Source organism: Bubalus kerabau, chromosome 6 (assembly GCF_029407905.1).
Source record: "Bubalus kerabau isolate K-KA32 ecotype Philippines breed swamp buffalo chromosome 6, PCC_UOA_SB_1v2, whole genome shotgun sequence".
In the NCBI taxonomy this organism is placed as follows: Eukaryota; Metazoa; Chordata; class Mammalia; order Artiodactyla; family Bovidae; genus Bubalus; species Bubalus kerabau.
In genome coordinates this window covers 25721294-26198530 of record NC_073629.1, presented here as the reverse complement: position 1 = coordinate 26198530, position 477237 = coordinate 25721294, and the positions used below count along the sequence as shown (strand labels likewise).

At 39.9% G+C, this 477237-nt stretch overlaps 2 protein-coding genes, 2 long non-coding RNA genes and 1 pseudogene across 8 annotated transcripts; 2 read left to right on the top strand and 3 right to left on the bottom strand.

Moving 5' to 3' along the window:
- Positions 1–5344: 5344 nt before the first annotated feature.
- LOC129654860 (sperm-associated antigen 17-like) lies at positions 5345–335809 on the bottom strand. Its single transcript, XM_055584600.1, has 42 exons — positions 335806–335809; positions 170046–170093; positions 167913–168018; positions 167567–167679; positions 160069–160206; positions 159870–159983; positions 159114–159264; positions 152355–152582; positions 152068–152259; positions 143277–143338; positions 142605–142718; positions 132356–132510; positions 108338–108519; positions 106693–106790; positions 102906–103145; positions 101374–101485; positions 98639–98788; positions 97173–97286; positions 89191–89366; positions 83284–83401; positions 78673–78851; positions 77941–78100; positions 62844–62959; positions 57226–57370; positions 55106–55260; positions 48588–48776; positions 46177–46322; positions 45942–46072; positions 44039–44166; positions 40627–40809; positions 39135–39248; positions 38038–38083; positions 36026–36125; positions 35761–35808; positions 32822–32921; positions 32006–32108; positions 30061–30192; positions 19419–19555; positions 13586–13770; positions 11326–11386; positions 8556–8700; positions 5345–5491 (listed from the first exon to the last, which is right to left on the bottom strand). The coding sequence occupies exons 2-42, from the start codon at positions 170073–170075 to the stop codon at positions 5352–5354; spliced, it is 5436 nt and encodes a 1811-aa protein (XP_055440575.1). The 5' UTR covers positions 170076–170093; positions 335806–335809; the 3' UTR covers positions 5345–5351.
- Positions 212917–470491, bottom strand: LOC129654864 (sperm-associated antigen 17-like). 4 transcript variants are annotated; one of them, XM_055584607.1, is made up of 4 exons: positions 292110–292250; positions 225027–225167; positions 224351–224437; positions 212917–213166 (listed from the first exon to the last, which is right to left on the bottom strand). In XM_055584607.1, exons 1-4 carry the CDS (start codon positions 292134–292136, stop codon positions 213101–213103), a joined length of 321 nt encoding a protein of 106 aa, XP_055440582.1. In that variant the 5' UTR covers positions 292137–292250; the 3' UTR covers positions 212917–213100. The 4 variants fall into 4 exon arrangements, 1 of the variants encoding a protein (XP_055440582.1); XR_008715623.1 differs by lacking the exons at positions 212917–213166; positions 224351–224437; positions 225027–225167; positions 292110–292250 and adding exons at positions 450516–451056; positions 464582–464669; positions 470360–470488; XR_008715622.1 differs by lacking the exons at positions 212917–213166; positions 224351–224437; positions 225027–225167; positions 292110–292250 and adding exons at positions 393946–394282; positions 399292–399409.
- Positions 344447–351657, top strand: LOC129654867 (uncharacterized). The gene is made up of 3 exons (XR_008715627.1): positions 344447–344571; positions 345567–345624; positions 351081–351657. It is a non-coding gene; the product is annotated as an uncharacterized LOC129654867 (long non-coding RNA).
- On the top strand, positions 366458–400708 carry LOC129654870 (uncharacterized). 2 transcript variants are annotated; one of them, XR_008715630.1, is made up of 3 exons: positions 366458–366625; positions 373614–373677; positions 400607–400708. It is a non-coding gene; the product is annotated as an uncharacterized LOC129654870 (long non-coding RNA). The 2 variants fall into 2 exon arrangements; XR_008715629.1 differs by lacking the exon at positions 400607–400708 and having other exon boundaries at positions 373614–373821.
- On the bottom strand, positions 382377–383174 carry LOC129654863 (40S ribosomal protein S6-like; annotated as a pseudogene).
- Positions 470492–477237: the final 6746 nt, after the last annotated feature.

Sequence of the window (477237 nt, the reverse complement as noted above, 5' to 3'; positions counted from 1 at the left end):
ATTCACCCCAAAGAAATCTAGCTGAGCACCTAGGGCAGTGACCAAGGAGACAGTGGTGTCTGTCACTGGGATCTAGGGTTCCACTCACCCATCTGTACAGCCTTTCCCGGGCAGATGAGGCAGGAGCTCAGGAAGAAGCACCTAGTCTACAAACAGGCTTCCCCAGTGGCTCAGTGAATCCACCTGCCAATGCAGGCGGCACAGGTTCCATCCCCGGGTTGGGAAGATCCCCTGGAGGAGGAAATGGCTACCCATTGTAGTATTCTGGCCTGGAAAATTCCATGGACAGAGGAGTCTGGCGGGCTGCAATCTATGGGGTCACAAAGAGTCACACACGACTGAGAATGCACACACTGCAAACAGTATCTACAATACATCCCTTTCCTCATAAGAGCCTGGGTTTTGAGATAAGACTAAGGCTCTTAAGGATAACATCACCTTATATTCTAAGTCCTGTCACTTTATTTCTGAAGTTATGGGATGGAAGCAGCTCTGATGTGTACAGCAGTCACTGGCCCATCCCTTGTTAGGCCAAGTGCTAGCTGCCCTTGGATAATTCCTACCCTTGAAGCATAGGCTGGACCTGTTGACCTGCTTCTAAAGAATAGAATAAATGTAATAGGATATCTCTTCCAAGGTTAGGTTATTAACACCCTGAATTCTGCTGTGCTCACACGCTCTCAGATCTTGATTGCTCTAGTAAACATAAGCTGCTTATTGTGAGATGCCCTGAGAGCAGTCTCCTGACACCAGCCAGTGAGGGACTGAGGCCCTCCGTCTAACTGCCTGCAAGGAACTGCATCCTGCCACTGACGGCTTGAGTGAGCTGAAAGCAGAGTCACCCCTAGCTGAGCCACACTAACAACAGCCATATGCCTGGACTCCTTACCCACACAAGCTAGGAGACCAGGAGTGTCTGTTGCTTTAAGTTACTGAGTTATGGAGACATGTATAGCTCAGTATCTTAAAGCAATAAGCATTCATGATGTTTTGATAGCAGATAGCTGGAGTACTTACCACTGGCTCAGAGTAGAAACACACAGAATATGTTACTTTTTCTGTTGAGACATATACAATATAAAACTATATAATGATGCCAATAGGTAGAAAAGATTGGGAAGAAATAGATGAAAACGTTTTCTGTCAGATATCACAGAATCTTTACAATAGGTATTTAAAAGATACGCATTGTACTTCCGTTAATATCATTAACTGATAATATGAACAAAGAGGCATAAAGACGTACCATTTAAGACATTTCTATTAGGTACACTCATGTCATTACTTTTGATAGATTGGTGCCAACAGGCATTATGAATATTGGAAAGCTGTGCTGTAGTTTGCAGAATGGTCCAGCTAGAGTTTCAGACTTCATCACTTTTTAGTTTAGGGTAACTTCTGAAAGTCATGGACTAGAACCAAGATAAACCACACCTTAATCAGTGGTTTCTAAAGAATGTTCCCAGACCTTTAGGGTCTGCAGACCCTTTGGAGAATCATCTGCATGGTCAAAAATATTTTAAAATGATAATAGTGTCCTCCAGAAATTCATGTCCACCCGAAACCTATAAATGTGACATTTGGAATTAAGGAGAAGGAAATGGCAGCCCACTCCAGTACTACCTGGAGAATCTCCATGGACAGAGGAGCCTGCTACAGTCCATGGGGTCACAAAGAGTCAAACATGACTGACTATTTGGAATTAAGTTATTTATAAAACATTCTCTAACAAATAACCATGTGCAAAAATACACAAAAAATGTATCAGTCCACAGGCTCACAAAGAGTCGCACACAACTGAAGTGACTTATCACGCACACACAGGAAACTAATAACAGATTTTGGTACTGAGAAGTGAGGTGCTGCTTTAACAAATACCTAAAAATGTGGAAATGGCTTTGGAATCAAGCAATGGGTGAAAGCTGAAATAATTTTGAGCTGCATGATAGAAAAGTTCTATTAATAGATTACCTTGAAAAGACTGCTGGTAGAAATGATATTAAAAGCAATTTTGATATAGGTTCAGAAGGAAGGGATAGGGACAGTAAAGAACACTTCAAGCATCTTAGAGAATTTCTGTATTGTGAACAGACTGTTGGTAGAAATTATGAACATGAAAGGTGTTTTTGGTAAGATCTCAGATGGAAACAAAGAACATATTATTGGACACTGGAGGAAGAGAGATCCTTGTTACCATGTGGCAGAAAACTTGGCTGAATTGTCTTCTGCATTTGGATAAAAAGTAGAACTTATAAACAATGAAATTGTATTTTTAGTTGAAGTTTCCAAGCAAAATACGGAAGATGTGTCCTGGTTTCTTGCTGCTTATAGTAAAATGCAAGAGGAAAGAGATAAATTGAGGAAGGAAACGGTCAGCAAAAAGGAACCTGAACATGATGATTCGAGAAATTCACAGCCTGTCCGTATTGTAAGATATGCTAAGGCACGCTCTGAAGAGTTTATCAAAGGTTTAACTGGAAAGCCTGCTGGAAAAACAGGTTTGTGACCAAGATGAGTACCATCAGCCATCTCAGCAGAAGCCAGGAACAGAGGTGAGACTTGAGGAAAGACCTGTGGAGAGCCCTCACACCTAATGGTGTGGAGCCCCTTGACATCAATGAAAACTTCAGAGAATGTTCTGTCAGCAGAAACACTGCCTGCTTGGCTTGGGGGCCAGAGGCAGGAAATGAAGGGAGGCTGCCAGACTTCTGGGCTTCTATAAGCAGAAAGCGGGCTGCCCAGAGGATAATACTTTATCAGGCTAAGGACAGAGGGTGGGACCCAAACAGCCTCTGAGGGTCCAGAGGGTGGGGCTGGGGAAGTCCCTAGCCCAGAGCGCAGCTCAAGACATAAATGATTGTGTTCATACTCTGAAACCTCAGCAAATCTGCCCTAAGCATTGCAAACACGTAGCCTGGTGATAGCTTAATTCTTTGCATCTTCTCTTTTTAAAAGGAGAATGTCTTCTTATGTTATCCCACCATAGTATTTTGCAAGCTGACGACTTGTTTCCGAGTTGCACAGGTCTGCAAATGGAGAGAACACCAGGATAGGTGAAGACTTTGGGGAGTGTTGGGATGGACTGAGTGTATTTTGCATGTGAGATGGATGTGAATTTTGGGGGACCAGAGGGTAGACTATATTGAGTTTGTCCCCACAAAACGCATGTCTACCAGGGACCAATGAATGTGACCTTATTTGTAAATAGGGTCTTTACAGATGCAATCAAGTTAAGATGAAGCCTTATCTTATTCAAGTGCATGCGTGCCTGCTAAGTCGCTTCAGTCGTGTCTGACTCTTTGTGACCCCATGGACTGTAGCCTGCCAGGCTCCTCTGTCTGTAGGATTCTCCAGCCAAGAAGAGTGGAGTGGGTTACCATTTCCTCCTCCAGGGGATCTTCCTTATCCAGGGGTCAAACCTACCTCTCTTGTGTCTCCTGCATTGGCAGGTGGGTTCTTTACCACTAGTGCCACTTGGGAAGCCCATTCAAGATGAGGGTAGCCCCTTCATCCAATGAGGAGCCCCTGGTGGCTCACACAGTAAAGAGTCTGCCTGCAGTGCAGGAGACTCAGGTTCGATCCCTGGGTCGGGAAGATCCTCTGGAGAAGGAAATGGCAACTCACTCCAGTATTGCCTGGAGAAGCCCATGGACTGAGGAGCCTGGCAGGCTACAGTCCATGGGGTCGCAAAGAGACTAACACTTTAAATCAAATGACTATTGATCTTATGAGGAGAGAGGTATAGAAACACAAAGGGAAGAATGCCGCTGGAGACAGGCAAAGAGAGTGGTGAGTTATAGGCTGAGGAACACCAAGGATTGCGGGGAACCAGCAGAAGTTAAGGTCATAGAACAAGTTCTCCCTCAGAGGCTACAGAAGAACCAACCCTGCTCACACCTCGATTCCAATCGTCTGGCCTCCCAAACTGCAAGAGAAGAAATATCCACTGTTTTAAGTCACCTGGTCTGTGGTACTTAGTTATAGCAGCCTTGGGCAACAAATACAGATTTGTTACAGCAGTCCTAAGAAACAAATGCAAGATGTTATTGACCTTTTTCTCTCATGACTATACAGTGGAATCTTCCAGAGACTCTGCAATGTGTGATATGGTGACAGATTGAAGACAGAGCAGCTGTGAGAATCCAGCTATGTTCTATTGAGCCAAACATTAAAAGATTTGCCAAAATTTAATCTTCCCCTCATTAATTTTTGTTTGGAAAAGTTATTTTTCATTAACAATTTATTTACAGTAATGAACTGTTTTTTTTAAATAAAAGTTTTAAGTTTTTCCCAGTTTTAATTCTAATATGGTAAATACTGATAAAAAATGACCCACATAAACAAAAGCTTTGGGGGATCCTCATTCATTTTTAAGAATACATAAGGAGGGCTTCCTTGGTGGCTCAGTGGTAAAGAATCCGCTTGCCAATGCAGGAGACACAGGTTTGATCCCTGGTCCGGGAAGATCCAACATGCCACAGAACAACTAAGCCCGTTCACCACAACTTCTGAGCCTGTGCTCTAGGGCCTGGGAACCAAAACAAATGAAGCCCTTGTGCTCTAGGATCTGCTCTGCAACAAGAGACACCACCACAATAAAAAGCCCACACACCACAGCTAGACAGTAGCCCCTGCTTGCCACAGCTAGAGAAAAACTGTGCAGCAATGAAGACCCAGCACAGTTGAAGACCCACACAGCCTATATGTATATAGGCTTCTCTGGCGGCTCAGACAGTACAGAATCCACCTGCAAGTGGGATACCTGGGTTTGAGCCCTGGGTTGGGAAGATCCCCTGGAGGAGGGCATGGCAACCCACTCCAGTATTCCTGCCTGGAGAATCCCCAGGGACAGACGAGGCTGGCGGGCTGTAGTCCACGGGGTCGCAGAGTCAGACATGACTGAGAGACTAAGCACAGCACATAAGGAGTCTTTGAGTCCAAAAAATGTAAGAACCACTGACCTAACTGTAAATTCTCAAGTACAGAAGGGCATTCTGCTGTTGGTGTTCCTACCCTTGGAAAGTCAGATCAATGTCAAAAATAGCACTTGAAAGAATAAACTTGAGAATCACACTGAAGTAAGTTAGGTTTTTTACTTCTTCAAGATTCTCTGAGCCTGAGTTTCCTTATTTATAAAGTGGGAGAATATCTACCTTGTAGATAGTATGAGGATTAGATGGATAATGAGTATAAATGGGTAGCTGTTATTATTAGAAACAAGTATTTTAATTCCACCAGACTAAGTGGCTCAGTGGTTGCTGGCTGAATGAAGATGAGAACAAATGTGAGGTCTATGGCCTCAAATTTGAATGGATGACAATCAAATTACAAATGTATTACTTACCTGACTCCTAATGTGGAGAAATTTTACGGGACATGAAGACTCCGAGTGCAGAGGAAGAAATTGTAGAAATCCTCTGGACCGTGGGATTTTCTTTTCCCTGGGGAAAATCTTTTGGTCTCTTATCATAATTGCTGCTTGTTAAAACTGGTAAAATACCCATTAAGGACTATTATTTTCATGAACAAATGAGTTGTATACGCAAACTCAGGTAATACTTTAGAATTAGAATCTTTAGCAGCATCAGATCACTTTTAGTATTTTCTATTTAATGCAAATTCTATATGCCAAGCTTAGAGGATGAAGGATGGATATTGATCTGGAATTTCTCTGGTGCCCTCTAGTGTATGTTTCTCTGCTACATGACTGGCCTTTCTATAGGCACCATAAATCACCATAACCAGGTCCCGGAACACACCAACATGCAGATTTCACGCTTTTTTGGTGCGAAGGGGAGGGAATAGATCTTGAGAAATGGGCTATGAACTATCATTGTTGACCCTGGAAGTAGACTAAAGATTTAGTAAAACTCTTTTCCCATCTCTCTGTGCCAGACAGATCGTCTCTAATCTGTAAGCAAGGAAATAGAAATGTTATTAGAATAAATGCAAAATTATTTAATTGCTGTGATCATCAGCAGGGATTCAGTTATTAGATTCAGCATCTAATAACTTGTGTGAAGAGGACATAATTCCCAGAGGGGGGAAATCCTTCTCAGTGAGAAGGATTTTTAAATTTACTCATTTTAGATTTTAGTCCTTAACACTCCCTGTACTTCCTTTCCTATGTTGTTGCTGTTGTTTAGTCTCTAAGTTATGTTTAACTCTGTGCAACCGCATGGACTGTAGCCCACCAGGCTCCTCTGTCCATCAGATCTTCCAGGAAAGAATACTGGAGTGGGTTGCCATTTCCTTCTCCATGTGCTTCCTTTCTTATGTTACATTTTCTATTTCTTACATTGTACTTATTACCATTAGAGTCCACATTTCACTTATTTTGTCTATTGTCTGTCTTCCTACTGGAATGCAAGCTACATAAAGGCAGAGATTTGTCTCTTGTTCATTGCCGTATCCCTGATGCCTAGCACATTAGGGATACTTATGATCTTTGAAAGAATGAACATGCGTGCTCAGTTGCTAAGTCATACTTGACTCTGTGACGCTTTGGACTATAGCCTACCAGAATCCTCTGTCTGTAGGATTTTCCTGGAAAGAATACTGGAGTGGGTTGCCAGGGTATCTTCCTGACCCAGGGATTGAACTTATATCTCTTGAGTCTCTTGTATTGGCAGGCAGGTTCTTTACCACTGAACCACCTGGGAAGCCCATAAACAAATGAATACAACTCCACTTCTATTGAATCACGATCACCTGACACAATTCCCCCTAATTTCTCTTTCACTTTAGAATGTCTAGACCCTTGGTCATCTTTACTCTCTCCCTTGCCCATCTTTACCCTCTCCCTTGCCAAGATTAACCCTTCAGCTCTGCTCCTGATTATCCTTTCGCCTTCTTTTGGATATTGCTGCCTCAGTTCTCTTATACATATTTTTAATATTTCTCTTCTGATCCATTCTTTCCAGCCTACAAGCATACAAAATATACTAAACTGAAAATCTCCCCTTTGCTCTGTTGCCTCCCCAAGTCTGAGACACCATATTCTCTTGCTCTTTGCTTCAATAATAAATTGAAAGTGCATCCATACTCAATATTTCTGCTTTCTCAACACTCAGCCATTCTTTATGTTTTGCAGTTTTTTGTCCCAACAAGATCTAGTGCTTCTATTTAAATCAGAATCCTCCTTGACAGCTCCATAGCATCTGTCAACTACGTCCATATTTTCCTTGAAATTCTTTGAGATATTTCACGTTGCCAATTGTTTGTTCTATCTCTCCTGGCTTCTCTTTTTTTCTCCTGCTCCCTAAACAAACCCAAATTTCTACTCATTTCCCCCATACTTTCTATCACCACTTCTGCAGCTGACAATTAAAATTATTATATTTTCAACTCTGACTCCTCAACTGAGACCCAGTCCCGAATCTCCACGATTCATTACCTGAACCCCAACACTTGCCAGTGAACTCTATGTCCTCTAACTTCCTTTTCTTACGGGGTCCCACCTGAGGTTTTACAGTACCCCATGCCAGAGGTCTTTCACCCACGTCCCTCTTGCATATCTACTGTGGCCACACTATAGTTCTTCTCCTTACACTTGAAGGCTTGCTGAAGGAACCTTCTACTGGTTTGTTGCATATCCAGTAGCTCTTCTCCTTCAACATAGCCTGTATGATAACAATGAAATCATTTTTATAAAGACATGCTGATTATATCACCCAGTCGATCAGAATTTCAATGATTCAGCGTTGCTTATATAATAAATTTTAAGCCAAGAATTCAAAATCTCCCACAACTTGATTCCAACCAGCTTTACCACTATATTACTAATACTCTAAGCTCTCAACAGATTGAACTCCCTGCTTACCCTCCTGAACAACTGGAGCTTTCCTATCGCTACAGTTTTGTTCATTCTTCCTAAGTCTCTTTTCATCAAAAGTTTTTGTATTCTATAAGACCCAGCTCAAATATCAAATAGATATACCTATAACACAAAGTGGTATATGATTCATACTATTGGAGTTACAATACAGCAATCAAGTGTGAAAATTTTATTCCTGCTACCAGCTTATGTAGCCTTTTAAGATAGAGTTCAATTTTCACTTTTATATTTGATACAATATTTCATACAGTACATGGCATATAAAAGGTTCTTGGTATCTATATATTCTATATACAGGAGATACCAATATGAAGGAATGTATGTGTAATTCAATACTTATTCATTCTGTTCCTATAATAAGGTATCTCCTATCCCCCAAGAAGATGACCAGGATTTTTTCTTAAGACAAAGACTTGCTTTTTAAAAAATTTCTGATTGTTTGATATCCCAGAGATGGCCAATAATATTGAGATTTATCCAACTTAAAGTTACATGTACTATGTGTCAGGCACTTTGCTAGATGCTTTCAAAAAACGAAGGAAGACACAAGTCTTTGTCCTAAGAAATTTAACTCTGTGGTTTTAAAACTAGACTAAATGAGGCTACAGAGGGCAGATGTGAGGGGATTGGGAAACACCATTTTGACTTCTGTGTTCTCCTTGCTCAAATGTAATTTTTACACTATATGTGGTGATTCAAGTTGAACTTTAAAGGATATTTGCTTCCACAGGTAAGAACAGGACATCATGCTCAGTCATAATCTCTATATTGTGAGAGATGTGTGCCAATCCCTTGGCGCCATCCTCCCCAACAGCCATGGCAAAGAACTCCACTTTCAGTTCTGCCTGCAAACCAGCCGCCACCTGAAATGCACAATGAAGCTTTAGAATCAGACGTATAGAAGTTCAAAATTTTCACATGATTTTGAGCAAGTTATTCAAACTCTCCAATCTAGCTCCCTCATCTATCAATTTGGCACAGAAGAATGACTGCTGTTTCAGCATTTAGAAGAATTACTTGGATTAATTAGGTAGATTTCCACTGAGTTGGTGGGACCCAGGATAAATTGAAGGAGAAAGTCAGGTGCCATTTGGGAAAAAGCATAAGGAATCTAAATGCCAGGGTGCTGGAGGGCAAACTCCTTATGATGTCTGTAATTGTGCTATTTCTTGAATATCAGTAGCGAGGTTCTATTTATTGTCATCTCTGTAAACAAAGATAAATTTAATCAAAGATAAACATAAATTTAATCTTAAATTTAAGAGACTAGGTGAATCCCACAATTCCTGTGCTCATGCCCCATGGTTTAGCATGTTCCTACTGTAGGACTTGTAACATGGCAAAGCCAGTAGAGGGAGACAGAATTAGTTTAAATGCCAAACTGCTTAGATCTGAAAGATACATGGAAGAGGATGTATCAACAAAAAAGAAACCTGATATACCATGAAGGAGAAACACAGCAAGGAATGGGCTTCTTGCCTTGTCCCCTGAAAAGAACACTAAGCCAGGAAAGAAAGGGCTGTTTATGTTTGGAAGCCACCTCCCTAGGAGGTGGGTTAAAAAGCCAATGTGAGAACAGTTATCTGGAAAAAATAAATCAGAAACTACCACACGGAAAGCAGTTAGGTACGAATATAAATTTTTTTTCTTCAATTGGGTTTTATAAATAATAGAATTGAAAAATGTTTCAGTTTTTTCAGTGCCGTGCTTGTGGATGTCCGCACGCTGGAGGGTATCCAGCAGCTTCTGAGAACCAGGCCCTCAGCCCTCCAAGCCCAACAATCAGAGCAGGGCTGGGGGATGACGACGCTGCACGAGGGGAGCTGGAGGGCTGCCATAACACAGGTCTACCTGGGTTTGGAGTGCATTCATGTAGTGCTGGCAATGAACCAAGCTGAACAGTGGTGAGGTTTAGATACAGAGAAGTCTGTAGGCTACATTTTTCTGCCAGAGCCAAAACTACCATCAGAAAGAAAAAAGGTATAGAGTGAGTTTGGGTTTTTAGTATGTATAAAGGTTGATTTAGCAGTCGTTTAGGGTTTTGGCATAATCCCTACTTAAAATGAAAAAGATTTGTGAACTTCCCAGAACAGTGGGAGAAAAGCTTCCTTTAACTGTGTTTTTTTGTTCTATGTTGTGAAGATTCTGAAATTCTGACATGGGACAGTGATGAAGTGTTTCAGAGAGGTCCTCGTAAATTAGTGGATTGAATCCCCAAAAGGATTTCTGTTTTTGAATTGCGGCCTACATATTACTGTTTTATAGATCATAAGATATTGGAGCTGCAAGAGGGCTGAGAAATGATCAGTCTAAGCTCCTTTTATAGATGAGGAAAGCAAGGCGCAGAGGATTAACCAACGGCATCACAGAGCTGCTTGGTAGCGCAGTTACAAGAAACCAGCTGACTTTGCACTACAGCCAACCCATTCTTCTGTGTCAACACACAGCAACCGTGACTGCTTTAAGATCTTGGGATTCAGTCAGCATAATGTGCTGGTTATGGGACTGGATGCGCTTGCTCAGAGTTCCCATGAGCCTGTGCAGTCCCCATCGGTGATGAATGGTTCATTTATCTACCAGTCTTCCTTACACCATCTGTTACTCTGTCACACATCTCTTGAGTGCCTACCATGTGCCTGCTTTGTATACTTCTTATGTCTCACTCATTTTTAACATCTCCTGTAGCCTGGCACTATTGCTGGCATACGGGAGGAGCTCAAAGCTTGTTAAGGAGATGACGAGAGTGTTAAATCAAAAGATGATATACTGACCAAGAAATAAAAGTCAAGGTTGATGAGTGTGATTTTATTATATTTTGAGATAACCTCGTGTTTAATCATACTACACCTCTGAAATTATATTTTGAAGTAAGTGGCAATACACATTTTATACTAAATATAATGTATCATATAAAATCAGAACAATTTGACATTTTGGAATTCATATTTTCAGAGATTTTTGGAGAAATGAGACAGATGGTTAATTTAAATATGCTACTATTTCTTTACTATTCTCTGACAAATACCAGGAGAGCAGAACAGATTTACATAAAATGTAAAGAATGAAGTATTTATTTTTTCCAATGACTTCTCACTTTGCAGAAGGATTTGTCACAGGATATCTTTAGGTAATCAGTTTACCAAATGCACGTTAAATCATATTTTAATTTTTTTAAAGGTATTTTCAGACAACTGTATAGAATTGCAGTACTGGGGCAAGTGAAGTGAACTTCAGAAATGGTTCCATAGCTGGAAGTTTAATTCTACTTACACATTGGAGTGCTTATGGTTGTTACATGAAATAAGTGACAACAGCCAGACAGTGTACCAGTGCCAGGAATCTGTTGCTTATGATACTAGAAAAAGTCGACTTACAAATGGCTTAAACTGAATTGGTAGAATGGCACGAAAGCTCACTGCACTGGAAACATATACATATCTGTATGCACACACATATGGACACACACAAGACATAGCACGTGGACTTACGGGCCCAGGTTTGTAAGTCACTTTCAGCCCAGTGCTGGGTGGAGGCTGCTTCACCCTAAACCTACCAGGAAAAAAAGATGGGAATGAACTAATGCCATAATGAAAAACATGAGCATGAATGAACTGGGAAGTAATAAAATCAGGAAGGTGTTAATATTGGCTACACGGGAGCAGGGGGTCCAGACTAGTAGAAAAACAATCTAATATCCAGTTGGAAGAAGAATCTGGGGCCTGTTTCACAACTGCCTTTCCAACAGTTTTCATCGGCGTCAAACTGACTCCAAACCGGGTTTCAACCCTTTGTTATCAGATGCTGACGAGCAGCTTGGGCCTGGGCAGAGGGTTGTGAATGTTTGGCTGGCGTGTGCACTGCGGCGTAGCCGCCAGCACGAACACAAATGCTGACTGCCAGATCATTAAGCTGAAGAATAAAGGCTCTTTTGGAAAGCAGTGGAGCGTGGGAGCCAGTCTTGCTCTGTCGTGGTATGGGGTTTGCATGTTTGGGGAGAACAGAAACAGAAAAGGCTCAGAAAACGTAGGAGAACTTGAAAAGCCCTGGACTCACACATGGTACTTGTTGATCTCTTCCCCTTCCTGCGGTTTGTGGGCTCTGCCTGAAGGTTAAAGACCTGGAGTAAATTAAAATGTCAAGGGCAGTCTATCTCCATGTTGACCCCAACTAGGTTCCCTCTACCATCCGCTTTGCTATCTGCCCTGTAGTGGCTGAACTGAACAAGCTGAGGAGTGAAATCTTAAAACTAAAATTCTATACTGGACACACAGGGTCTCCTTGGGTGAGTTTAACTAAGTTTGAGGTTGACTCTCCATTTCTCCCCACCCATTTTGTGGCAACAACCCCAAAAAGCAATGATGTCTGAGCTGGCGGTGCGATGCCCTCATCAAGTTTTTTCCAAGGAAGTGAACATGATCCCTGGAGTTGAGGACCTGCCTCAACTAAAATGGAACAGTGATCTTCTCAATCAGATGCTCCTGTAGCTATGCCCTGTCTGACTTCCAATTCTGAGTCCAGAATCATAAATGCTCTCAAAGGACTTGTTAGTGACACTGAGAATAACTCTGCATTCTGAAATATATGTGTATCCCATTTTTATGGGGGTAAAGTTCCCCACAATCCTGATGGTTACTACAAAATAGTACAGAGGAGATTTTGTAATTGGGAATTGTCTTGGAATAGATGTATGGTATATGGACCCAACGGGAAGGACTGATCTCCCACAAGAAGCAGTGACCACAGCTGTTTTGATAAAGCAAGGTGCTCCAATGAACTGGCACTCAGGGGATCGGAGATCTACCCTTGCTGAAGCCTACAAGACCTTTTAAGACAAGTTACTCAGTTCCCTTATATTATAACAGTCTCCAAGATCTCTACACACTTTAAGATTCTATTGGTTTTGACCTGGAAATGAAGGACTGAAGTGACTTTCTTGTCACTTAATGCCAGATAGAGTATATTTTCTATTGGGAATACAGACTCTGAGTTAAGTTATTTGCTATTAATTTTGAGTCACATCATTAGAGTCAAAGTGACCTTGATGATTAAGGGTTAATTTTTTTCCTTTTTGCCTCAATTATGCAGAATTAACATAATTAAAATCATGTTTAGATCACAGAGTGTCAACAAATATTAGTTGGTGTTATAGTTGGTGGTGGATTTGAGAAATGGACTTTCAAGTTTTCCACATTAGTTATTGTTTTCTGTATTATTTAGTGTAACACTTATACAACTTCTCTTTGACTTTTTTTGCTGGGACATATCAGGTCTTGAGGTGCTCCTACTAAAGTAAGAATAATCATTAATGGTAAGGCAAAGAAATGGGTCTTCCCTGATGGCTCAGCAGGAAGGAATCAGCCTGCAATGCAGGATATGTGGGTTCAACCCTCGAATTGGGAAGATCCCCTAGAGGTTATCAAACTGGCAAACCACTCCAGTATTCTTGCCTGGAGAATTCCATGGTCAGAGGAGCCTGGTGGGCTACAGTCCAAAGGGTTACAAAGAGTTGGACATGACTGAGCAGCACATAAAGAAATACCTACTATATAATTGAGGCTTGGTAAATACTGATTTGTTGAAGAATGAATGAATGGATGAATTAGCAAATGACTGAATGAATGTTAAGATTCAAGAGTTCAGGTGTAATTACATTTCAGTCTAATAAACATTCACTGATATAGGCTACCAAAGAAGAGTCATAGAGCAAGGGAAGGTGATCTGAGCACACACTTGGAGCCCTGGCCTCACCTGCAGAAGTCTACTCCAACATTCTTGAGCTTTACAGTGGTAGCATAGGTGTGTCCTTCTTCGAGCACTCCAAATTTCACCACGGGTGGGAGAAGATGGAATCCAAAGGGAGACGAATTTATATTATTAATGGCAGCAGATGCCACAGAGGATGTTCTCACTCTTCCTCCAACAGAATCTTGCGCCTTCATCGAAAAAGAAAAAAAGCAATAAAACATAATAAAATGGTTCTATTTTGCATTCCCAAGATGATGAAGACATAAGTGACTCATGTTTGATCCCTGGGTTGGGAAGATCCCTTGGAGGAGGAAATGGCAACCCACTCCAGTATTCTCGCTTGCAAAATCTCATGGTCAGACGAGCCTGGTGGGCTATATATATATATATGGTTGCAAAGAGTTGGACACGACTGAATCAACCTAGCATGCAAGATAATAAAAAGGCTCAGGCCCTACACACATACCCCCTCCCCACCCCATGCCCCAGGCCATGCAGTAAACCAGGCAGCAAGCCTCCCCTGCCCTACAACCAGCCTTAAGTCACCACACAAGGCATGGCCTTGCAGACAACTGAGTCAGGGCCCGTTTTGCCTCCAGCATACCCAAGGCAGTAGGCCCTACCACAACAGAAAGGCTCACGCAGCCCACACAAGGACACCCCTCAACTACACAGCTCTGGTGACCAGAGGGAAAAAGGATGCTGAGCCCATGGGACATCTCCTACATGAGCTGCTTCTACAAGATCAGACAATGTAACCAACCTACTTCACACATGGAAATGAACAAAGAGAACTGGGCAAAATGAGGAGACACAGGAATATGTTCCAAACAAAGGAACAACACATAATCTCAGAAAAAGAACTAGACAAAGTAGAGGTAATCAATCCAGCCAATAGAGAGTTCAAGATAAAGATCATAAAGATGCTCACTGGACTCAGGAGAAGAATGAATGAATCCAGTGGAAATTTCAACAAAGAGTTGTAAAAAATGATAACCGGGGGTGAAAAATATAATAACTGAAATAAAAATTGCACTAGAAAGAAAACAGTAGATTGGATGATACAGAGGAATGGATCAGCAACCTGGAACACAGTAGTAAAAATCACCTAAGCTGAACAGAAAAAAAGCAAAAATAAATAAATAAAGATAGTTCAAGAGACTTCTGGGACAATATCAAGCATACTAACATTTGCAAATAGGGGACCTAGATGGAGAAGAGAAAAGGGGGCAGAGAACTTACTTGAAGAAATAATAACTGAAAATGTCACTAACCTGGGAGAAGAAACCAGACATTCAGGCCCAGGAAGCACAGAGTGTCCCAAATAGGATTAACCATAAAAGGCCCATTCCACAACAAATTAATTAAAATGCCAAAAATTAAAGATAAAGAGAGAATCTTAAAGAAGGAAGAGAACAGCAACTAATTATGTGCAAGAGAACTACCATAGGACCATCAGCTGACTTTTCAACAGAAACTGTACGGACCAGAAAGGAGTGGCATAATACATTCAAAGTGATGAAAGGGAAAAATCTACAACCAAGAACACTCTACTTGGTAGGGCTATCATTCATATTTGAAAGAGAGATAAAGAGTTTTGCAGACAAGCAAAAGCTGAGAGTTCAGTGCCACTAAACTGGCTTTACACGAATGTTAAAGGGACTTCTCTAAGAGAAAAGGCCACAACTATAATTACCAAAATTATGCAAGGAAAAATCTCACTGATAAAGACAGATACACAGTAAAGGTAGTAGATCAACCACTTATAAAGCCAGCAGGATAGAAGGTTAAAGGATAAAAGCAGTAAAATTATATATATCCACAATGAGGAGTTAAGGGGTACAGAAAACAAAAAGATGTAACACAGCTGACACCAAAACATAAAATGTGTGTGTGTAAGGGAGAGCTGAAGAGTTGTTAGAATGCGTTCAAACCCAGGAGATTATTAACTTAAAATAATCATGTGTGTGTGTGTGTATATATGTATGTGTGTATATATATATATATAGTTATATGTTATAATGTATGAACCTCATGGTAACCACAAACCTATAAAATATACTCACACAGAAAAGAGAAAGGAATCCAAACATAGCACTAAAAACAGTAATCAAAGGGAAGAGTCTAAGAGAAGAATGAACAAAAAAAAGGAACTACAAACACATGAAAAAAATGTCTGTAAGTACATACCTATCAATAATTACTTCAATGTAAATGTACTAAAGGTTCCAATCAAATGACAGAAAGTGGTTTAATGGACAGAAATCAGGACCCATATAAATGCTGCCAACAAGAGAGTCACTTCAGATTTAAAGACACAGACTAAAAGTGAAGGGATGGAAAAAGGTATTCCATGCAAATAGAAACAAAAAGAAAGCCAGGGTAGCAATACTTACATCAGGAAAAGTAGATATTAAAACAAAGACTGTAACGAGACAAAGAAGGGCATTATATAATGATGAAACCTATAAATAAACACATGCTTTTATGGTTAGTCTATGACAAAGGCAAGAATTACAATGGGAAGAGATAGCCTTTTTAATAAATGGTGTTGGGAAAACTGGTCAGCTCCATGCAAGATAAGCAAAGTGGACTACTTTCTCACATCGTATCCAAAAATAATACTTAAAATGTATTAAATACTTAAATATAAGACCTGAAACTATAACACTCCTAGAATACAACATAAACAATATGCTCTTTGGTATCAATCTTGGTAACTTTTTTTTTGTATCGCTTCTTCATGTAAGAGAAACAAAAATAAACAAATGAGACTACAACAAACTAAGCTTTTTGCATATAGTGAAGGAAACCATCAACAAATTATACATTGCAGTGCTGAATGGGAAAGGATACATGTGAACAATATATCAGATAAAGGGTTTATATCCAAAATATTCTTTCCTGGAGAATCCCAGGGACAGAGGAGCCTGGTGGGCTGCCATCTATAGGGTTGCAGAGTCAGACATGACTGAAGCGACTTAGCAGCAGCAGCATCCAAAATATACAAAGCATTCAAACAACTCACATCAAAAAGTTAAGCAACCCAATTAAAAAAGGGACAGAGGACCTGAAAAAAAAATTTTTTTTTCCAAAGAAGACATACATATAGGATAGGTAACAGATACATGAAAAGATGCTCAGCATGACTAATCATTAGGTAAATGCCAATCAAAACCACGAGATGCAACCTCATGCCTATCAGAATGGTTATCATCAAAAAGACAGCAAATAACAAGTGTTGGCAAGGATGTGGAGAAAAGGGAATCCTCATACACTGTTGATGAAATTGTAAATTGGGGCAGCCATTATGAAAAACAGCATAAAGGAAATTTAACAGAAACTACCATATGATCCAGCAACTTTATTTCTGGATATTTACCCAAAGAAAATAAAAGTACTAATTTGAAAACTTATATCCACACTAATGCTCATTGAAGCATTATTTATAATAGCCAAGATATGAAAGTAACATATATTTAAATGTTCACTAATAGACAAATAGAAAAAAAGATGTGATATATATACATATATATGAATATATATATATTCTTATATATAAACACACACAGAATATTCCTCAGCCATAAAAAAAGAAATCTTGTCGTTTTCAACAATATGGATGGATCTAGAGGGAATTATACTAAGTAAAATAATTCAAAGAAAAGGCAATATCGTATGTTGCATATGTAGAGTCTAAAAAACAAAACAATCAAAACAAAATGAAAATAGACTCAGATACTGAACACAAATGGATGGTTGACCAAAAGGAAGGGATTGGGGGGATGGAATAGGTAAAGGGGATTAAGAGATACAAACATCCAGTTATAAAATACATAAGGCACAGGAATGTAATGTAAGGAATATGGTCAATAATACTGTAATAACTTTGTATGGGACAGATGGTTACTAGACTCATGGTGATCATTTTATAATGTATGCAAGTATCAAATCTCTATGTAGTACAAATGAAACTAACATAATCTTGTATGTCAATTATATTTCAGGTAAATAAAGGCTTTGTCACTGGAGGAAAATAACTGCTTGGCTGGGAGAGGAAATGAACATTTATGGTCTATGTAATCTTTATCACAGCACAGTAAGGAAGTATTTTAAGCTTTAAGAATAGGGAAGTTCAAGTTCAGAGAACTGGAAGAGAGGTAACTTGCTCAAGTGGTAAGTGGCAGACTAAAGTTTCAGACTCAAGTTTACCTGCTTCCAAAGTTGGTGCTCTTCCCTCTGTGCCTGTTGTTATCATACTTTAACTTCCATCAGAACCAACGGGAGGACTGGTTAAGACACCAATTGCTGACTCTACTCCCAGAGCTTCTCCATTAGTAAGTCTGGGATGGGGTCGGGTAGAGCAGCAGTCCCCAAACTTTCTGGCACCACAGAACAGTGTCATGGAAGACAATTTTTCCACAGATGGGTCAGGGGTAGATAGGGATGGTTTCTGGATGATTCAAGTGCATTATATTTATGTGCACTATATTTCCATTATTATTACATCAGTTCCACCTCAGATCATCAGGCATTGGATCCTGGAGGTTGGGGACCTCTGTAGAGAATTCTCAAGTAGAGAATAGGTAGGTGCAGAAGGGAAGGGCCTACAAAGATAAGGGAAACCTACTCTGCAGAGGAGCACTGTCTACTGAGAACAAATTGCTGACTCCACCCCCAAGTTTCTCCACTAGTACATCTAGTGGAGATGGAGCCCATGAATTTGCATTTATAACAAGTTCTCAGGTGTTGCCAATGCTGACAGTCAAACAATCATGCTTTGCGAACCATTGCCCTATGCAGTTATTTCCCAAGTCAGCAGCATTGACCTCACTGGGGGCCTGTTACAACTGCAGAATCTCAGGCTTCACAGCAGACCCAGTGAGACAGAATCTATATTTTAACAAGGTTCCTAAATAACTCACATGTACATTAAAGTTTGAGAAGCACTCCTACCACATGCCAATTATACATATCGCAGTACATTCTCTGACTGCAATGAACACAGTGTGCCATGAAATTTCTAAAGGATGACTAACAAAACTTGGTTGGTGGGCTCTAGGAAAGCTTTCCAACATAGCTGAGATGGATCTTAGAGGCGCTGAGGAAGGAGTTTGGTACTTTGAAAGAACTAATAGAAGGCCACAATGGGGGAAGTATAATGAGTCTGGAAAAGCGTGAGGGTAAAGAAGCAAATGGAGCCATGCCTTGCAGTCACACTAAGTCATCTGGATTTTATCCTAAGAGTCATGAGAAGGGTGCCCAATGATCTCCTTAGCCAGCAGTGGGCTGGTAAACTGGCTCTTGGAAAAGAACCTTCATCAGTAGCATCTGCTAATTTCTATGGCAGAAAAACTCCAAGCATGGCTGATTGCAAACTGGTTGTGATTTAGTCGCTAAGTCATGTCCAACCTTTCTGAGACCCTATGGACTGTAGCCATCCAGGCTTCTCTGTCCATGGGACTTCCCAGGCAACAATACTGGAGTGGATTGCCATTTCCTTCTCCAGGAGATCTTCCTGACCCAGGAACTGAACCCAAGTCTCTAGCACTGCAGGTGAGTTCTTTACCACTGAGCCACCATGGAAGCTTGCCAACTACAAGCTAGTGATGGCTTAACAGCTGGCTCATATAATTCCTCTCATGAGCCTATATGAGTTGACTCTAGCAAAGTACTGCCTTGGTTTATCCCTGGTGTGACCTGAAGCCCTTCATGTTGAGATGGTTCATATAGCAAATAGCAGTTACATGGTGGCTGGAAATCAGTTACTTCAATCAACCAGGAATACTTAAAACTCTAACTGGCTCTGGCAGATTTATTTCCAAGTCCATTTTACCTTTGCGTGAGGCTGAGACTTGGGCTTGGAACTCAGCAAGTAATGAGGTAGCCTCACTTTCTCTTTTCTTGCTTGTCCTGCCACATCCTGCAGCAATGACTGGGTTGGAATTTTCAGAGGCATACACGATTCTGGTTCTGTTAGAGAAAACACTGAAATTACACCACGTGAAATTGTTTCCAAAGATGCCCAAGGTCATACCAGGGCGCAAAAGAACACAGAACCCACTTGGGACATTTTCTTTTCTTCTTAAAAAGCTTGTATACTCTCTGCGGCACCATGGACTGTAGCCTGCCAGGCTTCTCTGTCCATGGAAATTTCCAGGCAAGAATACTGGAGTGGGTTGCCATTTCCTACTCTAGGGGATCTTCCAGATCCAGGGATCAAACCAGTATCTTCTGCATCTCCTGCATTAGCAGGCAGATTCTTTACCACTAGCACCACCTGGAAAATTCCCTTTCAGGAATAAAGGCTTTTAATAATTCTACTGTTTGATCTACATTTTACAACAAGATTTGACCTAACATTAGTTCTCAGAATAATCCTATGAGATGAGCAGGGCAGATGCTATTAGCATCACGTTTTTTAAATAAATGAGAAAAATCAGATTCTAAGAAATTGAGTGACTTGCCTATAAATCAGCAAGGTACAGTTCAATAAAATGTTGACTCTCAGAGATTTCTTCAAACTAATGAGTATAAAAATCTTAAGAATTTCTTTGTTACAACTAGTAAGTTTATAGTTTGAAAAGGGGGTGGAGTTATCATAGATAAAGTAAGCCAGGAAATTAAATCCCCAGATCACTAAATTTGGTGAAGGAATGAGTCAAAGTAGATAAGCTACATAGCTGCAGTTGTGTGTATTTCTCTAAATATCCAGGAGGTTTACTAAAAATTGCGCTTTAGGTCACCTTTTTAAAACATCCTGTCTTGAATTTAAATCATCAAGAGAGGAAAGGGAAGGAAACCAATATCTGAGTGTCCACTGTCTGCAGGCAAGTACCACCTGTACGTTAACCATGCCTTGTCTGTATGTATGTCTCCTGCACTGCAGGCAGATTCTTTACCATCTGAGCCACCAGGGAAGCCCCAGCATTTCACTAGTTCTCAACAAGTCCTCAAAAACAACGCAGGCCCTTGACCAAGATATTTCCTGAAGCTAACAGGGATGATTTTATCTTATTCGCAGGGTTATGGGTCTGGAAGAATCAGAATTTTTAACCTCTCTGGACATGTCCCTGCCACACGACTACAGCTCGCTCTTTGTAGGAGAGGACAAAACCACACAGGGACGAGTAGGGATGTGACAACATGGAGAATGCCGAGAAAGACAGACAGGCAGATGTGAACACTCTCTTGAAAAGCCTGCGTGAATGTATCCGGTCATCCGTGGGCTAGCACCATGGCTACTTTACTTTGGTTTGAGCATCAGCAAGCACCAACCCATCCCGTGTTTTGTTGTTGTTCAATGAGTTTGAGATTCAGTTCTCAAACTGAAGAGTCCTTACTAAGTCCACAAGAACACACTCCCGATAGTGTGAGGTAATAGAAGATGTTTCTTGGCCTCTGCCCCTGGTTCCTGGCACAGTGTTCCCAAATCTCTTTTAATTTCCTAAATGATAAGAGTACCAGGAGCATCTTTTAATATTTTGTCCTTGATCCTGATTCCTGATACAGAGCTCCTAAATCCCTTGGAATTTCTTGGGTGATAGGAGTTTCTTCTGATCTGAATTAAGTGACTTTTGGTGGGCTCCTGGATAGCTTCAGGATGGGGGCTGGTCATCAGGAAAACCAAGCCATGACAAGAAGCTTGGAAATTTCAGCCCCACTTCTCATCCTCTGGGAAGAAGAGGGCATATGGAGATGGAGTTCATTATGTCCACATGATGAAGTCTCCACAAAAATCCTACAGCATGGAGTTTGGAGAGTTTCCAAGCTGGTGAGCACATGCCAGGTGGGTGGGTGCACCCCAGTCCCACAGGGACAGAAGCTACTGTGCTAAAGCCTTCCAGACCCGGCCCTGAGTACCTCTTCCTACGTCTATTCATCTGTGCCATTTATCATGTCCCTTATTATATAATAATATCTGATTTCTGTGAATTGTTCTAGCAAATTAGGGAAGCATAAGAGCAGGTCATGGGAACCCCACTTTATAGCTGACTGGTTAGAAGCTCAAGTGACAACCTGGACCTGCAATTAGCATGTGAAGTGGGTGATGGGGAGCCTTGTGAGACCGAGTCTTTAGCTTATACAGTCTGTGCTACTCTGGTTAGTTTAAGGACTGAATTGTAGGACACCCAGCTGGTGCTGTAGAATTGCTTGGTGTAATAAAAGTTCACACATATCTGGTCACAGAAGTGCTCTGTATGAGTTGTGAGTTTTTCCTACACAACTACCCAGTGTGTCTCCAATTCATCTGTGCATCTTAATCCCCTGGGCTGACCCTGGAAAAATAGAGATTCTCTAGCCACATGCTAGGTAAGCTGTATTTCAGGCCAGAACAGAATCAGAATCTCCAGTGATGGAGATCATTGATCAGTGTTCTAATATATTTACTCTCTTTTGTCACTATTGCCTACATAGACAATAATCATGATGGCCTGATGCATCTTCTTGTTTGTATTTCTTACCATATGCATATTTCTCTCTTATTGCAATGCATTATATCAGTCTGATGGGGACCAAACAATCGTTCATTCTATTATTATTAATACTAAATGCTGATATGGAGTTTCTCATGAGTTAGGCACTGCTGTAAGAATTTTACATATATTAAATTTAATCCTCACAACACTGTGATGTATATATCATTCTATCCGCTTTATAGAAGAGAAAACAGAAGATATAGAGGGGTTAAAGAGCATGTCACTGGGACTTCGGTCCAGTGGTTAGAATTCCACACTTGAACTGCAGGGGGCATGGGTTCAATCCCTGGCAGAGGAACTAAGATCCTCTAAGCCTTGTAGCTTGGCCAAAAATAAATAAATCAATGATTAAAAAATTAAAGAGTGGATATATGTTATGTAGGGCTTCCCTGGTGGCTCATATGGTAAAGAGTCCACCTACAGTGCAGGAGACATGGGTTCAGTCCCTGGGTTGGGACGATCCCCTGAAGAAGGGAATGGCAACCCACTCCAGTATTCTTGCCTGGGAAATCCCATGGACAGAGGATCCTGGGGGGGCTACAGTCCATGGGGTTGCAAAGAGTCAGATACAACTGAGGGACTAACACTTTAACTTTCATATATACATGTATAATTGATTCACTTTGCTATACACCTGAAACTAACATAACATTATAAATCAACTACACTCCAATAAAAAATTAAAACAGCATGCTCACTGTAACATAGTTATTATAGGAGGAGTGAGGTAGAGCCTTAACATAAGTTATTATATAAGTCATATTAGATACATGTCATTATTTAAGACATTATATAATTATATATAAGTCACTGTCAGTATATAAGTCATAGTTATTATATAAGGAGTTAGGTGAGCCTTAGCTCTGCTTTCTACCAGGTGTGTTTCAGTCGCTCAGTCATATTCAACTTTTTTTATTTTATTTTATTTTATTTTTAAACTTTACATAATTGTATTAGTTTTGCCAAATATCAAAATGAATCCGCCACAGGTATACATGTGTTCCCCATCCTGAACCCTCCTCCCACCTCCCTCCCCATACCATCCCTCTGGGTCGTCCCAGTGCACCAGCCCCAAGCATCCAGTATCGTGCATCGAACCTGGACTGGCATCTCGTTTCATACATGATATTTTACATGTTTCAATGCCATTCTCCCAAATCTTCCCACCCTCTCATATTCAACTCTTTTGTGACCCCATGGACTGGGGCCTGCCAGGCTCCTCTGTCTATGGAATTCTCCAGTCAAGAATACTGGAGTGGGTAGCTCTTCCTTTCTGCAGGGGATCTTTCCAACTCAGGCTTCGAACCCAGTACCACCACCCATAATAGATGAATTCCTATTCACTGAGCCTACCTAGGGCTTTCCTATGGATGGGGATAAAAGAGGGGGTATTTGAGGGGCTTGAAGCAGCAGCTGGTCATCAACTGATACAGAGGAATTTTAGTATTTAAACACCTGGTATGGTCCAACTAGTGGTATCATCTGAAATTATGGCCAGACTTCACACAACTGAAGAACCAATAACGGTTCCCTCCCTGTTTCTACCCTGAAGTCAACCGTAGTATTTACACACAATAATATTTTGTTTTTATTTTTTTACTTCCTCTCAGAGCATGGCTTTATTTACCTCATCTCTGAGCATGGCTTCCCTGTAGGTGGGGCACATTTCTTTGTCCACTGACTCTAAGCTCGGTCTTAGGACTTGCTTTGACCCACAAATGTATGTCTAAGTGGCTGAGCCAGTTCTGAGCAGAGGCTGAGAGGGGCCTCATGGCATCCAGTCACATCAATTCATGGCAAATAGATGGGGAAACAATGGAAACAGTGACAAATTTTATTTTGGGGGGGTTCCCAAATCACTGCAGATGGTGACTGCAGCCATGAAATGAAAAGATGCTTGTTCCTTGGAAGAAAAGCTATGACCAGCCTAGACAGCATATTAAAAAGCAGAGACATTACTTTGTCAACAAAGGTCTGTCTAGTCAAAGCTATGGTTTTTCCAGTAGTCATGTATGGATGTGAGAGTTGGACGATAAAGAAAGCTGAGCTCTGAAGAATTGATGCTTTTGAACTGTGGTGTTGGAGAAGACTCTTGAGGGTCTCTTGGACAGCAAGGAGATCCAACCAGTCCATCCTAAAAGAAATCAGTCCTGAATATTCATTGGAAGGGCTGATGCTGAAGCTGAAACTCCAATACTTTGGCCACCCAATGCAAAGAACTGACTTATTGGGAAAGACCCTGCTGCTGGGAAAGATTGAAGGCAGGAGGAGAAGGGGATGACAGAGGATGAAATGGTTGGATGGCGTCTTTGACTCTATGGACATGAGTTTGAGTAAGCTCTGGGAGTTGGTGATGGACAGAGAAGCCTGGTGTGCTGCAGTTCATGGGGTCGCAGAGAGTTGGACAACTGAGCAACTGAACTGAACTGAACTGACTGAGGGGGCAGGCCACAATCCACCTCTCCTGAGCTCCAACCCTTTGCCCTGAAGGCAGCAGCCACAGAGGGAGGGGCCCCTTCAATGTGGGAGTGGAATACACCCAAGCTCTCCCTGCTGCTGCTGGTGTGCTGGAGAAAAGCTTAACAACTGCCTCCCTGGAGAAAAACTGTCCTGGTTGGTATACTTTGCACATTTGTGGCATTTGCTGATTTCTCACTGTGGTTGACTCAAGCTCTCAATATGGTGTCACTGAACATGGGGCTGGGATGAGAGAGCGCCATCAGATCTCAGGGGCCTGGTGCCAAGCCCAGAACATACCTCCTGCAGTCTGGAGCAGGCCGCACAGTCGGCCCACTGCCCCTGAAACTGGTTTATGTCGCCATAGGATTTTTCACAGTGTTATCACAGTGAATGCTGTCAAATTCATTTTTATTTCATCAAATCTAAATCTCCTCTAGCTGATTCTACCGTATTTTCCAAGCATTTCTTGTACTATTACCAAATAAGAATAATCTACTTACATTTGTTTCCAGTTCATTTCTACTCAAGCTTTGAACACATTCTTTCCTTTCTATTTTTTTTTTCAGTATAAAATACTCTTTTCTGTTCCCTACATCTGGAGGGCAGTATAATAAACTACAGAAAATTCAGAGTCAAAAAACTCATTTTCTGGCCTTGGCAGAGTCCCAGATTTTCAATGTTGCTTGACTTTCTCTAGGTTTCAGTTTCCTCAAGTGAAATGAGGGCTGTCTCAGGTGATTCCATTTTAAATCTTAAAACTGATGCAACTCTATTTATTCTTTAAGATCACCTCTCCCATAAAACTTTCCCCGCTGCTTGTGTTAATCTCTTCCTACTCTGAACTGCTTTAAACTTTATTGTTTATATTAAAATTTAATTTACCACTTATAGTGGAATCACATCATTGTCTCTATTAGTTCAAGTATTTCAGTATGTAGGGGTGCTGGAAAAAAAGCTATGACAAACCTAGACAGCATATTAAAAAGCAGAGACATTACTTTGCCAACAAAGGTCCATATAGTCAAAGTTATGTGTTTTTCAGTAGTCACGTATGGATGTGAGAGTTGAACCATGAAGAACGCTGAGTGCAAAGAATTGATGCTTTTGAACTGTCGTGTTGGAGAAGACTCTTGAGAGTCCCTTGGACTGCAAGGAGATCAAATCACTCAATCCTAAAGGAAATCAACCCTGAATAATCATTGGAAGGACAGATGCTGAAGCTGAAGCTCCAATACTTGGGCCACCTGATGTGAAGAACTGACTCATTTGAAAAGACCCTGATGCTGGGAAAGATTGAAGGCAGGAGGAGAAGGGGACGACAGAGGATGAGATGGTTGGATGACATCACCGACTCAATGGACATGAGTTTGAGCAAGCTCCGGGAGTTGGTGAAGGACAGGGAAGCCTGGCGTGCTGCAGTTCCTAGGGTCTCAAAGAGTCCAACATGACTGAACGACTGAACAACAACAAAAGGGGTGCTGTAGGTGTTTCTCTAGTTTCAAATCTTTTTTTTTTCCTCTTTCAAGCACTCTCATTCTTTTGAAGCTCATGCCTTCAGACTATTTTATTATTAATAAAAGATGTCAACTACTTAACATCTCCAAGTAGCTGTCAATCGCTGACTACCTCAAACATTCCCTTCATTCACTGCAGTTCCAACACCTTAGTCGGTCTTCCCCTTCATCTCTCTTGGTGACATCCCCAGATAACTCTGTCCTCTCTGATTTTCCCATCACCCTGTTTCTTCATCTTTTCCTCTTCTCCATCTCAGAAACTCCCAGGGTCATATCTTTGCCCTTGCTAACACCAATCATTTTATCACTTTCCAAAACTCTGTTTTAAGCTTCCCTCTCTAGATCACCATCTTATTACTCTATCATATCTGCTGAGCAATTATTTGACCTCCTGAGAGCTCCAGTCAATAGACACTGTCACTTTAAACAATAAGTCACGCCTTCTTGCTTTGCTTTCCTGTTTCTCTGGAATGGGTTTTCTGTGCTCTCATTACATCCACTCCTTTGACGTCACACTCATTCACCTTCCCAATACCAAACCACAACCCACCTGCCCATGTACCTGTATTCTTTCTCCTCTCTCCTGCCACTGTGGATGAGGTGACCCTACTCACATCCAAGGTCAACTCTGTCTTTCAATTCAGTTCAGATGCCCTGTCGTGTCTGACTCTATGTGACCCCATGCACTGCAGCACACCAGGCTTCCCTGTCCATCACCAACTCCTGGAGTTTACTCAAACTCATGTCCATTGAGTCAGTAATGCCATCCAACCACCTCATCCTCTGTCGTCCCCTTCTCCTCCCGCCTTCAATCTTTCCCAGCATCAGGGTCTTTTCAAATGAGTCAGTTCTTCACATCAGGTGGCCAAAGTATTGGAGTTTCAGCTTCAGCATCAGTCCTTCTGATGAATATTCAAGACTGATTTCCTTTAGGATGGACTGGTTGGATCTCCTTGCAGTCCAAGGGACTCTCAAGAGTCTTCTCCAACACCACAGTTCAAAAGCATCAATTCTTCCGTGCTTAGCTTTCTTTATAGTTCAACTCTCACATCCATATATGACTGGAAAAACCATAGCTTTGACTCAGGGTCTCCCAAAGGTCATGGTCTCTCACCTTTTTTTTAACACTTTGCTGTCCTGCAATTATGTTCCCTTCTCCTGCATCATAAGTTCTCTCTTGATGCAGAATTATCATCATTTAGCAAATCAACATGTTCTACTAGTATGTCTAATTAAACATTTTTTTTAATTGGCTGTGCTGGGTCTTAGTTGCAGCACACAGGATCTTCATTACCACATACGGGATCTTTAGTTGAGGCAAGAAAACTCTTAGTTGTGGCATATGGGATCTGGCTCCCTGAACAGGGATCATACCTGGGACCGCTGCATTGGGAACATGGAGTCTTAGCCACTGGACCACCAGGGAAGTCCCTACTATGTCTAATTTAAAACAAAACCAAAACAAAACCTCTCACTTAGTAACACAGCTCCCTCCACCTGCAGTCTTTCTTCTTTATTTTTTCAACAAAGCTCTGGGTTACAGCTATCCATTCCTGCTGCTGTTGTTGATTCCTCCTTAGCCATTCTATACATAGCGGCTCCAGTTGGCTTTGGTCTCCAGTGACCACAATTGTATCCAATTCCACTGTTATTTTTTATCTTACTCAACTTTTCAGGGGCATTTAATATATTCAAAACACTCAGTGATTTTCACATTCCCATTTTTCACCTATTTTGCTGGCTTTTTCTTCTTAGTTGCCTTTACTGCCTCCTCCTCTGCCTGATTTTACATTCTAGAGTTTTCCATAGGGCAGTGGTTGTCAACGCATGATCCTGTATCAGTGAATCAACACCACCTGGAAACTTGTTGCAACTACCATTTCTCAGCCTCACAACTGGTCACATTAGTTAACCCAGGAATTCCCTTGATTCTTCTTCTGTTTCAGCCCCACGTCTGATCAACAAGCAAGCCCTGCTGGCTCTACCTCTGATACACACACACACACAAACACACACACAAACATATACATATATACACTGGATATATTTCCAATTAATTTGCTTCTCACCACCTCTGCCTTGAGCCCCTAGTCCAGATCTCTGTCCACACTCACAAATATCCTCTGTTGCTTCCTCCCTGTTTCCATTTTCTCCAGTCCTCCCCTTTCCCTTCTCATGAGCCACTGTCCACACAGTTGCCAGAGGGATCTTTCTAAAACATAAGCTTGTCATGTAATGACCCTGCTGCTCAAAACCTTCTGGTGGGGTTTGACTACAACTCCTCTTAGAATGATAGCTCAGTAAAGAATCCACCTGCAAAGCAGGAGACCCCAGTTTGATTTCTGGGTCAGGAGGACCCAATGAGGAAGGGATAGGCTACCCACTCCAGTATTTGTAGGCTTCCCTTGTGGCTCAGCTGGTAAAGAATCTACCTGCAAACATGGGAGACCTGAGTTCAGTCCCTGGGTTGGGAAAATCCCCTGGAGAAAGGCAAGGCTACCCACTCCAATATTCTGGCCTAGTGAATTTTATGGACTGTATAGTCCATGGGGTTGCAAAGAGTCGGACACAACTGAACCATTTTCACTTTCACCTCTTAGAATAAAACTCAAAACTCCTCACGGGATCTTACTGCAGCCCCCCTCTCTGACCTCATCTTCCTCTGACTGTTCCAATGCCCATTTTCTTCCAGGTCCGTGCCTTCTTTTTATTTCTATTTCTTCTCCTCTAAGGGCCTTCATGTTTGCTGTTCCCGCTTTCTGGAATTTTCCTTTCCCTCAGTCTTTGCATGGCTGCCTCCCTCTTGTCTCTGTTGTCTCAGCTTAAATGTCCCTTCACAGAAGGGCCTTCTAACCCTCTAACTGAGTGGTATCTCTCTCCTCAGATACTCTCCATACATTATACTGTTACATTATGTGACACCACTTAATATTATCTGAACTTTTTGTCTACTTATGGTCTAGGTCTGCTCATAGTATGTTCAGCTGCATATGACGTTGGCTTCTTAATTGCTGTATTCCCATGCCTAGAACAGTGCCTGACATTGAGTAAGTGAAGTGAAGGTCACTCAGTCATGTTTGACTCTTTGCCAGTCCATGGACAGTAGGCTGCCAGTCTTCTCTGTCCATGGAATTCTCCAGGCAAGAATACTGGAGTGGGTTGCCATTCCTGTCTCCAGGGGGCAATGAGTAAGTCACCTCCTAAATGAACAAACCTCACAGGAGACATAAGATTAGAGTCAGGAAAGCAAAAGGACTTGCATAAAGTAAATCTCTTAGTTCTGACTCATAAATGAAGCAAGATGTTGCTTCTGTAAGAGGTAACTAAGACCCATCAACTGATACTCACCTCACTTTCAAAGTGGAACATGCCCACAGGAATCAGGGAGTGCAAATTTATCTGTACAATTTAAATTATCCCTCCTTCCTTCCTTTCCTTTCTCCCTCCCTCTTTTTCTTTTGCAATCATATTTAGTTCAACTGACTTCAGTTAAATCAGTGTAATGTGACTCTACAGGAGCTAGATATTATTCTGTAGTATTCCACACTTGAGTTTCTGCTACCCCAATAAGATGACATGCTATGTAAGACAGATGTTTCTCTTCCAGCACCTGCAGGCCAAAGAAGTATTGAAATCATAGGTAAATCTAAGTCCAACTACCAAGCCACTCATGGCTCAACAAAGCTACTAGGTATCTGACTTTCAGTAAATCACACAAACTTTTAGAACCACGAGGCATAAAATAATAAATGAATCAAAATAAATTGAAGAAATAAAATAACGAATCTCAAAAATTTGTCATTTCTTTCCTTCAATCTGGGACTTGTAGTCATTCTCAAAATATTTTTTGAGATACTCTGATGTGCTAAGAAGCCTTACAAAGTCCTGCAGGTTCACAATCCATGACCCACTAGGATTTTTTTCTGTAACTGCTAACCATGTCCCGAGGGCCATCTCCTGTACTCCAAAAAGACATGATGTTCAGTTTCCAGAAGCAATGAGATAAAGCAATAGGCTGCCATACCTTTGATAGATACTGTTAAATTTTCATTTTGCTTTTGGCTAGCAGGCTCCTTGGTATCCTCAAGATTCGCTGATTTTGAAACACTAAGTATATCTGAGGATTCCTGTTTTGAAACTTTATTTTTCTGGGAATCTGAAATAAAAAACCCAAACAAATAATTTAAAGTGATATTTTGGACAGTGATACAATGACTACTAATGTTTGTATTACAATGAACAAGGTGCTTCCCCCCTCCCCCCACCCTCTTTAAAGAGAGTAAATGGAAGCAAGCCATTAAGAGCCAGGATTTTTCATTATATGACACAATGTTTGGCATTAACAAACAGGACAGTGTCTGTAAGACTCACTCCCAAGGAGCTAGCTGGTTCTCTCTGGGCCTTATGACCAGAGCGTAGTTGTTATCTTGGGTTATGAAACAGAGACCAGGTAATTTAACCTACTTTTACCTGGCAAGAGTAACTGAATTGTCATTTCTTTTTTTAAAAAAAGTTTCCAATCTTAAGTCCATTTATTACTCTGAAAATGTAGCTCTGTATTAAAATGTGCTCTAAAAACTCAGTGCAATATGAAACAAAATTTAAATATATATATTTCAAGGACTGGGGATGAAAATACATTTCAACTTGTGTGTGTGCCAACCCTAGTTAAGTGGTGGCAACTGCCTGAAGGACCATGCTGAAAATATTGTGGCCTTGGCTCCCTTTCAATGGAAAGATAGGCTGGGCTGGTTAGTGTCATCTGCCCAGGGTGCCTTTATCCCTGACTGGGCTCCATCACATCTATGAGTCCTTGTTCCAGCCTTAATCTTTGCTTTGCAAATGCCGTTGTAATTAGGTGTTTTCCTTGGCTGTCCTCATTCCAGGCAGCCGAGCTCATGGTATTGCATTGTACAGCAGAAAATCCCTCTGTCTGGTTATTTTAACAACCCAGTTTATTCAAGAGAAGAACTAAATTTCATTTCATCCCTAAATTCTTCAACATGCATCTCCTGAAATGAAGACATGTCCACTACATGTTTATAACACCATCACCATACCCAAGAAAACTTACAGTAATCCCACACTATCCTTTCATACAGTCCCTAAATCAGACTCAACTAATTGCTCCGAAATATCTTCCATAGCTGTTTCTTTCTCAATCCAGTATCTAAAATGTATATATTACAAGTAGTCTTCATGTCTCTTTTGTCTCTTTTAATATAGAACAATCACCTCATCTTTTAACATTTTTAAAATGACATTGACTTCTTTGAAGAGTTTGTCAGTTGTCTTATAAAATGTCTACATTCTGGATTTCTTGGCTTTTTTCCTTTTGATGAAATTCTGGTTAAAGATTTTTGGCAAGAATTCTACACAGTTCCTGCTGCTGCTAAGTCGCTTCAGTCGTGTCCGACTCTGTGCGACCCCATAGACGGCAGCCACCAGGCTCCCCTGTCCATGGGATTCTCTAGGCAAGAACACTGGAGTGGGTTGCCATTTCCTTCTCCAATGCATGAAAGTAAAAAAGTGAAAGTAGAGTCGCTCTAGGAACTCTGTATTGTGCTATATGAGAAGACACTTAATGCTAGGTGGTCTTGCAATTGGTAGGAGCTTGATCACCTGATTAAGGTTGAAATGCCATCTTTCTCCATTCATTCACCTTATAATTTAGTAGGTAATATGCGAGGTGATACTTTGAGACCACATGAATGCCCCATTCTCCAACAACCTTTCAATACTCCCTTGATTTTTATATTTAGTCAGGTCTTCTCAATACTTTTAGGCAAATTTTAAGCATACAGGATGAAAACTAAATTTTATTTACAGCTTAGCTTCCTCATAACTCAGCCAAATCTGTAATACATAGGTCACAGTGGGTCATATCATTAGCCATTACTGAGACAAAAAGTGGAAGGAAACTGGCTATGTTGTACATGAACAGGAATAAGAGCTACATGAGCACACACCTGGAGGAGGACTGGATGTATCTTGAGCGGCTTCTTTGCTTGCATCCTCATCTTTCTTTGTCAAAGGAGGCAAGTTTTTGGAAAGGGTGTCCAGATAATTAAACTTAAAGGAAAAACCAAAGACTTGTTTTAGACTTAACTCATGGCCAAAAGGCAACTGCTCCAAGCACACTGAGTTGGTGAGCAGTGATTAAAGCATGTTTTTTAGGGCCCTGGGAAAAAGGTTTGTAAACTACAAGTTTTTCAAGAGAGTAACTTAATTCTAGATTTTGTTCCCCATAATTTCCCATACTTTCTTGTCAGACCACCTGTGGTAAATAATAGCATTTGGAATTTTCACAGAAGCACAGGGAGTTTTGAACACATGGCAATACTCCTTTTGCTTTAGAGTTTCAAGATTTCATAGAAGAGGTGAGGCATGTTCTCCTTCCATGGACTTCCCAGAACTCATAATCTCTTAGTGTTGCCTCAGCAGCTGATAAGTGAGGACATTTTAATAGAATAAAATTTTCAAAATGGGATTTATCAGAGGGTAATCATCAATAGGGAGAATTCAATCCCCCCAAAGGGCTTAAAATAGAGGTGGGAGAATGTAATTAATAGCGCTAATGCAAGGCAGGGAGGTGGAGCTATAGTAATACATTGGCAAAGAACTTCCCTCTCATGCTTGTGAAAACATGGACTTGAAGAATATGGGCTAGTCAGTTGGGCTGATGGTTGAACAGGGAAGAAACAACATCACAACAGGTAGGTTACATTAATAGCGTAGGCATTGTATCAATTCTTACGAGGACTCATTCAATTACATTCAATTACCTGAGACTGATAAAGCTTGCTCAGTTCAGATTTGAAGTAGGGTGATACTACTTTGCTCCTAATTTCCTTTAGATAGTTCTGTGTTTTTTCAATTTCCTTCCTGGTAGATATTTCCACAACGATGCAAAAGATGACAAAGAATATTTTACAATGTTATTTGCTTGTGTTTCAGCTCTAAATCCCACAGAAAATGCAGATCCCGAACAGCAAAACTGATAAGAATTAACTCAGGCAATTTTTTCCGTCAAATTGTTTTAGTTCATTTTCTGCTTCTTCTAGAATCGGTCACATTTCCTACATTGGAAATTAGACTTTCATGTACGCTCGGAAATAATGACACCAGCTTGTAGTTTGGTTTTACAGTTGATCTCAGAAGGCTACAAACCACATGGTGACCTTTTTGCCTGTTTTTCCAGTTCTCTGAAGTTTGATAGTTCGATTCTACTGATTTCCAAAATTTCAGTAGCAATGGTAATAAACACGGAAGCTTGGGGAATGAAGGGCTTATGAATAATAAGATTAATGATCACAAAGTAAAATAAAAACAATCACAATAATCCTGCTAGCCATCTTTCCAATATTAGAACCTGTACTGGGGGGAAGGCAATGGTCTAACTAAAAAAGCTAAAAAGTATACTTCCCAGCCTTCCTTAAATATACAGATAGCCAGTAAGATGCAAACTGAAGTCACTGGGTAGGACTTCGGAAAGCTTTCAGAGAGGTCCCAGGCGGAAGGTTTCCCTTTGTCCTGCCTCAACTCTCTTCCTACTTTAGAATATGAATGAAACAGCTGTAGTTGCAGCAGTTATCTTGCAACATGAAGCAAACCTGAGAATGGAAATCATGTGCCAAGAATGATGAAACAGAAAAAAGAAAAGAATCATAGTTCCTGATGGTGGTGTGGCACTGCTTGCCAGGGACTACCCACCTCTGACTTCTTTTCCCTTAGGAAAAATAAACTTCTTTCTTGTAAAAGTACTGACTGGGGGGTTGTTTGTTAAATGTAGCTGAACCTAACCCTATCTGAAATAATTTTTCAGTGCTTATTGCATGCCAGGAAAACTTTGCAAAGTACTTTACATTTACATTTTATTGGTAAAAAAAAAATCAAGGCATATAGAAGTTAAATGTCATGTGAGTTTTAGTCGCTAGGTTGTGTCTAACTTTTATTGCAACCCCATGCACTGTTGTCTGCTAGGCTCCTCTGTCCATGGCATTTCCCAGGCAAGAATACTGGAGTGGGTTGCCATTTCCTTCTCTAGGGAATCTTCCCAACCCAGGGATAGAACCCAGGTCTCCTGCACTGCAGGCAGATTCTTCACCACTGACCTATCAGGGAAGCCCGCATAGAAGTTAAGTAACCTACCCTAAATCACGTTACCAGTAAGAGGTGAAGTCTGAATTAAAACCCAGGTAGTATGCCCTTAAGCCAGTGATCTTGATTAGTGCCCATGCAAGTCAGCTGTTAGTGAACTGACAGAGGTCCTAGACATTAGGCAGTCTAATCATCCTCATTTTATAGATAAGCAACTGAAATCCTGAAGTCAATTTTACTGAAGTAAAATAGCCAGCTGGCATCATACAGTCTGCAGATAATCACATGGAAGCTGATTCTAGATCTGCTGCCTTTAAGACCAGTGCTTTTTCTCTTATACTAGACGGCCTCTCTAGAAATACTGGCTGAATGAAAATTGTCTTATTAAACAACTTGAATTCCTCTTTAAATCTCTACTGCCTCAGTGGATTCATTCATCAATCTATGGCAGTCTAGCTACTGCTTACCACTCTCTTAAAACTGTTCTCACAAAAGAAATCAATAAATCTTCCAACTGATAAGCCCAAATTCCTCTTTTCATTTTCCTTCCCAATTCTTCCACAGCATCTGTCATTTGTTGACCACCTTCTATATCCTGGAAACTTTCTCCTTCCTTCACCCTCATCTCCCACCCATTTTCCATGTTGTTAGCCCTTCTCTTTTCTAGGACACATATCTAATTCCATGTTGCACTTTCTTCTTCAAAAACTTTTGTTGGCTTGCCATTACCTAGCTATGGGTTAAAATTCAAAATGTTAATGTTTCAAAAAAAAATTTAAATGTGAATGGATAATGCATGCACGTGTACATAAGTAGAAAAGAGTACATCATGGAAAGGAAGTTCACCTTACACTGTCCCCTAACCTCTCAGTCTCCTTCCCCACAGACTCTGTCACCAGGCTCTTGGAAATCCTTTCAGGGATATTCTATAGGACAGTATATATCTTCTAGTTTTATAGGGGGGTGGCCCATGAGACCTAGGGTCTTATCTCACCACTTCTCCAACACATTCCACAACCCAGATGTTTTTATTAAGAAGCATATTCATCCTGGGAGCCATTCTGGAGAGCAGCCATGCAAATGTGTACAATGGTACAATATGTACTACTGTATACCCAATAAATATATCTGGCTTCCTTTCTTTAGGGCTAGAGGGCTGGGGTTAGAATCCTCAGCTAAGACTGAAAGGAAACCAGCACACATAATGCTGAGAGTACATTTCTCATGTGCATTATAAGAACCCTTGGAAACCAGCACACATTATGCTTAGAGTACATTTCTCATGTGCATTGTAAGAACCCTTGCGAGTTTATGACAATGCTCTACATTAAGTTCTAGAATATTTATCAATGTATTAGAATTACCAAAGCACAGAGAATACAAGAGCGCTTTCTTGCTTATGACAGAGAGAGGATCTACCTAATGTTCAAATGGGTTTCCTCAAAAGATTACAACATCATTGCACAAACAATGAATGACCATTGGGCAGAAATGTATTAGCAGAGATTTTAAGAACAGGGGGAGCCTAGATGGTAGGACCTTGCAAACCATCCCATCCTAAAATTCTATGACTCCACAAAACTGGGCCTTTCACATGCTTATGTAGACTCCAGGGTAGAATTACCTCTTTTGAGCTAGCTTTTCTTTCCAGTGCTTTGTTGTCTCTGTGTGCCTGTGTAAAAGGAAAGGGAAAACATGATGGAAAAGGGCAATGCTTTCAGCTTACAGACAGTAGAAGAAAAACCACCCTTGCAGGATAAATTGTTAACAGTGGAAGATGAAAGGCTGAGAATTCCTAGATATTATCACCCTCAGTATTATACTCTTATCTCTCCATTTCCTCCTCATTTCCTTAATGCTGATTGGAACACATTATTGGATCAGCTTACCTCAATTTCTTTTCAAGGACATCTGTCTCAAAGGTTTCTGGTGGACATTCCATAGCATTAGCCAAAGACTGCTTAAATAAATCAGTTAGGTGGGCTGCAACTTTAAAAATAGATGGATTTAGCTTTTATCCTCACTTCTTGACAGCACAACACACAACCAGCATTCACTCACTCATCTGAGATGTTTTCTAAGAGCCTATATTTAGCCTCTCAAGTGTTTACTAGAATTTCCATGACCAAGTTATAATATCACAGGAAACCAGGTAGCTCTATGAAATATCCCTCTAGAAAACACACATCTTAGAATCAAAACATAAAATGTGGCAAACTCTTCATCTGTCCCACATCCTCAGGGGAATCAGTGTTCTACCTGAGTTTCTTCCCATCTGAAGCACCAAAACTCCCCCAAAGTAAATATCTTATTGAAATTGTGTTTTTAAAAAGATATCTTAGGGTCTGAATCCAAGGATATGAATACAATATGATGGTTGTTTGATAATTTGGGCACTGATTCTCAGAGGTTATTTTCACAACATGGTCTCAGCAAAATGTTAACAGGAGATAAAACAAGAAAGGAAGGTTCCATATCCATGGTTATATGAGTTTAGGAAATACTGATTTATATAAGGTTAAATATGTTTCATTACTTTAGGACTTTTCTGAACCCTTAATTAGTTCATGTACCTTGTGGCTGTCTAAGAAAATAGGCATTATGCAGCAGTATCCAAACTTATTTTATCATAAAACTCATTTTCCTCTGGAACCATGTCATAGACTAGGGCTTTAGGAAGTACTTTGAGGGCCAGTGACTTAGGATCACCACTATTAATGTGTCAGGGCAGCTGTAAACATGTAAGACTGTTGATTCCTGCATCTGTTTGTCTGTTTGAAAAATACGTTTGGTTTATCCTTCAATATTGTGCAACTTGCGTATTTACCTGTTCACTGACTGTTCCCTCACACCAGAGGTTAAAAATTCAAATGCTACAATGTAGGGTTACTAATGTAGGACATCTAGTCAAATGTGAATTTCAGAGAAGCAATAACAGTTTTTTTAGTATAAGCATGCTCCTTGTTATTTTGGAACTTGCTCATAATAAAAAAAAAATGTGTTGTTTCTCTGAAATTCAAATTTGACTGGGTCTTCTGTATTTTCATTTGTTAAATCTGGCAACCCTAATGTAAGAGGCCACCCACAAAGAGAGTGACAACAGACTGTAAGCACCAGGAGACATTGGGGGCTTTGATGGACCCCCAATGGTCCATCAGTCCTTTGGTCCATGGCAGTCCTGGAGGCACAGCTGCTAATCATCTTCAGCTACATGTCACTGTATGGTAGAGGAAGACTCAGGTATACAAAACAACAAACACAGCTGTGCAAGCCAGCACCACGCAGGACACGCAAAACACGTCTGTGGGCTGAACGGAGCCCACGGCTGCCAGTTTCTGACTTTTGTCATACAGTCAAAATAGAAAAGAAAACCCCAAACCACAAAAATTCTCTGCTGCTTATCTTCTATGAACTATGAAACTATATAACCAAGTTTGCTGGGGCTGTATATAGTCCCAAATAAATTGCTTTCCGAAAGTAGACTCCTTGGGCTACATGTAGTGTAAAACAGGGCAAGGTTTTTGTTATATCTATGTAGTTGCTCCAAAGTTTTGTGTATGTGTCTGTGTGTGTTAGGGGTAGAGTGTTATTCAGTTGACTGCTTCCTTCCTGTATGTTTGCTATATTCTAAATACAAGTTGACACTAACTTAAAAGCCAAATGTCAACATTTTTCACGCAACATGTGACAAAAATGAATTTGAGGCAATCATGGTTTTAAGACTCTCACAATTGAGACAGGAAAGCATATAAAAAAGTTATTACAGTACAACATGGCCAGTATGACAACAAATATGTATATGCTACTTTGCTATCAGATGAGAGAATAACTGAGAAGTGTATTTAAGATTGCTCCTTTGAAATCTATAACTATTTTACAGAAAAATATTAAGTATAATTACCTTCAGTAACATGACTTTTTGTAGTTTCCTCCATTTTAGGGAAAGACTGAAATGAAGAGAGAGTTCCTTAATAGTAATTATTATATTACATACAAAATTTACTTTGTTTAGCAAGATTCTTCTTTATATATGCAAATTGATCTTTTATGGAAACTACTGTAAAATGAATTAGTTTTTAATGCTGATACAAAAAGTGATTTTTCTTTTAGTCATTTATTTCATTTAGCAAATTTCTAAAAGTGGAAATCATTCTACACTTAAGTGTAGAAATTGCTTTTTCTTCCTTCTTCCAATTTCATTTATTAATTCATATATTTCAATGAATGCCAGCTTCTCTGAAGACAATAAAAACTTTTATTTAAGAGCCTTCAGAATTATTCATGAGTTAAGGAAGAGACTGTGGCTACTGCTGTTACTCCTAAGTCGCTTCAGTCGTGTCCAACTCTGTGTGACCCCATAGACGGCAGCCCACAGGCTCCTCTGTCCCTGGGATTCTCCAGGCAAGAATACTGGAGTGGGTTGCCATTTCCTTCTCCAATGCATGAAAGTGAAAAGTGAAAGTGAAGTCACTCAGTCGTGTCCGACTCTTAGCGACCCCATGGACTGCAGCCCACCAGACTCCTCCGTCCATGGGATTTTCCAGGCAAGAGTACTGGAGTGGGTTGCCATTGCCTTCTCTGAAGGAAGAGACTAAAATGCATCATATTGGGATTCTCTGGTGGCTCAGATGGTAAAAGAGTTTGCCTGCAAATGTGGGAGACCTAGGTTCAATCCCTGGGTCAGGAAGATCCCCTGAAGGAAATGGCAACCAACTCCAGTATTCTTGCCTGGAGAATCCCAGGGACAGAGGAGCCTGGCAGGCCAGTCCACAGGGTCACAAATGGCTAAGAGACTTCACTTTCAGTCTTTCAAAAAGTGTTTACAAAATGTGATACATATAAGGCATCAGGGTTCCACAGAAATAAGAAATTATAAGGAGGGGGAGAAACCTTCATAAAAGTGACAGAAATAGCTGTTATTTACAATATTTTGTCTTGATGCATTGAATACTGAAACAAAAGCAAAAAACACTGGACTAGAAAACGTTTCTTTCTCACCATAACCAGCTTGAGGAGATCTGCAGCATTGCCTCTCTTCTCCTCAGTTCTGGAATCTTTAACTGTCATTTCCTGCAACTCATCTTCTTTCTTTAGAATATGGTTTATGTAATCCTAAATCAGTAGAATAAAAGAAATCAATAAAACACAGAAGTATGGTAGAGAGAGATACAAAATAGTTAACAGCAACTGGAAATATTACAAAAGGTTAAGAATATGTAAGTTTACAATGCTCAGCAACCAGCTACTAGTCAAGCAATCTGGAAAGGCTTTTCCTTAATATGTTAATAAGCAAAGACCAGAAAAGCTCAAGAATAAAGCTGTAAAAGCCACGGGCCATTAGAACTGTCTGCAGACCTCAGATGGAGAAGGCAATGGCACCCCAGTGCTCTTGCCTGGAAAATCCCATGGATGGAGGAGCCTGGTGGGCTGCAGTCCTTAGGGTCGCTAAGTGTTGGACACGACTGAGTGACTTCACTTTGACTTTTCACTTTCATGCATTGGAGGAGGAAATGGCAACCCACTCCAGTGTTCTTGCCTGGAGAATCCCATGGACAGAGGAGCCTGGTGGGCTGCCGTCTATGGGGTCGCACAGAGTCGGACACGACTGAAGCGACTTAGAAGCAGCAGCAGCAGCAGACCTCAGAGAAGCCCAGCTTCTCACTCAGCGTCCTCATCAATAAAATGGACAGAGCTGGGATAGATGATTTCTAGAGTCCTCTGCAGGTATAGTCTTCAAGATGATACTTATGAATGTAAGTGGCTCAGTTCATGCCTTTGCTGAAAACCATAAATACTTGAATTTTCATGAATAACGGTCCCCTGCTGTATGCCAGGTGTTGGATATGTAGCCATAAACTAGACACATATGACACACGTTCTGAGAGAGTTGACACACTTGATAGTGAGGAATTGCAGACATGCTTAATAGTGATCTATATATCAACAAAAGCTTAGGTTGTTTCCAAAGACTAACGAAATCCTTTTCTTCCATGGAAGAATGAAGATTATTCAGGGAATCCTATTGCTTCCCATTTTCAACCAGTAACTAGCTGCCACTGATAAATAGACAGCCAGCAGTCTGTCAGAAATGCTCAAGAAGTGTTATATAATACAACATGCCTGGTCACAGAAGGAGAAAACCTAGGAAATAACTTACATTAGGCACAAGTATCAGGTTAATATGCAGTTCTACCTTTTTCCAGAGGTTACTAGATCAGGTTTCCATAGAGTGAGAAAGGAGGACCACGATACTGCAATCACACTTAAAAGATACTTATCTTCTCAACGTCTTTGGAGCCTTAATACTTCCTCTACCTTATGGGAACCATGAAATATTTTCCATTATGCAACCTCCTACTGAAGATTGGCATTCATGTGTTGCATTAAATAAATATTGGTACAATTCCATAAATTCAGGTTCCTTAGGAAACCAAGAGGAATGGTTGCCCTGTTGCTGATTCTTTTGGTCAGGTTACCTGCAATCCCTTACCTTCAGGGAAATCTGCAGTTTGAGTTTCACCTCATTCTTTATGACCTCGTGCTGGATGAACTGGCGTATCTGTAGCACACTGGGGCTCTTCAGTATAGGGGCTGGAGTGTTCACTAACTGTTTGGAGCCAATGTCGAGACCCTTCCAAATCTGAGTGCCAAACGGAGGTCCTGGAGTTTTTTTCTGTCACCAAAATAAGCAAAACCACCATCAAAGAAATGAGTATGTTTTAACATTAGATTTTTTCTTCCACTGTGTACTTATTATGTAGACACTGTGCTCAAACGACCGCACAATCGCACTCATCTCACATGCTAGCAAAGTGATGGTCAAAATTCTCCAAGCCAGGCTTCAACAGGACATGAACTGTAAACTTCCAGATGTTCCAGCTGGATTTAGAAAAGGCAGAGGAAACAGAGATCAAATTGCCAACATCCATTGGATCATTGAAAAACTACGAGAGTGCCCGTAAAACATCTACTTCTGTTTTATTGACTACACCAAAGCCTTTGACTGTGTGGATCACAACAAACAGGAAAATTCTTAAAGAGACAGGAATACCGGATCACCTGACCTGCCTCCTGAGAAAGCTTTGTGCAGGTCAGGAAGCAACAGTTAAAACTGGGCATGGAACAACAGACTGGTTCCAAATCGGGAAAGGAGTACATCAAGGCTGTATATTGTCACCCTGCTTATTTAACTTATATGCAGAGTACATCATGAGAAACGCTGGGCTAGAAGAAGCACAAGCTGGAATCAAGATTTCTGGGAGAAATATCAATAACCTCAGATACGCAGATGATACCACCCTTATGGCAGAAAGTGAAGAACTATAGAGCCTCTTGATGAAAGTGAAAGAGGAGAGTGAAAAAGTTGGCTTAAAGCTCAACATTCAGAAAACTAAGATCATGACACCTGGTTCCATCACTTTATGGCAAATAGATGGGGAAACAGTGGAAACACTGAGAGACTATTTTTTTGGGCTCCAAACTCACTGCAGATGGTGACTGCAGCTATGAAATTAAAAGACGCTTGTTCCTTGGAAGAAAAGCTATTACCAGCCTAGACAGCATATTAAAAAGCAGAGACATTACTTTGCCAACAAAGGTCCATATAGTCAAAGCTATGGTTTTTCCAGTAGTCATGTATGGATGTCAGAATTGTACTATAAAGAAAGCTGAGCACCGAAGAATTGATGCTTTTGAGCTGTGGTGTTGGAGAAGACTCTTGAGAGTCCCTTGGACTGCAAGAAGATCCAACCAGTCCACCCTAAAGGAAATCAGTCCTGAATATTCATTGGGAGGGCTGATGCTGAAGCTGAAAGTCCAATAATTTGGCCACCTGATGCAAAGAACTGACTCATTTGAAAAGACCCTGATGCTGGTAAAGGTTGAAGGTGGGATGAGAAGGGGATGACAGAGGATGAGATGGTTGGATGGCATCACCGACTCAATAGACATGAGTCTGAATAAACTTTGGGAGTTGGAGATGGACAGAGAGGCTGGTGTGCTGCATTGCATGGGGTCACAGAGTTGGACAAGACTGAGCAACTGAACTGAACTGAACTGAGACAGTATATGCTAGGAATCTCTCATTAGTGAATACAACAGTGAAAAAAAGGGATCCCTGCTCTCAAAAAGTTTTGCAAATATAAGGAAAATTAGGAATGGACTGGAAAAGTTTTCCTCTTTATATGTGTTACCAAAAATAAGGATTTTTAAAATCCTGTTGCCTGATGTCCTACTGTATAGCATTTAAGGGAATGCTAAGCCATGCTGTTGCCATGGTGATGCAGCAGAAGCCTTGTTTATGCCAAATGCATGAGACTACCTGGGTTTCCCAGGTGGCTCTAGTAGTAAAGAACCTGCCTGACAATGCAGGAGATGCAAAAGACATTGGTTTGATCCCTGGGTTGGGAAGATCCACCGGAGGGGGAAATGGCCTCCCACTCCAGTATTCTTCTGTAGAGAATCCCATGGACAGGGGAGCCTGGTGGGCTACAGTCCATAGGGTCACAAAGAGCTGGACATGACTGAAGTGATTTAGCACACACACATATCTTTTTACCCACAGAGAGCCTAAAACATTTGGAATTAAGCTTGGAGAGATCCTTTGAGAGAGAAATCAAGCTCTAGATCTGGGTGGTCTTTGAGCTCACTCTAGATTAAGCATGCTGCCAGAATCTTCTCAGGATCTCTTCTGCAGAAATGTGTGCCCTGTGTCGATACACATCTCTTATGTGTTTTTTTTTTGTAATTGACTTTCAGGAGTGGTGTGGGCTTGATGTGTTTCATTTTAAGTTGCTCTTCATGTCAAATGCATGGTCAGTGACAGCTACTCAGGAGCTTGCCTGGGCTGGGTCACGCCACTGGGCAGAGGTCACAGCTATAGGAATTTTGGAGGAAGAGAAGGAACTTCCTTCATTCATCTCAAATGTGGTATATTATTTTTCATAATGCAATAAATACATTCAACTTGGAGATAGCCTTTGTAAACCATTTGGTATGAGCTTTCAATTTTCAGATAAGGAAGCAGAGATCAAGGGTGACTTGTCTCAAATTCCATACTAATAATTGATAAAGTCAAGATTAGAATTCAGATCACCTTCATTCACCATGTTGATTACAGGTACCAAACTGAAACAGAGGGTTAGGCGATCTTTGCTATCTTAAGAGTTCATTACCTGTGCTTCCACTACTATAAGACTGGATAAAGAAACCAAGATAATCATAACTAAAAACCATTATCCTCCTCACTTCACACTACTATCTTTCCCTGATCATGTTACCAATGCCTTCACTGATTTAACAATTTAACATCTGACAGTTTGCTGGACATATTACATAAACTGCTTGCAAAATTAAATGACAAACCTGGCAAGATGCAGGACTTTATGATTCCTTAAGATATTTTCTTTCATTCTTTAAAAAAATCTTAGGTGAGGCTTCTCTAAGCTGACACAATTACAATGCTTACTTTTTAACACTGAGATTCCAAGTCCGTATATTTAATATTTCATGTTATTCTTAGATACTCAGTTTATGCATTAATAAATTAAGAACAAAGGGAAAGTGAAAGACCTCAGTTTGTGTGTTAAAACTAGCAAATACTGGGAGAAAGGAAGCTTTCTATATTGCATAATATCAGTAATGGGTTACCCAGAGTAGATATTTTTATATGATAGGAAGATGTTCAAACCAGCAATGTAGACTAAAAAAATAAAATTGAGATTAGTCAGGTATATTTCTCCAAAATCTACAAATGTCAAAGTATTCAAATATAAAACTCCTTGATCCCGTTAACAATTTACAAAAGAATGAAAAGAGGTGAATATACAGGAGAAGACCTGAGCTCTGGTCCATGGATGGATGGATATGCATATATGGTAACTTCACAGCAGAAAAATTTATACCTGAACTGAGGGAAAGGTCTCCCATGTCCTTGACTGGAGGTTAGGAGGAACAATCGTATCTAATTCTTTCTTCATTAGCCATGGTGACACTTCGTGTAAAGGGCGAAGGACGGTAATGCTCAGGGCACCTGGGTCACAGAGAGTTAGCAGAGGGTCATTTCTCTGTCAGAAATACTCTGAGAAATTCAGCAAATATTAAACACATTTGATAAGCCAGACACAGCGATCACACTTAAGGACCTTGGGGTCTAATAAGGAAAGTCTTTTAGTCAGAGTAACATCTAAAAGCTGGATTCAGACCACTTGAAAGCATTAATTGACACTTCGCTGTCCTTCAGAAATCACACGCAAGTTCTGTTGGTTCTACCACGAAGCATCTCTTGAGTTCATCCACCTCTTTCCCCTCCACCGACCCAACCTTAGACTATTTCCCGCAAAGAGATCCTGACTTGGACCTCAGCAACAATGAACTTTTCTTCCCACCTCTACTCTGTGAATGAACCTCCTTCCACAGGCAGGGTGACTGACTATGTTAGTCCACCATGTAAACTTTTCTTTGATTTCCCATCGCTTATATGATAAAACTGAGGCCTTAATGTTTTCTCCTGCCTCCTCAACTTGGGCTATTTTCCCTTCTATACTTTGGCTCCTTTGGCCTTTTCTCCTCTGTTCCAAGCTTCCTGCTTTGTATTCCCTCTTCCAAGAAAGCTCCTCCTCCTCCTATTTTAATTAGTGCCTACTTATCCAGAAGATCTTGGCTCCAGCGTTTTCAGGAAAGCCTTCTAGATTATGTCAGGCTCCCCTGTTAGATGCTCTCATGGAACCATATTCCTTTACTCCATAGGCCTTATCCCTTATAATCATACAGGTATTTGTGTGACTATGTAATTAACACCCATCTCTTTCCTTAGACTCTAAGCTTTGTGAAAGCAGGGTTTGTTGCTCTCTTAGCTCACCATTGTATCTCTAACACCCAGCCAAGTTTTGGTACATGGTGGGTTATCATGTAGATGCTAAATGACTAACTAACGAAGCAATTTGAGATGAATCCTTATTCTCTCACAGTTCTACACACACACTGTAAAACCAGTCAGAGCTCCCCACTTTCCATATTCATAGAGAAAAAGCAAATTTATTACATCACACACATGTACATTGATGCATTCAAAGATACAACTGCATATAGAGGTGGGCATACTCATAAATGAATACAAAATATATCCCACCAATCAAAGAAAAGATAAAAAAGGAAACACACACATAAACCTGGAGAGACACAGCATATTGCTTTGGTGCATGGATAACATGAAAGTTTTTTTGTTCTTTCTGTGCTTAAATACACATGTTACATATACAGTGGTTCTTACCTAATGCAATGTTATGTCTCTATTTTTTGGTCATACACTAATTTCTTGAAATTAATGAAAATATGTAAATACCCAATGAATATAATACATAACTTACCCTATATTTCAGGTTGGATTTCTAACTGACACATCAAATCTACTTTATTCTCTTGTTATACTAAATTCATCAAGGCAACACCATCAAAATGACAAAAAATGAAGTTAGGAAATACACCTCACTTTTATTTTTTACTACTAAGACGAAACTGACACATAAGTAGGAACCTAGGTACATAACTAAATCTACCTAACAAGCCTAAATGCAGATACAGATCTACTTATAGGTAGGAAAGGGACTCACACAGTTTACACAGGTTGATGCTTAGATAAAGCATAGTACAAACATATATCACTGTACAACCTGGCTGGCATGGCCAGGTGGAAAGCAGAGTTGAAAAGTGAGCAAAGGGGAAAACATAGCGACCACATCAGGGTAGACTGGATATGGAGGATGAGAGGCAGTAAAGGACACAGCAACTTGCAGTCTGGCTCTCTACCTGGATGTTCCTGTACTGGCTCTTGAAGAACCATGGTAGTTGATTCTCCATATGCCAGGGAAAGGTACTCTTCTATGTCACTGTCCCGAAGAAGCTCCACTCCTGATCCATCAGCATAGATAACAAAAAACCTGTTTGCAGAAATAAAAATCGGATCCCTTGACACATTCAGCTAAAATGCTCCTTAAACTTGGAACTGAAAATAAAAGTCATGATTTTATTTTTATCATATTACCTGGGGACATGTTCACCATAGATTTGCAGATGATTTTTATGAAGGTGAGTGGATGATAAACTGTCATAACCTTCAGCTTCTGCATTTAAATCATCTTCCAGGTTGTTTTCAGGTAGGATGGTGGATGCACTACCATCAGCCATGACCTAAGGGACACAGTACATAAGCAACCAAAAAAAAAAGCCACAAAGCTTACATTTTTGTTGATCTCATTTGAGAACGCAGGTAATCTTTTGGATATTCAGAAAATCAAAGATATTTACTTATAAGGTATTATCCCCTAAGTATTTTGTTGTTGTTTAGCCACAAAGTCATGTCTGACTCTTGCAACTCCATGGACTGTAGCTCACCAGGCTCCTCTGTCCATGGGATTTCCCAGGCAAGAATACTGGAACAGGTTGCCATTTCCTCCTCCAGGGGGATCTTCCCAACCCAGCGATGGAATCCACATCTCCTGTATTGGCAGGTGGATTCTTTACCGCTGAGCCACCAGGGAAGCCCCAATAGACTGCATTAATAAAAGTGAAAACGTAGTAGCACATCTTCACTGACAAACTACACCAAGAATGTGAAAACAAACGGGAAGACAAGCCAGAACACAATCAGAGGAGGGCGACTAATATGGCAGGGGACACACCAGGGGGCAATCTTATCTTCTGAGGATAAGGTCAGGGGACTGGGAATTTAAACATGGAGGAACGACTACTCATGTGACAGTTGTCTTGAAATATTAAGAGTGACAGTATGGATTCTAAGCACAGAATTAGGGACTCATGGATAGACCACCCTGGGAAACAGATGGAGGTTCACTCTGAGAAGTACATTCCTAGCTATTGCTACTGTCGAGATACAGAGTGTGGTTTAGGCTGAAAGGCCACTGAAGGGAAGGCACAAGAACATCATCAAAGCCTAGAGTAATGCTTGGCTTAGATGTTTCAACTTGGAGGGTTTGGGCTTTAGGTTTCAATTTCAGTTCATTGTAAATCAAAGTCTCTTAGTAGCCTGAACTCAGGCTGTGAAGAGTCTCACTTACTTAGCACAGAAAAACAAACTTGGATCAGGCCTTGTCTGCACCCCATGCAAAGTTGGGGACTCTGTCAGGGTTTCAAATCTAAAAAGTAACTTTGCCACCCACTAGCCAACACATGAAATTCCACCAAGGGGTGAGGAATGGGAAAAAAGTGCCTAGAGAAAGGGCTGGTGGACCTCTCCTTGTCAAGGGCTAGACAGTATATATTTTAGGGTTTGTAGGCCATAGAGTTTCTGTTGCAACTAGTCAATGCTGCCATTATATGCAAAAGCAGCCACAGGTAATATGTAAACAAATGAGCATGGCTATGTTCCAATAAAACTTTATACAATGACACTGAAATTGAATTTCCTATAATTTTCTGTGTCATAAAATACTCTTCTCCTTCTGATTTTCCTCAACCATTTAAAAATGTAAAATGTAGTCATCAAGGACCCATATAAACAAGTGACCATGGTTTGTCACTGCCTGGCTTAGCAATAAGAGGAAGGACAGAGAAACAGAACACAGAGCTCTACCACTGACCAGCTAAGCACCTCACCAGGCTTCCCACCTCCCCATCCTCAGCCCTCCTGGAACCCTCACGCTGATAATATTTCTAAGGATTCTCTACCTAGTCAAACAGACTTGCCTGCTGTCCTGTGTATTTTCTCTCACTTAAACCCAGATACAGAGCATTCTTACACTGTTCTTCATTGTTGACATTATTTTAGATGTTTAGTAAGGCCACAGCAGCCCACTCCAGTACTCTTACCTGGAAAATCCCATGGACGGAGGAGCCTGGTAGGCTGAAGTCCATGAGGTCACGAAGAGTCGGACACGACTGAGCGAGTTCCATTTCACTTTCATGCATTGGAGAAGGCAGTGGCAACCCACTCCAGTGTTCTTGCCTGGAGAATCCCAGGGACGGCGGAGCCTGGTGGGCTGCCGTCTATGGGGTCGCACAGAGTCGGACACGACTGAAGTGACTTAGCAGCAGCTTAGCAACTTCTCCCCCTTTTTGTTCTAATTATTTATTTGGCTTTACCATTTCAATCATCCTCATTGTTGGGTTTGCTATCCCCTGCTGCTGCTGCTGCTGCTAAGTCACTTCAGTCGTGTCCGACTCTGTGAGACCCCATAGACGGCAGCCGACCAGGCTCCCCCGTCCCTGGGATTCTCCAGGCAAGAACACTGGAGTGGGTTGCCATTTCCTTCTTCAATGAAGCATAATCGAGAATTAAAGCTACTGACATTAATTGCTGTTGTCCAAAGCACTGACAGTAAGTAGATAACTAATCCCAAGGCAGCTAAGATAAAAAGCTATTTGGGAGCTCTCTAGGGTGAAATATCTCAAAAGCAAACCCATCGCCTCTCTCTCCATACTAATGATGCACTTTACCTGAAAGGTATTTCCTTCGGGATCCATGACCTCGCAGATAACCTCTGATGTGTGTTTCATGATGTACCTGCTAGCTCTCAGCTGCTCACGTTTTTGAAAAGGATGGTATATGTCACTGCTTGATTCATGGCAATATATAGCTGAACAGTCCCTATCAATATGAAGACAGCCTGTGTTTGGAGGTAACACCTGAAAGGGTCACACAAAGAGATAAATTATTCAAAATTTCTTGATTGATTTGAGAGATTTAGAAAATCATTTAAGGAAAAAATACTATCCATTGACTCGAGACACAAACGTATTTTCAGGAAGAAAACAAAAGAGGATGTAAAGTTTGGGGAAAGACTATTTAATAAGGAGGCAAACAATGATTAGGATATAATTGTTCCTGCATCTCATATTTAATCTACTCACTTTAATACTTCTTCCAAGTAATGCAATCTATGCCCCTTCTTTTTTCAGATATTTAATTAAAGTATTAAAAGCATATGTTAAGTAAACACACTTGGCCCTATTCAAAACTCTTGGAATCCTTTAATGTTTTTGGGCAAGGAGCATCTTCAAAGGGGTCAACAGCAATGGGACAAATGCTTTTAGAAGCTTTTATTTTTCCTCATTCCTCTGGTGGCTGACACAGACCTTAAGTAATAGCTTTTGTATAATGACTTCTGGTTTGGATAGCCTCTTTATGAGATATAATTCACATGCCATATATTCTCCCCTTTAAAGTGTTCATTCAGTGGATTTTAGTATATTCAAAAACTTGTGCAAACATGATCACTAATTCAAGAACACTTGCATCGTCCGGCAAAGAAACCCTGATGCCATTAGTCATTCTGCACCTCTCCTGTCTCTGGCAACCACTGGCCTGCTGTCTCTATGGATTTGACTATTTCAGACATTCCGTAGAAATGGAAGCATGTGATATGTGGCCTCTTGTGTCTGGCTTCTTTCACTTGGCATAAAGTTTTTATGCTTCATTTATATTGTAGTGTGTATCAATACTTCATTCTGTTTATTTCCACTTCAGTTTAGATGTGTGAAATTTAAAAAGTTTTTATGCTAAAATGAACTCAAGTTTTTTCAATTTAGGTAGTTTGGGGAGATTTGAAACTGAAATCAAGCCTACATTTGCTAAACTGAGGAGTTCAAAGTTCACAAATTCAGCCATTAAGTCCTCAATTTTCCCATCGTTTGACTTGCAGTTGCCCAGGACAAGTTCTCAAATAGCTGGCAGAGTCTGCTTCCTCAGCTCCAGGTAGATCCTTCTCTTCATGGCAATGTTTCTCTCTTCCCCTACTCTTCAAACTTAACTTTCTGTGGCAGGTGGTGGCAGGGGTTGGGGAGAGGTGTCCCAGCCTGTGCAGCAAGGGCCAATGGAAGGGGGTCTACTTGCAGCAGACATATGAAAGCCACAATGAGGTATCGCCTCACACTGGCCAGAATGGCCCTCATCAAAAAGTCTACAAATAATAGATGCTGGAGAGGGCTGGAGAAAAAGGAGCCCTCCTACGCTGTTGGTGGGAATGTAAATTGGTATGGCCACTATGGACAACAGTATGGAGGTTCCTTAAAAAAATTAAAAATAGAGCTACCATATGACCCTGCACTCCCACTCCTGGGCATATATCCAGAGAAAAACATGGGAAAGGATACATGCAATAGCCAAGATATGGAAGCAACCTGTGTCCATAGAGAAATGGATACAGAAGATGTGGGACATGTATACAATGGATATATATATATATATATATATATTACTCAGCCATTAAAAAGAATGAAATATGCCATTTGCAGCAACATGGATGGACCTAGAGATTGTCATACTGAGTGAAGACACACAGAGAGAGATATGATATCACTTACATGTGGAATCTAAAAAAATGGTACAAATAAACTTATTTACAAAACAGAAACAGACTCACAGAAAGCAAACTTATGGTTACCAGGAGGGAAGGGTGGACAGAAGAGATGGGGAGTTTGGAATCTACATGTACACACTGCTGTATTTAAAATGGATAACCAACAAGGACCTAGTGTATAGCACAGGGAACTCTGCTCAATGTTATATAGCAGCCTGGATGGGAGGGGAGTTTGGGGTAGAATGACTACATGTATGTGTCTGTGGCTGAGTTGCTTTGCTATGCACCTGGAACTATCACAACATTGTTAATTGGCTATACTCCAACATAAAATAAAGAATTTTTTTTTAAAAAGATTTGCATTTTCCAGTTTTCTATATGTCTTAGGTCTTTGGTTTCCCTTCTAGTCATCCATTACTGCCTTCTTTTGTTTTAAATAGATTATTTTCAAGTGTGCCATTTTAATTCCATTGTTTCCTTTACTATATATTTTTGAGTTATTTTCTTAGTGTCTTTTGGGTATTACAATTAACATCTTAATTTATAACTGTCTAGATTGGATTGATACTAATGATATCACTATTATACAAAATCTTTGCTCCATGTAGCTCTATTCCTTCTTTATACATTTTATAATAGTGGTTTTATGTAGTTGCCTTTTAAATAAAAAAGGTCACAAAAATACATGCATACTGTCTTTTATATTTACCTATATTGTTATCTTTACCAGTACTATTTATGTATAATTGAATTGCTGTGTAGTGTTCGTTTCAGCCTGAAGGATTCCCTTTAGATTTTCTTGTAGGGAATGTCTAAGAGCAACAAATTCTTTCAGTTTTTGTTTCCCTGGAACTATATTAATTTCTTCATTTTAGGATAATTTTACTGAAAACAGGAATTTTTGGTTGATGATCTTTTTCTTTAAGTATTTTGAATATGTCATCTCACTGCCTTCTGACTCCATGTTTTCTGATGAGAACATAGCTATTAGTCTTATTGGATACCTCAATTTAAAAATTTTTTTATTATGATATAGTTGATTAACAATGTTGTGCTTTAGGGTTTTTCTTTTCTTTTTTTTTGAGATCTCTCATATTTGATGAGCCTTTTCTCATTGCTTGTGAGACTTTGTCTTCACACAATTTGACTGTGATGTGTCTAGGTGTGGATCTCCGAGTTTATCTTACTTGAAGTTTGTTGAGATTTCTTGCAATTGTAGATAGTTTAATCAAATTTGGTAAGTTTTAAGCCATTATTTCCTCAAATAATCTTGCAGCCCTTCTCTCTATTCCTTCTCAGACTCTCATTATGCATGTGTTAGTATGCCTGATGGTATCCTCTGAGGCTCTGTTCATTTTTCTTGATTCTTTTTTCTCTCTCTCCTCCAGACTGCATAATCTCAACTGATCTATTTTCAAGTCAGTTCAAATAATTGCTGATTATTTCTTCTGCCAGCCAAAATTTGATGTTGAGCCTCATTAGCAAATTTTTCATTACACTTATTATGCTTTCCAACTCCAGAATTCCTATGTGGTTCTTTTAAAAAATAATTTCTATGTATTGATATACTATACTCATGAAGCAGCATTCTCATATTGTGCTTTAGTTCTTTACACAAGGCTTCTCACTTTTTAAAACATAACAGCTGACTTAAATTTGTCTCTTTAGATGCAAAGTCTGGGTTTCCACAGGGATGGTTTCTATTGATTGCTTCCTCCTTTCCCATCCCTGTTTATGGGCCAAAATCCCCCTCTTCCCCACTCCCTCATGTCTTATAATTTTTTGTTGAAACTAGATATTTAAAAATAGTATTATGCACAACTCTGGAAATTATATCCTTGCCCCAGGACTTGTTATTGTTACTTTTGTTGTTGTTGCTATTTGTTCAGTGATTCCCCTGAACCATTTCTTTAAAGTTTATAATGTCATGCGTGGGCCTAATCTGTTAGGCTTAGAGTTCTTCTCATAACTGGGCAGATACATTCTTAAGTACTTTGCACTAATAGATCTTTCAGCCTCTGCTGAGGGCTGTATGGGCTCTATGTGCATACTGGCCAATGTTTTCAATGCTGTAGTAGGAAGTTTGTAATTCCACCTTACCCTTCACTCCCTGCTTGTGCAGAGCTTCTTAATCAGCAAGAGTGAAAGATCAGGGCTTTCTGAGGCCTTTTATGGGCATGTTCATAGCCCTTCACAGGAGTGTGGCTTTCTATATTCCAGAGAATATGTCAGAGCTTTTCAAAGCCCTCGATGGACTTCTCATTCTCCTTTTCCTTTTAACTCTTTTGTTTAGCTTCTTATTTTTTGTTGCTACTTCAACAGCTATAATGTTCAATTATCACCTCCATTTGAGGAAAAGTCTATTTGTAGGGAGTGAGTTCAGAATCAGACCAAATAAAGACAACCCTTGTTGAACAGTGGTTTCTAGAAAATGGACAGACAGGTTGAATAATGACAACATCTTGTGATGGATCTTTTGGGGAGCTCTAGATCTATTCTTCTTTCAGTGGCTGCTAGCCTGCTGGTCTTCACTGCTATCATGCATGTGAGAGTGTTGATGTTCAAGGCTACCTTGGAGCTGGGGGAGGGGAGAGGAATGCGGCAAGTGAAATCACCACAATGCTTGCTGTTCTTCCCAAGATTGTCTTTTTTTTGTTTGTTTGTTTTTTATTTTTTTATTACTATTTTTTTAAATTTTATTTTATTTTTAAATTTTACATAATTGTATTAGTTTTGCCAAATATCAAAATGAATCTGCCACAGGAATACATGTGTTCCCCATCCCGAACCCTCCTCCCTCCCCCCTCCCCACACCATCCCTCTGGGTCGTCCCAGTGCACCAGCCCCAAGCATCCAGTAGCGTGCATCGAACCTGGACTGGCAACTCGTTTCATACATGATATTTTACATGTTTCAATGCCATTCTCCCAAATCTTCCCACCCTCTCCCTCTCCCACAGAGTCCATAAGACATGTTGGTGAGTAAGTAATGACACATGTGCCAAGGCCAATGAGGATGGGCAGAAGGTGGTTGTGAATGCTCTATCAAATTATAGAACTATAAAATAAATGTTGCTAAGCTTATTTGGAGTTTTTTTCCCCAAATGGGAGCTAAGATATGTGTGTTTCTCAATGAGGTGCAATCAGTGTTTCAGGAGATGTGGATAAACATGCAGCTACACAATTGTATCAGACACTGAATGTCTCCAGGTTGGATCTCTTTTCTGTTACATCTCTTCCTTCAGTGGTAACTTATATTGGTGCTAAAATTTCTTTGCCTCTATAGTAGTAACCAGCAGAGTCTAGGGCTATGATAAAAATAAGGCCTCATCACAGCATCACAGATTTTTATGACCTCTGGTAGGACATGCAGTACTGAAATATAGATGCTTTCTTAAAAAATGAACATTCTGATAGCACAGGAACTCTGCTAAATGTTATGTGGCAGCCTGGATGGGAGGAGAGTTTGGGGGAGAATGGATACATGTGTATGTAAGGTTGAGTCCCTTCTCTGTTCACCTGAAACCATCACAACATTGTTAATCAGCTATGCTAAGTCACTTCAGTCGTGTCCAACTCTGTGTGACCCCATAGATGGCAGCCCACCAGGCTCCTCTGTCCCTGGGATTCTCCAGGCAAGAATACTGGAGTGGGTTGCCACTTCCTTCTCCAATCAGCTATACCCCCATACAGTCAGCTATACCCCAATACAAATATACCCCAATACAAAATAAAAAAGTTTTTTTTTTTAAATTGGATATTTTGAATGTTATGTAGGAAAAAAAAGCATCCATTTCTCCAATTGCAGCCTTTCTTGGTCATCTCTCACTTTCAGCACCTTGCTCGTCCCACAAGGATCTGCACAGTACGAGGGAGTATCAGGAGAGAAGGGAGGGATAAACTGGCTCCAGTAGCTTCCACAGTAACAAACATTTGTTACGGAAGTCTTTGTCCATTACCTTCTGCCTTTGCACCCTCGGTATCCTGTGACCCTAGATGTGACATCCTGACACTTGTGTCCCCTCATCAGCAAGCAGAATGGCAAAGGCAAATCCCTCTAAGCTGGGAGGGACTGCAGGCTGAGCCTGGGGCATTGTGTTTAATGGGGAAATGCAAGGAGGCGGAGGAGTTGCTAACAGCATTCCTCCCCAGCCCTCCAAAGACACTGCTGTGCTTCACTTGGGCTAGTTCTCCTCCTAGACCACACAGAACACATGTGTCCTTACATCCTGCGGGGATACGAGGTAAAGTGGGGACAGACTGGAGGTGGGAAGGGTAGGAAAGTGAGAATGAGTAAGAGGAGGCAGGAGGTGAAGCTGATCTGGGAGGGACAGGGCAGCACTGAGTGCTCCTAACACCCACAGTGCCCATCACCTACCACTAAATGATCCCCAGCAAATACACTCCAGAGTATAACTTTGATCCCCAGATACCAAAGCACTGAAAGACAGGGAGGACACTGATTTTCTGTGACGGATTTTGAAAAGAAAGTAAATAAATGAAGAGATATTGAGAAGTGTGCTCTAAGATCAGTTGAGATGAGAGCAACAGCCATGCATGTGGTGGGAATGTTCGCTGCCCCAGATGGATGTGCTTTCTTAGTCACAAACACACTTCGACACTTCCCTTTGGCTCCCCTCGTTTTGCTCGGACCCACCTGGTACGTTCCCTGTGGCTTTGCAATGATGGACGTCCCGTCCCCAAAGGTGGCGCAGCAGCTACTGTCCTCGCAGTTGGTGATGACCGTGGCGTAGTGCGAGCTTTCAATCCGCATGCACTTCACCTGCCTGGCGATCCTCTGAGGACCTTCGGCTGCGGGCAAATGCACAGGAGCAGGTCTGACAGGATGCACGCAAGGGGAACACGCCTGCCTGCTGACTGCCCGGCTGAGAACTCACTCCACGGGGCTGCTGTGTGGGCTACTGCTTTATCAACTCGGAGCCTTTGTTTGAGAAGGCATATTAATTTAGTGTGCTGGTTTTGTCCTCACCGTTCTTTTTGAGAAGTTGAAAACATCCAGAAAAGCACAAAATATAACTTAACTGTACATGTTTGCCAATCAGAATTTACACTCATTAAATTTTGCCATATTTGCTTCATTTTTAACATGTACATAAGAGAGAAGTTACAGGTAAAGTTCACATCTCTTCCTATCTCTGACTGTATTTCTTTTTCTCACAATCCACTATAATACTTTTATATAAATGTATATATCAGAAATATTTTGTTGCTTTAAATTTACATAAGTTATATATCACCCTGTGTATCATACTACTGGGCTTCCCTGGTGGCCTAGACAATAAAGAATCTGCCTGCAACGCAGGAGGCCTGGGTTCGATCCCTGGGTCAGGAAGATCCCCTGGAGAAGGGAATGGCTACCCACTCCAGTACTCTTGCCTGGAGAATTTCATGGACAGAGGAGCCTGGTGGGCTACAGTCCATGGGGTCCCCAAAGAATCGAACATGACTGAGCAACTGACACACACTTGAATTTTTCACTTAATGTTTTGAGGCCTTTAGCCATCTTGATATATACGTGCTGATGTAAACAGGTACATGTGTGGGTACTTCATTTATTTTAATTGCTACATAGTATCCCTTTGTAAGAATAAACCACATTTTACTTTTCTGTTCTGTTGTTAATGGACATTTATGCTTTCCCAATATTTTAATATTATACTCAGTGTTGCAAGAAGCATCTCTGTACTTGTTTCTTTGTGCAAATGTATGAGTGTCTTTCCCAAGAAAAGGAAAAAGCTTTGAAAGCTATCCCAGGACAATTGGAATAGACATTTCTCTAGTGGGAAATTGACTTGCAGAGATATTTCCCAACCCACCCCCTATAACCCAATAAAAATAAAAACAAAAGAAAAGAGTATCTTTCTATATATACCCAGATGGAGAATTAGTGTATCACATGATATGCACTTTTCAATTCGCCAGATATTTTAAAATTGCCCACCCAAGTGGCTTTTTAAGTTTTCACTCTAACAGGATATAAAGGTTCCTCTCTTTCTACTCACTTGCCATTTTGTTGCATTTAATTTGGCAATGAACCATTTCATGCATTCAACAAATAAACCCCAGAATTAAACAAAAGTGAATTAGGGAATAATTTTTATTTCAAAATCTTGTTTAAATTTAGCTTAGGAAGGGTGTTAGGTTTTTAGATTATATGAACAGACTCCAGTTCATTAGCAGCTGCCACTTTCTTTTCTGAGAATTGTCAGACAGAATTGAAGGAGGACATATCTGAGGTCTATGTAGGAAAATTAGATTCCTTAAGGATCAAAGGAAACAGGTCTGAAATCTAATTGCTCAGTACAGTTGACTCATGATTATTAACTTTTAGTTAATACCAATCCAGGTTGTAGCTTTTTAGTGGTAAAAATAGGAAAAGCACTATTACTATCCATTAGCCAACTGGAGCTGTTATCACTCCCGTGTCAGCTGAGGATAAAGACCATAATAAAGGTCCCCATTGGTTCTGGTTTGGACTGCCTGGGTATTCTTTGGTTGATTTGAGTTCTTAAAAAAAATTTGTTTTTCTTACAAGTGTTTTGAAAAGTCAGTGAAGTTTTTACCTATCCTATCCTAAAGACATAATATTGTCATCTACTTGAAAAAGAATAAATACATGTATATGTGTAACTGAATCACTTTGCTGTGAACCTAAAACACAGTATTAACCAACTATCTGCTGCTGCTGCTCAGTCGCTTCAGTCATGTCGAACTCTTTGAGACTCTATGTAGTCCTCCAGAAAAATTAAAGCTTACCTGTCTCTTGATCCTCCGAAGAAATAGTCGGATCTTCATAAACTTGATAAAAGGTTGTGATCCTGGTACCATCAGCATGATCCACTATCCGAGTACCATCTTTCTTTTCAATGATGATCACTTTGTCTTCTCGAGTTGTCATAACCTGAACATACAAAGGCAGACCATCATCATTTGTTCAGGTGGTTGGTTAATCCCAAGTTTGCTTATTTTTACACCCCAGTGATTACCATCAAAAGCCTGATTATTTAAAAGTGAAAGTTTTATCTCATCTACTTGATCTAATCTTTATAACAATCCTGGAGGAAATTCAGGCTTAGAGCAGTTAAGTAACTTGCCTAAAGTCACTCAGCATGTGCCAGAGCTGATGCTGGACCAAGACTCTTACTTCAACAGTGATGCTCCTTCCATGGTCACACATTTGTGAGTCAAAAGCTAATGTCAGGAGTGATATGACCCAGGTATATGCAGGAAGATGACCCCAGGTCCTGTTCCCTTAGAAACTACAGGTTTAAGATAAGCCAGGGACCACTGGTGTCTGTAGTGAGGGTTCTGATGTGGTCTGCTTCCCCTGAGGATGCAATACCAGAGCCTGGATTTTGGGTGTTGGCACAGGGAGCCATGGGTGAAAGGCTGGTATAGGGAAGCATGGAAGAAAGGTGTGCTGGACACAAGGGAACTCAGATACCAATGGGCAGAGTAGTGGGAGCAAGGCTAGAAGGTGAGGGACCATACTGGGAAGCTTGTTAAGTCATATCAAGGACTCAGTTGTTATCCAAAGAGGGGCAAAGCAGTAGAGGAGAGTTTTAGGTATGTGGACTAGAGCCAGAAACACAGAAAGAATTTAGTCCTAGTAAGTGCTTCAATTACTTTGCCAACAAAGGTCCATCTAGTCAAGGCTATGGTTTTTCCAGTGGTCATGTATGCATGTGAGAGTTGGACTGTGAAGAAAGCTGAGCGCCAAAGAATTGATGCTTTTGTTTTTTTTTTTTAATATTATTATTATTATTTTTACTTTACAATATTGTATTGGTTTTGCCATACATCAACATGCATCTGCCACAGGTGTACACATGTTCCCCATCCTGAACCCCCCTCCCACCTCCCTCTGGGTCATCCCAGTGCACCAGCCACGCACCTATAGACATCTTATCTTTGACAAAGGAGGCAAGAATATACAATGGAGAAAAGACAATCTCTTTAACAAATGGTAATGGAGAAAAGACAATCTCTTTAACAAATGGTGCTGGGAAAACTGGTCAACAACTTGTAAAAGAATGAAACTAGAACAATTTCTAACACCATACACAAAACTCAACAAAACTCAAAATGGATTAAAGATCTAAACATAAGACCAGAAACTATAAAACTCTTAGAGGAGAACATAGGCAAAACACTCTCCAACATACATCAACTGGTCAATAACTTGTAAAAGAATGAAACTAGAACAATTTCTAACACCATACACAAAGCTCACAAAACTCAAAATGGATTAAAGATCTAAACATAAGACCAGAAATTATAAAACTCCTAGAGGAGAACATAGGCAAAACACTCTCCGGCATACATCACAGCAGGATCCTCTATGACCCACCTCCCAGAATATTGGAAATAAAAGCAAAAATAAACAAATGGGATCTAATTAAAATTAAAAGCTTCTGCACAACAAAAGAGACTATAAGCAAGGTGAAAAGAATTGATGCTTTTGAACTGTGGTGTTGGAGAAGACTCTTGAGAGTCCCTTGGACTGCAAGGAGATCCAACCAGTCCATTCTGAAGATCAGCTCTGGGATTTCTTTGGAGGGAATGATGCAAAAGCTGAAACTCCAGTACTTTGGCCACCTCATGCGAAGAGTTGACTCATTGGAAAAGACCCTGATACTGGGAGGCATTGGGGGCAGGAGGAAAAGGGGATGACAGAGGATGAGATGGCTGGATGGCATCACCGACTCGATGAGAGTGAGTTTGAGTGAACTCCGGGAGTTGGTGATGGACAGGGAGGCCTGGCGTGCTGCGATTCATGGGGTCGCAAAGAGTCGGACACGACTGAGCGACTGAACTGAACTGAACTGAAGTGCTTCAATTTGAAAGAACACTGAGACTTTTGTTTCCTGTAGCCAAATGGTTCAGAGGAGCTCTAAACCCCCAGCTGCACATGTGTGTGTGAAGGTGTGCCAGGTCTCCCTTCAAGACAGGACTTGCTCCCCACCTGTGGGGAGGGAAGTTGGAAAACAGCCTCCAGATGTCAGTTCTTCCAGCACCTGCCTCAACTGCAGAGAGATGCCTTGCCTGACTTCCATTGTTCTGCTAAGACAGAGACACACTGATCTGGCTCCCGCTCCCCGACTTGGGACACTGGGACGGATGACACTGGCTCCTGAGCTCCTGCCATGGAGCTCTGTGGTGTCTGCACCATAGCTCGGCTTCTCTCTCTGCCCATTCCTGCTTCCCCACTGCTTCCTTTCACAAATGGTGTCTCTTAAAAACATCTTATACAAGCAAACTTCATCTGTTTGCTACTGCAGATCCCAACTGGCAACAATGCACTCCAGTTGTATAATGCATATTATAGGCAAAAGGAGAGGAGGGCGGCAGAGGATGAGATGGTTGGATGGCATCACCAACTCAAAGGACATGAGTTTGAGCAAACTCCGGGAGATAGTGAAGGACAGGGAAGCCTGGTGTGCTGTAGCCCATGGGGTCACCAAGAGTCGGACATGAATTTGCGATTGAACAACAACAATGTATATTTTAAAATCATTGGGTACTTTCTACCTTGTACTGCCCTAACTGTAAGGGACACAGTTTTCACTAAAGAGTCCAGATGAATATGAAGTTTGCTAGCTGTTTTCTGACTCTGACTGTCTAGGGTTTTTGGGAGAAGATGATAATTATATTTGTATCTTTTTATGGTAGGCAGAAAACAATATATTTCAGAGAGAGGTCCATGCTAATCTTTAAGTTCTTCTCTTTCACACTCTCACCCAATGATACAGATGTGTATATCTATATCTATCCATCCACTGAATGTATCTAATGAGGAATAGTGCTGTAGAATGCAGGATTGAAAACATGAGCTTTGGAGTTAACCTGCCCAAGTTCAATTTCTGACTCCACAGGTGATTTAGGCAAGTTGCTTACCTTCTCTGTGTTCTAGTTTCCTCATCTGCAAAATGGAGCCAACATCAGCATATTTTTCAGAGACATTATATGGACTAAATGAGAGAATGCTGGTAAAGTGGCTCACATTTAATTGGTCAAGTTAGCAATGCTAAATATTAGCTCTTCATCTAGTATAGAAATTTACATGTTATTACTTATAACTATTCTAACATTTCATGATATCACATAACATTGACATTTTCTGGTCACCATAGGCTCAGGAAATAATCATTTTTAGTGGTAGCAAGAACACAGCAGCAAGAATATTTCCTGAACACCTGATAGTGTTAATCTGGTATTAATCTTCCCAAGTATTTTAGGTAATGACCATAATCTTCATTTTAGGAATAAGAAAACCTAAATTAGAAATAGTCAAAGTCATGCATCTTGTAAGAAACATGGCTGGGGTTCAAAGCCATGTCTGCCTCACTGCAAGGTTAGTGCCACTCCTGTAAAATGGCTACTTCATGTCACTTTTGATCTTATTTCATATGATCATTGGCTTTTATTTGCATAATGGTTAAGTACATGAGATCTAGAATGCAACCTTGGGGTCCACATTCTGAATCTACCACTTGCTGAGTGATTTTGGAAAAATTATTTAGCCTGTTTGTAGCTTCTTTGTCTCATATGTAAAATGGAAACAGCAATAGTTTCTTGTGAGAATTAGATAAGTTATATCTGGAAAGCACTGAACAAGGCCTGGGATGGTGCTGCTGCTGCTGCTAAGTCGCCCCAGTCATGTCTGACTCTCTGTGACCCCATAGATGGCAGCCCACCAGGCTCCCCCGTCCCTGGGATTCTCCAGGCAAGAACACTGGAGTGGGTTGCCATTTCCTTCTCCAATGCATGAAAGTGAAAAGTGAAAGTGAAGTCGCTCAGTTGTGTCCAACTCTTCGCGACCCCATGGACTGCAGCCCACCAGGCTCCTCCGTCCATTGGATTTTCCAGGCAAGAGGACTGAGTGCTCAGTAAATACTGTTACCATTGTTGTGATTAGACTGTTGGGTGTCTATGTTTGAATCCAGGCTCCCAACTGTTGATTTGTGCTTCCATAATGGTTCTAGGTATCAGAAAAGGAAGGGGCTTCCCTGGTTTCTCAGTGGAAAAGAGTCTGCCTGCCAATGCAGGAGACCTGGGTTCAATTCCTGGGTCAGGAAGATCCCTTGGAGAAGGAAATAGCAACCCACTCCAGTATTCTTGCCTGGGAAATCCCATGGACAGAGGAGCCTGGCAGGCTACAATCCATGGGGTTGCAAAGAGTTGGACATGACTTAGTGACTAAACCACCACCACCACCAGTAAAAGAAAGTAAGGGTCATTAACTAAGAAATACCAAATTTGCATATTAAAGCAAATAATCTGTACTGAGGCTGAATTAAAATGAGCTATTTGAAGTGACCAAAGCCATCCTGAGATAATATGTATTTTGAATCTCATAAGAAAGAACTAGCAAACAAGGTAGAAGAGTATGAAACTGTTACAGAAGCAGGCTGAAGAAGAAAGGAAAACACGTTTGGTAAGATGATGAAATTTATCTCAATGTGAAGCAGACATTCTGCTTCTGACTAGCAGTTTGTGGTTGTAAACAAAGGTTGGAAGTCCAAAAACTAGAGACAAGGCATGCAGGATTCTTTGTCTTGTTTAGATTTAGAGGTGCAAAGCTCCGTATAAGATGATAGAGGAATAGCTGAAGAATGGAAAGAGCCCAGTTTCTAGTCACCAATCACTGATGACAAACCTGGTTCCAGCACTTTCTGGCCACATTACTTCATTTGCTGAGGCTTACCTTCCTTGTCTGTATAATATACACTGGTGTGAGGCCTGAATAGAGAATGTATGCAAGATGCTAACAGAAAGCCTGGCCCATAGAAAATGCTATTGTACATCCCAGGGGTTTAAATTTCACATCTGCTTCACAGATAAACAAAACCATTATTTTCTATACCACTCATATATCACTTTTTCTTAGGTTACAAATAAAATCTTTTTACAGAGGCTTTATGGCATTGTTGAATTTTTGAGTTATTTGATATGAGCCTCTCATTAAATATACTGTAAATTATTTGAAGTCAAGGATCATGAACAAATTTCTACAATGCATGTCAGGTACATACGAGAAGTAGAAGCAAGGCAGAGCCCCACACATCTAGAATATAAATACATTTAACATGAAGAAATATAGGATATCACTAATCATATGTCTTAAAAGTGGAATAGAAAATTCATCATCTGTCTCTTACTTCAAGAATTAGTATTTCATGATACATTACTCTGGGTCAAATAAACCATACAGTAGTTTTAGATTTGGGAAGATGAATCCATCTATTTATACATAAAGTGGCTACTTAACAGATAGTTATTGAAAATTTATTATTTGCCAGGCATTCTTCCACATGTTGTTTTACAACTCTGATGATTTAGAAAAATTTATAATATACAATAGTTTGTCATACCGTTCCATTGACAGGATCTGTGGCTTTAAAGGATAAAAACGGGGCCAAGTCTGCTATTCTTTCTGATCCTTTGGTGCCAATCCGATTTCCTTGAGGTGTAGTTGTAAACCAGGTGCCTAAGTGAACATCCATAGGGGTTATTGTTTGAACTGTTTCTGGGGGAGGTTCATGGCTTTCATTTTTATGTGCCATAGGTGACTGATTTTTCTGAAATTTTCCTGTGGGAGTTCAAGTATATCAAATACAACAATTTAACTATAATATCACTTACATAGAATTATTCATTAAGTTTTAATATAGTGTAGGCTACCTCAGACACTGTTGCATAGAAAGTCCAAGTGGTGGTCATCAGTTATATTATTTCTCAAGTAGGAAAAAATCAGTTTATGAATATCTTATTCTTGGCACTTGAACCTTGTCTGGATTCCCATCACCTCCCACAAATATATACATGCATAGAAAGTTCACTGTCTATGGAACAATACACACTATTATCAGTTCTCTACACTTTTAAGTCTTGCTTACCTCTCCTCAGATTCCAGGTTTGGAGCCCTGTACCCAGCTTTTTAAAGTCTACATTTTCTCCCATGTATCTGTCAAGCTTTCAGATTCTTTTTCTTTGACTTATTATAGACTCTAGTATGATAGAGTATAATTTTAACTCTTCATTCCCCTAATTTTGTCATATTTCAGTTCCAGGAAACATCTCTCTTGAGCCCTGGATCTGGAGAACATTACCAGTCAAGCATATCATTGGCCTCTCATACAGAGAGGATTTGTCCAGTTTAATTACTACATTTAAAACCATCTGTTGTGAAAGAAATCAAAGAGGACACTAATAGATGGAGAAATATACCGTGTTCATGGATTGGAAGAATCAATATAGTGAAAATGAGTATACTACCCAAAGCAATTTATAGATTCAATGCAATCCCTATCAAGCTACCAACAGTATTCTTCACAGAGCTAGAACAAATAATTTCACAATTTGTATGGAAATACAAAAAACCTTGAATAGCCAAAGCAATCTTGAGAAAGAAGAATGGAACTGGAGGAATCAACCTACCTGACTTCAGGCTCTATTACAAAGCCACAGTTATCAAGACAGTATGGTACTGGCACAAAGACAGAAATATAGATCAATGGAACAAAATAGAAAGCCCAGAGATAAATCCACGCACATATGGACACCTTATCTTTGACAAAGGAGGCAAGAATATACAATGGATTAAAGACAACCTCTTTAACAAGTGGTGCTGGGAAATCTGGTCAACCACTTGTAAAAGAATGAAACTAGAACACTTTCTAACACCATACACAAAAATAAACTCAAAATGGATTAAAGATCTAAATGTAAGACCGGAAACTATAAAACTCCTAGAGGAGAACATAGGCAAAACACACTCTGACATACATCACAGCAGGATCCTCTATGACCCACCTCCCAGAATACTGGAAATAAAAACAAACAAATGAGACCTAATTAAACTTAAAAGCTTCTGCACATCAAAGGAAACTATTAGCAAGGTGAAAAGGCAGCCTTCAGAATGGGAGAAAATAATAGCAAATGAAGCAACTGATGAACAACTAATCTCAAAAATATACAAGCAACTCCTACAGCTCAACTCCAGAAAAATAAATGACCCAATCAAAAAATGGGCCAAAGAACTAAATAGACATTTCTCCAAAGAAGACATACAGATGGCTAACAAACACATGAAAAGATGCTCAACATCACTCATTATCAGAGAAATGCAAATCAAAACCACTATGAGGTACCACTTCACACCAGTCAGAATGGCTGCGATCCAAAAGTCTACAAGTAATAAATGCTGGAGAGGGTGTGGAGAAAAGGGAACCCTCTTACACTGTTGGTGGGAATGCAAACTAGTACAGCCAGTATGGAGAACAGTGTGGAGATTCCTTAAAAAACTGGAAATAGACCTGCCTTATGATCCAGCAATCCCACTGCTGGGCATACACACTGAGGAAACCAGAAGGGAAAGAGACATGTGTACCCCAGTGTTCATTGCAGCACTGTTTATAATAGCCAGGACATGGAAGCAACCTAGATGTCCATCAGCAGATGAATGGATAAGAAAGCAGTGGTACATATACACAATGGAGTATTACTCAGCCATTAAAAAGAATACATTTGAATCAGTTCTAACGAGGTGGATGAAACTGGAGCCTATTATACAGAGTGAAGTAAGCCAGAAAGAAAAACACCAATACAGTATACTAATGCATATATATGGAATTTAGAAAGATGGTAACAATAACCCTGTGTACGAGACAGCAAAAGAGACACTGATGTATAGAACAGTCTTATGGACTCTGTGAGAGAGGGAGAGGGTGGGAAGATTTGGGAGAATGGCATTGAAACATGTAAAATATCATGTATGAAACGAGTCGCCAGTCCAGGTTCAATGCACGATACTGGATGCTTGGGGCTAGCGCACTGGGACGACCCAGAGGGATGGTATGGGGAGGGAGGAGGGAGGAGGGTTCAGGATGGGGAACACATGTATACCTGTGGCGGATTCATTTTGATATTTGGCAAAACTAATACAATTATGTAAAGTTTAAAAATAAAATTAAAAAAAAAAAGTCAAAAAAAAAAAAAAAAGAAAAAAAAAAAAAAACCATCTGTTACACACATCCCTCTCAAACCCTCCCCACCACCATTAAATTGGAACAAGAAGACAGAACCAAGGAAACTCACATGTAACCCTGTAAATATTATCTCAGTTCCTCTATCAAGGTAGATTTACTCTATTTGTATAAGTAACAAGTAATCTCTAGACAAGATCTGCCTGTATTGTCAAGCCTCAGTGATGAAGTAAATTCAGACTGAGGAAAAAAAAGTTGCAAAAAAGATAGTGAAGTATTGTTGCCTCCAGGGAGGTTGTTTAGATTTAAACCATGAAATGTGCAACAGGGCATGGATCTTGGTGTAAGATGCTGAGTCAACTAACAGGGGGAACCAAAGAAGAAAGATACATTTAGATATATTTAAGCCTTTCCATTGCTCTAAGACTTAATTTGGACATATTAGTATTTCTAGAGGACTAAAAGAGAACTGAAAGATAGACATGTAGAAATTATTTAGAATGAAGCTCAAAGAGCCAATGTAAAGAGAGGTAAAAGTTCTCTAACATAAGTTTAATTGGAATTATAGAAGAAGAGAGAGAAATGGATCAGAAGCAATACTTAAAAAAAAATTTAGAAAGTTCCAGAACCAATAAAACATACTAATCTACATATTCAAAAAGCCCAATATAGTCTCATTTGGGTAAATAAAAAGAAACCCATACCACTGCAGATGGTGATTGCAGCCATGAAATTAAAAGATGCTTATGCCTTGGAAGGGAAGTTATGACCAACCTGGACAGCATATTAAAAAGCAGAGACATTACTTTGTCAACAAAGGTCCATCTAGTCAAGGCTATGGTTTTTCTAGTAGTCATGTATGGATGTGAGAGTTGGACTACAAAGAAAGCTGAGTGCAGAAGAATTGATGCTTTTGAACTGTGGTGTTGGAGAAGACTCTTGAGAATCCGTTGGACTGCAAGGAGATCCAACCAGTCCATCCTAAAGGAGATCAGTCCTGGGTGTTCATTGGAAGGACTGATGTTGAAGCTGAAACTCCAATACTTTGGCCACCTGATGCGAAGAGCTGACTCATTTGAAAAGACCCTGATGTTGGGAAAGATAGAAGGCAGGAGGAGAAGGGAATGACAGGATGAGATGATTAGATGGCATCACCAACTCAATGGACATGAGTTTGGGTAAACTCCGGGAGTTGGTGATGGACAGGGAGGCCTGGTGTGCTGCCGTTCATGGGATTGCAAATAGTCAGACATGACTGAGGGACTGAACTGAACTGAACTGATACCTAGTTAAATCATATTGACATTGCATTAAAAAATAAAATGTTTTAAAGGCAGACTTTCCTGGTGGCTCAGACGGTAAAACGTCTGTCTACAATGTGGGAGACCCGGGTTCGATCCCTGGGTTGGGAAGATCCGCTGGAGAAGGAAATGGCAATCCACTCCAGTACTATTGCCTGGAAAATCCCATGGACAGAGGGGCCTGGTAGGCTACAGTCCATGGGGTCGCAAAGAGTCGAACACGACTGAGCGACTTCACTTACTTACTTTTTTCACTTAGATTATCTTCTAAGCAACAACAATTAGATAGACAACCTTTTCAACAGTAAAAATCAATGCAAGACTAGTATGAAGAATTATTGTCCACATCAGTCAGTTCATTCACTCAGTCATGTCTGACTCTTCCCTGTCCATCACCAACTCCCAGAGCTTGCTCAAACTCATCAAGTCAGTGATGCCATCCAACCATCTTATTCTCTGTTGTTCCCTTCTCCTCCTGCTTTGAATCTTTCCCAGCATCAGGGTCTTTTCAAATGAGTCAGTTCTTCGCATCAGGTGGTCAGTGTATTGGAGTTTCAGCGTCAGCATCAGTCTTTTCAATGAATATTCAGGACTGATTTATTTTAGGATGGACTGGTTGGATCTCCTTGCAGTCCAAGGGACTCTCAAGAGTCTTTTCCAACAACACAGTTCAAAAGCATCAATTCTTTGGTGCTCAGCTTTCTTTATGGTCCAGCTCTCACATCCATACATGACTACTGGAAAAACTATAGGTTTGACTAGATAGACCTCTGTCAGCAAAGTAATTTCTCTGCTTTTTAATACACTGTCTAGATTGGTCATAGCTTTTCTTCCAAGGAGCAAGTGTCTTTTAATTTCATGGCTGCAGTCACCATCTGCAGTGATTTTGGAGCCCCCAGAATAAAGCCTCTCACTGTTTCCATTGTTTCTCCATCTATTTGCCAGGAAGTGATGAGACTGGATGCTATGATCTCAGTTTTTTGAATGCAGAATTTTAAGCCAACTTTTTCACTCTCCTCTTTCACTTTCATCAAGAGACTCTTTAGTTCTTTATTGTCCACATACTAAGAGGAAATACCTGTCAGTCTATAATTATATACCTAGTGAAATTATCTTTCAAGATTGTTGTTGTTTAGTTGCTAAGTCATGTCCGAATCTTTTGCCACCCCATGATCTGCAGTACACCAGGTTCTTCTGTCCATGGGATTTCCCAGGAAAGAATACTAGAGTGTGTTACCATTTCCTTCTCTCAGGGATCTTCCTGAATCAGGGATCTAATTTGTGTCTCCTGCATTGGCAGGAGGATTCTTTTTTTTTTTTTACTGTTTTATAATCTGTTTTATATTCATTTAATTTTATATTCATTCATAATACATAATGAATATTTCTTATGCCATTAAATAATATTCCACAATGTTATTTTGATAGCTTTAGCATATTCCATTATGTATAATTATATTTTCACCAGTCTTGTCTTGTTAGGTGTTTAAATTGTCCCTTTTATTATTAAACTCATGCATCAAAGAACATCCTTTGTATACATGTATGCTTATTTGCTTATGATATATTTTTACATTTTTTCTTATTTAAAAAATAATATATACACACTTTTAAAAAAGTGGTATTGCAAGTTTTATATTACTAATAAAATTATTAGTAGCAATAGTAATATAAGTAATATTTTATTTTTATGGTAAAATAACAAATTTATATCTCATTTCCCCCATTTTTAGTTCTTTTTTTTAAATTTTATTTTATTTTTAAACTTTACATAATTGTATTAGTTTTGCCAAATATCAAAATGAATCCGCCACAGGTATACATGTGTTCCCCATCCTGAACCCTCCTCCCTCCTCCCTCCCCATACCATCCCTCTGGGTCATCCCAGTGTACCAGCCCCAAGCATCCAGCATCGTGCATTGAACCTGGACTGGCGACTCGTTTCATACATGATATTTTACATGTTTCAATGCCATTCTCCCAAATCTTCCCACCCTCTCCCTCTCCCACAAAGTCCATAAGACTGTTCTATACTGGGTCACCTAGGAAGCCCCTTTAAGAATGAGGACAACATAAAGATATTTTCAGAAAATATGGTATGTAATACGTAGCCTATAATCTCCAGTTAAAACACAGAATCATCTAATTTTAAAATATACACCTACATGAGTTTGAGCAAACTCAGGAGTTGGTGATAGACAAGGAAGCCTGGCGTGCTGCAGTCCATGGGTCGCAAAGAGTCAGACATGACTGAGTGACTGACTGATATTATGCTCACAAGGGGGCTTCCCAGGTGATTCAGTGAGAAAGAATCCACCTGCCAGTTCAGGAGTTGCATAAGATGCGGGTTCATTCTCTTGTTCAGGAAGAGTCCCTGAAAGAGGAAATGGTAACCCACTCTAGTATTTTTGATGGGATAATCCAATGGACAGAAGAGCCTGGGTGGATTATACTTCATGGGATTGCAAAGAGTCAGACATGAATGAAGCAAGTGAACACACATGCACACTGTTCATAAGAGACATTTTTAAACATAAACCACAGAAAGTAAAATAAAGTGTGGAAAACGTTATACTGGGGAAGTACTAAACAATAGCTGGTGTAGTTATAATAATATAAGCAAAATCAGTATTAGGGCAAAAAACAGAATCCTAGAATAAAAAGTCATTGTATACTGATAAAATGCTAAATTGCTCATAAAGATAAAACAATTCTACATTTGTAAGTATCTAAAATCATATTTTCAAAATATACAAAAGCAAATCTGAAAACAATGAAAGGACTTAATTATTTCAGATTTAAAGAAATAAGGATTAAATGATAAGGAGTGAAGAAGCTATTCTACCCTTTCAAAAACTTTAAATATACTTCTACTGAATAAATTGACATTGTACATTAAAAAGTCTGTAAGGATATAGAATAAAAATGGTCAAAGTTTGAATATAGGGCAAATATGGCCTACTGTCTGTTTCTGTATAGTCTGTGAAGTGATAATTCTTTGTACATTTCTACATAGTTAAAAAAACCAAAGGATATTTTTAATTGGAGGAAAACTGCTTTACAATGCTGTGTTGGTTTCCGCCATTCAATAATGCAAATTCACCATAATTATACATGTATCATCTCCCTCTTGAGCCTCCCTCCCCTCCCCCTACTCCACCCCTTTAGGTCATCACAGAACATCAGGCTGAGCTCCCTGTATTATATAGCAACTTCATGCCAGCTATCTATTTTACACATGGTAGTGCATATATGTTAATGCTAATTTCTCCAAGCATCCCACTCTTTCCTTCATCCACTGTGCCCACAAGTTCATTCTCTCTATATATCTGCATCTCCATTCCTTCCCTGCAAATAGGCTCATCAATACCATTTTTCTAGATTCCATATGTATATGTTAATATACAATATTTGTTTTTCTCTTTCTGACTTACTTCACTCAACCTTCACAAAATAGGTTCTAAGTCCACCCATCTCCCTGGAACAGACTCAAATTTGTTCTTTTTTATGGCTGAGTAATATTCCATTGTATGTGTGTGTGTGTATATATATATATATACATATATATATATACACACATACACACACACACCCCACATCTTCTTTATCCATTCATCTGTTGATGGACATCTAGGTTACTTCCATGTCCTAGCTAATGTAAACCGTGCTGCTATGAACACTAGGGGTACATGTGTCTTTTTCAATTATGGTTTTCTCAGAGTGAATGCTCAGTAGTGGGCTTGTTGGCTCATATGGTAGTTTTATTCCTCCTTTTTTAAGGAATCTCCATACTGTTTTCCATGGTGGCTGTTGCAGTTTACATTCCCACCAACAATAAAAGAGGGTTCCCTTTTCTCCACATCCTTTCCAGCATTTATTATTTGTAGATTTTTGGATGATGGCCATTCTGACTGGTGTGAGATGGTATCTCATTGTAGTTTTAATCTTCATTTCTCTAATAATTAGTGAGGCTTCCCCAATGGCTCAGCAGGTTAAGAACCTGCCTGCAAGGGAGGAGACACAGGAGACATGGGTTTGATCCCTGAGTTGGGAAGATCCCCTGGAGGAGGAAATGGCAGCCCACTTCAGCATTCTTGCCTAGAGAATCCCATGGACAGAGGAGCCTGGTGGGCTACAGTCCGTAGGGTCACAAAGAGTCAGACATGACTGAAGCAACTTAATGAGCATGCACGTACTCTGCATATAAGTTAAATAAGCAGGATGACAATATACAGCCTTGTCATACTCCTTTCCCAATTTGAACCAGTTTGAATTTTGAACCAGATCATTCCACGTCTGGTTCTAACTATTGCTTCTTGACCCACATGAAGCTTTCTCAGTAAACAGGTAAGGTGGTCTGGTATTCCCATCTCTTTAATAATTTTCCAGTTTGTTGTGATCCACACAGTCAAAGGCTTTAGCGCAGTCAATGAAGCAGAAGTAGATGTTTTTCTGGAACTCCCTTGCTCTCTCCATAATCCAATGAATGTTGGCAATTTGATCTCTGGTTCCTCTGCCTTTTCTAAACCCAGCTTGTACATCTGGAAGTTCTTGGTTCATGTACTGCTGAAACCTAGCTTGAAGGAGTTTGAGTAAAACCTGGCTAGTATGTGAAATTAGTGCAGTTGTGCAGTAGTTTGAACATTCTTTGGCATTACCTGTCTTTGGGATTGGAATGAAAACTGACTTTTCCAGTCCTGTGGCCACTAATGAGTTTTCCAAATTTTCAGATATAGTGAGTGCAGTACTTTGACAGCATCACCTTTTAGGATTTTAAATAGCTCAGCTGGAATTCTGTCACCTCCACTAGCTTTGTTCACAGTAATGCTTCCTAAGGCCCACTTGACCTCACACATTTGTCCAGCTCTAGTGAGTGACCACACCATCATAGTTATCTGGGTCAGTAAGATTTTTTTTTTAACAGTTCTGTCTATTCTTGCCACCTCTTCTTAATCTCTTTTGCTTCTGTTAGGTCCTTATCATTTCTTTATTTCTTCATTGTGCCCATCCTTGCATGAAATGTTTCCTTGATATCCCCAATTTTCTTAAAAAGATTTCGTCTTTTTTCATTCTATTGTTTTCCTCTATTTCTTTGCACCATTCATTTTAAAAGACCTTCTTTTCTCTTCTTACTAAAGGGAATATCTTTCCTTTTCTCCTCTGCCTTTCACTTTTCTTCTTTCTTCAGCTATTTGTAAAGCTCAGACAACCACTTTGGGCTAAAACCCAAAAACTAACAATATCAAATGCTGAGAAGAACAGGGGGCAACAGGAACTCTTATTCATTGCTGATGAAAGTGCAAAAATGTGCAGCCTCTTTGGAAGAGGCCCTGGCTGTTTCTTTTAAAGTTTCTTACACAGTTGCATGCATGCAGATATTCATAAGCAGCTTTATTTATAATTGCCCAAAACCTGAAGCAACCAATATATCCCTCAATAGGTGGATGGATAAACCACTGCACATATATACTACTACTGCTAAGTCACTTCAGTCATGTCCAACTCTGTGCGACCCCATAGACGGCAGCCCACCAGGCTTCCCTGTCCCTGGGATTCTCTAGGCAAGAACACTGGAGTGGGTTGCCATTTCCTTCTCCAGTGCATGAAAGTGAAAGTGAAGTCGCTCAGAAGTGTCCGACCCTCAGCGACCCCATGGACTGCAGCCTACCAGGCTCCTCTGTCCATGGGATTTGCCAGGCAAGAGTACTGGAGTGGGTTGCCATTGCCTTCTTGCACATATATACAGTGGAGTATTATTATGTGATAAGAAATGAACTACCAAGTCATGAAAAGACCTGGAGGAATCTTAAATGCATATCGCTAAGTGAAAGCAGACAGTCTACAAAGGCTGCATGTTATCTGATTCCAATGATGTGATATTCTCAAAATGGCAAAACAATGGAGAAAATAAAAAGATCAGAGACTGCCAGGTGTTCTAGGAAGGGATGGGTCAGGGTCAGGAAAAGGGGAAGTTTGAATAAGTAGAGCCTAGGGGATATTTCAGATAGTGAAACAATCCTGTATAATATTGAAATGGTGGATTCATGACATATATTTGTAATAATTCATAGAACTGTACACACAAAAAGAGAACCTTAATGTAAACTATATGGACTTCAGTTAATAATAATGTGTCAACATTGGTTCTTCAGTTGTAACAAATGTAGCACACTTTTGAGATGGGAAAAATAGGGAAAAACTGAGCCTGTAAGAGAGGGAGACTTTGGGAATTCTGTCTACTTTCTGCTATTTTTTTTTTTTTTTTGGTAAAACTAAAATTGCTTTAAAAAATAAAGTCTGTGGATGGTGACAGCCATGAAATTAAAAGATGTTTACTCTTTGGGCTTCCCTGGTGGCTCAGAGGTTAAAGCGTCTGCCTGCAATGCAGGAGACCTGGGTTCGATCCCTGGGTTGGGAAGATCCCCTGGAGAAGGAAATGGCAACCCACTCCAGTATTCTTGCCTGGAGAATCCCATGGATTGAGGAGCCTGGTGGGCTACGGTCCACAGGGTCTCAAAGAGTTGGATACGACTGAGCGACTTCATTTTCACTTTTCTACTCTTTCGAAGAAAAGCTATGACAAACCTAGACAGCATATTAAAAAGCAAAGACATCACTTTGCCAACCTTAGTCAAAGCTATGGCTTTTCCAGTAGTCATGTACAGATGTGAGAGTTGGACCATAAAGCAGGCTGAGTGCTGAAGAATCAAAGCTTTTGAACTGTGGTGCTGGAGAAGACTCTTGAGAGTCCCTTTGAAAACAAGGAGATCATACCAGTCAACCCTAAAGGAGATCAACCCTGAATATTTATTGGAAGGACTGATGCTGAAGCTAAAGCTCTACTACTTTGGCCACCTGATGTGAACAGTCAATTCACTGGAAAGGACCCTGATGCCACTGAGGGCAGGAGGAGAAGTGGGTAACAGAGGATGAGATGGCTAGATGGCATCACTGACTCAATGGACACGATTTTGAGCAAACTCTGGGAGATAGTGAAAGATAGGGAAGCCTGGCGTGCTGCATTCCATGGGCTCACAGAGTTGGACACGAATTAGTTACTAAATGGTAAGTTTAAAAATGAGAGATTGTGTCACCTTAGATTTAAGAGCTGTGAAGAAATCTGGACACACTGCTCTGGAGGCAGAAGACTTTGGAATCAGGCAATTAGAGAAGCAGCTATGCAGACCACCCTTACATCAAGTCCTCTTGTAGCCATGAGAGAGAGAGCTATTGAGCTGGGAAGTCTAGAAAGCTATAGGAATACTTTCATCCACTTCTCCAACAAGGAATCTTCTGCTACTATCCAAGAAAAATCTATTTCATTGTTTTTTTAATTGAAGTGCAGTCGCTGTGCAATATTATATAAGTTACAGGTATACAATATAGTGATTCATGATTTTTAAAGGCTATGCTTCATTGATAGGTATTATAAAATACTGGTTATATAACCTGTGTTTTACAATATATCCTTGTAGTTAAGTTTATACCTAATAGTTTGTACCTCTTAATCCTCCACCCCTACAGTCCTTTTCCTCTTTCCTCTCCCCATGTAACTACTAGTTTTCTCTCTATACCTGTGTTTGCCTCTTTTTTGTTACATTCATTAGTTTGTTGTATTTTTTAGATTTCACATAAAAGTGATATCATACAGCATTTATCTTTCTGTATGTGATTTATTTCACTTAGTATAAAGCCCTCAAAGTTCATCCATGTTGCTGCAAATGGTACATTTTCATTATTTTTTTTATGGATGAGTAGTATTCCATTGTATATATGTACCACATCTTACCACATCTTCTTTATCCATTCATCTGTTGATGGATGCGTAAGCTGCTTCAATATCTTGGCACTTGTAAATAACATTGTTATGAACATTGGGGTGTATCTTCTTGAATTACTGGTTTTGGGGTTTTTTGGATATTGTATAGTAAAGGAAACCATTGATAAAATAAAAAGACAACTTACTGAATGGGAGAAAATATTTGCAAATGATATGACTGATAAGGAGTTAAAATCCAACATATATAAATAGTTTATACAACTCAATATAAAAAAAAAAACCTGATTAAAGAATGGGCAGAAGACCTGAATAGACATTTTGCCAAAGAGGAAAGGCAGATGGCCAACAGGGACATGAAAAGGTGCTTAACATCCCTAATCAGAGAAATGCAAATCAACCACAATGAAATACTACTTCACACCTCTCAGGATGGCTGTCATCAAAAAGAACACAGGTAACAAATGCTGGAGACGGAATGGAGAACAAAGAACTCTTATACACTACTGGGGGAAATAAAATTGATACAGTCACTGTGGAAAACATTATGGAAGAAAACAAAATAGAACTACTATAGAGACCAAAGGAATGAGTTGCTTTTGCAGGGGGCTTCCCAGGTGGTGCTAGTGGTTAAGAGCCTGCCTGCCAGTGCGGGGAGTAAAAGAGATCGCTGGGTTGGGAAGATGCCCTGGAGGAGGACATGGTAACCCATTCCAGTATTCTTGCTGGAGAATCCCATGGACAGAGGAGCCTGGTGGGCTATAATCCGTGGGGTCTCAAAGAGTTGGACAAGACTGAAGCAACTTAGCATGACATAGCTGCTGCTGCTAAGTCGCTTAAGTCATGTCCAACTCTTTGTGATCCCATGAATTATAGCCTGCCAGGCTCCTCTGTCCATGGGATTCTGCAGGCAAGAATACTGGAGTGAGTTGCCATTTCCTTCTCCAGGGGATCTTCCCAAACCAGGGATCGAACCCGAGTCTTTTAGCCTCCTGCACTGGCAGGTGGGTTCTTTACCACTAGCACCACCTGGGAAGCATGACCCAGTATTTCTCTAAATTTTGAGTTACAATAAAGAATTCACTTTGCCTTCCTAGGAGGGTTCCTGGATACTGTGGTGAGCTGTAAACTTGAGAAAAAAAGATTAACTCTTGGTCTCACAGATTATTGAAGGCATATGAGAAAGCTGAGCACCAAATAAATTGATGCTTTTGAACTGTGGTGTTGGAGAAGACTCTTGAGAGTCCCTTGGACTGCAAGGAGATCCAACCAGTCCATTCTAAAGGAGATCAGCCATGGGATTTCTTTGGAAGGAATGATGCTAAGGCTGAAACTCCAGTACTTTGGCCACCTCATGTGAAGAGTTGACTCATTGCAAAAGACTCTGATGCTGGGAGGGATTGGGGGCAGGAGGAGAAGGGGACGACAGAGGATGAGATGGTTGGATGGCATCATTGACTCGATGGACGTGAGTCTGAGTGAACTCCGGGAGTTGGTGATGGACAGGGAGGCCTGGTGTGCTGCGATTCATGGGGTCGCAAAGAGTTGGACACAAATGAGCAACTGAACTGAACTGAACTGATGAGACTTTGAGAAAAATTTGTAATGCATGACAGTGTAATTTAGGGATTAGTTGCCCTGACTCAAATCCCAACTTGACCACTGACAAGCTGAGAAATCTCAAGGAAGTTCCTTAACCTCTCCGTGTCACAATTACCTTGTCTGTAAATTGAAATTATTAGGATATATATAGATATATACCTCACAGAGCCGTTGTGAGGATTTGCTGATTTAATATTTTAAAGTATACAGAATTGTGCCTGCTACATAAACACACATCTCCTATATATAAGGATTCCTTAAGATGAAAATGATGAGCATCTCAACAGTAAACCAAGGAAAGATGTGAATAGAAAATTCACAAAAAGAAAAAAAAAAAGCAATGAGCATTTTTAAATGTTTAATCTCACCAGTAATCAAAGACAGGCAAAATAATATAATAAGATGCATTAATTCCCTTTCACACTGAGCGAGATGAGAAGACTGACCATAGCTTTGGCAAAGGTGTGAGGAAGTAGACATCTTCATACTGTGCTGGAGGTAGGGGTATACAGTGCAATTGTCTCGGAGCAGAGCAAGTAATTTAGATCGTGACAGACACTGTTGATTGCTTACCCAGCTCTTCTCCACCTTCCTTTCTCCCTACCAGTAGTGCTCATCCCCTGAGAGAAAAGCCAAAACTGTCCGATGCTGTTTCCCCAGCCTAGGTCCCCATCCAGGTCTAGTCAATGAGATATAAGAGGAGACCTGGATGGGGAGGGGGGCCGCTGGTGGACTCTGGAGGTATTTTTCTCCCTGATAAAGAAAGACATGTGAAGTTTCAGCGTCAAACTCTCAGAAATTAATAGAATGAATATACAGAAACGTAGAAGGATTGGGCAGATCTGAAAAGCACCATGAACCAATTCAACATAATCAAGATTTAAACAATTTTCACACAATAGTGGGATACAAATTATACTAAAAATCTTAATTTATCTACTTAAAAAGAATTGCTATATATAGTGGAACTGTATGTAAATTTGTTCTGTATTTTCCAAGTTTCCTGTAAATGTGTTATCATACTTTCATAATTTAAAAAGTAAAAAAGAAAGAGGAAAAAAGGACACGTGAAAACTCTTATGTTCACCCTCTTCCCTTTCATTTTAAAATTTACTTTTTTAAATTGAAGTATAATTGATTTACAATGTCGTGCCAATCTCTGTCATACAGCACAGTACCTCAGTTATACACATTATGGGCGTTCTTTGCCCTCTTTCCTTTCTGCTTTGGAAGTTACGACACGAGGACCTCACACCTGGAGCTGATGTGGTCTTCTTGCTATTCTGAGGAAAAGAGGACAGAGAAGCCTACGCAGAACCTTGATATCACTGATTGCTCATCTCACCCTCAAACAGTAGCCCAGGTGTTAGAGCTAACATCGTCCCTGGTGGCTCAGCTGGTAAAAATCTGCCTACGGTGCAGGAGACCCAGGTTTAAGCCCTGGGTTGGGAAGATCCCCTGGAGAAGGAAATGGCAACTCATTCCAGTATTCTTGCCTGGAAAATTTCATGGACAGAGAAGATTGGCGGGCTACAGTCCTGGGGTTGCAAGAGTTGGACATGACTTAGTGACAAAACCACCACCACCACCACCATTTCAGAGTACATAATGACATAGGAAAATGTTTGCTATTTATCACAAAAAGATCAAAGTGATCAAGAAATGTGTAGTGCTGTGATTCCTGTTGAAATTTGCATTTATTCAACAAAAAGATAAGCATAATAATAGTAATGATAATACCGAGCATTTATTAAGCTCTTGGACTGATTAAATCCATTATAAATTGAGAGGCTTCAGTTACTACCTTTCTTGGTGATGACAGTCTCCGATGGTGCTGTTTCCGATTTCTGCTGGGAAATCGTGTCCATCAAGTCAGCACTGTGAGCACTGGCCGGCAGGTCAGTAGGAAGACTGACAGGCCCTGAATCGGGGCTACTGCTCACAGTCCCATCTGCAAAGAGAATCTGAAGAAAAAGCCAAAGGGGAGCATTCTAAGAAACAAGGAAGAACCTGGTTAACAGCGCTGTGTGTCAAACTGCAATAGGTTAAAAATAACTCAAAGAAGTGCAACTTGCTGACTTGCAGATCCAGCAGTATAAAGCATGCTATGATTTAGAGGTCTGGAGCTCAGAGACCACAGAGCCAATAACACTATAATAGAAAACAATGATATTACTTTGTTTTCCATTTACTTTGTTTTATTTTCATGTATTTCATCAGTTTGACTTTACGATTTTCCATTCTTCACCCTTCCTCTCTGTAATTGGGAAATGATTCACCCTATTTCAATTTTTCTAATGACTACATTTAAAACTTCATCACATTCAGACGCTTAGTTTCTGTCAATATCTGTCTAGTAGGTATACCATCTAAGGTAGTGTTTTTCTTCCCATGATAACATTCGTTGTCATTTTTAAAGCATCATTCATTTTCCAAATGAGTTGTTTCTCTCCCCTGTCATAGCACTACTACCCACCTCCAGCTTGTTTGTATTTTACTTTGCAGCAGGAAAGAGAAATTTAATATATTCCTTTACCTGTGTGGATCCATCCAGCATGTATTTGACAACAGTGCCTTGACTGGTGATAACTCTCGATGCTTCCTGCTCCAGCGGCGGCATCACCGTTTTATAGAACTCATAGTGCTTCACCTTCTGGGGGTAGTTCTGTCGGACCATGATATCCCAAGTGGGTTCCTCATCTACAATGCACTGATCTTAAAAAGAGAAGAAAAAGGGCTTACTGTGAACTGGGCAATGCTGTGTGGCTGGAAGTTCATCTTCTTATTTTTTTCATTATTTTGTTTCTATCTGGATACTTAGGACAGTTTTCAGGTCATGACAGATGGCCCAAATATGGGTTATTTGCTGCCTTTAAAAAAACTAGTGTAAAAATAAAATAAAATTAAAAAAAAACAAAACAACAAAAAAAATACATATACTTCTAAAACTCTATCAAAAAAAACAAAACAAAACTATTTTCTTATGGCTGTGCTGGCCTTCTTTGTGGCTTTGGCTTTCTCCAGCTGAGGTCCGTGGGCTTCTTGGTGCGGTGGCCTCTCTTGCTGCAGACTGCAGGCTCTAGGAGTGCAGGCTCAGTAGTGTGATGCACAGGGTTAGTTGCTCCATGGCATCCTGCTTTTCTCAGACCAGGAACCTGTGTCCTCTGCGCTGGCAGGCAGATTCTTAGCGACTGGACCACCAGAGAAGTCCCTTTTTGCTGCCTTTCTTACTGTCATATGTAAATAAGGCCATTTACTTAATAGGTACTTTCTTCATGTACTAGCCATTCTCTCTACTGATGTTCAGGATATTTCAGGACAAAACTAGGAAGGGAGCAGATATGCTGTCTTAGATATTGGCTTTTCATCCTGTTGGTATTTTCCTCTCATCCTCTTCCTTTCTCTCTCCTCCAGGGATGTACAATGCTCCCTGGCAGTCCCCCAGTCGCCTGGAGCCCCAGGAGAAATCATTCACTCACGCCCGTTCTTTTTAAATCACTTACCATCTTTCAACATTAACACAATCCTCTCATCTCTAACCAAGTCCAGATTTTTCTCATGGTTCTACTCTTAACTGGCAATCAAGGAGAAAAGCACCTAATCAATTCCTCCAAAGGAAAGTACTATTATTGAGAATTTCTGGCACACAGCACCTACTCAGGTTTTGCTAATTGAATAATTTCCTCTTCTCCATTTAAAAAGTCATTTACTAACATGAAATCCAATGTCTATCAGTGATGGAATACATTAAAAAATCACAGTCTCTTCATTTGATTACACGTTATCTACATTTTAAAATAAAGCTATTTGATACATGTGTATCATCTTGGATATCCAAAATAGAGATTGAATAAAAAGGTTATTTGCAGAAAAATATTTACAATATAATTTCTGTAAAGTTTGCATTACTCACATTATTTGTTATATAAAGGCATACATATAGCATATTTGTACAAACCTACTTGCACAAAAATCTAAATCTTGTTTACTATAGGAGGAAAAAAAGGAATAGAACATAGTGGGAAATTTGGGGTTACAACTATGTAATTTTAAAAAATATTTTGATTAAAGTATCACAGAAAACAATCTTTATTTTGTCTGGCTGTCACATGAGTATGTTATATTATCTATTATATTTTTCTGTATGAAAATAAAATGCTATTGGTTCTGGAGGAAAAATAAAGTGGTTTACTAATATGAAATGATGGCATTTCAAGGACTATATAGGGCTAGTGGGAAAATATTTTTGAAGGAGCATCCTTCACGGTACCCTTCAAGTCAAAGAAGGAATAATAAAAAAACTAATGAACATCTGTTGATATATTTCTACATGTTAAATGTTTTGATATGTATTTTGTTCAGCCTACGTCAACAATGCTTTAGGGTAGACACTTTCATTTTCCAGTTTTCAGATGAATTAACGTAGGGCAACTTCTTTAAGGTCACACAGCTGGTTAAGAGCTAAGATTTGAAAGAAAGTGTCTGTGCTCAGCTTTTCCCTTATACTGCAAAACAACCACTGCTACCATGACTAAAATCAAGCAAACAAAAACCTAACACTGCAGTAATAGTCTCCAGATCAGAAAGTATTTCATCATTTAATATTTATAACAATCTTGTTTAGTAGATAATGTTATTTTATAAATGAAGAAATTCAGGGTGGCGGGTTATAACTTGTTCAAGTTCACCCTAGAAAAAACTCAAGTTTCTAGGCTCTTTCTTCTTACACTATGTCACCTTCTTTCCCTTGCCCTACTACGACTACTAAGTCCCTTCAGTAGTGTCCGACTCTGTGTGACCCCATAGATGGCAGCCCACCAGGCTCCCTGCCGCTGGGATTCTCCAGACAAGAACACTGGAGTGGGTTGCCATTTCCTTCCCCAATGCACGAAAGTGAAAAGTGAAAGTGAAGTCGCTCAGTCATGTCCGACTCTTCGCGGCCCCATGGACTGCAGCCTACCAGGCTCCTCCATCCATGGGATTTTCCAGGCAAGAGTACTGGAGTGGGGTGCCATTGTTTTCTCCATTCCCTTGCCCTAGGCTGATCCTATGAAGACTGTGCTACTTTGATGTTTATGTTGTCATTATGTTCAGACTTGAATTGGAATATACATAATACATGGGCTTCCCAGGTGGCACTAGTGGTAAAGAACCTGCTTGACAGTGCAGGAGATGCAAGAGATGTGGGTTTGCTCCCTGAGCCAGGAAGATCCCCTAGTGGAGGGCATGGCCACCCACTCGAGTATTCTTGCTTGGAGAATTCTATGGACAGAGGAACCTGGAGGGCGACAGTCCATAGGGTAACAAAGAGTCAGACACGACTGAAGTGACTTAACACGAAATACACAGAACATTTTAGAAAGATTATGTGTTCCAGGCAGTTATTATTAATTACACTGTCCACTCTAACACAAAGAGGAAAACATCAGACTAGGAAATGAAACTAACAGAAAAGACAGGTAAAACAAGTATTAAGCTGTGGTTTGATAATAGAATCAAGAAAACAAGCAGCAAACAATTATGTCTCTGAACTTGAAAACAATATCCCTCAGTACATTCATAGCATGTTTGACTTTGGAAGACCCCCCGGGGCCTTCAGTCTTAGTAACACACACAATTGATCCCATCATTGAAAACTTGGACCACTGGGAATTCTCAGAAATAGAAACAAAGGTCCGGAGTCTATTTTTAACAATTCAGAAAGCCTAATGAAAAGTAAAACTGAGACATAATAGCTACAATATTGTTTCTTCTTATTTGGCTGGCAAGTGAATATACCATTGAATTGTTTTTCAATTAGCATACTCTTTATCTTTGATGGATACACTTTTCAAATATGGAATACATAACAGAATTACAGGGGGGTGCTTCCCAAGTGGTTCAGTGGTGAAGAATCCTCATGCCAATGCAGGAGACACAAGTTTGATCCCTAGGTCGGAAAGATCCCTTACAGTAGAAAATGGCAACCCACTCCAGAATTCTTACCTGGAGAACCCCATGGACAGAGGAGCTTGGTGGGCTACAGTTCATGGGGATGCAAAGAGTTGGACTTGACTGAGTGAGTGCATGCACACACACACATGAATTATAATAAAGAAGGTATTTGGTTGTGAAAAAAATGTGATTCACTAATACAATGTAACATTTATCAAGTGGGGAACTATGGCCCTGAGGCCATAAGCTCTTATAAGGGCTATACAATTAATTAGAACCCGAATCCCAGCTCAGCAGCTTGCTTTGTTGCCTCTCCTAATTCTACTGCAATAGTGGGTCTCCATTTAAATGATATTCAAATCAAATCACCACTATGGATGTCCTCCCTGCACTGGATTAGTTAAAGGAGTCCTATTGTACTTATTCATCTTAATAAGGTGCCATAAACTCTATAAAAAGTATGGGCTTCCCAGGTGGCGCTAGTGGTAAAGAACCCACTTGCCAATGCAGGAGATGTAAGAGACACAGGATTGATCCCTGGGTTGGGAAGAACCCCTGGAGGAGGGTACAGAAACCCACTCCAGAGTTCTTGCCTGGAGAATCCCATGGGCAGAGAAGCTTGGCGGGCCACAGTCCATGGGGTCGCAAGAGGTCAGACATGACTGAAGCAACTTAGCATGCACACACCCTCTAAAAGTATATGCTGCTACCTGGAAACAAGACTGGTTTTCTTCATCTATTTAACCTGCACTTATCTCTATCTACTCTGTGCTCACTGTCCTTTGCTTTGATTAGACCAGCAAAGTTCTGTATATATGGCCCTTTGTAGAGGCAAGAACACAGAGACACATTGTAGTTATGAAGAGCATTAGCTTTGCCAGCACTGGACCAAGAATGGCATTTTATCTCTGCCACTTAGGAACTGAGTGACATGGGGAAAGATACTGAATCTTCTGATGTCTCGATTTACTTTGTGAAATGAAATTGTTAGGACTTAGAGTACAGTAGTTGTATTTTGTCATGTATGTTAAGTACTTAGATAGTGTCTGGCCCAGAGTAAGTGCTCACAAATGGTGGTTACTATTAGCCCATTATTCATTATCAACAAACATATCTAACTGGTAGGAAAGTACACAGTTGCAATGGTGATTCAAGTGTTTTCTACGTAACTTCCCTCCTCCCCTGCCTCCTCATTCCCCTGGCCAGCACTCACCTGGGGATTCTTGCCCAGTGAAGGTCACTTGGAGCCCATTGGGGCAAGACACATTCAGGTTTTGGAAGATGGGAGCATGAGGACTCTCTTGTAAAACAGGCTCTGGTTCTTCTGCTTCCTGTAAATCATTCAACATGTGAATAATTTCCTATCATTTTCTAAATGAGTTATTGATTTATTATGACTAAACAACGACTTGCTGAATACTTAGAATATGACTTTCACAGGACTATAGGGCCCTGCAAGGGAGCCTAATAAGGATGTCTCTCTACTGTGCAACTGATATTTTTCTTGTAGCATAACACACAGACACGTGAAACAGCTAAATACTAGTACCAAATGGTTGGCATCTTTCCTCAGAAAAGGGAGATATCGAAGTTAATAAGCCTGATTAGGAAAGGATGATAAAGAAGTTGGGACTTGAACTAGGCCTTTAAAGATGCCTCATATAGGCATATAGGTGCAAGGGCTGACCAAGATCCCCAGCACCTTCTGTTTGATTCTCACAGTTTGGATGCTAGAGACATAATAGCTAGAGCTATTAGGATATACATCTATCTTTTTTTCCCTCTAGTGAGTATGCATTGCTTTTGTAGTAAGTAAAAACAATAAAAGAAAATAAAGACAATAAAAAGGACTATAAGTTTTAATGAGGGCTTGGGTGTGTCTACTTAACAAATTGTAAATGATTTTATGCTAACTGTGCCTGAATTCCTTGTTTGCTTATGTGTACTCTAGGATAAAAGTTATTTGTTATCTCCAACAATAATCATTTCAGTTTTTCTAATTGGCTTTCTTAGTGGCTTACCACCAAAATCATTCCAACGGATCCCCCAGGATTGAATCTTAAATTTACTCTCTGTGGTCTTCTATTACTGATCATTTAGGTGGTTCTGCCTTTGTTACTAGCAGAGAATAAAATCTGAATTGTCAACTAAAAATCAATTAATAACAAACACAGCAAAATTAAGAGGAAAACGCTTATGAACTTCTGTAAAATGAACAGTATTGTTCAAAGACACAAACACACCATGACAAATCTGTCATTACATTCAGAACCATTATCCCCTATTCCTTCATTATAGTTAATTAAAAAAAAATGTTGGGTAGACCAATTGGTTGGCCACCAAATTGCTTTCAGCTAAGTTGATGAATTACCTGGGACTATTCTCAACACTTCAACATTTTCACTTAACGAGGAGCGTCTGAGCTTGAGAAAACTCATCCAGTAAAGCTGTGTAAATATGGTGTAGAGGCTGAATAACATTCAAACCCCATAACTTTCAACTTTTATTTATTCATTTTTATTGACTTACAGCTGTGTTACACTGTTATGTTACAATATTATGTTATATAGCAAAGTGATTGAGTTACACACATATATATTCTTTTCTCACATTCTTTTCTATTATGGTATATCACAGTATGTTGAATATAGTTCCCTGTGCTACACAGTAGGACCTTGTTATTTACCCATTCTATACTAGTTTGCAACTGCTAATTCCAAACTCCCAATCCAACCCTCTCCCACCCACTCTCCCTTGGCAACCACCAGCTTATTCTCAACGTTCCTGATTCAATTTCTGTTTCATACATAGGTTCGTTTGTGTCATATTTTAGACTCCACATATAAGTGATATCATATGATATTTGTCTTTCTCTTTCCGACTTCACTTACCATGATAATCCTTAGTTGCATTCACATTGCTGCAAATGGCATTATTTTGTTCTTTTTTTTTTTTTGGCTGAGTATTATTTCACTGTAGGTATATATATATATATATATATATATATATATATGTGTATATATACACACATATATAGTGGCTCAGATGGTAAAGAGTCTGCCTGCAATGCAGGAGACCTGGGTTTGGTCCCTGGGTGAGGAAGATCCCCTGGAGGAGGGCATGGCACCTCACTCCAGTACTCTTGCCTGGAAAATTCCATGGACGGAGGAGCCTGGTAGGCTACAGTCCATGGAATTGCAAAGAGTTAGACACGATTGAGCAACTTCACTTTCACTTTCATATATATAAATATATACATATGCAGATGTTCTATATATAGTAGTATAGTAATATTTCACTACACACACACACACACACACACACACACACATCTTCTTTATTCATTCATCTGTCAACGGACATTTAGATTGTTTCCAAGTCTTAGCTATTGTGAATAGTGCTGCTATAAACACAGGAGTGAATGTGTTTTTGAATTATAGTTTTGTCTGGATATACGCCCAGGAGGGATTGTTGGATCATATGGTAGTTCTAGTTTTAGTTTTTTGAGAAACCTCCACAGTGTTCTCCATAGTGACTGCACTAATTTACATTCCCACCAATAGTGTAGAGGGTTCCCTTTTACCCACACCCTCTTCAGTATTTGTTATTTATAGACTTTTTTTTGATGGCTGTTCTGACTACTGTGAGGTGGTAACCTAATTGTAATTTTGATTTGCATTTCACTAATAATTATCTCACATGCTAGTAAAGTAATGCTCAAAATTCTCTAAGCCAGGCTTCAGCAATATGTGAACCATGAACTTCCTGATGTTCAATAAACTGTGGAAAATTCTGAAAGAGATGGGAATACCAGACCACCTGACCTGCCTCTTGAGAAACCTATATCCAGCAAGGAAGCAACAGTGAGAACTGGACATGGAACAACAGATTGGTTCCAAATAGGAAAAGGAGTACGTCAAGGCTGTATATTGTCACCCTGCTTATTTAACTTATATGCAGAGTACATCACGAGAAACTCTGGACTGGAAGAAGCACAAGCTGGAATCAAGATTGCCGGGAGAAATATCAATAACCTCAGATATGCAGATGACACCACCCTTATGGCAGAAAGTGAAGAGGAACTCAAAAGCCTCTTGATGAAAGTGAAAGTGGAGAGTGAAAAAGTTGGCTTAAAGCTGAACATTCAGAAAACTAAGATCATGGCATCCGGTCCCATCACTTCATGGGAAATAGATGGGGAAACAGTGGAAACAGTGTCAGACTTTATTTTTGGGGGCTCCAAAATCACTGCAGATGGTGACTGCAGCCATGAAATTAAGAGACGCTTACTCCTTGGAAGAAAAGTTATGACCAACCTAGACAGCATATTGAAAAGCAGAGACATTACTTGGCCAACAAAGGTCCGTCTAGTCAAGGCTATGGTTTTTCCTGTGGTCATGTATGGATGTGAGAGTTGGACTGTGAAGAAGGCTGAGTGCCAAAGAATTGATGCTTTTGAACTGTGGTGTTGGAGAAGACTCTTGCGAGTCCCTTGGAGTGCAAGGAGATCCAATCAGTCCATTCTGAAGGAGATCAGCCCTGGGATTTCTTTGGAAGGAATGATGCTGAAGCTGAAACTTCAGTACTTTGGCCACCTCATGCGAAGAGTTGACTCATTGGAAAAGACTCTGATGCTTGGAGGGACTGGGGGCAGGAGGAGAAGGGGACGACACAGGATGAGATGGCTGGATGGCATCACCGACTCGGACGTGAGTCTGAGTGAACTCGCGGGAGTTGGTGATGGACAGGGTGGCCTGGCGTGCTGCGATTCATGGGGTTGCAAAGAGTTGGACACAACTGAGCGACTGAACTAAGGTGAGTGCAAGGAGATCCAACCAGTCCATTCTAAAGGAGATCAGTTCTGGGTGTTCTTTGGAAGGACTGATGCTAAAGCTGAAACTCCAATACTTTGGCCACCTCATGTGAAGAGTTGACTCATTGGAAGACTCTGATGCTGGGAGGGATTGGGGCAGGAGGAGAAGGGGACGACAGAAGATGAGATGGCTGGATGGCATCACCGACTCGATGGACATGAGTTTGAGTGAACTCTAGGAGTTGGTGATGGACAGGGGGGCCTGGCGTGCCGCAGTTCATGGAGTGGCAAAGAGTCAGACATGACTGAGCCACTGAATTGAACTGAATAATTAGTGATGCTGACTGTCTTTTCATGTGCCTATTGGCCATCTATATTTCTTCTTTGGAGAAATGTCTCTTCAGGTCTTCTGCCCATTTTTCAATTAGATTGCTTGCTTTTTCTTGTTGAGTTGTAGGAGCTCTTTGTGTGTTTTGGAAATTAAGCCCTTGTCAGTTGCATCACTTGCAAATATTTTCTCTAAGTAGTCTTTTCATTTTGTTTATGGTTTCCTTTGCTGTGAAAAGCTTTTAAGTTTGATCGGGTCCTATTTACTTTCATTTTTTATTTCTATTGTCCCAGGAGACTGACCTAAGAAAACATTGATGTGATTTACATCAGAGAATGTTTTGCCTATGTTTACTTCTAAGAGTTTTATGGTATCATGTTTTATGTTTAAGTCTTTAAGCCATTTTGAGTTTATTTTTCTGTATGGTGAGAACTTGGTTTCTAGCTTCATTGATTTCATGTGGCTGTCCAACTCTCCCATCATCACTTGTTGAAGAGACGGTCATTTTCCCACTGTATATTTTGGCCTCCTTTTTCAAAGATGAATTGGCCACAGGTGTGTGAGTTTATTTCTGGGCTCTCTATTCTGTTCCACTGATGCATATGTCTGTTTCATGCCAATACTATCCTGTTTTGATCACTGTAGCTTTGTAGTATTGTCTGAAGTCTGGGAGGGTTATGCCTCCTGCTTTGTTCTTTTTCTTCAGGATTGGTTTGGCAATTCTGGGTCTTTTATAGCTTTAGGATAAATTTTTAGGATTTTAGGATTATTTGTTCTAGTTCTGTGAGAAAGGTCATGGGTAATTTGATAGGAATCACATTAAATCTTGGATTGCTTTGGGTAGTATGGCCATTTTACCAATAGTAATTCTTCCAATCCAAGAGCATGGGATATTTTTATATTTCCTTGAGTCCTCTTTACTTTCCTAATCTTTCATAGTTGTTAGCATATAAACTGTTTACATCCTTAATGAGCAAACCCTAGAATTTTCAAAAGGCTGGGCTAAAAATTCCAGGACCCCAATCACTTTTTAGCACATTTTTTTTTCTGATAAGTTGAGAATCTGTACATTGTAAAAACTGTACAACTATACCAGTAAAACCAAAAGAGTCAAGATTTGATCAGTAGTTTCCTTCTTGTTCTTCATTTAGAAACTCTTTTGATCTATATACTTCTATTAGGAAATATTTAGAGTCAAAGAACTCATGAGTATATGTGTGTATGTGCCCACATGCCTGTTTGCAGGTAGAGGGTAGACCACTCTTTAACTTGAAGTGGATTGTCCTTTAGTCTTGCTGAATTCCAAGCACATCAATTGCCCAGTTGCTCAGTCAGGTCCAACTCTTTGCGGCCCCGTGGACTGTAGCCCACGAGGATCCTCTGTCCATGGAATTTTCCAGGCAAGAATACTGGAGTGTGTTGCCATTCCCTACTCCAGAGGATCTTCCTGACCCAGGGATTGATGCCATGTCTCTTGCACCTCCCGCATTGGCAGGCAGTTTCTTTACCACTAGCGCCACCTGGTAAGCTAAAGCTCATCAATATCTAAGTCCAAATCTACCAAATAGAAGTGTTTCCACTATTTAGTTAAAGATCCTCCTCTTCCAATTGTTGTTTATCTCAATGGAACTAAATGAAGTATTAAAAATAAGGAATGGTAGGAACTTTATAATCCTAAAGCAAAGAATCTCCAAGATCCAATGTGGGGAAATGGTTGAACTAGTTATTCTAAGTTTGGAATGAGTGACCTGAGACAGTTTGTAGATGACTGACAACATGTCTCCCAGTGTGGGAATTCAACTCCTGTGTGCAGGCGTCTTTTGTCCATTTAAAATAGAAAGTACAAGGAATGTTAGTTAGTTAATCTGAACAGTGAAATATATGTACTGTAATAACACTATTGGCATAAATCATGATCTTAAAAAAGTTAACACTGAGTCAGAAGCAGAATCTGGGAATCCATGGCAAGGTCCACTTACCTTTTTCTCTTCTTCTTTTGGGTGCTCCTCTTCTTTAAGAGATTCTTTGGGTTTTTCTTTGCCTTTTGTTTTCCCTTTTCCTTTGCCTTGAGGAATACTCACTATAACAGGAATTACTGTTGGAGTATGTACTGATGGGATATTCAACATAGATTCCAAGTCAGGATCCTTATCCTCTATAATAAGAGAAAGAGGAAAAAAGCAAGTAAATTAGACATTTATATTTGATATGTTTGTTAAATAAAATTAACATCTCAAATATTTATACAATTTGACAATTTTTACCTTGCTAGTAGCATTTATCAGTTGTATAGGTTTCAGGGGGTAATGTAGTTGAAGATTAAAATTCTAGTTTAAAGATTTGAGGCCCTTAATACTTTGACACATTTGATTGAGTCATTATTTCACATGTTCTTCCATCCCCATCTAGACTGTAAACTCCTAATGATAGGGCAGTAACCATCTCTTCATTTATTTGAGAAATATTTATTGATAGACTCATATATAAACATGTGGAGCAGTGAACAATAAAGGGAAAAACAGACCTCAGGAACATAATAAGCGATACAAACAAGGAAATTTAGAAAAGAATAATTTCTAGCTGAGATGATATAATAAGTTTTCTTGCAGAAGACTGATTTTATTCTGGATTTTAATGCAGAATTGTGAAAGGAGAGGCAATCCATGGAGGAATTATGTCAGAAACTTCTGAGCCTCCCTTACATCTTGAGTTATATTTCCTGGGTTCCCTAGTAACACCCCACCTGGATATCGTCTTACCTCTCTGGTCATTTTTCCTCAGTCTCCTTAACTAACTCTTCCTGTTGTTCAAAGTTGGTAGTCCCAGGTTTTCACTCCTCTTCTCATTACACAACAGATATTCTCAATCCTGGTTGCCCATAATCATTATTTACAGAATTTTAAAAAATTCTCAGACTCCCACCTTGACCTACTGAGTTAGACTCTCTGGGGAGGAGGCCCAGGCATTTATAGTTGTGAAACACCACATGTGATGGTGATAAGTCAGGGCTGACAACCTTTATTATCTGTATTAGAGCTGAGTATCTTGTTCACTACTGGGGCTCCAGCTGTCATCTACATGCTAATGCCTCCAAAGTTTACATATCTAGCTCCAGATCTGTATTTCCAACTGCTTTTAGATATCACCCCTCTGCTTGTGGTACTGGAGATATTTCAAAATCAATAAGCCTCTATTCTTCCAAGCAGATAACCCTCCTTCCTATGTTCTCAACCTCAATGTCATGATCAATTATGCACTTTGTTTCTCAAGTTAGACATTGAGATCATTTGCATTTTCTCTTTTTGACTCACCCACACATCCAGCCGTTCACAGAGCCCTCAGATATTGCTCTCATATCATGCCTCTCATATCCATTCCTACCACCTTAATTCAAATTCTTATTTTCTTGCCTTTTTTGGTAGCAGTTTCCTAATACCACTCCCTCGGTGTATTTCCAAACTATCACTATAATTATGTTCCTAAAATAAAATCTTTTCATATCATTTTCGTTTTCTTACTTAAAAACCTCCAGTGCTCACTAATCTTAAAGGACACCCAATGCTCACCCATTTCCACTCTAGTCACACTCAACTTCTCATCTTTCTATAAAAAGGCCATGCTTTTACACAGCTGTATATTTATACCAATGGTTCTTAGTGTCCAGAATTTCCTTTCCTTGTTCCTTTGGATAGTTCCTACTCAGCTATAAAGTCCTATCTCAGGTGCTATATGCCTTCTCTCTCAAGTATTTTTTGGCTGTCCCCAGTACTAGGTTCATATATAATTTTTAGCACTTATGCAGTTATCTCAGTATTTATGGTTTCTCTTTCCATTAGACAACGAGTTCTCTGAGTAGATGTAACCAGATGCCTGACTCATAGGAAGTACGGACTATCAGCAGTGAATGGCACCTAGTTGGACGCAGCTGGAAACTCCTCCCTCTCATCCCCATCCTTTTACTCAATCAGCAAATATTTACTGAGTACCTATTACTATGCACCACGAATTGGGTAACCACTGATGAAAGACACAACAGGAACTTGAAATGGCAATTCAGATCAAGAGAGCCTCAGGTGTTCAATGTTGCGTGTTAAGCCTGTGTTACCGAAAGTACAGAGCACTGTGGGAACCTAGAAGAAGGGCATTTGATACTAAACATTTCATACAAGCTGTACTTTATATGGTCATCCTTCAACTCCACAGGGGTTGGTTCCAAGACACGCTCATGGATGCCAAAATTCCGTGGATGCTCAAGTCCCATATAAAATGGTATAGTGTTTATTTGCGTAGAGAGGTGTAAGAGCAGGAGGCTGGGGTCTTTCACACTGTCCATTTCAACACCCAATCCTCTTGGTATGTGAAGGAATCTGCTGCCTGTGAGCCTGAGCACAGGCTGTTGAAGTGTTGGTATTCTTTCCCCTTAATTGAAAAATCATCTACATTTGGCAGTGTTTAAGGCCATTTTGGGGTTTCCCTGGTAGCTCAGCTGGTAAAGAATCCACCTGCAATGCAGGGGACCCTGATTTGATCCACGGGTTGGGAAGATCCCCTGGAGAAGGGATAGGCTACCCACTCCAGTATTCTTGGGCTAATAACAATATAAAAACTTACTGGATACATCCCATCCAGAATATTCCTAACCTTTGGGCTTCCCTGATGGCTTAGACAGTAAAGAATCTGCCTGCCATGCGGGATACCTGGGTTTGATCCCTGGGTAGGGAAGATCCCCTAGGGGAGGGCATGGCAATCCACTTCAGTATTCTTGCCTGGAGAATCCCATGGACAGAGGAGTCTGGCAGACTATTGTCCATGGGGTCGCAAAGAGTTGGACATGACTGAGTGACAAAGCACATGGACACTTTCCCATATACTTCAAATCATTTCCAGATTACTTATAATACTTAATACAATGTAAATGCTGTGTACAAAATTATTATACTGTATCATTTAGAGAAAAATGACAAGGAAAAAAAGTATGTTTATGTGCAGTATAGTCGCAACTATGCAACCATCACAGGCTTAACTGCATGGTACACGTTAACAATGTAACCTTTTCTTTCAACAGTTACAGATTGCTTTTATTTAATAATGCAAAAAATACAAAATAAAGCATATTATTTAAAATACAAGTATATATAGAAAATATAATTATAGAGAAAATATTAATTCATTCTCTCTCTTCCTCTCTCTCTCTCTCACACACACACACAGTGCTAACACTCACCATAACCCTGGTTCTTCTCTCTTGATTCCCTTGGATGATGATGATGACTATCATGATGATCACTATACGGTGTCTATGGTACCAATGTGGCGAGTTGATGAGGTGTGTGGCACTGTTGGTTAAGTGGTGAGGCATCAGGCTGAGTTAAGCGTTATGACAGGATGTCAGAAGGTACTCAGTCCAGATAATTGGGTTCCAATTGCAGACACTGACACTTTGGAGGAGGCTGAGTAACACTAATGTTAGGATCTCTGGAGGTTGAGGGCTGAGGATCTTCAAGTGTTAAAAGTCTAGGCTTCACAACTGCAGATGCTTTAGTTAGAATCATTGCTAGAGGAAGCTGTTTCTTCCTTCTCTATGTATCATCAAACAAGACTTGCAGTGGTTGTAGGTGTGCTGTTATACCTTGGGTGACACAGAGGCTTCAGTCCAAAAAAGGATTGTACTTGAGGATCACATCCTTTAACACTTGCACCTACTGAAAAGTCAATGCCATTTTTTCAAGTGTTCAAATTGATGGCTCTGCTTCCTCTAAATTTTATGCATCATCACAGATCTGCAGAAGACTTCAGCAGATCTTCGAGCTCCTTGTTGCTAAGAATCCTTTTATCTTCTTCTATATGTTCTTCGACATCATTTTAGACCATGTCAGAGGAGGCACCCCCCCCTCATCTTCCCTTCAACATTTGAGATATTCAGATATTTAAGATATTCAGATATTTAAGATATTTGATGATTTCTACATCAATAGTGGGGGAGTCATTGAGACCATCAACCACCTCATTCCATAATGGCTTCAAACATGCACTGACTGCCTCAGGCTTCAGGGTACCTACAGACTCGGCAATAAACACAGTTCAAACCACAACTGTGGAGCTCTTCCATAAATCCATGATGCTGCAGTCCAGGTTAGCCCCAAGGACAGCATGAATCTCCCCCAAGGTAAGGTGGATGTAAGTTGTCTTAATGTCCTCGATGACACCTTGATTGAGTGGCTGTAATGGCAACCCACTCCACTGAAAATCTTGCCTGGAAAATCCCATGGGCGGAGGAGCCTGGTAGGCTACAGTCCATGGGGTCACAAAGAGTTGGACATGACTGAGTGACTTCACCTTCACACTTTCTTTCAGCAGTGATGCAGCACTAAGAGGCAGGAACATCACTTCCACTTTCTTGTCCATGAAGCAGAGAAATTCAGTTGGTTGGGAGCATTGCCAATTAAGAGGAACCCCTTGAATGGCAGCCCCTTCTCTTCGAGGTATTTCTTCGCTTCAAGAATGAAGCCTTGGAGGGACCATCCCAAGAACAAGACTTCTGTCACCCAAACTGTCCTGTTGTGCTGCCAGAGCACAGGCAGACAATTTTTGTTCTTGTTCTTCCGGGCCCAGGAGTTGTTTGCTTATAGACTAGGCTTGATCATGTTACCTGCTGTATGGCCACACAGCCCCAGAGTAAGGTGAGCTTTCTAGGCCTTGAACCCCAGGGTTTACCTGGCACTGTTACAGATGTAGATATGATTGGCCATCTTCTTCCAGAATAAGCCTGTTTTGTCACAACTGAAGACTTGCTCTGGAAAGTGAACTTTCTCTTCTGTGAGTTTCTCGAGGTCTTCTGGAAACACCAATGCTGCTTTGGCATAGGCTGATGTTGATTGTTCCATGACCTTTAAGTTTTTGAGGGACCTTTAACACTCTATTACCTAAGTAGCCATCTCTTAAGACTCTTAAGCCCCTTCCTTTTGCTCTCTTCACCATCCCCACAGCACTGCTCACAGACGCTATGTGCTCTTTCATCCATAATTTCGCTACCCCCAAGGACATGCTTCACGCCATGGCCCTTAGCTACACACAAAATGCTTTCTGTCTTTGCAAGCACTTTGGCATGAACCAGAGAGACCATTTTTGCCATTGTAGAGGCAGCTCTAACACTTCTATGAATTTCAGCTTCTTTCTGCATTACCGTGAGAATGTTGCATTTGTTCTTAGTGACCTTACAGCCCACTTCAGCAAGGCACTTGTCACTTTTTAAAAGATCTAAAGGTTTGTATTTTATTGTTGAGAGATAGCATTTTGTGCTCCCTCTTGGCCTTTGTGGGATTGCTTTGACCACTTAATTGCTACTGGGAACTATTTGTCACAGAAACCAAGCATACACACATAACATGTGTAACAAACAAGCATAATGCCGGAAGAACAATGCTCATACAATGAGCACTGGAGAGACTGTGGATCTGTGATATGGCAGGAGGTCACAGTAGGGAGGGCCTACACATCCCATCATTCACCTGACTTCAGCACAGTGCTCGGCATATGGCCAATTTGGGAGCAAAGTTTTGCTCTTTGAAATTTTCTTGAATTTTTTAAAAGAATATTTTAAACCTGAGGTTGGTCAAATCTATGAATACAGAACCCATGGATATGGGATATGGAGGCCTGACTATACTGTGCAATTGTTTTTCTACAAATGTGCCACACTTTTATATTACTAAGATTTTGCACATGCTGCTCCTGGTATAGAATTCCCTTCCTTTGATTCTTTGCCTAAGCAAGTTCCACTCATCTCCAAAGACTCAGTTCACATGAGTGAAGCATTTCTTAGAGCAAGTAACCTGTAAGCTGAGTCCTGAAGCATGGGAGGAAGTTCACTGTTGAAAGTGGTGGTATATATGGCAAGAGGAAGAGTTCTGAGCAAGGGGCACAGCATGGGCAATTGGTCGGAGATAAGAGATGACGTGGATCATCAAGGAACTGAAAGGCACAAAAAGCATAGGGGAGCCAAGTTGTGGAGATAATACAAAAGGCCCATTGACAGATGAATGGTTCAAGTGTGATGTGTACTTACAATGGAACACCATTCAGTCTTTAAAAAGAAGGACATTCGGTAATGTGCAACACTGTGGATAATCCTTGAGCACATTATGCTAAGTGACATAAAGTGAAAGTCGCTCAGTCGTGTCTGACTCTTTGCGACCCCATGGACTGTACAGTCCATGGAATTCTCTAGGCCAGAATACTGGAGTGGGTAGCCTTTCCCGTCTCCAGGGGATCTTCCCAACCCAGGGATCGAACCCAGGTTTCCTGAATTGTGGGTTGATTTTTTTTTACCAGCTTAGCCACAAGGGAAGTCCAGGAATACTGGAGTGGGTAACCTATCCCTTCTCTAGGTGATCTTCCCAACCCAGGAATCAACCAGGGTCTCCTGCATTGCAGGTGGATTCTTTACCAACTGAGCTATCAGGGAAGCCCTAGCCAGTCACAAAAAGACAAACACTGCCTGATTTCACTTATGTGAGTATCTAAAATAGCTGAATTCACAGAACTGAAGAGTAGAATGGTGGTTGCCAGGGCCTGGGGAGAGAAGGAAATTGGAAGCATAAAGTAGTATCATCATCAGTGGGCATAAAATTTCATTTAAGCAAAATGAATAAGCTCCAGAGAGCTGTGTATACTGAATTAAGATGGGAGAATTGAATTGAAAATTTGTTTAGCCATTAGTAGATAAATGTTCTTAAATATTAATATTGTATACATCCTTAAGGAATTTATAATATTTTTTTACAAAGACCCATGCCTTCAACTTTTTAAAAATATACAGGAACTAAAACAATACTTCTTATCTACTCTATAAACATTTTCAAATGCAATACCTATAACCTAAAATGAGGAACATCTGTATTAAACGGAAAGATTACATATGAATTTAAGGATTCATTGAGAATAAGGAAATAACCTAAGAAATAGCAGCAGTATAGTTGATAGAGAGTAGAATGTAAATATCTTAATGTAAAAAATTGATAACCTTGTTCAGAAGGGGTGTGGTTAGTGATTGCATGTGATCATGGATTTTAATACATAATTTGCTAGGCACCAAATGACTTCTCCAAATGGATTAAAAATAAATCAAAATACAAAGTTCAAGGTCAAAACCCAAACAAAAGCAAAAATACTAACAAATTTAATTCACTAAGGGACTAAAGGTAAGAAACGTGGATTAATGATCCATAGGAATCCTGTTTCTAGAGAAATGGATCTACATGGTCAGGCAGATAATTGATCACAGAGATTCCCACATAGTGTAAGGAAGCACAGCATTGGGATTACCTTTTGATTTTATAAAGCTTTTTTTTTTTTAAACATCTTGTGGATAGATCCCTATAAAATGCCTGAGAACCCACAAGTTCTCCTAATTGGCTCTTGGTAAAGTGACAGGTTATTTTGCGGTTTGTAAGGAAATAGCTTCCAGTTGGAGAATTTGTTTATTGAGAGTAGGGTAAATAAATCCTTCAAGATGTTTAGTGAATGGCTCCTTTAAGACTAATGTTCTGAGGCACAGTGAGAAGTTTCACAAACACAGGATTCAGAGAAATATTATTCTGAAGAAAATCAAGAGGATTCCTCAGCCAATCATGCTGGTTTTGTCACCACCTAGCAGACTGGTTTTCATGGGCTAGTTCACAAAGATAACTTATATGTCTGTATATGTGGTTATATGGGAGATTATATGTATGATCAGTGCTGTTTAAAATGCCAAACCACTGTTATTTTCTATGTGTGAAAGATTATATGTGTACATACATATGTGTACATACACATATATATGTACACACACAAATATTCCCACTGCTCAGGAAATGAGGGGCATTAAATCAGACCATGTTTATCAACAAGTGAGCAGATGGAGGATGGGCAGCTGCCCTTGGTCACGGGATATTTATCCTTTCTGTTGTGTTTAATTCACCTGGTGCTGATCCACTTGATCCATAGTAACTTATTGAGAGGCAGATTCCATTTTCCAAGGTGGCAGAAAAAGATCCAAACTTGCTGATAGCTTTATTCTCTGCATTTGATCCTTCTAAAAGATAAAATTGAATCAAGGACATATCTGTTTTATCAAAAAAAAAGTAAGCAAAATTCAGTGAGAAGTGGAAATCATCTAAATATGTTTAAAACAAGGATATGATTAAGTAAATTATGATATATATAAATATACACCAATGAATTATTATGAAATCATTGAAAAATTGTTTGTAGAGGATATTTAATGAATAGGAAACTGCTCATTATTCCTTGGAGAAGGGAAAGACTACCCACTCCAGTATTCTGGCCTGGAGAATTCCACGGATTGTAGAGTCCATGGGGTCACAAAGAGTCGGACACAACTGAGCGACTTTCACTTTCACATCATGATAAAGAAAGAAAGAAACATACTGTGAATACTGGTTACTTCTAGGGTGGTAGACTTATGGGCAACTGTCATCTTTTAAAATATTCCTATATTTCCTAGTTTTTATACTAAACCATGTATTTTTATATCTGGCAAAACACAGGAAAGCCATTAAAATTTTTTTATTTTTAAAACTAAAACGTTCTTGGGTACATTCATACTTGTCAAACACTGTATTCTTACCTTGAATTTAGAAAATACTGAGACCATAACTAAATTTGTTAGCAAGATTTAGTTACTGATCTTATTACTTATTATTAACTTGTGTTCAAAGCATTTTATTAATTAACTCATCTTCGTTTGCAGGTATAACCCACAATGGGTGAGAAGCAATTGATTTCTCCTGTCAAAGGTGCCTGGAGATGTTAAATGGTGTTATCAGGAAGTTTCAATGGTGTATGATTAATGGACATCCATTTGGAACTCTCACCTACAAGCAGGTAGAGATGCTCATGTTCAAATTTAGGATTTTTTTCTTGTCCTTGCAACTTGAGAAACCTGAGACTACAGGGAGAACGAAGTGATAAGAGCACAGATAAAAACTCCATCATTTGCGATCAACATTGAAGAGAAGCCAAGCCTTCAAGTAGGAGTTGATTAATGAGGACCTGACTCCTAGAGACTGCACATGGTATAGTGCATAAAATAAAATTCAGGCCAGGATGGATACTGCAAACTCAGTGTTACTGCATAAACATAGCCATGCGAGGTAGCCTGCATGTCAGCTGGAATCAAAAGCTGGGTTCCCAGAGGAGGCAAAACCAAGGAAGCAGCCCACTATAGATCAGTTATGTATATAATGTGTTATATATACACATTATATTACGGAAAATGTATATACAGAAGATAGCAAAACACTTCAGTTATCATCTGGAAAAATCACACATGCTACCTGCCGGGGAGACCTGTGTTTCTGCTAGGTGGATGCGGCTGACCTATTGAAGTACTGATACACTGCCACAAAGACGCAGTTTGTTTACCTGCTTCAAAGTTTTGCTCTCTTTCTCTCTCTTCTTTCTCATCTTCTGAAAGATAATCCCCTTCTTTTTCCACAATTTTCCTAGGGTCTCTTAAGTGAATTAAAAAACTGTGCTTGTCCTTTTTCACTTTCACTTTGATAAATGTTGGACCTGGGGAAGAATCATGGGATAGAAAGTGGGCTGATGGTGATGCCTCATTAAACTCTGTAATAAAACCTCGAAATAATGCAGCCAATTTACATTATAGAATGTAAGCCAGGGATGGATATACCTAGGGATATCGCCATTTTTATAAAAAGATACCTAAAGGAATAAAGTAATGGTGGGATTCCAGGAAGAAATAGCAGGTGGATCAGGGAGATGTTTTTAGATTTTCTGCTCACACCTAAAATCAAATTACAGAAGGGAGAATAAATTGGCTGAGCTAAGGTTATGTGTGTGCTAAGTCGCTCTTCAGTCATGTCTGACTCTTTGCAACCCTATGGACTGTAGACTGCCAGGCTCCTCATCTATACTCAACTTTATGATCAATCACATGTGAGGGTTAATGTGAAAAGATTTTGCAGTTTACAAAGAATTACATGAATGTTAGTTACAGTAGTTGTTATTAAGAACACATAATGAACGTGAAATTGCTCAGTCGTGTCTCTTTGAGACCCCCATGGACTGTAGCCTACAGGGCTCCTCTGTCCACGGGATTTTCCAGGCAAAGGTACTGGAGTGGGTTGCCATTTCCTTCTCCAGAGGATCTTCCTGACCCAGGGATCGAACCCAGGTCTACCTGCATTGCAGGCAGATGCTTTACCCGCTGAAGAATTTCCCAAACATATTCTTTCTTCCAATGTCTTGACTCATTCTTTCTTTCCTCTTTCAGCTTTTTTCTTTTTTTTTTTCACCCAGGCTTTTCAACTTTCATTGAATGATCATCTCTCAAAGTTGATAGGATTAAGATGAAAATAGTATTCTTTCAGATAGCATATGAACTATCTGAAACTTATATATATTAAACAGTCCATGGAATTCTCCAGGACAGAATACTGGAGAGGGTAGCCTATCCCTTCTCCCAGGATTGAACTCAGGTCTCCCACATTGCAGGCAGATTCTTTACCAGCTGAGCCACAAGGGAAGCCCAAGAATACTGGAGTGGGTAGCCTATCCCTTCTCCAGCAGATCTTCCCAACCCAGGAATTGAACCAGGGTCTCCTGCATTGCAGAAGGATTCTTTACTAACTGAGCTGTCAGGGAAGCCCACTTTCACATTTCTCCATACATTATATGCATATGAAAATATTGATGAGTGAAGAACAGTTACTGAAAACAGAACATAACATTATAAAACTAGAGTCTAGTGCTCTTCTCAGTTATGTGATTCTGAGTTTCATCTTTATCACTAATTATACTCTACACCTAGGGATGATATTCAAAATACTAAATACTGAAACTTATGGTAATATAAATACATACGTATAACAATCTATTAATGAGAGAAGGAACTGGCAACCCATTCTAGTATTCTTGCTTGGGAAATGAGGAGCCTGGTTGGCTACAACCCATGGGGTTGCAAGAGTTGGAAATGACTTAGCAACTAAACAACATCTATAATAAAAATCCCTTTCATGTTTTAAATAAACAAACTTTATATAGTAAAAAGTCTGGCATTTGATAGAAGTTGTATCACAACCATTCTTTAAATAATTTGAATAACTTGCAGGCCTTTTTATTTTAAAAATCATTAGTATGATCTTTTGTTTGATGTGGCAATTACTACCTAATGATGCTTGGGCCATGATTCCACATAGGGAATAGCATTCTCACTCTTGTAATAATTTCCTCATTAAATTATGGTCATTTGATGACAAGTAAGGGAGGGAGGAAGGAAAACTAAGAGAGGGATGGCAGGTGGAGGAAGGGTAGGAAGTGAGAAGGGGTGGCTGGTGTCATAGGCAGAGTGTAGGTGGGAGCAGCCTTGGTGGCCCTTGTTGGGTTGCATAATCTTATGGACATTAAACAGGATCCTGCTCACATTCCCTCCCCACTGAGTCTTCCCAGCTCTCAGTAACCATTGCTCCCTACAAGATGATAAATTGTTTAAATAAAGCCCAGGTCCTCAAACCCATCCTAAGAAATCTTTAAAGCACAGTAAAAAGAGAAGCTCTACGAGATATCCTTGATAAGTTTCCTAGAGCCCAGATCTGCTCTTCCCTTGCAGGGAACAATGCATGTCCTTTTCCTAGAGTGGGTCTGCCTCAATTCATTCTGCAAGATCCCCTCTCACCTAATGACTTCTGAATCCAGAGGCAATTACTCTATATCTAAAATAACTGGATATCAGAGGCAGGGCCCCAAGCTCTGTGCTCCAGAAGACCAAACCAGAAATTGGCTCTAAATTTACAGTATGTGCTTGGTTTCTGAGATAACACTGTCTGTTGTAATTAACATTATTAAGTAATGATTTGTTTATTGCAGTTACTATTATTTTCCAATCCTATAGCAATATTTTCATATCATGGAACATTTGTGTTAGTATGTCCAGCTAACCTCGAGGCGGCCTGTGCCTTGCAGAGGCTATTATAACAGAAAAGAGTGAAGTCTGAAGATGGCAAACATGGGGCATATATGAGCTACTGGGGGCACATCACTACTCTCACCCATCACAGTCAGGAGGACAAGCCCCACGGTGATCTGAAATGGGCTAATATCTTCCAAGCCATTAACCAGCTGCTGTCAAATGGTACCTTTTTCAAATGTTGTCTTTTCTACTTCAATTTGTCCTCCATCAGAAGGATACAGATAATAATTTGTTCCTGAGATTTGCACGGGTATTTCTCCCATGTTGTATCCATGAAACTAGAAGAGAAAACATCATGCTTTGAATGTGGAAAGGCCATTAACAAAGATTAGGTCATCTGTGTGAGCCAGTTCAAGTTGCCATAAGCCTTATTTTTGCTAAAGGATTTGTCTATTACTTTTTAGACTCAGAGGCCAGTGTCTATCTTATCTTTGGCACCTTCTGTGGTCTTACAATAACAAGCAGAATTAAAGGAGGCTCATGATTTTAAACTCTGTTCATTGGGTTATCTTCATAATACCATAGAAAGAGAAACCAATTTCTTTCATTGGCTATTAACTTTCTGTTTAATGTGAACTGATATGTTGAAGAATATTAATAACTTTACACTTTAGAAGGTCATGTGTTAAAGACTTTTCCAACTTTGTGGCTAATATAGCTCCAAGTGACACTGATTACATACTAAAGCTTGAGAACAACTGGCTCAGAGTAGTAACTAGAAAGGATGAGGACTATTACTTTTCCCCTCATTTTTGCCCATTATGTTTTTCTCATAAAACTGCTTGAGAGAGAGACTGGGAAAGGTAAAAGTTATAGGCAAGAAATGTGGGTGCCTACGGAGAGACAACCCAATGCCCTCAGCAAGTCCAGTCATCCAAGTCAGATAAAACCAATCTCTGTGTCCTCAGGACCCTATGAGGCCTTCACAGGACAGACTACCTCCCTCAAATCCTCTGCTTTAGCTCCTCTTAGTACCTAGATAATAGTATCTCATGCACATTTCCTGAGTTGTTTTATAGATGCTAAAACTCCCACTAAATGGAAGAAATTAACGACTTGATGACAATAAGCACAGTAGCCCCCAGACCTATTGATATCTAAGGATTGATAATGTTAATCCCTGTGACCCTGTTACCCCTGAGACCTATTACCTTGCCATCAACTAGAGAATTATGCACAGCTGATCATGTAGCCTGGGACTCCCCTCCCTCACTTGGCCTTTATATCTGCTTTCCTGAAACCCACTGGGGAGTCAGCTGCTTTGAGTCCAGGACTCTCTGCTTGGCACCCTGCGATAAATGCTGCACTTTCCTTTACAACAATCCACTGTCAGTAGCTTGGCTTTACTGTGTGTGGGTAAATGGACCCAAGTTCGGTTTGGTAACATTTTGACCTATCACAGTTGCTTATTTACATATACCTAAATGAATGCTTTTGTGCCAAAATTCCATCTAGAAAACTAGCTTCATGGCACTCAACAAAAACTGGCCTGAGGGTGTTGCTGTCTTGCCAATTGGCTGCAAGGAAGTTTCCAGGTATCAGAGGGTGGATTGCAGGTATGAGATCACCCAAACTGGCAGAAACCCCAGGGCCTCTCTGAAGGCAGTGAAGACTGAAAACCTTGTTTCCACCGAAGCCGAGTTTTCCCCCAAACAATTAGGAATAACCCAAAGGGGCTTTTTAGAAAATTGATTCTACCGGGTAAACTATCTCAGGTTCTGGTTCCTGGAGGGGCTCCTCTGTTACTTCCGGGATCTTCATTTGCTCTTCTTTCAATTTCTCCTTTATAAAAGATTTTTTCTTGAAAATCTTACTATCTTCTTTTTCTACTTTTTCCTTGCCTTTCTTTTTAACAGCCTCCTTACTCTTCTTTTCTGCTTTTTTTTCTTCCTTTAAGCGTTCCTCTTCAGCTAACCGATCTTGTTCTTCTTTCCAGGCCTGTAAACACATTTAAAACATTTAACAGGATTTTGAAACAAATTTGATCCCATTCAGGTTCACTTTGGAGACCATTTTACGTGAATTTTTATAAGCTATGTCTCTGATGGATCAAAATACTGAACTAGAGACCGTCGTACAATCCTTGATTCTCTCACTGCAGCTTCTTCACTCACTTCTGTGCCAGTTTTTTCTTTAACTTCAGGTCTCTATCTTTAACCTGAACTACTGCATCAGGCTCTTAGCTGGTTTCCCTGCCTCCTATATTTTCCACATGAGTCAAATCCCCAATTTAGGTTCTAAATAACCAGCAATATGATAGACTAGATGTTCAAAGAAACATTCCTAGCATAATGTATTTCAAAAATGATAAGGTATTAAATCATCATTGTAATATAACATATAATATTGTGTATCAACTAAATTTAAAAAGCCAACATCACCTTAATAGTGATGCTTGCTAAAAACAATATAAAAGCCTATAATTTCAATCATCTTAGACACAAAAATTTTAGATAAAATACTATCAGGTCAAATCTAGTTATTTATTAAAATAATAATATGACATGAAAAACTGGTGTTATAATTTTCATCAATAATGTACATAAAGATGGACCCAGGAGCTTACTAAAAATTAAAATTCCTAGGTTCTACTGGCAAAGATCAGTTAGGATGAAACAAAAACGTACATATTTTAACTCTCTCCTCTTCCAGAGATATTTAAGCAATTATGGCATATGTGGTTTTGTAGGATAAGGACTAAACTTTAGGAAAAGCTGAAGGGAAGTTTGTTTTAGAAATGCAAAGGTTATTCATACTGTTAAATCAATCCCCATAATTCAATGTATCTCCTAAATAAATGAAAAAGCCCCAAGAGATATTAGTTTCAATACCAACAGGTACTTTAAAATTTAGTATAAGCAGCAAACATATTTTGCCATGTAATTTATCTTTACCATTAATACCAAGAAGCCAGGGAGGATCTCCAATATTAACCAACAACATTTTGAGGGTAACTGCACACTGATGGAGATGGGGAAATCAATTCCTGCCTACCCAATGTATAAGCTTACGACAAAGCTAATGTAATTAAAATAGTATGGTACTTGTATAGGAATAAATAACTGGGTGACTGAAACAGAATTCAGCATTCAAAAATGGATTAAAATACCTTCACATTGTGATTAGATTTTCAGCATATGAATTCCAAAGGACATAAACACTAAACACTCCAGTGTTCAGAAGAGCACCTGTGGTGGATTCATTTCGATATTTGGCAAAACCAATACAATATTGTAAAGTTTAAAAATAAAATAAAATAAAAAAAAAGAATATGTCTTTTATCATTTTATAGGGATTTTTAAAAATAGATTTAAAAATGGGTACCTAATATGTGACATATCAACATTCCAATTTAGTTTAAGAGGTGGGCATTAATATTACATTTAATCAATCTGGGCAAAGAAAAATTAAGACACTTACATTACACTACAAAAATGTATTTCAGGTCATTTCTAATGATCTCTGAATAGGAAAAGCATATCTATGAAAATATTCTAAGAGAGTGCATGAAAATTCACATAAACTCAGGGTAGAATCAACCTGATGGAATCAAAAGCATAGAAGTCCTAAAAACATTTTAAAAAATGACAGATATTTTAAAAAACTTTTTTTTCTGATAAGCTATAGCATACATTGAAGTGACACAGCAGCAGCAGCACCATACATTCAAAAAGAGCACAAATCCTAAGTGAACATCTGAATGAATTACCACCAAGAAGGAATGATGCTAAAGCTGAAACTCCAGTACTTTGGCCACCGCATATGAAGAGTTGACTCATTGGAAAAGACTCTGATGCTGGGAGGGATTGGGGGCAGGAGGAGAAGGGGATGACGGAGGATGAGATGGCTGGATGGCATCACTGACTCGATGGACGTGAGTTTGAGTGAACTCCGGGAGTTGGTGTTGGACAGGGAGGCCTGGCGTGCTGTGATTCATGGGGTCGCAAAGAGTCGGACACAACTGAGCGACTGAACTGAACTGAAGCACTACTGTGGGCTTCCCTGATGGCTTAGCAGGTAAAGAATCTGCCTGCAATGCAGGAGAAGATGCAGTTTTGATCCCTGGGTCACAAAGATCCCCTGGAGGATGAAAATGGCAACCCACTCCAGTATTCTTGCCTGAAAAATTCCATGGACAGAGGAGCCTGGCAGGATACAGTCCATGGGGTCACAGAGAGTCAGACATGACAGAGCGCCTGATGCATGCATGTAAGCACTCCTGTAAAAGTACCACCAGGTCAAGCAATAGATGATCTCTAGCTCCCCAGAAGCCCCCTTCATTCTCCTCAACTACTACCCACTTGGACTGCCCCAAAGGCAACCATCATCCTAGTTTTTAATACATTAGCTTTTAGCTTTGCCATTTAAAATTTTCTATAAGTGAAATCTTATATAATGTATCAATATATAGTCCTTTAACTTTCTCTTCTTTTTCTTACTATGATGTTTGTGAGATTCATACATACTTCTGTAAGCTATAGGCCATTTCCAGAGCTGCATAGTATTTCATCACATGAGTAAACCATTCTAGACTTTCTATTGATGGATATTTGAATTGTTTCCAGTTTGGAAGAGTTAAAAACAACACTGCAAGAACAATTGTGTCCGTATGTCTTGGTGCACCCGTGCATGCATAAGTATATCAGGTATGTACTTAGGAGTGAAATTTTAGGTTAAAGAGAAATCATATGCTTAACTTTAGTAGTTATGCCCAATTTTCCAAAGTGAAAGTACCAACTTATACTTCAGCAGTATAGGAGAGTTTGCTTTACTTCACATCCTTGCCAAAATCTGGCAGTGTCTCCTAAATTTTGGCCAAAAATAATTGATTTGACCAGATAAAAGTTGAGTGTTTCTGTATATAAAAAATTGGCATTTATTAATAAGGAAATTGTTTTATAAATTAAGGTACATCCAAATCATACACTAATATAATGCTATGAAGATAAGTTAGATCTCTTGATACTGTCTGGAAGTGATATTCAGGATGTATTGATAAGAGAAAAAAGTATGTGACAGAGTTAAAAAAATATATATATATCAAACCTAAACCAAAACCAAACATGAAAACTTTCTTTACATTTGTGCATGCATGCTTGTATGAGCATAGAACAAACCAAACTTTTACTATTTCTGATTTCAGGAGCTTAGGCCAGCCAGGTTAAGATTTCTTGTGAAAGCATGTATTACTTTTGTGATTAAAAATCCCAATAAAAATGCAAACAAAAACAAACCACTGCTGCAGAAGCAGCAAGTATACCAACTATGAACAAGGGGCACTGCCCTGGATTTTGGCAGAGTTCCCTAAAGGTTTATCATCTGGTGGAGGAGTGAGCTTGGTGGAGAGACTGTTACTTCCTTGAAGATTCAGTTATCTGAGAGTTTAGCAAAAAGATCATTTCCTGTGATACTTACACAAATGCTCTAGAACAAAATAATTTTGAACCTGTAATTTGTCAGTGTCATTTGTCTTTCTTTGGATTACCTTGAGAGAGCCTTCTAAAATAAAATTAATCTTTTCCTTCTCTTTTTCTTTGTCTTTTTCTTGATCTGATATGTCTGTCTTGCTCATTCCTTTGTTACCTAGAACCAGAGAAAATTAAACTTCTTGGTAAAACTCTCTAATTTTCATAGAAGGACCAAACCTCTGAGTTGTAGGAGAGCCCTATTCACTCATATCTGAATTCTTTTTTTTTTGTCATCTCTAGATGACATCTGAAGTAGAAATGAACTCTTTTAGGGATGAACGACTCGCCATCAGTGGAGGCAGTACATTCCATTCTCAATGTGTTGAGATTCTGAAGCTTTTATTGAGCTGGACTTTCACTAGAGTTTTAATCTAATTAATCCTAATTTAACCCCTTAAAACCACACAGGACAAATTTATCTTTTCCTTCCATACTGAAGACCTCCTCTTGCCATTAACAGTTATTATGTGGTGAAGATTTACATCTGTCCTGACTTGAGAGGCCTCAAACAGAATGTAATACCTACCAGGTGCATTCCAACTCTGATTTCAAATCGACCATTTTCTGAAGTTGGTCCACAGACACCCAGATAATTGTTGAGCTTTCGGTTCTGCTCAGAAGCAGAATAAAGAAAAGGCAGTCAACCCACAATCCTTGGTACTAGCAGATAAGCGTGACCTGGATACAACTGTAAGGGCAGCCCTACCTGTCTTATACAGTCCCATCGAGTATTCGAATTACTTAGTGCTGTCCTGTGCTGCCCCACCCGGAGGAAGACCGAACTGATGGACAGATTATGGAACCATTTTGGTGAAAGGTGAATCGTTGACTTGGTTTTTGCCAAGTTTTATCTTAGAATCAAGGCAAGCACAAATTCCTCTGGTACTTTATAGAGGTTGCAAAAATAGGAAATTATACAGTTTTGCTTCTTTATAGGAAATCACTCTCAACTTAGTTACCAGAAATAATGAATAGTAATTACAGAGTTCATTCCCTTTGTCTGAACCCAGTAAAATATCTTTTCCAGATGAATTACATCAACATTTCATTTATTGATCAAGTATCCTTTTTCTTTTTGTCACCTTCTTCTCTCTGCTTGACAGCATCAACACCATGAAAATAAACAACAAAAAAAATGTATATTGATGCAACATCCCATCTAATCCATGTCACAGGCCCCCAAGAATTCATTTTCCCTTCATTTGTTATTCTAACCCCCCCAGTTAGTCTCAGGATTCTTCTGTTTACTCTTATAAGGAAGGTCTTGTTTTATTCTCACTTTGGAAGCAATAATTATTCTTACAGAGACATACTGTCTCTGAATTTACCTCATATATTGCCAACAAACCTTAGATAGGTGAACCTATTAAGCCCACCAAAATAAAGACATTTGGCATTTCCCTAACATCACATTTAATCTGAACAGATTGAATCTTTCAAAGCTGGCAGGAAGTGGGGTCAATATAAGACAAGTATCAAATCAATATAAGACAAATATTCTCATCATATTTAGAAAGCAGCTATTCTATTTTATAGGGAAAGTGAAGAGTCACAGAAATGTTGTGGACAACTCTTTAATCCTGAAATAGTTACAGACTTGATTTAATTAGTAAACAGCAGAATGTCTTGGGACTTTATATATAAGTTAAATTGGTTACTTACTTTTAGATCTTTTAATAGAATAAATTTTGCTAGTAGAGGAAACTTTGGTAGCAACAGAAGATTTTATTTCCAGCTCATACTTGGTTTTATTGATTTCATCAGACATTTTAGTTTCCTGATATATAGCTTCTTCTTTTATGATCCAATCTTGAATGGATTTTGCAACAAGTTCCAAATAATTTCTAAAAAAGGGAAAAGATCAGCAGGTGACAACTGAGTTAATGGGCAGCTCACATGGTAAACAATTTGCCTGCAATTCAGGAGACCCGGCTTCAATCTCTGGGTCTGGAAGATCCTCTGGAAAAGGGAATGGAAATCCACGCCCGTATTCTTGCCTGGAGAATCCCATTGACAGAGAAGCCTGGTGGGCTACAGTCCATGGGGTCACAAAGAGTCAGACATGACCGAGCAACTGACACTTCACTTCAAAGTCAACAAGTGCATAAGATACTGATTGTACAAATGAACTTTTCAAAAATTAACTGATTCTAAACTGCCACTTCATGGGAAATAGATGGGGAAACACTGGAAACAGTGTCAGACTTTATTTTTTTGGGCTCCAAAATCACTGCAGTTGGTGATTGCGGCCATGAAATTAAAAGACGCTTACTCCTTGGAAGGAAAGTTATGACCAACCTAGGCAGCATATTGAAAAGCAGAGACATTACTTTGCCAACAAAGATTCGTCTAGTCAAGGCTATGGTTTTTTCCTGTGGTCATGTATGGATGTGAGAGTTGGACTGTGAAGAAAGCTGAGCGCCGAAGAATTGATGCTTTTGAACTGTGGTGTTGGAGAAGACTCTTGAGAGTCCCTTGGACTGCAAGGAGATCCAAACAGTCCATTCTGAAGGAGATCAGCCCTGGGATTTCTTTGGAAGGAATGATGCTAGGCTGAAACTCCAGTACTTTGGCCACCTCATGCGAAGAGTTGACTCATTGGAAAAGACTCTGATGCTGGGAGGGATTGGGGGCAGGAGGAGAGGGGATGACAGAGGATGAGATGGCTGGATGGCATCACTGACTCGATGGACATGAGTTTGAGTGAACTCCGGGAGTTGGTGATGGACAGGGAGGCCTGGCGTGCTGCAGTTCATGGGGTTCCAAAGAGTCGGACACGACTGAGCAACTGAACTGAACTGAACAGAAACTGCCCACGTAATAAACATAATATAGTGCTAGAATATATTTTGTACAAAGTAGTCATTTATAAATATTCAATGAAGATATGAAAAATCTTCAACTTCCTTCATGATTAAAGACCTACAAAATTAAAAATTAGATATTTCCCTCCAAATCAAAGATTAATGCTTGATAATACCAAAAGTTGATGACAATTTGGAGAAACAGTCATTCTTAGCAGTTAATTGGAGAGTAATACGGTAAAATGTCTTTATTCAGCAATTTTATAGCACAATAGGTACCATCTGAATTGACCACCAACTAACTGACTCACTGGATTAGTTGAAACACGGTAGTCTTGCTATAAACTTATCAGGCTTGTGAATATCCTCATCCTAAATACTACACCCTAAGCTGCTTGTGCATTTATGTATATATCAGCATCTTACTGACCTGGAAAAGGTCAGTTTTCATTCCAATCCCAAAGAAAGGCAATGCCAAAGAATGCTCAAACTACCGCACAATTGCACTCATCTCACATGCTAGCAAAGTAATGCTCAAAATTCTCCAAGCCAGGCTTCATCAGTATGTGAACCGTGAACTTTCAGATGTTCAAGCTGGTTTTAGAAAAGGCAGAGGGACCAGAGATCAAATTGCCAACAGCTGCTGGATCATCGAAAAAGCAAGAGCGTTCCAGAAAAAGATCTACTTCTGGTTTATTAACTATGCAAAACCTTTGACTATGTGGATCACAGCAAACTGTAGAAAATTCTTAAAGAGATGGGACTACCAGACCACCTGACCTGCCTCCTGAGAAATCTATATGCAGGTCAAGAAGAAACAGTTAGAATAGAAAATGGAACAACAGACTGGTTCCAAATCAGGAAAGGAGTATGTCAAGGTTGTATATTGTCATCCTGCTTATTTAACTTATATGCAGAGTACATCATACAAAATGCCAGGCTGGATGAAGCACAAGCTGGAATCAAGACTTCCAGGAGAAATATTAATAGCCTCAGATATGCAGATGACACCACACTTGTGGCAGAAAGTGAAGAGAAACTGAAGAGCCCCTTGATGAAAGTGAAAGGGGAGAGTGAAAAAGTTGGCTTAAAGCTCAACATTCAGAAACATATGATCATGGCATCTGGTCCAATCATTTAATGGCAAATAGATGGAGAAACAATGGAACCAGTGACAGACTTTATCTTTTTGGGCTCCAAAATCACTGCAGATGGTGACTGCAGCCATGAAATTAAAAGATGCTTGCTCCTTGGAAGAAAAGTTATGACCAACCTAGGCAGCATATTAAAAAGCAGAGACATTACTTCGCCAACAAAGGTCCATCTAGTCAAATCTATGGTTTTTCCAGCAGTCATGTATGAATGTGAGTTGGACTACAAAGAAATCTGAGCACTGAAGAACAAAACTAATACAATTATGTAAAGTTTAAAAATAAAATAAAATTAAAAAAAAAAAAAGAACAGATGCTTCTGAACTGTGGCGTTGGAGAAGGCTCTTGAGAGTCCCGTGGACTGCAAGGAGATCTAACCAGTCCATCCTAAAGGAAATCAGTCCTGAATATTCATTGGAAGGACTGATGCTGAAGCTGAAACTCCAATACTTTGGCCACCTGATGTGAAGAACTGACTCATTTGAAGAGACCTGATGCTGAGAAAGATTGAAGGTGGGAGGAGAAGGGGACGACAGAGGATGAGATGGTTGGATGGCATCACCGACTCAATGGACATAAGTTTGAGTAAACTCCGGGAGTTGGTGATGGACAGGGAAGCCTGGCATGCTGCATTCCATGGGGTTGCAAAGAGTTGGACATGACTGAGTGACTGAACTGAACTGAACTGACAGCATCTTACTGCTTACTGGGATTTAGTAATGTTATTGTTCTTCAGTTGCTCAGTCATGTCCAACTCTTTGCAACCCCAAGGACTGCAGCATGCCAGGTCTCCCTGTCCTCACCATTTTCCAGAGCTTGCTCAAACTCAAGTCCATTGAGTTGGTGATGCCATCCAACCATCTCGTCCTCTGTGTCCCCTTCTCCTGCCTTCAATCTTTGCCAGCATCAGGTCTTTTCTAATGAGTCAGTTCTTCACATCAGGTGGCCAAAGTATTAGAATTTCAGCTTCAGCATCAGTCCTTCCAGTGAATATTCAGGACTGATTTCCTTTAGGAGTGATTGGATTAATCTTGCAGTTCAAGGGACTCTCAAGAGTCCCCTCCAACACCACAGTTCAAGAGCATCGATTCTTTGGCACTCAGCTTTCTTTATGGTCCAACTCTCCATCCATACATGACTACTGGAAAAAACCATAGCTTTGACTATATGTACTTTTGTCAGCAAAGTAATGTCTTTGCTTTTTAATATGCAGTCTAAGTTGGTCATAGACTTCCCTGGTGGCTTAGACCGTAAAGCATCTGCCTACAATGTGGGACACCCAGATTTGATCCCTAGGTTGGGAAGATCCACTGGAGAAGGAAAATGGCAACCCACTCCAGTGCTCTTGCCTGGAAAGTCCCATGGATGGAGGAGCCTGGTAGGCTACAGTGCACAGGGTTGCAAAGAGTCAGACACGACTGAGCGACTTCATTTCACTTCACTTTTTTCCAAGAGGCAAGCATCTTATAATTTCATGGCTGCAGTCACCATCTGCAGTGACTTTGGAGCCCAAGAAAATAAAGTCTGTCACTGTTTCCACTGTTTCCCCATCGATATGCCATGAAGTGATGGGACTGGATGCCATGATCTTAGTTTTTTGAATGCTGAGTTTTAAACAAGCTTTTTTTTTCACTCTCCTCTTTCACTTTCATCAAGAGGCTCTTCAGTTCCTCTTCAGTTTCTGCCATAAGGGTGGTGTCATATGCATATGTGAGGTTATTTATATTTCTCCTGGCAATCTTGATCCCAGCTTGTGCTTCATCCAGCCTGGCATTTCATATGATGTACTCTGCATATAAGTTAAATAAGCAGGATGGCAATATACAGCCTGGATGTACTCCTTTCCCAATTTGGAACCAGTCTGTTGTTCCATGTTCTGTTTTAACTGTTGCTTCTTGACTTGCATACAGATTTCTCAGGAGGCAGGTCAGGTGGTCTGGTATTCCCGTCTTTAAGAATTTTCCACAGTTTGTTGTGATCCACACAGTCAAAGGTTTGGCATAGTCAATAAAGCAGAAGTTTTGCTGTAATTCTCTTGCTTTTTCTATGATACAATAGATGCTGGCAATTTGATTTCTGGTTCCTCTGCCTTTTCTAAATCCAGCTTGAACATCTGGAATTTCTCAGTTCACATACTGTTGAATCCTCACTTGGAGAATTTTGAGCATTACTTTGGTAGTGTGTGAGATGAGTCAAATTGTGTGGTAGTTTGAACATTCTTTGGCATTACCTTTGGGATTGGAATGAAAACAGACCTTTTCCACTCCTGTGGCCACTGTGGAGTTGTCCAAATTTGCAGGCATAATGAGTGCAGCACTTAAACAGCATCATCTTTTCTGGTTTGAAATAGTTAACCTGGAATTTCATCACCTCTGCTAGCTTTGTCCAAGTAGTGATGCTTCTTAAGGCCCACTTGACTTCGCATTCCAGGATGTCTGGCTTTAGGTGAGTGATCATCCCATTGTGGTTATCTGGGTCATCTTTTTTGTATAGTTCTTCTGTTTATTCTTGCCACCTCTTCTTAATATCCTCTGCTTCTGTTAGGTCCATACCGTTTCTATCCTTTTATCATGCCCATCTTTGAATTAAATGCTCCCTTGGTATCTCTAATTTTCTTGAGGAGATCGCTAGTCTTTCCCATTCTATTGTTTTCCTCTATTTCTTTGCATTGATCGCTGAAGAAGGCTTTCTTATCTCTCCTTGCTATTCTTTGGAACTCTGCATTCAAGTGGGTATATCTTTCGTTTTCTCCTTTGCCTTCTGATTCTCTTTTCTCAGCTATTTGTAAGGGCTCCTCAGACAACCATTTTGCCTTTCTTTTTCTTGTGGATGGTTTTTGATCACCACCTCCTCTACAATGTCACAAACCTCCACCCATAGCTCTTCAGACACACTGTCAGATTTAATTCCTCAAATCTACATGTCACTTCTACTGTATAATCATAAGGGATTTGATTTAGGTCATTCCTGAAAGATCTAGTGGTTTTCCCTACATTTTTCAATGTAAGTCTGAATTTGGCAATAAAGAGTTCATGATCTGAGCCACAGTCAGCTCCCAGTCTTGTTTTTGCTGACTGTATAGAGCTTCTCTATCTTTGGCTGTAAAAAATATAGTCCATCTGATTTCAGTAATTGACCATCTGGTGATGTCCATGTAGAGAGTCATCTCTTGTGATGTTGGAAGAGGGTATTTGCTATGACCAGTGCATTCTCTTGGTAAAACTCTATTAGCCTTCGCCCTGCTTCATTTTGTACTCCAAGGCCAAACTTGCCTATTACTACAGGTATCTCTTGAATTCCTACTTGGCCTGTTAGTTGGTGGTAAGTCTACACTTGTTAACATGTTGAGATGAACAGGTCAAATACCCTGAAGTTATCTTGACTACTCTTGTTTCTCAAGTTCTTCTTCCAACTGTCAGGAAATCCAAATGATTTTTTAAAACATATTTAAACATGTATACCTGTGGCGGATTCATTTTGATATTTGGCAAAACTAATACAATTATGTAAAGTTTAAAAATAAAATAAAAAAAAAAAGAAAAGAAACATGGAAAAAAAAAAAACTTATTTAAATATATTCAAAGTCGTATCACGTCTCACTCTGCTTACTGCCGAATCCTGGTGTAAGTCACTACCATCTTTTGCTAGGATTGTTGCCATAGTCTTCCAACAAGTTTCCTTGTTCTTACCTTCGAGTCCCTGTAGTCTATTCCTAACAGAGCAACTAGAAAGATCCTTTTAATCCTTAAATCAGATTATACTCTCTTATTCTTAGAAACTTCTAATAGATTGGCATTTTAAACAAAACCCAGAATGCTTACTATTGATCTGTGATAACGGAACACAGATATGTATATTTCAAATGAAATGACAAAATAAGAAGCATTTCAGCACACAGTGATTCAGGAAGTTTGCCACCCAGGGATACTTCCTGAAATAATTACTCAAAAATGTATTCCAGAGCTTAAAAGAAAAGTTGAAGAAAGACAACATGGGATATAAGTAAGAGTTGAGAAAGAATAAAATTAATAGTTAAATGTAAGTAATTATTTATATTCAATTCTATTACTTGTTATCAAAAATATTACTTTACGATTAGAAATAAAATTTATAGACAATTTCTAAACGGGAGGTAGGAGATGCACTGGGAGCACGTGAAAATATGTTAAAGATTTTAACATTTTCTGGGAAATGGTATTAATATTCACTGCATTGGAGAAGGAAATGGCAACCCACTCCAGTGTTCTTGCCTGGAGGATCCCAGGGACAGGGGTGCCTCGTGGGCTGCTGTCAATGGGGTCACACAGAGTTGGACATGACTGAAGCGACTTAGCAGCAGCAGCAGCAGCAGCAAGCCTATCTATTATATAAAAGTATTTAAATGTGATTTAAAAGGATAAGTGTAACTTCTAGAAAAATATAAGTAGAATTTATGGCTTTTAAAAAAATCACATGCTAAGAATGAATTGAGTCTAACAAAGGAAGAAAGGGATTAATCTTGAAGTAAAAATATGGGTTGTATAAATTTAATGGTAAGAATGAGGCCAAACATATTAACAAATAAATTAAAAGTGAATAGATTAAGTTATTTTAAATGTAAAAAAATTAACATTGTTATTATTATTAGAATATTTTAAAAGACAGGAGATCTCAGAGTGGCTAAAAAACTCAAGTTGATATTTAAAAGAGGTGTATCTAAAACAGAAACAAAGTCAAAAGACTTAGAGAATGAATTTATGGTTGCCTGGGGGAAAGATGGGGGGAAGAGACAGTTAGGGATTTTGAGATGGACTTGTACACACTGCTATATTTACCTGCTATGTTCATAGATAATATAAAATGATAAAATGTTTTTATCCTTCAAGAAGTATATAATCTAAAATCTTTGTAAATGTAAAAATGTACAAAGATAAATAATAAAAGAGATAAACATCAATCCTACAGAAAAATGGAAGTAGTAGTATCAGCAGTATATACTTTATTGCAGTAATAATAGAAAATTCAGGTCCGCTTTGATATTGGAAGGCTCAGGTTCAAATCCTAGATCTGCCACTTACTTACAAATAATCAACTTCTTCATTTGTATAATGTTGTGATAACAAAGTGCGATGATATATGGAAAGCGTTGAACACAATTCTGACACATCATAAGCATCAATAAGTAGAAGCTTCACTATTATTAATGACAGTAAAATAGAATTCTTAAATAGGTTGTAAGCTTTCTAATATAAAGATGATTTTTAAAATATTTGTTATATTGTATGGTGTTCAGAATGCTGTATAAATAGTAGTGCCTAAAATTTATCAACATAAATATTTTCTCAAAAGTATCAATTGAGAATATGCTGTAAACACTATTATTCGCCATTTCTCATGAAACTCATAGTTTAGTAATGATATGTACAATTTCCCATCAGTTCTTTAATATAGTTTTAAAAATATTATTCATACTTTCCAAACTACTTAAATATTTATGAATTATGACTAAACTGAGCTCAAGAACAAAGGCCTATTCATGTTTGTAGAATCTAAAATAGTTTTCACAGTCCTTTGTATAGCTAAACAATGACAACAGATTTGTGTAAATAAAGCATTGAAATAGAATGGCTGACCTGTATAAATGTATAAATTAAATAAAGACATCATAGTATGTCCATTAAAAAAAAATAAAATAAAATGGATAACCAACAAGGACCTATGGTATAGCACATAGAACAATGCTCCATATTATGTGGCAGCCTGAATGGGAGGAGAGCTAGAGGGAGAATGCTGCTGCTGCTGCTGCTGCTAAATCGCTTCAGTTGTGTCCGACTCTGTGTGAGCCCAGAGATGGCAGCCCACCAGGCTCCCCCGTCCCTGGGATTCTCCAGGCAAGAACACTGGAGTGGGTTGCCATTTCCTTCTCCAATGCATGAAAGTGAAAAGTGAAAGGGAAGTTGCTCAGTCGTGTTCGACTCCTAGCGACCCCATGGACTGCAGCCCACCAGGCTCCTCTGCCCATGGGATTTTCCAGGCAAGAGTACTGGAGTGGGGTGCCATCACCTTCTCTGAGAGGGAGAATGGATACATGTATATGTATGGCTTAGTCACTTCACTGTTCATCTGAAAGTATCACAACATTGTTAAGTGGCTATATCCCAGGAGAAAATAAAAAGTTTAAATTTTAAAAAGAGATATATCTAAAAATCAAATTCAAGCAGAAGAATATAAAAATGGCAGAAGTCTAGGTCCTTAATTTTTGTGAGCAGCAGCACTATCCCTGACACAGTGCCCAACTACAGATTTTTTTTTGCTACAGGAGAAAAATAATTCTCTTACTAGTTTAACCATTATAATCAGTTTTCCATGAATATAGTGAAACATCATTCCTAGTTGACATGCAAAATGACTGAGAACATTACATCAGTAAATTATTAATATAAAAGAATTTCCAATAATATTAATATCAAATATGGTTAAATTCAAGGTGAAAAGCATTAAAGGGAAGATAGACGTGTTATGTGATAAGTTACAATCCTTTAAGAAGGATGTATATAAAAATAGAAATTAAAAAATAACTTTATGCATATACACATACACATACAGCACACATGCAGAACAGGAAGAAGAAACAGAGCTATAATCATAAAGACAGACATTAATCTATCTCTCTCAGAAATGGATGTTTATTTGGGGAATACTGATTAATTTTATTTTAATAGGCTGGAAAATCTAGATGTCATGCATGATTCCTTAAGAAAGTAAAAATTTCCAAAAGTAATTGAAGAAGAAATAGAAAAGCTGAATAGAGAATTAACTTCAGAAGGACTGACAAGCTTGTAGATTAATCTATTCTTCATCCTCTGACCTATTCTCTCTCCCATTGGGCCCTGCTACCCAGCCCCTTGGAATCCACTAACTCTAAATGGTTTTCCATGTGAAGTATTCTTACTCTCCGCAAAGTCAGGTACATACTGTGGAAGCTCCTGTATGTGTAAGCAAAGGGTCTTGGAAAATGACTTTGTAGTCTAACTTCTAACAGTATTGTTTTTTCTACAGAGTTAAAAGGTGGAATATTTTGACTGCCTTATGTGCTGTGAATCCTCAGAACTGTGGGCTCACATCTTAATGAGACAAATGGGGAGTGGACTGCAGGCTGTGGCTTCTCAGGTGAAGGGGGGCAACACGGTACCCTGATGCTCATTTCAGCAGGTACATGCAACCAGTGTGGGGAGGGAAGCAAAAGAAGTGGTGCCCTGGGGCAGCTGCTGAGCCCCTGATGGGATGAAGATGGGGTCATGCTGGATATCCTGCGCTGGGTTCTTGCAGAAAGCTAAGTAAACACAGAATTGGATTAAATTCTACTTACCATGTGATTCTGGTTGTTAACTTGAATCCACAATTATCTTAGAGGATCAGGTCATAAAAAATACACATAATTGTCAGTGTTATCCATAAGGTTAGTGTAACACCAATACATCTCTAAGTGATATATTTTACACACTTGGGAGAATAAAATAAACATCACTGGAGAAGTAAATTACAGAACATGTCATAAAATAGGTTACTGAAAGAGAAAAATTGCAAATAAAAGGTATCTATTTTATTAAGTTATAAAATGTATGTAAAGATCAATATGTTGGGTTTTATTATTTAATTTGTAATATCTGAAGCCAAGTATATCTAACATTTTCACTTGGGAGGGGAATGGAAAAAGAATGATTTTCTTTGGTCAAAGTGTGTGTGTAAACAACAAACCCTAGGTTTGGCTTTTTTGGGTATTCTAGTTCTTGTTTCTGTTGTCAATGGTATTTTTTCCTTTTTTAAACATCACATTTTCTAACAATTTCTTGTAGTGCAAAAAAATGCAGTTAGAGGATATGCTGCTGTTGTTATCCAGTTGCTAAGTTGTGTCCAACTCTTTGTGACCCCATGGACTGGCATGGGGTCATGCCACAGCATGCCAGGTTCCTCTGTCCTCCACTGTCTCCCGGAGTTTGCTCAAATTCATGTCCAGTGAGTCCGTGATGCCATCCAACCATCGCATCCTCTGCTGCTCCCTTCTCCTTTGCCTTCAATCTTTCCCAGTATCAGGGTCTTTTCTAAGGAATCGGCTGTTTGCATCAGGAGACAAAAGTGTTGGAGCTTCAGTATCAGGGCTGCTGAATGAATATTCAAGGCTGATCTTCAGGTAATTTCTCCCATTAATTCACATTTTTAGATAGATTGTTTGGGATTTTCCTGTGTCGCTAATAACCTCAGCTGCCAATAATGGCAGTTTCCTTTTGGATTCCTATACTTTAAAGATACTTTTAGTAATTTTTCTGAATCAGATCTTCATTAAATGTTGCTTAGAATTGGTCATGGTAGTTACCTCTATTTTGTTTCTAATTTTATAAAGATGTTTGTAACATTTTTTATTAAGTATGATGTTTACATCTTAATAACTTCAAAGGCATTCAGAAGACAATGGGATAATTTTCTTCAAAGTGCTGAGAATTTACATGTCAATCAAGAACTATATCCTAAGCAAAATTATCTTTCATGAACAAGGCTAAAATGAAGATATTTGCAATAAACAAAACTGATTTTACTACCAAAGATCCTCACTATATGAACTTTTAAAGCTCTTCTCTTAGGAAGAAGGGAAAATAAAATAGTAAGCATATATTAATTTACAAACACTGGATATGAAAACAATAATGTTATTATATTGTGGGGTAAAAACATTAAGATAGAATTAAAGTGTTCTACAATAATAGAAAATGTGGAATGGTGATAAGAAGTTAAAACACTCTATTGTGCTTATATTATTTGGTAGGCAGGTAAAGGCACGGTCTTCTGCAGGAGATGAAAGCAGTCGATCCTAAAGGAAATCAATCCTGAATATTCATTTCAAGGACTGATGTTGCAACTCCAATACTTGGCCACTTGATGTGAAGACCCACTCATTGGAAAAGACCCCAATGCTGGGAAAGATCGAAGACAAAAGGAGAAGGGGGCAGCAGAGGATGAGATGGTTAGACAGCATCACTGACTCAATGGACATGAATCTGAGCAAACTCCAGGAGACACTGAAGGACAGATGAGCTTAGCGTGCTGCGATCCATGGCATCACAGAGTCGGACATGACTGAGTGACTGAACAACGTAACAAAGGTGCTGATGACTTTGTAAATTTTAAAGTGAATATCATAGTTTCTGAAGAATGAGTTGAGATATAGTGTATAACTGTCATTCTGGTAGTAGTAATAAAAATGAAATTAATTCAAACCAAATAAGGAGAAATAAAGAAACTGAAAAAAAAAGGGCAAATAACAGGACAAAATTAAATGGTTGAAATTAATCCAAATATATGAACTAGGTTCTCAAGAGGTAAATATTGTCAGATGAATTTTTAAAATTTGGCTATATATATTTTTTGCAAGAGGTAAATGGATAGAAAAGGATATACAAGATAAAATATAAAAGAGGCTTGTAAAGTTTATCACTATCAGACAAGATACATATGATAAAGTCTGTACAGATATATCAATATTGGTCAATATAACCTTGAAAGCAAAGAGCAATCCCAGAGATAAAGACATTGCATATTGATAAAAGCTTAATCAGGGAAACAACTCAATTCTTGTTTTGCTTATTAACATAATCTTAACATCATTTCAACTCAGTCAGTCAGTCATGTCTGTCTTTGTGACCCCAGGCTTCCCTGTCCATCACCAACTCCTGGAGCTTGCTCAAACTTATGTACAAGTTGGTGATGCCATCCAACCATCTCCTTTTGTTGTCCCCTTCTCCTCCTGCCTTCAATCTCTCCCAGCATCAGGGTCTTTTCTAAAGAGTTAGTTCTTCGCATCAGATGGCCAACGTATTGGAGTTTCAGCTTCAGCATCTGTCCTTCCAATGAATATTCAGGACTGATTTCCTTTAGGTTTGACTGGGTAGATCTCCTTTCAGTCCACAGGACTCTCTAAGAGTCTTCTCCAACACCACAGTTCAAAAGCATCAGTTCCTTGGCACTCAGTGTTTGTTATAGTCCAACTCTCACACCCATACATGATGACTGGAAAAACCATAGTTTGACTAGATGGACCTTTGTCAGCAAAGTAATGTCTCTGCTCTTTAATATGCTGTCTAGGTTAGTCATAGCTTTTCTTCCAAGGAGCAAGTGTCTTTTAATTTCATGACTGTAGTCACCATCTGCAGTGATTTTGGAGCCCAAGAAAATAAAGTTTGTCATCTTTTCCCTTGTTTCCCCATCTATGTGCCATGAAGTGGCAGTAGGACTGGATGCCATGATCTTAGTTCTTTGAATGTTAAGTTTTAAGCCAACCTTTTCACTGTCCTCTTTCACTTTCATCAAGAGGATCTTTAGTTCTTCTTCACTTTCTGCCATAAGGCTGGTATCATCATAATGGTGGTGTCAATCTTAACATGCATGAAGTCAAAAACTGACAAATTTATAGGAATAAATCTACCAAGTTCCATCATACATTGAGTTTTTGAAAAATCATTTCTCATTAGTTGATTGATCAAGTTTTTAAAAATCAGAAAGAATAGTGAAGATTAAGAAATACAAACCTGTATTCAAAAACCAAAGAATAAACTTCCTTAACACACAAACTGGGGGTATTTATAACAACTGACCACATATTAAGCAACAAAGTGGATCAACAAATTTCACAGCATCAGTATTCTATAGAACATGTTGTCTGACTACTACTTTTGAAATTACAAACTATAATAAAAATGTAACTCAGCCAAATGTTTAAAATAAAAACTCATATTTCTATGCAATCCATGGGTCAAATAAGAATGATGGAAATGAGAAATGAATGATATAGCAGCATTGTTCAAAATAGCCAAGATATGAAAGCAACCTAAATGTCTATCAACAGATGAATAGATAAAGATGTGCTACATATACATAATGGAACACTGCTGCTGCTGCTGCTAAGTCGCTTCAGTTGTGTCCGACTCTGTGCGACCCCATAGATGGCAGCCCACCAGGCTCCCCCATCCCTGGGATTCTCCAGGCAAGAACACAGGAGTGGGTTGCCATTTCCTTCTTCAATGCATGAAAGTGAAAAGTGAAAAGTGAAAGTGAAGTCGCTCAGTCATGTCCGACTCTTCGCGACCCCATGGACTGCAGCCTACCAGGCTCCTCCGTCCATGGAATTTTCCAGGCAATTCCTATTCAGCTATAAAAGAGAATGGAATTATGCCATTTGCAGCAACATGGACGGACTGACTACGTTTAGTCAAATAGATGATACAGAGAAAGACAAATACTGTTTGTTATCACCTATATGTGGAATTTAAAAAATAAAGCAAATGAATGAATATAACAAAACCAAAACAGACTCGCAGACACAGAGAACAAACTAGTGGTTACCAGTTAGGAGAGAGAAGAGGAAAGAGGCAAGATAAGAATAGGGGTAAAGGGGAGGAGGAGCCAAGATGGCAGAGGAGTAGGACGGGGAGAACACTTTCTCCCCCACAAATTCATCAAAAGAGCATTTAAACGTCGAGTAAATTCCACAAAACAACTTCTGAATGCCGGCAGAGGACATCAGGCACCCAGAAAAGCAGCCCAACTCTTCGAAAGGAGGTAGGAAAAAATATAAAAGACAAAAAAAGAGACAAAAGAGGGAGGGACGGAGTTCCGTCCCGGGAAGGGAGTCTTAAAAACAGAGAAGTTTGCAAACACCAGGAAACCTTCTCACTGCCGAATCTGTGCCGAGCTTTGGAAGCACAGAGGGCAACATAAAAGGGAGGAAAAAAAAAACAATTAAAAATCGCAGATTGTGAGCCCTGTGGTAACTCCCCCAGCGGAGAAGCAGCGCAGACGCCTGCACACAGCATTAGCAAGCGGGGGCTGGGCAAGGAAGTGCGGCGCGGGCTGTGTCCCTTAGAGTAAGAATTGGGCCAAATGTCCTGAGCGCTATCTGAGCGAAATAATTTGGGCTAGCAAACCAGACTGTGGGATATCTACCACGCGAAAAGCCAGCCCTAACCTAAGACACTGCCAGGCCCGCGCACAGAACAAAGGACTGAACAGAGATAGCTGGCTGCAGACCTTCCCCCTCCGGTGACAGGCAGCCAGAGCCGGAAGGGGGCAATCGCAGCCCCAGAGAGACACTATCTATAAAACTGTAAGCAGGCTTCTTTGCTAACTAAAACTTCTTGGGGGTCTGGATGGTCAACATCTGCCTGAGAAGGTGCGCCAGTTTTACACCCAGATAACCGAGTGGCGGGGAGGCAATAAGTTGCAGCATTGGCGCCCGCCAAACACCTCATCACCTGAGCTGCTCGGATCTGGGAAGAACACAAAACGCAGGCCCAACCGAGTCTGCGCCTCTGAGGACTACCCGAGTGCCTGAACCTGAGCGGCTTGGACCTGGGAGCTCAGCCCAGGGCCGGCCTCTGATGGTTCCTGGCGGAACAACCTAGAGCCCGAGCAGTGTGGGCAGGGAGGCTACACGCGCAGTGAGCGGGGGCAGACCCAGTGTGGCTGAGGCACTGCGAGCGCACGCCAGTGTTATCTGTTTGCAGCATCCCTCCCTCCCTCCCCACAGCGCGGCTGAACAAGTGAGCCTAAATTAAAAAAAAGAAAAAAAAAAATAGTGTCCTCCACCGTCCCCTTTGTGTCAGGGCGGAAACCAGACACTGAAGAGACCAGCAAACAGAAGAAGCTATAACAGAAGGAAACGCCTTGGAAGCTACAGGCCATAGATTCAAACCCTGTGTTTACTACGGATTACATAGGAAGGGGCCTATAGATCTTGGGAAATATAAGTCGGACTAAGGAACTAGCCAAAAATGCACTAAACCCACAATACAACAAAACCAGAGAAAGACCTAGATATATTTTTACTATTTTTACGATCAATCTTTCTTTTTTTTTTAATTAAAAAAAAAAAATTTTAAGTCCTCTATTGTCCTTTAATTTTCACTTTTATAACTATTACTTTGCAAAAAAAAAAAAAAGAAGACCCTATTTTTTTTTCTTCCTCAGCAAACTTCATATATATATTTTATAATTTTTTGACTGTGTTTTTTTTTTTTCTTTCTTTTTCTTCTTTTCTTTAACATTGTATTTTTGAAATTCCAAACTCTACTCTAGATTTTTAATTTATGCTTTTTGGTATTTGATATCAATTTTGTACCTGTATTTTCTTTATAATTTTTGCGACATTGTTTTTTTTGGTTTGTTTGTTTTCTCTCTTTATTTTTCTTCTTCTTTTTTTTTTTAACGTTGTATTTTTGAAATTCCAAACTCTACTCTAGATTTTTAATTTTTGCTTTTTGGTATTAGTTATCAATTTTGTACCTGTAGTTTCTTTATAATTTTCGCGACCTTGTTTGTTTTTCTTTGTTAGTTTTTTCTCTCTTTCTTTTCCTTCTTCTTTTCATTAACATCGCATTTTTGAAATTCCAAACTCTACTCTAGATTTTTAATTTTTGCTTTTATCTATTTGTTACCAATTTTGTACCTTTAAGAACCCAATCTTCAGGACCCATTTTTCACTAGGGTACGAGATTACTGGCTTGACTGCTCTCTCTCCCTTTGAACACTCCGTTTTCTCCACCAGGTCGCCTATATCTCCTCCCTAACCCCTCTCTACTCTACCCAACTCTGTGAATTTCTGTGTGTTCCAGACGGTGGAGAACACTTAGGGAACTGATTACTGGCTGGATCTGTCTCCCTCCTTTTCATTTCCCCCTTTTATCCTTCTGGCCACCTCTGTCTCCTTCCTCCTTCTTCTCTTCTCTGTATAACTCCGTGAACATCTCTGAGCGGTCCGGTTGTGGAGTGCACATAAGGAAGTGACTACTGGCTAGCCCACTCTCTCCACTATTGATTCCACCTCATCTCATTTGGGTCACCTCTAACTCCCTCCTCCCTCTTCTCTTCTCCATGTAACGCTGTGAACCTCTCTGAGTGACCCTCACAGTAGAGAAACTTTTCATCTTTAACGTAGATGTTTTATCAATGGTGTTGTATAGAAGGAGAAGTTTTGAAACTACTGTAAAAATAAGACCGATAACTGGAAGTAGGAGGCTTAAGTCCAAACCCTGACTCCAGGGAACTCCTGACTCCAAGCAACATTAATTGACAGGAGCTCGTCAAACGCCTCCATACCAACACTGAAACCAAGCACCACACAAGGGCCAACAAGTTCCAGGGCAAGACATACCAAGCAAATTCTCCAGCAACAAAGGAACACAGCCCTGAGCTTCAAGATACAGGCTGCCCAAAGTCACCCCAAAACCATAGACATCTCATAACTCATTACTGGACATTTCATTACACTCCAGAGAGAAGAAATACAACTCCATCCACCAGAACATTGACACAAGCTTCCCTAACCAGGAAACCTTGACAAGCCACCTGTACAAACCCACACACAGCGAGGAAACGCCACAATAAAGAGAACTCCACAAACTGCCAGAATACAGAAAGGACACCCCAAACTCAGCAATTTAAACAAGATGAAGAGACAGAGGAATACCCAGCAGATAAAGGAACAGGATAAATGCCCACCAAACCAAACAAAAGAGGAAGAGATAGGGAATCTACCTGATAAAGAATTCCGAATAATGATAGTGAAATTGATCCAAAATCTTGAAATTAAAATGGAATCACAGATAAATAGCCTGGAGGCAAGGATTGAGAAGATGCAAGAAAGGTTTAAAAAGGACTTAGAAGAAATAAAAAAGAGTCAATATATAATGAATAATGCAATAAGTGAAATTAAAAACACTCTGGAGGCAACAAATAGTAGAATAACAGAGACAGAAGATAGGATTAGTGAATTAGAAGATAGAATGGTAGAAATAAATGAATCAGAGAGGACAAAAGAAAAACGAATTAAAAGAAATGAGGACAATCTCAGAGACCTCCAGGACAATATTAAACGCTACAACATTCGAATCATAGGGGTCCCAGAAGAAGAAGACAAAAAGAAAGACCATGAGAAAATACTTGAGGAGATAATAGTTGAAAACTTCCCTAAAATGGGGAAGGAAATAATCACCCAAGTCCAAGAAACCCAGAGAGTCCCAAACAGGATAAACCCAAGGCGAAACACCCCAAGACACATAGTAATCAAATTAACAAAGATCAAACACAAAGAACAAATATTAAAAGCAGCAAGGGAAAAACAACAAATAACACACAAGGGAATACCCATAAGGATAACAGCTGATCTTTCAACAGAAACTCTTCAAGCCAGGAGGGAATGGCAAGACATACTTAAAATAATGAAAGAAAATAACCTACAGCCCAGATTATTGTACCCAGCAAGGATCTCATTCAAGTATGAAGGAGAAATCAAAAGCTTTTCAGACAAGCAAAAGCTGAGAGAATTCTGCACCACCAAACCAGCTCTCCAACAAATACTAAAGGATATTCTCTAGACAGGAAACACAAAAACAGTGTATAAATTCGAACCCAAAACAATAAAGTAAATGGCAACGGGGTCATACTTATCAGTAATTACCTTAAACGTAAATGGGTTGAATGCCCCAACCAAAAGACAAAGACTGGCTGAATGGATACAAAAACAAGACCCCTACATATGTTGTCTACAAGAGACCCACCTCAAAACAGGGGACACATACAGACTGAAAGTGAAGGGCTGGAAAAAGATTTTTCCATGCAAATAGGGACCAAAAGAAAGCAGGAGTAGCAATACTCATATCAGATAAAATAGACTTTAAAACAAAGACTGTGAAAAGAGACAAAGACGGTCACTACATAATGATCAAAGGATCAATCCAAGAAGAAGATATAACAATTATAAATATATATGCACCCAACACGGGAGCACCGCAGTATGTAAGACAAATGCTAACAAGTATGAAAGGAGAAATTAACAATAACACAATAATAGTGGGAGACTTTAATACCCCACTCACACCTATGGATAGATCAACTAAACAGAAAATTAACAAGGAAACACAAACTTTAAACGATACAATAGACCAGTTAGACCTAATTGATATCTATAGGACATTTCATCCCAAAACAATGAATTTCACCTTTTTCTCAAGCGCACATGGAACCTTCTCCAGGATAGATCATATCCTGGGCCATAAAGCTAGCCTTGGTAAATTCAAAAAAATAGAAATCATTCCAAGCATCTTTTCTGACCACAATGCAGTAAGATTAGATCTCAACTACAGGAGAAAAACTATTAAAAAATCCATCATATGGAGGCTGAACAACACACTGCTGAATAACCAACAAATCACAGAAGAAATCAAAAAAGAAATCAAAATTTGCATAGAAACGAATGAAAATGAAAACACAACAACCCAAAACCTGTGGGACACTGTAAAAGCAGTCCTAAGGGGAAAGTTCATAGCAATACAGGCATACCTCAAGAAACAAGAAAAAAGTCAAATAAATAACCTAACTCTACACCTAAAGCAACTAGAAAAGGAAGAAATGAAGAACCCCAGGGTTAGTAGAAGGAAAGAAATCTTAAAAATTAGAGCAGAAATAAATGCAAAAGAAACAAAAGAGACCATAGCAAAAATCAACAAAACCAAAAGCTGGTTCTTTGAAAGGATAAATAAAATTGACAAACCATTAGCCAGACTCATCAAGAAACAAAGGGAGAAAAATCAAATCAATAAAATCAGAAATGAAAATGGAGAGATCACAACAGACAACACAGAAATACAAAGGATCATAAGAGACTACTATCAACAATTATATGCCAATAAAATGGACAATGTGGAAGAAATGGACAAATTCTTAGAAAAGTACAACTTTCCAAAACTGGACCAGGAAGAAATAGAAAATCTTAACAGACCCATCACAAGCACAGAAATTGAAACTGTAATCAAAAATCTTCCAGCAAACAAAAGCCCAGGTCCAGACGGCTTCACAGCTGAATTCTACCAAAAATTTAGAGAAGAGCTAACACCTATTCTGCTCAAACTCTTGCAGAAAATTGCAGAGGATGGTAAACTTCCAAACTCATTCTATGAGGCCACCATCACCCTAATACCAAAACCTGACAAAGATCCCACAAAAAAAGAAAACTACAGGCCAATATCACTGATGAACATAGATGCAAAAATCCTTAACAAAATTCTAGCAATCAGAATCCAACAACACATTAAAAAGATCATACACCATGACCAAGTGGGCTTTATCCCAGGGATGCAAGGATTCTTCGATATCGGCAAATCAATCAATGTAATACACCACATTAACAAATTGAAAAATAAAAACCATATGATTATCTCAATAGATGCAGAGAAAGCCTTTGACAAAATTCAACATCCATTTATGATCAAAACTCTCCAGAAAGCAGGAATAGAAGGAACATACCTCAACATAATAAAAGCTATATATGACAAACCCACAGCAAACATTATCCTCAATGGTGAAAAATTGAAAGCATTTCCTCTAAAGTCAGGAACAAGACAAGGGTGCCCACTTTCACCATTACTATTCAACATAGTTTTGGAAGTTTTGGCCACAGCAATCAGAACAGAAAAAGAAATAAAAGGAATCCAAATTGGAAAAGAAGAAGTAAAGCTCTCACTGTTTGCAGATGACATGATCCTCTACATAGAAAACCCTAAAGACTCCACCAGAAAATTACTAGAACTAATCAATGACTATAGTAAAGTTGCAGGATATAAAATCAACACACAGAAATCCCTTGCATTCCTATACACTAATAATGAGAAAACAGAAAGAGAAATTAAGGAAACAATTCCATTTACCATTGCAACGGAAAGAATAAAATACTTAGGAATATATCTACCTAAAGAAACTAAAGACCTATATATAGAAAACTATAAAACACTGGTGAAAGAAATCAAAGAGGACACTAACAGATGGAGAAATATACCATTGGTTCATGGATTGGAAGAATCAATATAGTGAAAATGAGTATACTACCCAAAGCAATCTATAGATTCAATGCAATCCCTATCAAGCTACCAACAGCATTCTTCACAGAGCTAGAACAAATAATTTCACAATTTGTATGGAAATACAAAAAACCTCGAATAGCCAAAGTGATCTTGAGAAAGAAGAATGGAACTGGAGGAATCAACCTACCTGACTTCAGGCTCTACTACAAAGCCACAGTTATCAAGACAGTATGGTACTGGCACAAAGACAGAAATATAGATCAATGGAACAAAATAGAAAGCCCAGAGATAAATCCACGCACATACGGACCCTTATCTTTGACAAAGGAGGCAAGAATATACAATGGATTAAAGACAATCTCTTTAACATGTGGTGCTGGGAAATCTGGTCAACCACTTGTAAAAGAATGAAACTAGAACACTTTCTAACACCATACACAAAAATAAACTCAAAATGGATTAAAGATCGCAATGTAAGACCAGAAACTATAAAACTCCTAGAGGAGAACATAGGCAAAACACTCTCTGACATACATCCCAGCAGGATCCTCTATGACCCACCTCCCAGAATATTGGAAATAAAGGCAAAAATAAACAAATGGGACCTAATTAACCTTAAAAGCTTCTGCACATCAAAGGAAACTATTAGCAAGGTGAAAAGACAGCCTTCAGAATGGGAGAAGATAATAGCAAATGAAGCAACTGACAAACAACTAATCTCAAGAATATACAAGCAACTCCTACAGCTCAACTCCAGAAAAATAAATGACCCAATCAAAAAATGGGCCAAAGAACTAAATAGACATTTCTCCAAAGAAGACATACAGATGGCTAACAAACACATGAAAAGATGCTCAACATCACTCATTATCAGAGAAATGCAAATCAAAACCACTATGAGGTACCATTTCACACCAGTCAGAATGGCTGCGATCCAAAAGTCTACAAGTAATAACTGCTGGAGAGGGTGTGGAGAAAAGGGAACCCTCTTACACTGTTGGTGGGAATGCAAACTAGTACAGCCAGTATGGAGAACAGTGTGGAGATTCCTTAAAAAACTGGAAATAGACCTGCCTTATGATCCAGCAATCCCACTGCAGGGCATACACACTGAGGAAACCAGAAGGGAAAGAGACATGTGTACCCCAGTGTTCATCGCAGCACTGTTTATAATAGCCAGGACATGGAAGCAACCTAGATGTCCATCAGCAGATGAATGGATAAGAAAGCAGTGGTACATATACACAATGGAGTACTACTCAGCCATTAAAAAGAATACAGTTGAATCAGTTCTAACGAGGTGGATGAAACTGGAGCCTATTATACAGAGTGAAGTAAGCCAGAAAGAAAAACACCAATACAGTATACTAATGCATATATATGGAATTTAGAAAGATGGTAACAATAACCCTGTGTACGAGACAGCAAAAGAGACACTGATGTATAGAACAGTCTTATGGACTCTGTGGGAGAGGGAGAGAGTGGGAAGATTTGGGAGAATGGCATTGAAACATGTAAAATATCATGTATGAAATGAGTTGCCAGTCCAGGTTCGATGCACGATACTGGATGCTTGGGGCTGGTGCACTGGGACGACCCAGAGGGATGGAATGGGGAGGGAGGAGGGAGGAGGGTTCAGGATGGGGAACACATGTATACCTGTGGCGGATTCATTTTGATATTTGGCAAAACTAATACAGTTATGCAAAGTTTAAAAATAAAATAAAATTTAAAATTAAAAAAAAAAAAAAAGAATAGGGGCAAAGAGGCACAAACTACTAGGTATAAAATAAACTAAAGGGATACATTGCATAGCACTGGGAAATGTAGGCAATAATTTATAATACTTTAAATGGAGTATAATCTATAAAAATACTGAATCACAATGTTGTACACCTGAAACTAATATAATAGTAAATCAGCTATAATTCAATAAAAAAGAATTATGTGTTCAAAAAAATGAACAACAATAAAATTCCATCAGTCAGATATTTTGTAGTGCTAAAGTGGTATTTAAAAAGAAATTTTTGCCTTAAATACTTGTAAAGCAACAAAAATAACTCAAAATCCTGAGATAAAATTCTAATTTGCAAATAAAGGACATTGGAATAATCCAAAGAAATTGAGAGAAAATAAAAATAAAGATGAGGGCATATTTTTTAAAATTAAAAAGGACAAAGGATCAAATGCAATAATTGCTTTTACAAAAAATTTAAGAAAATTGGCAAACCTTTGGCAAGACTGGTTCAGAAAAACAGAGAAATCACAGATTAAAAGCATTAGGAATTAAAACAGATATGTGTAACACAAAAAGGCAAGAGCATATTGTAATCCACTTTATGCAATAATTTTGAAAACAGGTAAAATGGTCAAATTCCTAGAGAAATACATATTATCAAATGTAGTTCAAAAATACATAGTAAACCCAAAGAGTCTAATAATCATGACAGAGGTTAAATCAGTAATTAACCATCTTCCCAGGTCCAGATGTTCTTATTTTCAAGTTTTACCAAATGCCAAAGGAATATACATCTTAGTCTTACATAAATTCTTTCAGAAAATAAAAAAAGTAGAGATTAAAAAGGGAGAATATCCACCCATTAATTTATGAGGCTAATAAAAATCTCAATCTCAAGCCAGAAAAGAACATTTAAAGATGGGAAAAATTATAGCTGAATCTTACCCATGAATACAGATGGACATATTCTAAAGAATATATTAGCAAGCTAAATGCAGCAATTTATAAACAAGATAACATAATGGACAAATTTGATTTTCATGGGAATGTAAGTTCAAACAGAATATCTATTAATAAAATTTCACACTTTAACAGATTAAAGGAAAAGAGAGAACACCTAAATTGATGCAGGAAAATAATTTGATATTATTTAATAGTCATTTATAATTAAGAACCTAGAGCAAACTAGCAACGTAAGAAAATTTTCTAACCTAATAAGGAGCATTTACCTATGGCAAAAAACTGAAAAAATACTTAATAGATGAATATTCAGAACCTCGAATAAGACAATAATGTTCTCAAAGTTGTACTGAAGTCCTAGTCAACAAAGAAATGAAAAGCATAATTACTGGCAATGAAAAACAAAACAAAGGAAAGCACAGTTATATTAGCTTGGTATACCTATTGTGTATCCTAATTTAAAAAAATCATCTTATGACTTTAAAGTGTGTGATTCTGTGTATATGTATGCACACAATCCATTTCTCCAGTTTTCTGTAGGTCCATGTTCATCCTCTCTGTATCCCTTAGGACTAAATTCTATATAAATAACAAATACTGAATATACATTAACCAGTACAGAAAAATAATGAAAAGTTCTCATCATTAAGGATGAGAAAGGAGAGAAAAATTTTAAGATAGCAATGAAATAATTAAGGAGCTGGGGAGGAAAAACAAATTACTGATTCCTAGAGGTCTCAGTTTGCTGGGAAGCTGAGTGCATGTGTCATTCAGTTACCCTACGTCTGAGTCTTCCCTAGATCAAGTGGAGTTACCCAAAACCAGCATATGGAATGCCATGTTTTGTAGTTCCTACTTTAAACCTTTCAGAGGCTGTTATATTGGAGTCTAAATGAATCAAGTATAATTTAATAATATCCCCACTAGATTCAATGGGGCCAGGAATGATGTCTGCCTTCTTCAGTGTATAGTTTCAACGCCTATCACAGTGCCTGGCACACAGCATTCAATTTGGTGAACTTCACTGAATCTACGGTACTGCACAAATGTTTTTATTGGGTTGAACCACTCAGCTTAGGCTAAGGAATTAAAAACCAAGTAACAAGCTAACTAAGATAACTAACTAAACCATCTAAGTTGGTTACCTGAATCCAACATTAGAGTGAAGGCCAACTTTCCAATATTCATGATGCAGACGTTGTAAATTCATTGGATTATGAAAGACCAACAGTAAAGAGTTGTCTTGTGTATGGTAATAAGAATCAATACACCTGTATTGCTGATTGGCTTCTTGAAGAACCTGAAAATCAAAATGAATGCATTGTTTTGTCTTTTTTTCCCCGAGAGAAGGGTCTCCTGCTAGGGCTTTTCTCTGCTTCCTCCTTTTTCTCCCCTTATCTCCATGATGCTGGTCAAGGTGAGAGCAGGAATGGCAGATATTTTCAGGAGCATTTTAGTAACTCTTATAAGAAAAACAAATCCTAGGCTCCAAGCATAGAGGTATTTGCTCAAGTGTTTTTCATTAATGCTGGGAGATAATAACATCTAGGAGTTATTTAGCACTTTCCATGCCTTCTTTTTAAGCTTCTCTGGTAGCTCAGCTGGTAAAGAATCTACCTGCAATGCAGGAGACCCTGCTTCGATTCCTGGGTCAGGAAGATCCCCTGGAAAAGGGATAGGCTATCCTCTCCAGTATTCTTGGGCTTTCCTGATGGTAAAGAATCTGCCTGCAGTATGGGAGACCTGGGTTCGATCCCTGGGTTGGGAAGATCACCTGGAGGAGGGTATGGCAATCCACTCCAGTATTTTTACCTGGAGAATTCCATGAAAAGAGGAGCCTGGTGGGCTACAGTCCATAGGGTTGCAAAGAGTTGGACACGACTGAAGCGACTTAACATGCACACACACACATACCTTCAGATAAATCATCTCATTTTATCATAAAAACCTCAGATACATCGGTATGATTATTTTTGCCATTTCAAAATATTAAAAGCTGCATTTTTCAGTATCGTTTGTGGCCAAGAGAGAATAAGAGACTTGTCTAAGAGTATGGAGTTCCTAAGTTCTGGTACAAGGGCTTATACCAGTCTTTTGACTCTAAATGTCACATTTCACACTCCACACAGCACTCTCCACTACACCACAGTGTGATGCAGAGACATACTGTGAGTGGTCTTCTTGATACATACTGTTTCTACACAACTTCTATCCCTGATCCTTTCCAAAACATTTTATCCTCAGCACTGTAATTGCAGCCACAGAGGGGCCCTGTGGGCAGCTGCCTTTTCCTTATGCCAATCAACGTAAAGAAATATGTCCACAGGGAAAGAAATTAGACAGTTGTGGGGTTTTGTTTTGTTTTTCTTGTCCATATCAATTTGGTGGAGGCAGCTTTCTGTTCTCCACTGTTTGGATGATCTGAAGGCATGGAATTGCATATTATGTCAGGAAAGGACTATTTTACTTTTGCTGTCAATTGCGCACGGTAGTATAACTAAAATAATACATTTACTCTCCAATCTAATCCCCTATATGCCCTTATGAAGCGGCATTTGAATTTTTACAACTGGTCCCTGAGAGCCAATACAAGAAACACATATATGGTAAATTTGTTTTCTTTCTCTCTTTTTCTAGGCTGCACAGTGCAGCTGTGGGGATCTTAGTTCCCTGACCAGGGCTCAAACCCATGCTCCCCTGCAGTAGAAGGATGGAGTCTTAACCATTGGACTGCCAGGGAAGTCCTGACATGGTAAATATTTTTGCATTTAAAACATTTTACTCTGTGGGGGTCCTATCCATTACTTTTTTGGGCAAATTCCTTTCAGATTTTAAATTAGAAAAACAGACAATCAAACTTATATTTTTGATTAATGTATTGGTGTTCTCAATTAATATTCGATAAAGTTTCATACAATTTATTTCTTTTCCTTTTTAAAAATTTGGCCACAACATTGCAAATCAACTATACTTCAATACATTTAAAAAACTTGGCTTTTACTGATTATCATGTATTGATATTTTTCTTTTTTTTTCTTTTCTTTTCTTTTAGACATTTTTCTCATTAATTATGTTTTTCATTAAAAATGGAGACCTATGACATTCACAAAAAAACAAAACGAACAAGATAGCTAAGACTTTTTTTTAAAATATGATTACGATTTTTACAGAGGAGTCTGGAGTTCAGAGATGTGTGTTTAAGAAGCAATTGATGGAACACCTGATATGGAGATAAGGGATTAGAGTGGAGAGAGAGTGAAATAGGCTGATGATATTATAGTAGATGGGGAGGATGGAACTTGGATTAAAGTATCAGCAGTGGAGATGGTGAAGAGCCTCAAGAGGTATTTTGAGGTGTACCCTCAAAACTCAATGATGGACCAGATGTGTGCGACAAAGGAAAAGCTGAAGTAAGGAATGACTCTCAGCCTTTTGGCTTGACGCTGGTGTTTTCTGAGATGGATGAGGGGAGAAGCATGCTTAGGTGGGAAAATTACTTGCTTCATGTGGGACACTAAATATTTAAGATGCCTATCAGAAATTCACTAATGTGGAACTCAAGATAGAGATAATTTGGAAGATAAACTTTTATGAGTCATCAGGATTAGACATATGTAGTAGATGAAATCATTAAAAGAATGTTTACAGAGGAGAGAAGACAGTTCGAGACTGAGGCTTGAAGCACTTCAATATTTAAATGGTAGGTAGAGGAGAAGTACTCAACAAAATTCCAGACGGCACACTGAGGAGGAATCCGGTATGGTGCTTTGGAAACTGGGAGTGAACAGTGTTTTGTGGGGAAGTGATCAGCTTTGTGAGGAAAAGGTCAAGGAAGATATACAAAGAAATGTCCATTAGGTTTGGCAGGACAATTACATGTGACCTTGAAAAGTGAAGCTTCAGGACGTCCCTGGTGGTTCAGTGGATAAGACTCCAGGCTCCCAATGCAGGGGGCCTGGGTTCGATCCCTAGTCAGGGAATTAGATTCCACCTGCTGCAACTGAGAGTTCACATGCCGCAACCAAGACCTGGAGCAGCCAAATAAATAAATATATTTTTAAAAAGAAATAAAAGTTAAGCTTCTATGGAGTGAGGAGGAGAGGCTAAAACAAAATAAAATCTGAAATGAACTTCCAGTTAAAAAATGAAAGATTAAACACATGCACTTCCTAACCCCTCACTAAAGGAACAGTCAAATTCGAGTTTTAATATCACAAAGTTGAAGCCCAAGGGAGATGAGACAAAAGAAACATTGTGGAGGCTGGAAAGCAGGAGAATAAATGGTAACTGATTTAGCAGAACATGGAAAATCAAATTCCAAGATTAGTTTTAAGAGAGACCTGAAGGAACATTATGAGCAGAAACACAGAAAGGCTCCGGAAATGGCAGAGTTAGGTACCTCTGAAAGTGGAATGAAAGTGGCAATGAAAATAGGAAGATTAATGTCTTTTAAGAAGCCTCAACCATTCTGAGCAGCCAGGGTACTGCCCATCTCTCTCATCAGCAGAAGAAAGGAGGATTATTACTATAGAAGCTGACCCTGTGTATTTTTAAGAGGAGGGACCTTGGGCACCACTGAGGGAGAGCTATACCACAGAAAAAAGAGAATTCTATAAAAGTTGAATTGGCATGGTCGAATAGAGATATAAGGTGAGCCACAAATGTGAGCCATGTGCATACTTTTAAAATTTATAGTAGTCATATTTTAAAGGTTAAGGTAAAATCAAACCATATATTTTATTTAACCTAATATGTCAAAATATATTATCATTTCAATATGTAATCAATATAAAAATTACTAAGTACTCAGAAGCTACATGTGACTAGTGGCTACCACATTGGACAGTGCAGATCTAGACACTGGGTGGTAAGAAATCTGAAATTCATTTCCTCCATCATTCAGCTCCTAAAACCCTGACAAGTTATGTCTCGGAAGAGAAGAGATCAGACTTTTTTCCCTAGAGGCTCTAAATGGCCCAAGAGTATAGAATTAATACATCAACATTCACAGGTCTTTCAAGACCCCCCACCTCCCCGCAGCCAAATCACCCAACAACAAGGTCAGCTTATTGACAGCTTTCCCCCACTTTGACTTTATGTAGCACTTCCTATTATATTTTTTTAGTGTCTCATTATGAATATAAACAAAGAGGCAAATATCACTAGATGCTATTCTTCAATGTGAAAAATGAAGACACCTCCCCCACAAAAAAATAGTTAAAACCTGGGGAAAGGAGTTTTCAGGGAGAAGACTTCAAAGGACTTTAGTATATCCTCATAGAGATAAGGGAAGATACGGTACCAGGGAATGGGAAGAGTATGTTTTATAAATGTAATTTGTAACTATAAATATAACCTTATGATATTAATATTATAACAACAGATACAGAAGACTTGATAGAAAAATTCGATGAAAGCAGAGACATATTTCCAGAATGAGAAGAAAAGCTGTTGAAAACTTGGAAGGAAAGGATAAGGAAATTGGAACTTCAGTCTAGGAGTCCAATACCAGAACAACAGGAGTTTCAGGAAGAAAGACTAAAGAAAAGGGAGGGGAGAGGATTATTAGAGTGATGATTGTATAATACTTCCCAGAATGTAAAGCTCAGAGTTTCTGGATTATACTGGGCTCCCCGGTGCAGTATTAAGAATAGAACCACACATCAAGGCATATCAACAGGAAATCCAGAACACTGGAACAGAAAGAAAATTTTAAAGACCTTACAGAGAGAAGAAAAAACACAGACTCACCTGATCAGGAATCAGAATTTCATTGTTTTTTTCTTTCTCAAGGACAATCTGGAACGCTAGACTATTGAGGAATGGCTTCAAAATGTTGAAGGAAAATACTTTTTAACTTAGCATCTTATATAAAGGCAAACTGGCAGTTAAAAGTATAGAATTAAGGTATTTTCAAACATCCATCACCTCAAAAATTTACCTGCCATTTATGTTAACTCAGGAGGTAACTTGAAAAGACAGTCCCCCACAAAAAGAGAGTAACCCAAGAGAGAGGGCAACATGGGATGCAGAAGACAGTATCTAACTGGAAATAGAGGCAAAGGATATGGCCAGGATGGCCGCAAAGGGGATGGCAGGACCACCACTGTCTAGCGTGCTCTCTCTGAGAACCGGTAGAATTTCCTTTGCTGCTTTGTATAGTAGCTTCTGACAGGGGTCATCAATCCTTGGTGAATTTTAGCTTGGATCTGCATCATTCTAATCTCCACCTCTCTGGTTACAAAATATTCTCCCTGTGTGTCTTTAGTTGGTATTTTCTTCTTCTTACAAGGACATAAATCACATTTGGTTGGAGCCTACTATAATGATCTCATCTTAACTTGATTGCATCATTTAGACACCCTAATTCCAAATAATCCACTTTCAGGTCCTAGGTGTAAGGATTCTAAAAAATCTTTTGAGGGACACTGTTCAACATAAAACAGTTCAGACTGAAAGTGAAAGTTGCTCAGTCAGTCTGACTCTTTGCGACACTAGGGACTATACAGTCCATGGAATTTTCCAGACCAGAATAATGGAGTGGGTTGCCCTTTCCTTCTCCAGGGGATCTTCCCAACCCTGGGATCAAACCCAGGTCTCCTGCATTGTGGATTCTTTACCAGCTGAGCTACCAGAGAAGCCTACAGTTTATCTTGTAGCCTCTCAAATTCATATCTTTCCCATGTATAAAATATATTCACCCACCCAACATCCTTCAAAGTTTCAACCCTTTCCAGCATCAACTCTAAGGCTCAAATGTTATCTGAATATCTTCTAAGTCAGTTATGGGTGTGACTCAGTTTCTGAGTCCCACCATCCTTGGGCAAAATTCCTGCTCACCTGTGACCCTGTGAACCCAGAAAACAAGTAGAGGACAAGCAGAGGTTCAGAACACACAGGAAAGATATTGCTTACAAAACACAACTGATGGACTATCTGTTAGGTTTGAATGTACTGAGCAGAGATTTACTCTTAAGTAGAGAATTTGGGGGAGAGTAGTGACAAATGTTTATCAAACTAAACAAATAAAAAGGAAATGTAATCCAGGATACTACACAGTGCAGCTATGAATCAGTTCAGTTCAGTCACTAAGTCGTGTCTGACTATCTGTGACCCCGTGGACTGCAGCACACCAGGCTTTCCTGTCCGTCACCAACTCCCAGAGCCTACTCAAACTCATGTCCATTGAGTGGGTGATGCCATCCAACCATCTCATCCTCTGTTGTCCCCTTCTCGTCCTGCCTTCAATCTTTCCCAGCATCAGGGTCTTTTCCAGTGAGTCAGTTCTTCACATCAGGTGGCCAAAGTAATGGAGTTTCAGCTTCAGCATCAGTCCTTCCAATGAATATTCAGGACTGATTTCCTTTAGGATTGACTGGTTGGATCTCCTTGCAGACCAAGGGACTCTCAAGAGTCTTCTCCAACACCACAGTTCAAAAGCATCAATTCTTTGGTTCTCAGCTTTCTTTATAGTCCAACTCTCACATCCATACATGACTACTGGAAAAACCATAGCTGGACCTTTGTTGGCGAAGTAATGTTTTTGCTTTTTAACACGCTGTCTAGGTTGGTCAAAACTTTTCTTTCAAGGAGCAAGTGGCTGCAGTCACCATCTGCAGTGATTTTGGAGCCCAAAAAGATAAAGTCTCTCACCGTTTCAATTGTTTCCCCATCTATTTGCCATGAAGTGATGGGACCAGATGCCATAATCTTAGTTTTCTGAATGCTGAGTTTTAAGCCAACTTTTTCATTCTCTTCTTCCACTTTCATCAAATGGTTCTTTAGTTCTTCTTCGCTTTCTGCCATAAGTGTGGTGTCATCTGCATATATGAGGTTATTGATATTTCTCCTGGCAGTCTTGATTCCAGCTTGTGCTTCATACAGCCTGGCATTTTGCATGATGTACTCTGCATATAAGTTAAATAAGCAGGGTGACAATATTCAGCCTTGATGTACTCTTTTCCCTATTTGGAACCAGTCTGTTGTTCATATTCTGTTCTAACTGTTGCTTCTTGACCTGCATACAGATTTCTCAGGAGGCAGGTCAGGTGGTCTGGTATTCCCATCTCTTTTAAGAATTTTCCACAGCTTGTTGTGATCACACAGTCAAAGGTTTGGCATAGTCAATAAAGCAGAAGTAGATGTTTTTCTGGAACTGTGTCACTTTTTCTGTGATCCAATGGATGTTGGCAATTAGATCTCTGGTTTCTCTGCCTTTTCTAAATCCAGCTTGAACATCTGGAAGTTCACAGTTCACATACTGTTGAAGCCTGGCTTGGAGAATTTTGAAGATCATTTTGCTAGCGTGTGAGATGAGTGTAATTGTGCAGTAGTTTGACCATTCTTTGGCACAGCCTTCCTTTGGGATTGGAATGAAAACCGACCTTTTCCAATCCTGTGGCCACTGCTGAGTTTTCCAAATATGCTGACAAATTGAGTGCAGCACTTTCACAACATCATCTTTTAGGATTTGAAATAGCTCAACTGGAATTCCATCACCTCCTCTAGCTGTGTTCATAGTGTTGCTTCCTAAGGCTCACTTGACTTCCTTTGCATTCTAGAATGTCTGGCTCTAGATGAGTGATCACACCATCATGATTATCTGGGTAATGAAGATCTTTTTGTATAGTTCTTCTGTGTATTCTTGCCACCTCTTCTTAATATCTTCTGCTTCTGTTAGGTCCATACCATTTCTGTCCTTTATTGTGCCCATCTTTGAATGAAATGCTACCTTGGTATCTCTAATTTTCTTGAAGAGCTTTCTAGTCTTTCCCATTCTGTTATTTTCCTCTATTTCTTTGCATTGATCACTGAGGAAGGCTTTCTTCTCTCTCCTTGCTATTCTTTGGAACTCTGCATTCAAATGGGTATATCTTTCCTTTTCTCCTTTGCATTTCTTTTTCTCAGGGATGGCCTTGATCACAGCCCCCTGTACAATGTCACAAACCTCCGTCCATAGTTCTTCAGGCACTCTGTATCAGATTTAATGCCTTGAATCTAGTTGTCACTTCCACTGTATAATTGTAAGGGATTTGATGTAGGTCATAACTGAATGGTCTAGTGGTTTTCCCTATTTGCCTCAATTTAAGTCTGAATTTGGCAATAAGGAGTTCATGATCTGAGCCACAGTCAGCTCCCAGTCTTGTTTTTGCTGTCTGTATAGAGCTTCTCCATCTTTGGCTGCAAAGAATATAATCAGTCTGATTTTGGTGTTGACCATCTGGTGATGTCCATGTGTAGAGTCTTCTCTTGTGTTATTGGAAGAGGGTGTTTCCTGTGACCACTGCGTTCTCTTGGCAAAACTCTATTAGCCTTTGCCCTGCTTCATTCTGTATTCCAAGGCCAAATTTACCTGTTATTCCAGGTGTTTCTTGACTTCCTACTTTTGCATTCCAGTCCCTTATAATGAAAACATCTTTTATTGGGTGTTAGTTCAAGAAGGTCTTGTAGAACTTCATAGGACCATTCAACTTCAGCTTCTTCAGCATTACTGGTCAGGGCATAGAGTTGGATTACTGTGATATTGAATGGTTTGCTTTGGAAATGAACAGAGATCATTCTGTCGTTTTTGAGATTGCATCCAAGTACTGCATTTCGGACTCTTGTTGACTATGCTGACTACCCCATTCCTTCTAAGGGATTCTTGCCCACAGTAGTAGATAGAAGGGTCAGCTGAGTTAAATTCACCCATTCCAGTCCATATTGGTTCGCTGATTCCTAAAATGTCGATGTTCACTCTTGCCATCTCCTGCTTGACCACTTACAATTTGCCTTAATTCATGGACCTGACATTCCAGGTTCCTATGCAATATTGCTCTTTACAGCATCAGACCTTGCTTCCATCAGCAGTCCCATCCACACCTGGGTGGTTTTTTGCTTTGGCTCCATCCCTTCATTCTTTCTGGAGTTATTTCTCCACTGATCGCCAGTAGCATATTGGGCACCTACCGACCTGGGGAGTCCATCTTTCAGTGTCCTATCTTTTTGCTTTTTCATACTGTTTCAGCTGTGAATAGCACTTATATAATTGAAATATGACAAATCTTGAAATCTAATAAAAATTATGATATGGCTAAAAGTTTCAGAGAATGACAAGGTTTGAGTTTATGAGTGTGTATATGTATGTATAAGAGTAATGAGTGAGTGTACGTGCATGTCTCAGTGTGTGTTATATGGGGTTGGGCAAGCTGTTTTTTCAAGAGGGAGTCAGTTGATGATGGTAACTAAATATCTTGTTATTTAGAGATAACTGAGTTAAGTAACAAAAGAAACCAGTAAATACGCTGAAGATTTTTACCTCTGGGAATTGTGTTATGGCATGGGAGTGTGCATGCTCAGTCATGTCTGACTCTTTGTGACCCCACTGACTAACCTGCCAGGCTTCTCTGTCCATGGAATTCTCCAGGCAAGAATACTAGAGTAGGTTATCATTTCTTTCCTCCAGGGGATCTTCCTGACCCAGGGATTTGGCTCCTGCATTGGCAGGCAAATTCGTTACCACTGAACCACCTGGAAAGCTCCATGGGCATGGGAGGGACCTGGTATTTTTCACAAGACTCTTTACACAATGTTTTGGCTTTAAAAAATAAGTGGATGCAAAATTTTATTTTAAATTTTAAATTAAATTTAATTTAAATTTAAATTCAAAGGATAAAAGAAAAAAGAGTAAAAGTTTTTGCGTAAAATGTAAAATTGACAAAAAGAGCTTGCTTTAGTGTTACTCATTATTTTGCATAGTGGTTAAGAGCACAAGTTCTGGGTCTGATTTCTTGGGTTTGTTTGGCTCTTGCTTCTCTCACTCATCAACCAGTGAGACCCTTTCCAGTGTGACCTTGGACAAAAGTTACTAGTGGTTAAGGTGCCTCAGTTTTCTACTATTTAAATAGTTTCTACTTCATAAGATTACTGAAGAGATTAAATAACCTAGTAATACATATTAATCATTGACTAGCAGCAGCAGCATATGGTAAGTGCTCAATAAATGTTAGCCATCACAGTTTACATTGAATTGTTAATTGCATCAGAAAATATTTAGAAATGTGAAAACTGAAGAGAGCTAACAGGCAATATGGGGAAATATAAGGTTGCTTCCCAATAACATCTTACTTTTATTACTATGTGTTTTTTTTTTTTTTAAAAACATGTGCAGCAGTCATGCACATATCTTCTTTCTTTTCTTAAGAGACTTCATTAAAAAAAACATCCTATAAGAAAGTACATTTTAAACTATTTTGGGCATGTATAGCACACAGTCTGGGAATAAACTCACTTTATAGCTGAAGTAAATGGGAATATTGATCTGAAATAGATCTGAGAGTAACCTAGAAGTGAACTGTTCTAAATCACACTGAGCCTCCCCAGACCAATCTGATGAGACTCATAGCCCATTAATACCTGAAGCAGAACTTTTGGTTTAAAATGTTCAGTAAAACTCCAGTCCATTAGATTGCGTTGCTGGGTTTTCTTTATGTCCTCTAACTCGGCTTCTACAGTCATCTTCTTTGGTTTCTTAAAAAAAAAATCAGAGGAATACAATTTCAGCTTTAATTTGTTTAAGTCCAAATGAAGCCCTCTTGGACTCCATCAACTAACCAGCATGCACTCCATCTAATTGGGGGAAATCTGCATATGTATAAATCCATATGGCAACATTTTAAGAGAACTGCTGCCAGAATGCCTTTGACTTTTTTTTTTTATGGGCAACATAATCTAAATATTTTTATTGTTAGGTTATACTCTTCTGAGTCCTGTTAGCAATTATAGGCAGGTTTTCTGAACTCACTTCAAGACAGCATTAGTTCTACATAGCTGTATGGTCAGCAGGTGTTCGTGACGTTGCCAAGCCACACTGTCTAGAGAGAAGCATGGAGCCTGGAAGTTTTGCTTGAGCGGCTGGTGAAATTAACTCCTTTCTCTCCAGTTGGAACTGAGCTGGGGGCGGGGGGCGGTCTGAATAAACCCTTCTCCTCTAGGATCAGCCCCTTCCTGCTAAGTTTCTCTCTTTTTTTAGTTATGGTTTTCTCAGATCTTACTGGCATCTACACTTTTAGGGCAATAATTCCCTACCTTTTCAAGAAGATCAGCATTTGTGACCGCTTCATCTTTGATCTCATTGTTCATGGTCTGCTCTGTAAATCAAAGACATCAACATCCAGTTGTGTTTGGGCTTTGTTCTCTCTTTGGTCAATGCTGTGCCTTTTTGTTGCCATGTGATCTATGTTTCTGTGCTGAAAAGGTAATTCCTGAAAGGCATGCTTCCAAAAATGTGTTTTTGTCAATAATTCTAAATTAGTGTCTACCTAGAAAGGTTATACTAAGTCCTTTGAAAAGAACCCAGCTCCCTATATAATGCATTCCTAAATCATATATTAGATATTCTGCCTTCAGACTCTATGGCTCGCTTCTGACAATGTACTTTTATCTTACAAGCTGCAAATATTTACTGATTAAACTATGTCAGCTGCTCACCACACAGTTGTCTGTTATGATGCTGGTACTATCACAAAGCCTTTTCAAACTTGTATCTTGTGAGTGACAGACTAGGACAGGGGCAGGGACGTACGGAAAGAAGAACCACCTGACAAAATCACCTCCTACTAAAAGAAGCAATACCATACTCTCTCCCGTTAAGCTTTTCACCCATTCATTAACAATTTATTAATTTAAAACCCATTTAATGGGCATCTTCAGATTTACAGAGGTTTTAAAAGTTAGTTAAATGAATAAAATGAATAGGGAGCTGGGTTCCACGGGGCCCCTTATCATGGACACACTAGCTCTCTCTGTGACCAAAGAGTAGACTTATATGATAACTGGGACTGTGATAACCTCCTTGAGTACCAAGCACATGGCCATAAATGGAGAGGGAAGAAACAGACTGATGGTGTTGATTTCTGAATCATCCTGTTTCAGTAAATCTTAAAGTTAACAAATGTGTTATGTAGAGGAATTCCATGGTATATGAGTTTCACATGGATAAATAGACCCTTTCCTGTGAAAGTTTCAGAATTTGTAATATGCTCTTGTGACTGTGAATCTCTAAGAAAGAAAGAAATCAAGGACATAGCATATTCCAAATCTGATCAAAGTAATAAAGTTGAGGGGGAGTGGTGCATTAAATCTTGTAACATATCTGTCTTACTGCTCAAAGACAGCCAGTCTGACTTTTTATCACCCTCTGAATAATAGCAGATTAAGCCCGAGGAAGTCATATATAAAATGGCTCCAGCTTGACTCTCCAGCCACACCTCCTTCTACTCTCCCTGGCTCATTCCACTCCAGACTCGCTGGCTTGCTTGTTGCATCTTGAAGTTTTTGAACTTGACTCTTTCTCTGTCTAGCATGCTTTGCTTTTAGATAGTCATCTGTTTCAAACCCTTCATTCATATTGCTGTTCAACTGTCACCTCCTCAAGAGTCTTCTGCTTCTTATCCTGCTTGATTTTTGATCATGGCATTTATCCATGCCTAATAATATTTGTCTGTCTCTCCATCTCAAATGTGAATTCCTGGAGAATAAGAACTTCTATTTTCCCTTACCTTACTCTTTGCACCCAACACATGGTAGGAACTTGGTAAATACATATATATATATATATTTTTGATTGAATGAGAGAAATCTACATCATGTATTAAAACTGGAAATAAATATTGAGCCAAATAGTGCAGAAATGTGGAAGACATCCTACAACAAAAGCTTATTTGTGGGGTAAGCATAAGCTCAGCTGGTAAAGAATCTGCCTGCAACGTGGGAGACCTGGGTTAGATCCCTGGGTTGGGAAGATCCCCTGGAGAAGGGAAAGGCGACCCACTCCAGTATTCGGGCCTGGAGAATTCCATGACAGTCCATGGGTTCGCCAAGAGTCAGACATGACTGAGCAACTTTCACTTTCACAAGATCTAAATTTTCATTGTGTGGCAAAGAGAACATCTGGGCTTCTAGAGGGACTAGCTAATTACATCTAAGCAAGATAGGCCAAATGTTTTACTTGTCTTTAAGAGCATAGCTACTTATATTTTTGCTACTAGTTCCATCTCACCTTGGGCTGGTGAGGGTAACAGCATGAATGTTCCATTTTGATTTATAAGAAAACTATAAATTCAATTCAGTTTAATATTTATATAACACAGACACTCAAGAGAAAACTCAGGCCAACTATAACTCTAAATAGACCATTATGTCCCATGTGTACTTGAAGCAATTGATATGCTATCTGTGGAATAAAAGTTATTCTATTCTATGGGCTGCCAGATTTCCAGGAGACTTGATATTCCCTCCTGTGTCTAAGGATCCAATAGAAAAAAAAGTCTCCAGTTTAGAAAATATGTTTTAAAAAACTGTGCATCAGATATGTTGTCAAAGGGAAGAACATTCTAAGACTAATCTGAACTCTATTTAATAGTAGAGTAAAAGTCATTCTTTTTCTTTCTTCCTGATTTCTTCCTTCAACCACATAATCCTTTGACAGTGTGATTCAGTAGTTTTTGACACATCTGGAAATGGATGCATTCTCATCTCTTTGAAAAACAGCTTTCCTAATCTGTTTTACTTTAGAGATAACAAGATCCCTCTGCAAAGCAGTTACTTTATTAAAAAAACACTCAACAAGCATAAAGGGCACATCTAAACCTATAGCCTCATGGTTATCAACTCTCAGGTTTTTCATAAATATCCAATAGGCCCCGTCAAGTTCAAAACCAGTCTCAGATGGAAATCTACTGTTCGGTTGAGAAAAGCACAAGTATTTAGCCCTTCAAGTCCAGGAACAGGCTTTTCTATGTATTTGATGCTAAGGTGGTTGTGCAGGAAATACATGAACAATTTCTGCTTTGTTTAGAGATTTAAAGTGGCTGCTTCAGAAATGTGACTCAGTTAGGGGAAAAATGCAAAAACAAACAAAAGATTAGCAACAACAAAAATTTCCCTTACATGTTAATAGCCTCAGTGAGGCACCAAGGTTCATCTACCCATCTCCATCCAAATGTAACAATTCCTTGACATAGGCCAGCCTACATCAGGTAGAATCCCTCACAGGCCATGGGTTCAGCTCTCAAGATTGCTTGGCCACTAGGATACACCATCCATGATAGCATTTTTAGCCATGATGATTTAGGGAATTGCTATAAACATTTACTTTGCACAAGGACTCAGAACACAAATTTATGTGGTATGACCACCAGGTGGCAAAAGTTGCCTGAGGAAAGCTATGCACCAACTGCTCTTTAAAAAAAAAAAAAAAAAAAAGGCAAAATAAAACAAACAAACAAAAAACCCGTCAGGCCTTCTCTCTCTCCTGGCTTATTCTGGCTCTATATTAACTCAAAATGACTTCTTTGTCATACATTTATATTCCAATAGGACTCACTAATGCCATAATATCTCAAGTTAATTTTTTTGTGAGTTAGGCTAATAGGTAAGGGTATTTAGAACAGGGAGATAGAGAACCAACCCTAAAGGTAAGGCACCTGCCCTGAAGGTAAGCAACCAGCCCTAGGAAGTCCCAAAGGCAACAAAATTGGGAATGTATAACCATGAAGAAGAGAATATGAATATGGTTAAACCATCAGATGCATCACAAGGCATTTCTTAGAACTGAGGAAGCCACAAGACACAGTGGAGGAAGCATTGCTTTGGGTCCCTCTTTGGAATCCTGACTTCCTGCTCATATGTGGTTGAACAAGTTCCTTAACCCATCTGAGTCTTTGTTTCCTCATCTTCAGGATTAGGATATGCTCATACTCACTTAACATCTATTCTTTTATAGCAGTGACCATTTTTTAGAATTTTGAAATAATACAGAAAAGTACAAAAAACTTAAATGCTTGCTATAATGAATAATGATAAAGAAAAGTCCCAGCACTTCAGACAACTTACTCATGTTATTTCACAATCACATTTCTTTATTAAACCTTCATATAATTTCTGACTTTTTTGGGGGATTGTTCTGGTTTTTTTTTACACACAATTTACAAATAATAACAGTTTTGCTTCTTTTCAACATTTATAGCTTTATCTCTTTTTCTTACCTTACTGAGTTGGCTAGCATCTCCAATGTGATCCTAAATACGAGAGTTTACAGTGGATAACCTTCTGATCAAGGGAAACCTTTCAACTTTTCATCTTGATAGATAATGTTTCTTATAGTAAGTTTTAAAATACACTTTATAAGGTAGAGAAGTTTTCTCTCTATTGCTCATTTGTTTTTCATAAATTGCTATATTTTTTCTCCATCCACTGAGATTATATTTTTCTTAGTGTGTTAACTGATAAATTAAATTGATTTTACAATGTATGCGTTTCCTTCTTACAAAAACTTGTCCTGACTATTATGATTTTGTATATTGCTAGATCAGTTTGCTTATGTTTTATTCAGGATTTTGGCATATATGTTCATGAATAACTGAGTTTTAATTTTTGTTGTTGTTGTTGTACTACCCTTGACAGTTTTATTATAAGGCTGATGCTAGTTTCATAAAATGAGAAGAGAATAATCCTTCTATATTTCCTGGAATTAATTTTTGCTAAGATTGGAACTATATTTTGAGTGTTTAGAATTATTATTTTTTGAGTGTTTAATATCACTAGTCAATGAGATTATTTGAGTTTGGCATGTCTTCTTTGGGAAGGTTTTAAATTGACTTAATTTATTTAAATAATTATAAGATAGTCAGGTTTTATATTTCTTCTTGAGTGAATACTTTTCTAGTAATTTACTCATTTCATTTTTCAGTTCAGTTCAGTCGTTTAGTCGTATCCGACTCTGCAACCCCATGAATCGCAGCACGCCAGGCCTCCCTGTCCATCACCACCTCCTGGTGTTCACTCAAACTCACGTCCATTGAGTTGGTGATGCCATCCAGCCATCTCATCCTCTGTCATCCCCTTTTCCTCCTAACCCAATCCCTCTCAGCATCAGAGTCTTTTCCAATGAGTCAACTCTTCACATGAGGTGGCCAAAGTACTGGAGTTTCAGCTTCAACATCAGTCCTTCCAATGAAAACCCAGGACTGATCTCCTTTAAAATGGACTGGTTGGACTCCTTGCAGTCCAAGGGACTCTCACGAGTTTTCTCCAACACCACAGTTCAAAAGCATCAATTCTTCGGCACTCAGCTTTCTTCACAGTCCAACTCTCACATCCATACATGACCACAGGAAAAACCATAGCCTTGACTAGACAGACCTTTGTTGGCAAAGTAATGTCTCTGCTTTTGAATATGCTATCTAGGTTGGTCATAACTTTCCTTCCAAAGAGTAAGCGTCTTTTAATTTCATGGCTGCAGTCACCATCTGCTGTGATTTTGGAGCTCCCCAAAATACAGTCTGACACTGTTTCCACTATTTCCCCATCTATTTCCCATGAAGTGATGGGACCAGATGCCATGATCTTTGTTTTCTGAATGTTGAGCTTTAAGCCAACCTTTTCACTCCTCTCTTTCACTTTCATCAACAGGCTTTTTAGTCCCTCTTCACTTTCTGCTATAAGGGTGGTGTCATCTGCACATCAGAGGTTGATATTTCTCCTGGCAATCTTGATTCCAGCTTGTGCTTCTTCCAGCCCAGTGTTTCTCATGATGTACTCTGCATATAAGTTAAATAAGCAGGGTGACAATATACAGCCTTGACATACTCCTTTTCCTATTTGGAACCAGTCTGTTTTTCCATGTCCAGTTCTAACTGTTGCTTCCTGACCTGCATACAGGTTTCTTAAGAGGCAGGTCAGGTGGTCTGGTATTCCCATCTCTTTCAGAATTTTCCACAGTTTATTGTGATCCACACAGTCAAAGGTTTTGGCATAGTCAATAAAGCAGAAATAGATGTTTTTCTGGAACTCTATTGCTTTTTTGATGATCCAGTGGATGTTGGCAATTTGACCTCTGGTTCCTCTGCCTTTTCTAAAACCAGCTTGAACCTCTGGAAGTTCACAGTTCATGTATTGCTGAAGCCTGGCTTGGAGAATTTTGAGCATTACTTTACTAGCGTGTGAGATGAGTGCAATTGTACGGTAGTTTGAGCATTCTCTGGCACTGCCTTTCTTTGGGATTGGAATGAAAACTGACCTTTTCCAGTCCTGTGGCCACTGCTGAGTTTTCCAAATTTGCTGGCATATTGAGTGCAGCACTTTCATAGCATCATCTTTGGACATACTCAAATAAAGTTGCAGATTCTTTACCAACTGAGCTATCAGGGAAGCCCCTTATATCCTTTTACTCTTTTAAATTTCTATAGCACCAAAGGGAAATCTGATTCTTTATTTCCCCAATGATTTTTATTCCTGAAACAATTTTATTTTTAATACAGTAATTCATGCTTCTTTTTGTGATCAGCCATTTACTAAAAAATTTTCAATTTTAAAAATCTTTCAAAGGGCCAAAATTTTAATTTTATTTGTTCTTCCTATTGCATCTATATTTTCCATAATTTTTTTGTGGTTCAAGAACATACTCTGTAGTTTTGATCTGTGAAAATTTATTTTATGATGTAGTATATAGTTAAGGTTTTTAATATAAACATATGTACTTATGATCTCTAAGAAGCTATAGTATTAAGGAGGCCTTAATATAGGCATATGCATAACCATTATAAGTAGTAGGAAATCCCTGGGAGCTCAGCTGGTGAAGAATCCTCCTGCAATGCAGGCAAACCCAGTTGCATTCCTGGTTTGGGAAGATCCCCTGGAGAAGGGATAGGCTACCCCTTCCAGTATTCTTGGGCTTCTCTGGTGGCTCAAATGGTAAAGAATCAGCCTTCAATGTGGGAGACCTGGGTTCGACCCCTAGGTTGGGAAGATCCCCTGGAGGGGGGGCACAGCAACCTACTCTAGTATTCTTGCCTGGAGAATCCTCATGGACAGAGGAGCCTGGTGGGCTACAGTCCATGGGGTTGCAAAGAGTCAGACATGACTGAATGACTAAGCAAAGCACAGCACAGCAGAGTAGGAAATAACTGATGCTATAAAGGAAGCATATATTAGTTATGAGCATGGGAATGGTAAGAAAGGCAGTTCCAGATAAACACATCTAACAAAGCTTCATGGGCGTGTCATTTGAACCTCAGTATAATCAAAAAGACAACTCTAGTGGGAGGTTATTGTGGGGAAAAGTTAGAGATAGAAAAGAGCAGGCTGCCTAGAGGAAATAGGGTCTAATTATATTGACTACAGCATGTGATAAGAGAACAAAAGTGAAAAAGTGGAAAGGATTTGGGAAAATAATTTGGTACTGCTGAAGAAGTGTATAAAGCAAGCCAAGAAGTTGGGTTCTATTTGTAGGTAGTAGGAAGCCATTGATAGCTGAACGGTAAAGAATCTGCCTACCAAAGAAGGAGACACAGTTTTGATCCCTGGATTGGGAAGATCCCTTGGACAAGTAAATGGTAACCCACTCCTGGAACACACTCCAGTATTCTTGCCTAGGAAATCCCATGGACAGAGGAGCCTGGCCAGACTACAGTCCATGGGGTCGCAAAAAGAGTCAGACTTGACTTAGCAACAACAACGAGGGAGTCATTGAAGGTTATAAGCAGGGTAATAGCAGAACCATATTTTAAGTAAGTAATCTGATAGCTGTGTGTAAAACAGCTCAATAAAAATTTAGCCTGATATTCTTCTATGCTTATATATCTCTTAATGTTACAATATTTATTATGATTTATTCTACAATGAGAATAATTACCTGAGCAGGAGGGTGTTCAGGTAAACTGATGTTCATTGAGTATTGATTTTGTACCAAGCTCTGTACTACACAGTTTATTGCTATTGGGGGTAATTTTGGATAATTTTTTTTGCATATAATCACAATAACCCTGTGAAACACTAATGATAAAAGTTTTAATTCTGGTCACTGTACTATATTTACAAAGGTAGTACGAGTCACTTAAGAGGCCTTATGATACATTGAAAAACAAGGGTTGAAATAATGAGGACTTACTCTACAGATAATAAATGCGAGAGAGGGTGTGGAGAAAAGAGAACCTTCCTAAACTATCGATGAGAATGGAAATTGGTAAATAAACCCACTATGGAGAATAGTATGGAGGTTCCTTATAAAACTAAGAATAGTTACCATATGATCCAGCAATCCCACTCCTAGGCATACTATCTAGGCAAAACTATAATTCAAGAGATGCACTCATTCCTATGTCCATAGCAGCACTGTTCACAATAGCCAAGACATGGAAGCAACCTAAATGTCCATCAGCAGATAAATGGATAAACAAAACGCACATATATGCATATATATAATACACACAATAGAATATTACTCAACCAAAGAAAGTATGAAATAACGTCATTTGCAATAACATTGATGAACCTAGATTATCACATTAAGTGAAATAAGTCAGACAGAGAAAAACAAATATATAATGTAACTTACATGTGGAATCCAAAAAATGATGCAGATGAATTTATTTACAAAACAGAAATAGATTTCCAATATAGAAAAAAAACTTGGGGAGAGGAGGATAAATTAGGAGTTTGGGATCAACAGATACACACGACCACATATAAAACAGATAAATGACAAGGACCTACTATATAGCACAGGGAACTATATTCAGTGTCTTGTAATAACCTATAATGCAAAAAAATATGAAAAAATATATGACTGAATCAATCTGCTGTATAATAAAAGCAATGTAAATCAATTCTACTTCAATAAATTTTTTTAAATGAGTAGTTACTGAATAACACTCAGTAACAAAGTTTAATTAATAAAACAATATGAACCAGTTTTTCAACTGAAATAGGGAGGCATTTAAATAATGTATCTTGAATTTTTTTGGTTTATACATTCTATATCAGTATCTATACACATATAAACACACACACACACACACACACACACACATTTGCTCACCCAGAATCTCAGGTTGGAGCTGAGACTTCAAGTTTCTCTCCTGCTCTGTTGGTTCTCTATTATCAGAGTCTAAGGATTTCTTGTTACTACCAGGCTGACGACAATCTGATGGTTCTTTGTTGAGCGCATCATCTGGCATAGGTGTTGACCAATTCTGATTCAGAAATAAAATTCTGTCTTTGGTTCCATCATCTAGGCAGAGTAAAGCGGATCCATAAGCTACAATACTAGACAAATCGACAATCATACAATGCAAGAATGCCTTTTGCTCCCTCCAGGCAGTGTACCTGTTTGCTGTTTGGCTTCTTGGGTATTCATTTTCATGATGTATTGTTGCCTTATCTGTTTAGCAAATCTGGCAGGGTTGTCCCATGGTATGTTGAACATCTCAGAATCTGTCCCATACATCATCTTAGAATGCTTTAGATTCCCATCTTCATCAACCTCAGAGAGTTTCAGGCTCTCAAAAGTAAACACTTTGAAGGCTCGTTCTACTTCATTCCAGCTCAAGACTTCTGTAAGAAAGCAGACCCGTGCTTTTAGAAATGCTCTTTATTACCATACAGTACAGGGGCAATGGGGTGGGATGGTCAGTCCACCAGAAAGACAAGAGTCATGCCAGAATGCGTGTTGACCTGACTTTACACATGGGCACCCCAATTCTGCAACAAATATCACAGACAACTAATAAGAAACTTATACAATCAAGATATATCAAGATAACGCCCACAAACTGCTTCAAAGATGAATGAACATGAGGTGTCCAGATTGATTCACACTGACTTTCCAGAGTATTGGTTGAATATGTTTAAAACTTGTCATTTTTTTCATAGAGAATAGACTTGTGGTTGCCAAAGGGGAGAAAGATGAGGGAAAGATAGTTTGGGAGTTTGGGGTTAGTAAATGCAAACTATTACATATAGAATGGGTAAACAAGGTCATCTTGCATAGTACAGGAAACTGTATTCAGTACTCTGAAATGGAACAGAATGCAAAAAAGAATGTATATATGTATATAACTGAGTCACTTTTTCTGTATAGCAGAAATTGGTACAAGATGGTAAATCAACTACACATTTATACATTAAGAAAATGTCATTTTAAGCAAAAGCATCTTTTGCTGCTGTTGTAATTTAACACAGAATTTACTCATTTGTGTCTAATATAGGCTGTTAATTTAGTAGGCTTTTCTGTTCAGTCAGGCTTAGAAAAGGTATCTTTCCACCCAATAAACTGGTATAGAACTTTTCATAATTTTATTTCAAAGGTTATCAGCCTTCAAGGGGCTATATTAATTTGTGTATTTAATATTTATAGAATTTGTATGTTCACTCGCTCATGCACTCATTTTTGTTTTCTATGTGCTAGGCTTTATACTCTATTTTCCTTTGCCTGACATTGAAAGAAAAGATTTGGTTCAGCACTTCAAAAGTTCAAGATAGAGAGGTAGGAGGTAGTATTAACAAACAATCATGGAATTCAGTGAGGGAAAGTGAAATGATAGGGACAGATCAAAGAATCAGAGGTCACCTCTGTTCTTCCTCTCCAACAGAGAAGAGTGTAGCGGGGAGGTTCCTTTTGGAAAAAAGCACAAGGAAATTCAGGAGAGAGACACGAAAAAGGCAAAGGTGACAAAATTAAGTTTGTTCATTCATTCATTTCACAAACATTTTTTGAGCACCTACTAGTTGTCAATGACTTTAGTAAAAGGACCACAGGAGCAAACATCAGTGAACTCCTAACTTTATAGAGTACCTATTTTAGCAGTTGGGAACACAGAATAAACAGGTAATTGTATACTCTATCAGAAACAAGAAGAAGAGTAAAGCAAGATGAGGGGATAAACAGTAATAATGACTGGGAAGGGACTTTATATTTTATATAAAGAAGTCAGAGCAAGGGCTTCCCAGGTAGCTCAGACGGTAGAGAATCTGCCCGCAATGCAGGAGATGCAGGTGTGGTCCCTAGGTAGGGAAAAATGCCCTGGAGAAGGCAATAGTAACCCACTCCAGTATTCTTGCCTGGGAAATCCCATGGACAGAGGGGCCTGGTGGGCTATATTCTGTGGGGTTGCAAAATAGCTGGACACAACTTAGTGACTAAACAACAACAAATATCAGAGCAGAGTCCTGTAAAGAAGTAAAGCAAAAATAAGAAAGAAGTGGGGGAGTCATAGCACTGTCTGGGAGTAGAGTGATGGAGGCAGGGGAGGGAAATAGCTAGTGCAGAGGTGGAGGCAGGGGTGTGTGTGATGGACTTGTCCAAGGAAGCACAGTGAGGTCAACGAGATAGAGTGAAGTAGAACAATGAGAAATTGACAGAGGATTAGCTCAAAAAGTTTAGATTTTACTTTGAGGGAAATGGGTGATTATGAGAGGGTTTTGAGCCAAGAAGGAACAGGATCTGACTAACCTTTTGGAAGGGTCATTCCTGCTATTATGTGAAGAAAAGACTGTAGGTAAAAAGGGGAAAGCTTGGAGACCAACTGGAAAATTACTGAAATAGTTCAAGTGAGAGGTGGTGCTGGATTGGGCTGGGCTGGTAGCGAGAGATGTGGTGGGACTGGTTGTGGGGCATAAAAAAGGAACCAGGGATGACTCTAAGGTTTTGGTAGAAAAGAGTTGCTATTTACTGAAATAAAGAGCACTGTGAAGGAACAACTTTCAAGGAAATCAAGAATTTGGACCTATTAAACATTAAGAAATCTGCCTGCAATGCAGGAGACGCCAGTTAGATTCAGGGGTCAGGAAGATCTGCTGGAGAAGGGCTAGGCTACCCACTCTAGTATTCTTGGGCTTCCCTTGTGGCTCAGCTGGTAAAGAATCCATCTGCAATGTGGGAGACCTGGGTTCAATCCCCGGGTTGGGAAGATCCCCTGGATAAGGGAAAGGCTACCCACTCCAGTATTCTGGCCTGGAGAATTCAACAGACTGTATAGTACATGGGGTCGCAAAGAGTTGGACATGACTAAGCAACTTTAACTTAAACACGAAGAAGGATCAAAGAGGAAGGAGAGGTGGAGGAACAAGGCTTCAGGAGGGGACATATGAGCAGGATGTGTGTATGGGCAGTTTCGGTGATGGCAACAAAAATAAGAATCTTGTGTACTTTACAATGTGGGGAATAGAGCCAATATTTTATAATAAATATAACTGGAGTGTGACCTTTGAAAAATTGTATAAAAAAGAATATATGTTACACATTTTCCCCAAAAAAGACAAAAGCAAATGTTAGCATATTAATCATCCTCTTCTCATCCTTGGTTTCCTTTTCATTTTAAACTTAAATTATCTAGGAGGCTGTTCCATATCATGATAGAGATAGCCCTCCAGGTTGTTAAGATACATGATCTTGTACCACACAGGTGTCTGATATTTTAATGAGAGACTTTGATGGGATAGTTTGTTTCTAATATTTTGCTACTGTGAAAAATGATTCAATAAATGTACTTTTTAATATTAAAAAAAAAAAAAGAATCCTGTGCTGTGTGTAGAAGCAAGGTAGAGAGAGAATGAGATCATATCACAAGGCAGAAGGAGAAGAGGAAAGGTCAGATGTTCTCAGGACAGCAGGAAGAGGATGATTATGGAAATAGACATGACACACCCAGGCCCACGAGGCTACACCCACTTCCATGAGGTGACAGCATATGACAGTATTAAACATTTTCTTTTTTTTTCAGTCTCTTCAGTAAGTGGTGCTGGGAAAACCAGACAGCTAATGTGTAAAAGAGTAAAATTAGAACCCTTCCTAATACTATACACAAAAATAAACTCAAAATGGGTTAAATACCTAAATTATAGACCAGAAACTATAAAACTCTTAAAGGAAAAGATAGGCAGAATACTCTTTGACATAAACGGCAGCAAGATCCTCTATGACACACCTCCTAGAGTAATGGAAATAAAGACAGAATAAACAAATGGGACCTAATTAAACTTAAAAGCTTTTGCACAGCAAAGGAAACCATAAACAAGATGAGATGACAACCCTCACAATGGGAGAAAATAATCGCAAACAAAGCAACTGACAAAGGATTAATCTCCAAAATACACAAGCAATTCATGTAGTTCAGTATTAGAAAAGCAAACAACCCAATCAAAGAACTGAGCAGAAGGCTTAAGCAGACATTTCTCCAAAGAAGACACACAGATTCATAAATACATGAAAAAATGCTCAATAGCACTCATTATTAGCAAAATGCAAATCAAAAGTACAATGAGGTATCACCTCACACTGGTCAGAATGTGCTGCTGTTTAGTTGCTAAATCATGTCCAACTCTTTCTGCAACTCCATGGACCATAGCCCACCAGGCTCCTCTGTCCATGGGATTTCCCAGGCAAAAATAGACATTTCTTTCTCCAGGGGATCTTCCTGACCCAAGGATCAAACCCACATCTCTTGCATTGGCAGGCAGGTTCTTTACCACTGAGACATTGCCTCACACTGATCAGAATGGCCCACATCAAAAAATCTACAAACAATTAATGTTGGAGGGGATGTGCAGAAAAGGGAACCTCTCTTGCAGAGTTTGTGGGAATATAAATTGATACAGCCACTATGGAGAACAGTATGGAGATTTCTTAAACTAGGAATAAAACTACCATTATGACCCAGCAATCTCACTACTGGGCATATACTCTGAAAAAACCGTAATTCAAAAAAACACAGTCTTACAAGCAATAAATGCTGGAGAGGGTGTGGAGAAAAGGGAACCCTCTTACACCGTTGGTGGGAATGCAAACTAGTACAGCCACTATGGAGAACAGTGTGGAGATTCCTTGAAAAACTGGAAATAGAACTGCCTTATGACCCAGCAATCCCACTGCTGGGCATACACACTGAGGAAACCAGAAGGGAAAGAGACACGTGTACCCCAATGTTCATCGCAGCACTGTTTCTAATAGCCAGGACATGGAAGCAATCTAGATGTCCATCAGCAGATGAATGGATAAGAAAGCAGTGGTACATATACACAATGGAGTATTACTCAGCCATTAAAAAGAATACATTTGAATCAGTTCTAATGAGGTGGATGAAACTGGAACCTATTATACAGAGTGAAGTAAGCCAGAAAGAAAAACACCAATACAGTATACTAACGCATATATATATGGAATTTAGAAAGATGGTAACAATAACCCTGTGTACAAGACAGCAAAAGAGACACTGATGTATAGAACAGTCTTATGGACTCTGTGGGAGAGGGAGAGGGTGGGAAGATTTGGGAGAATGGCATGGAAACATGTATAATATCATATATGAAATGAGTCGCCAGTTCAGGTTCGACACATGATACTGCATGCTTGGGGCTGGTGCACTGGGATGACCCAGAGGGATGGTATGGGGAGGGAGGAGGGAGGAGGGTTCAGGATGGGGAACACATGTATACCTGTGGCGGATTCATGTTGATGTATGGCAAAACCAATACAATATTGTAAAGTTTAAAAATAAAATAAAAAAAACCACATGTACCCCAATGTTCATTGCAATACTATTTATACTTACTAGGACATGCCCTAGATGTCTATCAACAGATGAATGGATAAAGAAGTGGTGGTGTGTGTATACACACACACGCACACACACACACACACACAAGAATATTACTCAGCCATAAAAGGAACCAATTTGAATCAGTTGTAGTGAGGTGGATGAACCTAGAGCCTGTTATACACAGTGAAGTAAGTCAGAAAAAGACCAAATATTATATATTAGTGAATACATGTAGAATCTAGAAAAATGGGACTGATGAACCTATTTGCAGGGCAGGAATAGAGATGCAGATGTAGAGAACAGACTTGTGGGCACAACAGGAGAAGGAGAGGGTGGGACCAACTGAGAGAATGTCATGGAAACATATGCATTACCATGTGTTAAAACAGTTAGTGGGAAGCTGCTATGTAACATAGGAAGCTCCATCCAGGGCTCTGTGACAACCTAGAGGGGTGGGATGGGGTGGGAGTTGGGAGGGAGGATCAAGAGGGAGGGGACATACAATACTTATGACTGATTTATGTTGTTGTATGGAAGAAACCAACACATCATTGTAAAGCAATTATCCTTCAATTAAAATTTTTAAAAATCTGACTATTACTAAGGCTACTAAAAAACGAAAAAAAGAAATCAAAGTACAAATATTTCATAATTGTCTTAGATGAAAGGAGAAGGAAGAATCTGCACTTTTTTTAAAATCTAGATCAAATCAAGATGTCTATGTAATTTCCTATTTCTTCTTATAAGCAGCAATATATCTGCCTATTGCTTCAGCTGGAAATAAGATCGGTGTTTCAGGAAATGATTGTCTTTATTGTAAAATCTCCATGAGCTCTGCAATAAGAAGCTGATTTTAGATATTTTTAATGACCCTTCTTTCTACTGTCCTTAAAGAACAGACAACACGCCTTCCTATTGTGAGAGATGAACTGGAGTTAACACTTAGCATATGGCTCAGTGAGTAAAGAATCCACCTGCAATGCAGGAGACGCAGGAGACATGGGTTCAATTCCTGGGTCGGGAAGATCCCTTGGAGGAGGAAATGATGACCCACTCCAGTATTCTTGCCTGGGAAATCCCACACACAGAGGAGCCTGGAAGGCCACAGTCCAAAGGGTCACAAAGAGTCAGACGTCTCTGAGCACGCGTGCATACACACCACACCCAGCGTACACGCTACCCACAAGGGGCGCTTTCAGCTCTCCTCTTAACTAGGACGGGGACTGCTATGTCATCTCCAATCATGCTAATGAGTAGATGGGGCGAGGGGGTGTTGGGAGGCGGGGAGGAGGAAGAAAGAAGGGTATTACTCTTGTCGTAGAAACACAGCGGAATGAAAACCCAGGGCATCAAACTGAAGAATGTTGTAGTTATCAGCCTGCTGTTAATGACATTATTCAAAATAAAAAGAAACTGTAGTCAATCAAAATACTCCCCAGCCTCTGAAAGGACAAGAGTAAAAATCTTCTTGCAGATGGGAGTATAATCATTAGAGGCACACATGACCATCAATGAATGGGTTTGAGCTACAAGGAAGCAACGTACTCACCACTTGTACAGAAGTGCATGAGCTCATGAATTGTAGCTAGACGCTTCGTGCTATTCCATGGCGGGGGCAGAGGGAATTTAAGGAATTCCCACAGTGGCAACTTGGACTGCATCTCTTGTTCAATTTGAACTGGATCAAAATTCTTTAGGTCCTGATGAAAAAGAGCAGTGTGACAGAAGACGTTAAAATAAGCTGTCAAGTGCCTTATGCATATGGAGAAGGCAAAACATGATACCTTTGCTCTCATTATCTGGGAACAGGGGAAATCAGTGGTAATTGGGGAAGACAAACTGTTGGTATTTTGCTGAAGGTCAAAAAAGCTACTTCTCACTTTGCCAGAGATTCTTGGTGCACAGAAATGATGGATTCCTTATTCACAATGACAAACCGCCAAAGTCTCAAATATATTCCTGCCTCCCTTCTTAGATTCTTTTCTTGCCTCCACTAGTTTTTTTCTTCCTTTCATATTAGCAGATATATAAAGCACATAACTATAAGGTTTTAATACATATTTGGTGTAGCTGCAATGAATTCAACGGTTCATTGGCCCTCTATACGTGGGCCAGTTTTCTTTGCTGGTGTACTTTTTCCTTCATTCATGTCCAGTTTCCAAGATCTTACTTTGCAGGTATCTACTTTGTAGATTACTTTTAATTAGCATTGGTAAAGCTATCCAATTAAGATTTCTACCACTGAGTAATTACAAATGAGCTTCCTTGCATCAGTTTTCCTCTGGGTAACTTGGTCAATTGTTACCTTTAGCATGTACTTCTTGTGGGCGTGGGCATCGTGATAGTTAAGCAGGAGAGGGCCTGTGGGCACTGGTTTGCTTTCATTTTCTTCTTCAGATAAGAATATTTCATGGAGATTCTATTCAAATTAAAATAACGATTTTAAGAGAGAATTCATACTTTTCAAAGCATGCATAATTTTTGGATTTCTCATACCATCTGACCTTTTTCTCCCTCTCTGTCAGACAGAGAGAGGGCAGGATGGATACGATGTGAGCTGCTATTCTGTAGTCCAACCCATCTGCCCTGGGAGGCGGCTCTACCAGACTCGGTGGGACAAGATCTTCTTCACTTGCCACAACCTGTTGATATAAAGAGTTGGGAGGAAAGAAAGTCACTCAGTTGTGTCTGACTCTTTGTGACCCCATGGACTATGTACAGTCCATGGAATTCTCCAGGCCAGGACACCAGAGTGGGTAGCCTTTCCCTTCTCCAGGGGATCTTCTCAACCCAGGGATTGAACCCAGGTCTCCCACATTGCAAGCAGATTCTTTACCAGTTGAGCCACGAAGGGAGCCCAAGAATACTGGAGTGGGTAGCCTATCCCTTCTCCAGCGGATCTTCCCGACCCAGGAATCCAACCAGGGTCTCCTGCATTGCAGGTGGATTCTTTACCAAGTGAGCTATCAGGGAAAAGTTGGGAGGTATTAGTTTTAATGGTCAGCTCTTTATTGATATTTATGTATTTTCTTTGCTTTTAGTAAAAAGAAGGCAGTTTCTACCCAAAAGTATGGTGATTATACAAAGTGGCTGTATAATTAACCAGTGACTACCAAAATAAAAGGGATAATGTTTATAACCTATGTACTGAAGTATAATTTTAATGCATGCTATAGAATAGACAACACAAAATGCAAATGTTAAAAAAAAAGAAAATTTACCATAATAGAAATCAAAATCAGAGAAGGCAATGGCACTCCACTCCAGTACTCTTGCCTGGAAAATCCCATGGATGGAGAAGCCTGGTAGGCTGCAGTCCATGGGGTCGCTAAGAGTCGGACACGACTGAGCGACTTTGCTTTCACTTTTCACTTTCACGCATTGGAGAAGGAAATGGCAACTCGCTCCAGTGTTCTTGCCTGAAGAATCCCAGGGACGGGGGAGCCTGATGGGCTGCCGTCTATGGGGTTGGACAGAGTCGGACACAACTGAAGCAACTTATCAGCAGCAGCAGAAATCAAAATAACAATATTAATATATTTTTAAATGATTCACTCTTTCTCTTAAAGCACTCAAAACCTTGATTTCATATCTTTGGATTCAATAAATATTTATTGAGTGCCTACCACATGCCAAGCATGTGTGGGACACTTTCAAATACATTATCTCATTTAAGCCTCCAGCAATATTACCAAGCAGGTATTATTTCCTATTTATAAATGGAACTAGGGTGAGTGAAATTAGGTGCCTGGCCCTAATTCGTATTTCAAAAACTAATTTGAACTACTAAAAAGTAGTCCAAAACTACTTAGTGGGTGGAACTGGGGGTTCAGGTTAAATCCCCAAGATAGAAAAGTTATAGACAGTGAGATCAGTTAAGGGTAATATTCCACTTTTTATGGGGAAAGTGAGGTCTAGAAATATTGATCATCTTATTCAATTTTACATGGTAAACAAAAAAGTTGAAATGTAATCCAGATAGGCACCTAATTTATAATTGTTCTCTTCACCTTAGATACTGAAATCACCCTCTGATTTCACGCCCCTCTGCAGGAGTTCTCAACCTTGAAACTTAAGGCATTTGGACTAGATGCTTTTTGTCATGGGGGCTATCTTGTGCACTATATGGAATGTTTAGCAGCATCCCTGGCCTCGAGCCATTTGATGCCGGTAGAACACTTTCAATTGTGGCAACCAAAAGTATTTCCAGACATTGCCAAATGCCCCCTTTGAGGCAACTCCCCCTGTTGAGAACAATAGCAAAACAGTCTTACACTCTTACTGTTTATCAACACCTTACTTTTCAAAGAGTCACTTCTGTCTCCACTTCCTCTCTTCCTACCATCTCTTGGACCCACTCCAATCACAAAAGACCATACAGAACTGTTCCAACTCTGAAATGTAAAAAATTCTAATATTTCCTCTTATAATATCCCACCCATTCCTCTTATATTTTAATTCTTCATCCCTTTATTATTAAGCATGTGTTCAGCCAACATGTATCTTTTATTGGAGTCTATGTGTCAGGCACTGAGCTCATCAACTGTCACCTTTGGTACCTGGAAAACAGTAGATGGTTAGAAAATGTTGCCCTAAGTTAAAAAATAAGGAAGACGAAGATAAATAAAATGATACTATAAGCTCTCTTTGTCATAGTCAATAAAGCAGAAATAGATGTTTTTCTGGAATTCTCTTGCTTTTTCCATGATCCAGCGGATGTTGGCAATTTGACCTCTGGTTCCTCTGCCTTTTCTAAAACCAGCTTGAACATCAGGAAGTTCACGGTTCACATATTGCTGAAGCCTGGCTTGGAGAATTTTGAGCATTACTTTACTAGCGTGTGAGATAGCACAATTGTGCGGTAGTTTGAGCATTCTTTGGCATTGCCTTTCTTTGGGATTGGAATGAAAACTGACCTTTTCCAGTCCTGTGGCCACTGCTGAGTTTTCCAAATGTGCTGGCATATTGAGTGCAGCACTTTCACAGCATCATCTTTCAGGATTTGGAATAGCTCAACTGGAATTCCATCACCTCCACTAGCTTTGTTCGTAGTGATGCTTTCTAAGGCCCACTTGACTTCACATTCCAGGATGTCTGGCTCTAGGTCAGTGATCACACCATCGGGATTATCTGGGTCGTGAAGATCTTTTTTGGACAGTTCTTCTGTGTATTCTTGCCACCTCTTCTTTATATCTTTTGCTTCTGTTAGGTCCACACCATTTCTGTCCTTTATCGAGCCCATCTTTGCATGAAATGTTCCTTTGGTATCTCTGATTTTCTTGAAGAGATCTCTAGTCTTTCCCATTCTGTTGTTTTCCTCTATTTCTTTGCATTGATTGCTGAAGAAGGCTTTCTTATCTCTTCTTGCTATTCTTTGGAACTCTGCATTCAGATGTTTATATCTTTCCTTTTCTCCTCTGCTTTTCGCTTCTCTTCTTTTCACAGCTATTTGTAAGGCCTTCCCAGACAGTCATTTTGCCTTTTTGCATTTCTTTTCCATGGGGATGGTCTTGATCCCTGTCTCCTGTACAGTGTCACGAACTTCATTCCATAGTTCATCAGGCACTCTATCTATCAGATCTAGGCCCTTAAATCTATTTCTCACTTCCACTGTATAATCATAAGGGATTTGATTTAGGTCATACCTGAATGGTCTAGTGGTTTTCCCTACTTTCTTCAATTTCAGTCTGAATTTGGCAATAAGGAGTTCATGGTCTGAACCACAGTCAGCTCCTGGTCTTGTTTTTGCTGACTGTATAGAGCTTCTCCATCTCTGGCTGCAAAGAATATAATCAATCTGATTTCATTGTTGACCATCTGGTGATGTCCATGCAACAGTTAGAACTGGACATGGAACAACAGACTGGTTCCAAATAGGAAAAGGAGTACGTCAAGGTTGTATATTGTCACCCTGTTTATTTAACTTATATGCAGAGTACATCATGAGAAACACTGGACTGGAAGAAGCACAGGCTGGAATCAAGATTGCTGGGAGAAATATCAATAACCTCAGATATGCAAATGACACCACCCTTATGGCAGAAAATGAAGAGGAACTAAAAAGCCTCTTGATGAAAGTGAAAGTGGAGAGTGAAAAAGTTGGCTTAAAGCTCAACATTCAGAAAACAAAGATCATGGCATCTGGTCCCATCACTTCATGGGAAATAGATGGGGAAACAGTGGAAACAGTGTCAGACTTTATTTTTCTGGGCTCCAAAATCACTATGGATGGTGACTGCAGCCATGAAATTAAAAGACGCTTACTCCTTGGAAGGAAAGTTATGACCAACCTAGATAGCATATTCAAAAGCAGAGACATTACTTTGCCAACAAAGGTTCGTCTAGTCAAGGCTATGGTTTTTCCTGTGGTCATGTATGGATGTGAGAGTTGGACTGTCAAGAAGGCTGAGCACCGAAGAATTGATGCTTTTGAACTGTGGTGTTGGAGAAAACTCTTGAGAGTCTCTTGGACTGCAAGGAGATCCAACCAGTCCATTCTGAAGGAGATCAGCCCTGGGATTTCTTTGGAAGGAATGATGCTAAAGCTGAAACTCCAGTTCTTTGGCCACCTCATGCGAAGAGTTGACCCAATGGAAAAGACTTTGATGCTGGGAGGGATTGGGGGCAAGAGGAGAAGGGGACGACAGAGGATGAGATGGCTGGATGGCATCACTGACTCGATGGACGTGAGTCTAGGTGAACTCCGGGAGTTGGTGACGGACAGGGAGGCCTAGCGTGCTGCGATTCATGGGGTCGCAAAAAGTTGGACACAACTGAGCGACTGATCTGATCTGATCTGATAAGCTCTCTAGGGCTGTTTAACTTTACAAATGTATTGATATAATAAAATACTGATCTCCTCAAAGCGTTATGGGATAATTAAAGGCAAATAAACATAAATGTGTTTACCTAATTGGTTAGAAAACTAAGGCAGTCAACAAACAAAATATATAACGGAGGTAACAGAAATGATAAGAGTCTAAAAACATTTTAATATTCAGTGAGATAAAGGAATGTGTTATGTACATGAAGCAAGAACAATAGGCAGTTATAAGGGAAATTAAAGAATTTATAATTTTAAAAAGTTACTGTTGAAACAAAATTTCAATAGCAGACCAGAATCCATGGAAAACTGAATTAGTTGGAAATCTTAAGCTGAAAGTCTCAAAGGGGTAAAGTTGCAAGAAAATTTCAAATACATGGAGGAAAAAACCAGAAATTCCAACATCTAATAATAAGTGTGTGTGTGTTCAGTCACATCCAACTCTTTGCAACACTTTGGACTGCAGACTGCCAGGCTCCTCTGTCCCTGGGACTTTTTGGGCAAGAATACTGGAGTGGGTTGCCATTTCCTCCTCCAGGAGATCTCCCTGACCCAAGGATCAAATCCGCGTCTTCTGCATTACAGGCAGATTCTTTATTGCTGAGCCATCAGAGAAGCCCTAATAATAATTAGGATAAATGAATAGAAATATTTGAAGACATAATTGAACAAATACATATTGTGTCTACTATGGGTTAGGTTATTGCATGCTGAACAGACAGCAATGAACAAGACTAGATTAGGGACTTCACTGGCGGTCCAGTGGTTGCAAGTCTGCCTGACAATGCAGGGGACATGGGTTCAATCCCTGGTCCGAGAGGATTCCATATGCCTCAGGACAACTAAGCCCACACACTAACTCCTGAGCCCATAACTCCTGCACACTATAGACCTCATGCTCTGCAAACAAGAGAAGCCCCTGCAATGAGAAGTGATGCACTGCTACTAGGGAGCAGCCCCCACTTCCTGCAACTAGAGAGCGCCCGCAGGCAGCAATGAAGACCTAGCACAGCTGAAAACAAATAAAATAAAAAACTAAGTTAGGTCCCTACTCACATTCTAGTGAGAAGAAGGAAGACATAAAGCAAACAAACATATTTTTGAAAGAGCAATTGTTGTAAGCAAGTAAAATAAGGTGAAGTGGTAGAGAACACTTTTTGTTGTTGTGGGCCTTCTTTAGACCAAGTGGTCAGAGAAAGCCTACCTCAGGAGCACTGTGTTCTCTGGGGACTGAATGACAGGAAGTATCCAACAGGCAGACATGTGGGAGCAAAATTTTCCAGGAAGAGAAGTTAGAGTGAAAACACTAAGGTGGAATTAGTGTATGTAAGGAAATACTAGAAGGTCTATGTAGATGACCAATAGCATGAGTGTGAGTGTGGTGGGGGGCAGAAGATGACAGAAGCAGCCCAGAACCATGTTTTTAGGGTCTTTATGGATCAGCATAAGGAATTTTGATTTTACTCAGAATGTTATCAGAAACCAGACTTTAATCTTTTCAATCGTAAAGACAATGATAAAACAAATCCATATCTACACACAGCCTTGTGTTATCAATTATAAAAAGAAAACTCTAATAGCTGCCAGAACGAAAAAATAGATTACCTATAAAGGAAAATATTCATTGGAAGGGCTGATGCTGAACCTGAAGCTCCATCAAAGGCAGGAGGAGAAAGGGACAACAGAGGATGAGATGGTTGGAGGGCATCATTGACTCAATGGACATGAGTTTGAGCAAACTCAGGAAGATAGTGATTGACAGAGAAGCCTGGTATGGTGTAGTTCATGAGGTTGCAAAGAATCAGACACAACTTAGCAACTGAAGAACAACAACAAAAAAAAGGAAAAAGTATCCGATTGATGTCAGACTTCTTATCAGCAACTTGAGAAGGAAGACTACAACAGAGCAATGCTATCAAAATACTTTTCCACATAGACTGATAAGATTCAAAACAGTTTCTGTCATTTACTACTTGGACAAGTTACTTAACCCTTTTTATGCCTCAGTTTCCTTATCTGCAAAATGGGAATAAAAATGGTTCCTGCTCCCTAGGGTTGTTCCAAGAATTAAATGAGCTAATAACACTCAAATGCATATACAGCAGTCATAAAAATTGACCATGTGTACCAGGTCATACAGGAAGTCTGAGAAATTAAAAAAAAAAAAATTAACACCTAGATCATGTTTACTGACCATAATGAAATGAAATTGGAAATGGACAATAACCAGTAGAAATTAAAAGACTTAGAACTAAGTACACTGAATGCATTATGATGTGTCCAAGAAATACTCAAAATGCATAGGCTGAAGTAAAGTGAAATAGAAAGTAAGCCAAGCAAACTTTCAATTAAAATGAATTGCTAAACAAACCAAAGAAAGTAGGAAGAAGGAAATAATAAAGATAAATGAAGAAATTAGTAAAGTAAGAAGGAGTGGATCAATGAAAACAATGCTGGTTCTTTGAAAAGACCAACAATCAATAAGATCGAGAAAAGAGGGCACTAATAAATAACACTGGTCATAGGGAAGGGACATAACCGATACAGAGAATTTTTAAATGTATATTAGTGAATAAAGAGCTTCTAGGATATTGAAAACACAAATGTATATTTATTTAAAAAGATGAATGACTAAAATTGGCCTCAGAAATAGAAAAATCTGATTAAATTTACAAGAGTAAAGGAAACTAAATGCAGTTGAAGACCATTAACCACCCCGTCCACCTGCCCAACTCCTTTCTCTTTCATTAAAATGACACCTGATAGTATTTAAACATATGCCTACCAAAACTTCAGGGTATGTTATATAAATGGTTCCAGAGCATAGCAAAAGAAAGAGGATTGAAGCTCATAGGAAAATTTTAGCTGTATCTAAAATGTCCTAATCTTCGTAAAGGAGAATGCATGCGGGTATTATGAGCCTATTTTTAAAATAGTTTTTAATTTTTTATTTATTTTTTAAATTTTATTTTATTTTTAAACTTTACATAATTGTATTAGTTTTGCCACATATCCAAATGAATCCGCCACAGGTATACATGTGTTCCCCACCCTGAACCCTCCTCCCTCCTCCCTCCCCATACCATCTGTCTGGGTCGTCCCAGTGCACTAGCCCAAGAAAGGGAGATGACTACAGGTTGCCCACCTGGGAAGAAAGCTCCAGGGTGTATCCCACCTACCTGTTCCAGCATACAATGCAGTATCAAGGGCACAGAAATGAACTCTTCTGGAACTGGATTCAGCAAATCATTGTAGTATCTCATGTCTACTTCATTTGTGATGATGGAAGCCACTGTGAGAGACACAAAATATTGTTGTTCAGTTAAAACGTGCTCTCCATTTCTTCATCCACAGATTCAAACTCTGATCATGCCCTGATAAACCAGGAGCTAGGGTGGAGAGAGATGCGAAAACAGCCTGGAGGACATTCATCCCCTAAAGCGCCAGCTCCTGACACTGATTCCCCTCAAGCGCCAGCTCCCGGCACCGATTCCCCTCAAGCGCCAGCTCCTGCTCCATACATGCCTGGTGGTGGTGGTGGCAGTGCTGCTGGAGGAGGAGCTGGAATCTGTGGCTCTTCATATGCTTGTGTTTTCTTCTTTCCAGGGATTGCAACAACAGGTTGTGGAGGCTACAAGAACAATTAAAAAGGAACAATTGAAACATCCAGTTGAGAGATGCTTTCATCCAATGCTGCTCTGATGGGATTTCAACGGGATTCTCAGGTTATATGATTCTGTTCACACCACAAAATCATTTGCTAATATGAGGGTCAAATAAGCAAATTTGGTCCACAGAAGGAAAGAAGTTAATGGGTATGGAGATTTCTCATTTTTTTCCTAATAGAACCCACTAGGCAATGGAATTCCAGTTGAACTCTTTCAAATCCTGAAAGATGATGCTGTGGAAGTGCTGCACTCAATATGCCAGCAAATTTGGAAAACTCAGCAGTGGCCACAGGACTGGAAAAGGGCAGTCTTCATTCCAATCCCTAAGAAAGGCAACGCCAAAGAATGCTCAAACTACCACACAATTGCACTCATCTCACATGCTAGTAAAGTAATGCTCAAAATTCTCCAAGCTAGGCTTCAACAATACATGAACTGTGAAATTTCAGATGTCCAAGCTGGTTTTGGAAAAGGCAGAGGAACCAGAGATCAAATTGCCAACATCTGCTGGATCATCAAAAAGCAAGAGAGTTCCAGAAAAACATCTATTTCTGCTATATTGACTATGCCAAAGCCTTTGACTATGTGGCTCACAATAAATTGTGGAAAATTCTGAAAGAGATGGGAATACCAGACCACCTGACCTGCCTCCTGAGAAATCTGTATGCAGGTCAGGAAGCAACAGTTAGAACTGGACATGGAACAACAGACTGGTTCCAAATAGGAAAAGGAGTATGTCAAGGCTGTATATTGTCATCCTGCTTATTTAACTTCTATGCAGAGTACATCATGAGAAACGCTGGGCTGGAAGAAGCACAAGCTGGAATCAAGATTGCCAGAAGAAATATCAATAACCTGAGATATGCAGATGACACCACCCTTATGGCAGAAAGCGAAGAACTAAAGAGCCTCTTGATTAAAGAGGCTTCAAGCTCAACATTCAGAAAACCTAGAGCATGGCATCCTGTCCTATCACTTCATGGCAAATAGATGGGGAAACAGTGGCAGACTTTATTTTTTTTTTTTTGACTCCAAAATCACTGAAGATGGTGACTACAGCCATGAAATTAAAAGCCACTTGCTCCTTAGAAGGAAAGTTATGACCAACCTGGACAGTACATTAAAAAGCAAAGACATTACTTTGCCAACACAGGTCTGTCTAGTCAAGGCTATGGTTTTTTCAGTAGTCATATATGGATGTGAGAGTTGGACTATAAAGAAAGCTGAGTGCCAAAGAATGATGCTTTTGAACTGTGGTGTCAGAGAAGACTCTTGAGAGTCCCTTGGACTGCAAGGAGATCCAACTAGTTGACCCTAAAGGAAATCAGTCCTGAATATTCATTGGAACGTCTGACGCTGAAGCTCCAATACTTTGGCCATATGATGTGAACAACTGACTCATTTGAAAAGACTCTGATGCTGGGAAAAATTGAAAGTGGAAGGAGAAGGGGATAACAGAGGATGAGATGGTTGGATGGCATCACCAACTCAATGGACGTGAGTTTGAGTAAACTCCGGGAGTTGGTGATGGACAGGAAGGCCTGGCATGCTGCAGTCCATGGGATCACAGAGAGTTGGACATGACTAAGAGACTGAACTGAAGTAATTACCAGGAAAGGGATGGGAAGATGGGGCACCAAGAGTCAAGAAGATTTTCTTCCCTAGGGTGACTCAGAATCGTGCCATTCTCCCTCTGAGAATCCTTGAATGGTTCCCATTGCTTTCAGGATAAAACCCAAACTCTTGAGCTCAGCACCCAAGAACATCCTGGCCCCCACCTTTCCAGCTTTTGTTGCTGTTCTCCACTCTGTATGTATGGCCTGGAAGCACTGCCCCACCCTGTGGTGTGGTTCTGGCCATAATACTTCTTTGTTTTGACCTCCTTGTCTTTGTAGCATCTTTGCCCCTTTCTTGAGAGTACCACCCTGTCCCTATCCCCAACCAGGCTTTACCCAGGCAATTCATCCCCAGTCTTCAGCCCATCACTTACTGTGCCTGGTAAGGCCTTCTTGATTCCCATCTCTCTAACCTCCTCTTCTCAGGAGCAGGTTAGGTGCCATATTTATAGGCTTCTCCTGCAACCTCAGCGAACTATCCTCCCAGCACTCTTCATGCTAAATTGAAACCACCTTTGACTTGACTGCCGTTCCCTTTAAAGCTTAATCTCAGTGAGGAGGGCAGGGGATGGATCTTGTTCATTATTGTATTGCCAGCACCTGGTATAGCATCAGCACAGAGTAGGTGTTAAATAACAATGGTTGGGCTTCCCAGGTGGTGCTAGTGGTAAAGAACCTGCCTGCCAAGGCAGGAGACCTAAGAGATACAGGTTCGACCCCTGGATTGGGAAGATCCCCTGGAGAAGGGCGTGGCAACCCACTCCAGTAATCTTGCCTGGAGAATCCCATGGGCAGAGGAGCCTGGGAGGCTACAGTCCATGGGGTCTCAGAATTGGACACCACTGAAGTGACTTAGCATGCTCATAAACATGGTGGTTAAGTTATCAATAGCCCTCCTGGTTCCAGATGTTATTTATTGCACCATGGCTGAAAAGTAGGTTCTATCATCCCCTCTGTGGAATGATAGTTGGAAGGTAGTTGGGGAGCCTCATAAAGTCCCTACCATATGGATACCTTTAATTCTGTGCCTAGGGTCCTTGATCCCACCCTCATCCATTAAACGGCAGCAGGCGGAGTCCCCTTGCTACCAATATTTGTGATTTTTTTCTTCATATGTTTTTTAAATGTGAAAATTAAGTTGTTTAACGAATCGTTCGGCCCACTGAAGACACTCCAGCATGTGCCTACCTCAGGAATCAACGTCACTTCAAAGATAGGCTTCTCACTAACCACCTGTGGGACGTTAATAAGCCGCATGCTTTCCAAATAGTGCTGGTGCTGCCTTTTCCAATCCAGGGTGTCGTACATCAGACAGGCAACATTTTCAAAAATTTCGGTGCCCAATCCCAGCTACGGGTGAGAATGAACAACAATTAGTTCTTGGCTTCATAGCGTTGGAATCAGATGTATGGTTTCTATCTCCCTTAGAGCCAGACCTATGATTTCCACAGGGAAGCCCTTCCCCAGCTGGTCCCCAAACCACTGAACCCTTCTGGCCCTTCCTGTTCACCACAATGCAGACTGTTCCCTTTGGAGGGCCTCTGGCTGCCTAATATTGTAAGAGTCTGATTAATGCTTCACCAAGGTGGAAAATGCCATATTCATTCGCTTCAGCAGAGAGGCCTATTTTCTAGGCATCTCCATTCCTGAAGCAACTCATGAGATAGGGAATTTCCACATCCTCAGCCCAAGGCAAGCTGGGGCTGAGCTCCTGCTCGGCCACACAAGAATTGCAGTGGAAATCTCCCACACTCTCCATACAAGCACAATGCAGTGTGGGTGCCATCAGGATTTCTTCCTCTCCTCACCCGTGCTACCTTTAGGGAGGAAACCCTAAGAGATCCTGATAGACCAGCACTGCTATGATACCTGCAAGTTTTATGATCTGGCAAGCAGGTCATAGAGCAGATATCTCTATTACCTTGGCTTTCATTTCCAGAAGTGGAAAAGCACAGTTATCATTAAGTCTGCTTGAAAGCACAGGAGGATTAGATAGGCTCCTCCTGTTTCCAAGTTGAAGTGCTAAGGTAGAAGGAGAAAGCTCCTAGCGGGGCCAGTGACTCAGCCTGGCAGGAGTCCAGAGACAAGCCAGCTTTGCACATCCTTACAGCGCACCTCTTAGTCTGGGCTTCGTGGGTCCCCTCCAGAGCTGAGAATTCCTCAGTAAAACTTCAACCTGATATTCTCTGCCCACATTCTGGCACAGAAACATATTTTTGTGTGCTTGTATTTATAAGAAATAGAGTAAAAGCTTCTGGTCAATTATCCCTTAGCTTAACTAGCTAATTTCTTTTTAAATCAAACAGCAAATCACATGCTAAAAGCCAGAAAATTATTTCAGCAACCCAGGGCTTAACTTGAGATGTTGCAGATGTCGTTCATAGGCAGTTAGCACTTCTTGATGGGCATTTATTTGATGTAAAGCTTTCGTTACCTGGGTTCAGCAGAAATACAGCCTGCTTGTTTGCAGCCAAAGGTACTAATGCTTTCCTTCTTCCAGAGAGAAAGACGACTTGGCTGGCTTCTGGCTTGGATGTGAGGCCATTATCAACTTACAGATAGAGCTGAGAGTATAATACCGTCTATCTACAGTATGTATGTAGGCTACTTGTATTAGAAATAGGTTTATTACTTCTATATTTTTCAAGTGATCCTAAGTTTACAATTAATTTTGATTTTCAGTATTAAACCCAAAGGCCTTTTCTTCTGAAACCCAACTCTATTACTGAACTGCTTTTAAGGCTTTCTTTGTCTACCATTATTTGTGCTGGGTTGCTCACTCACAAACTGGACCTTGTAAAGGCATGCCTGGGCTCTAAAAGTCTGCTGCAGTTGGACCCAGATCACAGCTCTGGCATGAAGATGATGTTCAATAAATACTTGCAAAGTGGCTGATAGAATCGATATGTCCATTCGGGCAGCACAGTTGATTGATCTCATTTCCTCGTTTACCTTCCTCATTTGCTTTCCTCATTCACCTTCCTCATTTACCTCATAGCCCAACTAGAGACTCTAGACATTAATCTTCTAGTTCTGAAGTCAGGAGTATATGTGCATAAGGTACATATGTGCGTAAATGTGTTAGTCTCTTAGTCGTGTCCAACTCTTTGCTACCCTATGGACTGTAGCCTGCCAAGCTCCTCTGTCCGTGGAATTCTCCAGGCCAGAATACTGGAGTCTGTAGCCATTCCTTTTCTCCAGGGGATCTTACTGAACCGGGGATTGAACCTGGGTCTCCTGCATTGCAGGCAGATTCTTTACCGTCTGAGCCACCAGGAAAGTCCCAACAGTATTTCAAACTGCTATTATTTTTTCAACATGAAAGTTCTTAACTTTAATTGCCATTTAAACTCTTCCACTCTATATTTTTAAAAAGGGAAATATAGCCACATTCACTTTCTTTAAAAAATGGAGTGATTAGGGACCTCTCTGATAGTCCAATGGTTAAGATTCTGCACTTCCCTGCAGCAGATACCAGTTCGATCCTGGGTTTGGGAATGAAGATTCCATGTGCCACATGGTGTGGCCAAAAAATAATAAAAACTGGTTTTAAAATGGAGTGATTAAAATCTAATGAAAAGAAAGCATTTAATTCTGGCATAGGAAATAGGATGCTGTGAATGGGGCTGGGTCTTTTGGAGTTGCAACTGTGTGTCTTGATGTTCACATCTATGTACTGAGGATGCAATGGAATGTCTTCTACCCTGAGCTCAATGCATATCAGCTCCTCTCAGCCTCTGTCTGGGGAGGACATAAGACACACAAAAGGGAGCCCTAGTTAGAGCAGGAGCAAAATGTTCTTGGTTTGAGGCTGCCTTAGAAGACTCTTTGTATTGCCTCCCCTTAATTATGATTCATCTTCCCTGATGCCTCAGCAGGTAAAGAATCTGTCTGCAATGAGTGAGACAGAGGATATGCAAATTTGATTCCTGGGTCAGGAAAAATCTCCTGGAGAAGGAAATGGCAACCCACTGCAGTATTCTTGCCTGGGAAATCCCATGGACAGAGGATTCAAGATCTATATGGCTGGGATCTCCTGTGCTCTATTAAGTCAAAATTGCACATAAGTTCTTTCGAAGGTATGTGGCCAAAACTTGGCCTAAATGAGAGGAGGACTGTTTCCACAAAACTTAAATTTGTGGATGTGAGTTTTAAAGTTAGGATAAATTTTTAAATTCTTGGAAGAAGAGCTGGTTTATCATCAAGATAGAGTAGACAGCTGCCTTTGAAATGGTGTTTCAGGATCCCAGGGCGATAGCTTCTCTTTCCCAAACACATCTCACATTTGCTGGGAATAATCTAGAACTCCAAGAAAGTAGGATGGAGTAGTCACAGTATGACAGTGCCTGGAATGCAAGTATCTCTGGGATAGAGACACAGGGCCCAACTTAACATGAAGTAGTGAAGGACAGGTGGACTCTTTTCTGAGCTCAGGCTTAGGAGGCAGGGGACTGAGAGACAAAAGGACCGAGGAAGATATCTAGATGAAGGAATGGGATGACGCAAAGCAAGGGATTTCACAAGAACCAGCTTTGCCTCAGCCACAGATTTGCTACGTTCAGCTTTGTTTCCATGGATCTTAGTGAGAGTGAAAGTCACTTAGTTGTGTCTGACTCTTTGCAACCCCATGGACTATCGTCTGCCAGGCTCATCTGTCCATGGAATTCTCCAGGCCAGAATACTGGAGTGGGTAGCCGTTCCCTTCTCCAGGGGATCTTCCCATCAAGGCTAGGATTTATTCTTACTACTGCCAAGGTAGATTTTCCTGATGGTTCAGTGGTAAGGGATCTACTTGCCAATGCAGGGGACATGGGAGATGCGGGTTTGATCCCTGGGTCAGGAAGGTCCCCTGAAGAAGAAAATGGCAACCCACTTTAGTATTTTTGCATGGGAAATCCTATGGACAGAAGAGCCTGGTAGGCTACAGTCCATGGGGTTGCGAAGAGTTGGACACAGCTTAGTGACTAAACAACGATAATAATAGTTGCCAGTAGTATGAGACATAAGTGTTCTGTTTCTACATGATAACATCTAATACCTTATGTTGACAATATTTGTCACTCAACCTGTGTTGAAGATGTTCAAGATGAACAAGATGCAGTGTTCAAGATGCCACACATCTGCGTGCTCTGTTGTATGAAACACTCTATTGTGTTTGTGATGTATCCATTGCTACTTATTCAAATCCTGTCTGTCCTTCAAGGTTCAAGTCTAGGCTTCCCTCCCCAGTGTTTTCACAGAATTCAGCCAGTGCACATCCATCTCAAGGTAACAGAATCAGGGATTCTCATAGTGCGAACTGCCCATGTGGCAACCCATGGTCATGAGCAGCCTACCCTTTGGCTCAGAAACTCCAGGATTTGATGTCATTCTTTGCCTCTTAGATGGTCAGGTTTGCATTTTGTTTGTTTGGGAGCTACCCACAGTCACTGTCCACAGACACTCATCCTCCCCTTCCATCTTGTTTCTCCCAACTTCCTTCAGGACACACTTGATGTGGTCTTTCTCCGGGACTCTGCTTTCAGTTCAAGTCCTTTCAATACTGACATATATTACCCTGTAAGGGCTTCAACACTCCTGGTTCCCTGGTTGTTGGGACAGGTGGTCAGCCAGAAAGAGACCTGAGAGGTCTCTTTTTTTTATAACAGGAGTGCCTGGATATGGATATCTTCCCCGATATCTGTGATAAGTAATTGCTCAACGTTCTTTTTTAAAACACCCTCATATATATAGATTTTGTTACTTTTCAGAGCATCCTAATTCTTCTTTTTCTGAATTAGTAAGAAACAGTGTTTCGTACAACAGATCATGCAGATGTGTGGCATCTTGAACACTGCTTCTCTGTTTCATGATTTTGGTCTTGCCTTTCTGCAAGTACCTCAATAGCAGGGGGCCAATAAATACACTCAGGAAATGCCTGCTAATTGTTGGCTGGGGGTCAAGTCATTCTATTAAGATAAACCTTGTCAGGCAAATAAATTAAAAATACAATTTTGGCAATAGAAGCAAGGACCCAGAAGAACAATGTCTTGAACTAATGCATAAAAAAGAAAGACAATATAATTCAACAAACTGTAAAATTTAGTATTTTCATAATTTATATATATTAAGACTCTGCTGCCTAGAGCCTTAAGGTATGAAGCAAACCCACACATCACCAAATAAAATAATTACCAGCTTTATCTTCATCTACATCTTATTCCTTTGACATTAATTCATACACTAAAAGCTGAAGTATCAGGCTATAGCCATTATCAGACATTCAATGTGCCCATTGTCTTGAAGATAAACCAGCCTAGCACAAAACCTTCTCTATAGACAGTGATCAATAAATATCTGTGGAATGAACGGATGAGGCAAATGGAAGCACAGTGTCACAGGTTCAAACTAGTCAGTCTCACTAATGCATGTACTAACCAACATCTCGCTGTCTGACCAGTCAGAAGGAAACTTGTCAGCCTTGACTGTGTATTCAAGCTGAGCGACATCAAAGAGATTTGTTTCTGGTTTCTGGTTATTCAGGATTGGCTCCAAGTACTTCCAGAAGATTTCAAGTTCTTTTATGCCATTCTCTTTCTTCAGTTTTTCAGCTTCTATTTCTAATAAGAGCAACATGTTTATACTGCAAAATGAGAGTGCTGAATGTCACCCCACGCGCGGTGCTTGTGGTGAGTCATATACCTTGCCCAGTGTCTGTACAGCACCAGAAAATACAAATATAGGTAATTTTGAGAAGTGTTTGGACCTGGACTATATAATTAAACATCAGAGGATTTTACTGCTGAAATTGTTATTAAATATGAGCTTTCCCCACCCCTTTATTTTATAGTTGAAGTCTAGAAAGATAATAATAAGGTCACACATTTTGGGAGCTAACTATGGCCAATATTTCCAGCACTCCTATACTGTATCTGTAGAGGAGAAGTTTTCCTGCCACACCACTTTTCGACCTTTTTAGCATTTGTTTGATGCATAACTGCAGTTGATCCAGTTCTCCTTCCTATGTGGCTAAAAACACATTGGGTCCATGATTTCTGCTTCAGTTAACTTTAGGCCACATTGAAATGGCTACTAGTTTCTCTGGGCATTTATACTCTGACTGTAAAATAATGACAGTTTTCCATAAAGTTACACTTGAAAATTTGTCTGACATGTTTTGTTTTTTTCCATCTGTAACTAAATAGGTCCTACTACTAAGATCTCATTATTCTAAAGTTTCTCTTTCTGTGATTTTATTTTTATATATTAAATATTTTTTAATAGAAAGACTGTGGAACTTATGGGTTTCTCTGGTGGCTCAGATGGTAAAGAATCTACCTGTAATGCAGGAGACCTGGATTTGATCCCTGGGTAGGGAAGATCTCCTGAAGAAGGGAATGGCTAACCACTGCAGTATTCTTGCCTGGAGAATTCCATGGGCAGAGAAGTCAGCATTTTCTCATTGGCTTCAATAATAAATATTTAACGTTACAACTAGCCTTTGAGACAGGAATAGCTGGATTTGAATTCTGACTCTTTTACTTAATAGCTGCCCCTAGACTGAAAGTCGTTTCCTGTAAAATGGAAATAATAAAACATACTTCTGAGAGTTGTCATGGAAACTACATGAATCAACACACTTAAAGCCCTCAGCATTAAGCCAAGTTCCAAGGCCTATGCACAATAAATGGCAGCTATTATTATCAGGGTTAGCTATTTCTAACCCAGAATGGCAAATTTTTAAATGTCATGTTATAGAAATTGGGATGTGGCTGTGTAAGTTACAAAGTCCTGTGCAAAAAATATTACTAATAAATAACATAAAAGTGAAATAGCATATGGCAAAAAGAGCATGAACTTCCAGGTCACAGAAGCTTATGCTGAATCCTAATTCTAGTACCCACACAGTAGAGTTTTATTCCCTTCCCATAGAGGGCGTCTGGTTCAATTCCTTTAGGGGAAGACGCTGAGGCTCAGAATAGCTGAACAGCAGTGTAGGAAGAACTTCATCCTATAGCTTCCTGGTCCAAGGCCCAGAATATACATGCCCCTTCTGATTTGTCGCAATAAACCAGTAGCAAAGCCAAGCAAGAGTCCAAAGTGATGACCACCCCCCAGGGCCATTTGGTGACTGTGGCTGCTGGCAGAAAAGATTCTTTACAGTTGATCCACCCAGCACATGCTTTGGGTAAAAGTTATATATCAAAATTCCTGAGAAATGGAATTGGATAACCAACTCTATGTTCTCTGTGGCTAAGCAGGGATAGAAACACAGGGTATGATTTGAATTTGCAAAATTTACAACACCTGGCTAGTGCAAGCAGCATAAACAGCAAATCAGTCTCAAAAGGATTTAATAATATATGTATCGTAGGACTATGTCTTGGACAGAAAGTTGTATTTGTTCTTTAAGGACAGTGGGTAATATTCAAGGATTCGGTAAGTTGCTTAGCAGACTGCATACCTTCTGGCTGAAGAAAACTTTCCTGCTGTTGGCTAACTGCTGCCAGGTGTGTCTGCAGAGGTTCATAATTCTCTGAAGATATTTTAATCACGCTGCTTATGGGAATGCCAAGCTCCGTCATGATCGCTAATAGCTGAGGATTGTTGAAGCCCACAACTATAAAGTAATGCTGGGCACCGTCATCTGGCTCATCATCTGTTCAAAAAATACCATAGAGAAGAGCAGCCATCATTTTAAAAGAGAACAGGTTGCACGCAGCCAGTTCAATGGCTCCATACATTATGCATGCGTTTATCATCCCCGGGGCTTGCCAAGAGCAGTGGGGTTGGCTGGAATGCAGTCCTGTTGACTGGTTTTCATTATTGCCCTTCCAGTAAGAAGGCTGTGGCCATTTTACAAAATATTAAATCACTGTTGCAAATGAGACAAAGGCATAATAGAAAGACAAACATACAGAGGGCCTGTCGTCATGGAAAATGTGTTTGGATTTTCGTGGAGAAAAAAAAAAGTCTAGGTTGTAATTTTTTTTGGTTCTAATCTCTTGAGCAACATCTGGCTTTACTCCTGAATTACGAGTAGCTGAAGCTTCGTGATATTTTATAAGTAGAGGTGTTTACAGGAGAGGGAAATATTGAATATGAACATACTCCCTACCAAAGCATTCTGTGTATTTATGTCAATAGGTGTGGATGCAGAGTATGGGTTATGTAGCAACAATATTATTTATTGCACTCAATTTTAAAATATATATTGTGCATATTCCTAAAATTTTTCTCCTTGATTTAATCCTGGCTACATTGTTCTATTCGTGTTAGAACATGAATTTATATTAGAATGTTAGATTCTGAGGGGTAAGAAAAATTGTCATACTTTGGTATCAATACTAGATGGTACATGAAAACATTACATTTCACAATGGTTCATTAAGATCAACTTAAAAATAGAGCAACGGATGCACAAACTTTTGATCTTCAAGTAGTGATTTTTCTTCAGTTACTAAAACAAATCAGTATTGATATTGCCCATGAAATCCATAATATAATTGCTCCTAAGTAAGTAGGTTTAGAGCAGAGATTATGGGAGTCAAATTGGCAAAGAATGAGAAGACCTGCCATCTTATTTAAATACAATGTGCATAACAACAGTAGCTCCATTCAGATTCATGGGAAGGAGCAATAACGCATAGCTGTCTAAGTTGAATAGTTTTTATGTAGACAATCTAAATGAAAGAAAATTCTCATTGCTCTATCTAGGACAAAGAGATAGTGGGAGAAGTTGAGGTCGGGAAGCTACATGCTCTACATGAGTCACAAATTAACTGGTCTGATTTTATTGGTATTGTATTTCATTTGTGACAATAATTACTTTTGCTTTGCCTTACAAGTGTCTCTGACTTTCTCAAAATGTTCCCAAACAGACACTAAGCTGCTTGGTAGCACAATAGGCTTGTGACTTCATCTTTTATTTGCACTGTGAAAATATGCCTATAGCAAGACACATGCTAAAGAAATATTGGCTGAAAACATAAATGAATTGCAAGTAGAAATATTTTTCTACCAAGGTGTCATGGGGAGCATGGGATTTATGGTTTTAAAAAAGGGGAAAGCCTGGGGAAGATTAAGCATAGTGATTGGAATGATTTCTCAAGTTCACAGGTTACAGGGCAAGCAGCGAAAGCAGCATCTCACTGACCAATGTATTGTTTGGTGTCATCCTCTTCCCCCCTCCTCACTAACTGGGTGGTCTTTTTCACCGCGATGTTTGCCTCTGGCTGGTCCTTTCCCTTTCCTTTGGCAACCTTGGCAGATGGGGACTTCTTCTCCTTGGGAGATTTTGCTTTCACTTTATCCTTTTCTATCTTAAATCTGTCTTCTATGACCTGGAAAGACAGAATACTTTTCATTAAACCATATAGTGAGCAGACAATGGATTTTCTACTATCAGGTAAATTAATGCTTTATCTCATGCAATCACTGCTTTACTCATTTATTCATTCTTCAGGCCAGGAGAGTGGAGATTTCAGGTTGAGTCTAAGCTGTGAGAAGGTACATCAATTCACCAAGAAGGGTGGATGCTAAGAGGCTGTCGTACACACATCCCTCTTGAACGGAATTCGTCTTAAAGGAGCCAAGCTTGACCTAATAAACAGCCAACTGAGGTTGTTGGTGGTGGATCTTGAACACATTGTGATGGCAGGGACTTAGGTTTATCATGTTGCCTAAGCTGGGGGTCTCTTTTTGTCTTACAGACATGTGGGGTTGCTAACAAAACAAAAATTTTAAATAAAAAAAATTTTTATGATAGTTTTTCCTGGTTTAAGTAGTGTGTCAACCACTTTTAACTGTTAAAGGATTCTTTTGGGAACTTAGCACTAACTATTTTTGGTATAGTGCCGCTTAAAAAATGGGATCAATGGTTGCTATCTGCTATGTTCAAAGAGATCAACACAGCAATGCGAATTCTTTATACACTGCTCTGGGGCATGCTGAGATTGTCACATACCAACTAAAGACCTAATTTTTTTTTTAAACCATTTTTTCTTTCCAAACAGTTGCCAAAACCTCTGTACGTTATTTCATAATGTAATCACAATTTTCATTCATGTGTTATAAATACAAATAGACTGAGTTCATTGAAATGATGTGGTAGTATTGGATAATATAGAAGACCCAGAATATGTTTATGTTATTCACTTTCCCCATGTTCAACAAAATAGCACACAAACATAACTAAACAAGCTACTGTAGCAACAGTGGGGGCGCTGTGTTTTCCTGGGTTCTTAGAAGCAAATCTGAAGAACTCTGTTCTAAGACAGTAGAGATAAAGAAAGTAGAAGATATACTGCTTTGGCATCCAGCTAACAAATCTTGGCACAGGAGGGGAAAGGGGTGTCTGCCTCCTCCACATGGCTTCTGGATGTTGATGGTTCCAGAGAACCTGGTTTAGCTTTAGCACCCGGAGGCTGTGTCAGCGATGCCCATGGACTCTCCACACATGCCTAGCACTTGTGCTGCTCAGTTCAGTTCAGTTCAGTTAAGTCACTCAGTCGTGTCCGACTCTTTGCAACTCCATGACTGCAGCATGCCAGGCCTCCCTGTCCATCACAAACTCCCGGAGTTTATTCAAACTCACATCCACTGAGTCAGTGATGCCATCCAACTGTCTCATACTCTGTTGTCCCCTTCTCCTCCTGCATTTAATCTTTCCCAGCATCAGGGTCTTTTCAAATGAGTCAATTGTTCGCATCAAGTGGCCAAAGTATGGGAGTTTCAGCTTCAGCATCAGTCCTTCCAATGAATATTCAGGACTGATTTCCTTTAGGATGGACTGGTTGGATCTCCTTGCTGTCCAAGGGACTCTCAAGACACTCCAACACCACAGTTCAAAAGCATCAATTCTTCTGCGCTCAGCTTTCTTTATAGTCCAGCTCTCATACCCATACATGACTACTGGAAAAACCATAGCCTTGACTAGACGGACCTTTGTTGGCAAAGTAATGTCTTTGCTTTTTAATATGCTGTCTAGGTTGGTCATAACTTTTCTTCCAAGGAGCAAGCATCTTGTAATTTCATGGCTGCAGTCAACATCTGCAGTGATTTTTGAGCCCAAGAAAATAAAGTCTGTCACCGTTTCCACTGTTTCCCCATCTATTTCCCATGAAGTGATGGGACCGGATGCCATGATCTTCGTTTTCTGAATGTTGAGCTTTAAGCCAACTTTTTCACTCTCCTCTTTCACTTTCATCAAGAGGCATTTTAGTTCTTGTTCACTTTCTGCCATAAGGGTGGTGTCATCTGCATATCTGAGGTTATTGATATTTCTCCCAGCAATCTTGATTCCAGCTTGTGCTTCATCCAGCCCAGCATTTTTCATGATGTACTCTGCATAGAAGTTAAATAAGCAGGGTGACAATATGCAGCCTTGACGTACTCCTTTCCCTATTTGGAACCAGTGGTGCTAGTCGTGGGAAACTCAGCCTCCCCACACCTGCTCCTTGGCACAGGGAAACGTCATTGAAGGCTGGAGATGTCACTAATACCCTTGGGTAAGGCAGCAAGGAAAGCACAAGGGAAAGTACAGAGATACGAAAAGCCTTTGCATGTCCCTCTGCACCAGATACAAGGTGTTCCATAAAATATGGCTGGGCTCTGTTCCCTTGAGTTTCCACTCTACTGGGGAAGAAAGAGGGAAAATAGCACATGAACAGAGAGATGTTCATGCATTTTATGAAGGATAAAACCTGATGTAGTAATAGACACACAGTTCACCACTCTCTAGAAGCTAGTGCTGGAAGGCCTTTGAGGAAATGGCATTTGAGTGAGGACCTGAAGGATGAGGAGTCATCCCTGTGAGAAGTGGGGAAAAGATGAATTGTGTATGCAAAGGCCCTGAGTCATAAAGGACATGAATGTACTCAAAGGCTTGAAAGGAAGTGAGTATAGCAGGAGGAGAGTGGGCAAGGGAGAGAGTAGCCAGAATAAGGAGGGGGAAGCAAGGCATAGGTCAGGTCATCCAGGGTTTGGGAGTAGGGGATTCACATATTTACATCTTATTAAAAATGCAACGATAAAGACCATAATGGCTTTAAATGGAGGCTTACTGGGAAGTTGCCACATAGGAACGCAGGAGACCAGTAAGTAAATTCTAGAAATAGTCTAGATAACACTTAATGGTAATTCAGATTAAGTTGTTGGCAGAGTGGAGAAAAGAGGATGATTTAAGATCTGTTGTGAAAGTTGAAATTACAGGGTGAAAGATTAGAGACGAGGAGTGAAGGAGGAGGCAGCAACAAAGATAACGCCTTGAATTTAATTTGAGTAACAGGGTGGTTGATGGTGCCACTCACAGAGACAGGTGTTAGGATGGGAAATTGCTTTTAGTTAAGGTGGGCAGACTATTCAGAATGATCTTGTTAAATCTGAGATGCTCCTGAGATGACAAGGAAACAGTTGACTGCAATTGTACTCTTCCCAGAAGAAAAAAGATTTGACTGGAGTTACAAGTTTGGGTGTGGGTAACATAGAGATAGTAGTTAATGGCATGGGAAGAGATAAGACTCTTGGGGAAAGAGTTCTCAAGAAATATGAGAAGTGAAGCTGGTGTCATGCTGGAAACTCCAATACTTATCAGTCAGGTATAGGAGGAGATGTTGGCAAAAGATAGAAATGACTTAAAAAGTAGGAAAAAGTACAGAGTGTGCAGCTAGAGAACCAAAGAACTGAAAAGTATGGTTGGTTACAGGTGACATCATGGGAGCAGCCTTGGTGGGGTGTGGAGGCAATGAATAGGGAGGCAGGAATAGTAGGGTGACCACTTGTGTGGACCACTGTCTCAAGGACTTTCCTGTGAGCACTATTCACAATAGCCAAGACATGGAAACAATCTAAATGTCAATCAACAGATGAATGGATAAAGAAGATATGATATATACATATATACATACACACGATGGAATACTACTCAGCCATATAAAAGAACAAAGCTATGAGAAACGCTGGACTGGAAGAAACACAAGCTGGAATCAAGATTGCCGGGAGAAATATCAATAACCTCAGATATGCAGATGACACCACCCTTATGGCAGAAAGTGAAGAGGAACTTAAAAGCCTCTTGATGAAAGTGAAAGTGGAGAGTGAAAAAGTTGGCTTAAAGCTCAACATTCAGAAAACGAAGATCATGGCATCCGGTCCCATCACTTCATGGGAAATAGATGGGGAAACAGTGGAAACAGTGTCAGACTTTTTTTTTCTGGGCTCCAAAATCACTGCAGATGGTGATTGCAGCCATGAAATTAAAAGACGTTTACTTCTTGGAAGGAAAGTTATGACCAACCTAGATAGCATATTCAGAAGCAAAGACATTACTTTGCCAACAAAGGTTCATATAGTCAAGGCTATGGTTTTTCCAGTGGTCATGTATGGATGTGAGAGTTGGACTGTGAAGAAGGCTGAGTGCCAAAGAATTGATGCTTTTGAACTGTGGTGTTGGGGAAGACTCTTGAGAGTCCCTTGGACTGCAAGGAGATCCCACCAGTCCATTCTGAAGGAGATCAGCCCTGGGATTTCTTTGGAAGGAATGATGCTGAAGCTGAAACTCCAGTACTTTGGCCACCTCATGCGAAGAATTGGCTCACTGGAAAAGACCCTGATGCTGGGAGGGATTGGGGGCAGGAGGAGAAGGGGACGACAGAGGATGAGATGGCTGGATGGCATCACTGACTCGATGGACGTGAGTCTGGGTGAACTCTGGGAGTTGGTGATGGACAGGGAGGCCTGGCATGCTGCGATTCATGGGGTCGCAAAGAGTCGGATATGACTGAGCGACTGATCTGATTTGATGCCATTGTAGCAACATGGAAGTACCTAGGGATTATCATACTAAGTGAAGAAAATCAAATAGATAAGCCAAATACTATATATTACTTATATGTGGAATCTAAAATATGACACAAATGAACCTATCTATGAAAGAGAAACACATTCACAGACATAGAGGATTGACTTGTGATTGCCAAGGGGGAGGGAACAGGGGTAGGGATTGAGCAGGAGGTTGGGGTTAGCAGATGTAAACTAGTATATATAGAATGCATAAATAACAAGGTCCTACTGTATAGCACAGAGAACTATATTCAATATCCTGTAATAAGTCATAATGGAAAAGAATATTTTAAAATGCATATATATGTAAAACTGAATCAATTTGCTATATAGCAGACGTTAACACAGCATTGTAAATCAACTATACTCCAATAAAAAAGTAAAGCATACAACTAATCTAAATGTATTACAAAAAGAAAAATAAAAAGGGAAAACCGTTAAAAAAGAAGTTAGTTTGTGAAGGGAAACTGGAGCTCTGAGATTGTTCAATGGATGAGTGGGCAGGAGAGGAGTATAATATAAAGCTATGTGTGTATATATTAATATGTACATATGTAAAATCAGGAGATGTTGTGTTTGCAGGCTGATGGGATGCTCCAGCAGAGAGGGAGACATTGAAGTCACTGGGGAGACTCCTTGAGGAAGCAAGATAGGGTAAGATCAAGAGAATGTGTCAATAACTGGACTTTGATAGGAAGAAAAGCAATTTCTTAGTTTAATAAAAGGAGCAAAGATGGGATGGGTGGTTGGGTGTGGGTACAAGGAAGAGAGAGGTCTTGATGTGTTGAGGGAATGTTTCAATGTTTTCAAGCGAAGGATGAGGCAAAGTTATCAACTCAGGATGGGCAGGTATGAGATAGGAGGTTTCACTAGAGAAGATAATGTGAGTCATCTCAGAAAGTGGGGAAGAGAGCTCACTCTCCGCCAGTGTGGAGAGTTTATTAGAAATTTTGAGACTGCTCATTTAAAACAGAACCAGAGCCCAGATCAGTGGCACAGAGTCCAATTAACTCAGAGGTGTTGGTAAAACTTGTGCACGCTCGCCTAACCATGCCTCTGATCATGGTGAGTCCACTAGAGTGAAAAACTTCTCTGCAGCTCTGAGGTGGACAGCTAGGCTCCTCACAGAAAAGTCCCAAGTTGGCCAACAAAATCTTCAAGAAACTTCTACAACCATCATTTCAAATAAAATCGCAGGGTGATCTTCAGAAAAGAAGAAACTGTTTTGGGTTAAATTATTCTGAAGTTCACCTTCATTTCTTTCATTGACCTTTATACATGCATTAATATTCCATCATTCCAAAATCACTTTCTGAGTGTGGTGGTCATTTGTGTCTCAATAAGACCGATGTTGTTGTTTAGTCACCAAGTTGTGTCCAACTCTTCTGCAACAAAATGGACTGTAGCCTGCCAGATTCCTCTGTCCATGGGATTTCCCAGGCAAAAATATGGAGTGGGTAGCCATTTCCTTCTCCAAGGCATCTTCCCGACCCAGGGATTGAACCCAAGACTCCTGCATTACAGGTGGATTCTTTACCATCTGAGCCACCAGGGAATGCACTCCCTTAGCAAGGCCAAACTTGATACCCTGGAGACAAGCATCTTTTAAACTTATTTCCATTAACACTGAAATGACCAGTACTGATCTCCCTCCTTTCACAAAAAAATTCTTCCTGATTTACTTCCTTATGTAACATTTTTAAATTATAAAAATAATCATAATTGAAAAATTAGGAAAAAATTGAGGATTTACCAAAAAAATTCACAGTTCCACCATCCAGAGAAGATGGGTAAAGAAGCTATTAATGCCTTTTTTCAAATTATGTTTTGGCGTCATTTTAATGTAATCATACTGTCACCTCTACACAAGTTCTGCATTTTCCATTTAACAATGATGTACCTTTAATTGATAAAATATCAAACAGTATTTCTATGTAAAATATTTCTCATAGTAACTCTATACACGCTTTTCTGGTGTGCAGACACTAATTGGTAAAGAACAGAAGCAAGTGAAAACACCTGGGTCTTTCTGAGGTGTCAGAGGCAGGCAGGAAATCCTCAGTACATTTCTAACATGTGCTTTGCCCTACTCAGTCCCCACTGCTCCCCCTGGCTGACTCTAGTGATGGTCTAATTGCTCCTCTCCTGTGTCCTGTCTGTATCTCCTTCCCTCCACACCTGAGCTGAACCATGGCAGTCCCTTTGTCTCTTTTTCTGAACAATGATTGACTACTTGCCCCCTAGGAATCTACTTTGGTTAAAAAGTTCATCCTCTTCCACCAAGCCCTAATCACAGGAAAATTACCTCCTATCTATACCTTCCCTTTCCCTTTCTTTTCTTCATTCTGAATAAGCCCCTCCCCACTATGGGTTTATATCTTTGGATCTGAGGGCAGGAGTGGGGAGAAGTAAACCAGGTTTGCTGAGCCCCCTCCTAAATCATAAGCTAAAACTTGTTTGCACCAACCTCTTCTGGCTTTCTTGCTTCTGAATAACATGACATGCATGTTCCATTCTATGGTCATCTCCTTACAACTTGAGAAACTCAGAGGAAACCCTTGCCAATTTAAGACAAAAAATTCAGGATGGGGTGTATTGAGCCCCTCTTTCTACAATGTGAGGGGAACACAAGGCTCCCCTGCATATGAAGGGAGAATCAGGTTTGTTACAGAGTACATTTTCTTTAAAATGCAGTGGTTCCAAAAGGCATCTGGATGCCTCCTGTGGTGAGAAGATCTTGGACAGGCACAGAGGTCTCTTACCAGTTAAGCTACTTAGCAGATGCGGGGCTCTTGTCTTAGCAATAACCAAAAAAAGAGTCTTTGGGTTTCACATACTCAGCTGAGTATTAAATGACACCCACCTAGAATCCTTAATCTTGTTATTCTCACTTTTTAAAGGTTAAAATACAAAATTCTCCTTCTTTGGAATTGGGCAGACTAGTTATTTGACACTTCGAAAGTATTTTAGACTATATTTTATTTCTAAATGATTTCTTAATACCAAAATTCAAATACTTTTATGGGTATTCATTCTGTTGTTTTTCACAATAGAAGGGAGGGAAATGGTAAAAGTCAGTGGGACTGATGGTAAATATCTATACTTCATCTTGGGTGTGCGTGCTACATTGCTTTAGTTGTGTCTGACTTCTTGCGACCCTGTGGACTATAGCCCACTAGGCTCCTCTGTCCATGGGATTCTCCAGGGAAGAATACTGGAGTGGGCTGCCATGCCTTCCTCCAGCAGATCTTCCCAACCCAGGGTCAAACCCACGTCTCGTAGGTCTCCAGCATTGGCAGGCGGGTTCTTTACCACTGGTGCCACCTGGGGATACTTCATCTTACTCTTACACCTACATATTTGTGTATAATTTGTGTTCAATATATGTTCTATCATAAGATTCTCAAGGTAATATTATTAAGGATATAGATAAGAAAAGATGTCATAGAAGTTAAGTGACTAAGTCACTCCATTATCACGTGACTTCTGAGAAGCAGGATTTATCTTCAGAGTGCTACTCAATTCTCTTTCAAAACATCATTCTACACATCTCGTAAACAATCTATTGACCACAGATGATGAGAGGACAAGACGGACTGAAAGAAATGTATGGTGTCAAATAAGTTTGAAAGAAACAGATTAAACAATATTTGTTTTCATGAAACTCCTCCATCTTTAAAAAGCGAACACAGAGTTAATTTGAACAGGGCATTATTTATGATTTCTTTTAATGGAGAACTTGGGACTAAATGGTTCTAGTAAATGGTTACTCTGGAGACACAAGGTTGTGGGAACATTTGGTGGCTCAATTAATCCATATCTATAAACCTAGGCTGGGGCTGCCCTGATAGCTCAGATGGTAAAGAATCTGCCTGCAATGCAGGAGATCTGAGTTCGATCCCTGGGTTGGGAGGATCCCCTGGAGAAGCAAATGGCCACCCACTCCAGTATTATTGTCTGGGAAATCCCATGGACAGAGGAGTCTGGCAGGCTATAGTTCATTGGGTCACAAAGAGTTGGACACAACTAAGCAACTAATACACATATGAACCTATACTAAGGAAATTATTCAAAATATGAAGAATTTTACAAGATAAGATTGTTCATCATGACATTGTTTATTATGAAAGAATAAGAAATAATGGAGATGATGAACAATAAAGGAATTTTAAGTATGGTACTCAATAGAATGTCACCTCGCCAATAACAATGGTAGGTGTGGATGCTGTGGTAATGAGAAAAAATTATGGTATATTTTCATTGAAATAATGGGGAACGTATGTATACCTGTGGTGGATTTATTTTGATGTTTGGCAAAACTAATACAGTGTTTCAGGTTTAAAAATAAAATTAAATTAAATTAAAATAAAAAAATAAAAAAAAACTGGATTAAAAATCTTTTAAAATATTACAGCTGTGTAAAGAAACACATCCATAGAAAGAAACAAAGCAAATATACCAAAATGTTAACATTAGTTGTAATAGGGTTGTGGCGTTATGAACATTTTGTTATTCCTTTCCTATACTTTCTATTTCTCTGCCCTCCCTGCATGCCTGCCAAACAGAAAAGACAATGCATGGGATTGAGTCAGGACCTTGCTTTCCTAGAGAACTGCTGAGGTGTAGGAAAGGTAAGCCTACAATTGTCCTGCGTTCACTTGACCAAATGATACAATCTAGAGATTGCACAAAGTCAATCTCAACTGGGGTGCCATAGTGCCATCTTCAGGGTGCAATTCTTCACCCACAGAATCAGTTCATAGCCATGTCTGTGTGGTGGTGGTGGTGGTGGTGGGTAGGTCTAGGTCTGATGTCTATCTGATGTCTGTCTCCTGCAGGATCCTTTGTGATTCGGCCAATGCTATCCTACATCCAGAAGGGAAGAGAGAAGGGCTGAGGATGTTTGGAGGAATCCCAGTAAATCTAGTTCTAAGAGATTCCCCCAGAGACAAGCTCATTTCTGGGCAGGGTTGCTGAGTGGGTGGTGAGATTGGATAAGAAGTCAGGATTCCCTTGGGAACTGGCAGTTTCTTTGAGCAGTTCCCCCACTTAACCTCAGAATGTTGTGCATGCGTGCTAAGTCACTTCAGTTGTGTCCGACTCTATGCGAGCCTATGGACCGTAGTTTGCCAGGCTACTCTGTCCATGGGATTCTCCAGGCAAGAATACTGGAGTGGGTTGTTGCGCCAGGGGATCTTCCCGACCCAGAGATCGAATCTGTGTTTCTTATGTCTTCTGCATTGGCAGGTGGGATTTTTTTTACCACTTGTATGCAGTGTAATTAGCAAGTTGGTAGATCCCACTGAGTAGTCATTTGTTCCTATAATGAGGCATTTCTGGGAAGTTCTCTACTGATTGCCAGCCAAAAGTTCTATTTTGCATAATTATTGAGACACAGAAGGGGTTTGTACAGTGGTTAAGAACATGATCTTAGAGTCTGACAGTTCTGGATATAAATCCCAGATCCATCTCCGTTCAGCCACTGGAAATTTACTTAACTTTTCACACCCTCAGTTTTGCCATCTGCAAATTGAGAATAATACTCTGTACCTCATAGAGTCATTTAAAGGATTAAATGATGTAATGAATGTAAACAGCTTAAGTATAGTGCCAAGCAGACAATAATAGCAGCTAATTACTGTTATTAGCTCCTGTAACAGTAGCTATTTGTATTTCAAAGTACTGTTCTATTTTAAATATGTATATTTCTTTACATTTTCCCCAAAGTCTGTAAAAGGTTTCATTAATTAATAGCATCCCAATTAGGAAAGCGCTGCTCTAGTTTACAGATAAACCGCCAAGGAATCATACATGATTTACCCCGAATCACTGAATTTTGTAGCTCTTCAGATCCAACAGTTCTGTTGGTAGTATCCTCATTTCGATTACCCAGCCTCAAAGAATTCCACGCAGTTAGTGAGGCAAGTTATTCCTTTCCGGAAACCACACGGGTCCCTCTAAACTGAGTTTCTGCTCTTCCTCTGTTTGATTTCTTAAAATAGTTTCTGAAGATTTTAACCACAACTGAATCAAAACTAACCAGCCTGTAATTTCCTGGTATGTCCCTATGGCCTTTCTTTTAAAACAAAACACACATACAAAATGGCATTACATTGGCTGGTTTCCAGTGTTTCGGGGTTTTAACTGGAGTAAGCTGGAAAACGTCAATGAAAGTTATCCTAATTTCTCTTTGTCAGTCCTTTGGAGCAGGTTCTGGGCTGTTGGGGCTTCATCATGATATCTTATCAAATTTAGGTGCTTTTAATTTTGAGTTATTTTAAGAAAAGTTTACCAATACCAGCTGTCCATATTCTTAACTGCATGTCTTCCTTCTCTTCAGTTCTAGGACATCGAAAAATAAGGCAACTTGTATTAAGTAGATAAGTCAGAAAGAGAAAGAACTGCTCTGCTTTTATATAAAAGATATGCCAAAAAATATCTAAGAAAATATGGACTGGTTATTTGAATTCACAACTTAAAAGCACAGTTAGAATATATTTGGATCTTTCCCCAAAACTTATCCAAAGGTTCTGACTCAGCTCAGATGTACAGACTACATTTAGTTTGGCTGATTATTTAAATTAGTTAATTTTTTTGTTTGTTTTATAGTCATTTAAATTTTTTCCATGATTAAATGTTTTCTTTTAGCTGAATTCTCAATATATTTTAAATATTTTGATTCACAATGAAGTGTTTTGGCTTTTAAAATGTTTATAATTAATATATAACCTAAAAGTTGTAATTAAAAAGAAGTAAAATTGTGAATAATATTGTAATATTCAGATAATAACTAAATTAAAACCTGGTTCAGAATAGAAACCAATCAATTATTTTAAAATTATAATGAACCTTATGAAAATATATGTCCCTGTAGATTGTTTCTCTAAATGCTTGTTTCCATAAATATTTGTTAAATTAACAATTAACAACAAATTGATAATGATATAACTAAAAATGCACAATAAATGTTCAGATAATGATGTGTGCAAGGAAAATTCAATTTCAAGCAAAACATCCTCCTATTCAGATTTTAAGATAAAATAAAATCTAATTTGGGATTAATTATATGAAAGAATAATATTCAGAAGTTCTGAAATGTTAAAATACATTTCTAGAAATAAAGTATATTTTCTTCATGATATGTATGTTTGGAAATAACCAACAAGATGTTTCCAAACAGATAAAAGTTTCAAAATATATTCAACTTACTACAATTAGAGCCAGGAATTTGTCTCCTAGAGATTCACATGCTAAAGGGTTCTAAACTGTTCTTCTAAGAAATATCTTCCTTGTATTATTTTTTATAATATTAATTATCCAGCATACTTTCTTCATAGACAAAGAAAATGCAATGTTAAGCATAGTCTGAAGTATTATAAATGATTAAAATTAGTGGAATCTAAAATAATGATATTTTTACTGTATCTGGCTATTGGAACTATATTATTAAGCATAGATGGTTAAGACAGAATCAAATATGTAGTGTACATTACATTTTTTTCCACTGGAGAAAAGGGACAGGGACCTAATTATATTACTTTTTTTTGTCCACATAGTCTCCCTAGTATTTTCTATAACTACTGCTATGAATAATTGTCAAGCATTTGTTTTAAAAAATGCAATTCCAAAGATTCAACAAAGAAGAAACAAAACACTCTGGGTTGTACAAGTGTAAACATATAACTAGTATTTGAGAGAAAGAAACTATCTATCTATCTATCATGTTGATGTTAAAAAGCTAAAGAGAGAGTCACTCCTTGCAGGAACCTCAGAATCTCACCAGGGGTTCAGAAAGAAGAAACTGGATCAAGTCCTCTTTTCTTTTTTTCATTTTCTAATCCACAACGTAGTGTCAGTTTTCATGCTTTATACTTATTTTGCTATCTGCTCAATTCCCTGGCTGACAAGCATTAACCTCAATTGTTTTAAGTGACCTGCTGGGCAGCACTGTTGTAATGAACATAGATTATATCACCCCTCTAACAACTCCCTTAGTCTTGCCTTCACTGAGATAGCTTTTCTGGAGAGTACTCCCTTCCTTTCAGTTTTCATCCATTTATTTGGCACTGGCTTGTGTGTTTTCAACTCAGAGATTTTGGGGTTGATGTTTTGGGAATCCAATCTAATGAAGATAGCGATTAGATTATGTAATTGTTGTCTCTTAATTGCTCAAAGAGTTCTCTTATGCATCTATTACTTTCTTATTTTTATAAATCTAAAATTCCTTAAGACTCTTAAATTTTCAACAAGAAGATTATTTCTGTATCTTAAGAATTTCATAGGAAGCCCGTAAGGACCAAACACCTCCACCCCGATTTAGACCTGCGGGTGCTGCCCCACGTCCTCCACCAAAGCCCATGTAAGGATCCAAGTCCTTAAAGACTGAAGAAATATTGGTTTCTCTGAAAAGACAATAAAATGGAAATTATACTTTAAAAAAAAAAAGAATTTCATAACTGCATTATTATTTTGTTCACATTTCAAAGAAATAACAGTGCAGAAATAATTTTATACTGTTAGCTTTAAAAACTTCCTCGGCTTCCAGGATATCCCATTTGTTACTTAAAATTTGTTAACTGAAATCTAAAACCTACTCCTATCACAACTACTGACTTAAAACAGGTAGTAAACAAGAAAATCGACACTCAGCAAGTAACTTACATTTGTAGGTGCTGTGGGAAAGCACAAAGCTAACAGAAGGTGTAAGAATTTTCGGAGGACTCAGAGTCTACTTTTTATAATTCAGATTCCCATGTGACACTGGAATTTTAAAAAGGCAAGAAAAGCTGTTTCTATATTAGTTTCAAAGTTTCCAATTTTTATTCTGCCAAGTCTTAACATCCCTGAGTTCCCTGAGTATTGCTTGAGGTACAAATCTCCTGTACCCGATAGAAAGAGCTTCATATAGATGGAAAACTGTACCATCAACTGTGTCCATATAAGTAGAATTTTTCTGAGAACAATATATATCACCCTAGTAAGAGGCTAAATAGGGAATCTCCTTGAAAAGCATAAAGCCCTTTATTACAAATATAAGGTGGTATTATTTTTTTTTTTTCTGTGATTATCCCGTCAAGAGTTCAGGGCAAATAGGAAAGCCAAATTTGGGGAGGCGGGTGGTCTTACAAAGAGGAAGTAGGTATTATTGGAATGTGTTCACTTTTCTCTTTTTTTCTTCCGTGACTTCGTTTTGCCTCTCCCATTTAGAGGCATAAAGAAACAATTTACTTATAAATGCATTTCATACAAACAAATGCACACATACTTATTACACATGTGCAAACAGAAGCATTTGACTTTCTAAAAATATTTCAGCATAATTTGGAAAATAAGAAAAACATCTCTCATTTTGACAAAGGTTAAATAGCAAATGGGTTTGCAACTGGCATCACTTTGCCAAAAGGACTTTAAAATATATTTTTTTCAGATGAAAAACACAAATCTTTGGAAAACACACAGATTGACATCATATGCAAATGAAAAATCTATATGTGAAGAAATAATCAGGTACATAATATGGGAGTAGAAGTGATGGTTTGCTGCTGAAATATTTAGATTATTAGGAAGGTACAGATGTAGCCTATTATTTTAATAAGTACTCTATTGAATATCATGTAAAATATTTAAAATAGTTAGACCCTGACTTTGCGGGGGTTTCTCACCTTTTTATATTCTCCTGACTCCGTGTCTGTCCTCTGGTTCCTTAATTTGTTCCTAGCATATAAACAGACTACCATAAAAACGACCTCAGCCACATGCCCTGGAATATTGTCGCATTTCAGGGGAACTTACTTTTAATGGGTTTGTCTTTGAGAAAATGTAATTCCTCCACTAGCTCTTTGGATAGACTTTTCCCCTGCAAAGTTGAGGTGACAGTTAAATGTGCTAGGGTAACACTTCGTGGCAGGCTTACGGAGAGAGGAAGTGCCCCAGAGAACCTGGCTGCAGCTCAATCACTCTTGCTGGGTTTAGAAAACCCACCATTGCCCGCCCAGTACCTTCTTCTCGCTTTCCCGTCGCTGCTGGTCTTTTAACTTAATCTGAAGAAGCTGAAATTTCAAGAGTTTCCCTATCAGTGGTAAGGTTAATTTCTCTCCGCTGTCCATAATTGCTTTTGCTGCCGTTAACACCTATGAAGAAACACAATTATTAGGAAAGTGGCATTTTATAACCTTTGGCATGTCTGTCAGTGATGAAAAGACAAAATGGTATTCTGAATTTTGTAATATTTGTCTTACTGCAAAGGTGCCTCAGTGCTGGCCAAAATAATTAGGGGAAAATGCCCCAATGCCATAAAGCGAGGCATTTACCCTCTACTCTAAATATATTGGGTTGTCTGAAAAGGAGCTTTTTCCAATAAGGGCTTCCCATGATGATGCTAGACTCAGACTCCCAAAGAGGGGTGGAGGAAAGACAGGCGGGGCTCGGTGTCAGGATGACCGACGGGTCAGTTTCATGCTACAGAAAGTCTATTGTTTGGCACAGCCAATAGCCCAAACTGTCAAACCTTGACTTATTAGGACGCTATAAATTAAGTAGGGTTTTATAATAATGGAAATGGCTATGTTAGCGGTCTTTTATTTCTTGGTGACCAAAGTCAAATGAAAGATAAAAGCTGTTTGACACAGAGGCGCCATGCGAATGTTGCTCCCCTACCCCCACTCCCTTGCAATTTAATGTTGATCCTGTTGGTATGCAGCCTAATTGGGGTGAAATAAGGTTATTGAGTTTTCTTTGGGTGACGACAGCCACTAGGAACATACAGCTGTATTGTCCAGATGTGTGGCACTGACAGCCTGTTTTATAACTATGCTTTTTACAGCTTGTTTCCCCTAAATTTCACACAACTCTAACATCTGGGCCCTTTTCCTTGGAGCCCTATAACCACTTTATTTACTGCAAAAAAAATAAAATCATGTAAAATATACCATAAAAAGTTGTTACGTGTTTCTCTTTCTTCATGTTGTCTCCCTAATAAAGTTCACCGCGGCCGGAAGCACTGTCACAAACGTAATCTAGTCAAAGTGTTTCTCGACTTTTGTTTTTAAGCAAGCATCAGGTTTATTTATAACCTCGGGATGAATTAGGTGTTACTAAAATGTTCTGACATGTTGCTTTTCTCCCCCCTTGGAGCAATTACTCCTCAGGGCGCATATGGTGTCAATTTCAGAGCCTCCCGTCTCAGACAATGACGGCGCACACTGCATCTCATCAGGCTGCGTCTTGTCTGAGGTTCATACCAGTCCTTGGTCAGGGCTTTCCTGACCGATCCGGTTCCTTAGGACTTTTCACTTTGCCAAGGGAAATAGCTGAAAGGAAGGGAGATGGCTATTTTGCTTCTAACTGCAGATGGCCCTGTGGATTATCATAAGCCAAAATGTAACTGGACCGCCTGGAGACCACGTCGGGGTTTCCTGCCTTGCATCGCAGGAGGGGAAAGCCAGGGGGAGGACTCCTTTAAAGCTGCTGTTTCCAAAAACCAACGGAACAGACCAAATGTCAGAAAGCTTTGCGTGTGTCTAAGCAAACACCCTCCGTGAAACAGAGCTCTTTGCTTTTTATGGCAGTTCTGCTCCTGCTAACACGATTTAGGGAAAGGGACATAATGGCTGTGATTTCTGGGAGCTGGAAAACATAAGGGTACACCTGCAGAATCTCACCATTTAATGATGACCAGACTGGAGAGACAAGGGAATCCTGAGGGGTTGGACAGTTAGTTACACATAAAATGAAAGCAGTCCGATTGGTTCCAGTCTCAAGGGTAGGTGTATCTGGTTTGAAATGGTATGTTTCAATACCAGCTAAACAGTGTGCCGACAATCAGGCTTCTTTGTGACATCTGGTTCAAAATATACAACTCTGAGTTTGTAAGGCTCAGAGCAGTCTAGCATGGGGTGTTTCCCTGTGATACAAATATAATGACAGTGTTGAAGGGAAGTCAACACTGGCCTGGGTCTCTTTTCCTGATGATCTGTGAAAACAGGATATTTACCTACGTCTGGGGTGGTGTGGATGAAGCCTGCCTGGCGTCACAGTGATGGATGGGATGTCTCTGGAATTGCTTTTTATCCCCATGTCCCTATGAATGTTACCTCACGGTGTTAAAATGTACTCAAAGCACAACAAAACTTCCCAAGAGAAAGGTATTTTTCAGGCCATAAATGTTATTTCTGGTTCATCAAAAAACTGTCTGTAGAAAGCTGGATTTAAAACAAAAAGCTGGCAAAGCCTCAGAATAAGAATGATATCCTCCTGTGAAATGGGGAGATGAGGAGCTGCAGGGCACCCGGGTTCTCACGGACACAGAGCCCATCAGAGCAGTGGCAGGGCGAGTCCCAAGGACGCGTCCTCCTCCCTGAACAGGCCCAGTCTGAGGGAGACTCAATGCTGACGCCCACACTCCTGGAGAGGGACACGGCAGTGCACGTGGCCTCATGAGCAATCAGCAAGCTTGTCCTTTCTGAAAGAGATGTGACTCCCACATGTGCCACTGTCTTTCTGTGCTTCCCCCAAAGGGAATGATGATGTGACTCCTGGGGGTAATTAAAGTAACTGAAAGTCTCTTCTGAAAAAAATCTTAGACTGAAAATGTTTATGGTACGTGGGTCATCCCCGGGAGAGGTAGAAACAGAAAATTATTTATAAATGAATTTCTACTGAAAAGTCTTTCTTCTCACACCCCACAGTTCACACTTCCACCCACCAGGAACTGGATCTCAGATGAAAAACAAATCCTTAGAAATCTTTGTCTGAAGGGTACGTCTTTGAAGGAAGAAAAATATATGTGCAGAAGATGTAGATTTTAAAAGGTGGTGCAGTTTCTCGAGTAACGTTTGAGAAAAGCTTCCCTTTCTTGCCTCACTTGTAGTAACTGAAGTAGTAATCAAAATGTCAACCTTTCAGAATTTTAAGAATTTCTTGTCTAGTATCTGGGCTTCCCTGGTAGCTCAGATGGTGAAGAATCTGCCTGCAATTCAGGAGACCTCAGTTCAACCCCTGGGTTGGGAAGATTCCCTGGAGAATGGAATGGCAACCCACTCTAGCATTCTTGCCTGCAGAATTCTGTGGACAGACCACGGGGTAGCAAAGAGTCAGACAAAACTGAATGACTAACACTTGTCCAGTATTTAGTCAATGTGTGTGTGTGTGTATCTGTGTGTCTCTCTGTATGTATATCTGTGTATCTCTGTGTGTATATTTCTGTACGTCTCTGTGTGTGTGTGTGTGTTGGGGAGGTAAGATGGCAAGGGCTGTAGGTCTTGGGAGGATGAGGGATATAAGAGAAAAATGGCACAGTGAGCTGATCAGAGCTGTGGTGTAATTAGACAAAATCCCGTTTCCAGAACTAGGCAGAAAAAGTCCTAAGTGGGTTGAAACCTGGGTACTCATCAAGTCAAAATACCAAACAAATGATCCTGACATGAGTCAGAAACTTAAAATAATGAGTCTTACGGGCAAGTGAGACTTGTTAAATAGAGAAAAACTGCTGCCAGACAAGGCCTGTGTGTGTCTGCTAGACCTACTCAGGCCAGGCCACGGGGCCTGCCAGGGCTGTGGGGGATGTCCAGGTCAAGGTACCCGAGGTGCTCAGTTCTGGAAAAGTCTAGTGGAGGAAATTTAGCTTCAAAGAGTGCAGCTGAGGCAGGCAGACACATCTGTGTTTTACTGTGTGAAGGTCTGATTTTGAAGGTAGATGCCCTTTGTCTTCTAGGAAGTTTGTGATTCTGAGCACACTAAGAAATAAAAGCATTTCACTCTATATCACTGGCCTGCCTCAAAGATTTATGTCGTATTTACTGTCTAATGATCTGATCCAACAAAAACATACCAAATGAGCCAAATTCTTTGCTTGCCTGGGGATCAGGCCCACCTACAGCCCTCTCCCCCGCTCTTCATCCCGCCCTGAGGATCCTCCCCACATTAGTAGTAAGCACGGCATCAGTCTGGACAACACTTAGAACTGCTCCAAAGGTTCCCAGGGGAACTGAATGTATGCATGTGTGCAAATGTATGTGTGTATAGATGATAGATAGATAGATAGGACTTCTATGGGGTCTGCAGATCTGCTGCCTGGCTTCCCTGGTGTGCTTATGGAACAGCTTGCATTGTAGCTTAACTTGCTGCATGTTCAATCCAGGTGAGTTCTAAGGAAGGGTAAGACTTTGGATCTGCATTTCTCTTGCCTGGAGCAAGCCATGGGAAGGAGGTGGTGGGGAAGAGGGAAAGGTGCTTATGTTGGCAGAGAAGGGAGGGGTGATGAGAGGGGCATAAGGTGAGGGAAGACTTTCCCTGCAAGAGTTCCAAATAGTCACCCTTTCTCCTAAAAATCTCTTGGTTTCTGGGTCTTCTTTGAGTGTCCGTGGTATTTGTTAGAGTAGCTGTAAAAATGCATAAGACATGATTTCACATTTAACCCATTATTCCTGCATCAGTGATTTAGGGTTGGTTTGGAGATGTAAAAGACCTCAGCAAACAGGAACAGAATCCATAAACCTGACTCAGTCCAGACTAGCCCAGGGCTGAGCAAATACGTCTTTAACATGCTAATTTTATTTGTTCATTTGTTTTTTCATTCATTCATTCATTTGGTATCACATTCTCTTGTTTCTCTCATTTCTTTAATACATGACTAAGTATAACACTTCCTTATCATGGTACGAAGTCCAAACAGTACCAGAAGGACATACAGTGGGAAAAACATGAAAAACATGCTTCCCCAATCTCCTCCATTCCATTGACCAATTCTTGTCTTAAAATAATTTCCTATGCAAATATAGACATACATCTTTTTATATTTTAATACAAATAGTATCACACTTTAATATTGTCAGGTGGTTTGTGTTTTTACATCCACAGGTAGCCAGGACAGCTTTCTAGGCTGACATATATTGTTCGCATATGCATTTTTAAATTATTGGCGTAAACCTCTATTGTATGGGTGTTTGGTCATTTACTCAATCAGTTCCCAACTGATGGACATTTTGGTAATTTCAGGGTTTTTTGTTTTTTTTTTCTATTAAGCTCATGTATATTTTAAATATTTATTGATACTTCCAAATTGACCTCTGAAAAGTTAGCAGCATTCTTGTTTTCACCACTGTATGAAAGGATATGCTCCCACACGGGCCCTGTTAACTGGATATTCTCCAACTTTTGTCCATATTCATGCTGACAGGTCTGTGATTGTGGAAAGGTTCTTTATCTGTACTGTACGACAGGGGAGCCACCAGCCACTGACTGTTATTGAGCACTTGAATATTGCTAGTGTGACTGAGCGGAGAAGACGATGGCACCCCACTCCAGTACTCTTGTCTGGAAAATCCCTTGGACAGAGGAACCTGGTAGGCTGCAGTCCATAGGGTCGCTATGAGTCGGACATGACTGAGCGACTTCATTTTCACTTTTCACTTTCATGCATTGGAGAAGGAAATGGCAACCCACTCCTGTGTTCTTGCCTGGAGAATCCCAGGGATGGGGGAGCTTGGTGGGCTGCCATCTCTGGGTTCACACAGAGTCAGACACGACTGAAGCGACTTAGCAGCAGCAGTGTGACTGAGGAACTGAATTTTTAATTTTATTTAAAACTAAAATGTAAATAGCCACATGTAACTCGGGGCTTCTGTTTTGGTCAGGACATGTCTGTGCTGCAATAAAAAGTGGAAAAATTACTATTTCATTTAAAATTATGATTATTTAAGACAACAAGGATTTATTGTATAAGCACAGGGAAATATATTTAACATTATTATGACCTACACTAGAAAATTATATATATATATATGTATAACTGAATCACTTTACTGTACACCTGAAACTAATACAATATTGTAAATCAACTATACTTCAATAAATAAAATAATGTTTATTTAATCATCCGACCACTTTGTCCCTTTGATTTTACCCTTAAAACTGAAAGAAAAGATATTCTTATGGCACCATACTTGGCAAAGTTGATTAATGTAGGAATACTCATATGCATTATTAAATATAATGGTACACTCAGATAGTACCCAGTGAAAGGTAATGGAAATTTATGACTTCCAGGCTAAGATATTTTTTTCTGCTCATTTAAGAAATACGCCCTTGAACAGGTGAGGATAAACGGGACTTGCCTGAGGCATAATTTAGAAAGATACAGAGTGCTTTTTTGCTGTCTAAATCACTCCTGCCACTACAACAGAAAAGATTTAACTTAGTAACTCACTCTGAATGAATTTTACTATACCAGTGTGTAAGCTGTATTATAAGGTTTTATCCTTTAGTTATAGAATGAAAGGGACTAGCAACTGATGATATAATTTCAAGCAAGAAGTAATAGGTGTGACAACTGAGAATTTAGGGTGGGAGGTGACTACTATCTTTCACCTGAAAGCCTGAAATGCCTGAGGCTGACTCTGAAGATGAATATAGTTTCGCTTTTGTGCCCCCAGAAGACCGCAGTGTGACAGCAGCCTTCCGGCCATGACTAGCTTCTCCTGCACCCACCTCACGTTTCACTGCCTAGAGTTCTTACACTCCATGACTAGGTCTGCAGGGGAAGAACTGTGCAGGGAAAATGGAAATAACCTTGGGAGCAGGGTCAGAGGAGGAGCATCTGAGAGGATGAGAGGGTGGGTGGGGCAGAAAACCAGCAAGGCAGCAGCTCTGTGCTGTGGGGAAGAATACAGGCAAGGAAACTGCTCTGGGAAGTAAGACCTGGGACTTGTCTGTGTGTGATTGCGTCTCCGTGTGTGTGCACATGTGGTGTGTGTATGCATGTACCTGTGCCTGAATGTATCCGTGGGCATGTCTGTGTATGTGTATATGCATGTCTGCACAAGTATGTGTGCTTATGTGTTCAGCTGCCTTTGGGGATGGTCAAGACCATTAAAAGATAGTTTGTAAAAACACTGGCAAAACTGAGACAGCAGATATGAAGAATTGGTAACAAGAGAAAACTAACATCTTTAATTGGCACCTTAAAAGTAATACTGTTGATTATTTACCATTTCTAGCTAATTATCCTGCAGAACACAAGTTCTTATGTTTATCAACAACACATGTCAGAATATATATCTATATTTTCATCAAAGTAAAGTGTAACTTTATGTGCCATCTTCAAAGTTTCAGTTCAGTTCAGTCGCTTAGTTGTGTCCGACTCTTTGTGAGCCCATGAATCGCAGCACGCCAGGCCTCCCTGTCGATCACCATCTCCTGGAGTTCACTCAAACTCATGTCCATTGATTCAGTGATGCCATCCAGCCATCTCATCCTCTGTCGTCCCCTTCTCCTCCTGTCCTCAATCCCTCTCAGCATCAGAGTCTTTTCCAATGAGCCAACTCTTTGCATGAGGTGGCCAAAGTACTGGAGTTTCAGCTTCAGCATCATTCCTTCCAAAGAACACCCAGGACTGATCTCCTTTAGAATGGACTGGTTGGATCTCCTTGCAGTCCAAGGGACTCTCAAGAGTCTTCTCCAACACCACAGTTCAAAAGCATCAATTCTTTAGTGCTCAGCTTTCTTCACAGTCCAGCTCTCACATCCATACATGACTACTGGAAAAACCATAGCCTTGACTAGACAGACCTTTGTTGGCAAAGTAATGTCTCTGCTTTTTAATATGCCATCTAGGTTGGTCATAATTTTCCTGTCAAGGAGTAAGCATCTTTTAATTTCATGGCTGCAATCACCATCTGCAGTGATTTTGGAGCCCCAAAAAATAAAGTCTGACACTGTTTCCACTGTTTCCCCATCTATTTGCCATGAAGTGATGGGACCAGATGCCATGATCTTTGTTTTCTGAATGTTGAGCTTTAAGCCAACTTTTTCACTCTCCTCTTTCACTTTCATCAAGAGGCTTTTGAGTTCCTCTTCACTTTCTGCCATAAGTGTGGTGTCATCTGCATATCTGAGGTTATTGATATTTCTCCTGGCAATCTAGATTTCAGCTTGTGCTTCTTCCAGCCCAGTGTTTCTCATGATGTACTCTGCATAGAAGTTAAATAAGCAGGGTGACAATATACAGCCTTGACATACTCCTTTTCCTATTTGGAACCAGTCTGCTGTTCCATGTGCAGTTCTAACTGTTGCTTCCTGACCTGCATACAGGTTTCTCAAGAGGCAGGTCAAAGTTTGCTGCTTATGTATTCTGCTTTTGTCTTATATATGCTATGCGTGTTTTCCACATATGAGTGTTCATTCACTCAGTTGTGTCTGTCTCTTTGCAAACCTATGGACTGTAGCCCACCAGGCTCCTTTGTCCATGGGATTTTCCCAAGTGAGAATACTGGAGTGGGTTGCTGTTTCTTACTCCAGGGGATCTTTCCAACCCAGGGATCAAACCCATGTCTCCTGCATTGGCAGGTGAATACTTTACCACTGAGCCACCTGGGAAGCCCTATATATGCTATATATACTTATAAAATGACAAAGTCAGAGGACATACTGTCCCAGTGTAAGTGTGTACATATGTGTGTGTTTTTCACAAAACTTTCAATGTTTAGAGTGAAAGGTGGGTGAAAGGTGAGTGAAAGTGAAAAGTGGGACTGATTCTAAATATTTGATGAAAAGGATGGATGAGCAGGTGATTTCAAATAACTGAAAAGAGCCACTTATATAGAGATTCTCTCATAGGAAAAGATTCCTGTTGGGAATTTAGGTCCTTGGGTTCAAGGGATGATAAACCAGCTGCTGAAGCCACAACTGCACATGGGCAGCATAGTAGAGAAGCACAGGCTACGTTTGTATTCCAGTCTTCTCAAATAGTACCACTGGGTAGCCTTGAAAAAGTTCCCTAATGCCTTTAAACCTCAGCTTTTTAAGCTACATCCGGGTTTCTCAACGGTGGCACTATTGCCAGGTAATTCTTCACTGCAGGAGGTTTTTGTGTGCACTGGAGGCTGTTTTTTCCACATCCTCTGGCTACCCCAATGGTGACAAGCAAAGTTATATCCAGAGATTGCCAAATTTCCCCAGGGAACAAAACCATCCCTGGTTGAGAGCCACGGATGTACACAAAGAGGATATGAACAGTGCTTATTTCACAAGACTATACTGAGAGTTGAATGCAATAGTGCACAGAAAGGCCTAGCAAGACTTAGGTGAATGATATACACACAGAAAACTCTTACTAAAATGAGCTCTTACTGTTCTTACGCTTGCATCCAGAGCAGGATTAGAATTCTTGAAGACCTTTCAGTTCAGGTTGGGGGAGAGAGAAAAGGAGCGGAGCAATGTGCATTTGGGCAGGCAGAAGGGGACCTTAATCTGTTACCAGATGGTGGCAACCTGGATGTGCCTTTCACTTAACCCTTTCTCTGTTCTGACAAGGACAGGTCAAGGTCCATGTAGAGAAAGCGGAGATAAAAGCAAAAGGTGTAAAAATAGATTTCATCATGGTGCATAATGGGAGTGTATAATGGGAGAGGGGAGAGAAGGAGGAAGTCTGCTATTCTTAATTTCTTCTAAAACTAGAGGGAGGAATGATCCGAGTGTTCTGCAACTCCTCCGCTTCCTTTCTGTTCCCCCCACTCTCTTCCCTCCTTCATTCCTCCTGCGTTTACCGAGTGCCAACTTCATTGCATTACTTGATCCTTTATGTGTCAAGTCTATCCAGCTCACATTCTTTAAGTAATGAATAATTTCCAATGAGGCATAATTGGAAAAACAGCTGGAAGGAGCAGGGTTAGTAGTGAGAGACGGCAATGGGGAGAGACAGAGAAAGAGGAAAGAAAAGGAAGAGGAATGACTGAAAAATATTTTCTCACTTTGAGCAGAGGAAAAGAAAATAATCAAGCGATACGAAGCTGTCCCTACATAAATTTCAAGGTGACGGAAGATCTAGGTTCCATATAGATCATCCTGCCTGTCTCACAACTGGAACGTTATGAAAGGGCTCAGACCACAGCTTAGTGAGAAGTTCTTAATGATGATAAATATCCAGAGCAGGTGACTCCTGGATCATTTTCAGCTGTCCATAATTAAACTGGTATCCATCTCTCGACAATGTCAGGGCTGTAAAATAATTCCAGTCATTGGACCCCTTACATCTGTGCTGAAATGAAATAATATTTGGCAGTAACAAGGAGTCACTGAAACTAAATAAACAATCCCTTTCAAGACTACATAAAAGTCGGTAACATAATAACATTTGACAGGGATTAAGACCTCTTTGGGGCCTAAGGAAGTGTCAGAAGCAGGAATAACAAATACATGGACGGTAGAACAGATCTATGCTCTAACAGACACGTATAATTTGAAATGTGATGAATTTCCCAAGAGAGATGTGTATTTGGAACACCTACTTTGCACATGTCAGAAAGCACAGGACTTATCTTAGAAGCCTTTGTTGGGGTTACTCTTCCACAGAAGGACAAAAGCAAAGCTTCCCCTTTTCATTAAGGAGTGTTTGGGTTTTTGTATATTTGCACAATATATACAGGCTCATGAAACTGAATGTGATAACATGGGGAAGGATGGTGAGAAGTTCAGATATATATTAGCTTCAGGTATGTATTACTAACATATGAAACTATTACCTTGGTAATTTTTCTTTTTTAGATCAAGTGTTTTTTCCTCAGTCCCAAGATGCCCCCACCCCTCTGATGTCATTCTTGGTTCTTCCAGCTTGTAGTGAAAGCTTCAACTGAACAACCTTCTGATTTTTTGAACCTTCCCTAAGGGAGTCAGCTCTCTTGTATCGGAGTTACTTGTGTCCAGGGTTTGTAATCTCTAGGAGCTTGGAAGGGCAGATCCTGATCTGATTTATCTTTCTCCACCCCTACACAGAATCTTATGCATATGTCGTTCAATAATTTTAAAATGGGTCTTTGGAGTTATTTCTTCCTTGATTTGAAGGTAGGTGTTTTCAAATGTTCATAGCTACTGTCATAAAGCTCCACGAGTAGACTGCAAGTATCATAGGTTCCCAGGCAGAGTAACACACAGATGGTTACACAGCATACACTATGTGCCAGATAAGGATTGTTCCAACAGTAGCACTAAAATAATTTAAGGATTGCACTTTAGATGGGCTTCACAGGTGGTGCTGGTGGTACAGAACCTGCCTGCCAATGCAGAAGATATAGGAGATGTGGGTTTGATCCCTGGACCAGGAAGATTCCCTGGAGGAGGGCATGGTAACCTACCCCAGTGTTCTTGCCTGGAGAATCCTGTGGACAGAGGAGCCTGGTGGGCTACAGTCCATAGGGTCGCAAAGAGTCGGACATGACTGAAGCGACTTAGCATGCATGCACTTTAGATAGTCTAACATTTAATTCTCACTTTCCCTTTGAGGTGGTGACTCATCATCCCATTTTACAGATAAAGAAACTGAGGCCTGGCAATCACATAAGTAGTGGCTGTGGGATTTGAACTCAGGTTACCTGGATCCAAGGTCCTGTTCTTCATTACCACATTCTGTGGCCTCACAGAAGCCTTTTTACCCTGGAGCTGGAGTCACTGAGCTCCCATCTAGTATCCCAGCCCCTCCCCCATCTCTATACCCAGTCCCCATCTTAGCTGGAGGGCTGTAGAGTTTTGTAACTTTTTTTTTTTTTTTTAGTTTAAATACTCTTGACTCTCTTACTCATTTTGTCTTTACCTGGTGCCTCCACTCTAAAGAGCTGTATTTCTTTTTTTCCCCTGAGACCTACTGGGAATCTGAGACTGGGAACCCTCAGTCCTAAAATAGCTCCGAAGGGTGGCAGACCATGCTATTTTGGGATAAGAATTATTTTGAACTAAAGATACTTGAAAAACAGATCCCTCTGGGGACTTGCTGTTCCAGGGGAGGATCCCTGTGCACTAGAAATAATCCTAAACTCCCTGGTCCAGGATTGTTTCAGGATGAGCTTGTGACCTACTTCAGCCCAATGGGATACGAGTGGTTTCCTGGGGTGGCCAGATCCTACCTCCTCAGTCATGACAGAGCTTTGGGAGAAGGCTGCAGCCATCCCACCTCCCTGGGAAATGGGTCGCCACACAGATGGGGGAAGGGTCATTCCTCATATACACAGGAAGTGGGGTTTAAGCCCATGGGCTAAAGCTGACCCCCAAACCTGTCTAGACTTCTAGTTATACAAGCTAGTACACTCCCTTTTGTTTAAGCCAATTATAATTTTTTTTTTCTTGTGAAGTTAGAAGTAAGGTGACCAACCTGGTACTGATATGGCATGAAATTCGTGCCTTCAAATTAACAGAGACTTAAAACACACACACACACACACACACACACACACACACACAGTGATTATAAGGTGTGTCTCTGTATATTCAGCTTTCAGCCTTGTTAGACTGTCATTTGCTTCTAGTGCTGGAGGCATGTAGGCTGGTCAGAGGTGTTCTAATTTGCTCAGAGGCTATAGACCAAGAAGTGGACAGGCAAGCAGTACCATCTGCCTTGACGAGCAAGGGAATGAGCAAAGCATGAACATTCTCTGGCCCTTCTCAGATTACTGTTACTTTGGCAGAACTCAACAGATTGGAGGATGTAAGTATCCTAATTGCTTTGATGGTACTTCTGTCCCTCCAACTCCATTAGTACCTGGTACAAGTGCTCAGAATGAAAGAATGGATGGATAGATGAACACTGAACAACGGAGAATGTGAGGAGGGGAGAGAATAAGTGGGTCCATTGTACAGTTCTGGGTGGGTGGTAAGCGCGAGGCAGAGTATAGACAGAGACAGTTCATCCTCGAGAAGGATGGCCTCTTTCCTGACCCTGTGAATAGCATGTGGACACAGGTGAGACTGTATGTCTTCAAGCGCAGGCTCGGAAGTACCTGGATGCTTGTTGAGAAGGTGTGTTCCTGGACTTGTCTGAAGATGCCCCTGATCCCCATCACTGGCTGAGATCTCAAATAGGTATTTTTAAATGAGCTCTCCAGGTGATTCTGAGTCTCCCCACTTTGAGGACCACTGACACAAGATGGCAAGAAGAGGTTAGAAATTGGAAAGACTCACCCCAAAGACCTTCCTGCAGAAACATTCCCAGATCCCCGTCTGACACTGTTCTCCCTGGCCCCACTCCCCAGCCCTTGTTCATATTTTCAACCAGGCTCCTCCTGCAGCTGTGCCTTTAGTAGCAGTCTTGCCTGTGAGTCCTTCTTGTGCAATGGACCTGGAGCTTGGGCAGGGCTCTGATGATGGCTTCCTTCTTTTTGTATCCCTCACAGCATCTAAAATCTGCTTTGAAATCATTTAAAGCAAATATTCCCTGTTCTGAATTTAGACAACAGCGGGTCTCCTCCCATTATCACAAGAAATCTGAAAATGACATTACATAATCATTTTGCTTTAATGAATTCCATAATTACAAAGCACAGCCAATAAAAATATGATTAAGCATTCAATCTTAACAAGTTTTGTATATCAAATAGATTAAGATAAAAAATACAATGTTGCAGAGGGTGTGATTAAATTGGAACTGTTAGAAGGAATGGGAATTGGCACAAATTTGTCTCAAATGCATTCTGACAATGTGTGTCAAGAGTCTTACAAAGATTTACATACTTTGATTCAGTAATTCTACTTCTTGAAATGTTCCATAAGGAAATAATCAGGGTCCTAACTATTTGTAAACAGTCTAAATTTAGCAAAAGGAAGAGTGGTTAAATGAATTATTGAATAGGCTTTCTATTAATATTATGTAGATACTGGATATGGTTTTAGAAAGAGGCTAATGTCATAATATGTGAAAAGGATATGATAGAAAGCATAGTAAATTCCTATTTTTTTAAACCAGTATACATCTCTGAATGGTGGAGTAGTCTACAGATACTTAAGTACTTACTACTATATGGGCTATGCTCTTTCTACGTTTCCCAAATTTTCTACAGTTACCATGTGTTACTTTCACAATAAAACAGCTAATAAATAAAATATACAATGTAAATGCTATATAGACTTTGTAACAGTGCCACCCCTCCATCCTCTTGCATAATTTTTCCAGCACACTGATTCTAGTGTCTTTACCTCTCACATTACTTTCCAGCCCACTATTCTTCAAAGGCTTCCATACTGAAAGGATAAAGTTTTCACTCCTTAGCAGGTCACACCAAGTCCCTGATGACCTGGCCCTGACACACCAGCCTCGTGCCTAGCTGCTGCTTCCACTTTCCCTCCTATCCTTCCGGGATACCCACTATGTGGAGTTTGTTGATTATGCTATGCTGTGTATATATCTGCCTGATTTTGCCTGGGCTGATTCCTGTGCCTAGAATTTCCCTTCCTCCTTCATTACTTCATAAATTCCCCATTCAGCTTTCTAGCCATTTTCCTAAAACCTTTCCTCCAAAACTTTCAAAAGATTTAGGCATTGCTCTCTGCACTCAATGCACTTTCAATAACTTCTTTGTTATCACATGGTAATAGAACTGCTCATTTCCATCTCCATCTTTTGGGTTAAAGGGTGAAATTAACTTTGTGATGGACAGATGGTAAACAGCCAATATGATACATGCTGAATGAAAGAATCAGCATACAAATCACACAGCCCTTCACTCACATCGTGTGGGTTGTCCTTGTATAAGGGCACCCTGCAACAGCCAGTGTGTCTGACATCCAGCCAGCCCTCCTCTCGCCAAGCCAGGGTGCTCAGAAGCTGGGAAAGCACTTGGAGCCAGTTCACTAATTGAGAAAGTGACTGGTGTCAGGGGAAGGGCCTGATATGCCAGAGACTCATTCCACAGACCCATTGCACAAACATTTACAGTGTCCTGCCAAAGTGTGAAAATCAGTGGCTTCAGTTTCCAAATGCAGCCCTGGGCATGTGCAAGACTATCCACCAGGAGGGCAAAAAAATTAGAACCTCTGATGACATTTGCCTTTATTTTTGTCCTTTTTAATCCTTTTTTTTTTTTATAATGTTCTATGATATTTGTAATTCATATTCTTGTACATACCCCTCTCTCTGTATACACACACAACATCCATGGAAAAAAATGCTGTTTTTTTTTTTTTTTTTTTTTTTAACTGATGGGATATGTGATGAAAATAACTTGGGATTGCTAGCCTAGAGCACTGGGGTTTAGTAATGAATAACACATGTCCTCTAATGCTTATGCTGTTCACTATGAAGCAGGGGGAGACAGATAAAAACAAACAACCACAATACAACACAGCAAGATGAACTTTGCCTACAGGAATCCAAGGAGATTTCACAAAAGAGATGGCATTTGAACAGGGTTATTTGGCTGTGAAATGGGAACATCTAAGTCTAAATTCTACATAATTCTATTTAACGGGGTGCACTTGGTGAAGAAGGAGTGTAAACTGAATTAAGTGCAAGATGGCTGAAGAAGAACGAGCTAGAGCTGTGAAAAACTGGCTTCATCACCCACAGTGATGGAGATGTGTGTGTTTGCTTATGGAGCAAGGTAGGTGTGGCTTGATACAGACATTCTAGATTTATAGTCACTTTGTCATGCCTGATCAAGTTCTACCCTGATTTTTTATCTATTCAAATTTTCTAGAGAAAATCCTAAGTTAATATCTGCCAATTCATATTTTTATTTTTCCTGTATAATTGGTTTATTACATTTTACAACTTTGTGCAGAGGGGTCAGTATTCTAAGAAGGGAATGTCTTTAGCCCTGGAAATGACGTGAATGACAAAGCCTAACTCAAATGTCTGAAGCCAAATGCATGCCCTCAGAAGCCTGTGTTTGGCACAGTCCTTTTAGAAACTTTAAGACCAGGGAGAAACACTTTCTCAGTAGGGACACTAGGGAAAACTCCGAGAGCTGGCTCTTTTGTTCAGATGAATTACTAAGCTGGTTAAATTTAACTGTTAGCTCCTTGACTGTAGAGACTATGTCTCAAAGAGCTTGAAGTAACAGGGTGAACCCTGAATTTGGAGTCTAGGTTCCAACATGGGGCTCTGACATTACCAGCTGTGGGCACAGGGCAAGTCTCTTAACCTCTGTGAAACTCTTGGCTCATTTGCTACTGGAGAATAATAAAAGGTAAGTCAGCCTTATAATACTGTTGTGATCAAATCTGACATTGTGTGTGAAACTATTTTATACTCTCAAAGGCATCTTCCAAATGTGAATTGTTGTTATTATTATTGTTAATAAGGTCCCAATAAAAAGCACTGCATGTTTATAAAAAGCCATGTTCCATAAAATATTGATTTAAAAAAGACTGACTGAATGAATGTGGAAGAGGTTTAGTTTTAACAAACTCGCTCAGTGGTGATGCAGAAATTATTTCTGGGGACTCACATCCTTACCCAAAGCCTGGGATCCTGTTAACTCCTTCCCCCACTGTCCCTGCACAACTGAAAATCCCCTCAAGGGCCCAGCCTTTACTTCTGATAAATAAATGCATGCTGCTAGGAAAATGGTATAATGGGTTAACATTCTGAAAAGGCAGTTTCATTTCATCTGAACCAAGGTTTTACGGACACTATGCCTGAACTCAGGCGTTGCGGGGGCTGTTTTTGGACAGGCAGGACTTCCAGCACCTCTTAAATCACATCACAGGGCAACTGCCCGCTCCACCTACACACAGGGCGGGCCTGCATACATAAAACAGGACTCGCAAACCTCTACCATCTGATGACTCACCCTTGTCTCTGCTCTCAGAAAGTACCATACACAGACTTTACCAGTCCAATTCATTTTCCTTTGCTTGCTCCAAAAAGGGGAGAAAATATGTGTGTGTGTGTATGTGTGTGTGTGTGTGAGTGTGTATGCATTTGTTCCTCCAATGACTGAGGAATCCTGAAATGAACCTCTATGGGAAACCCCTGACAATGCTCTGTGGATGGTTTTGTACAGGGGATTGAAACAAGTTGGCAGAAAGAAGAATTCTTTCTGCATAATTCAAAGCAGACATTTTATGAGAGGAGAAGCAAATCAGAAATTTGCTGTCAGTCCTTGAAGTTTTAGTAGTTACAAAAAGTAATATATTAGCCCCTTGCATTAAATCCAGATAGGATCTATCCTTTTTCCCCCCCTCTCAATAATATTCCTAAAATGAATCCTTGAGAATGTAATACAAGACTAGCTCCTCATAAATTAGTAGGACTCAGCAGTGGTGGCCTGTGACTAGGTTACATGTTATTAGCCTGTGCTCTGTCTCTCTGCAGCTCCAGCAATAAATGGAAGAATAATACTGTAAGAGTTGAGAATAACTAAACTAATTATGCATTCCTATCATCTTCAATATCATCTAATTAAATATTTCCCAATGAGTGAGTGAGCCCAGACTGAGTTTGTCTTTTTCATATAAAGACTTGATTAAGGCTAGCACAAATAATAATAAATTTGTTCATTTGGGAATGTTTGATGAAGCACACGGTACTCTGCCGGGTATTCTATTGGCCTTGCTCATGATAAGCACTCTATAGATTTCAAATGGTAATGAGCATTGTTATCCAAATAAGGATGAAGTTGAAAGACACAATTTTAAAGGACTAGATTTATTGAACAATTTCACCTTTTCCAGGAAAGAATTTTTGTAGGACTGGTTTTCTATTTTTCAAACCTTTAAACTTGTAATTATGTATTTAAATATATTTTTGAAGCAATATAGAAATTATATTTTAGATAACTTACATGATCAGGATACTTAATCGGTTTTGAGTGTTTTGGGGTTTTTTGGCTAGTCATGTTTGTGAAATAGAAGAATGGATGGATTTTAATATATAAATAGCTATCTGAAATCCACTTATTTAAAATTAATATTCTTTGAGTTAATATGTGCAGTTGCTTTTCAGTAAATACAAATGAATTTCTATTAGTCTATTCTATCATCTTTAGTTTGGTATTTGTTCCTTTCCTTGCTACCAAGGATCCAGGAGAGAGAATTTCAGAAATAGAGGTCACACTAAAAATATGTAGAAGCATGAAAATTGTTACCATACTTCAGTTCCAGCTACACATTCTCCGCCTCTAAGGAATCAAGGCTGTCTGTATCTTTGGTGCATCTTTGACTATTTTGGTGACTGCTCCGCCCCTCCCTCTTTCGTCTTTCCAACATACCCTGTCTGGGGACCATTACCCTTTTGGCTGAAAGTCGTGAACAATAAGTGAGGTCAGCCACAGGTCTCAATGAATAACAGATTCTATTATAGCCAGGGATTAAATCTATAACTTGTACATCAGACTTGCTACAAGGTATTAAAATGTCATGAAATAGCAAGAAACAAACATATTGTTTACAACATGATGGACTACCAGCTCTTGAGGGAAGAGCCCAGGCCTAATTTGCCATTTATCCAGACTGTAATAGACACTCTGTAAATGTCTGCTGCATGAGGACTGAGCTGGGATGAATATCTACCATCATCTTCAGTCTAGGGAGATGCAAAAGGAAGGAAACATGAAATGGGCTTAGAGGACTCTAGGGTCTTATTTTATTCAAATTTTTCGGACCTATATTTATAGCAAGAAGAAATATTTACAACACAAACCACATACATACACACAGTTGCCACCAACTAAATATCTGTGTAAACCGCTAGGCTGTTACCCACAGTTAGAAAACCACTGTGTGGGATACGGAACCAAAAAAAAAAGAGGAAATGGAAGGGACCAAAGCCTCTAGTACCCAGGAAATATTCCTGAACGACTGCTGTTGAAATGGTCCATTGTGTCTTATTTGTGCCTTCCAATAACTCTCACTAGTCCTTCATTAACGAGTTGGTTTCTTCAGACCACAAACACCTCTTCAGTGAATCAGCGCTGTGCTAGACAGGCAAAGATACAAAGAATGAAAAAGACTAAAAAAGCTGACTTCCTCTTTGTCTTCTCCTCTATAACATCTCTCAGACACATAAAATTTACTCCAAACTGTACTTCCACACTTTCCCCAAACTTAATCTTTTTCAATTTTTTATATTGAAGAAGATATTTTTACTCAGCTTCTCAGTTCTGGGCTTTGAAATCACCCCAACATCTTCTTCTCCCTCCCGCCTCCCATCTCAGGGACCCATCCTGCAGATTCTTCCTCCTTAATATACTCTTGGCCCAGATGACTGAAGTGACTTAGCAGCAGCAGCAGCAGATGGTAAAGAATCTGCCTGCAACGCGGGAGACCTGGGTTCAAACCCTGAGTCGGGAAGATCCCCTGGAGACAAGGACCTATCAATTCCTTCAGATTCAGCCTCTGCCCACTTCTCTATCACACTTTCTCTCTTTAATGAAATTCTAAGCACACTGGCTTTTCTTATTCCTCTGAGAGGCTGACATTGTTCCCTTCCTGCCTCCAATTCTTTGCACAAGCTGTTCCCTCGGCCTGAATAATTTTCCCTGACTCTTATCACTTGGCTCTTTTTCATCTTTCAGTTTATCTCCAAACACTCAGTTGAAAGTATTTTTCCATGTAATTCCTTCTGATGTAAAGCAAGTATTGCAACTTATGATAGTGTATGTATTTGTTTGTTTATTTGATTTTTGCTTAATCTCTCCTTTCCCATTCAAAAGTAAATTCTCTGAGGGCAGGAAATTATATCCGTTTTATACATTAAGATACACTCAACCATAGATTTGGTACATGATAGACCTTGAAATGGGCTTCCCTGCTGGCTCAGATGGTCAAGAATCTGCCTGCAATACAGGATATCCAGGTTTGATCCCTGGGTTGGGAAGATCCCCTCGAGAAGGGAATGGCTACCCACTCCAGTATTCTTGCCTGGAGAATTCCATGGACACAGGATCCTGGCAGGCTACAGTCCATGGGGTTGAAAAGAGTTGGACATGACTGAGCAAATAACACTACTACTACTGGAAATTCAAATATTTGTGCAATGCATAAAATAAAGCATTTCTTAAACCTTAATTATCACTTGATCATTTAGCCAAAGCTGTGTCCCTGTGTACCACTGACTGAGTGGATAAATAAAATGTGGTAAATACATACAATGGAGTATTACTCAGCCTTAAAAAAGAAGGAAATTCACATTTGCTACAATATGGATGAACCTTGAAGACACAATGCTTAGTGAAATGAGCCAGTCCCTAAAGGTGAAAACAATCATACTATATGATTCTACCTATATGAGGTATCTAGAGTTGTCTAATTTTTAGAAAAAGAAGATAGAAGAATGATGATTATCAGGAGCTGGAGGTGGGAAGTGAGGAGGTGTTTACTGAATACAGAGTTTCAGTTTTATCAAGATGAAAAAGTCATGAAGGTTTCCTTCACAGCAGTGCAAATATACTTAATACTACTGAACTGTACACTTAGAAATAGTTGAGATGGTAAGTTTTATGTATTTTTTACCACACAAAAATTAAAAATCCCTGTTTATAGGTATTTCAATTCTTTCATGTTTTCTGGAATACAAAACTGCAACAATCACTAAAACCGAGGACAGAAATTAAAAATAATAATAACAGCTAACCCTTATTGGATCATTATTCTAGATCAAGCACTATGCTATTTTCTATTTCCTGTTTCATTTAATCATCATTACAGCTTTATGAGGTAGACAGCATCATCCATGCTGAGTTTACAAAGAGAAAACTGAAGTACAGCAGAGTTATATAATTTGTCCAAGATTACATAGCTAATGAGTAGTAGAACCTGCATATGGGCCCATGCAGTCTGGTTTGGATCAGTGCATCTAACTCCTGGGTACAGGGCTCATCAAACTAGTAAGAGACACTCTGGAGATGAATTTAAGCTCTCAGTCATTGGTTTGTGTTAAGTCGCTAAGTCATGTCTAACTCTGCAATCCCATGGACCGCCACACATCAGGCTTCCCTGTACTTCACTATCTCCTGGAGTTTGCTCAAACTCATGTCCACTGAGTTGGTTGGATGCCATCCAACCAACTCATCCTCTGTCGCCCCCTCTCCTCCTGCCCTCAGTCTTTCCCGACTCATTTTCTAATGAGTCGGCCCTTTGCATCAGGTGACCAAAGTATTAGAGCTTCAGTTTCAGCAGATACATCTTTTTTCTACACTTTCATCTCTGACAAATTTGCACTACATTCTCTCATTTCCCATCTTTCCTTCTTTCTTCCAAGGAAAAGACTCAGTCGCCTTAACCATATAAATCTTAGTTGTAAGAATTAAAAATTTCTCTTGATCCAAACATTTGAGCAGAAGCCACTCATCAACATGGCTCAAAATAACTAAAATTTTTCAGCACCTTCATTATCTGCTAGTATATCTTCATTGTTTTTGCCTGAGTAGTAGGAAAAGTAATAAACACAGAACTACTTAGAGGTTAATTCTCATTACTGACAGGAGCTTGTATTCAAGAAATGTGCAATCGCAACTACCCCTTGTAGAATCTAAACTAATTTCAATTTTTGTGTAAGACAAGCAGAAGGAACAAAAAGAAAGTGAAATCGCTCAGTCATGTCCGACTCTTTGTGACCCCATGGACTGTAGCCCACCAGGTTCCTCCATCCATGGGATTTTCCAAGCAAGAGTACTGGAGTGGGTTGCCATTTTCTTCTCCAGGGGATCTCCCCAACCCAGGGCTTGAACTCGGATCTCCTGAACTGCAGGCAGGTGCTTTACTGTCTGAGCCATCAGGGAAGGAAAAAAGGCTTCCAAATTAATGAGGTACTTAACCTGCCTGAGTTTCACTTTCATCATTTTCTCATTATCTCCTGGCAAGTTGTTGAGAAGATTAGGTTAGTTAATAGATACTAAACACCTAGCACACAATGCTTGGTACAAATTAAGTGTTTGATGGACAGTAACTACTATTACCATACATAAAGGGGGTTTACTGGCAGTCTTAGATACAAGAATCGGATGAGGTTGTCTTTATGATTCCTTCTCCAGTATCCTTCCAATCATGGTAGGCATGTAGTGTAACATGTTGGAGAGGCTCCAAACCCACCCGAGCAAGAGCAATGATGGCCACTCTTTGCCGCTTGAACCTCGCTTTATTATTGTGGCTGCTCCTCCACTAATATCTGTGCCCTGGAATCCTTGATTGGATTCCTGCCTTGCCCAGCAGTTCTCCCACTGACCAAGGTCCTAACCAGCACCCCAATCCTCACACATGTGCATTTCGTGCTGATGGCTCCCAGGGTCCTCAACTTTGGGTACCACCTGCCTCCTTCTTGACTTCTGACTACTTGCTACATAGGCCTGGCCAGCTGCCTGGGCCGCGGGGTGGGAGAGAGCTGGGGGCACGAATTGGATGTCTTTGCTTGAGTTGTGCTTTGTTTTGAAAACAGAACTTCAGGTTTCTGATGTGAGAAGCAGACATATTTTCACCCCAGGAGCACTGACCTTCTGCTCCTCAGTTACCAGCTTGGCCTACCTTCTCTGCTGGACTGCTCTGGCCTCCAAAACGCGGAGGCTCGGAGTTGATAACCCATCTGACTGTTTTTCCCCATCCTAACAAAATTCTTTCAGTTGTAACTCTTCATAACTTTTTATAAACATTTCTAGTATTGTGATTTCTCCTCATTTTCCCTTCTTTGGGTGAGAAATGCCTCCAAAGCTCACATTTTGGCACAAGAATCCCTAGATTGTTTTTATAGTCCCAGCGTAGTACTTCTTTGTTACAGCTCAATATTCCTAAATTTTGTTCCAAGTCATTATTTTACATTTATAAATATCGGGTTGTATTAATTGGTTCCAGCTTTCAAAATGTTCCATCAGAGGTTATTTTCTGCTATTTTGATAGTGGTTTCTAAACCTTAAAGTGCCAAGGCCCTGATGTGGGCCATGTTCTCTAAGCATCCCTGAAGGACTGATGTGGGACAGAAAAGATACGCAGACCCTGGGCCTCTCTGTGCTCTTTGAAGACTATACTGGCCATAATAGCTTCAAAGAATTTCAACAAGTTCCTAAGACATGACCTTCGCTTTCCGAAAACCACGTTGGCCAGGCTTGTCTTAATCAAGCTGTGCTTTTCTAAGCATCCTTTTACTTGATCTCCTGCAGCAGTTTTTAATACTTTCCCTACAAGTGAAGTTAAACTAACTGGCCTGTAATTTCCTGGTGTGTCCCTAAGCTCTATGAAATAACGGCATTAGGTTGGCTACCTTCCAATTCTTCCTGAATTTTTTAGTTTTGTTTTAAAACACAGGATTGAAAAGGCCAGAGAATGCTTCCTGTCTCGCTTTCCCTTCGTTCCTTCCATGACATACTGCTCTCTCTGTTCCCAGTAGATCTGCCATTTTAATAACTTCAAACCTCTTAAATGTGTTCACATATTATTTGTTCCTATCTCTGAAGCATGAGTTTTCCATTTTTCATTTTGACAAGGGCCACCCCCCAAAACAAGGGCTTACAATTCTATCAAATAGACTTAATTCAAGGCACTGTTTAAGGAATGAGTTTCACATTAGGAATCTGGAAAAGGGTGGAAACGAGATAATAATTAAGCCTCTGTCCTTACTTGTGAGTTATTATGAATACATGTTGGGGAAAAATTTGAGAAATATGTCTACACACGCAGGAGTAGGGATCAAAAATGGAACTATTACCTCTGGGGGTTCTAATCCAATGTACTAGAAAAGTGTCTTTAAAAATGTGGTGAAACTAATTAGATCTGAAGATATAAAAATTTGCATCCTATACTTGTTTAAACTGCATTTGGTTGATACAAAAGGCTTTCCACATTTAATGATCTCCCCAAATTATTTCCTAATGGAAAAGCCCATCTTAATATACTTTGAAAAAAGGTTTTGTTTTTTACTGATGGGGTAAAGAGGAAAATTAATAATTATTTGTATTTGTAAAATTGCAATGTATTACATGAAGTTTAGGACTGTCCATGTTTGTTATTGTATAGAATTGACTATTCTTTGAAGTGAGCCATAAATGAGGATATAAAAACCTTTATTCTTTATGGATGACTTTGTTTCAGCAGACTATTGGGATTTTGTTTGTATAGTGACCCGATTTGTCTTTTCTGAATAAGTCAGAGACAGGCACATAAACCACAGTCTGTGTGTGGACAGAGTCTCGCTTCCCATAGTGAGGTACAGTAATCACCATTATGAAATAAGAACTACGGAGCGCAATACAAAACTTTTAAGACAGCTGACTCTGATTTCAGATAAGTTGGGTAAATGATCCCTTTGACCAGTTGGTACTTTTTTCTTTCTTATTTATCAAAGCCACAATGTCAAAGTCTGAAAATTTTACATCTAAGAGAGTTTCAGAAAAACATCTATTTCTGTTTTATTGACTATGCCAAAGCCTTTGACTGTGTGGATCACAATAACCTGTGGAAAATTCTGAAGGAGGTGGGAATACCAGACCACCTGATCTGCCTCTTGAGAAACCTGTATGCAGGTCAGGAAGCAATAGTTAGAACTGGACATGGAACCACAGACTGGTTCCAAATAGGAAAAGGAGTATGTCAAGGCTGTATATTGTCATCCTGCTTATTTAACTTCTATGCAGAGTACATCATGAGAAACGCTGGGCTGGAGGAAGCACAAGCTGGAATCAAGATTGCTGGAAGAAATATCAATAACCTCAGATACGCAGGGATATGCAGGGAGAAGGCAATGGCAATGGCAACCTAGTACTCTTGCCTGGAAAATCCCATGGACGGAGGAGCCTGGTGGGCTGCAGTCCATGGGGTCATGAAGAGTGGACAGGACTAAGCGACTTCACTTTCACTTTTCACTTTCATGCATTGGAGAAGGAAATGGCAACCCACTCCAGTGTTCTTGCCTGGAGAATACCAGGGATGACGGAGCCTGGCGGGCTGCCATCTACAAGGTTGCACAGAGTTGGACACAACTGAAGCGACTTAGCAGCAGCAGCAGCAGATATGCAGATGACACCACCCTTATGGCAGAAAGTGAAGAAGAACTAAAGAGCCTCTTGATGAAAGTGAAAGAAGAGAGTGCAAAAGTTGGCTTAAAGCTGAATGAACATTCAGAAAACTAAGATCATGGCATCTGGTCCCATCACTTCATGGCAAATAGATGGGGAAACAGTGGAAACAGTGGCTGACTTTATTTTTTGGGGGCTGTAAAATCACTGCAGATGGTGATTGCAGCCATGAAGTTAAAAGATGCTTACTCCTTGGAAGGAAAGTTATGACCAACCTAGACAGCATATTCAAAAGCAGAGACATTTCCTTGTCCACAAAGGTCCATCCAGTCAAGGCTATGCTTTTTCCAGTAGTCATGTATGGATGTGAGAGTTGGACTATAAAGAAAGCTGAGCACCAAAGAATTGATGCTTTTGAACTGTGGTGTTGGAGAAGACTCTTGAGAGTCCCTTGGACTGCAAGGAGATCCAACCAGTCCATCCTAAAGGAGATCAGTCCTGGGTGTTCATTGGAAGGAGTGATGTTGAAGCTGAAACTCCAATACTTTGGCCACCTGATGCAAAGAGCTGACTCATTTGAAAAGACCCTGATGCTGGGAAAGATTGGGGGCAGGAGGAGAAGGGGAGGACAGAGGATGAGATGGCTGGATGGCATCACTGACTCGATGGACTTGAGTCTGGGTGAACTACGGGAGTTGGTGATGGACAGGGAGGCCTGGCGTGCTGCGATTCATGGGGTCGCAAAGAGTTGGACACGACTGAGTGATTGAACTGAACTGGGCTGAACTTATAAATGCTCAGATACCTTAGTCACAAATGGGAGACTTTTTGCATGTATCATACACACAGAGCTTTCTCATAGATAACATTTCAGTTGGCTTTGAATGTCCATCAATATTTTCCTTTTGGTTTTTGTCAGAACTGAGTATACTGGCCAATGAACAGGTCAGATTCTCTCTTTGGACCATGAATGAGTGAGTGAGTGAAAGTCACTAAGTCGTGCCTGACTCTTTGCAACCCCATGGACTCTAGCCTGCCAGGCTCCTCTGTCCATGGAATTCTCCAAGCAAGAATACTGGAGTGGGTAGCCATTCCCTTCTCCAGGGGATCTTTCCAACAAGGGATTGAACCTGGGTCTCTTGCATTGCAGGCAGATTGTTGACCATCTGAGCCACCAGAGAAGTCCATTATGTGGACCATGAAGCACACACAAAAATATTTGTGCACATTTAGAGAATAAACTTAAACACAGGCATGAATATTAAAGCATAGATTTTTTTCCCAGTGTTTTAGATGGTTTTACATAAAATTCCACCTTTAGGATTTTAAAGTTGTAATTAAGCTATGTACAGGTACATACACATATACATTCCTAATTTGTACACATGGCACCATGTAAGGACAAATTTAGTACATGTGCAGTCTGTCTTCTCTTCCCTTCCTGTTCCTTTGCTTGAGCTGTTTGTTCCCTTTATATAGAATGTCCCCACATTCGAAAGTCAGGACCTATCTCTACCCAAGGGTGGGCAGCTTTGATCCCAGTGAAAAAAGACTGGGTATGTGGCAAAGTGCAAAAATCTGAGGCTATGTATTTAACTATGGTAAATTCATCAAATCCAATTTCCTCAAATTTTCTAATTTCTAAAATTCCTACCTTCTTTATGCTTCCATTGCCCTCTATGTAAAATGGGGATATATATGTACGTATATATATAGCATATAATTTTAATTATAGTATGGGTCAATTGGGAAAATATATTTAGAAGATGAAAACTGGCAGCTCCACTTCCTTTCCAATGCCACCTTCTCTGCAAGGCTCCTCTAGCTCTCACCACCTAGGCTAACCTAACCTCATCTTCTGTGAAATGCCCAGAACACTCCATTTCTCCTTGATAGACTTCAATGACAATTTTCTGCATTGTGTGATACAATTTAACAAACGTATACTGAATACCTACTCTGTGTCAGGCATGTCTATTTTCTTTTCTTTTTTCCCCCGTAACTAATCCTTAAACTTCTTGAGGTTAGGATCTGTATACTATTCATATTCCACTCCTTCCACTGTCTAGATAGTCTGACACCTAGTGCTTGAACAAGAATGTATTTATTGTTTGGCATTTAGTAAAACTGGCTGCTAATAATGCAAGAAATGTCTGTATATCCATTCTCATATGTGTACACATCTTCATATAGAATTACATGGTGGAAATTATACGTAATGCCAGTATAAGGGATCACAACCATCTTCATCCTCATGATGAAATACTACCAGTACTACTACTAGAACGATGAAGTGATAACTAACATTCCTGAGACCGTATACAAAGGGGCAAATTCTCTTTCCATTCCCACATGGGTCTTTGGAGTAGTTCCTTCCAGAGCAAAACCAGTTTCCCTAAAGAGAAGGCGAAAGAACACGAGGACCGCTGTCTCTGTGGAATCACATTAGCAGAAACCTAAGCATGTTTTCAAAGAATGATAATTTATAAATAAAGACTATCTCACAAACACAGTATGGTGGCTAGATGAAATTCTCAAGTTTCAGGGGGAAATTACATAATTTCAAAACGAGGCTGTGTGTACATAGCACCGAGCCATCCAAATGAAAGCTTGAGCAAATCACTGTGGAATGCGGTCTTTGCTGGCCCGACATTTCAAGTCGTTATTGGAAATATGTAATGTGGTTCTGACACTCTTTTACTACTCATGGATCAACTGCATTAGAGTGAAGTTTCCCTTGAATGCTCTGCTCCTAATCGACCGCAGTTTGGGAAACCAGAAAGCCAAATAGGTTAGAATTGTGTTTAAAGTAGGAATGAAGAGGCTCTGACTTAAGGCTGATGAGAGTATCCTACAAATAGAAGTCAGTGTCAGTGCTTAGCCTTTATATTATCTATTTTGAGTTCTCCCTCCTCCAAAGTGGAGATTTAAAAGGAAACAGAACTCTATGAATTTCCCATGTAACAGAAGTAATTTTGTTGGATTATCTTTTCTTCCTTTGAGAAGAAAAATACAAGACTTCCTAAACGGGCTCTTGAGGAATTCACCTGCGGCCACTGTCCTAGTTGCTGCTGCTGCTGCTGCTGCTAAGTCGCTTCAGTCGTGGCTGACTCTGTGCGACACCAGAGACGGCAGCCCACCAGGCTCCCCCATCCCTGGGATTCTCCAGGCAAGAACACTGGAGTGGGTTGCCATGTCTTTCTCCAATGCATGAAAGTGAAAAGTGAAAGTGAAGTCGCTCAGTCATGTCCGACCCTTCGTGACCCCATGGTCTGCAGCCTACCAGACTCCTCCGTCCATGGGATTTTCCAGACAAGAGTACTGGAGTGGGGTGCCATTGCCTTCTCCAAAGATTTTAAGCAGAAGTAGAGCTAAGAGCAGGCTGTCTGCATGCCTGGAAGGTCCAGAGGTCCTCAAAGAGTTTGGCTTCTGGGCCTCTTTCATGGCCACCACTCCTAACTGCCTTGAGACTCTCAGTAGGCACTGGTTGTAGCATTTCACTTCTCTTGGGAAGAGGGGCCAAAACAGGTCCTGAGTGTGGAGGGACTGAGGTTGGTAAGTATGGAGGGACTAAGGTTGGAGATGTGCCCTCTTCCCCAGGTGTGCATGCTGGCCTTGGCTGACACTACCCAGGAGCCCTCATTGGATCCACTTTTGCTACAGTGACTGACATTAATGCAGGTCTGGTGCACCCCATGTCCATCTCTGTGGTGCACATCCTGCCTTCCCTTTTCTTCTGAAACCATTCTGTGAGCCGGTGTGGGAAGCTTGTTGCCCAAATGCTCCCCTGGAAGAATGTGGGGGAGCCAGATGTGAGATGGACCTCCTCCGAGTAAAGCCTCCTCAGAGTCACAGCACAGATTGGAGACGAATGGCTTTCTAATTGAACTCTGGGTCTGTAACATCGGGCTATCCCACATCCAAGTCAAGATGCCTGTCCACATCAGATGTAAAAACTGGCCCGTTATCATCCCTGATTTTCTCTGAGCATCTTTGAAGAAGAAAGAGTCCTTTGGGTGGGAGGGGGAGGGGGGGCTAATTGATCCCAGGCCTGAGAATTGGACGTGGATTTCTATGGCTACTTCAGAAGAAAACTTCCAATATTTTAAATCCAGGTATCACATAATGTTTCAACTTGTGCACACACATGTGGGACATCCTAACAAAAGATAGAAGGCACGTTCTCTGACCTTAACAGTGCAGAACGAGTTTTTCATGACAGCAGGGGTAGTGCAGCAAGAGTTAATGCTACAAAACCCACAGTATTGGCAGTCGTAAATAAATCCAGGGGAGCTCGTTCAGATAGTACTCAGGCAACACTACAGAGCCTATTATGAAACCATCCAAGAACCGAGACACATAAAAACTTTATTAGTCATCACTGAAATAAAGTGCAAACAAGTTTGTTTTGAAAGATCCCCAAATCTTTATGCTTTTGGTCAGCAGAGTCATAAAAATAGTTCCTGACAAATTTTAAGCGATATTCGAATTAATTGTTGGATTTTTACAGTTTCTTGTAAGTTGGATATTAACAAGGCCGGGTAAGAGGAAAGCCCTTGTACTGAGCCTGAGTTCTAAGTCCTTTGCACAAACCCACTGGCCAGCCAGGCCAGATTTTTGCATCTGCTAGAAGCGGAATGGACCATTAATCTGAAGATTATTGTTATTTTCACACTGATTAAAGTAGAATGTGAAGTGTACACAAAGTTCACAAATGGATGGAAAATTATTCCAGTTGTTTCTCTGTCATGTGCAGGAAGCACTTTCTGGGGCATTTTTACGCTGCTTCTTTGGTGAAACTAACACTTTGTAATACACCAATAACACGACCCCCTTTAATACCATCACACACTCAGTAATTACCATAAAAAAGTATGACCCAACACTTTCATATATACACATTGCTGATTTATAGTCTTCAATTGGACACAGTGATAGTATAGACAATGTGGGACAACTTTTTTCCTAAAGGGGGATTTTGTTAAAAGGGAAATAGATTTTTTTACATGCCCAACATTAGGAACAAACAGCCCCAAAAATGAGAGGGGATTTGCTGTCAAAAAATGAATTAATTTTTTTAAAAAAATGACTATAAAATTATTACTTCAATTCTTGTTTTTTAAAAAATTACAAAAATGTCTTCAATCAACACATTTACCTACCTCATAATATAAGGGAGCATTATTACCACCTACAGGTTTCTTTGCCTTTTTAGATGTACTTCCAAAAAGTGCACTTGATCCATTGACCTGTAAGAAAATTCATTCATAAGGAAAAAGTAGGGCTTACTTAAAGAATACTTAGATAGATGTTCCTTTTAAGTACCTAGGTGACTTGAGGGATTGGGGAAGAGATAGCCATCAGTTAGTGCAAATATTTATAGCCACTTTGGTAAGCCATTAGTAATCGTATGAGGACGTGCCATCTGATAGAACTTCTCTGCATTATTGTTCTCCTCCAACCTCTGACAGCTAGGATTCTTTGGAGGCTTCGTTTTTCCAGTTAGTTATGGCCTTCCTTGGAACATTAAATAGTTTAGTCTTTTATTGCTATTGAGACCTTTATTAAATAATTCCTCACAAAACCTAGCATGGAGCCTAGTATGACCTCAGACATTTTTGTTGAATGAATGGATGCTGAAAGGGCAGCATTCACGAACAAAAAACAACCACTTCCAGATTAGATCTTTCCAAATTTATTCTAGCTAAGTGTTTCAGCAAAGTCATGCACCCAAACTTACCAAACCGCCCAAGAATGTGTTAGTTTTATTGATTTCATTACTTTATTATTTTAAGAAAGACGTCTCCAACGGGCGTCGGGGTGAGAAGGGACAGGTACCTGCTGGACGATGTCTTGCCAGGAGACAATACTGAAGAGTCTGCGCTGAGGGACTTGGACAGCGAGGGTGAGAGCGCGAATGAGAACCTCGTCCTCGATCCGGTTTCCAACGACAAAAGCGATGGAGCCCTTCCAGTCGTTCTGTGACAAAATCAGAAGGAATCAGGTTCTAAGTACTCCTGGCGAGGTAATTTTGTGTCAGAGGCTTCCACTGACAAACAGGGTAACAGTCCTAGAAACCTTACTTTAAAGACAGGCTGACCTTATGGTGTATGTGGGTTTTTGATTCAAGCAGCCACAAGGCGGCAGTGTTGTGCCAAATTTCATGCAACTTGCCCAAAAAGCGATTTCCCTGAGAAATGAGACCTACATTTTAAAGAAGACAGTTTTTAATTTTTTTAATGACACATTTTCACTATAATGCTGTGCAATAATACTTTGGTATTGGAAAGCAATAGTTCATCTGTATGTTACATATGTGCATGAATGTAAAATTTCCAATGCAGGAATCTTTGTTTTGTTCCCTGATACATCATAAGACTCTAAACACTGCTAGGAAAATAGGAGGAGCTTGATAAGTATTTTTTGATTGTTTGGTAATATTGAGTGAGTTGCCAAATAGGCTTTTTTTACATGAGGTAAAATTCAATCCCAGAGTTTTTGATGTAAAATATTTTTCACTATTCACCATCCATGGATCTAGTTTTTGTAAAGCACCGAACTAGAACACATATTCTCCTCCTAATGTAAACACAACACTCTCATTGCTAATTCATATGCGAGTTCTTTTCACTCTCAAGAAATAGGCTGCAGTTTTAAACTTGAACATGAAATGTTTCATCAAATAAAAAAATAAGTTACTAAAAAACAATATATTTATTCAGTAATCCCTTTCTATTATAATTTTGTTGGGAAGAAGCAATTCTCTGGAGGAAATGAGGAATGGAATTGACTGACTTTCCCATGATGTGGTGCTGCTGCTGCTGCTGCTGCTGCTAAGTCGCATCAGTCGTGGCTGACTCTGTGCGACCCCATAGGTGGCAGCCGACCAGGCTCCCCCATCCCTGGGATTCTCCAGGCAAGAACACTGGAGTGGGTTGCCATTTCCTTCAATGCATGCAAGTGAAAAGTGAAAGTGAAGTCACTCAGTCGTGTCCGACTCTTCGCGACCCCATGGACTGCAGCCTACCAGGCTCCTCTGTCCATGGGATTTTCCAGGCAAGAGTACTGGAGTGGGGTGCCATTGCCTTCTCCAGGAAAGCCAAACTCATGCAAATCAGGTCTATTGCTTTTGAACACTCACTGCCTTGGGGAGATGGACCAAGCAAATGTGATACATTCATCAGGAAAGGGAGACAATAATAAGGGAGGACACCCTGGCCCTGTGACCTCTTTAGACCTTAGTTTCTCCATTTATAAAATAAAGGGGTTGGACAGAGGCATATGTAAGATTTCCTCTAGCTCCATTCCAGAGATCTGATAAAAACAGAGTAAAATTCACCCTTGGTCAATTCCAGAATATTGTCTAAGAAGATCTGGAAAGATTTTATAGAAATTTAATGAAACACATACTTTTCCATGGTTCTCTGGGTTTCTGTCCAATTCATGTGTCAAGGTAATGATAAGAACTAGAGTATAGATGGGAGAAAAGACAAATTCTTCTTTACCATCAAAGAGTGACTATTGTTAAATGTCTCTTACTTCTCTGCATGGGAACTCACTAACCCTAACCACATAACAAAACCCACACAATTTCCAGTGTTGCCACCAAAACAAATAACACACATAAAAGCATAAAAATGTCTGTTTAATCTACAAAGTGTGTATTTGTGTTTGTGTACATGTACAAGCATGCATGTAGGTGTGGCTCTGCATTTCCTTCTGTTAAACTGGATTTAAAATCTTTTTTTGTTGACTAATTCACCATAGGAAGACTGAGCATCTGTTTTTCAAATAGCCTGAGTCTGAAAAGCAAGTGTGATATTTATAACTGGAAAAAAATTCCATAATCACCAAACGACCTTTCTCCACATTGGATAACTTTTCTTTCCTCTCGTCTGCTCCCTCAGTCAAAACTGCAATGACAATCATCATTAAAGAAGAAAAATCTTTCCTTCCTTAGGAAAGTAGATGAAGTTCCTGAACAGGCAATGCCTTGATGTTCCTATGAGTTATAGTTTCTACACTGAAGATTTTAATGGCTACATTTACCCGCTTATCCCACACCCTCTTACAGATTTCCTAGCCAGTTTTCAAAAGCTAATGGTGACGAGAAATGGCTGCCTCTCAGCTCTTTGGGGACAATTCACAAAGAGGGCATCGTAATCCACCATCTACCCATTAGTGTCTGGCATTCGAGACAGGTGCTGACTATTTCAGATCGGAAAAAGAAAAAAAAAGGTGAGGGAAAGAGGAGGAGGTAGGAGGTAACAATTATTGAAATCTGCCATGTGTCAGGCATATGTTATCTCATTGAATCCTTAAGTAATCCCTTTAAATAGGGGCACTAATACTTTATAGATGGAAAAACAGAGGCCCAACGAAGTTAAACAGCTTGTTTCAAGGTCATTTTGGCAGAACTTCATGGAGACCACATACATGGCTCACAATTTTGTGATTATTTCAGAACAGTTTTGAGAGCAAGCCTTTAGGTTCTGAGCGCCTTTCCATAATCCTTAAATTGCACCTAATGGCTATTTTGGCCACAGTATACCTAATAGAGGATGATTTATATCACATGTTCAAGTATATAGAGGTTTCAAAATAGATGATGTATTAAAACTTTAAAATGTCTAAGATTACTTTTTTTTTTAATCAAAAACTATTTTACAAAGGCTAAAAGAGTTTGAGGAAATTTTCCCAAGCTTGTCTCTCTCTCAAAGCCCATTGTTCTTGTTGCTTTGCACTGTAGGAGTGCATCTTGACACAAAATCTTTTCCTCTGATTATTGGCGAGGTACTGAGACTCCTGGGGTCCCAGTGATCACCCTGTGACAGACTGCCTGCACTAGAGCAGGAGGAGATTTGTTCACGTTCAGAATTCTCTGCAAGGTCCGTTGGGAGCTAGGCCAAGTGCCTCCATTGGAAGGGGTCAGAGTTCAGTTGAGGTCTACTTTCTGCACTCTCAAGCCCACCAAACACCTACTCTAAAAATTGAGTCTATTTGGCAAAATAGGACCGACCAAGGACTTTGTTGGAATCATGGATTAGTGTCTGATTACATCACCAGAACCCAGGGAAGCATGAAATGGACTGATCAGAGAGTAATAACACAAAGATTGCCTGCCCAGAAGGATGCTCTCACTGGCATTCTGCACTAGGGGGCAGCGAGATGCCAGGAAACACACAATACTCTCATCAGAGAGAGCAATCATTTCCAACTGTGTCTAATTAGGAGACTCGTTAACTAAGTGATGCTCGGCAAATATAAATTTTGAACTTTTTTCTTAGTATTTCAGGATAATGGTAGATTTCAAATCTCTCCTATCTGGCTGCAGTATTAAAAACAGGAAATTAATTTGGAAAAAAAATTAAACCCAATTTAAATTTGGCAAAATACTGTTGAAATGCACCCTTCCACCGGTATCCCACCCTAACATGCAACTAAGCACAGTCCTTAAACTTGAGTTCACAGGGCAGCAAACGAAGTGAGCACAGAGAAAATGAGTGTTGACCAGAAAGGACAAATGAAAGTGCAACACACCGAACCTGATTCATCACACTCCTGAGTCCTGCAGGGTTCCTACCTGTGTGCGAATTTGATTAAGACAGTTCAAGAAGCTTGGGTGTAATTAGCAGCATGAGCCTAGAGAAAGAAACCATTAATCATCTTCGGAAAACTACACTAGATGTATCCAACAGTGAGGGAAGAGGGTTTCAGTCTGGCACATCTCAAACACCTTAGAATAAAATCAGCTTTCTATTGCTGGCAGACATCTACTGAACATGCTTAGTGCCAAGTCTTGCCCTCGAGTAGTTATTGATAAAGTCATTCCCAGGATGGAATGAAGTCACGAATGGACACAATCCATTACCTTCTATTTACTTTATCAGCCTCACCTAATTTGAAGCCTGGCAGGAGGGTGCCCTAACCCAAACACATGCCCGACTCCTACGGCAAGAAAGTACTCAAGTAAATGCAGAGAATCTGGCTGCTCACATAAACCCACTGTCCCAGAGACACACGGTAGAGTCATAACAAATTTTCTTTCATACACTGAAAATTCTCCAACTTTTACTTAGGCATTCCTATATTCTAATATAATTACCAAAACCCCTTCAAATGTAAGTGAAAAGTAGTAGAGTGTAGGGCACTTAATTCAATATGCTGTCATGAACCATAATGGAAATGAATATGTAGAAAGAATATATGTATATATATGTATAAATATATATACATATATGTAAAACTGAATCACTTTGCTGTATAGAAGAAAGTAACACAGCATTATAAATCAAATATACGTCAATAAAATAAATTGAAAAAAATAAGTGAAAAGTAGCTTTTCCATAATGAGAGTGAGATTTCTTCCTTCTGTTAGCACAATTGATTGGCTGGTACAGGGAATGACAAGGGCAGATATGCATGTACTCTCTTCTGCGTCCTTTGCTAGTGTCAGGGGATCTGCTGTCCTGGATGATCGGGGTGAGATTCCCTCAGTCCTCTACCCAGAACTGATCGGAACCTGTGGAGCTCTATGAAGCAAAAAGCCCTATAAAGCCCCAAATAAAATCAATGCAACATTGAAAAATTCAGGTTTTTGTTGAGAGTTATTTAACACTGTGCAGATATGCAAACCTGTACTTTATGTCAATACTCTGCTGAAAGGATAACCTTTTTGTTAAGTAGATTTACTGCCTAATGGACAGGGATTTGTGAATGTCTTTCTCATAACAGCGTTTTTCCTTCAAAAAGAGTCTTGGATCTCCATCAGCAAAGGAGTGTTAGTATGGGCTGTTGGCCAGAAGAAGAAATATTTTTATTACATTGAACTGGCTGCTATAATCATATTTGTTAAAAGGGGATCCTAACTGTAAAGTGAGTTGGAAATATAAGTTAAAAATTGGGTACACATTGCTATGTAACAAACAAGAACAATACAAAGGACCGGGATGCAGTTTGACTGTCTTTACTAAATAAGTTCGCTTCCCTGGTGTCTCAGATGGTAAAGAATCCGCCTGCAATGCGGGAAACCTGGGTTCAATCCCTGGGTTGGGAAGATCCCCTGGAGGAGGGCAGGGCAACCCACTCTAGTAATCTTGCCTGGAGAATCCCCACAGACAGAGGTGCCTGGTGGGCTACAGTCCATGGGGTCGCAAAGAGTTGGACACCACTGAGTGGCTAAACACAGCACAGCACATGGATGCTTCTTTAATTATAGGTTTCTCACAATTTATTACAAAGGCTACAGTTTGGCATCTCATCACCATGCTGTTATAAGTGTTCCTTATTTAGGAATTATTTCACAGAACTGTCACATTTTCTCAAGGAGACTGTAAGCCCTTTAGATTGGAAAAATTGTTTTATGTGCTTTTGGAGCTCATAGTGCCCAGTAGTGAATGCAAAACAGAGCAGGGCTCTCTCTATGTAAATATCTGTTAATCAACAGAGAAGATGCTTAGAAAGAAATCTGACCCTGGGAATCATAAAGTCCTAGAATGTCAGGGCTGAGCAGGACCTACAGTCCCTAACCTTGAAGTCCTTTGGGAGAAAAACAGACTGGATCTGATCTAACATGGTTCATATCAGGGGTCAGTAACAAGGGTGTGGGAAGCCAAACCCTGCTAAGCCATCCCCCTGCTAAGATCTGTTTCCTGGGAGTGACTCAGACCAGTAGGCAGACTGGCAGCTAGGGGAAGGAGGCAGCTCTTTCTGAGAGGAGGGAAAAGCCAGAGAATCACATAGACATACGTGCTGACTAAAAAATGACTCCTCCCACCTCTGTCCTTCTTCCTACTTTCTCCCATCTCCCATCAAAAAGGCCATTGGTGGGCAGTTCCCGCTTCCCTTTCACCTATTGACTACGGGCTGCAAATTCTATGCTTCCTTTCTCTTTTAAGATGCCTTTGACATTCTTAGGGGCTTGATTTTAGGGTGGAAGGTATCAGAGTAGGGTGGGGAGAGAAGGAACCACACATAAAATGGGTCATCTAGGTCCAGAATGTACACCTGATTCTTGTCTCCTGCAGCAACACCACCCTCTCTGAACACACTCTGACTTTGTCCAAGAGTGTGGTAGTCGTCCTTGTTGTTCAGTCGCTCAGTTGTGTCCAACTCTCTGAGACCCCATGGACTGCAGCACACCAGGTTTTCCTGCCCTTCACCATCTCTGGACCTTTGCTCAAATTCACATCTATTGAGTCAGTGATGCCATCCAACTATCCTGTCCTCTGTTGTCTCCTTGTCCTCCTGCTTTCAATCTTTCCCAGCATCAGGGTCTTTTCTAACAAATCAGCTTTGGCCGAATTTTCTGACTTCATCCAGGAGTGTGCTGAATCAGATTGCCCACAGCGCTTCCTGACTCTATTCAGTGAGGCTGTGTTGATAGCCTGAAATTTGCTGCGGTGGGAGCATTTACACTGTGGCAATAGCAATGCTACGAATCAGAGCTTCCCTCCTGAAGAGCAGGTTATTAAATATTTAGCAGCACACTGTGGCCCCATCCCAGGAAGGTCTGTGGGTCTGAGACTGACTTAGAGCTGATCTTGACTTAAAACGCCAAGGCTGTCGCTGAGAAAATACTGAAGGGCAAAGCAGATTTTCTCCATCCTCCCCCTTCCTGCCCCTAACACACATTGTGCAGCCGTGTGGCATGTGAATTCATAATTAAATGTCTGTTGAGGCTGGTTCAGTGGTGGCCGGGCCTTTAGCACTATCCTTCAAAATGGGCTCTATAAAAGCAGGTGACGAGGTAAGGACAGAGAGGCCACTGTGGTAGAAGCGGGGCCAACCCACTCCAAGGCTCTCCTTTCCTCTTGGCCATCTCAGGGGTTACTTCCTCACTCAGGACCTGAGCACTGTGGCTGTTGTAGTGGGAGGTCCCCACTACTCCCTGCCCACAGGTGATGAAGCTGCCTCATACTCTGGTGGCCTCTTGGAAAGGCATTGGTCATTGTGGCATAGTGATCTTTGAGCCTAGCCTCAGGATACATAATGCCTGTTTTTGAAGCTCATCGAACCAGCTGTGCATCCTTGGGCAAGTTACTTAACTTCTCTGTGCCTCATGTATAAATAAGGGCAACTACAGTACCTTGCTGCTAAGTCACTTCAGTCATGTCCGACTCTGTGCAACCCCATAGATGGTAGCCCACCAGGCTCCCCTGTCCCTGGGATTCTCCAGGCAAGAACACTGGAGTGGGTTGCCATTTCCTTCTCCATTTAACTCTAATCCCTGTCTTTTCAAAGCTGATGATGGGTTGACATCTCTGACAGATCTACGCTTGGGATTGTTTTAAAGATTGAGTGAGAAAATCTATAGAGAGCCTTTCTCGGCACAGCACTTAGCAATAATCAAAGCCATCATGATGGATATTATTTTGGGTGCTTCTCCTTGTGTTAGTCATTAGAACAAACATAGTTATCCCATACATGCTCTTTCAAGTGTGGAAAGCTTATGGGTGAACCAAGAAAAAAACCAAACAATATCAACAGCTGCCTCATGAGTGACAGTCAATTTGTAAAACAGTTTTCTTTTGATAACAATAAACTTGTTAATTAATATATTTTTAAAATATTTTAGGTCTTTGCAAGATGGTAAAAAATCATGAACACAGTATATTTAGAACTCTACAGGTATAGAATTTTGGGAGCTGTGGGAGAGAATGCGAGTGTGAGGCAGGAGAAAGCTTTAAATCATTTTGTACTTGGCGCAGATCTGTCAGAGATGTCAACCCATCATCAGCTTTGAAAAGACAAGGATTAGAGTTAAATGGAGAAGGCAATGGCACCCCACTCCAGTACTCTTGCCTGGAAAATTCCATGGATGGAGGAGCCTGGTGGGCTGCAGTCCATGGGGTTGCTAAGAGTCGGACATGACTGAGCAACTTCACTTTCACTTTTCACTTTCATGCATTGAAGAAGGAAATGGCAACCCACTCCAGTGTTCTTGCCTGGAGAGTCCCAGGGACGGGGGAGCCTGGTGGGCTGCCATCTATGGGGTTGCACAGAGTCGGACACGACTGAAGTGACTTTAGCAGCAGTCCGTTGTTACAAACGGTAGAGTTGGTAGGTGTGCACAGGCCGAACAGTGGGTCTGGATGGGAAGGGTTGGTGGCCCCAAAAAAGTGCCGAAGTTTTACTGCATGTGCTCAAAAATGCAGAGACTAATGCTGGACTTTATGGCATAGATGTAGATTCTCTGGTCATTGAGCAGGTCCAAGTGAAACAAAGCCCCGCGGGTGCAGGATTTACAGACCTCCTGGTCGAATCAATTCCTCCATGAGCCCTCCCGGCCACAATGAGATTATCCTTACAGAAAAAGAACAGATTGTTCCTAAACCAGAAGAGGAGGTTGCACAGAAGTAAAAGACAGCTCAGAAGAAACTGAAGAAACAAAAACTTATGGCCTGGAAATAAATGCTGCAAAAAATAGATGCAAATAAAAGTTAAAAAAAAAAAAAAAAGCAAAGTGACTGAAGTTTATTCTGGATAGAGACCCTTAGGGCAACCCTCTCTCTGGATAAGACCTGTTGCTGCTGTATTCTGGCTCCCCTGTGTCCTGATGGGTGAATTTCTAGAATTCCCCATCCATTCTCTTGGGTAGAATAAAAGTATCCACATCACTTCCTATTCAACTCAGAGTCTTAATAGTTGATTTTGCTAACTGGATAAATATACCCCAAGATTTTGGTAAAATTAAAAGAAAAAATTTTTAAGTATTTTCTTCTTTCCAAGCTACCTACAGTTTTCAAAGGAATCACAGTGACTCCTGGACTAACTCAAAGGGATGCCCTGCTGAGGAAGGTATTTTAGACAATGGGCTGGGGCAGTGGAAAAGGCTTCGCTAGAATTATATCACCTAGATAACTTCCTCCTGTGCCCCTGTGCCTGGCATATAGTAACATTCAATAAATATTCCTGGAACTTAGCAGCCAAAACCACACACTAAAGAGAATTTTCACACATTCTTAATATGGGAATGCCAACTAAGTACGTGGCATTTTATCAGCTACACTTAGCACTTTGGAGGGAACCATGTCTCTGGATCAATGAGCATTTGAATGAAAGGGGGAGTATATTCTCTTGCAGTTTAGACAACACTACAATGCCTTGTGGAGAAGGCGATGGCACCCCACTCCAGTACTCTTGCCTGGAAAATCCCATGGATGGAGGAGCCTGGTGGGCTGCAGTCCATGGGGTTGCAAAGAGTTGGACACGACTGAGCGACTTCACTTTCACTTTTCACTTTCATGCATTGGAGAAGGAAATGGCAACTCACTCCAGTGCTCTTGCCTGGAGAATCTCAGGGATGGGGTAGCCTGGTGGGCTGCCATCTATGGGGTCTCACAGAGTCGGACACGACTGAAGTGACTTAGCAGCAGCAGCACAATGCCTTATATCCATTGATGAGAACTCAGCAGTCCAGAAACATCTTTTCTGTGTATGCACACTACTTGTCTGGTGATCCTTGCTTCATGAATTAACTATGATCACTAATTAAAATTATTGAAGTTCTGGTATAAATATGCAGAGCTTTGAGATGGTATCTAATTCTGCCTCTGTAGTTTCTCAGCCAAACAACCTTGGATCTATCTTTGTGACAATTTTCTCATTTATAAAAACGGATCTAATAACACAAACTTCCAAAGGTTGTTGTATATACACAATAAATAAATGTGTGTATATATTATATATATACACATATATTATATATATATACACCTTACAAAATGCTTCATATATATTGAAGCATTTTGTAAGTTGTAAAATTCCATGCAAAAAGCATATATATATGCTTTATATATATTGGAGCATTTTGTAAGTTGTAAAATTCCATGCAAAATAAAATATTAATACCTGTAAAGAAAAAATTCAAATTTTCTTTAGAAAGCCCTGCAAAAATGGGTTAAATCAGGTGATCATGTCTTTAATTTTCAACTTGGATATGTCCTGAAGATCTTCTGACAGCCTCTGAGCTTAGGCTGTTTGATTGTTTCTCTTTTGTCTCTCTGGTTTCTTGGCCCATCCCAGCAATCTAGCACATGAGTCTAATTCAGTTTTGCTCCATGCATCAGAGAGTTTTAAGACAGCTATTAAAACACCACATGGAAAAGCTTTGCAGGGAATTCTACTCCACATAGAAACCACAGAAACCACTACACACCTTAACTATCTCCCCGCCCCCCAGAGTTGGCTAAAATTACGGCTCCATTATGTTAGTACAAGCCAACCAGTTTTATTGCTTGGAGCAAAATCTGAGGTCCAAAATGAACTTCAGAGCATAAAAAGTAAGGCAAACCTCAAAAGGAAACAAGCTTCTTTGGGTTTTGAAACAAATATTACATATCAGAGGCATTCTTCTAACAGAGGAGACCAAGCAAAGCCAAGAGGCGTCCTGCTAATTGCTCCACAAATGTAAAACTGGAATCAGGGACTCACCCCAAAGAAAGATCTCTTTTCATCATCAGATATTAAAGGCTACAACCTTTCATCAATTCCCTTCTCAGACATGAGACCCTTATGTGCCTTTCTTGAGTCCCTTCAGTGTTGAGTTACTATCTTCCACATTAAAAACTAAGATATGTAAATATTTCTTTATTTATTTGGATGCCTTGGGTCTCAGTTGTGCCACCCGGGCTCCTTTGTTGCACAGCGCATGGACTCTCTAGTTGCGGCACACAGGTTCGAGAGCATGTGGGCTTCAGTGGTTGCAGTGCTCAGACTTAGTTGCTCCACAGGATGCAGGATCTTAGTTCCCTAAACAGGGATCAAACATGTGCCCCTTGTATTGCATGGAAGATTCTTAACCACTGAACCACCAGGGAAGTTCCTAAATATTAAGATATATTTTAAAGATATATTTTGGAGACTCAATATGAGCTCATTAGTTACTCAATTTTACTTTTTTGGCCTTGCTGTGTGGCCTGTGAGATCTTATTCTCCTGACCAGGGATCGAACCCATGCCCTCCAGATTGGGAGTGCAGAGTCTTAACCACTGGATCACCAGGGAAGTCCAAGTTACTCTACTTTAGCCCTTTCCTTCTGTTTTCTTTTTCCATTTTCCTTTCTCTAATTAAATGCCATTTATTCCCTAGGCATTGGACCTAATTCATGAACTTGTATGGATCTGGCACTAAGACTTCAAAATAAACAGCTGATGCTCTTTCTAATGAGCTATCCATGCCCCACATCTGGTTAGGGTTCTTGGTTAGGGTTATCTCACTTATTTGTTCACTACAAAGTCACTGATACAGCTTAATTTCTATGTCCCTCTTGAGTGAATGCAGAACATCTAAGGATGCGTCTGATTATCACAAGGATATAAGACTGTCCTGATTACCAGCCCTCTATCCTATTTGCCCCTAAATTCAAGAAAATGTCCAAGAAATGTCAGTGTTGTGGTAATCAAATTTCATTCCCCGTATGATCTCTGATACCTAGAAGCAGAACAAAAATTCTCTGACGACCTGATCTGATTTTTAAGCCTAAAACTGTGATCTTCAGATTATGTTATGGGAAGAAGGGGCATGCATGGATGATCCTGGCTGAGATCAGATCTTCTAGTGCCTGAGTTTTTGTTATGTGAGGAGGGAATGTTGCATCTATCTGAGCACTGGGGGTGTCAGGAAAACTGTAAGAGTGCATCTTGAGCAAGAGGTGTGGCAGAGAATCTGTGTCCTGACTCAATTCAACAAAAAAAGAGGCAGAGTCCTCCTCAACAAGCGTTTGTTTAATTGGTATGGTTAAATGTCCTTTATGTGGGATTGCCTTTGTGGCTCAGATGGTAAAGTATCCGCCTGTAATGCAGGAGACCTGGATTCGATCCCCGGGTCCAGAAGATCACCTAGAGCAGGGAATGGCTTCCCACACTTGGGTATTCTTGCTTGGAGAATTCCATGGACAAAGGAGCCTGGCTGGCTACACACCATGGGTTGCAAAGAGTAGGACATGACTGAAGTGACCAACACTCTAAATGTAACAAATTGTAAAGGATGCCCCCAAATGACCAAGATATGGGTCTGAAAGTGAGCTAATAGTGCTTATACTTCAAAATAAGTTCCTTAAAAGGCCTTTTTCTGTGCAGACTGACCACCCAGTTGCTCTGTCAGGGGAGTTAGGGTGCGTTGCTCTCCAGAGCTGATTCTTTGCAGCAATCCTAACTTTAATAGGAGAAGGCAATGGCACCCCACTCCAGTACTCTCGCCTGGAAAATCCCATGGATGGAGGAGCCTGGTAGGCTGCAGTTCATGGGGTCACTAAGAGTCGGACACAACTGAGCGACTTCACTTTCACTTTTCCTTTCATGCATTGGAAAAGGAAATGGCAACCCACTCCAGTGTTCTTGCCAGGAGAATCCCAGGGATGGGGGAGCCTGGTGGGCTTCTGTCTATAGGATAGCACAGAGTCAGACATGACTGAAGCAACTTAGCAGCAGTAGCAGCAGCAGCAACTTTAATGGCTGCCCAGGACCCAAGAGTTGTTCCAGGAAGGCAAGAGGTGATGGAGACCTGCTTCTGAGTGAGGAAACTGGGGTCAAACCTCCAATTCATGTTGAAAGTATCAATCGATATTAATCCAGCCTAGAGAGAGGACAGATTAGAGTGTGGGGGGGTGTCTGAAGGAGTTCCTGAGATCTTTTCTCCTAGAACTCTTGTCATTTCCTTCAGATCTCCACTCAACTCTCCCTGTTTGAGGGAAGGGTTTCTTAGGAGATGGTCAAGAAAGTGAGAGGGAGGAGAGTCAGGAGCGGAGGCGTCACTGAACCCAGAAGGGGAGACAAACACTAGTATGTCATCAAAGGAAATTAGGTTACCAGTATCCTCAGCAAAAGAGTCATACTTTAGTAAAACTGCATCCTGCCTAATCCTTCACTCCTGTAATCCTGTACGTCCTCATAACTCACCTATCTCCTTTACAATATGGATCTCACGTGGTTTAATGACTATGTGATAAAACAGAAGAAATTTAATGCTCATGATAAATTTCAAGGCCTTATACCTGGTTATGGTTATTAATTTTCCCCTTACACAGGTACTTGGAGTCTATTTATTGGTTATATCAGGGCAATAATTCATTATAATTATTTCTTTCCTATTGATTTCCTAATATAGGCCTTACAATAGCTCTTTCAATAGTAAAATGAAAAGACCACTGGATTTAGTAACAGAAAACCTGATTATTAGTCCTGATTGCAACCACATGGTCTTGGAAAAACATTTATGTACTCAGAATCTAGACTTTCACAAAATAATACTTACAGTAAAGAGTCACTCATTCAATCACTGTTTACTGAGCAGTTACAATGGACTTCCTGATAGCTCAGTTGGTAAAGAATCCACCTGCAATGCAGGAGACCCTGGTTCGATTCCTGGGTTGGGAAGATCCCCTGGAGAAGGGATAGGCTACGCATTCCAGTATTCTTGGGCTTCCCTTGTGGCTCAGCTGGTAAAGAATCCGCCTGCAATGCAGGAGACCTGGGTTTGATCCCTGGGTTGGGAAGATGCCCTGGAGAAGGGAAAGGCTACCCACTCCAGTATTCTAGCCCAGAGAATTCCATGGACTGTATAGTCTATGGGGTGGCAAAGGGTCAACTTTCACGACTGAGCGACTTTCACTTTCACTATGTGCCGAACAGTGAAGTAGCCATTAAGAATAGAATGCACTGGCATAAGGCATAATTACTCTCTTTAAAAAGCATTAGCCTGGGGAAGAAAATACACAATGACAGAGAAAAGAGATTGTAGTTAAAAGTATTTCATAACAAAGAGCTATACAAAGTATCGGTTTCTTTTATGATATTGTTTGCCCTAATTTATTCCCTAATAACATTTGCTATGTGGGTACCTATGCTACCCTGGAGATGGAGGATGCAAAGATTAATAAAATACAAGAAATTAAAGGAAAGGAAATAAGACTATATTTCTCAACATGGTGAGACTTCAAAACTAATTTTAAAAAAAGAGATAAATTGCATAATTGGTAAGCATAGTATGAAACCATTTGTGTAAAATTTCAAAATCATACAGTAAAAATATTATAGAATATTAATGGATACAGATAAATAGATACACAGGCTGAGGGGATATTCATTCATGATAGTGTTTGCTTCTAGGAGGAGAGAGAAAGGAATGGAACAGAAGATGAAAATAAGGACAAAGTGTTTCTCCATTCTTTTCCCAGTGTTTATTTAAAAAAATAAAGACAAACTAAGAAACTGTCACGATGGTACAAATGTGCTTTTATATCACCCTGTGTGCTTTCTTGCACTTCAAAAAGTACTAGAAAGAAGTCTCTGCCTTCAAAAGACCCATAATCTAGTAAGGGAGGCAGGCATGTGAACAGTCATTATGTAAAATGGTGTGGGTTCTATGATGCATCACATCCTCCCTGTGTCTTATCTCCCTGCCTCATGGGAAGCTGCCATTTGAAGAAATGGAAGGAATTCTTTGTCGGTGTCTCTTGCTCATTCACTTTCTATCTACACAGTGGCCCCACTTCCACCTCTTCAGAAGATCAAGGCTCTCCAAGTTTCTTTCCCTTTTCATATTTTTGTCTCAGATCTTCCTTCACCAGTCTTGAGGACTTGCTCCTTTTCTTGGGCTGAGAGAGAGATTCTGACCCTTTCTCTCCTGTACTACAGCAAATGACCCCCTTTCCTTTTACTTGTTTTCGAACTTGGTTCCTTCAATCCTCTTATCCCCCTTCAGTTTTCAATCCCTTCTTCCCAATTCCTCTCCCTCCCATTTCACAAATGCATAGCTATCTCCACCTAATCCCAGTCTTCCCACTAACTGTTTTGTGGAATCCTATCCAAAGGCCACAGGTGCAAGGCCTCGCATCAAGGCCACAGAAGCGGAGCCCAGAAGCAAGGTCACCTGTAAAACTGTCTAAGCCCCATTGCAACCACTGCCAAAACCCCTTGATCCTTACCAGCCAGCTTCCTGACCCCAAATTAGGCAAAAATGCCCACCCCTGTACTCACCCTGTAGCACCCAACCAATCATTTAATGCTACCCTTCGGGCAGGAATTTTCTTTGTCTTGAGGCTATAAAAATTGGCTACTAGCCCACAAAAAATGTCAACTTTCCCTGATTTGTCAAGAGGTAAGCCTGCTATGTTCGTAGCTTCCACATTATCTCTGCTCTTTGTTCTTAATAAATTCACTCCTTTCTGCAATGCTCTGTGTCTGGAAATTCTTTTCCAACCTGCTTTAGGACTGCCATACACATTTTCCATATGATCTTCTTTTATTCAGAGTTAAATTTTCCCAAACACGGGACTTGAGGCCCACCTCCTGATAAGACACATGCCTCCCATCTTGCTCCCTCCTTCCTCCTTCTCTCATCACTACCACCACCATCACCACCACCAACTCTATTGAAATTGCATCCTTGAAGATCACCAATGGTGTTTTCTTTGTGCCCCTTTTTCTCTGACCTGATTCCCATGATACCACCCTGTCCTTACTCTGTCTTTATACCTTTGGCTGTTGCTTCTCTGGCCACAGGCTCTTTCTTTTCTTTCTGTCTCATAAATGAGGACCTCTAGATATTTCATAGAATTCTGTGCTCAAACGTCTGTTGGACCTCTAGATATTTCATAGAATTCTGTGCTCTCTCTGTTGGATATTCTAGCTTCTCCCATGGCATCCACTTCATCTCTCTACTGACAATCCCTAAGTCAATGTCTCCAAACATGGACTGTGAACTACAGTCCATATTTTGGATTTTCTGATGAATTTCTACTTTGATGTTTTACAGTCATTTCAAACTCAGGATGTCTAAAAGCTGAGTTCTTTACCCCTCTTGTTGTTCTGTTAGTTGCTCAGTCATGTCCAACTCTTTGTGATCCCATGGACTGTAGCCTACAAGGCTTCCCTGTCCATGAAATTCTGCAGTCAAGAATACTGGAGTGGGCTGCCATTTCCTCCTCTGGGGGATCTTCCCACGCCAGGGATCAAACCCAGGTCTCCTGCATTGCAGGTGGATTCTTTACCGTGTGAGCCACCACAGATAAAATCACTCCCTCCCCTGGCCCCTTCACAAACAATACAAATCACCTAAGTTCATTTAGCTAAATTTGTCAGTTTCTGAGACTTGTCATTTTCCCCAGTCATCCTACTTCAAATCCTCCTCCATTCTCCTTTTGGATATACAATCAGTTACTTTCTAGAAACTCTTGAATCTGTCACTTCTTTTTTATTCTCATGACAATTCATCTAGTTCAACCGATAACTACCTCAAACCTAGACTATTGAAAATACTTCCTACTGGGTCTATGCAAGCCTCCAAAACCTTCTTCCATTTATAACCTATTAATTTTTTTCGGAGACATCAATTTAATCATTTCATGTTTCCCTCACAGTATTTTAATTGTCTAACTCTTAGACTGCAAATTCTGTTCCACATGATCAAGACCTTTGGTCTCTAGACATGATTGCTCCTAGTTACTGAACACCAGAGAGATTAAGCTAAACAAGTTTCTTCAGAAAAACAGATCATTGCTTTAAATATATTTTAGAGCATATACCCTTCTGAGCAAAAGTGACATCTTCATGTCAAAGAGTAAAATAACACATCTACAATTATCTCCATCACAAAGGCTGAAAATCTGGTCCTAATAAATCATTTTCCCACAAACATTTTCCTAGGTTGTTGCTAAATTTATAAGGTATGCATGACAAGTTGAATAATAAACATTATCTAGTGCATTATTGTGATTACAATAAAATGTGTGAATAATGAAACTCTATCCTTGTTCAGTCACCTAAATACTTATGCAAAGACAGAGGTGGCTGACATAATGAAAAAAAAATATGAAAAAGAATGTATGCCAATGTATAAGTGAGTCACTTTGCTGTAGAGCAGTAATTAACACAACACTGTAAATCAATTATACATAAATAAAATTTTTTAAGACAACAGAGGTAGTTGAAGTCAATATTCCTAACCTTAAACTAGTTTAACCAAAACTCAATTATTAAATATATATATGGAGTCATAAGGGCTTCCCAGGTGGCTCAGTGGGTAAAGAATCCACCTGTAATGCAAATGTAGGACCTGGGTTCCACCCCTGGGTCGAGAAGATCCGCTGGAGGAGGGCATGGCAATGCACTCTGGTATTCTTGGCTGGACAATTGCATGGACAGAGGGGCCTGGTGGGCTACAGTCCATGGGGTCTCAAAGAGTCAGACACAACTGAAGTGACTGAGCACGTACACACACACACACACACACAGAGTCATATACATTTTTTGATATCAGATGATTTTCCACTGGTATTTATACAATTTGGGGGGTTTACTCCCCACACTTCTATTCAATATACCCTGCCTGAGAAACTGCTATGTTATCTGTAACACGTAGGGCCACACACCATAGTAACATTTAGCAGAAAACAAAGAGGACTAACACAAAGTATCAAGGTTGTGAAGGGTAAAGACGAGGTAAGGTCAGGAAACAGGACTGACTTCATTTTAGAAAGCATTTCACAAATTTTCATACTAAAAATACTGACTTATCGTGGAAGTGGAGGAAATAAATCATCATGGTTAGAAAACTTGCTTAAAACAAAGGTAAGGTTAAGTAGACACTTCTCTCGATGGAGAAGCATTAACGAGAGGAGGACCTTCCTTGTCTTACTTAACCACCTTTATGCAAGATGTGTAAACAGTTACAGTGAAACAAAAGCTTTTAGAATTTGGTGCTAGGGGGTTTCTTTCATTGCCGTTTTGTCTAATTCCTTCATTTTGCAGATGGGAAAAGAAATCTATAGCATGGAGACTCAGTCAAGGTCTCACAGATAGGAAAACACACATCCTGATTCCCAGACAATGGGCCTTCCTCTACCACTCTGCCTGCCTTCACTGGCAGACACTCACCATGACGCTGTGTGCCAAGGGAGTAATTAAACAATCCCGGGAGACTTGACAAAGCTTTCTGAATTGAGCGGGCATGTGTGTCAAATGACATTCATTGTGTAAAATGTAAGTAGATGCATTGAAGAAAACATAATCTAAACTCTAGTTAGAAGTTTAGAGGCTTTATATAATGCAGCAATCCCACTCCTGGGCATACATCTAGAGAAAACTAATCCAAAAAGATACATGCACCCCTGTGTTCATGGCAGCATTATGTACAATAGCCAGGACACGGAAGCAAACTAAATGTCTATCGACAGATGAATAGATAAAGAAGATGTGGTACATACATACAGTGAAATATCACTCATCCATAAAAAAATAATGAAATAATGCCTTTTGCAGAAACATGGATGGACCTAGAGATTTTTATCTTAACTAAGTCAGAAAGAGAAAGACAAATATCATATGATATCCTTTATATGTGGAAACTAAGAAGAAATGATACAAATGAACTTATTTACAAAACAGAAACAGATACACAGACATAGAAGACAAACTTATAGTTACCAAAGGGGAAAAGGGCAGGCGAGGGATATATTAGGAGTTTGGGATTAGCAGATACAAACTACTGTATATAAAATAGATACGCAACAAGGTCCTACTATAGTAAGGGTACTATATTCAATATCTTGTGGTGAACCATAGTGGAAAAGCATATGACAAAGACTATAGATATATAGCTGAACTACTTCGCTGTATACCAGAAACTAAAACAACACTGTAAATCAAATATATTTCAATTAAAAAAGAAGAAATTTTTTTTATGAAACTTTGAAAAAAACCTCATAGGCTTTGATGATCAGTTATAGGAAGGGTGACTGTTTAATGCTTTCCCATAACTTTCAGCTTAATGTGCTGCAGTTCTGGTTAAAAGGCCTTGGCTCACCAGATCTAGAAAAAAAGTGGCAACAAAATAGAAAACATTACCCTACAGTTGTACAAAACTAGAATATCTTTGAAATTGCAAAGCTGTGTTGAGTTTTAAGCATAAAACCTAGAAAGGGACTGAATAGCTGGAAAGAGTCACAAAATGGCAAACAAACTGGTCATAGGGTAGGAGGGACTTCAGTGGGGGGACTGAATGAAACAAATTTAGATCAGAGAGGGAGGACTATTATAGTATGTCTTAGTCTGTGTGGGCTAATAACAGAATACCACAGACTTCGGGGGTTTTAAAAAACAGAATTTTGTTTCTTATAGTTCTGGAATTAAAAGTTCAATATCAAGGCACTTGCAGGTTGAGTGTCCAGTGAGAGTTCACTTCTTGGTTCATGGAGGCCCTCTTCTCACTATAATGTAACATAGGAATGTAATGTAACAGAGGAATCTCTCTGGAGTGTCTTTTATAAAGGCAATAATCCTCTTCATGAGAGCTCTACTTGCAAGGACCCATCTCCTAGTACCATCACATTAGGAATTTAGTTTCAACACATAGATTTGGTGAAGGACAGGGAAGCCTGGCGTGCTGCAGCCCATGGGGTTGCAAAGAGTTGGGCACGGCTGAGCAATTAACAACAACAATATGATGTACAGTAGAAATACAAAACAAAAAAAATAATGGAATTAAAAAGACTGATAAGTGACTTGGAACTTCATATATTACTAATGGGGTATAAATGGGTACAATCCTTTTAGAAAACTCTGTGGTTGTAGCTACTAAAGCTAAACATATGCCTGTCCTATGACCAGCTTTTCCATCCCTAGTTACATATTTAGGAAAGTGAGTACATATGTCCAAAGGAAAATCCATACAAGAATTTTATAGTAGTATCATTTGCAATATCTCAAACTGCAATGTCCCAATGTCATTGAGATGACCCAAATGTCAATCAGCAAAAGAATACACAAATCACAGTACATTCATACATGGAATACTGCAAAGTCATCAAAAAGAACACATGATTTATAATGCAACAACATGTGTGAATTTCAAAGACTTTATGTTAAGCATAAAGAGTTCATGTGTATCAATTACAGGAAAAGTAATTGATGATGGTAGATGGTAGTGTTAATAGTCAGAACAGAGGTTAATTTCCTTGGGGGTGTAGGTATTGTTTGGAAGAGGCTTGAGGAAATCTTCTATATGACTGAAAATGTTCTAGATCTTGGTGTGTATATATACCAACAGGCATTAGAGTGAACATTTAATACTGCCATTTTTTTTGTTTTACCTCAGTAAAAAAAAAAAAAACAGAAGGTAGGAAGAATGTGATTTAAAGGTGGGTGGTTGTGGTATAACAGGAAGAATGACTGCATTTGTTTTCATCATTCCTCCAATTATGAAGGACTGAGTGTATTCAACAGAGAGGACCCAAAGACAATATGCCTCACTACTTGTCCCTGAGAAGCGCGCAGTCAAGTGAGAGAGCAGATCCACCAATAACTCTAATATAATTACCATCATCATGGCATGCATATGTACTGTGGAAACACAGCGAACTGTAAATAGGAAATAGGAAGTCAGTCTTGGTTGTACAGAGGAGGTACATCTGATTTATATAGGACTTTTTTTAGAAGGGCATTCTAAAAAAGTCCTATATACATGAAGGCACAGAATTACCTAACAGGTTTGAGTTGTGGAATTGTTAAGTATGACAGGGGCTGGGACAGAGGAGGGAAGATGAGGCTGGAATGGAACCAGGAAGAAGGACCAAGTAAGTAACAGTAAGGGTTGAGATTGAAGCGGGATGTGACATGATCATATTGGCAGGACAGAAGGACAAATGGGGGCCCATGTAGAGGGAACATACAGGGGAGAAGAGGAGATAGTTCTGACACCTTCTGGATACACACAAGTACGCCCACCTAGCGGGTGAACTGGACTGTAGGCTGGATGGTAGGAAAACATTGGTAAAATTAGGAATGAAAAATATAGCCTTGTGAGTACAAACTGATCAGTATAAAATGTTGCTTTGATCATTGATACCTGAGTTCCTTAGCAGTGTAGCATGAGGGGAATTTTGCAGCATGGTTTATGGTCTAGACTTTGTCCTGATAGGCAGCAAAGGTACATTGTGCATCTTTCCCTAATCACTCTGGGCTTCCAGAGGACCCCCAGTCATCCTCCTCAAGCTCAAACTATTGCTTCTGACTTGCTTAGTTTTTACAGTTTTTAAATGATAGTATAATTCAATTCCTGTGTACATAATTTTTATTTATTATGTACTTATATTAATAACATGTTATGTTTATATAAATTTATAATATAAAATGTTTAAAATGGAAATCCACAGTGAAGAGGACTTCAAAGTTGGATAGGTTTTTAAAATTTTTTTCAGGTATCATGAATAGATAAGTATTCTGACTTTTCAGGAGATCAAAGAAGAAAAATATAATCAATATAATCTGAGGCAAATTCTGATACTATGTAAAAATCATTATGACATTAATAAATAGTTTGTATTTCTGAAGTACAAAACAACATAATTCTTTCAACATAAACATCTGATTAATTAAATTTGATTATATTGCAAATAATATAAATGTTGGGTGGAAATGGAACTCTTAAGTTTGTGTTGTTAAAAGTTGAACGGGCAAGCACATTTTTTTAATCAGAATGGCAAACAGGTTTTGCTAAAGCTCACAATTTCAAAAAGGACATTTTGAAGTAATTAATGAAGGAAAATTTAAAGAACATAATATATAATCAGTTTCATGCATTAAAAAAACTGAAACAAAATTTTTAATCAAAATGTGTCAATGAAGTAATTGCAAAACATTTAAAAACATATCATCAGAGCTTTTAACATAACCTACTATGTAGTTAAACATAAGTGAGCATTTTTAGACATAAAATACTCAGCTGAACTTCAAAAAATAATATATGGGTGTACCACTGCAATGTAGATTTACAGCTTTGACTATGGCAAAGCATTTATCTACTGAAAGGAGAAGGAAACCTTTAGGAAAACATATAAATCAAAGTAGCATATTCAATTACTATTGCTAAAACTTTGAATGTTTCATGTAAAAGTGCTTTAATAATACCTTATTTGCAAAACTCAAGATGCTAAAACACTAGAATTCCCTGGTGGCTCAGATGGTCAAGAGTCTGCCTGAAATGTGGGGGACTTGGGTTCGATCCCTGGGTCAGGAAGATCCCCTGGAGAAGGAAATGTCAACCCACTCCAGTACTCTTGCCTGGAAAACCTCATGGGCCGAGGAGCCTGGCAGGCTACAGTCCATGGTGTCGGTTACCGTCCATGGGGTCACCAACAGTCAGACATATCTGAGTGACTGCACTTTCAGGTCTTTTCTTTTTCCTTTTTCTGGTAAAGATGCTAAAGATATTAACAGTTAAATGTTTTTTGTTGATCTGGGGTGCCAGTAGGATAGCGCCGGTGATATCTCGAAGTATTTGAACAGGTACCAACAAAGATGGCTTCACTGAGAACCATTAACATGAAAACAGTGCCAGAGTGGTGAAATGGAATTTCTGGAGTTTCAGCCCACAGTTTTTTGAAAAAAGTTCCAAACGTTTTGTTTCGGTTGTAACTCACTGTAGACCCAGTTGCATCAATATACCCAGATTATGCAACAAAAGATGTATATCAAATACATCAATATAAATATTTTCTTTTCACTACCATGTATTAAATATAAACCAGAGATAATTAAATTAATTGAGGTAATTAAGATAATTGAGCCCCTCTAAATGTCAGGTGCTGCTGCTGCTACTGCTGCTAAGTCGCTTCAGTCGTGTCTGACTCTGTGCGACCCCATAGATGGCAGCCCACCAGGCTCCCCCATCCCTGGGATTCTCCAGGCAAGAACACTGGAGTGGGTTGCCATTTCCTTCTCCAATGCATGAAAGTGAAGTTGCTCAGTTGTGTCCGACTCTTAGTGATCCCATGGACTGCAGCCTACCAGGCTCCTCCGACCATGGGATTTTCCAGGCAAGAGTACTGGAGTGGGGTGCCATTGCCTTCTCCAATGTATTAATGAGTGAGACATATCCCTTCCCTCACAGAGCTTACTTTCACAAGAGGGAAAACAGACAAAAAGATAAATGAAGTAGAAGGTCAGGAACTGAATGAGAGTGAATGAATAAAGAGTGAAGATGTAGTTTACATAGAGAGGTCAGGGAAGGCAATATTTGAACAGAATTCTGAAGGACAGTTGGGAGTGGCTCATGTGACCATCTTAAGAAGGGTCATTCTAGGCAGAAGGCATAGCAAGAGCAAAGGCTCTAAAGTAGTAGTGTGCTTGCTGATGGATTCAAAGCCTGCCAAAAGGCCAGTGTAGTTAAAAGAACCACTGTGGTTGCTGTATGAAGACAAGACTACAGGGCAGCAAAAATGGGAGAAAGAGACTAAGTTCGGAAACTCTTGAGCTGTTGGTAGCTAAGTAAGACAGCAGTATCAGATCAGATCAGATCAGATCAGTTGCTCAGTTGTGTCCGACTCTTTGCAACCCCATGAATTGCAGCACGCCAGGCCTCCCTGTCCATCACCAACTCCTGGAGTTCACCCAGACTCATGTCCATCGAGTCAGTGATGCCATCCAGCCATCTCATCCTCTGTTGTCCCCTTCTCCTACTGCCCCCAATCCCTCCCAGCATCAGAGTCTTTTCCAATGAGTCAACTCCACATGAGGTGGCCAAAGTACTGGAGTTTCAGCTTTAGCATCATTCCTTCCAAAGAAATCCCAGGGCTGATCTCCTTCAGAATGGACTGGTTGGATCTCCTTGCAGTCCAAGGAACTCGCAAGAGTCTTCTCCAACACCACAGTTCAAAAGCATCAATTCTTTGGCGCTCAGCCTTCTTCACAGTCCAACTCTCACATCCATACATGACCACAGGAAAAACCATAGCCTTGACTAGATGAACCTTTGTTGGCAAAGTAATGTCTCTGCTTTTGAATATGCTATCTAGGCTGGTCATAACTTTCCTTCCAAGGAGTAAGCGTGTTTTAATTTCATGGCTGCAGTCACCATCTGCAGTGATTTTGGAGCCCAGAAAAATAAAGTCTGACACTGTTTCCACTGTTTCCCCATCTATTTACCATGAAGTGATGGGACTGGATGCCATGATCTTCGTTTTCTGAATGTTGAGCTTTAAGCCAACTTTTTCACTCTCCACTTTCACTTTCATCAAGAGGCTTTTAAGTTCCTCTTCACTTTCTGCCATAAGGGTGGTGTCATCTGCATATCTGAGGTTATTGATATTTCTCTGGGCAATCTTGAGTCCAGCTTGTGTTTCTTCCAGTCCAGTAGTATGGGTGGTGCCAAAAGAAGAGATGATCTAGATGATAAGTCAGTTTCAAAGGCAGAGCCCACAGGATTCAGCAAAGCTTGATTAAGGGATACAAGAAAGGAGGAGGGACAATGAATGCAAGGGCTTTGGCTCTAGTGACTTGTTGAATGAATGGTGACACCCTTCAATGAGAAGGTGAAGACTTGGGAGAGAACAGGTTTGAAAGGGAAAATCTAGAGTCTGAGTTTGGATGTGTGAAGTCTAAGATAACATGTTAGAAGTTTTTAAATCTTCTCAACACTCTTTTTAATATCTGCAAAGGAGGTATGACCACTGTCTCTGTTTTATGGATATGAAAACTAAGGCTTTGAGATTTTTCTTATGAGCAATGAGTTGGGACTAATTCTGGAGATCAAAAAAAGGAAACAGGCCAGGAAATTGAGGCAGTAAAAGACAGTCAATGAATTTAATTCAGTAGGTATTTGTAGAAGACCACTATGTACTAATCACTATTAGGTGCTGTGGACAAGAGGGAGGGAATTAAAAATATTAATCTTTTGCTATCCTCCAGGAATTTGCAATGTTGTAAGAGAATGCAGGAACAGTAGGTAACACTGAAAGTGTTGTATCATAGCTCAAAGTAGGATAGCATTAAAGATAACAATCACTGAGGTAGCTTAGTGGAAGGGGGAAAGTCAATAAGGGCCAGAATAATGTGATTAAACTCCTTTCTGGAAGATATGTTGTTGTTTAGTGCCTAAGTCATGTCCGACTCTTTGCAACCCTATGGACTCTAGCTCACCAGGCTCCTCTGTCCATGGGATTTCCCAGGCAAGAATACAGGATGGGTTGTCATTTCCTTCTCTGGGGGATCTTCCTCATCCAAGGATCAAATCCATGTCTCCTGCACTGGCAGGCAGATTCTTTACCACTGAGCCACCAGGGAAGGCCCTGGAAGATATAAGGGAGGGTTTTAATGAGAAGGAGTTGGATGGAGGCAGGGAGATCTTCAGGCCAGGAAACCGCATGAGAATAGTCAGCATGTGCCTGGGGATACCACGAAGATCATTCAACTGGAGCAAAGGAAGATAAAGATGTTTGGGCAGAGAAAGACCAAATTAGGCAGGGTTGTGAAAGCCAGGCAGACTATCTCACATTGTACCCTGTGGGTAACTGGAAGCTAATGATGGTTTCTATGGCTAGAGCTGAAACATGATGAATGTTCACCATTTCTTAACTAACATTTTCCTAGTACGTTGCCAAACTCATACTGGCAACACTTAACATTTTACTTGTATTTAATATTTTTCATTTGCAATAAAAATGATCGCGTATAACATCCAGGTAGATATTTTGACATGCAAACTCCCTTTGGTTCCAAACTCATTCAAATAATACATTTTTGTCCAAAAAGAGAAATTATAATGTGAGGTTATGAAAAGTCCATTTCCCTCTTAACATTCTTCCTAGCAACTCAGTTGCTTTCATTGGCTTTTATTAAAACAACCTTTGTGCGAACTGGCAATTTGTTTTGTAAATATCAGTGAAAGCATATTTCAGAAAATATTGTAATAAAAACCAACTCAATTTCAGAAATATGCTTGCTGCCAGACATCAGTCTTCAGCTCATATTATGAGTATTTCCAGTAAGTCTTAAATACACATTAACATGAGAAATAGGTTACTGTTGAAGATCAAAAAAGTTGAAAAATCCTCCACTGCCTCTCAAAAATTATTCAAGGGTTTTGTCCAATAAAACATATTTCTCTTTTGATAAACTGCATTCATAATGGTTTCGAGCACAACTGAACATTTTTCCTCCCAAACCTACTTAGACTGTTTATTATCATCCTAGCATCTCTATACTTTATAACTTTATTTAAGAGGTCTGGAATATAAACATTTGAGCAATACCTGTCCAAAACCCTTATCTACTTTCCAAACCTTTACAAGGTGTAAGCTTTGTTCCAGACTCCCAGAAATTTCATTACTATTTTTTCCAGTGTGTACAACTCAGCAATTGTCACTAAGCTATGTTTAATAAGAGACAAGTATTATTTCCCAGCTGATGTATAATATAATGAGGACTAACTGCTAACTTGGAGAAGGCAATGGCACCCCACTCCAGTACTCTTGCCTGGAAAATCCCATGGACGGAGAAGCCTAGTGGGCTGCAGTCCATGGGGTCGCTAAGAGTCAGACACGACTGAGCGACTTCAATTTCACTTTTCACTTTCATGCACTGGAGCAGGAAATGGCAACCCACTCCAGTGTTCTTGCCTGGAGAATCCCAGGGACAGGGGAGCCTGGTGGGCTGCCGTCTCTGAGATCACACAGAGTCGGACACAACTGAAGCAACTTAGCAGCAGCAGCAGCAGCAACTGCTAACTATATGTTCTAAAGAGCTTTCACTTTAATGCCTCCTGGTTGGCAGAGAAATATCTCTGTGAAGTGAAATGGAATCATTGCATAATTTTTTGGGAGGGGTACTGCTACAATCAGCCTATTTATCTGCTGTGATGCTTTTTTATATAAATGTTTTCTGTCCCTTCCTCTTCTCTTGGAAAACAGCTCCTCAGTCTACTAACTGTCCTGTCCTGGTTTCTACAATAAAAGTTTCTTCATATTCGAAAGTGAATTAATTTTGTACAGATTTTGAGTATGGGCTTGTGTGCCTAGAAACATGCTAGTCATTGTGGAGTAGATTTAAGGAGTATAAGATATGATTTTTCTGTGAAGCAGCTCACATGATACTTAATGCTCTATAAAACATGAAATGATAGCAAATAATTCAAGGCATACTTGCAACCAAGGACTGAGTTGCAAAAGACAGGGCCAAGAGCAAAGGTGAGGGAAGATAAATGTGGGTTAGGGTAGTGAGGCAAGCTTACTGCAAGGCATGGCTTTATGAGAGCCTAACTTTCTCCAGCAGCTCATTGGCTCCTTCGTGTGTCTGTACTTCAAGGAGGAGACTGCCTTGCCTGGAGCAATTCAATATGATAGTTAAACGGGGACCAGTTTAAAGAGGGTTGAAGAAGCCAGGGTGATTAGGTTTTGAGAGTACAGACAGTCGCTGATGCTTTCTGATGGAGGAGTGAACACGGTGTGAGCAGTGTTTAGGAAAGGTACAGTGGCCACTGGTTTCACCAACAGGCTTGGTGTGACAAAAATAGATGATTCCATAATAAGTAGAGGTGAGGGGGCTATTGTAAAAATTCAGGGATCAAAATGAAGAATGAAGGCATGAGAAAAGAGAGGAAGAGACAAAAGTGAGAAAATACTAAAGGAGAAGTTAAGAGAACTCTGAGGCCAGCTGAATAAGAAGAGCAATGACTCACTCTTGATGAACTTCAGTGACTAAGGCCAGTGACAGACATTAGAAAGTGGACGGATGAAGGTGACCTGAGACACTGACGAGCCAAATTTCAACAGGCACAACCAGGAAATGTGGCATATTTCTAGGTAGTAAAAGGAGGCATTTTTTCACACTTTTTAAAAAAATAGCATTTTTTATAGATCTTGAAATTTGAAACAAAGTATTTAAATTTCTCCTTAAATTTGGTTTCAAATATATTTTTAATTGCAAGGTCTATATTAAATGCTATAGTTATAACATATAGTTCTATTAAGGAAGAAGGACTAGAGAGAAAATCTGTAACTGGTCCCTCACATGCCAATTCATTGCATATTTTTGGACCAGAATTTAACCAGAATTTAAAATACTTGAATCCTCAGATCTCTTAAAGAAGTAGAAAGTGAAGTCACTCAGTCGTGTCTGACTCTTTGCGACCTGTGGACTGTAGTCCACCAAGCTCCTCCGTCCATTGGATTCTCCAGGCAAGAATACTGGAGTGGGTTGCCATTTCCTTCTCCAGGGGATCTTCCCGACCCAGGGATTGAACCTAGGTCTCCCACATTGCAGGCAGATGCTTTAACCTCTGCACCACCAGGGAAGCCCTTAAATACAATACAGTCTCTCAGAAAACCTCCTATAGAGACATAGAACTTCAGATCCAAGTACTAACATCAAAGATTTCAAGGGAGGAAAGGAAGCCAGGTTGAAAGAAGAAGGGGGAGGCGGGAGAGTGGGGGTGAAAGGGGTGGCCTTATAGACGTCTCCTGCCACCTACAGATACCCAGGCGTTACAGGACTTTTCCCTGGGCCTCCAGAGAAGGGAGGACTGGAACTCGGCCCTACCAGAAATCAGACCAGACCAGAACCAGAATTCGAGTTCTCTGCCAAGAGGAGGTGATCAGTCTCCAATCCTCAGCTCAGGCTGAGGGCCCTTCGACCAGATTCCTGCGTCCAGGACTGGGGGACTAGAAAAACAGGGAAGGATAGGAAGGGTTAATGAGAGGAAAGAGAGAGGGAAGGAGAGAGAGGCCGATAAAGTCTCTTTTTCCTTACCGGTCGGGGCACTCTGGCCAGCTGTCCGCGTCAGGAGGAGACCAGGGATAAAAGGGTCCCAGTTGCAGCCACTGGGTCTGGTCCATTGGCAGGCAAGCTGGCCCCTGAGTACCCAGAGTGGTCAGGATGTCAGTCTCAGCAAAGAAGAGTCCCCACCAGAGTCACTATTTGTTGCAGGAAGGCGGACCCCTTCCAGGGCCCAAAACTGGGCTCTTGTCTAACACTCGGAAATGAATAGTCTGAGGAGACACATGTGCTGACAAAGCAAGAGATTTTATTGGAAAGGGCACCCGGGTGGAGAGCAGTAGGGTAAGGGAACCCAGGAGAAGCAGGTTAGCCCAAATACCCCAGGACCCTCAACCTCTGAGTGAGTATTGTGAAGGACAGCATTATCATGTATATTATTAATCTGTGCCTTTGATGCAAATATTATTATTCATTTGAAAGGGATAAACATACACTGATAATGAAAATATATAAATTTTAAAAGCAAGACCCCATGAGTCTCAGTAAAGACCTAAATATATTACAGTAGATGTTTACAAATGTTTTAAAATATGTGGATATTTATATTAAAGAAGGATCAAAGCCTTAATCAAGAAGTAAAATCTTAATGATGAATGTAAGGTAAATGACAGTAAGTGTCCAATACCTAAGTAGGGTATTAGGGACCTAAAATCATCTTTACAAAGTGAAATCAGTAAATTTGATTAGTTTGATTAGTGAGGCTGGTTGGGTTAAGGTATATGTGGATTGCCAGAATTTTTTTTTTTTTTCTGTTTTTTAACAGTTTCTATGGTGGGTGACAGTAAGCAAATGAAATAATTGCTATGCAAATAGTTGGTCTCATAAGTTATGGCTGCCTTCTTGCCACACCTAAAAATGAGACCTTAAACTTGGAATAAATGAAAAGATATAATCATCCAAGGATAATTTGAAAATACGAAAGTATTTAAGAATTGCTGGGAGGGGTTGCGGGCAGGAGGAGAAGGGGAGGACAGAGGATGAGATGGCTGGATGGCATCACGGACTCGATGGACGTGAGTCTGAGTGAACTCTGGGAGTTGGTGATGGACAGGGAAGCCTGGCGTGCTGCGATTCACGGCGTCGCAAAGAGTTGGACACGACTGAGTGACTGAACTGAACAGAACTGAAGAATTAAGATTAACAAAATCTCAAACCACACTCTACCTATGAGATTTCTAAATCAACTCAAACTTTTGGAGACTCCTCAAATTCTGAAAACCACATTTTTGGGACAAAAATCCACAATTAAAAAAATGGGTGTTTCCAGGTGCTGGGGTGGAGAGCGGGGGGAAGGGAGGTAGTGGAATTAGGAAATGGATATAGTTTCAGTTGAGGAAGATGAAAGAGTTTTGAAGATGGAAAGTGGTGATGGTTGCACAATAATGTGAAGATACTTCATGCCATTCACTGAACGGTACATTAAAAATGTTTAGAGTGATAACTTTCTTGTTATATGTATGTTTTACCACAATAAAAAATACAAATAAAGATATCTTAGACCAAAATGCTTCCAGATAGCACCTTTTATCACCGAGGACCTGGGTTAACACCTGTTCCTCACTGTGGACAGTAGAGGCTGCCTTGAAAGTTACATGAAAAGATTTTAATTTATATAACACCAAAGCATCTCTAACACTTAATGCTGCTAGATACCATAAATATAATGTCTATGTCATATATAAGACAACATTAAGATGCATTTTTATAGTCTTGTCCCTAAATATTTCCAAATTACCTAATTTGAAGTGTGACAGCCCAAGACACTAATAATGTAATATATTCATATATAACAATATTATCTATTTACATATATAATAACAAGCTAAATGTTTGGATAACAAAGTTAGTAAATGATCATTTGATTGACAGAATTAATTTACGAGCAATGAATACCTAGAAGCCACCTAACCTACATTTTTTCCTCTCTCAATTTAAGTGTCCCAGGTTCATTTAAGGCACATATTGGTCTCCTTTCTGAAAATAATTGTCCTCCTGCTTTCTACCTACTCAAACTCTACCTATTCTTCAGAACTCAGGAAAAGGTAAATATCTTTAAAAGCATTTCCTGGCTATCTAAGCCCCCTTTGATCTTCCTAACCTCTAGACTCAATATAATCATCTAATCCTTAGAAATAGACTGTCTTGTATTATTTGCTATCACTTTGTGTTTTAGAGCCAACTAAAATATACTGAAAATTTGATGATTATTCTAGCCTCCAAGAGACAGCCCAAAATACCGATCCAAAGTAAATTTACTAAAACCAAGTTGTGAACCTATTTATTCTCTGTAAACTCTAGGGCAGCTCAATGCAAACAGGACTTCAAACTTGCTATTGATTAGGACTATTTAATCAGTTAATTCTAAAAACTGGCTTATGGAAGACTGAGAGGAAAACTTCCCTCTCCTTGGCCCCCAATGAACACACACAATCACAGAGTCGCACACACATACTCAACCATATATAATGGAGCACAGTTTGCACAGAGGTAGAACTCCATGGAAGGAAACCCTGGAAACTAAAGCAGTGACATTTTTTGCACAACCAATATGTACAAAGAACTTTGTTAAGCCCTATGAATAAGGAATTCACACATCTATAGTCATCTTTAACCCAAATTCAGTCTATTACATTGTGGTTAGGGCATGCCTCTGGGCACTGGACTTCAGGCTTAATTTGGGAATTTTCCTCTGGGATCAGACATGAAACCAAGCTGAGAAAAAAATATGAGAGGAGGTGGAGGGTAGTTGCCTTCCCTCTGCAATAAAAAACCTGTATTTCAACAAACTGAAAAAGTTTACTTGTTGTAGTTAAAGTTACATATTTCTTTGAGTTCAAATTATTTCTATTACATATAAGATTTATTGAAATTATATTGTTTAGGCAGGAACAAGAAAGCTGAATATTATTTCAGGTTTTCAAATCATAAGGGAAAATAGTGCGTTTAGGTTTTCCATTCAACTAGGAAAATTATAGCTTCATATTTGCAACACTAAAGCTTAATGCAATGTCAGCAGCTCCATCAAACTCTGTTGTTCAGCAGTTTATAATTCAAGCAGAAATGTTCTCTCCAAGCCCAAACTTGGCCTACACAATTTCAAAGAAAATGGAGAAAAAATTATTTTGGCTAGTACTGAATTATAAAAGCAAAAGAGAGGGTGCTTTTATAGAGTATTTTAAAAAACATCTTTGAGAATTTGAGAACGTAACTGGGAATTACTGAGTTGACATCCTTCATTCCTAAGGTTATAGAAATAACTCCAGTTTCCATGACATCATGTCAGAATCGGCAATATCTCAATTACTTTCACAAAATTCTTCATCTGGTGGAATTTCATATCAGACAGGATCACTGTTCACAGGGGAAAACAATAATAGTGGAAAACAAGGACAAATAGAAATCTCTCATGAGAACATCATGAAACTTCAGATGTATTTTTCCTTTAAGTACTCACTCTGTAGTGCAACAGATATGCATAGAAAATGAAAAAATTTTTTTTTCCAGTTTTTTAAGGTGTTTTTGGAATAGCAGCCCGAAATTCCCAGAATTCCTCCTTGCAAATGTTATCTTTGACTTAGAAACAACTTAGTGTTGAAGTGAATTTCTGGCAGCAGATGACAGGAGGTACTGGGCTGCCCAACTCACTGGAGGTGGTGGGTATGAGTAGAGTGGAGAACTGGTCAGTGATGGATGGCAGGTGGGTTATAGATTGCCTTTGTGTCATCCTATGGATGAGTCTAGCAGTCAATCCCTCACTACTCTGATCTCCTAGACTACCTTCAAAATACATCAAAACGTTTGATACTGTGGTATTAGGGCATTGCATAAGAAAGTCATCCTTTCCTATCTGTAGAAGGCTCCTTTGTATTAAATACACTGATACCAAATGCATTGATACTCCATGTCTGTTTTCATACAGGTCTTATTGAAGTCTTACTATGTGCCAGGCTACAAATGATTCAGCAGGATTTTTTCCTCAGGAGAAATCACGAGAAAGTGAGTAGTTAATAAAGACAACTCCAGTACATTTGTGGAGTACCTTCTGGATGCCTTCACTGAAAAGGATGGTGAGATGTCAGGGCCTCTACTCTTCCCCCACCACTCACTTTCATCCCCTCTTGAAATCCGAGTCCCCTTTTCTCTTCCCTCAATGCTCCCTGCGGGTGGGACCCTAGGATTTTTGTGAACAAAACCATCAGTCCTGGGAGAGCGGTACCAAGCACAATTTTCCGAGGAGGCAGCGGTGATGTCTAGAAGAGAAGGCCAGCCTGGCGGCGTCGCCTGGAGTCTGGCTCGGGCTTTCAGCACTGGAGTCGGGGTAGGGGGGTGGTCAGAGAGGATTTACGGGTTTCCGGGCATACCTGGTTGAATTGTGCAGCTATGAGCGAGGGTTCCCATATCTTAGAGCCAGTGGTGGTTGTCCCGCCTTTCTCTTTCTTGGGTGCCATGCAAAGAACGGGAGGAGCGTTAGCCTCTAAACTGGCCTCAGGCCCTGACTAAGCGTCCCCGCTGCCACAGTAACCGAAGCCACGCCCAGTTCCTGAAGGGATTGGCTGCCCTCTGCTAAACCTGTTCTAAAGGCTGAGGGCAACCGCTTCCGTCGCCACGGTTACCGGCAACTTGTGGGCGGGACTCCAGTCCCCAAGGTTAAAGCAGAAATTCCCAGTCGTAGAAATGTGCAAGTGGAGGAGGAAAGGATACAACTAGCCTCGAGCTGGTCAAGCTACTTTCTTTTACTCCCACCCTCTGCTGCTTCTTTAGAGCCTTCTCTGGTCCGAGGAATTGTCGAGAAATTCAGAATCCCTAGAATCCAGTCCACGACTTCTTTACCAAGATTTCTTCCACCTTGGGAAACTCAGAATGAAGAACTGACTCCACTCAGAGGACAGCCCATGCTGTTTTCTCTTCCTCTCTAATCTGCCCAAGATGCTTCTCTATATAAAGCCAAATTTGTCTCCCACCTCCATCCCCTGCTTTGGTCTAGGTTCTGCCTCCCAAGGCCTTACTAAAACAGGTCCAATTACTCTTGCACAGGATCCTTGATATAACTGTAGTCAGGAAGAGTGTCTATAAACTGTTTTCTCTTCCTGATTAGCCCAAGTTCTTTTACACTGTGCTCCACTAAGTAGTCGTTTCCCTCTTTCCCTCACATAGCACCAATATCTAAAGTATCCTGATCAGAGTTCCCAAAGTAATAATGAAAGTTGTCATAATAATGTAACAACAACTCTTGTTTCTTGAGCACTGGTTGTATGCTGTACATTGTTACATTATTTACTTAAAAACAATCTTGCTCCAAGTCTCACAGTGTATCACTGATGGCACTAGAATTAAAATCCAGGATTATATGAATCCCAATTCCAGTGTGCTTAAATTCTACACTACTATTACCACTGTTTTAGGCCTGCTAAAATGAGAGATGTCTCTCTTTTAGGGCTAGACTTATTTTTATTTAATTTTTATTACAATGGGACAACTTTGAGGACAACCAGGGGCAGAGTTCAGCCAAAGGTATTTTGCTCTCTCTTTAGTCTTCAGTCTTTTTCACTATATAATGCAGTGTGACCAGTGCTTACCCATTCCTCCCAGCCCTGCACTTGGCCTGGAGGTGAGGTGTTTCAATTATCCCAGTGGGCCAGGGTAGCTAAGGTGATGCATGTGACTTGAAGCTTAACTTCATTCAGCACAACCTGCAGATGATCCTTCATTGCAAGAAAGTGTTCTGACACTTTTTATTGCTTTTTTTGAGGAAGAAATTGTGTTTGAATGGGATAATGATACCTATTTATTACTGTCTTACTTCATCTGAGGTTTAAAGATGATGCTTCTTTTCAACTATTGTTCATAATTTGGATCAATGAAAGGAAAGTTTCTCCTCCTACCCCACTCCTTTACAACAGATATTAAAGAGAAAGTATAATTTATAGAAAGTCTTTTCACAGGAAATTTACAAAAAAAATTCCACTTTTATTTTCTTGTTGAAATATGAATGGTTTATCTTTTGGGAGAGTAGATCCATGCAATCACATATCACAACCTGAATCCCTTTCTTCTTGCATTAAGGATAAAATATCTGATGCATAGTGATGCAAGAGGTATCATGCCAGAAAGGGATTTTCCTGAGGGTCTCCAGAGCAACCACCCAGGCCACCATTGACTCATTATCATAGAATTTTCTCCAAAATTTGATTCTTCACTAAAATTTTCTATATAAGATGAAAACTGTCTCTGGATTATGGCTTGAATATAAAGATTCAAGCTTTATATTGAATATATAAACATTGTTATAAATAAAAAAAAATAACTGATTATATCATTCTGAATTTTGATCATAATTTTTCCTATAGGTTTTTATTGTTTGGGAAAAAAAGTCCTGTGTCTCTACTAGAAAAGCAGTAAAAAAGCTTGTTGCCCTTCCAGTTATGTTTTATAAGAAAAAATTGACTAGATGTTTATATATGTCATACCATGTTACCAATTTTCTTTCTTCTTGAATGTGAATGCATATTTCAAATAAAACATATTACATACAATCAGTTCAGCCAAATCACTAGCAGATGATTAATAAAACAGACTGCAGATAAGAAAGAAAAACAATGGAGAAAAATGAAATAGGGAGAAAAGAGTAAAATTAAGTGTTATTTTATAATCACAGAGAAAATGTCACTAGCTTTGTCTTACAATTTAAAGTTGTAAGTTACATCTTCCAAGAATTGTTCGTTCTCTTCCCATATTTGCCTGTTTATTGGGGTGACACAGAAATCCTTGAATCTCTGAATGATTGCTGTGATGCAAAGGGCCCCTTTTCCCTCAGTTTTGCCTTGATTTCTCCACCAAAGGTATTTGCTTGAGAATATTAAGTATATGATTAAGTGAATGAGAAATAGGCTTTTATTTTCTTAAGCTGCTGAAATGTTGGGGTTTGCTATAGCAACTAAAGTTACTGTAACTATTCCAGTATTTTTAATAGTTTTCATTTGAGAATCAGCTTTTAGTAAATCTAACAGTAGTCAACCTTCAAAATGGCATGAGAAAACAGCCTTGTTACTTTCAAGTAGGCAGGGTGCAATCTGGCTACTGTGAACAGCACAAAGATCTGATTCCTGCTGTTCAAGAGACTTCATTTAGTATTACCAAGGAGAGCTCATCCTTTGCCTGTACTTCCACCTGCTCATACAGCACATTCTTTCACCTATTCACCAAGTAAATGCATTTCTTACTTTAAAATAGTCTGCATATTAAAGTGATACAACAGACTAGTCTGCCCATGTCACATATACTTAGGAGAATATTTGCCCATTTTTCAGAAGATGAATCAACAAGATCCATTGCTAGACATTTAAACACACTAATTGTAATTTAGCAAGTGATTTTTTTTAAAAGAACTGAACATTTTAAAATTCAAAAATTAAGATTTTAAGAAGGAAGAATCCACTTGCAATATAATTTTTAGTAGTTCCGTTTGAAAAGTCCTACCAGAATAAATTTAAATATAGGTTTTCCAAAATTGATTTACAGAATTAAAAATAAAGATTTTTATTACATAATATTTTCCCCTAGTTTTGGCTTATTTCATTATTCTAGAGAAAGTGGTACGCTAGATAATTTATGATACAAAAGGGGAAGACATTATATAGTAACCAAATTTATAGGGAGTTTCATCTTTGAATTGGTCTGTTTAATTTCAGAAAATAGGTGTGAATGACAATGTTCATAGTTTTAAGAAGCAAAAGCCTTTCAGCTAAAAGTGTACCTTGCCAAGAATAGAGAAAAAGAAAAAAAGCATTACCATCTGTCATACATTTATGCTCTTTTGGTATAATAAATTGTTTCCCCCACTAAATATAAGTTGAAACTTTATAAGCATATACTTTACTACATAAATTTTCCCATATGTCAGTGGCTAAAACAAAACTATACTATTCAGAGAATTTTCTTTCACATTAACAGAGTCACTCCTGGTTTGTTTTAGTTTTTCCAGTAAGATTTTGCATTTAATATTATTTAGCTCACCAAGGACTGTCTCCTTTAAGGGTTGCAGTTTCTTTAGGATACTATGGTTACAAAAAATTATTTTTTTCACGTTTTATGATTTGCTCTTACAATAATTTCAATGAATTCAGGTGTAAAATCTAAGGCATGAAAGGGTCTGATATCTGACCCTTTCATATGTGAAAGGGGCTAGCCAGATATTGATGTGTCCAGTCTTTCCATGGTTACCAGGTAGCATCAGAAGCTATGGACAGATTCACCTGTAGGCCAAGACTGCAGGTATTCAAAGTACATGTAGATGCAGCAACTTGCTTGATTTCGGCTCAGAAGGCCTCACAGTTGACCTCTGGTTTCTCAGACTGGCATCCTACATCTAAGAACACCTTTCACTATCTGGTTGTGCTATTTACCATCATGATCTTTGTGTTGCTAACCTTCCAGATAGCATGTTATAACGCATTGTCCTGGAGTTTTTATTGTGTGTGATGCAGAGGGCTTGATCTCTTTCAGTGACAAGGTCCAAAACATATGGAGAATATTACACCTGCATTCAATGGTCAGCATTAGCTTCCTATTCCATCCTGAGTGCAATTTAAAGTGTTGACTTTAATCTTTAAAGCCCCTCATTGTTTAGAAGCCAGTTATTCCAGATATCACATCTCTCCTTATGCATCATCGTGGCAATTAAAATCAGCTGCAGGCTTGCAGTTCCTAATCCCTAGTGAATTGTGGGGAGCCTGGGAGTAGATCATTTTCTAAAGAAGAACTTCCCTAGTAACCCTGTTTCTGTCAGTGATAAAAGCAATATTCGAAGTTTACAATTTTGGCCTTGAATGTCTTGTCATATAACTGCACGCCTTTGGAACCATAATGAAGTGCTTTTGATTTAATTTTTATGTTATTTTATGTAATTTGTGGCCAAGAGTTGAGAATATCAATCTACTTCTTAATGAATCAGATAAATAACAGTTGTATATATTAAAAATAGAAAAAGCTAAAAATTCATCTGTTTCATATTTGTTAGTGTGGGAGTTTTCACTTGAATATTCTCTCACTCAAGTTTTTCTTTGAATCTAATTTTAAATGTCTTCAGTGAAGGGATTTGTGGTAAATCCTTTGGGGACGATTTCAAAACCCATAACTCATGGCAAGTCATTTCTTTAAATGCTTATCTAAATGTTTGATTTCTTAATGTTTTATCAGATATCTGTTACTCATACATTTGCGCTATGTTAAAACTTTTAAAAAATGTGTACAAAGTTCAGAATTTATGGTTGAAGGGAACCTACATTGAAGTGTATTATGCTGATCAATGAGTAATCTTTTGGGGAAAAAGATGATTGGTCATAAGGTTATGAGGAGCTGTGAGTATTATATATGGTAGTGTAGACAAACAGTGGGCTTCCCTGGCGTATCAGATGGTAAAGAATCTGCCTGCAATGCAGCAGACTGAGGTTCGATCCCTGGGTCAGGAAGATCCCCTGGAGAAGGGAATGGCAACTCACTCCAGTATTCTTGCCTGGAGAATCCCATGGACAGAGGAGCCTGGCAGGCTACAGTCCACAGGGTTGCAGAGTCAGACACAATGGAGCATCTACCACACACACAGGAAAAGAGTCTGCTACCTTTGTTATCTCTCCTTCCTCAACTTCTCTTTTCCAGTCTGACACTCTCTGACTTTCAACCTTCCTAAAAAATGCAGGGTGCCACTAGGAAGATGTCTGAACGATGTCCAAGGAAGTTTGTCTCTGACTATGATCTTGTACATCTTAAATGCAACTATGCAGAGTTGCCTTTTTCTATTTTATAGATGCCAATCCTTGTTTCCATGAATTAAAATTTTGCTTTTTCTGGCTTCCAACTTTTGTGTAACATTCTGCTGTCAAATGAACCCAAATTAAGACTATCATAGGATAAGTCCATTTACTGAAGGAAGGGGGTATTGTTCAGTAGAATGCAGCTGCTTCCTTTCCTATTAAATTTCAAATTCATATATATCATTTATTTATTCAATGTCTTTTAGTATGCTTTCTTAGGTTTCTTATGCCCTCCAAATGTGGTATTTTATGTTGTCATTGTTCAGTTGCTAAGTCATGTCTGACTTTGCGATCTCATGGACTGTAGCACGCCAGAGTCTCTTGTCTTTCACTATCTCCCGGAGTTTGCTCAAACTCATGTCCATTGAGTTGGTGATGCTATCTAACCATCCCTTCCTCTGTCGCCCCTTCTCACTTTGCCTTTAATCTTTCCCAGCATCAGGAAGGTAGTATTTTATACTATATCCATCTATCTGAAAAAGTATGAATTTCTCCGATTAAATATAATTTTATTTCACTGGTTGATTGGTGTTGTTGTTTATAAGGATAGGGAATACCAGAAAAAGAAGAGTCTAGGAGTGGGCTAATGAGGAAATTAGGACTTTGGTTTTTAGATAAATTCAGTTTGTACTCACCTGAGACATCCAAACATGTCAAGTAGGCAACTGGTGGGCCTGGTGCCCAGAGCAGGGGTAGATATGGGTGAGTCATCTACTCATACATAGCAGTGAAGCCTGGGTGGAGTCTGCCTGGACAGACCACGCAGCGAGCAGTGGAGCTAGGCCTAGAGCTGACTGAGCTTTGGGAGTCCAACAGTCAATGGCTAAGAGGAAGAGGACAGGCCTGGGGGTGGAAGTATGGTCCGATGGTCCGAGAGGGAAGAGGAAATCCCAGTAGAGTTCCTGTCACTGAAGCTGAAAGGTGGGGGTATTTCCAGAAGGAGAGAGTGGCCAGTGGTTCTGAATGCTACTGAGAAGACAGGCAAAAAAGTCTGAAAAATGCTTGCTGGATGTAGGAACAACAAGGTCAGTTGTGGTTAGCTGTTTTACCTTAAAGTCTTTGGAAAAGTACATTGGTAGATGAATGGATAAAGAAAAGGATAGATACAAAGGAATATTACCCAAATGTAAAAAAATGAAACCTTGCCATTTGCAACAATATGGATGGATCTAGAGGGTATTATGCTAAGTGAAATAAACCAGAGAAAGATAAATACCTTATGATCTCACTTATTTGTGGAGTCTACAAAAATAAAACAAATAAAACAAAACAAAAACACACTCATGCATACAGAGAACAAACAGGTGGTTGCCAGAGAGGAGGAAGGTGAGGGGGTGAAACAGGGGAAGGGGTGATTACGAGATATAAACCTCTAGATACAAAATAAATAAGCCACAGTGGTGTAATACACAGCAGAAGGAATATGGTCAATAATACTGTAATAATTTTGTCTGGGGACAGATGGTTACTAGATTTATCATGTGCTAAGTGCTAAGTCACTTCAGTCGTGTCCGACTCTGTGCGACCCCATAGACGGCAGCCTACCAGGCTCCCCCATCCCTGGGATTCTCCAGGCAAGAGCACTGGAGTGGATTGCCATTTCCTTCTCCAATGCATGAAAGTGAAAAGTGAAAGTGAAGTTGCTCAGTCGTGTCTGACTCTTAGCGACCCCATGGATTGCAGCCCACCAGGCTCCTCCATCCATGGGATTTTCCAAGCAAGAGTACTGGAGTGGGGTGCCATTGCCTTCTCCAAGATTTATCATAGTGACCATTTTATAACATATACAAATATCAAATCACTAAGTAGTACACCTGTATGTCAGTTAAACATTAATATGAAAAAGAAAATAGGAGCTTGAAGGCAACTCCTATGTAGATGATTTTTCTTGCTGTTCTTTGGTCAAACTAATTGTGGTGGTTGATTTCCTGTGTCAACTTGGCTAGGCTAAGGGATGCTTGGATAACTGGTCAAATACTATTTCTGGGTGTATCTGTCAGACTATTTCTGGGAGAGATTAGCATCTGAGTCATTAGACTAAGTGAAGATTGCCTTCGCCAATGCGGTGAGCATCATCTAATTGATTGAGGGCCTGATTAGAACAAAAGGCAGATGAAAGACAAATTTGCTTTTGGCCTGAACTGGGACATCTATCTTCTGCCTTTGAATGCCAGTGCTCCCGATTCTCAGTCCTTGGGCTTTAGACTGAAACTGCATACCACTGGCTTTCCTAGGCTTCCAGATTTCAGATAGCAGATTTTGAGACTTCTCAGCCTCTAAAATCTCATGAGTTAATCTCTCATTTTTTATATCTATCTATTGATACAGATATATGGATATATATCTCTTAATGGTTCTGTTTCTCTAAAGAACCTGAATACACTAATGTTTAAGAGTGCATTTTAAAAAGTTACATTTCCTATAGTTTTATATGCAGAGTTCTATTAAAAATCATATCAATATGCAGTTTTTATTGTGTGCATTTTATTTGACATCATTTTTTGATATTGATAAGCATTGGTTTCTATGTGAGGTATAAAGAAATACTGACATTTACAACACTAGCATTTTTAAGGTTTTGAATAAGCTATAGAGGATTTCTTGGAAACTAAAAGATTTTTTCTAGTAAGACTTTAACAGAAAGAAGACTATCTTACTGAAATTGACTTTGACTATGTTCTGTGAAGACGTCAGTCTATAAAAGGAAGACATATTCTCTGATATTAAGGAAGAGGTCCTGCACTCCATTTCTGTCTCCTTCCAATATGTGTTCTCAGAAAACTTCCACTGAAAGCTCCACCTTATGGCTGATGCAAATGGATATAAGCAAGGAATAAGAGGAAAAAGAAAACATTTGAAGTCAGATAGTAGGAAGAAAAGGATGACTATAACACTCATTCAAAAATAAAATAATTTCAGCTGATGCACAAGTCAATCAGCAGAACAAATACTGCTTTAAAAGGTCATATCAGAGGCTGTTCCCTCTGCCTCACTCCATTTCTGAATGAATCTATTCAGTTCTTCCACCATTTCCTTCAGGGGAGTCAACTATTTCTAACTTCACCTGCCAAAACAATGGTTTCATTGACTCTTTCTTATATTTCAACTCTTTAATATATTAAACAAAACAAACCTCATTTTCTGTCTGCTGTGCTTTGATTGTCACATTTCACCTTTTCTTTTGTGCTTAGCAGTGCCTTCTTTATGTGTGCATAGTTTCTTATTTTATTTCCCCCTTTAGGCTGGCTATTAATCTCTAAGCTTCTATTTTTGCTCACAATCAAGTTATACAATTTGTCAACCGTCCACATTTTAGAACTTTTATGATTGTTTTTGCCTAATGGTATGCCCACCACCTGAGCCAGCTGCCTTAATCCTTAAGAGTGTAGCCATTTTTCTCCACTATATATTTGGGTAATAACCATTGCCAATTTATCCCACTAAGTAAATTTCTCATTTTATTGAAATTGTTTTTACAAAGCTTAAGTTACTCACATGTATGCCCATAATCTCTTCTCCCTCTGCCTTCACTCTGGTAGAAGTTTGAAATCCTATTACTCTATTTATTATCATAGTTTCTCAAACTCCTCCACATTAGCTTTCAGACTTGCCATAACCTCCTTCCTCTTTACAACAAAGGGTTATTAAAAATCAGAGAATCAAACCTTAGTGCCGAGAAGCACCTCCAGAGATCCTCTTGTACTGAGAGGACAAAATTCTTTCTCCTGCTCCAGTCCTTGCTGGCTTACCAGTTGCTGGCTGTGTGACAAATAATTTAATCCTTCTTTGTTTTAGTTTCTTTTTGAAATGCAGATAATTATACTTACATTATGGGTTGTTATGAAGATTCAAACAGCAGATATAATTGCTTTAGAACAGTTTATGGCATATACTGTGTTCTCAATATATGTTAGCTACTATTTTTCAAATATACTTTTTATTTTAAAATAGTTTTAGATTCACCGAAAACTGGCAAAGATACTGCACATTGTACACACCTAGTTTTCCCTGCTGTTAACATCCTGAATTAGCATGTTAAATTTGTCACAAGGAATGAATCAATATTGATATGTTCTTACTAACGCTTCAGTCGTGTCTGACTCTGTGCGACCCCATAGATGGCAGCCCACCAGGCTCCCCCATCCCTGGGACTCTCCAGGCAAGAACACTGGAGTGGGTTGCCATTTCCTTCTCCAATGCATGAAAGTGAAAAGTGAAAGGGAAGTCGCTCAGTCGTGTCCGACTCTTAGCGACTCCATGGACTGCAGCCCACCAGGCTCCTCCATTCATGGGATTTTTCAGGCAAGAGTACTGGAGTGGGGTGCCATTGCCTTCTTCAACCTCTGCCAATTTCTCAATCTTTCCTTGATTTTGATCATGTTGACAATTTGGGGTGGTAAGATATTTTGCAGAGTTTTTGGTTTGTCTGATGTTTTTCTTAGATAGGAGTCATGGGACTGGGGAAAAAGACTAAAGACATCAGGTACCATTCATGAGGATCACATCAACAGTACTTGCTGTCAACATCGCTTCTCATGAGGATGTTAACCTTGACCCCTGGCTCAAGTTTTCCCCTATTAAGTGTTTCCACCCCCAACTTTCCATACTATAGACTTTGTGAGAAAGTTACCATGTGGAGCCACAGCCCCTCATTTAAAATATGGGGAGTTATGTTATGGGGGGCAGTATCTATGAAAATATTTGAAAGTCTTCTGTATTAGAAAATTTCTACTCTATTTATTTATTCAATCAATCATTTATAGCAGAAAGGATCATAAATATTTATTTTATCATTTGGTGCCTAACCCAATACTACTTTCTTGATTGTGTCAGTTAACTCAGTTGTTCCTTGCTTTGACTGTTGGGAGCTCTTTCACTTGGCTTCTGGGTCCCCTTGACATATCCCTTCATTGTTTTGTTTGCTTTTTCCTGTGAGCACTTCCTTACTTCCTAGCATTATGTTTCAGGCTCCTATTGTGTATTCTTGCCCCAGTCTTTGAATCAGCCAATTTCCAAGGATCCCTGGTTCTTTTATTGGAGAAATGTATTAAAAACCAAGAACTGGGCACTGGGCATGCTCTTTGCTACTGGAGTGTCTTTCGTTTCTAGGCTGTCTCAGTAAAAAGAATTAAGAAATAACACATCTATATATGCATATACACAATTATTTCTATAAATACATATATGTCTCTATTAAGGTAAACGTGTTCATAATGATGTTTACCACTCTAATCCAATACCATACAGTTCCTTCTAGCCTGCTAATATTTTATTAGCTACTTATTCATTCAACAAATTTTGTTGAGTGTCTATTATTTGCCAGGCCTTATGCTCATGACTGCACAGAAGCATGGCTGAGAGGAGCTACTCCACTCCCGAGGTTGGGGGCGGTGATGAGAGCACCAGGCTGCTAAGGCCCAAGAGCGGCCCAGAGGAGCTACCCCACGCCCGAGGTCAGGGGCGGTGGCTGAGAGAAGCTACCACATGTCCAAGGAGGGGCAGCTGCGCTGGCGCAGGAGGGCCGAGAAGAGCTACTCCACTTTTAAGGTCAGGAGGGGTGGCCATGAGGAGATACCCCTCGTCCAAGGTAAGGAGCAGTGGCTGTGCTTTGCTGGAGCAGCCGTGAAGAGTTATCCATTGTCCGAGGTAAGAGAAACCCAATAAGACGGTAGGTGTTGGGAGAGGGCATCAGAGGGCAGACACACTGAATGAAACCATACTCACAGAAAACTAGCCAGTCTGATCACATGGACCACAGCCTTGTCTAACTCAATGAAACTAAGCTATGCTGTGTGGGCCACCCAAGAAGGATGGGTCATGGTGGAGAGGTCTGACAGAATTTGGTCTACTGGAGAAGGGAATAGCAAACCACTTCAGTATTCTTACCTTGAGAACCCCATGAACATTATGAAAAGGCAAAATGATAGGATACTGAAAGAGGAACTCCCCAGGTCAGTAAGTGCCCAATATGCTACTGGAGCTGAAGCTGGGAGGGCTTAGGGGCAGGAGGAGAAGGGGACGACAGAGGATGAGTTGGCTGGATGGCATCACCGACTCGATGGACATGAGTCTGGGTAAACTCCGAGAGTTGGTGATGGATAGGGAGGCCTGGCGTGCTGTGATTCATGGGGTCGCAAAGACTCGGACACGACTGAGCGACTAAGCTGAACTGAACTGATGCTCATGACTGGGAAATAAAGAATATGGTGGATGCTACCCCTAGTCTCGTGTGACTTAGAATTCAGGTAACAGTTTAAATTTTTATTTTAGTTTTTTGGACTAATAAGGATTGACATCATTCATCATAGTCTATTTTCTCATACGTCCATTCCACACCACCCCCCCATCATACTTCATTCCCCCACTTCCAAGACTATACCACTTTCTATTGGCCATCTATTTCTTCTTCTCTACCCTCATTTCTCTTCTCTCAACTCATTGTCCTCTGGGAGTTTTCATCTCCTATAAAACACACTCCAGCAGAAAAGTAACTGTAATATGATAGGCATATTACTACCTCCATTCCAAAGTTCTTTCATGTCTCATTTTTGACTATAGAATTCCTTGAATAAGATAAGGTTATTGCTAAGATGCTTTGTCTGTAGTGGCATCTTACGACTGCTACTGACTGTATGAACTTTTATGGGATGCTTCAAGGAGGAGCCCCTGCATGGTCAGCTACAGCTGTCAGAAATTGGAGGCCATGGCCAATAAATACAAGAAAAAATGCTCAACGTCACTCATTATTAGAGAAATGCAAATCAAAATTACAGTGAGGTATTATCTCACACTGGTCAGAATGGCCATCATCAAAAAACTCTACAAACAATCAGTGCTGGAGAGGATGTGGAGAAAAAGGCACGTTCTTGCACAGCTGGAATGTAAATTCATAGAGCCACTATGGAGAACATTATGGAGATTTCTAAAATATCTAGAAATAAAACTATCATATGAGCCAGCAATCCTACTACTAGGGATATACCCTGAGAAAACCATCATTCAAAAAGGCAATGTACCCCGTGTTCATTGCAGCACATTTACAACAGCTAGGAATAGAAACAACCTACATGTCCATCAACAGATGAATGGATAAAGAAGTTATGATAGAAGAAAATGGAGTAGCCATCATGGTCAACAAAAGAGTCCTAAATGCAGTACTTGGCTGCATTCTCAAAAACAACAGAATGATCTCTGTTCGTTTCCAAGGCAAACCATTCAATATCACGGTAACCAAGTCTATGCCCCAACCAGTAACGCTGAAGAAGCTGAAGTTGAACGGTTCTATGAAGACCTACAAGACCTTTTAGAACTAACACCCAAAAAAGATGTCCTGTTCATTATAGGGGACTGGAATGCAAGGGTAGGAAGTCAAGAAACACTGGGAGTAACAGGCAAATTTGGCCTTGGAATACGGAATGAAGCAGGGCAAAGACTAATAGAGTTTTGACAAGAAAATGCACTGATCATAGCAAACACCTTCTTCCAACAACACAAGAGAAGACTCTACACATGGACATCACCAGATGGTCAATACCAAAATCAGATTGATTATATTCTTTGAAGCCAAAGATGGAGAAGCTCTATACAATCAACAAAAACAAGACCAGGAGCTGACTGTGGCTCAGATCATGAACTCCTTATTGCCAAATTCAGACTGAAATTGAAGAAAGTAGGGAAAACCACTAGACCATTCAGGTATGACCTAAATCAAATCCCTTATGATTATACAGTGGAAGTGAGAAATAGATTTAAGGGACTAGATCTGATAGATAGAGTGCCTGATGAACTATGGACGGAGGTCGTGACACTGTACAGGAGACAGGGATTAAGACCATCCCCATGGAAAAGAAATGCAAAAAAGCCAAATGGCTGTCTGGGGAGGCCTTACAAATAGCTGTGAAAAGAAGAGAAGTGAACAGCAAAGGAGAAAAGGAAAGATATAAGCATCTGAATGCCGAGTTCCAAAGAATAGCAAGAAGAGATAAGAGAGCCTTCCTCAGTGATCAATGCAAAGAAATAGAGGAAAACAACAGAATGGGGAAGACTAGAGATCTCTTCAAGAAAATTAGAGATACCAAGGGAACATTTCATGCAAAGATGGGCTCGATAAAGGACAGAAATGGTATGGACCTAACAGAAGCAGAGATATTAAGAAGAGGTGGCAAGAATACACAGATCAGATCAGATCAGATCAGTCGCTCAGTCGTGTCCGAGTCTTTGCGACCCCATGAATTGCAGCACGCCAGGCCTCCCTGTCCATCACCAACTCCCGGAGTTCACCTAGACTCACGTCCATCGAGTCAGCGATGCCATCCAGCCATCTCATCCTCTGTCGTCCCCTTCTCCTCTTGCCCCCAATCCCTTCCAGCATCAGAGTCTTTTCCAATGAGTCAACTCTTCTCATGAGGTGGCCAAAGTACTGGAGTTTCAGCTTTAGCATCATTCCTTCCAAAGAAATCCCAGGGCTGATCTCCTTCAGAATGGACTGGTTGGATCTCCTTGCAGTCCAAGGGACTCTCAAGAGTCTTCTCCAACACCACAGTTCAAAAGCATCAATTCTTCGGCGCTCAGCCTTCTTCACAGTCCAACTCTCACAACCATATATGACCACAGGAAAAACCATAGCCATGACTAGACGAACCTTTGTTGGCAAAGTAATGTCTCTGCTTTTGAATATGCTATCTAGGTTGGTCATAACTTTCCTTCCAAGGAGTAAGCGTCTTTTAATTTCACGGCTGCAGTCACCATCTGCAGTGATTCTGGAGCCCAGAAAAATAAAGTCTGACACTGTTTCCATGCAGGTGTTGCAAGAGGGCATCAGAGGGCAGACACACTGAAACCATCCTCACAGAAAACTAGTCAATCTAATCACACTAGGACCACAGCCTTGTCTAACTCAATGAAACTAAGAATACACAGAAGAACTGTACAAAAAAGATCTTTAAGACCACGATAATCACGATGGTGTGATCACTGACCTAGAGCCAGACATCCTGGAATGTGAAGTCAAGTGGGCCTTAGAAAGCATCACTACAAGCAAAGCTAGTGGAGGTGATGGAATTCCAGTGGAGCTATTTCAAATCCTGAAAGATGATGCTGTGGAAGTGCTGCACTCAATATGCCAGCAAATTTGGAAAACTCAGCAGTGGCCACAGGACTGGAAAAGGTCAGTTTTCATTCCAATCCCAAAGAAAGGCAATGCCAAAGAATGCTCAAACTACCACACAATTGCACTCATCTCACACGCTAGTAAAGTAATCCTCAAAATTCTCCAAGCCAGGCTTCAGCAATACATGAACCGTGAACTTCCAGATGTTCAAGCTGGTTTTAGAAAAGGCAGAGGAACCAGAGATCAAATTGCCAACATCCACTGGATCATCAAAAAAGCAAGAGAGTTCCAGAAAAACATCTATTTCTGCTTTATTGACTATGCCAAAGCCTTTGACTGTGTGGATCACAATAAACTGTGGAACATTCTGAAAGAGATGGGAATACCAGACCACCTGACCTGCCTCTTGAGAAACCTATATGCAGGTCAGGAAGCAACAGTTAGAACTGGACATGGAACAACAGACTGGTTCCAAATAGGAAAAGGAGTATGTCAAGGCTGTATATTGTCACCCTGCTTATTTAACTTATGTGCAGAGTACATCATGAGAAATGCTGGGCTGGAGAAAGCATAAGCTGGAATCAAGATTGCCAGGAGAAATATCAATAACCTCAGATATGCAGATGACACCACCCTAATGGCAGAAAGTGAAGAGGAACTCAAAAGCCTCTTGATAAAAGCAAAAGTGGAGAGTGAAAAAGTTGGCTTAAAGCTCAACATTCAGAAAACAAAGATCATGGCATCTGGTCCCATCACTTCATGGGAAATAAATGGGGAAACAGTGGAAACAGTGGCAGACTTTATTTTCTTGGGCTCCAAAATCACTGCAGATGGTGACTGCAGCCATGAAATTAAAAGACGCTTACTCCTTGGAAGGAAGGTTATGGCCAACCTGGATAGCATATTAAAAAGCAGAGACATTACTTTGCCAACAAAGGTCCTACTAGTCAAGGCTATGATTTTTCCATTGGTCATGTATGGATGTGAGAGTGGGACTGTGAAGAAAGCTGAGTGACGAAGAATTGATGCTTTTGAACTGTGGTGTTGGAGAAGATTCTGGAGAGTCCCTTGGACTGCAAAGAAATCCAACCAGTCCATTCTGAAGGAGATCAGCCCTGGGATTTCTTTGGAAGGAATGATGCTAAAGCCGAAACTCCAGTCCTTTGGCCACCTCATGCGAAGAGTTGACTCATTGGAAAAGACTCTGATGCTGGGAGGGATTGGGGGCAGGAGGAAAAGGGGATGACAGAGGATGAGATGGCTGGATGGCATCACTGACTCGATGGACGTGAGTCTGAGTGAACTCCGGGCATTGGTGATGGACAGGGCAGCCTGGCGTGCAATTCATGGGGTTGCAAAGAGTTGGACACAACTGAGTGACTGAACTGAACTGAACTGAACTGATACATATATACACGATGGAATATTACTCAGCTATAAAAAGGAACCCATTTGGGTCAGTTGTAGTAAGGTAGATGAACCTAGAGCCTGTTATACAGAATGAAGTTAAGTCAGAAATAGAAAAACAAATGCCATATATTAATGCATAAAGGATACTGCTGAGTCATTTGCAGGGCAGGAACAGAGACTCAGACATAGAGAACTGATGTGGACACAGTGGGGTAAGGAGAGAGTGGAATGAATTGAGAGAGTAGCATTGAGATATATACATTACCATATGCAAAATAGATAGCTCGTGGGAAGTTGCTGTACAACACAGGAAGCTCAACCCAGTGTTCTGACGACCTAGAGGGGTGGGGAGGAGTGGGGTCTGGGAGGGAGGTTCAAGAGGGAGGGGACATATGTATACTTATGGCTGATTCCTGCTACTGTATGGTAGAAACCAACACAACACTGTAAATAATTAATATAATTAAGTAATTAAAAATAATGGATGCTTCCCTGATAGCTCACTGGGTAAAGAATCTACCTGCAATACAGGAGACACAGGAGACACAAGTTCAATCCCTGGGTGGGGAAGATCCCCTGAAGAAGGAAAGGGCAACGCATTCCAGTATTCTTGCCTGGAAAATCCCATGCACAGAGGAGCCTGGTGGGCTACAGTCCAAAGGGTCACAAGGAGCAGGACACGACTGAGTGACTAAGCACAGTATAGCAAAAATAATAAATAAATAAAATTAATTAATACATAAGTTTAAAAAAGAAATTGGAGGCCATGAGTTATTCTATTGTGCAGGTGGAGGATCTCTTTTCATGCAAAGCAGTATAAGAATCCTGATTTTAGAGGCTTTCTTTGCTGCTGACTGAAAAAAATGCATTGACATTTTTATATAGTGTTATATTTGGTAAGAATTTTGATTCTTTTATGTTAAATCCAACCCGATCCTTCTCACCTAAGAGAAAAACTAAGATTATTTCTGTCCATGAAGAAACTCACTTGTAATTTTCTTTCTCATACTGTCCTAGTTTTGTTTGGATAACAAATTTACACTAGCCTGGAAAATGGACTGAGCACTATGTTCTTTTCGTCTGTTTGCTGATGGAGTTTATATAAGATTGGGATAAACAATTCCTAGATTATTTGGAAGAGTTCACCTACAAAACTATATGGGCCCTGTGATTTAATTTTTTTAAATTGTTTAACTACTCATTTGATTTCCTTAGTGACTTTAACATTATTTAAGTTTTCAAGAACCAATACAATATTGTAAAGTAATTAGCCTCCAATTAAAATAAATAAATTTATATTAAAAAATATCCAGAAAAAGTTATTCTTGAGCTAGTTTTAACCAGATATACTTTTCTAACAATATTTTCATTTCCTTTGTATTAAAATTAATGAAATAAGGATGTCTTTTCTCCCCACTTTTATTCAACATAGTTTTGGAAGTCCTAGCTATGGCAATCAGAGAAGAAAGATAAATAAAAGGAATCCAAATTAGAAAAGAAGAAGTAATACTATCACTGTTTGCAGATGACATGATACTATACTTATAAAATCTAAAAATGCTACCAAAAACTACTAGAGCTCATTAATGAATTTAGTAAAGTTGCAGGATACAAAATTAATACACAGAAATCTCCTGCATTCCTATACACTAACAACAGAAGATCAGAAATATAAATTAGGAAACAATCCCATTTACCATTATATCAAAAAGAATAAAATACCTAGGAATAAACTTACTTAAAAAGACAAAAGACCTCCACTCTGAAAATTCTAAAATGCTGATGAAAGAAATTGGAAATGACACAAACAGATGGAAGGATATACCATGTTCTTGGAATGGAAGAATCAATACTGTCAAAATGACTACATTACCCAAGGCAATCCACAGATTCAGTGCAATCCCTATCAAATTACCAACAGCATTTTTCACAGAACTAGAACAAAAACTTTTCAATATATATGGAAACACGAAGATCCCAAATAGCCAAAGCAATTCTGAGAAAGAAAAATGGAGCTGGGGGAGAGTCCTTGACTTCAGACTATACTACAAAGCTACAGTAACTGAAACAGTATGGTACTGGCACAAAATCAGAAATATAGATCAATGGAACAGGATAGAAAGCCCAGAAATAAACTCACACACCTATAATCAATTAATCTATGACAAAGGAGGCAAGAACATACAATGGGGAAAAGACTGTATCTTCAATAAATCAGATCAGATCAGATCAGATCAATCGCTCAGTCGTGTCTGACTCTTTGCTACCCCATATAAAGCTGAAACTCCAGTACTTCAATAAATGGTGCTAGGAAAAGTAGACAGCTGCATGTAAAAGAATGAAATTAGAACATTATCCATTGTCATGCACAAAAATAAACTCAAAATGGATCAAATACCTAAATGTAAGGCCAGACTGAGTAAAACTCCTAGAGGAGAACATAGGCAAAACATTCTTTGACATAAATCACAGCAAAATCTTTTGGGATCCACCTCCTAGAGTAATGAAAATAAAAAATTTTCCCTTAAAGTCTATTATTCTTTATGTTAGTAAGGCTATTCAAACTTTAAATTGGTTACGATTTGCATGGCTTATCTATTTTCATCCTTTTCAAGCTTTTTGTATTCTTTTTATTTAATAACAAATGGTTATTTAAGAAATTCAGTCTAGAAGTCTTTGTCTAATTTTTGGTCATCAATGCTTGTTTGCTTAGATACTTAGATTTATCCACAATTTGGGTTATTCTTTACCCATCATTTCTTCTTTCAGTTCAGACCTTTCCTCTTCTATAATTTCCCTTCTTTGTGCAGTTCAACCCTTATAATTTACTTTAATAACAATCTGTTGGAGATAAAATATCTTAGATTTTATTCATATGAAAAAGTATTTATGTTACTAAATTCTTAAAAGATAATTTCACTTGGCATATAATTCTAAAATAATAATAACTTCCTTTCAGAATGCTGAAAAAATTATTCTCCAGTTTTCTGATTTCTATGGGTACTGTCAAGTGGGCAATAAGATTATTTGCTGTTTGTGTGTAGCTGTTACGTTCTCTTTGGTTTTATCAGGATTGTCTCCTCATCTTTGGTTCTCTACAGTGTCATTATGATGTATCTAGTAATGACTGCTTTTTATTTTTCCTGCTTGGGATTCATTCAGCTTCCTGAATCTGTCAATTAATATCTTTAATAAATTATGGACATTTTTCTCAGCAAGTATGTCTTCATATATTTCCTGTCATCCAATTTTTCCGTTGTTCTCACTGGAAACTCCAAAATAAATGTTTGATCTTCTTTCTCTGTCCACATATACAGTACTTGTCATATCGTTTCCATATCTTTGTTTCTCTTTGCAGGCATACCACAGAGATATTGTAGGTTCAGCTCCATACCATCACAATAAAGCAAATATTGAAATAAATGAGTCACATGAATTTTAAAATTTCCCAGTGCATATAAAACTTGTGTTCACACTGTACTGTAATCTAACGTGTGCAGCAGCATTATGTCAAAAAAAAAAATAATGTACACACCTTAATTAAAAATGGAGCTACAGTATGATGCAGGAATCCCACTCCTGGGCATATATCCAGAAAAAACTGTAATTCAGAAAGATACACGCACTCCAGTGTTCATTGTAGCACTATTTACAATAGCTAGGTCATGGAAGCAACCTAAATGTCCATCAACAGAAGAATGGATCAAGATGTGGTAAATATATACAATGGAATATTTGTTGTTATTGCTGTTTAGTCACTAAGTCATGTCCAATATTTTTTTGTGACCTCATGGACTATAGCCCACCAGCCTTTGGGCTGAGATTTCCCAGTCAAGAATACTGGAGGGGTTGCCATTTCTTTCTCCAGGGATCTTCCCCACCGAGGGATTGAAATGTAATGGCAGGTGGGCTTTTTACCACCAATCCACCAGGGAAGTCCCACAATGGAACATTACTCGGTCATAAAAAAGAATGAAATAATGCCATTTGTATTCCCAGCAACATGGGTGGACTGAGATGTTGTCATGCTGAGTGAAGTAAATCATACAGAGAAAAATATCCTATGATTTCACTTATATGTAGAATCTTAAAAATGGTACAAATGAACTTATTTACAGAACAGAAACAGAATCACAGATGTAGAAAACAAACTTATGGTTATGACAGGGTAAGTTAGGGAGGGATAAAGTGGGAGACTGGGATTGACATACACACACTACTATATATAAAATAGATAACTAATAAGGACCTACTGTATGGCATAAGGAACTCTACTCAATAATGACCTGAAAGTGAAGTCACTCAGTCGTGTCCGACTCTTTGCGACCCCATGGACTGTAGCCTACCAGGCTCCTCTGTCCATGGGATTTTCCAGGCAATAGTACTGGAGTGGATTGCCATTTCCTTCTCCAGGGGATCTTCCCAACCCAGGCATCGAACCCGGGTCTCCTGCATTGTAGACAGATGCTTTACCATCTGAGCCACCAGGGAAGTCTCCTGTAATGACCTATATGGGAAAAGAATGTTAAAAAGAGTGGATATATATAACTGGTTCACTTTGTTGTACATCTGAAACTAACTCAGCTACACTCCAATAGAAAGTTTTTTGAAAAACTTCATTGCTAAAAAATGCTAACCAGCATCTGAACCTTCAGTAACTTATAATTTTTTGCAATAGTAGCATCAAAGATCATTGATCACAGATCACCAAAGAATATGACAATAAAAAAGTTTAAAATATTTTGACAATTACCAAAATGTGACACATAGACAGGAAGTGAACAAATGTTGGAAAAATGGTGCCAACAGACTTGCTCAACACACGGTTGACACACATTTTCAATTTGTAAAACATACTATTCCTGAGAAGCACAATTAAGCAACGTGCAATAAAACAAGGTATGCCTGTACTAAATTTTCTGTAATTCAGATTTATCTTGTAGTATGCTAATTTTCTATTCATCCCTGTCTAGCTTGCTGCTTAAAATTTCATTTTTATAAGAATAAAAAATTATGCATTTCTTTCATTAAAAAAACTATGTGAATTTTTTTCAAATGTGCCTGATAATTTTTATTTGAGTGTCTTATTTATGCCTTGATCTAGTCTATGTTACTTCTTTTAACATACCAAGCATCCTTATTTTATATTCTTACCTGATAATTCTACCATTTGAAGTAATAAACACCTCTTGGATACATCTTTTGTCACTCATGGATGATCATTTCTTTGTGCATTTTATTATTGTTTTCTTAGAGTACATATTAATGAAATATTTAAGCCCTGGGTTGAAAGTATCTTTCCTTCATAAGCAGGTATATATTATTTCTAGATTTGAAGTTTTGTGGATCACAGAACTACAACATATGAGGGTGGACTTCAAGTTTTAAAGTCTCAGAGAGAGTTTGTTTTCACCCTCTGCCAATGCTAAGACAAGCAAGTTTCTTCCTGTTGCTCTCCCTGGAGTGGAATTTATATATGCATACATTTGGGCTTCTGCCACAAAGGTGCACTCCCGTGTGGTTTTGGCTTTACGTGGGGACCTACTATCAATGACCCACCTCAAGTTAGCCCTAGGCATTCTCTCTTGTCCCTCCACTCTCCAGAAGATTGTCAGATCAGAAGTGCACGGTCTCTTTGGAGCTCTTACCCTCCCAGTTTCCTGTTTTTACTTTGTTTTTGGCCTCTGAGGATTTCTCTTACATTATTATCGGCCCAATAGCATACTTAAATATATTTTAAAATATAATTTTAGTCAGAGCTTTAAAGTTTTTGTAAGGAGAAGGTCACTTGTATTTAGCCTATCATACTGTCAGAAGTGTTATAATCCATTTTAATGCCTATTCTAGACAAGACAGCTTTCAAAATGAAAGTTCAGCAGGTCACCTCTTTCCTCTTAAATTTTCCTCACACTTAAGAACTCTTGTCTGATCAGTTTGTAGACATCTGGTAATTCTGCTTCAACATATGCAGGCTCATTAGTATTTATATCTTTTAGGAAAAGCATGTTTTATATGAACAGTTTTAAGAATATTTTTTCCTTAAATTGATATTTATTGTTTGCTTATATGTACCAAAAATGAACTAAACCTATTCAATAACAGAAACACTTGAATATAAAGGAGAGAACCTATGTGAGGTGGTAAAATCTCTAAAAAATATGACCATTGGAATATTCTCAGGAACAGCCAAAGGTAATGTCCTTTACCCTAATCCCCCCACAAAGACTTTGAAAACTAGTGTAAGCCAAAAATGCAACAGAAGGATCTTCTGAGAGTGAGACGGAATAAATCTTCCAAGCATGGAATAAATGTCATTGCAATCAAAGGCATTGTCTACCACATGAGAGGGATACTCAGCACATATGCAGAGCATAGGAAATCCTCCAGTCAAAGGTCACACATTAATAGGCAACAAACTGTACAAAATCACTTACTGGGGCAACAGCAAAGATATAAAATGCAGATCTGAATGGAACCACACCCTGCATTTACTCCTTTTTCCTAGTGTATGAGGCCATATATTGCCCTTGGGAAATGAACAATGCACTAAGAAATATTAAGGAGGGGCTTTATGGATGGAAACAGATGGAGTGGGCTGCTGGCAGTATAAAAGCTCTGTGAATTGCATTTCTCGAGCATTCTGAAGTGGGAGGGAGTAGAAGAGGAAAGCACGAAGAACAAGAGGAAGAAGGTATAGGGCTTAGGTTTTCAGAACAGAAAGACTAGTTGTGGCAGCCAGATGGGGAGACGTCTGCAGAGCTTGTTTGGATTTTCTTTGGTTCAATAAGGGAAAACAATTTTGATTTGATTCAGAGTCCCTTTATAATTGCAACCCCCCCCCCTCAAATTTATATCCAGTGACAATATGGAATAATGGAAGATCTATATATTTAACTGTCTGTCCAACTTCTGTAAACAAGAAAGATCTGATTTCTTACAATGAGCTCTATTTCCAATGCCCACTGAAATGCTAGTGCGAAATATATGTTCTGAAAATAATCCACTTGAAAGTCATATTTATAATAAGAATAGTTTCTTAAATTAAATTAGTTAAGTTAACTAAATTCTATTTAGCAGCCCAAGTGAGTTAGAGGGGTAAATACTTTCCAAATCTCCTAAGTTAAAATTCAAAATGTTACCAGTTTTACATGAAGCAGAATTTGGTTTTATTTTACTTATCTTTTTCATTCTCAATGGACCCTGAACATAGGCATTTGTCTGAAAAGATGACACATACTTCACACAACTTAATCCTTGATGATTGGAAATCAAGCTGAGATAAACACATGTGCTAAAACTTAGCTGAAATTCAGAATACTTAGATTCACATAAAACATCCAATCTAGAAGGTTGTGGCTCTGAAATCAAGAGTTAATCATCCCCTCCCCACGCATTACGTATTGACACCACGATTCTGATTAAGATAATCATTCTGATGACAGTTAGCAGTTACAGCAAGTTATAGCAGTTACAATGTTTTTGTGTTGGCAGAAGAATAAAATCACCAAAAAAGAGACAAAAGTGACTGATTCTTGCTTCTGTAATTATTCCCACAAACACTCTGAAAAATATCACGTACTCGATGATACCACTAACAGAGTATAAGGAGTTTCTGTAAAATCAGCATTTGCAAGGTTATTGACCCATAGAAACATCAATAAATGGTAGCCATTATGGACTTCATTTTCATTATTACTGGCCTTATAGAATAGATTTTACCAGTAACTTAAAACATCTTTATGCTGATGGTCTCTGATAAACAAACGCCAACTCATTCATATAAAATGCCGTGGCTGTTTTCCCTATTATTTTAATCTGGCCACTAGTGCCTTTGGTAGGAGAGGGCAATGTAACCCACTCCAGTGCTCTTGCCTGGGAAGCCCCATGGACGGAGGAGCCTGGTAGGCTAGAGTCCATGGGGTCGCGAAGAGTCAGACACAACTGAGCGACTTCGCTTTCACTTTTCACCTTCATGCACTGGAGAAGGAAATGGTGACCCACTCCTGTGTTCTTGCCTGGAGAGTCCCAGGGACAGAGGAGCCTGGTGGGCTGCCGTCTATGGGGTCGCACAGAGTAGGACATGACTGACGCGACTTAGCAGCAGCAGCAGCAGCAGTACCTCTGGTTCATCTGCAATATTAGGTAAAGACTTTGCATATTCAGTTCAGACTGAACTGAACTGAACTTGCATATTCTATTTTCTTATCTAACCTCTCACCCCCATCAGAATCTTTATCTTATTTTTCTGTTGCTGATGTTGTCTCAGTGTTAGGAGACAGAGTCCTCTCCCTTCTTCAGTTCAGGAAAGGAGAAGGAATGGAAATATTACCAATCTTTCAAGTTGAAACTCAGGATGAATTTCCCTTAGAAACAAAGCCCAAGCGGAAGTAACCAAATAAGTCAGCGACATTCAGGCCTCTAAAACGTTCTCTGTGCTAGGACAATGAAGATGCTAGTCAGTGGGAGGAGCAGGTGACTCTGCCCTCTGATTCAGAGCAAGGGGCCCTTAAACCTGACAATTTCAGAGAAGAGCTGGAAAGGACTTGGATGAAGAGGGAGAACATTATAGGTGAGAGAGTTGGCATACACAAAACCTTGAAAAGGAAAAGTCTGTCGCATGTGTGTGTTTGTGTATGTGTTATGTTGGGGTGGATTGGGGGGCTATAGGAATAAGATCAGTAAAATTGGAATCAAGAGTGTGTTAAAATGAAGACAAGCAGGATATAAGGTTGGTAGCCAGTGTTAAGCCAGATTACAGAGGCTCTCCTTAGAAAATACTGACACTTTCACTTTAGACAATATCAGAGATGTCATCACAATGGGTTTGACTCCAGGGTCTTGAATCTCATTAGATTTTTTTCCCCAATAAATTAGTCAAATCTCCACTCAGAGGCTCAGTCCTCACCCATGTCAAGGCACAGGCAGTCATGCTTTTGGGACCAGCCTGATTTTGTACTGATTCAGTCATCAAGCTTTTGCATTGCTTCTGGTTCTGAAACCTGCCTCTGTACCCTGATCCCACTATTTGTGTTTCTACCATTTCCCACTCCTGGGTTCTTGGCCTTGTCCAGATAATGTCAGCATCCTTCCTCCCCACTTTGGCTTCTCTGCCCCTTATTCTGGTCCCCTTAGTCTCTTTATACATTCAATTTTTTTCCTTGACAGCTAGTTCTTGCCACTCACGCCAGAACTTTTTCATACAGATTTCTTTTTGAAAATATTACCTGTAACCTGCCCTAACCTAACCACTCTGCCACCATGAGGGGTCTATAATATTTCTCTTGCCCATTTGTTTCTTCTCTGTCTGCAGTTTAAAGAGATTATAGCTACATAGAGATAAAATTTTATTTTGTCACTGCCTTACTCAAGGACCTTTCATAACTCCCTCTTGCTTATGGTATGGAATCCAAGTTCCCAATACTGGGAGCAAATACTTTTGATTAGAAGATACCATGATTTATTCATATTTATTTATCCCTAGGAGAAGGCAATGGCACCCCACTCCAGTACTCTTGCCTGGAAAATCCCATGGATGGAGAAGCCTGGTAGGCTGCAGTCCATGGGGTCGCTAAGAGTAGGATACGACTGAGCGACTTCACTTTCACTTTTCACTTTCATGCATTGGAGAAGGAAATGGCAACCCACTCCAGTGTTCTTGTCTGGAGAATCCCAGGGACAGGGGAGCCTGGTGGGCTGCCGTCTATGGGGTCGCACAGAGTCGGACATGACTGAAATGACTTAGCAGTAGCAGTAGCAGTATTTATCCCTAGGGCTTAGCATATAGAAAGCATGCAGTAAATTTTTGTTAGAGGGATGGCTTTTGCTTGCTTTCTAAGTCATCCTCTATAACCTGGTTTTGTTCTACCCACCCACTTTTTTTCTTTCTTTTTAATACAAACACTAGACAAGTTAAACTTATCTTTGAGGGGCTTTCCCCACCCTCCTCCACATCCACTCACATCAAGGCTAGTCATTAGTTCCATGTCTTTACTCATTATGACCAACCATGGGCAATTATCCATTCTCTTCTGTTTTTCTTAGATAGGAAGTGTTAGTGGCTCAGTTGTGTCTGACTCTTTGTGACCCCATGGACTGTAGCCCATCAGGCTCCTCTGTCCATGGAATTATCCAGGCAAGAATACTGAAGTGGCTTGCCATTTCCCTCTCCAGGGGATCTTCCAGGGATCAAACCTGGATATCATTAATTCTTCTAGCTAACACTAGTTACTTAATTTCCATAATTGTTTCACGCATTTTAATAAGGTACATACTTAGGCAAAAGACTCCTCAGATATGTTCTATTTCTCTTTTAGTTTCTACTGCGCCTAGGTCAGTGTTAGACACACATTAGAACTTGACACTTACTATCTAGTTATCGACTGCTAGAGGCTTTTGTCCCAAGCACAGAAAAGATAGCTTGCTCCCCACTGGACTTCCGTGCACTCTCTCCAAGAAATTTGGACTTTCATATCTGCCTTTCTGGCAGTGCATTGCACTTAGTAGGTGCCAGAGGATTTTGAGTCAAGAGTCTGTGTACAAATTCCAGCTCCAGCTATGTGTATTGGTCAGTGTTGTTCAGAGAAACAGACCAATGGGAAAAAGATATGTGCATGTATACATCTATATCATATATCTCACATTGAGGGACTTCAAAAAGAGCACAACAAATACAGATAAATATGTTATGTATATGTTTGATGAATATATATATATATATATATATACACACATTATATATGGGGCTTCCCATGTGGCTCAGTGGTAAGGATCTGCCTGCCAGTGCAGGAGATGCAGGAGTTACAGGTTGATCCCTGGGTGGGGAGGATCCCCTGGAGGAGGAAATGATGACCCATTCCAGTATTCCTGCCTGGGAAATCCATGAACAGAGGAGCCTGGTGGGCAACAGTCCATGGGGTCGCAAAGAGTCAGGCACAACTGAGCGCACAGCACACATACATTTTATATATATACATATATAATCTGCCACATATATTGATAATATATGTGAGTGTATACACACACACACACACACAATTGCCACATGTGGCTCTAGTCCATGCTGGAAGGCCTGAGAACCAGGAAAACAAATAATAAAGTATAAAAGTCCCAGTCTGAGGGCAGGAAAAGACATATCCCAACTCAGTCAGGCCAAGACCACAATTTCTCTCTTTCTATATTTGTTCCATTCAAGCCCTCAGCAAACTGGATAATGTTGCTGCACCCCGACATTGGAGATGACAACCTGCTTTACTCAGTCTAATGATTTAAATGCTAACCTTTTCCAGAAATGCAGTCACAGTCACATCTAGAAATGGTGTTGAACCAAATGTATGGGCATTCCATGACCCAGTCCGGTTGATACATAAAATTCACTATCACAGAGTATGATGTGTTAAGTAACAGAGTTACTTAAGCTTGTTAGGCTCAGTTAACTTACAAATAGTAGTTAAGTATAATAATAATTGCCCCCATATTATTATTATTTTTAATTTTAATTGGAGGCTAATTACTTTGCAATATTGTAGTGGTTTTTGCCATACACTGACATGAATCAGCCATGGGTGTACATGTGTTCCCCATCCTGAACCCCTCTCCTACCTCCCTCCCCATCCCATCCCTCAGGGTCATCCCAGTGCAACGGCTCTAAGCACCCTGTCTCATGCATCAAACATGGACTGGCGATCTGTTTCACGTATGGTAATATACGTTTCAATGCTATTCTCTCAAATCATCCTACCCTCGCCTTCTCCCATAGAGTCCAAAAGTCTGTTCTTTATATCTGTGTCTCTTTTGCTGTCTTGCATGTAGGGTCATCGTTGTCATCTTTCTAAATTCTGTATATATGTGTTAATATACTGTATTGGTGTTTTTCTTTCTGACTTACTTCACTCTGTATAATAGGCTCCAGTAAGCTGTGGTACATACACACAATGGAATACTACTCAGCTATTAAAAAGAATGCATTTGAATCAGTTCTAATGAGGTGGATAAAACTGGAGCCCCCATATTATTATTTGAGGATAAGATGTGATAATGCATATGAACAGAGCTTTATAAAGTGCATGGTAAATATTAATTTTAGGGGTTTGAATGAATGTGTCAGAGAAATACTCATCATTCCTCGTGTGCTGCCAAGATAAGGAGACTCTAAACTTTATGACAAAATGGTTTGATAGAAAAAGGATACCAGCCACCCCATCTGTATTTGATGTGTTCTTCTTAATGTGTTGTTTCTTAAATTTCTTTCTTCTTCACTTTTATTAGCATATCAGCATCTTAATAAATAACTAACACATACTTTTCTGTTTATCTCTAGTTTTTCCTCACTTGGGGTATTTTATGTGGTCTCCCTATCCTAAGTAAGGTTCACCACTTTCTGTGGGGTCACTCTACTTATCTCCTCTCCTGAATTCTCCAGGGAGATTCTATGTTGGTTGATGGGCAGTTTAGTTTAAAGGGGAGCTTATACCTCTTCCTTCAGGAACTTTCTGCACCTCCCCTTTTCTACCATCATGCCTTTAGTAGGAATTCCAAATGGGAAGGGCCCCATGTTGGTGAGACCAACTGCTAATCTGCAGATGATAACTTATTCTGATGTGGCATTGATAGAGGAGAAAGGCTGATGGTGGCATGCACCTGAGCAGCAGGTGGTGGCGCTAGTCCAGGGCAAGAATCTGGACACTCAACGGCACATGCCTGGCTGAGGATTCTTTTTTCCTTCCACTTATTATGATCAGTTCTAAGAACAGGGAAGAACTTGGCAGAAAAGCTCCAGAGGGAAAGCTGTTCTACTTAATATCTCTCAGTTCAGTTCAGTTCAGTTGCTAAGTAATGTCTGACTCTTTGTGACCTCATGAGCTGCAGCATGCCAGGCCTCCCTGTCCAACACCAACTGCCGGAGCCTACCCAAACTCATGTCCATTGACACATGATGCCATCCAACCATCTCATCCTCTGTCGTCCCCTTCTCCTCCTGCCCTTAATCTTTCCCAGCATCAGGGTCTTTTCAAATAAGTCAGCTCTTCATATTAGGTGGCCAAAGTACTGGAGTTTCAGCTTCAACATCAGACCTTCCAATGAACATCCAGGACTGATCTCCTTTAGGATGGACTGGTTGGATCTTCTGGCAGTCCCAAGGGACTCTCAAGAGTCTTCTCCAGCACAAAATTCAAAAGCATCAATTCTTTGGCACTCAGCTTTCTTTATAGTCCAACTCTCACATCCATACATGTCTACTGGAAAAACCATAGCCTTGACTAGATGGACCTTTGTTAGCAAAGTAATGTCTCTGCTTTTGAATATGCTGTTTAGGTTGGTCACAACACTCCTTCCAAGGAGTAAGCGTCTTTTAATTTCATGACTGCAATCACAATCTGCAGTGATTATGGAGCCCAAAAAAGTAAAGTCAGCCACTGTTTCCCTATCTATTTGCCATGAAATGATGGGACCAGATGCCATGATCTTAGTTTTATGAATGTTGAGCTTTAAGCCAACTTTTCACTTTCCTCTTTCACTTTCATCAAGAGGCTTTTGAGTTCCTTTTCACTTTCTGCCATAAGGGTGGATGTCATCTGCATATCTGAAGTTATTGATATTTCTTCCGGCAATCTTGATTCCAGCTTGTGCTTCCTCCATCCCAGTGTCTCTCATGATGTACTCTGCATATAAGTTAAATAAGCAGGGTGACGACATACAGTCTTGATGTACTCCTTTTTCTATCTGGAACTTAATATCTCTAATGATCAACAACTGAGATACAGTATTCCTCCATCATACATGATGGGATACGTTCCAAACCCCAAGTGGATGCCTGAAACCAAGAATAGTATCAAACCCTATACATACTATGTTTTTTCCTAGACATTCACAATCACATCACATATGATGTTTAATTTGCAAATTAGGCACAGTAAGAGATTAATAATAACTAAAAAAAATATCCAACCAGTCCATTCTAAAGGAGCTCAGTCCTGGGATTTCTTTGGAGGGAATGATGCTGAAGCTGAAACTCCAGTACTTTGGCCACCTCATGCGAAGAGTTGACTCATTGGAAAAGACTCTGACGCTGGGAGGGATTGGGGACAGGAGGAGAAGGGGACGGCAGAGGATGAGATAGCTGGATGGCATCACCGACTCGATGGACGTGAGTTTGAGTGAACTCCGGGAGTTGCTGATGGACAGGGAGGCCTGGTGTGCTGCAATTCATGGGGTCGCAAAGGGTCAGACACGACTGAGTGACTGAACTGAACTGAATAATAAAATAGAACAATTATAAAAAGACAGTGTAATAAGAATTATGTGAATAGGGTCCCTTTCTCTCTCAAAATAACTTTTTATACAAATTTAATGCCTTTTCCACCTTAACCTCGAGCTTAACAACCTTAAGCAATCCCAGAATATGATTTTCTTCCTCTTCCTTTTAAAGTCAAGAACATCCACTTTTTCACTAAAAGGAAGCATTTAGAGCTTCTCAGTGGCACATTCGAGTTGCTGGCATCACCACTCTTGTGCTTTGGGGTTTTGATTAAGCAAAATGAAAACTTGAACACAAATACTGTGAAACAGGACAGTTGATCTGATAACCAAGATGGATACTCAGTGACTAACAGGTGGGTTGAATGGGACAAAAGGATGGTTCACAGCCCAGGAGGGAGGGTGTGAGATTTCATGGTGCTACTCAGAATGATGCACAATTTAAAACTTATGAATTATTTATTTCTGGAAGTTTCTATTTAATATTTTCAGACCTCAGTTGACTGGAGGTAACTGATACCTTGGAAATCAAAACCATGATGAGGAGGGATCTGCTGTATGATCCATTTACATTTGAGCTACACTGGAGGGTGTGTATGATGATTACATGTAAATGTCTTAGCTTTTGGCCAAGTGATTTAAATTCTAAGTTGTAAAGAAATAGTAAGTCATGATGTTCATCACTGTGTGCTTACAATAGATTGGAAAATAACTTTCTGCCAATATGAAATCGATTAATTCATTAATAATGGTCATCAATATGATGAAATATGCACCTGTGAAATATGCATCTGTTACAATGATGTTTCAGAAGAGTATTAAATTACATGAAAACTTTTCAAGGTATATAATTACCTATGAAAAAGCAAGTTACTAACATAGTTTGTACAGTCTGATCTCAAGTTGATGTGTGTGTGAAGCACTGTATCTTAAAACAAAACATATTCTTAAGAGTTAAGCTATTTTGGTTCAAATTCCAGTTCTTCCACTTAATATATGAGTGGCCTTGGGCAAGTCAGCCTGTCCTGCCTCAGTTTTCCCAAATGTTAAGTGTAGATAATAATTATGCCAACCTCATGAGATTGTTCCAGAGAAGGCAATGGCACCCCACTCCAGTACTCTTGCCTGGAAAATCCCATGGATGGAGGAGCCTGGTAGGCTGCAGTCCACGGGGTCGCTAAGAGTCGGATATGACTGAGCGACTTCACTTTCACTTTTCACTTTCATGCATTGAAGAAGGAAATGGTGACCCACTCCAGTGTTCTTGGCTGGAGAATCCCAGGGATGGGGGAGCCTATTGGGCTGCTGTCTATGGGGTCGCACAGAGTCGGACACGACTGAAGCGACTTAGCAGCTTAGCAGCATGACATTGTTCTGAGGGTTAAAATTAATCCACATAAAGTGCTTAGAGCAGTGTCTGCTCACAGCATTTATGGAGTAGAATATCTATTAGCTATGCCAACAGACAAATTCACAGAGGAGAGAAGTCTTATAGAGAACTCTGGAGAATCGTAGAAGGGAGTTACTTGGTGCTATGAGCAGAGCCAGGTGGCAGCCATAGCAGAGAATGAGGCTCTTTGTGCTGAGTAAAAAGAGAAGGGACTCACATGATATTGTAAGTCAACTATACTTCAATTTTGTATTTAAAAAAAAAAAGGGAGAAAGAGAGCTCAATCACATCTTTGATAGAGAGGGGCGATCTTGGGTTAAGTATGGGATGGTAAGAATTTCGTCCACTTTGGAAACAGAAAGTCCTGGGTTCAGTTCTTGTTAGCCTTATTATCCTGTCCCTTGACTCCCTTCCCTTTTTCTCTCCCTTCCTCTTCTTTCCCCTTTCCTTCTTTTACTTTTCTCATTCTTTCATTTATTCAACAAACTTTCTGAGCTCTCTTTTAGGTATTATGGTAAATCTTTGGGAATACTAATGTAATGAATAAAATATGTTCTGTGTCCTTAGAGAGGGTAGGGTCTGAAGGTGGTGACATTTACCTTAATAGACAATTACATAATAATGTGCTCAGTGCTTTGGTTTATGTGTTCATCAGGTGTTGCGATAGTCAAAGGTAACTCTGGTTCTGTGATAAAGGGGTTAGTGGCAGGGTATGTGGGGGCAGGGAGCTTCCCATGAAAGGGGCTACCTACTATGCTGTAGGAAAGTAAAGGTAGATGAAGATGGGAAGAGTGAACAACACATATGATGCACATGGTGTTGAGACAGTGGCCTGTGGGGCTGAAAAAAGCTCCATCTGACAGAAGAGGTCGGTGGAAATGTGGGGGCAGAAAGGTGGGCAAGAGCCAGACCATGATGGGCCTGGTGTATTAAGATGAGGATTCACTTTTATTCTAAAAGCATGGGAAGTTCTGAGGAGCTCTTTATTATTGAAAGTCATGGAAAGTAACCTATAGATTTTGAGCAGAAAGCCTTAGAATCATTTCTGCATTTGACTATGTAATGTTGGGCAATGTAACCTTTATGAGCCTCATTTCTGTACCTTTCCCAAGCTAACGACACTAAAACCTACCTGGGTAGGCTATTGTAAAAATGAGAGAATGTCCATAGGGCACCTAGTATAGGACGTGGGTTTATGCTTATGATGTGGTGTGTGTGTGTTCAGTTACTTAGTCCTATCCGACTCTTTGTGGGCCAAGGACAGTAGCCCACCAGGCTCCTCTGTCCATGGGATTTCCCAGGAAAGAATACTGGAGTGGGTTACCTTTCCTCCTCCAGGGGATCTTCCTGACCCAGAGATCAAACTCATGTCTCTTGCATCTCCTGCATTGGTAGGTGGATTCTTTACCACCAGCGCCATCTGGGAAGCCCCTATGATGTGGTGAATAGCTTCAAAGACAAAGAATTGAGGGCTAAACAAATCAGAGAGAATGCTGGGCTTGAGATAAGAATCTGTTCTGCCCCATCCTGGCTCTGTGACCCTGAATGCCTCACTTGACTTCTCTGAGCCTCAGTTTTCTCATAAGATGCAAATAGTATCTCCCTCACAACATTAAGCCAGGATAGTGCTTTCCATTTAAAAAGTTCCCAGTGCAAATGATTTCTCTAATTTCTCTCTCTCTGTTTGTTCTCTTTTGATGCTGCAGGCTTTTGTAAATCAACCCTCTGCCTTGTGAGAAAGGACACCCTCAGGTGGGATCTCACATCACTGGGACCTTGATTAGTAAACCGGAATACTGGGAGCACCATCTGGAGGTGGCTGCAGCCAGCCAGGGAAGGAGAGGAGCTGGCCTGCCTGCCTGGGGGTGGGGGTGTGCACAGAGCTTGACCTCGCCCAGCCACCCTCTGAGCCATAGCTTGAAGGCCTACACAGGTGTAGACCAGAGTCAAGGCCAATATCAAGGCAAAGTATTACCACATGTTCCTGCAGAGACTAAAAAAGAGGGGGCTGCTCATGGCAAGGTGGGGAGGAGGGGAGAGGTGGGAGTGAGGAAGCCAGAGAGGAAGGGAGAAAAACAGAAGAGCTGCCAATATAAAGAATTCATTAGAGGAGAGTCACGTTGTGACCTCCAAGATGAAGATGAGTGAAAATTCTTGTATGATTTAATATTGTCTGGAAATATGCCAAACCACATGCTCTCTGAGCAGGCTGCAGTCTTTTACCTTCATTTCAGGGAAGTCCTACTCCCCACCACTCTGCATATTGCTTACTGAGTCTGGGTTTTTTGTAAGGTGCGAGCAGGTTAGAGGGAGAGGCGGCAGTTAGAGAAGCCTACTAATGATTTGTCTGATGGGAGGGAAGCGAGCTAGCAGAGTATCAAATGGGCCATCAGGCAGCCTTACCTCTGTCCCCGACACATCCTCTGTCATCCGTCCATGTCACTTTCTCCAACTTTCTCAAGTAGTCAGATGGAGTCCAGTGGTTTTCAAGTGTAAAAATAAAAAGTATGAGAAACATCTTCTTTAAAAACATGAAGTAGTGGCCCTCCTTTGGGAAACAAACAAAAAAACAAAACAAAAAAATCTGCTCTAAAATCTAATGCATTAAATATACATCTGCTCTGGTTGGAAGGTAGAATACAGCTCTGGGGCCCTATCCACTAGCCTTTTTTCCCTTGTGCAAATCAGTTTGGAAGGCTTCACAAAGGATGTGTTCTCACCGTAGTTCCAATCCGACTCCTTCAATGTGCGAAAGAGGAAACGGAGACACTAAAGGTGAAGAGGTTTGTTCAGCTGCTGCTGCTGCTGCTGCTAAGTCACTTCAGTCGTGTCCGACTCTGTGCAACCCCATAGACAGCAGCCCACCAGGCTCCCCTGTCCCTGGGATTCTCCAGGCAAGAATACTGGAGTGGGTTGCCATTTCCTTCTCCAATGCATGAAGGTGAAAAGTGAAAGTGAAGTCGCTCAGTCGTGTCCAACTCTGAGCAACCCCATGGACTGCAGCCTACAGGGCTCCTCCATCCATGGGATTTTCCAGGCAAGAGTACTGGAGTGGGGTGCCATTGCCTTCTCCGGGTTTGTTCAGCACTGGTAATTAATTAGGGGCTGAGTTAGGGTTGAAATCACAGACTTTCTCAAAGCAAATGGCTTTACCTCTGGGACTGGGGAAATGCACTGAAAAATAGGTATGCATTTCAGTGCATTTCCCCAGCTCTAGAGGCAAAGCTTTTTGCTTTGAAAAGAGCAGTGGTTAAAGTGATCTTGCATCTAATCAGCTAATACAGATCCAGGAAGGAGTGGGAGATGGGAGGAATCTCTACAGAAACCTCTGTAGAAGCCCTGGGGGGAAGCCTCCACACCTGGGTCTCCCTGGGCACAAAATCTACATCTGTTGAATTAAAATGAAATGCTGTGGTTTTAGGTAAAAGTCCCTGGGAGTCCCTCCAGCCTTAGAGGATCCTCGTCTCCCGGACCCTTGGACTCTGAGGACCCACCTCTTAGGAATGCTCAGGCAGAAAAACCTCAGATTGTTGGTTTACTGTTTAGACAGGTAGGTTCACAATTTGCAGCATCTCTCAAGTGTGGCAAAGGTCAGAGGAAAGCCTGCCTGGGGATTTTATTCAGCTATAAGTCTCCTTCCTGGTCACAGAAGAACTCTTGGTTTGGCACAGTAGTATTTATTAATGGGAAAAAAAATTGTTTGAAGATTCTTGTTGAGCTTCGGATTTTCCCAAGGCATTCAGTCAGTTCCTTTATTTCTCCTTAACTCCTGGGTGCCCTGAATATGGTGTGTCCTGAACCATCAAGAAACACTGATGCCTGCTGAAAACCACCATGGGTGTGATGAGACTGTGTGTTTGTTTTAGTCAGTCAGTCATGTCTGACTCTGTAGCCTACCATGCTCCTCTGTCTATGGGATTCTCCAGGCAAGAATACTGGAGTGGGTAGCCGTTCCCTTCTCCAGGGGATCTTCCCAACTCAGGGGTCAAACTCCAGTCTCCAGCATTCAGGCAGATTCTTTACCATCTGAGCCACGAGGGAAGCCCTGATGAGACTGGTGCTCATTAAACTTTCCATCGGCTTCCTCACACTTGCCAAATCCCTTGCATTTAGGTGGTGCTATGAGACTAGTTCTGACTAGTGTGATCTAAGCCAAGATGATGAAAGCCAAGTACTGATCTGCAGGCTGTCTGTCACTGCCACCAGCACTGTCCAGATGAGGCCCCATCAGTCTGGAACCTGGGTTATGTTGGTAAAGTACCCGCCTACTGAGGACGCATGCTGGACAGGCATTGTGAATGAAACAGAAACCTTTGCTATTTTAAGCCACTGAGATTTTAGGGATGATTTGTTGTGCAGCATATCCTTGCTAATCATGGCTAGAATAGAGGAACGTGGATTTGAAGCAAGGAGGGTCTGAAGATCTGCTTTGGTAGGAGTGAACACAATACTTCTCTTGAGATCAGGTGGCCCAGGGTTTCAAGCAGTAGTTCCCTGGAGCTGGCTTATGCTGGCTTTGAAAAGCCGACTGTGTATACATCTTTCCCCAACTCGACAATCGGTGCCATCACCTTGGTGACTTGTAATGGGCTGTGGTGGGAGTATTTACACCACAGAAACTGGCAGTTGTCACAGATCATAGCGTTTTTCTCCTCTGGCAAACTGGCTATTAAACATTTTCAGCACACCACTGGTTTCAAGTTTCTCCAGAGAGATTCATGGTGGGAGTAGGAAATGGGACAGGAAAATCTTCAGTAAATAAGAACCTATAAGATCCTTAGCTGTTTCAGAGTTTCTCTAAGGGGAAAATTTGGTAGGGAGATGCCCTGCTAGATACTGTTTTCTCCAAATCATATAATAAACAATAAAATAAGGTTTTAATTCTGAGCTCATTTTATCTCAACAGTTACCTTTGCACAGGATAGAAATAATCAAGGTCATCTTTTACCATTAACTGACAACACAGAGCAGGATCCTTTAGGATTTCCAAGCAGCTGATAAAGAAGTTTTAATTATGGCTTTGCTAATTACTGGCACACTCTAGAGAAAGGGGCTTCCCTGGTAAAGAATCTGCCTACAGTGCACAAGCCACAGGAGACACAGGTTAGATCCCTGGGTTGGGAAGGTCCCCTGGAGGAGGGCATGGCAACCCACTCCAGTGTTCTTGGCTGGAGAATCCCCATGGACAGAGCAACTTGTTGGGCTACAGCCCATGGGGTCGCAAAGATTAAGACACAGCTGAGCAACGTAGCACACATGCGCTCTGGAGAAGATTCCCAGTTGAGCATTGCACTTTCTCCAGCATTCTGGAGTGTTCTTTTCTAAAAATATGCTTTCCATGTAATTCTTTCCCCTTTCTCACCACTATCTTTCTTCATGAATACAAAACAAATAGATTCCAGTTTGATTTGTTCGGAGTTTGATATTAAATATCAAAGCCTCATTAATTATCATCTTATTAAGTGACATTTAGCATAATTGCTTGACGGCTCCAAGTATGAATAATTTAATTCCTTAATAAATGACCTATAATTTCATGTACAGAAATAAGTACAATCGAAAGAAACTCCTTGCCTTGAGTGCCCACTCATGACAGTCCCCACTCTTTACCATGTGCATGGCTTTAAGAATGTTATAGAGGAGGTTATGAGACTGGCAATGCCATCTGTCTCCTCCTCCTTAGAAAGTGAGGTAAAGGACTTGCTTAGTAAGCTACACAGTATCACAAATTAGTAAACACTTCTTTCTAGTAGCATTTCTGTGTGCTAAGTCACTTCAGTCACGTCTGACTCTTTTTGACTCCGTGGACTATAGTCTGCCAGGCTCCTCTGTCCTTGGGATGCTCCAGGCAAGAATACTGGAGTGGGTTGCCGTGCCTTCCTCTAGGGGATCTTCCCGTTCTAGGGATCGAACCTGCATCTCTTACGTCTCCTGCACTGGCAGTCAGATTCTTTACCACTAGAGCCACCTGGGAAGCCTAGTTGCATTACTATATACCCATATTCTTTCTAACATTTTCCCAGTTGTTCAGCTGTGAAACATGGGTGGCTTGGAGGAGGGAGGCTAACATACTGACTTAAGAAAAATATCTCATGCAAACTTGATTTATTTTATAAGAGGTTATAAAATCATTTTGATCACCATATTACATTATTTGGCTTGAATATTAAGTATCATTGGTGAATAACTTATGCTTCTCTGCACTGGCAACTCATATCTACTAAAAATAAAATACTAGAATACTTTTCCAGCTTATGTCATTCTGAGAAACGTCTTGCCCTGAGTTTCTTCATTTGTAAAATGAGGGGTTGACCTGATGATTTACTGAGTCCCTTTCAAGTCAAATTTTGAGTATGCTGTCATATCAGAGTCATATGGGCATGCAAGTATATTCATTTATGCAAAACACATTAATTGCCTATTATTTTCAAGTACTACGACAAAGACAGTTATACAAGGTTCCTGCCCTCAAAGCAATTATAGCTAATGGGGAAGGAAAACAAGCAAAAAGCAATTACAACAGAATAAATGCTATAGTAGGGAGAACCATGGATACAAATGGAGGTAATAGGAGAGGCACCTAGTCCATTTTGAGGAAAGAAGAAAATAGGGATCCGAAATGAAGTGATATTAAGTGAATGCAGGGCTGGAACTAGGGTGAGGCAAGAAAGGCCCTTGTGATGTAAAATTAAAGCAGGTGCCCAACCTTGGGTTCATGCACATGTACTCACCCTAGTCCCAGGCCCTGGGTATGTCATCTCAAGTATGTATGCTTGAGTTTACCTTTAGGGAGACGACAGAGGCTGTTTCAGGCAAAGAGATCAGCCTGTGCAAAGGCTTAAGAACAAGAGACAGAAATCTAGGAAACTGCAAATGCCTTCATATATCTGGATTTGGGAGTTATAGATATGAAAGATGACAGGTAAACAGGGACAGCTCATGAAGTATCTTGTAGAATATGTTAAGGTATTTGAACTTTCCTCTTAGGTTAATGGGTACCCATCAGGGAATTTTTAAAAAGGGATTAGTATGACTAGACATGCTTTTTAGAATAGTCTCTTTGGCAGCAGTGTGGAGACAGAAATGGAGAATTAGATAGGGACAAAGACTGGAGGCTTTGTCTACCACTTGGGTGGTTGTGGAGGTGGGAATGGAGAGAATTAAATCAAGCAGCTTCTAGAGGTCCTTATGAGTAAGAACCATCTGGAACTGATGACTGATTAAGTTGGGTATTGCAAGAGAGAGAGAGAGATAGGATGCTCAGAGTTTCTGGTTTGAGAGTTGAAGGGAAAGTGGTGCCGGCTGCTGAAATATGGAGCACACCAGAATGAACTGGGTTGAGAGAGAAGGTGTTGAGCTCAGACTTTGGTTTGTAGGGTCTGACACCTGAGGGGAGATTAGGGAGTTAGGTGGTTGTTGTTTGTGTTGGCACTTAGCAGAGAGACAGGGCTGCAGAGTATGCATTGGAGTGACACTTGCCTGTAAGTGATAAGGAAAGCAATGGGGATGGAGGAAGCTGTCCAGGGAAGGAATGTAGAATAAGGAAAGAAGGCTTAGCAAAGGTACTGAAATCTCCTGACCACCCTTCTTAAAACCGGTACAAAATAAAAGCACAGCTTTGGAGCCATCACGGGAACCTGAGCGAGGACAGGCTACATAAGCAGCTGCGTTGGGGTGTCCTTGCTGCGATGGATTTCCAAGACCACTGGAGAATGTGTGTTAGTTTGTAGAGAGACAAAGGTTGTTTGCTGCAGCTGGTGAGTCTGTGATCACCCGGCAAAGGAGGAGCCCGGGGCCCTCTCGGCCTTGTGGTTTTGGAGAGCACGCCACTGCTCATTCCTGAGGGGAGGGAGGAAGTTGGGCAGATTTAAATTTCTCTTTCCCTCTAAGTTGCAAAAGCACAAAAATTAGTGACTTTTTTGGATGCCCTCGTTGAAATGTTCACACTTGAGAGAAAATTGCTCTCTCCAGGAAGTAAGTAATAAATCTCTCTCACCAATGGAAGTCGCTACATCCTGAAACAACACTCGTCAGCTGAAAAGGAGAAAAAAAATAAAACATTCCTTCCCACCATGAAACTCTTTCTCCAAACATGTGTCCCTATCGGACTATAGAGAGCACCATTATGCAGACACCTCAGACTTCTTCAGGACTTGCCCAGAAACATAATTGGCTGTGACCAAATGACCATGGCGAGCTGCCCAGAGTGTGAAAATGTTTAGTCAGGGTCACTCCGGGAGGGGCTCTGCTGGGTGAGGCAGGTTGAATGAGCAAACCAGGCTGAGCAGACGCAGATGTGGCCAACGATTAATGTGAGGAGAGAGCGTCTGGGGAGGGGAGTTGGAGGGAGATATTTGGACACATGCCCTTTAAATCATTTACATCTTCATTTTGCAGGCCGTGTGTGTGTGTGTGTGTGTGTGTGTGTAAAACACCTTAGTGTCTTGCTCCTTCTCCTTTATCTGTGTTTTATACTTATCAAAACTGTTAGTCGCTCAGTCATGTCTGATTCTTTGTGACCCTATGGCTGTAGCCCGCCAGGCTCCTCTGTCCATGGAATTCTCCAGGCAAGAACACTGGAGTGGGTTGCCATTCTCTTCCCCAAGGAATCTTCCCCAGCCAGGGATCGAACTCGCTCTCCTGCATTATAGGCAGATTCTTTACTGTCTGAGCCACAGGGAAGACTTTGTCCTTATTATCAGGCTTTCTAAATTTCCCCTGTTTCTGGTCTTGCTTCTTTCTTGTTTATCTTCCAAACTGTTGCCAGAATGGAATGCCTCCTAGAACCTGCCCCGGATTTTGCCAGGGCTCTGCTGCTCCTGCTGCTGTGGGTTTATATACCCTGAAAGCAGAAGAGAGGACAGGCCTGACTCACAGGAGACTTTGGACGATTCTCCCCAAGAGGGAAAATCTCACTTTTATTTTAAAACTTCAAGGAAACTTTGATTCACTCAATAGTATACTCATGTTAGTTTTAACAAAAATTATTCTTTTATACTACCTATCATTGAGGAAAAAAGAATGTTCCCCAGGAGGAGGCACCACTGTGTCCTCCAAGAAACTGGGCCCTGGGGGAACCATTCTCAGCTCCTATCCAGGGCTTCTTTGACTGACCTCCTTCTACTTGAAATTCTACAGATTAATGCGAGTTTCTACACAGACATTTGGTGAAGTATTTATTTTCTGATTAATCATGTCTATTATCATTTAGTGGCTAAGTTGTGTTTGACTCTTATGTAACCCCATGGACTATAGCCCACCAGGGTCCTCAGTCCATGGGATTTCCCAGGCAAGAATATTGGAGTGGGTTGCCATTTTCTTCCCCAGGGTATCTCCCCGACCCAGGATTGAACCCATGTCTCCTGTGTTGGCAGGTGGATTCTTTACCACTGAGTCACCAGGGAAGCCCCTATTACCATATAACTGATTTACAGATGAAATCATTGTATTTGACATTAATGTGAGTAGCACAGAAGTTAGGAGAGAGTTAAACAGTTCCAACCTGATCACTTGTTTTGTCATTTACCAAGTATATAGAGCCTTAGTCTCCTCATCTATAAGATGGTCATTATAGTGACAGTTGACTCCTGGGGCTGTTGTGAGGATTCAGTGGAAGATCTGTCAAGTATTCAGCATATGCCCATCACACAGTAAGAGCTCAACACGTATAAACAATTATGCAATGGAAATGATTTTAGAGGTAATTGAGATATACAGTCTGTTCTCTGTATCTTAAGATATCATATACTGATGCAACCAATTTTGGATCAAAAATATTTGGAAAAAAATCCAGAAAGCTAAAAAGACAAAACCAAAAAAACTTGGCTTTACTGCACACCAGCTTCTATTTTCCGAACACTTACATTGTATAAGGTATTCTAAGTAATTGAGGGAGGATTTAAAGTGTACAGGAGGATGTGGGTAGGTCATATGCAAATATGACATTTTATACAATGGACTTAAGCATCTGAGAGTTTTGGGATCTGTGTGTGGGGGGTGCTGTCTTGGAACCAATCTCTCTGGATGCAGAGGAAGGACTGTAGTTATAGGCACTGAATGATCACAGATACAATTGGGTTGATTATATTAGACAATTTGCAGGAGTGAAACAATTTTAAAAAGGCTACTTTGCATTCTGCCAATGGATGCTTCAAGACATACTAAGAATATTAAATAAGAAAGGATTTAAGAGCTCATTATAAGTGTGTATTTAAGAAATTATATTAATAGAACATATCACTTTTTTTGTTATGTTCAATTCTGGTGAGCACACTATTTTGACATCTTGTGTAATACAGTTTATTGTACTAATATGTCTTTCCCCAGAGCAGAAATATCTTAAAAACTTCAGCAAAGAATATAAATAAATATGAACATCTGGTGGAGGAACTGAAGCAGATGTGCAGATTTGGTACATCAAAGCAAAGCTCCTTATTATCTTGGTGACGGACTAGTCCTGCATAATATAAACAACTTATAGAAATGGAAATTAATGGTCCAGAGGAGTCAGCTCATATAAAATATATTCTCAAGGCAAGAAATATTATTTAAACAATAAATAATTACAGTGTCTGTAGTCAATGCTCAGATTGATAAAGGGCATCAATAGAAGATGCATTTAAGAGACAGAAATACCAAATGTTTGGTTCTGTGTACAGGAAAATGGTTTCCTTCAATGTGGAGATTGGAGCATCTCTCTGAGATTGTCCCACACAGTACTGCACATACTGGATAGATTATTGTTCCTGAATTGATAGGTTACATATGGTGATTAACTGACACATTTGATGCTGTTGTGTATACACAATTGTGTGTCTGTGAGACTGCAGAGTGAGAATGATCATGTGACATGCCACTTTTTAATTCAGGGAGCAGTGGAATGACCTTATGACCAGAGTGATTCTATCTGATGTCATGTAAGATAGAGAACTTCAAGTCTGCGTTTGGTCAGGAAATTGGACAGAATAATAACAGGATTTTAGATTCACTGATACAAATCCAGATATATTCTTTGACATACAGCAAGACAGGATAGGGTAGTGGGCTCACTGCTCTGAGTAGTTTCTCTAATGTCTTACTGATAACACTTATAGATTCTTTCTGAAATCCTTAAAGCCAAGATACGCAACAAGTACTTAGGTGTGATGTCTTTCTTCTGATAATATTAAAGGTGACAAAACGTCCATTCAAATACCAAACTTTGTGTAGGTGGAGAATTACCTTCAAATGCACTGAGTCTTCACTGCAGAGGAAAAATAAAAGTCATCCCTTCAGCATAAATTCTGCAAGTTCTGTGTGATGGGGTTAGCAAGAGTCTAAAACTTCTTCAAATGTCACAATCTGACTGGAGAGGCTAAGCACAGTCCTAGGAAGTATTAAATAATACAGTTGCAATCGCTGACTCATATAGCGAATTCCCACTGGCTATCTTGGATGGGAAGGGAGGTGGGAAGGAGGTTTAAAAGGCAGGGGACATGTGTGTATACCCATGGCTGATTCATGTTGATGTATGACAGAAACCAACACAATATAGTAAAGCAATTATCCTTCAATTAAAAATTTTAAAAAAGAAAAAATATAGTTGTAATGCAAGTAAACTTGGGTACCCAGAGGCACAGTGCCACAAAAGAGTGCCACAAAAGAGACCCCATAAAACACTGAAATATAGCAGGAGGCTTTTACCGAAGATATCATGAACAGGTAGCAATGGAGGGATTGTTTTAAATTCAGAAAATTTCCTAAAATCTCCTTTACTTATCTCTCTCTATCAGACTCTAGACCAGTTGGCTCTTCTATTTAAATACCAGCCCCTCTTTCTCACCATCTTTTTCCAACTTTCAGGATCTTTCCTTGTGTTCTCAAGGTATAACAACTCTTTTTCCTATGTAACATGACCTACAGCATCTCTCTGGTTTTTAAGTTCTGCTATGACTGTGCTCCGGAGAAGGCAATGGCACCCCTCTCCACTACTCTTGCCTGGAAAATCCCATGGATGGAGGAGCCTGGTAGGCTGCAGTCCATGGGGTCGCTAGAAGTCGGACATGACTGAGCAACTTCACTTTCATGCACTGGAGAAGGAAATGGCAACCCACTCCAGTGTTCTTGCCTGGAGAATCCCAGGGATGGGGGAGCCTGGTGGGCTGCCGTCTATGGGGTCGCTCAGAGTCGGACACAACTGAAGCGACTTAGCAGCAGCAGCAGCAGCAACAACATGACTGTGCTCAGCACAGTCAAGTCTCACAGTCAAGCAATGCAACTAAGGATACTCCTGGGAAGGGAAGAGAAGGAAAACACTGTAATACTTCGTGTGTGTGTGTTTTTATCTACAACATTAAAATGACACTTATTAAAACAACAGAAAAAAATGCCACAAAATCCTATACAATAAGTGTCAAAAAGGTGGTCTAGGCAGGCAGCAGCAGATTTAATTCTTCACTTTCAGCCAGGATGATCAAGAAAGAATTGATGGCAAGGTGAACAGGAAGAGGGTTGAGATTCAACTGGGGAAAAGACCTAAAAGATTCCTTCAGTTCAGTTCAGTTCAGTTGGTCAGTCGTGTCCGGCTCTCTGTGACTCCATGGTCTGCAGCATGCCAGGCTTCCCTGTCCATCACCAACTTCCAGAGCTTACTCAAACTCATGCCCATTGAGTTGGTGATGCCATCCAACCATCTCATGCTCTGTCGTCCCCTTCTCCCACCTTCAATCTTGCCCAGCATCAGGGTCTTTTCCAATGAGTCAGCTCTTCACATCAGGTGGCCAAAGTATGGGAGTTTCAGCTTCAGCATCAGTCCTTTCAATGAATATTCAGGGCAGATTTCCTTTAGGATTGACTGGTTGGATCTCCTTGCAGTCCAAGGGACTCTCAAGAGTCTTCTCCAACACCGTAGTTCAAAAGCATCAATTCTTCAGCGCTCAACTTTCTTTATAGTCTAACTCTTACATCCATACATGACTACTGGAAAAACTATAGCTTTGACTAGACGGACCTTTGTTGGCAAAGTAATGCTCTGCTTTTTAATATATGCTATCTAGGTTGGTCATGGCTTTTCTTCCAAGGAGCAAGTGTCCTTTGACTTCATGGCTGCAGTCACCATCTGCATTGATTTTGGAAAATAAAGTCGCTTACTGTTTCCATTGTTTCCCCATCTATGTGCCATAAAGTGATGGGACCAGATGCCATGATCTTCATTTTTGAAGGTTGAGTTTTAAGCCAACTTTTTCACTCTCCTCTTTCACTTTTATCAAGAGGCTCTTTAGCTCCTCTTCACTTTCTGCCATAAGGGTGGTGTCATCTGCATATCTGAGGTTATTGATATTTCTCCCAGAAATCTTGATTCCAGCTTGTGCTTCATCCAGCCTGGCATTTTGCATGATGTACTCTGCATGTAAGTTAAATAAGCAGGGTGACAATATACAGCCTTGACTGTATATTGTCAGGGTTCCAAATCAAGGTTCTGATTTGGAACCAGTCTATTGTTCCATGTCCAGTTCTAACTGTTGCTTCTTGACCTGAACACAGATTTCTCAGGAGGCAGCTCAGATGATCTAGTATTCCCATCTCTTTAAGAATTTTTCCAGTTTGTTGTGATCCACACAGTCAAAGACTTTCACATAGTTAATTAAGCAGAAGTAGATGTTTTTCTGGAACTCTCGTACTTTTTCGATGATCCAATGGATGTTGACAATTTGATCTCTGGTTCCTTGGCCTTTTCTAAATCCATCTGGAACATCTGGAAGTTCATGGTTCACATACTATTGAAGGCTGCCTTGGAGAATTTTGAGCTTGGAATTACTTTGCTAGTGTGTGATGTGAGTGCAATTGTGCGGTAGTTTGAACATTCTTTGGCATTGCCTTTCTTTGGGACTGGAGTGAAAACTGACCTTTTCCAGTCCTGTGGCTGCTGCTGAGTTTTCCAAATTTGGAAAAACTGAGTTTTCCAAAAATTCCTTAGGTAATCAATTTTAGAAATGTACCCTCAGCATAATGCATATAAGCTCCTTGAAGGCAGAGGAATTTGAAAAATTCTTGACACATAAAATAGTAGAAAATAAATATTTGTCAAATGAATGTAATCTGCATTTGTGGAATGGATATAGTATGTGAAATCAATTACATGTTTGTGGAATGTGTTATTTGAGTAGGATCTTAAGAAAGATCTTAATCCTCCTGAGAGAGCATCTAGAGCAGTGTTTTCCAGACATTTTGGACTACCACCATAATACATACATTTCAAATTTGTACATACAGTCTATGCACAGGCATGCATGCGTGCTCATATACATGCACACAAACAGGTGTGCACACAGGCAAAGGCTTTATAAAGTAGGTTTATCTTTATACTTGTGATGCACTATTAACTTCTATCTAATCTCATCTATGGAAAACAATGCTGATCCCAGACCCACTGAATAGATTTCATAACTTCTAATGATTGGAGACTGTCATTTTAATAAAATACTGGGAATAGAGCTGTCATATGACCCAGAAATCCCATTGCTGGTCATACACCCAGAGAAAACCAGAACTGAAAGAGACACATGTGCCCCAATGTTCATTGCTGCACTAGTTATAATAGCTAGGACATCGACGCAACCTAGATGTCCACTGGCAGCTGAATGGACAAGGAAGTTGGGGTACATATACACAATGGAATATTACTCAGCTGTGAAAAGGAACACATTGGAGTCAACTCTAATGAAGTGGATAAACCTGGAGCCTAATATACAGAGTGAAGTAAGTCAGAAAGAGAAAGACAAATACTGTATATTAAAGCATATATATGGAATTTAGAAAGATGGTACAGATAATTCTATATTCAGGGCAGCAAAAGAGACACAGATGTAAAGAACAGACTTTTGGACTTGTGGGAGAAGACAAGGATGGAATGATTTGAGAGAATAGCATTGAAACATGTATATTACCATATGTAAAATAGATGGCCAGTACAAATTTGGTGCATGAAGCAAAGCACTCAAAGCCAGTGATCTGGAACAACCTGGAGGGATGGGGTGGAGAGGAGGTGGGAGGGGAGTTCAGGTGGGATGGGGACACATGTAAGCCTATGGCCGATTCATGCTGATGTATGGCAAAAACCATCACAATATTGTAATTATCCTCCATTAAAATAAATAATTAAAAAATATAAAAAGAAAACTGCTCTGGAATAGAGATCAAAGTAAAAACAAAGTAAAACTAAATCTAAAATGTATATGTGAACCAGTTACTATAAATTTGTTAAGTTGCCTGGATATGAAAAATAGCTAGGCTGTGGATAAATTAATATAAAGTATGACCCTTGTAAAGACATTTAAAATGTCTTAAAAATATGAACAATCGTAACCAAGGGAAAAAAAAGGCAAAATAAAACAAAATGTACTGTGTAAGCCAAATAAAGCTAGTTTGGTTCTAATTTGACAGATGGTCAGTTGGTCTGTCACTTTTTGATCTAGAGGGTAGAATGCAATTTTAGAAATTTTAAACAATTCACAAATGTCTTAAATATGAGAATGCAATTTCATTCTTAGTCATTGAGTTTCCTCATCTACCTTCAATTTCTTCTCTCTTCAGGCATATTAGCAGTGATCAAAGAAATAGGACCTTTCAATAAAATAGAAATGACTATTAAAGTCTCAAATGAGATGCACAGATCAATTTACCCATTAGAAGCTACCCACTGACAACTTTCCCATTCAGTGGTTGTTCAGTCACTAAGTTGTGTCTGATTCTTTGTAATCCCATGAACTACAGCACACCAGGCTTCCCTGTCCTTCACTATCTCCATGAGTTTGCTCAAACTCATGTCCATTGAGTCAATGATGCCATCCAGCCATCTCATCCTCTGCTGTCCCCTTCTCCTCTTGCCCTCAATCTTTCCCAGCATCAGGGTCTTTCCCAATGAGTCAACTCTTCACATGAGGTGGCCAAAGTATTGGAGTTTCAGCTTCAGCATCAGTCTTTCCAATGAATATTCAGGACTGATTTCCTTTAGGATGGACTGGTTGGATCTCCCGCAGGCCAAGGGACTCTCAAGAGTCTTCTCCAACACCACAGTTCAAAGGCATCAATTCTTCGGTGCTCAGCTTTCTTTATAGTCCAACTCTCACATCCATACATGACAACTGGAAAAATCATAGCTTTGACTATACAAACCTTTGTCAGCAAAGTGATGCCTCTGTTTTTTAATGCACCATCTAGATTTGTCATAGATATTCTTCAAAGGAGCAATTGTCTTTTAATTTCGTGGCTATAGTCACCGTCCTCATTGATTTTGGAGCCCAAGAAAATGGCATGTGTGTTTAACTGTTGTTGTCATTATCATTATTATTAATCTGCCTATAGTTTTCATTTTTGAAAATATTTGAAATTTCTATTTCTGAGTTTGTCCTTATGATATGAAAATATCTTTTCCTTTCTTAATGTTCAATGAGAGCTACACATGATCTTAAATTCTTTCTTGTCTTACACGCATACTCCTTTTTATTTTGCACAGAAATAAATTTTAACTTAAAATAATTTCCACACCTACTCTGTTTAGTTAAAGAAGAGCTACGAAACATTAAATTTAATTTATGAAGCCCTCTATTTGTGTTCCAGTTCTCTGCACATACACACTGTGGTAATGCTGTGTCTCTATATGCCAATGACATTAGAGTTCTGGCAAAACTCAATATGTAATCAATTATCACCTGTCATGAATAACTTTTAAGATCCAGCCAGATATTTTAGAAATACTGCTTAGCTCCACTGAGAAGGGAAATCTCCCTCTGAAAGTAGTATGGCCCTCCTCCTTAAATCTCTTACTCAAAGGAGTTTGGACAACTTTCAGCTTAGTCAATGTGAAGTAAGAGTCCAGCAACTTACATCTTAAAAAACATTTTAGCTATTTCAAAACTGCTTCGAAGAGTATGCTTGTTGCTTAGAAAAGAAACGATAACAAATCTTTAATCATTTTTTTTTTCCCTGTAGGGAAGCAAAAATCTTACATACACCAGTTACAGGCCAGCACCTCTTTTTTTCTCCTTCCTTTAATGCTTGTTTTGATTTCAAACTCACCAATTAAGAAGAACTGGATTCTGTCTCTTAGGATTCCCATAGTGTTGTACCTTCTTTTCCTTTTCTTTACTTGATTTTCTCGCAAAACATAAAAATAAATTGCTATACTAGCATCCAGAGACAATTGTTAATATCCTGACAAAACTGCTTTTCTAGGCTTAGACACATATTTTTGTTTTCTCAAATATTATCAGATGGCTCTGTGATCTGCTTTTCTCCTAATTAATAACATAATGTGATCATCTCTTTGTGTCACATTTAATTGACTCCTAAGTATCTCTACCAATGGCAGGAAGCTCTAATGAGAATTTCCACATGCTCCCCACCCTTAAATTGGATAGGTTTTCACATGAAGTGAGATAACTCAGGCTGGTCCATGGTCGTCACTACGTACTCTCTCAACCTCACACACTCTTTCCCACATATTCAACAGATGCCCAGACAGGATCGTGAGCCATTTGACCCTACTGTGTGTAGCTGGGGGAATCAGTTCTAATGAATTGAAATTGATTGTGTAGAGACACAAAAAACATAGCCTATTTACCTGCATTGCTTCCTATAAATCAGAGGATTACTGCTTTAAACATAATCATTGTCATAGCACCAGAAAGTTGAGCAGTTACTCTGTATAATTTCCTGAATTTAGGTATATTGGGATTAACAGATCAGTTACAGTGGTCTATGGATAATGCTAAGCTCCTTGTCTTACCTTCAGTAGATTTCCAATACGTGCCATCAAGACATAAATGGTCTTCCTGAACAATCTGGATACTAATAAACTTAATGCACTTTTTCCCCAGTTTCAGAAGGTGCAGTAAGTTTCCTGATGAGAAATTTTCTATAAATCTCACTGACCTGCATTCCTGGGAAGGATTTCTGAAAATGACTGCATCTGTGCCAACTGATTCCTAATGTTGAAGCCACTCTAATCTATTGGAGGGGTTGGGTTATCTCTTCCAGACTCAATATGTGAAATGCCCCTAGGTAGATCTTCTGACCTGCCTTTAAGGGAACAGGCTTTCTTAAACCTCCAGGGGGCAGCCCCATACCATCTGTGATGAGGGACAGGGTTGGACCGTTGGGAAGAGGGCAGAGTTTCTGTGCCTTGTTCAGACAGACAGCAGGGCCCACAAAAAGCTGCTGACACGGATATTTGCATGAAATTCATAGCACCTTCCAGGGACACAGCATGGGGCGGGGTGAGTGTGGGGCAGAGATGAGCTCTCTTTACAGGCTAAATAGTCAAGGCTCCTAATCCCAACACTTTTAGATATTGTCAGTGAGTTCTTGAGGAGTTTGGTAGTTTGTGTCCACAAAGCAACTGCAGATGACTGATCACGTTACAGCAGTCTGTTTCCTAGGATTTGAGGACACAAAAAGCATGTGCATTCATTGTATTTTGTGTGTATGTGTGTTATTAAACTTGGGAAATAAAAAAAACACCATTCAAATATCTGTTTGAATCCATACCTGCAGTTCCCTGAACTGTCTGTGGCTCAGTTTATCCACTCAAAGCTATATCCTTTAGCATTCGACACTGGCCTCCCCACTAAAAGACAAGAAAAAATGCAGTGATTTAGATGCTTATTTGTGCTCTTGTATTTTCTGCAGAAATATAAACCACTGAAAGAAAAAGAGACTCATTAGTGTTTTTGAAGCCCCCACTCAGTTCAGTTCAGTTCAGTTGCTCAGTCACGTCCAACTCTGCGACCCCATGGACTGCAGCACACCAGATTTCTCTGTCCTTCTCTGTGTCCCAGGGTTTGCTCAAACTCATGTCCATTGAGTTGGTGATGCCATTCAGCCATCTCATCCTCTGTCATCCCCTTTTGCTGCCTTCAATCTTTCCCAGCATCAGGGTCTTTTCCAATGAGTCAGTTCTTTGTATCAGGTGGCCCAAGTATTGGAGCTGCAGCTTCAGCATCAGTGCTTCCAGTGAATATTCAGGACTGATTTCCTTTGGGATTGACTGGTTTGATCTCCTTGCAGTTCAAGGGACTCTCAAGAGTCTTCTCCAGCACCACAGTTCAAAAGCATCAATTCTTGGGAACTCAACCTTCTTTATGGTCCAATTCTCTCGTCCATACATGACTACTGGAAAAACCATAGCTTTGAAGCCCCCACTAGAAATGCTTGATAGCTAAAGTTGGTGGAAAGCAGATTCTATTATGGAATCTATAGGAGTCAGAAGTGTGTAAGGAATGAACACTTGGCTTGGTTCATTTTTGGCTCTAAAGATTCCCACTGCTTTCTTTAGAGAGATAAGATCAGAAAGGATTCTCCACTGATAGACCAACCTTTTACAGTGGGTCATTTTGTAGAAATACTCATCAAGCATTTCATGTGGGGGTTTCAAAAACACTAATGAGTCTCTTCTGTTTTCAATGAATTAATTTTAGTGGGATATCCAAGAACACAAAATAGGCATCTAAACCTCTGCATTTTTTTCCTTCTCGGGGGAGAAGTGTTAGATGCCGGGGATGTTTGCAGAATGTAGCTACACTAAGAGAGGCCTGGTCTAGAATATAATGTTGGAGGAAAATCGAAGATTCCCCCTCTCCCCCTAGTACTTGGAATCCCCAGTTCTCAGTTGTAGGAGAAAATCAAGCAGAATGTCAAAAAAGGTGGATAGCGATCATATTGAAACCAGTTCTATACAGAAGTGACATTCTGTGCTTTGCTGATCATTTAAGTTGAGGCAAAGATAAAATTATCAGCATTCCTCACGCCCGTTTCCCTGAGAAATGCTTCCTAGAGGGAAACTCTCATTTATGAGCTTCAAGGACTGTAGAGCTGCTTGAGCAGGAATTGTGTGTTTCACACAGACACACACAACACACATATGCATGCACATATGCAACAGCTTGCTAGGGTGGTCCCACTCAAGGAATTTAACTGCTGGGAAGCAACTGACTGATGTTATCTTAAAAAAAAAAAAAGAAAACAATTCAAATGCTCATCCTTGCACATAAAAAGAAGTCTAAAGAAAAGTCAGTTCTTAGAGGGGACCTCTCTTGGAAGATGCTGCAGAAGAGGAGCTTAAATTCCCTTCATAAATCCTGAGGTACATGACATGTGTACCTCATGACTGGCCTGTCTTGGATAGCTGATCCAGCTAGACTTGGAGGTCTCCCAGCCTCGAGACTTAAGAGTGACAGCTTAGCCATGAGTTTCTGGGCTGGGCAAAGTGAGATTTAACCTCTCATCTAGTATTACTCATTCCTAAGTTGAGAGTTCATCCATCTGTGATGTTGTTTCAAAACATCATTTTAGTAATACTACTTAACACTGAGCATTTTGAACCCATTATGTTATTTAACCCTCACAACTATCCTGTTACAATGATACTATTAACTCCATTTTCCAGAAGAGTATGCTGGGCTTCCCTGGTGGCTCAGCTGGTAAAGAACCTGTCTGCAATGTGGGAGACCTGGGTTTGATCCCTGGGTTGGGAAGATCCCTTGGAGAGGGGAACGGCTAACCACTCCAGTATTCTTGCCTGAAGAATTCCATGGACTGTACAATCCATGGGGTCACAAAGAGTTGGACATGACTGAGAGACTTTCACTTTCACATTTTCACATGCCCTATGCCTCATAGGTGGAAAGGTGCAAAACCTGACCTTGAGCATGGGTACTTTTCACTATAAATGCAATGTTATTTCCCCTGCATCATCCTAAATGCCTGTATGCCTGTTCTGGATATAGTTTCCTGGTAGGTTATCATAATATGTACATGAACATCAGACAAAGAATGGCCATGAAATATGACTGACCACATAAGGCACATTAAAAATTATTCTCATCACCACATGGTCTCACTCATACACATACTTAGTTGTAGCTTTTATCTATGCTCACTGTTAGTATGTTTATCTGATTCTCTGAGGATTCTGATAAACACTCCCTGTCTCTACTCACCTCTAGGCCCTGAACAGCTGGATCCACCTTCCATCCCAAATAAGCATCCCCATCTTGGTAATAAAGACTGTCAGGATTTATCTCTTCCTTCCTCCCAGACTCCTGTATCCCAGTCAGATGGGATGGCCAAGATTTTCAGGTCATTTCCTTGTCACTGGACTCTCTTCTCCTAAACCAACCCACTGGCACAGCTCTCTAACCCCGGACACCTTCACCAGGATCTCACTGTCTGTCTTCAGCAAAAACCTCCAATCCTCAACTCCTTCCTGATCCTATCTTAACCCAAACTTGGCTCTTCTCTGAGGGTACTTTCTTTATAGCTCTCTCAGGCAGTGCCTATTTCTTTCCTGTAGCCAGAGTGCTTGCGGAGAAGGCGATGGCACCCCACTCCAGTACTCTTGCCTGAAAAATCCCATGGACAGAGGGGCCTGGTGGGCTGCAGTCCATGGGGTTGCTAGGAGTTGGATACGACTGAGCGACTTCACTTTATTTTTTCACTTTCCTGCATTGGAGAAGGAAATGGCAACCCACTCCAGTGTTCTTGACTGGAGAATCCCAGGGACAGGGGAGCCTGGTGGGCTGCCATCTATGGGGTCGCACAGAGTCAGGCATGACTGAAGTGACTTAGCAGCAGCAGCAGCAGCAGCCAGGGTGCTTGAGGTGTTTTCCTTACTCTTCATTCATTGGCTTTCATGGTCTCCTCCAGAGCATTCTCCTTCCCCCTCTGTACCAACTTCCCTGGCCTCCTTATTGCCATGCTCTTGGGCTCTACTGCCTACTCCTTTTTCTTGTTGTAGTCAGCTACAGCCCTCTAGGTTACTCCCCTTCATGTCTTGAATATTTCAGTACCTTGCTGATGCACAACTCTATAAAAGAATTCCTGTAATAATGTATGATGTTTTCAATCCCTTGGGGGCAATGAATGCCCTGAACAGTCTATTCTCAGGCTCCTCCTGCTCTTACTAAGGGCTTCCCTCTGGCTCAGTGGCAAAGAATCCATCTGCCAAGCAGGAGATGCAGGTTTGATCCCTGGGTCGGGAAGATCCCCTGGAAATGGCAACCCACTCCAGTATTCTTGCCTGGGAAATCCCATAGACAGAGGAGCCTGGCAGGTTACAGTCTATGGGGTCACAAGAGTCAAGCAGGACTTAGCAACTAAACAACAACAACTTTTACTAAACCACTCATTCTTAGAATGAGTTCTATCCTAGTTTAGTCATGACCAAGAACTGAAGCTACTCCCAGTCTCATTTCAAGCATTCCTCTCCATGATTAACACTTCCTATCTTTTAAATTCATTCCATCTATTCTCATCTCCAACAGTTCCCCAACTCCACAGGAAGGTACAAATCTATGGATTCCACTCCATTTTCTCTACCAGTCATCTTTCCTTGTCTCTTCTTTTTCCTCCCACCTTTGATTTCGTGGTTCATCATCATCATCACGATCTTGTACATAAACAGCTCTCTCATTCCTCTCTCCCATTACCATACTCATCTAGCAAAACCACAATTTTAATTAAACCAAAAATCTCTGACTATTCCCTATCATTCCCAAGAAGCTGAACGCAACTGGGGCACAAAGCGCTCAACCTTATGGATAGAGCTCACATTTAAGCCATGACCAGTTAGTGCAGGTGGGCCCTTGTGCTGCCTAGTAAGTCTACTCTACTTTCCTTTACCAGTCACTCCATCACACTCCTAGATGACTGCTTTACTTCTCTTCTTATTAAACCTCCAGCATCTCCTCCAACTTCCCTCTTAACCATTACCTGGCTTCATATTTCATGAAGAAAACAAAGAAACAAGGAAACTCTGTGTATCTGTTTCCATATTTCTTCCTTCCACCCTCATTATGGATGTGCTAAAACCTTTTGTAATATGGACTTGAGCCCATCCCCTCTCACCTACCTGAGGGCATCTGTTATGGGCTGAACCGTGTCTCTCCAAAATTCAGATATTGATGTTTTAGCCCCCAGTACCTCAGAATGTGACTGTACTTGGAAATAAGGTCTTTAAAGCGATAGTTAAGTGATATCATATGGATGGAATCTAATCCAATACGAGTGGTGTCCTTATAGGCAATTAGGACACAGGTGCAGAGGGCAATTATGAATACAACTGAAAAAGATAGCATCTATAAGCCAAGAAGGGAGGTCTTTAGCAGAAACCAATCCTACCAACACCTTGATTTCAGACTCCTAGCCTCCAGAACTGAGGCAATACATTTCTATTGTGAACCACCCAGGCTCGATACTTTTGTTATGGCAGCCCAAGCAAACTAATACAGCATCTCTCCTGAAATTCTTTGTATGTTTCTATATCATCAACTTTTTCCTTTCTACTAACCTATTCACATCACAAACAAGTTACATATGGTGCTCTATTGTCAATAACAAGACTAAACCCTGCCTTGGCCTCACATTGCCTTCCAGCTGTGCTCCTTTATAGGAAAACACCTCAAAGGCATTGTCCCTCTTCACTACTCCAATTATCGTCTTCTTGGGATCCTCTTGACCAACTCTAGTTGGGCTTTCAGCCCCATCACTCCATCAAAACAGCTTCTTCCAAGTTCAGCTATGACCTTACCTTGCCAAAGTAAGTAGGGTCTTCTCAGTCTTTCTCATTTATCAGTATACCTGATGTGATTTCTTTTGAAAAAAATTCTCTTGGCTTCCAGTATTATGTTTTCCTGGTCTGGTTATTCTGATCTGTCTGGTTACTTCTTTTCTGTATTTTGGCTTGTTCCTCCTGACTTTTGCTACCTCTTTTTATGTCATGGTTTCCAGAGCTCAATCATAATTTTTTTTTTCTTTTTCTTCTCTTTTTTAGTAACTTTTTTTGGCTATGCTGTGCAACTTGCAGGATTTTATTTCCCTGACCAAGGGTTGAACCCTGGCCCACAGCAGTGAAAGCAGAGAGTCCTAACCACCGGACTGCCAGGGAACTTCCTTAGATTTCTTTTCTGACTACACTCACTCTTGGGTAAAATGTCATCTTAAGGTCTTTGCTTCACAAGTACTCTCTATGCTGATGACTCCCAAACTTGTAACTTTGACTCAGGCTCTTCCCTGAACCATAGAATACTCTATTTGGATGTCCATAACATTTTGAACTCGAGCAGCTCAAAAGAGAACTCTTAAACTACCTTCCAACTTTGCTCCTCTTACATTCTTCCTCATCCTACAAATGCTCCAATTTCTCAGGGAAAAACCGTGGAGTCATGTATCTCTTATCTTTCAATCATATCACATCAAATTCAAAGCAATTTCCTAGAGGTTTTTTCTTCAAGTATACTTGGAATCCATCACACCTCAGCACCTCCACAGCATCTCATCTGGTCCAAGTCATCATCTTCAGTTCCCTGGACTAGTGAAGCTGTCTTCCAGCAGCTTGTCTTGCTTCCACAGGTGCCGCTGATGATCAGTTCTATAACCAAAGTGGTGCTTTTAAAACTTGTCGGTCTGTCTACCCCCATGCCCTGGCAAATGCTTAACTAGCATCTCATTTCACTCAGAGAAGATCCAAAATCTTTACCATGACCTCAGCATGTAATGTGATCTGGCTCCTTGACATCTCTCTGACGCTCTGTGTTCTAGGCTCCACTTACCTGTTCTGTTCCCTCTGCACAGCTTCTCTCTGTTCCTACAACTTAGCACAAACTCCGGAGAAGGCAATGGCACCCCACTCCAGTACTCTTGCCTGGAAAATCCCATGGATGGAGGAGGCTGGTGGGCTGCAGTCCATGGGGTCGCTAAGAGTCGGACACGACTGAGTGACTTCACTTTCACTTTTCACTTTCATGCATTGGAGAAGGAAATGGCAACCCATTCCAGTGTTCTTGCCTGGAGAATCCCAGGGATGGGGAAGCCTGGTGGGCTGCCATCTATGGGATCGCACAGGGTCGGACACGACTGAAGTGACTTAGCAGCAGCAGCAGCAGCAGCAGCACAAACTCTCTGTTGCAGGGGCCATTTCCTCTCTCTCTCTAATGCTCTTTTGCTGATCATCTTCAAAACTCTCTCATATCTTTCAGGCCTTTATTTTTCATCGACTCCTTAGAAGAGAGATCTTGCCTGTATTCTGTGCATGAAATTGTTCCTCTCTCTCTTTTCTCTCCTCCCTCTCTATCTCTCCCTCTCTACTCTGCTCTGCCTTCATAAAACCTATCAACATCAAACTTCTAATGTATGCATTTTTAACTGAATAAAATATATAGTGAGAAATTTATGAAAAAAATTTTGGTATCTTTATTTCAGATAATTTTATAAAAAGGAAGAAAAGATTCCTGAATTCTCATTTCCCTTAGTTAATGATTGCTGAGAATTTTGTGCTTGGGAAAATAGCCCCTGATGCACGTCCCAATTTTGGTAAAACCATTATTTTGAAATATACAGGGGATATATAGCTCCTTCTTTATGGCCAAACTCCTACACATTGAACACTGACTTGAATGACAAGGAATCTAAAACTAAAGGCTTATGTTGATGAAAAATCAGACTAAGTCTAATTAATGATATTCAACTGAAATATTTAGACCTTTGTTCATTCTATTAGTGAAAAGGAAATATAACAGTAATATCTCCCAGGCTTCATCTTGCTGCTTAAAGTTTCTATACTACTTTCTAGCTCTTCCTGTATTTATTTTACTATGAATCTATAATTATAAGGAATGTTTTCTAGATATATGCTTGCTTTTATTAGATTTGCAACAACAACAACAAACAAACAACAGAGAGGTAGAAACTGCTGCACCAGCAGCAGGATGCGGCACAGGTAAACGTAGGCAAGACCAAAACAAAATGTCATTTCTGTGGGCTTGGTGAGAGCTCACTGTACAGTGACTTGAAGGAACATTCCAAGTTAGGGTTCATAACAAAATGAGCAAGTTACCAAGTAGGAAGCAAAATACTTATAGAAGAAAGTAGGTATCCTTTTCTAAGGGATTTCCTCAAAACCATTGACAGTGGAGATAAAAATCAATATGGACTTGTCTGCTTTATCTTCAGAGAAGAAATGAACCATCTGTATGTGTGTTCTAAGTATTAGCAACAAAAAAGCCCAGGATTAACCTCATGACTAATCATCATTAGTCACTGTTACTCTTTTTTTTAATTTTATTTTATTTTTAAACTTTACATAATTGTATTAGTTTTGCCAAATATCAAAATGAATCCGCCACAGGTATACATGTGTTCCCCACCCTGAACCCTCCTCCCTCCTCCCTCCCCATAGCATCCCTCTGGGTCATCCCAGTGCACTAGCTCCAAGCATCCAGTATCGTGCATCAAACCTGGACTGGTGACTCGTTTCATACATGATATTTTACATGTTTCAATGCCATTCTCCCAAATCTTCCCACCCTCTCCCTCTCCCACAGAGTCCATAAGACTGTTCTATACATCAGTGTCTCTTTTGCTGTCTCGTGCACAGGGTTATTGTTACCATCTTTCTAAATTCCATATATATGTGTTAGTATACTGTATTGGTGTTTTTCTTTCTGGCTTACTTCACTCTGTATAATAGGCTCCAGTTTCATCCACCTTATTAGAACTGATTCAAATGTATTCTTTTTAATGGCTGAGTAATACTCCATTGTGTATATGTACCATAGCTTTCTTTGAAAAACCAAATTGAAATCTTATCTGCTGCTGCTACTGCTGCTAAGTCACTTCAGTTGTATCTGACTCTGTGCAACCCCATAGACAGCAGCTCACCAGGCTCCCCCGTCCCTGGGATTCTCCAGGCAAGAACACTGGAGTGGGTTGCCATTTTCTTCTCCAATGCATGAAAGTGAAAAGTGAAAGTGAAGTTGCTCAGTCGTGTCTGACTCTGTGCGACCCCATGGACTGTCGCCTACCAGGCTCCTCCATCCATGGGATTTTCCAGGTAAGAGTACTGACTGGAGTGGGGTGCCATTGCCTTCTCCAGTAATCTCATCTAGTGACTGTTTATTTTCCAAAGCTATATGCATATGTCCAAACTCATCAAGTTGTATACATTACATATATATAAGGTTTTTTGTACATCAATTATACCTCAATAGAGGTGTGTTTAAAAAGAAAAATTCTTAAAGTGTAATGCATTAAAAAAAAAACATTAATAGTAACCAATCTTCTGAATTCCTATTTAAAACTCTATAGAGTAGGATAATGCTATGGTTCATAAAGGCAATATTTGATTACTTTGATTATTCTTTGTTGTTAAAAGATTGCTGCCACGTAAAATTTGGAATTTAGGGCTGTCTGTTCCTTTTAAATAAAGAATATTTAATATTTTTATTATAATGCATAAATGTTTTCACCATCACTTCACCAACAATACAAGAATATTTTACATTCACCTGGTTCTTCTGAATGCTGCAGGAACTGCAATGCTTCCTAATTTTTTTCTTGGACATAGTAACAATAGAAACTTGGAGAAAAGGAATATATTCTTTAAAAATATACCCTCTGAGAATTCCTTTGTATAATAATATATTGCTATATTAATAATCCATATCTTATATTCATATAGTACTTTGTAATTTACAAAGTCCATCATTAACTTTTTGTCTTTTGACAAATTGATCTTTATAATAATTGTATGATGTATGGCTTACATACAATTTATCAACAATGAAATATAAGTTCCACAGGCTTAAGCTACTTTTTAGAGAAACACAATTAAGCAAAATGAAATTACTATCTGTATTTATTCTGTTTATCTATAGAGGTTTGACCCCTGTAACTTCCCTACCTCCAATAAGATAATTTAAGAAATTGTGAGTCCAAGGCTTGTGTTGCCATCAATGTGTTCAAAGTAGGCAGGCACTAGAAGAAAAATAAATACTTTATTCTCAAGACAGCAGCTCAGATGGGAACTCCAAATCCTGGGGTAGCAGCACCATGAGAGCAAAGAGGATGGAGTTGGGCAGGGAAGATATTTAAGGACAGATATTTGCTCTCTGGAATGTTTGATTTTTCAGCTTGACCTCCAAAGCAAAAAACCATTACTCAAATCCTGTCTTTCATCAAGTTTCGAGTCTCTGAGATCAATGGCAGGGCTCTGACTTTCTATTTCTAGCATGGGGTATTGGATAAATATTCGTTTAGAACTTTCACCTCCCTCTGACAAAGCCTCACAGATGAAGTGCAAAACTGAGGCTCTGGCTGTTTGTGCTTATTAAAGGCCCCCAGGTACCTTTTACAAGAATTGGGTGATTAACATTCACAATCTTGGCCTATTTCCAACAAGGAGAAAGAAATTGTGCTGCAATATCGCAGGCTTGCTCCTGTAGTTTCCACTGGGCGAAACACAACCCAGCAACTGTGACCCGGGTAGGCTGGTCAGGGTAGAGTAGTTGTGAAAAACCCATTCTCACTATGTTTTAATTTAGGACATCTGAAGACCACCTGGTTGAAGGAAACCAAATTTACCACTGCCTTCAAAGGAGGGGAGAATCAAGGCTTAGGAGTAATTTACTTCAATCAATTTCAACTTCACTTCCCTGGGCTGTTTTTCTCCTCACTCTGAAAGACACTGGCTCTAGGCAACAGCGTGTGCATGTTTCAGAACACCTGGTAGATACACACCTATAGCTGTGTCTTTTCACTCTGGGTTCGGAATGGTGGTTTCAAGGTTAAAATACCTGACTCGTATTTTAGCTTGGGGGTAGACGGCACAAAATAAACAGCCTCGTGATTCTTGCTGCAAGTGTAGAGAAGGGGAAGAGAGTAGGCAGAGCAGGAGAAAAACTTTGCTCAGTTTTGCATCTGCTTTGTATTTCAAACCTTCTGGTAGTCTGGTTTGCATACCCTTGTTAAAAATCACTCTCCATAAAATGGCTTATGCTATGCTATGCTATGCTAAGTCACTTCAGTCGTGTCCGACTCTGTGTGACCCCACAGACGGCAGCCCACCAGGCTCCCCCGTCCCTGAGATTCTCCAGGCAAAAAAAACACTGGAGTGGGCTGCCATCTCCCTCTCCAATGCATGAAAGTGAAAAGCGAAAGCGAAGTCACTCAGTCGTGTCCGACTCTTAGAGACCTCATGGACTGTAGCCCTCTAGGCTCCTCCATCCATGGGATTTTCCAGGCAAGAGCACTGGAGTGGGGTGCCATTGCCTTCTCCAATAAAATGGCTTGGTGGACATCAAATGGCCCTTATGGAGTGACCTATGAGTTGAGTCAATGAATATGAAGCATGTAAGTTTCAAATGACCCAAAGTTCACAAACCAAGGGAAAACAATCTGTAGAATATGGAAAAGACCTAAACACATTTCTAGAAAGTAACCTCTTAGCTGTGGTCAGTAGTTAAGTGTTCACATAAAAGCATGTGCAACCCCAAGGTTTTGATTTTGAAAAGAATCACCAGGAGAGGGTCCAATTTGTAGACACTGTTGAGAAAGACTGATAGTGGTTTGTTAAGTCCCCGGCTTTATCATTGCCAAAATTTATGGAATACATACAGAAAACACATTTCTGAAGATAAATAAGTGGACAAATCTACACTGCTTTAAGTCTCAAAAACATGTTTGGATCTAAGGCTACAGAGAGAAGGCAGATACAAATGTTTGGAAACGTAAGTGAAATAAAAGGGGAGAAAGGTTTGCAGATTAAGCCATTGCCACCCATCTTCTTTAGCCTATTTATTTTAGGGTGAGGCCTGGATACTCTTTCTTCTCAGAGGGGATTCTGTTTCCTTTCATTTTCCAATCACGGGCACTGCCTAACACCACTTAAGCCAGTAACTCTCTAGATCTTACCCCAGGGGCCCAACTTCTGGCAAAGCTCATTCCTGCCAGTTTTCTGCTAGGGTCATTTTAGCCATTTCAAAAGGCAGAAGAGGTTGCAAATGTGTGGCAAGTCACTAATCACTCAGAAATTGCTTGTCATTATAGAAGAAAATGACAACAACAATGAAACAGGCCCCAGATAACTGATTTGGTCATGGAACATGGGAAAATTTGAGTAGACCCAGTCCTAGGCTGGATGAAATTAAAATGCTTTTCATACCATTTCTCTCTTCTTCACATTTCTATCTTCTAGTGAAAGGGCCAAAGGAAAGCTTGGTTGGAAAAGTGAAAGGGCCTTTCTCTTGTGAGCCAGAGAACTATCATTTCTTATTCATGCTCTACTTTTAGTGCCTTAAATTGTCAAACAGATATTTCTTGAGCAAGGACCACATTCCAGGCACTTTGTTAAGTGCTGGGAATATAAGGAAAAACAAAGACAAGACACCGGACACTAAAGAGCGGACCCTTTGGGATAGGTGTGGGCACCGGGCAGCTCAGAAACTATCTCTAACAAGGTCAGCAGAAAGTTGAAAGTAAGAAAACAGGATCTTACCCTGCTCTTCCCCACAGCAACAGCTGTGGCCTCTTGCAAAGCAATTAAGCCTGTGGCTAGCATTCCAGTCCCATCTCATCTCAGCAGCCTCCTAGCCTTGGAACGTTCTTGAAGGGAGACTCTTAATCGATTGCATTCCTTTGTTTTTGCCTTGGCATCTCAGATGGTGGCATTCCCAAGGCTGATTAGCTTGGAGTTCCTTCCCTATGAAGCTAAAGCCACCATGTAATTTCCATTAGACCTGAAAATGATCCTGATTTAAAACATAGATGGAGTCCGTAAGCCGTCGTCTAATCATACTTAAGAAATAACTGGCCCGGGCTGCATGTTCTTCATTTCTTTAGCAGTAAAATTATGCTTAAAAATATGTGCCACTCTTTGTGGACAATCAAATAAGCATGATGACAACCTAGTTTAGAATTGAGTACTCCGTTAAATGTCAGAACACTGATGTTGAAATGCTGTGTGACTTTGGGTAAGCTACTTAGCTTTCCTCCTTTTGCTTTTTCTTTTCTGTTCTTTTAGTATCTTTGATGTGCCGTTCTTTAGAACTGGGGCTTCCCTGGTGGCTCAGTCAGTGAAGAATCTGCCTGCAAGGCAGGAGACCCAAGTTTGACTCCTGGGTCAGGAACATCCCCTAGAGAAGGAAATGGCAACCCACTCCAGTATTCTTGCCTGGAAAATTCCATGGACAGAGGAGCTTGATGGGCTACAGTCCATGGGGTCACAAGAGTCGGATATGACCTAGTGACTAAACGACCACCAACCAAAGTATAGGTAGGTGGGGAGAGGAAGCATCTACAAAAACTTGATCTTCTAACTTTACTGAAAATCTTCTGAGTTCAGTGATTACTTCTGGAGAGGAGCACAGTCTATTGGGGAAACAGACTTCAATGTCAGCAATTAAGACATCGCAGCCCAGGACTGTCACCAAGGGGAGTGCAGGGTACTGCAGGAGCACACAGGAAGGAGTTGCACTCCTTCCGGGTGACTGTGCAGGGAGTTTGAGAAGATGTCCAAGAGGTAGTTATTACCAGTGAGCTGAATTTTGAGGGATGTGGAATTCCCTGCATGGAGATGAGGCATACATACTCCTTGTTCTATCCTTGAAAAGGAATAATAGTCTTTGATTCTGCTTTCCTCTCAGAAATACATTGACTGCAGGTACATAAAACACAGAAGGCCTGGGAACCCAACTCCTCCATGAATGCCAAAGCACTCAAGCCCCACCAGAAAAACGATGCCACTTTAGTCTTTAGAACTTCTGAAGGCTTCTCTGCCCGTGCCAGGAAATGCTTGTTAATCTTTTTTCCCCTGGCAAGTGAGAGAAGACCCGCTGACAGCCGACTTCTTTATCCTCTCCTGGCTCATAGGACACTGGGGCAGGCACAGCTTGTGGCAACAAAGGTTCTGAGTTGCTGTGGGGGAACCAGGGTGGCAGCCAAGCGGTGAACACCTCCCTCCCAGGCCTGAGGCTGGAACCTCCTTCTCCCACCATTGCAGTGGGAGGTCCTTTTTATGGAACTTTTTAGACGTACACTTAGCTTCTCAGTTAGCTCTAAACACTCTTCCCAGTAAGGGTCCTCGGATATAGCCCTCATGAGCTTACAGCTGCCAAGACCTTCATTGCCTCTCTGTGTGCGTAGCTGTCCTGAGGATCAAGGGCACCTCGGTGTGGTGGCAACAGAATGTGCAGATATTATTAAGGTGACCCCCAAACCTCAGAAACCTCAGGGATTTTGTGTCTAATCAGTCAATAGTGAAAAAGAACAAATATTAGGTAATGCTAGCTAGACCCTGCCATAGTACTCAAAGCTATGCTAAGCAAAGGGGATCCCAAGAAAATTCTTGCAAGCAAAAAATGTGAATGCTGTCCATACTGCACCCCATCCCCTGTGAAATCCCTGGGATTCTGCTTCCATATTCATGATGTGGTAAGGAGGACAGGACTTAGGTTACATGATTTTTTCAGAGCTAGATCTAAAGTCTGTGGTTCTCTAAATTCACAATGTATGTAACACTCTCAAACCAGGAGAAGACTATGGTTATTTTATGGGAGTGTGGATTTTAAAGACTGATTTAATAAGACATGGTTCCAAGAAAGCATACATGAGAAAGGTGTTACATTTAATGTGCTATATTGGTGAGTATGCTACATAGATTGGTGTCTATCTTCACAGACAGTATTATCAATATTAACAACTTTACTGTATAAAAGTAGGGAAAAGAGGTCACAGGTAGATTAAGTACAATATGTATTACTCAAAAAGGTATAGTTCTAATGTCTCCCCCTCTTACCTGTTGCAAACACCACAGTGGCTTCAAGAATAAGCATCAGAGAAAACGCAGGAAGCAGTTGGATTGGGATAGTGTTGGTTTATGAGGCAGGGTGATCCGAATTTCCCTTTCTGTTTTCTGACCTACAGTATGTTGTCATTACTTTTAGGGCCTTCACTTCTGTGCCTTTCATATTAGGGGTGGCAATGTCATCCTCGAATTGATGTCCTAGGGACAATTAAGAATAATGACGGGTGTGCATTAAGGGCTTTTCTGAGATAAAAGTGCAAAGGGGTGGTCAGTACTCTGTCTGGGGGCTGATGGGGTCCATATGTTTGGCTGTGGGGAGATGTTTCCCTGCATGAGGCTGTTGTGTGTGAGTTCAGTACGGCTCATGGCTTATAGAAGAGCCTCAGTCATGTTTCACTATTGTTTTAACCCCAGTGGGGGAGCAAGTCCCCTGTCCCTTGGCTGCCACCCTGACTCAAACTGCCTGAGGATCTCAGAGCATAGGAACTGGTTCAGCTTGGCTTCTTCACCAGGCTAAGCAGTCTAAACATTTTTTGTTTCTCCCCATCTCCCTTCAATTCACTATTTACTCACCCGACTTGAGAGTCCCTTGGACAGCAAGGACATCAAACCAGTCAATTCAAAAGGAAATCAACCCTGAATATTTACTGGAAGGACTTGACGCTGAAGCAGAAGTTCTAATATTTTGACCACCTGATCCGAGGAGCCAACTCATTGGAAAAGGCCCTGATGCTGATGAAGATTGAGGGCAGGAGAAGAAGGGGGCGACAGAGGATGAGATGGTTGGCTGGCATCACCAACTCAATGGACATGAGTTTGAACAAATTCCAGGAGACGGTGAAGGACAGGGAAGTCTGGTGTGCTGCAGTCCATGGGGTTGCAAATAGCTGGACATGACTGAGTGATTGAACAATAACAACTCACCCAACAAATATTCATGAAGCCTCAGCTATTTGCTAGGTTACTGTTCTGAGCAGGGAGTCCCAGCTCCTTTGGAACATCTCTTGGATGGGGAAGACAGGAAACAAAAAAAAACCAGATGATACCATTTCAGGTCATCCTTTATGTGCAGCAAAGAAGAAAATACACAGCATGATGTGAGAGACAGCAGACCATTCCACCTACAGAGATTCAGACTCTGGTGGCTGGGAGTGGGGTCCAGGAACCTGCATTGTTAACCAGAAGGTCAGGGATTCTGCTATAGCTGGTTCTGGATGACTCTTTTAGCATCACTGCTCTAGGGAATGTTCCGAGTGTATGACCCTCGGGGTCATGGACTCCTTTGTGAGTGGTGCAAGTGGAGTGGGACATGTTTCAGGGTGAAGGTCAATTGCTGTGTGCAGATTCCCACCTGAAGATCCCCTTTCCTGGCACTCTTTCTCACTCCAGCAGCTGCCTTTGGTGCAGGGATGGCCTTGCCACCTGTTGTCTATAGCCTCACACTCAGAGGATTAATATGTTCTTATCTGAAATGACAGAAAGAGGAGGAGGGGGAAGCAAAATTGTTAACATGGTTCTCCTTATCTCTCCTCTCCCAGATCCTTTTCTGATCCCCCCCTTCCTGGGTCCTCCCCCAGCCCTCTCAAATCCGCTGTGAGCAGCTGCTGGCCTCCTGGCCTGATGGGCCTCCTTGCCAGCTGTCTGACGTCACACATCAATCTTCCATCTTTACTGCAAATCTCTGCTGATCAAATTTCACATTTTCAGGACTCTGGCCATAAAGCCCCTTTCTCTGGTATAATTAGTAATTAGAGGAAAAATGTTAGCTAACAGACACTCAATCCCCATCTGTCAAGTGAGGAAATTCCCATTTAAGTGAGGCCTGACCATTCCATCCAGGTGATGGACCCATCATGGTCTGCTCTCTGAAATAAGCGATTCTAAGGGCATGAGAGAGCTATGTTTCCAAATGTCCATTTGTCTGTACACATACTTTCTGTAATACAATTTAATTCATAACTTTAAAAATCCCTTCCTCTCGTCTCTCATCTTTTCCACCCTGTGTTTAATAAAGTCAAAGGATATATTATTAGAAGTTCCTCTAACACACACTCCCTAGGCTGTTATTAGAACATCCTCATGAGTCCCTCCTGAAAGCCTGGCTGCAGCTGCCAGTTACTCAATGAAGGGTCCTCAGTGTGAAAATGGAAGTTTTAGGAAAAGCCCTGTGGGAGGCTGATGTGATACTTACAGATTGGCCTAAGTGGGGACAGTTTTGGTTGAGGACAATCTTTCCTTATTAATTGTTTCTGTCACTTATAAATGAATCTCATGAAATACTCCCCAAACCCATGCTTTTGGTTGTTGCTGTTGTTCAGTCGCTCAGTTGTGTCCGATTCTCTGTGATCCCATGGACTGCAGCACACCAGGCTTCCCTATCTTTAACTAACTCCCAGAGTTTGTTCAAAGGCATGTCCATTAAGTTGGTGATGCCATCCAACCATCTCATCCTCTGTTACTCCCTTCTCCTACTGCCCTCACTCTTTCTCAGCATCAGGGTCTTTTCCAATGGGTCGACTCTTCACATCAGTTGGCCATACTTTCAGAGGTTTAGTTATTATTTAGCTGAACATGGACCACTTGCCCAGTACGGATACCCCAATTAAACACACAAATACAACTCCCCAAATTGAACATGTTTCTATAGAGAGATGACATTTTGCTCTTCTTGGTGGTGACTGAACTACACCACGCTGGCTGGATATAGTTTATGCCTTATTTCTGAGGCATAAGCTTAAGGAGAACACAAAATCACAGAGGTGGTTCAGAGGCCAATCGCCAAGAAGATAAAAGACTTTTAGACCTTGTCATCTGAAGAATGGTTGAATAATTAGAAGATTCAGAGAAGAGAGGCCTCAGAAAGAATGTTGGTTGTTTTCAAATAGTTAAATGGCTTGCATGCTATAAGAACTTGGACTCATTGTATAGAATCTAGTGTTAGTGTTAGGCGCTCAGTTGTGCCCGACTCTTTGGACCCCATGGACTGCAGCCCACCAGGCTCCTCTGTCCATGAGATCTTCCAGGCAAGGATATTGGAGTGGGTTGCCATTTCCTTTTCCAGGGGATCTTCCCAACCCAGGGATCGAACCTGGATCTCCTGCACTGCAGGCAGATTCTTTACCGACTGAGCTACGAGGGATTACAATGACAAGGAGAGGGGTTTTAGCTTCATGTACAAGACAGTGGAGTCAGAAGGTCCGGGGTTGAATTCTGCTTCTACCACTTACTAGCTGTTTGATGGTGGCCAAATTTTTCAACCTCTCTATACCTCAATTTTTTTCTCATCTGTAAAGTGGGAATGATAATTGTACCTTATGTGGTTGTGAGAATTGAGTTCATGCATAGAAAGCATTGCAACAGTATCGGACACAAACTAAGCACTGGATATTTATATCACTACAAGAAAATGTGGCATGATCTGGTCTGGAAGTACAAGGTAGCTTGAAGTATTTTCCACAAAACAGAACTAATTGATTTCAGAGAAGAGTTCTGAAATCAAATTGGTTGAACAATCTCTAGCCTTGAGATTCATGCTACACAGGACGGTAAGAGAATGCAAGTTACTTTTGTATAAGCAAATATTTCCCATTTATTTAACCATGGGATTCTTGTTTAGTGGAAAGATACAGTGAAATACAGTATTACACTAAACACATTGGAGTAAAAGCTGAATGACAGAATTGGCCAATGAGCCGTGCCCTTGGGAACACAGCTATAATTTGGATGAGCTGGGTGGATCTGATTTCTGGAAAGCACTTCTGACAAAGCATCACATATCTGAGGGAAGCTCATGGGGCATCTTAACACCACCACTAACAGTGTAGAGAGACCACATCCATCACGTCCCCCCACCCCCAAAAAAAGTCTGCCTTGAAACTGACAGAAACTTAGGAAGTGAGAGATGGAGAGAAAACAAAACATTTTTTTCATTTAAATTTATGAAAAAGGTGTTTGTTTATCTCAGACCTTGTGATGAGCAGTGGAGACACAAAGATGACTAAGACACCATCTTTTCCACCCAATACAGTGAGAAAGCTGCAGGAGTCAAGCACATAGGCTTGTGACACAGTATGATCATTGCCTTAGTGCAAGTTTCTAAACAAAACGCCCAAGAGAACAGACAGGAGGGAAAACTAATTCTACTGGAAGGAGACAGGTTTCTGGAGGCGAGGTTGGGGGAGTGACTCCATATCCCCCCTGTGAGGGAAGAATAGGTACATATTATAGGTAGGTACGTGAGCCAGGGGCAGGCTCTTCATTAGAGAAAGGAAGACTAGAGAGAGAAAGAGACCTGGGGGGAAAGGCACCAGAACAAACAGAGAATGAATTTATGCTCAAAGAAAGAAGACATCAAAAGTGACACCACATTCATAGATGCCTAGGGTTAAGGGGTTCATAATCAAGAGCTCCTGAGGTTTCAAATTTACTTCTATTGCTTGAGAAATCACTTTAATCAACTACACCCTTTTTTGAACTGTTCGACTCTTGACTTCATTTGTAAAATGGAAGAGGGATGGAGTGCATTTCTAAGAGGCCCCCCTCCTGTAATATTCCCTGATTCTGTGAAAGTTAATATGCAGGGATCCACCATGCTTTATGTTCCTACTGGAGCCTGATACCAGCCAGCTCACTCTGTGAAATTTTAAATTCTTCATCTTAAATCCACCACCTTTAAGTACCTAATTATTAGTTTTGCACTTTCCTGACCTCGTCTTCATTTTTCTTTCTCATCCTTTGCTTTCAAAGAGAGAGACTTGAACTCAGAATTCCAAGTTCGGCCTCCCCAGGGCTACAGGGATCATCCGTCTTCTATTCACTGGCATGACGATTCTGTCTCCAGCTAATTTGGTTGCCACAAGACATTGCAAACTCATGTGTTTCTGGTTACTTGCTCCCAAATGTATTACTTTGCATTTTTAAAAGTTGAATCCCATTTTACTTTTTTTAAAACCCATATTTCTATAATCTTTTAATATCATTCATGTGTTCAATGCCTGCCCACACTGGGGTCTGCTTCTACTAGCTTGGTACCATCTGCATGTTCTGTTAATCTTTTTTAAAAGAACACTGGATCTAATACTTCTCCCCATGTCTTTTACCTATTACTTCATAGGCCTATGCCTGCTCTGGCACTCAGATGCAAGGTCGCCTTTGCCTTTTAGTCAAAAACACCACTTTGCAAGTGCAGTTAAAAATTCTAAATGCTGCTTCTTTATCTAATAACTGCTTATTTCTTGGGGATTTTAACATCTTGTAGTTAGATGTTATTATTAAAATAGTATTTATTCAATACTCCCACTTTGGGGATGAAGAAACAGGCCCAGAGAATTTAAATATACAACTGGCAGGGCAGGGTATGGAAGAAACCAGAATTTAAGGTTCCCATCTTTCAGACCAGAAGTGGAGAGCATACACAAAGGATCTTGCTATCCTAAAGGTGGTGTAGGAAAAATAAAGAAGAGGGGGAGGAATGAAGAAGAAATGATGTTATAAATTTCCTTGCTCTGAATAGAGCTTCACTGCTGTGGTGCCAATTTAATTCTTAAGCCCCAGGAGTCTCATTCACCCTGAGATGCATTTACAGTGCTTACGTATACTCTGTCCCTTTCCGTGAGTCTTTAAGAGGACTGCGGGGTCAGGGGGTGGTGGAGCTTATCAACAGTTAAAGGACCATATTCCACAGATTTGTGGACACAGCAGGGGAAAGGGAAGGTGGGACGAATTGAGAGAGTAGCACTCAAATGTATATATTACCATATGTAAAATGGATAGCTAGTGGGAAGTTGCTGTCTAAACACAAAGGCTCAACCCCGTGCTCCGTGACAACCAAGAAGGGTGGGATGGGGTGGGGGTAGGAGGGAGGTCCAAGAGGGAGGGGGCACGTATACTTCTGGCTGAGTCACATTGTTGTATGGCAGAAACTGACAGCATTGTGAAGCAGTTATCCTCCAATTAAAAAAACATTTTTCTTAAAGCCATATTCTAATGGAGAATAGTGTTCAAAATTTCTTCCCCAGTTTGGCCTAATATTTATTTTAAGCAAGATTCCTGGGATTCTTCTCCATCCTTCATTAGCCTTCAAAAATATTGTAAGTGGATTCCTCCATACGCTTCTTTGTGCCTAGCATTGTAGTTTATTGTTTTCCTTAAATCTTTGTGCATTCAGGATTTCCAAATACCTGCAAATATGAGTTAAAATTCATCTTATTTGAACTATTTTTTTTACTTCCTAACTTATCAGTCACTTGCCTGAATTGTGCAAGAGGTCTAAGAGTTTAGTTCATTATTTTCTGTTGCCGGGTCATTACTCACTGACTTATTTAGAAAAAAAAATTTTTTTCCAGTGTCTTCTCACATCATGACAATCATAAATGAAAAATCTTCATTCTTTTTACACTGTTATGCTTGCATTAAGTCATTCTGGTTTTTTTCCTGCCAAGTATTTTTTCTCCAAGTCTTGACTGGGGCTGGGTCTACATGACACCAAAACATCCAAAGGAGAAAGAAAAATTCAGTTGAACCACTCAGATGTTTATCCACCAAATCCAGATGTTTGGCAAGTGGGGATGATATTTTTGGATAATGAGTGATTCCTCTACAGTCAACATTTTCATCTTAATGCTTTAATAAAGACACAGCTTGACTATGTGCACGCACTCTGTAAAGAATGGTAGTTTCTGATAGGCTCAACTCCTGTATGAAAAGAACCTCTGCCCACTGGTCTGTCCAGGTTGAGATGAAGTATCTTCCTATGTGGATACAATGGGCTTATTACCATGAAGAATTGTGGATTACGAAGTGGGCATCTGTCCCAGCATAAATAAATCCAGATGCCAGGAAAAAAAAAAAATCAAGGGAGAAAGAATCAGGAACTTGAATCTTCTTCAGCTGTAGAATCATGGTAAATACTTCTAGATATCCTCCATACTATTCAATTCTTTAAGTCTGCATAATTTGCCTAACTTATTCCTTAATATAATTAAATGAAAAACACACACTTTGCATTTAGACACTGACATTCTGCAAGATTTGAAATGCTAAATGCATGGTACATTTTACGTTCTCTCAATATTCCAGTGAAAAAAGTTTTATTATCTTAATTGATAAAATGATGAGAGTTAGGCTTAGACAGTTTCACATAAAAGGTAGAAAACATTCGAAGATTAGACTTCAGTCTAGGATTATAGATGTGAGGGATTTTAAAGGCCTTTTAAGGAAAATCCCCACCCAGTGCTTCCATATGCTCCCCGTGTGGCACATTTGTTGAGGGGTATCCAAGCAGTTTTAGAGATAAGGAATGGTCTCATCATTATTTTAAGTTTTCCCAAGAACTACCTCTTATGGCTTCCATTTCCTAACCCTCACTTCCTCCTTGAAGCCTCAGGACAAGTCAGGCTGTCTTTTCTACATCATTGTTGTTTGAAGTAATTTATCTTATCCTTTACATCTGACCACCCACTTGTCCTAATATTTCACCAGGACTTCTCTACTCCAGCTACCTCTGCCCCTCCTATCATGAGGGCTGAGGTTCTACCCAGAATGTGCTCCAGTTTGTGTTTCTCTTAAAGCACTAAACACAGGGCGGGCCTGTGCTTCTCCGGGGCTCCCCACCCCCAAACCACTGCCCCTGCTTGGAGTCTGGCAGCATGCCACCAAGGTGGGCGGGGGCCTCACCAGCCAGATCTAGAGGGCTTCCATCCTGGGTTGGTTCACTTCTGAGTCCATCCTCACCTTGGAGGCCTGGCTCTTTTGACGATGAACATCACCTTGAGTACTGCCTCTCTCCAACATGGTTAACTGCTCCTCCTAGCAGCAGCCACTGCCACCTGGCCTCTCCTGGCAGGGTTCCAGCACGAGGTGAGGGCTCTGAAACTTTACATAGCACTAAATAGGTCAGGCTTTCTGACAGGTACCCGGACCACCTACGGATGGAAAGTTTGACCTGGCAGGTAGTTAATCAGCAGCAACAATCCTGGAGGGCAGAGTTGAGGGCAGAGTTGAGAAGCAAATGTCCATGCTCCCTCTATTTGGCGGGGGTGGGCGAGTCGCCCCCTTTTCTCACCTGAGCTTTCCTGAGGCTCCCACACATCTGCAGTGTCTTTACAGCTTCCAGCAGCCATTCTTGAGGCCCCTGTGGTGACTCCTTAGGTAAGAACTCTGAACTTTCCTCCCACATTTTTAGCCTTCTCCACGTACAGTGTAACATCGCCTGTTCCAGAGCTGAAACTTCTTTGAATTGTGGTTTGTACCATGAGCACCTTGGGTTTATAAAAAAGGGTAAATTTTCTGCCTTGTACTCTGGTTATAAAATCCCTTAACCTAATTTTCCAGCTGAGCCAACTTCAAATTAAACGGCTTCATGTCAGGAACATCAACATCTGGACAAGACTCTAATAGATCCTGTGATAAATCAGCAGCTGCTGTGGGCGAAAGGTCACTCTAATTCCAGATTCTCGGCCTGGAGAACACCAAGACAATAAATTACCACACGGATTCTGTAAAACCCACAAGGGGTTCATGTGGGAGAGAGACTGAAGGTGAGCAGGACAGTCTTGGGTGGTAAAGTGGATGACTTCTGTGACGTTGCTGTTAGCTTGAATGAGCTGGCAAGGCTGCAAACCAGAGGTGACTGGGCAGCTTTTGTTCTTAGTCTGCCCCTTCATAGCAGAACCCAGCACATCACAAAACAGATCCAGTAGAAAATAGCGGTAAAGACTTGATGGGGGAGGTGGTGGGAAAGAGAGTTTGCATCACAGGCTACCTGACAAAGCCTCATAAAATCCTGTTTAAATATTTCAGTCAATTCCCAAGATTCCCCTATGGGCCTTTGTCACGTCATCTTTCCTCTCCAGTCTTCTTCAGGGCCAGCATCTACCTCTTCCTTTCAGCTCCTACTTTCAGTCAAAGCTCCAGCCCTATCCTGGGCCATCCAAGGGTTTCTCTCCATCCTTTTCTTATACAGAGCATTGCCACACCTTCTCAGCTTCTAACTGGCCATTCCATACCCATGGCTGCATGCTGCAAGCTAAGGACTCATCTTTGACAGGAGGGACGAGAGTGTGGTTGTAGCTAGCAAAAGTTCCCTAGAAACAAATAATTTTTCCTTGACATGTGGGTAAATTATTTAGGGCTATATCTAGCATACAGTTCATGTACCCAAATGGGTGAGTCTAGCATTGCTATTAATATTATTTTAGAGGGGGGAAAAAAAACCCTCTGAAACTCACTCATCTGTTCTCTTTGGACTTGAAATTCTGTTGATTTTTCGGTTTAAGGACTGTGATTATTTGTAGTTCCCTACCCTGGTGTTCAAAAGAATAACCTAAATACAGGGATCTCTATTTTTAACAAACTCTACAGGTAATTCAAGTGTAGGTGGTTTGGCCCACCTTGGAGAAATACTGTCTCACAGCTTCCAGCTTCTTCCTGCTGCTGCTGCTGCTGCTAAGTCACTTCAGTCGTGTCCGATTCTGTGCGACCCCATAGACGGCAGCCCACCAGGCTCCTCCGTCCCTGGGATTCTCCAGGCAAGAACCCTGGAGTGGGTTGCCATTTCCTTCTCCAATGCATGAAAGTGAAAAGTGAAAGTGAAGTCGCTCAGTCGTGTCTGACTCTTTGCGACCCCATGGACTACAGCCTACCAGGCTCCTCCATCCATGGGATTTTCCAGGCAAGAGTACTGGAGTGGGGTGCCATTGCCTTCTCCGAGCTTCTTCCTACTATCGATATATTCCTTCATCCATCTCAACGGCCAGATCAATTTTCTTGAAGCCTGATTCTGATCATTTCCATGCCCCCATCCCATGCACCCTTCCTTCTCACTGCACTGTGCCATGGCCACCCTAACCTCTCTCAAACCTCACCAGAATCATCTGAAAGCACTCCCAACCACCCTCCCAGATCCTGCCCTCACCTCTCTACAGTGAACACTTGGAACAGTAGCCTCGGTTGCCCCAGAGGCATCCTTTACTAATCACATTTAGGTGTTTCTCCTTAGCTCAAAATCCTCCAGTGGTTTCCAATTTCACTCAGAGCAAAAGTCTTCATACTTACCTCATGTGAGCTGGCCCAGTCATCTCCCTGGCCTCATTTCTTACCACTCTCCCTCTCTCACTCTGTTCCAGGCACACAGGTCAGGACACAAACACTGTGTTTCGTGTTACCTCCTTCTCCTTGAGCAGAGGAAGTGGACTCTGCTAATAAGAATGAATTCTTAGATGAAGAGAATCATGTGAGTGTCTGAGAAAGGCATGGGAAGTTATATTAAGTCAGAGCCTTAGCCCACACACAGCTGTATGGCCACGGTGGCTTTGGCTGAGTTTCTCAACTGCCCCTGCTAGACTGTGAGCTTTCAAACACTGATATCCAATGCTTTTGTCCACCATTACCCTTCTCTTCTCAGTTTATGCCCAAGAGCTCATAAATGTTTGTTGGGGAAATAATGATGTTCAGATCAGATCAAATCAGATCAGTTGCTCAGTTGTGTCCGACTCTTTGCGACCCCATGAATTGCAGCACGCCAGGCTTCAACTCCCAGAGTTCACTGAGACTCACGTCCATCGAGTCAGTGATGCCATCCAGCCATCTCATCCTCTGTCGTCCCCTTCTCCTCCTGCCCCCAATCCTCCCAGCATCAGTCTTTTCTGATGAGTCAACTCTTCGCATGAGGTGGCCAAAGTACTGGAGTTTCAGCTTTACCATCATTCCTTCCTAAGAAATCCCAGGGCTGATCTCCTTCAGAATGGACTAGTTGGATCTCCTTGCAGTCCAAGGGACTCTCGAGAGTCTTCTCCAACACCACAGTTCAAAAGCATCAATTCTTCGGTGCTCAGCCTTCTTCACAGTCCAACTCTCACATCCATACATGATGTTACTGCTACATAAAAAAGACTGCTGTGTTCTACCATAGTATAACTACCTCAATAAAAGCCTTTCCTAATATTATTCTGGATTCAATAGTTTGGAGACTCTTAAATGTGGTTCAAAGAATAATAACCACTGTAAGTTTATTTGTACTACACCAAGATGGTACCCTTCTCTTCTATGTTACGAGAATGTACCTCTCTCTGGAGCAAAGATTAGAGTGCTTTGTTGAGGCTATAGTTTTGGGTCCCCAGGATACCTTTAAGGGATTCAGAATTAGTGAGAATAGAGGTCTTTAAGAAACAGCTATTGTTAAGACTTCCCTCCTTACCTATTCAAGTTTGAATTGCACTGACTTTCTGGTTCCAGTGGTAATAGCCAAGATTTTGACTGAGATTCCTTCCTTCTTTAGTATCATGGACAAGGACCACAGCCTTCCTAGATTTCAGAATACTGTCCGGTTGCCTGGTTCCTTGGAACGTTTCCTCCTAGCTGACACTGAGTAATAACTCGAGAAAGCTTTACAGGGCTAAAGTGGTAAGGAGCAGGAGAAAACCACTGTCTATACAGCAGTTCCTCATCACAGGGATATGCTGCCTATCACCGGATTTACATCAAGCCCAGACTGCTGTTGTGTTTCAGCATTCCTAAGGACATCGTTATCTGAATCAAGCATGATACTTCTCTACAGAATGCACAGAGTATGATTTTTTAGGGCACAGGAATTGAGAAATGCTCCTTTGAGCAACTGGCTTTTTCTTATCTTACAGATGCTGTGACTCCTGTAATTGATGATCTTTCCCCCTTCCCTTTTCTTTTTCTGGTTTATAGGAAGCTCGAGTCAGATTTACAGCAAATATGCAGGATCTTATGGCCTTCATGTTCTACATTAATCATTTTCTATTAATAATTAATCATCTACTTGTTCTATATCCCCTTTTCATTAATTTTCTCACTTTAAAAACTATCTTTGTGTAATCTTCCTAAAATCCTTTTAGAATAGGAAGAGTTTTTAAAAATAATAATCCTTTACTATAACAGGTGTTCCTGCCATGCTCATCACAACACCAGCCACTAGCTCATCACACCACCAGCCACTAACTTCAGAGAATCCAGAAAATCCAAGGGCCTAGAGATGCAGGACTTCCCTTACGGAGGCAGCAGAGAAACAAGACCAAAGCATTTCTGCAGACTGTAGCTAATAAGTTGTACAAATGCCCAGAAGCCCACCCAGAAGCCTGAGAAATGTGGGTAGACTTCCCAGGGTTACAACAACTTAAGGCAAAGTTAGTAGTCAGAAAGACAAGCCCCACCCTTGCCTGCCTGTTTTCATTCTATGGATGTAGCTGGATGTTCAGCTGGTCCCAACTGGCACAGCTGTCTCCAGCTGGGGACTTGAGTACCACATAAGCCAGCAGCTGGGGAGAAAGAGGCACTGTAGCTTGACTATCTCTGCTCAGAAAAGCCATTAGCTTTAAACACCTCTTTGGCATAAGAAGTCTCCAGACACCTTGGGCTCATTCATTCATTAACTGGCTTCCACTGTGAGTCAGGCATCATGACAGGAAGTCTAAGAAAGGCAAACGTGGGTGATGCACAGACTTCAAGGCAAGCAAAATAAGCCTGATACATAAGTAGCCCTAATATAAGGTGAAAGTCGGAGAAGTCAATGACACCCCACTCCAGTACTCTTGCCTTGAAAATCCCATGGATGGAGGAGCCTGGTGGGCTGTAGTCCATGGGGTCGCTAAGAATCGGACACGACTGAGCGACTTCCTTTCACTTTTTACTTTCATGCATTGGAGAAGGAAATGGTCAATCCACTCGAGTTTTCTTGCCTGGAGAATCCCAGGGACAGGGGAGCCTGGTGGGCTTTCGTCTATGGGGTCGCACAGAGTCGGACATGACTGAAGCGACTTAGCAGCAGCAGCAGCAGCAAGGTGAAAGTGCTAAGTGCCAAAAAAGCATAAGTAAACTGCTATAGGAGTTGGGAAGAGGGAAGGGTTCCTTTTAGCTAGGAGATCAGAGAAAGTTTCAGAGAATTTTAACTGCATTCCTGAAGTGTGCAAAATTTCAACAGTACAGGCAGAGGGACCTGTAAGATCAAAGCTATGGAAGTATTTAAGTGCAGGGTATGTTTGGAGAATAGTAATTAGGTCAGAACGTGCCTGCCAGTGCAGGAGACTCAAGAGATGTGAGTTCCATCCCTAGGTCAGGAAAATCCCTTGGAGGAGGAAATGGCAACCTGCTCCAGTATTCTTGCCTGGGAGAACCTCATAGACAGAGGAGCCCGGTGGGCTACAGTCTATGGGACCGTACAGAGTCAGACACAACTGAGGATGATGAGCAACTAAGAGCAACTAAGCAGTAGCAGCAGCACAGAATGGAAGGGGATGAGGCTGAAAGCAGAACTGGCAATGGGATTGCGCTTTATAGGAATTAACCTCGTAATGACAGACACCAGAGGCAGAAATTCCACCAAGGGAACTGCCATAACAGTCTAACAAAAGGTAACACTAGAAAAACACGCTAGTGAGAGTTCAGAGAAATGTGATCAAAGGTATCGTCAAAAAGACAGATGTCCTCAGTCTCTGCCTTATGCTACCTCCTCCCTGTCTCTTCCACCCCCATGTACCCTTTCACACAAGCTTCCAAATAATTCCCATTGCTTGTAATCACCAACGAAGTTAGTTGCTCAAGAGTTGCCAAACTATTTGGAAGGGAAGGATATTCCCAAAGTAAACTGGAAAATCATGGTATGAATGCAGGGAATATGTTGAGGAAAAACCTAAAGAATTCAGATAAATCTTTATGACTTTTAAATTTAATAAGTCACTTAACTACTTCAACTCTTTCCTTTTTTTATAGACAGAGGCTGAGTGCTATGAAGCAGGCCCGTCACTCTCCCTGATCCAAGTGCAACAGCAGTGCTGAGATGAATATGGCCTTGAGCTCATGTAAAAGGTTTACTACCATTGAACTTGGGTAGGGACTGATCCTTTTCCTTCCAAGAGTTAAGAGTTGAGTTGATTTTGGATTTCTCTCTTTATTGTGTCACTGTTCTGCAGGACCAGGGGATTTAGGTGTAAGTGGAGCTTCGGATCTTCAGATGAGCAGTTTAGATCTCTGAGTGGTATCCTTAAGAAACCCTGTTTTCTCATGACTAAGGGTAAGCCATATTCCTAAATCTTAGCTGGCTCTGCCTGCAGCTTCATTCATTGCCATGCCTCCACCTTACCACCCAATCCTTGAGACGTTCCCTAAGTATCTACAGTTTCCCATGTTTATACATTTACATAGTTAAATGTAACTGGTGTTGGAGAAGACTCTTCAGAATCCTTTGGCCTACAAGGAGATCCAACCAGTCCATCCTAAAGGACTGGTGGCTCAGATGGGAAGGAATCTGCCTGCAATGCAGGAGACATGGCTTTGAAACCTGGGTTGGAAGATCCCCTGGAGGAGGACATGGGAAACCACTCCAGTATTCTTGCCTGGAGAATCCCCATGTACAGAGGAGCCTTGTGGGTTACAGTCCATGGGGTCGCAAAGAGTTGGACACGACTAAGCAACTAAGCACAACACAGCACATTTATTTACATACATTTCCCCCCATGCCAAGAAAGCCCTTTCCTGTCCTACCCAACTTGTTGGGCCCTCCTTGACCTTCAAGTCCATTCACCTTTTCATCCCTTGAGAAGCTTTCTCTGACCTCCTATCTCAGATGCCTGTCCATGTAATCCTGTGTCACTGAGGTTTACCTCTATCATAGTGCTTTGTTCATTCATTTCTTAAATTAATATTACTAAATGACTACCAGATGCCAGGTACTATGCTGAGTCCTGCATACATCAAAAGTAAGCAAAGACTCCACAAGTGTGTGTGTATACACACACACAGACACACACATAAGGACAAGGCAACCTATAAAAAATGGCCATGAGACCCAGTGAGTTGTATTCTAATTACTGGCTTTCTTTCCTGATTTTCCTGCTCTGTTGTGAGTTTCTTCAGGGCAAGAAAATAAACTCAGTATCTCTTACATATCATGTGCCTAGTACTGAAAGAACAAATGGAGGTTGGCTACTAATAAGGAAGACTCAGCAACTGTAGATGTCAGATCTTGGAATTACAGTAAGGTAAGCAGTTGACTGAGTTATCATCAAATTGGAGTCATTTGGGATTGGAAGGGACCTTAAAGGAAATGTGACTATGCATCCTGCTTTGACTGGGACAATCGCAGTTGACACCTGTTCTCTAGCATCTGTCTGAGTTAGCATTTATTCCAGATTTTTCTATATTTCAACAGCATATTATTTTATCAAAGTAAGATGGGATGGATTTGGTAGACCTCCACTCTTTATTCTCAGATTATGCAATGAGGAGAGGGGCTGAGGATGAAGTTAAATCACCCATGGTCAATGATATGATCAATCATGGCCATGTAATAAAACCCATAAAAACCCACAGAGTTCAGAGATCTCCCAGATTTGTGAACATGTGGAGATTTGAGGGTGGAGCTAGCACTCTAGGAGAGGGTATGGAAGCTCTGTGCCTCTGTGCATCTCTTCTATCTGGCTATTCCTCAGTTATATTCTCTTATAATAAACAGATAATTTAGTAATTATAATGTTTCTCAGAGTTTTGTGAGCCAGTCTAGCACATTACTCAACCCAAGGAGTGGGTTGTTGGGACCTTCAAACTACAGCAGATAGGTCAGAGGCACAGGTCATAACCTGGATTATGATTGGCATCTGAAGTGAGGGATAAGAAGCTGTCTTGTAAGACTGAGCCCTTAATCTGTGGATCTCATACTGTCTCTAGTAGACAATGTTAATGTTTCCAGCTGGTTTGGTGTGGGGGAAATTTTTTAAATATTGGAACTGTAGAGCAACCCATTCCAGTACTCTTGCCTGGAAAATCCTATGGATGGAGAAGCCTGGTAGGCTGCAGTCCATGGGGTTGCTAAGAGTCAGACACGACTGAACAACTTCACTTTGACTTTTCACTTTCATGCATTGGAGAAGGTAATGGCAACCCACTCCAGGGTTCTTGTCTGGAGAATCCAAGGTACAGGGGAGCCTGGTGGGCTGCCATCTATGGAGTCGCACAGAGTCGGACACAACTGAAGCGACTTAGCAGCAGCAGCAGCAGGTGCCAATGTTAAAAATAATAAGTATATTAACTTTTAGATAAATAATAAATGCAATGATACATTTAAATAGTTTCTAGTAATATTCCATTTAACAATAGACAACTGCTGTCTTCGTGATTTTTACATCCAATTCCATCACAAGTAAGAGGGTGTTCTTGTTGTTCAGTCACTCAGTTGTGTCTGATATTTGCAACCCCTTGGATTGCAGCATGCCAGGATTCCCAGTCCTTCACTATCTTCCAGATGTTGCTCAAACTCATGTCTATTGAGTCAGTGATGCCATCCAACCATCTCATCCTCTGTCATCCCTTTATCCTCCCACCTTCAATCTCTCCCAGCACCAGGGTCTTTTCCAATGAGTCAGTTTGTTGCATCAGGTGGCCAAAGTATGGGAGTTTCAGCTTCAGCATCGGTCCATCCAACAAATATTCAGGACTCATTTCCTTTAGGATGGACTGGCTGGATCTCCTCGCAGGCCAAGGGATTCTGAAGAGTCTTCTCCAACACCACAGTTCAAAAGAATCAATTCTTTGGCACTCGGATTTCTTTATAGTCAAACTCTCACATCCATACACGACTACTGGAAAAACCATAGCTTTGACTAGATGGACCTTTGTCAGCAAAGTAAAGTCTCTGCTTTTTAATATTCTGTCTAGTTTGGTCATAACTTTTCTTTCAAGGAGCAAGTATCTTTTAATTTCATGGCTGCAGTCACCATCTGCAGTGATTTTGGAGCCCCCCAAAATTAAGCCTGTCACTGTTTCCATTGTTTCCCCATCTATTTGCCATGATCTTAGTTTTCTGAGCATTGAGTTTTGAGTCAACTTTTTCACTCTCCTCTTTCACTTTCATCAAGAGGCTCTTTAGCTTTTCTTCGCTTTCTGCCATAAGGGTGGTGTCATCTGCATATCTGAGGTTATTGATATTTCTCCCGGAAATCTTGATTCCAGCTTGTGCTTCATCCAGCCTGGCATTTCACATGATGTACTCTGCATATAAGCTAAATAAGCATGGTGACAATATACAGCTTTGATGTACTCCTTTCCCAATTTGGAACCAGTCTGTTGTTGCATGTCCAGTTCTAACTGTTGCTTCTTGACCTGCATACAGATTTCTCAGGAGGCAGGTAAGGTGGTCTGGTATTCCCATCTCTTCAAGAATTTTCCACAGTTTGTTGAATCCACACAGTCAAAGGCTTTTGCCGGAGCCAGCCGGCAAAGTCGATCAGGTCTCTAGAATGTGCACAACGCGGCTGAGAAAGAATACTACAACAAAGATGGGGTCGAGAGGATCAGACACGTCTCCACAAAGGGAAGCGGTCTGACCATGACTTTATTCAGCATCTTATATTTATACAGGAGAGCGTGAGAAAGACAAGACAGTTAACATTCTTCTTGGCTGACCTATACATCTTACTAAAAGTCACAAAAAATCTTGAGAGCATGGGAATGGCACCCTGTTATTATTTCTTACACCAGATAACATTTCCCTGTGAGTGAGAAGTTTGTCCAGAACTCCAGGTGTCTGCAGTAAATAATCGCCTAATCTCTGGGGTGGTGGGACAGAGAGCTATGTTTGCAAGCAAACCCTCAAGGACTGAGGCAGCTCCCGGGGCTGTGTCCTTTAGATAAAGGACCCCGTTCTCACAGGCAGCTCCCTGCAGGCTTTGACATAGTCAATAAAGCAGAAGTAGATGACTTTCTGGAACCCTTTGCTTTTTCAATGATCCAACAGATGTTGGCAATTTGATCTCTGGTTCCTCTGCCTTTTCTAAATCCATCTTGAACATCTGGAAGTTCATGATTCATGTACTATTGAAGCCTGGCTTGGAGAATTTTGAGCATTACTTTGAGCGTGTGAGTTGAGTGTAATTGTGCAGTAGTTTGAACACTCTTTGGCATTGCCTTTCTTTGGGATTGGAACGAAAACTTATTTTTTCCAGTCCTGTGGCCACTGCTGTGTTTTCCAAATTTGCTGGCATATGGAGTGCATTGAGTGCATATTGAGGCAAAATGTTTGTCTGATGAGGCCTTACAAATAGCTATGAAAAGAAGAGAAGTGAAAGGTAAAGGAGAAAAGGAAAGACATACCCATTTGAATGCAGAGTTCCAAAGAAAAGCAAGGAGAGATAAGAAAGCCTTCCTCAGGGATCAATGCAAAGAAATAGAGGAAAACAATACAATGGGAAAGACTAGAGATCTCTTCAAGAAAATTAGAGATACCAAGGGAACATTTCATGCAATGATGGGTACAATGGACAGAAATGGTATGGACCTAACAGGAAGTGAAAGTGACAGTGAAGTCGCTCAGTCATGTCCAGCTCTTTGCGACCCCATGGACTATAGCCTATCAGGCTTCTCAGTCCATGGAATTTTCCAGGCAAGAGTACTAGAGTGGGTTGCCATTTCCTTCTCCAGGGTATCTTCCTAACTCAGGGATTGAACCTGGGTCTACCACAATGCAGGAAGATGCTTTACCATCTGAGCCACCAGGGAAGCCCAGAAGATATTAAAAAGAGGTGGCAGGAATATACAGAAGAACTATACAAAAAAGATCTTCATGACCCAGATAATCACAATGGTGTGATCACTGACCTAGAGCCAGACATCCTGGAATATGAAGTCAAGTGGGCCTTAGAAAGCATCATTGCAAACAAAGCTAGTGGGGTGATGAAATTCCAGTCGAGCTATTTCAAATCCTAAAAGATGATGCTGTGAAAGTGCTGCAGTCAATATGCCCACAAATTTGGAAAACTCAGCAGTGGCCACAGGACTGGAAAAGTTCAGTTTTCATTCAAATCCCAAAGAAAGGCAATGCCAAAGAATGCTCAAACTACTGCACAATTACAATTATCTCACACGCTAGCAAAGTAATGCTCAAAATTCTCCAAGCCAGGCTTCAATAGTACGTGAATCATGAACTTCCAGATGTTCAAGCTGGTTTTAGAAAAGGCAGAGGAACCAGAGATCAAATTGCCAACATCTGTTGGATTATCGAAAAAGCAAAGGGTTCCAGAAAGTCATCTACCTCTGCTTTATTGACTATGTCAAAGCCTTTGACTGTGTGGATTCAACAAACTGTGGAAAATTCTTGAAGAGATGGGAATACCAGACCACCTTACCTGCCTCCTGAGAAATCTGTATGCAGGTCAAGAAGCAACAGTTAGAACTGGACATGCAACAACAGACTGGTTCCAAATTGGGAAAGGAGTACATCAAAGCTGTATATTGTCACCATGCTTATTTAGCTTATATGCAGAGTACATCATGTGAAATGCCAGGCTGGATGAAGCACAAGCTGGAATCAAGATTTCCGGGAGAAATATCAATAACCTCAGATATGCAGATGACACCACCCTTATGGCAGAAAGCGAAGAAAAGCTAAAGAGCCTCTTGATGAAAGTGAAAGAGGAGAGTGAAAAAGTTGACTCAAAACTCAATGCTCAGAAAACTAAGATCATGGCAAATAGATGGGGAAACAATGGAAACAGTGACAGGCTTAATTTTGGGGGGCTCCAAAATCACTGCAGATGGTGACTGCAGCCATGAAATTAAAAGATACTTGCTCCTTGAAAGAAAAGTTATGACCAAACTAGACAGAATATTAAAAAGCAGAGACTTTACTTTGCTGACAAAGGTCCATCTAGTCAAAGCTATGGTTTTTCCAGTAGTCGTGTATGGATGTGAGAGTTTGACTATAAAGAAATCCGAGTGCCAAAGAATTGATTCTTTTGAACTGTGGTGTTGGAGAAGACTCTTCAGAATCCCTTGGCCTGCGAGGAGATCCAGCCAGTCCATCCTAAAGGAAATGAGTCCTGAATATTTGTTGGATGGACCGATGCTGAAGCTGAAACTCCCATACTTTGGCCACCTGATGCAACAAACTGACTCATTGGAAAAGACCCTGATGGGAGAAATTGAAGGCAGGAGGAGAAGGGGATGTTAGAGCATGACATGGTTGGATGGCATCATTGACTCAATGGACATGAGTTTGAGTAAACTTTGGGAGTTAGTGATGGACAGGGAGACCTGAGACCTGGTGTGCTGCAGTCCATGTGGTCACAGAGAGTCAGACACGTCTGAGTGACTTAACTGAACTGTACTGAATGCATCACTTTCACAGCATCATCTTTTGGATTTGAAATAGCTTAACTGGAATTCCATCACCTCCACTAGCTTTGTTCATAGTGATGCTTCCAAAGACCCACTTGACTTCACATTCCAGGATGTCTGGCTCTTGGTTAGTGATCACACAGTTGTGGTTATCTGGATCATGAAGATCTTTTATGTATCATTCTTCTGTGTATTCTTGCCACCTCTTCTTAATATCTTCTGATTCTGTTAGGTCCATACCATTTCTGTCCTTTATTGTGCCCATCTTTGAATGAAATGCTGCCTTGGTATCTCTAATTTTCTTGAAGAGACCTCTAGTCTTTCCCATTCTATTATTTTCCTCTATTTCTTTGCACTGATCACTGAGGAAGGCTTTCTTATCTCTCCTTGCTATTCTTTGGAACTCTGCATTCAAATGGGTATATCTTTTTCTCCTTTGCATTTCTTTTTCTTGGGGATGATCTTGATCACAGCCTCCTGTACAATGTCACCAACCTCCGTCCATAGTTCTTCAGGCACTCAATCAGAATTAATCCCTTGAATCTATTCGTCACTTCCACTGTATAGTTGTAAGGGATTTGATTTAGGATAAATAACTGAATGGTCTAGTGGTTTTCCCTACTTTCTTCAATTTAAGTCTGAATTTGGCAATAAGGTGTTCATGATCTGAGCCACAATCAGCTCCCAGTCTTGTTTTTGCTGACTGTATAGAGCTTCTCCATCTTTGGCTGCAAAGATCTGATTTTGGTATTGACCATGTGGTGATGTCCATGTGTAGAGTCATCTCTTGTGTTGTTGGAAGAGGGTGTTTGCTATGAGCAGTGCGTTCTCTTGGCGAAACTCTGTTAGCCCTTGCACTGCTTCTTTTTGTACTCCAAGCATTCAGAAAAGTCCCTAAAACCTATGAAGCAATAAAGTTTGTATTTATGGTTTTTATTGTCATTGTTGTTATAATAATATTTATTATTATTTTGCTTTTGTTGTTGTCCTACTCTTTCGTGATCCCATGGACTACATAGCCTGCCGGGCTACTCTGTCCATGGGATGTCCCAGGCACGAATACTAGAGTGGGCTGCCATTTCCTTCCGCAGGGAATCTTCCTGACCTTGGGATCAAACCCACATCTCCTGCATTGGCACATGGATTCTTTACCACTGAGCCACCGGGGAAGCCCATTTTTTAGCATATATTTACTGAAATATGGGTGCTAAGGCCTGCAGATATCTGGATAATGATTATGATACTATAAATAGAAGAAAAGCTTATCAAGAAATATCCTCAGGCTGTGTAGGAAGACTGCCTACTTTTTCATTTTTACGGTCTGCATAGAGCTTAGCTGAGTAGTGTCAGTGGAAAAGCTCCAGGCCCTTAAAATACCATGGAACTAGGTACTGTTCCTGGCTCAGCCACCAACTAATCTTAATTTGCTCATCCAATAAAATGGGGATAACAGTGCCTAGATGTGCAAGATGGTTGAGAAGAGATGAGACCATAGTTGTAAAGAGGGCAGAATAGTACCTAGAAAATCTAGATGCAAAGGTATTTAGAATATGATTGACTCCATGAAGTCTACTTGTATCCCACCTGGATGAAACTAGCTTGGTCAGTTCTGACATGGGCAGGCTCTTTGGCAGGAATAGCTGAATGAACATTAAAGGCCAAAGGTGCAGCTCTTGATGGGCTCATGGTCGAGGACACTGCAGACAGATTTCTCCAGTCATCACAGCATCACGGGTTAAAGGAAAGAAAATATTGATGCTTTATTGAATTACTCCTATAGGTCAGATCATGTATCACTGCTGTGATCTAAACAATGAGCCGGTGCAGGAGGAATGCACAGCTGAGACTGATGAGATAAGCCTTCCCCAGGCCTGACTCCTCCAAGAGTCAGTAAATTGCTTCCTTTATTTAATTACAAATTAATTGAAAACACTCCCAAGCTGATAAAACAATACTAGTCCCCGATTTGTTGATAATAGCCTAATCCTCCTGTAATAGTCCCATAGACACCATCACATGATTATGTCATCAATTTTACACTTGCGGGGTCTGGATAAACATGGCTGCCTGAGGTTCAGGAAAAGGATAAACACAAGGAGAGGTGCACTTCAGGAAGGCCGATTAGAGGTAAGTTTAGTGTCAGATGGTTCTTGGTCGAGTCCCAGTTCTGCCACTCATGAGCAAGGAGGCACTTTGGAGGCTTTGGAGCCCTTGAAGAAGAATAAATATATTAAAATATCTAGCATTGGGCCTGTCACATAGTGTAGGACTCATTAATGTTAGCTGTGTTCTTTTTTCTCCTCCTCTATGCAGTTAGAGGAACTCATGCTTTTCTTATCAGTTCAGAAGGCTTAGTTCCAGGAGATCAAAACTATAATGATACCCTCTCTAGTACCCAAAGCCCCTCATCAGTCTCGTCTTTTATATGCACCAGGGCAATTTGCACCCCATGGTCACTCCTTCCTGCTTATTATATGTTTGCTTATGCTTGATCCCCAGATTGTCCCATCTTTCCAGAGTGAGCAATGGATCCAGTTGTGTGAAGTAGGCACCAACATTGCTGGCTAGCAAAGCACATGAGTTCAAGGGAGACTACTCACCCCGGGGTGAGGCAACTAGAGACATGCTACAGCACTTAAGGACAGGGACACATCATAGACAGTGAAGCAGCGTCCCAAAGCATAGGCTCATTTTAAAAGGGCAAGTAAGAATGAGTTAACGTTAAAACTCGATGGATTTTGGAGGCCAGGTCAATTGCTAAGAGAAGATAATGGTCCCTATTAAAACAAGAATAATCTCTCCACTATAACTGTTAGAATAATAAGATTCTACCAGGAAGGGCAATTATTTTTCATGCACATTTGTATAGAGCAGAAATCAAGATTCTCTGTCTTTATTTTAGTGGATCAAACTTTGACAACAGGGCAGGAGAAAATTAGATGCTGGTTTTGCCTACATTAAGAGGATGAACTGGTCTCTCAGTGTTTTTATCTTCAAGCTGAAAACAGGACATGGGCATGTCTATAAAGCAGAGAGGGACACTTCTATGAGACTGGCCCAGGATTCATAGTTTCACAGGGTATGACCTCTGAACCTCAGACCACTTTCTATTTTTCTTACAGAACCCCACACCTTCAACCTATGGAAGAAGGCCAAGAAAGGAAGTTCTTTCTTAAGATGGTATCACAATCCTTATTACATGTTCATGTCATTTTTGCAGGAGTCATTTTTGAGATTATCTAATTGCAAAATGAATTGGTATGGGATAAGGGACAATTTTTACATAAACCTCAGTCCAAAAAAAAAAAAAAAATTTAAAGACCCTGATGCTGGGAAATATTGAAGACAGGAGGGGACGACAAAGGATGAGATGGTTGGATGGTTTCACCAACTCTATGGACATGAGTTTGAGCAAGCTTCAGGAGAAGGTGAAGGACAGGGAAGCCTGGCATGCTGCAGTCCATAGCGTCTCAAAGAGTTGGACGTGACAGAGCGACTTAACAACAAAATCTTAAAGCAGGAGTTTAGGGATTTATGAAAAGTCTTTATGTGGGATCAGAAAGAATGACTTGCTCTCTCTCCTCTGCAGCACATGGCTTTCTCTGGGTTTTTCTCCTGGCAGGCCTGACACCCCTCTAGGCATGAGAGCCCTGGGGGTAGGTTATGGGTCTTGTTCATCATTGAATTTCATTCACCCAGTGACTGTCTGACATATAGTAGAATATCAATAACTATTTGCTTTTATGAAATAACTAGAGAGAAAAAAAAGCAGAGGAAAAAGGATAAAAGAATGAAAAATTCTTTCAATCATAGAACTTTGTTTACTTCAAAGTTAATCAGAAAGTAAAAGCTGATTTTACATGTATTATAAGAAAGGATATGATGTTTATTGGATCTGAAAGTTGATAAGTCAGTATCACCTCATGTAAGTTTTAAGCTACATACAGACATCTCTGGAGTTAGAGCCACAACAACTTAGAGCACAGTGCAAACAATGGTTTCGCCAGGTGAAGATAAAGTCAGCTTCTCAAATTCAAAGCATGTTTAGGCCAAGCCTATCACCCTGACCAAGGGACTAATGTGCTGTACTGAATAAGATCATCTAATCGACAAAGCCAAGATAAAATACTAATGGCAGATGTCAGTAATCCAGACGGCTGCTAGATTTCATTTTGCTAAAACTAGAGAAGGCATCAGATAAATTTTTGATTAAGATGTCTTACTGATAGTTTCACTTTTTTTTTTTTTTTTTTTTAGTGTATAGGAGTCAATGAAGGGGCTTAGACTAAAATTTCATTCTGATCAACCAAGCATAATGGATTTACATCAATTAGAATGTGTTCAGCCACAAGTATATTAAAATCTGTGTATTGTTTAAAAGATACATTAGCTCACACAAATGGAAGAGCAATCATAGCACACATTTCTCATTTGGTTTGTCCAGTGGCTCAATGGTATTATCAAGAATTCTCAGCATTCTCTTCTGCTGAACCACTGGCCGTTGTCAGTTTGAGCCTGTCTAGCTTCTTTCATGGCAATGGAATGGCTGCTGGTAGTAACTGGGTCTACTTTCTTTATCCCATCTAGTGGCAGAGAAAGAAAGGCCTCATTGGCTTTCTTTTAAGACTGAAGAAAAAAATTTCCCCAAACTTTCACCAAATCCCCCCCTCACATCTCATTGGCTAAAATTTGGTAATATACTCATTTCTGAATCAGTCATTGGCAAAGGGATAGGATTTCTCTAAGACCCATCAGACCCATCCTTGAAACTAAGAATGGAGACTGCTTCCCCTGTCTTGGTAGCAGCATAGGAGAGAGAGAAAGACTTTGACCTAGCATGCATGCATGTATGTATATATATATATATATAATAACACATACATATATATATGTATATATATATATAAAGAGAATGGGGAAAATAGATATGGAGATGGCAACAAGAGGGTTCCTAAAAAAGCAAAGCTGGACCAAATACACATTTTAACAGAATCCCAAATGGCCAGGAACTAAAATAGATACCTTGTTAAAATCAAGACTTAAGTCAGATGTTGCCATCATAAAATTGACTTTTGGGATAAGAATAAATTGATAAACTTCAAAGATTATTATTGTGATTTATTATTTAAAGTATTATTGGCTCATACTCACAAGAAGATGAAGGGATCACTACACGTGTTAAAAAGATATGTGCAAAAGGATTGCCTCTTGCTTTTGAAGCAGTAGAATTGAAGGAGAAGTCTCTAAATCCATGGACTAGATGATAGAAAATTCAAAGCAACAAGACGATAGATGGTTAAATGTTTCATGCTTGAAGCAAACCTATCATTAAGGCATCAAATATCAATCTGGGGACTTCACTGGTGGTCCAGTGGCTAAGACCCCATGCCCCCAATGCAGGGATCCTGGGTTCAATTCCTGGTTGAGAAGTAGATCCCACATGCCACAACTAAGACCCATCACTGCCAAATAAATAAATAAATTTTTGTTTTTTAATTTTTATTTATTTTTTTAAAAAAACATCCATTTCTCATAAACTCCTTGCAGAGTAAACATAAGAACATCATGAAATATTCTTTTAAGAAATAATTTATATATGATAAACTATATTATATATGTATTATACATATATAATGTATTATAATGTATAGTATTATACATTATTATAATGTATTGTACATTATTATTTTGGTGCAAAAGATGATACTGTCTGGAAAAATGTGGATGAAAAATCATATAGAGGTGTTGGACTCACTAAGTCATAGATGGCAACTTATTGCTTCTGTTTTCCTTTTTATGTAAGCACCACCATAAATGTGATAAAACTATACCTAAATTATTCTAAAATTTATTTCAATAAGCATAAATAAACATTCTAAATGATAAAAAAATGTTGGAGATTACATTTAAAAGTTTGACATTACAATGTCAGAACAACCTATGCTTAGAGACATTTGATAGGAACAGACTTTTTACTTTCCGGGTAATACTGCTCATTTGGGACCTTATATAGGTACCCACTATTAACTAATATCAGGGGAAAACCAAAATATCATTTGGCAAGCTCATGCTAGAAATATTTTCTGTCTTTCCAATAGCAACTAGGATGAAAACTCACCTTTTCTTTATCTCCTGAATTGAAGACTTGGCCCATGATTATGGCAGTCTTGTTGAAGCAATCCCCAACCAAAGCTTTATGCACTGTCTGAAGGGACTTCCTGAATATTTTCAGAACTAGACTTAAATTGTTCCTCCTGTTTTTCATTTTATTTCTAACACTTTTGCAATCACTTCCTGCTTTTCCTAATTGGTTGGGTTTTTATCTTTTGATCTATTACTGTAGCGTTGGAGCTGTATCACTAGATTTCAAGATAACCACATGGCTCTGCCTTTTCATCTATACCTGCTTTCTTGGCATGCACACAAATGCTAAAATCATAGCTGGAGTTGAGTGATAGAAGGCTCTTTACCACAGGATTCATTCATCAGTCAATGACTTTGCAGCAGGCTCCAGCAAACCACTTTCTTTAGGCAACCTTTCTTTATTAAATTCTGCTTTGTTAGGTACTGTCATTTACACATTACAAAGTTCAGGGTTGTGTTGGTGTTGGAACAGACTTTTAACTTGTACTCATTGTGATTTCATTTTAACATCTTTTAATATTATAAAGTACTTATCAAATCAATTAGCTGATAATAGGGACCCACTGTCTTTCTGGGTCTGTGATTCTGTTACAGGGTGTCATTTCTGTCTGAACACCCTGTTGAAGGCTGTGAATACAATGTCTTATGTTCATGACTTCTAAATTACTTCATCTGACTGTTCCATTGTCAATGACACCTGCATGACATTTTCTCAGTCTGTAATTATTTCTTCAATTAGATTTACTATGCTGTTAGCTGTATAGGGACCCAAAAATCTCCTGGCAGAAGAATAAAGCAATAGTGTGGTTTAATTCATCTTTAATCTCCCATTCAGTGAAAAGTTAAACAAGATTTGTGTTTGCATTTGCAAACTGTCTAAATAGTGTGGAGTTATTAAAAGTGCTACTACTTTGTCATGTAATTAGATTTTTGTTTAAGTGTCAGATTTTCTTGAACACTACAGACTTTAAATAATAAACACAAATCATAATATTCCTAAACATAATAAAATACTAATAGTGTGTGTTGATTTACTGTATCACTCCTACATTAAAATCTACTAATTCCCAAGTTTGAAATGCACTTTCACTATGATGAGGAATAGTTTTTCTATCTTAAGCAAGCTGAGGTTTCAAAACTGGATAAGATTCAAGAGAAGAATATGGGACTTGGGTTGTAAATATCTAGGATGAGTGTACTGGTGTCACAGGTGATCATGAAAAAACTATAGGACATCATTTTACCATCTTAGGAGATTAGCCATGATTGGATGAAAATACATGAGACCAAGTTACAGCTATTTTTTAAGTAGAGAAAATGAGGCCAGGACACAGGATCTCTGTATTATGATGTGTAAGATAATACTATTGCAGGCACTGATGGGCTGCTGGGCCTTCTTTATGGCCCTTAGCTCAACAAGATTTCAAGTCTATATCCTTAGATCAGATCAATTTCATATCTTGTGTCCCTAGATTCAGTTTAGCCACCTCCCTAGTTCTGTTTGTGCGTGCTAAGTCACTTCAGTTGTGTCTGAGTCTTTGCAACACTACGGACCATAGCCCGCCAGGCTCCTCTGTCCATGGGATTCTCCAGGAAAGAAGAGTGGAGTGGGTTGCCATGCCCTCCTCCAGGGGACCTTCCAGACCCAGGGATTGAATCTACATCTCTTACACCCCCTGCATTTGCAGGTGGGTTCTTTACCACTAACGCCACCTGGGAAGCCCCCACCCCAGTTCTATAAACATATTCAAAGCTTATTACCTGATTCAGGTTATCTACCTAAATTCCAAAAACCCCACTCAGACTATTTTCAATTAATTTATTTGATGTGTATTTGATTCTTCATTCTTTTTACCTTCCTGACCAGTTCTGGTCATTTTAATGTCTTTACGTTTAGCTCTGGTCAGAACTCTAATATCATTTCACTGAATTGTGAATTTCTGTACTTTGGCTGCCAGTCAAAACTTTAAAGTCAGAAACCATAAAAATCAAGAAAGCATAATTTATAGGAAAGTGAATGTTGCAAACCATTATGTAGTTTCTTCTCCTTTGTAAATGTATAGTTGGATTCTTTACCAGCTGAGCCACCAGGGAATCCCAAGAGAAAGGACACACCAGTTCTTATTGTACTTTCAATTCAGTTCAGTTCAGTTCAGTTGCTCAGTCGTGTCCGACTCTTTGCGACCCCATGAATGGCGGCACGCCGGGCCTCCCTGACCATCACCAACTCCGTACTTTATGTAAGATACTGTTATTGGTCTATCTGGTTCTCTTGATAAAGGACAGATGCTGATATCAGGCGGCTTGATGTCAATTTACCAAAGGACAATTCCCTGAAAACCAAATTGCTAAATCTGGCTAATTCACAGACTTGCTAATTAACTAGATTTATTTGACTTTTAAAAACTACTTATAATGTTTATAGTAATTCATAGAAGCTTTTGGAAATTTCTGTGAAGATGTTTTGATCCATTTTTATTTTGTACTTATAGCAGTGTGCTGAGGAATGCTCAATTTGTTCCTGGCCAAGTCCCTGGTCAAGCAGCTGGAGAAAGCGAAGGCATATTAAAAGAATCCTCTGCAGTGGAAAAGACTTAGAGAAGAGAGCGCACACAGCTTACAGTGGGCTATCAATCCTAGAGCAGGGGATGCCTGAGGGCGGGACTACAGGGCAGGGAAAGGGCAGACAGAAGGACTGGTATTGGACATACCCTTGAATATAGTATTTTCTTCAGCTTTAAGCTTTACTGAGATATAAATGGCATAATAAGCTGCACATATTTAAAATACTCAATTTTCAAAGTTTTGATATATGTGTACATCCATGAAACCATCAGCACAGTCAAAGGTTATAATCATGGCCATCACTTCCATGATTTCCAGTTTATATATACAGGAAGCCATCTGAAGTCATCTTACAGATGACTGTTATTCTGTTCATTTTTCTTCCGTATTTGGCTTTCTGAGTTCCTTTTGGATAGAATGTATTATTTGTGACCACCATGGGGGTTGGGTTAAAGAATGAGATAAATAGACAAGCCTAAGATAAGTCCTCACTTTTCAGCCTGGAAGACTGGGAAAAGGGTAGTAACGTTAAGAGAAATTAGAAGTCCAGAGAAGCAGGTCCAGATGATGACCTAACTCTTAAATGACAAGATTCTTTTCAGGAAGACTGAACTGGGGAAGCCTCCTGGGAAATACAGTCTAGTGGTGAGAGATCAGAACTAGAGTTAGACTGGAAAAACTGTCACCTCAAGAGTGTTGGGGAGGCTAATTAAGATGAACCTGGCATTGAATCCCTGGTGGGGAGCTCATACATGTAGGGGACACAAAACGTATGGAAAGTGTTTCAGTCTATGACCCATCTCAAAACGAGATGGATACACACAAAAGATGGTGTGGTGCAATGAAAAGGGCACAATATTTGCAGCCGGATGGAATGAGGCAGCTTCTATCAACTGGCCTGTTACCTGTAGCCCGGACTCTTTCCCTATTTTGGCCTCAACTTGCCTACTGTGTCACTTTCAATCCTCTAATGTTCAGCTTCTTTATTTAAAAATGGGGATTATAATAACTAATCATAAAGTTATTGTGCATCTAATCAAGATAACAAAGTATGACCGTGAACAAGCCTGCCTTGTGAGATACAAAATCATAAAGCAACTCTTTCCCCCCTTGTTTCCCCTGACCCTCTATGAAAACTTGAGCAAGTCCCATATATTTGCTACTTTTGTTCAGTTGCTCAGTCATGTCTGGCTCTTTGTGACCCTACAGACAGCAGCATACCGGGCTTCCCATTCTTCTACCATCTACTGGAGCTTGCTCAAACTCATGTCCACTAAGTCGGTGATGCCATTCATCCATCTCATCCTCTGTCTCCCCCTTCTCGTCCTGCCTTCAATCTTTCCCAGCATCATGGTCTTTTCCAGTGAGTAGGCTCTTCCCATCAGGTGGCCAAAGTATTGGAGCTTCAGCTTGAACATCAATCCTTCCAATGAATATTCAGGGTTGACTTCCTTTAGGACTGGTTTGATGTATTTGTCTGCTATTGCTGCTGTAATAAACTACCCCAGACCTGGTGGTTTAAAACAACACACATTTATTATCCTATAGTTCTGGAGGTTGGACGTCCTGAAGGGTCAGCTGGCCTGTGCTCCTTGTGGAAGCCCTGGGAGGAAATTGATTTCCTCTTTGTTTCTAACTTCTAGAGGCTGCCTCATTTCTTGGCTCCTGGTCTTGTGCTCCATCTTCAAAGCCAGCAGTGGAGCATCTTCTGATCTCTCGGTCACTCTGGTTCTGTAATCACATTGCCTTCTGTGTCTGTGACCCTCCTACCTCTCTCTTAGAGGGACCCTTGGGATGACACTGAGCCAACTTGGAAACTCCAGGACAATCTCCCCACCCCAAGAGTTTTAACTTAATCGCATCTCCAAAATCCCTTCTGCCACTTAAGGAAATAGACTCACAGGTTCTGGGGATGAGGCTGTGGACATCTTTGGGAGACCATTCACCCTACCATACTCTATTACTTCTCCAGTTGCCGTCAGGTAATATATGTGCTACATTGTTTCATGTCAGAAGTATTTCAATTAAGGGATTAAAAACAACAGTTTCATGTAATAAAGCTAAATTTTATTTAACTTGATGCTTCTGCTCATCAGCATCTCATGCCTCTTTGAGCAGAAAGTGGGCATTCAGTCCTAAAAAGAGGTTACAATGGGCTACTCTTCTCTTTCCTCATGGAGTCATCTTCTCTTCTGATCAGTGCTTCTGATTTCCCCAGGATTAGAGCAGGTGGGGAGAAGGAAGAGGCAAGGGAAACAGGAAGTCTGGGGTGGTCCAGAGTCAGCAGCCTGTGGACCTGTAGATATTTAAATGACTCTTCCTTTACTGGATGCTTCTTGAAAGTCATCATTAGGCTTTTCTCACCTTAAGTTCTCCCATGCATTAATACTTGGCTTCTTGTGTGGCCTCTGGGCATCCAGGAGTCTACCTTTGGCTTCCCTACTCTTTAGGTCCTCTTGTCCCTCCAGGAAGTTCTCTCTAATCATCTGGGTCATAGGAAATGCACAAAGTCTTTGCCCTGACTCTGGGAGCATACGCGATTCCCATACCTTAGCTGCCTACTCCGTTTCAGCCAGCCTGTGCTTGTTTATATTTTTAAGATGTGGTTCAAACATCGAACCATTATGTCTCCCAGAGTTCACAGGAATTATATTAAGATCTTGAATGGGTCTCTTCAAAATCCCTCTTTCTGGATTTGGGTTTAGGAGGTGGTATTCTCACCCCTCTCTCCCTCGATGGGCCAGGGCGGAAGACACATTGTACCAGTCTCTCCAAAGAAATCTCTTCAAATACGTACCTCTTGATCTTTTATATCCTTAATGTGGGTAAGTAATTGACCCTGTAAGAGTTTCTGAACATCTTCTTTGCCAACTGTACAAACTGGAATGAATCGTTTCCTTGGCGTCTTAGCATCAAGTTCCATTTTACCATCTTGTTGTATTTGTCAAATAGCTACCACAGTGTCTGGCATAGAAAAGCACTCAATAAATGTTCATTCCCTTGTTTCCAAGGAAACTAGCAAAGCATAATTACAGATATATAATTTAATTAGTCAAATGTTTTGAGACATTCCAGATGGAAACACCAAAGAAGGTGTAAAGCACTATTCTTAGAGCAATTTTCATCCTCTCTCTTCATTCTGGGCAGCTGGCAGTCTTCTTATATGGAGTGCTGACACATTCTGATGTGTCTTTCTCTGGGACCAATTTTGATGACAGGCAAATACAATTTGACATTATTCAGAGCTGTAAAATTCCTCCTTTCTCCAAGAGGCATGTACATCAAACTGATCATCTCAGCTTTTTTGTTGCTTTTAACATTTTAGAAGTATGGCAGGTAAACTGAATTTTTAGTGTGTATCATTTATGCCACTTACCTGGAAAATTATCCTATCACTATACATGTGATATGGGAGAAGTCAATGGCACCGCACTCCAGTGTTCTTGCCTGGAGAATCCCAGGGATGGGGGAGCCTGGTGGGCTCCCATCTTTGCGGTTGCACAGAGTTGGACACAACTGAAGTGACTTAGCAGCAGCAGCATACATGTGATATACCATGATTTAATTGACCCCAGATGGGTAAATTACATTGTTTTACAATGACTCTATGATAGGTAATCTCTGGGCAATGAATGGTTGAATTGATCTAAGTTTACTGGTGAGATGGCTAAGATAAAGTTTAAGGTCTGTAAGTCACCTGATACATGAATTGGGTGGGTCAGTCAGGGCTTGATTTGATCTTTTAAGAGGGTCAATCTGTTAGTTTTCTGGGCATTTAAGAGAAACTGGACCCTATTGACCTCTGCTTCTATCAAAGCTGTCAGCAGAAACTCAAAGGTCTTCAGGCCTCCACAGGAAATAGGAAGCATAAAAATCTGAATGGTCAACCAATCAGGCTTTCTCATATGAGGATTATTTCTCTACACACATTGATGGAGTTTCATCTATAGAACTGCAACAGTTGCTTACCAAGATTTTACCAAAACTTTAGCTTCAGTCATAATTTATATGTGCATATAATTCTGGAAGCTTATTAATGAGGAGGCTTTATTTTCCTCTCTATCTTATCTTCAATCATCAGTATCCATGCTAAAGATTCTTTGTTTTCATGGATCAAATGGTTGGATTAGAACAACAGGATCAAGGAGTCCATATAAATCTTTTCTTTAAAGCTTTTGAAATATACTGCCCAATTGTTCTCTACAATGGTTGATAATAAGATATGCTTCCTCTAAGGGGGATAAAAGTGCCTGGTTTTTCAGGATTTTAGGAATACTGGTAAATTCTGTTGGCCCTTGACTTTGGGAGCTCCCATGCAATCTTACACTTGCACATTGCTCCTTCTGTTGTGATAACTCAGGAACTGATATCAGCAACTGCTTTCTATACTCATGACCTCGCTTTTGATTCATGTATTAAGGTTTGGTATGATGTTAAGATTTTAGGTTTTGGACCACCAATCTATCCTTCATCTCATTTAGTCAATCTTATCTCAATCTTGTACACTTATTGTGATTGATATGTACATCATGGCCAAGATAGACTAGAATTGAGATTCTAGAAAGATTATCATAGGATGAAGACTTTATGAATAAGACAGAGCCTCACTTCTCAGGCCTGGTTTATATATTGGATGGCTGATTCCCTGGTGGCTCAGTGATAAGAACCCGCCTACCAATGCAGGAGATGCGGGTTTGATCCCTGAGTTGCGAACAAACTCTGCAGAAGGAAATGGCAACACAAATCCAGTATTCTTGCCTGAGAAATCCCATGGACAGAGGATCCCGGTGGGTTACAGTCCATGGGGTCACAAAAAGAGTTGGACACAACTTAGCAATTAAGCAATAACAAAATATCTTGGATTAGTTACAGAGGTTAATGAAAGCTTAAAAAAATTCAAAGCTCCTTAAATTTCCCTGTGGTCAAAATCAGTCCCAGAGCTTAGAGAAGGACTGAACCTTTTGAAAATGGGAGGGAGATGCAATTGGCTCTCTGGTGGAGATAAAGGGCAAGAATTTTAAAGGCACAATTTCCCCAAGTTTGTTTTGTGGCCCTCCTCCTCTCTGTAAAATCTCACCTTATCCACACTCATCATTTCAAATATCAGTTTGTGCCAACGACTCTTAAATGTATATCTCTAGCCCTGACCTTCTCCAAACTCCAGCTGATTTAACAACTTCTGATGAATATATACATAAATTTTCATGTTTTGAAACTTCCAGTGTCAATATCAGATCTAATCCCTTGAATCTATTGCTGGGAGAAATATCAATAACCTCAGATATTCAGATGACACCACCCTTATGGCAGAAAGCGCAGAAGAACTAAAGAGCCTCTTGATGAAAGTGAAAGAGGAGAGTGAAAAAGTTGGCTTAAAACTCAACATTCAGAAAACAAAGATCATGGCGTCTGGTCTCATGACTTCATGGCAAATAGATGGGAAAACAGTGTAAACAGTGACAGACTTTACTTTTTTGGGCTCCAAAATCACTGCAGATGGTGACTGCAGCCATGAAATTAAAAGACACTTGCTCCTTGAAAGAAAAGTTATGGCCAACCTAGACAGCATATTAAAAAGCAGAGACATTACTTTGCTGACAAAGGTCCATCTAGTCAAAGCTATGGTTTTTCCAGTAGTCATGTATGGATGTGAGAGTTGGACTATAAAGAAAGCTGAGCACCACCGAAGAATTGATGCTTTTGAACTGTGGTATTGGAGAAGACTCTTGAGAGTCCCTTGGATTGCAAGGAGATCAAACCAGTTCATCCTAAAGGAAATCAGTCCTGGAAATCATTCACTGGAAGGACTGTTGATGAAGCTGAAACTCCAATACTTTGGCCACCTAATGTGAAGAACTGACTCATTGGAAAAGACCCTGATGCTGGGAAAGATTGAAGGTGGGAAGAGAAGGGGATGAAAGAGGATGAGATAGTTGGATGGCATCACTGACTCAATGGACATGAGTTTGAGTAAATCCCAAGAGTTGGTGTTGGACAGGGAGGCCTGGTGTGCTGCAGTCCATGGGATCACAAAGAGTCAGACATGACTGAACTCAACTGAGTGTAAATATGCATAAAAATAAGTGTTTCTTTGCTTTCTTTTACAGTTTAAAAAAAAATAGCAAGGGCCTACAGAGATGAGTCAGCACAGTTCCTGCCCAAAAGAAACTCACAAATTGGTGGGAACAACAGATAAATACATAAAGACTCCGGCACAATGTGGCTAATGCTCTGATGGTGTGGGGCCATAGGACCAACCAGAAGTGGGGTGTGTGATGAACTGTATGTGGGTAAATTAGGAAAAGTTTCACAGAGGGCTTGACATTGGGTTAGTTACTCATTTCCAAGAGGTCTAGGAATTTGTTGTCCCCAAGAAGAATGAGCAACCAGCCATACTTAATATAAGAGATTCATCCTTAGGGAAAGTGGAGGTTGGGAAGGTAAATCACTCTGGGTTCTTTCCAGGACAGGGTTGCAATGAAAGCCACAAGGAAGGAGATTTCCATTCCATCCCCCTGGTGATGACACTGTCAACAACAATAGCAATCACAACAGGAGTGATAGCTTATACCTACATAGCACTTAGTATGTGCCAGGAGCTGTCTTAAGTGTTTTCCATGGGTAAACTTGCATAAGTAAAATAGGTGGTTGTGGGGTGGAGTCTGGATGAGGGTCCCTGGTGTTCAGGCATGGGCTTGCCTGGCTTAACTCTCCCACTGTTGCCAAAGGAGGAAGCACTCAGCTTTCTTATTCACTTGCCCAGATATCAGACACAGCGGAGAAGTGGGAGTGAGGCTTAAATGCTGTTAGGAGGCCAACATTACAAAATGGAGTCACATTCTATTACAATGCAGCCTGATGATGTCTGACTGGTGAGTGAAATGTGCCATTTTTCAATGAATTCAATTTGAACTTCTTTAAGTAAACTATTAGCACATTCTACAAAGCCTGCAGCCTGAAGGCAGTTAAAAAAGATGAACGTTCCCCTGATTGCTTCCCAGTCATGTCTTCAAGCCCCCAGCATCAAGTCTTCTAAGAAACGAGATGGATGCCTTGGTTACCATTGGATAATGTTTGACATTCTGAGGCGCAAAGGAGTGTCCTGACAAAACCTTGTATCACAGTTGGCAATTGCCACTCTATGGCATATACCATGTGGGTTTCTCAAGAATACCTAGCAATTTTCCTTAGAGCTACCCTCCTATTAAATACATTTTGGACAAGATGATTATAACAAGAGTTTAGGGCAATCTTTAAAACGTTTTAGATTCTTTGCACAGTGTTTGGCTTATAGTAGGCATGTGATAATTATGTAGGGGAAGAGTCCTGAGATTCAGCGATTCTATATTTTAAAAATTAATGTCTGGGGACAGACGTATCCTTAGGATACAGAAAGCAGTAGGGCTTCCCAGGTGGCACTAACGGTAAAGGAACCTGCATGCCAACGCCAATGCAGGAGACACAAGAGACACAGGTTTGATCCCTGGGTCAGGAAGATCTCCTGGAGAAAGAAATGGCAACACACTCCAGTGTTGTTGCCTGGAGAATCCCATGAACAGAGGAGCCTGACAGGCTATAGTCCATGGGGTCGCAAAGAGTCGGACACGACTGAAGCAACTGAGCACACAAAGCACACAGGAGTGGATTGCCATTTCCTTCTCCAGGGGATCTTCCCAACCCAGGGATAGAACCTGGGTCTCCCGCATTGTAGACAGACGCTTTACCATCTGAGCCATCAGGGAAGTCCACTGGATACTAACTACATGCAACTAATTTGAATAAATTGGCAAATGTGACTTTAGGGCCTCTTTCTGCTTTTCTCCTTCTTACCACTGGGAACCCACTGAGTCATACCTAGGCCAAGAACGGGCTTGAATCTCTGCTCTTACTATCTCAATTTCTTCCTTGGTTAGTGTGGGGGGCTGAAGACAGTTTCAGACCGAAGTCAGTGTTTTTGTTTTATTCTGCCTACCCTTCTTAAATATCCCTCAACTGTAAGCTTCTTCCAGAGAACCATGTCTTCTGCCATGACATCCCCCATTCCTAGCTCTTTGCCCTGTACTCAGAAGGCGGCCAACAATGTGAGAAGCTCATCACCCCTCAAGCCCCCTCACGGGAGGTGAGCCTGTCAATCCAGCTCGCCCAGCAGATGCGCGCAGAGCTCTTGCCCTTGAGCCTACGGCCTCGGGCCAGGAAGGTTCTACTGTGCTGCTGTCAAGTTTTCCACTGTGTCCTCAGCTCGGCCCCAAATAGCTGGTGTTGCTGTCCTCACACTATTTTTAGTCATAGATCAGTTATCCCTGACACGCAGTGATGGGGATTAACAAAATGCACCCATATGCATCTCTGAAGGCTGAGCGTGTGTGTCTCCAGCCCAAAGTAGTCTTGGGCAGTTCTGGGTAGGATTAGCAGGCTTACGGTTTTTTTTTGTTTGTTTGTTTGTTTGTTTTTTTAATTGTCTCTTTCTACTGCCCCTGGCAGAGAGATCCTGGCCAGAACCAGTCCTAAACTGTTTAAAAAATTTGGTAGGACAGTATTCTAAACTGCACATCAGATCTCCACTTTGCCACCTTCAGTACTTGTGGCCCCTGTTGGTATTTGGGTGAGGGTTTCCTTCTGCCCAGGGGAAGGGGCCTGTTGAACTCCATCCTGTTTTTATGAGAACACAGAGTAATAGGTCAGGCAGTAGGGATGTCCCCACCAATCTCTCATGTGGCGAAGGTTCCACATGCCTGGGGCAGGGAATTTCAAAATGCCCCATGCCAGCTGGGATGGCTGTACATGACAGAGTGAACACCATCGTAATCACATCATGTCCTGAAACTTCAGCCCTGATTACTCTGATCTTTATCCTCTTTTGACCTGAGATGAATGCAAGGAATGGTCTTCAAATGACCCCGTTGTTTTCAAACTCGAGTACAGTGTTTGACTTGGACTTCCCCAGTGACAGAAAACCACACCAGCTGACTAGAGCCTGCTTGACTTATTTATTTAATTATGTTAATTTGGGGGGGTTGCTTCACTTCATCAAATGACCCTTGGTTTTTATATAACAGGGAGGTTAGGGCATTCAAGACTTTATCTGAGTTTTTGTAAAATTATTTGTCTTACTTGAGAAATCCTTTCCTGCCTGCTGCTTACACAACTGCGTTTATTTCATGACCCTGTTGTTCTCTGCGGAGACTTTGTGGTCAGTTTAGAAATACTGGGCTGGGGGACAGGAGCCTGACATGACCGTCTCAGATCTTGCAAGTTATGCCAACATTATTTTAGGATCCTTATTCAGAGGGTTAGAATCTCTTGGGAGATCTCAAAAGCCAACCTGCCATTCTCCTGTCTGTGCAATTCCTTATTTGCTATGGTTGTCTAGGCTCCCCAGCAGGAAGGCAGCTCCAAACCATTGGAGCCAGTGGTTTTAGTTCTACTTGAGTTTTATTCTTTTACCATCCTTTCCTCTGCCTCCTTCCTTAACTGTCCCCTCTGTCATGATTTCAAGGCTCTAGAAAAATTCTTCATCGTCATCATGTAAATAACAACTACAACTACATAAAGGAAAAAGAAGGGAAAAAAAAAACCAAAATCTTTTTTTGTTGTTGTATTTTAATCAGGCAATAATTATTAATTGAGTACCTAGTATATGAATAGCAACAATGGTTTTGTATACCTCCCCTCCATGAAAATTCTCTAAATGTAACTTTTCCTATTTAGGATTTATCTGTAGATGAGACCTTGCTCCATACCTGAGACAAATCTGGCATGGGATGAAAGGATGCATATTAGGACTTGCTTTAGGTCTCTCTTTTAGCATTAAATAAGAAAAAGCAACCTTTAATCTCTAGTGTACAAGCTTCTGCTGAGTGACTGTCCCCAAGTAAGCTGGGGCACTTCTTAGGAAGTTTCTGGACTCAGTCTCAGCCTGGCCACATGTTGCCCTTATTTACCAGATCTCCAGGGTGTGACATCCTGATCATTCCTACTGGCCATGACCATGGAAATACTTGGTGTATTAATTTCCTCAGTTCCCTGCTACCTGTTACCAAACCTCTCTAATAGCACCTGTCTGTTCACTTACTGACCCCTCCTCATCTATGCCTCCCTTGCTTGCAGAGCCTTTCAGAGCTCCCTCTTTTCTTCCTTCTGATCTTATCTTCTAGGAGTTGGTTCCCCATTTTTTTATGTCCCCAGTTTAATATATCCTTGGTCTCACACATCTTCAGACCCGCCAGTACACTTGGTCTTTATAACCCATTGAGTCCCCAGTTATGATATTAGACTACAATAGCTGTGGCATTTTTAAAAATTATGGTGAACTTGTTTATTTTAAGGTGCTTGTGACCTAGATAGAAGGGGAAGATAATTCTATATGAAGATTGCATAGGACAACTGAGTACAAAATTTTTATTTTCTGCTTTAGGGTATTCCTATGAATGATTCATGCTGATGTTTGGCAGAAACCAGCACAATATGGTAAAGTATTAACCTTCAATTAATGATAATTATATTTAATTAAGAACACAAACAAAAAGTTCAGGGAAGCAAGATCCTGGTGACAAGTAATGCAGTAGAAACAGGTTGAAGGAGCTGCATGGAAAGCAGGTTGGAACCTGAAGAATGGACAGATAGAGAGTAGAAGAAAGGTGGTCCCAACAGAGAAGAGCAGCATGAACTAAGGCAGAGAGAGGTGGGAATGGGAATGGTATGTTCAATATGTATGAAGAGATGGAGCTGGTTAGAACCAGGAATGAGTCCTGCAGTCACTGGCGAAAGGACTCCGGGCTTTCACTTGGACATCTGAATGAGAGATGCCTCCTCTGTTTCTCTCATCAGACTCTGTAGGAGGAAAGAAATGCACAACACAGTCTTCTTTCCAGTTAGCATATTTGTTTCCTGTGTTCAGACATCCAGGCAGCACATTCTTTCAGGGAATTGTCTGTGAAAGCTGGGAGCAACTGAGACCTGCAGCCTTGGGTGGAGAGAGGCCCCTCAACTGCAGAGGCCTTGGGGGTTTCCTCAATTACGTAAACTCTTTTAGGTGAAGTTACTATTTTGTTAAACATATGAGAAAAAAAGTGGGGGAGAGGCAACCTAGGTACTCAGCAGTAGAGAAAGGTTGAATAGATTTTGACCTTTCATGAGATGCAACATTATGTTGCCAAAGGTAGCGCATGCTAAGAATCTGCCTGCCAATGCAGGAGACGCAAGAGATGCAGGTCCAATCCCTGGGTCCGGAAGATCCCTTGCAGAAGGAAATGGCAACCTACTCCAATATTCTTGCTTGGAAAACCCCATAGACAGAGGAGCCTGGCGGGCTACAGTCCATAGGGTTACAAAGAGTTGGGCACAGCTGAGTGACTAAGCAGAAATAACACTTAGCAAAAAAAAATTTTTTTTAATATACAGATATTTACTATAGTAAATGAAAAAAGCAGGATTCAAAAGTGTACATACACTCTGATTTCAACTTTGTGAATATTTCTATACGTTCGGTAGGACAGGTTAAAAATCAACTGAGCCTGACAGATTGCTCCCAGAGAGCATATGAAACTGAGCAAGAGGGTCTCAGGGACAGGATGCCCTACCTGAGGACTCTAGAGATCACAGCTGAGAGGAGAAAAATGACTGAGACTGTCTATCTTCATGGCTCAGATACTTGGCAGGCCAACAGTTCCTGGAGTTGAGGGTTTGAAGGAGAAAATGTTACTGCATTTGGGGCTAGATGTGATAACAAAACTCACCAGTTTTAATACACAGGTTGACAAAAGGGAGCAGACCAAAGTATTTGGGTTAGAGCTGAGAAACCTCTGGAAATGACTGAATTACCACTTAATAAGGAGCATTTGGAGTTGATTTGCTTTCTGAAATGTCACTGTACAGAGAAGCTTCCACCCATGCTCTAGCCAGGTATGCCCTGGATGGGAGATAGCCCTTGGGTCCTGGACAAGTTCCGTAAATCAGTGCTAAGTCATGTAATCAGCTGTCTCCATGGTGTTTGCACGATACCATCCCAGGAATCCAGGCCAGGATTTTCCTGTAAGCTAGGAGGGGTTTGGGTTTCCCAGGGAACTCGCTGTCCCCTCCGTTCCTCCCTGGTTAATGCCAGAGACATTGTCATCTTCATTGTCTTTTATTGAGTGCCTACTATGTGTGAGGTACTTTACAGATATTATTTTTAATCTCCTCCACAATCCTATTGGATGGGCAGTATTACCCCAATTTTATAGATGATGGGATTGAGACACAGTATGCTCAAGTAACTTGCCAGAGGCATACACTTAGTAAGTTTGAAACTAGATGTCTGTTCTCTCCTTCCTTTTCAGACACCTTTCAGCTTCTAATTTGCCACTTTGTGCATATATATGTGCGTGTTGTATGCATGTGAGTGAGAGACAGAGAAACCTAGGTGTATTTTTGAGTTTGAGTGTTTCTAAATTGCACCCATTCCCTGGCACTGGTTTATTTCTCAAATGTTCTCTTCAACACACCGTAGTTCTTACTTGTCTTTGTTACAAGTCCAAGCCATAGATGGAAACAGGATAAAAAAATAACGGTAATTTTTGAAACTAAAATTTTGGTTAGAAAGCAAAATTGAGACTTCTAGTCTCAGGACAACAAAAAAGCTCGTATGTAAGTTGCTGCTGCTGCTAAGTCACTTCAGTCGTGTCCGACTCTGTGCGACCCCATAGATGGCAGCCCACCAGGCTCCCCTGTCCCTGGGATTCTCCAGGCAAGAACACTGGAGTGGGTTGCCATTTACTTATCCAATGCAGGAAAGTGAAAAGAGAAAATGAAGTTGCTCAGTCATGTACCACTTGTAGCGACCCCATGGACTGCAGCCCACCAGGCTCCTCCATCCATGGGATTTTCCAGGCAAGAGGACTGGAGTGGGCCTTGCCATTGCCATTGCCTTCTCAGTGTATGTAAGTTAGGAGCAACCTAAAATTAACACCCAAGGTACAAAAAGCACACTTCAACAAAAATCCTCCACTTAATGTCTGGCAGAGCCCACGCTCAGACCCTTTGATTCCACTGCTTCTCTGCCGTGCTAGGATCCATCACTTGGTGTTAGCCTTCCAGACTTAGAATCTGAAGTTGACTTTGTACTGATCTAGCCCAGTCTGATCACTGTGGATCCAGTAATGCAGCATCCTTGTGCTTCTCTCTTCCTTTTTTCAATAAATACACAGCTAAAGTCAGGCAGCATGCTAGGGAACAGCAGGAAAAAAAAGATCACAATGAGTATGGTCCCTGCTATCACTGGGAAAAGAGACAAATGAGGAGTTAGGATACAGTGTGGTAAGCAATCTGATCAGGAAAGCAGAGGAACTCAGAGGAATAAATTTGGTCAGCAAAGGCTTCCTTGACCAAAATACCTCTGAAACTGAGACCTGCCAGACAGAGAGGCATGCTATGCCCATCTTAGCTCTCTGTCTTTGTCCACCACTTGTACAAGAGTGGCAGACAATCTATTGGGTTTGTTTTTAACTTTTTAAGTTGAGTAGCATTAGAGTTCAAGGAACGTAAGAATTCCCCTGGTCTCTAAGAATTTCACAAAAACACTGAGATAAAGGGAAATTCCACAGAGGAATCATAGACCTCAGCTTGGAATTGCTACCTGGGGAAAGGAATGCAATACACATTTTCTAGAAAGATCTTGAGCCCATTGAGGGAAAGGCTGTGTGGTGCGGTTTTATTCTATACCACATTGGGCTATACTTTTTCTGCAATAAAACCATAGCACTTGGTGTGTCAGACTGAGTCTAATTCAGAGATGTAACTGTGACCTCAGCCATAGAAGAGGACTAGAAAAATAGCCACAGGCTGACCTTGAAAAGAGCAGTACTGATTCAGGCATGGAATAAGGTTTAGCTCACAACAGCTTGTTAGAACGACTTAACATTATAAAGAAATTCTAGTTCAGGATACACAGTCTTCAAAGATAGCACCTGATGATTTAGACACACTAAATATTTGAGCCTTGGTCTAATTCCAGGGTCAGTGTTAGGAGGAGATGGACCGGCTTTAGGTTTATGGAGATTTCGAACGCACGGCCTGTTACTAAGGGTCTAATTATATAAGAAACTCCATATTAACATAAAGCTCTAGATTAATTGGCAGGGCTTCAAAACCAATGTTATTATTGAACTCTTTCCTAATTATACAAGTCTATCATTTCACAAAGTTCTTTTACTTTCCTTCTTCTTTCTCTCCCTCTTTTCTCCTTTTAAGTAATAGTACATAAAAATATATCCCATAAGTTGAATGCTTAGTATGGGGTGGGCCAGAAAGTATGTGTGGGTTTTTCCTGGAATCAACTTTTCGGCCAACGGAAGCCTGGTGGGCTGCCGTCTATGGGGTCGCACAGAGTCGGACACGACTGAAGCGACTTAGCAGCAGCAGCAGCAGCATAACAGGAGCTAAGGCTCCCTTTATTACATAAATCACTTAATTATTCTATGGAGTAGATATTATTTCACTGCTTTTAAAGATGAGGAAACTGAGATTTAAAGGAAGATAATTAACATGTTCATTATAAATGGACACACAGATCATCACACAAATGGAAATTATCTGAACTAGGATTTAAACCCTTTTTGTCTGAATTCTCAAGTCTGTGCTATTACTGTCTGTGGTTGAGCAATTAAAATATACATGCTGGCCGTAATGTCTGCCTGCCACCCCCTGTGCCTTCTCCACTGGAAGCCGGGATCTAGCTTTCCTAGTTCTCCTCTTTGCCTATTCTCCTCTAAGCACAGCCAGAGCATGTGGTAGGATGTCAATAAATGAGGAAAGGCCTGGTCTAAATTTATCCCTGTCACACAAATCGCGAGACTTTGTATCACTCTCATAAGGACAGGTCTTGCTCCTGTCTGAGGCCTGAGCACCCATAACAGAGAGCTCCCTGTCACTGTGACGATAGGAGGCCATGGAAAGGAAAGCCGTAAATTAGGCCAGGGGAGCAGGGCAGAGGAAAATAGATACAAACTGCTGACAAGATTAATATGCAGTTGACGGGGTGTGCTTTCACACCCGAGTGCCAACAAATAAACACAATTCAGAAGGCTCATCCCTGCCTTACCAGAGGAGGCAGATTCCCGAGCCAAAGAAAGGGAGCAAATGAGCAAGAGGAAGAGAGGAGAGGCCTGTGGGTGCACAGGGCTTGGTTTGCCAGGAATTCCTCTACATCGTCAGACAGCTGAGGGATGATGCAAGCAGCAGGCCCTGATGACACATTTTCTGACCAAAACCAGGGAAATGAGAAACAGGGCCAGGCCCTGCAGGGGAGATGGGTTTGAGGACAGCGAGTGCAAGCTGAAGATCAGTGCCTTCCTTGGGTACGGCCTGCCTGGTGTGCCAGCTAAGTTAGGTGTCATTTCTCACAGGAGTCAGCAGAACTGCCGGGCCTTTGGTTAGACTCCTGATGGGCTGTCCCACTTCCTGTGGTAATGAATGGGACCTCAGTAAGACTTCAGAGGTGAGAATCAATTCTTCTATTTTTTATTAGGTTGAACCATATGAAACTGCCATTTTTGAAGGTCAAGCATTCTTGAATATTGGCACTTTTATGTGGTTCAAGATAAGAGTAAAGGCAGAGATAGTTTTCAAACCCAGGGATCAATTTTATAATAAAATTGAGGCTCTTCAACCATGCATTGCTAGGGTATAGTACTGCCTAATTTAAAGCAATGGTTATTTTATTTAAAAAATAAAGTTAAGGCTCTTCACCATTGTGATATACAGTACTGTTTTTTAGGTAATTCTTCTTTGAACATAAAATCTAGACATCAAGCTTGGCCTAAAAGAAATTTCATGATCTGATCTTTTCTTAGGTGGCTAATTTCTTCCTCTGAAGTAAGACTAAACTTCTGGCTATTCAAATATTACTTCAGGTTACTAATTCTTTACACACACTCTTGCTTCTTTCTGGAATACTCACACCAGCCCACTCTTTTCTCCCTCATGTATCATTCCATCTTTCAGGCCTTTGCTATCATGGCAGTTATTAGGCTATATTGCGACCTCCATGCAGTAAGGAACTGTTGGTCAGAGTTCAGTTAAAGACCTGGAACAGAAATGGATAGATGAGTAAATGGATGAGTGAGTGAGTTACATGTACCCATACCCTTCAACACACACACACACACACACACACACACAGGTATATACACACTCTTTCTAGGGCTAACTTGCTATTCCAAATTAAATAATTCTCTATCTCATCACGTGGATGTCCAGTTTCAGAAAAACCTCTTGATCCTGGCTAACACTCTGTTACAGAGTTAGGTGATGCATAGAACATAAGCCAAGAACACAAGTTAGAAAATTCATGAACATTCAAACATACCCTGAGGACCTAGCTTAGCTCTTGGTTTTACATACAATACAGTAAGTTTCTCATTTTTGCACTCAATTTCTCCTGTGGAGCCTGGCTTTCACTGGCAGAATTTTCCACAAGTACCGCTAACATAAACAAATAAAACCTTTTGGGGGCATTTTACCAGAACTTGTTACAGCTTCTGATGCTGGTTAGAGATAATGGAGCTGTTATTGCTGGTGATTAGGAAAAGCTCAAACTATTTTATAAGCTTTACCTAGTTGGATTTATATAACATCTTTCCCCTGAAGAGAAAGTTATGGAATAAAATGGCTTCATAGCAGCTAATCATTTATTTCCAAGGGTCATAGTTGCCCTCTCTTGTTTCTGCTAACCCAAGATGACATAGGTCTGTACTATGCAGACAGAAGATTTTTTAAACTATACATGCTATACATTCATCGAAACTCAGCAAAGGAGGTGTTAATGAGTTCCCTGACAGTGGAAGCCCAGAATCAGATGCTGGGTATTATCTGTCAGTCATGTTGGGATAGGCACTTCTGGAATAAAACACATCTAAGAGCCCTTACCACCACAAGATTTTATGATACTATAGTCATAAACTCTACACCCACCCAGTTTTTGCTCTTAGCTTGGCATGTAATTTTAATGTAAAGATAGAATATACACATATGCATTTAAATAGAATCACATTTAAATGTTATTTTTTAACATTTTAATCATGAATGTATTTCCATGTATATTTATTCCACAATTTTATTTTTAATGGACTTATAGTATTCCAATGTATTTCATAATTTAACTAAGATCCTGATTTTTAACAGAAGAGTTTTCCCCTAATTTTTGATATTATTGGTAGCATCAATGAATACCTCTGTCTATATTTTTGTGAATATGCTTATTTATTCAAATTGTGAAGTCAAAGTGTGTCACATTTTTCAGGGTTTTTATGTCTATAAAGATAGTGTCTTTCAGAAACACTGTATAATTTATATCCCACCAGAGGTCACACCATGACTGTTGATGATGACTTTCTGGCAATATAAACTATCACATGAGAAGTCCCAGGAGATTGAGACTGTATTAGACCCTGTATTAGATCCTCTCTGGGACAGTCTCTTTACCTGCAGGAGACACATCATTCATTATACACAGACTTAAAAGTTAGAATTTGGTTCAAACTCTGCCTCCCACCATCTATTAGTTCAACAATTTTAAGTGAGCTACTTAACCTCCCCTAACTTGATTTATCAACTATAAAAAGGCAGATATCTATCTGGCAGGGTATTTTTCATGAAGGCGATATAGAAAAAGGGCATAACACAGCAGCAGACATATAGTAGTTATTTTCAAATCATTAGTCAATATTTTATTACACTGTGTCTAGTCATTTGCTTCGTGTAACAACCCATTTTCCTTACAGTGAATGGAAGCATGAGGAGGGACTAGAAGGGAGAAAGGGAGATGAAAGACTTAGGCTGTTCCAGAAAGAGTTTTTAGGGTGTGGAAATATGTCTTTATCTTGTTGGGCAGCCTCTGCCCTGTAAGCTCTACCTTTCCCTCTAGAATTCACAGCAGTTGGGGAAAACCCTCCACCTGCCAGTGTCGCTTGGGGTTTCACTGGTTTTGCAAGCTTTCTGCTTGTCGCCTCTCCTAGCTCTGAAGGCAGCTCTGCTGACCTTGAGGGTCCAGGACATGGTGTTGATCCCAGGAAAGACAGTAATAGTTTTGTTGACAGATACTTTTCAACAGCTGTATGGTATCTGGGAGGCTGAGAGAAGAGGTGGGGGGGAGAATGACTCAGGGTTAACCCCTTCTTGGCCCCAACAGTATTCCCTTCATCAGAAACCCTTGCCCTGGTGGAATTTTCTCGGACTCTGAGAACTGGATTTTTAAAAAACAGACCCTCTTAATCATTTTGTTACAAAAGCAATGTTTATGATTCAGAAACATATGACACAAAATGTTAAAGCATCTGAAAGCACTGTACTTGGTAGAATACAGGATAAGCGGCTGTTCTGAGAATGAGACGACTCTGAGATGCCCTGGGATTCTAGCATCTTGCATCTTCAAGGCATATTTGAGCTGCAGAAGATGAGATATGGGTCCTTAATTTGGGAGTGAGAACATAATTTATTCTGTCAAATTTCATTCCAGTGTTCATAGCAGTTAATATTCACACGTGGTTTACATAGTTATTTTCCTATCTTTTAACCATGTGGTATCATAGCAAAGGCCTCTTTTTAAAAAGTATTAGAGTGCTTTAAATGCAAAACATTTTAAGTGCTAATCCACTGGGACCTTTTATAATGTTGAGGGATAAGGCAAACAACCCTTTGCAAGCCGACTCTCATGTCAGACTTTGCCTTCCTGCTTTGTATATTTTAATGGCAAACTTATGTAGAATGTCTGAGTCAGTGTACTAAATTAGATATGTAATAATGCGTTCTATGGAAAATTAGTCTATTTCATAGCAAAAATTCTCAGTAAAACTACAACTATATTCATTTGGTTTTTACATACAGCCACTAAGAATTTAGTGAAAGACACAACTGAAGCATTCTAGGGAATACTAAGCACTAATCACCTGTTAGGATCCCTGCCATTGAAAAATTGCTCCCCAGAGACGGAGCCCAAATCATTTAGAATTAGCTCTAACACAAGGCAGAAAATGATGATTCTCAAATAAATAACAAGCAATGGGAGGTCTCAGGAGATCGAGGTATCAAACAGGAAATACAGTTTAGGTTTTGTGATTAGATTTGGTTTTGGTGCCATGTTCTGTCCCTTGTTAGCTAGGTAACCTATATACTGTATTTAATTTCTCTCAACTTTATTTGCCTTATCTGACAAATGAGCATACCTAACCTAGTATATCGGTGAAGCTTCTAGTAGAGTGCATCAACATCTGGTAGACTGAATATTTCATAAAGGATAGCTAACAGTGGCAGGTGAAATTAAAGGGGTATGGTATACAAGTACTTGATTCTGGAGAGATGTAAGATTTGAGCTGGACTTAGATGTGGGGAGAGGGCATTCCAGGGGGCAGGGATGGTATTATTAACGGTGTGGAATGGGATGACAGCCCACTTAGCATCTTTAGAGACTGAGACTTAGACTGAGGGGCTGGAATACAGGGTGCACGGTTTGGCAAACTTACCCAATAGCACTCCAGCTGATTTCATTACTGGGGATAGAAAGGTGATCTGAAGAGCTGATAAAGGACCGAGATTGTCAGGTTAAGAAGGGTAGGTGTTACTTGGTTGACAATGGGAGCCTGCCTGTGCTTTAGGGGATTACTCTAGTGACCTGGAGGCTGGACTGTAGGTGGTGAGAAGAAACTAAAGGCAGGGAATTCTAATAACTGAGCCAAAAGGTAAGCCAGAGGCTCTTTTTACTAAAGCAAAACAAGAAACATCACCTGTGGCTTGAAAGGGCTGACTTTCAAAGTAAGAGTCAGTAGGCTTTGTGCGATTTGCTCTTTGTTCTGATGGGGTCAATTATTTCCCCACAGTTATGCTGATTTCCTCCTTCTTCACTTTGGGTATCTTCCCATAGACAATCGCTTGTTCATGTTCTTACTTTGAAAAAAAAGAGACACTGTTGTATAGAACAGTCTTTTGGACTCTGTGGGAGAGGGAGAGGGTGGGATGATTTGGGAGAATGGCATTGAAACATGTATAATATCATATATGAAATGAGTCACCAGTCCAGGTTCGATGCTCGATACTGGATGCTTGGGGCTGGTGCACTGGGACGACCCAGAGGGATGGTATGGGGAGGGAGGAGGGAGGAGGGTTCAGGATGGGGAACACATGTATACCTGTGGCAGATTCATTTTGATATATGGCAAAACCAATACAATATTGTAAAGTTAAAAAATAAAATAAAATTAAAACACACACACACACACAAAATAAAATAAATCCTCTTATAAGTGGTCAAATAAATAAATAAATAAATAAACTTTGTCATTTTGAGAACACTGCTGCTAAGTCACTTCAGTCGTGTCCGACTCTGTGTGACCCCATAGACAGCAGCCCACCAGGCTTCCTTGTCCCTCGGATTCTCCAGGCAAGAACACTGGAGTGGGTTGCCATTTCCTTCTCCAATGCATTAAAGTGAAAAGTGAAAGTGAAGTCGCTCAGTCATGTCCGACTCTGTGGGACCCCATGGACTGCCGCCTACCAGGCTCCTCCGTCCATGGGATTTTCCAGGCAAGAGTACGGGAGTGGGGTGCCATTGCCTCCTCTGCTTGAGAACACTACTAAGAAGCAAACTCTAGGCCACTGGAAACTGAGCCTGGCTTATCCCAGGTGGCTTATTGGAAATACAGAAACCTGAAACCTCTGATTTTGTAGGTCTGAGGTGAATCCAGGAAACTTCTTTTTCTGAAGGCTTCCCAGATGACTCTATGGTCAGCCAGGTTCCAGTCCCACTGTGCTAAATTTAAACTTGTTCAGCAAGCCTGTTTCTTAGTCATTTTGGAGTCTATAGGAACCTATCACATTATTGAGCCCCCCAAAGAGGTCCCATGAATATTTAGCACACAGAACTGAAGTGTTATAATGAGGGCAGAGAGAGACACTCAACTTTAGGGAAATAATAGCTGCAAAATGCCTAGCTGGAACCCAGGGCAATCTTTGTAAAGAGCAATTTCAGCTTCTGTTCAGGCAGGGGGCAGGGCTGGAAGCCTAGAGCAGCACTTTCCTTGATTGATTGCCCTGTAACTTGAGGCCTGACTTTGACCTGAGGGTTAGAGCATTGAGTCTACCAACTTGCAAATTATTAAAATATTGTTAAGGGGCAGGCAGGTATTCTTATAGAACTGCATTCTTTTCAGTGAGAGGACTACAATCTGATCTCCAAAGATAGTATATCCTTCATTAGTAATTAAAGAAATCTGAATGAAAATAGAGATACTTTTAAGTTAGTAAAAATATTTTTTTTAATGTTAAGAACCAAGGCTATTAACACTGTGATGAGATCACAATGACCCAAACGTTTTGAAGAGCAGTTTAGAATTTATATCAAGACCCCTAAATAACTCATTTCATTTGACTCAGTAATTTCATGTCCTGTAAATATACCTTAAAAGTTATCCAAAGTTCTAAAAAAAGATAATTGCACAAAGATGCTTATTGCAGAGCAATTTATAAATGTGAAGTAACTAAAAGTCCTACAATAAAGGAATAGTAAAGTAAATAAATTGATGAAATTTTAGGTAGTCATTAAAAAATGATGTGACCTTTGGTATATATCATCATGAGAAAAAGCTTATGATACAATGTAAATGAAATAAGTTAAATGAAAAAAATTTTATACATTAGAATTACAACTACATAAATAAGAAGCATGTTTATAACAGACTGGAGGCATGTACACAGAAATATTACCAGTGTTCAGATGGTGGGATTATGGGTTATTCTTTCTTCTCTTTCCTAAAATGTACAAGTGTTTGTAGTACTTTCATTCTTTAAAATTAAATATAGTTACATATTCACAAACGAAATAGGAGATTGGATCACAGTCCCCCGGTGAGCCGGCAGTAAATTGAGGCAAGTATCTAGATAAGTCAGCAGAGTACAATTTCCCTCCCTCCATCCCTCAGGGACCACCACACTATTTTATGAAGAATGGCATCTGGTTTTGTTACACCCATCTGAGTTTAAAAATCAAAACAAAGCAAAAAACAAATTAGCAGGAAAAAATTCCCCCAAACAACCTTATTTATCCTCCTCACTATTTTCTACAGAGCTTGTATCAGGAGAGGTCATTACATTTAAAAAAAATTTTTTGTTTTCTCTGTTGAACGGTCTTTTCCTTCCTTACTTGAACATGAGACATATGCATTATCTGGATTAATATCTAAATCTGGGTAGGCTTTTCAAAGACATCCAGGAGAAAGAAGCATCTGGGGCAAGTGTGTAACGTTAAATAAGGTCATGCTTGCTGTTGTTGGTGATCTCGCCCACATGACAAGGTCCTATTTTTAACTGAGACAATTGGTGAATGACTCAGGAAGACCTCTGAAGCCAAATGGCAGCTTGGAGGAATAGAACTCGCTATTAAGTGAGGTGAAAATAACTAATGCAATCAGCTGAAACTACCCATTTTCTGCTTTCAGTATACCTGGCAACCAGTGAATACCATAATAAACCCAGTTTAAAAAGGTCTCACTCTAGATACAGGTATGTTGCTAGTTAAGTACTTTTTTCTTTCTTGTTCAGAAAATAATACTGTGGGAAAATAATTTTGGAAAACGCTAAAAAATAAACATCCCTTTGGGATGTTTATAGTATAAATTTGTATAATAAAGATTGTTTTTGAATGGATTTCATTGCAGATTATTCATTTTTGTGGAGGTGGGAATAAGTGGGGAGCAAAACGTATAGAATGCTCCAAGGAACACACTCTGGGAAACACTGATGTAATGTGATCCCCTCATTTCACAGATGAGAGGAATAGAGACCTAGGGTGTTCTAATAACTTGCCCTAGATCACCCAGCTGGTAAATACAAGAACTAGGGCTAGAACTCTATTACATTTACCCATACCACCAGGCTGGGTCTGTCATCTCACACAGACTATGCTGTTACACAGAATCCACAGTAGATGGATCATTAGATCTACGATGGGGGTGTCCACTAATGCTGCCGCTATTATTCTTGGATTTAAATTTCTATTTAAAATCTTTATAGTCTCTGGAGTTCTCAAAAGTCCCATCTGCCACAAACATAATTTGTTACTCTTTGAACAGGAGGTGCTTTCTACAGACAGGTCATTGTATTATTATTATTATTATTATTATTATTAAGGCCCTATGGCGGGTGAAGCACAGAACTGGGACTTGAGACAGAGCTTTTAGTGCCACATTGAGTTTTCTTTCTGAGCTAATTTTAAAAGCAGTGAACCACTTTGTGTTAATTAAGGGAATTTCAGACTAGGGTTGGCCAGGAGTGGAGACCTGTCTTTCTTAAACCTAGGTGAAGTGATCCCATAGAGCGGGAGGGGAAGAGGCCATACCTATTGCTGCATAATGGTAACCAAGGAAATTTAACTCTGAAAAAGCACTCTAACTGTGTTATCTCAAAGACTGCTTTAAATATCCAAAGTCTACGTAGTTTCACTGTAGTGAGACAGATGTGGAATCTTGTGTCTAGAAAACTCTCTCCTTACATCCCCGTTAAGTCCGTACTGTGTCACTTTTTCTTCAAAGTCCTGGTCAGTGGTTTGAGGGGTAGTTGAGACAGCAGTGTTGTCCATCTCCTGTTGTTTTGCTTTGGAAAGAGACAGCTTCAAGGGCAAACTCAACGGCGCAGCGTCTCTGCAAGGGCTTTGGGTTAGGGCTTAGGAAGGTCACATGTCTTACTTTCGGAGAGTGGGGGAAAAAAGCTGGAAATCAGCTCAATAACTCAGCTGTAGGAAGAGTGGCTGCTTCTAGGCAGTAAGTTGTAGGGGCTGGGGTGCTTGGGGGTGGGGAGCACTCTTAATTTAGGTCTAGAGTCATCGTTATGTATTAAGTGCCTGTAGACTTTTGTCTAAATTTTAATAAGCTACCTATATGTTTGGCTGAGTTGATTGAATCCACCTGAATAATTTCCTGCCTATTTCAGCAGCATTAATCATATGTACTGTTTCCTGACACTTTTACTAATGTGGTATAGGACATGGACAAAAGCTGTCGTTTCATTCTTTTTGCTGTGCCTAAAATATCCATATATACTCATACAGATGACTGGCACTTGAAATAGAGAAGAAAGTATATATTTCTATTTTAAATGGCCAAGATGTAGGTGAACTCTACCATGAGGCACTGAGAAAAAGCATTAATTGAATAATCTAATTGCATGAGAGCAATCAAAAGATGTACCTCTTGGTCTTCATAAAAGCCCAATAAGGAAACAGATAAAGCTCAGAGAGACCAAATAACTTTTCTCAAGGTCACATAAATAATAAAGGTGACTTCAGAATTCAAATCCAGTCTGAAATTTTTCCCTGCACCAAGCTCTGTGAAAATTAAATTCTCCTGAGCTCAGCTTTCATCTGTTAGTGAAGATTCTGCAGACACTTCAGAAATGCTCAGGACCTCAGATGATTGCTCCAAATGTTAAGTATTATATTATAGATGTATTCACATATACATCTTTAAGTATAATATGTATTGTATGATATTGTATTTGTAGCATAAAAATGTTTGTTATTTACTTTCATTAACAGAAATTTGTATTATAAAGAATTTTCAGCATGGATAAAATTCTAGATGGTTTATTCGAGGTGAATAAAGGTACAGTACTAACTCAGAACTTGATAGCCTTTAAAAGTCAATGTGAGACCCTTGCCTTCATTTGTAAGGTTAGGATAACAATATTTGACCATATTTGTGACAACATAGTGAGGGATGTTATTAAAGGACTTCGGGCTCACATGAAAACAAACAAATTTGTGATGATAAAAGCATCCCATGAGTTTGTCAAGGGATCAGTTTTTGCAAATTTCCCAACCTGGTTAACTTCTTAGGAGTCATGAAAAATGCATATAAAAATGGGGATTAACATTTTGAATGTGCCTGTAGAAATACTTCATATGGGAAAACGTCTTAGTGGTTTTATTATGTTGAATAAGGCCAAAGAAGGATTATTTTTACATAAAGCCTCTCACCTAACTAGGACCACCTGGTGTACAATTGTGTCCCATAAACCAGTGATGTCCCAAATCCCCTTCCAAAACAAAAGTCACATTGCTGAGATTAATTCTGTTCTAATTGGAAGGCACAGTCAGTTCTCCTTTCATACTCTGGGGGGCTGCATGCTGCAATCTTTAAAATGTACAAGCCCAGCCACTGTTTGGCCACTTAACTTTTCACTGTCTTTCTTTCCTTTTTCTAGCTCGTAAAGTGATTAGGTATCTTACCAATGGGTTGAGCTTCTCAAAGAGGAGTCTCTATGCATCCTGACAGCTAGTATGTGTAGCTGGTGAAGAGACTTCAATTTTACTGATGGGTTTCTTGTAAATAGCTACTAGCTACTGTGTATTTCTTGGCATAAAGTGCCACAGGCATTATTAGAAATTACAAATTAGAGGTTTATCTGAGGTTTCTCTTCATGAACAAAATATTCAATTAGATGATTCTTTAAGCAGTTAAAAATCTCTTATAGTTTCCTTTGTACATGTGATCAAAATTATGTGTACTCTATTGAAAAACGCAGGTACACACATTTTCAGGTGATCCTTATTCTTCTGAGAGCCCATCACTCCATTAACTATTGAGAATTCCTGCTTTACAATGCTTACGCATACACACAGCAATACTATTATCAATAACTAACATTTACACATATTAAACTTGGCATAATTGGTAAAACAGTCAACATCAAAGATCTAAATGTTTACATATGTATACCTATGGCTGCTTCATGTTGCTGTTTGGCAGAAACCAACACAATACTGCAAAGCAATTATCCTTTCAATTAAAATAAATTTAAAAAAAGCAAACAAGAGTAAACAAATGGGAACTAACCAAACTTAAATGTTTTTGCATAGCAAAGGAAACCATAAACAAAATGTAAAGATAACCAATGGATTGGAAGGAAATATTTACAAATGACGCAACTGACAAGGGGTTAATTTCCAAAATATATAAACAGCTCATACAACTCAATTAAAAAAAAGCACACACAATCAAAAAGTGGGCAGAAGACTAAACAGACATTTCTCCAAAGAAGATATATAGATGGTTAATAGACATATGAAAAAAAGATGTTCAACATTGCTATTTATTAGAGAAATGCCAGTCAAAACCACAATAAGGTATCATCTCACATTGGTTAAAATGGCCATCATCAAAAAGTCTACAAACAATAAATTTTCAGGAGGGTATGGAGAAAAGGGAACTCTCCTACACTGTTGGTGAGAATGGAAATTGGTACAGCCACTATGGATAACGGTATGGAGGTTCCTTAAAAACTAAAATAAAAGTCATCATATGATTTAGCAATCCCATTCCTGTGCATATATCTGGAAAATATGAAAGGTCTAATTTGAAAAGACACATGCACCCAAATTTTCATAGCTGTACTATTTACAATAACTAAGACATGGAAACAATCTTAGTGTCTATCAACAGATGAATGAATAAAGCAGATATCATATACACAAACACACACAATGGAATATTACTCAGCCATAAAAAGAATGCAATAATGTAATTTGCAGCAACATAGAAGAACCTAGAGAATATCATACTAAGGAAGTAGGTCAGATGGAAAAAAGACAAATATTATATGATAGTGCTTATATGTGGACTCTAAAAATTAATACAAATGAATTTATTTATAAAAGAGACTTATAGACATAAATAGAAAACAAACTTATGGTTAGGAGTATGCAACTCACGTCTACTGCATATCCTACATTGGCAGGCAGATTCTTTACTGACTGAGTCACCAGGAAAGGCCAGGATTTACTGCATAGCACAAGGAACTATATTTGATGTCTTATAATAATGGAGAAGGATCTGAAAAACTATGTATATATAATTGAATTACTGTGTTGTCTACCTGAAACTAACACAATATTATAAATCAACAATACTTCATTTTTTTTAGAAGGAGGACTTTTTAAAAAAGGATTTCTGGATTGAGATGGACAAATTTGCAAAGAGTCTCCTACATATTTCCTCTGTGTGTGGGTATCTGGGTGTGTATGAGTGTGTGCAGGTGAGTGTGAATATGTATAATTGTGTATGTGGGTGTTTGTGTGTGTGGGTAGGTGTATACAGATTTATCAAGTATAACATTTTGCATATTTACTCTCTCTTCATATATACACAAATGTGTGTATACACATATGAATATGAACCCTTCTATATAACCATGACATCACTCCCACACTCAAGAAATGCAACATTCTGAAATTTCTGCAACTGTCTCAGAATGTCCCTATATTTTTCTCAATTCCAGAATTCAATCGACTGTAACAGTCTGCATTTAGCTGTAATGTCTCTTTAATTTCCTTACATCTAGAAGAAGAGTTTCCTGAAAGCTTTGATTTTCTTTCATAGCATTAACATATTTGAAGAGTCCAGAGAAGTTGTCTTGTAGAATGCTCTGCAATGTCCTTATGCTTAGATTCAGGTTAAATCTTTTTGGTAAGAGGGCTCCACAAGTGATGTGGGAACTGACTCTTCGACACAGCTCTTGCTGTTTTTGGATCACTCACAATGAACATAGTATCAAGTTCCTCACCCTTTAGGTACTGTTAAGACAACATTAATTGCACATAAGATATCACACACACACACAAAGTATACACTCAAAAAGATCAGATTTTTTTAATGTATCTATTTCTAAGGTTTGCCACAGATCCCATGGGGATATTTCGGAAGGCAGTTTGAATCCATTATTTCACTGGCCCCAGCCTTGGAAGGTTTTCATTAAAAGGGAGGGGTTTACCAAGAGGATTAAGGTGTCTAGAGGCCTATGGACTTCGATGATAGAAAACCTGAAATCTGTGGAGGGTCAATGAGAACAAAGAAGAACCTGATCAAAGGAAAGAAAAAGTTAAGGAAACCAGGGAATAGGTGAGAGAGGTGACGTGAACCAGGGTAGACTGACAGGGGACTTGGAAACTCAAAGAATTCTAGTTGCAATGTTTAGTAAATCTTTTGGTAGTTTACTAGGATTTGCCCTTGGAAAACTGTATCTTTTTGTTTCTAAGAAATTAAAAAAAAAAAAAAAGGAGGAGAGGGCTTAAAAAGCCTCTTGGACAGAAAATAGCAGTGAGAGAAACAATATTTTGATGAGTTAGTGCTAAATGAATTAGAAACATGTGGACTGAATTTCCCTTGAAATACAAATGGATTGAATAATTAATGGAAAAAGCACTTGGCAAAATGTACTTGAGGTTTTTATTGAACCCAAACCAAAACATTTGAAAATATTTTGAAATATGTGAAAAGTACAATATACATCTGGATTTGCCCAACCCTAGTAAGGATACAGGAAATATTATTTTTATTTAACATTTATATGATAGCTGCAGTGTGCCTCAATCCTTAAGGTATTTCATACAACAGCCCTGTGGTCTGGGTCATAATTATTATTTTCATTTGGGGCAAGAAATTTACCAGTACTTGCACAGAGAGCTTCAAGTACCACCTTCTATTGGTCTGTGTTCTTCAGAAATTTTTGTTAGTAGGAATACCGAACTAGAAGACACAGAACTTGAGTCCAAGTCCTGGATTTAATTCTTATTGGACCAATCACATTGTTAATCTTTTTGGTAGATTTTATCATTATGTAGCTTCTCCCTTTTCCCTAATAACATGTTTTGATTTATAAACTATTGTGCCATGTATTAATAACTATCACTGTACTTGTTTTTTGTTTTTTTTTTGTGACTATCTGCCAAATATATCTGTAGTAGGAAGAACAATGATCTCCCAAAGATGCCCCTGTCCTAAACCCTGGAGCCTGTGAATATGTTATATTACAAGTCAAAGAGGAATTAAGGGAGCAGATGGATTCAAGATTGCTAATTAGATGACCCTAAAATAGTGAGATTCTTCTGGGTAATGTAATCACTTCTGCTGCTGCTGCTAAGTCACTTCAGTCGTGTCCGACTCTGTGCGACCCCATAGACGGCAGCCCACCAAGCTCCCCCGTCCCTGGGATTCTCCAGGCAAGAACACTGGAGTGGGTTGCCATTTCCTTCTCCAATACATGAAAGTGAAAAGTGAAAGTGAAGTCGTTCAGTCATAATCACAGTGGTCCTTAAAAGTAGAAGTGGGAGGAAAAGGAAGAGAGAGAAAGAGATGTAATGGCAGGAGTCTGAATGATGGGATAAAAGAAGGACTCAACCAGTGTTGCTGTCTTTGAGGATGGAGAGGGAGGGTCATGACCCAAGGAAGATAGCCTCTAGAAGCTGGAAAACACAAGGAGCCTCCAGAAAAGAATGGTGCCCTGCCTACACCTCGATTTTAGCGAGGTCCCACGTTGAACTTTGAATCTACAGAACTTTTAGATAGTAAATTAGTTTTCCTCTAAGTCACTAAATTTGTGGTAATTTGTCACAGCGGCTATAGAAAACAAACATATATGAATAACTTTCATTTTGAACCATTCCGTGTATAAACAATATTGACAATAGCTAGTTTCTTAAAATCAATTTCATAATTGTTGTCTTTTAGTACCTATGTAATTCCATTCACATTTCTTATGATTCTTGATATATTTGAACTATTTCTGGCATAGTATTTTGTCTTTTCTATCCTATTTTTATTTCTTTTCTGCTTTTGGTTCTTTTGACATATTTTAAATTATTTTTCTTCCTTTACTGGGTTGAAAAATTACATAATTTATTTATATTATTTTGGTGGTAAACTTACAATAAAAAAATAAACTACTTTTTACTGAACTATAATACACATACAGAAAAACCCAGGTCATAATTGTACAATGAAATGAAGTATAAAATGAACACAGTCATGTCATATCAAGTAACTATCATCAAGAAATAGAATATTCCTCATATCTTAGAAGTCCCCTTGATGCCCCTCCAAAGCACAACTCCTCTTTCTTCCTCCTCAAAGGTCAACACTCGTAACTTCAAAAAAACCCAATAAATTAGTTCTTCCAGTTTTAGCAGGTTTTTTTTTAGTGAGATGACAGGGTATATATTGTTTCTTGTGAGATTAATTGATGTTGTTGTGAAATGTTGTATTTTATTCATTTCCACTGCCATATATTGTCCTATGTGCACACAAAGGATACGAATGTTCAAAGCAATATTATTCATAACAGCCCCAAACTGGAAACAATCGAATGTCTAGCAACAATAAAGTGGATACATACATCTTGGCACATTCATATCTTTACATTTTTAACATGGACAATTAAAGTTCACCAAATTCCCTGGTGGCTCAGACGGTAAAGCGTCTGCCTGCAATGTGGGAGACCCAGGTTTGAACCCTGGGTTGGGAAGATGCTCTGGAGAAGGAAATGGCAACCCACTCCAGTACTCTTGCCTAGAAAATTTCATGGATGGAGGAATCTGGTGGGCTACAGTCCATGGGGTCACAAAGAGTCGGACACGACTGAGTGACTTCATGACAATATCTTTATGTGTGTTTTTAAACAATAGAACTTTAGGACAGTTTAACTCTTTCATATTTTACTGTCTAGAATTTTAGTTCCAAATCGATTTAAACTTAATCCCCATTGGTCATTATAATTTTTAAAACAGGTACCTAAATATTTAGCATGTGTAGCGATTTCTTTGCTTACTTGTACATCTTGTTTTTTCTATTCTTTTCTTCCAGACTACATTTCATCTTGTTAAAGTTTTATCCTTTTGTAATTCTCTTAGCACAGATATGGAAATAGTAACTGCAGTCTTTTTATGTCTGAAAATGTAATTTCTGTGCTCACTCTTTAAGGATGTTTTAGCTGCTTATAGAATTCAGCCCTTTTGAGATGTTTATTCCACTTTAAACTGGCATCTGTTGATGAGAATTCTACCTTCCTACTGCCGTTCCTTTGTAAGTAACCTGTTGTTTAGTAGGTTTTTGAGGGTTTTAATGCTCTACACCTAGCTAGGTGTGGATTTATTGCTATTTATCCTGTTCAAAATTCTGCGATTCTTCAGTCTGTGGAATCATATCTTTCTTTAGTTCTGGGAAATTATATCCATTGTCTTTTCCAAAGTGTTCTCTTTACTCTTTCTGTTGTTTCCTTCTGAAATTTGAAAAAAACAAAACAAAATTTCAATTCTTCTTTCTTCATTATCTCTTAATTTCTTCTATCCCATTATCCTTTCCCTGCTGATTTTCTGTGTGATGCCCTTAGATTTGCTTTCTAAAGCACTGGTTTTTATCTTTATCTGTATAGAGTTTTTTTTTTTTTTTTTTAATGCCTGATCTTATCTATTAGTTACTCTTAGAACATCTCATTTTTGACTGGACTCAGACTTAGAAGTAGAAGCTGTCAGAGAGGACAGCCTCCGTCTCTTAGCAATCTGTTCCTGCTTTTTCTTTGGCTTCCTTCTTTCTCTTGGCCAAAAGTTTAGTATATTCTGCAGCCTCTTCTTCATTTTTCTTAGTACGCTGTTTCTTAAGAGCAATTTCTCCCGCGTTTGTGTTGCAGAAATCTTGGAGTCATGAGACACTGAATCTTGGGTGCTTTAGTCCTAGGTTTCTTACCTTCTTTTTTTAGGGGCTTTCGCACAACATACTGGCAGACATCATCTTTAGAGATTGAAAAGCTTGCAGATTCTGCTAGCTCTTTTGGGATCAAGGCAATGAGGCACTGTAGTATCAGTGAGTCCTGGAATATTCTTCTCCCCTTTTTTCATGATACCAAATAGAGAACACTCAGATTGGCATCCACAATGCAACCCTGTACAGATTTGCACTTTCTCTCTCTGGTCCTCCTTGGTCTGTAACAGGAATGCCCCTTACTCAGCAGCAGGCAACTCTGCCATGGGTCAAGACACCCTGCTTCATGGGGAAACCCTGCTTATCATTCCTATCACTGATCTGGACCACATAACCCTTCCATTCTTCAGCCAGTACATCAGCAGCAACTTCTGTGTCCATATTCTTCTTGTAGAAAGGACGAAGTTTTCATTCATCATCCACTTCAATGAGCTTCTGGCAGCCAGTGGCCAGCAAAGAGACCTTCAGCTTCATTCTGAAGTGGCTGATAGCCTCCAAGGCACCATGATAAAGAGTAGAGTTGTTATTTAAGCCATATATTCAGCTTCTCATATCAATGACTATATTTCCCATTTATAGAAAATGATTTATTTCTCATATTAATTTTTTCTTTCTTTTAAAAATATTCTGTGCTCAGTACCTCTAAAAAAAAAAATTCTGTTTCTACTTTATGTTGCATCAATTCCTTGATATCTGTGACCATTTCAGATGTATTTATAGTTCCCTTTAGATTGTTATATTATCTCATTTTTGGTGTGCAGATTTCTTTTCTTGTAGGGCCTACTGTCTCTCCTGAATGCTAGTTTATTTAGCCACGAGATTTACAATTATACTTTAACATCATTTTCAGGCACAAAATACTTTCTACTGGAGTTCAGTATGTTTGGGGATGTGGAAATGCTTCTCTAAACTATTCTGCAGGAACCCTATGATTTCCCTGGACTCATTCCAGTTTTCAAGTTAATTTCTCATTTTGAGTAACTTTAACCATATGGTTCCATGAACTTCATACCCACCTACTATATGAGCCTGGGTTTCCAGTTCTCATATATTTTCTACTTATGGTTCTAAGTGGATTCTAAACTTCCCTGTTGTTCTTTCCCTCCCTGGGCCAGACTCTTAAACTCTCCTCTTCCATTCCCTTCTTTGTGAATTTCCTGTGAGCCCCACAGCATTTGTGCCTTTTCTTTAAGAAATGTTCTCATACCTTCTGAAAACTGGGGATTTTCATTTCTTGACTATATTTAATCACCCTTGCTGTATTTGAAGAGTGGAGAATTTGATGAGTTTGATGTGGGAGAGATTTTTCATCCCAGTCTGCCTGACTGATGAAAAGTTTGGACAAATTACTTAATTTCTCTGGACATCACATTCTTCAAATGTAAAACAGAGTGGACTATACCTATTTTATAGAATCCATGTGTTATCAAAACAGAGTTTTAAATTCAGAAATTCTTTTTTATTTTTAATATGAAAATAATTTAGTATGCCAGCAAATTTAGACTCTTTGGATAATAGTGTTCAATAACATAGTCACAAAAGTATATAATTATTTGTCCTGAACTTAGTGGTTTAGCATTCAAAGGAGTTTATCAGTGTTGGGGAAAGAAAAGAATGGCATGGTGAAGATGAGCTTGAGAATGAGAGACTTGGAGAGGATCCTTTCACAAAATGTTGATATAATTAAGATTATAAATGGCATCCAAAACACAAAGACAGTGTCTATTAATCTTATTTGAGAAAAACTTCAATAATTCTGTTACTGTAATTATCATCACATATTTGCATAAAACATTTACTGATCAAGCAAATGTCAATGTGCTGGACACTTTATAAATTACTTCTAATCTCATTTACAGATGAGAGCTAAAGCTTTAAACTATTTCTGATAGAAAAAAAAAAAGTAAATACCATTGTCCTCAGACTACATACCTGTGAAAACAAAGGTCCAGACAGTTCAGGTGACTGTATAAGGGCAGAACTACAAAGTACTCTGTGCGTCTTTTATCACCCAGCTCCCTTCCCAAAGTAAATTTTTTTTTAATCACTTTGCCCCTATTTTCTGTGCTGTTTTTTATACACACCAAGTCTGAGATTTAAAACTCAGTTTCCAGAAAATAATTACAGTAAATAATTACAGTCTATACTTCTATTCTGACCCTGTTAGAACCATTCTGTTTTGTTTTTCTATTTTTTAAAATCATCTTTTGTATCATTACATTTAGTCTCTCTTTTTCAATACACAATTTTGAACTGGAAGTGCCCATTTTACTTACCTACTCTTTTGGTTAAGAGTCAATACACACACACACACACAGAAGTCACTCAGTTGTGTCCAACTCTTTGTGACCCCATGGATTGTAGCCCACCATGCTCCTCAGTCCATGGGATTTTCCAGGCATGAATACTGGAGTGGGTTGCCGTTTCCTTCTCCAATGCATACACTCAATCAGCTAATGTTTGCTGTTTACTCCCCTGCAAAGATCCTAAAAGATTTTCTCACACTATATACAAAAATAAACTTAAAATATATTAAAAACCTAAATGTAAGAGCAGAAACCATAAAAATTCTAAAAGAAAAACATAGGCAGAATACTCTCTGACATAAATCATAGCAATATTTTTTTTGTATCTGTCTCATAAGGCAAAGGAAACAAAAGCAAAAATAAATAAATGGGACACAGTTAGACTTAAAAGCTTTTGCACAGCAAAGGAAACCACAGACAAAATGAAAAGACAGTCTACTGAATGGGAGAAAATATTTCTTTTTTTTAATTTTAATTTATTTTTAAATTTTACATAATTGTATTAGTTTTGCCAAATATCAAAATGAAACCGCCACAGGTATACCTGTGTTCTCCATCCTGAACCCTCCTCCCTCCTCCCTCCCCATACCATCCCTCTGGGTCGTCCCAGTGCACCAGCCCCAAGCATCCAGTATCGTGCATCGAACCTGGACTGGCAACTCATTTCATACATGATATTTTACATGTTTCAATGCCATTCTCCCAAATCTTCCCACCCTCTCCCTCTCCCACAGAGTCCATAAGACTGTTCTATACATCAGTGTCTCTTTTGCTGTCTGGTACACAGGGTTATTGTTACCATCTTTCTAAATTCCATATATATGCGTTAGTATACTGTATTGGTGTTTTTCTTTCTGGCTTACTTCACTCTGTATAATAGGCTCCAGTTTCATCCACCTCATTAGAACTGATTCAAATGTATTCTTTTAAATGGCTGAGTAATACTCCATTGTGTATATGTACCACCGCTTTCTTATCCATTCATCTGCTGATGGACATCTAGGTTGCTTCCATATCCTGGCTATTATAAACAGTGCTGCGATGAACATTGGGGTACACGTGTCTCTTTCCCTTCTGGTTTCCTCAGTGTGTATGCCCAGCAGTGGGATTGCTGGATCATAAGGCAGTTCTATTTTCAGTTTTTTAAGGAATCTCCACACTGTTCTCCATAGTGGCTGTACTAGTTTGCATTCCCACCAACAGTGTATGAGGGTTCCCTTTTCTCCACACCCTCTCCAGCATTTATTACTTGTAGACTTTTGGATTGCAGCCATTCTGACTGGTGTGAAGTGGTACCTCATAGTGGTTTTGATTTGCATTTCTCTGATAATGAGTGATGTTGAGCATCTTTTCATGTGTTTGTTAGCCATCTGTATGTCTTCTTTGGAGAAATGTCTATTTAGTTCTTTGGCCCATTTTTTGATTGGGTCATTTATTTTTCTGGAGTTGAGCTGTAGGAGTTGCTTGTATATTCTCGAGATTAGTTGTTTGTCAGTTGCTTCATTTGCTATTATCTTCTCCCATTCTGAAGGCTGTCTTTTCACCTTGCTAATAGTTTCCTTTGATGTGCAGAAGCTTTTAAGGTTAATTAGGTCCCATTTGTTTATTTTTGTTTTTATTTCCAACATTCTGGGAGGTGGGTCATAGAGGATCCTGCTGGGATGTATGTCAGAGAGTGTTTTGCCTATGTTCTCCTCTAGGAGTTTTCTAGTTTCTGGTCTTATGTTGAGATCTTTAATCCATTTTGAGTTTATTTTTGTGTATGGTGTTAGAAAGTGTTCTAGTTTCATTCTTTTATAAGTGGTTGGCCAGATTTCCCAGCACCACTTGTTAAAGAGATTGTCTTTAATCCATTGTATATTCTTGCCTCCTTTGTCAAAGATAAGGTGTCCATATGTGCGTGGATTTATCTCTGGGCTTTCTATTTTGTTCCATTGATCTATATTTCTGACTTTCTGCCAGTACCATACTGTCTTGATAACTGTGGCTTTGTAGTAGAGCCTGAAGTCAGGTAGGTTGATTCCTCCAGTTCCATTCTTCTTTCTCAAGATCGCTTTGGCTATTCGAGGTTTTTTGTATTTCCATACAAATTGTGAAATTATTTGTTCTAGCTCTGTGAAGAATACTGTTGGTAGCTTGATAGGGATTGCATTGAATCTATAAATTGCTTTGGGTAGTATACTCATTTTCACTATATTGATTCTTCCAATCCATGAACATGGTATATTTCTCCATCTGTTAGTGTCCTCTTTGATTTCTTTCACCAGTGTTTTATAGTTTTCTATATATAGGTCTTTAGTTTCTTTAGGTAGATATATTCCTAAGTATTTTATTCTTTCCATTGCAGTGGCGAATGGAATTGTTTCCTTAATTTCTCTTTCTGTTTTCTCATTATGAATGTATAGGAATGCAAGGGATTTCTGGGTGTTGATTTTATATCCTGCAACTTTACTATAGTCATTAATTAGTTCTAGTAATTTTCTGGTGGAGTCTTTAGGGTTTTCTATGTAGAGGATCATGTCATCTGCAAACAGTGAGAGCTTTACTTCTTCTTTTCCAATTTGGATTCCTTTTATTTCTTTTTCTGCTCTGATTGCTGTGGCCAAAACTTCCAAAACTATGTTGAATAGTAGTGGTGAAAGTGGGCACCCTTGTCTTGTTCCTGACTTTAGAGGAAATGCTTTCAATTTTTCACCATTGAGGATAATGTTTGCTGTGGGTTTGTCATATATAGCTTTTATTATGTTGAGGTATGTTCCTTCTATTCCTGCTTTCTGGAGAGTTTTGATCATAAATGGATGTTGAATTTTGTCAAAGGCTTTCTCTGCATCTATTGAGATAATCATATGGTTTTTATTTTTCAATTTGTTAATGTGGTGTATTACATTGATTGATTTGTGGATATTGAAGAAGCCTTGCATCCCTGGGATAAAGCCCACTTGATCATGGTGTATGATCTTTTTAATGTGTTGTTGGATTCTGATTGCTAGAATTTTGTTAAGGATTTTTGCATCTATGTTCATCAGTGATATTGGCCTGTAGTTTTCTTTTTTTGTGGGATCTTTGTCAGGTTTTGGTATTAGGGTGATGGTGGCCTCATAGAATGAGTTTGGAAGTTTCCCATCCTCTGCCATTTTCTGGAAGAGTTTGAGCAGGATAGGTGTTAGCTCTTCTCTAAATTTTTGGTAGACTTCATCTGTGAAGCCGTCTGGACCTGGGCTTTTGTTTGCTGGAAGATTTTTGATTACAGTTTCAATTTCTGTGTTTATGATGGGTCTGTTAAGATTTTCTATTTCTTCCTGGTCGAGTTTTGGTAAGTTGTACTTTTCTAAGAATTTGTCCATTTCTTCCACGTTGTCCATTTTATTGGCATATAATTGTTGATAGTAGTCTCTTATGATCCTTTGTATTTCTGTGTTGTCTGTTGTGATCTCTCCATTTTCATTTCTAATTTTATTGATTTGATTTTTCTCCCTTTGTTTCTTGATGAGTCTGGCTAATGGTTTGTCAATTTTATTTATCCTTTCAAAAAACCAGCTTTTGGTTTTGTTGATTTTTGCTATGATCTCTTTTGTTTCTTTTGCATTTATTTCTGCTCTAAGTTTTAAGATTTCTTTCCTTCTACTAACCCTAGGGTTCTTCATTTCTTCCTTTTCTAGTTGCTTTAGGTGTAGAGTTAGGTTATTTATTTGGCTTTTTTCTTGTTTCTTGAGGTGTGCCTGTATTGCTATGAACTTTCCCCTTAGGACTGCTTTTACCGTGTCCCACAGGTTTTGGGTTGTTGTGTTTTCATTTTCATTTGTTTCTATGCAAATTTTGATTTCTTTTTTGATTTCTTCTGTGATTTGTTGGTTATTCAGCAGCGTGTTGTTCAGCCTCCATATGTTGGAATTTTTAATAGTTTTTCTCCTGTGATTGAGATCTAATCTTACTGCATTGTGGTCAGAAAAGATGCTTGGAATGATTTCTATTTTTTTGAATTTACCGAGGCTAGCTTTATGGTCCAGGATGTGATCTATCCTGGAGAAGGTTCCATGTGCGCTTGAGAAAAAGGTGAAATTCATTGTTTTGGCATGAAATGTCCTATAGATATCAATTAGGTCTAACTGGTCTATTGTATCATTTAAAGTTTGTGTTTCCTTGTTAATTTTCTGTTTAGTTGATCTATCCATAGGTGTGAGTGGGGTATTAAAGTCTCCCACTATTATTGTGTTATTGTTAATTTCTCTTTTCATACTTGTTAGCATTTGTCTTACATACTGCGGTGCTCCCGTGTTGGGTGCATATATATTTATAATTGTTATATCTTCTTCTTGGATTGATCCTTTGATCATTATGTAGTGACCATCTTTGTCTCTTTTCACAGCCTTTGTTTTAAAGTCTATTTTATCCGATATGAGTATTGCTACTCCTGCTTTCTTTTAGTCCCTATTTGCATGGAAAATCTTTTTCCAGCCCTTCACTTTCAGTCTGTATGTGTCCCCTGTTTTGAGGTGGGTCTCTTGTAGACAACATATGTAGGGGTCTTGTTTTTGTATCCATTCAGCCAGTCTTTGTCTTTTGGTTGGGGCATTCAACCCATTTACGTTTAAGGTAATTACTGATAAGTATGACCCCGTTGCCATTTACTTTATTGATTTGGGTTCGAATTTATACACCGTTTTTGTGTTTCCTGTCTAGAGAATATCCTTTAGTATTTGTTGGAGAGCTGGTTTGGTGGTGCAGAATTCCCTCAGCTTTTGCTTGTCTGAAAAGCTTTTGATTTCTCCTTCATACTTGAATGAGATCCTTGCTGGGTACAATAATCTGGGCTGTAGGTTATTTTCTTTCATCATTTTAAGTATGTCTTGCCATTCCCTCCTGGCTTGAAGAGTTTCTGTTGAAAGATCAGCTGTTATCCTTATGGGTATTCCCTTGTGTGTTATTTGTTGTTTTTCCCTTGCTGCTTTTAATATTTGTTCTTTGTGTTTGATCTTTGTTAATTTGATTAATATGTGTCTTGGGGTGTTTCGCCTTGGGTTTATCCTGTTTGGGACTCTCTGGGTTTCTTGGACTTGGGTGATTATTTCCTTCCCCATTTTAGGGAAGTTTTCAACTATTATCTCCTCAAGTATTTTCTCATGGTCTTTCTTTTTGTCTTCTTCTTCTGAGACCCCTATGATTCGAATGTTGTAGCATTTAGTATTGTCCTGGAGGTCTCTGAGATTGTCCTCATTTTTTTTAATTCGTTTTTCTTTTATCCTCTCTGATTCATTTATTTCTACCATTCTATCTTCTAATTCACTAATCCTATCTTCTGCCTCTGTTATTCTACTATTTGTTGCCTCCAGAGTGTTTTTAATTTCATTTATTGCATTTTCATTATATATTGACTCTTTTTTATTTCTTCTAAGTCCTTGTTAAACCTTTCTTGTATCTTCTCAATCCTTGCCTCCAGGCTATTTATCTGTGATTCCATTTTAATTTCAAGATTTTGGATCAATTTCACTATCATTATTTGGAATTCTTTATCAGGTAGATTCCCTATCTCTTCCTCTTTTGTTTGGTTTGGTGGGCATTTATCCTGTTCCTTTATCTGCTGGGTATTCCTCTGTCTCTTCATCTTGTTTAAATTGCTGAGTTTGGGGTGTCCTTTCTGTATTCTGGCAGTTTGTGGAGTTCTCTTTATTGTGGCATTTCCTCGCTGTGTGTGGATTTGTACAGGTGGCTTGTCAAGGTTTCCTGGTTAGGGAAGCTTGTGTCGATGTTCTGGTGGATGGAGCTGTATTTCTTCTCTCTGGAGTGTAATGAAATATCCAGTAATGAGTTATTAGATGTCTATGGTTTTGGGGTGACTTTGGGCAGCCTGTATCTTGAAGCTCAGGGCTGTGTTCTTTTGTTGCTGGAGAATTTGCTTGGTATGTCTTGCCCTGGAACTTGTTGGCCCTTGTGTGGTGCTTGGTTTCAGTGTCGGTATGGAGGCATTTGATGAGCTCCTGTCAATTAATGTTCCTTGGAGTCAGGAGTTCCCTGGAGTCAGGGTTTGGACTTAAGCCTCCTACTTCCAGTTATCGGTCTTATTTTTACAGTAGTTTCAAAACTTCTCCTTCTATACAGCACCATTGATAAAACATCTATGTTAAAGATGAAAAGTTTCTCTACTGTGAGGGTCACTCAGAGAGGTTCACAGCATTACATGGAGAAGAGAAGAGGGAGGAGGGAGTTAGAGGTAATCCAAATGAGATGAGGTGGAATCAATAGTGGAGAGAGTGGGCTAGCCAGTAGTCACTTCCTTATGTGCACTCCACAACTGGACCGCTCAGAGATGTTCATGGAGTTATACAGAGAAGAGAAGAAGGAGGAAGGAGACAGAGGTGGCCAGAAGGATAAAAGGGGGAAATGAAAAGGAGGGAGACAGATCCAGCCAGTAATCAGTTCCCTAAGTGTTCTCCACCGTCTGGAACACACAGAAATTCACAGAGTTGGGTAGAGTAGAGAGGGGTTAGGGAGGAGATATAGGCGACCTGGTGGAGAAAATAGAGAGTTCAAAGGGAGAGAGAGCAGTCAAGCCAGTAATCTCGCTCCCTAGTGAAAAATGGGTCCTGAAGATTGGGTTCTTAAAGGTACAAAATTGGTAACAAATACATAAAAGCAAAAATTAAAAATCTAGAGTAGAGTTTGGAATTTCAAAAATACGATGTTAATAAAAAGAAGAAGGAAAAGAAAGAGAGAAAAAACGAACAAAGTAAAACAAACAAGGTTGTGAAAATTATAAAGAAACTACAGGTACAAAATTGATAACTAATACCAAAAGGCAAAAATTAAAAATCTAGAGTAGAGTTTGGAATTTCAAAAATACAATGTTAAAAAAAAAGAAGAAGAAAAATAAAGAGAGAAAACAAACCAACCAACAAAAACAATGTCGCAAAAATTATAAAGAAAATACAGGTACAAAATTGATATCAAATACCAAAAAGCATAAATTAAAAATCTTGAGTAGAGTTTGGAATTGCAGATATACGATGTTATATAAAAGAAGAAGAGAAAGAAACAGAGGGAAAAAAAAAAAGTCTCAGAAATTATAAAAAAAACTATAGGTACAAAATTGATAACATATACCAAAAGGCTAAAATTAAAAATCTATAGTAGAGTTTGGAATTTCAAAAATATGATGTTAAAGAAAAGAAGAAGGAAAAGAAAGAGAGAAAAAACGAACAAAGAAAAACAAACAAGGTCATGAAAATTCTAAAGAAACTACAGGTACAAAATTGATAACTAATACTAAAAAGCAAAAATTAAAAATCTAGAGTAGAGTTTGGAATTTAAAAAATACAATGTTAAAAAAAAGAAGAAGAAAAATAAAGAGAGAAAACAAACCAACCAACAAAAACAATGTTGCAAAAATTATAAAGAAAATACAGGTACAAAATTGATATCAAATACCAAAAAGCATATATAAAAAATCTTGAGTAGAGTTTGGAATTGCAGATATACGATGTTATATAAAAGAGAAAGAAACAGAGGGGGGAAAAAAAGTCTCAGAAATTATAAAAAAAACTATAGGTACAAAATTGATAACATATACCAAAAGGCTAACATTAAAAATCTAGAGTAGAGTTTGGAATTTCAAAAATACAATGTTAAAGAAAAGAAGAAAAAGAAAAAAAAACAAAACACGGTCAAAAAATTATAAAATATATATATGAAGTTTGCTGAAGAAGAAAAAAAAATAGGGTTTTTTTTTTTTTTTGCAAAGTAATAGGTTATAAAAGTGAAAATTAAAGGACAATAGAGGACTTAAAAAATTTTTTTTAAAAATTAAAAAAAAAAGAAACAAAGATTGATCGTAAAAATAGTAAAAATATATCTAGGTCTTTCTCTGGTTTTGTTGTGAGTATTGTGGGTTCAGTTCATTTTTGGCTAGTTCCTTGGTCCGACTTATATTTCTCAAGATCTATAGGCCCCTTCCTATGTAGTCCGTAGTAACCACAGGGTTTGAATCTATGGCCTGTAGCTTCCAAGGCGTTTCCCTCTGTTATAGCTTCTTCTGTTTGCTGGTCTCTTCAGTGTCTGGTTCCCGCCCTGACACAAAGGGGACGGTGGAGGACACTTTTTTTTTTTTTTAATTTAGGCTCACTTGTTCAGTCGCGCTGTGGGGAGGGAGGGAGGGATGCTGCAAACAGATAACACTGGCATGCGCTCGCAGTGCCTCAGCCACACTGGGTCTGCCCCCGCTCATGGCGCGTGTAGCCTCCCTGCCCACACTGCTTGGGCTCTAGGTTGTTCCGCCGGGAACAATCAGAGGCCGGCCCTGGGCTGAGCTCCCAGGTCCAAGCCGCTCAGGTTCAGGCACTCGGGTAGTCCTCAGAGGCGCAGATTCGGTTGGGCCTGCGTTTTGTGCTCTTCCCAGGTCCGAGCAGCTCAGGTGATGAGGTGTTTGGCGAATGCCGATGCTGCGACTTATTGCCTTCCCGCCACTCGGTTATCTGGGTGTAAAATCGGCGCACCTTCTCAGGCAGATGTTGACCGCCCAGACCCCCAAGAAGTTTTAGTTAGCAAAGAAGCCTGCTTACAGTTTTATAGATAGTGTCTCTCTGGGGCTGCGATTGCTCCCTTCCGGCTCTGGCTGCCTGTCACCGGAGGGGGAAGGTCTGCAGCCGGCTATCTCTGTTCAGTCCTTTGTTCCGTGCACAGGCCTGGCGGTGTCTTAGGTTAGGGCTGGCTTTTCGCGTGGTAGATATCCCACAGTCTGGTTTGCTAGCCCAAATTATTTCGCTCAGATAGCGCTCAGGACATTCGGGCCAGATTCTTACTCTAAGCGACGCAGCCCGCACTGTGCTTCCCTGCCCAGCCCCCGCTTGCTAATGGTGTGTGCAGGCGTCTGTGCTGCTTCTCCGCTGGGGGAGTTACCGTAGGGCTCGCAATCTGTGATTTTTAATTGTTTATTTATTTTTTTCTCCCTGTTATGTTGCCCTCTGTGCTTCCAAAGCTCGGCACAGATTCAGCAGTGAGAAGGTTTCCTGGTGTTTGGAAACTTCTCTCTTTTTAAGACTCCCTTCCCAGGACGGAACTTCGTCCCTCCCTCTTTTGTCTCTTTTTTTGTCTTTTATATTTTTTCCTACCTCCTTTCGAAGAGTTGGGTTGCTTTTCTGGGTGCCTGATGTCCTCTGCCGGCATTCAGAAGTTGTTTTGTGGAATTTACTCGACGTTTAAATGCGCTTTTGATGAATTTGTGGGGGAGAAAGTGTTCTCCCTGTCCTACTCCTCCGCCATCTTGGCTCTTCTCAGAAAATATTTCTGCAAATAATATGACCAATGAGGGGTTAATATCTCAACCATGTAAACAGCTCATACAATACAATATCCCCCCCCCAAAAAAAAGCAACTTGATTAAAAAAATGGACAGAAAACTTGAACTGACATTTTTCCAAAGAAGATATACAGATGGCAACCAGACACATGAAAAGATGTTCAACATCATTAATCATCACAGAAATGCAGATTGAATCACAAGAAGATATAACCTCACACCTGTCAAAATGCCTATCATCAAAAAGACCACAAATAACAAATGTTAGCATGGATGTGGAGAAAAGAGAACTCTTTTATCCTATTGGTAAGAATGTAAATTGATGTAGCCACTGTGGAGAACTTTCCTCAAAAAGCTGAAAACAGAGCCACCTATGATCCAGCAATTCCACTCCTGGATATATATCCAGAGAAAATGAAAACACTAATTTGAAAAGATACATTGACCCCAATGTTCATAGTAGCATTATTTACAATAGTGAAGATATGAAAGCAATCTAAGTGTCCATCAACAGATGGATAAAGAAGACATGGTTTATATATACTATGCAATACTACTCAGTCATAAAAAAAAGAATGAAATTTTGCCATTTGCAACAACATGGATGAACCTGGAAGGTATTATGTTATGCTTAGTGAAATAAGTAATGCAAATACTCTATGTTATCACTTATATTTGAAGTCTAAAAAATAAAACAGAAGAATGAATATAACACAATAGAAGCAGACTCAGTGACATAGAGAATCACTTCTCTACATCAATGGGAAGAGGGAAGTGAGAAAGGACAAGATAGGGATATGAGTGGAGGTACAAATTGTACAAAATAAATAAGCTACAAGGATATATTGTACAGCACAGGGAACAAAGATACTATAAACAATAGTTTATAGTATCTTTAAATGGAGTATTATCTTAAAAAATTTGAATCATTATGTTGTACACCGGAGACTAATATTGTAAATCAACTATATCTCAATGGAACAAAAGGTCATGACCACCAGAGGTCTTAAGATATTTTTATAACCTCTTAACTTTGAAGTTGGAGAAGGCAATGACACCCCACTCCAGTACTCGTGCCTGGAAAATCCCACGGACGGAGGAGCCTGGTAGGCTGCAGTCCATAGGTTTGCGAAGAGTCGGACACGACCGAGCCACTTCACTTTTACTTTTCACTTTCATGCATTGGAGAAGGAAATGGCAACCCACTCCAGTTTCTTGCCTGGAGAATCCCAGGGACAGAGGAGCCTAGTGGGCTGCCATCTATGGGGTCGCACAGAGTTGGACATGACTGAAGCGACTTAGCAGCAGCAATTTTGAAGTATATTGGAAAAATACTGCAGACTCTTTATTTTCCCTCTATCAACATACATTACCCATGATCATAAACAAAACCAGTACTATATTCAAATTCTGGCTTTGCCTGCTTACTAGCTGTGTGATCTTGGGCAAGTTGCTTAGCCTTTCTATGCCTGAGTTTTCTTAGCTGTACCATGAAGATAATCTGTCTATAGGGTTGCTCTAAAAATGATTTGGAATTTGTAAAGCACTGGAATGATGCTTTCTACATGTGTGTTCATTAAATAAAATGAATTAAAACTCCATCTTTCTAGACTTCAGTCACCAAAATCTGTTAAAGTCAGGGCTGGGTTTGGTGATCCTGAAGATTCTCTTCGTGTTTTAAGTGCTTCAGTCTTTTGTTCACCATCATAAGTAGTCCAAATGGGTATCTACTGACCTACTTTTCCAGGGGTAATCATAACAGCATCTCTCATTAATGTGATTCAACAATCCAGTTTACTTTGGATTCTAGTAAATCTAATTTTCAATTGTGTATGTAAATACTAGAAGTTGGACAGAATTTACTTTTTCTTCAAACAGAAATTTGAATATCATGTGGACACATTCTCTGAGTCAAAGCATTTTCGAAAGCATTTCGGTTCTAACTACCTAGACTTTTTCACTATTATTGTTAATTATTTTCATGTTAAGAGATTACATATGTTATGATCTGTGGGGTTATTTAGGTAATATGGCATTTCATCAGTTGCATATAGGTTAAATAATTACTTCCCTCAGTATGTGCTAACACAGGCACAGACTGTTAGAGCTAGAGTGGACCTAAGGGATCATCCAGTATAATCATCTCACTTTATAGTTCAGGAGGTGAAGGCCAAGAAGAAGCGTGGCTCACCCAATCATACTGTTAGTTGACCAACTTAGGTCTAGAACTCTGGTGCTCTGACTGACAATGATGTTCTATCTATTAGCCAGAGGAATGACAACTAAATTCATAATAACCTTGAGATACCATAGGATTCCACAGTACCCTTGCCATAGCAAATAATAAAAATTAAACATTTCAGTAAAATTTTGGTTTTAAAAATATCTGGCTGTATTGCAATTTCCTGAAGATCAGTCATTCATATATTGTACAATACAATTTCTTTCCATTAGTATATCTGATTAATCAGAACTTTGCTCTCTCAGTTCAGTCGCTCAGTTGTGTCTGACTCTTTGTAACCCCATGGACTGCAGCAGTCCAGGCTTCCCTGTCCAACACCAACTCCCGGAGTTTACTCAAACTTATGTCCATCGAGTAGGTGATGCCATCCAACCATCCTCTGTCGTCCCCTCTCCTTCCACTTTCAATCTTTCCCAGCATCAGGGTCTTTTCCAATGAGTCAGTTTTTTGCATTGGGTGGCTGAAGTATTGGAGTTCCAGCTTCAGCATCAGTCCTTCCAATGAATATTCAGGATTGATTTCCTTTAGGATTTACTGGTTTGATCTCCTTGCAGTCCATGGGACTCTCAAGAGTCTTCTCCAACACCACAGTTCAAAAGCATCAATTCTTCGGTGCTCAGCTTTCTTTATAGTCCAACTCGCACATCCATATGTGACTACTGATAGCTTTGACTAGATGGATCTTTGCTGGCAAAGTAATGTCTTTGCCTTTTAATATGCTGTCTAGGTTGGTCATAACTTTTCTTCCAAGGAGGAAGTGTCTTTGTTCTCTAACTCTAGAAAATAGAACATTCAATGCAAAATTTTGATTTTTGGAATTTATGCTAAGTGCTAATATTAATAGATAAGAGATGTTAGTCTTAGATTTTTATTGATTTTGATAAACTACTTGAATATCTTCACCATCGTCACTAGTTGCATTTCTTGAGTGTTGAAATTAGCTTAAAGCTTTATATTATCATAATACAAGATCTAGTATCTCAATGGAGGTGTGAATACAAAGAATGGAAAAAATGAGTCATCATGGTCACTTCGTTTTAAATTGAGGTGAATTCATAGGATACTAGGACTTTTCGGGTGGCACAGTGGTAAAGAATCGGCCTGCCAATGCAGGAGATGCGGAAGACACAGGTTTTATCTCTGGGTTGGGAAGATCTCCTGGAGTAGGAAAAAGCATCACAATCCAGTATTGTTCATGGAAAATCCCATAGACAGCAGAGCCTGGGGTCACAAGGAGTCAAACACGACTGAGGACACATGCACACAGGATATTAAGCTTAGAGAAAGCCAATGCTTCTTCCTATTGGCGAGTTCACAGAAAATGCAAGAAAATGAAATTTCAAGGAGATAATTATGCATTATAAATAAAGGGAAGCATATTTTGGTAGAAGTAAGAGATTATTCAACTTTGCAGAGTAATAGTTTCAATACGGAAATAAGAATAAAAAAGCTAGAACAGAGGAAGCTTTCCTACAGGGAAAGAAACAGACAAGCAAACAGGCAATAGGAGACTTGGAATTGCAGAATAAAAACCTTGGGGGTATATCCGGAGAAAAAAATCTGATGTTAATGAATGTCTAGATCATCAAGATGGATGATTTTCTCTTTTCTCTTTAAAGATCTATGAAGAGTCTAAAATCTCTTTCTTTAAGCTACTCCAGTATCCAGATTAGAATTTCTTTTTCCTGTTCCACAAGAATCTCTGGTGCCCTAATTATTTTTAATCTCCTTTACTGCTTGGTAGGTAAGCCCAAAGAATACTACCATCATAGAAACTGTAATGAAAGTAATGAAATCACTTTTATACTGATCACCATTCTTTCTCTGTCTCTTCCTTTCACTTGTACCCTCATTGTCAAAACTTTTAAAAATGAAAATATTCACAGGCTAAAATGGCTGTTCTCTTGAAGAAATTGTAGCAAGCTGCATCTAAAACCCTTTCCCCCCCCCCCCCTTCTTCTTTTTGCTACAAGAGAAACAAGTTTCAAGACTTGCTCAGTGATCATCTTGTAAAAATTACTGTCCCAGGTTCTGGACTTTGGACTCAGTGGAAATCCACATGACTAGGTTGTGTGTGTGTTGTTTAAAGAGATTCACAATTCTGGGAATAGAACAAATGACAACTACAGAACACCAGGAAGCATCAACCAGACAACTGGTCTGCTCTTTCTGAAGCTTGACTCCTCGTGAATCAGAGTTTCCCCTTTTTCAGTCTGAAAGGTTAAACATACCTGTCTCTTCCCACTCCCAGCTGATCTGGCAGTCATTTGACTTGCCAGAGGGCCACAATTTATTGGTGGAGAATCTGCTGGGATGCTCTGGGGAGGTTTACCAACCACTGGATCCCACTTCCCAGATGCTGCCTGGGAGGGGCTGGTGGCAAGACTGGTGGTGTTTGTGCTCTTCATTTATGCCTGGAGCCCAGGGTGTGCAGAGGGAAGGCAGAGGTGAGCCCAGCAGTCCTCTCACAAAGGGTAACCTTGGACACTGTCACTCCAGAGGTACTCACCCCCAGACTGCAGGTGTAGGCAAATATGGAGGATAAAAATAAACTCAGCAATGGCAACATATTTGTGCCAAGCCTCTGGGTGAGAAGACAGAGTGAAGCAGAAAAGTTTCTATCTGAATTTATGAGTCTATGGACCATTATTGTAGCATTGCCATCTGCAGATTCCCCTGCATTGCTCAGTGTGGAACACCTCCCTTTACCTGATGGACTAGGGATAGATATATAGATACAAGATAGACAGATACCTGCTCAGTTGCTCAGTCGTGTTCAACTCTTTGTGACCCCATGGGCTGCAGCCCACCAGGTTCCTCTGTCCATGGGATTTTCCACGCAAGAATGCTGGAGTGGGTTGCCATTTTCTACTCCAGGGAATCTTCATGATCCAAGAATTGAACCCATGTCTCCTGCATTTCTTGCTTTGGCAGGTGGATCCTTTACTACTGAGCCTTGTGGGAAGCCCAGATAGATAGATAGAATTCAAAATAGATTTCTGTTAATAGAATGTGTTGCCATTTACCAGTTGTGTGATGACCTTGGGCAAGTCACTTAGGGTTTCTTCATTTCAGTTTTCTCTACTGAAAAATAGGAATAGTAATAATGTATGGTTTAAAATGTTGTTTCAATTTGGTCCAAGCTAAGAATGAGTTCATGTTTGAAAATTAGCTAGAACAGTATCCAGAACACAGTAAACCCTTAATAAGTATTATCTTTGTTATGTTTATTATTATTGTTTAAATTAACTGACACTTTTAGATTTCATAGCATTTGAGTTCAAAGGACCATGACTTACTCAACCGGGTATTCTCATTACTGAACATGATAATGTAAAACAGTAAGTTCCTCCCTAGTGCTATGCTTAATGGATTATATTTGCCTGTGATACACAAACTTCTTTCACTATTTGGTCAGATAAACATTTTATTATCTGCCAAAACTAAGGAGTAAAGCGCTCCAAAGACAAGTTTTCAGTTGTTTGCATTCCTCAACTCTATCCCATATTTTCTGAAAACACATCACTTATGTGTTTGGCCCCTTCAAAGCATTTATTTCCTCTGTCAGTCTGATTTTTTTTCCTTCCCATCCAAAGAAAGCTTTGGAATTCTATCAGCATAGACTTGGGATACATATAGACCAAATATAGATTAAATAGAAATTTTCTTTTGAAATGCAAACACTTTTGCAAGTAGTAACACCAAACATCAGGAAGTATCATGTGAATGTGGCCACAGGACTAGAAAAGGCCACAGGACTAGCAGTGGCCACCAGGACTGGAAAAGGTCAGTTTTCATTCCAATCCCAAAGCAAGACAATGCCAAAGAATGTTCAAACTACCGCACAATTGCACTCATCTCACACGCTACCGTGTAAGCATCTGCCTGCAATGCGGGAGACCTGGGTTCGATCCCTGGGTTGGGAAGATCCCCTGGAGAAGGAAACGGGCAACCCATGCCGGTACTCTTGTCTGGAAAAATCCCATGGATGGAGAAGCCTGGTAGGCTACAGTCCATGTGGTTGCAAAGAGCTGGACATGACTGAGTGACTTCACTTTCACTTTCACAGGCTAGCAAAGTAATGCTCAAAATTCTCCAAGCCAGGCTTCAACAATACATGAATCGTGAACTTCCAGATGTTCAAGGTGGATTTAGAAGAGGCAGAGGAACCAAAGATCAAATTCCCAACATCCGTTGGATCATTGAAAAAGCAAGAGAGTTCCAGAAAAACATCTACTTCTGCTTTATTGACTATGCCAAAGCCTTTGATTATGTGTCACAACAAACTGTGGAAAATTCTTAGAGACAGGAATACCACACCACCTGACCTGCCTCCTGAGAAATCTGTATGCAGCTCAAGAAGCAACAGTTAGAACTGGACATGAAACAACAGACAAGTTCGAAATCGGGATAGGAGTATATAAAAGCTGTATATTGTCACCCTGTTTATTTAACTTATATGTAGAGTACATCATGCAAAATGCCAAAATGCAGGCTGGATGAAGCACAAGCTGGAATTGAGATTGCTGGGAGAAATATCAATAACTTCAGATATGCAGATGACACCACCTCTATGGCAGATAGCAAAGAACTAAAGAGCCCCTTGATGAAAGTGAAAGAGGAGAGTGAAAAAGTTGACTTAAAACTCAACATTCAGAAAATTAAGATCATGGCATCCAGCCCCATCACTTCATGGCAAATAGATGGGGAAACAATGGAAAAAGTGACACACTTTATATTTTCTTGGGCTCCAAAATCACTGCAGATGGTGACTGCAGCCATGAAATCAAAGGACACTTGCTTCTTGGAAGAAAAGCTATGACCAACCTAGGCAGCATATTAAAAAGCAGAGACATTACTTTGCTGACAAAGGTCCATCTAGTCAAAGCTATGGTTTTTCCAGTGGTCATGTATGGATGTGAAAGTTGGACTATAAAGAAAGCTGAGTGTCAAAGAATTGCTGCTTTTGAACTGTGGTGTTGAAGACTCTTGAGAGTCCCTTGGATTGCAAGGAGGTCAAAGCAGTCAATCCTGAAGCAAATCAGTCCTGAGTATTCATTGGAAGGACTGATGCTGAAGCTGAAACTCTAATACTTTGGCCACCTGATGTGAAGAATTGATTGATTGGAAAGACCTGATGCTGGGAAATACTGAAGGCGGAAGGAGAAGGGGATGACAGAGGATGAGATGGTTGGATGGCATCACTGACTCGATGGACATGAGTTTGAGCAAGCTCTGGGAGCTGGTGATGCACAGGGAAGCCTGGAGTGCTGCAGCCCATGGGGTCGAAAAGAGTGGGACATGACTGAGTGACTGAACTGAACTGATCTTGTGAATAAGTTTACCAGATCTCTTTTTTAGATAGAGAAGCCTTGTTAGGGTAATGTGATGTGCATGTGTGTGTGTATGTGTGTAAGAGAAAGAGAGATGTGATGGGAGGGGAGCAGGCAACAGCACTATCCTCCTGATTCCAAGGAATGGCACATCTTCTCCCTTCTGTGATCATTTTCACAGCACCCACAACCCCTCTGCCAACAAGTGATATAAATGGAAGATTTTTTTCTCTATTGGAAGCCAACTGTGGATGCTCTGGGGGCCTCTCTGCCTTACTAGACTTGGGAGTAGTGCAATTGGAACCCTGGCACAACCAGAAGGTTCTAGGGAAGAGGTGAGCTTCCCTGGGTTCTATTCATGCCATTTTTCTGCTCTTAAGCAGGGATGTGAAGCACAGTACAGCAGAGCCCTAAGGACTGGAGTCGGAGTCAGAGAGCTGCTTTCAGTTTATACTGCCATATGCTGATTATGGCAGTGTTTATTTCCCTATAGTATTGCTAACACTGGATATCCTCATCTAAGCTTGCTTTTATTAGCTTGGGGTCAGGGGGCGGGGCACTGGAACCTTATTGTTTTAACTAACATTTCTTAAACACCCTTGTGAGAGTGAACATTTTTAGTATGTCTATTGGTCATTTTTATTTCTTCTTTTTTGACTTGTCAGTTCATAGGCTTAACCCCTTTTTCTACTGTTGTTATCATGGTATTGCTATGTCCACATCTGAATTTGTTATCCTTGGTAGTTTCCTCCATGCTAGATATAAAGTTGCATTCTCACCAAAAGCTCTTTTGTCAGAAAAATTATCTAACAATTGGGACAGGCCTTTGATTACAAGAAAGTGCTGGGTATGACTTTCTATTGATTGTCTGTTTTACAACTCTCCAGGAGCAAGGGTAACCATGAAACTTTTGCCCAGTAGAGATGCAAATAATTACTGACTAGTAGAATACATGACTAAAAGGTTTATAGACCTGTTAGACATTAACCATTTTATATCTAACCCATCAACTTATTAAATTGCCTATATATACTCAGATTCTTAAATAAGCATAAGACCAATTTTAGGATCTTACTGTTCCCTTGTTAACTAATGAATTAAATAAAATCTTTGACATATGTTCATTTTATATTTGTCTGGAAGTTATGAGTTTATATCTTTTCAAAAATTATACTTTAATACCATTGGCTTTGACAATTTCTTTCCAACTCTGTTACCATTCATTGCTTTTAGTGAGTACAAAGGAGTTTTAATGTTTATATTCCTAGAATTAGAAAAGACAGATGTTGACCCTTTCTATACCCTAGTAACTCATTTTGCTTTAAGTTTAAAATTGAAAACTCAAAAGAAAATCCAGCTCCTGGTCCTCCTTTTTGACTGAAAGTACAGGGTTCCTTCCCATGAAGCCTGCCAGGACTCACAAACCTAACATTTTCTGTTTCCAGGTGGCTGCGGTGGAGTTTTTACAGCCCCACTTTCCATCTCACTCAGCTTAATTTTAATGGCTGCCTCTTTCCGGGGGTCTTAGTGAACTGTTCCAGGAAGGGTTATAACCTACATTAAATAATAATCATTAAAAAAGAAAGATAGGGAAAATAAATTCCTTCTGTTTACACATCGGAACCAAAGGTCATTGTGAATGGGCTTCTTGGCTGATTTGAGAAAGACGTTAGTTACCCTCATAATTTTTTGCCTGGGTTTCTGCAATGGCCTCCCAAGTGCTGTCTCAGCCCCACATTCCACTCCTTCCCACTCCTTGCAACCACCAGCAAATACATTCCCCATATATCACTGACTTGATTTCATTTAGAGGTAAATGTCATCATTTCATTCCCCTCATTAAAACCCTCAGTGGCTCCTCTCACTCCTGTGGGGCTGTAATGAAAGCCCCTGCGTATGACTAACATGGCTCTTCAGCTTCGATCTTCCTATAACCTTTCAGACTTACAGTAAGTGGCATCTGCTCACACTCCTTTCATTCTAGTTGTTCTGGTTTACAACCTCAGAATGTCCCTAGCTGACACCTCCATGCTGTCAAGTAGACTTATTTTGTCCAGGATGCCTTATCCCTCTCCGGTTAATTCTGACTTGTCTCCTGAGACTTAACTCCAGCTCCATCTTCTCCTGCGGGCATAACCTAATATCCCCTCCCTGCCTGAGTTAGATGCCTTTTTGAATCTAACTCAGCCAATGAACAGTCCTACTGTAGCCCTTAATACACTGCTTTACAGTCATTACTTTTATTCTGCATCATTTTCAGGGGGGAAGTTTTACCCCTTTTTGTATCCTTAGGACTTATCCCATTGGATTAATGTGGAGAATGCTCAAAAAAAATTGAATGTATGACCTCATCTTATGACTTACACCCTTTTGCAACAAAGAAGTTCCATAAGAACTGTATGGGAAATTTTAGACATCTTTAAAGCACCCTAAATTATCAAACTGAGAGTTTTTTAAATGTGAAAGAATTTCCAATCACCCCCTTGTCATTAAAAACCTGTTCTCTGAGTACTGACTGAGCCTCTCAGTATGTATAGTGCTTCCAATGAAGTCATAAGATAGAGGTACAGAATATTTGACAAATCTGCTTGTGTAAAGTACTTCAGGGAGGAGACAGTATCTTGGGTTTCTCTTAAATCCTCTACAGAACCTAATATATAGCTAACCATTTACCAAGAGCTCAGTAGATACTTGGTGTTCGATCGACTGTTTAAAATATACACAGTCAGTGCTGCCAAGAAACTCCCATACTAATTTATTAAGTGGTGACAAGTTAGTGGTACAATAGGGAAAATCGGGGATTATATCATAGCAGCATAGCATGGTAATTTGGGAGGCATCTTACTGGCAGTCATTTTGTCCATAGACTGTATTCAAGAGAACAGGCCAGTTCATCTGCCTCATTTATTCAATAACATCCACTACTAAAGTTTTAAACCTTTCTTTTTCCCCAGTTTTTTTTTTCTACCTGACATTATATTAGCTTCAACATATAGTTATACAACAATGACGCACACCCCCAGCTTTAATCTGTCTCTTAAATTACAGGCTGTACTTCCAACTACAGAACATCTAGACTTGGGTGTTCGGCAAGTATACCACATGTCCAGATATGAGCTCACTGTCTCGTCCTTCTCCTCAAACCTTTCCCTACGTTCTTGGCCACTAAGCTCTCTGCTATTCACTAATTTGTGATTGTGGATAAATGATTTAAACTCCCTAACTTTGGTTTTTCTTATCTGTAAAGTTATATAACATTAAGTTTCTACCCCATAGAGTTGTTGTAAGGATTAAATGAGTTATTATATGTAAAGCATGTAGAATGGTTCCTGGCACATTCTAACCCCAGAGAGTGAGTATTTACTGGCATTATTTTTCTTACTCAGCCTCAAGACTTCAAAGTGTCAGAGTTGTCCTTACTACCACTCCCTTCTTTACCTCCATATCCATGGTCATTAATCCTTATACATTCTCCTTTGTACTGATTCTATCTCTTGTGTTAATTCTCCTATTTCCAGTCAGGAAAATAGACACTGCCACAGTTGTATATCTATCAGAGAGGCTATTCAGTTAATTGGTTTCAGTAGGTAATGGAAGAGCTGAGAGGAAAACAGAGACATTCAACATTTAACAAGAGTAGAAAACCAGTCACTTATAGGGCTAGAAAGGCAATGGGACAGCCCTGCTTTCTCCTCTTCTCAATCTCCAGTTTTCCTCTAGTACCTCTCCAGTACCTCTGCTTTCCGTTTTTCTCCAGTACCTCTGGTTTAAGTTCAGTCAGTTCAGTTCAGTTGCTCAGTCACGTCCAACTCTTTGCAACCCCATAGAGTGCAGCACGCCACACTTCCCTGTCTATCACCAACTCCCAGAGCTTGCTCAAACTCATGTCCATCGAGTCAGTGATGCCATCCAACCATCTCACCCTCTGTCGTCCCCTTTCTCCTTCTGCCTTCAATCTTTCCCAGCATCAGGGTCTTTGCCAGTGAGTCAGTTCTTCACATCAGGTGGCCCAAGTATTGGAGTTTCAGCTTCAGCATCAGTCCTTCCAATGAATATTCAGGATTGCTTTACATTACAAGGAACTAACTTCCTTCCTGGTCTCATTTTGTGACTAGATTCCATATAGTCTTGGCCAAGAGGAAGGGACAGTTATTGAGCCCCATCAGCTCCCTCTCAGTCTCTCTCCTGCCCTTGTTTAGACTGTCGGACCTGTGCCTAGACTGTGTGTATAGTCTCCTCAGTGGCTTTCCCAGCATCAGCTTCTTCCTACTGTAGTACCTACTTCAGAGCTTCTCCAAGGCTAACCTACTATGAAACAATTCCATGCATGTCATTCTGACTTAAAAGCTTTGGTTTGCTCTGCATTTTCCATAGGATAAAGCTTAACTTTTCTATAGAGAAGGCATATATGATCTTTCGTTCTCAGAATCCAAGTTAACGTAAATCAAAAATGGTTGAATAGAAACTCTTTTTTACAGTTTAACCTAAAATCTCTCTGGCTGTATCTGCCATCATTCTATGGTACAGGCAATAGAAATTTACACCAGTCCTTTTCTGGTTCCTTCAACTGCCTTGGAAAACAATTTTTTCTTTCACCTTTAGAACTTTTCCATGGGCCTCTGAAGTTAGTTGTCCCTTCTCTCTGTGCTCCTGCTGCATCACTCCATAACTCGTTCCAGCGCCTTTGCTGTCGCATCAAATTGTCTGCTTTCTTGCCTGTCAACTCAAATTATGTTCCTCCACGTACAGGCCTTCTGAGCACACTGAACAAAACTTCATGGGATCCCAACAAATGTTAAATAAACTATTAACACTGCATAGAGTTGGACTATGAAGAAAGCTGAGCACCAAAGAATTGATGCTTTTGAATTGTGGTGTTGGAGAAGACTCTTGAGAGTCCCTTGGACTGCAAGGAGATCCAACCAGTCCATTCTGAAGGAGATCAGCCCTGGGATTTCTTTGGAAGGAATGATGCTAAAGCTGAAACTCCAGTACTTTGGCCACCTTATGCGAAGAGTTGACTCAATGGAAAAGACTCTGATGCTGGGAGGGATAGGGGGCAGGAGGAGAAGGGGATGACAGAGGATAAGATGGCTGGATGGCATCACCGACTCGATGGACGTGAGTTTGAGTGAACTCCGGGAGTTGGTGATGGACAGGGAGGCCTGGTGTGCTGCTGCGATTCATGGGGTCGCAAAGAGTTGGACAGGACTGAGTGACTGAACTGAACTGAACACTGCATATATTCACTTAGCTCGAATTTGCCTGACGGAATGATTTTGTGTGGGCTCCAACTGGAGTCCTGTGAACACTGCTGTGTGAGCAACAGCATCCTTTCATTTTTGTCAGACCTCATAGGCTGATTTATTTCACCAGATCTTCCAGTCAATCTAGTCTGCACACTATGAATGGAAAATCAATCTGAAAATTATTTTGAGTCCATCATTTAAAATTAGAGTTTTCTCTTTTGCATCCTTTCCAATTTTCTGACCCATAAATTCTCAAGATACACCTGGCCATGAAAACATAGTCACCGCACACTAGGGTGTCCTAAACCCTTGGCTAATGAATCTAAAATATTTTTGGTATGATGTTTGTCAAGAAGCAGAAAATTTCTTTGATATGGTAATAGAGTCTAAAATCAGTTCCACCTTTTGGGCTTGTATCATTTCACCAGAGTCCTCTGAAGTAAAAATGTTCATGCTGCTACAGCAGTTGACAGTTAACTTTTCTTTTTCAAAGGAGGAACTGACATTTGTCACAAAGGAACAGGGAGTGTTTCAGTAATTTCATTCTAGCTCACTGTACCTAGTTTGGATCCAACCCCCAAAGCTGAGAGCATGACCTGCAATCTTCTCATTTAAGTTGTGAATAATCCAAGCAGACCCATGGGACATCTTGTGCCTTGGAAGGGTTTGTTGGAAATGTCATTTGAAAGTGAGTTAAAACTGGATTGATTCAGAAAGAATAACTTATCTAATCCTTCTAATAAATGAATGCATGGAAGTTTTAGGCACAGAAGGGACAAATCCTACCCTTGGGACCAAGTCTAAAAGCAGTTCCTACCTTGCTCCAATTGCTGATCCATGACTATATGTCTCTAATATTATGTAGTATGTGCCACAATAGAAGCACAACCAACACAAAGCAAGATCAGCTTAAGGCTTGGTAGAGTTGGGGATCAGAGAGACAGGATGCGTGTCAAATGATACAAACAACAAAGATCTTCTACGATAAGAAGACACATATCAAGCAAAGATTTGGGAAGTAGTACCATCTTTTGGTTGGGATAGTAGGGTTAATGCAGTGATTTTATCAGAGGTGATTTATCCCATTTTAATCAAAGCAATAAGTCAGGTATGCCAGCCAGAAGTATGCCTGGTCTGGCTTCTTCCCTTGTTTTCCCTTGTCCTGTCTGGAAATATCCCAACTAGAGAGTGAAATGAATATTGGCAGCAGTGATGACATTTTTAAAAATATACCTTTATCTTATGAAGACCTTGAAGGAAACAGTATGTATGGGATGTATGCATGTATGCATGCATGCATGTATGTATAATTTTTACTCACTAAGTTATGTCTGACTCTTTGTGACCCCATGGACTATAGTCCACCAGACTCTGCTGTCTATGGGATTTCCCAGGCAAGAATACTGGAATGGGTTGTCATTTCCTTCTCCAGGGGATCTTTCCAACCCAAGGATGGAACCTGCATCTCCTGCTTGGTGGGTGGATTCTTCTCACATCTTTCATCCATTTTTTGGTCATACCAGAAATCAGAGCAAGGAAGAATCTTATTTAAAAATTCACCTTGTGTGTATGGTTTCCACACATTCCCCATCCAATAATTTATTCCACAAGCATATTTTGAATGTCATCATATTTTAGGGTCAGGCACTGTGCAAGAATCTTAGTATAAAAATGAATAATATCATGCTCATACCCTAAGAATTGTTTAAATTATTAAAGATACAGATATGTATATATGTATATGTATACCACTGAGCCACCTGGGAAGCCCATATATATGTATGTGTATGCGTTTGTGTGTGTATACATATACACATATACATGTCTGTATCTTTAATAATTTAAACAATCTTAGGGTAGGACCATGATATTATTCATTTTTATACTAAGATTCTTGCATAGTGCCTGACCCTAAAACATGATGACATTCAAAATATGCTTGTGGAATAAATTATTGGATGGGGAATGTGTGGGAATAATACACACAGGGTGAATTTTTAAATAAGATTCTTCCTTGCTCTGATTTCTGGTATGACCAAAAAATGGATGAAAGATGTGAGAAGAAAAGTTTCTTAGATTCTTCCTTGAGGACTGGCTATGACCTATGTTACTTCGTGTAGGACAAATACAGGTAAAGAATGTCTAAATTACAAATGTGCACATTTAGCTAGGGATGGGGTATCAAGAACTCAGTACTTAAAGAGGCAGTATTCAAGAAAAGCTGGTTTGGTAGCAATGAATGGATCTATTTTAAGAAGAGGAAAGCAGGAATGCAAGGGACAGAGCTGACCATATACAGATAAAAAGGACTAGTTCAGAAGCTAAAAGAGTCAGATTCCCATTGAGAACCATTCACACACAGATTGGGAGCAGGTACCCTAAGGGACCAAACCAGACTAAGCAGAACTGTGAAAACGAGCCACTAACTCATGATTAATGTGGTCTCTATCTACACAAGCGCTTCTCACTCCTATTCATATCAAGACACACATAGAAAAGGATAATGTAAGTGTTACAACTCATAACTAGAAATGGTTGGAAGCTCTGCTCTATTCAGGTCCTCATGAAGTTTGTCTTTGGAGTCTTAGGTAGTCAATCATCGGTTCTGCATGTATCAGGTAATTAAAGCTGTTAGGTTTATGGAAAACAATTTCTTTGAACGTATATTTCACTGAAATATTATTTGTGGTAGAAGTGAAACAAACTCAATTAATGTCAGAACAAATTCTAATTGCTACTAAATGCAATCATCCATGTGAGACAGAGAACATGACTTGACTGCTTTAGGAAAAAGACTCTATGAATTGAGTTTTCACCTATCCTTTTCTATTAATTTCGAAGTTTACCATAATCATGAGTTAATATTTATCAAATTTTCATGGCAGGCAAAGTTCTAGCCTTGGCATTAACTGTAATAAAACACTGAGAAAGCCACAGCCCTACTATGTCAGTACTTTCTAAACAATGTCTACAAAGGTGGGGGGAAAAACACTCTCATTTTTAATTAAAAGTATTATATTATGATAATTAAAGCCATATTACAAGTCTAGACATTTTCTATTTTAGTTATTCGGTTAATCCTTTTCCAATATAAGTAAATTTACTGAGTCTTAAATATGTAACTCAAATACCAAGAGTATTGCCAGGAGTATTTCTATGAGTTAAGTACTATTGTTAGCCTCATTTTACAAGCTAAGGCTAACAATAGTCCTCAAAATCACATAGCTAGGGAATAGCAGAGCCTTGACTCAAATTCATATTTCTCTAGTTCCAAAGCCCTTATTTTCACTAGGCCACACTGAGTTCTCAGTTAAGTTCAGTTGCTCAGTCATGTCCAACTCTTTGTGACCCCAGGACTGCAGCACACCAGGCTTCCCTGTTCATCACCAACTCCCAGAGTATACTTAAACTCATGTCCATTGAGTCGGTGATGCCATCCAACCATCTCATCCTCTGTTGTCCCCTTTCTCCTTCTGTCTTTAATCTTGCCCAGAATTAGGGTCTTTTCCAATGAGTCAATTCTTTGCATTAGGTGGCCAAAGTATTGTAGTTTCAGCTTCAGCATCAGTCCCTCCAATGAATATTCAGAACTGATTTCCTTTAGGATTGACTGGTTGCATCTCCTTGCAGTCCAAGAGACTCTCAAGAGTCTTTTCCAACACCACAGTTCAAAAGCATCAATTCTTTGGCGCTCAGCTTTCTTTGTAGTCCAACTCTCACATCCATACGTGACTACTGGAAAAACCATAGCTTTGACTAGATGGACTTTTGTTGGCAAAGTAATGTCTCTACTTTTTAATATGCTGTTTGAGTTGGTGATAGCTTTTCTTCCAAGGAGTAAGCGTCTTTTAATTTCATGGCTGCAGTAACCATCTGCAGTGATTTTGGAGCCCAGAAAAATAAAGTCAGCCACTGTTTCCACTGTTTTCCCATCTATCTGCCATGAAGTGATGGGACCAGATGCCATGATCTTCGTTTTCTGAATGTTGAGCTTTAAGCCAACTTTTGCACTTTCCTCTTTCACTTTCATCAAGGGGCTCTTTAGTTCTTTGCTTTCTGCCATAGGGGTGGTATCATCTGCGTATCTGAGGTTATTGATATTTCTCGCGGCAATCTTAATTCTAGCTTGTGCTTCATTTATCCTGGCATTTCGCATGATGTACTCTGCATATAAGTTAAATAAGCAGAGTGAAATATACAGCCTTGATGTACTCCTTTCCCAATTTGGAACTAGTCTAATTGTTCCATGTGCAGTTCTAACTGTTGCTTCTTGACCTGCACACGGATTTCTCAGGAGGCAGAAATCAAGCTGGATTCTTTCAATAAAATAAAATTCACTTAACACCCAACAAATACATATTAAGCATCTAATATGGACAAGACACCATGCTAGCTTATTTAAGTATGAAGATGAAAAAGAAATGGCCCCTGTCAAGTTTTATGGCATCTGGAAACTTATTCAACTTGGAGACCATCTTTAAGAAAAAAAGAACAGATAAAACAATAATATATATGATAAAGCATTTGATGGAGATCCATAAAATGTACCATGAAAAGTTAGGAGGAAGCAGCCCTGGGGGGAATCCAGAAGTTTTCACATTGGAGCTGATCATGAAGCCTGAATAGAGGCTGGCTAGAGACAGAAAGGTAGGAGGCCATTCTGGCAGAGGAAACTACTAGATAAGCCTTAAGAGATATGCCAGAGACAGGGCATCGCTGGAGGACTACAAGCAACTCACTCTATCTGAGACTGAGACTTTGTATCTGGATAGGATGGTGGAATGATGAAAAACCAGGTTAAAACCAGGAGGCAGTCAGAGGCTAAATAAGGGGAAGATATTAAGGAGTGTAGATGTGGTCTTTTAGGCAGTAGGGATTGACTGAAGACTTGATTCAGGCATTAGATTTTTATTTTGAGGTATAGGCTTGTCAAGGATGGAGCAGAGTGGGACAGCGCTGGAGCAAGAGTGATAAATAATGATGATCTGAACTCAGGGATGGAAAAGAGAGAATTGAAAAGAGAGAAAGCGTTTTACATACAAACAATGGAAAAAGGAAGGCAATAAATAATATTCTAAGTGCTCATCCTAATCAATAGAGTAAATGTTCATACTTCTAACATGGCAAATTATATAAATAAGCATTTTTAAAGAGAAAAATAAAATGTGGTTTTTACTTATAAATTAATAAGCAAATTCATAGTAAATGTAAAAGAAGATATCAAAAAAAGAAAAGAAAAAGAGAATTAAGAGAAGGATAAATATAATTTTTTGGTTGATTAGCTAAGCAGATAAGAAAGGATCTAGGTTGATTCCCACATTTGATTCCCACCTGTCTCAGGTAGATAGCTGAATGTCAGAGCCATAGGAGAGAAGGAAAGGTTTGGGCAGGGAGAAGACTATCTTCCTTCTTTTCTTTCCTTTAGAATTAATTTTTATTGGATATGATTGATTTACAATGTCACGTTAATTCCTGCTGTACAGGAAAATGAATGATATCTATATATAGCCCCTCTTTTTTAGCTTCTATTCCCATTCAGGTCATTACACAGTACTGAGAAGAGTTCTCTGTGTTATATAGTGGGTTCTTATTGATTATCTATTTTATATAGACCATCTTCTTTGATCAGTCTTGATTACGAGTATGAGAATCTGGAGGATATTCAGATAGAAAAGTCTAGTAGCAGTTTGCATATGTGATTGGAAAGATTTGGCCTGGAGGTTTAGATTTGGTAACGTTAGCCTGTCTTTGGTATTTGATATAGTGTGGATGCCATGCCAGGGCTTGTCTGTAGAGTGTGAAAAGAAGAAGGTAGAGGGCAGAGCTGTGGGAGGAACAGTCATTGGACAATGCGGAGGTAAAAGAATCCACAGAAGAGTCTGGGAAGAAAGTATTTTCCGCTTCTTAAATATTACCTGATTTTGTTAGCATCTTTGAATAATGACAAACCAAATTTCAAATTTTCACCTTGAGAATTCTACCCAAATTCTTATAAGGCTGCCCCCACTTCTTTGAACATGTTTGAACCTGCTGCCTTCCTTTTCTACACTTATTCAGTTGTCCCTAACCATGGGTGTTCAATAGAATCACAAGGAGAACTTAAACAACAAACAATGAAATTAGTGCCTTAGATATGAGATTCTGATTTCTGGACTCTGGATGGACCCCAGGACAACAACAATTCTTAAGTGTCTGCAGAGCATTTTGATGTGCAGCCAGTGTTGAGAACCTTAGGTGATCATGTCCAATCCCACCAATCTGAGTGACATTATAAACTAAGGATTTCTAATTTCATACCTCCAGCCTCAACTGCTTTCCTGTGTTCAAACAAATATACATTTACTGTTTGATATTTTCATTTCTAACAGGTATTTCAAAATGGCATGGTCAAAATAGCATTTCTGGTTTCTCCTGCACACCTGTTTCTCTCCCAGTGTTCCCCATCTTAATAAACAGCATCATCTACTCACTCAGGCCCTGAACCCAGGAGTCATACTTAGTTACGATTTTCCACTCACATTCCATTTCTAATCCATCAGCAAGTCTGCTTGCTTTACCTTTCAAATGTTCCCTGACTCCTTCCATCTCTCACCATCTCAAACACTGTAAGTTGGTTCCAAGTCACCACAACTCCCTGTCCAGAGGATTGTAGGAACTCCTAAACTGTCTTCCAACTTTGTTCTTCTTCCCTTACGATCAACTGTCCACACAGCTGCCAAAGTGTGGTAGCCCTAGTTATGATTCAGTTTAAAAACCACGGCTAGAAATAAGATAAACAAGTTGCTAGTAGAAAGTCTTATCTTCATGTACCCAGAGACTGAGGCCTTCCCAGTTTACCTGGCAAGGCCAGCTCTTGGCCTAGACTTGACACTTTTCCCAGCCTGCTTCACCTCTCAGAGCCTTCAAAGTTCCCATTATAGCCTGACATCTAACCCATTTCTCATTTCCCAATTCTACACATCAGCTGCTCTCTGATATTTGAACTGCCTCAAATACTCTTACAGCCTGGAAATAGGACTTAATACTTTTCCATTCATCCAGGGACTTGCTTAAACTAGTGGCTGCTCAGTTGCTCCCCACACTGCCTTCTGCCTTTTACTGAGCCCCAGAGTACTTCAAGGCTGATCTGAAAAAGTTAGGCAGTAGCCTACATTAAATCATTTAAGAGTGATTCAATAAGGCCTCTTAACTGAAGATGCTAAAGATGTGTCAGCCTGCTCTGCTGCCTGAAAGTCTCACAGAAAGTCTTTCTGGGGAGAGGTGGAAGGGAGGAAGACAGTTAGAGGCTGTTAAAAGGTGTATTAGTCAAGTTTCTCCAGAGAAGTCGAACCATTAGCGTGTGTGTGTGTGTGTGTGTGTGTGTGTGTGTGTGTGTGTGTGTAGAGGGGGTTGGGAGAGAGAAAGAGATAAAAGTTGGAGGCAGAAAGGTAGAGACAAAGAGATATAGAAAGAAAGACAAAGGGATTTAAGAAATTGGCTTCCATCATTGTAGAAGCTGCCAAGTCTAAAGATACAAGGTAAGCCAACAGACTGAAGACCCTGGGAAGAGTTAACATTGTAGCTCAAGTCCATAGACAGCCTGCTGGTAAACTTCCTTCTTCCTTGGGCGAGGTCAACCTTTCTGTATTAAGGCCTTCAACCAATAGAATGAGGCCTTCTCTTATTATGGAAAGCAATTTCTTTTTTAATTGAAAGGCTACTGATTTAAATGTTAATATCATCTAAAAATACTTTCACAGACATCTAGAATGGGTACTATGGCATAGCCAAGTTGGCATATACAATTAACCATCACAAATGGTATAAATGTCACATGGAAGGGGTAACCCATCATGCAAATATTTTCTATATAAATTATATTGTTCCTATTTAAAGCAGTAAAAGCTCTTCAAGTACTTTCTGTTACTTTTTATTTTCCTCAAAGATGCTTTTTAAAGTAATATATATACAGGTACATTATAAAGAACTTTGGGATAAAAGTAACTCAAGCTTCACATGTAAATAACTGAGTAGACAATTCAAAACAGAGGTGCTAATAACATTTCAGAAGTTGCTTTCTAGGTATTATGGTCAGTTTGTTTCAAAAGCACCTTAGAAGAAAGTTGTTGGAGGCCATAGGAGGTATTATGGATATCCACTAATCTATAAGTGCCAACAAACCCCGAACCCTGTCTACTTTAGTCCCCATTATCTCTAGCACAGCATCAGGTACTTTGTGGATGTTGAACAGATGTTTGTGAAAGGAATGAGCGGTCCTATAGGTTCTCAATTTAAATTGGTTTTATCTGTTATAATCTGCATATGGTGCTTCTCTGGGGTCACAGAGTATACGACTGTTGTGGTGTGTCCTGGCTTTTTAGAAAGAGCAATGCAGGGTGGCGAGGGGAAGACTGCACAGGTGCAGTGACAGCATGTGCAGCGGCTGGGCGGCCTCAGGCCACATCCCCGTGCCGCCGCTTACCGTCTGATTCTGGACAAATTGCTCAACTGCTTAGTTCTTTAGTTCATGCATGTGTAAAATGGGGACAATGACAGTACTTATCTTACAGAGTTACTGGAAGGACTACAGGAGAATTCACGTGAAGTGCCTGGTAGAGCACATCACATATGGTGATACTGTTAAGTATCACCATTATTAGTGGTGGTGGTGGTAGTGGTGGTGGTCATGGTGGTAGTCGTGAGCAGTAGTTGTTGTTTACAGCTTTTACTGTTGTTTAATTAAATGCTTCTTCAAGCAGACACCAATAAAGACTTCTTTCATTACTGTGGGGTAAAATCACTGGCTTGGGAAATTACTTATACCTCACTTAAACGGAGTCTTCAAAGCTGACATCATGGCCCAAAGCCACTTTTCTGGCCATGATCCTTATCTTCAGCTCCAAACACTGGATACTTCCCTCTGTCTGGGTGTCTCTCTAACGTCAAGAAGGTAGTAAGACTAGACACTCTGGTCACTTTCCATACCTTCAATATACCTCAGGGATATTTCTGTTCCTTCTAAGGTGACATTAGCCAAGCTCAGCAGGTGTGAGATGAGTTGCCCTTAGCTTTTATAATATCTTACTGTTACTTCCTTGAGTTATTTAGAGTTTAGTCTTAGTCTTAGGATGACATTGCTAGGTGCTGGGGGCCAGCGGAGCTTAGAGTCAGGCTGTTGGTGGTCACAGGGACCCATGCTTTCTGGGGAGAGGAAGGGTGTTAGCCAGGTGTCCTGGCCAGCTTCCAAGTTGGGCTTAGTGAATTTTACCTCCTGAAATTACCTCCTGTCCTTTCAATTGGATATGGTATTCCTCTTGGCTTCCTGTCCCAAACTGAGGTCCATGGGATTGTGGTGCGTCTGTAGAACAGCTGCTGCATTCCACCACTGAGGTACTGTGCATGGGTTCCATTGGTGGATGAAGCAAGAGGCTTATGCACAGCTTGGACAAAGTATCAGCTTGCAAAATATTTGGGAACCCTCTGGGATGAAGGACTCTGGGCAGAACAGAGATGCTGTAGTGGTGACGTGCCTTGATTCATTGCTATCTCCAGGAATGTCATGGGCCTTAGCAGTGTGGACCAGAGCCCATGTGGTTACTTGTTCTGCCAGCTTGAGAGCCAGTGTGAGAGGAATGGCTGCATGGTGTTCACAGCAGGATGCTGTGATTGACAGGACTGAGAAGCCCCAGGGGTGAAGTTCAGCTGCTAGGTCTGGCCAGATGGGAGAGGCCTCCCATGTGGGCTGGGATGGGGACAGGGGCTTCCAGGATATCTAGCCACTGAATTACCTTACATTTCAGAATTTATATTTTTTTTTGGTGGAATGCTAATGGCCCATAACTGGGAGGAATGTGATAAACATAGTAATGACAACAATGAAATCCTACACACTGATGGTGAAATCAAAACACTTGCCTGATGTGAGCCTCCCATGACTACACATAGGGAAGGAAAGAGAGAAAAGCAAAATATTTGAAATATCTAATTTTATGACAACAACTAGGGCTCTACTTATCAAAAAAATACCTGAAAGTATCAACTTCAAGTTATGGGAATAATAGAAAGTGTATTCTGTACCTTCTGGGAAATCTCAGACCTTGAAATTATGCAGGGAACTTCCCCTCCCCACTCTTTCACACATTTCTGAGTCTAGTCGAGAATTTCAAGATTAATGCCCCAGTGGTTGTAGAAGAAATGATCCGGCGATTACTTGTCATTCATATGACCATGGAGACTGGGTTTGGGAAAATGGATCTAATTTGTTCCAATGAAGTCAGACAATGATTTGAACTTGAACCACAAATATATGAAACATCCTGGAACTACATGTATTTTCTCTCTTCTTTCAGCATCCTTTTTCTTTTCCCCATAGCCCTCCCAGCTTCCTTTGTTTTCTCTGTTTGTGCCAACATTTCTTTTTTTCTGTGCACTTTATTTCACCCCAATCCCACTGCTAGCGAAGCTGAAAACAGTGATTCAGGTAGATAGTGAACTAGAAAAGGCTCTGCTCTTTGCTCCTAATTCAACGCTATAGAAATCACAGAAAACCCAAGGGAGGTAGATTATAGGAACTGACTTAAAATTATTAGAAATCCCTGAGGCAGAAGCCTTGGGAAGAGGCAGTGCTGGGGAATACTTCAAATCTCCCCTTCCCTCTCTTCAGCGCTGCTCTGAGAGAATGTCTGCCTCACCCCGTCTCGGTCAGTCAGTCCTGGGTCAACAAGCACAATCAGGTCAGTGCCAACAGCCTCGCTGATGAGAAAGGCTGCTGGAAGCAGATATTCTCCTCCTCAGCCCCTTTTACGCCAACCTTCAGGACTTATCCTGGGAGAATTACTGCTTCTCGTGTCCATTCCCAAAAGCCCAATTACATGCCTCTTCCCCAAAGTTCTTTGTCTTACATTTTAAAAATTTTGCTCCTTCCAGACTCTGGACCAACCACTGAAACTCCTCGTCACAGCTCAAGAATTCATGAAAACTTTATCTCAGTCCACTTCTCCTTCCACACAAATTCAATCACCAAAAGTAGATTTCCATACTGGGGAATTTCTCTTCACCACTGTTTTCGGGAAACTTCTTTGAGTGTAGCCATAGTGTGAAAGTACTTCATTTTTGGTATTATGATAAGTCATCTTTGAGCCTGAGATTTCCCCTCCTTTTTCTATTGGTTGTAGAGATCTGCATCACCATGCAGGCCCAAAGCTGACGGAGAGGGGTCCATGGGCTCCTGGGAGTTGAACCATTTATTCATGCACTTTACTTGAACCTTCTTGACCCTCTCAGGCCCAGTGTTGGATGTTCTGTTTCCTTTGTACAATGGCTTGCTGCTACTGTCTCTTCATTAATCTGGTGGATCTGAAAATACCTAGGTCATGGCAAAAAGTTCTGGTCACATAGACAGCTGTCCGGTAGTCAGGCTTCCAATCTCTGCTAGAACCCATAGGAGTTTATCAAATGGTGGATAATGTCTGCTGCAGGGACATGGCTTATTTTAGAATTCTAGGTATGTGCCCTGAACATCTCCTAGTGTCACTTGCTGGAGGCTTCACGTAGCGCCCTTACCCAGCACCCTAACCACCTCAAATGCCTCTAGCACTGTTGTCTCTGTTGGGTCATATGGCCCAAGATGCAAGCTGACCTGTTATAGAGCCTTTTCTTGATCTGGGCTGTACTCAAGACTTACATCCTCCTGAGTCACCTGATAAATGGATTAAAACTTTATTCCCAAGTATGATATATGTTACATTCCAATTTGAAAGAGGACCACTGAACACTGTGCCTTGTTCTCAGTGCTGGAGGGTTCAAGATGCAAAAATTGATACTTTACCATAAAGAGGATATCTCAGAATGGCCCAAACCATTGCACCCCTAAAAATTTCATTAATTAACTTCATTAATGCAAAGGCTCCTGAATTTTTGTGAGGCTATCTCCAACTCTCTGGCTTACATGTGCCTACTTATGGAATCTACATCCTGCTCACTATATTCAATTTTAGCCTCATGATGATTAAGGAAATGCAAACAAAATGAAGATTTTCTCAGCTACAATGCTGGCAAAATTTACAAAATGATTTAATGGTTTGTATTTCCTGAATTTTAAAGAATGGGGACTTGTAACTCCTAAGCGTCAATAATGAGAACATAAACTGTTCATTTCTGTAGGCAGTAGAACAATATCTATATTTGATGTCTATGATATGTATACACACTTACACGCATCAGATCAGATCAGATCAGATCAGTTGCTCAGTCGTGTCCGACTCTTTGCGATCCCATGAATCACAGCACGCCAGGCCTCCCTGTCTATCACCAACTCCTGGAGTTCACTGAGACTCACGTCAATCAAGTCAGTAATGCCATCCAGCCATCTCATCCTCTGTCATCCCCTTCTCCTCCTGCCCCCAATCCCTCCCAGCATCAGAGTCTTTTCCAATGAGTCCACTCTTCACATGAGGTGGCCAAAGTACTGGAGTTTCAGCTTTAGCATCATTCCCTCCAAAGAAATCCCAGGGCTGATCTCCTTCAGAATGGACTGGTTGGATCTCCTTGCAGTCCAAGGGACTCTCAAGAGTCTTCTCTGACACCACAGTTCAAAAGCATCAATTCTTCGGTGCTCAGCCTTCTTCACAGTCCAACTCTCACATCCATACATGACCACAGGAAAAACCATAGCCTTGACTAGACAAAACTTTGTTGGCAAAGTAATGTCTCTGCTTTTGAATATGCTATCTAGGTTGGTCATAACTTTCCTTCCAAGGAGGAAGCGTCTTTTAATTTCATGGCTGCAGTCACCATCTGCAGTGATTTTGGAGCCCAGAAAAATAAAGTCTGACACTGTTTCCACTGTTTCCCCATCTATTTCCCATGAAGTGATAGGACTGGAGGCCATGATCTTTGTTTTCTGAATGTTGAGCTTTAAGCCAACTTTTTGACTCTCCTCTTTCACTTTCATCAAGAGGCTTTTTAGTTCCTCTTCACTTTCTGCCATAAGGGTGGTGTCATCTGCATATCTGAGGTTATTGATATTTCTCCCGGCAACCTTGATTCCAGCTTGTGTTTCTTCCAGTCCAGCATTTTTCATGATGTACTCTGCATATAAGTTAAATAAACAGGGTGACAATATACAGCCTTGACGAACTCCTTTTCCTATTTGGAACCAGTCTGTTGTTCCATGTCTAGTTCTAACTGTTGCTTCCTGACCTGCATACAAATTTTTCAAGAGGCAGATCAGGTGGTCTGGTATTCCCATCTCTTTCAGAATTTTCCACAGTTTATTGTGATCCACACAGTCAAAGGCTTTGGCATAGTCAAGAAAGCAGAAATAGATGTTTTTTTGGAACTCTCTTGCTTTTTCCATGATCCAGCGGATGTTGGCAATTTGATATCTGGTTCCTCTGCCTTTTCTAAAACCAGCTTGAACATCAGGAAGTTCACAGTTCACATATTGCTGAAGCCTGGCTTGGAGAATTGGTAATATATATTTCTATAATTTGATATATTTACTATATATAATGTGTGTGTAAATATGTATAAAACATAAATATAAAATCTTTACAACTTCAGATCCAATGATCTCATTTCTCTTTCTTTATCCTAAAGAAATGTAAGTAAGGGCAAAATAATTCATACAAAAGAACTGCCACTGCAGCACTGTATGTAAGAGATTTTTAAAAAAGGAGACAAACTGAATGTCTGCTAATAAAGACTTGCAAGCAAATTATGATACATTCATACTTTCATACAAGAAATATTATGCCACCACTGAAAATTATAATGTAGAGTTATTTGACATGCTGTAGAATAAAATAAGTCTTTTTATTAAAAAAAAAAATCACTTCCTCTGGAAGTTCATCCCTTACTCCTTAGGCTAAGTTAAATTCCTTCCAATATGCCTAGTGCCCTGGACTTCCATATGACAACACTAACTTTTCTTGAAAAGTCTTGTTGAATACCTGTCTTTACATTTAGTAAGTTTTGGATAGGGATGGCTTATACCTGCATCTCAGTTCTTAGACCTGTGCATATTAGATTTAATTAAATGGATGCAATTTTAATAGCATATTTCCATTTATATAAAACATGTGTGCCTATTACATAAGCAAGGCTATCTCTGGTTTTAAGTAATTACACTACTTTCTTTTTATACTCTTCTATGGTATATGAACCTTTAAATTAGCACTATTTTCCACAAAACAATTAAAATCATTTCATTCTCTTTTATAATTCTCAATATTTTTGATGCTATAAATGATAGTGGTTTTCTCATAATAAAATATATTTAGCATGACAACATTTAGTACAATCCAACACATTTTCCATTTTCTCCCACACATGCAGTGACTTGATATCAGACCAAAACAATGACTCCAGGAAATAAGAAGCGCTGCTAAATCACTTCTCCTCTGTCACTGTCACAGCCAGCTTAGCTTAAGAGATTCTATGAGTTGGCTGCTGAGCCAACAACGGGGTGGGTAGATCACCATATGTTCTTTATTGAAAGTGTATGTCTTTAAGATTCCAACAGAAATCTAAATCCAGAAGCTCTACCTCTCTCTCTCTCTCTTCTCACCTGTTCTATACTCACACCTAAAAAATAGAATTGAAGTAGCTATCTCATAGCTAGTTGGGATAAGCTAGATTATGCTTCTGCAACAACTCCAAAATCCCAAAGACTTAAAATGATAAAGGTTCATTCTCTTTTTCATGATACATCTGTTGCATGTTGGCTAGCCCCCTCTACATTCTCCTTACTCCAGTTCAAGAATAATGGAACAACCTCTATCTGGAGTGTTGCTTTTACCCATGAGAGATGGATAGACAGAGGTGGAATACTGCATCCAAATCTTAAAAACCCTCCCCAGAAGTAACACTGTACTGTGCTTAGGTGCTCGGTCATGTCCAACTCTTTGCAACCCCATGGACTGCAGCCTGCCAGGCTCCTCTGTCCATGGGATTCTCCAGGCAAGAATTCTGGAGTGGGTTACCATACCCTCCTCCAGGGGATCTTCCCAACGTAGGGATTGAACCCAGGCCTCCCATATTGCAGGCAGATTCTTTACCGAGCCACCAGGGAAGCAACATTATTCTACTCATATTTTACTGGTCAAAATCTTCAACGTACTCGAATGGAGAGCCAAAAGTATTAATACGTCTTTTCTGTCAATAACTATCACAGTAGCACAGCCTTATACACACTCAAGCTAATTATAATTCACCACCTTATTTCTAGATTATGTGAACCATGCATTCATTAAAATAGTTCTCTGAATGCTTACTCTGTGGTTTCCAGGTTATGCTATCTTCTAAGAATAAGGGGCTATATAGATGCACAGCCTTTTAGCAATACTAGCTTCATCACATATGATCAAAAGACTTCATACATCTTTTCAAAGCATCGAGAGTCCTAGGTTATAAATATAAAGCTGTAAAAGAAACTTAAAAGCCTCTGCCTTTTAAGTTTGTGTTTTTCTTTCAAGTGAAACTGCCAAGAGAATGGACCAAAGCATAGGGCAAAGAGGTCCGAGTCTGAATTACACATACTGAACGTAGAGAACTAAAAAATACCAAGTGCCAAAAGGTCCATTTCTGGCAGATGTGAGTGATGGAGCAAAATCTGTGCAGTCCTTCGTGGTGGCTCCCACATTCTCACTTGAGCTGAGAACCAGTCTTCACAGCCGTTGTGCATCTGGTACATCAAATGCAGAGGGTGGGGGACCATTTCCTCAATGGAGTGTTGAGGAACAAAATGCTGAAATAAGACTGAACATTTCCTTCTGGTTCCAGACCAGGGCCATACCATAGACCTGGGGGAACCCTGTCCTGATCACTGCCTTGAGCTGGAAGCTCCATTGTAAGAATAGAGCAGTCCCCTTGTCAGCCTGTGAAAATTTTGTTGTCCAGTGAAAACTTCTACTAGATCAATGAATAAGCCCTTATGTGTGGATTGGTAGGCCACTTCCCCCAGAGGCTGGTACAGGTCTTCTGTTAGAAGTGTGATGGGTAGGAGGCTTGTGTAGCACTATCTGTCCTAAGAAAATTACGGTCTTGTCACATGTATAATGAGATAAGTTGAGTCAATTTATAGTTTATTCATATACTTGATTAGGTGGCAGCTCTACCTGCTATTTATATGTCCTGTGAGAGATGGTGGCAGAAGCTGTGTGGCGTTTTTTTGTCCTCAATTCACTCAGCGGTCAATGCTGCTCTCTTTTTCAACAAATTGCTTCCAAATTCACAGATGGCTATATAGCTTCATGACTTGATAAGTATGGACTGTCATTTCTTAAGAACAAGACTGCCTCTCTTTCAGACTCCATGAGAGTGAACTGCTAATGGATGCTCTGGGGTTTTTAATGGGAATAGTAAGCCCTATAATTACTATTCTGGACCACTGTCACCCACCTTCTCTTTTGCCAAGTTGATTAAAGGTCATCTGATTTTTCTTCATCAACACACAAAAGGTCCTGGAAAAATGGGAAATTGTTGCTAAATGAAAACCAATTAAAAATCAGAGGCCAAAAACTGTTGGCAACCTTCATGCTGAATTCTGCAGTGTGCACATCGCAGGCAGCCTGTGGGTTCTGAAGCTGTCGCAAATAACAAGGAAATGTGACTTTTTCTCCCAACGAAAGGGCCTCAGCCCAGTGGTCTGGGCCCTGGGCCACTGCAGAACCTTACTGTTGTTCCCAAGGAAAGTTTTCTGTTTCACCCACAGATGGAACTGCTATAATGTCAAGAACACATATTTACTAAATTAGTTTTTCTAAGCATGGAACAGCCTAGCTCTTCACAGGCCTGTAAGCTACATCCTTATTCCTCACGATTCACAGTGGTGAAGACCGTTCTTGGGGTCAGTGCTCCCTCACGGTGCTTCCCGTGCTCTTCCAGCACTCCTGGGCACCCTGTGTGTATGCAGAGCCCTGGCTTCCCAGCAGAGCCTCCTGGCAGTACTCACGCTCTGTTCCCTTCTGTCTCTTCTACATCTAGGTGTCCAGAACCTGGTCTTACAGCTAAGTCTACATCACTGCCCTATGGTGATGAACTAGATCATCATGCATTAGGCATTAATTCAAACTAGGAGCTCAAAGTGGGTAATGGTTCATTCCAATGATACGTTTATATTATAACAAAGTTCTTTAACACTTAATCAGAAAGAATGATAAAGAGTGGGGATTCTGGAATAAAGGATGTGGAGACTTGTAGGCTTGGGATTAGGGGGCAGTTTGAAGACCTTTCCAATTAAACCACAAAAATTGGCTGCTCTTATCACCTTTTAGGTTGGCATTTTAGGTAAATGAGATTGATGAAGAAGAACTCTGCTGCTATTCTTGGGCACAGGTTTCCCTAACATGAGCATACCTGCTCAGGAAGTAATGCCTTGTTTCATTTGGTTGTTTCATGTACCATACTATACACTGTCTCAGAGTAGGCACTGGGATTGTACTAGAGATGTTTCCCTGCACTGGCTACTCTGAAAGAGGTATTCGAATTTTACATAGCTTAAGGAGGGAATCAGATAGTTTCTAAACCAAGCCCAGAGAACCATTGCAATGTTTTGTTTGTGTGCCTATCTACAGATTTTCCTCTAGTCTGCCTATCTACAAATTTTCTACAAATTTTCCTCTAGTCTGCAGTGTCCGGCTCAAGAAACCTGGCTCAGGAATATCCTGCTCTGACAGTTCCTTTCTATTGTATCTGGGAGAGTCTACTGCCTTCCTGCCTCTCTTCCTCTCTTTCTCCTTCCCTTCCTTCCTCCCTCCTTCCCTGCTTCCCTTTCTTTCTTCCTTTTTTCTTTTTTTTTGTATAGTCTTAGGACCGATTTAATATGATGATCAAAATCAACAGTGGCAGTATTTAAAAAAAGAAAACAGAACCAAAAGACCATCAAAATTCACTGAATGCAAATTTTCAGGTTATGAAGTTTTTTTATAGAATGGTATCAACAGTGAAAAAAAACTATATGTGTAGACTAAAAATTCTAAAATACCAGTAAAGCTTATTTAGATCTTCTTCATATTAATCTCTATTTCCACATATTTCAGAACAGGTTTATGCTAAAACAGAAAATACATGTTGCTTAAAAGTAAAAAGCATTGATTATGGAGTTATAAGGGCTTTGTTCAAGTCCCAGCTACATTGAAAATGGATTTTAAGTGTAAAATAATTGATTTCAATGAGACTGTTCTGTGAATCAAGTGAGGAAAAGGGTATATATAAGGTAATTCTAAAAACATTCTAAAGAGAACATCCCCAAAGGCACATGGCATTGAGGTCAAAAGTGAATCCTATGCTTACGATGCCATTGAATCGGGAACATATGGTGGGGACTGGTTCTCAGAACAAAGCATGAGTCTAGATGCTAGAACTCAACTGTAAGGTCAGAGCAGGAAATGCAAGGGATGGATTTCTTGAGCTTGGTTACTCTCTCCCTACATTGACAAGGCTGGTCCCAGAAAATGGACTCAGACTGAGACTGCAAAAATGACTTCTCAGCAATGAGACTGAAGAATCACAGGAAAAGGGTAACCAGTAGATCATTATAAATTCTTTTTAAATAATGAGATGTTGCAGACAGATTCCATGAGTGTTTTTTAGCTCAACAGGACTCTTCAAGGCAGTTTCAATACTTAGGTTTTAGGACATAAATCTGCCTTTAGTTTGCATGATAATGAGCCATGCTCTGACAAATGTACCTTGGCAGTCCTTTTAGACACTGGAGTCCCAGGGGCAAGTACCAGCAGAAGCAGCAGGTGGACCAATGATCCAGGGATCAAGCAAAGCAAGAGATCCATCTGGCAGTTTCTCATCATCTAGAAAAACAAAATTACTGATGAGAAGGGGTGTGGAGTATGAGGGTCAGAGAAAGAGAAACAAGCTGTGGGGCCATGATTCATGGAGCAAGGTGGCCTAACAGCCCAGCTTGAGAAGCAATGCAGTCTTCTCTGAAAACAGTAAGGAAAGCACAGCAGTTTGCTCACTGGTTCAGCCTGCTCCCCCAGATGCCTCAGTGATGCCACCAGCAGCAGCAATACCAAACGCAAAACCTACAGAGCACTTTTATTTCCCTTTCCCTCCTTCCCATGAGAGTAATATCTTCAGCCACATTTCAGGAACTAGGAGCTGTTCAAACTGTTTCAAGCAAAGAAGGTTTTGCTTCTAAAGTTTCAACAATGAACTCCTGAGATGTTAAGAAGAGAAACTGCTGTCAAGTCTTTAGTTATGTAAAGTTTAAAAATAAAATAAAATTAAAAAAAAAAAAACAAAAAACATTTTATTTAATTAAAAAAAAAAAGTCTTTATAGGCAATCTAATCAGTGCCAAGACAAAATGGTCTCTCAAATCATCGTGACACCTGTATTTCTTTCTATGCCTATTTATTTCTATTTCCAGATCTCTCCTTATACTTGTACTGCTTATTTATAGCTTTGGGTCCTCAAATTTCAGCTTAAACATGATTCTGCCTTATCCTTGCCACCTGGTATGCGGGTAGAATAGATATGCCTGAAAAGGATGTGACCAGGAGAGTCAACAACTACAACACACTTTGTTCATTAAAAACTGCAGCCTGCAAAGCAGAACTTGTTAGAGTCAGGAGAGTATAGATTCTAAGGACAAGAACACTTCCATCTTGTTCATCATGGTATCCACAGTGCCTAAAACAATGCCCGGCACATAACAGCTCAATGGTTAAGTGAAGAATTTCAGAAAGCATTTCACGCCCATCTCTGTATATAGTGTTTTGTGCTTTGTAGTAGAGGAAAAGGATAAGAGAGAATTTTAAGAATTAGAATCCCGGATTTTAAGGAGTTCTAATCTAATCAAAAAATACTTCATGCAGATACAAAATCATACAGATACAATGAGTTTATCAGTAATGGTCTGAAGAAAAGTAAATGCCATACTTACCAGGACAACTGAAGAAACTTTAATTAAGGGATTATTTTTTTTTTAAGTTAAGGGAAACAAGGGATGGTGTGCCACTAGAGAGGCGGCAGGAGATGAGAATGTCACCATCCCTAGATGTGAAGACACACAAGGAGGGAGAAGTTACTAGAATAGTAAGCAGCAGCTGTGATTGCACAGGAGGGCTGCTAGACAGGAGCTGTGACCTCTGGCAGAGGTAGCTGGGGAGATGGGAAAATGAAAACCTTGCCTTACTTCAACTCCAACCTCTGATTTCTCACTTGTGTCAACCACTGGCTGGCTCCCAACCTGAAGACAAAAGGCAGGGCAGGTCAAGGCATTATATAAAGTTATTGTTCTGGGCATAATACAGGGCAGAGAAGGATGAAGACTGCATCATATGTGGAAAATCATAAGTATTTAGCAAAGGGGGCATAATATGTTATTTTTTCAGTGTTCTAAGACTCAATTTCCAATGTTGGGGGGTGCACGCAGTTTCCCTCACACCAAAAAGTAATTCTCAGATACCAGCAGAGTGTCTGAGAATTCAACTTAGTTCTGACACTTACTATCTAGATATAATATCAGATTCCACAAGTTCAGTCACACAAGAATCCTCCTCACCCTTCATCTCCCTCACCACCCAACTTCAGATACTAGTGGCCCTTATCCCTGGATGCTTTTAAAAAGTCACCTCATTAACATATCAAAACACCATTATTACTCTCAGTTCAGTTCAGTCACTCAGCTCAGTCATGTCCAACTCTTTGCCACCCCCTGGACTCAGGCTTCCCTGTCCATCACCAACTCCCAGAGCTTACTCAAACTCATGCTCATTGAGTCAGTGATGCCATCCAACCATCTCATCCTCTATCGTCCCCTTCTACTCCTGCCCCCAATCCCTCCCAGCATCAAGGTCTTTTCCAATGAGTCAACTCTTCACATGAGGTGGCCAAAGTACTGGAGTTTCAGCTTCAGCATCAGTCCTTCCAATGAACACCCAGGACTGATCTCCTTCAGAATGGACTGGTTGGATCTCCTTGCAGTCCAAGGGACTCTCAAGGGTCTTCTCCAACACCACAGTTCAAAAGCATCAATTCTTTGGTGCTCAGTTTCCTCTATAGTCCAACTCTCACATCCATGCATGACTACTGAAAAACCATAGCTTTGACTGAACGATCACTCTCAACATTTAGCAAATTCCAAGAATCTGGGGAGCTGGAAATCTGGAACTGTAGAGGAAGACCAAATATATAGGGGAAATGCCTTTCATTCATCAGATATTTCTTCTAAATTTCTACAAACTTCAATATTCCTTATAGTCTCAATATTGCAGTTATTAATGTGATTTTTATCTTTCCACTTTACTGAATGTGGTTAATTCCTTTTCCAACCAGAAGCAGACTGTTAAAGCAGAGAAGCAAATAGAAAAGGGCCAACCTTCTGCTCTCACTCTCAAAGCTGATTCTTCTTCATGGGGAATATATACTCTGGAGAGTAAGGCATTGAGAATAAAGAAGTTTTCGGGATGGGGGAGCCTGGTGGGCTGCTGTCTATGGGGTCGCATAGAGCTGGACACGACTGAAGCGTCTTAGCAGCAGCAGCAGCAACTCTAAAAATTACCTGTATAGTTAAAAAATGAATCTGAAAGGTTGGAATGTTGACTTTTGCCATTATCAATAATATAGAAAGGAAGGAAATTTTTTTCCAGTAAAGGCTGGCAAGAGAAGAGAGAGGAAGAAGCAAGAGTCAGAATTCTCACTTGTTAACTCACTCCTTGGTCTGAGTTTTGTTGGCTCAACCAACACCACTATGTGGGACTCACACAGTGCCTGGTCCTCAGGTTTGGAATCCCACACACTATCCCATCTGACCGAGGAATACATCTCCCATTGAAGATTTGAGCCTGTGACCACAGTTCCACCAGTCTTCTCACATACTGAACTACCTAGAAGCTGCCAGCCTGAAAGATCATTGGAATAGCTTACTAAAGATGTTGCTGATGGGCCAGGTCAGACCTCATACCCTGAGAGGATGGGGGTACTATTCTTCACAATGCATAAAATACATTAAATCGAAGTCTTTTATACGGTGCTCTTCCCCCGATAATGGCTGTATTTCCTTGTTGCTTATTTATTCTATACATATGTACGATCAAGCTGGGCTCCCCAGGTGGCTCAGTGGTAAAGAATCCACCTGCCAGTGCAGAAGGCTCAGAAGACGAGGGTTCAATCCCTGGATAGGGAAAATCCCTTGGAAGGGGGAAATGGCAACCCACTCCAGTATTCTTGCCTGGACCATCCCGTGGACAGAGGAGCCTGGGGGCCACAGTCCATGGCCTCGCAAAGAGTCAAGACACAACTGAGTGACTAACACTTTCACTTTCATCAGGTAAGCAGAGGTGGCAGTTGAGAGTAAGGAGAAAGTGAATGCAGAGAGGAAGAGGAAAACAAATCCCAGTTGCAGCTCCAAGACTAACTGCAGTCGTGCAGCCTTCAGTTTACTCTTCTCGCCTCCCTCTTCTGGGTTTCCTCTCAGAACCCTGAAGGAGCTGCTGCTTCCCATGTACATACAGAGAAGCGGATATGCGGACACAGGGCGTGGATTGTAGCAGACATAGAGATAAGCAGCTCAGATCCTCCTTTGAGAAAGTACCACCAGCTTCCAGGAGTATGGTCATCAGGAGCTTCTAGCTCTTCACTTCTTTAGGATCTGTGTAAGTCTTGAGCCAAGAACAAGCTAGTCATACAGCCAGTGACTGAACAAGTTGGTAGTACATGAGCCTAACCTTTCCTGCCCCAAAACAGCACTTCTGCAAGGGTCCATCTTTGCTCCAGGTCTCTCTGTTAGGTTGGCGGAGACTTTTGCCAGGTTTACATTGTGGTCTGACAATTTCCTTGCCTGACGCTGCTTGCCTCCTTCTTTTTTCTTTCATAAGTGTTACTTCCACATAAATCTTCTTTACTCCTCATTCCATCTCAATGTCTGCTTCCCAGAGAACTTAACGGATAAGAAGGGAGGTAGCCTCTCTTCTGCTTCCTGCTTCCTTGTACCCATTAGAGATTTGCCTGGAAGCCCAAGCTCTCTCTCAACCTGCATTCTTTTTGTAACTGTATTTGTAACACAGATCTACAATCTTCTTGGATAAATGTACTCAAAATCATCAAGTTCAAACTTCATACTTGCCAAGATAAGTCCCAAGGTGTAACCTGGAGAAGTAGCAGGAACCTACTGAGTCCTGAGGACTCACCTTCATTTTCCAAGTGAAGGTTACCTGGGAATCTTGTCCTGTGGGAGTCATTGAGCACTCACTTCCAGCTTTAGAGCTGATACTTTGATCATCATTTGTTTTATGTTTATTATGAACTTAATTAAGGTCTAAGAGAATCAAGTAACTAACATTCCAAACCTCTAACAGATTTGAGTAAAATCCTTGTCTCAGCTCTTCTGTAGCGTGTTATATTTTAGGAACTTTACATTAGTTTGGATAAAGAGACCTAATAATTTAAGAGCAGTATAGCTTCTGGCTCACTAGTGAGAAGTACCTCAACTGTACCACTTCATGCTTAGCCCTGGAATTTCCAGTGCTCTTGTTTTCTCTCTCTGCTTGATTCCCTCTTTCTCAGCTATCCAGGGGAAACTCTCAGTGAGAGAAACTGTTAGCACATTCTTTTATAGTTTTCTCTTCTGCTCAGAAAGCAAGAAGCAATAGTCTTTCTCTGTCATTTTCAGTCTTATTTTCTCTTGAACAAAAAAGTCTGCCCTCTTTGTATCACTTTCCAATCAACATAGAAACTTTATTATGCTTGCTCTAATAGTGGAGGTGATGGAATTCCAGTTGAGCTATTTCAAATCCTGAAAGATGATGTTGTAGAAGTGCTGCACTCAATATGCCAGCAAATTTGGAAAACTCAGCAGTGGCCACAGGACTGGAAAAGGTCAGTTTTCATTCCAATCCCAAAGAAAGGCAATGCCAAAGAATGCTCAAACTACCGCACAATTGCACTCATCTCACATGCTAGTAAAGTAATGCTCAAAATTCTCCAAGCTAGGCTTCAGCAATATGTGAACCATGAACTTCCAGATGTTCAAGCTGGTTTTAGAAAAGGCAGAGGAACCAGAGATCAAATTGCCAACATCTGCTGGATCATGGAAAAAGCAAGAGAGTTCCAGAAAAACATCTATTTCTGCTTTCTTGACTATGCCAAAGCCTTTGACTGTGTGGATCACAATAAACTGTGGAAAATTCTGAAAGAGATGGGAATACCAGACCACCTGACCTGCCTCTTGAGAAACCTATATGCAGGTCAGGAAGCAACAGTTAGAACTGGACATGGAACAACAGACTGGTTCCAAATAGGGAAAGGAGTACGTCAAGGCTGTATATTGTCACCCTGCTTGTTTAACTTCTATGCAGAGTACATCATGAGAAATGCTGGGCTGGAGGAAGCACAAGCTGGACTCAAAATTGCCGGGAGAAATATCAATAACCTCAGATATGCAGATGACACCACCCTTATGGCAGAAAATGAAGAGGAACTGAAAAGCCTCTTGATGAAAGTGAAAGAGGAGAGTGAAAAAGTTGGCTTAAAGCTCAATATTCAGAAAACTAAGATCATGGCATCTGGTCCCATCATTTCATGGCAAATAGATGGGAAAACAGTGGAAACAGTGTCAGACTTTATTGTTTAGGGCTCCAAAATCACTGCAGATAGTGACTGCAGCCATGAAATTAAAAGATGCTTACTCCTTGGAAGGAAAGTTAAGACCAACCTAGACAGCATATTAAAAAGCAGAGACACTACTTTGCCAACAAAGGTCCATCTAGTCAAGGCTATGGTTTTTCCTGTGGTCATGTATGGATGTGAGAGCTGGACTGTGAAGAAAGCTGAGTGCCGAAGAATTGATGCTTTTGAACTGTGGTGTTGGAGAAGACTCTTGAGAGTCCCTTGGACTGCAAGGAGATCCAACCAGTCCATTCTGAAGGAGATCAGCCCTGGGATTTCTTTGGAAGGAATGATGCTAAAGCTGAAACTCCAATACTTTGGCCACCTCATGTGAAGAGTTGACTCATTGGAAAAGACCCTGATGCTGGGAGGGATTGGGGGCAGGAGGAGAAGGGGATGATAGAGTGAGATGGCTGGATGGCATCACGACTCGATGGACATGAGTTTGGGTGAACTCCAGGAGTTGGTGATGGACAGGGAGGCCTGGCGTGCTGCGATTCATGAGGTCGCAAAGAGTCAGACACGACTGAGCGACAGAACTGAACTGAACTGAAAGTGATTCATATATCATCTAGAATAAAATAGTTCAAATACACTTAAAAATTAATTTTGAGCACAGATTTAAAGTGGTTTCATGAACATGTAGAAACCTGTTAAGAGACACTTGGAAGTCGAAACAAACGGTATTCACTAGTTTACCACCACTGTGCCCCCACCAACCCAACCACCACAAAGATCTTCATTATCCACACACTTGCTTCACCAAGTACAAAACATCTTTTCTGTATGTTTCCTTCACATTCTCTCTCCGTAGTCAGCATCAAATTCCTCTTGGCCCTTCTGAAACATATGGCGTGGGAGGGTGGGGAGGGTGGGAAGCGGGGAGAGAAAGAGCTTAGTTTCTTCATTTTAACCATCTGAAGAGCTTCTGCCTGAATCTTTCCTTGACATAAAAAAATTCCACTTACATCTGTGCTCAAAAAATAGAGAAAGTATCTGGAGTTGGAGAGTAGGAGAAGCATACTACAGAACATGCAGAGAGGAAACGAAGTGTAAAGTTGAGCAAGTTGAGTCTCATGACTCTAGAATTTGGTACCTAAATGAGACAAATATTTGCCTTTGTGTTTTATTTTCCACATTATAAAAGAAAAGCAGGCTAAATGAAAACAACTGGTGAAGAAAGACCCAAAGTATGCATTATAACCATTTAATACTTGTTTTGAATTATATAATTTTTATTTCTAAAGCAGTATTGGCTTACTAGCAAAAATAAATCATTTCTTGTTCAACTTAATTTTAATTTAGTTTTTCTTTTTTAACCTTTTTATTGATCTATAATATATAGAGATAAAATCACATTGCATTTTACATATAGAAATACATAGAAACAGGTATAGCCCAAAGAAGTTTCACAAACTTAACACATCTAGAAAGTTCTCTTATGCCTGCTTCATTCACTGTCCTTCTACCCAAAGGAAAACCACTATCCCAATTTCTAACATCATAGGTTGATCTTGTCTATTTTCATATTTTATACAAATAAACTCACACTGTATGATTCTTCTCTCTTTGGCTCAACATCATGCTTGTGATCAATGTCAGGTAGTAGTTTCTTTTCATTGCTGCATGTAATGGTGACAATTGTATATAATTATTGATTATACTACATTTATTTATTTCCAGATATGTGTTTTTACACTCTTGAACACATCTTCTGGTGCATATATGGACATACTCTTGGATATATATGAGGAATGTAATTTTTGTATAATTAAGTACATTAGCAGATAGTGAAACCAGTTTTCCTACATGGTTGTACCAATTTAAACTCCTACCATTAATAAGAGACATTCAGTTGTTCTACAACTGAAAATTTTAGTCATGCTGAAGAAAAGAAGGAGAGGAGAGTTTGGGGCAAAAATATTGAAGTAAATAATGGCCAAATGTTTTTCAAATTTCATGAGAAATATAAGCTCACAATTCTAAGACATCTGCTACTCCCCAAGCAGCAGAAATGCAAGGAATATCACATGTAGGCACATCATAATTAAGTTGCCAAAATAAACAAGAAAATATTAAAAGTACCCTTTTCCTCCAAAAAGACATTAAAAGTAGGAAAATAATAAGAATTACTGCAACATTCTCAAAAGAAACAATAAAAGTCAAAGAGAGTGAGAAGACCTCTTTAAAATGGTTAAAAACCCAGAATTGCATAACCAGTGAAAAAAGTTTTCAGAAATGAGGGCAGAACAAAGACATACTCAGACAAATAAATTCTGAAAGAATTTGTGGCCATCTGGCCCACACTATAATAAGTGTTACAGGAAGTTCTTTAGGGAGAAGCCAATGGTAGTAAATGGGAACTCAAATCTACACAAAACATTTCTCAGAAGATAAAACATATAAATAAGTCCAGAATAACTTTATGTTTCACCTTCTTGAATTGCTTGAAAAGGTAATTGACTCTTTAAAGCAAAATTAATATCTTCTAGAGAAGTAAGCAATGGTAGAAGCAAGCAATTGCTTATATATTCTAGTAAGCAATTGTAGAAAGATGGGAAGGGAGCAGATATACACTGTTGTTTGTTTTACATTCTATGTGAAATGATATATTCATTCAAAATAAAATGCTGTTAGATAAAGGTACAGATAGTAAGTCTTGGATCAAATATTAAAAATGAAAAAAAGAGGTATAATTAAAAAGCCAATATAAGATATAAAATCTTACACCTTTTATTGCTCCATTAATGAAAAAAAGGGCAAGAAATAGAGGAAAGGAAAAAAAAAAGAGATAAGAGAAATAAAAGACATTCAGTAAAACTTTAGTAAACTTAAAACACTATAAATAATTATATGAACTGTGTGTGAACTAAACACTACAATAAAGGGCAGAAATTGTTAGACTGAATAAACAAGCAAGACCCAGCTACCGGACATTTATAAAAACTGTACTTTAAACAAAGACACACATACATTAAAAGTAAAAGGGACAGAAAATAAACACTGTGCAAATTCTAATTGTCAGAAAGCTGGAGTGGCTATAGTAATATGAAACAAAGCAGATTTCAGGCAAAGGAGATTTTCATAATGAGAAAAGGATTAATTTACCAAAAATATGTAATAAACCTAAATGTATGTACAACTAATTACATAGCTTCAAAATGTATACAGTCAAAACTGATGAAATCAAAGGTACAAAGAGAAAAATCCACAATTAGAGTGGATAATTTTAGCTCTAATTTCTAAGTAACTGATAGACAAAGAGACAAAATTCAATAAGGATGTAGATACTTTAAACATTATCATCAACCATTTGTTACGTATAAAACTTTAGACCACAAAATGTAGAAAATACATTATTTTAAAGTGCCAGTGGAACATGAACCAAGGTTATATTATATTCAAGGTCAAAGCTCAATAAATTTAAAATAAGTGAAATTATGCTTGTTTGTTTTCTGACAAAAATGATATGAAATCACAAATCAATAATAGTAAAATTATCTGGGAAATGGCCAGAAATTAAGCAACACATTTCTAGAAAACTCACAAGCTAAAATAAAAACTAATGAAAACTAATTGAAATCAGAAAACATTTCAATCTGAAGGATAATTAAAATACAACGTTATCAAAACCTGTACATTGCAACTAAAGCAGTGCTTGCATGCATGCTCAGTCATGTCTGACTCTTTGTGACTCCATGGACTGTAGCCTGCTAGGCTCCTCTGTCCTTGGGGTTTCCCCAGCAAGAATACTAGAATGGGTTGCCATTTCCTCCTCCAGGGGATCTTCTTGACCCAGGGATCAAACCTGTGTCTCCCATGTCTCCTGCATTGGCAGGCGGATTCTTTACCACTAGCGCCACCTGTTCAGTTCAGTTGCTCAGTTGTGTCCAACTCTTTGCGACCCCCTTGGACTGCAGTACGCCAGGCTTTCCTGTCCATCACCAACTCCTGGAGCTTGCTTAAACTCATGTCCATTGAGTTGGTATGCCATCCAGCCATCTCATCCTTTGTCGTCCCCTTCTCCTACTGCCTTCAATCTTTCCCAGCATCAGGGTCTTTTCCAATGAGTCAGTTCTTCCCATGGGGTGGCCGAAGTATTGGAGTTTCAGCTTCAGCATCAGTCCTTCCAATGAATATTCAGGACTTCTTTCCTTCAGAATTGACAGGTTGGATCTCCTTGTAATCCAAGGGACTCTCAAGAGTCTTCTCGCACACCACAGTTCAAAAGCATCAATTCTTTGGCAGTCAGCTTTCTTTATGGTCCAACTGTCACATCCATACATGACTACTGGAAAAAACTTTCCAGCACCATCTGGGAAGCCCCTAAATGCTGTATAGTGTGGCCAAATATAAATAAAATAAAAATGAGCCACCTGGGAAGTTTAAAGCAGAGCTTGGGGGGAAATTTTACAATTTTAAAACACTTGCACAAAGAAAAGAGAAAATACTTTAGAATAAACTTCTCTATAAAGAAGGAGGAATAAAACCAAATTAAACTCATTATGAATAGAAATAAGGAAATAAAACACATAAGAGTGGATATTTATGGCATTAAAAATGGACAAATGATAGAGAAAGTTAATGGAAACTTTGTAAAGGTCAATAAAATTTATAAAATACTAACAAGGCTGTTCGCTAAAAAAGAAAGAAGTCACAAATTATCAATATTAGAAGGGGCTGAAAAATAAAATGAAGAAATATTGTGAATAATTATACGCCAATACCATGGATAAAGAGAATGACAAATTCCTTAAAATGTAAAAAATCAAAACTAAAAGAGAAAAAATGGAAAACCTTAACTACTACTAAACACTGAATTCATAATGAAACACCTTCATAATTAAATACATACACAAACTACTTAACTGGTGAATTCTGTCAACATTTATTTAAGAAATAGCCTATTCCTACCATCACCTTAATAAAGTAGGAGAGGAGGGAACACCAGTTCAACTCTACCCTCTTTCCACCAACAAACAAAAATATTAAAATATGCTTTATTAACATATACTCAAAAATCTTAACAAAATATTAGCAAAACATTTTCAGCAAAATATGAAAGAAGAACATCATATGATGGAGTAAGACTTATCAGAATAAAGGAGAAAAGCCATATGATCTTCCAAGTAGGTGCTGGAAAACCATCTGACAGAATTCAACACCCAGACTTGTAATCGATGCAATCTCCCTCTACAATGGTAAAAAACATCTTTTAAAAAATCTAAATGCCAATGTTACATTTAATGATGAAATGAGCACTTTCCCTTTAATACGGTGAAAAAGGCAAGAAGACCTGCTTTCTACTCTTATTCAAAACTTTACTGGATGTCCTAGCCAGTACAATAAGATGAGAAAAAAGTAAAAGACAAGCAAAATGGAAAGAAAGAAGTAAATCTATCTTTATTTATAGATGAGATAATCAGGTACATAGGAAATTCTAAGGAATATATGAAAAAAGCTACTGGAACTAATGAGTAAATTTAACAGGATCACAACATAAAAAGTCAATAACAAACATTTTTTTCTATAATATTAATAAAAACTTAGAATATGTAGTAAAAATCAGTATCATAGTATGTTAAAAGTCATAAAATATGATAAACTAAAAAATATTCAAAATCTATTCATAGAAATATACTAAAGATAAAATTAAAGAGGATCCATATTAGTGAATAAAATGGCATGTTCATGCATCAAAAGATTAAATATTAAGATTTCTATTCTCCACAAGTGATCTATAGATTCAACTCAATTACAAAAACAATAAAAATCTCAGCTATTTTTTTCTATAAAATATCCAAGCTAATTAAAACATTTATATGGAACATAAATGACCTAGACTAGCCAAAGTAAAATACCAAATAAGAACAAAAAACTGGAGGACCTATATACTAACTGTCTTTAAGTTTTCTATAAAATGAAAATAATTACTACTAATGCAAAGATAGAAAAACTGGTTAGTGAAACACAACGGAGAGTCTACGTAAAGACCTACACTTATACAGCCTATTCTGTTATAGTCAACAAAGCAATTCAATGGGTAAAGGAAAGCTATTTCAACAAATGGCATTGAAACAACAGGATGTCCATTAAAAAAGAAACTCACCCACCCTTTTTCTTTACACCACACAAAAAATTTATTCCATATATATCATTGCCCTAAAGATTAAAAACTACAGCTCTAAAGCTTCTAGAAGAAATATTGAAAAATAGATTCAAGACTTTCATCTTATTAAAACATTTTTAGATCAGTCTAGAAAGGACTAACTGTAGAAGAAACAAAAATGAATAAATTGAACCTTTTCAAAATCCAAAACTTTTGACTATCAAAATTCACCATTAGGAAAAATGACAGTCAAGCCACAAACTAGGAGAAAGTGTTTCAAGACATATATTATAAAGGTCATTTTTTCAATAATATGATAACCCCTAAAATGGGTAAAATTTTTAAACAGGCACTTCACAAAAAGAGACATAGAAATGGTCAGTTCAGTTCAGTCACTCAGTCATGTCTGACTCTTTGCGACCCCATGAACCACAGTACGCCAGGCCTCCCTGTCCATGACCAACTTCCAGACTCTTCCCAAACCCATGTCCATTGAGTTGGTGATGCCATCCAACCATCTCATCTTCTGTCATCCCCTTTTCCTACTGCCCTCAATATTTCCCAGCATCAGGGTCTTTTCAAATGAGTCAGCACTTCGCATCAGGTGGCCAAAGTACTGGAGTTTCATCTTCAACATCAGTCCTCCCAATGAACACCCAGGACTGATCTCCTTTAGGATGGACTGGTTGGATCTCCTTGAAGTCCAAGGGACTCTCAAGTTTTCTCCAACACCACAGTTCAAAACCATCAATTCTTCAGCACTCAGCTTTCTTTATATTCCAACTCTCACATCCATACATGACTAACGGAAAAACCATAGCCTTGACTAGACGAACCTTTGTTGACAAAGCAATGTCTCTGCTTTTTAATATGCTATCTAGGTTGGTCATAACTTTCCTTCCAAGGAGTAAGCATCTTTTAATTTCATGGCTGCAATCACCATCTGTAGTGATTTTGGAGACCCAAAAAAAGTCTGACACTGTTTCCCCATCTATTTGCCATGAAGTGATGGGACCAGATGCCATGATCTTAGTTTTCTGAATGTTGAGCCTTATGCCAACTTTTTCCTCTCCTCTTTCACTTTCATCAAGAGGCTCTTTAGTTCTTCTTCACTTTCAGCCAAAAGAGTGGTGTCGTATTTGGTGACACCTCAAATATCAATATCTGAGGTTATTGATATTTCTCCCGGCAATCTTGATTCCAGCTTGTGCTTCCTCCAGCCCAGCGTTTCTTATGATGTACTCTGCATAAAAGTTAAATAAGCAGGGTGACAATATACAGCCTTGACATACTCCTTTCCGGATTTGGAACCAGTCTGTTGTTTCATGTCCAGTTCTAACTGTTGCTTCCTGACCTGCATATAGGTTTCTCCAGAGGCAGGTCAGGTGGTCTGGTATTCCCATCTCTTTCAGAATTTTCTACAGTTTATTGTGATCCATACAGTCAAATGTTTGGCATAGTCAAGAAAACAGAAATAGATGTTTTTCTGGAACTCTCTTGCTTCATCGATGATCCAGCAGATGTTGGCAATTTGATCTCTGGTTCCCCTGCCTTTTCTGAAACCAGCTTAAACATCTGGAAGTTCACGGTTCATGTATTGCTGAAGCCTGGCTTGGAGAATTTTGAGTGAGATTTACTTTACTAGCGTGTGAGATGAGTGCAATTGTGTGGTAGTTTGCGCATTTTTTGGCATTGCCTTTCTTTGGGATTGGAATGAAAACTGACCTTTTCCAGTCCTGTGGCCACTGCTGAGTTTTCCAAATTTGCTGACATATTGAGTGCAGCACTTTCAACTCACGTGTAAAAAATGCTCATCATTATTGGTCAACATAGAAATTCAATTAAATGTTAATGCAAAATGAAATACTACTACAGACACCTAGTATTTCTAAAATGAAAAATTATTTACAACACCAAACAGTGGAAAGTATGTAGAAAAAGAACTCTTATACATTATTAACGGCAATACCACTTTGAAAAAAAACATTGGGCAGTTTCTTGTACATTAACATATATACCTACCTGAAGTCAGTAATTACACTTGTGGGTATTTATCCAAATGTAATGAAAACATATAATCATAAAAAGTCTTGTACAAACATGTCATAGCAGCTTTATTCATAATAGCCGAACTGAAAACTGCCCATATATCCAATAAGGACAGAATATATAAGCAGTTATGGTATATTCATGTAATGGAATACTACTCAGCAATTAAAAAAAAGAAGTCAAGAGTGCATACTGCATGATTTCATTTACAAGAAACTAGAAGACAAAACTAATACACTGTGAAAGAAATCTGAACAGTGCTTGCCTCTAGCAGGTCAGACTTGACAGTGGGACGGGCGTGAACCTTCTAACGTGACTGAAATATCCCACCTTTGATAGGAGAGGGGGTTACATGGGTACATACATTTGTAAATATTTAAACTCACAATTTAAGGTTGTACATTTCACTGGATGCTAATCATGCCTTCAAAAAAAGAATATAAACAAATCTCTCATAATTGTAAGTTTACTGTTTTTCAACGTTTGTTTTTTATTTTTTGAGGCTATTATAGTTAGGCTATTCGTATTATACACATTGTATATATATACATGTCACATATGAGTATGTGTATAACCAATGAATTGACTGTACAATCATTATGGGATGTGCCTCTTTATTTCTAATCATCTGACAACTTTGCTGTGCTCCATCATGTTCCATTCTTTGCAACACCATGGCCTATAGCATGCCAGGGTCCTCTGTCCATGGAATTTTCTAGGCAAGAATACTAGAGAGGGTTGCCATTTCCTCCTTCAGGGCATCTTCCCAACCCAGGGATGAAACGTGTGTCTCCTGTGTCTTCTGCACCGGCAGGCTGATTCTTTACCACTAGTGCCACCTGGGAAGCCCCCTAATCTTTTCATCCTACAAATAAAATCAGCTTGTCTGTTTATTGCTTAGTGTTTACACTTTTGTATTTTCCATTCTTTCACTTTAAACCTTGTGTCATTTAAAAGGTACGTTTCATAAAGAACATATAGCTTGTTATTTTTAAGTTGTCTGATAATCTTAATATTTTATTAGGAAATATTTTGTTTCCCTGCACTTGACATAATTACTAATATATTTGGGCTTCAGTCTACACCTTACAAAATTTGTTTTCTACTAGCTTTGTAAATTCTGTGTTTCTTTTTATCTTTTTTGGGGGGGGATTAATAATTCTCATTTTTTTTTAAATTTTATTTTATTTTTAAACTTTACATAATTGTATTAGTTCTACCAAACATCAAAATGAATCCGCCACAGGCATACATGTGTTCCCCATCCTCAACCCTCCTCCCTCCTCCCTCCCCATTCCATCCCTCTGGGTCGTCCCAGTGCACCAGCCCCAAGCATCCAGTATCGTGCATCGAACCTGGACTGGCAACTCATTTCATACATGATATTTTACATGTTTCAATGCCATTCTCCCAAATCTTCCCACCCTCTCCCTCTCCCACAGAGTCCATAAGACTGTTCTATACATCAGTGTCTCTTTTGCTGTCTCGTACACAGGGTTATTGTTACCATCTTTCTAAATTCCATATATATGCGTTAGTATACTGTATTGGTGTTTTTCTTTCTGGCTTACTTCACTCTGCATAATAGGCTCCAGTTTCATCCACCTCATTAGAACTGATTCAAATGTATTCTTTTTAATGGCTGAGTAATACTCCATTGTGTATATGTACCACTGCTTTCTTATCCATTCATCTGCTGATGGACATCTAGGTTGCTTCCATATCCTGGCTATTATAAACAGTGCTGCGATGAACATTGGGGTACACGTGTCTCTTTCCCTTCTGGTTTCCTCAGTGTGTATGCCCAGCAGTGGGATTGCTGGATCATAAGGCAGTTCTATTTCCAGTTTTTGAAGGAATCTCCACACTGTTCTCCATAGTGGCTGTACTAGTTTGCATTCCCACCAACAGTGTATGAGGGTTCCCTTTTCTCCACACCCTCTCCAGCATTTATTGCTTGTAGACTTTTGGATCGCAGCCATTCTGACTGGTGTGAAATGGTACCTCATAGTGGTTTTGATTTGCATTTCTCTGATAATGAGTGATGTTGAGCATCTTTTCATGTGTTTGTTAGCCATCTGTATGTCTTCTTTGGAGAAATGTCTATTTAGTTCTTTGGCCCATTTTTTGATTGGGTCATTTATTTTTCTGGAGTTGAGCTGTAGGAGTTGCTTGTATATTCTCAAGATTAGTTGTTTGTCAGTTGCTTCATTTGCTATTATCTTCTCCCATTCTGAAGGCTGTCTTTTCACCTTGCTAATAGTTTCCTTTGATGTGCAGAAGCTTTTAAGGTTAATTAGGTCCCATTTGTTTATTTTTGCTTTTATTTCCAATATTCTGGGAGGTGGGTCATAGAGGATCCTGCTGGGATGTATGTCAGAGAGTGTTTTGCCTATGTTCTCCTCTAGGAGTTTTATAGTTTCTGGTCTTACATTGAGATCTTGAATCCATTTTGAGTTTATTTTTGTGTATGGTGTTAGAAAGTGTTCTAGTTTCATTCTTTTTTTTTTTTTAATTTTATTTTATTTTTAAACTTTACATAACTGTATTAGTTTTGCCAAATATCAAAATGAATCTGCCACATAGTTTCATTCTTTTACAAGTGGTTGACCAGAGTTCCCAGCACCACTTGTTAAAGAGATTGTCTTTAATCCATTGTATATTCTTGCCTCCTTTGTCAAAGATAAGGTGTCCATATGTGCGTGGATTTATCTCTGGGCTTTCTATTTTGTTCCATTGATCTATATTTCTGTCTTTGTGCCAGTACCATACTGTCTTGATAACTGTGGCTTTGTAGTAGAGCCTGAAGTCAGGTAGGTTGATTCCTCCAGTTCCATTCTTCTTTCTCAAGATTGCTTTGGCTATTCGAGGTTTTTTGTATTTCCATACAAATTGTGAAATTATTTATTCTAGCTCTGTGAAGAATGCTGTTGGTAGCTTGATAGGGATTGCATTGAATCTATAGATTGCTTTGGGTAGTATACTCATTTTCACTATATTGATTCTTCCAATCCATGAACATGGTATATTTCTCCATCTGTTAGTGTCCTCTTTGATTTCTTTCACCAGTGTTTTATAGTTTTCTATATATAGGTCTTTAGTTTCTTTAGGTAGATATATTCCTAAGTATTTTATTCTTTCCGTTGCAATGGTGAATGGAATTGTTTCCTTAATTTCTCTTTCTGTTTTCTCATTATTAGTGTATAGGAATGCAAGGGATTTCTGGGTGTTGATTTTATATCCTGCAACTTTACTATAGTCATTGATTAGTTCTAGTAATTTTCTGGTGGAGTCTTTAGGGTTTTCTATGTAGAGGATCATGTCATCTGCAAACAGTGAGAGCTTTACTTCTTCTTTTCCAATTTGGATTCCTTTTATTTCTTTTTCTGCTCTGATTGCTGTGGCCAAAACTTCCAAAACTATGTTGAATAGTAATGGTGAAAGTGGGCACCCTTGTCTTGTTCCTGACTTTAGAGGAAATGCTTTCAATTTTTCACCATTGAGGATAATGTTTGCTGTGGGTTTGTCATATATAGCTTTTATTATGTTGAGGTATGTTCCTTCTATTCCTGCTTTCTGGAGAGTTTTGATCATAAATGGATGTTGAATTTTGTCAAAGGCTTTCTCTGCATCTATTGAGATAAGCATATGGTTTTTATTTTTCAATTTGTTAATGTGGTGTATTACATTGATTGATTTGCGGATATTGAAGAATCCTTGCATCCCTGGGATAAAGCCCACTTGGTCATGGTGTATGATCTTTTTAATATGTTGTTGGATTCTGATTGCTAGAATTTTGTTAAGGATTTTTGCATCTATGTTCATCAGTGATATTGGCCTGTAGTTTTCTTTTTTTGTGGGATCTTTGTCAGGTTTTGGTATTAGGGTGATGGTGGCCTCATAGAATGAGTTTGGAAGTTTCCCATCCTCTGCAATTTTCTGGAAGAGTTTGAGCAGGATAGGTGTTAGCTCTTCTCTAAATTTTTGGTAGAATTCAGTTGTGAAACCGTCTGGACCTGGGCTTTTGTTTGCTGGAAGATTTTTGATTACAGTTTCAATTTCTGTGTTTGTGATGGGTCTGTTAAGATTTTCTATTTCTTCCTGATCGAGTTTTGGAAAGTTGTACTTTTCTAAGAATTTGTCCATTTCTTCCACATTGTCCATTTTATTGGCATATAATTGTTGATAGTAGTCTCTTATGATCCTTTGTATTTCTGTGTTGTCTGTTGTGATCTCTCCATTTTCATTTCTAATTTTATTGATTTGATTTTTCTCCCTTTGTTTCTTGATGAGTCTGGCTAATGGTTTGTCAATTTTATTTATCCTTTCAAAAAACCAGCTTTTGGTTTTGTTGATTTTTGCTATGATCTCTTTTGTTTCTTTTGCATTTATTTCTGCTCTAAGTTTTAAGATTTCTTTCCTTCTACTAACCCTAGGGTTCTTCATTTCTTCCTTTTCTAGTTGCTTTAGGTGTAGAGTTAGGTTATTTATTTGACTTTTTTCTTGTTTCTTGAGGTGTGCCTGTATTGCTATGAACTTTCCCCTTAGGACTGCTTTTACAGTGTCCCACAGGTTTTGGGTTGTTGTGTTTTCATTTTCATTCGTTTCTATGCAAATTTTGATTTCTTTTTTGATTTCTTCTGTGATTTGTTGGTTATTCAGCAGCGTGTTGTTCAGCCTCCATATGTTGGAATTTTTAATAGTTTTTCTCTTGTAATTGAGATCTAATCTTACTGCATTGTGGTCAGAAAAGATGCTTGGAATGATTTCTATTTTTTTGAATTTACTGAGGCTAGCTTTATGGCCCAGGATGTGATCTATCCTGGAGAAGGTTCCATGTGCGCTTGAGAAAAAGGTGAAATTCATTGTTTTGGGATGAAATATCCTATAGATATCAATTAGGTCTAACTGGTCTATTGTATCATTTAAAGTTTGTGTTTCCTTGTTAATTTTCTGTTTAGTTGATCTATCCATAGGTGTGAGTGGGGTATTAAAGTCTCCCACTATTATTGTGTTATTGTTAATTTCTCCTTTCATACTTGTTAGCATTTGTCTTACATACTGCGGTGCTCCCATGTTGGGTGCATATATATTTATAACTGTTATATCTTCTTCTTGGATTGATCCTTTGATCATTATGTAGTGACCATCTTTGTCTCTTTTCACTGTCTTGTTTTAAAGTCTATTTTATCTGATATGAGTATTGCTACTCCTGCTTTCTTTTGGTCCCTATTTGCATGGAAAATCTTTTTCAAGCCCTTCACTTTCAGTCTGTATGTGTCCCCTGTTTTGAGGTGGGTCTTTTGTAGACAACATATGTAGGGGTCTTGTTTTTGTATCCATTCAGCCAGTCTTTGTCTTTTGGTTGGGGCATTCAACCCATTTACAGTTTTCCCCTCTATGAAATTATTGGTAAAAATTTAGAATTGGTCTATTTTGTTTTTAATTATAGTTTTTGCATTGAGACATTTCAAGCATACAGTTAATAGGGAAGGTAGCCATTCCCTTCTCCAGATGATCTTCCCAACTCAGGGATTGAACCCAGGTCTGCTGCATTGCAGGCAGATTCTTTACCAGCTGAGCCACCAGGGAAGCTCTAAAATCTTAACATTTTGCTATATTTGATTTAAATCTTTATTGTGAATTTTAAACATATACATACAGTTGAAGTCTCCTGTATTAATTCTCTTTTTAAGTATTTATTACTGCAGCACAATTTTCATGAAAGCAAAATGATTGGGGAGAGTTTCTCTTTTACAGAGAATTATTTCAAACATCACACACTTCCCAAGAGGAACAGTTGTGTCTCTTTTCTTCAGTGATAAGAAATATGTATTTAAATTACAGGATCTATATCTCTGAACTGAATGTGCTTCATTTAGACAAAGTGCTCATGTTCAGTTGTGTCTGATTTACATTTCCGAAGAGGATGAGATGGCTGGATGGCATCACTGACTCGATGGACGTGAGTCTGAGTGAACTCCGGGAGTTGGTGATGGACAGGGAGGCCTGGAGAGCTGCGATTCATGGGCTCGTAAAGAGTCGAACATGACTGAGCGACTGAACTGAACTGAACTGAACTGAACAAAACAAAGGCAACAGATAATGACTGTTCCTGTTCCACTTATTGACATAGGACATAAACCTGGCACTGATCACTTTTTTTTTTTCATATCCTGCTTGCATCTTTTTTTTTGAGTCTCACCATTCTTGGTCAGTTATTTCCTATTCTACAATCCTAATTTCCCTATTCAAAGAGACATCTTTAAAAAGGAACAAACTTGAGGAAATAAACTGTCCCTAAATATGTTCCTCCTGTACATGAATTTTCAGTTTCCAAATCTCCTTGACTTACACAATTGTAATGAACTCTCAAGACAACCCTGTGAGGGAGGCTGACAGATTTTATCCTCTCTATTTCACACAGGTGAAAACTGAGTTCTAATATCCTTGCCTAACATCACAAACTCACTTAATGAGGAAACTGGGGAGGAAACAAAATTTTCTAAAGCTCTTCTTACTGACCACATTTTAAGTGAACTTTCAAGAAGGCATCAAAATGTGCCTTCCATGGTGTCCTTCTAAATTTAACTTGAATCTCTCATTAGCCCAAGACCTGCCAGGCTTTTACAGCCTTCTCAGAGCTGCCACTTGCTCCCATACCGATAGCACTTCTCTATCTTGTTCTTCATTTTGACATCCATACCATATACTTCTGGTCTTCACCATGCTAAACAGCTCAGCTTTTCATTCCTTCGAGGCTCTGTTTTTGGCTGGGTGACAGGATACAACTTGATAAATTGATAGCCAGGGCATTTTTATTACCATCATATACCCAGAACACACTGGCATTTTGAAGGCAGAGGAGACAACATCTTCAGTCAAGTCAGGAATCACAATGATAGGCACTTTAGTGTCAAAAGACCAAAGATGAACACGAACACAGTTTAACTGCATTGGATAAAAATCCCATTAGAAATAGTAGTCAAAGACATAGATTAATTATACTCTGTGAACTTGGAGCCCCAAGGAAATGGAAATCATGTTTCTTCTTGCCCACATCCTGTATAATTCCCTATACTGTAGGCTATGTGAAAAGCTGAATGCCAAATCTGTTTGATGATGCTGAACTCTCATTCCCCTCAACTTTCTTAACATCTCAAGGTTGCCAACCTGGGAAAGATATCACATCTTATTGCTTTTCCAGCCCTTAGTTCCAAGGGTAATAAGGTCCCTAGTTACTCCCATAAAGCACTGAGTTTGCTATCCACTTTTAGGCTGTCCATGTATCTGGAGGTGTAACATAATCCCTGGTTTTTAAAAAAACATGATAAAGAGAAAAATGTACAAATGAGTCCCTGGCTCACAGAAGAAAAACCTTTTCAGCATCAAGTAAGGGAAAGAATAGGTTAAAAAAAAAAATGACCTCTGTAACAAACAAGCACAGTTTTTTCTTTGACAGCTAGCTCTGAATCACATATCCTTTGGTGTTAAAAGTTTGATTTCATACTGTGACAATACACTGGAACTGATCTGAAGTTTCTTCTTCCAAAGGCTCTCCTATCCCTCAGCCTCAACCTTCAATCTGTCCTTTTTGTCTCTTTATCCAGTATTCAGATTGTGAATTTCCTTTGGAGGGCTGTTTTCTACCAGGTCAGATTTTTGTTGAATGCCCAAGAGCCTGATGTAATTCTGACCAGTATTGATGAACTGAGCAAAGTCACTAATCATTAAGTAAAAGTTACTCCTGACAAAGGAGGAAGGGGGTTGAGAGGAAAGATGAGGCAGGGGGCCTGTGGAAAAGCAGTAGTGTTTTGACTCTTGAACTTGGCAGATTTCAGACAAAAGCTGCTGTATGTTTTACACCCAAAACATCAGTGTAATGGAATACGCTAATTGCTGTCATCAGGATTTTAGATGCAATGGAGAGTTGCTGGAAGTCCTCACACGTAGAATTATTAGGAACACCCTCCGAAGAAGAGGAGTTAAGCACTGATTATAAAGGTGCATGAAAGTCAGACCTGAGGACAGGGCTACAGACAAGTGTCAGTTACGCCTTTATCCCTGTTATCCGTATCACAAATTTCTGGATTTTTCATTATCCTACTTAAGGAAGACCAGGCCAGGGTGTCTGCCTCTTCACCACCATTCTGCCTGTCTAACTTGCTAACTAAGGATTACATTTATTGGTATAATGTGACAGCAACCATGATTTAAAACTCAACACTATGTAATTTTCCAAAATTATAAACTGTTAAGTTTTAAAATCACAGGCTCTCAGTTATCCACCCACCCCAGAATAACAGATGAAATACTCTTGGATTTTCTATCAAATCTAAGTATATTTTCCATTTTTAAAAGCATACATAGAGGGTTTTTTTAAAAGAAGTGACCATAGTTTAGTCCATAAAGCAAGTCTTAATAATTTCCAAGAATGAGTGTGCTATAGACCTCACACTCTAATCACCAATCAAATAAATTAAAAAAGATATAACAGAATTTTGGAAATAAGTAGAAGTAAAGGTGAATTACAATACTACCTGTGAAAAAAATTTGGAATACAGCTAAAGTAGTGATTTATAGGCAAATTTATAAGCTTTAATGTTAATGATTATATTAGAAAGTAAAAAACACTGAAAAGCAAAGGGCTAGCATACAATTCGGGGAAGGCAATGGCATCCCACTCCAGTACTCCTGCCTGGAAAATCCCATGGACGGAGGAGCCTGGTAGGCTGCAGTCCATGGGGTCGCTGAGGGTTGGACACGACTGAGCACCTTCACTTTCACTTTTCACTTTCATGCATTGGAGAAGGAAATGGCAACCCACTCCAGTGTTCTTGCCTGGAGAATCCCAGGGACAGGGGAGCCTGGTGGGCTTCCGTCTATGGGGTCGCACAGAGTCGGACATGACTGAAGTGACTTAGCAGCAGTAGCAGCATACAATTTAAGAAGTCAAAAAGGAATGACATAATAAAATCAAAGACAGAAGAAAGTTTAATAAAGAACATACATCAATGAAATAGAAAGCAAAGAAACCATAAAGAAAGACCTCCACATTGCCCAATTTGGATTCAGTTACATTTCCTGATTAAATCTACTTTGTCCTAGAAGTCAGTTAAACTATGGGTGGATTACTTTTACTGTGTGATCACTTGATTTTAGACTCCACAAAGGTTGGCCTTTATAAGGTTTTCCCCTTAGTCTTAAAGTGAAGTGAAAGTGAAAGTTGCTCAGTCGTGTCTGACTCTTTGCTACCCAATGGACTATACAGTCCATGGAATTCTCCAGGCCAGAATACTGGAGTGGGTAGCCTTTCCCTTCTCCATGCGATTTTCCCAACCTAGGGATAGAACCTAGGTCTCCTGCATTGCAGGCAGATTCTTTACCAGCTGAGCCATAAGGGAAGCCCCTCTTAGTCTTAAGGTCAATATTTTAGTCATGAGACATAATCATCAGCTTAACGAATGCTCATTCTGTGGTTTCAATGCAAAGTCCAAGCCTCTCTAACTGGATTCAAACACTAAGCCTTTGACTCCCCTGCAATGGAAAGGCATTAAAACATCTGCTCAGCACCATCAGCCTTACAGCTGTTGTTTTTTTCCTTTGTAGTCTTTCCTTATGCAAAGACCATTCAGCAGTCAGTCAAGAGTTCGAGGAGAGCTGATCTGTAGATTTGAGGGATCCTTCCACTGTGGCACATTATTTTTTAGATTTCTACTCTCTGTCTCCTCAGGACACTTAGACAGCAGTCTTGTGTTTGAGCTCCTCAGCACCATACAGATTTGGGACTATCCTCAGAATAAAAGCCTTATAAATATGAATCTCATCTAGTGTGATCCCCTCCAATCAAGTGTCAAAGCCCTTTCCGTTTTTGATTACCTTTGGTCCCCCTCCAGTGCTTTTTAACAGTTGATTTTTATATTTTGTGCAGAGTTTATACCTGTTATTGGCAGGAAGGTTAGTCTGATGCAAACTGCTCCACCATTACTCAAACCCGAAATCAGTTCTTAAGCTTGACATACTTAGAAAATGGTATGCTTCTGATGGATTCTTAAAAAAGTTCAGTACATAAAATAACAATTCTCCTGCAGCATGTTTAATCTTGAGGATACTTCATTCTCCCAAACTTACATGTCTATGCCGAAACTCTATTGCTGTCCTTCAAAGCTTTTAATCGACCACTTCTTATATGAAATAAACCTTGATTTTTAAAAATCCATTCACCAGGCACTGATATGTGTTTAACAGACATCATTTTTTTTTCCAACCCTCACAACAACCTGAAAGGGAGGTAGTATTTCAATGTTCATGTCATAGCTGAAGTCAGCTTAGAGAGAAAAACTAGTATGTCCAATATTACACTGTTTAGAAACTAAGAAATCTGGGATTTGAACCAAGAATATTCTATATATGCTCTTGCACATTATGTTACAGCCTCTTGGCATAACTCTCCAACCAAAATTTCTTTTTTCTTTGAATTCCCTTAGCACATTAAATCCTTTTGGCCATTAATCATACTCGGCTTCGTTATCAAAGTGTGTTTCTATTCCTCTACGGGTCTTGAAGTCAGGGGCCATATCTTTTTTTTTTTTTTTCATGACCTTTCATGAGAAACTGTAAAAGAGACTTGGGTCTAAATCCCACTCTCTCACTTCCTGGATGATCTTGTACAAAACCATATAACCTTTCCAAAATTTTCCACTCATCGAGTGGAGACCACAGTACTATATGTTTATAGTAAAAATTAAGACGATGTACCCGATTCACAATAATCATCAGTAAGTTGTAGCCAGTGTCATTAAAGTTCTTTGGAGGTATTTTCTTACGTAACATCTTATTTACTCACCACCACCACTACAAAGTCATTTGTATCTCCATTTTCCAGAAGAGAAAACTGATGCTTTACAAGAGCAGTGTACTTTCAGCAACTGTTTCTGAATGACAATCAGCACGGCCTTCAAATACTTCTCCAGGCCCACAGATTCTTGCACTAATAAGGAACCCTTGCCCACCTTCCCCCTTACATGGGGGCAAGGTGAAAGGTTGGGTAGCAGCTCTCAAATCAATCTTTGAAAGTGAAAGCAGTTGACCCTTTGCCAGCACTCTCTGGTCTAATTGACTTCCCGCAGTGAAACCTTTATTTTGAAACAGGACTCCAGAGCCACCACTGGCTAAAAAGACAAAAATAATGTCGTTAACTGTGTTTATTTTGCTTGGGATAAAGTGTCCTGAACTCATAACAAATGTCCTCTTGTTAGCAAATGGAAAGGTATAATTAAGACAGCTTTTCCACCACTTTTAACGAGCTTTCAGTTTCCTCTCTACCACACCCCCTCATTTTTTTAATGAGATACCAATTTCCTCCTGTCCAGCACTCACAGATACTTTAAGCAATAAAACAGACAGCTTTGATTTTCATCTTAGTGTGGAGTTTTGGTATTAATTTATTCATCTGCGACCTGCATCACACTCATCTTGTGCTAAATGGCCTGTTAATCTTGAAAAATTAACAAGGTATCTCAGGCCAAAATATGAAAGAGAAAAGGGAAAAAAAGTGAGAGAAGGAGGCCGAGGAAGGGAAAGGTTTCTGCTTAGGGTAGCATGGAAACATTGATATTTTCACCCTACTGCCTTGAACTTCAGCATCTTCAGGAAACACAGGCCCACAATGAAGACTTTATCCTGGTTTCCTGCAACCTCTCTCCAATTAAGGTGCAAGTGTAACCTAGTCTGTTCATCAACAGGGAAGCTGGTTGGGGCCTGGCTGACGTCAATAGAGACCTTGCTGTGGGGCCAGGAGTAGTGCACAGCTCTGGGAAGATGTGTAGGTGGTAAAGGGCAGAGAGAAAGGCGTTTATAAAGGCTGTAGAATCAACTCAGCCCAGCCTGCTGCCTGCATAGATTCCTGTCCAGGCTTCCTTCCTAGCCCAGCCTTCTCTGGAGAGAAGTGGCTTTGCCAGATTTGGGCAGCAAACTGCTTATTCACGAAAAGTTTTTTAAAATAACATTAATAGCTCTTTAAGACTTTCAGAAGTCCTGGAAATGAGTTCAAAGATTAGATCTGCACTCAGCAAAAAACTATATACCTTGTTCTATATATGCTTTACCCCTCCTTACCAAAGGCCCCATTTATGTACTGTGAGTTGGAAACCATGTGACCCTATTAAATCAGATTAGCTGTTTCTAACACAAAATGTACTTGCTTCCACTTTTATCTGTGATTGTACTTTTGTTTCTCCTCCGTGTAAACAACTTTAAAAATCATCATCATAATTAAGCTTCACTTTTTAAAAACTCAAAATTATACTGAGATATAATTAATGTACTGTAAAATTCACCCATGGAAAGTGTATAATCCATAGTTTCAGGATAATTGGAAAGTTGTGCAAACATCATCAGAATCTAAGTTTAGAACATTGTCTTAATCCTAAAAAAAAACCCCACAAAAAACCTTAATATATTAGCAGTCACTCCCCATTCCTCCTCTAGCACCCCACCTCCCACCCAATCGCAACCCAAGGCAAACACTCATCTCCCATTGCAATAGATTTGCTTATTCTGGACATTTCATATAAACTGCACCATATGATATATGGCTTTCTGTCACAGGTTTCTTTAAATTAGCATAATGTTTTCAAGGATCACCCATGCTGTTGCATAGATCAGTATTTCATTCATTTTTTATAGTCAAATAATACTTCATTGTATGGATATACTACATTTACCCGCTCATCAATGGCAGGACACTTGGGTTTTTTCTACTTTTTGGCTATTACAAATAATGCTGCTGTGACATTCAAGTTTCTGTGTGGATATATGTTTTCAATTTTGGGAGTAGTCAAATTGCTGGATCATTTGGTAACTCCATGTTTAGTATTTTGAGGAGTTGCTTCTCTCACTTTACATTCACACCATCAGTGTATGAGGGTTCAAATTTCTTTATATGTCCTCAAGACATTGTTATCATCTGTCTTTGTGATAACAGTTATCCCAGCAGATGTGAGTAGTCTCACTGTGACTTTGTTTTTCCTTAACAACTAATGAGCAGTTTTTCACTTGCTCATCAGTCATTTGAATTCCTTCTTCATATAGATGCTTATTCAAATCCATTGCCCATTTTGAAATCAGGTTTCCTTTTTATTGCTGACTATAAGAATTCTTTACATATTCTAGATGTCACTCCTTTATCATGAGTTCCAAATATTTTCTCCCATTCTGTGAGCTGTCTTTTCACATTCTTGATGGTATCATTTGCAGTACATACGTTTCCAATTTTGATGAAATTCCATTTACCTATTTTTTCTTTTGTCACTCACGCTTTGGGTATCATTTAAGATTTAAGGTCATAGAGATTTATTCTTATATTTTCCTCCAAGAGTTTTATGGTTTTAATGGTAATGTTTATGTCTACGATCCATGTTGAGTTAATTTTGTATTTGCTTAGAAGGGGTCCAACTTCATTCTTTTGCATGTAGGAAGCTAGCTGTCCTGCCACTGTTTGTTGAAAAGATTATTTTTTCCTCCTTGGACTTTTTTTGTACCTTTATTGAAAATTAACTGACTATTGAAAAAAGAGAAGGGTTTATTTCTGTACTCTAAATCCATTCCATTGACCTGCATATCTATTGTTATGCCAGTACCACACTTCTGGGTCCTATAGCTACAGGAAATCATGGCTACAGGAAATTTGGAAAACATAAAACGTTGAGTCCTTTAACTTAGTCCTCCCTTTTCTATTTGGCCATTCTGGGTGCCTAGAATTTCCATGTGAATTCTGGAATAAGTTTACCAGTTTCTGTAAATAGGGAAGCTGAGATAGTTATAGATATCATTCAAAATATGCAGATCAATTTTAGAGGCACTGCCATTTCAACATTATTAGTTCTTCCAATCCATGAACATAGGATATGTTTCAGTTTTAGATCTTTTAACTTTCTTTGATGATGAAAGTTTTATAGTTTTTAGTACAAGTTTTGAACTTCTTTTCTTAAATTTACTAAGTATTTTCTTCCTTTTGATGCTTTATTATAAATGCAATTGCTTTCTTAATTTCATTCTGACTTGTGTATTGTTTCTGCATGGAAATACAATAGATTCTGTATAATAATCCAATATCTTGCAGTTTTGTTGGACATGTTTCTTAGTGAAAATACATTTTTTTTAGTGAATTCCTTAAGATTTTTTCTATATATCTCATCATCTATCAGAGGTAGTTTTACTTTTTTTCTTTTCAATCTGGACATCTTTCTTTTTTCTTGCTTTAATGTAAAGTGTATTTATTTTTTTTAAAAAAGCAAAATAAACTGCAAGTCTGTCTTTGTTTATGGCTTTTCCTTGTAGTCTTTTACCAAAGTAGGGTCTTTCTTTGCAGCTCTAGCCAGGCAACAGAGAAGACACCTTCCATAAAAGGTTGTCTGGGACAGGGTGAGAACATATTTGGCCCATATTTTCTCTGGGGAAAATAGCAGCTTAGTCATGGCATCTAACCCCAGTCTGCCTCTAGCCCTTGAGGAAGACCAGGCAAGGGGCGGAGAGAGGTGCTCAGGGCATTGCCTGCTGTGCACGCATCTCTGTCATGGATTCTGAAGCAAGAGGCAGCTCTGGGGTACAGATGTGGTGGCTGGAATGTTAAGGGTTCTGGGATGCTGTTCAGCAATGAGCTGGCAAAACTAAGGAGTGAAAGCATTTTGGCCATTCCTATAGTTGGGTGACTGTCATTACTGTTTTTTTTCATTTCTTTTTCTTACCTGTTTACCCTGAGTAGAATCTTCAGTACAATGATGAACATAAGTGGTAAGAGCAGACTTCTTATCTTGTTCCTGATCTTTGTTGCGTATTTTTCACAGAGGCATTTCATCATTTGGAAGAAGTTCCCTTCTATCCTAAGTTTTTTCTTGAGTGATTTTATAAGGAAAGCATTGTCTTTGTCTGAGGCTTTGTCTTTACCATGTGGTTTCATCCTTTTCCTATCAATATGATGTGACACTGATTTCTGCATTCATGGAATAAATCATGGTGCATAGTCCTTTCTGAATCACGCTAGATTTGGTTTGCTGGTACTTTGTTGGAGATACTTGAGCCCATATACATAAGTGATATTTGTTTATAGTTTTATTGTCTTGTGATATCTTTGCTTATTTCTATTATCAGTGCAATAGTGACCTCATAAGATGAGTTAGGAAGTGTTTCCTTCTCTTCTGTTTTTCTAAGAGTTTATGAGCAGGTGTATTAATTCTTATTTGAATATTTGATAAAATTCACCAGTGAAGTGAATAAAGCCTGGGCTTTCCTTTGTGGGAAGTTTTAAAATTACTGGCTAAATATCTTCATTTTTATAGATCTGTTCACACTTTCTCTTTCTTCTTGAGTCAGTTTTATTAATTTGTGTTCTTCTAAGAACTGTCCATTTCTTCTAAGTTATCTAATTCATCGGCATACATTTATTCAGAGTATACTCTTAACAATATTTTTCATTTCTTTAAGGTTGTTTGTGATGGCCCTTCTTTCATTCTTGATTTTAGTAATTTTTTTTTTTTCTGGGTCAATCTAGCTAAGTATCTGTCAATTTTGTTGATTTTTTTTAAAGAAAAACATGATTAGTTGATTTTCTCTATTGTTTTTATTCTATGTATTATTGTCTACTTTTAATATTAGTATTAATAGTTTATATTAATATTCTCTACTTTTAGTATTATCCCAGCTATCCTCTTCATCGATACCTTGTACTGCAAGTCATCCAGGCCGATGTCACTTGGAGAAATGTGGCTCACACTAGCAGTCATGTCCTATTACTATCAGTTTCTCAAAACAGTCATATAGCCATTTGCCCTAAATAAACGAAAGAACTAAGGGATAATGAGGGAGAACAAAATCACCATTTTTTTCGTGGCTTTTTCTCCAAGGCTTTTAGAATTCCTGTTTGGTTCCTTAACTTTATACTTGGAACCACCTGTTTTACAAACTGACTCAGCTAAGATCCAATACCAGGAATGCCAATACCAGAGATGCATATCATCTCTGTCCCTTGCCCATGGAAGATACTGATTATCTTATAATTTTTTCTAGGCTCATATGACCTTACAGCTCTCAACATAGGGAGACTCCACATAACCACTACCAACATCTATGGTGCAGGGGTTGTAACCCCATCATGTATACAATACAAACGCATATATATGTTAACCAAAGACATATACTAGACTTATTACATCAACACTGTTTGTAATAGCCTCACAGAGAAAAAACTACCAAATACTCATCAACAGTATTTTGAATAAATCAGCATGGTATCTTTACAAAACGGGTGACTATTATACAGCAATGAAAATGAAAGTTCTACAACTATGGTGGATAATATAAATGATCTTTACTAACATAACGCTAAACCAAAGAAGCCAAACATGAAATAATATATATTGTAGGATTCTACTATATATAGATTAAAACCATGCAAAATGAATCTGTGTTACTAGAATCCAGGATAGTTGTTACCCTTGGGAGGAAATTAGAATCATGAGGGTGGTTTCTGGGGGATGGATAATATCTGTTTTTTGATAAGAGGCTCAGTGTCACCCAGACTGTACTGAGTTTGTAAAAAATCTTCATCTGGTAGTCTTATGATGTAAGTATTTCTCTGTATTATATTTCAGCATCACTTTTTTTTTAACCAGTTTGGTTTACTCATCTCCTTAAGCAGATAGTGAACTTCTCCAGTTTTGGAACCATGTTTCTATTTCATTGAATGTCCTTTAGAATTAGGCCAGCGATGGAAACACAAAAGAAATATGTTTGCTTTACTTATTTGCTATTCCTACTCTACATTTCAAGTATTCCAGTCCCTGATGAAATCCCACTTTTTGGAATCTGGCATGTATCTGATTCTGTAATCTATCCTTTATCCACTCGGTACAATATCCCTGGAAAATTTTGTAACTTATTCCAAGCCAGACTAACTCCATGGTGTTCCTACTCACATTCTGGTTGCTATTTTTGATACTTCAACTTTCTTCCTTTGGTGTTAGACCTTGACAAATTGTAGGGTTAGGACTACTCCCTAGTAACCTAGGTTGGACAAATCAATCGGGAAAATGTGAAAGAAGAAAATTTATTGGCACAGAAGCTTGTAGTGTATCTAGAAATCATACCAGTCACACACTGTTCAGTCCTCAAACAGAAAAATGTTTAAGTACACTTAAATGCTACAAGGAGATCAAACCAGTCAATCCTAAAGGGAATCAGTCCTGAATATTCATTGGAAGGACTGATGCTGAAGCTGAAGTTCCAATACTTTGGCTATCTGATGCGAAAAGCTGACTTACTGGAAAAGTCCCTGAAGCTGGGAATGATTGGAGGCAGGAGGAGAAGGGGATGACAGAGGATGTGTTGGTTGGATGACATCACCAACTCGATGGACATGAGTTTTAACAAGCTCAGGGAGTTGGTGATGGACAAGGAAGCCTGGTGTGCTGCAGTCCATGGGGTCACAAAGAGTCGGGCACGACTAAGCAACTGAACTGACTGAAATGCTATAGATATTGCCATTTATATGTGTAGCTGGGCCACTTTCAGTAGCTTTTGAACTGGGGCTTCAATGTTTATGAGTGTAATGTGTTACCTTGGAGGTTGATACAACTATATGTAAGTTTAGGCCAAGCTCAGAGAAGTCCGTTTGGTCAGGTAATAAAGAATGAATTATGTTGTGATGACAAATAACCTCCAAATCTCACTGACTTTTATAATAAGCGGACTTCCTTGGTGGCTCGGACAGTAAAGCGTGTGCCTACAATGCGGGAAACCTGGGTTTGATTCCTGGGTTGGGAGGATCCCCTGGAGAAGGAAATGGCAACCCACTCCAGCATTTGTTTTTGTTCAAACTATATTCATTATACATCATCTATGGCTCTGCTCAACCTCATCTTCTATCTAGGACCCTAGCTGAAGGAATGATATTTTTCAGGGATATTCCTAGTCTTGTGGTAGAAAGAAGAGAGAATATTGTGTTATGGCTTTCTTCTCAGAAATGGCACATATCACGTCTGTTCATATTTAAGTGGCCAGAGCAAGCAACATAACCAAGCCCAACATCAACAGGGAAAGGATACATAATCCCTACATGTGGGAAAAGAGTATTTGTAGCAATAACTTACCATAGCAGTAACACTGAAAGGAAAAGGATATGATCCCTCCCTCTATTAACTTATAAACAAATGAGGATAATAATCACATTCCATATTTTTCTACTTTTGATTTAAGTTCTTATATTTTTAGCCTGAACAATTAGGGTGAGAACACGAACTAGACATTAGTTGAACAGAAACTATCTTTGTTACAACCTTCCTTTGACCTTTTCAGAGTCTTCTCTCCCACACCTCCACATAATGTGGAAAGATAGAGGCAGGTGTCTTTCTCAAAGCATCTGGTTGATGGAAATAGGCATGCGTTCACTGATGTACCTGGATCCATTTATAGAACTATCCTCATTGAGCACAGGTATGTTGTATGAAGAATAATAAAGATAATAGAAGACAGACCATTCTAGACTCTGCCCTCCACTTACAGAATGAATGAGCCAATTACTATTTTCTAAAAATGTCTAAAGATTGCCTTTGAGAAAAAAAAATGGAGGAGGGAAGGAAAAACAGAAAGAACACAAAGGATTTTTAGGGCAATAAAAATACTTTGTATGATATTATTAATATAATGGTGGATATAGGTTATCATAAGTTTGTCAAAATTCATAGAAATTACAACACCAAGGGTGAACCCTAAGGCACACTATGGACTCTGTTTGATAATGATGTTTCAATGTTGGTTCATCAGACACACCAATAATGTATACCAATCTGGTGGCAGGGGGCTGTTGACAGTGGAAGAGGCTATACATGTGTTGGGGACAGAGGGCAAATGGGAAATCTTTCTACCATCTGTTCAATTTTTCTGTGAACCTAAAACTGCTCTAAAAAATAAAGTTTATTAAAACATTATGGAAGTCTTCCTTATTCTTCAAAAGTCAGGAGACTGTAAAATCCCTAGAGACATGCTTCCTAAGTCATGGAAGTGGCTTTGCTCACAAGACAGCTGCCCTCTGCTCTGTCATAACAGAACTGGTCAGTACTGCATCCTCTAGGTAGTCCCTACAGGATGCAGATCACTGGACAGGTAAGCAGTGTTCAACAGAGAGAACTTCTAGTTATCTGGAGTAGATGAATTGAGCTGCAACTGTCCTGATTAAACAGATCAGGCACTACCTCAGAGCTGCACAAACAGCCAGGTGTCTAGATGAAGGGTGCTGAGTGAATCAGTTGAATTTCGTTTCCCCTTTGATTCCAAGCACAGGAAAGGTCTGTCACTGCTGTTTGTGCAAAAGAAAGAGAGGGTGGGGTTGAAGAAGGAAAAAAAGAGGCAATGCAGCACAAAGCCCATCCTTAAATTCCTCTGAAAGGAGGGTGGCGAATGAAGCGATGAGGAGGAGGGGGAAGATTAAAAAAACAAATGTGTGCCCGGGATCCATCTGGAAGCCAGATACTCAGTGTGTGGGCAAAAACCCTCTTCTGTTCCAGGTGCCGTCTCTGGTGGCTGTGCGGCTCAGTCTGCCCCTCCCTTTCCCCAAACCACAAGCCATTCCTACACCTCTGCAACTCCTCCAAGACACATAACTTAAAGTCTGAAAGAAGTTTTCTAGCAAAACCAACTAATATTATTTTCCCTACCTATTGTCTCATGAAGAGGATTTTAGATTACATAATCATGAGCTGTTGGACCATGAAGGGACTTGAGAGAGAAGTGTCATAGAAAAAAGGGATAATTGTCAGATATGAATTTCAATTCTGACTCCCACTCATGAGCTAAATAAACAAGTTAGTTAATTTCTCCAAAACTCAGTTTTCCTAATTTGTAAAATGGTGATGAAAACAATATAACCCTTATTCTTTATACATTCATCCATCTATCTGTTCATTTAACACATATCTATATAGTGCTTACGATGAACCGGACATCAACATATGACGTGTCCAGTACATACAGTAGAGACCCAAGGTATAGTTCTTGGCTTCACATGGTTCTTAGCTTCATGAAGCTTACAGTGTCTCTGCTGGAGAAGGCAGACATCAATGATGAATCACATGAATAAATTAATAAATGTGATGTGAAGTCAAAAGGATCTCTGGGGTAGTAGTATTAGGGCTGAGATATGAAGGATGAGTAGGAATTAGTGTAGTGAGGTACAGTAGCAATGGGACAAAGTGGTAGATTTGTCTACTTTGGGTAGAGGGAACAATTTGTTTGAAGGTGCTGAGGGATGACTGCTGCTGCTGCTAAGTCGCTTCAGTCGTGTCCGACTCTGTGCGACCCCATAGACGGCAGCCCACCAGGCTCCCCCGTCCCTGGGATTGTCCAGGCAAGAACACTGGAGTGGGTTGCCATTTCCTTCTCTAATTCATGAAAGTGAAAAGTGAAAGTGAAGTCGCTCAGTCGTGTCCGACTCTTCACGACCCCATGGACTACAGCCTACCAGGCTCCTCTGTCCACGGGATTTTCCAGGCAAGAGTACTGGAGTGGGTTGCTATTGCCTTTTCCAGAGGAATGAGTACATTTTCATAAACAACAAAAACAGCACAAAGAACATGAACAAAATGAAAATAGCACAGCCAGGTAGAGCTAAAAGGAAGAAAGGATGGATAGCAGACCATTTAATGTATTTTGAACATTATCTGAAGTGAACAGGGCAGCCAGAGAAGGGCTTTCAGCAGAGGAATGCCTATTAAATAATGTGTGTAAAACATCATTTTGACGGGTATTTCATAAGATGTTTCTGTGAAAAAATGCACAGAAAGTGTATTTGTGAAAACACACACATACACACACACAAATAGTCTCATTTCTTCATTTTTATGATGAGAAGTCATAAAACCTATCACATGATTTCAGAATGACTGAAGAGAATAAGAGTACGATCATTGTGAGTTGTGAAATGGGCTTCCTTGGTGGCTCAGCTGGTAAAGAATCTGCCTGCAATCAGGAGACCTGGGATCGATCCCTGGGTCAGGAAGACACCCTGGAGAAGGGAATGGCAACCCACTCCAGTATTCTTGCCTGGAAAATCCCATGGACAGAGAAGCCTGGTGGGCTATAGTTCATGGGGTTGCAGAGAGTCAGACATGACTGAGCAACTAACATTTCTTGAAGCAAGTTTTTATTTGGATTGATATTAAATAAGGAATCTACTGGGGTTTAAATAAATTGATGTTATTTAAGAAAAGATTATCTATTTGACTTTTAATCCAGGAATATTCTCCTTGGAATGGCCCAGGAGTCATGGCATTAGATCCATGGAGAAAATATAAACCTTGCTCAGGGCAATACCTTGTAGGTAGTTCACCAAATAAATCACAAGGTATCAAGATAAATTCAAATTTCAGATAATCAACAATCTTTTACTATAAGTATGTCCCAAATATTACAGAGAACATATTTATACTAAAAAAAATTTGTTATCTGAGATTCAAATTGGGCATCCTCGAATTTTATTTGCTTAATCTGACAACCTTACAGTCTATAGGGAGCATCAGTCATATCATTTGTAATACTATTATTTGTTGGTTCTCAACTTTTAGAATTGCTCTATAGGTGATACATCAAATATTTAATATTTATAGATCAGAATGTAAATTTTAACAATTTTTCATTGTTAAAAAAAAGGCATATGGAGTGGAGGGTGAGAAAATGGGTGAAGGAATTTTTTTTTTAAATGAAGGAAGGCATGCAAGACAGAAGATGGAGAGAGAGGAGAACAAGGAAAGGCAGAAGAATGGTGGTAAGGGTCTTTATTTTAAGTAGAAGGCAGTTGAGATACTGGTAGACGTTGATGTGCGTTGCCTTATCCATCTATTTCTGTGTTTTATGTGCCAGAAAAAGTTGTAGGAAATTTCATGTACCATACTTAACTTAAAGCATAAATACTGATTGCTTCTGAGTGGCCTTTTTTAAAAAAAATATATATATACTTTCAAAGTCTGGTTTGTACCACCTTAAGAAAGGAAGAGCACCCCCAACTTTATTAACTGCTGTCTAAAGTAGTTCACTGAAAGTCATCTTTATCCAATGCGGTTGGGACCAGTAGTTAACGTGTTGCTCAAAAAAGCCAGTTAAAGTGAGAAATCATAAAAAATGATATACACATAGCTTATGCATTTTATTATAATTTAAAACATGTGAATGACTATTTATGTGCCAATCTTTTGATGAGAGGCCAACACTTTTTCTTTGAGTATGAATCCTTGAGTATGAGTTCTGTGTCACCAAAAAGCAACATCTCTCATTTCCATTTATAGCTTCTATAAAATGTAATGAGAATTTAAGTATGTTTTTAAAGCAATCCGAGTGCAGAAGCCTGTGTTTCTAAAAAAATTTCCTTCACCTTACACACTGTCTTGCCTACAGCAACTTTTAAAATGATTTTACTGAATCTTTCCAAAGCATTCAATATAATTTCTTGCAGAAAAACCCAAACAACTGTTTCTTTGCATTCATATTCCATTGATTTTAATACTCTTTCATTACATTATAGAATTATATAACCAATAAGACAGGGATATACTGGGCAAACTTTTATAGTAGCATATAAAATCTACTACTACTGGTACTTTTTTTTTTTTTTAATTGAGGTGAAATTCACATTTTGCTTCCAAGGCAGTGGAAATAAAACAGTCAAATTATTTAGGCAAGTAAATCTTCTTAGAGGATATACTACTGGGAAGAAAAAAAAGAGATTAAACAATTTCTGAAGTCCAATTTCATTCAAAATGTCACCATAATATGTATACTGATATCATTATTCAGTTTCTCAAAATGTGACATTTTCTACTTTTCTAAAATTGTGGTACTTCCATAGAAGGATATTATACTTCTTTTGCAGCTTGATTATTTCTTCTTTCCTTTACTCCCTTAAGGGTGGCACAGGGGAAAGGGGAATAATCTATTTGTTTAAGAGCCTATGAAAGATAAGTGGCAGGTTATGCTGGAGATAAATTCTCAGAAAACTTATTATATCCTCAGTTCCTTCAAGAAATCTATTTTAATGAATGTGTAATCTTACTTTCCAGGCTAGTTCAGCCAGAATGCTGCAATAGAGAAAACATAATCACATTATGGAAAAAATGTTTCTATTTAGTTTTTTTCAGAATTGTAGCACTCCTGGCCTTATCCCTTCTCAATCAAGAAGGTCCATGTCCTAAAGCATAAAATTCCTTTTTGCTTCTAGAATTAAATTCAGTTTCATAGACCAGGCTAGTCCCAACTTTCTTAGCCATAAGTATAATGCTTTCCATTAATTTTTAGAATTCAAGTTTAAATTGGGCTGTTTTCCTTATGACTAACTTTCAGTAAAGCCAAATTTTTGCAAGTAACTTTTTAAAAAGCTTCTTATATGGATTTTCTGTTTTCAAATGTTTCTTTAAACCAAGAAAAGAGATTCATTGTTGAAATGATGGATTTTACTTTTTGTTAAAAAAGACAGAGTGCTCAGGGTGGGGTCTGGTCATTTCCTGCTTAAAAACACAACTATAAAGATCAGTCATGCGAAAGGCCTAAACAATCTGACAAGATCCCTTTAAAGGCAATAGCATATAAAGGTAATTCCCAACAGGGAGCTTAGGGAAAGGTAGCTGGGTTTAATTCACCCTTAATGAACAGTTTCTCCTACTGGTAACACTGCCTCAGTACAGGAGCCATCAGGGCAGGCCAGGACACTCCTCAGGAGAGCACGTTTCCTTGGCTAAAATGAATGGATCTTTTAAAGACTTAAAGGGCTCTAAGTCTGTTGAAATCCTATTATTCCTTACAAACCCAGATTAAAGGCTACCTCTTTCCTCGATTGAACAAGTCTGAATTGACTGCCCTTTTCTGAAATCCCATTGTATTTGCTTCATTTATTTTAGTTCACAGAGATTATACTTAAATTTTAGTTTTTAACAAATCTGACCTCTCCACTAGATTCTAAGCAATTTGAGGAAAGGATTCTGTATCATTTGCTAGTGTATCTCCAAGGCACTGTTCTAGGAACAAAGGATATAAGATAAAATAAAGATGCATTCATTCTTAAGATCATAGTGTAATGGAGGAGAGTATTCTCTAAATAAATGTTTGAAATACAACTTGCTAATGGTTATGTTAAAAGTGTGTACAAGGCATTATGGAAACAAAGAGGAGGGAAGAAACTTATTTTGTTTCAAGATTTAATAAAGCATTACAGTTTTACACATACACACTATCTTAGCTAATCAAATGCACGAACTTCCAATCCTAAAATGCACCTATTTATACATAGAAACTTGAGGTCTACATTTGACATATTTTTAAGTTGTCTGAAGAGCCCTCTACTATCCTTTTCTAGAAAGTACTACTTAACTCCCACTTCAGACCATATTTGTTATTTCTGACCCCATCATTTAGCAGTAGGTGACTAACCCAGGAGAAGGATCTACCTCAAGGTGGACTAATCCAACAGGGAGTCGCAAATGTTGTGTTGCACTGGATCCATCATACCTACCAACACTTCTCATCTTATGCTAGTCTAGGTAAAACCATCGTATGCATAGCATTAAACCTGTACTGAATAAAAAATCACACCCTGGAAATGAACTTTGTTAAATAAGTCAATAAGACCAATATCAAAACTTACTGTGCCAGTATACTTACGGTCAATTAATTTATGACAAAGGAAGCAAGAATACGCAATGGATAAAAGATGGTCTCTTCAACAAGTGCTGCTGGGAAAACTGGACAGCTACAATTAAAAGAATGAAATTAGAACATTCTCTAACACCACATACAAAAATAAACTCAAAATGGATTAAAGACCTAAACATGAGCACGGAAACCATAAAACTCGTAAAGGAAAACGAGGCAGAACACTCTTTCGCATACATTGCAGCAATAGTTTTTTTTGGCTCTGTCTCCTAAAGTTCAGTTCAGTTTGGTCACGCAGTGATGTCTGACTCTTTGAGACCCCATGGACTGTAGAACACCAGGCCTCCCCGTCCATCACCAACTCCTGGAGTTCACCCAAACTCACGTCCATTGAGTTGGTGATGCCATCCAACCATCTCATCCTCTGTCGTCCCCTTCTCCTCCTGCCTTCAATCTTCCCAGCATCAGGGTCTTTTCAAATGAGTCAGTTCTTCACATTAGGTGGCCAAAGTATTGGAGTTTCAGCTTCAACATCAGTCCTTCCAATGAACACTCAGGACTGATCTCCTTTAGAATGGACTGGTTGGATCTCCTTGAAGTCCAAGGGACTCTCAAGAGCCTTCTCCAACACCACAGTTCAAAAGCATCAATTCTTCAGAGCTCAGCTTTCTTTAGAGTCCAACTCTCACATCCATACATGACCACTGGAAAAACCATAGCCTTGACTAGACGGACCTTTGTTGGCAAAGTAACGTCTCTGCTTTTTAATATGCTGTCTAGCTTGGTCATAACTTTTCTTCCAGGGAGTAAGTGTCTTCTTATTTCATTGCTGCAGTCACCATCTGCAGTGATTTTGGAGCCCCCAAAAATAAAGTCAGCCACTGTTTCCCCCTCTGTTTGCCATGAAGTGATGGGACCGGATGCCGTGACTTTAGTTTTCTGAATGTTGAGCTTTAAGCGAACTTTTTCACTCTCTCTCTTTCACTTTCCTCAAGAGGCTCTTTAGTTCTTCTTCACTTTCTGCTGTAAAGGTGGTATCATCTGCATATCTGAAGTTATTGATATTTCTCCCGGCAATCTTGATTTCAGCTCGTGTTTTATCCAGCCTAGCATTTCTCATGATGTACTCTGCATAGAAGTTAAATAAGCAGGGTGACAATATACAGCCTTGACGTATTCCTTTCCCAATTTGGAACCAGTCTGTTGTTCCATGTCTAGTTCTAACTGTTGCTTCCTGACCTGCATACAGATTTCTCAAGAGGGAGGTCAGGTGGTCTGGTATTCCCATCTCTTTCAGGATTTTCCACAGTTTATTGTGATCCACATGGTCAAAGGCTTTGGCATAGTCAATAAAGCAGAGAAAAGGAATTAAAAGCAAAAATAAACAAATGGGGCCTAATTAAACTTAAAAGCTTTTGCATAGCAAAGGAACCCATTGACAAATTGACAACTTACTGAATGGGAAAAAAATATTTGCAAATAATATGACAAGTAATGGATTAATATCCAAAATATATAAACAGTTCATATAGTTCAACATCAAAAAATGGGCAGAAGACCTGAATAGAAATTTTTCAAAGAGGATATGCAGATGACCAACAGGCACATGAAAAGATGTTCAACACTGCTAATCAAGGAAATATAAATCAAATCAAATATAAATCAAAACTTTTCAGAATGGCCTTCATCACAAAGAACACAAATGACAAATACTGACAAGGATGTGGAAAAAAGGGGTTGGTGCAGCCACTGTAGAAAATAGTATGGGGATTTCTAAAAAAACTAAAAATAGTACTACCATACAACCCAGCAATTCCACTCCTGAGTATATATCTAAAAAAGCCAAAAATACTAATTAGAAAAGATACACACACCCCAACGTTTCTAGTGGCATTTTTTACAACTGCCAAGATATGGAAGCAAGTTAAGTGTTCATCAACAGATGAATGGATAAATAAAATGTGGTGCATATATATATATGCACATATATATAATATATATGTTATACATATATATGTTATATATAATATTATATATGTGTTTGTGTGTATATTTATATATACACACATCAATATTATATAAACACACATAAAATATATATTTATATATACACACATACAATGGAATACTACTGAGTCATAAAGAAGAATGAAATTTTGCCAGTTGCAGCCATATGGATGGACTGGGAGGGTATTATGGTAAATGGAATAAGTCAGACAGAGAAAGACAAGTACTGTTTGGTTTCACTTATCTGTGGGATCTAAAAAATCAAACAAATGAATGAATTTACAAAATAGAAACAGACCCACAGATATAAAGAACAAACTAGTGGTTAGCACTAGGGCTTCCCAGGTGGTTCAGTTGGTAAAGAAGCTGCCTGCAATGCAGGAGACCTGGGTTGGTCCCTGGGTTGGAAAGATCCCCTGGAGGAGGGCATGGCAACCCACTCCAGTATTCTTGCCTGGAGAATCCCCATGTACAGAGGAGCCTGGTGGGCTACAGTCTATGGAATTGTAAAGAGTTGGACATGACTGAGCGACTGAGCACAGCACAGTGGTTAGCAGTGGGGAAACAGGAGGGGGAGGAACAATAAAGGGATAGGAGGTTAAGAGGTATAAATTATTATGAATAAAATAAGCTACTAGGATATATTGTTCCACACAGGGAATATAGCCAATATTTTATATCATCAATATTTTATATTATTACTATCATATATAGCCAATATTTTATTTTATAACTATAATAGGAGTATAACCTTTAGTAATTGTGAATCACCATATTGTACACCTGTAACTTACATAACTTACTATAGCCTGCCAGACTCCTCTGTCCATGGAATTCTCTAGGCAAGAATATTGGAGTAGGTAGCCATTCCCTTCTCCAGGGGATCTTCCTAACCCAAGGATCGAACCCAGGTCTCCTGCATTGCAGGCAGATTCTTTACCGTGTGAGCCACCAGGGAAGCCCAACTTACATAATACAGTACATCAACTATACTTCAATTTTTAAAAAAGAGTGAAAAAAAACAAACCAAAAAACCCAAGAAACATTACTGGGGAAAGTCCTTATTGAAAACTTGTTTATCAGTGGCTATCATTGAGTCAATAAAGGATAAATGAGATATAGTCCCTTCCATTCTAGACATTCATGTAGAGAAATAATTACAATACATGGAAAGCTAGCAGGCAGCAACAGCAGCAGAGTGGTCTAGCTCTGCTTAGGATGTGACCCTCTGGCTCTGTGCCACTCTGAGATTTGTCATCTCCTAGACACAATTAAAAAGCAGGAAAATGTTTTAAACAAGATTTTGGTGTTTTCCCCGCTCATCAAAGTATGGTAAAAGAAATCTGCTTAATGTCAATGCACACTAGATTCCACAGTCAGATATACTGTAACCTTTCTGTGTGTGTGTGTTGTTGTTTCCCCCCACCCTTCTCTTCTCTATTTTGGGTTATTGAGCAGAAGCTGACTAGCTCCAGTCTGTTCTTTCAGCCTGAAAACCCAGTCCTTCAGGGTTGCCAGACCTAAGGGACAGATCTCCAACATGGAAACTCTTGAAGGGGGTGGCATCACTCATTGAGGGGTCCTCAGTTGGGAAACTCAGGGATGACAGAATCCTTTCCTGGTTTCTATTCCTCCATTTGCCCTGTTTTATGGGAATAGGAGACTCACTGAGGCAGCTGGGGTATGTGTGTTAGCAGCTAACAGGGGCAAAAACTGGCACTGAAAGGAACTACTTCCAGGGAGCAGATCCTATTTCCACCATTACCACTTTCCTAGGACTTATTCAGCACCCAGGCTCTGGGAAGATTTATGAGCTGCTTAAGACATTCATGTTTACTTACTGCTGATCATTGGAAATTCAAGGGTGAGAACTGGATTGTTAGTAGTCAGGGAGCCCTCTGTTCCAGGCCCGTGGGCTCTGTACACCCCCTTAGGTTTATCTCTCTATGCTTTGCTTCACAGCTCCCCCTGAGGCACATGCCACAGATTTCCTCCTGGGCTTTACTTGAATTGGCCAAAATTTCGTAAATGTGCAACAGATTGGGAGAGCTAGAAAATAATCAAATAACCGGGACAAGAACTCATATTTGTGAAGTAGTTTACGGTTTACAAGGTACATTCACATACATTATCACCTAGTTCATTTGTTCATTCATCCATTCATGCATTCCTACCTCATATATTTACCAGACACCAAATGTGTGCCAAGAGTTGAATCTTGCCCCTATATTCTACCAAATAGAAAATACTGCTTAATTTCTGCAGGCCTGTGTTTAATTCTGTAAAATCTATTTATTTAACACTTTTGAAACAACTACACTGTGCAAAGCATTACATCTGGTATAAAGAGTAGTTAATACGCGTGAAAAATATAAAAATCAATAAATTGGGGTAAAGACAATAAAGACATGATCTAGTGAAGGAAGTGGATGTTATACAAACAAAACAAGAAATGCAATGGGGTGGGGAGAAGGAAGGGAATTAAATAAGGAATCCAAGCTCCTAGGTGTCAAACTGAAATGAAGCTTGAAGTTGAGGTGCAGTGGTACCAATTTTCAATTCTGACTAGGAAACACAAGCAGCATTGTGCTATGCTTAGTCACACAGTCGTGTTCAACTCTTTGAGAACCCATGGACTCTTTGTCTATGGGGATTCTCCAGGCAAGAATACTGGAGTCGGTTGCCATGCCCTCCTCCAGGGGATCTTCCCGACCCAGGAATCGAGCCCTGGTCTCCCGAATTGCAAGCAGATTTTTAAAGTCTGAGCCACCAGGGAAGCCTAATAATACTGAGGTGGGTAGCCTATCCCTTCGGAGAGGGCGGTGGCACCCCACTCCAGTACTCTTGCCTGGAGAACCCCATGGTCGGAGGAGCCTGGTGGGCTGCAGTCCATGGTGTCGCGAGGAGTCGGGCACGACTGATGGACTTCGCTTTCATTTTTCGCTTTCATGCATTGGAGAAGGACATGGCAACCCACTCCAGTGTTCTTGCCTGGAGAGTCCCAGGGACGGGGGGAGCCTGGTGGGCTTCCATCTCTGGGGTCGCACAGAGTCAGACACGACAGGAGCGACTTAGCAGCAGCAGCAGCAGCCTATGCCTTCTCCAGGGGATCTTCCCCACCCAGGAATCGAACCAGGGTCTCCTGCATTGCTGGTGGATTCTTCACCAGCAGAGCCACCAGGGAAGCCCCACAAGCAGCATTAATACCATCCAAGTCTAGAGTAAAGAGAGTTATACAAAAGAGCTTCTTTAAATATGAAGTGTTGGAGTAGAATAATGGTTATTAAAAATGGACTCCAAGTGAACTAGTGGTATTTTGTTTTCCTTTTGCTACATACTACAACAGCTTTGCTGTTTTCCTTTATTCACTTTGAACTTCAGGAGTAAGCTATAATTTGAACAAGGATTCCAAAGTTAAAAGAGGAAAGAAAAAAAAAAAAAGCACACAAATTAAAATCTAATTATGAACCTTAAAAAAAAAAAAAAACTATTGGAATAGCTGGCCTCTAACATCTTCTGGCTCTGTTTGTTACCACTACGTTAGCACATCCTTGGAATATTTAGATTTTAATAAGAAAAAAAATACACGAACAAAAAATTTGTAATGAAATTTCAGACATCATGCCAGAAAAGATACGGGGGAGGAGAGGGGCTGCTGAAAACGTCAAATCCCTTCCTCCAAACAACCAGCCTTGTGGTCCAGGTGTATTCAATCCTGACCCCAATTTTACGCATTTAACAGTTTTTAATGGTATAAAGATACATTGAGATATGCCTTACCTTAGATAGATCTTTAACTTCTCTTAAGTTTCAAAATTCCTTGCATCACCTGCTCTGGATAAGGCACTGAGAAATTTTGGAAACACAAACGTGTGCATTTAGGAACCTCCAGGTTCAGCCTTTCTGCATCCGGGAACTTAGAACACTATGACTCATGGGAAGTCAGGTATTTCCGGTAGGGCTGCGGCCTTCAATACTTCGGCCCGCAGATGCTCCAAGCAAGGTGCCCGAGGGCAGTCTTCCTTCAGAAGCTGTGTCTGCTACAGACCCCGTGTGTGCACTCCAGCGTTTTAAAGGTTTTGGGAGGTATGAATTGGAACTTTATCAGACGTAGCATATGAATAATTCATTTATGGAGCCATCAGAACCTCATGGAGTTTAAGCGTGGACCTCTAACTCTCAGAGCAGGGAGCCTCCCGAGCCACGACTGCAGGCTGCATGCTGAATACCAGCTGGTAAGTTTGTTTCCAAATTAGACGCTAGACTTCAAGGTCTTCTTCTTGGGGTCCATACTGAATTGATGTGCCCCAGGAAGGGTTTCCAAGGGACTTAGGGCCCAGGTTTGTGATGCCAGTAAGGAAAATTGAGTTTGGTGTCAGTGGGATAGGCTTTTATTCAATGGTCAGAGAATGGAGAAGGGGAGTTTATACTCTAAAGGCACCTTCTGGAAGGGAGGAAAGTGTGCGTCACCAGAAAGTGGGAAAGAGGGCGGAGAGGGCCAGGAGCAGCTGGCCAAGAGCGGTGCCTCAGGCTCCTTTGCACCAGGCACAAATTATGCCTAGCAGAGTACAAGTCCCCCCTTTTTGGCAGAGGTCTTAGCATGGTGGGAATTAGAGGTACCTTTAGATGCCAACAGGTTTCATATGTGGTTCCTGTGGTCAAGTCATAGCAGGTTTAGTCTGGTTTTTTGGTGCTGCCTTTTGTGGTATCCTGTTAACTGAACACAATTAGCCTGCGTGGTTAAAAACATTGCTGCACCTGGGGCCTAGCAAGGGTTAACAGTTCAGTCCTGAACCTTTTAAAATAAGGGAAATGTTTACTCTCTGGATTCAAGTTTGGTCTCATTTTCTTGTTCTACATGGTTTTTCTGGGAGAATGTATGTACATTTTGACAGTTACCAAGTTCTGAACCTTTGACAACCAATAGAAATCTTCATCTGGATGTCCCACAAGTATGCAAATTCAAATGCACAGAAATTTAATATCCGCTTTTTTCCAATGCAGACCGTGTCTCACTCTCCTTTAGAGATGAAACATTAGTCTTTAGAGGTAGAAATATCTTCCTCCTCCGCCCACTCCGGCCCATCTGTTTAGGCAATAAGACCTATGAAGTGTACCTCAGAAATGTCTCTGAAATCGTCCTCTTTACTTTATTCATTACTTAAATTTTTTGAGCACCAAGGTGTTCAGTTATATATCCTTATCATGCTTTATAGAAGGTACTTCATAAAGGTTTTTTTAAGTTAATTTAAGAGCTGTACCCTCAGAATTTTCTTTTCTGTGGTTACCCACTATCACCACTAAAAAAAGAGGGAGAAGAGAAGCAGCAGAAAAGCAGGATTTTCCTTTGGCTAAACATCACTTTGGAGAACAGGTAGGAGGCTCAAGAACTGGGGAAAGATTTTTTTAAGGTCTAAATTGAACAACGTTTCCTTATGAAAGCCTGAATATTACAAATGGGGACCACTGAGAAGGCAATGGCACCCCACTCCAGTACTCTTGCCTGGAAAATCCCATGGACGGAGGAGCCTGGTAGGCTGTAGTCCATGGGGTTGCTACAGTCGGACACGGTTGAGCATCTTCACTTTCACTTTTCACTTTCATGCATTGGAGAAGGAAGTGGCAACCCACTCCAGTGTTCTTGCCTGGAGAATCCCAGGGACAGGGAAGCCTGGTGGGCTGCCGTCTATGGGGTCGCACAGAGTCGGACACGACTGAAGCGACTTAGCAGCAGCAGCAGTATGTCTGGAGTGATTAGAGAGTTGGTTTGTATAGAGACTTCTTATTTCTCGGGACTGTAAGAGGATGTATTTTCAGTCAAAAGAGTTTCCCCTGCTCAGTATTTCAATTTGAAAAAGTTATTTGTTTGAAGATTTTGATGTGCATGTGTGTTTATCAGAGAGAGTGGGGAGGGGAGGGAAGGAGAGAGGGAGAAAGTAAAGTATGAATGAGCATGTGATTTTTTCCACTTTTAACAGATTCGTGAGTATATTTGCAAATCTCTTCTGTATTATGATTTTGCATATTGTTTCCTTGTGTTTATGTGGGTGTGTTTATTTTATGTGGGAGTGAACTATATAAAAATGTGTGGTTTTCCTGTGAGAAATAATTCAATAGAGTAATGTGTATACGTGCATGTAGGTAGTAGACCAATTAGACTCTAAAATCACTGCAGATAGTAACTGCAGCCTTGAAATTAAAAGACATTTGCTACTTGGAAGAAAAGCTATGACCAACCTAGACAGCATATTAAAAAGCAGAGACATTACTTTACCAACAAAGGTCTGTCTAATCAAAGCTAGTCGTCATGTATGGATGTGAGAGTTGGACTGTGAAGAAAGCTGAGCACCGAAGAATGGATGCTTTTGAACTGTGGTGAAGACTCTTGAGAGTCCCATGGACTGCAAGGAGATCCAACCAGTCCATTCTGAGGGAGATAAGCCCTGTGTGTTCTTTGGAAGGAATGATGCTAAAGCTGAAACTCCAGTACTTTGGCCACCTCATGCGAAGAGTTGACTCATTCGAAAAGACTCTGATGATGGGAGGGATTGGGGGCAGGAGGAAAGGGGGACGACAGAGGATGAGATGGCTGGATGGCATCACCGACTTGATGGACGTGAGTTTGAGTGAACTCTGGGAGTTGGTGATGGACAGTGAGGCCTAGTATGCTGCAATTCATGGGGTCGCAAGGAGTCAGACACGACTGAGCGACTGAACTGAACTGAACTGAACTGAGTCAAAGCTATGGTTTTTCCAGTAGTCATTTATGGATGTGAGAGTTGAACTATAAAGAAAGCTGAGCACCAAAGAATTGCTGCTTTTGAACTGTGGTGCTGGAGAAGATTCTTGAGAGTCCCTTGGACTGCAAAGAGATCCAACCAGTCAATACTACAGGAAATCAGTCCTGAATATTCATTGGAAGGACTGATGTTGAAGCTGAAACTCCAATACTTTGGCTACGTGATGCGAAGAACTGACTCCTTGAAAAGACCCTGATGCTAAAAAAATTGAAGGCAGGAGGAGAAAGGGATGACAGATGATGAAATGGTTGGATGGCATCACTAGTTCGATAGATATGAATTTGAGCAAGCTTCAGGAGTTGATGATGGACAGGGAGTCCTGACATGCTACAGTCCATGAAGTTGAAAAGAGTTGAACATGACTGAGTAACTGAACTGTGAGATATTGTAAATTTTGAAAGCATATTTATAAACAGATCAGATTCTATAATTATATTAAATTTCAACATGTATTAATTATCTCAATAAGGATTTATGAATGAACAACTTTTAGAAGTAATAGATATTATACCTATACAATACTGTATGCATAAATCTTTGCTTTCTTTTCTTTCAAAATTGTGAATTTTGCAGAAAGTATCATACACAGAAATTACAGAAGCTAGAGAAGGTGCCAAAAGAATGACTTCCATAGCATCTTGATTCTTTGGGTGGGATTTGGGCAGGGTGTTCTGTAAGAATTGATGACTCTTGTCCTACATGTGCAACAGTGACCGAGCCCATCTCTTTGTTCCTCCTTGTACTTCTAAAATGAGTTAATGACAATGAGAAAGCATTTGAACTAGTGACCATCAGGACTGAAGGCTGAGGTGAGTCTCTAACAATGCCTAAAAGAGAGGGAAGCAGGCTTTCAAGTCATTTTGAAACTGGGTCTAAATCACAGCTCTACTGCTTCCCAGCTGTGTGGCTATGAGTACCTGACTCCACTTCTTCAAGTCTTAGTTTCCTCATCTATTCAATGAGGTTAATAACACCTACCTCACCTTTCAGGGTGGTTGTAAGTAAAATGCTCTGTATGGTGTCTGGCAGAGAGGTTAGAGTTCAGGAAATACTGTTGCCCTTATCAAAAGAAGTGATCAAAATATCAAGTAATGGCCTTGAAAGAGAAGTGCTCACTTTTCATTCCTCTGAGATCAGCTAGGTATGAAGCCAGGTGTGAAGATTCTGAGCTGGATTGGCTGGGAGGTGATTGAGAAATACATTAAACCAGGTTGGCTGAGAATATTATTTTCCAGGGACCATAGCCCTGTGCATGGTAGACAGTGGAGAGGTACTTTAGTTATACTGTGCCCACCTCCCTGAAGCTTCCCAGGATCCAGCCTTCTGCCTTCATTGCCAGAACTCAACCCAGTCAGGAGTTGGAGCGGAAAGTCTGTGCTTCCTCCCCCCCTTTTAGGGCACACCTAAAAGAAAAGGGATTTGAGCAGAAGCATTGCATTGTAATGGAAAAGGAAATGGCAGCCCACTCCAGGGCTTTTTTCTTGTTTTCTCTACTGGAAAACCCCATGGACAGAGGAGCCTGGCAAGCTACAGTCCATGGGGTCGCAAAAGAGTCTGACATGACTTAGCAACTAAACAACAGTTGCATTGTGAATAGGCTGCCCATGCGTCTTAGTAAAGAGTAGGTTTTATTTAGAGCAAACAAAAGAAAACTTGCATGAGACAAAGTAAGAATGTGTGTGAGCTGAGTCTGGGATTCAGCAAGTATCTTGATTCCTGCAAAATGGAGCCAGTGTGAGCTCAGCATGGTACTTAAGGCCAGTATCATATTTAATCAATTGAATCATTAATTACTTTGAGAAGCATGAACACTTAATTTCTAGTTCATGTGTAGTTTAAAAGGGGGAATGCAGTCCATATGGTTCTGATTCAATTACACTTATATCATCAAAATAGATTGTCTTTTTTTTTTTTTTTAAGTGATATCTTGGCCAAGAAATTCAATGAGTCTTTTAAACAAGCGGTTTAAGCCTTATTTCTTTAAAACAGGAAGTCATATTTGACTTCGGTTAAGCCATTTCCTCTGGATAAGTTTTAGGAATGGCTAAGTTTTGGACACTTGCAAATCCTAAGTTGGTTTCAGTCATGCAGAAACTGGGTTTTGAACTTTAGAGCAAACTCTCAGACCCTCGGAGTGGTGACCATGTTGCTCAACAGTTAAGCTCTTTGCAAATAACCTCCTGCTGTGCATAATGATATATTCTAGAAAAGCTCTGATTCTTTCTTGCTTGCTTTCTTTTCTGCCTGCCTACTGCTCAGTCTCAGTCACATCCCTACCAGTTGGTCATTTTAATTCCACTAGTCACTTGAACTGTAAAAGCCTCATATTTTTAATGCTCTGCTCTAAGGTTCTTTTCAGTTTGAAAATGCAGGGTTTCTGTAGCTCTATAATCAGTACACATTTAGAACCATGCTGTCAAGGTACGATTTCAAATTTAGGTTAAAATACTAGAACTCAGTAGCTATTCTCTACTAGGACACATTAGCTGTTTGACCTTGGGAAAATAATTAAAACTCTAGGTCTGAATTGTATCATCTGTAGTTATCTGAGATGTAATGAAGGGCCCACCACAGTATCCAGCTCAAAGTAATCACATGTATATTTATTCCTTTGTTTTCTCCTTCCTTTCTCTTCCTATCTTTCTCTCTCTTTTTTTTTTCTCTTCACTTCTTTCCCTTTTTTTCCCTTCTTCTGGTCTTCCCGTCATACTTTTATCTTTTTATAATGTGGTGAAGATTTTTACTGTCTTATACCATTTTTTTCCAAAAGATTCATATGTGTGATTTCATCTCCTGTAGTTGGTGAGCTGTTAGAGGATTGAACAATTACTTCTGTTTGATCATCTCTGCATTGCCTCATCAAGGGTCCCGAGGATGGTCATTCCTAGGTTAGTGCTATGACTGGGCTGGCCTTAATGATTTTGACAGCTGTTCATACTTATAGACAGGTAGATTCTGTGAAAGAGCTCATCTTTTTACTGCCTTGTTCAACTTATAGTTATCGCATCACTTTACTTAATCCATACAACATGGATTCTTGGTGTTTTGAAGCTATCACATCACTTTAATCCATAAAACATGATTTCTTGGTGCTGGTGAGATTCTGTACTTCTTAGGGTAAATTTATATTCTTTGAGAAAAGGTCATGCAAAGACCTGAATATATTTTTAACTAAAACACTGCTAATGAAATTTAAATCCCAAGAAAATCAGAAAATTGAGGGTCAGACATGAGCCCAATGAAGCAAGACTTATTGCCCTTCCATGAATACTCTACAAATCATTTTGAGACTATATTTAGGCTGTAAAATTTAGACCTTCTAATGCCTGGATTATTTAAAGATGTATTGATTCTTACAAAATGTGAATCAGGACACTCTTTAGGGATTAAATTTAATAAAAATGTCTTTTTTCCCTTTTAGCAGTTCCTGTACCTGTATGATAAAAAACATTTCAACTGCACTTTCCTGCCAGATAAACTGTCTAGTTCAGAATTCAGCATTTTAGGCTCTTCATGTAAATAGTGCCTCTAAGAGTAATGCTTCTCAAACTTTAATGTACCTGTAAATAAACTGAAGATCTTTCTAAAATATAGGTTCTGATTCAGCGGGTCCAGGATAGGCCTTAAGATTTCTGCATTTCTAGTAAGTTCCTAGGTGACTGCTGAGGCCACTGGTCTACTGACCATACTTTAAGTGTAATAGCTAAGTCTTAGATAACTAAGCATTTGGATCAACTTGTATCTCAAATTACACACTTCATGATAAGTGTTCCTGTGAGCTTTCATGAAAATATGGACCTTAATATCTCTTTATAGATTGGAAAGATGGTAGCCTATGGTCTTGCTTGCTTTGGGAGA

Excerpts from the sequence above, each read along its gene's own strand:
- LOC129654860 (XM_055584600.1), bottom strand. The coding sequence starts at position 170,075 with ATGGGAATCAAGAAGGCCTTACCAGGCACA. Across the intron at positions 98,789-101,373 it reads AAAGACAACATTTGAAAAAG|GTCCAACATTTATCAAAGTG; the intron begins GTACCATTTGAC and ends ATTCTTCCCCAG. Across the intron at positions 78,101-78,672 it reads TGCTGGATGGATCCACACAG|ATTCTCTTTGCAGATGGGAC; the intron begins GTAAAGGAATAT and ends CTTTTTCTTCAG.
- LOC129654864 (XM_055584607.1), bottom strand. The coding sequence starts at position 292,136 with ATGACAGAGGATGTGTCGGGGACAGAG. Across the intron at positions 225,168-292,109 it reads AGGATGTGTCGGGGACAGAG|AACGACTGGAAGGGCTCCAT; the intron begins GTAAGGCTGCCT and ends ATTTTGTCACAG. Across the intron at positions 213,167-224,350 it reads ATGCTCCCTTATATTATGAG|CACAGCGCTGATTCACTGAA; the intron begins GTAGGTAAATGT and ends TTGCCTGTCTAG.